General features: G+C 38.7%; 6 protein-coding genes, 1 long non-coding RNA gene and 1 pseudogene across 23 annotated transcripts; 2 read left to right on the forward strand and 6 right to left on the reverse strand.

The window, feature by feature from the left end:
- Positions 1–18,330: 18,330 nt before the first annotated feature.
- Positions 18,331–118,459, reverse strand: LOC108584698. 2 transcript variants are annotated; one of them, XR_004182289.1, is made up of 5 exons: positions 118,072–118,459; positions 110,958–111,020; positions 63,712–63,775; positions 48,951–49,098; positions 18,331–22,408 (listed from the first exon to the last, which is right to left on the reverse strand). It is a non-coding gene; the product is annotated as an uncharacterized LOC108584698 (long non-coding RNA). The 2 variants fall into 2 exon arrangements; XR_002520549.2 differs by lacking the exon at positions 18,331–22,408 and having other exon boundaries at positions 48,582–49,098.
- A 381-nt stretch (positions 118,460–118,840) lies between these two features.
- NPHP3 (nephrocystin 3) lies at positions 118,841–160,853 on the forward strand. 7 transcript variants are annotated; one of them, XM_009201712.4, is made up of 27 exons: positions 118,845–119,354; positions 121,529–121,654; positions 122,212–122,362; positions 124,490–124,642; positions 126,207–126,340; positions 128,154–128,314; positions 133,232–133,388; positions 135,693–135,767; positions 137,145–137,318; positions 139,945–140,048; positions 141,019–141,133; positions 141,406–141,549; positions 142,021–142,118; positions 144,420–144,522; positions 144,970–145,052; positions 147,188–147,326; positions 149,076–149,240; positions 150,607–150,701; positions 151,242–151,364; positions 152,635–152,824; positions 153,007–153,248; positions 154,197–154,272; positions 155,035–155,162; positions 156,635–156,875; positions 157,914–158,039; positions 158,616–158,731; positions 159,361–160,853. In XM_009201712.4, the coding sequence occupies exons 1-27, from the start codon at positions 118,962–118,964 to the stop codon at positions 159,539–159,541; spliced, it is 3,993 nt and encodes a 1,330-aa protein (XP_009199976.3). In that variant the 5' UTR covers positions 118,845–118,961; the 3' UTR covers positions 159,542–160,853. The 7 variants fall into 7 exon arrangements, 6 of the variants coding, with proteins under 6 accessions (XP_021790555.2, XP_021790554.2, XP_021790552.2 ...); XR_004182290.1 differs by lacking the exon at positions 156,635–156,875 and having other exon boundaries at positions 118,842–119,354; positions 159,361–160,852; XM_021934859.2 differs by lacking the exon at positions 151,242–151,364 and having other exon boundaries at positions 118,844–119,354.
- Positions 160,854–161,681: 828 nt separating this feature from the next.
- On the reverse strand, positions 161,682–182,089 carry UBA5 (ubiquitin like modifier activating enzyme 5). 5 transcript variants are annotated; one of them, XR_004182291.1, is made up of 13 exons: positions 180,905–181,235; positions 175,788–175,833; positions 175,583–175,672; positions 172,692–172,801; positions 171,317–171,403; positions 170,571–170,655; positions 169,745–169,849; positions 169,441–169,568; positions 166,192–166,327; positions 165,843–165,918; positions 165,600–165,706; positions 164,792–165,070; positions 161,682–164,653 (listed from the first exon to the last, which is right to left on the reverse strand). XR_004182291.1 is itself a non-coding variant. In XM_031663757.1 (12 exons), the coding sequence occupies exons 1-12, from the start codon at positions 181,063–181,065 to the stop codon at positions 164,651–164,653; spliced, it is 1,134 nt and encodes a 377-aa protein (XP_031519617.1). In that variant the 3' UTR covers positions 161,682–164,650. The 5 variants fall into 5 exon arrangements, 4 of the variants coding, with proteins under 4 accessions (XP_031519617.1, XP_031519616.1, XP_031519619.1 ...); XM_031663757.1 differs by lacking the exon at positions 164,792–165,070 and having other exon boundaries at positions 180,905–181,065; XM_031663756.1 differs by having other exon boundaries at positions 163,414–165,070; positions 180,905–182,089.
- Positions 181,513–278,218, forward strand: ACAD11 (acyl-CoA dehydrogenase family member 11). Of its 2 annotated transcripts, none has more exons than XM_009201710.2 (20): positions 181,513–181,988; positions 195,521–195,620; positions 197,545–197,670; positions 198,212–198,373; positions 200,570–200,734; positions 206,654–206,795; positions 207,457–207,578; positions 209,545–209,651; positions 211,164–211,290; positions 218,455–218,532; positions 219,219–219,357; positions 229,869–229,976; positions 231,791–231,889; positions 256,860–256,926; positions 257,536–257,621; positions 259,354–259,425; positions 260,453–260,607; positions 275,093–275,209; positions 276,390–276,499; positions 277,246–278,218. In XM_009201710.2, the coding sequence occupies exons 1-20, from the start codon at positions 181,840–181,842 to the stop codon at positions 277,358–277,360; spliced, it is 2,346 nt and encodes a 781-aa protein (XP_009199974.1). In that variant the 5' UTR covers positions 181,513–181,839; the 3' UTR covers positions 277,361–278,218. The 2 variants fall into 2 exon arrangements, with proteins under 2 accessions (XP_009199974.1, XP_009199975.1); XM_009201711.4 differs by having other exon boundaries at positions 181,879–181,988; positions 195,526–195,620.
- On the reverse strand, positions 232,894–238,500 carry ACKR4 (atypical chemokine receptor 4). 2 transcript variants are annotated; one of them, XM_009201708.4, is made up of 3 exons: positions 238,416–238,500; positions 237,760–238,157; positions 232,894–234,738 (listed from the first exon to the last, which is right to left on the reverse strand). In XM_009201708.4, exon 3 carries the CDS (start codon positions 234,727–234,729, stop codon positions 233,677–233,679), a length of 1,053 nt encoding a protein of 350 aa, XP_009199972.1. In that variant the 5' UTR covers positions 234,730–234,738; positions 237,760–238,157; positions 238,416–238,500; the 3' UTR covers positions 232,894–233,676. The 2 variants fall into 2 exon arrangements, with proteins under 2 accessions (XP_009199972.1, XP_009199973.1); XM_009201709.4 differs by having other exon boundaries at positions 237,760–237,880; positions 238,416–238,492.
- Positions 278,219–299,569: 21,351 nt separating the features above from the next.
- Positions 299,570–421,010, reverse strand: DNAJC13 (DnaJ heat shock protein family (Hsp40) member C13). Of its 4 annotated transcripts, XR_002520550.2 has the most exons (58): positions 420,752–420,921; positions 403,796–403,876; positions 391,227–391,302; positions 390,303–390,452; positions 389,842–389,883; positions 386,938–387,138; positions 384,291–384,497; positions 384,101–384,196; positions 383,626–383,717; positions 381,396–381,562; positions 381,214–381,293; positions 380,965–381,134; positions 380,429–380,528; positions 377,445–377,552; positions 376,597–376,752; positions 375,312–375,368; positions 374,018–374,139; positions 371,739–371,814; positions 371,409–371,504; positions 370,173–370,316; positions 367,647–367,661; positions 366,992–367,074; positions 364,830–364,983; positions 361,738–361,841; positions 361,489–361,648; positions 360,358–360,420; positions 358,823–358,924; positions 356,943–357,047; positions 355,682–355,884; positions 354,602–354,686; positions 350,837–350,991; positions 350,284–350,329; positions 348,254–348,408; positions 346,688–346,889; positions 344,721–344,836; positions 343,811–343,889; positions 342,344–342,479; positions 339,764–339,948; positions 339,264–339,338; positions 338,172–338,291; positions 336,641–336,820; positions 335,762–335,929; positions 333,409–333,522; positions 331,481–331,597; positions 327,643–327,820; positions 325,459–325,550; positions 323,885–323,984; positions 322,068–322,142; positions 321,748–321,860; positions 315,612–315,781; positions 315,410–315,452; positions 314,897–315,070; positions 313,126–313,305; positions 312,640–312,780; positions 310,572–310,715; positions 308,147–308,246; positions 301,336–301,444; positions 300,322–300,422 (listed from the first exon to the last, which is right to left on the reverse strand). XR_002520550.2 is itself a non-coding variant. In XM_021934864.2 (57 exons), the coding sequence occupies exons 2-57, from the start codon at positions 403,861–403,863 to the stop codon at positions 300,316–300,318; spliced, it is 6,747 nt and encodes a 2,248-aa protein (XP_021790556.1). In that variant the 5' UTR covers positions 403,864–403,876; positions 420,752–421,005; the 3' UTR covers positions 299,737–300,315. The 4 variants fall into 4 exon arrangements, 3 of the variants coding, with proteins under 3 accessions (XP_021790558.1, XP_021790556.1, XP_021790557.1); XM_021934864.2 differs by lacking the exon at positions 301,336–301,444 and having other exon boundaries at positions 299,737–300,422; positions 420,752–421,005; XM_021934866.2 differs by lacking the exons at positions 301,336–301,444; positions 360,358–360,420 and having other exon boundaries at positions 299,570–300,422; positions 420,752–420,920.
- Positions 421,011–437,304: 16,294 nt separating this feature from the next.
- Positions 437,305–441,096, reverse strand: LOC110742478 (annotated as a pseudogene).
- Positions 441,097–461,970: 20,874 nt separating this feature from the next.
- On the reverse strand, positions 461,971–512,399 carry ACP3 (acid phosphatase 3). Its single transcript, XM_031663761.1, has 11 exons — positions 512,156–512,399; positions 502,587–502,682; positions 498,860–498,946; positions 497,940–498,092; positions 493,451–493,549; positions 488,372–488,464; positions 485,786–485,918; positions 480,848–480,930; positions 478,022–478,125; positions 474,012–474,181; positions 461,971–462,563 (listed from the first exon to the last, which is right to left on the reverse strand). The coding sequence occupies exons 1-11, from the start codon at positions 512,273–512,275 to the stop codon at positions 462,445–462,447; spliced, it is 1,257 nt and encodes a 418-aa protein (XP_031519621.1). The 5' UTR covers positions 512,276–512,399; the 3' UTR covers positions 461,971–462,444.
- Positions 512,400–576,716: the final 64,317 nt, after the last annotated feature.

Consider the following 576,716-nt stretch of genomic DNA (forward strand, 5'->3'; position numbering starts at 1 on the left):
AACAAAGGGCATCCAAGTCAGTAAAGAGGAAGTCAAACTGTCACTGTTTGCTGATGATATGATTGTATATCTAGAAAACCCTGAAGACTCATCCAAAAAGCTTCTAGAACTGGTAAATGAACCCAGTAAAGTTTCAGGATACAAAATTCATGTACGTAAATCAGTAGCTCTGCTATATACCAACAGCGACCAAGCTGAGAATCCAATCAAAAACTCAACCCTTTTCATAATAGCTCCAAAAAAAAAAAAAAAGAATAGATTGGAATATACCTAACCAAGGACGTTAAAGACCTCTGCAAGGAAAACTACAAAACATTGCTGAAAGAAATCATAGATAACACAAACAAAGAGAAACACATCCCATGCTCATGGATGGGTAGAATCAATATTGTGAAAATAACCATAATGCCAAATGTAATCTACAAATTCAATGCAGTTCCCATCAAAATACCACCATCATTCTTCACAAAACTAGAAAACACAATCCTAAAATACATCTGAAGCCAAAAAAGTGCCCACATAGCCAAGGCAAGACTAAGCAAAAAGAACAAATTTGGAGGCATCACATTATTTGACTTCAAACTACACTATAAGGTCATAGTCATCAAAACAGCATGGTACTGGTGTAAAAAATAGGCACATAGACCAATGGAACAAAATAGAGAACACAGAAATAAAGCCAAATACTTAGAGCCAACTGATCTTCGACAAAGCAAACAAAACATAAAGCGGGGAAAGGACAACTTATTCAACAAATGAGGCTGGGGTAATTGGTAAGGCACATGTAGAAGAATGAAACTGGATCCTCATCTCTCACCTTATATAAAAATCAACTCAAGATGGATCAAAGACTTAAATCTAAGTCCCAAAACCATAAAGATTCTAGAAGATAACATTGGAAAAACCCTTCTAGACATTGGCTTAGACAAAGGCTTTGTGACCAAGAACCCAAAAGCAAATGCAACAAAAACAATAGATGGGACTTGATTAAACTAAAAAGCTTCTGCACAACAAAATAAATAATCAGCAGAGTTAACAGACAGCTCACAGAGTGTGAGAAAATCTTGGCAAACTATACATGTAACAAAGTACTAATATCCGGAATCTACAAAGAACTCAAATAAATCAGCAAGAAACAAACAAACAAAAAATTCCATCAAAAAGTGAACAAAGGACAAGAATAGAAAATTCTCAAAAGAAAATAGACAAATGGCCAACAAGCATATGGAAAAATGCTCAACATCACTAAAGATTAGAGAAATGCAGATAACAACCACAATGTGATACCACTTTACTCCGGCAAGAACGGCCGTAAGTAAAAAAAAATCAAACAATAATAGATGTTGGTGGGGATGCAGTGAATTGGGAACACTTACACTGTTCGTGGGAATGTAAACTAATACAACTACTATGGAAAACTGTGTGGAGATTCCTTTAAAAACTAAAAGTAGATCTACCATTTGATCCAGCAATCCCACTACTAGGTATCTACCCAGAGGAAAAGAAATCTTTATATGAAAAATATACTTGCACACACATGTTTATAGCAGCACAATTTACAATTTCAAAAATATGGAATCAGGCCAAATGCCCATCAATTTATGAGTGGATAAAGAAAATGTGATATTAATATATCATGAAATACTACTCGGCCATAAAAAGGAATGAAATAGTGGCATTCACAGCAACCTGGATGGAATTGGAGACTTTTAATCTAAGTTAAGAAACTCAGGAATGGAAAACCAAACATCATATATTCCCACTCTTATGTGGGAGCTAAGCTATAAGGATGCAAGGGAATAAGAATGATACATTGGGTTTTGGGGACTTGGTGGAAAGAGTAGGGCTGGCAAGGGATAAAAGACTATACATTGGGTACAGTGTACACTGCTTGGGTGATGGGTGCACCAAAAGCTCAGAAATCACCACCAAAGAACTTATTCATGTAACCAAACACTACTTGTTCCCCAAAAACCTATTGAAATACAAAAAGTTTTAAAAAAATAACTTTTTTTAAAAACCCTTGGTGGTAGAATTTTTAAAATGCTTCATTCACAGTTCTTGCTCTTAGGCATTTTGCAACCCCAGGAAGGAGAATGAGAGAGCCACAAAAGGACCAGTAAGTGCTGTCACCTGTTAAAGAGGAGAGCTGTAAGGTATCAGAGGAGGGCCTGGTCACTTCCGGCTGAAAAAATTAAAAATGATTTCCTGAAGGAGGTGGATGTATAAATGTAGAATAGAGCAAAACAAAGAGAGAAGCACATTTGGGTAGGTTCAAGAACAAGATTGGCTCCACCTCACAGAAGTCAGAGAAGGAATCGGTTTAAATCAGAAGGAACATGGATATCCCTATACGCAGGACAAGAATAAAGAGTACTAGGCCACTGGATTTAGACTTTAGCAACCAGTCTAATGGAAGGTAGAGTTTCAAGAAAGTGGTGGAAACAAAAAGCAACCTATCCTAGAATCATGAAGACATGTTTTACAATGGGGCAGAGCCAATTCTATTTGTAGGTAGCAGGAAAAGATTTGGAGTAAGAGAGAGAGATGTGATGGTAATTAAATCAGTGGAAGAAAACCAGGCTGGAATCAGAATGTGCACAGGGAGGAGGAAAGCCCTAGGAAGTCTCTCTCTCTCTCCTATCCCCCATCCCTGGCCCAGACCTGGCTTTCCTTTGTGGCTCTTGTCACAATTTATAATTATCCTGTCTTATTAAATATTTGTATGTTTATTATTAACCTTCCTTGAATGCACCCTGAAGGCAGGATTATGGACAGTGCTTGGCAAATAAAGAGTTCTTAGTAAATTACTTGTAAATGAGATGAAAAATGAGGAAAAAAGGAAAAAATTAAGATGCAAAAAAATGAGGTGGAGAGAAGACAGCTGAGAGAGCATGTTGGACTCCTTGACATTCTAAGAAGAGTGGTAAGGTCACTACTGAGAGTGAGAAGTCAGAGAGGGGTTTCTGGTGAAAAGAGTGGAAAGTGGCTGGTCGAGAGTGAAGAAGAGAGAAGGAAAAGGGTGATTGATGAGCAGCAGCACCGGGAGAACCTCGTCAAAGCTGGATGGAGTGATTTGGGAGTGGATCAAACTAGCAAGGCTTTGACACTTTCTTCAGAAATCTTGGCAGTTGTAATGAGGAAGAAACTGAAGCAAATGGAAATTGCTGAGGGCTGGAGTTGGCAAGCCATGTACAGCAGGACAAGGTGGTACCAAACTTTATATGCAGCCAACACTCCCATTTCTGATTTATGAGGTTGTGAATGTCTGGTTCCTAACACAGCCAACTCATTTAAAAAGGATATTCTCAAGAGTTTCGTTAAATAGTGCCAAGTGAAACCTTCTGTTTCAGCCTTACATCCAGTCTACTTTACATTTCCATCTTTTTTGAAGACATAGACCACAATTTGATGAAAGAGCTATCCTTATGGGTCAAAATCTGAGTGGTTCCTTCAAGCTCTTTGATTTCCTGAGGACAGGTGGGAGGCCTTGGAAGAAGGACAGGCAAAGAGGCAGCTGGTGGGAAGATCAAAGGTGGCATTTGTTAACTGATGCCAAAATCAGATCAGAAGCCTATAATCAGTTCCCAATTCTGCCAACTTTACTGCAGTGGTTCTCAAACCTTAGCATTCATCAGAATCACCAGGGGCGTGATTAAGTCAGTCTGGAGTGGAGCCTGAGAATTTGCATTACTAACACATTCCCAAGTGATGCTGATGTCGCTTGTCTGCAGACCACTCTGGAAACCACAGTTCTAACATAAACGGGTGCCTCTTCATGTTTCCACATACCCCTTCTCTTCTTGCCTTTTCATGACTGACAGAAACATTTATTGAGTGACTACTCTGTGCCAGGCACTATACTAGTTCTTAGAACAGAGCCCGACCCAGGGTGGGCACTCAGAGTCAATATTTGTTGAATAAAGGAATGAATTGTGGGTAAAATCCAGACACAATCCATGTCCTCGTGGAGTTTATAGACTAGTGGTATTAATTAATATAGTAATGTTATACATAAATATACAATTACGGACTGTGACAAGTGCTAATGAAAACAAATTGCAGAGTGCTATTAGAGTAATTGGAAAAACCTGGGGGTAAGAGGTTGCGTGGTGAAGTGGGAATCTGAAGTCACCACTGATTTAAAATGATTTCACCAGGACAAAAGTGTTTGTGGGAATGATGAGAACAGAGCTCCACAGTCCACTCCACTGGTCTTCCCTTTAAATTCAATGGCACCTACCACAATACTGAGCAAAGGATAATTGCTATCTGATTGATGACGTTAACCTAAACAACAGAGAGGGCTCTCTAAAAGAAAAGGTAACTATTTGGGAATAAAGCATTGCAATGGGAATATGCATGTCATATCAAACTAAGTGAATACTCGGGGAGGTAAAACAAAGGTTTTTAAAGGAAAAACTGAGGAAGTTTACATCATTGTTTTGAAATAATTATCCTTGACTACAAAGTTCAATAACAATGGTGATTCCAGTCCAAGGTTAGACAAGCAGTTGCTGGGCAGATGTCCTACTAGAGGTGTGATGGCTAATACTGACTGTCAACTTGATTGGATTAAAGGATACAAAGTATTGATCCTGGGTGTGTCTGTGAGGTTGTTGCCAAAGGAGATTAACATTTTAATCAGTGAACTGGGAAAGGTAGACCCACTCTTAATTTGGGTGGGCACCATCTAATCAGCTGCCAGTGTGGCTAGAATATAAGCAGGCAGAAAAATGTGAAAAGAGAGACTGGCCTAGCCTCCCAGCCTACATCTTTCTCCCGTGCTGGATGCTTCCTGCCCTCGAACATCAGACTCCAAGTTCTGCAGCTTTGGAACTCAGACTGGTTCTCCTTGCTCTTCAGCCTGCAGACAGCCTATTGTGTATAATGGGACCTTGTGATCGTGTGATTTAATACTTAATAAATTCATATACAGATGGTCTTGCTATATTGACCAGGCTGGTCTTGAACTCCTGGCCTCAAGTGATCCTCCCATCTTGGCCTCCCAAAGTGCTGGGACCACAGGTGTGAGCCACCATGCCTGGCCTGTCAGGATTTTCTTAACATTAGTGACTCCATTTTGATTCTGACAATGTTCACAATGATAAACTAGCTAGCAACTAGCTGAGTGGCTCTGGGCCAGTCATTAAAGTTCTTTGGACTTTAGGCCTTTTTTCTGTAAAATAAGGGTAGGGATTCTCCATTTGTTCCAGGACTGGGGTTCTTGACCTTAGCTGCAATTGGAATCTTGCACTTGGGATCACCTGGAATGCTTTAACAAACACTGCTGCCTGTGTCCCACTCCCAGAGACTCTGATTTAACTGCTTGGGGGCGGGGGGACCACCTGGAAATCAGGATTTTTAAAAGTTCCCCAAGTGGTTCTAGTGTGTATCCACAGTTGAGAATCACTGGGCCAGAGACATTCTAGGTGATTCTATGATTGGTTTTAGTAGCTAAGCTCTATAATATTAGGAGTTAAGTGCCCCCAAAGTCAAAAGTCTTCATCCTTAGTTTCTAAACCAAAATGTATTCAAATTTCAGCTAAGATAGATTCTATTTTAAACAAGCCTCCCCAGCATGAATCCGTGTTTCATATAATTATACTTTCTCAATCTTGGGTGTATAGAAAAATTCATAGAATTTTATTCAACATTTACTAAAATATAACATGCACTTGATCTTGGTAAAACTTCCTTTCTTTCCAGAATCTGTAGGTCTTGCTGATGGCATCTGTTATCATTTTGTTCGAGAGTTCTTAAGAGCCATTTCAAGCGATGCTAGGAAAAACAGCTGAAGACATGCTCTTTATTATGAAGAGCCTGCCCACTTTTTTTATACTTAGTGAAGACTAGAAACCCCTTTTAAAATGTTTTTTAATTTTGCCTCAAACATGCGTATTCAGTGTTTCTTATCTTGACTTGATTAGCTCAGCTAGAAGTATATGATTTAAGATTGGTTTATTTGTTGCCAGTTATCTTAATCCACAAGAGAAACATCTAGTTCATAATTGTAACTGGCAACACTTTACCTTGATCATAGTGAACCTGTCCTACCTCAGTATCCCCACCTTTCCTATTTTATGATATTTTCTCTGAAATCCTCTGGTTTCCACCCAGTGGTGTGCTGGTAAATATTTAATAACCATCTCTAGGGAGGAGGGTTGGTAAGCCCTAATTTGTAGCATTTGCCGTTTCTGTGATGTAAATACTCTCACCCTGGTCCACTTTAACCTACCAGCATGACACCACTAAACACAGAGTTTGGAAGAGACGTGCATTATTGGCTCTTCCTGAACTGTTACCAGCCAGCACTAGTGCACTACTGCTCCCTCCTGAGGCCCACCCCAGGCAGAATAATATAATCTGGCAGCTTACTACTTGGTACAAATTAGGATGAAAGGAAATCCTTTCATCTCTTCCAAATTCACCTTTGCACCCTCAGTCCCCATCAAAAATACAAACCTGTCTCCTCAGATCCCTGCATTCATTTTAACTGAGAAGGTTGGATGCGAACTAAATGTAGATCCAGGAGATCCTGGATTCTTGGACTAGATTTACATTTCTGCTAACACCAACTAGGTGCTTAAGCAAATCACTTAACTTCTCAGAGGTTCGATTCTTTCTTAGTGAAATAGGGATGATAATAATTTCTACCTACCACAATTGTTAAGCATTGAAGAGATACTACATGTAAGCAATGCTTCTCAAACTTGAGTGTGCATCAGTATCACCTGGAGAATTTGTCAAAATATGGGTTTCAGATACACCCCCCAACCCCCCACATCACACACACCTAGTTTCTGACTCATTCGGTCTTGGATATTCTGAGCATCTGCATTTCTAACAAGCTCCCGGGTGATGCTGAAGCTGCTGCTAGGGGCTACACTTTGAGTATTGCTGTGGTAAAGCATCTTGTGAAATTTTAAGGTGTCGTGTAAACATAAAGAGTGATTAACAGATTCTTAATGTCTTGTCTCTCCCTATAAATATATTTAAATGAGTTTTCCAAGGAGACACAATAGTGGCTTTGACAAAGGAATTAATTCCTTGCACTTTACCAGAGGGTTTAATGGGTTACACACTGAAATTTGGGAATGCTAGGGCTGCACCATGTGGTTTGGAACGGAGTGTGACAGCACTCCATACCTAGGAATTCCCCAATCCTTGGATAATGAGAATCACACTTTACATGCATCTAGGACTTTACAAGGCCCCAAGACTGCTCCTCTTCCAGTGCTTTCCAGCTTAGGGCATAGCTTCACCATCCAATTAGCTTTCAGACCAGAATAAAGTCCTGTTCATTTTATTACCAAATGCCTTTCAGTTCCACTTTCTTCTCTCTGTTTTACCACCACCATCACCACCCTAAAATAAGCTTCCATCTTCTTTCAACTTGGTTATTGCAGTGGCCTCCTAAGTGGCTGACCTGCACTTACTCTGTTCCTCTCTAATTCATTTTCATGCCATAGCAGAGTGGTGGTCTCAAAATACAAAAGGTCATGTTCCCACCACCCCCAGTGGCTTTCCCCTTGCTCTTAACATAAAGATAAGATTCCTGAAAGTGGCTCACAGGACTCTGAGCTGGCCCAAACTAAATCCCTCTAACCTTACCTTGGACAGTTCCCGCCACACTAGCACTCAGAGGGAGATTTAAGTAGTAAGAAATGTTCCTTGCAATGCTTGCAAGACAGTTCAACCTCCAGAAGAATGGAACATGCTGAAAAGCAGGTGTTTAGAGTTATAATCAGTCTGACAATTATTTCCATTGCTCAAAACCTAGAAATTTCTCACTTGATTATCATATCTACAAGGATCATTATATATCTGAAGATATCAAAGATAAAATAAGGGATAAAATTGTTTTTAATTTTCAAGAAGGGGCTCAAGATGTTATTCATTTGAGGAACAAGGATTAGACAGTTATTCCTGATTTTCATGGTCACTCAGATGCAAAGTTGCTTTTATTTTCCCCTCTGACTGTGTATGCAATGTGTACACTTAATTATAATGGTGGCAGGGCAAGGTGCCAATGTTCCTTTTGCATGTCTCTCAATTCTTTGTATTTATTCTGGGTCTCTTCTTTATGAGGCTTTTGTACATCTTACTCCCACTGCCTGGAAGGCTCTCCCCTCTCTCTTTCCCTAGCCAACTTCTATTTTTCCCTTCAGGTTATAGCTTAATCATCACTACCATAGGGGAAGCCTTCTCTGACCTCAGACCTAAATCAGATCTCCCTAATACAGTCTCTCATAGCATCATGGACCTCTGCCTTGGAGCATTTGTCACAGTTAAAGTTTACATTTGTTGTGTGGATTTTAAAACTTGAAATCTAATTTTCCCAGTAGACTCAAGTAAGCCCATGTGGAAATAGACCATGTCTATCTTTGCTCTATCATTTCACACTAAGAACCTGTCAGAATACATGGCATACAGTAGGTGCCCAATAAATTAGAATGTCCATGTTGGCATCTCTTTTCATTATTATTTTATTCCCTATGAGGTGGCCAGAACATACTTTTTTTATTATTATTATTCCCATTTGACTGATGATGAAATCAGGGTTCAAAAACATCTGTGTCTTCAGGGAGGAGAGCATCATACCTAGGGGCCTGTCGTGGGGTGGGGGGCAGGGGGAGGGCATTAGGAGAAATATCTAATGTAAGTGAGGAGTTCATGGGTGCAGCAAATCAACATGGCACATGTATGCCTATGTAGCAAACCTGCACATTGTGCACATGTACCCTAGAACTTAAAGTATTACACACACACACACACACACACACATATCTGTGTCTTGCTACAGCCTGTATCATTAGTAAGCGGGGGAGTGGAAACACAATCCCTCCTAGCTAGGTCACAATGTCCTTTGGCGCTAAGGGCGTCATGAATCCTTTCCATTGAAGGGTCAGGTGCCTTGCAAACTCATGTAAAATATTCCAGGAGGGGGAACAATGAAAGAGAGAGATGATCTTTCAGAAGCTATTCTCAAATACCTAGCTTCAGAAATGTCAGATCAGATAGTACCCAAGACCTTGAAAAGGGCAAAGAGACAGTGAACTCTGCAGTTACATAACACAAAACTCCCAGTTATCTTTGTTCCTGTTCTCTCTGCTTAGAGATAAGCAGACATCAAAACAGACTGACAATATTGCTACTTGTTTAAAGCTAGAAGTTTAAGAGTAGGCGCCTGTTTGACTTCACATAATAAAATGTTAATTGAACTTCACAGTTGAAAAAAGTAAGAATGTGTTATTTGCATAATGGCGTATGTGTCAGGTCTTCAGTAAATCTTTGATATCAAGACTCAGTGCAGAGTTCCATGGTGATAGTGGCTGGAATGTTTGAAGCAGTGTTTTTCTCCAAGCTTCCTTTGAAAATATGAATTCCAGACTTAATCCTGTGGCTCCTCTGTACTTATGGTATGTGATTTGTTGGGAGCAGCACAGTATGCCCTGGTTTTGGCTTGAGCACAATGTCTCAGACCTCTGGCCTCTGCAGTTTATATTCACCTACAAAGCAAATGGCATACACTTATGCTTAATTGCCTCCTTGTGTTGCCCAGAATTTAGTGTCTGAGTTGATTAGAAGTGGACGGCTCTGAGCTAATTCCACTTCAAGAAATTCTCTCTTCCTCTATCCCTAGTACCTCCTTGCTATCTCTTTGTTCCTGTGGATTGGTGGAGTGAGGGGCAAGTGAGGGACAACAGTGGAGGTAAATACAATAGGAAGTTGGGGTGCTCCAAATAGCTGCCCTAACTCTAGGTCATCTTGGCAAGAAGATCCAAGGTCCCCGCCAAAAAGGATAGCAAGGACTATAGCAGTTGTTTGGGCATGGGTGCCCCTCGTCGGTAATAGGTGAAGTGTACTTCTACAGGACACCGGGAGATGGTGGGGGCATGGACGCAGCTGTCTCATGGCTATGGGCTAAGCTTATACAGAGGTACACTGAAGGGCCCCATTGAGGCATCATGGTCTCAAGGACAATTTTTCTTAAAAATGTTTAAATGATCCCAAGATACCTGAAAGTGGAGATGCAGCTACAAGTTATACAAGGTAAGCTTCACCAGAAGAGACAAAAATCACTAGGTTTGGTACAAGTTAGCATTGGGAGTTATACCTGATGTAAATGACGAGTTGATGGGTGCAGCACACCAACACGGCACAAGTATACATATGTAACAAACCTGCACGTTGTGCACATGTACCCTAGAACTTAAAGTATAATTTAAAAAAAAAAAGGAAAAAAAGAATTTAAATTACATGGCTTTTTTATTATTAAAGTTTTTTTACTACTGTGTGCTCCTCCGCCACCCTTCCTGTTTCCTGTGAGAACTGACCTCCTCCCAGCAATCCACATAGTAAAGGGGTATCAGGAAAAGGAACCCCTCCATCATGGGCCAGGCAGATCCTTCCTTAGGGATTTGGAATTGCAAGTAGGAGATTCCAGTTGTTCTAGCTCTCCTGTCTTTAATTGAGGAAATGTGTGCAAACCTGGGAGCTGCTGGCTGTGACTATTGTGTCATATAGGCTGAAAAATAGAGACAGGTGGTCTCAACCAGGAAAAAATGGAGCAGATGCATGGAGAAAAATGGAGACATGAGACAAAGAGAGAAAATGTTCTAGTTCCATACAACCTTCCTTTCCTGGGTTCCTGAGACCCAACTGTACCCTGCTCTTGAGACACCCTCGAATCCTTATATTTGATTGGGCTTTTACCTAGGCTAATCCCAGTAGGTCTGTTATTTGATTCTGCTTGTTTTAAGAGATGCTGAAGAAGTATGTTATGTATATGTGCAATTGTTACAGTACTAGTTACAGTAACAAGAACAGTGGCACTGTGAAAATAAACTAAAACCACCCAAATGAAAAGAAAGAGGCTATTTATTCAGAGTTTGGTATAACGAGGGAGTCAGCCACTGTCACTTGTTTTTGGCAGAGTTTCAAAGGCAGGCAGGGGAATAGAAAGGCTTTATTGTGAAAAGAATGGAAGGCTTCAGGTGCATCCTGATTGGAGGTTGTTAGCATGGAGATACTAGAGGAGGGCTAACTAGAAGTGGGACATCTTCTGTGATTTGCTTGGGGAACATACTTGACTTTCTCTGGTGGTCCTAAGTTGGAAAAGTGGGGACAAAAATAGGAAAGTTTCCTTCTAGGCCAGTTGCTACAGAGGTTGTGGGTCAAAGTTGTATTGTCATATCTGTGTGGCCTAGCCATTGTCTGTATCTTCAGTCTCTCGGATCACATATTCATTGAGTGCCTCTTTTTGTTTCTTTGTTTTTGTTTTTTTAAAGACAGAATCTCACTCTGTTGCCCATGCTGGAGTGCAGTGGTACAATCATAGCTCACTGTAGTATTTAACTCCTGGGCTCAAATGATCTTCCTGCCTCAGCTTCCCAAGTCGTGAGACTACAGGAGTGTGCCACCATGCCTGGATAAATTATTATTATTATTGTTGTTATTATTATTATTTTGGTAGAGATGGGGGTCTTGCTCTGTTGGTCAGGCTGGTCTTGAACTCCTGATCTCTAGTGACCCCCTGTGTCAGTCTTGGCCTCCCAAAGTGATAGGATTACAGATGTGAGCTGCTGGGCCCTGCCACGTACCTCCTAACTGATAAAACTGACAATCTCACACCTGGCTGCATGTTAGAATAACTTGGGAAGCTTAAAAAGACTACCCTAGACCAATTAGACCAGAATCTCTGAGGATGGAGTCCAGACCTCAGTGTTTGTAATAGTTCTCCAGGCAATTCCAATGCACGGTCCTGGTTAACAAGCAAACACATGAAGAACTGACATGTGCCTTGGCAAGACTGCTGACTTCTCCATTGATCTTCTTTTCTGGAAGATACATGATTAGCAAGGTCTTATAGACATTAGGCAGACTGGTAAGACTCAGAAGCCATGAAATAAGAAAAGTGGATTCACCGGGCACAAAGTAGGTGCTTACTAAATGTGTTCTCTAGAGTGAATGCTCTTCCTAATATTTTCATGCATTTATAAGGCTGTTCCCTGGTGGCAAAGCCACCATAATGGTTTAAACAGGAGATTTGGAGGATCTCAATTAATGAAAGGTGTCATTTATTCAGCCCATTCCAGGTTGTAAACATTATGCTGAGCACTTTGTGTACTACGCCACCTGGACTTTACCATTATATCTCACAAGCTTAAACTGAAATGCAGATTTACCCCAGAGGTACTTTTTCCTCAAAAATTATCATTTTAGATAATCTAATTATTTAATTAACAAACATATATTGAGTACCTATATGCCAACATTATTTTAGGTTCTGGGAATTTAATAGTGAAAAAAATAGACATGGTGTTGCCCTCATGGAGCTTAAAGAATAGTGCGAGATTGGGAGGCCGAGACGGGCGGATCACGAGGTCAGGAGATCGAGACCATCCTGGCTAACATGGTGAAACCCCGTCTCTACTAAAAAATACAAAAACTAGCCGGGCGCGGTGGCGGGCGCCTGTAGTCCCGGCTACTCGGGAGGCTGAGGCAGGAGAATCGCTTGAACCCGGGAGGCGGAGCTTGCAGTGAACTGAGATCTGGCCACTGCACTTCGGCCTGGGCAACAGAGTGAGACTCTGTCTCAAAAAAAAAAAAAGAAAAAAAAAAAAAAAGAATAGTGCGAGAGATTAACATTCATAAAATAATCACATGATAGATCATTACAAATTGTATTAGGATTCTGAAGGAAAGGTATAGAGAGCTAATAATTAGCAAATTTTTTCTGTAGAGGATTAAAGAGTAAATATTTCAGGCTTGTGGGCCAATCTTTGTTGCAACTACTCAGCTCTGCCATCACATTGCAAAAGCAGCCACAGACAATACATAAATGAGTGAGTGTGAATGTTTTGATAAAATTTTATTTAAAGAAACAGGCAGCAGGCTGGATTTGACCCAAGGGCCACAGTCTACTCAAGAAAAAGAGGAAATGACAGGGGACAAACACATTCTGAAAAATTGGAAGGAAAAGGTAGCAGATTCCACATTTACAGATAACTCTGCGTTAGAATCTTTACCTATACATGAGAAAAGTAAGGATCACAAAACAAACCAGAAATGCTTTCTCTGAACAAAACTCTAGCTCAGTATAATTTTTTAAAATTCTGCCGGGGATAGAAATTCTGTTGTTTCTTCATGGGGAATGTTCAAAATATCTTCTCAAAGTTATTAACGAAGAGATGGAATTATTTGAAGATAGAAGAGTCAGAAAGAAGGATATGGTATTAGTTTTAAATGTCTTCTTGCCATTCACAAACCAGAGCTTCTAAAGGCTGGATACTTTTGCAGAGAGTACTCTGGAGCTTTGATAATGACCATTGTCATTTTTGGTTTGTTAATACCACAGCTTTTTCAAAAGATCAAAAATTATTACACATTCAATTTTTTATTATTAATCAAGTTTTAGTCATTTTTATTCAGCATCAATTTTTAATAATATTTTATTTCTATTAATTGTCTCTTCAAATAATTCATAGCAGAACAATGTATGTTTAATGACTTTTTATAAATTAATATTTTCATTTCATTTAGTAATAGGTTTAAATATGTTTGCATTTGAAAATGTATTAAATATTAAGTTTCTATTTTTAATCGAGTTGTTAAAACACATATTACTTGTTTGATGCTCACAGCACCCCTATGAGGTGGGTATCAGTATTATCTCCACTTGCAGATGGGGAGGCTGAAGCTCAGAGAGGTTAAACAACTTGCCCAAGGTCACATAGTGGTAAATGATAGAGCTGAGAATCAAAGTGAGACAGTCTGGTTCCAGAGCTCATGCTCTTAACCATTATGTGGTGCTAGTACTTTTTGAAAAATAAAATAGTGGTGTTAAAACTTGAAACAAATACTGAAATATTAGCATTGCCATTTTGCTCTAGTATTGTAATTACTACATTTGAACTTAAAACTATCAATCAAGAAAATGATGAGACAAGTCTCAATCATTTGAGGAGGTTTATCTGCCAAAGTTAAGGATGTGCACCTATGCCTTACTCCGAAGATATTTTGAGGGCTCCACATTTAAAGGGGAAAGGGCGGAATATTAAGAAGTACACAATTTTCATGTAAGAGGGGCGTTAGGAAAAATAGTTATTCATGCCTTTGTCTGGCTCAGTGAATCTGCATTATTTTACAATAAGATGACATAGACAAATGGGACAGAGGAAAAATGCAGGGAATCTGCATTTTTATGTAAGATAACATAGACAAAATGGGACAACGGAACAATCAGATATGCTTTTACGTCTGGTGGGCAGGGGATGACTGCACCTGTAAAGATAAGCTATCGATTTACATTACTATGGTGAAATTTAAACAGAAAAACCTTAGGGTAAAGATCTTTGGAGCTCATTAGGAATTTCCTTTTGCAGAATATGGGGGAAGGGTGTAGCTGTTCATCTAGCAGCCATCTTATTTAGGAACTAAAAGGGGAGGGAGGTTTGAGTGACCCAGTTCCCAGCTTGACTTTTCCTTTTAGTTTAGTGATTTTGGGATCCCCAGATTTATTTTCCTTTCACAAAACTGAAGAATGAGTTGGTTTTAGCTCAGTGAAAAGGGAGGGGAAGAATATTCCAGATAGGGGAATAGCAAAGGTCCTGAGGAATAGCAAGGTTCACAGGAAGAACTGGAAGGAGGCTTCTAATGGCCAGTTGTTCTGTGAATGTTCGTAATAACCGGAAACTCTTCATGTTTTGGCTGTTAAGAAAATGCATGTGTGTGCTAACAGCCCTAGTGTGGATGCAAAATACAGCTATATTTTCATATATTAATAGATTATTGATAGCTAATCTGGTGCAGTGGACTGGAGACAACTTGAATGGTGAGGGGAAATGGAATAGAAGTGTATGGTCTAAGGGCTGGTAGACGCAGAGGAGGTACGAAGGAAGAGCAAGACATGAAAAAACTGACTAATCTGGAAACCACCAAATCCAAATCATTCATCAAAGAAACAGGTTGTTTTCCTGGGCTAAAAATGGGCAGAAATGGTTCTTTTTGTGCTTCCCTCATCTCAAAGTCCTTTGCCTTTCACATACCATCATGCCAAATGGTGCCCATGCCTGGGTCACAGAGGAAGAAAGTTTTGTTCTGAGACCTTCACAAGCTTAATGTTCCTTATTAATTTACAGTCCCTCATAGACTCTCCTACGTCCTGTGAGGTTTGAGAACTACCAGAAGGGCCATCTTATCCATCCCACAATCAGATGCTCCAATCCCCCTTCCCCGGTATAAGGTCCCCAGCATAAGGCTGCCTCCAGAGGTGACCTGCTGTTTTCAGACAGCTTCCACTCTAAGCCTCTGCCTAGCTCCACAACCGCTTCTCTTTCCACACCCCACCCCAGTCACAGTGAAGCCAGAGGTTGACTTGGTGGGGCTGGCGATGCAGGATGCCACCTTTCATAACTTTATAATTTACTTGCTGCAGGGCTTTCTCATTATAGTGTTAAACGTACAACTTTAAATAACCTATTGTCCATTTGCCTCTTTGGGGAAATATGCTCAAATGGGCTACCATTTCCCCAGCTCTCCCCCACACCGCCCACCATAGATATCTCAGACCCCAGGGATAGAAGAACTTTGCCTTCCCACCAAAGCATGTTAATGCCTTCTCAATCACTATAATAACTGTGCATGCACTCTGACACTCCAAGCCATTCTCTTACCCCACTCACTGACAGGGGAGCATCGAGCCTTCCCACTCTTCCACAGCGGAGAGGGAGAATCCACTGCATTCCAACAAAGGAGGAGCTCCAAACTTATGCAGCAGTCCCCTTTCCTCCCCCAGATTCTCTTACCTAGCCCAAAGAATTCTAATGCCCCAGCCTGATTTTTACCTCTGAACTGTGTCACCATTGAGTGTTTTAGAGAATGGCCCCCAGAAAAAAATAAACGTGATACCCTAGATCTGGCCAGCTGGTGTTGCATGATGTCATCATTCCTTTTTTGGTTTATTAATTCCCCCATACATGCATTCAGTGTTTACTGTACACCAGCCACTCTAACAGTCAGAAAAGAATAAGATATGCACCACCAGTCCAGAACCCCCCTTTTAGCAGGGGACAGACTCACAAACAGACAATTACAATACAGTGACAATGACTGCATTGCATCCTGGATTTTAGATCCACTATGATACCCTGTACTAGGTTTCTATTGAGATAGATTTTTTTGCTTTTATGGCAAACACATTATACTTCATGTATTTGTAAAAATATTTAGCTTCAAAAATATTGGTGAATAGTTGAGCCTTTACTCCCCCAAAATGTTAAAATTTTATCATGGCAGCTGAAAATAGAACCAGCGGCCACTTAACACCTGGTGAATTTATCATGTCATGGAACAGGTGCAGGGAGAAAACGATTGTCTGAAACAATTAGTAAAACAATCATGTTAAAAAAGAAATAATAAAGGGAGCCCACTGAGGGGGAATAACTAGCTGTTTTATTTTGGTAATTAATAATCATAAATAAACGAGCTGAAGATTGCCAAAATTATCAAAACAATTAACCTTCTGCTAAGCAATAAGACAGCCCAGTGCAGCTCTAAGGAAGTCAGTTAAGCTGCGTGACAAATGTGACTCAGGAGGCCACCTCCAAGAGGCTTAGTTCAAAAGTTTGAGATTTGGTTCTAGGAAGAGTTACAATAAATTAAACAGCTCCTTGTAGACCAGTGGTTCTGCAACTTTAGCCTGCATCAGAATCTCCCCATGGGCTTGTTAAAGCACAAATAGCTGGGCCCAACACCAAAGTTTTTAAATCAGGAGGTCTCGGATGCAGCTCCAAAATTTACATTTCTAACAAGTTTCCAGATGATCCTGACGCCGCTGGTTGGGGACCACACTTTGAGAACTGTGGTTATGAATGCCAGCTTTGCATTAATATCACCCGGGGAGCTTTTTAAATGTGCTCAGGCCTTCCCAGAACAATTAAGTCAGAATTTTCAGGTACGTTGCTGGCAGAAGTATTTTTTAAAAGTTCCCTGGGTGATTCTGCTGTGCAGCTAGAGCTGAGAACCACTAGGTAGGGTATATGCCAGCAGAAAACACTACCTCTCAGAATTTTTGTGAGAATGGTTATATGTCCAATAAAATACTAAAAAATTAGAATTTAAGGCCTGAAACCTTCAACCAAAATCCCAGATGAGACCTTCAGAAGCTGGGCATCCTGTTTTAGGGTGACTTTGAGTCAGAGAAATTTCCTAGTGAAAACATTTTTAACATATAGAATGCATAGGAATTGTATCTAAATGTGATTTGCAAGGGGATGGGGAGTACTTTGGGTTGACTTATTATGGAAAGAGCTATGTAACCAGGAGAAAATTGAGAAATCACCTCCCAAAATGTAAACAGCCACTAGACAGGAGTGAATTTTAATCTTGTTTATGTAAAATTGCAGTACTTTTTCTCTGTAAATGATACATGAATTTCAATGCCCATAAATCCCCAGCCCATTCTGTGGGAAACAACTCTGCAGGAGGTTTAATCTAGGGGGCAAAGATTTTTAATTTCTTATGTCCCACTCAAATGTTATATTTCCATAACAGGAAGCCATCTGGAACTTTTGGATAAGCAGCAATAAATCATTGTTGAGTCTCCAAGGGACTGTGTGAGCCTTCATCTAGGAAGCCAGGCTGCCTCACAGGCAAAAAAAATTACCCATCCTTATCCTGCCCTGCCCCACGAGCTACAGGTGATTGGGCCTTGGGTGGGCACCTGACACAAAGGCAGCCAATCATCTGCCTTTGGTTTGGGCAGGAGGGGTTCTGCCCAAATGGAGATGATGGATATTGCAGAATGAATCCAATCTTTTCTTTCATCAGTGGCATTGGAAATAAGGGAATAAGGCAGATGGTGGCATGAGGCAGATGTGGGCATCTCAGAGAGAACCAGATGTACCAAGAAGCTCATCCTGATAATGGAGGAACCCAAAGAGTAGATTCCTGAAACCCTTGAACTTTCTCAGATCCCAAACCTCAGTCCACCTCTTGGGTCCACTCTACCCACTGGGTAGATTTCTGTGAGATCCTTCATTTTTCTTTGCCCCAGATATAGCTTTAGAATAACTGCCCCTTAGGCCAGGCATGGTGACTCATGCCTGTAATCCTAGCACTTTGGGAGGCCAAAGTGGGAGGATCACTTGAGGTCAGGAGTTCAAGAATAGCCTGGCCAACATGGTGAAACCCTGTCTCTGCTAAAAACAAAAAAAAGTAGCTGAGCGTGGTGGCACGCACTTGTAATCCCAGCTACTCAGGAGGCTGAGGCAGGAGAATTGCTTGAACCCGGGAGGCGGAGGTTGCAATGAGCCAAGAGCATGACACTGTACTCCAGCCTGAGTGACACAGCAAGACTACGTCTTGGAAAGAAAAAAAAAAAAAGAATAACTGCCCCTTTTCTGAGGTTACCAGAGTAACTCTTGATGGAAAGTATAGTCTAATTGGAAGGGGTCTGTCACATAGGCAGGTAGTCTCTTCCTCTCCAGGTCTGTCCTCTCCTATTTGTCACGTCATGTTGTAGGCATGATTTTGTCTGAGGACAAGAAGGTCAGTTTGTTGAGGGGTTTTGAAATTTAACTTGTCTATGTTGGGGTCCTTGACTCTTTCTTTGACTTTATGTTGGGCCCTTTTCTACTGTATAGGACTGTAAAGTTGAAATAGAAAAGTATGTCAAACATTTAATAGAGTCATATGTGACACACGTGCACACACACACACACACACACAGTGGAGTGAGATTGCCTGGGTTCAAATCTCAGCCCTATATCTTCCTTGCTGTATGGCTTTCAATAGGTTACATAATGTCTCTGAGATCAAAGCTAGTAATAAAACACTCCTTATCTAGTTGTGGGGAATAAGTGAAATATAGATGTAAAAATCTTAGCCCAGTGCCTAGTGCCAGGTAAATATGTCATCAGTGCTAGCTATTGGGACTGCACAATACAAGAGGTTATTTACCCATTTAAAGGGTTCTCCAAAGAGGAATGGATTCTCACAGTTAGAGATTGGTAAGAGGGTCTGACAATCAGCTTGGCTCTCACCTATAGGTCTCTTACCTGTAACTGTGAGTTGAGTTAAAGCTGCCGTAACAGGAAGCCATCTGGAACTTTTGGATAAGCAGCAATAAATCATTGTTGGGTCTCCAAGGGACTGTGTGAGCCTTCATCTAGGAAGCCAGGCTGCCTCACAGGCAATTAAAATACAGCCATGGAGATAAGAAAAGCTCCACTAATTAAAACATAGCACGTGTGCTCATGAGGGACTCATCCACCTACCTGTGATCTTACACTTGCCTCATTCATTCTGAGACTTCAAGCTCTATTCCTGCCTTCTGGGACAGGATGGAGACATGTGAGGTTCCAGCGAGGCAAAACAGTGAAACGGGCCCCCTCCAGACAAACTCTTTAATCCTAACATTAGGCAGCAAGCAGGCCTCCTTCAGCAGGTGAGCTCACGCAATCAAAAGACTTGTGTCAAATCAGGGTGACTTTTCCTGTCTCTAATGGCTCCAAACTTGTATGAGAAGGGCTGACTGTGGAAATGCCTGTGGTTGCAAGGCTCTTCAAAACAGATAAACATGTCTTATTAGGCCTCCATGTATAAAAATCTGGGCTGTCAGTTCTTCTAGATTCTGATCATCCTATAAAAATTTAAAACATCTTAATTGCCAAATGTATATTTTATGAATTATAGTAAATGTTCAGCCTTCTTGCAAAGTTTTAATGTCTGGATTGCAGATAATTAGAATATAATGAGATTTTCTGTATTAAAAATGAACTGAGTAAAATAAAATGTTGCATGACATAGCTTGAGTCAGTCATAACTGGTTAAACTAGGACAGTAGAAACCACATCATTAGAGCTTTCTGTGTGGAGAGAAGTCCCCTGTATCTACACTCTTCAATATGACAGCAACTAGGCACATGTGTAATAAAATGTGACAAGTATGACTGGGATACTGAATTCTTAATTTTACTTAATTTTAGGTCATCTGATTTTAAATTTAAATAGTCATATGTGGCCAATGGCTACCGTTTTGTAAGCTGCAAAAGGATTAAAGATTGGGTTAAATCCCAATGATGTGCCTTATATGCAACATTTCAGAATTAACACAAATTATTGACTTACTTACTTTCTCAAAATACAAAGATAGAGTCAGAATATACACTATCTACTCCCACAACACATACAAAACAGACTGGTTATCTGAGCTTTCTAATTAGCATAGATTTCAGGTAAAGAGGCATTTGCCATATATTTAACTGTCAAAAAATATGTATGATCTCATAGAATCCCAGAATTTGAAGAGATTTTGAGAGTATCCAAGGTGTTCAAAACTCAGATTGTTTGGAAATATTTGGGGATATTTTGGGTCACCATAAAGGCCAGGAGGTGCTACTGGTCAGAAGCTAGAGACTTAAAATTTCCTGCAATGTGCAGGATAGTCTTAGATGTGAAAGAATTTACCAATCTGTGACATCAATTATTACAATATTGTACAGTTAGTGTGACAACAGAGGTAAGTACCAAGGGCTATGGGAGCACGAAGGAGCTAGTAATTAGAGGAGTCAAGGACAGCTTCCCAGGAAAGTAGATATTGAAGGATAAATAGTTGGCAAATGGGGTATGTTATAGGCTGAATTGTGTTCTTCCACCAAAGTCCCATGAAGCCCTAACCCCCAGTGCCTCAACATATGAGTGTATTTGAAGATAGGGCCAATAAAGAGGTGATTAAGTTAAAACAAGGCCCATAGGGTGGGCCCTAATCCAATCAAACTGGTGTCTTTATAAGAAGAGAGGGTTAGGACACTGAAAGACATGCCAGGGTGCATATGCACAGAGTGACGACCATGGGAAGAGGCAGCGAGAGGGCCATCATTTGTGACCCAAGGAAAGGGGCTGCAGAGGAAGCCAACTCTGCTGGCATCTGCATCTTAGACTTCCAGCTTCCAGGACTGTGGGAAAATAAATTTCTGTTGTTTAAGCCTCCCATCTGTGGTATTTATTATTGCAGCCCCAGCAAAGTATTACAAGCTAGAAGAGAAAGATACTTTAGATCATGGTGAGAGCATCAGGGACTAGAAGAGCTATAACATTTGCAGCAAATAGCAAGAGAGTGTCATTAGAGAATTGTGGGTATGGCAGCCTGGGAGGTGGTGGAGGAAATATAAGATGGAAGAGGGACTGTAAATGCTGAAGCATTCATTTAAGTCCCTGGGCAGATAGTGGGCTTCTAGAATCTGGTTTCCAGAATGGTAATTCTGATGGTAGATGCAAGAATAGTCCCAGGGAAACCAAGAGGGTAGCCTGAAATTTATGAGCAAGAGATAAGGAGAACCTGATCTATAGTGCTGTCCATGGAATGCAAAAGTGTGAGTGGACTTGAGAGGCACTTCAGAGGAAAAAAACTAAAAAGATTTTGTTGGCCAACTGAAAGTGGAGGAAATGGTACAGCAAAACTCTATCTGCAATAAAATCAAATTTCCACAAGTTTAAAACTTGTCCTTAACCCAACTGGATACTCATTCCTTGCCCAGAAATTACAGAAAACATTCTTTCCAAGGAACAAATAAACTGTGCTTAAGTTTTAAGATGGGTTAAAAAAATAAAAAATGACTTAACCTGAAGGAATTTCTGGATAGAGAAAATTAGGTGTCATAAATTAGAGGAGAGAAAGATGGTTTTAATGGATAAGTAAAACTAGACAGGGCAATGAAAGATAGTTTATCAATACTAGCATTAGGAAGTGTTGGAATGATGTGTATATGGGCCTTACAAGGCAAAAGGAGGTGGCAGCCTTAAAAATGAGATCTGCTTCTATGACGATGGGTTCGAAATTTATTACTTTAATATAAATTTTAAATTGATGCCAGAGTTTTAAATAATAACAGCATTGTTGCACAAAATGTGGGTGTTTTTATCCTGCATTCGAATGTTTGCTCTTAGTAATATGATGTTCTTTGAAACTGATAACCTAATTATGCAGATGTTCATTCTTGTATGTAGTCAATAAAGAACCAGCCTAGCCACACTGAATGCCTGAAGATACCCTCCTTTTTAGAGGCTTTATTTGAAGGGCCTTAGATTCACTGGAATTGAAGACAGCAAAATCTCCGTGGTTTAAAATACCAAAAATTTCTTTGTTGATCATGCCTCGTAGCCATTGTGAGTTGTCAATCTCAATGAGAGAGTCAGGCTACTGCAGAAGCCTTATCTTAGAGGTGGTCAGTTGTCATAGTAGAGGAAAAGAGAATGTGGCAAAACATACTTTGACTCTTAAAGTTTCTATCCAGATATGTTATGAATCACAGGCCAAAGCAAGTCACACGGCCGCACTTACCATAGAAAGTGTAGAAAATAAAATCCTACTGTGTGCTCTGAAGGAAAGAGTGCTGGAACATCTATGAAACAGAACATTTGGGAAAAGTTTTAATGAATACCTAGAGCAGACTGTGGCTCACGTCTTCAAAGCATGGCCAGTAACCTTGACTTTGTATCTTTATGTGACGGTACTTACAAACTTTTTGCAAGGAGCTTATTTTAAGTGAACATTTCAATGAAAGGTTAAAAGCTATATAAGAAAGTTCATCTTTTACCATTCATTTATAATCTTGAACGTCATAATGCCCAAAAGTATACTAATAATAACAATAGCTAACATTTATTGAATACTGACTACATTTTGGGCGCTATTCTAAGCAATTTACTTGTATTACCTAATTTTATCTCACAATAACCTTATTGAAAACACACAAGCATTATCCCAATTACAGATAAGTAATCTGGGACATACATAATTTTTCCAAGGCCATACAGCCAGTACATGGCAAAGTTAAAAATATCAAACCAAGCAAAATATTCCCAGAGTATGGCTGCTTAATCACTTATTATTTGCATAATTAATAGCAAATAAAAATAAATACACATTTAATTGAAAGGGCATTTTAGTAACTGGGCAAATGAAACCCAATTATAATGATTTGATATTTCATTTTCATTGCTATCAACATTGCAACATTCACATACTTTTAATACCACTGGATGTTTTTACTTATTTGTTATATCACCTTTATCCATGACATAATAAGGAACTAGATATTAATATTTTAAAACACCACTATTCTTAGATTTAAGTCCTTAAACCATCTTGAGTTTATTTTTGTATAAGGTGAGAGAAGACGATCCAGTTTCATTCTTCTACATGTGGCTTGTCAATTATCCCAGCACCATTTGTTGAATAGAATGTCCTTTCCTCACTTTATGGTCTTGTTTGCTTTGTTAAAGATCAGTTAGCTGTAAGTATTTGGTTTCATTTCTGGGTTCTCTATTCTGTTCCATTGGTCTATGTGCCTATTTTTATACTACAGTCACCATGCTGTTTTGGTGACTATGGCCTTATGGTATAGTTTGAAGTTGGTTAATATGATGCCTCCAGATTTGTTCTTTTTGCTTTGGCTATGTGGGCTCTTTTTTGGTTCCATATGAATTTTGGGATTGTCTTTTCTAGTTCTGTGAAGAATGACTTGAAACCATAAAAATTCTGGAGCACTGAAAAAACCCTTCTAGACATTGGCTTAGGCAAAGACTTCATGACCAAGAACCCCAAAGTAAATGCAACAAAAACAAAGATAAATAGATGGGACTTAAACTAAAATGTTTCTGCACAGAAAAAGAAACAATCAGCAGAGTAAACAGACAACCCACAGAGTGGGAGAAAATCCTCACAATCTATATATCCAACAAAGGACTAATATCTAGACTCTACAGGGAACTCAAACAAATTAGCAGGAAAAAAGTCTCCTCAAAAAACGGGCGAAGGACATGAATAGACAATTCTCAAAAGAAGATACACAAATGGCCAACAAGCATATGGAAAAATGCTCAACATCACTAATGATCAGGGAAATACTAATCAAAACCACAATGCAATACCACCTCACTCCTTTAAGAATGGCCATAATCAAAAAGTTGAAAAAAAAATAGATGTTGGCAGGGATGCAGTGAAAAGGGAACACTTTTACACTGCTGGGAATGTAAACTGGTACAACTGCTGTGGAAAACAGTGTGCAGATTCCTTAATGAACTAAAAGTAGAACTACCATTTGATGCAGCAATCCCACTGCTAGGTATCTACTCAAAGGAAAAGAAGTCATTATATGAAAAAGATACTTGCACACACACGTTTATAGCAACACAATTCGCAACTGCAAAAATATGGAACCAGCCCAAATGCCCATCAATCAATGAGTGGATAAAGGAATTGTGAGATACACACACACGCACACACACACACACACATATATATATACACACACACATACAAACACACATATACCATGGAATACTATTCAGCTATAAAAAGGAATGAAATAATGGCATTCACAGCAACCTGGATGGAGTTTGAGACCATTATTCTAAGTGAAGTAACTCAGGAATGGAAAACCAAACATCGTATCTTCCCACTTATAAGTGGGAGCTAAGCTATGAGGATGCAAAGACATAAGAATGATATAATGAACTTTGGAGGCTTGGGGAAAAGGGTAAGAGGGGGGTGAGGGATAAAAGACTACAGACTGAGTACAGTGTATCTCAAGCAGCAGACAATTACCTGGGTGATGGGTGCACCAAAATCTCAGAAATCACCACTGAAGAACTTACTCATGTAACCAAACACTACCTGTTCCCAAAAAACATATGGAAATAAAAGATAAATAAGTAAATTGAAAGAAAAAACAAAACACTTTTTCTAAAGGAACTCACAGCACCAGACGCATTTGATATTTTTTGTAAAATTTACCTTATTGACTATGAGAGTCTAATTCCTTCAAATCAATGTAATGAACTATTTTTGCTAAACTACATACAGCCACCTGTACTCCTCCACTACTTTCTTCTGGAAATCACACCTTCCCATCCTCTGCCCTACTCTATCAAGATGGTAAACTCTAGACCAATGATCTTGCACAAAGTGTCCCCTGACTTCAGTTAATTGGTTCAGGAGAAGATGTGTAGGCCACTCACTTCCCATGACCTGTCCTGGCTAGCAGATTGGTTCTAGGGTAAGCATAGGATCCAAGCTGACCACTTAGGGTCCTTCAACAGGGATTTGGCAGATGAAAACAAGGAAGGTCAATCTCTTCCCAGCTGACTGCAACTATAAATGAAAAACTCAGATAGGTTCTGTTAACAGCCATGTTTCCTTCCCATGTGAGCAGAGTACACCAGTTGAGAGAGTGAGGAAGAAGGAAATTAAGTGAAAAGTAAAGACAAAGACACAGAAAGGCAAAAGGTGAAGTCAGAGGCCCACTGGACATTGGCAGCCCAGTCCCACTTCTGCTCTTGAGATCTTTGAGACACCACAGCATCTCTGCTTCAACCACTGTTACTTGGCTTTCTATCATTTGCAACCAAAATAGTTCTAATTAATGTAATCAATTTCTCAAATTCTTTATCCAACTGGAGTTTTATTAAAGATTTATAAAAAGAACATATGTGCAATCATGGTTCTTATAATTCACCAAAGGAAATAAAGTGATCAAAACTGAACAGAAGGTTGAAGGGATTCCATGATGGATAATTACTCACATAATGCAACCACAAGAAAAAGGGTAATTCCAAGTTTTCTCTAATTTTTGCCTGTGCTGGCAAAAGCATAAAGAAGCCAGAATCCACATGGTATCTACTGGTTACAAAGAAAGGAGCAGTAATAGGATAAAAAATAATTTGAAGCATGCTATCAAATGAGTAGAAACCCAATTTCTGCATCCCTGATGGATGGCCAAATTTCAGGGACACCCCTTTTCCAAAGCTCTCTTGTAACATTCTCATACCTTTGAGATTCTGATAGGATCCTATTTTCCTGGGCTAGAAAATAAATTCCTCCTCAAGACATTGATTATGGAAATGGTCATCAGAATTCCTCTGCATGATCATGAGACACTAGAATTTGGAGGGGGGTCAACTTCACTTAAGAAGGTGTTCTTCTAACTCCCTTCTCTTTCAACCCCCTAAATTCTCCTGATGGCAATTTTGACAATGTTTCAAACTGAACAGGTTTTTAAAGTAAAAAGAAATCATACTGTATCATCATTATCAATTCAACCAATCCTTAATTATTTGATGGGAATAAAATATGAATTATGTCAAGCAGCAGATAATAACAATTTAATTCTTAGAGTTAAACTAGTTTATTAGCTTTGTGGATTTCCCAAGATCTCTTCCCCACCATCATACCACAGGATTCTAGGTTATAAAAGAAGTATCAAGGTGGAAGAAACTTGGAGCTAGGAATAGAAGAGTTTTGACTGTCAGTAAATATGGGAGTGGGTGTATCTCAATATCAAATATACATAATTTTTAGGTAATTCATCTGTCTTTTTATGTGGATAACTAAATCATTACTAGACCTAGCTTTGTAATGCAGTTATATAGTCAGACACATACATAGACATGCACATCTTCACCAAACTGAGAAAGGCTTCTCTTTATGTTTGACTCTCTATTGGTACACTTTATATGAAACAAGAAAATATGCTAGCTCCTATTTTATGAGGAAGAATTCTGTCTCAGCCTGGATTCCCCCAAAGCAGAGCCTGAAGCAAAAACTTCCTTGCAGATAGTTTATTTTGCAATATACAAGTGTTTTGGAATATACAAGTTATTTGGAATAACACATCCCTGTGTTATGATGTGTTACTGAGTTGGCCACCACTGTGAGCAGCCAGTGCTTGGTCTACCAGGATGTGCCAGAGTCTTATGACCTCCATCTCAGAAGTGTCCATCCTGGGGACAAAAGAGGGAAGCATTTATCTGTCTCCTCCTTTCTCCCACTCCAGGGTTTACTCCTCTGAAGTTTTAGAAATTTGAATATCTGTAAGTATGGAGCAGAATTCCATGTCTGTGGCACCAGCAAGCCATAAGGCATGAAACTAGAGGTACATGGCCATGGCATGAGTGCATTGCAAGTCTCAGTCTAACTGCACCTGCATGAAGCAGATTTAGTTCTGCAGGAACTAGTAGTCATAAAAGTAGCTTGGGTAAGAAGTAAACCCGAGAAATAGACAAAGTTGTTCAATATAAATAAATAAATCAAGAGATTCATTTCAAGACAGCTGTTAGGAATTCACCTTATGTCAAAAATGCCATGCCTCTTCTCGCAAACATGCACCCACCATCACTGTGTTAACTAAAGAGGGAAGAATAGTTTTCTCTGTATCGTCCCTGCCACCAGAGAAAAATGTAGCAGCTCTCATCTAACACAAGCTTTTAGCATCTGAGAGTGACAAAGACAGATGGCATATTTCTGAAATATAATTTGATTGTTTGGTGGGGACTTGAAAGAGTATCTTGGGTTCAACAAATACAAGATCATACATGGCTAAAAAAATTCAGCAGCAAACTAAAAACAGAATTTAAAAGCTCTTGAGTAATTATTATTTTCCATGAAAAGCAACTAACGGTCTCCAGGTCAAACCATCCTCAAGGCTTAAAAACGGGAAGACTCCCAGGGGTTTGACTTAAAATGATCCATGGACCTCATATTTATGTACATACCCCATTAGAGAGGGACAGAATTAGACAATGTGCCCTATACAAAAAGGAGAATTTGTCTTAAGACAAAATCCACTCAAAGCCTCAATGTACGGAACAAAGCTGTGACCAAAAGAAAGTTTAAAAAATTGTACGTCTTTGTATTTATTCATTTGATCCTTGCTAGTCTTGGCATCAGCCATGACTCTCTGTGAATGAGCCCCTAGAGGAAACTGGGCTACGGTGTTCAGGAAAACAAGGCAGACCTAAGAGAAAAGATTGTATTTCCCATAGGATTCCCATGGGAATTTGAGGCTAAACTCTTGGCTTATTTCACTGCAGACAAATATTTCATATATAATGATCCAAAAGCTCTCCTAGTTGACTCACCAACTTGAACCATGAGCGTCTACCCCAGGTGAGTCCACACTCCTCAACAGGCTGACCACACACTGGAGGCCACGAGATTCACTGCCAAGTGGGCAGCAAATGATAATAATGTCAGGCTAGTAGGCAGAATTTCCATGGAGAAAGTACTTTATAAATGCGAATGTAATTATCTTTAAAAGTTAACCCAAAGTTTCAAAAAAATTGTCCTCATTAATCATATTCACTATTAAGACTAAGCCATGAGGCTTAATGCCTTGGGAAAGGAGGCAGAGCCAACTAGAACAAAGATGTCTGCAGATGAACAGGAAGAAGGGAATGCCTTAGGGGGCATCCCCAACAGACAGGGCAGGTCATACCCCATCTGGAGGGGAAAAAAGATTAAGAAGAAAAGATTGCAGGAGGAAGGGTTTGCTTAATCTCATAAGGGGCCAGTGCTCCCATCCCTCTGCTCCTTAGCTCAGGTACTAGGAGTGTATGATGAAAGGATAGAAATACAAGATAGAGAGAAGGTAACAAAAACAGGATTCAGACAAGCCCACAGGCCAATGAGGGGCACAAAAATTGTAGCTGAGAGTAAAGATTACCAGGCCATGGAAAAGTAACTCCATTGGATGGACATGGGCCATGGAGTGGACATCCTGGGCAAAGATACTGGATAAGGCTTAGCTGTGACTTGAGAGCTGAGGACCTAGGAGAGGGCCTGTTCTCCTAGCAAGGCCAAGGAGAACCTAAATAGAACTGAATCAGCAGCAGTCCTAGCCATCAGCTTCTGCAGTTGAAGCCAGTAGGGTATCCAGGGAACAGCAAGAGCATAAAGCCCTCTTCTCCCCTCTGCCATAAGTATAAATGAGCTGCCCTCTATGCCGAGATACTGTATTGTCCAGGGAAGAAACTCTGAGAGCTTGAATATGCATATAAAATGAGACTGTTACCATTAATTGGCACATTTTAAGTTCCCTGGCCAGCCTCTAATGAGATGCAGACTTGATGGTCAAGTGAAATAAATTATAGAAAATAATAGATAATACATGCACATCTGAATTGTGTCTTTCAGAATAAGTTATGCTGAGATCATAAACTATGTCAAAATCTCAGTAGCTCAACACAATATGTTATTTCTTGCTGATGTGTATCTCACATCAGCGGGTCTATGGGTGGGGACTCTCTACTCCACGTTGTCCTCACTCTAGCACCCAGAATATTGGAGTCTCTGTCATGTAGAATATCTCAGCTTCTGATAGCAGAGGGAAAGGAGTGGTGGGTCATAACACCAATAATTACATACTTTGGTTCACACATCAGTTTTGCCCACAACCCAGGGGCCAGACTAGTTACATGACTCCATCCAAACAAAAGATGGAAGGGCAAGAGTAACCTCCCCTGAGCTGAGATGAGAAGTGAACAGGATAGAGTAAGCACTAAAAGCCTCTACCACATAAGCCAGAGACTTACCTTACTACATAAATTATTATTCTGTTTGAGAGTTTGAGTTACACAAAATTCACATTATCTCCCAGCAACCAAAATGTAAGTTCTCCACCTTTGACCCAGGTTATGTTTTTCTTTTTTCTTTTTCTTTTATTTATTTCTTTTTTTTTTTTTTTTTTTTTTTTTCCTAAACTTATCCTGTAACTGGTCTGGACTTCTTCATCCCTAACCCAACCTCCCACTGCTACTTTCCTTCCAGATCTTTTCAACAGTGCCTCCATGAGGTGACCCATTCCTAGGAAAACTAACTTCTCCATCCTTGGTTCTCTCACTTTCCCCTGACCCCCAAATACTTCCCAGCCTTTATCACGTCAGCCTGGACCCTACAATGCTCTCATAACACCCATCTTGACCTTGGATGCCTCTGCCCCTGCAGCCACTCAAACAGCCAAATCCCAACACTTGTAGAAACTTGATAGTCCCACATTCTAAGGTTCCAATATTCAGAGGCTGATAAAAATCAATCAATAAAGCTCTGCCTTAGCTGTATGATACTTTGAAAACTGCAAAACTCTGGTTTATTCAAACTGCATTAAGCATTGAGATCAACATTAATATTTTATGATCTAGGCACTTTTTATTTTTAAAAAGCTTTCTTCCTGCTTAGTGTCATCTTGTTCAAGAGGGTTGGTAGGGAGCCTAGAATTTCCTCTGATGGGACTGTTATGGGTAAAGCCAGAAACATCATCCTGATGCTTCCATTCATAGCATATTCACTGCTTGGGAATTGGAAATCATGTCAAATATTAATAACTCCCCAAATTTTATTCACATATTTGTGTTCACTTTGTTCTGAACCTTTATAACACCAATAATGTCAATCATTTTTCTCTCAGTCTTTATCTAGAAATTCCGAATCTTGTCAGTTTGTCATCTAACAGAGACCAAACCACCCATCACTTCTAAAAATGGGTCCAGGGCAATGACTTTGTATGTGGGGAAAGACAAGCTTGTTTCCCTAGATCTCAATCTACAGGGATAAAGGGTATGATTTAGTCTGATTCTCTCTTCACATGCCTTGAGGGAAATTGGTAGATGTTAAGCAAAGGATATGGTAGGGGAATTCACTAGTATTTGATCAGGGACGGGGTCAGCTCTATAGGAGAGCTTCCCTCTGCTCTCCTGTGGGTGATAACTGCACACTCTCGAGGGCTTTCAGTAATTGTTTGCATCTCCACAATATGTCACTTCCTTGTGCCCTTGTGAGAAGCTTGTCACACAGCAACACTCTTACAAATGCTGTCCTAATGAAACAGTGAACCTGAGATACAGACAGACCCTTTCCAAAGCAGCATTTTCATGGTCTGCAGAATAGGGATACAAAAATTAAAACAAATTTTTAAAAAGGATATTTCTAAAATCAATGTAAAAGTTCTTGCCTCACCAAGTCTCTCAGAGGTGTTTATCTCCTCTCTACTTCTCAGGCAAAAGACTGCAAATCTAATAGTTTATGCTCCTGGTAGTCACTAAATCTTTGGCAGACTGTATTTTTGCAAAGATGGCTGCTCCAATCTGTATATCCCATCTACATGCTCCCCTTCCAATGTGGTTGACACTCATGCCACTGAAATATGGAACCTTTATTACTTCCACTGAACCTGGGTGAGTTTGAGACTACCCCTACCAATTTTCGAGGAGAGCAGAAGCGATGCTGTGTGACTTCTGAAGTTAGGCCATACAAAGCACACAGTGCCCCACTGGCTCCCCTTTAGGGCACTCACCCTTGGAACTAACCCTTTAGGGCACACTTACCGCTGGACTAACTGGCAGCATGGTGGCAAACTAGTCCAAACTAGTCCATGCAGAGAGACCACATGAGAAGCCCATGTGGAAAGGAACTATGACTCCATTTGGCACCTAGAAGCAGCTGCTGATCGAGTGAGTGAGTGAACCTTCAGATGATTCTAGTGCATAGCCTTCCTGTCTTCCACCTGATGACCAGGCATTGTGGAGCAGGACAAGCCATTCATGCTGCGCCCATTCCAAATTCATTACCCACAGAATTACAGAGTATAATAAATGTTTTATTCCTCAAAATTTTACGGTGATTTGTTACGCAGCCACACTAACTGGAACAAAACATTTCCGGGTATTTTATCTCTCATTTCATCTTTATATGACTCTTAAGCTGACTTTTTGAAAAAACCTGAAAATTATATGATTGCATCTAGGATAGTAGGAGGATAATTTCTGTCCTTTTCAACAAAATAGGATTTTGCTTCTCCAGTTATAAAATGAAGGCAGTTCTCAAGGTCACAGATTAAAACAAAACAGTCAAAATGTTTCTTCTCTTTACTTTTCACAAGAGAGCAGACGTTTTTTGAACTAAAACTCTGTTCCTCACATTGATAAAGCCCTAGAGTCCAAAGAAAATATTTGTTTTTGGGCCTCCCTGACTTCCTCTTAACTTACAAAGAGTTGAAGAGTGGAGAGTACTTTCAAAAAGAGATCAACTATAACTTCAGTGCCTATTAATCTGTGAGAGATCTGGAACAAGTGGCCTGCAGGACTGGTTTTCATCCTAAAGACAAAATAATAAGAACCTGTTTAGTAAGGAAAAGAGTGAGTGAGTAATAAGCTAGAAATATAATGAAAATACTAAATGGTAGTAAGAATAAAAGCTCTCCAATAACTTTTGTGAAAACCTGAGTGATGGTTTTTATTTTAACTTACATTTTATCAGTTCCAAAGAGACTGTAACTGGACTTCCCTTTTCTGTCGACACATCCCCACTCTAGGTATGCTTATCTAGCCTTTAGCTTTGAATCTCTCTTTTCCAACAATTCCCCAAATTTGCATCTTCAGCCCAGACTTTGTCCCAAACACTAGACTCATATATTCATCCACCTACCCAACATCTCCACTTGATGTCGAACAGGCATCTCATATCAACTTGTCCAAAAATGGATCCTGTTGTTCCTCCCCAGACCTGTTCCTCTCCCTGCCTTCCCCATCTTAGTTGATAGTGATTCCATCCTTTCACTGACTCAGGACAAAACCCCTGACATCTTGGTCACTCTTTCACAAACCACAACCCGTCTGTCAACAAATCCTATTGGCTCGAGCCTCAAGTCATATCTAGAATCCAACCACCTCCCATGACCTCTTCTACTACTAATCTGGTCTAAGCCAACACGATCTTTTGCCTATGTTACTGCACCAGCCTCCTACCTGGTCTCCTTGCTTCCAGCCTTGCCTTCCTATGGTCCGCTCTCAACCCCGAAGCCAGAACGATCCTTTAAAAATTTGAGCCAAATTATGTGCTTTCTCTGCTCAGAATTCTTTAATGGCTTTGCATCACACTTATAATAAAAGCCAAATTGTTTTAAATGTCAAATAAGGCCCTCCATGATTGGCCCCTATCACACCCCACTTACTCTTCTCCCCCGGCTCACTGTACACTAGGGTCGCTGGCTTCCTGACTATTCCTATAAGATGCCTCCTGATGTAGTGCTTTTGGACTTGCTCTTCTCTCCGCCAGGAACACACCCTCTCCCAATCTGCTCCACATCTGTGTGGCTCATTCCTCACCTCCTTTACCTTATCAATTCCCCAAATTAATTAAGGCCTTCCCTCACCACCCAATTTAGAAGAATAAAGACCATGTTCTGTCACTGCAGGTTCCTCTTCCCTATATTATTTTTCTCCAAAGTACTTATTGTCCCCAACATTAAATAAGTAAACAGACCTGTTTGTTCATTCACTTATTGTCCATCTTCCCCATCTAGGATGTAACTTCCATTCGAGCCAGAATTTTTTGGTCTATTTTGCATATTGCTATACTTCCAGTGCTCAGAATAGTCTCTGGCATATATAAATGGCCAAAACAGCACACACCTTCTCATGAGTAAGTGAACAACAAAGGAGCCATTGGACCGTAGTCAACTCACAGCCAAGCACTACCTGAGCAGGCAACAGAAAACATACAGAGAGCTTTGGAGAATGCATACATCTGTCCAGCCTGTTCCTGGTTGCCCAAGTTGTACTGGAAATTCTCCTGGGTGCAGAGCAGTGGCAGCAAACTTGAGGGTCTTTGGTCACCCTTGTCTCTACCTCAGGGGATTGATTCATCATTGCCTCATTAAAAGTGCAAGCTTTGGTGCCAGAGTCTGGCTTCATCATCTACCAACTCTTTGGGAGATTCTGGACAAGCTAGCCACATTGAGTTTTGGTTTCCTTATCTGTAAAATAAAGATAATGCCAGCTATTTTTCATAGGAGATGTAATGAAGATTAAGTGAGCTATACAGAAATAAAGGGTCAATAAATATAAACTCTGATTGTATAAGAGAAAAACCTTGACTTGAGCCTGCTAAGCGCCAACAGTAATATGTTCTTTTTAATTGAAGGATACGTGCTCAGTCACAAATGGACAAACGACAGGTTGGTTACTACTATAGTATTTATTGGCCTAAAAGAGGAGGGAATTGACAATGTTTTAGTGCCTACAAGTGGGGTTACTTCACATACATGATTTTATTTCATCCTAACAAAAAATACTTGTGAGGTAAATATAACAATCACTTTAAAGTGATGTGTGGTTCAGAGAGTTTAAGTAACTTGCTGAAATTCACATGGTCACGTAGCTAGGAATTATAAAGCCATTTCCTAAACACCAAGCCATTCTTTTAGACTTTTAAAATTAACCTTTCTACCCATGATTTTTCAATGTGTTAAAAACAGGTATTCTACATAAAATGTAAATGGAAGGAACATTATAGTAGAAAGTAAAACAAAAAAAAAATTAGTAGAAAATGGGAAAAGTCTTATACAAAAGAATACATGTTGTATGATTCCATTTACATGAAATCCCACAACAGATAAAAGTAAGCTATAGTCATAAAATCAAAATAGTGATTGCCTCATGTGGATGTTTTGGGAACTGGTCGGGAAAGGGTGAAAGGAACTTACTGGTGCGATAGAAATCTCCTATATCTTGATAGTGGGTTACACAATGTATGCATGTGTCAAAATTCATCAGACTGTATACTTAAGATCTGTTTCACTGTATATAAACTGCATTTAAATTTTACAAGTTTAAGTCAGAAAGAAAAATGAATTTTAGACTTGGAACCCAACTGAAAAATAATATCGCTGTTTATTATGATGATGGAGGTTTGGAAATCAAACTCGTCTTTGAGATGAAGTGAAGTACACAACATCAAGTAACTTTTACGTTCCATACAACCGGGAGTGATGGAACTTGGATTCAAACTCAGCCATGGGATTTACCACCTCAATGCAGCTGTCTCTGAAAAGGACTTGCCATGACAATGATAAAGCTGAAAAGGGAAGATTTTGGTTCATTTGTTACAAATATATACCAAGTTTTGAGACTCAGTGTCATGTGGATAAAGAGAATATATGAATACTAAGTAGCCCATCTAGACTTTATTCAAAGAGGCACCTTAATAGGAAATTACAAGGAAAGCTAATAATCTGTAGAACCATAGGGGTAGAAAGAAAGACGAGATTTTGACTCCTAAGCCCCAACACATTTATTTCTTTATATTCATATTTGACCTTACGTAAGTAAAAAAATTGTTTTATCTTTACAGGAATAAATGAAGTAAACATATGGCTTTGAATTGTAACAAAGAATGAACTCTATTTTGAATAACCACCATAACCTAGATTAACTCATTTCAAATGAACTCCTTTTAAAACTAATGTGGAAGTGTTAACCATATTGTATGTGGCCTATTTTTAATGCATCTCTCTATAGACAGTAGTTTTTATTTAAGAGACAGAAGTAAGAATAAAAGTATTCCAGAATAGTTAGGAGCCTTATGGCACATTATTTCCCAATAGTCCTTTTCTTTAATGATTGAATTCTCTATATCTTCCTTAGTAAGGCAAAATGCTAGGCAATTTACATTCACACAACCAAACAGTATATAGCCAACTTAGAATGCAGAGGGTTGCAAAAAGCAACTCTATGGATCAGGGAAGACATTAACCACCATAAAGAAACAACAGAAAATAAATAACAGAATCTTGCTTACCACACAGGCTTCTAACTGTAAATACTTTCTTGATATTTGTCTCGAATGAGACAATAAACAGAAAGATCTCTAAAGAGAAAAGCATTGATTTGGGTATAACTTTTATTTAAAGTTACATAATATAATTAATGATAATACTGAAGAATTTAATTGGTGCATAGAAGCTAAAACTTCTGCAAAAACCCTAACCTACATTTGACAGGAGTTCAAGTCTTTTATGGGAGACATTAGAACAGCGCTGCCCAGTAGACCTTTCTGTGATCATGGAAATGTTCAGTATCTGCTCTGTCCAATACAGTAGCTGCTAACCACATGTGGAGTTGAGCACTTGAAATGTGCCTCCTGTGACTGAGGAACTACATTTTAAATTTGATTTAATTTTAATTCATTTAAATTTACCTGCATGTGACTAACAGCTACTATATTGGACAGTGCAGCCTTACAATAGTTTCAAAAAAATAGATAAACATTCAAAACTGACCTAATCTTTAAAAAAAAAAAAAAGAAGCCCTGCTTATTCTGCCGTTTCCCAGACTGACTTCTGAACATTAGACATGACTGTATGGTTTAAAAAACGTTATTTGTTGTAGATACCTGCTGTTCCCGAGGGGGGATCTTGCAGCCATGTCTGATAAAAGTTTGCCCATAATAACAAAATGGATTGTGACATTCAGAAACACCCTCACTCCTTCCCTTGACCCATGAGATTCCCAGAGCATAGCCTACAAAGTTGATGTATACTTTTATCTAATTCTTGGATTTTAAACCAAGAAAATAACAAGGTTTCCTGGTGGGTTTCTTAAGAAAAAAAAATAAAAAGGTCTGACAGTCTGGCTTCCCTTTGGCAAGAACTTATTTCTCTTACTAGCACATTTCTTCCATGTGGTTTGCTCTGCCACATGCTGTAATGCTATAGCATTATAATCCTCTAGGTTTCTACCATCTCCCAAATAAATGTAGTCATTGGTGGGAACCAATCGTGGAATCTATGTAGTGAAATTCACTTCAACTGACCAAAGCATTAAGCTTTGATTATGAACAAGGCCATAAATGTAGCTAGAGATAGAATGTGGATTTCATGTAATCCACTAGTAATAACTACCAGAAGCAGTTGTTAATAAATTAATAATGTCCTGAGATGCCTTGACGTACATTTAGGCTTAGTGGAAAATCATATTGTAATCATATAGTAATATCTTCTATGGGCTCACAAATGGGGATTTGTAGCTTCTGTGCTGTGTATCTGCCATCCCTCTAGAAGGCAATGTAAGGATACACAATTGAGCAAAACAGAATCTAAACACATTTGCCACTACATATCCTACAATGGAGCATGGTAGGTACAATAGGAGCACAGAGATAATAGAGATCAGTTGCAATTGGAAATATTGTGAATGGCATCATGGAAGAGGTGGCATTTCAGATGGGTCTCCAAAGAATGGTGATTGAGGAATAAATAAGGAGAGCAAAGGCATTGCCAGCAATAACAGACACGGGAATGCACAGCATGTCAAAGGAAGGGCAAATGTTGCATAACAAGGACAGAGAGGGATTACACTAAAAGATAATACTATAAAGTTAACGTGGAGTCAGATCCCAAAGGCACTGCATGCCATGCTTTGGAGATTGTTTTGTAGCAATAGGCAGCCAGCAAAGTTTTTGAGCAAAGTTCTAGCATGGTCAAATCTGTATTTCAGGAAGATAAGTTTGGCTGCCATGAGCAGGATGGATAGGTGAAATAAGATGTCAAAGGTAACATGTTATTCTACTAATTTATTTGTAATATGAGCTTCAGAAATTTCCACATCTGGGTTGAGAAGCCTTACTATTCAACCACTGTTGGTTGCTATTTCGGCAACCATTTTTTCTTCTTTATTAGTTTATAAAATCTTAATCTTGTTCAGATAGCAAAATGAACAACAAAATTCACCTTACTTTAAAGGCATCTTACCTCAGAAGGATAAGGGCCTTTCACCTTACCTCAAAAGTTGAATCATTATTGGCCTACAAAATCCATTGCCCAGCCAGGGCAGGCACAGTGGTTTATGCCTGTAATCCCAGCTCTTTGGAAGGGTTGAGCCAGGAGAATTGCTTGAGGCCAGAAGTTCAAGATCAGCCTGGGCGGCACAGTGAGACCCTGTCTCTACAAAGAATTCAAAAAATATTAGTTAGGTGTGGTGGTGTATACCTGTAGTCCTAGCTACTAGGGAAGCTGAGGTGGGAGGATCGCTTGACCCTAGGAGTTTGAGGTTGCAGTGAGCTGTGATCACACCACTGCCCTTCAGCCTAGGGACAGGGTGACACGATGGCAAGCAAGCAAGAGAGAGAGAGAGAGAGAGAGAGAGAGAGGGAAGGAAAGAAAGAAAGAAAGAAAGAAAGAAAGAAAGAAAGAGAAAGGAAGGAAGGAAGCAAAGGAAGGAAGGAAGGAAGGGAAGGAAGGAAGCCAGGAAGGAAGGGAAGGAAGGAAGGAAGGAAGGAAGGAAGGAAGGGAAGGAAGGAAGGAAGGAAGGAAGGGAAAGAAAGGAAGAATCCATTTCGTCTTTACTAGTGATTTGATTTGGGAGAGTCTCATTGGAAGCTAAAGAACATTAAGCAGTCTTCTGGAAGGACTTTGGACATGGCTTTTCCCCGATAAAATCAGCAAATGGAAAATTGCACCATTCCTTCTTACTACCTAGAAAAACACCCATGTGATGATGTGACGCCTGAGCAGTGGCAGCCACCTTGCAACCATGAGACAACAACAAACTAAGGTTGGAAAACATAACACATAGGAAAAAATGGCAGAAGGAAAAGATAACAAAAATATGGGTCCTTGACAATATATAGTTATATTTATGTTATATATTATAATATAATATATATATGTATATATTGCTGGCAAAAGGAAACACCTAAGCCAGTTTGCTCATACTCACCTGGCTCTTGGCTTCAGCAGCATTTTTCTGACCACAATGCAAGGAGATGAAATGTGGCTGAGAGCATCAGAGAGAACAAAGGCATCAGAGACGAGAATGCTGCCTGGTTGTGAAGTAGGTGGGGAAAGTCTGTGTGGGTCTCTCCTGCTGGGTTGGCTGGAAGGCTAGGCTGCCATGGGGAAAAAGACCCACCGATATCACACAGAGAGTAGCTGCTAGTGGGATGCAAACTGAAGTTTGAATTAGTCAAAGTTCTCCCAGAGTATACAACCAATAGGATGGATAGATAACAGGGTAGACTTTATTGTGATAGACAGACAGATAGATATAGATAGATAGATAGATAGATGCATAGGATAGGAGGCCAGATAGATAGATAGATAGATATATAGATATAGATAGATAGATAGATAGACAGGGAGGTTATTAGGAGAATTGGCACACACAATTTTGAAGACTGGGAAGTCCCATAACAGGCTATCTACAAGGGGATGCCATTAGTATGGCTCAATCCAGGCCTAAAAGTCTGGGAACCTGGGGGGTCACTGGTGTAAATACTGCAATCCAAAAGCTGGATAGCCTGGAGCTCTGATGTCCAAATGCAAGAGAAGAGTATATCCTAGCTCCAGGAGGACAGAGACCAATTTGTCTTTTCTCTGTTTTTGTTCTATCCAGGACCCCAGCCAACTGGATTGTGATAGTCCTTCCCCCACCACACACACACACACACACACACACACACACACACACTTAAAGTATATATCTGAAAGAATCGAAAGCAAGGACTCGAGCATATATTTGTACATTTGTGATCATAGAGGCATTATTCACAATAGCCAAAAGGTGGAAGCAACCCATGTTGCTTCCATCAATAGATGGTAATTCAATATTGTTGCATCCATCAATAGATGAAAGGATAAACAAAATATAGTATATACATACAATGGAATATTATTCAGCCTTAAAAAAGAAGAAATCCTGGCTGGGCGCAGTGGCTCATGCCCATAATCCCAACACTTTGGGAGGCCAAGGCAGGCAGATTTCTGAGGTCAGGAGTTCAAGACTAGCCTGGCCAACGTGGTGAAACCCCGTCTCTACTAAAAATGCAAAAATTAGCTAGGGGTGGTGGCAGGTGCCTGTGATCCCAGCTACTCAGGAGGCTGAGGTAAGATAGTTGCTTGAACCCAGGAGACAGAGTTTGTAGTGAGCCAAGATCGTGCCACTGCACTCCAGCCTGGGCAACAGAGCGAGACTCTGTCTCAAAAACAAAAAAAGAAAAAAAGAAAAAAAAAAGAAATTCGGACACATTCTATAACATGGATGAACCTTAAAGACACCATGCTAAGTAGAATATGCCATCCACAAAAGAACAAATGCTGTATGATTCCTCTTATATGAGGTCTTATAATAGTCAAAATCATAGAGAAAGAAAGTAAAATACTAGTTGCCCAGGTTGAAGAATTGGGAAGTTTGTGTTTCGTGGTACAGTTTCAGCTTAGGAGAAAAACGTTCTGGAGATGGGCTGTGGGTGAGGGTTGCACAAAAATGTAAATGCACTTAATTCCTCTGAACTGTACATTTAAAATGGTGAAAATGATAAATCTTGTGTTACATATATTTAGCCACAAAATCTGGCACTTGTAGTAGCACTAAAATGTGATATGTGCATCTATATATAATTAAATATATATGTATGGAATAAATTCAGCAAAGACATATATACCAAAAGCTATAAAACATTGCTGACAGAAATCAAAGAAGACCTAAGTAAAAGCAGTAAAAAGAATAATGTTAGAACCTCATCCTTCCTGATTTCAAAACTTATTATAAAGGTACAGTAATCAAGACAGTGTGGTATTGGTAGATAGAGAAATAGATTAATGGAACAGATTAAAGAGTCCAGAAATAGACCACACATTTATTATATTCAATTGATTTTGAATGAGGAAGTTAAGGTAATTCAATGCTGGTACATCTGAATAAGTAGTTGGAAAAGTATTAATATTAGCTGAATTATAAACCTAAATGCAAAAGCCTCTAGAGTCTGCAATGCCAAGGAGAAGGATATGAGTCCCAGTTATCTAGACCCAGTCAAGACAAAAATAACTATTCCAAGTTTCAACTGTCATAACTATCAGCACCAAACATGAGCAGAACATCCAGGGATGGAGCCTGAAGCTCAACTGCAAGTGGCAGCTGGGACCAAGCACTCTCTAGCTAAGACCAAAGAAGATCCAAGAGAAACTGCAACAACTGAAGGGACACCTTTTTCTCTCTCAGACTATAATGCCACACAAGTGACATTTTTTCTTTATTATACCCAGGTAGCATTTTGGAGAAGAGAAGAGGGATGAAGAAGCAATCTGAGATGCTGAGCATTTACATGAATGGGCCACGTGGTAGAGTACAGAAATGGCGACTGCCATCCCTTCTCTGAATCTATGCCCTTTGTAACATGACTTTGCAGCTCCTCCCATTGGGCAAATAATCCAGCAGACTGAATAGCAAGAGGAAAGGCCCTAAGGCAAGGAGATTGGCCGTGTTGAAGAAACACAGAGAAGGCCAGTGTTGCTGAGAAGAGGGTCTGGGGAGCGATATAAGGTGAAGTCTGAGAGGTAAGACAGCAACAGAACACATATAGCTATAACGCATATAGCCTTCAGACTAGGAAATCCCCTGTTAATAGCAGAAGGATCAAAACGTAAACCGTGGTGGCCTGCTCTCCCACCGCTGTGTACAGCTGGACCTATTGTTAAAATATTAAAATGCTTTCATTCCAGTTGGTAAATAGCTATTGTGCTGATCTCCCCAAAGTGTCCCTACAGTCCTGGCCAATGAGGCCCCTCCACCAGGACACTAAACCTCCCATGATCCTATAATTTGAGGATTCAGGGCACATAGAGGCCTCTAACACTCTGATCAAGTGTCATGGCCATATCAGTGATTAAGGATTTCCAACATCACTCCCAGGCAAAAGGCAGAGCATTTTTTTGTCTACATCTTAACGAAATTCTGAATAAGCATTAATTCATTTCATGAATAAATATTCATTAAACTCCAACTATGGGTCAGGGCGTATTACAGGCATTGAAGATGAGTGAGAGTAAACCAAACCAGTTTCTGCCCTCACAAAGCTTAGAGTGTAGCATTCAGGCAAATTATTGCCTTCAGGTAGCAACTTTTAGGCAGTGGTTCTCAACTCGGACTCCAGAACCAAATCATCAGAGAGTTTTAAAAAGTACTGATGCCAGCTGGATTTGGTGGCTCAAGCTTGTAATCCCAGCACTTTGGGAGGCTGAGGCAGGAGGATCACTTGAGGTCAGGAGTTTGAGATCAGCCTGGGCAACATAGCAAGAGCCCATCTCTACAAAAATTAACAATAAATAAAGAAAAAGTACTGATGCTTGGGTCCCATTCCCAGAGGGTCTGATTTAATTGCTCTGAGGTGTGGCCAGGACATTGGAAATTTTTTAAATTCCCCAGGTGATTCAATGTGCAACCAGGACAAAGAACCTCTTAGAGAGATGTGATCTGATGTGGGTAACAGATTGAATTTTTAGTAGAATCTACAGGTGTAAATCAAGAGTTAAGTTTTCACTGCATGTTAACTAACAAAAAAAAATCAAGATGAAAATGATTTCTTTAAACATATTTGTCAAAGAATGCTAAAGGCTGTCTTTGGAGAACGGTGTTCTGTTAAAATGGCAATCCTGACCCAACATTAGACCAGCTGACTAATTGTATTCTGCCAATATATAGCAGAACTCTGGGCTTTTTGAAATCGAATTCCTCACGAGAAGGAATTTTAAATATGAACTCTCCTCCTACACCCCCTCCCTCCTGACTAGTACCTTCTCAAACTGCATTCCCCACCCAAAACTAGCTATCAGCCTGAGGAATAGGCACATGCTGAGAACTCCATGCCACAAGTAAGAACACCAGCCCCAGGGGTCAAGAACCAAGACCCAGGGTATTGAGACCACTTTTCAGATGGATTTCTTTCTTTCTTTTTTTTTTTTTTTTTGAGACAGAGTCTCGCGCTGTCGCCCAGGCTGGAGTGCAGTAGCCGGATCTCAGCTCACTGCAAGCTCTGCCTCCCAGGTTTGCGCCATTCTCCTGCCTCAGCCTCCCGAGTAGCTGGGACTACAGGCCCCCGCCCCCCCCCCACGGCTATTTTTTTTTTTTTTGTGTGTATTTTTTTAGTAGAGACGGGGTTTCACTGTGTTAGCCAGGATGGTCTCGATCTCCTGACCTTGTGATCCGCCCGTCTCGGCCTCCCAAAGTGCTGGGATTACAGGCTTGAGCCACCGCACCCGGCCCAGATGGATTTCTTTACTCTGTTTTCTAGTTGCTTCCCTAAGCTGTTCATCAAGTGGCAAATGTTCAAGATGAAATGGAATCAGAAACATCTCCAAAAGGTTTGACCCAATGGAGAGTCCATGGGAACTGTGGGAAGGGAAACATACCTCAAATGCTGGGCTGTTGCATAAGTATTTTCTAGATTCACTGGGTCACGGAGAGGCAGCAAAGCACATTCTAGGGCAGCAAATATGCTCAGTGCTAGCTCTTGATTATTCATTCTAATGAAGGGGAACAATGATGTGGGCTTTCCAAAATAGTGGCTGCTTTTAATGAGTGGTTTGGCTTTGACTCTGGAAATCACCACTAGGCAAATCATAAAAGCACCTAGCAAGACTGAGCATATTTCAGCTGGGCACTGTGGAATGTGGCCAGGAACGTGAAAGAGAATGTGGCTTAGGATTTCAAAATTCACTGGAAAAAAACTCACAAAACAGAAACACTTCAGTGGAAATAACAGAGTCCTATATTATGATTTAGATAACAAGAATTCTTGCCTCTGGTCTATCGTGACCAAGTGTGTCATCCTAGGTAAGTAACTTTTCTGTGCCGGGGTTTCCTCATTTTTAAAATGAGGGCACTGGAGTTAAATGCTCTCCAGTAGGATGGCTGGGTAAAATGGAATTTCATATCTTTGTGTGAGAAAGAAAGAAAACGCTGATATGTAGAGCCTGAAGATTGCTGGGGTGAAAAGGGGAGTAGCCAAATTTGCATTTGGAGCCTAAGACTCTCCTAGAGGAAGGGATCAAGACCCCTGCACTTTGTCTCTATAATTAAAACTAGTCAGAGTGGACTAGGGGTGGCCCTGAGCAAGGCCCGGAGTCAGGAAAGGGCCATGAGACCCTCAGATAAGCCCTTACCAAAGAGAAAACATAGGATCACCAGACCAGCCTCTGCAGACTTAGGCATTTGAAAAGGAAGGTGCTTTTGGAGCTATAAGACAGTGCACACTGGGTCTAGACCCAACCCAAGAATCAGATGGCAGATTGGAGTCCTAGAGAAGTGGCTATGTGAGTGAATTGAAGGGATTCTAGTGATGGGAGGCCAGGCCAGGTCTCACAGGAGCCCTCTCCTGGCTGAACTTATCCAAAGGCTGGGGATCTTCTCTCTGGCTCCCTAGAAAAGAACAGTCATCCACTGCTTTAAAGTTCATATGGAACCAAAAAAGAACCCGCATTGCCAAGACAATCCTAAGTCAAAAGAACAAAGCTGGAGGCATCACGCTACCTGACTTCAGACTATACTACAAGGCTACAGTAACCAAAACAGCATGGTACTGGTACCAAAACAGAGATATAGACCAATGGAACAGAACAGAGTCCTCAGAAACAATACCACACATCTACAGCCATCTGATCTTTGAAGGCAAACCTGAGAAAAACAGAAATGGGGGAAAGGATTCCCTATTTAATAAATAGTGCTGGGAAAATTGGCTAGCCATAGAAGTAGAAAGCTGAAACTGGATCCTTTCCCTTACTCCTTATATGAAAATTAATTCAAGATGGATTAGAGACTTAAATGTTAGACCTAATACCATAAAAACCCTAGAAGAAAACCTAGGTAGTACCATTAGGACATAGGCATGAGCCAAAGACTTCATGTCTAAAACACCAAAAAGCAATGGCAGCAAAAGCCAAAATTAGTGATAGGATCTCATTAAACTAAGAGCTTCTGCACAGCAAAAGAAACTACCATCAGAGTGAACAGGCAACCTACAGAATGGGAGAAAATTTTTGCAATCTACTCATCTGACAAAGGGCTAATATCCAGAACCTACAAACAACTCAAACAAATTTACAAGAAAAAAACAAACAACCCCATCAAAAAGTGGGAAAAGGATATGAACAGACATTTCTCAAAAGAAGACATTCATACAGCCAACAGACACATGAAAAAATGCTCATCATCACTGGCCATCAGAGAAATGCAAATCAAAACCACAATGAGATACCATCTCACACCAGTGAGAATGGCAATCATTAAAAAGTCAGGAAACAAGTGCTGGAGAGGATGTGGAGAAATAGGAACACTTTTACACTGTTGTTGGGATTGTAAACTAGTTCAACCATTATGGAAAACAGTATGGCGATTCCTCAAGGATCTAGAACTAGATGTACCATATGACCCAGCCATCCCATTACTGGGTATATACCCAAAGGATTATAAATCATGCTGCTATAAAGACACATGCACATGTATGTTTATTGCGGCACTATTCACAATAGCAAAGACTTGGAATTAACCCAAATGTCCATCCGTGACAGACTGGATTAAGAAAATGTGGCACATATACACCATGGAATACTATGCAGCCATAAAAAAGGATGAGTTTGTGTCCTTTGTAGGGACATGGATGAAGCTGGAAACCATCATTCTTAGCAAAATATCACAAGAACAGAAAACTAAACACCGCATGTTCTCACTCATAGGTGGGAACTGAACAATGAGATTACTTGGACTCGGGAAGGGGAACATCACACACTGGGGCCTATCATGGGGAGGGGGGAGGAGGGAGGGATTGCACTGGGAGTTAAACCTGATGTAAATGATGAGTTGATGGGTGCTGACGAGTTGATGGGTGCAGCACACCAACACGGCACAAGTATACATATGTAACAAACCTGCACGTTATGCACATGTACCCTAGAACTTAAAGTATAATAAGAATAATAAATTTAAAAAAAAAAACAGAAAAGAACAGTCATCCAAGGCAGGGTCTATACCAGCAGCTTCCTCTGGAGCCACCAGCTTCTTGTGGGGCATCAGAGACAGACACTCCTGGTGTCTGAGTTGAGACATCAGGAGTTGAAATGGAAGTGGCCAGAACTGACCCTAGGAATATCAAGGGAGGGGGCTCCCAAACAAAAGCACTGTTTCCTGTTCCTTGGGCATGTGACGCTCACGTATTGCACTTTGGGACCTCTCCTGAGCAGTCCCTTATTTGCATTCCAAACTATAAACTGGGGCACTCTGGTTACAGACCTTTAAGATCCCTTAGACCTCTAATACGTTGTGAGTTTAGTGTATGATTCAAAACAGCACTTAAAGACTGACTTTAATTCAGAGTTAACACATAGCTCTATCCATAAGTTTGTAGTCAGTGGTACTCCTGTTGAAAAAAAGGAGAAGTGCAAACTAAGGATCCATCTGGGATTATTAAATAGCTTAAAATTTACACAGAAGTTGTATCACTGCTAACAATCCATGAATTCCTCTAAGTACACTCATTAAAGATTGTTAAAGGCCAGGCACGGTGGCTCACGCCTGTAATCCCAGCACTTTGGGAGGCAGAGGCGGGCGGATCACGAGGTCAGGAGATCGAGACCATCCTGGCTAACACGGTGAAACCCCGTCTCTACTAAAAATACAAAAAAAATTAGCCGGGTGTGGTGGCAGGCGCCTGTAGTCCCAGCTACTCAGGAGGCTGAGGCAGGAGAATGGCGTGAACCCGGGAGGCGGAGCTTGCAGTGAGCCCAGATCGTGCCACTGGGCGACAAAAAAAAAAAAAAAAAAAATTGTTAAAGGGAAAGCTGGGAATACAAAAGATAATTACACAGTTAGATATCTAAACGTCTTTCTGATAGAGGGCAGAAATGTGTGTGTGAAATACAAGTGTGTTACCCTGAAATTGAAACTGAAACACATGCTTGCTTTAGTGAAAGATGATCACTACATCAATTTATTGTTTAATATTGCCCTAACCAATAAATATCAGCATTGTAAATGGACATACTATCTGATCCAGCAATTTTACTTGTAGACATTTATCCTGCTGAAATGTTGCACATGTATACAAAAATAAATGTACAAGAATGCTCACTGTTGCAACACGGATAGTGGGAAAAAAATGGGAAGAATTAAAATGCTCATTAATAAGAGACTAGTTAAATAAATAATCAGTAATCCCTATGCTGAAATACCAGAAATAGTCAAATATATCTTTGTAGCAAATAAATAATTTTATATTAACTAATGTTTCTATCATTTACAGTTTGTTTGTTTACCCTACATCTGCTTCGAGCTTTAAAGCAAATAGATATTGAGGCTAAATCCTTCTTAGTTTCAGGGAGGTATGGTTGTGAAGAGCACTGATTACAGAAGGATAATTGCAACTGCTTTGCACCAAGGACAAGAGGCCAAGAGAAAGGCATTCCTCATCTTGAAAGTCTAGCTTTGAATGTCCAAAGCCAAAGTTTGGGCACAAAGCAATAGATTTTTGAAAGCCTGCATGTTGAAGGTAAAGCCATTATATTTGGTTAGTTCATAAACTTACTTGGAAAAAAAAAAAATCCCTAAATGAATAAGGAGCTGAGAGAGCAGTAAGAGTAGTGGAAGGGGGTTCACTCTGATGTCATCTGCTACACTGGGTGAACTCGAACATCAGTGTTCCTAGCCTCTCAGGCCTCTGCGAACAGACAACAAAGTCTAGGTCTTGAAAATCTAACATGACTCCCAACCCCCACCTCCACTGAGCAAGTCTTCAAAGGGCTGCATTTTCAATATAAGGGTAAACTAGAAATAAACCTGACCCCTATTTCTTTTAGAGGAGGCTTTAAAGAAAATTGCCCAGTCTCAAAACTTGATGGTGGGAGGAAGGAGAAAAATGTCCCACATGAGCATTCATAATCATGAACCATCCCTTACAGGAATTTACAACAAAATTCCAAAACTTGCAAGCTGATAATTCACAGTAGTTCCAGAGCAGTAGTATCACCAAGGAATCTAATAAAGGCAGATAAACTTTCTTCCGGGAGGAACTCATCTTCATCCTAGGCCTCAAAAAATTTTTCACAGATCAAGAAAAATAAACAGCATAAATCAATAAATGTTAAAAACCATAAAACACACAAGGAAACAAAGCACCAGGAGAGAGGACCAGAAATAAAACCAGCAGCAAAATGAAATCCATGTAAAACTTCCAATATTAGAGTCATTATGTAAGTTTTATATTTCAAGAACAAAAGAAAGGCTTGAAAATATGAGGAAAGAAAAAGTAGGCTTGATACTGGTATAAGTCTCTGAGAAGGGCCACTTACCCTGTTCTCACCTGTGGTATAAACCCCAAAGGGGAAAGATAAAACACTTGAATAATTTGGAAAACCCAAAAGTAATGATCTTGTGTGGGGAGTGCACAAAGATTTATGTAATATATATTTATCTACCAGTCCTCCAACTCGCCTCCCCTTAGGCAAAAAGAGTTAGACCCAAGCTATAAATGGAAGCTATTCAAAAACGTCAACACCTGTACATTGGAATGTTTTATGTTACAGTTAGTCTTCCATAAATATGAAAATCGGTTGATGTATGCTGAAATTGCACCATGAAATTTCTTGACTTTTTCTTTCCCTTGTGAGTGCACAAAACCAAAACTAAACAGCAAAACATAACCACCAGGATCTGATAGTTAACAAGAAGATATTGTTTCAGAACATCAGCAATCACATTTCCACTCTATTCATGGAACATGACCAATCCAAATAGTAAGGTCAACTACTGCCTTTATGACTAACATTCCTATGTTAGCAGCCTTACCGTTGGGTTTATGTATATAAGAATCACAATTTTCACAGTTCTTTAAAATCTTGCTGTTCAAGCTATGTTCCTTGGATAGCAAGACAGGCATCACCCAATCATTTGTTACAAATGTAAAATCTGAGCAGCAACTCGGGAGGTTAAGGTAGGAGAGCAGCACTTGAGGCCAGGAGTTTGAGACCAGCCTGAGCAACATAGCAAGACCCTGACTCTGTGAAAAAAAATTTAAAAAATTAGTCAGATGCAGCGGCACACGCCTGTAATCCCAGCTGCATGAAAGGATGAAGCAGGACGATTGCTTGAGCCCAGAATTTCAAGGCTGCAGTGAGTTATGACTGTGCCAATGCACTCCAGCCTGAATGACAGAGCAAGACTCTGTCTTTAAAAAGAAAAAAAGAAAAAAAAAAGTAGACTCTCAAGAGCCACCCCAGAACTACTAAACTAGAATCTGCATTTTAAAAAGATTTTCAGATGATTTGTATGCCTGTTCAAATTTGAGAAGCACTGGTCTAACTATTCTCACTGTCCTACCTAACAGGTGGTAGACATGCTTTTAGAGAAATAAATGTGTGTGTATACTTTTTTTTAACTTTTTGTTTTTAAATAACTCCAGACTTATGAAAAAGTTGCAAGATAATAACAAGTTTGGCCCCAAATATGTACATCTTCCATACCATGGTACAATTATTAAACAAGAACCGATTCAACAGTATTATTACAGACCTTATTTAAATTTCACCAAATGTCCTACTGATGTCCTTTTTTTGTGGTCCAGGGCTCAATCCAGGATGACACATTGCCTTTAGTTGTCATGCCTCCTTAGCCTCATCAATCTGCAACAGCCGAGAGCAGTGCTGTCCCATTGAACTTTCTGTGATGATGGAAAAATTTTATAATCGCACTGTTCGATACAGTAGCTACTAGCCATACATGTGGCTAGTGCAACAAAGAAACTGCATGTTTAAATTGTAATTCATTTTAATTAATGTAAATTTAAGTTAAATAGAGGCTCTTACTGTTTTAACATACAAAACACAAATATTTCAGCTGGGAAAACCCAGTTCCAAAATCTCTCTAAAGCAAAGCATAATGAACAGCCCTTTCATAAGCATGCAAGGGGAGCACTTAAAAAAGCGTAGTCATAATTCTGCTTGGCAAGGCATACAGACTCTTCATTTAGCCCAATCCAGTCTCTCTAACTGTGCCACCTGCCCTACCCCTCCACCACCAGTGCCCCCACTGCCCCACCACGATGAACCCCTCACCATGCTTTGAATGGTACCAGTCAATCACATGGCCAGGTCTTTACTCATGCATGAGTTCCTCTACCACATAGGCAGGGTGACCATGTAATGCATTATTCAGCTGGTGCTCATTTGATGATGAAAAGGAATGCTGTTAATAATTACATGGAAATAACTTGGACTGTTCTGGGAAAACAGGGACACCCTACCTCTGGATCTTTCCCCTCAGGTAAACTCATTTTCTCATGGCCCAAAGACACATGTCCACTTTTAACAGATAAGAATTTTGTTCCCATGGAACTTTAGGCAAATAGAGATAAGAAATAAGAGAGCAAAGAAGTTAATGAACAAGATCATTAAAAATGAATAAAGTTCTGAAGAAAACCTAAAAAAACTGGGTGAAGTAAGGCAAAGTGTAGGGGAAGAGCGGTCAGGAAGGCCCGCCTGAGGAGATGTCCTCTGACTGGAGATTCTATTTTTTTTTTTTTTTGAGACGGAGTCTCACTCTGTTGCCCAGGCTAGAGTACAGTGGTGCAATCTTGGCTCACCGCAAACTCTGCCTCTTGGGTTCAAGCAATTCTCGTGCCTCAGCCCCCCGAGTAGCTGGGATTATAGGCATGTGCCACCACACCTGGCTAATTTTTATATTTTTAGTAGAGACAGGGTTTCGCCATGTTGGCCAGGCTGCTCTCGAACCCCTGACCTCAGGCGATCCGCCTGCCTCAGCCTCCCAAAGTGCTAGGATTACAGGCATGAGCCACCGTGCCTGGTGGAGATCTTAATGTCCAGACAGGGCTGGACATGCCAAGATGTGGGGGCAGAGTGGTCCTGACAGGAGACTCATAAGGTGAAGCCCATGAGGCCCTTGCTGGGTTGAAGAGACAAACCCATGGAAAGGAGCATCCACTGGCATTTTTAAGCAAGGGGATGGCGTGATTTGATTCATAGTTTAGGGAAAGGAATCAGAAAGAAGGAGACTATGAAGCCAAAGACAACTGAGGGAGGCGTTGGGCGATGTGTCTAGAAGAAAACAAAATTAGTAAAGGCAGGAGAAGGGCATTGGGCACACAGGAAAGAACAATCCTTGTACCTGCTCCAGACTACAGGTATACTGAGAATTGACAGCACCAGGACTGGCTCACATGGAGGCAGAGGAATTTTCCTGAAGCCAAAGGGAGATAGGGGTGAATAGAAAGAAGACCTGAAAGTGGAGAAATGTAGCCCATTCAAGGAAAGGCTAACGTAGAATTTACTTTTAAACATATTCATTAGGATTGGAATTTATCTCAGGTTAAGAAAAGCTCTCTGGGAATTGAGCTGACTTGACACTGTAAGTAGAAGAGGTAATTTGAGTGGTTGGATATTTCCTCTGCAGAAATGCTCCAGAGTGATAACTGCTTTGCAATTCCATATTGTTGGGGCTTTGTACTGTGTTCCATTCATCTGTGTATCTGTCCTTTGACCAATAACAATGTTTTGATTTGTAAAGACTTTATACATGCTTAGCTTTAGAATAAGTCTTAAAATCAGGCAGTGTGAGTCCTCCACCATTCTTCTTTTTCAAAATTATGCTCCCTACTCTGCAATTCTGTCTTTTAAAATCTTATTTTAATCTTTGTGAGAATGTTTTCATATTTACTACATATAGTTGGTAAATTTATTTTTGAGTAGAAAATAGAAAATTTTTAAAAGAAGAGCTGTTAGTAAGAAACACTTGGGCTGCAAGTAACAGAATCCTTCATTTCAATGCCTTAAACAAAGAGGACTTTGTGTTTCCTCACATAAGAGAAATCTGAAGTCAGGTGTCTGCTAGCATTGGTTCAGTGCTTCAGTCATGTCAGGGCCCACTTCTCTGTGAGTCTTGTGGCCTCTCTCTCATGGTCGCAAAATGGCAGTGATGTGGATTGGAAATTTGTTCCCTTCAAGTCTCCTGTTGAAATATGACCTTCAATGTTGGAGTTGGGACATGGTGGGTGGTGTTTTGGTCATGGGGGCAGATTCCTCATGAATGGCTTGGTGCCCTCCTTATGGTAATGAGTGAGTTCTCACTCTGAATTCACACGAGATCTGGTTGTTTAAAAGAGTGTGGTGCCTTCACCCACCCCTTATTCCCTCTCTTGCCAGGTAACACTGCCTGCTCTTCCTTCACCTTCCACCATGATTGCAAACTTCCTGAAGCCTTGACCCAGAGCAGGTGCTGATGCTGGCACCACACTTCTTGCACATCCTGCAAAACCATGAGCCAAAATAAAACTTTTTTCTCCATAAAGTACCCAGTCTCGGGTATTCCTCTATAGCAATGCAAATGGATGAATACAGGCAGCTACAGCTGCTGCTATCTTATCAATTTAAGGTAGAAAAAAGGAAAAATAGGAGAGGGGTAACTTATGTCTCCTTGTCCACAATTGTGTCAGATGACCTCCTTTGGCTACAGGAGAGGCTAGGAAAGTGAGTACTTTTGTTTTTCAGCCTACAAAGTAGACAGAGGTTAGAAAGAAAAGGGTTTGATATGAGAGGTGAGAGTGCCAACGTGCAGCATCTGCCACAAAAATTGATGAGAAGTTATCCCCCCAAAGAAGCTTTTCATTAAATTCTTCCTCCATCCTGAAAAAAACGCTTTCTTCTACTAGTGGTAATGAATCCATCTTAAGCCACACTGCTTTCCTTCTCCACGTTGGATGGGAACCATCTCAGTGCCTCCTGACTCTGCCTCTCCCAGTCATGAGAGTTAATTTTCCCCCAGCATTCTGCAGCACGTACGCAGTCTGTGAGAGTCAGAGAGACCAGCTAGAAAAATAAATCTAGTCTATTGCTAGAGAACAAGAGTGACATTATGATCAGGATACAGTCTAGCTCTCTTTAATAAATTTTCAAGGAAAGACTGTTAGAATTCAATTCATGTCCATGAACTGCCCATTTCAGTCCCTGTATAGAAGAAACTAGGTATTTCTTCTTTTCTCTCATTCAGTAAACATTTACAGGACTCCTATGTGCCAGGCGCTAAGGGGTTTTATTCTTTTTTCCTTTGTTATTGCTCCTTATCCTATTTTCTTGGATTATTTTTCTTTCCAAGTGTATGTGGAATATGTGTGTGTGTAAAGTTACAAGAAAAAAAGTCAAGCCTGCAGATTCAGGGCCCCATAACTGCAGCTCCCTCCAGTCTCCTTCCAGGGCCATGAAGAGCACAGATCACAACCCTTTGAGAAGGAAGGTCTGAGAAGGTACGAAGAATCAGGACCCAAGTGGTATCTGTCAGTAGTGCCACTTCTTACAACGTTCATGTACTTATTTATGCATTTATTTATTCATAAAATATTTGAGCCCATTTGCTAGACGTTGGGGACATTGTGGTGAACACACAGATATGGTCTCTATCCTCATTGAATTTATATTTGCTGCCGGGCAATGTTTTTAAAATATCAACCAATGTTATTTTCTCCCAAGAGTTCACCTTTTTCTTCCCCTGCTTCCACTAGCTAGGCTGTGCTCATTGCCTCAAGGGAGAGATGTAATAAGCAGAAAGCAGAGAAAAAAGAGAAGACTTCTTCTGTGTTAGGGGAATAGAAGTGATATTAGGCTAGACAAAAATGCTATCATGAGCAGGGCTTCACCTCACACAAATACCCCTCTAAACTGAAAAAACAAAAACAAAAAAACAAAATTAGTGTGTGTTGAAAGGAAGAGATAGGGAATTACTCTAGAGATACCAGGGAAGACAGGAGGGAGCAATCCAGATCCGAAAGGGACAATGGATAAGCACAAGATGTGTCTCTGTCAAGAACCACAGTGAAGAGAGCTGTGGAACCAGGAATCTCACGGTAGCAAAGGGTGGACTCGCCAAAACTTAGGGATCACCACCTATCACCCCTATCACCCACACCTGGGCCTATACCAATCGTTCTTTCCCTGGACATCCAAAATCCATGCCTGCCTCTTCTTCCTGGGCATAGAGTTAGACTATATTTCCCAGCCTTCCTTGCTATTAGATGAAATCCTATTGTGAACCAGTGGGTTCTGGCCAATGGAACGTGGGTAGAAGTGACATACACTTCTTCCTGTTTTGTCTATGCTCCTTCCATGCTCCCTCTTTCCTGTTCTGCTGGGTAGAGATGACAGGCTCTAAATCCCTAGGGGACAGCTTGTATCCCTGAGTCCCTGCTTGGAAGAAAATGACACAAGGTAGCCACCCTGATCACACATACCTGCAATGGACTCTTACTTGAGCAGAAGTGAACTTTTATGGTGTTAAGCCACTAAAATGTTGTAGTGTGTTACAGAAATGTTAGCCTATGCTAACAAATATTCCCAGAAACCACCTAGCTCAAGTAACACTTTTCTGTCCCTAGACTTAGTTCATACCTCATCCAACTTATCTCATGAGGACAGGTACCCCATTTGTAAAATACCAAGACACAGTACATACCCACGCCACAAAAGGAGGATGGGACTCTCACAGTCTACCCTGGCATTATGACAAGGAAGGGAAAGATTCTGCTTGTGAGGCTAAACAGAATCTGGTTAAGATTTTTACCCTGAAAGAGTGATTACACGCACAAGCGTTATACAATATAGAAGGAGAGAGAAATGGTAAACAAGTAAATGTAGAGTTCATATAGAATTACAAATCATGCTAACCTCTATGGAGTAAAACTACAAATGGTATAAAGAGAATAACAGTTGGGATATAATTTGTATTTGGGTTGGTGAGTGAAGAGTTTTCTGAGGAAGCAACAGTAGAATTGAAACCTAAAAACGCAATCAGACTCAAGCAGGTTAAGAGTTGGGATGAGGACATTCTAGGAAAAGGGAGCAGCATGTGCAAAGTCCCTGAGAAAGGAAGGAGGTAGGCTCATTTGAAGATCTGAAAGATGCCAGCAAGAGCTATGACATACAGAGAAGGGAAGAGAGGTGTATGTGGGGGGACTGGAGAGATGGGGAGAGGCAAATTCACACAGGGCCATCTAGGCAGTGTTCTTGAGTTTGTATTTTATTACAAGAGTCTAAAGGGTCATTGAGGAATTATAAGCATGGATTGTGGTCAGGACTGCATTAAAAAAAAAAATCAAACTGACCAAGATGACAATTCGTTGGAACAGAAGCAAAAGTGGGAGGAGAGAGCTCATTTTGTGAGGCTATTTTAGAAATCCAGGCAAGATAGAATGGTGTATGAACTCAGAGGCAAGGCAGCATGCATATGGGAAAAATGAATGTGTTTAAGATCTGCTTGAGAAGTTGAATGGAATAGTAGCTTTTGCATGCAATATCCTTAAACTCTACTACAATGTGGGAGAAGGTAATAAGTTGTGTTTGACAATGTTCAACCCATTATCTGTTGAGAGGATGCAGCAAACAACAATAACGGTACCTTCCCCTGTGTCAGAATCAGCACTATTTGAGCAGAAAAGTCTGGAGGAGATAGAGATTACAGGGAAAGCTGGGCTTGGAGTCAGAAAGCTGTAGCCCAATTGGGTGAGTGACTGTGTACTCACTTAAATGTGTTGTACCAGGAAGGATAGAGGCTGATTAGTTAGCAACATTGAAATCTAATAAATTAGGACTTTCCCCAGACATGATCTAAGCACTATGGGGGAGGAAGTGGTCCTCAAATAATTTTACTTTTGCCAAATCTTATTAGTTATTAATAATAATATCAAGAGGAAGAAGAGCTAATATTATGGAGCTCCCTGTGCCGGAGTCCTGTGCTAAGGAATGTGTATGTATTCTCTCATTTAAGCTTATGAGAGCCCTGTGAGATGGGTACAACTACTGCTCTTGTTTACTAACACCAAGGCTTAGAGATAAGCGCCCTGTCCAAGAGCATATCTCTCGTAACTACAGTAGTTACTCAAACCCAGCTCTGTCCTGACTCCAGAGTCAAGGTTCCTACCAATGTAGTGTAGTGCTGCATGGAGGATTCCAAAGATGCTTTGGGGCTCAGCAGGGCAACGTCAAATGGGTACAGTCTGACAAGTCATTTATTTGTCACCTCTGTACCAGAACTAAAAGCTTCTAAAGTATACAGACTCTAGCCAGGCATGGTGGCATGTGCCTGTACTCTCAGCTACTCAGGAGTCTGAGATGGGAGGATCGCTTGAGCCCTGGGAGGTCGAGGCTGCAGTGAGCCGTGATTATGCCACTGCACTCCAGCATGGGTGACAGAGTGAGACCCTGTTTCAAGAAAAAAGATAGATAGATAGATAGATAGATAGATAGATAGATAGATAGATAGATAGACAGACAGACAGATAGATAGAGTCTATCTAAATAATAGTAGATGCTAAGATTATGTCTCTTTCAGCTGGCTGTCTTACTGTAAAGTGAGTGCCTTTAACCATTGCTGCCTTATTCTAAAAGATAAATCACTATGGATTGCATGCAGCTTCGAATAAGAAAAGAAATTTGTAACAGTGCATTATAATTTTTATATGACATTATTATGGACTGAATGTTGTGTCCCCCCCAAAACTCATATGTTGAAACCCTATCTACAATGTTATGGTATTAGGAGGTAGGGCCTTTGGGAGGTAATTTAAATTAGAAGAGGTGTACGGGAGCCAGGCACTGTGGCTCACGCCTGTAATGTCAGCACTTTGGGAGGCCGAGACCAGTGGATCACGAGGTCAGGAGATCGAGACCATCCTGGCTAACATTGTGAAACCCCGTCTCTACAAAAAATACAAAAAATTAGCCAAGTGTGGTGGCGGGCCCCTGTAGTCCCAACTACTAGGGAGGCTGAGGCAGGAGAATGGCGTGAACCTGGGAGGCGGAGCTTGCAATGAGCTGAGATCTGTGCCACTGCACTCCAGTCTGGGCGACAGACTCCATCTTAAAAAACAAACAAACAAACAAACAAACAAAAACAAAAAGACGGTCTATGGGACTAGTGCCCTTATAGGAGTCATGAGAGAGCTTGCTGCTTACTGCTCTCTGTTCTCCACCATAAAAGGATACAGCAAGGATCAGCAGTCTGCAGCCCTGAAGAAGGAGCTCACCAGAGTTCCACCATGCTGGCACCCTGGTCTCAGGCATCTAATTTCAGAACTGTGAGAAATAAATTTCTGTTGTTCATTAGCCACCCAGTCTATGGTACTGTGTGTGTGTGTGTTTTAACTTAAAAAATCTTGTACATGCTTTATTTGGGTTTTTTAATTTTTTAATCGTTTTAAAATTTTTTGTGGGTACACAGTAGGTGTATATATTTATTGGGTGTATTTGTTATGGAAACTGAAACAGACTAAGGTATCATATTCCTATTCTAATGGCTGGCTGTATTTTCCAAGGCAATTACCTCAAAAGAATATTATTTAAAGAGTCTGGTATATCATGACCTCTGGACATCTTGACACAAAAATTCCAAAAACGTAATGCAAGATTAAAAACCTTCTTTGAAAGCCACTTCTCTTCAGAGATGAACTGAGGAGTCACATCAGGCTAGAAAATGGTTCTGGGACTAAGCCAAGCTTTAAGCTATCAGAGGAAAGGCTACATTGAAACAGAATTGTATCATCTCTGGGAACTCAGTGTTAACTGGTATAAACCAATATTATTGTTCTTAAATGTCCTCATGAGAAAAGAGCATTTTAAACTACTAATGTGATTTTCTTCTCCTCACACTCTTTCCTTATCCCAGGGAGGGAAAATGTTTATCCTTCTTACATAATTTGCTCTTCTTTATGTTGCCAAATGCCTTCCGACAGTATTACACTTGACAGATATCTTATTGAGAAGTTGCCAGCAACCAAAAGATAATTAACTTAGTCTTCCAAGCATATAAAAAACCAAAGTGGACTATGCACAATTCATTGGAAATAGTGTCCAACTCCTCATATTTCAATGAAATTCACTGGGGTTATGAACAATTCTGCATCTTAAAGAATGCTTTGTGCAATAGAATTTTTTGCTGAAAGGAGATAAGCCCTTATTTATAAGAGGATAGAAGTAGAGAAGGACTACACAGGTGTCTTTGTCAGCTTGGAGTGCTATAACAAAATATGATAGACTGGGTGGCTTGAACAACAACTTTTTATTTCTCGGAGTTTGGGAGACTGGAAGTCTGAGATCAGGGTGCCACCTGATTTGGTGGCTAGTGAGGGCCCTCTTCCAAGGTTGCTTCTCCTTGTAAAATCATGTGGAGAAAAGAGGGTGAGCTAGCTTTCTTATAAGGGAACTAATTCCATTCATCAGGGTTCCACCCTCATGATCTAATTAGATCTCAAAGGCCCCACCTGCAAATACTGTCACACTGAGGATTAGATTTCAACACAGGAACTTGGGGGAGAAACAAACATTCAGTCCATAACAACAGAGAATCAACAAACATTTGTGAGATGTCCACCTGGTCAGGCACATTGCCAAACTCTGAGAATATAAAGAAGGGTGAGACCTAAGGAAATTAACATTCTCACAAACAGAGGAGAGGGGATTTTGTATAGCAACTCTTGCAGTGAGCAAAAAGAGATTAGTTTAAAAACAAAACCCATAGGATCATCTCAATAGACACAGAAAAAGCATTCAATAAAATCCAAAATCCCTTCATGATAAAAACCCTCAATGAACTGGGCATCAAAGGAATACACCTCAAAATAATAACAGCCATCTATGACAAACCCATAGCCAACATCCCATACTGAATGTTCAAAAGCTGGAACAAGACAAGAATGTCACTTTGGGAGGCTGAGGCAGGCAGATCACTTGGGGTCAGGAGTTCAATACCATCCTGGCCAACATGGTGAGACCTCATCTCTACTGAAACCAAAAATTAGCAGGGCGTGGTGGTGCACACCTGTGGTCCCAACTACTCGGGAGGCTGAGGCACGAGAATTGCTTGAGCCCAGGAGGCAGAGGTTGCAGTGAGCCAAGATGGCACCACTGTACTCCAGCCTGGGCAACAGAGTGAGGTTCCATCTCAAAAAAAAAAAAAAAGAGAGAGAGAGAGACAATGTTCACTTTCACCACTCTTATTCAACACAGTACTGAAAGTCCTAGCCAGAGCACTCAGGAGACATATACGTAAATGGCATCCAAATAGAACAAGAGGAAGTCAAATTATCTCTTTGCTAATAACATTCTATACCTAAAAAACCCTAAAGATTCTGCAAAAAGACTCCTAGACCAGATAAACAACTTCAGCAAAGTCTCAGGATACAAAATCAACACCACAAGAAGTCCGTCCGTCCGCCAACCACCGTCCACCATCCAACCGTCCGCTGGCGAAACCACCAACCAACCAACCATCCGTCCGGTTGGCGGTCCGTCCAGCGTCTCTTTCTCTCTTTCTTCTTTTCTCTTTTCTTTCTTTTTCTTTTCTTTCTTTCTTTCTCTCTTTCTCTCTTTCTCTCTTTCTCTCTTTCTTTCTTACAAGATCTCACTCTGTAGCTCAGGCCGGAGTGCACGGGCATGATCCTAGCTCACTGCAGCCATCTCCTGGGCTCAAGTGATCTTCCAACCTCAGCTTCCTGAAGAGCTAGGACTACCAATTCTATACACCAATAACATTCAATCTGAGAACCAAATCAGGAATGCAATCCCATTTACAATAGCCCAAAAAAAAGAAATACCTGGGAATATACCTAACCAAGAATATACCTGGGAATATACCTAACTGCTGAAAGAAATCATAGATGACACAAGCAAATGGAAAAGCATTCCATGTTCATGGGTTGGAAGAACAAACATTGTTAAAATGTCCATAATGTTGAAAGCTATCTACAGATTCAATGCTATTTCTGTTACACTTCCAACGTCATTATTTACAGAACTAGAAAGAACTATGCTAAAATCCATATGGAACCAAAAAAGAGCCTGAACAGCCAAATCAATCCTAAGCAAAAGAACAAAGCTGGAGGCATCATATTACCTGACTTCAAACTATACTACACGGTTACAGTTACCAAAACAGCCTGATACTGCTACAAAAATAGACACATAAACAAATGGAACAGAACAGAGGCCCCTGAAATAAAGCCACAGGCCTACAACCAACTCACCTTCAAAAAAGTTCACAAAAATAAACAATAGGGAAAGAACATCTTATTCAATGAATGGTGCTGGAAAAACTGACTGACTATATGTACAGAAGAATGAAACTGGACCCCTACTTCTCACCATATACAAAAATTGACTCAAGCTGGACTACAGATTAAATTTTAAACCTCGAACTATAAAAATTCTAAGTTCCTAAAACCCCAAACTATAAAAATAAAAATTCTAGAAGAAAACCTAGGAAACGCTCTTACAGACATTGGTCTAGGCAAATAATTTATGATGAAGACCCCAAAAGCAAGTACAACAAAATCAAAAATAGATAAATAGGACTTAATTAAACTAAAGCACTTCTGCACAGCAAAAGAAACTCTCAACAGAGCAAACAGAAAACCTTCAGAATAGGAAATTTTTTTTGTAAACTAGGCATCCAACAAAGGACCAATATCCAGAATCTATAAGGTACTTCATGGAATCAACAACAACAACAAAAAAACCAAACAACTCTATTAAAAAGTGAGCAAAGGACGCGAACAGACAGTTCTCAAAAAAAGACCTATAAGCAGCCAACAAGCATATGAAAACCTGCTCAACATCACTAATCATCAGACGTGCAAATCAAAACCACAATGAGGTATTATCTCACACCAGTCAGCATGACTATTATTAAAAAGTCAAAAAATAACATGTGCTGGTCATAAAAAAGAATGAGATCATCTCCTTTGCAGGAACATGCATGAAGCCAGAGGCCATTATCCTTAGCCAACTAACACAGGAACAGAAAACCAATAATTGGGAGCTAAATGATGAGAACACATGGACATACGGAGGGGAACAACACACAATGAGGCTTTTCAGATGGTAGAGGGTGGTAGGAGGGAAAATAACTAATGGGTACTAGGCTTAACACCTGGGTGATGAAATAATCTGTACAACAAACCCCCGGGACACAAGTTTACCTATATAACAAACTTGTACATGTACCTTTGAACTTAAAATAAACATTATTTCTTAAAAAGTGTGGGTAGAGATTGCCCTGGAACCTGAAGCTATTCTTATTGCCATAACTAAAATATTTATAAAAATTAGGGAAGGTTCATTATCATTATTCTTTATTTTTGATATGTACCTCTTTTGAGTAATCTCAAATGATTGCATGTAAGATCATTTATTCATTTCTTAAATAAATATTCCTTGCCCTATAAAAGCAGAATAAATATGACCTGTCTTAAAAATAATAATAATAATAACAGGTGCTGGTGAAGTTATCGAGAAAAGGGAATGTTTATACACTCTTGGTGGGAATGCAAATTAGTTTAGCCTCTACAGAAAGCAGTTTGGAGATTTCTCAAAGAACTAAAAATAGAACTACCAGTTGACTCAACAATGCTGTTACTAGATATATACCCCAAGGAAAATAAATTGTTCCACCAAAAAGATGCATGCACTTGTATGTTAATCACAGCACTGTTTATAATAGCAAACACATGAATCAACCTAGGTGCCCATCAAGAATGGATTAGACAAAGAAAATGTAGTACATGTACACCATGGGATACTATGCAGCCTTAAAAAAAGAATACATTCATGTCCTTTGCAGCAACATGGATGCAGCTGGCAGCCATTATGCTAAGAGAACTGATGCAGAAACAGAAAACCAAATATCGCATGTTCTCACTTATAAGTGGATGCTAAATATTGGGTTCACAGGGACATAAAGACAGGAACAATAGACACTGGGAACTCCAAAAGACGGGAGGGAGGGAGGGTAACAAGGGCTAAAAAGCTTCCTGGTGAGTATATATTCACCTTCTGATATATGTTCACTACAGAAGGACAAACCTCGGCACTACACAACATACCTTTGTAACAAACCTGCATGTATATGACATGGTGAAACCACATCTCTACTAAAAACATAAAAACTAGCCAGGCGTGGTGGTGGGTGCCTGTAATCCTAGCTACTCAGGAGGCTGAGGCAGGCGAATTGCTTGAACCCAGGAGATGGAGGTTGCAGTGAGCCGACAGGGTGCCACTGCACTCTAGCCTTAGCAATAGAGTGAGACTCCAACTCAAAAAAAAAAAAGTGAAAATTTTTAAAATAAAAATTTTTAAAAGAGATGAGTGTGTGTGTGTATGTATTATATATATATATATACACACACACACACACACACACATATATATATAAAATATTAATTCTCAATGTTGTCCCCAGACTAACAGCCTCAGCATCAGCTGGGAACTTGTTAGAAATGCAAATTCTCAGTCCCTACCCCATACCTACTAAATCAGAAACTCTGAGAGTGGAGCCCAGCACTAACCCTCCAGGTGATTCTGGTGCACATTAATGTTTGGAAACTATTGATTTATCAAAACACTTCTTCCTTTAGCATACGTAGAGAGAAGCAGGGTAAGAGGGAAAGGAGGGACAGGTGTCTGGAGTCAGGAGGGAGTGGTGTAAGTTGCACTAGAACACACTGATTGGAAGAAAAGGAAAGAAAGCAGCTCACTTTAGACCATACATAAGGGAGGATGATCCTACTCAAAGGCAAAGAACTAACTTGTGTCACTCTTTCATTCTGAAGGTACAATGGCAACTTCCAAAAGCAACCAACTCAAAGACAATCTGTAGTCTTCTGTTTTGGATATAGGATGACTTGATGCTCTTCCAAAACTCAAACTGTGACATAATTGAAAAATATGGTTATTATGCACCTGTTTGTTCATCACTGTGAATTTAAGGACATTTACAGAGGACACATCCAAGCATATGGTCTGCCTCTTCCTCATTGTAAGTTGTTGGCAACATAGCTGCCCACAGCTTGGTATGCTGTGTTAGCACTAGCAAGAGAATTTAAGGAATGCCATTCTGTGCCAGCTAGTCCATCTGAGATTCCTGGCTAAGATAGACCCCCAAGGGAAACTTTGTGAAGAAGGCAGAATTCTTCTTTAAAACTTAAAATTGTAAGTTAGTGATGTACTCAAACACCCCCAAAACCTCCCTAATCTGAATCTATTGTGAATAAATGGCCTAAATCTTCAGCCAATTTATACTTTGTCTTCACTTCTTCTTAAGGTAGCGATTTCTCTTGGTTGACTTTCTACGTAAAATAGGACAATTTCTCTTCCTATTAACTTCAATTATTTTGGTTTTGACCTTCAAAGAAGGGTCCCAGTTCTAATACACAAGATTTGATAAACACATGGATGCAGCTGGAAACCATCATTCTCAGCAAACTATCGCAAGAACAGAAAACCAAACGCCGCGTGTTCTCACTCATAGGTGGGAACTAAACAATGAGATCACTTGGACTCGGGAAGGGGAACATCACACACCGGGGCCTATTACGGGGCGGGGGAGGGATTGCATTGGGAGTTATACCTGATGTAAATGACGAGTTGATGGGTGCAGCACACCAACATGGCACAAGTATACATATGTAACAAACCTGCACGTTATGCACATGTACCCTAGAACTTAAAGTATAATAATTAAAAAAAAAAAAAAGATTTGATAAACAAGACCTGTTCGAACTATCCTTACTTGCTTTTATAAATTTTGGTCATGTCTCCATGGCCTTTCACTTTATAGACTAGAAAATGTTTTAGTTTTCTCCTGAAAAGAATCCATTTAGGCCAGGTGTGGTGGCTCTGGCTGGGCTTGGTGGCTCATGCCTGTAATCCCAGCACTTTGGGAGGCCAAGGCAGATCACTTGAGGCCAGGAGATCGAGACCAGCCTGACCAACATGGTGAAACCCCATCTCTACTAAAAATACAAAAACACAAAAATTAACTGGGTGTGGTGGCGCATGCCTATAATCCCAGCTACTCAGAGGCTGAGACATGAGAACTGCTTCAACCTGGGAGGCGGAGGTTAACGTGAGCTGAGACTGTGCTACTGCACTCTAGCCTGGGTGACAAAGTGAGACTTTGTCTCAAAAGAAAAAAAGAATTCATTTGAAGAAAAGATTAGACTTGAATCCTGATTACCTGGACTTGAATTTCAGCCTTCTCACTTACTAGCTAAATGAATTTGAGGAAATTAATCTCTGAATCAGTATCTTCATCTATAAGTGGCAATACCAACAAGTACTTCACTTGACAATTATGAAGATGAAATAAGATAATACATATATTAGTCAGGGCACAGATTAAGCTGCTATAACAAAGAATACCTAAAATATAGGGGCTTAAATAAGATAGAAATATATTTCTTATGTAATATTCCAGAGATAATGGACAATTCAGGACTTACAGCTTCGTCTACATTCCCAATCTGTAGCTTTCATTTGTGGATAGGTTGCCTTCCAACCAGCAGCCTAGAGGAAAGAGACAGTGGTGGTAAAGAGCTTCCTTTTAAAGACATAACCCAGAAACCACAGACATCCTGCTGCTTATGAACCATTGGCCAGAATGTGGTCATGTGGCCATATCTAGCAACAAGAGAAATTTAGTCTTTATCTGGATGGCCATATGCTCATTTAAAATTATGGAAGATGTGGTCTATTACTAGAAGGAAGAAGGACAGAATGCACATTGGGGGGTCATGAGCAATTTATGTCAGCTACTTTCTCACCATTACATACATTTCTATTACAGGTTTAAAAAAACTTGACATTTTATTTCTGATCCCCTTCTTATAGACAAAAAAGTCCATATAGCCAGCACCTTCAAGAAGCAGAAGATGAGTTTCTGAAGACAGAAGACCATGTCTTATTCATCTGAACATCTCCAGAAACTAACATAGAATCCTTCTTAAAAAAATATTTGTCAAAGTGAACAATTACAGTCAATCCTAGAGCCCTTAACTGGGTTAAACCCCTTTAGTGACATGTGGATTATAGACTTTCCAAAATTTGAGGAACTGCACTATACCATGTAAGTGGCACCACTGGCCATGCCTACCATATAATCCAACAGGTTGCACAGTGAAGCTCTTTAGTATGTTCTTGCTATATGGTATTTTTTTTTTACTTTGAGTTCCAGAATACAAGTACAGAACATGCAGGTTTGTTACATAGGTATACATGTGCCAGAGTGGTTTGCTGCATCTATCAACACATCATCTAGGTTTTAAGCCCCACATGCATTAGCTATTTGTCCTAATGCTCTCTCCCCCCTCGCCCCTCACCCCCCGACTGGCCCCAGTATGTGCTGTTCCCCTCCCTGTGTCCATGTGTTCTCATTGTTCAATTCCCACTTATGAGTAAGGACATGCGGTGTTTGGTTGTTATACGGTATTTTTGAGGAGGAAATGGTAATATATTTTTCAAAATGGACTCTAAAAGCGGGGTTATATACTCTCAAGCTGAAGATTTAAATCACACATGAAGTCATTAATTTTTGAAAATGTTTTTCATCCATTTTCTTGGCAGTCAGAGAAAACTGACGGCAGAAGCAGCCACTGGGAACCATTGCCTGGCCTATGCAGCTATGTAGTAATATTTTGTAAGCTATGTTTCTTTATAACTTGTCCCAGAATGGACCTGTTTTGCCTGAGATTGGGCAAACCAACCGAAAGGATTCAAATTCTCTCAAATCCCAGATAGTATATGTTAATTTGTGGTTGCACGAGGTGTGCAGTCTGGGAAAATTTGACTTAATTGGAAACAGGAAGGAAACCTAGCTGGGGACTGGAAAGGAATTTTCCATCATTGGGCATCTATTCTGTGTCCAACATTGTGCTGGGGGGACATTCAAGCACGTTATTTAATTTAATTCTGATATAAACCTTGATTAAATGAGACAAACATCGTTACAGGAAATTTTTTAGGATCAAAGAAGTTAAATGACATGCAAGATCACTGTTGCACATTGGGTTTCTCGGAAGCAGACTTTGAAATGGAGATTTGTGTTCAGAAAATGTGTTAAGGAATATTCTCAGGATCAGCATCTGGAGGGGAAGCACAAGAGGCAGGAGAGAGGCAGAGGGAGAGCTGGGCTTCAGTGTGGTTCCAATAAGGCCTCAGCTTATCTGACAGAGAGCCCTAGAGTTGTCATGACCTTTAAGAGATGTTCTGAGTTGGGATGAGGAGACTGGAACTTTATGCTGTCATGTCAGTCAGTTGGATGAAGTCTGAAGTAATTGTAGCAGCTGGGGGGAAGCAAGTTCTTCAGTCCTGAATAGAGATCGGACCAACATATCACAGAGTCTGCTATAGTCAATCAGCCTGGAAGTAACAAAGCTAGCATATGAATACAGCTTTGACATCAAAGCTCATGCACTTTTCCACTCACTTGACTCACTAGGCAATCAGCCAGTTGAGTATGCATACATTTTACCATTTTAGAAAAGGGCAAATAATTAATAATAATAATAATTTGTATCCTGGTTTTGGAAATATGGTCTTGATGTCTTGACATCCTGAAAATTCTCCAAATTTTATATAGATAATTCAACCTTGGATCTATTATTCTCTTTTATGATAAACACCTTTTATAAAATTATTCACAAAAATTTCCTTACTTCTTAAACTAGGTTCAGCTAAAACAATAACTATGCTGAAGACTTAAAACATACTCAATTTAAGCTGATTCATTATATAACTTTCAAACGTTTCATCTTAGAAATCAGGAATAATTTAATAGCATAACTTGTGCCAGATGTGTGGCATTCATTTTTAAATATTTTTGATTCACCTAAGGCCTGATAGCTAAGGATAGATAATGGTTTAGAACTCCCAGGAGAAAAAAATGCACAGGAACTCAGAGAGCCTTAGTGAAATGCATGTGCTCCTCATCCTGATATGGAAATCTGAAAAGTGTAGCTAAAATCTATCAGCCATGTTCTTCAACTTGAACATTGTCATGATTGAGCCAATGTAAAACCCACGGCAGATAAAGCATTCATCCATTCAACAAACATGTAACAGAGGACCTATGGTGTGCAAGGATCAGTGTTTAGCACTCTAAGCATCCTACCCGTGACTTCACTCTTCCAAGAAATTTGGTCTGCTTTCCAGCTGCATCATAACGGCATCTTCTTCCTGCCTTGTTTTAAAGCAATCATTCTACGTAACAAGTGAAGCCAAATATCCTCATCAACTGTCTTCACAAGCAAATTTTCCTCAGCTTATGATGGGGTTACAGCCTGATAAACCCTTCATAAGTTGAAAATATCATAAGTTGAAAATATATTAAATATGTCTAACCTGCTGAACATGATAGCTTAGCCTAGTCTACGTTAAATGTTATCAGAACACTCCCATTAGCTTACAGTTGGGCAAAATCATCTAACGCAAAGCCTATTTCATGATAAAGTGTTGAATATGTCGTGTAATTTATTGAACACTGTACTGAGAGTGAAAAACAGAATGCTTGTATAGGCACATGAAATACAGTTTCTACTGAATGCATATTGCTTTCAGCACCATAGTAAAGTAAAAAAATCATAAATCAAGGGCCCTCTGTATATGTAAAATTATTATAGATTTGGATGGTATAAAATTTTGCAATTTGTGTTTAGGAAAATCAAAAGTACTGGAATTTTTGTTCTTTCTCCCTTTCAAGCAAGTATGAGGAAAAAAAGCAAGTAATGTATTCCAAAGTGTACACTGAAAAAGACTGAGATTATTTAAGGACATCTGAAAAGATTTTTCACTTACATATGGCATTATATTATAATTTAGGTCTGCCCTCTACCACATTATTGCTGCCCCAGGCACTGAATTATTTTCTTTCCTGTAGTGCAGTGATTCTTATAGTGTGGTTCCCAGACCAACAGGTATCAGTGTCACCTGGAAACTTATTAGAAATGCAAATGATTGGATCCCTCCCCAGATCTACTAAATCAGAAATTTTGGGGGTGGGGCTCAGCAGTATGTGTGTTAATAAGTCGTGCATAATTTTCATGCATGCTGAGGTTTCAGAACCATGGTTTTAAGGTTATATATTAAATCATGTTTTTCAATTTCCATTCAATAAATGTTTATTTGGGGTCATGTAATAAGTGCTACACATTATTCAACCTTTGCCAATGGCACTCCTGCATCATATGTAGTTTTTAAAATATATTTATGTCAATTTTTAGCATGATATTACATATCATGTATGCTGGGCACAATCGTGTTTTCGCAGGCTCACCAGGTGATTCTGATGCACTCTCAAGCTTCAGAAGTATGCTGTAACTCATTATCCATTAGTCCTGGCCAAAACAGAAACCCAGTATAAGCTACAGCAAGAAGTAGGAATGTTGTACTCATCTTTAAAGAGGCAAACAAAGATCTAAGAATTCTTGGCAGCACAGAGCATCTTGTTGCATTTCCAGGCAATGAAGTCTATCAGCCAAAGTAGCGGATTCTGTATAAGAACACAGGGGTTTGAGTCTTGGTTCTTTGACCTCCTGGCTGTAACTTCTTAGGAGGTCGTTTAATCTTCATCATAATTTGTTTCCTCATCTATGAAAAAAGGGTTTTGCCCTGGAGATCTCTATGGCGACTTTCAGCTCTAAGTTCTGTGATTCCACGCATCTCAATCAATATGTATATTTTATTATCATTTTGGAGATGAGCATATTGCCATTTGTTTCCACTTCATGCTACTACTTAAAAGCATATCAAAAATCTCTTATAACTCAATAAGAGAAAGGTCAATTAAAAAGTGAGTAAAGGATCTGAATAGACATTTATCCAAAGAAGATAATATACAAATGGAATATAAGCACATGAAAAGATCCTCAACAAACAGAGAGAGAAGAAGGATGGTTACCAGAGGCTGGGAAGGGTAGTGGGGGCTAGAGGAGAGGTAGCGATGATTAATAGGTACAAAAAATAGTTAGAAAGAATGAATAAGATCTACTATTTTATAAGCACAATAAAGTGACTATAGTCAGTAATAACAATTGTATATTTTTAAAATAATGAATGTAACTGGATTGTTTGTAACTCAAAGGGTAAATGCTTGAGGGGATGGATACGCCATTCTCCATGATGTGCTTATTTCACACTATATGCCTGTGTCAAATCATCTCATGTATCCCATAAATATCTACACCCACTATGTACCCACAAAAAGTTTTAAAAATTAAAAAAAAATTTAAAGATGCTCAACATTATTACCATCAGATAAATGCCATTCAAAACCACAGTAAGATACCACTTCATACCCCTTAGAATGACTAAAATAAAAAAGACTGACAATAACACGTGTTGTGGAGGATGTGAAGAACTCAGAATTCCAATACATAGCTGGTGGGATTGTAAAATTATGCAGCTGCTTAGAAAACAGTTTAGCGGTTCCTCAGTTAAACATAGACGTTCTACAAGACCGAACAGTTCAACTTCTAGATGTATACCCAAGAGAATTGAAAACATAAGTTTAAAAAGTTCTACACAAATGTTCATAGCAACATTATTCACAGCAGCTAAAATGTGGAAACAATATAAATATCTATCAATGATGAATGAGTAAATAAAATGTGGTCTTGCCCATGCAATAGAACATTCTTCAATAATAAAAAGGAATGATGTATGAATAAACGTTACAATATGGATAAATCTTCATAATGTTGTGCTAATTGAGAGAAGATAGTCACAAAAACTACATTATTTTATGATTCCATATTTATGACGTGTCCAGAATAGGCAAATCCATAGAGACAGAAAGTAGTTTCCTGGTTAGCTAGGGCTGGAAACACTTGGGGGAAGAGGGGGACGGGTGTGATTGCTAAAGGGTATAGGTTTCTTTCGAGATGCTGTAAATATTCTGAAATTAATTGTGGTGACAGTTGCACAATTCTGTGAATATACTGAAAATCATTAAATTATATGCTAAAAATGGGCGAGTTGTATGGTATGTAAATTAGATCTCAATAAAGCTGTTACAAAGAAACAACAGTATATCTGAACTTTCTCCCCTGCTCCACCTCTCCTCTCATCATATCTAGTGACCATCAGTGAGATACTGAACTAGCTGAACTAATGCCTTGACAACTCTAGTAACTAGTCTGGAATGATAGTGCCATCCTACTGTATCTCATTCATTATTTTAATACTCAAGCAATTTGGATGCAGTATAGCTGTCCAACACATAATTCTGTGTTGCTGTTAATCAAACCCAAACTCCTAACAAAAGACATTTCTAGGTCTTATTTGTTCTTCTTCTTTTTTTTTTTTTTTTTTTTTAAGACAGAGTCTCACTCTGTCACCCAGGCTGGAGTGCAGTGGCGTGATCTCAACTCACTGTAACCTCTACCTCCCAGGTTCAAGCGATTCTCGTGCCTCAACCTCCCAAGTAGCTGGGATAACAGGCATGTGTCACCACTCCTGGCTAATTTTTGTATTTTTAGAAGAGATGAGGTTTCGCTGAGTCACCCATGTTGGTCTTGAACTCCTGAGCTCAAGCGAACCACCCACCTTGGCCTCCCAGGCGGGAGCCACTGTGCCTGGCATTTTTTTTTCTTACTCATTAATCACTCCCACCTCTCTCCCGCCCCCTACTACCCTTCCCAGCCTCTGGTAACCACCCTTCTATTCTCTGTCTCCATGAGTTCAATTGTTTTGGTTTTAGATCCCACAAATAAGTGAGACACAACAGGGGGACTACAGTCAATAATATTTTAATTGCATCTTTTAAAATAACTAAAGGAGTATAATTAGATTGTTTGTAGCACAAAGGATAAATGCTTGAAGGAACAGATACGTAATTTTTCATGATGTGATTATTACACATTGCATGTCTATACCAAAAAACCTCATGTACCCCATAAATATATATACCTACTATGTACCCACAAAAATAAAAAATAAAAAATATATATTTTAAAAAGACATTTACCAAGATGAATGCTAGAAGCTAGCTCTTTTTAAAATTATTATATGGGAAATGACCATTGTCAGTTAATGGCACATGATGAATTGGGCATAAACAGGACATCCACAGAATGAGCAAACATTTTTCAATTCTTTCTTTAATCTTTGATTCATTCATTGTGAATTTTGTCAGTGAATGTGAGGGTTTGCAAAAGGAAACTTTATCCTTTCTGAAGCTCACTAGTTTTTAAGTTCACACACATAAAAATGATGCTCTGAAAACCTTTGCTAAATTATGCACATGAAAATAAACAACAATCTAGGAAGCAAATTTCTCAAAGTCTACAATGATGAGGCTAATCACAATCATAAATTGGGCCTTATAGGGCATGCCAAATGTCTGCAGCAATTACACCTACCTGTTTTATTTGCCTGAGCTTCAGGTAGGCCAAAAGACATTCACTGTGAAAGTTAGCATGACTGATTTTTCTTTAATCAAATCAGAAATGTAAATTTCCTTTTCTAATAACACAGGGCCAGAGGAGATGATTTTCATAATAGAAAGGGCTGTGGATGCATGAGGACATTCTAGAAATCTGGGCCAAATAGTATTTTTAGACATCAAGAGTTAGTGAGAATTTGTGTTATTTAACTGCATTTTACAGTAAAATAAAATCTATAAGAAGTGAGAGCATAAATAGTTGATTCCTGATATTTTATTATGGCCTATGCTATCAGACTGACCAGAAATCATACATTTAGAGACTGCCCTTTGTATAAATGTAAACACTTGAAGAGATGAAGGGGCTGCATTAAGAAGCTGAAAATTATAGACTCTGTCCACACACACACATAATGTAAGCAACTGTAAAGTTTTGCGTATAATTTCACAAACATACCCCAAGAGTGTTCTATGGATACCAGATTAAGAATCCATGAAAATGTTAAAAAAAAAAAAAAAATCAGTGATACCATGAACACACCCATGGCTACATTGAAAACTATCTGACAACACCAATCATTGGCAAGGATATGGAATCCCTCATACACTTTGGGAAACTGGCAGTTTCCGTAAAAGTTAAACGTACATCATCTACACTATGACCCTGCAATTCCAGTCCTATGTATTCTTCCAGAAGAAAGGAAAACAGAAGCTTTTACAATCACTTGTATAAGACTGTTCTTAAGTTTTTTTCTTGATAGTTAAAAACTAGAAATAATACAAATGGCCATGAACAGTAGTATGGATAAAGAAATTATGGCATATTCATACAATGGCATCTTTTTTAAAAAAAATTCTAATGTTACTTATATCCACAACAATATGATTAAATTTCCAAAACATGCTGAATGAAAGAAGCCAAACACAAGAGAATACAAAGTTCTAGAACAGACCAAACTAATACAAAGCAAAAGTGACCAGATCAATGGTTATTTCTGAAAGGAGTGATGGTCTAGAAGGGCACAGGGAACTTTCTCGGGTGACAGAGATCTTCAATATCTTGATAGAGGTATGGGTTGCACAGGTATACGCATTTGTCAAAAGTGATTGAACTGTTTACTTAAGACTTGTACATTTCACTTCTGAGGAACAAACCTCAATAAAAATATGCTTTAGAAAACATGAATTGGAGATCTGTAAGTATCAGTGTAAGTGAGAGAATTCATACTTTTACTACATGTTTAGGCATTGTTAGTAAAAGCACTGGACGATATGGAAAGTTGTTTTTTAAATCATGGGAACATTCTATTTGAATGTATAGCTGTAGACAAAAAGGATGACACCTCTGACAGAAATATAATTTGTACTTTTGTACAATTTATTCAGCATTTTCCTACATCTCTCATTTGATTTTCACGGCAACTCAGGCATTATAATCACACCTGCCACCCCACTGCTGCCATTGTGCAGATGAAGATATTGAGGTTCAGAGAGGTTGAAGGTTGTATTCAAGGTCACACAGTCCATTTGTGGCAAAACTGGGACCAGAACCCTTATTTTTAAAAGAAAGTTAAGTGCTCACTTTACTCCTATTCTTTTAGAGAAGCAAAACTTACAATAGCCAGAGAAACATATGATTTAGACTCCAGAAATATAGATATTATTTAGTGAATTAAAACTCCACTTTGGGAGGCCGAGGCGGGCAGATCACAAGGTCAGAAGATCGAGACCATCCTGGCTAACACGGTGAAACCCTGTCTTTACTGAAAATACAAAAAATTAGCTGGGCGTGGTGGCAGGCGCCTGTAGTTCCAGCTACTCGGGAAGCTGAGGCAGGAAAATGGTGTGAACCTAGGAGGCGGAGGTTGCAGTGAGCCGAGATCACGCCACTGCACTCTAGCCTGGGCAACACAGCGAGACACCATCTCAAAAAAAAAAAAAAAAAACCCTCCAATGTGTCTGATACACACTGTAAAGCGCCTCTAGAGCCCCTTTTAATTTGGGCTCAAGAATACCTTGTTCACTGAAAAAGCATGGCTGGCCATGTTAAAAACTAAGAGTTAGTTTGGGTTTCTCTGTCACTCAGTATCAAAATTTACTAATAATTTTAAGGACACAGTAATTAAGAGGCTGTGAAGGTTAATTTTATGAGTCAACTTGACTGAGCCACAGGGTGCCCAGACATTTGGTCAACCATTATTCTAGGGGTGTATGTGAGGGTGTTTCTGGATGAGGTTAACATTTGAATCAGGAGACTAAATAAAGCAGATTGCTCTCCCTAATGTGGCTGGGCCTCCTCCAGTCAGTGGAAAGCCTGAATAGAACATAAGCCGACCCTTCTCTGAATAAGAAGGAATTCTTCTGGCCTGACTGCCTTGAACTGGGACATCAGATCTTTCTTGTCTTCAAACTCTGAAACATTGCCGCTTTCTGGGTCTCAAGCCTGCTAGCATTTCGACTGGAACTACCCCATTGGCCCTCCTGCATTTCTAGCTTGTTGAGTGCAGATCTTGGGACTTGTCATTGCCTGCCTCCATAATGGCATGAGCCAATTCTTAAAATAAATCTGTATGTAAGTCTCCTCATTGGTTCTGTTTCCCTGGAGAACACTGACTAATCAAGAGTCCCTGGTAAAGCAGGGAGAGACCCAGCACATGGAGTATGGTTCCCAGGTCATCCTCCCTGGGACAGACATGCATTCTCTGGCCCAAAGCAATGATGGGGTCTCTAAAGAGATTGGTAGATTGCTTGATACAGTAGGGAGATTTGGTGTTATAAATCATCTCCATTTTATGCCCAGATCATTATAAGATTTAAACAAAATTGTCCAGGAAGCCAGGCCTTATAAATCCATATATTCTACTTTAGTTTTCCATAAGCAATTCTAATCCAGGGTCATTCCTGCTAAAATGGACTCTCCTCCTAGCAAATCTCATTAGTTTATTTTCCAGAAGGTCAATTATGAGCATGTTTATAAGAAGATTACATTCAACCATTTGCTTTCTTTGCTCCCAGGACTGTCCTCCTGGTACAAGGAGAGAAAAGGATCACAGGCCAGCTGCTTAATTCACTGCTTCCCCAGGATTGAAATCCAAGTGATACACCACAGACCACAATCTAACTCCACCACATGCTAGTTCTCAGAATCTCAAACCATTGGTGGCTCCTTATGAGGGAGCTGGCAAGCCCCTCAGAGAAGAGCCATCCCAAGGTTGAGGTAATTTGGGCCACAGCGCTGGGAAGGATCTAGGAAAGAACATTGTTGGGGGAGGAGGGGAGCTGGTGCTACATAAACAAAGAAATGAAATAGTAGAGTCCATTTATTGAAGGCTCACTAACATAAACTTATAAGGGAATGTTACCTTCGTTTTACTCTTGTAGATCTGAGGCCCAGGGAGGTTGAATAACTTGTTTAAGGTCCCACAGTGAGTAAAAGGCAAAGCCAAGAGTTAAACCCAAAATAGTCTAAGGCTCAATCTCAACTCCAAAGTGCCCCTTGCCCCTTTTTATACTATGTTTTATGATGTTGGACCTGGAATGCTGCAAGCTGCATTTTGGCTTCCCAGCTGTTGGACTCTACCAGTGGGGACACTGGAGGAATACAGCAAGGCTGGTGGAAGGAGAAGGGATGTGCTTTTGCCTGTTTGCCTCCTCTTCCTGTTAGTGTCACCCAGCAATGCCTCTTCACCCCAGCATTAGCAGCTTCTTTCTATAGCAGCAGCAGAATCCAGTTTGCAGTCTCTCTGATACTTGAGAAACTAGCCTCATTGCCCCTTCAGAGACACCAGCACCAGCCAGCCTGGGCCTCCTCGTCAGGGGCATGGGTCTCAGGCCCCAAAACCAGACTCTGAGTTTCTAAGATTTAATTATTCTAATCTTTCCCCTCTGTTCCCCAACCTTCATGAGGGTAGCTGCATTCTGCAGTAGCTACATCCCTGACTCCTCCGTGTTCTCTTTTGTGCTTTTTCAATTACACGGTTCACAGTAGTTGAAGTCACTGGTGTGGTGTCTGTCTTCTGACCCTGACTGATACATGTCTTCCTCTACCATCCATTTTTGCTCTCTACTCCCAACCCACATTCTTCAAAACAAAGCAGGTGGGACCATTCCTCTCCCTTACACACATCCTTCTCAGGGAAACTTGAATTTTATTTGGGGCGTGGAGTCTTAGGAAGTAAACTGAAGTTTATTGAGCTAGTGCTCTCTGGGCCTCTTTGGTCAAGCCCAAGACTTTGAGTATTCTTAGTTTGATATGTATTTTCATCAGCTTTATTGAGATACAATTCATGGAAAATAAACTGCATCTCTTCAAAAGGTACAGTTTAACGCATTTTAACATGTATACACCTGGGAAACCACTGAGGCAATCAAAACACAGAGCATTTTTATCACCCCCTGACACACAATGCTCTCAAGCCTTTTTTCAGTTCCCCCCTCCCTCCTTCTTGGACCCCAGGCAACCAGTCACTGGTCTGCTTCCTGTCACTATAAATTAGTTGACATTTTCTTAACTTCATGTAAATGGAATCATATAGTGTGTCATCTTTTGTGTCTGGCTTTTTTCACTTAGCATAATGATTTTGTGATTCATGTATGCTGCCACATTTTCAACAGTTTAGTCCTTTTTCTTGCTAAGTAATAGTTCATTGTACAGATGTACAATAGTTTGCTTATCCATTCACTTGCTGACTCACATTTGGGTAATTTCTAGTTTGGGGTTATTATGACTAGAGCCTGAATACCTATGTATAAATCTTTGGATAGTAAATACCATCCAAAGATATGTTATTTTTAAATTTAGGTGTAACATATATACAGTAAATTATGTTTTAAAAAAGTATGTAGATTGACAATTTCTCATACTCATATGCCCCGGTGTAACACCACCCAGATTAAGACTTAAAACATTTTCAGTATCAAAGAAGGTCCCTCTGTGCCCCATTCCAGACAGCAGAGGTCGCCACTATTCTGACATCTGTCTGCATTGATTGCTTTTGCCTTTTTCAGACATCATATAATGGATTATAGAGTATGTGTGCACACTGTTGTGTCAGGTTTCTCTTGATCAACATATGTCTATGAGATTCATTCGTGTTGTATACATAGGTATAGCTCATTCTTATTGCAGTGTGGTGTTATATTGTGTGGATATACCACATTTATTTATCCATTCTGTTGGCAGATATAAGGATTATTTCCAATTTTTTCTCTTATAAATATAGCTACTATGGACATTCTTGTACATGTCTTTAGTGAACGTATGTTCTCATTTTTTTCAACCTAGGGATGGGATTGTTGGGCCATAGGATAGACTTATGTTTAGCTTTCCCAAGTGGTTGTATCAATTTATACACCTACCACCAATGTAAGACAGTTTCCGTTACTCTGTGTCTTTGCCAATACTTTGTATTGAAGGTCTTTTAAATTTTAGTCATTCTGGTGGATGTATAGTGGGATCTCATTACATTTCCCTGACAAAAAAAAATATGTTGAGAATATTTTCATGTACTTATTGGCCTTTTGCATATATTCTTTTGTGAAGTGTCTGTTCAAGATTTGTTTTTTTTTTTTTTTTTTTTTTTTTTTTTGAGACGGAGTCTCGCTGTGTCTCCCAGGCTGGAGTGCAGTGGCGCGATCTCGGCTCACTGCAAGCTCCGCCCCCTGGGTTCACGCCATTCTCCCGCCTCAGCCTCCCAAGTAGCTGGGACTACAGGCGCCCGCTACCACGCCCGGCTAATTTTTTGTATTTTTAGTAGAGACGGGGTTTCACCGTGTTAGCCAGGATAGTCTCGATCTCCTGACCTCGTGATCCACCCGCCTCGGCCTCCCAAAGTGCTGGGATTACAGGCTTGAGCCACCGCGCCCGGCCGATTTGTTCATTTTTAATTGAGTTGTTTTCTTTATTATTGTTTGTAGGGTATTTTACATATTCTGGACATAAACCTTTTGTTAGATACATGTATGGCAAATATATTTTCCTAGTCTGTGGCATGCATTTTCAATTTCTTTAGTGTTTTTTGGTGATCAGGATTTCTTATTTTAATGAAGTCTAACTTATCAACCTTTGCTTTTATGACCTCTTTATAAAATCTTTGCCTATCCTAAGGTCGCTTAACATTCATTTAAAATTATTTTCTCATGTGAAATTTCAGGGATTCAAGGGCCAAGGTTCACGTATTATATGAGCCACACTGGGCAGCCCTGATGTTCATATATGGGGGGAGGGAGCTTCTCAAGGGCCAAGGTTCACGTATTATATGAGCCACACTGGGCAGCCCTGATGTTCATATATGGGGGGAGGGAGCTTCTCACAAAATAAAGAGAAAAGAGAGCAGCTTGGGGCAAGAGGATAGAGACAAAGCTCAAGAGAGAAGGAAAGGATAAGAAGGGAGGTGGGAGAAAATGGAAAGACAAGATGGACACAAGCAAAGAGGAAAATAGGAAGAATGTGAAGAAGAGAAGGGGTGCCTTCCCAGCCTGAGTAAGGCATGCCTCCTTCTCAGGAATCTGGGAACTCTGGCAAGATCAGAAGTCCGTTTCCCATCCCTCTCAACCTTCCCATTCCTCTCTGCACTCTGGTCAGTGAGCACCTGCCCTTGAAAAATATATTTTTAGAACATTGACTGATTTTGTTATAAGAAATCTTTATTTCTTGAGGATGTTCTAAGACCTCATTATATTAATGTGTACTTGATGACGCATCCAAGCTATGGTCAAGATCCAGAAATTAACCTGTACAAAATGTAGAGTATTGATAAATGTGGCCTTTGGAGTCACATAAACATAGATGCCATTGCTTACCTGCTCCTGTACTTGGGCAAGTTACTCAGCCTCTCTGAGTCTATGCTTCTTCACCTATTAAATAACGTTATTTTTTATTCATTCATTCAACATATATTTATTGAGCACTTGTTATGTATGAGGGACTGTTTTAAGCACTATGAATTAGTATATAAAGCCTATAAAAATTATTTACTCTCAAAGGCCACACATACAGGAAGAGAGGATGTCAAACTATCCTTGTTTGCAGAAGACATGATCCTACCTCTAGAAAACCCCATAGTTGCAGCCCAGAAATTTCTTAAGCTGATAAGCAACGTCAGCAGTCTCAAGATACAAAATCAATGTGCAAAACTCACTAGCATTCCTAATATACCAACAACACTCAGGCTGAGAACCAAATCAGGAATGAACTCCCATTCAAAATTGTCACAAAAAGAATAAAATAGCTAGGAACACAGCTAACTACAGAGGTGAAAGATCTTTTAAAGGAGAACTATAAAACACTGATGAACAAAATGAGAGATGATACAAACAAATGAAAAACATTCCATGTTCATGGGTAAAAAGAATCAATATTGTGAAAATGGTCATACTGCCCCAAACAATTTATAGATTCAATGCTATTCCTATTAAACTACCATTGATATTCTTCACAGAACTAGAAAAAAAAACTATTTTAAAATGCATAGGAAACCAAAAAGCCCAAATAGCCAAGGCAATCCTGAGCAAAAAGAATAAAGCTGAAGGCATCACGCTACTGGACTTCAAACTATACTACAAGATTACAGTAACCAAAGCAGCATGGTATTGGTACAAAAATAGACACATAGACCAATGGAATAGAATACAGAACCCAGAAATAAGACTGCACACCTACAATGATCTGAATCTTCGACAAACCTGACAAAAACAAGCAATGGGGAAAGGATTCCCTATTCAATAAATAGTGCTGGGATAACTGGCTAGCCATATGCAGAAGATTGAAACCAGACCCCCTCCTTACACCATATACAAAACTTAACTCAAGATACATTAAAGACTTAAACATAAAATGCAAAACTACAAAAACCCTGGAAGACAACTCAGGCAGTACTATTCAAGACATAAGCATAGGCAAAGATTTAATGATGAAGACACCAAAAGCAATTGCAAGGAAAGCAAAAATTGACAATGGGATATAATTAAACTAAAGAGTTTCTGCACGGCAAAAGAAACTACAACAAAGTGAACAGACAACCTACAGAATGGAAGAAAATTTTTGCAAGCCATAGATTTGACAAGGGTCTAATATCCAGGATCTATAAGGAGCTTAAACAAATTTACAGGGAAAAAAAACCCATAAACAACCCCATTAGAAAGTGGAGAAAGGACATAAACAGACACTTTTCAAAAGAAGACATACATGTGGCCAATAATCATATGAAAAAAAGCTCAATATCACTGATCATTAGAGAAATGCAAATCAAAACCACAATGAGGCCAGGCACAGTGGTTCATGCCTGGAATCCCAGCACTTTGGGAGGCTAAGGTGGGCAGATCACCTGAAGTCAGGAGTTCAAGACCAGTCTGACCAACATGGCAAAACCCCATCTCTACTAAATATACAAAAATTGGACTACTCTCTGTAGTCCCAGCTACTCTGGAGGCTGAGGCAGGAGAATCACTTGAACCTGGGAGGTGAAGGTTGCAGTGAGCCATGATAGTGCCACTGCACAGCCTGGGCAACAGAGCGAGACTCCATCTCAGAAAACAAAAACAAAAACAAAAACAAAACACAATGAGATGCCATCTCAAACCCATCAGAATGGCTATTAATAAAAAGTCAAAAATCAACATTCTGATGAGGTTGTGGAGAAAAAGGAACACTTGAACACTGTTGGTGGGAGTGTAAATTAGTTTAACCCCTGTGGAAGACAATGTGGTGATTTCTCAAAGATCTAAAAACAAAAATACCATTTGACCCAGCAATCCCATTACTGGGTGTATACCCAAAGGAATATAAATCATTCTATTATAAAGACACATGCACCCGTATGTCCATTGCAGCACTATTCCTAACAGAAAAGACATTGAATCAACCTAAATGCCCATCAATGCCAGACTGGATAAAGAAAATGTGGTGCATATACACCATGGAATACTATGCAGCTATAAAAAGAACAAGATCATGTCCTTTGCAGGGACATGGGTGGAGCTAGAGGCTATTATTCTTAGCAAACTAAGGCAGGAACAGAAAACCAAATGCCACATGTTCTCATTTATAAATGGGAACTAAATGGTGAGAACACACAGACATATAGAGCAGAACAATATACACTGGGGCCTATCAGGGGAGGAGGTTGGGAGGAGGAAGAAGATCAGGAAAAATAACTCACAGATACTAAGCTTAATACTTGGGTGATGAAATAATCTGTACAAAAAATCCCTATGACACAGTTTACCTATGTAACTAACCTGCATATATACCCCTGAACTTAAAATAAAAGTTAAAAAAAAAGAAAGAAAGATTTCCTCTCATGAAGCTTACCTTCTAATGGGGAGCAGACAATAAATAAGACAAAACAGTATGATGTATAGTATGTTACACAGTGATACATATTTTGCAAGTAGACAACAGATTTTACCTCTAGACCCAATGTTGAGCGTAAGAGAGAAGCAGGCAGTATAAAGAGATGTCAAGAACAAAAATGTTTCTGGCCTGAGTGACTGGAAGTGTGGCGTTGCCGTGACCTAGGAGCAGGAAGGTTGCAGGAGCTGCTGGATGAGGGAGAACATCAGGAACTCATTTCTGGATATGTTACATTTTAGATGCCTATTAGTCATACAGAAGAAGGTGTCAAGTAGGCAGTTAGATATACAAGTTCAGGGAAGAGGTCCAGATTGGAGATATACATTTGGAAATCATCAATGAATAAACAGTATTCAGACTCATAAGACTGGATGAGATTAGCCACGGAGTGATTACAAAGAAAGAAGGTTAAAATATAGCTCTACTCAAAGGGCTGTTGTTTGTGTGAGGTGTGTGTGTGGGTGGTTTAGGTTAAACTACTGAGAGCTTTATTTATTGAGTGCTGAATATGTGCTAAGAGCCTTATATCCCTTAACTTATTAAATTTTCTAGAAAGTAAGTGATATTATTTTCTTCATGTTTAAACGTTTTTATACTTGCCCAGAGTCATAGAATTAGTAGAGATTACATGGGGATTTGAAACCAGAACCCATGTTCTTAATGCATATACTTTATCTTATATATAAAATATAACTTTTTATATATTATCTAATGTATAAAAAACCTAATGCTAGTTGATCATTCTGACACATGATAAGCATTTGATTAAATGAACCCCAATACTCTTATCAACTTGTGCCTTGAACAATAACTAGTTTGACAATGGCTTTGAGATCCTCAGTTTCAAATGTGCATGTTAGTAATAATGACTTTTCTACCCAACCAAGAGCAGAAGAATAATGACTCTTCTACCCAACTAAGGGCCAAATGAGATAATATCTAAAGAAGTAGATCATAGATGATTCCATACTTGTTGGAGAGCATTGTTACTATCACTTCAAGATGAGTCTGGGTTTTGTGAATAGGAGAGAATCCGATCAAATGGATTCTGCTCATGAAATACACACTCCAGTTGCACAGAAGTGTTGCATTTTAGAATAATGTTCCTTCTGTGAGGTGTTTGACCTTGACTAGGCACTAATATTTCAACAACTGGCTGCTCATAAACTGAAGTACTTGAGTGAAGAAATAAAAATTGAGTATTTCCACAATGGCAAGGATTTATTTTAAAATCAAGATTTGGAACTGTTTTTTTAAATCACTTTCACTACTGATATATTACAATATTCAATTATCTTTTTAAATTTGTAAACCACTGTAAAAGCATTTTAGTTGTTTTCCCATTTCTTGATTTTAATGTTAGAAAATATTTCTGTACATAATATAAACTCCCAGGATATTTGGGAATTTGACTCTATATCCCAAATGCCCAGCCTGTGTTTTTGAAGGAACAGGTAGACAACATATGGAATTTGAAGTTGGAAGACCAGTGTTAAGTTCTGACACCTAAGTTTTTCAAAAGTGTATCCTAAAACATGCTTTTTCTTCTCTTCCTACTATAGTACCTGCCTGCAGATACGGCAGGATGAGAGACTCAGACAAGAGACTTCTTTGGTCTTGGGTTTCTTTACTGACCATCAAATCAACAGTTATGTCAGAAGCTTATCACTCCAAACAATACAAAATACAAAACACAGACGTATAAACCAACTAAACATCCACTGCCCCCTAAGCACATGCTTATCTCTGTACCCCATACACTGAGATAAAAAATAAACAAAAGTTGTAGTCCTTGCTCCCCAGCAGCCACAATCTATGTCCAAAACCACGGATAGATGAAAAATAACTTTAAACAATTATAAACAATATTTAAACAAAAGTAAACAATAGAAGAAGGACTGTGATTTAGTGTGTGATAAAAACTCAAAATGAGGAAAAACAATTATAGAATCATCAGGGAGGAGATCATGGAGGTTGACTGTAGGTAGCTGCATCCATTTGCACTGTTTCATTTCCCTACTAAAGGCTTTATCCGTTTCTGTAGCCAAACCATTGAATAATCTTTGATAGAAATTTCACTGCTCTATGACTCAGTTTCTTCATATATCCATTTGTTGAGTTTGAGTTGTTGAGTTGTTGTTTATTTTTTGTTTGTTTGCTTTGTTTGATATTTGAGACAGGGTCTTGTTCTGTTGCCCAGGTTGGAGTGCAGTGGCACAATCCCTGGTCACTGCCACCTCCACCTCCCTGGCCCACGTGATCCTCCTACCTCAGCCTCCTGAGTAGCTGGGATTAAGGGCGCATGCCACCATACTCGGTTAATTTTTGCATTTTTTGTAGAGACAAGGTTTCACTATGTTGCCCAGGCTGGTCTCAAACTCCTGGGCTCAAGCAATCCACCCACCTCAGCCTCCCAAATTGCTAGGATTACAGGTATGAGCCACTTTGAATATAACACTCCTTCTTTCTTGTAAAATTCAGAGGGTGATAATTGGAAAACATCGAGAAATATCTCATTTTATTTTTGCAAATATCTTCAAGGTGTTTTAATTCAATTATCTATCATAGACATATCTATTATAATTAAAAGATGACTCAGTGAGCCAAGTTATCTGTGCAGCCTAAACTTAAGGTAGACAAAAATAAAAATCTTATGACAAGGTAGATTCACACAGAATTGTGAATGAAACTTACAGGTTTATAAACATTCCAGTCAGCATTTTTAATATACCAGAAGTGGGATGTTGAGAAATAAATCAACAAAGTGTTTCTAACAAGTGAATAAGGGCTTTCTTTTCTTCTTTTTTCTTTGAGGATTAAGTTTTTGAAAAATTGGGTAAAAATTAGGTAACTTTATTGCTGCCAGCAGCATTTGAACCATTAATTTTTCCCTGCATTAATTGGACAGCAGGAATATCCTTGGTCAATTTCTAAGTGAAAGACATAGAAGGAAATAGAAGGAATTCTTCCTTCTAATTCAACCCATGAGATGGGCCTAACAAATATTTGTCAAATAAATTAAAAAGTATATGAAAGAGTCAGTCAATGGTAAAAAATAGACATCTATATACTGAAAATGATCTTGCTCTTTTGAGAGGAAATGCTTTGTCATTATTACTGTATTTGCCGAGTATTTTTGTTGTTGTTATAAAATTGAAAGTACAGGATTCTAGAAATTTGCTTTGAAGTAGTTACCTAAGAGACAAACTATCCAACAGAACCTAATGATATGACTAAGCTCAACACTTGTCAATATTCTCGGGTCTACCCATAGCTGCGAACTGCAGAAATGCCTACTGATAAGCAGGACGTTATCATGACATTTAATAAGTAGCTCCAGCTGAAATAAAATGAAATGAGAAGTCTAGGCTGGAGGCAGCTGAGAAGCAACAGGAAACTAATAACGCCCTTGGAAGAAGAGGTTACCATTAAAGGCCCCTCATCAAACAACAAAGCACAGATCCACAGGCAAATTGACAAACAGAACCAGATCTAACAGCCTGCTAGTGAATATGGTACAGACAGACTAGATAAGACGGAAAGAAACTGACCAGCGTTGAGGATAGAATTTCCAGGAGTCATCACACCCTGTTGCTCAAAGAAGACTTAAGGAGATACTAGACATGGGGTAAAAGTTCAAGGCAGCTATGTGTGGAGAGGAGTGAGGAGTCCTGTTCTAACAGGACCCTTAGGGGCTGGTAGAACTTCTAAGAGGAAATTTAGCACAGGCTGGTGCCAAAGGATTCACCTCCAAAATCTAAACCCAACATAGATTCCAAAGTTTCTGAGGGAAATTAAAATGTCCCCCAAAAGGCCAGGCATGGTGGTGGCCCAGAGTGCAGGGGATCCCTAAATAGACCCCCAATACCTGAAATCTTCCTTGACAGCTCCTCTCAGGGGCCTCAAAGAAACTACAAACTCAATGTATTAGAAACAAAAATTCATGATCATTTACTGAAAACCAGGTCTTCCACCTCCATTGCTTCCTAACTCAACAAATGGTATCCCCATTTCTCCAGTCTCATATCCAGAAAACTAGGCCTCACTCCTGGCCCCCTCTCCCCCACTCTCCAAATGGAACTCTTCTTAAATATAACCATTCCTCTCCACCTCCACCACAATGCTACTTTAGGCCACTCTCCCGGTTCATGTGGATTCAGAAGTAACTCCCTAACTAATCTCTCCCCAACCATCATTGCTCCCTACAATCTGTTTCAACCTTGCAGCCAGAGTGGGCATCTTTCCAAAATGCAAATCTGACCATGTCATACCACTACTTGAAGCCCTTTAAAGGTCTCTAATGGCTTTGGGGATAAAGAGGGAACCCCTTACCATGGTGTATGAAGGCCAGAATTCTCTGGCTACTGCTTACATCTCCAGCTTCTTCCCATACCACATTGCCCCTCAACAATCTGTTCTGGCCATTGCATCCTTCTTTTGGTTCTTTGCTGTCACTACATCCCATCCTGCTAAGAGGTCTTTCTGTTAAGGAATTCCATCTCATCCTTTTAGACTTTAGGTCAAACAGTATCTCCCCCGGAGAGCCTTTCCTGATGTCTCTGGCTAGGTACTGGTAATCTCTCCTGTGCAGCTCTTCTCACAGTTGCAATTTTACACTGATACTCATAATTTGTTTTTATTACTATTCACATTCCTCCTAAACTCTCTAAATTCCATGAGTATAAGGTTAGCATCTGATTTTGCTCACCACTGGACCCCTAGCTCTCAGGAGAGAGCAAACAGGCCAAGCATTGTTGAAAATTAAATGAATGAATGGCACAGAAAGAAGCCCAAAAGACAGCCAGGGAACTCCACCTTCCTGCTTCTGGTCCCTCTTACACATGACTAGGAATAAATTTAAAACATGGCTTATTTTGTCCTGAATTGCTCCTTTGCCCAGAAATTGTTTGGTGAACACCCTAAGAGTTGACTGCAGCAGAGTGAGGTGCCTGGTTATAATTCAATCAGCACATAAGGCTTTGGGCACTGTCCAACCAGCATTTTTAGGGCTCATTGATGAAATGAGAATTTTCCCCCTGTAATACAAGTGCAATTTTAATGACAGGAAATTTTTGAGATATGTAGAGTATAATTTTTGGAAACCTAGGACAATAAGAAAAATTTCTCATGGTAGTTTTTATCATTATAGGTTAGAAATGAAAGAGAAAAGATACTTTAAAGACCTTATTAGTGAGATAATAGAGAATAATCATTGTTAGAAAACTTTTTTTAATGAAATGTAATATTTATATGTATTTTCTGCCAGAGAAGAAATTAATTTAAAAGTTTCCACAATAACCACCAACAAACAATAGTACAAGTGAAGGATCATAGGTTCTGTTTGCTTTAATTCACCTCTATTTATATGTTTCAGACCAAAACCCTCTTCTATCAAAGTTCTCAGATTTAATATACAATTTCCAAACAATCTACAATAAATATTTATAATATACATCCATACTACGTCAGTTCTAAAGGCAATGTTTGCTTATTTGTTTGTCATAGTGAAATCCGCTCTTGTTAGGCATTTTTAGAAACTTCAAATGTTTTGTTTTAAAGCACCCAAATTATTGAAAACTAAACAGACAAGCTCATATAGGCAAAACACATACACACATGCATACGCACACACACTCATCCTCATAGCCTTAACACATCATTAATAATACTAATAGAACTATTGACTGCTTAGTGCATGTCAACCTCTGTGCTGAACACTTGCTTCATGGATGTTATCTCCTACCACCCACTACTACTTTGTGAATCAGATTCTATCTTTGTTCCCATTTTGTCACCCTTTTTATAATTCTGATAAAATATTAAGGCTTAAAAGGGTTAAAATTATGTCCATTAAGGATAATAACCTGGGTTAAATAAAACATTAGTCTGAAATGGAACAATTAATATGTAAACAAGCTAAATGATTTTAGCAGAGTTGTTGAGGGTTCAGCTTTACCATTCACACATATGCATGGTAACCTAAAATACCAAGAACTGAAAGAAGGAAATAACTACAGAACAAGCAGCTTGCTGATTTACACATTATCCTTTCCATCCCCAATAAAGATTTCCGTCTATCTCACTTATATAATTTTAATTTGAAAGCTCAAAACATAATCCTGTAGAAAATATCAGTTAATAGTTAGCTATGAACAAATGTTGACTTGGCGGTCTTTGATTAATGTTCTGGGAATGGTTAGAGTTGGTTCCAATGGAACAGCCATTCCTGGTTGCTGAATGTTTACAAGTGCAAATTTAAAGTTCAATCTGATTAGACATAATCTTCAGAACACTGGGTGATAGTTGCCACCCTAGGTGATCACTGTCATTCTGTTTGTGTTTCTATTTCCCATTCGACCTGTAGTTAAATTCTTAAACAGTCTCATGTTAGGAAATGTTGCCTTCTCTAATTTAACAAAATGTTCCATTTGGGGGCAGAATTTGCCAGGTGATTACCATAGAGTGGTCACCTTATTTTGATATTTGTCAGGAACTATCTTTGTCCCTGTAGAAGGTATGTGTCCCCACTCCATTCTACTGCTCTGCACCATGAAGACCCTTCATGCTGCTCTAGGTGCAGCCAACATCATTCTTTTCTGTAAGCATCACAAAACATAGGGCAAAAAAATAATTTGGTGGGATCAACTCCCTGGACTGAGACACATGTCAAGTTAACGTCAAAGCTAGACTGGCAACGCACTAGGCTGTCATAATGCAGTCTGCATTTCTTTAATCACAGGTTATGCAATCATTTTTCTGATTGTGTAATTCTCTTTTGAGAGATATGATATGTATTTCAAAATCCCCTAGTGCTGTTAGAATGTTTTTTTCTTGACCTAGAAAGGGGAAACTATAATAGGTTTCCTGCTGAATTAACTCCCAAAAAAGAACTGTTTGGTAAATTTAGTTATTTAACATATCTGTTTCTATTTTCATTAAGAAAAATGTGGCAAAATGAAAACACCAAGTTTTACTTTTGTCCAGTGCTTCTATAGATGAAACTCATTCTTAGCATTGGGTTCTAGAGAGAACTCTGGACTTGGTGCCAGCAAATGAATTCTAGATGTTGTGCCTTCTGCCATTTACCCTTTCAACCTGCTAAGGAACTTGAATATACTCTCCCTCTACAGCTGAGCTTATTCACCTTCGAAATGGGCATAGAGTGGAAAGCCTACACAATTCATTATGTCATCTATGCAACAATTTATTGGCCTAAGTTTTCAAAGAACAAACGATAAACACTTAATTTAAGAAAATGGAAAAGATGACTGCCAGTACTGGTACTGTAGTTTATGATAATTTGATTAGAACACTTTAATGTTCCATAAGAGTGTGTGACCAAAAACAAAAACAAAAAAACAAAAAACAAAAGCAAGCAGCTTTGCTAAGCTGGGCTCACTGAGTCAAATAGAGTTAAATATAGTGACTGTTCTTCAACAATTCTGCACTCAATATCTCATTTTCTGATAAATTTTCAGAAAGATTCTCAAAAAGCTTTAGACTCTCTATCTTCCAATATGTCTATAGAGATATTTTTGCATGGATAAAACATGTTTTCAGGGGAAGTCACTAAATTAATAGCATTTAATTGAGTCCTTTTTTATTGATAGCTACTGAAACTATACATTGTCCAAACAACAGTCCCTCTAACTGAAAATAAATTTAGATAATAACAAGCTTTCCACACAGCCTACAGATAGTAGTTTATTTCACAAAGGTCAGTGGATCAGTTTCATTCGTCATGCTCTGCGGCAGTTAACAAGAGTGTTGATAGCATGTTTATCACTATATATGCTAGAATGTTGTGTTTTTCATTCATCATTTCAATTACTTACATAGTGTGGAATAATAAAGCACTGGCTTAAAATACAGCAGCCTTTCTGATTTAAAAGCTGTATGCATCTCTGACAGTTCTGAGCAATGCTTTTTATGGCTTTGTTTAGCTTGTTCTAAAATGAAATGACAATTCATTTTTCATAAATAATCTGAAGAGTCTTTGCAGCAGATATTTTTTCCTTTGAAGTAAATTTAAAAGAGGGTTTCAGATGTATACATATATTTTTTCTTAAGTAGCAAATAGAAAATACCTCCAAAAGTTTTTCCTTGTGACATCTGATAGAAAGTCTTGCAAAGCAGAAGCCACTCTATAGGTAAATGACAAATATACTCTCTAAAAGCCATAATTTATACCTCTTTTTGAACACACAATTTTCCACATGCTAGAGTTTGGATACTACTCTCCTGTTACCTATATATTGGAAACACAAGCAAATCATTGGTAGAACAAGAAAGCATTAGGCTCTTGGATAATGGACCTTATGCTAAAAAGTACACATTTTGAAGTGTTCTGTTTTTCATTTTTGAGGTAGCTGTGCTTTGAATTTACTTACTAACTTTGTTTACTCGGTGTGGGAGCTATGGAAGAACTCCAGAGTAGAAAGCAAGAGATTTCAGGTTCTGGTTTGGGCCCTAGCATTCATTTTTCAGAAATAACTAGTTAGTTAGTTAGTTAGTTAGTTAGTTAGTTAGATTGATTGATTGATCTTGAGACGGAGTCTCGCTCTGTCGCCAGACTGGAGTGCAGTGGCGCGATCTCAGCTCACTCCAACCTCCACCTCCCAAGTTCAAGCAATTCTCCTGCCTCAGCCTCTGGAGTAGCTGGGACTACAGGCACGCACCACCATGCCCAGCTGATTTTTATATTTTTAGTAGAGACGGAGTTTCACCATGTTGGCCAGGATGGTCTCAATCGCTTGACCTCGTGATCCACCCACCTCAGCCACCCGAAGTGCTGGGATTACAGGTGTGAGCCACCGCACCCCGCCGGAAACTAGTTTTTGAGAAAATATTGAAATTCCTTGGGCCTCAGTTCTCAGAACTATAAAACTAGACAAGAGGGTCTTCAAATCTTCCAGGTCTATAAGGAGTCTATGATTTCATAATCCAAAGAAAGCAACATGATATAAGTAAAACACTTTAAATTCATAAAGAACATTTGTGAATTCTGCTATTAACTAACAAGAGGGGTAAGGTTTCAGAAAGCATAGCTGTGTCTGATAAAGAAAGGGTATATTTAGAATGAATCCTTTTCATTAATTAAGGCGTCTTTCTTCTTTAATTTTCCCAGGGCATTACATCCAATACAATTACATCTGTTTTCAATAATAACATCTTTTCTTTTAGGGAATTGTTTTTTTTAATATAATAAGTTTAGTTTTACCATAAAAGTATAATAATGTATGCATTTTTATTACATTTTTATCTCCTACAAATATATAAAAAGAAAGAAAATGGTTCTGTACTTTCCACATAATATGTACACTAAAATAGCTTATAGGCATACTTTGCATTTAATTATACTGATGTCATCTAGGAGTCTCATAAAATTTTAATATGTATCTGTATTTGATACATGGGGAAACAGGCAGAAGATAAACATGGGACCCGTTCTTGAACACATAGTAATTGCTGAGCAGGCCAAAGATGAAAATTCTGACTCTACCATCCTGGTAAAAGGCTTTAGGCTTAGCTCACTATTGCTAGCTTTCCCTGTCTCTGAAATTTTACTCCTGATATATTTCCAAATGTCTTTATAGTACTGACAAAAATTTTGAGTGGGACCACTAACATCATCAAAAATCATAACCAAAAATCATAAGCAAAAACTAAGAATAATATGAGTATAAAATAACACAGGTGGCTAATATACTTAATATATAAATTTCTGGAACTCATGGAAATAAAGATAGGACCCCTATTGAAAACGTAATAGATAAGTGAGTATAGTATATGAACTGGGTATTCAAAAATTAGGAAAACAAATTTAATGAATCTATTTTAAAAGTCTAAACTCATTAATGATAAAAGAAATACAAATTGACACTGCAAGAAATACCTTCTTTAGCATGTCGAAGGAGAAAAGATTTGAAAGAGGGATAGTACTCAATGAAAGAATATGATGAGATAGCCATTTTCATATGCTGCTGGTGGGAATTTAAATGATCATATTCTCTTCTGGAAAGCATTTAGGGAAATAATATTCATTAAGAGACCTAAAGATGTTCCATACTGTTTGGCCCAGTAATTCCCCTTCTAGGAATGCAGCCAAAAGAAATAATCCAAAATGCACATACATATGCAAAAACAGATTTTTATTACAAGTATAACAGCAGAGAGAGAATAATCTGATGTCCAAAAATAAAGGAATCATTAAATAAATTACAGCATATCTATAGCATAGAAAGTCACACAGCTCCTAATATTATTTATGAAGTATCTTCAATGACATGTGAAAAGATTGAAATAGTGTTGGAGGTGGGAGACTATTACAAAGCTATATACACAATGTGATTTCAAATGTGTTAATATTAACATAGATCATAGGCCTAAACTTAAAAACTAAAACCTTAAAGCCTTTCAAAGAAATCAAGAAGAATGTTTTCATAACATGATGTAGGCAAAGATTTCTTAGGTAGAATGCAATGCAGTAAGTGATAACCGTAGAAAAAAAAAACATTTGATAAATTAGACTTCATTAAAATTTAAAATTTGTGCTCATCAAAAGATAGCATGTATTTTTCTGCATGTCTGTGGCTTGTGTATTCTTCTAAATGCTATCTTCTCTTCTAATATCTTCCTCTTCTTAAGAATAGGCAAGCCACAGACACATAGAAAATATCACAAATTGTATGTCTGCATGCAGAACATATAATGAATTATAACTTAATAAGCAATTCCAAATAAGTAAAGGCACAGCAGATACTTCACAGAAAAAAATATACAAATGACCAATAAGCACATTAACAAAGTGTTCCACATTATTAGTCATCAGAGAAATTTAAGCTATAATTCCAATGAAATACCACTACACATTCACTAGAATGGGTGAAACATATAGGTAGTCTTTGACCCAGCAATTTCACTTCTAGGCATTTATCCAAGAGAAGTCATAACTCATGTCCACAAAAAGGCTTGTACAAGAATGTTCATAGCAGTTATAGTCACAAAAGCTGGAATCAACTCAGATGTCTACAACATGAGAACAGATCAATTACACTCACACAATGGAACACTATGGAACAATGAAAAGGAATCATAGCACAGGTAAGTCTTACAGACAGAATATTAAATGAAAGAAAGAAAAAAGACAACATACTGAATTATTTCATTTATGTGAATTTCTAAAATAGGCAACACTAATATAAGGGGGGAAAAAAGAACAGTGGCTGCCTCAAGGGTGGGAAGAAGAGCTTAGAAATTGCCTGGAAAGAGACATGAGAGAATTTCCTGGGTAGATTGCTAAGCTTCCTATCATGCTATTGTGCATATGTTAGTCAGCTCAGGCTGCTTTACAAAATAGCAAAATACTGGGTGGATTATTTCTCACAGTTTTGGAGGTTGGAAAGTCCAAGATCAAGGTGCAGCCATGGCAGGTATCAATCTGAGGCCTCTTACCATCACACCGTATGCTGACATGATGTCTTCTTTGTGCATGCACAGAAAGAGAGAAAGAGAGATCTCTGGCATCTCTTTCTCTCCTGATAAGAACACGAGCCCTATCAGATTAAGGTCCCATCCTATGACCTCACTTAACCATTATTACCTCCTTATAGGCCCTATCTCCTATAGTCACATTGGGAGTTAAGAATTCAGCATATGAATTATGGAGGGACACCATTTAGCCCATAACAGTACAGTTATATAAGTAGATCCATTTGCCAATATTGTATGGTTAAGATTTGTATTTTTCATGATTATAAATTCTACCTTGAAAATTTTGTTAAAGAATAATAAATGGAGGGTTGGAGAATGGGTATTAGAATAGATGAAAAAAATAACTGGTTGAAATAACCATTCGAATGTTGAACAATTTTAAACTTGGGTGATATGTACATGAAGATTCATTATTCTATCTACTTTATATTTGTAATGATTCTATTTAATTTATATATTTAAAATTTTTAAAAATAAAGTGTCAAATAAACAAAGAAAGCAAAGTCAAATAAGCAAAGAAAATAAGCAAATAAGCAAAGAAAAATGAATGTGTTAATGTCAAAGATACTTTGTAGAGATGAAAATTCTGTGTGACATTCTTCTACATTGAGCTCCATCTTAGCTCGGGTCACATTATACGTCTTGGGCAGGTCACCTACTGGGCTTAATTCATTCATCTAGAGAAGAAATTCATTATTTAGATTTATTGAGTATTCATTAGGTGCAAGATACTAAGCACTATGGTGAGTTTAGCTCACACAATCACTAAAATATTATTCAGCATTTAAATTATATAACCATTTTTATGTCATGTATGCAGGTCACCCTCTCTTTTGCTGCATGTAATTCTCAAGATGTTTTGCCTTTATATCTTGGGTTGATTGTTACTACTTGTAGAGATAGGATTCAATAGGCCAGGACAGCAGTCATCTTTCAGCAGATTTGTTTTCTACTGAAGTCTTTTGGTCTAGTGAAATTTCTAGAATAGTCATAGGGTCGAGAAAATAGATGACTATATGAAGAATTTTGTGGAAAAACACAACTCTATTTCAAGGAATTAAATTAAGTATAAATCAGCAAATATAGCTAAATAAATAAATATATATAAGAATTCAATAGATAATTCTAAAGACAAATCAAACTCAAATGACTATTAATGAAACTGAATAGCTCGGTATAAAACATCCAGACTGAAATACAGTGAGAATAAAAGAATGGAAAATTATTTTCCATTCTCTTATCTGTTTTCTGAAGATAAGAGACATATACAATAGAGTGAAAAGGTCAAACATACATTTAAACAAAGAATCAGAATAGAAAGAGAGAAAATTTGGCAAAAACAATATTTAAAGAGCAATTGGCTGAGAATATGCAAAAATGATCAACCTAAAACACTGAGCTTTAGGCTAAAAAAAAAAAAAAACTCTAAAATCTCAAACAGGATGCAAAAAATTATAGTCAATTTGCTGAAAATGAAAGATAAAGAAAAAATTTTAAAAAGAAACAGAAACAAAAGGGGAACATTATCTTCAAGGACACTACAATGAGACTTATAGTTAACTATTAAATATAAGCAATGAAAGCTATGGAATCAATGGAATGACATGTTTAATATGCTGAAAGAGGCTAGGCACAGTGGCTCACGCCTGTAATCCCAGCACTTTGGGAGGCCAAGAGGGGTGGATCACCTGAGGTCAGGAGTTTGAGACCAGCCTGGCCAACATGGTGAAACCTCACCTCTATTAAAAATACAAAAATTACCCAGGCATGGGGATAGGCACCTGTAATTCCAGCTACTTGGGAAGCTGAGGAAGGAGAATTGCTTGAACCCAGGAGGTGGAGGTTGCAGTGAGCCGAGACCAAGCCATTGCACTCCACCCTGGGTGACAGAGTGAGACTCTTGCCTCAAAAAAAAAAAAAAAAATGCTGACAGATAAAACTAACAGGTTAGAATTTGATATTCAGCAAAAATAACCTTCAAAAGGTGAAATAAAAATGTTTAAAGACAAACAAAAATGGAGAGAATTTGTTCCTAGCAGACTTTGGCTAAAATAAAATACAAAGAGTTTTTGGGTAAATAAAAAATGACCTGAAAGTTCTGTTCCAAGATGGCCGAATAGGAACAACTCCGGTCTGCAGCTCCCAGCATGATTGACAAGGAAGATGGGTGATTTTTGCATTTCCAGCTGAGATACCTGGTTCATCTCATTGGGACTGGTTGGACAGTGGGTGCAGCCCATGGCGGGTGAGCTGAAGCAGGGCAGGGCATCGCCTCACCTAGGAAGTACAAGGGGTTGGGGGATTTCCCTTTCCTAGCCAAGGGAAGCAGTGACAGGTTGTACCTGGAAAAACGGGACACTCCCGCCCAAATACTGCACTTCTTCCACGGTCTTAGCAACTGGCAGACCAGGAAATTGTCTCCCGTGCCTGACTTAGGGGGTCCCACGCCTATGGAGCCTTGCTTACTGCTAATGATGAGATCAACCTGTGAGGCAGCAGCCTGGCAGGGGAGGGGCGACTGCCATTGCTGAGGCTTGAGTAGGTAAAAAAAAGCGGTCAGGAAGCTCAAACTGGGCGGAGCCCACCTCAGCTCAGCAAGGCCTACTGCCTCTGTAGACCCCACCTCTGTGGACAGGGCATACCTGAACAAAAGGTAACAGAAACTTCTGCAGACTTAAACATCCCTGCCTGACAGCTCTGAAGAGATCAGTCATTCTCCCAGCACAGCGTTTCAGTTCTGAGAATGGACAGACTGCCTCCTCAAGTGGGTCCCTGTCTCCCATGTAGCCTAACTGGGAGACACCTCCCAGTAGGAGCTGACAGACACTTCATACAGGCAGGTGCCCCTCTGGGACGAAGCTTCCAAGGATCAGGCAGCAATATTTGCTGTTCTGCAGCCTCCACTGGTGATACCCAGACAAACAGAGTCTGGAGTGGACCTCGAGCAAACTCCAACAGACCTGCAGCTGAGGGACCTGACTGTTAGAAGGGAAACTAACAAACAGAAAGGAATAGCATCAACATCAACAAAAAGGTTATCTACACCAAAACACCATCTGTAGGTCACCAACATCAAAGACCAAAGGTAGATAAAACCACAAAGATGAGGAGAAACCAGAGCAGAAAAGATGAAAATTCTAAAAACCAGAGCACCTCTTCTCCTTCAAAGGATCACAGCTCCTCACCAGCAATGGAAAAAAACTGGATGGAGAATGACTTTGACAAGTTGACAGAAGTAGGCTTCAGAAGGTCATTAATTACAAACTTCTCCGAGCTAAAGAAGCATGTTCTAACCCATCACAAGGAAGGTAAAAACCTTGAAGAAAGGTTAGACGAATGGCTAACTAGAATAAACAGTGTAGAGAAGACCTTAAATGACCTGATGGAGCTGAAAACCATGGCACAAGAACTTTGTGATGCATGCACAAGCTTCATTAGCCAATTAGATCAAGTGGAAGAAAGGATATCAGTGATTGAAGATCAAATTAATGAAATAAAGTGAGAAGACAAGTTTAAAGAAAAAAGAGTAAAAAGAAATGAACAAAGCCTCCAAGAAATATGGAACTATGTGAAAAGACCAAATCTACATTTGATTGGTGTACCTGAAAGTGATGAGGATAATGCATACAAGTTGGAAAACACTCTTCAGGATATTATCCAGAATAGCTTCCTCAATCTAGCAAGGCAGACCAACATGGAAATTCAGGAAATACAGAAAGCACCACAAAGATACTACTCAAGAAAAGCAACCCCAATACACATAATTGTCAGATTCACCAAGGTTGAAATGAAGGAAAAAATGCTAAGGGTAGCCAGAGAGAAAGGTTGGGTTACCCACAAAGGAAAGTCCATCAGACTAACAGTGGATCTGTCTGCAGAAACCCTATAAGCCAGAAGAGAGTAGGGGTCAATATTCAACATTCTTAAAGAAAAGAATTTTCAACCCAGAATCTCATATCCAGCTAAACGAAGCTTCATAAGTGAAGAAGAAATAAAATCCTTTACAGACAAGCAAATGCCATGAGATTTTGTCACCACCAGGCCTGCCTTACAAGAGCTCCTGAAGGAAGCACTAAACATGGAAAGAAACAACTGGTAGCAGCCACTGCAAAAACATGCCAAATTGTAAAGACCATTAATGCTGTGAAGAAACTGCATCAATTAATGGGCAAAATAACCAGCTAACATCAAAATGACAGGATTAAATTCACACATGACAATATTAACCGTAAATGTAAATGGGCTAAATGCCCCAACTAAAAGACACAGACTGGCAAACTGCATAAAGAGTCAAGACCCATCAGTGTGCTGTATGCAGGAGACCCATCTCACATGCAGAGACACACATAGGCTCGAAATAAAGGGATGGAGGAAGATCTACCAAGCAAATGGAAAGCAAAAAAAGGCAGGGGTTGCAATCCTAGTCTCTGATAAAAGAGACTTTCAACCAACAAAGATCAAAAGAGACAAAGAAGGCCATTACATAATGGTAAAGGGATCAATTCTACAAGAAGAGCTAACTCTCCTAAATATATATGCACCCAATACAGTAGCACTCAGATTCATAAAGCAAGTCCTTAGAGACCTACAAAGAGACTTAGACTACCACACAATAATAATGGGAGACTTTAACACCCCACTGTCAATATTAGAGAGATCAATGAGATAGAAGGTTAACAAGGATATCCAGGGTTTGAACTCAGCTCTGCACCAAGCGAACCTAATAGATATCTACAGAACTCTCCACCTCAAATCAACAGAATATACATTCTTCTCAGCACCACATCACACTTATTCTAAAACTGACTACATAATTGGAAGGAAAGCACTCCTCAGCAAATGTGAAAGAATAGAAATCACAACAAACTGTTTCTCAGACCACAGTGCAATCAAATTAGAATTCAGGATTAAGAAACTCACACAAAACCACACAACTACATGGAAACAGAACAACCTGCTCCTGAATGACTACTGGGTAAATAATGAAATGAAGGCAGAAATAAAGATGTTCTTTGAAACCAAGGAGAACAAAGACACAATGTACCAGAATCTCTGGGACACATTTAAAGCAGTGTGTAGAGGGAAATTTATAGCACTAAATGCCCACAAGAGAAAGTAGGAAAGATCTAAAATTGACACCCTAACATTACAATTAAAAGAACTAGAGAAGGCAGAGCAAAAAAATTCAAAAACTAGCAGAAGACAAGAAATAACTAAGATCAGGACAGAACTGAAGAAGACAGACACACAAAAAATCCTTCAAAAAAACCCAATAAATCCAGGAACTGGTTTTTTGAAAAGATTAACAAAACTGATAGACCACTAGCAAGGCTAATAAAGAAGAAAAGAGAGAAGACTCAAATAGATGCAATAAAAAATGATAAAGGGGATATCACCACTGATCCCACAGAAATACAAATTACCATCAGAGAATACTATAAACACCTCTATGCAAGTAAGCTAGAGAATCTAGAAGAAATAAATTCCTGCACAAATACACTCTCCCAAGACTAAACCAGGAAGAAGTTGAATCTCTGAATAAACCAATAACAGGCTCTGAAATTGAGGCAATAATTAATAGCCTACCAACCAAAAAAGTTCAGGACCAGACGGATACCTAGCCAAATTCTACCAGAGGTACAAAGAGGAGCTGGTACCATTCCTTCTGAAACTATTCCAATCAAGAAAAAGAGGGAATCCTCCCTAACATACTTTATGAGGCCAGCATCATACCAAAGCCTGGTAGAGACGCACAAAAAAAAAGAGAAATTTAGACCAATATCCCTAATGAACATAGATGTGAAAATCCTCAATAAAATACTGGCAAACTGAATCCAGCAGCACATCTAAAAGCTTATCCACCATGATCAAGTGGGCTTCCTCCCTGGGATGCAAGGCTGGTTCAACAAATGCAAATCAACCAACGTAATCCATCACATAAACAGAACCAACGACAAAAACCACATGATTATCTCAATAGATGCAGAAAAGGCCTTCGACAAAATTCAACAGCCCTTCATGCTAAAAACTCTCAATAAACTAGGTATTGATGGAACATATCTCAAAATAATAAGAGCTATTTATGACAAACCCACAGCCAATATCATACAGAATGGGCAAAAACTGGAAGCATTCCCTTTGAAAACCGGCACAAGACAAGGATGCCCTCTCTCACCACTCCTATTCAATAAAGTGTTGGAAGTTCTGGCCAGGGCAGTCAGGCAAGAGAAAGAAATAAAGGACATTCAATTAGGAAAAGAGGAAGTCAAACTGTCCCTGTTTGCAGATGACATGATTGTATATTTAGAAAACCCCATCATCTCAGCCCCAAATGTCCTTAAGCTGATAAGCAACTTCAGCAAAGTCTCAGGATACAAAATGAATGTGCAAAAATCACAAGCATTCCTATACACCAATAACGAACAAACAGAGAGCCAAATCATGAGTGAACTCCCATTCACAATTGCTACAAAGAGAATAAAATACCTAGGAATACAATTTACAAGCGACGTGAAGGACCTCTGCAAGGAGAACTACAAACCACTGCTCAACAAAATAAAAGAGGACACAAACAAATGGAAGAACATTCCATGCTCATGGATAGGAAGAATCAATATTGTGAAAATGGCCATACTGCCCAAGGTAATTTACAGATTCAATGCCATCCCCATCAAGCTACAAATGACTTTCTTCACAGAATTGGAAAAAACTACTTCAAAGTTCATATGGAACCAAAAAGAGCCCACATTGCCAACACCATCCTAAGCAAAAAGAACAAAGCTGGAGGCATCACGCTATCTGACTTCAACCTATACTACAAGGCTACAGTAACCAAAACAGCATGGTCCTGGTACCAAAACAGATACATGGACCAATGGAACAGAACAGAGTCCTCAGAAATAACACCACACACTACAACCATCTGATCTTTGACAAACCTGACAAAAACAAGAAATGGGGAAAGGATTCCCTATTTAATAAATGGTGCTGCGAAAACTGGCTAGCCATATGTAGAAAGCTGAAACTGGATCCCTTCCTTACACCTTACACAAAAATTAATTCAAGATGGATTAAAGACTTAAATATTAGACTTAAAACCATAAAAACCCTAGAAGAAAACCTAGGCAATACTATTCAGGATATAGGCATGGGCAAAGACTTCATGACTAAAACACCAAAAGCAATGGCAACAAAAGCCAAAATTGACAAATGGGATCTAATTAAACTAAAGAGCTTCTGCATGGCAAAAGAAACTGCCATCAGAGTGAACAGGCAACCTACAGAAGGGGAGAAAATTTCTGCAATCTATCCATCTGGCAAAGGGCTAATATCCAGAATCTACAAAGAACTGAAACAAACTTACAAGAGAAAAACAAACAACCCCATCAAAAAGTCGGCAAAGGATATGAATGGACACTTCTCAAAAGAAGACATTAATGCAGCCAACAGACACATGAAAAATGGTCACCATCACTGGTCATCAGAGAATTGCAAATCAAAACCACAATGAGATACCATCTCACACTAGTTAGAATGGCAATCATTAAAAACTCAGGAAACAAGAGATGCTGGAGAGGATGTGGAGAAATAGGAACGCTTTTACACTGTCGGTAGGAGTGTAAACTAGTTCAACCATTGCTGAAGACAGTGTGGCCATTCCTCAAGGTTCCAGAACTAGAAATACCATTTGACCCAGCCATCCCATTACTGGGTATATATCCAAAGGATTATAAATCATACTACTATAAAGACACATGCACACATATGTTTATTGCGGCACTATTCACAACAGCAAAGACTTGGAACCAACTCAAATGTCCATCAATGATAGACTGGATTAAGAAAATGTGGCACATACACACCATGGGATACTATGCAGCCATAAAAAAGGATGAGTTCCAGTCCTTTGCAGGGATGTGCATGAAGCTGGAAACCATCATTCTCAGTAAACTGTGACAAGGACGGAAAACCAAACATTGCATGTTCTCACTCTTAGGTGGGAATTGAACAATGAGAACACTTGGACACAGGGTGGGGAACATCACACACCCGGGCCTGTCGGTGGGTTGGGGGCTGGGGAAGGAATAGCATTAGGAGAATTATCTAATGTAAATGATGAGTTGATGGGTGCAGCAAACCAACATGGCACATGTACACCTATGTAACAAACCTGCATGTTGTGCACATGTACCCTAGACTTAAAGTATAATTTTAAAAAAAAAGAAAAAGAAAAAGAAAATCTCCCCAAATGGAAGCAGAGGAATGCAGCAGGGAATGAAGAGCAGCAGAAAGGGTGAAAGGACATCAATATGAACAAATGCTCACTGTATAAAAACAGTTATGTTTGATAAAACTTAAAATAGAGAAAGAATTAAGATACTTGACAACAAAAGCATAAAAATCGAAAATGGAGTAAATGAAGTTTAAGTTTTTAAATTCTTGCATTATCCATGAAATACTAAAAGTTCTAAATAATGATAAACTGAATAAGCCAAGCATACATGTTGAAATGTTTAGAATAACTACTAGAAGACTAATACATAAATATATAACAAGCTAACACGGACAAATGAAATAACATTTAAAAATACTTGATTAATCCAAATAAAGGCAAGATATACATATGTATACTATTATGTAAATGTAATATACGTAATAAACATACATATTTACACATACATATGTATTTGTTATCTATATCATATTTATACACAAAATATATATTATATGCAATATATATTTCTTTTAATATAAAATATATATTTATATGCTATATATATTCCTTTTAAATGGAAGTAAAACTTCAGCATCTGTTGGATATAGGCCTTTGGTTTGTTCTGAAAAAAAATGAGGAAAAAATTAAAACTTGTAAGTCACAAATATTGATAATAAATATTGTCAATATATATGTGGCCTATGTAACTATTATATTTAAATCCACCAAGTTGCAGAAGAAAAGTTACCCAGGATAGAAACTTTGTGGTAGAGTTCAATAACATATGGAAATTATTTCTAAGGAAAGAAACGTAATTTCAAAAACATAGCTAGTTCTGGGGAAGCCAATTTACTTTAAGAAGCTGAAACATTCAGGATAATTTAATGCAGAGGGAGAATGACAAAAATCACTTTTTTCAGGTGATGATGGGAAGTGTGAAGTTTTATTTCTTCAGGTGAAGAAGGCTCTTATTTACTCAAAGGATGTTTATTCCTAATTCAGGGAAATAGTATTTGATAGATGTGGTTTTATCTTCTGAGGCTTCACTGTAGCAATGTTCTGTGAAACCATACTAGAATTAAGAATTTTTATACCTTTGGTAACTAACTCTCCCAATGTGGAGTTGAAAGGGGATGTTTTTACTTGAATATATCATAACAAATATTTTTATTTATTTGTATGTACATACCCCACCCACACCCACCCCCTCACCACACACACACTGGCGTTAGTGAAAGTAACTGACTTATCACAGATGTTACAAATACTGAAGTTTCAAGATAATAGAAGTTTCTCTGATGAAGGGCCACCAACATCTTTTTTAAGAAAAGATATTAGCTACTTAGCGGAGAAGTTTTTGTAAATTATTATACACTTCCCAATATACTTACATCAACTACAAATCACATAATACATACTTTTACTGACAATTAAGGACCATTATTATGAACACTGATCGTTATACTAGCCTACAATGTTCTCAGGGACTGCAGAACTGCTCAAGGTGCTAAACTACTTCTTTTTTTAAGGAAAATTATCCTATCTAATTTTTGTGGTTTTCCTGCTTCCTTTCTTGACTCCAGGCCACAGCTGTAGTTTTCAGTACTGCCAATGTTCCTGCTTCGTCCAGTCTTTTCTAATATATTATAAATTTGAAAGCCAAGGTCCAACACAATAGAGCATAGGACCTTCATGCATCCTCTCCTGTGAGTTAAATGAATGCTGGTCATGGAAAGTGCATAGACTTTTACCAAAATTACTTTTCTCTTTTTCCGCTTATGGGTTTGGGGTGGTATTTTACACAGCTGAGGTTTTCCTATAAGAGAACTACATGGAAGTGAAAAACACATGTTTGTCGATTTGTATTAATAATGCATATAATGTCAGAATCTACTTCCATCTGAACTTCAACCCATTAACTCTCAGGAAATTGGTTCTACTTAGCTCCTGGATGAAAGGGGGTGGAATGGGATGAGAAGTGAGGGAGAAAGGAGCTAGCACTCACTGAGCCACTGTTAGGGATCCTGCTAGGTAGAACCACCACTGTGTTACCTCATTTAATTCTTAAAGCCAGTCTATGAGGCACACATTACCAACTTCATTTTATAGTTAAGAGGGAAAGAAACTAACAGACAAAAGCAAGGCTCAGAGGAGTAAAGGAATTCATCAAAAGTCACCCTGCTAGAAAATAGCAGAACTGGGATTCAAACCTTGCTTTGTCTCACTGCCTCCTTTATTCCCTTCCACTATGTAAAAGCTTTGGAAAGTCTCAGGGATTAACTAGAAAAGACCAATGCTAGGGAATGTACTATGGTGAAGACATAGCTCCAACATTCTGGGCAATATTACTGTGATTCTAAAACTGCACAGAGGGAAAAGATGACATAATAATCTAAAATCTTCTAGAAGAAAATTGAACAATTTTAAGTAATAAAAGGTACATAGAGGAAAAAAGGCAAGAATAGATTTTAAATGAATCTGAAGTTTCTTTTTGGTGGTATTTTTAAACTTCCCTAAAGAGAAATTGTGGGTAACCACCAGGGATCAAAATTAACTTGCATAAGGTATAAGTAAGGCAAGGGCAGTGAACTTGAATCTCTAGGAACTCCTTCTAGTGACTCAGGGAATCATGTAAATTTGCATTACCTGGCTTGGTGTAGTTGGTAAGACACTATTGATAAGTTACAAATGGGACTTATAAATTGCCTGATTTGGAGACTAAATGGTGTAAGGGAAAAGGCTGTGGCAACCCTTCCCTGGGAAAGAGTAGAAGATGGGCTTTCACTGGGTATAATTTGAGTTGTAAATGAATGTCCAGTGAAAGAAATGCATTTGAAAAAGGGCAATGTAAAAAATGGACAGAGGTGATAAGTTCAAATGTGAAAAGATGAATTCAAATATCACTTGTGTAGACAGGAGCTGAGCTCACACCTGAGACTACAGCCACTCAAAACCCAAATACACTGGAAGAAAAACAGAGGACATCGTTATGAGGAGATTCCTGATATGGTTTGGATTTGTGTCCCTGCCCAAATCTCATGTTGAAATATAATCCCCAATGGAGGTGAGGCCTGGGGGAGAGGTGATTGGATCATCAGGGCGGTTTCTCATGGTTTAGCACCATCCCCCTAGAGCTCTTCTCATGATAGAGTTTTCACAAGATCTAGCTGTCTGGTTGTTTAAAAGTGTGTAGCACCTCCCTGCTCTCTCTCTTCCTTCTGCTCTGGCCATGTAAGACGTGCCTGCTTCTCTTTCCCCTTCTGCCATGATTATAAGTTTCCTGAGGCCTCCCTAGCCATGCTTCCTGCACAGCCTGCGAAACTGTGAGCCAATTAAACCTCTTTTCTTTATAAGTCTCAGATATTTACTTATAGCAGTGCTAGAGCAGACTAATACACTGCCTGAGTCCAGCAGCAGTGGAGAAAACGTTAGTTACAGATAATGAAAAGTGATTAAGCAAGCTATTTCCTATGTGCTATATCCTATCATTTTGTGCTAACAGTTAATGCTTTGTTAAAACTTAAATCATATATGCTGGTTATGTTTTCCCCACCATGAATAACAACCCTTCCTTCTGTTTTCAGAGTAGCATTTCTTTCTGTAGGTCTTCTTTTGTTTTGGTTCAATTTAGTTTGTGAGTCTGTTGTCGTCTAATAAACTGATGTGTGGGAGGCAACTCAGATGCTGCTAAAAATCAGTTGAAGAATATGTAAATAAATGAAATGATATTTCATGTTTATGGATTAAAAGAATAATATTGATAAAATGTCCATACTACCCAAAGTAATCTACAGATACAATGTAATCCCTATCAAAATGCTAATGATACCTCTCACAGAAACAGAAAAAATACTCTAAAATGTATATGGAACCACAAAATAACCCAAATAGCTAAAACAATCTTGAGTAAAACAAACAAAGCTAAAGACATGACCCTGATTTCAAAATCTACTACAAAGCTATAGTAGTCGAAACAGCATAGTAGTAGCATAAAAACAGACATATAAACCAATAGAACATAATTGAGAGCCCAGAAATAAATTCATACATTTATGATAAATTAATTTTTGACAAAAGTGCCAAGAGCACACAATAGGGAAAGGACAGTCTAGTTCATAGTGTTGGGAAAACTGGATACCGACATGCAGAAAGAATGAATAGGACGTTATCTTACCCCATATTAAAGAAACAGCTCAAAGTGAATTAAAGACTTAAACATAAGACCTAAAACTATAAAACTGCTAGAAGAAAGCACAGGGGGAAAATGCTATGACATTGGTTTGGGCAACAGTTTTTGGATATGAACCCAAAAGCACAGGCAACAAAAGCAAAACAGACGGAATTATATCAAATTAAAAATCTGCATGACAAAACAACAAAAATGAAAACAAAACAACAAAGTGAAGAGACAACCGATGAAATGGGAGAAAACATTTGCAAACTGTACATCTGATAAGGGCTTAATATCCAACATATAAGGAATTCAAACAACTCAATAGCAAGAAAACAAATAACCTGATTTTAAAATGAGCAAGGGGGGGATAAAAAACTAACAAAAGCAAGGCTCAAAGGGGTAAAAGAACTTACCAAAAGTCACACTGAATAGACATATCTCAGAAAGACATACAAATAGCCAACAGTATATTTTTAAAATGCTCAACATCACTAATCATCAGGGAAATGCAAATTATATAATTTGCATAATAATAAAACCATAGTGAGATATCACATGTCAACCAAAACTGAGGCTGTTGAGGCAAAAATAATTTAACAAATTATTTCTGCATTCCATGTATTGCATTGGAAGCCAGATGTGAGGACTGGACTAGGAAGACATACCAAAAAATTGGGGAGGGTTCTAGAGTCTATTACAAGTTGGAAGGCCTTTATAGGAAAATTGAGGAGAACGGAGGGGAACTCCCCATAGTGGAATAGTCATTTTTAATTGGAGATTATAAAAGAGAGGTTGCAATCTAGATACAGATTGCAAAGTACAAGCTAAAATGTCTATATGCAAAATAATTAGTAATACTTTATGATTTAGAAATAAAATCAGTGTCCTTTTCAGAGTCAGTAAGTTATGCCTTAATCAATACATTAACAATTTGAGGAACTCATGATAAGATTCATCACTAAGGGACAGGATGTCAGCATGAATCACAAGACTTTCCCAAGGTGGGTTAATTTGGAAGCCTGTTTACTTTTGAAGTGAACTATCAAATGCGACCAGGAAATAACCTGTAGGTTATTTCCCCCTTTTGATCAAAAATCTTCCCATGGAAACATTGATACTCAATCTCTGCTTAAGTTAGAGTGACAGACATTCTTTATTTCTCAGCACGGGGAAGGCCCATGCCTAGGAAGTCATGTCCCTCAGCAAGGGGAAATAACTTTGTTATCACAGGCAGGCAATATTACTAGCAACATGGGGCAGGTCATGAGACAGGCTACATGTTAGTTTCCTAAATAAGGAATCATCTCCAGTCACTGGGAGACATTAGCCATTGATCTCAAGGAATCTAATATTCAGTCCAAATTGTAGGCAAATAATAATAATAATAAATATCAAAAACAATGGGCAGGTCTAGAATCAAAAAGCAAGTATACTATAGTTTTCTTCTGAAACATAATTATTCTCTCTCCAGTCTTCCTTTTTTACCAAAGACAAATAATGAGACCAATTCTATTCACAATATAAGTTTTTGTCTTATCACAGTTGACCTAATTATTTGCATAAAGTACAACAAAAATAGTGATTGGCCATATAGGTTCTTTTAGGTTGACTTTGCTGGAACTTTTTCATAAGGGATTTTAGATTAGACTTTTAAAAACCCCTTCAGGCTAGGGAGCCAAGCCAAGGATTCACCATCAGACTGTGCCTATAATACCTGTATGAAATGGGTGAATTTCTGTCTTTTTGAGGTACCCAAAATATCTGGAGGTTCCTAGGCCTGTCAGAAAGTGACATTCTTTAATTACTGCTAGGTCAGGAACTCTATAAAGGAACTATGTAGACAGGGTACCAGGCCAGTCTTTTCCAAGTCAGTTTCAATCCTTCAAAGCAGTCTTGTCATATTTGAAGGTATGACATTATAGTCAAAGCCTTGGTAAAATAACCAGGATTTCCAATGTATCTTAATACAAAAGAAAACAGAATTGAATCGAATTTATGCAAATAAATATATTACCATAAAATAAGAACACTTATGAACAGTTTCTAAACTCTCTGGAGAATTTAGGTAGAGAGAAAAAGGTAAATCTTTCAATTTTGCTCACAAAACTATACTTTATCCAATTGCTATAAGATATAAATAGCTCAGATGAAACAAAATTCTTGACTGGAAAATAAATATGAAAAGAATCAGCAATGTTTCAAACAGTCATAAAAATCATTTTAGTCCTCTATCAGTTTAGTTTCATGGTATTCTTGTTTTGCTTTGTGTTGGGTTTGCTGTCTTCATGAATCCATCAGTTTATTATTAGAGTTATGGAAGTTTTTACCTAATACATTGATCTTAACGTTATCAGAAATCTGTGTTCAACAGTACTTGTCAGAGTCTTTTCCATGAGAAGCAATTTTGGACTACAGCTCATTGTAAATGCTTTTAGTAAAAAATTCAAAATAATAACTGTGGATAACAAAAACTTAAAATAGTCATGGTTAAAATCTAGTAGAAGTTTCCAATTGACAAAGAAATTTAGTTATTTCTATTATATGTGGCATTTTAAAACAACAAAGAAGAATAATGACTGACAGCATCACATCATGACTTACAAACTTTTATACATTTCATGTAATCTTTACAATATTCCTATTAATAACATATCCATACAAATATAACTTTAGGAAAGATTTAACATAGTCAAAATTATGACTCATAACATTAGATTTTTATAAATTTATATAATTCTGGGGATATTTATATCAATAACATGCCCATAAATATAACTGAAAGAAGATCTAGTATCATTTATCATTTGACAATGTTTCTCATACAATTTACCAAATAAATCTAATAATTTAATATCTCTACAAGACATATTCTTTGAAGTTCTCCAGAGGTCTAACTAGAAAACCCTAAAGTTAATTTTAGGGGAAACAGCATATTTTAGGAGTTGATTTGGGGGAAGTTTGTCAAAGATGTCAAAAGTTCCAAGCATTTGATCAAAACAGAATCACTGGTCACTGTTAATTAATACTTATTCATTTAACCAGAGTGGTAATCAAAAGACTTCAAAAGCAATAAAGAAAGTTACATGGATACAAAAACCTTAACCCTTTTAAAGCAACCAAAACCAAGTAAGGACAACACAGAAATTATCTTGATAAAAGGAAGTTCCAAAAAGAAATAGATTTTAAAATTTTTAAATAAAAATCGTTTGCAATTTTATTATAAGAAAATACTTTACAAAAACCTTGTTGTTATAATACAGGGGACTACGATGTTTTAGTTTTGTTCTAGCATATTTTCAATGTCAAAGCTTAATCTTAGAAATACTTAGAAATAATTCCTTTAGAATTATAGCCAACTTAATCATACACAAATTTTTTTTCATAAATTATCTTTTCACAAACCTTATCATGACATACACAGACCATTGAAAACATGCTTGGACTTTCTGCTTTATCCTATATTTCCTCTTTCTTAAATAACCAATCATTAAAAAAAATAACCAGTCATTCTACTTTAGGACAAAACTTTATCATATGAGATCCTTTCTCATACAAAATTATTCTCTTTTCTTTTTAACCCTCCTTACTAAAAATGCCTCTTCATATCCATAACCTTCTTCATATTTTTCTCTCCCAATCTTGTTTCTCTTTCCTTCCTAAGTCCATATTTTGAAACAACCTTTAAGTAACCTACAAATTAGACAAAATTATTTTTTCTTTCTCAATAAAGAACACATTTTTATAATAATTATTATAATAAAGAATGCTTCTTATAATTTTTTCTCATCAAAAACACATCTTACTTTTGGCACATTCTATATATAAAATTATATATAAATATTAATTAGAACTTTTAACTCTTAGTGACCTTACATTTTAATGACAACCTCGGCAACAAGAATCTTTGTTTGTCACATATAAGTATCTTATAAATGAAAACCATTTTATAATCTTTAGAAACATGTTTTGTTATAACATGTTTACCTTAGTTGGAAATGACCCAGACATTTAATGAGTATCTATTATTTAATTTAACATAGCTTTAAGATTTCAAATTACATGTAAAGTTCCTTTACAGGTGTATCTCATTGACAGTTATCTAATTTATTTTTAACAGCTTACCTAGAATATGTATGAAAACTGAAATATTAGAAAAAGCTAGTCATCATTTCAAGTTATTTTCCTGCTAACCACTTTTATAGCCTGTGAATATCAGATGCTCACTTAAGAAAGAAACTTAAAGTTAAATGTATGGATATTTTGCCAAAAACTCAGAAGATGGTGGTTTTTATTAAATTAGTCTTATTTGCTAAAAGATCTCTTCAGGTGATATGAATTTACAAAGTATTTTGGCGTACTAATTGATGAATGCTCATTTATTTATAAACCAATTTGGTATCATGTAAACAATATACAAATATAGACATGTACACATAAAAATACAAATGGATGCAAATAAAGATTTTATAGTTTTGCCTTTAAAATTTTATTCATGAGTCAGGTAAAATTCACCAGCTTAGAAGGACAGTTGAATTAAATTTTGCCTCTGTAAATAGAACAAGTTAATCTGTCTTCCACGGCCAAAGATCTTACTGAGTATAGCAAATTGACATCTCAAAGCACAGAGACATAATTTAAGTTTTCTAAAAGGCCAGTGAAGTTTTATATCTGCAAGGGACTATGAGGTCTAGCAACACATTTAAAGAGTATTGTCTGATATTGGGTAAAAGTTTTAATCAGGTTTACTTCCACTTTAATGGAGGTGGCTGTATGTATTTTACTAACGTATATGGAAGACTGGGACCATAAATGGCCTGGCAAAGCTAGCAATAAATCATCAAATGTGTCGATCATTAGTCCCAGTTTAGAAAAAATTTGTTGGGTCTGTATTTTTAGAATCTCAGTAGTTTCATTCTCATTCTGTAGTTGTTTTATTTGCTCCTTCTGTTTTAAATTTAAATTCATTTTAAACACCTTGAAAGAAGTAAATGAGTGCATTGTGAAATTCCAAAAATCTCTGCCTAAGAGACATATGGGAGCCCAAGGAACAAGCAGAAAGGAATGAGTTCATATAAGAGAGAAGATGAAAGAACAGGGGTAGACAAGGAGGAGCCATGGGGAAGAAAGGGAAAGAGCCTTCTAAGTATTTTTCAACTAATGTACAATAGTTTGAATGGTTTCAAATATCCTTTTGTTTACCTCTTGAATGGAGACTTTTTTTTTCAAAGAATTTCTTTTAGAAGCTTCTAGGTGCTGTTGGAAGTAAGTCTCCCATTAAATCTGGTTCTAAAACCAACTTTTTCCATTTGTGTGCACAAATAAATTATTTTAGGCATTTTCAAAAGATCTCCATTTTGGCCACTGCTGTGATGACCACCTGAGTTAGCTGGGTCCACTTATCTAAGTACTTGCAAGTAAAAGAACATGAAACCAGCTGGTGTCAACAGAGGTGGTGTACCTTCAGTCTGGATGCATTTTCCATCTTGGCTGCTTTGAGCAAAACAAGCTCTGTAGGGGGTCAGGTGTGCTGACTATGAATCTTTCTTCTGGAGATTTCATTCAATGGGCTGAAAAGAGCTCTTATGTGTCTTGGACTACCAAGTCACCTCCAAAGAAGGGTCAGGATGCTCAGGGGTAAGAGATGATCAGTCTTTCTAAAGCCTGCAGGCTGAGCAAAAAGTTCAGTTTGGCCAGAGGGAGTGAATGTCTCTTATCTTTGGAGCAAGAGTGCCCTCATGTGATTGAGAAGGAGAAAACTAAGGAAACGTTGTCTCACCCCAAGCCTCCAGGGAAACAATTCACTGAGCTCCTATTTTATTCTGCCCTAAAATTCCCAATAAAACCCTTCCCTTGAATTGGTAGCAGTAATTCTTGTTCTGAAAGAGTCATTGTACCTCCTGGCCAGGGAGGAAACTGGCTTTAACAAACCAGAACTTCAGCCAAGATATGAGGGTTCCAGGAGGAGCCCATCTGTAGCGCCCGGCAGAAGCATTTAAATTTGGGAACACAATAGGTTCATTACTGGTACGTGCACAATGGTAAAAGCCACATTGGATGGTCCATGGAAGTTGCTCTGGAATCCTGCTGATTATGCCAGAATGTTGACTGAAATTAAGTCTTTTAAGGCAGAAATAATTTGATAAATGTACTTTGGAAGCCAAATGTGAGGATCAACCCAGGAAGACACACCAACAAAATTGGGAGGGTTCCAGAGTCCCTTACAAGTTGGAAGGCTTTTGTCGGAAAATTTAGGGGAAGGGAGGGGGACTCCTCATAGGAGTTGTCCTTTTTCATTGGCGAGTACAATATAAAAGTTACAATCAGTGGATACAGATGGCAACATATAGGCTAAAATGTCTATATACAAGACAACCAGTAAAACTTTGTAACTTGAAAATAAATCAGCATCCTTTTCAGTGTCAGTAGGGTATGTCTTTCTTAGTACACTAACAATCTGAGGAACTCATAAGGTTCATCACTGAGGGACAGGATGTCATCATGAATCATAAGACCTTCCCAAGGTGGGTTAATTTGGAAGCCTGTTTACTTTTAAAGTAAACTGTCAAATGTTACCTGTAGCTTATCACACCTCACACCTGTTAGACTGGTTATTATGAAAAAGATGAAAGGTAAGTGTTGGCAAGGATGTGGAGAAAAGGAAATCTTTGCACACTGTTGGTAGGAATTAGTGCAACCACTATGGAAACAATATGGAGGTTCCTCAAAAAACTAAAAACATAACTACCATATGATCCAGCAGTCCCACCAAGGGGTATATACCTAAAAGAAATGAAATCAGTATGTTGAAGAGATATCTGCACTTCCATGTTCATTGCAAAATTACTCACAATGGCCAAGATACAGAATCAACTTAAGTGTCCACTAACAAATGAATGGATACAGAAAATTTATTATGTGTATCCAATGGGACAGTATTCAGCCTTTAAAGAAGAAAATCCTGCCATTTGCAACAACATAAATGAAACTGGAGGGCATTACACTAAGTGAAATAAGCCAGACACGAAAGACAAATGCCATATGATCTCACTTATATGTGGAATTTAAAAGAGGACTCACAGAAGCAGACAGTAGAATGATGGTGGTTACCAGAGGCTGGTGGTGACGGGGGCTGGAGGATGTCTGTTAAAGAATACAAAGTCTCAGTTAAACAGGAGGAGTGAGCTCAAGAGATCTGTCATACAACATGGTGACTACAGTTAATAACAATATATTGTGTACTTGAAAATTACTAAGAGAAATTTTAAGCATTCTCACCATAGAAAGTATGTGAAGTAATACATATGTTAAATAGCTTGATTTAGCCATTCCACAAAATACACATGTATCAAAACATCTTGCTGTATACCAAAAATATATACAATTTTTATTTGTCAACTTAAGAAATAAAATAATTTTTTAAAAGGAAGTCTGGCACCTTTTACCTTTTGGTCTCAGAATATAAGAGATCATCACCCATCTCCATGGACTGATTTGACTCTAGTTCAAAATGGAATAGCCAGAAAACAGTGAAGAAACACTATTTTTTAGGACAATGGTAGTGATATGGATTTAAGGATGCAGATATGCCAGTGATTTCTGTCACAGAGAGGCTGAGTTTTGTTGGATATCAATCAAAACAGCCTTCAAAGAATGAAATATATCTGTCAGTCTTGTCAAAAAAATGTTTAGGGTCTCCCTACTAAGTTACTTAGAGAAGAGAGTTTAAATGAAATAGTGCATTTTCTGGAGCCCTGGGAAACAAAACAGAATCAAATCTAGTTTATTCATTTGGACATCTACAACTGCTATAAAGTGAACTACTATTATCTCCATTTTCAGATGAGGAGACTAAAGTGCAAGAAGCCAAATAACTTGCACAAGATTTTGCCAGAATCTAAGCTACGGCAACCATATAACAACTTGTTCCCTATTCCCTTTTCCAGGTCTCCTCCCTACTGGAACAACTGTCTCAGACCAATCAAAGGTGTACACTTCGGCCTGTGGCCTTAGGTGTCTTCTTCATGGTGCCCAAGGATAGATGTGTTCCTGGATAATCTGAGTTAATATGCTGAAAGCATATTTCCAAAGACTACATATTACAGTGGCGTTTGAGTTGTTTACCCTGCACTTAGCATAAATAGCATTCAGCTGTGTGCTGAGCTGAACCAATAGCCACCTTGTCTAATGCTGTTTCTTGAGGAAATATGCTTCAAATACTAAATATCAGATTTTTAAATTACTCACTGGAACACAACTCCTTTCTAAATTGGGGTTATAACTCATATGTAAACTCCCCTTAATTATGATGAGAATTAATAAAATTTTGTAACCATAAGTAAATCTTATCTAAAAGATAATATCTCCTATGTTTTAAGTCTTTTTTTTTTTTTTTTTTTTTTTTTTTTGAGACAGGGTCTCACTCCCAGGCTGGAGTACAGTGGCACGATCCTGGCTCACTGCAGCCTCCACCTCCCAGGCTTAAGGATCCTCCCACCTCAGCCTCCCGAGTAGCTGGGACTACATACAGGTGTGCATCACCACGCCTGGCTGATTTTTTTATTTTTGTAGACAGTGGGTTTCACCATGTTCCCCAGGCTGGTCTCAAACTCCTGGACTCAAGCGATCCATCTGCCTTGGCCTGCCAAAATCCTGGGATTACAGTCATGAGCCAGCACACCAGGCTGTTTAAAGCTTTTAAAGTTAAAATCAGTCATTTTTATTCATACATTACTTGTGAAGAGATTTTTTTCCCCTTGCAACTACAAATGTCAGCTGACTGTCTTCTCCGTGGCTGACTTATGTCAGAAAAGGCACATCTCAAATGTATACAGTAGTGAAGCCTTCATCTCTCCTTCATAGGAACTAATTGCATATGGCGCCTCATCTTCCTCCTGGCATGTGGGCATTGAATGTAAGAAAAAAATGATAGTCACTAATGACAACCTGAAGTGGACACTGGTTACTAGGTTTGGGATGGGTGGCTCCATAGATGAATTTAAGGTTATATTCAACTTCACAGATGAACATGAGGCAGAGGCGGAGAGAGGTGGGAGAATAGCCTTGAATTTGAGAAACAAAAGGACATTTCTCAGCAAGTAAGAAATAAATGGCTTCTTTCATTCTAGAGGCTGCTATGGAGAAACAGAACCCCTTTATTTGTTAAACAAATATCCCAAATGTGCAGTATGCTTTATACAGGACCACAGGTAAACATATTGGCTATGGTATTCTTAACAAAACCCATTGCAGTGCTTCTTAAAGCATGGCCTTCTAAATATCCATACATTTGATTAGCCCAAGGGGAAACAGCCCAGGGAAACCCTATCGTTAGAACACATACTTCATAAAAGAATGGATACCCCATATTTAAAATATTCTTACCCCATTTCCCTGTACAGTCCATGTGGATGTGCTGTCTTTGTTTCACCCTTGCACCCACCTTGGCACTAAACTCCTCTTCTTCACCAATTCATGAAAAAAATTAACAGGTCACAGCAAGTTTTTCAGAATTTGTAAACTTATGGAACATTTGGGACATTTTTAAGGAGATACTACACAGCACTCCACCATTTCTCTTATCTCTTTTCCTTCTCCTTTACTGTTTTCATCAATCTCTTCTCCTTTCCTGTTCAGGTTAATTCAGTATGCCCCTCTGTCTGTTAAGACAGGCTGGGTTGTTCTGTGGCCAAAATAATCTGAAGACTAGGGCCTTAATACAAACATTTACAGAAGAATGAGCCTTTCACTGATGTACTTTCAGAGTAGTTATAGAGATTATCTAAGCCTAAACTTCACAGTTATATCTTTTGTACCATGGATAGTTATTTGGATACTAAAAACATTGTAACAAGGTGGACTGTATGGTTTCCTAAAAGGTAAAGTTAACTTTATTTTATCCTAATGGTTCCTAAATTAGTATTTGCTTCTAAATCAAAAGATAACTTTTAAAAATTCAGATATGTGAGCTGTACTTAAAAACATTTTGATTCAGTGGACTTGATGTGGGGTCCATGACTCTAAATTTTTTTTTAAGACTTTTTTTTTTTTAACTTTAAGTTCTAGAGTACATGTGCATAACATGCAGGTTTGTTACATATGTATACATGTGCCATGCTGGTGTGCTGCACCCATTAATTCGTCATTTACAAAATTAAGTATATCTCCTAATGCTATCCCTCCCCCCTGCCCCCACCCCACGACAGGCCCCGGTGTGTGATGTTCCCCTTCCTGTGTCCAAGTGTTCTCATTGTTCAATTTCCACCTATGAGTGAGAACATGCGGTGTTTGGTTTTTTGTCCTTGCGATAGTTTGCTGAGAATGATGGCTTCCAGCTTCACCCACGTCCCTACAAAAGACATGAACTCATCCGTTTTTATGGCTGCATAGTATTCCATGGTGTATATGTGCCACATTTTCTTAATCCAGTCTATCATTGATGGACATTTGGGTTGGTTGCAAGTCTTTGCTATTGCGAATAATGCCTCAATAAACACATGTGTGCAGGTGTCTTTATAGCAGCGTGATTTATAATCCTTTGGGTATATACCCAGTAATGGGATGGCTGGGTCAAATGGTATTTCTAGTTCTAGATTCTTGATTTTTAACAAACTTCCTAGGTAATTACCCAGGTTTGAGAACCACTCCTCCAGTTCAGGGGTCAGCAAGCCTGTGAGCTACATTCAACCAGTCACCAGTTTTTGCAAATAAAGTTTTACTGGAATGCACACACGCCACTTGTTTGTGTATGGTGTGGGGCTGCTTTTGTGCTATAATGGCAGAATTGAGTAATGTGCCAGAGACTAAAGACATATTTACTATTTGGTCCTTTATAGAAAAGACTTGCTGATCCTGCTCTTGTCTGTTTCATAATAATTTTCAGAGTCATGTTATTACTTGTGATGGGAACCAAGTAAGGCAGTGTAAATGATTGCTAATGAAGACAGCACCCAGATTGTCATCTTAACAAGATGATCCTTTTTAATATACAGCCAAATTATTTTTTTCCTGAGTTACACTGCCCCCTAATGGTAGAAATGTTAAATTACAGCTGCTCAATCACAGTTTTCCCCTATTGTTAAAAAATTAGGGTCATACTTACAGACTTTGTAGTAGGAGACTTTAGAAGTCAGAGTTCACTTCGTAGAACTGAGCAGGACCAAACAGCCTGGGAGAAGGCTGGCAATTTTAGTGAGAGCTAGAATCCCTTCCTTTTGCAGAGTTCCTTTTTCTTCAAAGACTGTTACTCAATGCAGCATTTCCAATTATACAGGTCATTTATTCCAAAGTGATAAATTTTATCAGGACATTATGACCATTTGTAATGCCACGTCTATCTCTAAAGTTGAAGCACAATAATACCAATGTGGTCAAAATTACCTGTGCCTTCACTATGATGAACTGTGAAGAAAGCTCACAGAGTAATCTGGATACATGTAAACAGATACTGAGAAGGTTAACAAAGAGGATCTCACACGTGTTGGCAATAATGAGATGGCAGAGGTGAAACCATTGGTTTTTAACCTTGACTACTGATTAAAATCACCTGGGGAGCTTTTAAAAATTGATGCTGTTCAGACCTCAACTCCTGGAAATTCTGATCTAATTGGTCTAGGGTGAGGCCCAGGCAGCAGTCTTTATTTTTTTTTTAAGTCCTGCAGGTGATGGTAATGGCAACCAAGGTTAAGAACCATTTTTCTACAGTAGTGCTTCTCAAATTTTCATCTATATTCAGATCACCTGGGAGATCTTTTCAATCTGCAAATTGTGATTCAGGAGGTCAGTGATAGCATGTGAGAATCTGATTAACAAGCTTCAGGGTGATGTTGATGCTACTGCCTGAGGACCATGCTTTGAGTAGCGAGGAATTAAATCATCCCTAGCCACAGTTTTTATGCAGTTTCAGTGTTCTGAGATCTTAAAGGACATAAGCATCACCCGGGAATGAACTAAACATGCAAAATCATCAAGCTCCCCAAATTTTTACCAAATGTCCCAAGTGACTGCGAGATTCGTAGTCTGAGGACCAAATACACACTACCCTACCCAAATGATATTTATTCTACAAATCCCCTTTTTTTTTTTTTTTTTTAAATGGCAGGCTGGGCACGGTGGCTCAGGCCTGTAATCCCAGCACTTTGGGAGGCCGAGGCTGGTGGATCACGAGGTGAGGAGTTTAAGACCAGCCTGGCCAAGATGGTGAAACCCCATCTCTACTAAAACTACAAAAAAAATTAGCCAGGTGTGGTGCTGCATGCGTGTAATCTCAGCTACTCTGGAGGCTGAGGCAGAAGAATCGGTTGAACCTGGGAAGCAGAGGTTGCAGTGAGCTGAGATCGCGCCACTGCACTCCATCTGGGGTGACAGAGTGAGACTCTGTCTCAAAAAAAAAAAAAAAAAAAGGCAGTAGCATTTTTTATCAGTTTACAGGCTGCCTGATCAAATACAGAGACATTTTTCTTATTCCAGGTGAAAAGACGAATTACCAAGTTGTAATGGCTCAAACCAAGAGTAATTTTATTATATCTCATGATTTTGTGGGCCAGAAATGTGGGCAGAGGTTGGTTGGGTGATTTTCCTCCCTGTAGTGTCTACTGAAGTCACTTAATTTCTAAATAGTGAATGCACTGGTCTGAAGAGTCCAAGATGGCTTCATTTTACATGCCTTGGTACTCTGGCTGGAAAGGTGGGCCCAGCTGAGGCTGTTACCTGGAATGCCTACGTATGACCTCTTAAGTTAGGCAGTCTCAGGTTAGTAAGTCTCTACATGGTGGCTCAACACTCGCGAGTGTTCCAAGACACAAGAAGTGGAAGTTGCCATTCTCTCAAGACCTGGCCTTGGAAACTGGCACAGTGTCATTTCTGCCACATTCCACTGGTCCAAGTGGTCAGAGTTCACTCAGTTTCAAAGTGAGGAGTCATATACAGGCTTGCTTCATGGCCATGCAACCTCATGTGCAGTCACGCAGGGCCCAAAACTCAAAAGCGCCCCATACTTGGCTTAATGCTCTGCTGTTGCCATCTTGAAAATATTTATAATTTTTGAATGAGGGGCATTACACATTCATTTTGCACTGGGTCCCACAAATTATGTAGCTGTCTTAGCTGTCTTTTCTATGAGAGGACTATTAAAAAAAATGTGGCCGTCTTTAGTAAGTTATAAGCCACCTGCCAAATATTTTATTCTCACTATATTTCTGTATTAAAAGTTATTCTTCCAAACTGCAGACTGAAGTATGTGGGTTAAATTCAGCATGAAGAAGAAAAACAGATTATGAGGTTAGAAATGTCTTTTTTTTTTTTTTTTTTTTTTTAAGACGGAGTCTCGCTCTGTCGCCCAGGCTGGAGTGCAGTGGCGCAATCTCCGCTCACTGCAAGCTCCGCCTTTCAGGCTCACTCCATTCTGCTGCCTCAGCCTCCCGAGTAGCTGGGACTACAGGCGCCTGCCACCACGCCTGGCTAATTTTTTGTATTTTTAGTAGAGACGGATTTCACCGTGTTAGCCAGGAAGAAATAATGTCATTTTTTTAGGAATAAGAAATTTGGTCACTTTGGCATTGACCAATAGTAATCCAAGATCAGTACGCAAGTAGGGTGGAGAAATGTGGATTAGAGGCATGTCACTGGACAGAAATGACGTGGGGGAAAGGAGAGATACATTGTTTCAGAGCACTCAGTTCCAAACTAGAATCTGAATGTATTCTCCAAGCTGTAGGAAGTTCGCATAGTGAGTTTGGTTATTTGTTGGAGAGAATGGGTGATAGCTGGCTATTTTATCTTATTACTCAAGCATAGTTATAGAAGTGTTCAGCCGAGGCCCATTCCAAAGGAGGTACTAAGATGCAAAAATGTTCAAAGTGTTTAGTCAGAAACCTAGTGGATGATCCTTAAACCCCTGATCCACATGGAGAATTCAAAAATTAGAAGTTAGAGATCATAACGGATGTGAAAAGGTAGAAAGTTCTTAAGGTACTGTGATGGTGGAAATGTTTCCCTTTATCTCAAGACACCACCTGAAGAAATTAGTATGTATACTCTGGATTCTGAAGAATGCAAAGGTCTGCCGTATGACTTCTTCTTGAAGAAAATCTAAAGGGTAAGAGAAAAGATGACTAGCCACTTTGATGGAGGGAATGAAGAAGAGATTGGTGTGCGGTCTCCAATGTCTCATGTTGCAATGAGTTAAAAAACTTACCTTGTCTAAGGATTGTCCCTGGTGGTTTCAGACCGTAAAATCTAAAAGCTCTTTCTTGGCTGGCATTATTCCTTGCTGGTCATTCTATCTACATGCAAACTAAGAGAGAGACATCGCGGGAAGCACATAGCAGGCACTCCATAAATTTTTCAGATTTCCCAACTGCTTCCAGAAAGGAGTTTCCGGTAAGGCACGGCGGCAGCGAAAGAAATAGCTGCAGATTGGTGGAGCAGCTGGGACCCAGTCCTGTGTTCCCTGTAAGGCACGCCCGCCAGGGAGCCTCGAGCGGGGCGGAGACAACGGAGAGAAGCCCGCGTCGGAGCACCACTCCAACAACATCCAGTCCGCTGCTGGTCCTGCACAGTCGCCACTCTACCCATCCTTCCTGCGAGCCCCGCCCTTCTTGCCAGCCCGCCTCGCCCTGCCCCGCCCACATACCCCGCCCCCCCCCCCCCCCCCCCCGCCCCGCCCCGTCCTGCCGCCCCGCCCCGTCCTGCCGCCCCGCCCCGTCCTGCCGCCCCGCCCCGTCCTGCCGCCCCGTCCCGCTGCCCCGCCCCGTCCCGCTGCCCCGCCCCTCCGGTTTCCCCGCCCCATCCTGCTCCCCCGCCCCTCCGGTTGCCCCGCCCCATCCTGCTCCCCCGCCCCGTCCCGTTCTGCTGCCCTGCCGTGTACTGCTGCCCCGCCCCTCTAGTTGCCCCGCCCCATCCTGTTCTCCCGCCTCGCCCCGTTCCGCTGCCTCGCCCAGTCCTGCTCTCGGGCCCCGCCCCGTTCGGCTGCCCAGCCCCGTCCTGCTCTCCAGCCTCGCTCCATCCCGCCGCCCCGCCCCGTCCCGTTCCGTTCAGCTGCCCAGTCCCGCCGGTACCCACTAGCTAGTGGCCGCCGCGGACACCATGGGGACCGCCTCGTCGCTCGTGAGCCCCGCGGGCGGGGAGGTGATCGAGGACACGTACGGGGCGGGCGGCGGCGAGGCTTGCGAGATCCCGGTGGAGGTGAAGCCCAAGGCCCGCCTGCTACGCAACTCGTTCCGCCGAGGCGCGGGGGCGGCGGCGGGGGCCGGGCCGGGGTCGCTTCCCCGCGGGGCAGGCGCGGGCGGGCTGCTGGGGGCCAGCTTCAAGTCCACCGGCTCGTCGGTGCCCGAGCTGGAGTACGCGGCGGCCGAGTACGAGCGGCTCAAGAAGGAGTACGAGATCTTCCGCGTCAGCAAGAACCAGGAGTTGTTGTCCATGGGCCGCCGCGAGGCCAAGCTGGACACAGAGAACAAGCGGCTGCGGGCCGAACTGCAGGTAACGCCGGGCCGGGCCGCGCCGCGCCGCCGGGAGACCCCTGGGAAGCACGGCTGTCCTCCTCCCTCTCCAAACCAAGCGGCTTTGAAAGTTCGGCGGAAACTGCCCATTTTAATTTGAGAGGCCATATTCTCTTCGAGTCTGAAATGATTCCTTAATTCCCTCCCCTTTTTCTGTCTCTTTTTTTGGAGACAGGGTCTCGCTGCGGTGGCACGATCGCGGCTCACTGCAGCCTGGAATTCCTGGCTCAACGATCCTCACGCCTTGTCCTCCTAAAGTTCTGGGATCACAGGAGTGAGCCACCGCGCCTGGCCCCCGCTTTTTTATTTCTGGTTTATTTGTTAAGACACCTAGAAGAAATTAGCCGTAAAGTGTCCTGAGGAGGCGAATGCCAATCTCCAGCTCCACTCCGGCCCCCGCGCTCACCCCCTCAGAAGGCTGGTGACATCTGTTGAAGCAACTCAACAAACTCTTCCTAGGAGTTTTACCCTCCTCCCCCTCCCTATAAAAATTTTACCTGGGGCTCCAAAGTGGGGCTCATGTGTCGGTTTCTTTGTGAAGTTTCATGGCTCCTGCATTGTAATGGTCTTGACATGAAATTTTCTGGAAGCCTCCTGATTCTCACCATCTTAACTGCTATGATTGAAAACCTTTTCTAGATGTAGTCAAATTTCCTTAGTCCATTTGATTAATTTACTCTAAAATCAATTATTGCATGCCCTCCATGTAGCAGGTCCATTATAATTCACTAAAATAGTATATAAAGCAGCCGGGCGTGGTGGCTCACGCCTGTAATCCCAACAGTTTGCGAGGCCTAGGCGGGCGGATGACCTGAGGTCAGGAGTTCGAGATCAGCCTGGCCAACATGATGAAACTCCGTCTCTACTAAAAATACAAAAATTAGCTGCGCATGGTGGCAGGCGCCTGTAATCCCAGCTACTCAGGAGGCTGAGGCAGGAGAATGGCGTGAAGTCAGGAGGCAGAGGTTGCAGTGAGCCGAGATTGCACCTAGCTGAGATTGCACCATTGCATTCCAACCTGGGCAACAGAGCGAGGCTCCGTCTCAAAAACAAAACAACAACAACAACAACAACAACAAAAAGCATATAAAGCAAGAGGTTGCTTTTCTGTGAGCAAATCTCTAAGACTTTTTGCCATCAGTTTGGGGCCCCTCTGATCGTTGTTGTGTCGTTTGTTTATTCTTCACTGTGGGAGAGACTTCTAGGCAGCCTAAGAGTTCCTGGAGTCGTTACAGCAGGGGTGAAATAAATACCTCAGACTGATTTTTCTAAAAGAAAAAAAGCCTCCTGTCTTCAAGACTAGACGTTCTTCTAGTCAGGTTTTGTTGTTGTTTTTATTTTTAAACTCCCTCATTAGCAGTTGTGTAATTAATGTGGTTGTCTGGGAAGAAGTCCGTATAGCAATTTATCTGTTGTCTTATCAGTTTTCCTACTGGTCAGCCTCAATGCACTTGCATGTATAAAATGGACTCGCGCATTTCGAGTATCTGATTTAATGTGTCCAAGCCACTGCCCAACAGACATTGTACGTTGGAAACAACTGCACGGTGGGGGTAGAAAAGGCCAGACCAAACAGGGCGGAGTGCAATAAGGGTTGGCAAGTGTCACAGTCACTCCTGTCACAAGTCCTGATTTCCTGTGAAACATACTGGTTCCTTTCTCACATATCGAGGCATGAAAAAACTCTTCTATATTTCATTCATTGAGTCAGACATTTACTGGAGACCTGCAGCGTACCAGGCACTGTGAAGTGCTCAAGGGATGGTGAGATGAATAAGACATAGTGCCAAGGGGTACACAGTCTCCTAGAACTAAGTATCCTTCAAGTTAAGCCTTATAAAATGTAATGTTTACTGTCACAAAGATGGAAAAGGCATAAGGAAGTTTAAGAACTGATGCAGTGTTTCAAAAAAAGTTAATTTCCATTGAAAGCTTAATGTTGAAGTCTTTATTTGTTGTAGTTCAAGCATGCTTGCGGTTTTTTTCCATTATGTTTTGAATAAAATGGCAACATGAAGTTCCTGATAATTGGTAAAATAATAAGTAGACTTAAAATTCTAAGATATGTAACATATATATATATATATATATATGAATGTAAAATTGAGGAGCAAGACTATTTTTGTTAGGAAATAACGAGGTAAATTATTCTAGGCACTTCAAAAAACATACCAGAAGATACTTCGAGAAAAAGAAAGTGCTTTAGAAGCAAAATACCAAGCAATGGAGAGAGCAGCAACATTTGAACATGACAGAGATAAAGTTAAAAGGCAATTCAAGGTAAATTCCTTACATTTTTACCCCCAAAGCAACATGGAATAAAACAGTATATTCTAAAAGTGTATATAATATATAATGTGGTGAATAAATAGAAGTAAGTTTTGTAGGATTCATGAAAATTGTAAGAATTAGCGTAGGGCACTTTCACATTTTTGAGTTAGATGTGGTAAACTTGAGATCATTTCAAAGAAAAATGTATGAAAGTGAACATTTTAATAATAATTTCGAAAAGAAGCGTTTCTGTATGGGGAAAAGCATGTGGAAATGTTTAGGGATGTTGTATTATTGGTATTTAGTGGGAAAGAGAAACAGATTTCCTAAACGTCATGCAGTGCACATGACAGACCCACACCACAGACATGCATCCTGCTGGAATTCCAGTGGCTTCCAGTTGCAAAATAGTAAGGTAAAGGTACTGGGACATTCACCCTACGAAAGGGGACATCGAGGACCAAATGAATATTGGTTTTATGAATGAAATATTTTTCCCTTAAAGTTGATGACACAACTTTTTGATTATAAAAAAACTTTCGAAATTAAAATTATTCTTTTTAAAGATTTTTAGAGAGACCAAAGAAAATGAAATTCAGGACTTACTGAGGGCCAAGAGGGAGTTGGAGAGCAAACTTCAGAGGCTGCAGGCTCAGGGCATCCAAGTATTTGATCCTGGGGAGTCTGATTCAGATGACAACTGTACAGATGTCACTGGTAAGTGTATATCCTATTTATATTTTGAGCTTTCAACATAGCTCTAATGACATGTAGAGCCAACTTTGGATTCTGCTAGATTTCTTTTACTTATCTATACTAGGGTATCGCTTTAACTACTGTTGCAAATAGAGTCGTGCGTTCTTTCTGTCAGCTGCTAAGACACCTCTTCTCCACGAAGTGTATGAATTTGGGGACTAAAGTCCCTTCTACTTTGTCACTCTGCCAACCCTAACCCATAACTTTTATTCTCTGGTCTAAGATAGCCATCCCAGCTCCCACCAGCACATCTGCATTTTAGCCAGGGGAAAGAAGGAAGGGGAGAACACATTCCTTTTCCAGAAAGCACAACCTAAGATGACTTCTCAAATCCCATTAGTCAGAACTATACCTGGGAAGACTGGGTAGTGTAATCAGCAGCCAGGCAGACAAGAGTCCAACTCAAATGTAGGGTTCTGTTACTGAAGAAAGAAGAGGAGAATGGGTATTGGAGTTCGTAGTCTCTGCAGTGTTATTTCTTTACATAATGATGTATTCTTTGCAACTATCATTTAGAATACTTGCATTATAGTTCACTGAGTGGTTTCCAGTATAGCTTTGTGAACTATTCAAAAAGTATTTGTTTTATAATTACATAAAATATGTTTTTCTGGAAATAAAGAAAAGCTTGAAATCACAGAGTGAAAGGATTTACGTATTCTAAGAAAATGTTAATAAAGTGTGATTGATACTGAAAAAAGAAAAAGATTCTATTTTAAAATGCAGTGGAAAAATGTAATCACCCTCCCATTTATAATGAACTGTAAGTATATTCTCACAAATGGATGCATTTTGGAGTAAAATATAGTAACTGACAGTTCCTTCTTAATTTTCATTTTAGTATCATTGGAATCTGACCAACATCCTGGAATTTTTATTGCTAACTTTTTTTTTTTTTTTTTTGAGATGCCATTCTCCTGCCTCAGCCTCCCAAGTAGCGTGAGCCACTGCGCCCGGCCTTTATTGCTAACTTTTAAGGAAAAAAATGAAGGCTGGGTGCGGTGGCTCATGCCTGTAATCCCAGTACTTGAGGAGGCCGAGGCGGGCAGATCACGAGGTCAAGAGATCAAGACCATCCTGGCCAACATGGTGAAACCCTGTCTTTACTGAATACAAAAATTAGCTGGGCGTGGTGGCGTGTGCCTGTAGTCCCATCTACTCGGGAGGCTGAGGCAGGATAATCGCTTGAACCCAGGAGATGGAGGTTGAAGTGAGCCAAGATCGCGCCACTGCACTCCAGCGTGGCGACAGAGCAAGACTCCATCTCAAACAAAAAAGTGATTGTTAACGGCCAAGAGTAGCTGAGAAAATGCTTTTTTATACCCCAACACAAGTCTTAGTGATTATTTCAGTATTGACATATTCAAATGTACAGTGTTTCAAAACTATTGTAATTGTCTCGGCAAATTAGAAACAAATTCCTTTCTAGGTCTTTTTTCTTTGTATTTTGTGTTAAACAGGAAGAAGGAACACTTGAGGGGGAATGTCACCCGCTTGAGACTCAAAGAGCTACAAATAGTAAGCTCAGTTTTGCCAGAGATGTAGACATTCTGGCAAATATAATTTGTTAGAAAATCATCAAGTTCATAAGTTCTTAATGATTCAGACATTAATTTTGTTGCTCTAGGAGGTTGAGAAGGATGTACTCCCTGCTGTAAAGAGTTTATGTCCTAATAAATTATGAATATTTTTATATTCATGTGTGTTAGTAACAGTCTACCTTTGAGGCTTTTTTCCTTCAGATTTTAGTTGATGCCTAAGCTGTACAGTTAGAAATGGTTTTTAGAATTTTTTTTTGTAAAATGTTTTTAACTTCCCTCTTATTATGATTTCTATTTTATTGTTTCTTGTTTCTTTTCATCTTTCTCTTTTTAATCCGCTCTTTGAATTTGAGATGATAACCAGAATTATGTTAATCAGTATCTTTGAACTTTGCCAAAAGTCAATGGCAAAGTATTTTCAAAATCGTTTGAATATTTATAATATTTTAGTATTTTTTAAAATTAGAAATCCTGTTCAGTATATGTAATGAGGTTTTGAACATTCAGTAAGTTGACTTTCAGAAGATAAAAATCTCTTGCTGAACAGCTGCTGGAACCCAATGTGAATATTGGACTGGCGGAGCCTTGGGAAGTGAACCTTCCATAGGAAGCATGATCCAGCTTCAGCAGTCCTTCAGAGGCCCTGAGTTTGCCCATAGTTCTATAGATGTGGAAGGACCCTTTGCAAATGTTAACAGAGGTAATGCATGCTCTTTGTCAATTACTTGCCTAGTGGTAGTGATTGTTCATGTTTTATAATCTTGTGCTAGAACTATTAATACCATTAGCAAAGCATGAAATTTGTGTTCCTAGTGCTTTCCATTGACAAACCATCATACAGTGGGGCTGTAACTAACAAGGAAGGATGAGGTTACATAATTTAGATGGGGATCAGATGGTACTCCTGCCAGCCTGGCCAGCCAGGTTCTGGTAACTGTGTTCTGGTCTGAATTCTCCAGTGTTTTAGTTGAGCAGCAAATCTAATGTAGATTAACTGAAAAATAGTAGGTTTTAATCTTTCCCTCTGCTTCTTTGATAGTGCTGAAGATTAGAGCAGGTTATGGAGCAAAATACCAAAAAGCTCTATTAGGTAATATATTACAGTTTTCCCTCCATATCCACAGATCCACTCAAGCACTGATCAAAAATATTTGGAAAAATAACAAAGAAAGTAACAATATAACAATAAAAATAGAAATAAGAAACATTACAGTATAACAACTATTTACATAGCATTTACATTCCATTAGGTATTGTAAATAACTAGAGATTATTTAAAGCAGGGGTATCCAATCTTTTAGCTTCCCTGGTCCACAGTGAAAGAAGAAGAATTGTCTTTGACCACAAGTAAAATACACTAACACTAATGATAGCTGATGAACTAAAAAAAAAATTGCAAAAAAGTCTTATAATGTTGTGCTGGGCTGCAAAGCCATCCTGGGCCACATGAGGCCCACGGGCCGCAGATTGGACAAACTTGATTTAAAGTATATGGGAGGATGTGCGTAGTTTATATGCAAATACCACATGATTTTATATAAGGGACCTGAGCATCTGTGGATTTGGTATGTGAGGGGAGGTGCTGGTACCAGTCCTCTCCACTGATACCAAGGGGCAACTGTATTCATACCCAAAAGAATGTTTTCATTATTTTGACCTAACACAGTGTCCAGAATAGCTCTAAGATCTGTTTAGAATTTCAATATCAGTGCAGACCTAAGAAGTTATAAGTAGCTCTACTCTTTTTCCTTAAAACCATACAATTATTTCTCTATCAGCAAAATGAAAATCATTTTTAAAATTGTGCCTCTTGAACTAGCCAAATATATGTTAAATTTTTATTCTCACTAAATATAGTTAACATAAGGCTACTTTTCATTTTATGTCATTCTTGAGCTTTCTTTTAACTCAATATATTTCAAGAATAATAAGAAAGTAAAGCTACAGATCCTCTTGGTAATGTAGGCTAACTTCAAGTAACAAACTAATCAAGTAACTCATGTAAAATTTTTTCATGACACTTGACTGGAACCACTGGTGCCTCAGGGAAAACCACTGGTGACATTCATTCCTTCAAGTCCTAGGACAGAATTTGTGTTTAGAAAACTAATTGCCTTTGAATATATTACTCGAGAAGCTATGGCAGTATTAACATGTAAGATGAGATTCCATTCTATGATACCTGTTACGTTTTTTAAACTTTTTTAGAATGATCAAATGTATTCTGGTAATTTTTTCATGAACTTGAGCAATTTTATTTTCAGATGATTGGGATATTGCTGTAGCTAGTTTATTACAAGTTACTCCTCTGTTTTCACATTCTCTGTGGAGTAACACTGTCAGATGTTACCTCATTTATACAGATGAAACCCAGCCTGAGATGGATCTTTTCCTTAAGGTGAGGATATTTATAAATTCTGTATCCACCAATTTAAAATATAAGTTAATATTATATTCTGTTTCTGATACTACTGTATCTAAACCAAATAGTTTCCTACTAGATTTTATGTCTTAAAGAATAGGCAGCGTCTTGGGCTTTTCTTAAGAGAAAATATTTTTCCGTATTATATGCAAAGAAAGGTAGTGAATTGCGGGTTTATTTATTTATGTTTACTTTCTGGAATTAACTTTCCTAGGATGGGAGCTAGGACAGAAAAATAAGGTTTTAACTTGTTTTAGTTAGTTTTAAATGTCAGACTAAGGTGTTGGAACTTTCTGGAGTTTTTTTGTGTGTGTGTTTGGTTGTTTTGAGACAGTGTCTTGCTCTGTTGCCTGGGCTGGAGGGCAGTGGCACAGTCATAGCTCACTGTAGCCTCAAACTCATGAGCTCAAGCAGTCCTCCCACCTAGTCCTCCGTAACAGCTAGGACTACTACAGGCACACACCACCAAATATGGCTAATTTAATTTTTTTTTTTTTTTTTTTTTTTTTTTTTTTTTTTTTTATAGAGAAAGGGTCTCATTGTGTTGCCTAGACTTTTTTTGTGAAATTTTCATTGCATATTCTCCACAATGTTTAAGACTCTTGTTGGTTGTGTCTGCTTTAGTTACTCTCTCTGCCAGCTCTATCCTTGAGTCTGTCTCAGGTAATAAAATTTCCTCCCTACCATGGTTTAAATTTTCCAAGGCAGCCGTTGGAGTTATTCTAAGGCAGGGATCACTATAGCCTGTTGGTGAAATCTGACCTGCTGCCTGTTTTAAATGGCCTAGAGATATGATTGGTTTTCACATTTTAAGTGGTAGAAAAAATCAAAAGGAGAATAATGCTTTATGACGTGAAAATTATATGAAATACAAATTTTAGTGTCTATCAAGTTTATTGGAACATTGCCGCACTCATTTGTTTACATATCATCCATGGCGGCACTACACCACCAATTCAATGGCAGAGTAAATTGTGATGGAAGCCAAATAAACCACAAAGATCCCTGCTAAAACAGCCAAGTTGTTAAGCGATTATTATTGTTGCAGAAATATTTGCTATCTAACCCTTTATATAAAAAGCTTGCCTACCAGTGTTCCAAGGGAATTTTATAGAATGTGTGTCACATGCTATACCTGCTATATTAACATCTTCCCTGTTGTTGATTACCAAACTCATCTAGCTTTCCTTTGTGATATTATTCAATTTTAGTAAAAAGATAAAATATTTTAAAGCCCAAAGCTTCCATCCAGTAATTGAATATGTTATTCCCAAGGACATTTTGAGGGTATTACTAATTTCTTTCATCATAATAGTCATCGTTACTTACTATGTTAATTGTAGATTTATGTGTTTTTAACTTACATCTCTCTGCTTTAGCGTTCTGATGTATCATAGTGGATGTTTTTTACTATACAGATCTATGGATCTATATTTTGCACTCTTTATGACAATAAAACAGATTGTTCATGGTAATAATACCAAAAAGAAACAAATACCAAAGCAAAATAGCCTAATACTGTCTCCTGTTGTTCTAGGTTTATTATGAAATAAGTCATCTTCTGAGCTAGAAAAAGGCCAGGTTGCTAAGCTATTATTATTTGTATTTGAAAGAAACTTGCCTTTTCTCTTTAAGATTTTCTTTAAAATGTGATTATTTTTAAAAGTTTATATTAAAAGATATCCAGTATAACCTGTTTTAAAGCATGCTTTTTATTTTAAGTAGTGTGAATCTCACTTGATCTTTAGTTAAATACATTAAGCTTTTATATGTTTTCATTTGTTTTTAGGACTATTCACCTAAACTTAAGAGAATGTGCGAGACAATGGGATATTTTTTCCATGCTGTTTATTTTCCAATAGATGTTGAAAATCAATACCTCACTGTAAGAAAATGGGAAATTGAGAAAAGTTCTTTAGTTATTTTATTTATTCACTTAACATTACCAAGGTAAGCTGAAAAAAAATGTAATTTATTATAAGCAGTAAACTGTAAATAGAATTGAGGTTGCCAAATAAGCTTCAAAGATAAATTTTAATTGCATCCTTATAATAAAAAAATCCATGAAATTCAATTTATTCTACAACTGTTTCGTACTTAAATAAAATCAAGAATTAAAAGTTTTATGCTGTTAGACTTTTTTCATAGGTCATATGATCAACTTCATTAATTTATAACTTATTTTAATCAGAGTATGGCAAATATAGCCCAAGGGCCAAATCTAGCCAGGAGTCTGCTTTTGTAAATACATTTTTATTGGAACACAGCCACATTCATTCATTCATTCATTCACATATTTTCTTTTTTTTTTCTTTTTTTTTTTTTTTTGAGACAGAGTCTTGCTCTGTCACCCAGGTTGGAGTGCAGTGATGCGACCTCGGCTCACTGCAAGCTCCGCTTCCCGAGTTCACGCCATTCTCCTGCCTCAGCCTCCCGAGTAGCTGGGACTACAGGCGCCTGCCACCATGCCCAGCTAATTTTTTGTATTTTTAGTAGAGATGGGGTTTCACCGTGCTAGTCAGGGTGGTCTCGATCTCCTGACCTTGTGATCTGCCCACCTTGGCCTCCCAAAGTGCTGGGATTACAGGCGTGAGCCACCGCACCCGGCCCATTCACGTATTTTCTACAGCTGCTTTCATACTATAATAGCAAAGTTGAAGCGTTACAACAGAAACCATATGTCCTACAAAACCTGAACTGTTTACTATCTGACCTTTTACAGAAAAAGTTAATAACTCCTAATTTCAATAATCAACATTAACCTTCATTGTTTTTTTTCTTTGGATACAAACTGAGAGGTATTTGAACTATATATGTTACATATGAAGTTCATGTACTTGATCACTTGTATAGGTGCTGAATCATAATTTACATGCTGTGAGGAGCTTACTGTTTAAATAGACCCAGTAAAGTGAACAATGTTCTTATAATGTGAATATAATCATGCTAATGAATCTTGTCTGCAAGTAAAGATTTTTTTTTCACCAGTTAGATATAAACGACAAAATAAGTTTAATAAGAGGCTAATTTTTCTTTCTAGATTTACTGTCTAAATTTAACCTTTCCAAAGCATTTTGCTTTTTTATTTTTAATTGTGGACGAACTCTGACTTTAACTGTGTATAGATATATGTAGGGCCTTAAGTTTCACCAGTTTCCCTACAGTATAACGCATTTGTGACCCTTAAGACTTTGCCTAGTGGCCAGGTGAACAGGCAACTACCTGGTCAATGAGCCTTCATCCAGAATATGTTTAAGGAGTTCTTCAACTTGATTGCGTTCAGTTGGGTTTCATTGCTATCCACCACTTCCTTGTTCTTTCCCTGTTTTTATATTTATTAAGGATATATCTTGTCTTATTACTTAATGATTGAGTCTTTTTTTTATCTTACTTGGTAATATGTTATTTGTTGTTACATTATTTTTTCTAATTCTTATCTGTAATCCATACAACCATTTTGTTTTTCTTTACATTAAAGAAACTTTCTGGGTGACAGAGCATAACCCTGTTTCAGAAACAAACCAAAAAAACCCTTACTTTTTAAATAAAACATTGTATACATTATTTTTACACTTTTAACATTTATTTTTCTTTTCCAATTTTAAACTCTTCTTAATGTTTTCCTCTCCATTTATTTCATATTTTATTACTTTTGCTTAGTAGTTTTCAGTTTATCTCCTTTTAGTAAAATTTTATATTGTACATTTTTAAAAATTTTATTCTTGTTAAATAAGGATTTTAATTTCTTAAATTTAATAATTTTAGTCTCTACTTTGGCTTTATTTTACTTAAACTTTTCTTATTCCAGCTGCTTATTATTTTATTATTTGTTTCATTCATGCCTGTCAAGAGGTACGGCAGTGGGGATGGGCTCCACACCACAAACGGGCTGTTGGAGCCTTTGTTTCTCTCAAATTGCGCCTTCACCTACCCCAGTGACTACCCCATCCTTCCCAAAAGATGAATCTAGAAAAGCTTCTCCTGAGCAGCTTGGAAGCTCCATGGGGAAACACTTTCCTGGTCAATAACTATTCCCTTTGTGCAGATGGTATCCACAGAGTTATTTGAAGATAGTGTTCACTGGCTTCTCACACTATTCAGGTCTCTTATAAGAAATTATGAAGCTCAAAATGTATGGTTTTAGGGTATGAAATGATTGGATTTGGAGCAGCTATGCTACCAACATACTTAGTTGTAGGCAGGGAAGGTAGGCAGGAGGTCACGCTTAGTGAGGTGCACAGGCACTGTGCCTCTCAGTGTCGCCGGAGAAGGTGCATTAGAGGGAAATGGCCAGGCTCCTGCACTGCTTTTCCAGGGTTCTTCTTTAATGCCTTTGATTTGACCCGCCTCCCTTCATGGAAGGAGAAAAATCCTGGGAGAAATCTACAGTGAAGGATGGGAACTGAAATATGGCGAGTCCAGGAGAGGCTGGCTGAGTAGGAATATTCCAGATAAAGGTTTTAAAATGAGGAATTATTTGCCCATGATTGGCCCTCCTTCATTACATCAGCACCCTTGCTGGGCAGACCAGACTCACTAAGAATGCTTGAACCTACGTAGAAGGAGTAGAAGGAGAGGTGCCTCTCCCTTCGCACAGCAGCACAGCAGCACAGAGGGGCGACTGTGACTGGTTTTCCTCAGGGCATCATCAGTCTTTCTCAAGGGATGGGGAGGCTTCCGCGCCTAAAGGGTAGTTCAGTCACCTTTCAGGACTTCTTAGGCCCTATTATTGGTTTCGTTGTTTTGTTTGTTTGTTTTTTACCAGATCACCTATAGAGTTTCCTTACAGAATTTAGGCGAGTGGAAGCTCTTGTTTGTTCTATAATTGAACTTTCCTCATTATGCCTCAGCCTTACTGTTTTAACTCCTCCAGCCCCACAAAGCTGCATCTTCTCTAGCAGCTCCTCCCCTACGTTTTTGTCTGCTCAGGCTACTTTCTGAAGGGATCCTAAAGTGCAGTTTATCAACATATTAGCTGGCCTGTCATACTGTCTAACTTCAGCAATTATCAACTCATGACCAGTCGTTTCATCTGTAGCATCTGCTTCCGTTCCACCAAATTATTTGAATAAAATCCCAGAGATCATATCATTTTATCTGAGCCCCATGGGTCAGTTTTGTAGGGAATGTTTTGAAATATGGACATGTGCCTGAACAGCACACCCACTCTTTGGTCTTCTAATGGGCCACAGACTTTTCCCCCAAAGCACTGACAGATGAATCATTGAAATTCCAAAATTCTATAGAACATGGTCAGAGTGATTTTAACATAGAAAACTTCTGTGGTTTGGGTAGAATGGATTGGCACAGAAATATACAATAGAATGTTTCTTAATTTTTAATAATTTGGTCTAGTAGTCTAATTTGCAAATTCTGAATCATATAGTATCACCCTTCTACACATACACACACACACACACCCCACACACAAAATTTGTTTCTCTAGACAACTTTCATTTAATGCTTTCTAGAAAGGGGAATTGGTTACAGTGTCCTTTGTTGTGTAGAAAACCCCAGTAGATGTGGGCTGCGCGCCTTGGCTCATGCCTGTAATCCCAGCACTTTGGGAGGCCAAGGTGAGAGGATCACTTGAGCCCAGGAATTCAAGACTTGCCTGGGCAACATGGTGAAACCCCATCTCTACAAAAAATACAAAAATTAGCTGGGTGTGGTGGCATGTGCCTGTGGGCCTAGCTACTCTGGAGGCTGAGGTGGGAGGATCGCTTGAGCCCAGGAGGTTGAAGCTGCAGTGAGCTGTGATTGTACCACTGCATACCAGGCTGGGTGACAGAGTAAGACCCTGTCAAAAAAAAAAAAAAAAAGAAAGAAAAAAAAAGAGGGAGAGAAAGAAAGAAGGGAGGGAGAGAGAGAGAAAGACCTCAGCAGATTATTAGTTCTAGAATTTTTTTTTTCTAGAATTTTCATTAAAAATATAATTTTGGTTCCCTGTAACAAAGTTGTTTTTTGGAATTTTTTTACCTTCACCTCAGTCAAGGTTTTTTCCAGTCATCTAACCTCTTCCAATCTGTCTCCAGATCTTTTTTGTAGTATATATTGGGTATAAGGATTAGGGTCATTTATTAGATGAGAAAAGACTAAAAGAACTGGGAAAGAGAAAACTGTCAAAACTTTGGGGCTGCCATCCAAACAGAAAAGCTCCTCTCCTTCTATGTAGGTTCAAGAATTCTTAGTGAGCCTGGTCTGCCCAACAAGGGTGCTGATGTAATCAAGGAGGGCCAATCAAGAGCAAAGAATTCCTCATTTTGAAACCTTTATCTGGAAAAAACGCCTCTCCTGGACTTGCCATATTTCAGTTCCTATCTTCCATTGTAAGAGATTTCTCCTGTGATTCTGCCATGAAGTGAGGTGGGTCAAATTAAAGGCATTAAAAAGAACCCCTGGAAAAGCAGTGCAGGAACCTGGCTGTTGCCCTGGATGGTGCCTGTGTACCTCCCCACGCATGACCTCCTGCCTCCTTGTGTTAACCTAGAAATTATACATTTTTAGATGGAATTTTGTTTGCCATCTATTTTCAAAGTCTCATGAGTCTGGTCCATTATGTTGAGCCAAGTTTAAGAGTGTTTTTGAGATCTTTTTTAGTTTTAAAAAATAAAGTTATATAGGCTTTACAATTTAATGCATAATTTATTATATTTATGCTCACTGTGGGTTAATGAATATATTATATTTTAAGACCAAGCTAGAAGAGAGCCATAGCACATCCATTTTTGGAAAACTTCACTTGTTCTGCAGTTGGACCTTTTCTGGCCACTTGTCACTGTAGTAAAACTCCGTTATTGGTATAGGTTGATTAACTGCTTGCTGCCACATGCAGTATAGCACACAAAATGCTGATTTCCAATCTAGCCTTTTATTGGAAGACTGTGAAGAGGCGTTTCTGAAAAACCCTGAAGGAAAACCTCGATTAATCTTTCATCGTTTGGAAGATGGAAAAGTCAGTTCTGACTCTGTCCAGCAATTGATTGATCAAGTTTCTAGTCGAAACAAGACCAACAAAGCCAAGGTAAAATTCATAGGCCTTTTGGAAGAACACTCAGCTGAGGGAAAAACTGGAGCAAAGGCCATGAGGTGGACATGAGCCTGGCATGTCTGGGCAGGGGAGAGAAACCCATGTGGCTGGAGCAGATAAGTGACGGGAGTAGGAGGAGAGGGGACCTCATTGATTGTGAAGAACCTCAGAGGTCATTTTGAGAATATTGGCTTTTCACTTGGAGTGAGATTGGGAGCCATTGCAGGACTATAAGCAATAGAATGAGGGCCAGCGTGATCATCTGACAGTCATCTTTTTGGCTGCCACGTTGAAAATAGGTGGTCATTCAGGGGTTAGTGTGCAGAGTCTCAGAGCCATTGCCGTTATCCAGGTGAGAGATGCTGGTGGCTCCAAGCAGGGTGGTGGTAGAGGAAATGATGAGAAGTGGTAGGATTCTGAATACATTTTGACAGTAGAGCCAATATCATTTCTTAACAGATTGGTTGTGGGTTGTGAGAAAAAAAGGAAAAAGGAATCGCCAAGTGTGGCTAGCACAAGTATGATCTGTATGATCAGATGGTATTTTGTGCTTTTCTCCCAAGCGTAGAGTTCTTCTGTCTACTGACCAAGGATTAGTGTCAGGAGGAGACTTTTTTTTTTTTTTTTTAAGAGACAGAGTCTCGCTCTGTCACCCAGGCTGGAGTGTGGTGGCATGTTCATAGCTCATTGAAGCCTCAGATTCCTGGACTCAGAGATCAAGCAATCCTCCCACCTCAGCCTCTTGAGTAGCTGGGACTACAGACACGGGCCACCATGCCTGGCTACTTTGTTAACATTTTTATAGAGATGGGGTCTCATTATGTTGTCCATGCTGCAGGAGGAGACTTTTTATAGTGACTTTTCCTAAGAGCATTGGGAAAAACAAAAAGCTGATGATGGGATGAGAGAAATTTGATCATTCCTAGATGCCTGTTGGGATAATTTTTAGAATAGATATTATAGGCTTTTTATTACTGTACATGGAGGCAACTTGGTAAATGTCTGTAGTTAATGTGAATAATACAATTGAGAACAACTCTAGGATTTTTACAGTTTTCACTTCCCTGTGCCCAGCCAGGAAATAAAATCAAATATGAATACAGGCATTTTTCTTTCCATCATTTAGTATTGAAAAGATAGCTTGAGACCAGCATGCCATATAAAGCTAAAGAGGCTAAGACAAAAAGGAAGTGCATTTTTATTATCATTTCCAGAGCCATTTCATTCTTTAATTATTGTAGTATCAGCCTAGTCCACTAGGTCCCACAAAAAAAGATATTAATTTATCTTTTTTATTCTATGTATTCTATAACCTTTACTTTTAAAAAATTAGTATGCTAGAAGGATGAATTTATTTTATAAAATAGGAGTGAAATAAGGTCTCCCTACCATGATTATAAATGTAAATGGAGGGTGAATCTCCATGCTTGTTCGCTTGGTATTTATTGTAAAATCATTGCCTTATTCTCATTTTGTCAAATATTATTAGTAGCAGTACACATGTTCTTACAGATTGGGTGTTCTTCTTTCAGCAAACTCAGTAAGACTACATAGTAAAATACTATTTTGCTTTTGTCTTTTGTAGAATTATAGTTTTATTGATATAAAATTAGATTTTGATGCATTTTGAAGGGTAAATATATTGAGTGGTATGGAAATACATAAGAGAAAATTTGGAGACAGGGCAAAAAAATGTATACTTCTTTTTACTTATTTATTTATTTATTTATTTATTTATTTATTTATTTATTTGAGACGGAGTGTCACTCTGTCACCCAGGCTGGAGTACAGTGGCGGGCTCTCTGCTCACTGCAAGCTCCGCCTCCTGGGTTCACGCCATTCTCCTGCCTCAACCTCCCAAGTAACTGGGACTACAGGCATCCGCCCCCACACCTGGCTAATTTTTTGTATTTTTAGTAGAGATGGGGTTTCACCATGTTAGCCAGGATGGTCTCAATCTCCTGACCTCGGGATCCGCCCACGTCGCCGCCTCCTAAAGTGCTGGGATTACAGGCATGAGGCACCGCACCTGGCCTACTTCTTGTTTTATTGCTCCATTTTTCACACTAAATCCCTTGTGTGACCTTGGACAAGTTACTTACTGTGCCTCAGTTTACTCTTCTATGAAATGGGGATAATAATAGTATCTCCCTCCTAAGATTGTTGTGAAGATAAATTAGCTAATACGTGTTAAATATTTAGAATAGTTCCTGTCACATAAGCACTATAAAAGTGTTTACCACCATTTCTTTCTGATATTATGGTTTTTCTCATTGTTCTTAAATGATTTTTATCCAGATCATTGATCACTCAGGAGATCCTGCAGAAGGAGTATATAAAACTTATCTTTGTGTAGAAAAGATTATTAAACAGGTAAATATGCATTCTCTGTAAGATTTCATCTAAAATATTTTAAGATCGCTTTCTATAAAATTGAATTTTCCAGAGAAAACCACTTGCTTGTCTTTTTGAACACAGTACTTGAGGAAGGTGCTGTTGTTTCTGTTGGGAGTCCATCTTGTGGTATGTTCTTAGCATTATTAGGATCATGTATTAATATTTTTACCTCTGATCTGTCTCACAGGACTATTTGATGCTTCAATACCTAAGTGTAAAACATATTACAGAAGCACTAGCTAAAAACTGTTTGAGAGAAAGTGTTCATTTTATTCAATAGGGAGGCTCTTCTGTGTACCCTTTGAATTTTTATATATTAGGAAAGTCCCTTTCAGGTTTTCCCACGATGTTATTCCTAACAGAAGAGGGGGATGAAAGCATGCCTCCAGGGGGGATGAGAACATGGCCCAGGGAGGGGCCTTGAGCTGGAAGTCTTTATGAAGTTTCATGTGCTGTCTTGAAAATTTATGTGAGTCATATATTCTGCCTGATATTATGTCTATGTTTGTGTTCAATATAAAAATTAATTTAAAATTATGTATTAGAAAAAACAGTAATAATGATTATTTATTACTCCCCTCTTCCTCAAACAGAATAGGCACAGTGGGAAGATGTACCATGTTTAGCCTGCGGTTCCCCACACCTTCTGACACCTCCCCCAGGCATCCAGGGACCTTATTTGAGATGTAGGAAGTATGAAGATTTATTATTAGAGAAAAAGAGTGAGCCCCAAAATGATATGACTTCTGGCAACACATTTTATATGGTACTCTCAAGTATAACGGTTGTCTTTATCAAATTCGATCTTCACAATCTTGCAAATTTTAGGACCAAGATAAATAAAATTCATTGAGCAGAAGGAATGGCAGCAAGTGAAAGTAAATATACTTAACATCATTAGTGCTTGAAGGAGAACATATTTTCAGTAACTTAACATAAAGACTAAATATGACAGCAGAGATACTTGAGATCAAGAAATCACATCTTAGTAATTCAATTCTTATAACATATTTCCTAGTCGTTAGTACTTTATAACTATTCACCAGCCAGATTCAACCAAAGATGTTGAGTAACATTTTTCAAGAAACAAATTCCATGGGATTCAAAATATTCCTTTAATTTTAGTTTTATAAAAAGAGGTATTCATTTCTATTACTTTAATATTTTTATTTCTTTTGTTTTAAATTAGTGATTTTTTATAGTTGTAAGTTTATTCTTGTAGGTGTTATACAAGGGCCATATGTTTGAACTTGCCCTCCCGAAAGTAGGTGAAGCCCACTCTGGGCCTGGGTGCCCTCACTGTAAGATCTTGTTTCCTTCATTCATTTTTGTGTGGTTGTTCTTTGTGTTCAGGATATACTGGGTTTTGAGAACACAGACCTGGAGACTAAGGATTTGGGTAGTGAGGATTCCATTCCAGAAGAAGATGATTTTGGTGACGTTCTGTGGGACATACATGATGAACAAGAGCAAATGGAAACTTTTCAGCAGGCTTCTAGTTCAGCCCATGAGTTGGGATTTGAGAAAGTAAGTGCTTGGAGTATTATTTCAACAAAGATCTGTCATCACTTACAGGCTGTATTGTGATTGTATTTTCATCTCAATATAGTTCAGGTTTATGATTATTCTGGTTGTCTAATCTCATGGCTTGATTATCCATGTTGACACATGCTTAGGTTTGTGTGATAAAGATACATGAGATTCAAATATGCTTATAGACCAAACATTTTTAGTTACAGACCGGAATTTATCAACCACATGTTTATTATGCCACCATCTGCAACTCACTCAGACTAGAATTAGGATAGCTAGGAAACTTGATAAGGATAGTATGGCTGAGGCCAGGTGCAGTGGCTCACGCCTGTAATCCCAACCCTTCGGGAGGCTGAGACAGGCAGATTGCTTTAAGCCCAGGAGTTTGAAACTAACCTGAGCAACATGGCAAAACCTTGTTTCTACAAAAAATAGAAAAATTAACCAGGCATTGTGGTATGCACCTGTAATCCCAGCTACTAGGGAAGCTGAGGTGGGAGGATCAATTGAGCACAGGAGGTCAAGGCTGCAGTGAGCTATGACCATACCCCTGCACCCTAGCCTGGGCAACAGAGCAAGACCCTGTCTTTAAAAAAAAAAAGAAAAGAAAAATGAATAGTAAGAGTATCTGTTCTTCCAATTCTTGAATCAAAATATTACATTCAGAAAACAAACCATAGTAGTTCATGAAATAGGCAGATAAGTCCTTCTTTATCAGTCTTACCAACATCCTTAAATATCTAAACAAATTATCAGAACTTGAGGTATACAATGAAATCTATGTGCAAGTTCAAAAAAATGTAATACTTAATAGTTAAAAATTAATGTAAGAACTAATATTTTAAAGAATATTATAGTAGCTAATACTAACAGTTGTGTTTTTACAGAACTTTTAAAATTTAGACTGTCAATGTCCTGATTCCATCATTTATTAACTAGATTTTTTTCAAGTTACTTGGCCACTCTAAACTTTGACTTTCTTGGCTGTAAAATGAGAATAACTAATAGTAACTACCTCATAGGTACTTGTTGCAAGGATTAAACCAGATAATGCACATAAAGTGCTTAGCACAGTACCTGATACATGATAAATGTTAGTCGTTGTTTTATGAGAAGTATTGCTATTGTTATTTTATAAATTAAGAAACTGCGGTTCAGATTATGGTTTGCCTAAGAGTACACAGTGAGTAGATTGCAGATCTGGGAGTTGAACCTAGTTCTTTTCTGGCTTCAGATCCATGGTTTTTCTTTTATAGCCAGGGGTCTGAACTTGGGAAGAATGGATCCTATAAATGGACTTTCTGTGGGACCACGAACTAAGTCGTTAGGACTTAGAGGTAGTAAATCAAGACTTTCTTTGCTCCTTCAGAAGAATCATTTCTATTCAAATTATTTGAGTTCCTGGGGAATATATTCTTTAGAGATATAGTTTTTCTGCTTGTTAATTAAATATAACAAGTAGAAAAATTGATTGAAAACCTATACCAAGTAATTCATTGTAGTTGCTGGAGAATTGTGCTATTCCAAAGCTAGCCTAAAGCTGGCTGCAAACTACTTGCTATACACTTTTTAAAATTCCTCATCAGCTATCACTTCACTGGTACACTGAAGAAAAACTCGAGTCTCAAGATAACTTTTGAAACTCCTTAATAAGTACTAAGATATTTTGGTTTTTGTGTGTGTCCTTTTTAGCTTTGAACCAGTTTTGAGTTTCTGGGGAAAGCTTGGGAAATAGGAATTCTTGGACTTTACACCGAACTCACTTAGTTTCAGAAAGATCTCAGGCAGCCTAGGCTAACCTGATTCTCCGGCAGTTTGGGAGACTCCAAGTCCCCAGACAAAACCTCTTATTTGGACCTTTTCTCAGCAACCCCCAGAAACTAAGGTGATTCCCAGAACAGGTGTTTATTCCTCTGACCAGGAGATCTAGGTCGCCTGCCAGTACCTTCAAGGTGTTCTGCAATATTTTCTGTGGTTTGGGGGCTACATTGAGCTCCCTGAAACATTCTGCAAACATTTGAGTGTTGCAAAACCCCACAGGGACCTGAAATGTTGTCCTTTACCCATTAATTTGCAGCAATACTATGTGTAGAAGAAATCGTGGCCCATTCTTTTTATTTATTTATTTTGAGACGGAGTCTTGCTCTGTGGCCCTGGCTGGAGTGCAGTGGCGCGATCTCGGCTCACTGCAAGCTCCGCCTCCCGGGTTCACGCCATTCTCCTGCCTCAGCCTCCCGAGTAGCTGGGACTACAGGCGCCCGCCACCACACCCGGCTAATTTTTTTTGTATTTTTAGTAGAAACGGAGTTTCACCGTGTTAGCCAGGATGGTCTCGATTTCCTGACCTCATGATCCGCCCACCTCGGCCTCCCTAAGTGCTGGGATTACAGGCGTGAGCCACCGCGCCCGGCCGATTGAGGCCCATTCTTAGTTTACTAGTTCAGTCATGTTTTTGCCAGCCATAAAAATAGCCGGTTATGAGGGTGCTGTCAACTAAAAGTAGATTTCATTTTCTCACGGAGCTTTTCTCCAGTATTTTCAGAGAATAATCAGAAGTTGACTCTTCAGTAGTCTCAGAGGCATGTGCTTCCTTACAATGTAAATTCATTTTTTTTTCTAGTATTACCAGCGCCTTAATGATCTAGTGGCAGCACCAGCCCCGATCCCACCTCTTCTGGTGTCTGGAGGACCAGGTTCTGGAAAGTCTCTTCTTTTATCCAAGTGGTATGATGCAGTGCAGTTAAATTATTGTTGTCATTGTTTGAATTACTGAATCTATTCAACAAAATGTATTGCATGCCTGCCTTCCTGCGTGGCCTACACTAAACATTAACAAATAAATAAAATAATAGTTTCATGCCCTGAAATGCATTGAATTTGGATGTCAGAGAGAAGACACAGAATGAGAAAGCAATAGGAAGCATGAACATTCATGATTATGTACATAAATCACATAGGTAACAGCTATGGGAGTGCTATGTAAGGAAGTGATATGTGACATAACATGTCATATAACATATGACATGTTAAGTGGATTGTAGAGTAATGTGCCTTTATTTTTAATTATTGCCTTTATTTAAAAGTTTCATTGGGATTTTAAATATTGGAAACGACAAAAGCAGACTAGAGTGAAATACATTTTACAGAACATCAAAATTAAGGATAAGCTTTACTATGAATGCAATCTAGTTCTGCAAATTATGGACTAAGGTTCATATAAGCTAATAAACTATTTTTTCATTATGTTGCTTAAAAACAAGCAGTAAAAATACTTTCTTTCATTCATAATTATTTACATTGAAGGGTTAGCATATGTAGTTGTTTCCTTTTTATTACCCTTTTAAAGTTATGTTTGGAAAATAATATTTTTGTACCTAACAAATTTTCCTCTAGTTGGAATTTTTAATTAAAAGTTAATGCTTATTTTACTAATACCTTACCGTCATATGTAAAGTACTTTGGTTTATGTTAATTAACATCTATTTGTAATTTAAATGAATCTACAATTTTTTAAAAGATTATTTAGAAGGATCCAGTGGAGTAAAAACAGAAATTTCCATATTTATTTAAAAGTAACTGACCATCTGATTCTTCAATTAGGCAACATTTGATGTTTACTGCATTGTGAATTCTTTTTTTATTGACAGTCAAGGAACTTCATCAGTTTTATAAAAGTGCTGCCTTTTTCTTTCAGGATTCAATTACAACAGAAGAATTCCCCCAACACACTGATTCTTTCCCATTTTGTGGGAAGGCCCATGTCAACCAGCTCAGAGTCCTCCTTGATTATTAAACGACTAACTCTAAAGGTATAGTATTCCATCTTTTGGAATTACAGAATTTCATTTAGATTCAGAAATTGTTGGGACTAATAAGTACCTACTGGTAAACTAATTTAAAATATTAGCCACCTGTTTTGGTTTTGTATTAGGTTAAAAATAATATTCGATACAATCAGGTCCTCTTGGTGACTTGATTTTGGTTTATAAAAAAGTGAGAATGGAAATATTTCCCCCAGCTCTGTAACTACTTCAGTAACTATGTGTAACTACTTCAGTTTGTGTATGTTCTTATCTTGTAGTTGATGCAGCACTCTTGGTCAGTCTCTGCTCTGACACTGGATCCTGCTAAGCTTCTGGAAGAATTTCCACGTTGGCTGGAAAAACTGTCTGCTCGTCATCAAGGCAGCATCATCATTGTTATTGATTCTATAGATCAAGTTCAGGTACCATTTTCTATTTGTTACCTATTGATACACTCAGAAAGAGATACAAATTCAGTAATAGCTAGATCAGGCACTTAAATTATATGTTTGTGAGAAGAAAATATGATGTTATTTTTTATATTTCTTCTTTATTTCTAGGGAGGAAACATGGATTTAAAAAATATATTGTATGTCCACAGACACTAATATTTTATTGAGAAAGACCAACTGAATTTACACAATTAGCAAAGACTATTAGTTTTGACATATTTTTAGGGCCTTGACATTTCCTGACGTGTCCAGAGTTCAAATTGGTGATGATAATGTTTTGCTACTTGTTCTTTTAAAATTTAAAATAAATCACCCCAAAATAAGATTTTTGTCCTTAATAAGATAAACTTAATGAGAATTTCATTTTATTTGGGGAGCTATTATTGGATTGTTTTGAAATATTTTGATTAATAGATTGAATTTTGTTTTTATATTTTTAAGCAAGTTGAAAAACACATGAAATGGCTGATAGATCCACTGCCAGTGAATGTAAGAGTAATTGTTTCTGTGAATGTAGAAACATGCCCTCCAGCATGGAGGTATGATGCCAACTTTAGTTCTTTCAGAGTACATGAAATGTTTTAAGTACAAACAAGGAAAGGTTTTAAATATGCATTTATGGTTTTCATGTTTTTTATGTAACTTGCAGCGAGGATGGGGAGAAGTGGGTGAATTTATGAAAAAAAAATCTATAGGTTTTGGGGCCGGGTGCAATGGTGTGAGCCTATAATCCTAGCACTTTGGGAGGCCAAGGCAGGCAGATAACTTGGAGCAAGCAGTTTGAAAACAGCCTGGCCAACATGGTGAAACCCTGTCTCTACAAAAAATACAAAAATGAGCTGGGCATGGTGGTGCATGTCTGTAATCCCAGCTACTTGGGAGGCTGAGAAAGGAGAATTACTCGAACCTGGGAGGCAGAGGTTGCAGTAAAGCAGAGATCGCCACTGCACTTCAGCCTGGGTGACAGAGGGAGACCCTGTCTCCAAAAAAAAAAAAGGATTTGGTGGGAGGTTAGATAGATCTGGGATGCAAGGGAAAAAGAAAGAGCCAGGATGATGATTCTGGAGTTTCTGACTTGAGAAATTAATTAATGTAGCTTCATGAACTGAAATAGGAAACATGGAGGACAGGCAGGTTGTGGGGAAAAGGTGATGAGTTTAGTTTTCAATCATGGTTAGTTTGAGTAGCTCCACATAACAATGTCTAGTAGGCAGTTAAATTTATAGATGAGGAAAATAGAGAAAGGGCCGGGCTGGGAATAATAGACACCTGTTGTTTTGAAATGCAAGCTCACTTTAATGGTCCTTTAAAAAGTAGTAGAGTGTAGGCCGGGCGCGGTGGCTCAAGCCTGTAATCCCAGCACTTTGGGAGGCCGAGACGGGCGGATCACGAGGTCAGGAGATCAAGACCATCCTGGCTAACACGGTGAAACCCCGTCTCTACTAAAGAATACAAAAAACTAGCCGGGCGATCTGGCGGGCGCCGGTAGTCCCAGCTACTCGGGAGGCTGAGGCAGGAGAATGGCGTAAACCCAGGAGGCAGAGCTTGCAGTGAGCTGAGATCCGGCCACTGCACTCCAGCCTGGGCAGCAGAGCGAGACTCCATCTCAAAAAAAAAAAAAAAAAAGTAGAGTGGCTGGGCACAGTGGCTCACAACTGTAATCCCAGCACTTTGGGAGGTCGGGGCGAGTGGATCACCTGAGGTCAGGAGTTCGAGACCAGCCTGGCCAACATGGTGAAACCTGTCTCTACTAAAAATACAAAAATTGGCCAGGCGTGGTGGTGGGCACTTGTAATCCCATCTACTTGGGAAGCTAAGGCAGAAGAATCACTTGAACCCAGGAGGCAGAGCTTGCAGTGAGCTGAGATCACACCACTGCCCTCCAGCCTGGGCAACAAGAGTGAAACTCTGTCTCAAAAAACAAACAAATGGCTGGGTGCAGTGGCTCATGCCTGTAATCACAACACTTTGGGAGGCTGAGGCAGGTGGATCACAAGGTCAGGAGGTCAAGACCAACCTGGCCAACAGTGAAACCCCATCTCTACTAAAAATACAAAAAATTAGCCGGGCATGGTGGTGGGCGCCTGAAATCCTAGCTATTTGGGAGACTGAGGCAGGAGAATCACTTGAACCTGGGAAGTGGAGGTTGCAGTCAGCCGAGATCGCACTACTGCACACCAGCCCGGGCAATAGTACGAGACTCCACCTCAAAAAAAAAAAAAAAAAAAAAAAAGTAGAGCAATTGGATCACATGGAACAGTGTTTCTCAACCTGTTTTTGCTCCTATAAGGAACCTTTTTAGACATATTATTTGTAAATTGCCTCCCCCAAGACATTTTAATACCACACACTTATTGTATGTCAGCTTGTATATATAAATAGATATATGTGTCTATGTGTACATATACATAAAAAGAGTAAGTTTAACTCCCCCACAACTCCAATTTTCACTACCACATCGAGAATGTATGTTGTAATAGTTAAATTTCAGTTGCATTACAAGTGCTTGTGGACAATAATTGTGTCTGGTGCCACTCCTCATAGATACTCATACCTATGCTTAGTTTTACTGATAGTATGGCATATAGAACTAGAAATGTTTACTATATAACTAATGTATATACTGTTTATTTTATAACTTTGTTGTGATTCATTGCTAAAAGTAATGATACACATGTTAGAATGAGTGAGATAATTAATATGATTAATAGACATTAGTTTTGCTTATTTTACAAAAGCAGTATAAAAAGTTAATTCCTGTGGTGGATTTTAAATTGTGTTGTGGGTAATTACAGTTCTTGTATTATTAAAATTTCATTTTTCTTTTCTTTAAATAAAAGGTTGTGGCCTACACTTCATCTTGATCCCTTAAGTCCAAAAGATGCAAAATCTGTTATAATCGCAGAATGCCACTCTGTAGACATTAAACTGAGTAAAGAGCAGGTGTGTATTTTTAATTTTGATGCAATCTTTTACTCTTTCTTATCTTTCCTATGAAACGTCTTATAGGAGACTTAAAATTCAATGTAGGGGATCTGTCATAAGGAAAACTAGAGTTTAGTAATTACTTTGGTAAATGTACTGCCTCTTAAACTAATGACAGGTAGAAAAGAAGCAATAAAAAGATATTGGTCTTAAGGTTTACTTTACTATATAGTATTAAGCAGGTATTTTAAAAGCAAAAAAGCATTTTCCTACTGGCCACATCTGTGGTCTGCAGTTGGAAGGCTGACCACAGCCGAGGATCCACTACGCAAGGCGTGATGTCACTGATGGCAGCAGTGGTGTTACTTCTGTTGGGGTATTTGTTGATGGCTGGATAGTAAAGACCGCTTAATTCCAGGGTGGTTTTTGTATTTCTGTTTTGTTTTTCTTGGTAAACTGGTGCAGGAGAAGAAGCTGGAACGACACTGTCGTTCTGCTACAACCTGCAATGCCCTTTATGTCACCCTTTTCGGCAAAATGATCGCGCGGTAAGTGTTGGTTATTTTACATGATCTTCTGCATGTTTTGTGATTGCTGCAGACCCTTTCTCACCCTGCAAAACTGAGAACCAATCACTACACCAGTCTCTTGAGCCACTCAGATTTTATTTGAATAGTGATACTAACGTTTGTGAGAACATGGCTTACAGGTGAAGATTGAGTACCTACTGCCCATGATTGTCAGAACTTGATAGATTTGTCTCATTTTCTTCACACTAATCTGTTCCCTATTGGAGGTTGCAAAAGAAAGCCATCCTCACCCTCATTTGTGGCCCCTAGCTTTGGGAAAGTGAAGGAAACAACTGAGGGTTAGAATATTATTTCAGGTGTCTTTGAATATCAGGAGGTAGATATATGGATACGAATTTTTAATTGTCTCTGTTCTCAAGTCCTGATAAACTTTTATTATAAAATAGTTCTATTTTAGATATCCATTAGTAATCTGCCTTTAGATAAGCATTAGGGTGTCACTACTTTTATTTCCTCAGTATAGCTTTACCCTATTCTATCTATTCTCAACCATTAGAATGTTTTACTACTTTTATTTCTTCTTCAGTATAGCATCACTTTACTTTGTCTTTTCTCAATCTGAGGTTAAAAAAAAAAAAAAAAGATTAATACATTTTTTGTTATTCATTGCAATAGATGGCAATTCTAGCACACATATTTCCAGACATCGAATCTAGTACTTCTTGTCTGTTTATTCCATGTTCTCATCTTGAGCACCAAATTTGAAATTTAAAACATCTTCTGAAACTTTACATTGCCCACGATATTTCATCTTCGTTTTTGTTTTTGAGACAGTGTCTCACTCTCTGTTGCCCAGGCTGGAGAGCAGAGGCTCGATCTCGGCTCACTGCAACTTCTGCGTCCCAGACTCGAGCGATCCTCCCACCTCAGCCTCTTGAATATCTGGGACTACAGGAGCATACCACCATGCCTGGCTAATTTTTGTATTTTTTTGTAGAGGTGGGGTTTTGCCATGATTGCCAGGCTGGTCTTGAATTCCTGGGCTCAAGCAGTCCACCTGCTTAGCCTCCCAAAGTGCTGGGATTACAGCCTGTGAGCCACTGTGCCCAGCCTGCCTGTGATATTTCCACCGTCCTTTTCCACTGTTAGTTGTGGCAACGCATCTGGCCTCTGTGAACATAAGTGATACAATGAGTATGATTCAGGCGTGTGAGTCATTTGTCATACATTTAATAATGTTCATTGAAAGTATCTTTTATTGTTTTTATTTTTGAAAGTACCTATTTTAAAGACACTATGGACCCTTTGTTTTTTCTCTTTGTACATCTTTACATTATTTTTAAAAACTGGTAAATATGGCCGGGCACGGTGGCTCAAGCCTGTAATCCCAGCACTTTGGGAGGCCGAGACGGGTGGATCACGAGGTCAGTAGATCGAGACCATCCTGGCTAACACGGTGAAACCCCGTCTCTACTAAAAAAAATACAAAAAAAAAAACTAGCCGGGTGAGGTGTCGGGCGCCCATAGTCCCAGCTACTCGGGAGGCTGAGGCAGGAGAATGGCGTAAACCCGGGAGGCGGAGCTTGCAGTGAGCTGAGATCCGGCCACTGCACTCCAGCCCGGGCGACAGAGCGAGACTCCGTCTCAAAAAAATAAAATAAAATAAAATAAAATAAAAATAATAATAATAATAAAAAACTGGTAAATATTGTGTAATCTTTTAAAACAAACTCCCCTATTTAATGATTTTCTTTAGCCTTGTGTTTTCAAAATTCTGGCTCCACACAAATTTAATTTGCATGGCTAACTAACAATACTTATCATCGTTTCCCTGCTTCCTGTATGTAGGTGGCATGCTTCTGGATAATAAGAACCATAACTGACTCATTTTTATATTCCCTAATGCCTAGTAATTGCTTGACAAATAATAGATTTCAGCATGTTTATTGCACTGAATTAAATTATATATAGTAAAATAAACCCAATGACTCTAGCAGCCGCATAAAACTACCACTTTCCTGTATCATGTTTTATTGAATTTGTTATTGGTTGCAGTACAAAAAATAAGAGTTCACATTGTTTTTAATCGATCTCAAAATTTTCACAGATGTTGGCAATCTGTAAGAAATTAAATCTCTTCTCAATTCCAACAGTGCTGGGAGAGCAGGCAATTTAGATAAAATCCTTCATCAGTGTTTCCAGTGTCAAGATACTGTTTCATTATATAGACTCGTTCTGCACTCTATCCAGGAGTCCATGGCCGATGATGTGGATAAAGAGCTAATGAAGCAGGTAAAATGTAAAATGAAGCAGGTAAAACTTATCAAAAGGAATGTTAGTTTGCTTTGTGTGTGTGTGAATGGAAGTAAATAACAATTCTTTTAAAATTTGTGCTTAAATATGTTTCAGGCGTATGCAGGAATGCTGATAGCCGGAGTGTGCTTGTGGAAATTTGTGTTTTCCTGATTATCATTGAGATTTATCATCTTTTCATGTTACTGGCTATCCTTGTTTCCTTTTTTTCTGAATTGCTGGTTCAAGTCTTTACCCATTTTTTAATTGGGTTGTTTGTCTTTTCCTTATTGATCTGTAGGTGTCTTAAATGTTCTGCATACTGAAAACAAATCCTTTATTAGAAAATTCACAAATAAATGTCTTTTTCCTGTTTGTTTCTTGTCTTTTAACTGTATAGTATCATTCATTATGGTTTCATCCATTATACAGAGCTTTCTTTCATACATATATGCATGTGTTTATACACACACACACACACACACACACACAAACAATACTTTCCTTCAAAAAGCTTTACAGTTTTGTTCTTCATGTGTGAAGTCCTTAACTCTTGTTGGTATCTTTTTGTTTATTGTGTGAGGAAGGGATCTGCTTTTTAATCCTCTGTCATGTGGATAATTAATTGTTCTTTTTACTAAATAATACATGTCTTCTGCTCATTTGCAATGCCAACTGACAAATATCAAGCTCACAAATAAATGTGGGTCTGTTTCTAGGCTCTTCTGTTCTGATTTTGCCTATTCTTTGCCAGTGCCACACTGCTTAGTTATTAGAACTTTAAAGTAAGTTTTCGTAGTTACTTGGGTAAATCTCCTTTTATTATTATTCTTCACAATTGCTTTGTCTAATTTTCCATATATATTTTTAGAATTAAGTGCTATGTAATTAAAGTAACATTTTAGTTTTTGTTGATGTATTCAATTTTGGTTTTTGAAAATGTATATCTAGCAACCTCGTCGTTTGAACCTGGATCTATTTTTATGTTAACTTTTCAGCTTGGTGGTTCCCGGGGTTTGGACTTCTCAGCCCACTCCAACCCTGCAAGCTTCCTTGTATTCTCTCCACGTCTGTGGGCTAATGTTTTTCTCATGCACCCCTTCACTGAGCGTGAAGGTCCTTCAAAACCCTTCAGTGGTCCTGGTGTTGACAAGAAATCTAGTTCCACCTCCTTGCCTCACACGGCTTAAGGGCTCACCTTCCATCCCACTGTGGGTGTGAGAAACCTAAACCCTTAAGTTCCTGGGGGCTGCTGCCTGTCCTCTAGCTCCACTGCCCCCATAGCCAGCAGTTTCAGCTGTCAAAACTCTGATTTCAATTTCCTATTCATTTTTGACAGTTGGAGGATTTCCCTATCTTTTTTCCAGGATCAACTGTGCTTTTAGAAATGTGTCTGATATCCATACATGTTTATAATAGAAGGGCTATTTTCTTCCACTGTCTTCCTGGAATTGGAATTCTGCCATTAATTATAATAATACATTTATGCAGTTTTAATTTTCACTATACTTTTTTCTATATGAGTATTATCTTTGGTGTGCTAGATTTTATAGATACACTATCTTAATCTTGATTAATGTTTTTTGGACAGTGTGTTTTAAGCAATCTATTTTTTGATTTATTAAATCATTTGGATTATAAGTTTTGGTAAAAAAAAAAATAGCCTTAAAAGAATTATGGAAATTTTAATGGCTGTTAGTTACTTATAGAGGTGCTTTATGATTACTGTTAATTTGTTTTGCTACCTAGATTCTCTGCCTTGTCAATGTTAGTCACAATGGTGTGAGTGAATCAGAACTGATGGAACTCTATCCTGAGATGTCCTGGACTTTCTTGACCTCCCTTATTCACAATTTATACAAAATGTGTTTGTTGACTTATGGTTGTGGCTTGCTCAGGTTTCAACATCTGCAGGTAATGTTATTTTAGGCATCTTTTCATTTATTTATTAATTTAAGAAACAGGGTCTCCTCTGTCACCCAGGCTGGAGTGCAGTGGCAAGATTGTTTCTTCCAAAGGAATAAATTCTAAAGATCTGCTATACAACATTGTCCCTGAAGTTAACAATACTGTAGTACACTTAAAAATTTATTAAGAGGGTAGGTCTCATGTTAAGTGGTCTTACCACAATACAATTTTTAAAATTAAAAAACAAGTCAGATACAAAAGATCAAAAATAGTTTCTTAAAGGTAGTTTATTTCTTGAAGAGAAGGAAGTTTTTTCAATTATGTTTCATTGAATTGCTGGTATTATTATACGGCTGTGCATTGCTTAACAATGGGGATATGTTCTGAGAAACACATCATTAGGTGATTTTATCATTGTGTGAACATCATAGAGCGTACTTACACAAATCTAGATGGTACAGCCTACCACACTTGGAGGTGATATGGTATGGCCTCTTGCTCCCAGGCTATAAACCTGCACAGCATATTACTGTACTGAGTACTGTGTGTAACTGTAAGTGTTTGTGTATCTAAATACAGAAGAGTTACAGTAAAAATGTGGTATAAAAGTTTTAAAACGATATGCCTGTATAGGGCAGCTTGATTATAATTTTATAGGATCATCATCATATATGCAGTTTGTTGTTGACCAAAACATTGTTATATGCACATGACTGTATATGTATTAAGAGTTTGTACTCTGTAAGCCAGTCAGCCTCCTTTTCCTGGATTAATACCTATCTAAACTTGGGCAAGTTCTAAGCCCTGGGCAGACTTTAGCAGTTTACAAAAGGGGTTGTGAAGCAAATTAATTGAGGTGGTTCTTGGTCCTTGTGAGGAACTAGAAAGATATTTAGCACATAGAAGTAAATGTTTAGGATGTTTTGGATAAAATGATTCCTATCATCTGCAATGCCATGGTTGATTTTTATATATACACAATTGCAAATTAAGTCTTACATTTGAGTATGCTGTATCGTATTTGTAGATGTGAAATGTTTGCAATTTCACAGCCTTTTTCCTTTATTGTGTATTGTTTGAATATAATTTATTCTTTTTAGTAACTTTTCATTCCACACTTCTGAGATTTTTAATGTATTAACTCAAGTTTGAATTAAATTGTGTTTTGAGCTTATAAATATTAGTACAGGAATTTTTATTCTAGTAACAGTTTATCAAATAAATGTGTCCTAAATTTAAAAACATTTAAGTGACATTTCTAGTATACAGCTATAAAATAGGAATAATTATAAATTCTTTTTTGCAAATCTATTGTTAGATGTACAGTGACTTACATAAAATAGAACTGAGTATTTCTTCTTTTTCTCCCTAGGCTTGGGAAACAGTGAGACTGGAGTACCTGGAAGACCCCACCGTTACTTCTTCATACAGGCAAAAGCTAATCAACTATTTCACCTTGCAGCTAAGGTATTGTAAATGTTCCTATTGTTCTTCTGTGACTTCTGCAACACCCTCTACCTTTGTGTCCTTATTTCTGTTTCTTAGCTTACAACTTAAAGTATAAAAATTTAATTATTACAAAAAAGATTAAATCCTCTCCCTGTTCTGTTAATGTCAGAAGAGCAAAAGATGATTTTGTCTTTTAATATTATGCTAAAAGTTTAAACAAGGAAAATCAGTGTAGGATCATTTTATTATTTTTATTTTATTCCAATAGTTTGTGTCCATGTATCTGTATGTGTGTATATGGGTCCATTGAGGGTTTTAAAAAATAGTTCAATTTTAGGAAAATACTTTTAGAGTTTGGTTGATGGTTCTGCATGTCACTGAATTTATTTTCTTAGTTTGGTAAAGTCTCTGATTTTGACCTAACTTTTTAGTATTAAATTATACTTAAAGAATCAGAGACATATGTTAAATATATTTTTCTTCAACATTTGTTTGAAGCCTTTTTGAGGCAGTCTCATTGTAGGAAGATATTGAATATTGTCTCCTCTCTTACGATAGTCAGGACAGAGTGACTTGGAGAAGTGCAGATGAACTCCCGTGGCTTTTTCAGCAGCAGGGAAGTAAACAGAAGCTGCATGATTGCCTTCTTAATCTCTTTGTGTCTCAAAACCTTTATAAAAGGTAAGAAACATTATAGAACATTCTTCCCCAGAAAGAGAGATTTAAAGATGTTCAGTTTAACAAAGAAAAATGGTATTTTTAATTTAAAAATTAGTCCAGGTATCTGAAATATAAACAGTGTAGGAGAAATCTTGAGACAATTTACAAATCTCTATTAGATCTACTTTTCCCAGGAGGAAAACATAGAGTACTGCTGCTTTATGAAATCAGAGCTGGAATGATTTCTGTTCAACTTTTTATCTTATGCTTACATTTAAGCAGGTCTAAGTCTAAACCACCCAGAGAGGTGGTTCATGATGTCTGCTTCTTCGGGCCTTCAGATATCTGAAAGCATTGGCTTCAAAGTAGACTCTGGGCTACAATAGAATCTGTCTGGTGTTGAATTTATTTGTTTTTGTTTGTTTGTTTATTTTCTATGTCTGGTGTTGAATTTAAAGAAATAATTACCCTAATTCAAAATGTACTCTGTTTGTCTCTCTTGTTGTGTTCTGGTTTGTCAGTGGCAGAACTACCTTTTTATGAGCCAACTGTCTAACCTGCTGAACTTCATGAGGGTTTTTTTTCTGCCTTACTTAGAAATTTAGACATTTCTTATACGATACGTATGTAATTTATTTTGCTCCTATATAAACTCTTTCAAATTTGTTGCATGTCTTAAATGATTTCTGATCTCCATTCCAGTTTTTCATGATTCCTTTGAAATCAGGTTATTTTAGTTTACCAGCTCTCCCATGCTACTTAAAATCACCTACAAATGAATAAGCTTACTTTTGTCATTCAATTTCGTGATGAAAATGCAAAGTAGATACTCTGTGACAGTTTATTTTTCATTAGTTTCTTCTCTTTGAATTTCCATACTTAAAATAATTTTGGGAGTGAACTCAGCAGTTGGCTCCGTATTGTGAAATGTGTAAAAAGGATTCAAGTAGATTCCCATTGGTAAGTAGCCATGATGGTATTAAGGATAACAGCCAACACTGTGGATTACTTACTGTGTGCCATAATCCCCCTACAGTACCAGCCGAGGCAGGTAGTGTCTCCATTTCTGCAGGTGAAGGTGATGAGGTCTAAGAGGTCAGACAACCTGCTCAGGATCACATAGCTAGGATAGTGGTGGAACTCAGATAGTGAGTGGTCTGAGTCTCACCTCACTACACAATACTCGCCTACTAATAAATTGTCAATAACTTGATATTAATTCTGGAATTTCCATTCTGTAGTGGATTTTAAAGTGTGGTTTTCATTAAAGTACTGTTATTTGTTGAAACAGGGGACACTTTGCTGAGTTGCTGAGTTATTGGCAGTTTGTTGGCAAAGACAAAAGTGCAATGGCAACAGAATACTTCGATTCATTGAAGCAGTATGAGAAAAACTGCGAAGGCGAGGAGAACATGAGTTGCTTAGCTGATCTTTATGAAACCTTGGGGCGATTTCTCAAGGATCTAGGCCTTCTCAGTCAGGTAAGCTCAGCACATCAATGGCAAGCCAGAGACAGGTGGGATTTTTGTGTTCACTCTTCTGTTTTTCTAAGATGTTAATGTAGTTTTCATTTGTTGTGCTATAATCTTTAATATTTAATCAGATGACAGATCTTGCAGCATTTCACTCACTTTAATTGGCCTTTCACCCTTTTTCCCCCCAGGCTGTAGTACCTTTGCAGAGGTCTTTAGAGATTCGAGAAACAGCTTTAGATCCCGATCACCCAAGAGTAGCCCAGTCCCTCCACCAACTAGCAAGTGTATACGTGCAGTGGAAGAAGTTTGGCAATGCAGAACAACTGTATAAACAGGCATTAGAAATCTCAGAAAACGCTTATGGTGCGGACCATCCATATACTGCCCGTGAACTGGAGGCACTTGCAACTTTGTACCAGAAACAAAATAAGTAAGATTTTTTAGATCAGTAATACCTGATTTTATGAAGGGGAATTATAGTTTTAATGTACTTATGGGGTAGGCTTTATTTTATCACTGTGTACTTTTCCGTACCCTGTGCCTAATCTTCATGTGGTAAACAGAGAAAATTAGAACTGTAAGATTCATCTCTGAAGATGCGTGAAGGATAGAACATGGACTTTCGAGTCATATAGTCTTGGGTTTGAATCCTGGAATCCTGGCTCATTCACTGACTAACTTTGAGTGCTTTACTAATATAGGTTTAGTATCCTTTATCCAAATATGGAACTAGAAGTGTTCAAGATTTTTGATTTGTTCAGATTTCAGAATATTTGCATATATATAATGAGATTATCATGGGGATGGGACATCCCCCAAGTCTAAACATGAAATTTATTTATGTTTCATATACAACTTATACACATAGCCTGAAAGTAATTTTATGTACTAGTTTTAATTTTGTAACTTCTAGAAGTATTGTTTCATACAAATTTTGTGTGAATTTCACATTTAAACTTGACCAGAAATTAGTCTATGCAGAAAAAGTTGTTAAAAATTAATAGTGCTCTATAGAAAACTAAAATTTTGGATTTTCATATAGTTAGGTTGCCCTTCAGAGACTTAGGATGAGTTAAAGATTATTAAATGTCAGCTACTTAGAGGACTAGACTGACTTTGTTTTGTCAAAATTTTTTTAATTGAACAGAACTTTTTATTAGAAAAACATCCATGATAGACTAAGGTATCTTAGTGTTTTGTCATATTTTGTTTTATGAAGGGTTTTTTAGAGATTTGTAATGTCATATGACTATCATTTCTAGAAAAATGATGTATTTAATAGCCCAAAAAGACTTTACACTATGAAAAGAGTGCTTTCATTTCACTGAAGTATACTTTGAATGTTTCTTTTGTTTGACTTACTGTAATTTTTTTTAAGATATGAACAAGCTGAACATTTTAGGAAAAAATCCTTTAAAATTCGTCAGAAAGCTATAAAGAAAAAAGGCAACTTGGTAAGGAGAGATTTCTTTTGTGTTGTGTTTTGAATGTAAGAGGAAAAGAGCATCATAAATGCATACACCCCACATGTTTAAGAGCTTTAGATTTTAAAATCTTCTAGTTTTTAAGAAAAGAACTACCTAACATTTTCTTATTTATGTGTTAAAATATCATATTACTGAGAAGTACAATTTAGACTTTAAAAAGTGGAACTCTAAATTCATTTGAAGGTTAGGCTTTGAAAGACAGAATTTAAAGCTACCTCAGTTCTTTAAAGGGTTGGAAAAAGGAATAAAATAAATGTAGTTAACATTTTGTGTTATGTTCAAATGTGAAGAAAGCCTTTCCCTCAAATACACAATAAAAGTTATTTTTATTTTTTTAAGTTGCTGATAAAGTCTAAATGTACCATATTTCTTTAATTTAAAATGCTGTGTGCATTTTTATGGACCTGATATTTATGTGTTTACCTATGGGGTTGATGAATATCTGCAAATTAATTATATTCTATTGTTTCTTGAAGCACTTTGAGATATAGTTTACTTTCTAAAATACAATCATTTTCATGAAATAGTTTTTAATGAATTTTAGAATGTGTTGCCATGTGGAAATATTTGTGTTTGTAAATCATCAAGTTAATTTACTGTGATACTTAAAATAAGTTATCTAGATTAAATGGGAAAAAAGGAAGATGTTTTAGGACCCTCATATATTGTTTCAGAATCAAGGATTGCACCTACTTAGTGATTGCTTTTCATTTTTCATGTTCGCTGCAGTATGGATTTGCCCTTTTACGTAGACGGGCTCTACAGTTAGAAGAGCTTACATTAGGTAAGGACACACCTGATAATGCTCGGACCCTCAATGAACTGGGTGTTCTCTACTATCTTCAAAATAACCTGGAGTGAGTACCATGGGGTTAATAATGAAAATAATTAACCATTTTCTCTTTGATACAATGTTGTTTTACATTTTTATCAAGTCTAAAGCTAGAAAAAAATTGATAATGCCAAATTTCATGTATGATGTCCTATAATGAGCATACACATACTTGAAGACCATGGTATTTTCTCTACTGTGTTTCTTTTCACATTGTTTCTTTTTTTTTTTTTTGTCTTAATTTTGAGATGGAGTCTCGCTCTGTTGCCCAGGCTGGAGTGCAGTGGCGCGATCTCGGCTCACTGCAACCTCCACCTCCCATTCAAGCTATTCTCCTGCCTCAGCCTCCCGAGTAGCTGGGACTACAGGCGCATGCCACCACCCCGGCTAATTTTTTGCATTTTTAGTAGAGACAGGGTTTCACTGTATTAGCCAGGATGGTCTCGATCTCCTGACCTTGTGATCTGCCCGCCTTGGCCTCCCAAAGTGCTAGGATTACAGTTGTGAGCCACCACACCTGGCCCACATTGTTTCTTAACTGAAAAGTTATTCTGTAGCTTCCCTGGTGTATTTTGTATATTTATGAAAAGTGAGTTTGTGTAGATATTGTGCATGAGAACTCACAGAAGCAGCAGCTTGGGACTAATAGTGAATCATGCAGACGGTTTCTAGTTTTATTTGTCAGTTTATTTGGGCAAAAGCATTCAAAATGACATTTATATTTATATGTTATAAAAATAAATATTTTTGGACTTCAGATATGAGAAAAATACAACAAATTTGAAACTTTGGATGTCAGAAAAGTATAATAAATCTTTAGCCCACTTACAGAACCTTATGTAAAAAATAATGATTTACTCTTTTGTTAAAAATTATTTAGTACTGGCTAATAATTTTTAGCTCATGCCTGTAATCCCAGAGCTTAGGAGGCTGAGGCATTAGGATCACTTGAGGCCAGGAATTCGAGACCAGCCTGGGCAACATAGTGAGACCCTGTCTCTAAAATAAAATTAATAAATTAGCCAGACATGGTGGTACACACCTGTAGACCCAGCTACTTGAGAGGCTAAGGTGGGAGGATCACTTGAGCCTAGGAGTTCAAGGTTACACACACACACACACACACACACACAAATAAAATAAAAATTATTTAGTACTAACTCCAAAGGGAGGAAGAGTGAATACCAAAATCTTTTGTTTGACCTAGGTCTAATAATTTCTAAAGTATAAAAAGTTTGTTTTGGAAAATATCAGTTTTTCTTTCAGAAGTGGAGAATTGAGGCAATCATCCACACATTTTAGGCCCTCAAACTGTCAGGAAAAGGGCACGAAGAGATAGGGGTGGGGAAGAGGGGGAAAGTAAGATTTTGAGCTGAATCTCTTATTTTAACTTGAATCTAAGAATAAAGATGATTCAGTTCTCCACTCAATTTAGGGGTCAGGATTCCAAACTCTAGAGAATAGATAGTTTAAGCCATTTTGGGATTGTGTTCACAGAACAGCTGACCAGTTTCTGAAGCGTTCCTTAGAAATGAGGGAGCGAGTTCTAGGACCAGATCACCCTGACTGTGCTCAGTCTTTGAATAATCTGGCAGCTCTATGCAATGAAAAGAAACAGTATGATAAAGCAGAAGAACTTTATGAAAGAGCTTTAGATATTCGGAGACGTGCGTTAGCTCCTGATCACCCTTCTTTGGCATATACAGTGAAGCATCTTGCCATCTTGTATAAGAAAATGGTAAGTAATCCTTGGCATTCTTACATGTTTTACAACACATCAGTTAAGCCATAACTGCTATCAGCAAAATAATTTATCTTTATCATGGATAGGTTACTTCACATGAGCTTTAAAAATCATGATTTAACTTTTAACAAGTAACTGAGCAGAACATTTAAAAATAATTATTTCATACTGAACTGGTTACATTGATTATTGATTCTGAAATAATATACTAGTAAATTAATATGCTGGTTTTGTTTTGTTAAATACATTCCAAGTACAAATGTATTTATTAGCATTCTAAATCAAACTTATTTTACATTTCAGAAGTTCTAAAATTCCACCAATATTAAGTTTGCTGTGTAAAGCAATGTAAACATAAGAAATCAGGAGACATCTTTGTAGTTGATTAAATGAACATTTTTATTTCATTCTTTCTTGGCTTTGCCTGTAATTAAATGTAACCATTGTTTGCCATAAGGTTCTATACTGAGTGATATTTGGAATTTTTATAGCTGTTCTCCAAAAAAAAAAGAAAAAATCCAGGGATGTCTGCTTTCATTTAGCATAGTTACAGAGCTTTGTAGACTATCTTTAGACTTTGTGGAACCATTAGTGGTCATCCTGACACTGAAGTTGTTTTAGTAAGAAGGGTACATTGCTGCTCTTTCTGCCCAACTTTCAGATGAAATGAAGTAGTTAGAAAAATCTGGAAAGGATTTGGCAAGAAATGAGCTTTTTATTTTGATGCAATCTCCAAATTATGTGCAATATGGTAAATCTAATTTAGCTGATATGTTTTTACTACACTAGAAACAGTAATAGTGGATGATCCTAAAGGGTGTTCTGAATTATCAAAGGAAATGCTTTTGTATACAATGTAGCTTTAGATTTTCAGTTATCTATAAACTTAATCATTCAGCTGAGAGGAAATGCTTCTGAGATTTTTTTTCCTCAAAATTACCCTTTAATATGAAATTTTACGTATGAAGAAAGCTCTGATAAGATAGTATTTATTGCCTTATATTTTTGTTAGATTTAACTTTTGTTTTTTAGGGGAAACTTGACAAAGCTGTACCTTTGTATGAATTGGCTGTTGAAATTCGACAGAAATCTTTTGGCCCAAAGCACCCTAGTGTAGCTACTGCCTTGGTGAACTTAGCTGTTCTTTATAGCCAAATGGTAAGTTCCCATATTTTAATGTTTTATCAGTGAATGATTTTATGGTATAAAATATAGATAAACATGAATTAGATACGGAACAGTAAATAGAATGAAAGACAATTTAAAGATATTTCTAATACTTCCTTTAGTACTTGAGAAACTATTGAAGTTAGACTTATATGAAGTCCCTTCCTCTTAGTGTAAAACGCTGTTTAGTTCAGAGCATAGGCTTAATTTCTAAAGTTGTGGAGATACCCTACACCCCTCCATATAATATTGTACTTAAGCCTGTGGCATTTGATTATGATGGGCAAGAATCAGGTGGGGGACCCATTGGGCAATAAAGGAACAGGTTTTTGCTTACAGTATTGGATTATGGTCAGATGGTTACTGAGCTAGGTCTAAATCTTAAGTATCTGACTTTCTGTTATACTGCTTCTTCTATGATTATTCATAAATTAATCTGTTTATTCCCATCTTTTAGAAGGATATTAACATTTTAAAGTACTAATCAAAGTCGGTTAGCTTAGTCTAGAATACATTAATTTCAGAAACCCAGTGTGCTTAAGTGAGCATTATTATTTTTTTAATAAGAAAAAACATGTTGAAGCTTTGCCATTATATGAAAGAGCATTAAAGATTTACGAAGATAGCCTGGGTCAGATGCATCCTCGAGTTGGAGAAACATTGAAAAATTTAGCTGTGCTTAGGTAAGAATTTTTTTCACTTTCTTTGTAAAGCCTCTTTTATTTGAAGTCGCTTTAATTTGTCTAAGAAGAGCACAAAATATGTATTACTGAATGTTTTCTTAGAGTGGGGAGGGGTTGTTTTTTGCTGATCGACTTCAAGAGGTACTAAAGTAGTATCCGGAAATGAAACGAAGGCTGCATGATCTGTTTTGCAGAGGAGTGTATATATGCATCATGGCAAATAGTGAAGGATGGTTTACACTGCAACTGGCTCTGGGAGTAATATGGGTAATTTGCTGTCCTCAGAGTGAATTTGCCATTAAGTATATGTTGACTTTTGCTTGCTCATTTGTATTTTTCTCAGGATGCAGAGAATACCTAACTTTCCTTAGCAATTTCACTGCCTCTATTACAACATGGTTTTAATGATATCCATATGAGACACAAAAATACTGATATTGGTAAAAAGGAGAAGAGTTTGGGTGTTGTTTTACTGGTCTGCTTGAGTGAATACATTGGGAAGAGGGGAGAAATGGGCAAATATTTATAGCTTCTTTTTCTGTATCCCATAAGGTCGTTTTGAATTGGTAAGAGGTTATATTCTCATTTTAAGAGTTGTTGCTGCTGTTGTTGTTGTTTTTCTCTCAAAGCTATGAAGGAGGAGATTTTGAAAAAGCTGCTGAATTATACAAAAGGGCAATGGAAATAAAAGAAGCAGAAACATCACTCTTGGGTGGAAAAGCTCCTTCACACCATTCATCAAGTGGAGACACGTTTAGCTTAAAAACAGCTCATTCTCCTAACGTTTTCCTTCAGCAAGGACAAAGGTAATAGCAGCAGTTAGAATTCTTTGCAAATGTACCTTAAGACAAAATAATTAAACATTTGGAACATTTGAATTTGAAACTTTAAAAAAATGTTGTAAGAAATTTGACTCTTACTATGTGTGATTTAACTGCTATTTGTATGAAGTTGTATTGGACTGCATTAAGTTGGAATTGTGATTGTGTCTGTTTTAATTGTTTAAAAGAATTTTCCTATTATCTGGTATCCAAGGATGTAGACACATTAGAATTGTAAGATGACATGAGGAGCAAATCATGAAAAGTGGGTTGGTCTTTGTTCAACAAAAGCTGGCACAGCAGTTAAGACAAGGAGTTCAAGAATTCCATGAATCTTGGCCAGGCACGGTGGCTCATGCCTGTAATCCCAGCACTTTGGGAGGCTGAGGCAGGAGCAGCACTGGAGACCAGGAGTTCGAGACCAGCCTGGCCAACATGGTAAAACACAGTCTCCACTAAAAATACAAAAAAATTTAGCCAGACAGGGTGGTGCATGCCTGTAATCCTAGCTGCTCGGGAGGCTGAGGCATGAGAATCACTTGAACCCAGGAAGTGGAGGTTGCTATGAGCCGAGATTGCACCAATACATTCCATCCTGGCCAACAGGGTGAGACTGTCTCAAATAAATAAATAAATAAATAAATAAATAAATAAAAAGAATTCTATGTTTCTTTTCAGCTCTCAAGAGCTACTTTAGCCTCGCCATTCCTCTTGCTTTTCAGCAGTAGTCTGGCCCAATTCTCTACCTCAAAGGAAAGTTTCAAGGATTAAAAGGATAATGTTTATGAAAGATTCAAATTGTCTTCAGTGAAACACATTAGTCACAAGAATCCCTATTGCTGCATTTTAAAAAATTCTTTACCCTTTCCTTGAGCAGACTGGTCCAGTCCCTCTGCTTTCTGCTCTGTCTATATTGTGTATTATTTATTACTATATAGTATATGTATCTGCATAATGTCTGAAGTCATTAATGCAATAACAGGTCAAGCTCTTTAGCATTCTTTGTCTTTTCCCAAAATAGAGATATGATATTCTCCTTTATCTTCCTCCTTAGATGGCCTAAATCTGTCTCCTCATTTACCTCAAACTCAAGTTAGTATGCCATTTTTATACTGAAAATTATTTTTATGAATTTTATAAATACTGCAACATTTTAGATATTGTTTTGGACCATTTGTGTATTTATATATAATAAAATCATCAATTTAATACTTGTAAGATCCTAACATGTATTAATTGTAAAAGTGAAATATGTAATAGCCACACTTCACTGTTTTAAAATAAAGTGCAATTTTAAGTTCTTTTTTCTCCACTCTAGTTTATACAAGAGGGCTGTTCTGCATAATTTTTAAAGAAATATGTTGAACGTTCTTTTAGAACTTGAAATGGACCGGGTGTGGTGTCTCATGCCTGTACACCTAGCACTTTGAGAGGCCAAGGTGGGCGGATCATAAGGTCAGGAGATCGAGACCATCCTGGCTAACACAGCGAAACCCCATCTCTACTGAAAATATAAAAGACTAGCTGGGTGTGGTGGCACACGCCTGTAGTCCCAGCTACTTGGGAGGCTGAGGCAGGAGAATCGCTTGAACCCGGGAGGTGGAAGTTGCAGTGAGCTGAGATTGCACCACTGCACTTCAGCCTGAGCAACAGAGTGAGGCTCCGTCTCAAAACAAAACAAAACAAAACAAAACAAAAACCTTGAAATGTTATCAATACTTGCTGCTCAGTAGTTTGTTCAGCTTAAGGTTTTGGTTAATGTTCTCTTAAGGCCGAGTTACTACTCACAGGGTGGTCCACAAATCATTATCACCACCACCTGGCAGCTTATTAAAAATTCAGACTCTCAGGCCTCTCCCCAAACCTACTGAATAAATCTGTATTTTAGCTATAGCCCAAGGTGACTAATGTGCACGTAAGTGTGAGAAGCAGTGGTATAACTCTACAGCACTATAGTGGTAATTTAAAAAGAAATGAGGCAGTATGTAATGAGCATCCTTCTTCCTCCTTTGGGAGTGGTCCAAGAGGGAAAAATATAAGATAAAACTATAGCCATTAACATACCTTTCTGGGTTTGGCAGCTGTGGAAGACACAAAGTAATTGAAAACACAAATATACCAGACAATGATTTTAGAATTAAGCTGTTAGAGCTTATAATTTGATTATTTAGGGGTACAAGTAATTTAATACATAGCAAGTAATGTGTTCAGTTTATCACCTTAGAAAAACTGCTTTAGGAAATAATCTGAGACTAGTACTCTAGAAGAACCCTGACAAAAGGAAAAACTACCTTAAGAATATTATTTATTCTTTGTACCTCCAAAATTTGTGCCTGAATAACTATAGTTGGGGACATGATCACTCAAAATTATGTATTCCAAAACAATGAAATCTAAACATAATAAACTATATTTGGATATTACTACTTATTTTACTACCAACCCAAATGTTCTCATGCAGAATGCGTACTTAAAAAGATAAAAATAGCTGGAACATCTTTGTGTATGCATATTTGAAGTTCTCAAATAGGAATATTTTATTCACATTAATATGCACCTTCACAATGAAAAAGGTAGCTTTCATACAACTCAATTATAAATCTGAATTGGTAGAGTACTTATTTATTCTAGTTATAATTTTCATTCATTAATACTTTTTTTTTTTTTTTTTTTTTTAGGAGACAGTCTCACTCTGTTTTCCAGACTGGAGTACGGTGACGCTCTCTTGGCTCACTGCAACATCTGGCTCCCGAGTTCAAGCGATTCTCCCGCCTCAGCCTCTTAAGTAGCTGGGATTATAGTCACGCACCATCACGCCCGGCTAATTTTTGTAGTTTTAGTAGAGACAGGGTTTCGCCATGTTGGTCAGGCTGGTCTCGAACTCCTGACCTCTTGATCTACCTGCCTTAGCCTCCCAAAGTGCTGAGATTACAGAAAGGGAAATAAGAAAAAAATGTGATGCAGGGGTCAAAGCTTCCTTTAATAAATATTCTTGGCTGGGCATGATGGCTCACTCCTGTAATCCCAGCACTTTGGGAGGCCAAGCCAGGTGGATCACCTGAGGTCAGGAGTTCAAGACTAGCCTGGCCAACATGGTGAAACCTCGCCTATACTAAAAATACAAAAATTAGCCGGGCATGGTGGCGGGCACCTGTAATCCCAGCTACTTGGGAGGCTGAGGCAGGAGAATCGCTTGAACCCAGGAGGCGGAGGTTGTGGTGAGCCAAGATTGCACCACTGCACTCTAGCCTAGGCAACAGAGTGAGACTCTGTCTCAAAAAAAATAAAATAAATAAATATTCTTAAGTGGCTATTAGGTTTTTTGTGTTGTTCAGTATACGTATCCAGGGAGTATTTTTATGAGAAGAAACTAGTAATACTTATTTTCTCTACAACATTTAAGTAGAACCATAACTAACTTCCCATTAACAATGAGACAGGAATTAAAGTTAAGTATGTTGTTTTACTATCATTTAGAGTCTCTGTGGTAAGCAAATTTTGGGACTGCTTTTCCATCTTTCACATTAGAATCATTTAAATTTGATTCTCAGATTTGTAGTGTTTACAAATCTGGACAAATGCTGTGAGTTTGGTAATACTAAATTCAATGATGATTAATTTTTCGTAATCTGCTGCCTTATGCAAGTTTTCCTGGCCTGCAGACTGTCAAGAGTATTCTAGGATAGCAACATATCTATTACCAGATTATTTTTTTTCTGGTAAAATAATCCAGTCATTTTTAATAAAAGACATTAGACAAAAAAAGTTAGATCAATTAGGTAAGATTTGGTGCAGTGTAAGACACAGGCAGTGATGCAATGCCAACTTGAGTGCAAATAAAAGAAGACTGATTTCTAGATATGATACTTTATCAAATTGTAAAATTTTATAAAACCTTACTAAATTGATATGCAAGAATTTCCACAGGAAATTTATTTTTTAAAAACTGCATTTCATTTTCTAAATTCAAAACATCTCTCATACTAGAAATGCTATTTTACAGTTGCATAAGCTAAATTTTTAAAAAATGATAAAAGACTCACCAAAGCAACATAAATAAGTCTCAAGGCTAAAAAAACTATCCTCCTGCTTTCCTGACTTTACTATAAACACAAGAATCACAGTATAATCCTAGCATCTCCAAACTAGTGTATTGAACACATTTGGTATTTGAGACCTTCTGAAATCAGTTTTTTGAACTTTATTTTACAAATCAGGGGTGCACTTTTAATTTTTTACAACATTTTCTCCCTAGAGATATAATTTAGATATTCCTATCTTCAACGTAAAAGTCAAAATAGGAAATAAGCATACAAACGGCCTACTGGCAATGGTTACACCTGCATGGTATTTATGAGTCTCCAAACTATTGGAAATTTATTTCAACCAAGGTTCTAAGTCTTCATTACTTGGATGTAACTCCAGAGAAAACTAATTTATATCAATTTACAGTTTAGTGGTCAGGATCAGGGAAAGTGATACTCTACCACTGACTACAAGTCATTGCAGAGGCAGTTAGAACTTTTCCTTTATGCCTAATATACAGGACAAACCTTGCTGACGTCTCATTACCTCGAGAATCAAATTTAAATGAAGTATCCAGGAGCGGCCTAAAGAATGAGTGTAATCTGGATGGATTTTAGTCTAAATTTATGCCTTGCTCTTCAGTAAAGTATAGTAACTCCAGATATATGTTCCACAGATGCAATAATTTCTATTCCTGGGTCGGTGCAGAATATAATGTATACTTCCTGAAATCAACTTTGTCTATTCATGAAGATAGCTGCTTTTTATTTGCCTTTGTCTCACTTTGAATATATATAATCCACAGGTTACAGACTTTTCCAATAACTACATTTCAACTTGTATTTCATCAGCAAACATTTGAGAGGATGTTATTTCATAGATTAACTATTTTGAATTCATTGTTGATCAAGTTAGAAGTAGTGGGCAATTGTCTTATAGAAAGCAATTCCAAACATAATGAGCAGATGCTTGCCAGCTGTAATCAATAAGCTGTATGCCTTGTCCTTCTCCCTGTATCTGAGAATCATGTACTGCTTTATTGTCCATGTCCTCATGCAACAGACACAAGGGATTACTGGAAAGAAAAAGATTACAGGATCAGATTTGTCCTTTCCCCACTCCAAAAGGCCAAAACATTTCAACAGCTGTGTTTTCAAGTAAGATTTATATCCTACAATATCCTTTGAGGTTTTCTTACTAGAATGAAACATACATTTTAGGAGAGTTACTGATTTCACTGGAGCGGAGAGAAATAGGCAAGTCACAGGATCTTCAAAAAGTATAACAATTCAGGTAAGAATATACATTAATAAATGTTGCCCTAAGTTTTATCAGTTAAAAATTTTTTTTTTTAATTTCAAGGGAAGAGGCTTTAACATGAGAAATAAAATATATCCCAGTCCATTATCTACATATTCTTCATCTTGGCCATGAGGTCTTCCAAGCTTTCACCAGAATCTTCCACTGTTACCTCAGTGACAGAATCTTCTTGCTATTGACAAATAAGGGAAATACAGTGAAAAGAGAACCATATAGAATTCTTGATGCTTAGGAATATATAATCAGTAAGTTTTGACCATGCTCAACAGGGTTATAAAGTAAATTTTCTTTAACAACTGTCTTCTAATTTTTAGAAGACAAAGTCTTTTACATTCCCCACCACTCTTTTGATTTACAAGGCAGTAATTTCAATATTCTTGACAGCTCTAGTTTTTTTAAACGACATTGTAGCTAAAACTACCAATAAACAAAAATGAGATCTTCATGTAATCAAAATCTATTATACTTGGTTCATTAATGAGTGAACAAAACCATTTTATTCTATGTTTTAAAAGTCTAAAATAAGCTATAAATATTTGCATATTAACACTGAATACCTCTCTCTCACATCTTAATGCCTATAGCATAAAATATCTTAAAACAGGAAATACTTCACTGGCATTACAAATTAGAATGAAGATGAAAGAAGAAAAATATTTTATATGATATTTACATATGGATAAATCATATTTTTGAAGTACCTTTTTTGGAATTGTGTATGCCACTGTAATTCCTTCAGGTAAGTCTGGAACTGGACCTGAAGAATTTTTCAATTCCTCTTCTGAAACCTCAGATACCAGCTCAATACCTGTAAATTTGATCCTGTATCAGTTTTTAAGGAATTTAATAAGCAATAATTATTCAATTTGTATAATCTTATTAGATTGGCCACCATAAAAGGTTTTGTTTTATGCTGCCATTTCAATTTATAAAAGAACACCTACCCCATTCATTATCTTCATGGATTATCTCTTCCTCTTCTTGCATAACCTCTTGTTTAGGCAGTGCTGCTACCTTTTTCTGTAGAAATCAAACAGCATCAAAGTGTTCTTACTCATTCTCAGTTCTCTAAAGCATTAATCAAGAATTTTCCTTTATGACTAATATTAGGACATTACAAGCATTAATCAAGAATTCAGACAGGCTTTTTATCTTACCAAAAGCAAGAAAGAACATTCATTTTTGAAGTATGGTGAATAAATTAACCATTTATCTTGTATTCCAAATCTGTTTAAGTTATTTATCGTCCTATGCAATATGATCCCTCATGCATTCTAACAGATTGCCATATACCTTATATTCTTCCTGCTGCTTCCTGCAATTTCTGTCATCACACTGGGGATTTGGCTTCATGGACATAGTAGGAAAAAAATCCTGCATTGCATTGTATCCAAGGTAAAAACTAACAGTACCAAAATTTAATAGAAACCTAGAAAAATCAAAGTAGACTTAAATAAAGAAATTAAAACCATGAAAAATACTAGAACAGTTAAATTTTTAAAAAATAACTGAAATAGGTAAATTATATACTTTTAAAATCAGAAAACAGAAATCTGCATCCAGAAAACAGCAATTTTCTCTTATTTACAGTGCCTGGCTCATAGTAGATGCTTCAGTGTTTATTGAATGAAGGAAAGAAAAGATTACTCCATTTCATCAACTGTGGAACACACTATTTTTTTGAACCTCTAATAAAGATTAAATGCTGGCAGCTAAACTATTACATGTCAACAACTTCAAGAAGCATGCTGATTTCAGAGAAGCTAAAATGTGGGAGAAGTGTATTTTTTAAATCCCTGAGATATGGTATTAAAGCTACTTAATTTTTTTTTTTTAACATTTTGTATGTAATTTACTATAAAATGCACAATCTTAAATGTATAATAGCTCAGTAAAATTTTGTATGAGTCTTTCATGGAACCACCACCAGATCAAGATATAGAACATTTTCAGCAACCCATGTGCCTCCAGCTCCCTGCTGTCCTCTTCCCAGTCAAATCTGATACTTTTTACTCTGTTGCCCATGCTGGAGTACAGTGGTGTGATCATGGCTTACTGTAGCCTCACCCTCCCAGGCTCAAGCAGTCCCATCTCAGTCTCCCAAGTAGCTGTGACTATAGGCAAGCACCACCACGCTTGGCTAATTTTTGTGTTTTTTTTGGTAAAGATAGGGCTTTGCCATGTTGCCCTAGGCTGGTCTCGAATTCCTGGGCTCAAGCGATCTGCCTGCCTTGGCCTCCCAAATTGTTGGGATTACAGGCGTGAGCCACTGCACCCAGCCAATCTGATGTCTTTTGTTAGGTTGGCGCAAAAGTAATTGCAATTTTTGTCAAACGTAATGGCAAAATCCGCAATTACCTTTGCACTAACATAATAAAAGTTTCTATACAGAGAAAATCACATAAAAAAGATAAATGACAAAAGAAAAATATTTGCAAATACACATTCTTAATATACAACAAGACAAAAAAGAGCAACAACTATTAGCAGACAATTCACAGATGAATGTAAGTTCAACTTTTTTCACAAATAAAAATAAAAATTAAATGCCTATTTTTTACCCACCAGAATGACAAAGGTTACAGAGTTTGATGATACCCAGTTATCAAAAGTATGGGTCAACCAGGTACTCCTAAACTATGATACAAATGTATAATCTAAACTATGATACAAACGTATAATCCTTTTGCAGGAGAAATTTAGTAAATATTTCATAAATTCAGAAATTCTTCTTTAAAAAATGTGTATTATAGGCGGGGTGCAGTGGCTCATGCCTGTAATTCCTAGCACTTTGGGAGGCCGATATGGGCAGACTGCTTCAGCCCAGGAGTTCAAGACCACCCTGAGGAACATAAGGAGACTCTGTTTCTACAAAAAATACATAAAAATTAGCTGGGCATGGTGGTGGGTGCTTGTAGTCACAGCTACCTGGGAGGCTGAGGTAGGAGGATCACTTGAACCTGGAAGGTGGAGACTGCAATTAGCTGATATTGTGCCTCTGCGCTCCAGCTTGGGTGACAGAGTGAAACCCTGTTTTTAAAAAAAAAAAAAAAAATGTACTAAGAAAACTCTAGGCTGGGCACGGTGGCTCACGCCTGTAATCTCAACACTTTGGGAGGCTAAGGTGGGCAGATCACTTAAGCTCAGGAGTTCAAGACCAGCCTGAGCAACGTGATGAAACCTTGTCTCTACAAAAAATACAAAAATTAGCCAGGCATTGTGGCATACACCTGTACTTCCAACTACTTGGAAGGCTGAGGTGGGAGGAACACTTGAGCTCAGGAGGTTGAGGCTGCAGTGAGCCATGATTGTGCCACTGCAGTCCAGCTTGGGCAACACAATGAGACCTTATCTCCAAAAAAACAAAAAGAAGAGAGATCAATCTAGTATTCAGAGATATATACAAGACGTAGCCTGTAGCATTGTTAATTAAAAAAAAAAAAAAAGAAGTAGCCTAAATGACCATCAACAGAGGGGCTAGCTAAATAGGACACATCCTTAAGAGAATACTTGGTTAGCCATGATTCTTTGCTTCTTTTTTGTATCACACTATAAAATGTTTTGATTAGACAGGGCCTAATACTGTCTAAACAGGCTATTTGCTCATATGAAATAGCCCTAGACCATTACTTTGAGAGTTTATATGTATGCTTTTTTCAATTTCTTTGCTAGCAACTGACACTTCTTATTGATTGGTGCCTCCATGTGTCTTGTTGCAGTTTGTTCTTACTATATTGGAGGCTTAGGGTATACAACTAAGCTTATTAAAGTTGTGAAATGAGGGAAAATAAATGGGCTGAATTAGAGAACACCTAAAGGGGATCTGCTTTTAATGAAGTATGAGTTGATTCATAAACTCTGACATAAATTTTAGCAGCAAAGAAATCTTTTCCCTTCTTTTTAGCTATAGTTTAGATAGTACAGTTGCTGGATGTTTGTTTTTGGATAGCAGAGGTATCCAAAAGCAGATTTTAAGAATCTGGTTTTTTTTTTTTTAAGTATTGTTAATGTGTTTTATATTAACACTAATATAAATGTTAACATTTTATGTATATGTAAGTGTAAAATTTACAGTAACATTAATGTTTAATTACATTAACATTAATAATTACTGTTTAGTCACATTTGGGTTATTTTTGGTAAGACTTAAATCAAGATAGTAGAAACAAGTGTGTTTAAGTCTCCATTCACTGGTCAGACTTGGAAAGATTTAAATCATTTGGTTAATGCTTCATAAATAAATATGCCACTACCATTGTATCATTTCATAAAAGCTATTCCAAATGCAGGGAGTAACTGACATTCTATATATTCATGTATGAATATTAATACACGTAATATTTAATATAGCAATATATATGAAAAGTAGACATACATATGTAAAATAGAATGTACACGTATGCATATATAAAACATTTAAAACTATATTTAAAAGTAACTATATACTTAGCTTAGAATTTCAATTTCTGAAATGCTTTGTGAAATATATTTATTTTTATTGAAAGCATACAAGACTATTCAGAAAAATTAGCCCTGACTTACTTTAACACGTTTTGTACTAAGATCCCAGCAACCACACCCATAGTGGTAGGAAGACTAGCTGCACAAACACCTTCTCGTTTCAGAGTCTTTTCATCAATATTTGCAGCAACTACAAGTGGTGGAGCACACTACATGAACAAGAATAAAAGAAAACACATTTCAAAAAAAAAGAGGAAAAGTATGAGATGTTCCAAATAGTATTCCATCCAAGTTTGTGTTTTCTTTGAATTGTAATACATTTTCAATGCCCCTAAGAACTCAAGTACCTAACAGTGAAGAATAATCCAAAAAGAGTAATGCATACCGCAAAACAAGCAGATTCTCCAGGAATTATGAGCTGCATATGCCCTGAAACTGCATTTTCACTGACCCCAGATTCCATCCATGTTTGTCCAAGTTCATTACAAGCCTTAGTAGAAATGGGTGAAAACACAAGGAAAAAAAATAAAAGAGCAAGAAGTAATTTACAATACATTCTTTGAACTGAATGGATTACCAAGGTCTTTTAAAATTAATTTTCAGAACAAATGAGGTAAGTTGTAAGATAATGGAATTCCTTGGTAATTACCATACTCTATTTAAAGAGTAAAGTGACAGTATTCAAGATGCAATCAGTAAATATTATTAAATTGAATCAAAGTTTATTGGATTTCTTGTCAAATTGATGTGAAATTTCACTTTTCTAAAATAATTTCAAGAACAAAAAAAGGCAAAATATCATCTGAAAAGTTAAAAACAATATTCAAAAGGAAAATAATTATTTTTATTTTTGAGAAACCAGGTTTTTAGGCAATTTATACATATTTATACATTTATAAAATAAAGCAACAAAAGCTAAAACTAACGCTGACCAATAATTATTATAAGATACCAATTTAAGAATTATACATCAGAGGTATTTGCTGTTTCACAGTTTACCAGCAAAAAGAGTAGGATACTGTAACACATGTCACAGCAGCAAGGTTAGACAGGTATCACAGCTATTAGAATAGATTTTAAGAGTAGGCTAAGAGAACATTTCAAATAAAACACAGAAAAGAGTTTACATTCAGAACTGTTTTTAGGATGGGGATTATATACAGGAAAACAGCTAAATCCATGAATATATCTTGCACAGCAGGAATACTCACTGTATTTATTGTCATTCGAGCTTCAAAATTGTCCACACAGCTAAGAACTAGATCAACAGGTTTTCCTTCTTCTAACCCACCATTACTAGTCAAAGAAAATAAGTTTGAAAAACATCAGGACACAAAATACACTCTAATACATTATACTTACTTGTTCAGTCCAACATTTATACTTTCATTAAATGTTTGACTATAATTATCACATAACTGTGTAATATTAAAGATATATATATATATATCAAGGATTGAGTAACATACAAATATAACATCAATGGTACTGTAGTATTACTTATTTTATAAGAACTACAGGGTGAAGGAAGTATAAAGTATGTTCACAAGTTACTTTTTCACTACCAGCTTTCACATTTTTATTCATGCTTCATTACAAATGCAATAAAAGCTAATTGGATGCAATTCATTATTTCAGTGGTGGTCTGACAGTCTCTGAAGAAAACCATTTTCAGACAGAAATACAATCTAGAACACAGAACTTAAAACTGATACTCTCTTCTTATATTGTAACTTACAGGGGTTTTTTGCTTGTTTGCTTTTTAATTGTTTTTGGACAATATATACCTTTAAATGATATTCTAATACATAAAAATTACACAAAAATTACTGTTCTAAAAAAATGGAAAAATATATATCAATCTTCCATTCATTGGATTAATCCATAGATTTTTTCTAATAATTTTCTAATACTTGAGCTGGACATTATACAAAATATTCATAAATTAAAATTTTACCTTATTCTATCCATGAAATGTTGAAAGTTTTCCACTGTGGTTATATTATAGTTGTGTACTTCAAAAAGAACATCAGGATTAATGTTCCTAAGAAGGAAAAAGGGAATGATTATAAGCCTGTAATCCTAGCATTTCAAGAGGCTGCGGTGGGAGGATTACTTGAGTCCAGGAGTTCAAGGCTACAGTGAGCTATCATCACACCCACTCCACCCCAAACTGGGGGACACAGTGAGACCCTGTCTCTAAAAAAAAAAAAATGTTTTTAAAAAGACTACTACTAGTAGCTGTACTAAGAAAAAGCTGTGAGGAAAAGAATTGAAAGAGCTAAAGGGCATTTAACATACCTTAGAGAAGCGAATTCAAGCTATTCAAAGAAAACCCAAAGCTCTTTTCTATCTCTTTTATCTCACACTTCAAGGACTAGGTTCATTTTTGTCATAAAGATTACAAAACTGTTCCCACCCCAATTAATCTAAGTGTTGGGAATTAAGACTTAACCATGTCCAGTAACTACCTATAGCTCAGCCTCACTTCCTTATTCCAGTTAAGAACAAATTTGGGGCCACAAAGAAAGTTCCTAAAGCAGGGATTGGTGAACTGTGGCCCATGGGCCAAATCTGGCCCACCACCTGTTTTTGTGCAGCCTTCAGGCTAAGAATTTTTTTCCATTTTTAAATGGTTGGGAAAAGAATCAAAAGAACATTTTATGACATATAAAAATTGTATCAGCCAGGCACGGTGACTCATGCCTGCAATCCTAGCACTTTGGGAGGGCTAGGTGGGCAGATGGCTTGAGTCTCAAGAGTTCGAGACCAGCCTGGGCAATATGGCAAAACCCCGACTCTGCTAAAACTGCAAAACATTAGCCAGGCATGGTGACACGTGCCTGTAGTCCTAGCTACTCAGGAGGCTGAGATGCGAAGATAGCTTGAGCCTGGGAGGTAAAGGTGCAGTGAGCTGAGATTGTGTTGCTGCACTCCAATCTGGGTGACAGAGTGAGACTCTGTCTCAAAAAAAATTTGTTTTTTAATTAAAAAAATTAAAAATTGTATGAAATTCAAATTTTGGAGTGCAAAAATAGAATTTTATTGGAGCACAGACATGCTTATTCATGTTTATGTTGCCTACAGCTGCTATCACACTACAACTAACAGTTGCAACAGAGAACTTCTGGCCCTCAAAAAGACTAAAATATTTATTATATAACCCTATACATAAAAAGTTTGCCAACCCCATGTCCAACATGTAAGAGAATTCTTTGTACAAGTGAAATCTGCATTTTATAGAGAAAAATTAAGATCCATTTATATAACTCATATCAAATACATAAAGTAAGATTTCACTGAATATGTTTCTTGATTGCTATTCCATTTACCTCAGAGTATGTTCTGCTGCTTGAACTTTACTTAATCCTGCTTGATGAGGTTGGAAGAAAAGTCTATTCATATTGGCTAGTTCCACCTTGTCATAATCAAAGAGTAGCAACTAAAATGAAAACAGTGGTATTCTGATGAAAAACATACCAAAAAACTAAAAATATCAAAGAATAAATTAGAGAGCTTTACATTTAATTAGTTTAACAGTTTGATAATAATATTAGCTAACTTTACAACACTGGGTGCCATATATTAATTCACTGAATGCTCATGTGAGGCATGTACGTACTATTATCCTTATTTTAAAAATGAGGCAACTACAACACTTGTCCAAAGGCCACTCATCTAATATGAGGTGAAAATGGCATTCAAACTCAAGCATTCTCAATCCAGCATCTGCACCTCAACCACAATGCTTTGTTGCCTCTCTAAATAATTCACTCAAAAATTAATTCCCTTTCATTCCATTTTTTAAAACTGTGGCAAAATCCTACTTCATTTCCATTTTTTTGCTAAAAGTCAGGAATCTATTGGATAAATGAAATCTTTAAATAAGATAAAAACAAATGCTGTAACTTAAAATATAGTATAACCTGACTCCTTTTGTGTATATGACAAAATATATACCAGTGACATGGCTAGAACATCATTCCAAATAGAATTACAAACCAGTTAATTGTTGTTTCCTGCTATATACTTAAGCCTGTTTCAAAAAGCACTTCACACACACACACACACACACACACACACACACACTAAAATGGCAATTAGATCACATTTCTTATCGATAAGAACAGGCTAGAGACAAGGACTTCCTAAGTCCCTTCTTGATATGAAATTCTGTGACTCTGTAATACAATTCTCAGCATACTAAACAATAAACACAAAAATGGGATTTTCTTCTCAATAAAAAAACTAAAAAGAAAAAAAATTAACCTAACCCGTAACTCCTAGATAGCCCTTAATACCTTGCTAGAAAAGATCTCACTCTCCAAAATTTTCTAATCCTACTTAAGAGTCTCCAAAACACAGTTTATTTAAGCTCATCAATAAATATTTATTAGGTCAGGCTAAGTATTAAATGAGTTTCTGCCTCATAGCTTGTTTATACATAAGTTGCGGGAAACATTAAACTTGGGAACAGAAGGTCTGAGGTGTAACTCTGCCACTAATTAGTTCTGATTGTGGGTAAATCATTTTCACTTTTAGGCCTGTATCTTCATCTCTAAAATAAAGCAGCGAGTATAGATCTGGTGATCCAAGGCATCCCAGATACTTTAAAGAGATCCCAGAGGCTTTCAGAGATAAGAAATGGACTCTGGGTTTCCTAACATCTTCTACTTTCCTGTTTAACCTCATTAATTCGCTTCATATTTATCTGTTTTACAAATTAAAGACTTCCTGAAACTTACCTGTGTAGATTCTGTTTACAAACTTGAGGGCACACTGGAATCACTTGGAGAATTTTTAAAAATACAGATGTTTGTGCCTCATCCCCAGAGATTCTTATATGGGATGCAGTCTGGACACCAGAATTTTTTAAAACTTCCCAGGTGATTCTAACTACAACAATATATAAATACTGTTCTACCTCTTTGCTACTCAAAATGTGGCCTGGTCTAGCTAATGCAGCTAGCATCTAGCTAATGGAGCTAGCGTTAGCATCACCTGAAGCTTGTTAGAGATGCAAGAGCACTTCTCCAACTTTAATATGCAAATAAATCATTTGGGGATCGTGTTACAATACAGATTCTGATTCAGTATGTCTAGGGTAGGTATTGAGAGCTGATACTGATGTTACTACTTCAGGGACCAAACTCAGAGTAGCAAGGATCCAGTGGTTCTCACTAGTGTAATCCTAGGAACATCATCATCAGGATCACCTGGGAGCTTGTTAGCAAGTCAATTATTAAGTCCACCTGATACCTATAAAAATCAACACCACCAGAGTAGGATCTGTTAATCTGTGCTTTAATAAGGTTTCCAACTAATTGTGATAACATATTCAAACTTGAGAGCCGCTAATCTCAATAATCTCTATTATCCCTGGTCAATAGAGGTCAGTGATCTCTAATATCCCTGGTCAGGGTAATTAAGTCAGCTATAAGCAATTTTTATCCAGATTTTGTAAATCTTTTGAAAGATATTAAAATTTCAATGAACATTTAGTATTTTGGTGTTATTTCTATCTTGATAAGTGAGTGCCAATTTTGAAATCACCTTCTTTTAAGAATTTGGGGTAGATCAACATATTAGAAAGCATTGGTAAACTGGGAGAATGCTTCCTTTACCAGAACAACAAATTAAAGTACATAATTGTGGAAAGTTTATTTATTCAACTATTATGTATCTAACATCATAGACTTTGGCTTTATAAATCTAAGACTGGTAGACTGAATTCTGGTACAAGAAAGTTACTTCTTTCTACCCATAATCTAAATAAATTTTAGAAAAAAGTAAAAAAGTACCAATTTTTAAAAATTCATCCAGAGCATTCTCTAGTTCAAAATCAAGAGTAGGAAAGGTACATGTTTTCTATTCTGTCTGGTATGTTTAATAAAATAATTGTTAGATGTTTCAGTGTTTCACACACTATCAAATTAACAGCCTTCTTTCCTAAGCTTCTATATCTAAAACACTTAAGTCCAAATTGTTTACATATTACTTCAAACAAAAACGTTTCTAAACACAATTAGACAATCTTTGTCTAATTACAAATAATATCACCTTTTATTTGGGTGGGGATATGTCTCAACCCAAATAGAACAATCTAGATTAATACACTGCAAGTCAATAAGCCATTAGTAAAGAAAAAAAATCCTAATTTGTACCTGATTTACTCCAGGAGTGAGTAGTTCCCTATACAAGAGGCAAAGAGAAATGTTTTTACCTTACCAATGCCACATCTTGTCAGCATTTCAGCAGTCACACTACCTACTCCACCAACACCTACTATTGCTACGGCAAAGGTACGGATTTTCTGTGAAATACAAAATAGTATGTGTTGGTTAATAGCTCTTCATCAAATATGTCACCAGAAGTTATTTTAATTCACTGAATTCATCTTACAAAAACTTGGAAAGGGTTTATCATACCTCATAGTCGCTTACAATTCCCATTCGTTTCAATGCCATCAAGCGGCTTAAAACAAAGAAAAATATGTTTTAAAGCTTACAGTCTTTTACGTAATAGTAATACAAATAGACATACATCACCACAGAAAATAAACACCAAAATATAATCATTACTAATCGTTTCAAAGAGGAGGATGCTTACAGGCTGGTTTTTACCAGATGAAACTAAATTGCCCAGGTACCTTAAAAACTCCCAAGTGTAGTCCATGAAACAAGATTGGTTTTTAAAAGCTATGTATTCTGATTTGCAGCCAAGATTGTGACTACTACTTAAATGTTAAGGGTCAAAGTTAAATTTCAACATTTTTCTATGCTTTGGTAGAATACGTAAATATTTAATGTTTTAACACTCAGATCTCCATCATCAGAGTAAATTCATGGCTGGAATTCCATTCTCGTTGCCTCTGCCCACAATGGATGATGTCTACTTTTAGTAAGCACCTACTGTATGCCAAAGACTCTAAGAGGTGCTTTAACTAGTTACTGGTAATCTGCAGTTTAAGTCTATAATTAATTCCCATTCATCTTCACTTTAAGGAGTCAAATAGTTCCACCAGGCTTGTCAGGAAATTCAGCCTCCACCCCCATTTTCCACTCCCTCACTTTTAACTCCGTTACCATCATATTCCTAAACAACATGCTAACATTGTATTTCTTTTCAGTTATAGTCAATCATCTGAATCAGATTTTGCTCTTAGCACTCATCCCTACTGCACACAGACATTTTCCATCCCACCAACCTCCCAATATTATTATATGGTCATCTTGGTTAGATGTTAACTCTTCACAACCGGGTCATGCAGTATATTAAAACTTACCCTTTCCTTTAACCCCCAACCCTGAAGTTAATAAGTGTGCTTCTCCTGATGCTTAATTTCCTATGTATTTTCACAAAATCAACTCCAACTTTTCACTAGTTGTCTAAAGTTCCTCTAGATACATTCATATTCATGAGGTATTCTATCAATTTCATCTTCTTAAAGATGTATCTCCTAGAATCTGACATGATGTCTCTAGACTTACTGCACATACAGCTCCCTTCCTAGGCTCTTCCTTCATCATTATACTACAAAGTCTCTTAATCTCTTTATTCTGTATTAATCCACTGCTTCCTGTATGCTATAGCTCACTAGTTCTAAAGTGTCTATGGATCAGCAACAGGACCACCTGAGAATTTAATAGAAATGAAATTTCTTAGGCCCTACCCTATAATCACCCACTGAATCAGAAATCTTGAATGTGGAGTCTAACAATTTGCTCTAACAAGCCCTCCAGTAATTCTGATGCACATGACAGTTTAAAAGACTGTCATCAATTATTATTAAACTTACCCTCTTGCTGTGGTTAGAGCGTCTTCCAGTAGTTTTGCAAAGGGTACAGCAGAGGTAAATTTTGAGAACTTTCATGTCTGAAAATGTTCCTTATCAAAATTATGTTCTTTATAAAAATGACAAAGCAAAGGGCATATAATTGTGGGAAGCTACACGTATACTCTTAATCGATAGTTTAACTTGGTAAAGAAGTCTAAAGTTAGAATTGTCTTTCAACATTTTAAGGTATTGCTCCAGTGTCTCCTAGCTTGTAAAATTTCACAGTGTCCCTTAATGTGAATCTGTTCTCATCCCTTGTGCTGAGTTTTTAGTGAACCCTTTCAAAATGAAAACTCACATTTTCAGTTCTGGGAATTTTCCTTGAAGAATTTGGTTACTTCCTTGTTTGGTTTGTTTCCTGGACTGTCTGGAACTATTATTTGGAAGTTGGACTATTTAGATTTGTCCTTTATCTTCTTTCTCCAATTATCTACCATTTTAGTTTTCTGCTCTATTCTCTGGATGATTTCTTTTGACTTTATTTTCCAACACTTCTATTAAGATTTTCATTTCTATTACCATCTCCATTTGCAAGAATTCTTGATCATCTAACTACTTTGCACCTTGTTCCTGTATCATTTGTACCATATCTTCTCTCATCTCAGGATACTAATGATAATTTAGGGGGATGTGTTTCTCTTACATAGTCTATCCAAGTTGCTATTTCTATTTCTTTCATGTTAGAAGTTTCTCTCATCCTTTGTTCTGTTCATATTTAAGAGTGGGACACTAATAAAGGTAACAATATAGGCAATACTGTTTGACTTCACTGGCCTATTTAGTTGAGAAACCCACAATGTCAGTGTCTTTCAGTCTTTCCTCTTGGCTCTATCAGATTCCCTAGAGAATAGTCTTTCAAACTCCAACCTGAGTTGGAGTTCCAACCCCGCAATCAGCTGTTGGAAGTGAAGAAGCAAGGCTGGGAGCCTCAGCATTCAGTATGTAAGCATTTAGTTTACATTCAGTCACAACATTCAGCATGTAAACAATCAGTTTACCCCTTCTTTCAGGTACAAAGACCTGCCCCAATTATTCTTGGAAATCTTCTATTTTAGTCTTTCTAATGAAGAAATCTCTACTCTCCTCTTCTGGTAGGGAAGGAGTGTTTGCCCAGTTATCCACAGTGGAGTAGGGGATCTGGGGCTTTGTTTCTTCAACAGATTTTCAGCTGAAAGTTTTGGTTTTTTTTTTAGCCCTCCCTGAAGTTCTCCAAGTACCTGTGTCTATTCCTGAGCCTTTGGGGATTCCTGCAATAAACTGGGTTGCAAGCTTAAGATTAATGAATCTATTAAATCAGTTACCTTCACCCATCCCTTCTCTAGTTTCCAAATTGTTACTATAATCAAGTACAGGGACGCACCCCTCCCCATAAGTTATTAATACGAACCCTTTATATTTTCAATGGGAGTTTTCTTTTAAAAAATTCCTTTACTGTCATTTTAGTGAAGTTGGTTAGAAAGTGATGCAGATCCATCACAGGAATTTGCTATCCTTACCTTGATGCTCCCTTCAATCTTTAAATAACCTGAAAAGCATGGATGGCAAACCCATTTTACCAATGAGGGAAACAGTTTGGGTTAATCAACTGTCCAAGATTAGCTAACTGGCAAACAGTATTCTGAGCTGGGTTTCTGGGTCAAGATTTGATACCAGGTTTTCTAATCTCAAAGCCTCTCCAGTTTTTCCACAAGCTTATAACTATATTCCATAACACATAATTTTACGGTTACTTATGTTGTTTAATATCCCACATCCATGTAGTCTCTCAAACTGAAGCAAAAGTCAGGGGCTTTATATTTCTTTTGTATCTCTTGAAGCAGTTAAAATGGTGTTGAACACATACATATCCCTTTCCTATAACCTTCTGTACTTCATCATAATTCAATAACCTGTACTTTATCAATAACACGGTACTTTATCATAATTCTTACCACCTGTACTGCAATGCATGTTTACTTTTCTATTTATCTCACACTCATCTGGTAAGCTCTACAGGAAAAAGACCATGTCTACTTTATATTCACAGTGTCTGCGCATAATAAGTACTCAATACAAAGTAAATAATGTTGTCAAGGAGGACTGGAGATGAAAAGGCACTCAGTAAATATTTGCTGTATGAACAATTCAAAAAATTAAAGCTGACTTTTATTAAAATTCCATATACCAGTGAAGAGCTTTGGGTATCAAACTGCCATCTCCTGTATAGCAATTTTAATAAAGTCAATGGCGCAAATCAGATAGGAAATACTAAATATTTTGACTTGAGTTCTGAAAGTCTTGTTTGTCATCATTACAATGTCAAGGGATCATCTCATATTAAAATAATGTCTGAAAGACAACTTAAGTTCATGACCCATATTCCTCTGCTTTTCATTCTGGAGGGAAAATTTCAAAGTCTTCATTTGTAAAATTTTAAAATGTTTTAAAAATGTCAAATAGTTTCCACTTATTCTGATTAGAGATGTCAGTTCATGCTTATTTAATCTCTAAAAAGTTTGGACCATTAACCCTTCATATTTGGCAACACAGTTAAAACAGTGCACCTTAAGACTTCTACTGCGGTTTTATATATCACAAACTAAAACCTGTTTTAAAAATCAAAACTCTTATGCTCTTTAAAGGAAAAAAGCAACAATAAAATCTTCCTTATCTACTTTAACACTATACAATTTTTAGCTACACGACTTAATTGTTTTTACTGGGGAGACGGTTCATGAGAATTTTACATTAAGACAAATCTAATGCAAGACAGGCCATATTATTTACTACCAAGGCATGAACCTGAGGTGGCTGTCTAAGCCTCAGTTTTCTCACCTATATAACGGGGGTAAAATAGTAGCAATCCCATTGGGTTTTGGTGAGAGGAGACAATGCATGTAAAGTGCTCAGCACAGTGAAAGCTCAATAACTGCTTGCTACTAAATGCACCTAGCAATAAAATCTTGTATAAGGTTTACCATGTACAAGCGCTACTCTAAGACCTTTATACATACTGATTTTTTTCAATCCCCACAACTATGACAGAGATAGATATTACTGTTATCTTCATTGTATAGGTGAGAAGCTGAAGCGGAGAGTTTCACAACTTTCCTAAGGTTAGGCAGTTATTAAGAGAGTAGTTAGATTTGAATTGCAATCAGTCTGGCGGTAGAGTCCTTACCCTTAACCACTGCACTACATTCCATCTGCTGAATTGACAAGCTTTATTAGGAAAGAAGAAAAGAGAGGCCTGGGCAGTCTTGGTAATGTCGAATGGTTTGAGATGTTAAGGAGCACCCGAATATCTCAGATTAGAGCTAATCCCGCTCTCCCCCGCCCCGCCCCCATTTAAGATGCATTGATAAGCCTTTATGAACCTCAAAGTTTACCTTGGCAGGTTTTACATCTTCTAAAAGTTCTTACTATCAGTCTTATACACAGCGAGGTGGACTAATTAAGAGGCAAGGGCGATAGGAAACTGGACATGCGTCCTCAGCAGGCACAGGAGCAGCACCATATGGCTGACTCACTGGAGGTTTATTAAAAAGAGAAATAATATCTTCCGATCAGTACTAAGATGTGGCCTTGCCCATTTGGGAACAGGATTCCCAGACCAAGAAAAGGGTGGAGGGAGTCCGCATGAGCGGGACGTGGAAGGCTCCTCACTTCTGACCTCACGGAGCCTGACCTCGTCTCCCGCGCCTGCCTCCGACCGGCGACGCGGTTTACCTGTAGGGATTCGAATCCACCACCTCTGAGCTCATCTTCTCGATGCGGACCCGGCCGCCCCCTCCTTCGCCGCTCCCCGGGACCCGCCGATTTCTCTCCTGGGCAAGTTCCCGCTCCAGCTCCTGGACCCGCTGCTGCAGCCGCTCCACAGACTCGGCCATGGCTGGGACTCCGGCCGCCAACGCTCCCAGCCCGGGCCTTCGCCGCCGCCTTCGCCCCACGCTGCTCGGCTGGGCCCGCAAAGGGTACTTGGGGAGGCACCTAGCCGCTGCTTTCCTAGCCCAGAGACCTGGGGAAGTGCACCCAGCGCCTCACAGACAGACACGTCTCCTTCGCTCCTTCCTCGGAGCCGCTTCCGGTGCGTCGCAGACATCGCTCCCCCTTAGCAAAAACCTGGCTCTTTCGGCTTCCTTCCTCGCTGGGTAGGCTAAACCCGGCCGCAGCAGGACCGGGGTGATAAGTGTCCAGGGCAGGAGGCCTGTGATGCTGCCTTTCTAACCGGGTGTCTAGGAGAAACAGGATCTTTTTATTCTTGGGCTCGAGGTCCTGACGGGCTTTTTTCTGAACCGGACCCTGCAGGTCTTCCGCCTGCTGATGCATTAAATTTGGGGATGGAAGAGGCTTCTGCCTTGTTCCTTTCGCGCAACGATGACCGTGGCTTTGCTTTCTTTAACATTGAGGCCTCCAACTCTGACGCTGACTGGAGAACTGAAATCCGAACACATATTGGGCTCTTCTGGCACTTGGCTAGAGCTAAAACCTCCAGCTACAGCGGGCAAGCGTTGCTCAGCAACGGCGCGTAAGGTGTATGTGGTTGGCTGGAACCAGACCCCGCCCCGGCCTCGGCCTGTGCTCTGGGGGCGTTGCCCAATCCTGAAGGACTTCTGCGCTCCAGACCTGTGGATTCCGCTTTGCTGTGGCCTGCGGGGGCGATCATGAAGCTAGGTGCTACTGGCGAGCCCAATGTGGACGAAATGCTGCCCCAGCACAAGTTCGACAGCAAGTCCCTGGAGGCTTACCTAAACCAGCACTTGCCTGGCTTTGGGGCCGAACGTGAGGCTACGCTGACCATTGCCCAGTACAGGTATCGACGCCAGCCTTTGCCTCCAGCGGAAACAAATTTGTGCATTGCGTTTTCCTTCCTTTGGCCCTGGGTGGTTTCCGAAGTTTCTCCCACCCCGACTGCTTTTCCTGCAGTCGGTGGACGCACCCTGCAGGCATGAGCTGCTATTGCCGGCCTCCCGAATTAGATGCTGGGGTCTTCCCAATTGGAGGGCGGTAATGGAAGCGCAATAACGTTCACCATTCCACTATCCAAAGGAATCGTTGTTAAAGGATGGATTTATGTCCCTCGAGGATTCACCAAGGCAATTAAGGCTAGAAATTCTGAGAAATAGATGCCTTCTTTTGTAATACAACCATTAGATCTTTTTCTGAGAAGCTGGTGTAATTCCGTTTGATTGGCGGTATTCCGGGAGGCTGAGTTAATGACACCAGATGGAGGATCCGAATTCGAGTACTAGCTTTTCCACTTAGGAGGTCACAGCACCACTTTGGGCCTCAGGTTTTTTGAAGTGAGGTAATGCAACTGGGTGAGAGGATCCTGAGAATACCGTTCCCTACCGGGAATCTGGCTTTAGTCTGATGTTTTACAATAGATGATACATTCTTAAAACTTTATTCTAAAAATAACATTGTTACTAATACAGGGCTATAGAAAGAGTCCTATCATTCAGAAAACTGGATCTGTCACTTGCTGTCTGGGAGTTTAAATATGTTACATAAACACTCCTGAGAACCGGTTTCCTAAATTGTAATACCTATTTTAATTAGTCTTATTAATGAAATGAAGTACCGTAATATAGGTGAAAGGTCGTAAAAATTGCAACAACACAGTATGCTAGTGGTATTTTATCACTGGCATTTATATTCTTTGACTACTGATTTTGGTGAAAATGAAAATAGTAATGAGATTGATCAGGGAACATTTTAGGGTGTAGAATCAAAAGGTCCCATGTCCTAGTAGATATTGGAGGATGAAGGTAAAGGTGGAATAAAGAATAGCTGAGATTTCTGGGCCAGAAGCCTCGTGTTGTAACAAACTAAAACAGATCAAAGTTCAACTTTCAACTATTTCAATTCCTGTGGAGTTTGGACAAGTTGCCCTTTGAGCATCTAGTCCTGCTTTGGCAAACAGGAGATAGTAACGTCCATATTGTAGGGGTGTTGAAGAGGTACATAACTGAAAGAGATTTAATTCTGAACCAAGCTGAATGTTAAACCATAATCGTGTTTAAAAAATGAAATTAGTTTGGTATAAAAATTGCTTCCAGAAATGTTGTATTAGCTTGATTTGACAAATATATACAGAACTCTGGATCCCACAGAGAACACGCATTCATTTCTAGGACACGTGAAAAAGTTTATAAAAATTGAAAACACATAAGCCATGAAGGAAGTCTCAAAAATTCAAAATAATCAATCTTTATATTTTGAAAATATGTGTTTTGGCCAGGTGCAGTGGCTCATACCTGTAATCCTAGCACTTTGGGAGGCGGAGGCACGTGCATCACTTGCGGTCAGGAGTTCAAGACCAGCCTGGCCAACATGGTGAAACCCCCATCTCTACTAAAGATACAAAAATTAGCCAGGCGTGGTGGCATGTGCCTGTAGTCCCAGCTACTTGGGAGGCTGAGAGAGGAGAATCGCTTGAACCAGGAGAGGGAGGTTGCAGTGAGCTGAGATTGCACCACCACACTCCAGCCTGGGTGGCACAGTGAGACTCAAAAAAAAAAAAAAAAGAAAGAAAATGTGTTTTTTTAAATGCCAAAAGTTTAACAAAAGACAGCTAGCAAATACATGTTTATAAATTAATTGATTCATGGATTAAAGAGCCAATAATCTACACAGACAGTAGAAAACTGTCAAAGTTCAGTGTACAGAAATCAACTACATTTCTCTACTTTAGCAACAGTTAAAATGTAATTTTCAAAAACTTATAAGAGCATCAAAAATATAAATTACCTAAATAAGAGATGTGCAATACCTTTGTAGAGAAATGATAAAACTTTTATTAGGACCTTAAAAAGAATTTTAAAAAATGAGAGATGTCATGATGTTGAATAGGAATATACAGTATTGCAAACTTTTTCTTCCAATCGATCTATTGATTCAAAACAATGACAATCAAAATCCTAATTTTTTTCTCTAATTTGAAAAAGTGCTCCTAAATTTTATATGTAAGAGCGAAGGGCTAAGGATAGAAGAAACATTTTTAAAGAACCACAAGTTGGGAAATTTGAATTAAGATGATATGATATTAGCACAGAGATAGACAAACCAATGAAATAGAATAGAGAGTTGACAGAAAGACCCACAGATTTATAGAAGTTTGATATGTGACGGTGTTGGCACTGAGAGTCAGTAGGGGGGAAAGAAGAACTTTTCAAGAAGTTATACTGGAATAATTGTTATCTGTATTAAGAAATAGAAATTAGACTCTTTATCTCACACAGTTCCAGGTAGATAAAAGAATTGAATGTTAAAGGCAAAACTATAAATGTTTAGAAGATGTGTAAGTTATTTTTATGACTTAGATAAGAAAATTTTTTAAAGACAAAAGCAGAAACCACAAAGGAAATGATAAATGTTCATTAAAAGACTTCTTAAAGTGAAAAGACAAAAGAAAATATTTTCATTGCATATAATGGTTAAAATATTCAGAATATAACTATAATAGCTCACCAGAAAAATAGGTGAAAACTTGAAGGTGCTCAACTTCATTATACTGTAGTAATAAGGGAAATGCAAATTAAGAAAAAAACAACACAATGAGAAACCATTTCACACCACCAGATTGACTTCTTTTAAAAAATTTGACAATAGGCCGGGCACAGTGGCTCATGCCTATAATCCCAGCACTTTGGGAGGCTGAGGCGGGTGGATCACCTGAGGTCAGGAGTTCGAGATCAGCCTGGCCAACATGGTAAAACCCCATCTCTACTAAAAATATGAAATTAGCTGGATGTGGTGATGGGCACCTGTAATCCCAGCTACTCGAGAGGCTGAGGGAGGAGAATTGCTTGAACCCGGGAGGCAGAAGCTTTAGTGAGCTGAGATTGCGCCACTACCCTCCAGCCTGGGTGAGACAGAGGCAGACTCCCTCTCAAAGAAAAAAAAAAAAAATTAACAATATCAAGCATTGGTCAGAATATGGGGCAACAGGGACTCATATAGGGATGTGAATTAGTATAGCTACTATTGAAAAACAACTTGACATGATCTTGTAAAAAATGAAGTTGGGAAGATACACATGCCATATGAACTAGCAGTTCTACTCATAGATGTATACTCCTGAGACTTTTCCTATACTAGACTATAAGGGGACAATCTACAAAGATGTTCATTGTACTGTTTGTAATAGCAAAAATCCAGGAAACAACACAACGTCTATAGATAGAGAATGGATGAATAAATTGCAGTGTATTCACATAATGGAGTACCATACAATAGTGAAAATGATTCAGCTACAGCTATACATAACACAGAATAAAAAACATGAAGAAATGAACAGTATTTTGTGTACAGAGATAAACTGCAAGGGAATGATAAATATAAAATTCAAAACAGTAGTTATTCAAGGGGAGGGACATACAGGGTTTCAAAGACAGTAATTTTCTCTGGGTAGTGAAAGTCGTGTTTGTGGCATTACTATTCCTCATGCCTTACCAATTTTGTAAATACTCTTTTTATCTGCAAGATTTACTTTTAAAATTTGCAAAAATTAAATCCTATTGGAAATATAAAATATTTAGAACTAATCAATAATGAAAGCATTATATGGCTTGATACAACAAAAACTTGTGATTTGCAGCTGAGTGCCTAATATGTATCTGGCACTGTCTCAACCACTGAGGATATAACAATAATCTTGCCTCCCTGGAACTTCCATTGTATTTGTAGAAGATAGACAGGAAAATCTACTTCTGAACTTCACAATGTAGAAGTTAATATGTAACATGGAGGAAAAAAGAATAGGGAATATTTGGGTGTGGGGCAGGAAGGCTTCCTTGAGCACATGGCATTCAGCAAAGACTTGAAGAGGGATGAAAATGTGAGCCATGTAAATATCCAGGAAAAGTGGTTCCAGCCAGAGGGGACTGCTAATGCAAAGGCCCTGAAAGGGGTGTGTGCCTAGTGTATTGAGGAAACACAGCCCAAATCCCTGAAGTGGTGTAAGCAAGGGCAACAGGGACCCTGTCAGGCAATGTAGAGACTTCGGCTTTTACTTTGAATTGAGATGGGTAGAGACTTAAAACAGGCTGGAGCAGAGGAGGGAAGTAATGTGTCTTTAAAAACAAAAAACAAAAAACAGAATCTCTGCTTCTTGTGTAGAGAGTTGACTAAAGGGACTAAGGGCAGAAGCAAGGACACCAATGTATTACAGTGTTTCAGCAGGGAGATATTAGTGGCATGGATCAGAGTGGTGGTGTAGAATAGGTGAGAAGTGGTCATAGTGTAAGTATGCAGTCACATGCTGCATCATGACGTTTTGGTCAATGACAGACTGCATGTATGGCAGTGGTCCCATTAGATTATAATACTGCGTTTTTACTGAACCTTTTCTATGTTTAAATATGTTTAGATACACAAATGCTTATCATTGTGTTACAACTAATTGCCTGTAGTATTCAGTACAGTCACATGCTGCACAGGTTATAACCTAGGAGCAGCAGGCTGTACCATAGAGCTCAGGTATGTCCTGTCGGGTTCGAATCAGCCTACTTATGCTAACTCCAACCAGCCGAGAAGTTTCACAGTGAATCAGTAACAATTAAAGGCATAAGAATTCACGGTTTATTGTGTGGCTTCCACACAACAATCATGTAACTCTATCCAACACACATAGGCAGTAATAGAGAGGGGAAACACAGCAAGTAGCTTGGGAGACCAGCACACTGACTGAGAAAACCAGGTTTGGTTTTCCTCAGAATGCCCACTGACCCGGGTGGTGGGTAGCTGCTCTTTTCCCGGAGGGCTTACCACAGCCAGAGGAAAGGAGGCCTCAGAGTTCTCATGGGCAGGGATTCTGCAGGCATCTCAGCCATGTTTTTGGCTTCTCTGAGGCTTTTACAGCTCCCCACAGAAGTGTCCATGGCCATTATCTTCAGCTAACTTTTAGCTTCACTTTCTTGTCAGGTGTCGGGGTGCCTGGCCACAGCAGATGCTATCTTATCACCTCAGTCCATGTGCTTACTACTCTGAGGGGTCAGTGATTTCACTGTAAGCTGAGTCACCTGTCATAAGTGACTCAATTTTGAGACGTTTAGGATCACAAAACATAATTATGTATCAGTGCATAGTAGGCTATACCATCTAGGTTTGTGTAAGTGCACTCTAGGATGTTTATACGTGACAAAAATCACTTAACATATTTTCTAGAACATATCTCTGTCATTAAGCAATGCATAACTGTATTGTGAAAGATTTACTAACTGATTAGATGTGGGCTAGGAAAGGAAGAGACGAAGATTATTTCATTTCTTCCTTGGTAACTTAAAGTATAGGGTTATTATGAACTGAAATATAGATGACTATAGGAAAGCAGATTTGGGGGGAATTTAAGGAACTCAGTTTTGGAGTGTTGAGTTTCAAGGTGCCTTTTGGACATCCAAGTAGATATGTATAGTAAGCAATTGGTTATATCTTGAGGTTGGGGCAGTGATCTGGACTAAACATATAAATTTGGGAGTCATCGACAAAAAGAAGATATTTAAAGACATGAGATCGAAGATCTTAGAAAATAGTTCACATAGAGAGGAGGTTTGGAGACTGAGTCCAAGGCACCCCAATATTAAGAAGTTGGCAGATTAAGAGAAACCTACAAAGGAATCTGAGAAGAAGTGGCCAAAGAGGTGGGGGAAAACCATGGTTTGTATTAGTGATCTTGAGAAAGTAGTATTAATGGAAAGAAGGGAATGAAAGCTTGATTGAAATGGGTTTAAGAAGATAGGAGGATGTGTAAACTCTTGAGGAGTTTTTCTACAAAAGGAAATAGAAATGTTTTAAGTAGAGGGGGAAGTGAGGTCAAGACAAAGCTTTTTTAAAAATAACATCATATTTGTATGCTGATGACAATAATCTAGAAGAGAAAATTTTGTGTAGGAGAGAGGCCTGGAAAGAAATCCTTAAGAAGGCAGGAATCTAATATGCAAGAGAAGGGGCTGCCCTTAGAAATGTGCACATCCTTCTGCAGACTCTGGAGGGAAGACAGAATATATGGGTACAGATTATTGTATGCAGTAGATACAGTAGTGTAAGCTTGTGGAAGTTCTCATCTGATTGCTCCTATTTGCTCGTTGAAATAGGAAACTAGGTAATTAAGTAGCTGAGAATGAAGATGGAGAAGAAAGTGTTTGAGGTTTGAGGAGAGAGAATTATGAAACAGCCATCCAAGAGAATGGGAGAATGAATGAGCTAAGGAAATATGATTGCCAGATGCGGTTCATTTTGAGGTTTGCTGAGGTCATGAATTTGAAGCAAGAATAGATATTTCAGTAGATATTATTAATGCTTTGTCCAGATCCTCTTGGATCCCTTCTTAGTGTTGCTGTACATGTCTTGCCTTTGTTGGTTTTTGCTTCCAATGAACATGGCTCTTTTTTTCGCAAACTGCCCTCAGGCTGCTGGAGCACACTTTGCTCTTACTGTTGTAGTACCTGAGATGGACCTTAACCGCTAGTGATTCAGAAGTATGAAATCTTCATTATCCTTGCTTCAGAGACATGTTTTGAACTTCGACACAGCAGAGTTCTCCCATTATCTTTACCCCCACCCACACACTGGTGAGATCAGGCTGAAGCTACCCTCTAAGGGACTTTGTCTTAGACCACACCCTCGCTTGTCTTTCTCCCCTTTCTTGACCTGCTTCCGCAAATTTCTTATTAGTTGCCCAAACATTTCCTTAATAAGTCACTTGTATATAATTTTTTTTCTCATGATCTGTTTATTGGGAACCTAACCTAAAACAGTAATTATGACTGTATGTGTCTTTCTTCAGCTATGGCCAGTTACATCAGTGTAAGCAAAAAAAAAAAAATGGATTTAACATGGATGGAAGTTTTGCCAAGCAAACACCATGAAGTGAGGAAAGGGCAAGTGAAGTGTACTGAAGGTGTATTCAAGGTAGTGGTTATATAATTTACTATCAAATTTAACCTAGTTAAGAAAGAATGTATTAGTCTGTTCTTATGTTGCTAATAAAGACATACCCAAGCCTGGATAATTTATAAAGGAAAGAGGTTTAATGGACTCACAGTTTTACATGACTGGGGAATCCTTGCAATCCTGGCAGAAGATGAAGAGCAAAGGGATGTCTTACATGGAGTCAGGCAAGAGAGAGTGTGTGCAGGGGAACTCTCCTTTATAAAACCATCAGATTTCATGAGACTTATTCACCATCATGAGAACAGCACAGGAAAGACCCACCCCCATTATTCAATTACGTCCTTCCAGGTCTCTCCCACGACACGTGGGAATTGGGAATTATGGGAGCTACAATTCAAGATAAGATTTGGGTGGGGACACAACCAAACCATATCATTCCACCCCAACCCCTCCCAAATCTCATGTCCTCGTATTTTAAAATGAATCACGCCTTCTGAGAGTCCCCCAAAGTCTTATTTCAGCACTAACTCAAAAGTCCACAGTCCAAAGTCTCATCTGAGACAAGGCAAGACCCTTCTGCCTATGAGCCTGTAAAATCAAAAGCAAGTTAGTTACTTCCTAGATACAATGGGGGTACAGGCATTAGGTAAATACACCTGTTCCAAATCAGAGAAATTGTCTGAAACAAAAGGGACTACAGACCTGATGCAAGTCCAAAATCCAATGGGACAGTCTTAAAGTTCCAAAATGCTATCTCTTGACTCCATGTTCACATCCAGGTCACAGTGATGCAAGAGGTGGGCTCCCACAGTCTTGGGAAAAGGACATGGTCCGGGGATATGAGGTGAATGGCAGTATGATCAGTGGACGGTAGGTCTAGGATTGAAGGATTTTTGGAATTGAGGTACTAGCAGGAGTGAGTGGAAAGGCAGGAGGTCAGAGGTAGAAATGTTTAGAAACTAGGATTATTCAGTGCTTTTACTGTTGATATTGCTAAAATGTAGGGTGTAACTCAGAATTACTGGCTGAGATAGTGTCAAGGAAAATATCACTGGTGGAGAAAAATTAAGGAACTTATTGGCCTAAATGTTAACAGGGACATCTGTGTAGATTTTGAAATCAGGAATGAAGACAGGAGTAGTGTGAATTAGAGTAGTAGTGAATATGCCAAAGTCCTTAAGAGATGAGGGGAAATGATCTGAGAGTTAGTAGGTGACTGCAAGAAAAAGGGGTAGAGGGTGGCAGAGTCTCATGGCCTGAGATTCAAAGCTGAGGGAAGAATTTACACAGGAGGGAGAGCAAGGAGTCTGGAAGTGGCAGTGAGTTTCAGGAAGGATATAAACTCCATCCAGGCTTACTAGAAGACTGATGTGGGAAAAACATCTACCACTTAAGAAGCCTACAAAGGAAACAGGATTCTCATGGAATATTCAGGTTTTAATTAGAGCAAGGAGGTAAAGGGTCTATTCAGAGAAGATATTGAAGCTGTATGGAATTGTGAAAGACTGTGAGTTCCAGGGGCACAGTGGAAGGATATCAGGCGTTGAGGGGGTGGAGAAGATCTCAATAGGGAATGTGCAGAGTCTTATGGGAATCATAATTCAGTAAACAAGTATAAACGGGAATTTGGGACTTCTGGTATTGATGATATAAAGAGGGGTAAAGAGCACAGTGAAACCAGTTCTGGTGGTCTCAAGGCAGCAGTGCTGTCAGTGACAGGAAATGGGAAGTGGTAGGTATGTACTGGGGCTGGGGAGGGACAGTCTTACACTAAGTTAAGTAGTCTGGACTCACTGTTTTTCTTTCTTCTTTTTTTTTTAATCATGCCAATTTTAAAAACCTTTGTCCTCTGTCACGAATTCTATTTATCATGTAGATAAAGTGCAACTGTATGTCCTTACCCTGTGTGTATTCAGGTATTCAAAAATGTCTAATAATATATGAAATAGCAGCTCAAGTATGATTAAAAAAAAAAAAAACTGTCACTAAACTGACTTCCTACAAATCAGAGTCCTTCAGATTTCATGACTGTGTGTTCATGTTCAAACTTCATGTTGAGTTTTGGTTGGCTTAGTCTGTTTCTGTAGTCATGGTTCCAGAAGACGCACCTCTAGAGGATGGGTAACCACTTCTAGGGAAGTCCCTAGCAAAGCACCTAGCATGGTGCTAGCTCTGGTACACTGTGATAATGGAAGTGTTTGGACACTCTCCAGCTCTTTTGGCTGATGTTAAATTCTTCCTTCTCAGTAATGAGATTCTTGACTCGTCATTGATGACTCCATTGCACTTGTCAGGAGTCTTCCGTTTGACTGTATCTTTGATTCTGCTTTGCCATCTCTCATTTTTCACTATGGCCTATTGAATACATAGGATCTGAGCAACTTCTTAAGAGAAACTCTGTCTGTTTCTTGTTTTCCGGCTTTGTACTTTTATGCCTCTTGGACCATATACTCAGTGTTTCCATGGGCAAACACTGGGTCATTTGTCTTTTAATCTTCTTTTTTTCTGATCTCTTATCAACAGCAAACACATTTGAGATGCTGTTGGCATCAATATAAAAAGTTTTTTAAATTTGTGGAAATCCAAAGGGTTCAGGAGGAATGCTTGTGAGTTCAAATTTGCCAGGATGGTTGTTATCCTTCGTCATTGCTCACTCAATATCATAAACCTTAATGAGCAAACCAAACTGGTTGTCAGAGTAGATAGTTGGTGAAGGTCTGAGTCTGCTTAGTGGTTTTATTAAATGCACTTGATCAGAATAGTCATGATTCCACCAGTCATGATTTCCACCAAAGGAAAAGGAGTAAAATTAAAAAGCAGCAAATCCTGAATATTTTCAAATCTCTGCATAAGGGATTAGATGGCTTCTTAGATATCCACAAACATAACGGATTCCCTTATCAGGGCCTGTGCTTTTCTTTTTTCGTTCCTTTCTGTTAAAAAAATTCCTATAAGAATTTCTGAGTTTCTAAAGCTTAGAGATGCAGGTAGATGCACCCTCTAGGAGGATGCCATGAGTCTGAGATTTGTTAACAGTGACATAAATAAAGGGTTAAAAAACCTTTCTCCTACTCTGTGGATAAATTTATCTAATTTTCTAGCTCTGTAATTCTGAAAACTTGGTAAAGGTGGCATATCAGATGTGTTTCCAGGCAACATTCCTTATGGTAAAAATAACATCTAATTAGTAAACTGCATCTGAACTGGAAAGTCTATAAATGAACTGTTTAAGTATCTGGTGGAAAGGCATAGCTTTGGGCTTTCCTAAGTGTAGAGGATTATTTCAACTAGTCATGTCTTTTGCTAGGGCCCTGGAAGCTGGTGCCAAAAGACTGCTACTACAGATAATGGCTTCTGTAGGGCATGAGGCTTTACTATGATCTAAATGTTTGTGTCCCTCAGAAATTCATATTTTGAAATCTTTACTCCCAAGGTAATGATATTAAGAGGTGGGGGTCTTTGGGAGATGATTAGATCATGAGTACAGTGGCCTCAAGAATGGGATTCGTGTTATAAAAGAGACCCCAAAGAACTGCCTTGCCCCTTCCACCATGTGAGGAAAGAGCAAGAACGTGCCGTCTATAAGAAAGCAGGTCCTCACCAGACACTGAATCTTCTGGTGCCTTGATTTTTGACTTCCCAGGCTCCAAAAATGTGAGAAATAAATTTCTGTTGTTTATAAGCTACCCAGTCTATGGTATTTCATAATAGCAGCCTGAATAGACTAGCAGCCTAAATAGACTAAGACTTCTAAATCAAGGTGGTACCCATACTCACCCATTTCCTGATCTCATTCCCTCTTACCTGAGCTGTCACCGAGGGGGAATGGGGGCATAGAGTAAACCCTGGACTGCTGCAAGGAGTCTGCTGAAGAAACTCATCTGATGCTGCCATGACAACATCCTGTTTTTCCTGTCTGTTTATGCTCCTAAGGGAACCAATGCTATGGATGGCTTAGTAGGGTCTCGTGAGATTGTCTGTTTAAAGTCTTCTCTAACCAAGTAAGTGTCTATGGCTGCACACTTACATGCAAAGATTTTCCATTTGTTAATGGAGGTTGGACACATCAAAAGTACCATCTCTTAGGTTATAGATCAACACATTTCTCTCAGCACCAAATATCTTGTCCAAGAACTAATCAATAGTTATGACTATTGGCTCAATGATGATTCTTACATTGAGACCATCAGTGATTCCAGGCTATTTGGAGGCCTGATGCTTGGAGTGGTTAAATTTAGCGAGTACTGTATTGACAGTGTTGACAATGATCCTCCGATGCAAATGGGCTTCTGCAATTTTTTTTTGTCTTTGTTATAACCATTTTAGATACTTCCTCAAAAGAGAAACTTTTGTTTTTGTTTGTTTTTGAGAAATTCATATAACATAACATTTAAAAATTTAACCATTTTACAGTGTATAAGTAGTTGTTTTCCATATATTCACAATGTTGTACAATCATCACCACTATCTAGTTCTAGAACATTTCCATCACCCCCAAAGAAACCTCATACTTCCCAATTTTTTCCTCCCCCTATCCCTGGCTGCTACTAATCTACTTTCTGTCACTATGGATTTGCCTATTCTGGACATTTCATAGACATGGAATCACATAATATGTAGTCTTTTGTGACTAGCTTCTTTCACTCAACATAATATTTTCAAGATTCATCCACGTTTATTCCAAAGGAATAAAATGAATCAGCATTTTATTCCTTTGTATTGCCAAACAATAGTCCATTGTATAGATATACCACATTTTGTTTATCCTTTTGTCTGCAGATGGACATTTGAGCTGTTTCTAATTTTTGGCTGTTATGAATTGTACTGCTGTGAACATTCATGTACAAGTTTTTGTGTTAATTTTATGTGTTCAGTTCTCTTGGATATATATTTAGAAGCAGACTTGCTGGGTCACTCTATCTTCAACAAGAAGCTTTTAGTTTTTTCTTTGTATTTCATTTGGGTCATTTACTATCATGAAAGACTAGTGCTTTATATAAGACTAGAGAACTGCCTCATCAAAAATGCATCCAATCAGATGTTTGGCATTTAAAAAAAAAATGTGTTTGTAAAATTCGCTGTGGCCGGGCGCGGTGGCTCACGCCTGTAATCCCAGCACTTTTGGGAGGCCGAGGGGGGCGGTTCACGAAGTCAGGAGATCCAGACCACGGTGAAACCCTGTCTCTACTGAAAAATACAAAACATTAGCCGGGCGGTGGCGGGCGCCTGTAGTCCCAGCTCCTCAGGAGGCTGAGGCAGGAGAATGGCGAGAACCTGGGAGGCGGAGCTTGCAGTGAGCCGAGATCGTGCCACTGCACCTCAGACTGGGCGACAGAGCGAGACTCGTCTAAAAAAAAAAAAAAAAAAAAATTCGTTGCAATTGATCGTTTGCAGCATCAAAGATAAATTGTTCTATATCAATAAAGACAGGCTAGCCTGTAGTGGTCCTATTTCCTGACCACTGGTGATTATCTCCACCTTCATATGGTAAAAAGGCACTCACACAGGATTAGATGGTACCAAAACCAGTGCTCCTTGATGTGATTGCCAGGGAGGATGGGTCTGATTTACAGAAGACATAGACACTGGGGCTGCTGCCACACTCAATCTAGGATCATGCTTGTTTTTTCTTGATGGAGGTTGGAGTCCTGGGAAGAGGCTTCAAAGATTATTTTTTCTACTTTCTCCTATTACCTGTTACTTTAAGGTTTGGTTCTTCTGTTTATTTAATTTAGGATCTCTCCTTTATATAGTTGGATTCTTCCAAAGTTGGGTGATTCTTAAATGTCCGTATTATAAGTGAAGGAATAGACTGAATAGTTTTGGTAGTGGACGTGTCTATCCTTAGTCTAGGTGAGAATTTCTGCTCATCTGGCAGGGAAAGTCAATGCCCTGGTGTCTGTGAGTTAGTTGGGCCAGCATTGCACTTCCCTGGGCCAGATGCTCACTGTGGGACCTCACTTCTCAGAACTCCCATTGTAGAGAGCTGAACTCACACACTAACCTTGTTGACACTTATGAGGGTTATCTCTCTAAAGGCAGATGAGGGGGCATTAAGCCAACTGCTCCTGCATCTTTTAATTCATTTTCTGACTGATAACTTACAATCTCTCCTCAGATTCTTTATTTACTTACATCAGTCATTGTTCTACAGGTTTACTTAGATTGTTCTACAGGTACTCCTGATAAAACTTCGGATTTGCAGTCAGGAAGTGTGATCCTCTCTTCTACCTGTGTGAGTCACAGATTCTCCAGCTGCCAGTATGTTGCCATCTGCTTTAATCTAGAAATTCATGTTGTGAGCTGCTGATAACACCCCTCTTGATTTTCTAGCATTGAGACGAATTTATTTTCATTTGTTTCTTCTGACATTTCAGTAGGATTTGGGGATGAAGGAAAACATATCTTTGTAATTGACCTTTTTTTTTTTTTTTTTTAACTTTTATCTAGAGCAGGACAGTCCAATCCAACCTTTTATCTCCAGAAGGGCTTTCAAACATATGTGCTCAGGAAAAAACCACCAGGTTCACTTCTTCCTAAAGCACATAAGGTATAGTATACAAATGTAATGATAAATTCTTTGGTGACAAATACATGCTTTTAATATACACAAAGTCAATTTTCTTTTAAAAGGCATCTTATGATTGCCAAATAACATAAAATGTATTTTATTTCTAATGAAAATTTCCCTTGAATTATATCTTTTTTTGTTTTAAAAAATGATTTGAGGTTGAAATGTAAGTCTATCTTTAGGCTATTAATCTTGAACAACACCCAGTTCTTTTGTGTATTTGATTTTCCTCTACACTGTTGGCTAGAAGTAAAATCAACCAATGAATATTTTCAGTGCTACTCATCTATAGATGTTTTGTTTTGTTATATATTTATTATATGTAATAGTATCTACTCAGAATTATTTTAATACATTTGCTATGACAATTCTCTAATCTTTTGGTGATAAAAAGATTTGAATAAGTATTTTATAGTACTCTCTAAATATTAGTAAGAATTATAAAAGATTTCTGTTAAAAACTAGCTTTTTCTGTCTTCAGAAAACAGGTATTATCTGTGGATTTTCAGAGAACAAGAGGGGACAGAAATCAAAGCACTGTAGAACATTAAAAGCACTGTGCATATTTAGGGTATGACTGGATGTACAGCAGGTGCTTCCCAGGCCCAGCTCACTGGGGAAGGACAATTGTGGGGTAGGCTTAATACTACAGTAATAGAAAATCTTGGTCCCATATCATATTCCCAGAAACATGAAGTAAGTTGGATGCTTAAGATAAAAAAAGTTGGGTAACTTTTATTAAATATCAATATAGTATGGCTAAAGGATAATCCCCATGCATGCCTCAGTAAACAGCTTTATTTGTTTCTTTTCTTGATGGCATCCCACCTGAACACATCAGAACAGGGCATAATGCTCTCAGCCCTAGTATAGCTCCCAAGGATCTGGAGTACTCTGTTTCAACTCCCTTCAGTTTTCTCAACTCTGCATTGAAAAAAACAATGCTCCTGCTCTGTGATCCACTTTTTGCTTCTCTAACCCTTTTGCCCTTTCCCCTTTACCTCCTCCCCCTCATTTCCCAACACCTGAGTGGTTAATACTTCTTTCCACAGTCCTTGGTACCACTGGCTGCTCTCACCCTGGGCATGGTTTCATTACTTTTCTGTTATGGTTATTGCCGCAGCTGCATAGTTTCCCCTCCTTAGAATGGTCAGTCACCATTGCCTGAGTCTGGGGCCAGGTGACTACATGTAGATGTGCCATCGGTACTTGGCTTGCATCAACAGCTCTGCCCTTGGGTCCTGAGTGATAGCCTGTGCATCTGTCCTAATTAAGGAAGCCATTTTTTCCCCACTATCTTATTTGGGCTCCAGTTTGCTTCTAGCTGCCTACTTTCCTGGTAGTTATCTTGAGCTCCACAGCAGTCATGAGTGCCAGGAAAGATCCCCATGCCCCTGCCCTGGAAACACATGCCTCCCTTGCTCTCCAGAAAGGGCAGGTACTTTTCCTTCCACCACCACTCACCTCTCACCCCCAGCTCTTTGTATTTGACTGTGGCAGAGTGCTAGAATAGAGACTTACTTGAGCTTCCTTGGAAGACATGAAAGAGTGAGCAGCCAGCCAGGGAACTGCTAAGGAAAAAGGGATGTTTTATGATAAAATATGTGAAATATTGTGAACAGTAACTATTGCCTTCACATCATCAGAGCCAGGGTTAAGTCTTGTGCAGGTGCTCATCTTCTCATTCTAATTAAATTACATTTTTTAGTAGTGGTCTAATTTATAATCATAATGCTTACACCAAGACTACTATTAGGGAAGTTATTACTATTATCCTCTGGAGTATTTATTGATACTGTTTTACGTTGTTTTCTAGCCTTAAGGTTAGCTGATGAGTAGTTATTACATTTAATTATAATTAAATCAGTTTCTCTGATTTCTAATGATTTATCATCCTATTTAGATTGATAGAGAATTTAAAGTCCAGAAAGCCTTGTTTTCAGTTGGATTCCCTGTTCCCAAGCCTATACTGTACTGCAGTGATACTTCTGTCATTGGAACAGAATTTTACATAATGGAACATGTGCAGGTAAATTAACACTTAATCTTATTTTGTTGCTTTTACTTTTAATTATGAAGTTAATTAAGATGTTTTATGATACTTAATAAATGATATAGTTTGTTATTTAACATTTTAGGTAATTAGATTACTTTGCAAAGACTTACAATTTTGTTCAAATTTGAGCACTTACAAAGGGAGGGATGGAATAGACAAAAAACAAATTTAGTAATTAAGGGGTATTGACTTATTCTTAAATTTTCCTCTAGGTGTCAGTAAAGAGCTATCTGTAATGGCAATAACCAAATTGTCCATAAGGTAGTAGGGAAAACAAGACTCCACATAGGTCAAGCCATTAAGAACAATAAATTCAAAATGTGTTTTAAATTTTTTCTGTAAAATAGTTGAGAGTAGTTTTGATGTTTACATTTATCTTGGCATATCCTTTTATTTTCCCTTTGGCATGTATACTCTAATGTTAAATATGTTTCACAAATGAATGTTTTTCTAGTATATTCCACAAAGTATTGATTGCACACATTTAAATAATCTGTTGTAACCACTTCCATAGGGTCGAATCTTTCGTGATTTAACAGTTCCTGGAGTTAGCCCAGCAGAACGTTCAGCCATATATGTGGCCATGGTAGAAACATTGGCTCAGTTACATTCCTTGAATATACAGTCATTGCAGCTGGAAGGATATGGTGTAGGTGCTGGGTACTGCAAAAGACAGGTAATGCATCCACATTAATAGCTATTTTTTCAAGTTCTTGTAAATAATATACCTTGTTAGTCAACAAAAAAACTTATTATTGTATACTTTTCTGAAGCTTGGCTATGACTTTTAACATTGTCCTTCAGAATGACTAGTTTTTAGTATAAAATTATCTTATGTTTTTATATTAGGTTTTGTTCCACAAAATCTTCTGTTTTAGACTCTTCACTTAATTTTCCAATACTTTTAACTATACAATTTTTTCTTATTATTATTTTATTTATTTATTTATTTTTGAGACGGAGTCTTGCTCTGTTGGCCAGGTTGGAGTGTAGTGGTACAATCTCTGCTCACTGCAAGCTCCATCTCCCAGGTTCATGCCATTCTCCTGCCTCAGCCTCCCGAGTAGCTGGGACTACAGGCACCCACCACCACGCCCGGCTAACTTTTTGTATTTTTAGTAGACATGGGGTTTCACCGTGTTAGCCAGGATGGTCTCGATCTCCTGACCTCATGATCCACCTGCCTCAGCCTCCCAAAGAGCTGGGATTACAGGCATGAACCACCGCGCCCAGCCTACAGTTTTTTCTTTCTAAGTTGGACTGGCAGACATTTATTAAGCTTGACTGTGTGTTTAATACCTGCTGAGTATTATGTTAAATATCAAGAAAAATATACAATAGGTTCTTCCCCATAGGAACTTGTGGTCATTTTTGAGAGACCTGTACATGCATGTCATACATGAAACCTGAAAATGGTGTAAAAGAGTGTAAAATCTAGTAGTAAATTGATACTCATCATAAGAGCCATTCAAAGGGTAGAAGCTGGGTTGCCCTTGCTCATATAGAGAAAGCTTCCTGGGAGAGATATCTTATAATGAGTATTTAAGGAAAGATAAAATTTAGAGTGATGGGGATCATTTTAAATTAAAGGAAAGCAATACTAGATATATATGGGGCTGCTTTCCTTTATAAGCATATCATTTTGTGGGAGTTAAGGAAAGAGAAAAGGAAACTAAAGTTTAGAGAATACTCACTGTATGCTAGGTCCTACATGGCAGAGTGAGTTGTTGACCTCTCTTTTTTGATCTTTACAACAACCCTAAGATATAGATATTACTACTCCCATTTTGCAGATGAAGAAAGGGAGGCTTGCATCAATCAAGTAATATACAAGTAAGTGGCTTAGATATAATTTAAACCCAGGTCGATATGACTGGATAAGACCAAGTAAAGATCTTTGCTCTATTGCACTAAATTGAGCAAAGATGCCTTGGGAAATGGAGATTAAAAAAACAAATAAACAAGATGGTCCCACTTGTTGGAGGACTTTACGAGTAAGTTGATTTGTTTATATTCAATTCTAAGAACAATAGAAGATCTTTACACTAATCATACCTGTAATATATTTAGAAAATTCTATGGATAATAAGAAAGAGTATTAAAATGAAAAGTAGACGGGGTGCGGTGGCTGAAACTTGTAATCCCAGGACTTCGGGAGGCCAAGGCAGGCAGATCACGAAGTCGGGAGTTCGAGAGCAGCCTGACCAACATGGAGAAACTCTCTCTCTACTAAAAATGCAAGAATTAGCCAGGCATGGTGGCGTGCACCTGTAATCCCAGCTACTCAGGAGACTGAGGCAGGAGAATTGCTTGAACCTGGGAGGTGGAGGTTGCAGTGAGTCACTGCACTCCAGCCTAGGCAACAGAGTAAGACTCTGTCTCAAAAAAAAAAGTAAATGTCTTCTTTTTTTCTTCTGGTCCCCATATTCCCTTTTTCAGGGGTTACTTATTTCTCGTGACCCTTTCCAGAAATTATCTATATCTATATATTTGTGTTTGTGTGTGTGTGTGAGAGAGGGAGAGAGAGTGGGTATGTGTGCACGTGTGTTTGTGTGTGTTTGTATGCATTCTTTCTTTTTTCTTCTACAAAGTAGTTGTTGAATAAAGACTAGAACCCATATCTCTTGATCCCTAGGCCAGTATTTTTCTCCTGATAAAAAGCTAGGTAAGTAAAATGGAACTATATGGAAAAGAGACTTAAATGTTTAAGGTTTAGGCTGATTTGAGTGTTTTAGGCTGACATGAGTATCACCAGTATGGGTCTTAAGTATTTAGGAGTAAAACAGCATTTGAATTTTGTTTTAATTTTAGAATTGCTAGATCCTACATTCCACTTTCAGCTTTACTATTTTTCTTATTTATATGTCTTTAGGTATCAACCTGGACAAAGCAATATCAAGCTGCAGCTCATCAGGACATCCCTGCCATGCAACAGTTATCGGACTGGCTAATGAAGAACTTGCCGGATAATGACAATGAAGAGAATTTGATTCATGGAGATTTCAGACTAGATAACATAGTTTTCCACCCTAAAGAGGTACAGTTAACTATGTTTACAATTAATTGAGTAGGTCTGTTTTGTGACACAATACTAAGTAAATGCTCCCCCAGAGCACTGAAGAAGCCCAACCGACTCCCTGTTCCCCTACAGCTCAAGACTGTCATCACCACTCAAAATTTTTAGAAAGCAGTCCTGCAGATTTTCCAGCGTAAGTTAGCTGCCTACCTTTAAGACTGGTTCTAATCCCAAGTGGTATTTGGTTTACTGCTTAAAAGGATTTGGGAATTTTACATGCATAACGCTGTTTTCTTCAAAGAAGTTTTTCATCTACTAGTCACAATATTTAGCTTATCCATGTTCTTGCTTTTTTTTCTGGTTCATTTATACTTCTTTGGGGTTTTTAGCCCTATCTCATGAAGAATTTATTATCTGTTTATTATAAACTCTGAGAACAGAGAATTCCAAAAGCTTCTTGAGGCTTCAAAAGAATTCCATGAGATTAATATAACCTTGCTCTGTGTAAATGTGCACACTGTACTCTTTATAAAGAGTATAAACAAATGAAAGCTGTACTCCTCCACTGAGCACCTGCAATGAGGCCTAGGATTACAGTATAGTGGGAAAGAGGAAACCTCTTCAGTTTTCCTCTGATTAACTGTATGTCTTTGGGCATGCCATTTGGCACTTAGTATTCCTACATGCATGAGAAAGATTTGCAGTTCCCTGAATCCGGCTTCTGAGAGGAGGATTTTCTGGGTTCATTAGTTTTCTTAGAATGCTAAGATGTTTTAGGGCAGGAAGAGCTGCTCTAAATTCGTGTGCTAAACTTCCAGGTTTTGTGTTCCTTTCCTATTGGAAAAGGATGGCGGAAAATACCATAATAAATTGCATTGTTGTCATAACTCGAAGTAGTGTGTATCAATTGAAAATCCAAAAATAATGTAAACACATGTGAGCATGTTTACCCACAGGAGAAAAAATTTTTCATAGAAAGTCCCAGCCTGACCAACACGGAGAAACCCCATCTCTACTAAAAATACAAAATTAGCTGTGCGTGGTGTCGCATGCCTGTAATCCCAGCTACTTGGGAGGCTGAGGCAGGAGAATTGCTTGAACCGGGAGTCGGAGGTTGCGGTGAGCCAGGATCACACCATTGCACTCCAGCCTGGGCAATAAGAGTGAAACTCTTGTCTCAAAAAAAAAAAAAAGAAAAGTCAATTTAGATATTAAAATTATAGTATGTAATTATGTATGTTTGTGCATACATGTGCAACCTGTTGCTACTGGCACTGATGAATTCTGAATTCTAACCTTGTTAATTATCTACCCTTAGATTAGAAAAATTAAATATGCTAATTTATAATCTAGAAAATTATAAAAGCATATGCCTTAAAACATACCAAGATCTGGCCTGTATTTGATCTGTGTCATTTAATATTTTAGTTGAGTCTATATAATATTGAGTCTCTATAGTAGATAACAGAACCCACTAGACTTGGAGTTCCTTTAAAACAATGACTATGTCTTATTCATCTTTATATTGCAGGTGCTTATATGATTCTGAATGAATCTATGTTGAAGGGATTAATTTTAATTATTCACTAAGCAACTATTTCCATCTCATAAATTTGTGCTTAACTTTCATTCCCTAGCAGTGTGAACTTAAAGCAAGTTATTTAATCTCTCTCTGTATCTCTGTTTTTAACTTTTTGTTTTGAAATAATTAGAGTTCCACAAAAAGTTGTAAAAAAGTATTATAGTACAGAGAAGTCCTGTGTATCCATCATCCAAATTCTGCAAAATGGATATTATACAACTATGGTACATTATCAAACCCAGGAAATTGACATTGTGTGCCTTTTAAAATTGAAAAAAAAAATTTCTGAGTTGCTGGGCAGCTAAAATGAAACAGTCAATATGAGCAACTAGCCGGTACCTGGCACATCAATGATGCTCAATTTATTTAAGGTACCCTCACTTTTCCATTTTTTCCCCTTCATTTTTCTCTCTGACTTTTCTAAGACTACTTGTCAAGCTTCTTCAGAAAAATATTAGGGTATAAGTAAATCTTTCATAATATGTACTAAAACCTAAACAGTGGTTGTAGGGGATGGAATTAGAGGAGACATAATTGTACATTTCTGTAATGTTTAGGATTTGATGTTTTTTGGTTTTCATTTTTAAAACAACAGCATGTTGTGTTTTTGTCATCAGAAAACACAACAATTAAGAAAGAAGACAAAAGCAATTTTAAATGACAAACCTTCCAAGAATGTGTGGGGTAAGCCAGTAAAGGAAACTACAGGATATGGCAAAATGAAATTATTTTCCGTTACTTATTTATAAAGTATTTGAAACATGTTTGAGCAAGTGTTTCAGTAGCACAACATGCTCACTGCAGTGTTGAAAAGGAATCCAGTTTTCCTGGAAAATGTTGATTTTCCAAATATAAATTTTACCGGTAGAGAAATGTTTAGGATCTTGGAGTTTAATGTAAAATCTGCATATTGTCATTTCAACTTGAAAAATATAATTAGGAACATCCATTGGAACTTGTCAACTTCAGTGATCTAGAAATTGAAACCTGTTATCTTTGACCTCACCCTCTTTACCTTCTGTTCGTTTATTTCTCTCTATCTTCCCTGAGACACTGTAAATTTGATTGCTGTTAATTTAGAATCCATAAACCCTTCATGACTTCACTTGACTTCTTATCCTACATAAGCCACATGATCATAATCAGTCATCTCAAAAACTACCCTCTTTAGTATCGATTTCATGAATAATTTTTTGACTATAAATGTATGCAAGTAATGTAAGAATTATAAAGTGTCCTGACCTTAGGTTACTTATTATTCTAGAATCTTCCCATCCTGACTTCATATCATCATTATTATTATTATTTTACTTTTTCTAATAATCCTACAGGGGATGTTCATCACCCCTTGACTTTAACCAGTTTCTAGCCCTAAACTTGAATCCTCATATTTTTACTGCAGAATAAAGTGAAATAAGGTTAATTGGGTCTGAGACATTTTTATGCCACATGATTTTATCTAGGCTGTAACTTCATCTCTTAGTAAAACCTGTGGCATTTAAAAAATGGCTTTTCTAATTCTTTTCTCTTCTTCTCAAACTCTCACATTTCTTGTCCCATCTCGGCTCCCACTCCCAGCATGTGGTTTTGTCTTCTACTTGACTCATCTTTGTCCTTTCAGTCATTTTCCAGCATAGCCTGCTTTCTAGGAATTACATCATGCCCCTGAAAAGTTCTCTTTATATTGTTGAAGACGTTTTAGTCCGCTACACAATATCACCTGTATGCAGATTGATGGGTGATATTTTTCTTTAGCCTCATTGCCAAGAAAAGTTGTCCCTCTTGAGCAGCTGGTTTGTTTTTGACCTGCATTCGCTGTAAAGATTGTGACTGACCATGCTTCACACTTTATTTTACCCACTATAAAATTCAAAGCAAATCTTACTACCCACACTAACAACTCTGCATGTCCTGTCACACTCAATTATGTGTAATAACCTTACTCCTAGCTTCATCTTTTTATAACAAATTCTGTTATTTTCTTCCCTGCCTTCTTCATCTACTGTTTGTTCTGTTGGATTGTATGTATTTTTTGTTTGTTTGTTTTGAATGCCAATACACATACATATTAATAAAATTCAATGGCATAAAAAGTATACATAAAATGAATCTCTCTATAAAGAAGATAATTTAAAAAACTAAAAGCTTTCTGTTGTGCTGAGGTTTCAGAAAAACTGTCAAAAATCATTTTACTAATAAGTTCCTTAGTAGCAGTAAGACGATTTAGTAAATGTCCAGATCAACCACTAAACGTTATGTTGAGCCTTTAATAACTCTCAACACAAACAGGCATCGACAGGATTCTGTAAGTTATTGCTAATTAATTTGCACTAATTTATGCAATTTGATGAGCCATCAGCTTTTCTCACTGGCTTTTGTTTTATGGCTTTGTGTTTTTACCCCAAAAATGGTTCAGATATTCTGAAACGTAACTCCAGAGAAGTTTCCCAATTTGTATTAAAAAAGAAAAGTAATCATTTATCGCATAAGTGCCTCATCCTTTCTTTGGATGTTAAAAGCATAGATAACAAATAGAATGATGTAAGAGAAAAATGCATCCATCCTCTTCAGTAGTTTCACAAACCTAACTAGTATAGTAATTTATAATACTTATAATATTACAAATTTATAGTATAATATAACCACAGTAAAAGCTCTTATAAAGTCATAGAGAAGGGAGTGATCAATTTTTTTCCACAGTAACAATGGCCAAGTTTTGATTGCCTGGCTATATATGTGAGGCTCTGTACATATCAAATAAATACATATTGGCCATCTGTTGTGTGCCAGGTACTTTGCTAGAAACTGGTAAATGAACTATACGTGCTACCTGCCCATTTAATCTTAACCCTGTGTAAGAGGTGTATATTATGGCTGAGAAAATTGAGGATTAGAGAGGTTAACTAACTTGTCCAGAGTTATACAGCCAGCAAATGGTAGAGCTAGAGTTTGAATACAGGCCTGTGTGATTCCAAAGCCCACATTTTCACACAAAGCTCCAGTAATGTGTGTAAGTTTGCCAGCGGAGCAACGGAATGCAAGCACACACGGTTATATGGAGGCATGAAACCCAGTAACTCATATTACCTAAATGGGGTCTGCAGTTTTATGTAGCTTGGATAACCTGCCTAGAGTATTGCTGCAGCTGCCTCACTGGCCCCCTATAGTATATTGAAATCATAGTAGCCAGAGTGACCCTCTTAAAATACAGATCATGTCACATCACTCCTGTATACAGAACCCCACAGTGAAGGTTCCCCTCTCTGGACCTCATCCCTCCTGCCTTAATCCCTTAAAGTAACCACAGCCATAGCTCTCAGTTTGGTGCAATATCCTTTCAACTTTCAGTATTCATTTATAATCTTTCTCTTTAAGCAAAAATCGGATCATACGCTATGTACTATTCTGCAAATTGATTTTTTTGGCCATATGTACAGCCAAAGGAACATAAGAAATGAACAATAGAATGTCCTGTATCCTTAACATCAAGATGTATATTCCCTTTGGGAGGCTAAGGCGGGTGGATCATGAGGTCAGGAAATCGAGACCATCCTGGCGAACACGGTGAAACCCCGTCTCTACTAAAAATATAAAAAAATTAGCCGGGCGTGGTGACAAGCACCTGTAGTCCCAGCTGCTCGGGAAGCTGAGGCAGGAGAATTGCGTGAACCCAGGAGGTGGAGCTTGCAGTGAGCGGAGATCGTGCCACTGCACTCCAGCTTGGGCTACAGAGCGAGACTCCGTCTCAAAAAAAAAAAAAAGATAAATATTCCCTTGATACATACTGTTACAAGGTTGAATGAGGAAAACTTTCTGTTTTATTGGTTCCACCTTACATGATTGTTTTATGTTGCTGTGTAATGGTGGATTTTATATTTATAAAACTAACAGTATCTTTTATAACAATTATGCTTTGTATCTACAATGTGAAATAACTTTTAAAAGTACTATGGGTGGAGTAGTACATTTGTTATGTAGTTAGATTAATTACTAAAGCAAATGTTTAATCATGCATAACATGGATTATTAAAATATAAGTAATTCACTATAATTCCTTTTTATCACAGTTACTTTCAGTTGAGAAGTTTTAACTGCTTTTGCATCTGCTCATTAGCAGAGATATTAAGGCTGTGTAAAGTAAAATGAGAAGGACTGATGGCCAGCGATGGAACCAGAGGACTTAGCTCTATATAATCAAGGCTAATTGGCTATTTTATAAATGAGATATGCCACTGTGGGTAAATACCTGAAATTGACTTTTGATGGAAAACATGATTTTGAATGTATTCGATGTTATTTCTTTATTATGCTTGTTTTAAGTTTCAATATGTTAAAGACCTCTGTATTTTTAATTACAGTGTCGAGTTATAGCGGTGCTGGATTGGGAGCTTTCAACCATTGGTCATCCTTTGTCAGACTTAGCTCATCTTTCCCTCTTCTACTTTTGGCCAAGGACAGTTCCAATGATAAATCAAGGTTCTCGTATTCAAGAAAACTCAGGTATGAGAACATAATGTTGTCTAAATTGCTATTAATATAAAATTGTCTTTATTACTTTCATAATTAAAATATAAAATCCTGCAATTTTAGATAGTAGTTTTTGTTTCTTAAACATGTTTCTATTTTATTATTATTATTATTACTTTTAGATGCAAGGTCTTGCTCTGTCACCCGGGCTGGAGTACAGTGCCACAATCATAGCTCACTGAAACCTTGAACTCCTAGGCTCAAGTGATTCTCCCACTTCAGCCTTCTAAGTAGCTAGGACTACAGGCACATGCTACTATGCCCAGCTAATTTTTTAATTTTTTGTAGAGACGGTGTCTCACTGTGTTACACAGGCTAGTTTTAAGCTCTTGCTCTCAAGTGATCCTCCCACCTTGGCCCCTGCAAAGTGCTGAGATTAGAGGCATGAGCCATCGTGACTGGCCTATTTCATTTTCTTTGTTAAATTTTCTGAACTTAGCATGCCACTTTTAGTAATTTATGACCAAATGTAATCCTTTGTATATGATAATCTTTTGGAAGTCAAGGTTTAGAACGTGTTTTGTTGTATGGGCTAATGGTTATTACATTGTATTTTACATATCTGTCTCATAACATTGTGAAATAGTCACCATGACATTTTAATTAAAGTTTATATTACATGCCAATTTTATAGGGATACCATCAATGGAAGAACTGATTTCAATATATTGCCGCTGCAGGGGAATTAATTCTATTCTTCCTAACTGGAATTTCTTTCTTGCCCTTTCATTTTTTAAGATGGCTGGAATAGCACAGGTAATTAATTGTTTTAAACATGTGTTTTGCCATTATTTACCAATGTACTGTTGACAATGTTTTCCAGTCTTCCAGGTTTTATATTCTTTATCCTTAGATCATTTTGCTTATCATAATGACAGGTATCAGACGTGGGTAAAATATAAATCCAGAATTTACAGAATAGGAATTTGGCAAGGAAAAAATTTGAGTAGCAAAATGTATTATCAGTTTTTTGTATAATAAACTTACAAGATGGAAGGAGGAAGAAAGACTGATATAATGATAAAAAGAGAAAAGCAGGTAAGGGTTAGTCATTTCCTGAATATCCAGTGTGAGAAAAAGCTAAGATCTTTTGATGATCTCTGCCTCAGACTATGAAACCATTTATTAGTTAGGGTTGATGATGAGGGAAGAATTATCTTTGTACTTCTCAGAGGCCAGCACAGTATCTAGTGTGTAGTAGCCTCTTAAAATGTTTTTGAGTAAGTAGATGAGTAAGATTTTTTTATTTTCATAGTCATATTTGTGTGATTAATTTTAAAACATAATAGAGCATAAATTTAGTTTTTTTTCTAACTATATTGTGATCTAAACAGATGCCTTCTTTGTACTAATCCAGTTTTCAGGCACTTTGAATCTTGGAGGTTTAAGAAATTGAGATGCTTCATCAATAGCAAGGGGCTAGGGTTTAGAAGAAAAACAGGTGAATAAGTTCGAAAGCAAAAAAGAATGAGAAAAGAATGATTAAGGAAAATTATAATAATTGACTTTCTGTCCTCAGAGTTCATACTATCCATGAACAATTGAAATAGTTGTGTTACATCTCATCTTGTACCCTGAGTTAATCATGTTGAAAGAATGGGTTTCTCAAAATGGGTATGTCTCTGTATTTGACAGTTTCCACAAATAAGATACCAAATAGGCTTTAAATTTGAAATGGCTTTTCATTTCAAATAAAAGTTTGACATGGATTATGATTGACATTAAAATGTACAACATAGGCCAGATGTGGTGGCTTATGCCTGTAATCCCATCACTTTGGGAGTCCGGGACGGGTGGATCACCTGAGGTCAGGAGTTCTAGACCAGCCTGGCCAACGTGGTGAAACTCCATAGCTACTAAAAATAAAAAATTAGCCAGGTGTGGTGGCATGTGCCTATAGTCCCAGCTACTCAGGAGGCTGAGGCAGGGGATTCGCTTGAACCTGGGAGGTGGAGATTGCAGTGAGCCGAGATCACACCACTGCACTCCAGCCTGGGTGACAGAGTGAGACTCCGTCTCAAAAAAAATTGTATAACATAAACTATGTATATTGTACATGTAGTAGCTTTCAAGATGATCATAAACATTCCAATCTCATTGGAAATATAAAATTGAATATGATAGAAGAACTATTACAGTGTTTTATTGTATAAAGAATCATATAAAGTGATGTTTGTTTTTAGGGGAGAGGAAAGAGTTTATTATGTTGATAGTACAGAAATGGAGAATTATCAAAGAAACACTGATTAGCATTCAACTAACACTGTTCAAAAGAGACAGTTTTACCTAAATTAGGGGCCCAAAAATGAGATAAAATGTTCTTAGAGATCATCTCATTGTCTTCCCTTTGATTTTATAGTTTTTTTAATCTTATTTTTGTTTCTTTAGATTTTCCCCCATTATGAAGGAGGGTAGTGATCTTTAGAGGTGAAATAACTTGCAGACTTGGTATCTTTGGTAACTGCTGAGATCATTTTCGAGTTTGATTTGATTATAAATTAGAATTATGTTAGGATGAGAGTGCGTTAACTGGATGATATGAGTATGACTCTTTAGAAGGGTATAATTACTCCTGCATGTACATTGATATCATTGATAGTCTGTTTTACATCTTCATACCGTGTGAGTATAATGTCCCACATAACTGAGAAACTGGAAAGATTGATTGGATAGTTGAAGGACGGTTTCCAATGAATTTTAATTGTTCTACGTTTATTTGTAGGGGATATATAGCAGATATCTTCTGGGAAATAATTCATCTGAGGATAGCTTTTTATTTGCCAATGTTGTGCAACCTCTGGCAGAAACTGGACTACAACTCTCCAAACGGTAAGGAAAACAGATTCCTTGGCTAACTGAAATTAGAGCCTTTATTGGGTATGTGAAGGTTATAAACTTTAGGGGAGTAGGGATTATTTTTATTGCATACTGCTGCCAATCACGATAGTTTTTTTTTGGTAAATCTCTTCTATGCCTAAAAACAAATTGACCTAAAACATAAAGAAAATCTCCATATTTAAGTTTAAAAGTATTTTTGTGCCACTTGAATGTGTAAACTTTTAAGGATATAGATAAAACTCTCAAGTGTTTCTTTCTAATATTTAAGTCACTTACATATACCTAATTTTAAAAATGCATTATATAAGATGATTTATTAATTTAGAAATATTGTTCTGTTCCACTGTTATATTTCATTAAGTTTTATTCAGACATTTCATAAGCATCTTTGAAACCCATCATCATGTCTTCATCAGCGGGAGCACTTTTTCAAGCATCGAACACACTTTGCCAGTTACATTCCCATTGCTTACCAAATGCATGTGTGATGCTGTCCCAGAAATTCTGCTTAAGCCACAAGTACCCATGGCATAATGTTAGGGCAATTGCTTTTTCCAATTTATCTTATAGATGAGTATTTGTTCTCTCTACACCATTACAATTGATTCTGTTGTGCTTCATAATGACCTTTACAGGTCTTCTTTGTTTTATTTTAATTTATTTTTAAGTTCCGGGATAAATGTGCAGAGCCTGCAGGTTTGTTACATAGGTATGTATGTGCCATGGTGGTTTGTTCAACTCCCACTTATGAGTAAGAGAGAGCATGCAGTGTTTGGTTTTCTGTTCTACAGATCTAATATTCAGCAGCTGTATTTGTGAGGCATGTATTAATACTAAGAATAATGATTATTTGTGTTCAACTTCTTTGCTTTTTCTTTTGGAGATTCTGACAGGTGACTTCAATAAAGATTCAAAACTAATGAAGCAGGATTTTTTGCTCCTTAGTTCAGCTAAAATCCAGGTTCTCGTCTCACAGGAAAAAATAGGCACACAGACACATTAAAGGGTGAGGAGGGCCGATTTATTACGCGGAAAGAAAGCTCTCCGCAAAGAAAGAGATGGTCCTGCCAAGAGGCTCCCACCTCACAGATTGAATGCCAGGCTACCACACGCTAGCTGAAGAGGCCAGGCTCCTCCCCCTACATAAGGCTCAAATTCCCGGTGGCTCCACCCCATTCCCCCAGTGTGCAGGCGTGCCCCCCAGTCCGTCGTGGGCACGTCCAGACAAGACTCTGTGCCTCCTGCATCTATCACTAACATTGCTTGAGGTGATGCCAGGCCTATATGTTTTCCCCAAATAGTGCTTTAAGCATTAAAGTTAAATGTTTAAAATATAAGAGATTCTACATTCAGTCCACAATATGAAAGACTTTTTTAAAATATAAAATACAGCTCCTCCTTCTAGGGGATATTTTTTGGGTAGCTGAGGAAACTTCACGTTATATTAGAAATATGTAATGATGATCTTTGGACATCTTTGTAACCTTTTTTCCTTTGGCAAAGAACTTTCAGTACTGTACTACCACAGATTGATAGTACTGGACAGTTGTTTGTACAGACTCGGAAAGGTCAGGAAGTTCTTACCAAGGTGAAGCATTTCATGAAACAACACATTCTTCCAGCTGAAAAGGTGAGTATTATATAAACAGAATGTATTTGTGCTAAAGGACTATCGATGAATACTTCTGTGATTTCTGCTTATAGGAGAAGCATGGTGTCATTTTCTTCAGTCAGTCCTTACCTGGATTCTTCTTCTCACGTTAGCATTGAGCCACGATAGAACCCAGGGAATGCATAGATAAGTCTGTGGCTTTATAATTAAGCCAAAGAGAATTAGTAGTTTTAAAATTGGGAGCCTAAATATATTAGAGTAAAACACTACTTTGGGGGCTTGTCCTAAGGCATTATCTTTTTTTTTTTTTTTTGTAAATATGGACCCCTTTGACAATTTAATGAGAAGTGTTGACTATACAAGATAGACACACCTAGAGAATTTTACATATCATTTCAAGCTGTTCACAGATACTACCACCCCTCTTCCCTATAAGCTACTATTTTAAGGCATTTAGTTTCAATAAGTTCACTGAGAGTAGAGAGGCAACATGGAACATCCATTCATTCAGTTACCAAATAATTATTGGGTACTTGATGATGGCTTAGGCACCTGGAGGGCTACCGAATGTAAATAAATAATAAGACATACAGGGCTTATGCTCATGTGAAGCTTAGACTTTAGCAGGAAAGGAAGACACTAAACAAGAGATGATAAATGTTGTGAGGAAAATATTAAAAAACTTTTACAAAAATATGTAAGGGAGGTGGGGCAGGGTGTGTGTATGTGGGTAGAACACTGGTGTAGAAATGCAAATGGTTTTATTCTAGTCTATTCCTGTCACAAGTTAGGTGGCCTTGTGTTAGGTGGTCTTTAGTGGCCTCAGTATTTTCCTCTACAATGTGAGTAGGTATGACTAAATATACAATACATTCTCATTTTAATCATCTATGATTCTGAGAGATCTGCAACTAGCCTGGCAAAATCAAATAGGGAACTGAAAGAGACCAAAATCCTTTCAACAGAAATGTTCAGAGCTAATATATGTTTGTAGGACAGTTTGTGCTATTGCTTGAATTATATAAATATTATATCTTTAGTAAATATCTGGCTTGAGATTAACTTTGTCTCAGAATAGGGTATAATTTCTTTTAAAAATACTACTTAAAGTGAGGAAATTCTAAAATAGTCACCTCTCACATGTGTTTAGTGACTAAAGTATCTTGTTGAATATTTTCTGATCTAGTTAGTATTTGTTCAATTCCGATTTTTAAAACTGTGAGCTTTTGAGTATTAAAAAGGGAATGCAACACTTTTAGGTTAAGATAGCAGTGGGAATTCAACATTGTCTTCCCCTCCCTCAAATAAAATCCAATTTAATAAATAATAAAGTTTGTTTATAAAATGGAATAAATTGGTATACGCTTGAAAATAGAAGAGGGACATATCAGAGGAATTAAGGTTTTGAAAAGAGAATGGAAATTAGATTTGGAAAGCAGGATGGATTAACCCCTAGAATAATGAAACAACGGAAGCCATATCTCAAAAGAATTTTGAAAGAAGGTTGTAGCACAAGTGGCAACCATTTTCCCACAATGGAGCCCCGTGTGATTGGCTTATATAGACAGCAAAAATAAGAAAGGAAAAGAAGTCAAGATGTTTGATTTAAAAATTACCTGCACATGGACGACTGCTTGGGTTGGTATCTTACAACCTGTTATAACAGTAGTGTTTGCCCCCAGAGAGAAGGCTGCAACAGCCCTCCAAAAAATGCAAATGGGCCAGTATGCTGGCTCAAGCCTGTAATCACAGCACTGTGGGAGGCCGAGGCTGGTGGATGGCTTGAGCCTAGGAGTTTGAGACCAGCCTGGGCAACATGGTGCAAACCCAGTCTCCACTAAAAATACAAAAATTAGCCCGACGTGGTGCACACCTCTAGTCCCAGCTACTTGGGAGGATCGCTTGAACCTGGGAGGCAGAGGTTGCAGGGAGCCAAGATTGTGCCACTGCACTACAGCCTGGGCAACAGAGTGAGACCCTGTCTCAACAGCAACAAAAAAGCAAATGATCTGTTTCAAAGAAGCCAGGGCTTCAACATGAGATTTAGTGCCCTAGAGGAGGGTCCTCCATGCTTTGGCTTTTTTTTGTTTTTGTTTTCAATGTAGTCTCGCTCTGTTGCCCAGGCTGGAGTGCAGTGGCACCATCTCGGCCCACTGCAACCTCTGCCTCCTGGGTTTAAGCGATTCTTCTGCCTCGGCCTCCCAAGTAACTGGGACTACAGGCACCTGCCACCACGCCTGGCTAATTTTTGTATTTTTAGTAGGGATGGAGTTTCACCATATTGGCCAGGCTGGTCTTGAACTCCTGACCTCGTGATCTGCCCACGTCGGCCTCCCAAAGTGCTGGGATTACAGGCATGAGCCACCGCACCCGGCCTTTTATTTATTTATTTATTTATTTATTTATTTATTTATTTTATTTTATTTTTTTAATTTTTTTATTTTTATTTTTATTTTTCAAGAGACAAGGTCTTGCTGTGTCTCCAAACTGGAGTGTATGATGTGATCCTAGCTCACTGCAGCCTCAAACTCCAGGGCTCAAGCAAACCACCCAACTCAGCCTCCTGAGTAGCTGGGATTACAGGAATATGCCACCATACTGGGCTAATTTTTACATTTTTTTGTAGAGACCAGGTCTCACTCTGTTGCCCAGAACTACTGGCTTCAAGCAGTCCTCCCGCCTTAGCCTCCCAGAGCACTGGGATTACAGGTGTGAGCCACCGCACCTGGCCAACTTTTCTTTTTGGGGGGGATGGGGGAAGGTGGTAGGGATTGGGCAGAAATCTCAGGTTGTCTATCCTCCCTGGTTACTGCCTGATTCCGACCTACTTTCTCTAAAATGAAGCCTATCTGATAGCATGCTAGTACTTGGAACCAGCCCATCATTCAGAGGAGAGGCCAGAATTGGCAGAGGAAACCAGGCAGGCTTGTTCTTTCATTGGTAAATGTGAATAAGCACATAAGAGAAACTGTAGCACAGAAGAGGTATCACAAGTTAGGTTGTGATACTCTGCTGAACTTTGTATCATGCAGCTATTGAAATATGTACAAAAAATCTGCAATAAAAGGAAGTGCTTTAAGATAAATAAAAAAGCAGCCTGTGGCTTTAAAGGGAAGATTGCCAATGTTTTGTGTCACCAGAAAAGCCACAATCTTTGAAGATCCTTTAAATCTGAGACATAGCCATATCTGATAATGTGAGCTTTTTCTTCTTTTAAAAAAGTCGTACTGTACCAACATCTGTAAAAATGTTTTATTCTGTAGAATGATTGTGAACAATACAAATCTCTGTGTAGCATATTAGAGGATATTATTTGGAGATTATATTTGGAGAAAAGTAAATAGCTTTTTCAAAATGAAAGAGGGAAAAATCTATATAAGATTCTATCCAACATTATTATAACTAAGTTTACGGAAACCAAAACAGTCATTTCTAGAAAATAGGTTGTATCATATAATACAATACTTTAACAGCACTTGTCTTTAACTACTGAGATTCTTGATGACTTTTTCTTTATATTTTTAGGTACTTTCAAATTTTCTATAATGAGAAAACATAAGCCTCATTTAAACTTTTCTAATGACCTTTTGAAACCCCTTGAATATTGTAAAGTGAGAACATAACCCATATCTATGAAAATATTAAAAGCCAGTTTAAGCCAATTTAAAGTGGTAAGACATCGTAAAAATAGCATGTAAAACAGGAACTAGCAACATAACACACTGAGAACACACTTTTAGCATTCATGGTAACATTAATCATACTTCCCTACTGAGTCTAATGTACTAAGGATGAACTCTGTTGCTTCTTTCTAGTAGACTTCAGTTTAAAATGAAAAACATTTTGCAAAATTATTTGTAGGCTCAGATTTAAGATGCTGAACCAACCAACATACTCAAAATTAGTATCTCTGTCAGTGAATGAGGACACAGAATGCTACAGGTGATATTTTGGGAAGATTGACCAGGCACCAAGCCTAGTTTCTGCTTTTGGCTATTAACTATAAATTACTTTTCTTACTTTAAGAACCAAAGAAGTGTTCTTTGTAGTGAGGAATTTTATTTAATTTTGAATCCTACCATGCCACAAATAAACTTTGCAAATATCTAAATGGATAAAATTTAGAACTCAAAGTATTAAATAATACAAATTTTAAAATAATTATATAAACACTGGCATAATTTAATTTCTTCAGACTGTGATCAGAGATGAGAAAAGGTGGTCAGAGATTAGAAAATGAGAAATGTATTACATATTTCTTTTCAAACACAGTAGCACTGAATATTTCCAAGGCAGTATAAGGGATGGAAATAATAAACAACCCCAAACAGGAAATCTTCCAATTTAACTGACTTCCTGACAGAAATGACAAGGGCTATTCATCCTGGTACCTTTGAAAGAGCAGACCTTTGCCTTCTTGAGGTTTTCACTAAATACAGCAATACTGTAGACTAGCCATGCTTCAATGAAAGCAACATTTTAGTACATTGTTATATGAGTGTAAATTGATAAGAATGATTTGGAAAATAATTGGATAATATGGATTAAGAGTTTTGACAATGTTTGTAAGTAATACCACTAGCCTAAGTGTAGAAACATACAGAGATACTATAATAGCAAAATATTGGAAAATGGGGTTATACTCCAATATTTTTGTTCTATATTGATTATTTTAGTTGTATAAATTAGAGATTGTTATTGTTTTATCTGGCTTTTTCTTTTTTTTTTTTTTGAGACAGTCTCATTCTGTCACCCAGGCTGGAGTGAGGTGGGGCGATCTCAGCTCACTGCAACCTCTGCTTCCTAGGTTCAAGTGTTCAAGTGATTCTCCTGCCTCAGCCTCCTGAGTAGCTGGGACTATAGCCATGTGCCACCACACTCAACTAATTTTTGTATATTTTGGTAGAGATGGGTTTGATTATGTTGGCCAGCCTTGAATTTCTGACCTCTGGCCAGAATTCTGATTCTGGCCAGCCTTGAATTTGTGGCCTACCTTGGCTTCCCCAAATGCTGGGATTATAGTTTAAAATTTTAAGTTTACCTACCTATTTATCATTTTATTTACTATTCCTTCTTGCAACTCAGATGTTTCTTCTAGGTCAAGTTCCTTTAGTGTGAATGTGCTAGTAAACCTTTCATTTATTTTTCTTTTCTTTTTTTTGTTTTGTTTTGTTTTGTTTTCCTTTTTCCTTGCTGGGGAGAGGTGTCAATGACTTTACTTATTGTTAATACCTTTATTTTGCCCTAGTTCTATAAAGATAGTTTTATTGAATATAGAATTTTGCAGTGACAGTTATTTTCTCTCAGCAATTGAAGCTATTATCCCAGTGATTTCTGGCTTCATTTGTTGCTTTGAGAAGTCAGCTGTCAATCTTAACTGTTGTTTAATTATCAGTAATCTTTCTTTTTTCCCCCTCTTCTTTCTCTTTTTCAGATTTTGAGACTGATACACTGCCTACTGTGCTAAGGAGGCAACTTCCTCTTTCTCTTTTTAAGAACTTTTCTTTCTCTTTAATGTTCTGTAATTTTACTATGCTCTGGCCTCATTGGCTTTCCAAATTTGAGGATTGCTGTCGTATCAGTTCCAAAAACTTTTAAGAGTAATTTTTCCAAATATTGCGTCTCTTCATTCTTTGTGTCTGGGACTCCAGTTAGACTTATGTTAGAACTTCTCTTTGAATTCGTTATATTCCTTTACCACTCATATTTGCCTTCTTTTGAGTTTCTGTGCATCATTCTGAGAAATTTCTTCAGATCTTTCTTCCAATTTATGACTTGTTTTTTCAGCTGTTATCTAATCTACTTTTCAACATCCACAGAGTAACTGTTTTCAGATTTTGGAGTGTGTGAGAATTGCTTAAGCTAGTAAAGGACACAGAAGTGCAGGTTCATTGAAGTAGGACACAGCTTAGGCCCCCATATTTTTACCAAGTTCCCCAGGAGATTCTTAGAGCCACCAAAATTTGGGAATCACTGCCATAGAGTTTTTAAGTTTCATTTCTATGGTTTTCCTTTCTTTAGGTTTTATTCAATTCTTTTTCAAATGTGCCTGGTCACTTTTGATAGCCCTTTGTTATGCTTTTAATTTCTTCCTTTATTCTTGAAATATGTTAAACACAAATAGTTTATGTCCTGTGACTGATCATTACTCTATTTATAGTCTTTGGGAAGTGCAATTCTGTCTGGGTGAATGATTGTTTTTGCTAACTCTTACTAATGGTGGCTTGTTTCCTTGAGTGATAAGTACCTTTTTTATTTTGAACTCATGTTCTGGAATTTTATCTGTGAAAGTTATTTAAGGCTTTGTTTAAAGCTCTTTCCTACAGATAGGATTTGTTTTCGCATCTGCCATGTGTTAGCAGGCACTGTCACCAGAAACATTGCAAACTTAAATGTTGGCTTGCAGTTTTAGAGCCCCATAAGTCTATGAATTCAGTCCCAAACTTGGGTGAAGACAGGCTTCAGTTAGAAGTGTTTATTTTGTCTATTCCAACCAGAGCTAAGACCTATATAAAGGCCTGTATTTCCGTGGTCTACTTCTGAGGGGTGGGTTTTCTGTTTATTTTTGCTTTTTAAATTTTCTTCCACTTAGGTTTTACCCATCAAGCAGCCTAGCTTTGGTGGAGGGAAGAGCTGATCTTTGATCCTCCCTCTTGCCATGTTTGAGGCATTTGACTGTGTCTGACTCCTGCCTATGTGGCCCATTAAAACCTAGGGCCTACCTAGGCTAACATAGATCAGCCTATATGCCCTGGGCAAACTTGGCTGCAATGTGTGCTCACACTTGAAAAGCAGGCTTTTTTGTTTCTGGCCTCCAAGGAATTTTCTTATTTTCCTTCCAGCACGGCTATGTATTAATAAATGTATTTAAAAACTATTTTTAATATTTTACCCAATGTTTTTAGTTGAGGGGTTTCTATGACTGTCTAGTTTGCCATATTGCTAGAAATGAAACACTCAAGTCTTGGTATAAGATTTTAGCAGCCTACTATCTAATATTGTGGCAGCATGATTTTGTGATCAGTAAACCTTTAGAATGTTTTATGCTTCTGCGTCTGGTTTAATAATAGCTGAAAAAGCATCTTCGCCTAAAAATGTTTATTTTAGATATTAGCAGTTTATTATGTTGTTTACTTTGTATTAACTTTAGCTAATGAAATTTTTTTCTTTTATTACTTTAAGGAGGTAATTGAGTTCTATGTTCAAAATGAAAATTCAGTGAACAAGTGGGGAAGACCTTTAGTGATTGATAAACTCAAGGTAAGAAAATCTTTAACGCTGGAAAATTCATATGCAAGTGTTTTTTGAGACCCTAGACCTTAGTTTGTTGTTGCTATTGTTATATATGTAGAGGAAAATTATATCAATATAACCTTTTAAAAAAGCAAGTTAATAGAGTCCATAACATACAAATTAGGCTAGGTAGTGTTCTATATATGGTAGTAATGAAGACAACCTCTTACAGCTGTTCAAAGGGAAAAATATGATTAAAACTATTCATTATTAGCCATCACTGAATTGAGACTGAAGTCAAGGCAGGTCATTTGTCCCACATAGAATTAATCTAAATTTCATGTTTTTCAAATCTTAACATCGATTCATGTAAGAAATTAAAATGCACAAAGTAGTGTATTTGGCATATTGTACTCAAATGTGGGAGATTGTAATAGTTCTGATTCAATAAGAAATTCTCAAGTAGCCAACTTAATTTTTCAGCCAAATCCAAGGAAGCTTGGAGGAAAAGACATTTTATTAGTGGTTAAACTGTTGATTTATAATGAATTAGTAAGAACTTGGTTTTGCTCACTGGAGAATACAGTAAAATAAATAACTCCATAAGTGTTTTTAAATTTCAAAGGTCATAAATACCAATATTTTAAAAAGAAATAAACTAGTGTGAGTCCTGGTAAATTATGGTCACTCTGGCGTGTTCATCACCTTGACAGGAAATGGCTAAAGCCGAGGGTCTCTGGAACTTGTTTTTGCCGGCTGTCAGCGGTCTCAGCAACGTGGACTATGCCTTGATTGCTGAAGAAACAGGAAAATGCTTTTTTGCTCCAGATGTCTTTAACTGCCAAGCACCAGGTTACTACATTAATTGAAAACAGATTTTTTCCTAATATTTTGATCAGTGTTTAAAATTTCTATCTAAGAATGTGTTTTTATACAAAGTTATTGACTTACGAATTTGGCTATAATTTTATTTTTCAGTTACTTTGATTTAAATGTAAGAAATGGATTTGAAATTTTCATTGGACTATTCTTTTGTTAAATATCATTACAATTAAGAGTATTGGTGAAAAAAATTAGCCACCAAAGGGATTGGTCATGTAAGGATCTCAGTTTCCTGATTGGGAATTGGATATTTCTATTACTAGTTGGAATGGATAGAGAGTTTCAGATCTTTTGGTTAGCCTCACTGTTCATTCACCAAATGAATAAACCATTCATTTACCAATTATTTACTGATTACCTACTATGTCCCAGGCAGTGTTCTGTGTTCTTGCAATGGTATATCAGTGAATAAAATACACAGAGATGCCTTCCTTCAAGGATCTAGTTGACATACAAAGAGACAAAAATAAATAATAATTATAATAAGTAAATTTCAAACTTATGTAATAAGTTTGAAGATGAAAAGTGCTTTGGGAAAAAACCAGCAGAATAGGGGAGCTCTGAAATTGGAAGTACAGGGAATATCGGTTACATTTTTAAATAGAATGGTCAGGATAGGCCTCATTGAGAAAATGACATTTGATAATAACTTGTATAAGGTGATTGCTTGAGTTAGCCATGCTGTTATATGGGGAAAGAGTTTTTATAGCAGAGGGAACAGAAAAGGCAAGAGTGTAATTGATGTATTCCAGTAATAACCAGAGAGGCCAGTGTGGCCAGGAAAATAATAGGCAAAGAGATCAGAGAGGTAAGGGCCTCATATTTTGAGCTTTATAGGGCAAATAAGAGGGGCTTATACCTTCATTGAAAGGATGAGCCAATGGGAATTTTGAGCAGATTAGTGATAAGTTGTAACTTCAGTTTTGAAAGGATCACCTTGACTGCTATGTTGAGAGTTGACCAAAGGAGGGTAAGAGGGAAGCAGAGAGTCCGTGGCAATAATCCCGGTGAGAGATAATGGTGGTTTAGACTGGGGTGGTAGTAGTGCAGTGGGTGATAAGTAGCAGGATTCTAAATATATTTTAAAGGCAGAGCCATGAGGATATCCTGATTGGATATGGGGTATTAATGGAAGAGTCAAGGATGCCTCCAAGGATTTTGAGGTGAACATCAAATTGAAAAGATGAAGGAAGGAGGCCAATTTTTAAAAAAGTAAAATGAAAGGAGTAAACCTGGAATGTAGTCTGTAGGAGGTATCTTAAAACCTGGATTTGCAGAAGAACCACCTAAGGAACTTTTGAAAAATCTAGATTCCCAGCCTCCATCCCTAGAGATTCTGATTCAGTATATCTAGGGTAGACCCTGGGAATATATATTTTTTTCAAATTACTCTGATTATCCTAATGCTACCAATCAAGGACTAGCACTTGATTTGTGGTAGGATGATTATGGTACAATATCCAATGGCAGGCCCATCCCTGTACAAGATATACCTCAGTATTGCCTTTTGTGTTTATATATGGCCCTGGTGCTAAAGCTCTACCAAAAACAAGTTAATGTAGGCCGCCAGAAAGAGGTATATAAGGCAATACTGGACTTCTGAGACAAAATGCAGTCTGGATTTTCCACACTGGACTTTGTCTCATTTCTTTGGCATCGTTAAAATAGTTTGTAGAGTTCTCATAATGGTTGAACTTGTCCCTGAAATGATTTTCTCTTTTCCAAACACTGATTTATCAAATTACTGCTGTACTACATTGTATTCAGATGATAAGCTACTGTAAAAGTAAAATCTATTCACAGAGCTTCTAAAGATTTCGTCTCAACTGTGTAAGGCTATTACATCATTCTACATAGGTAGCATGATTTTGTGGAAAGGGAACTGAATGCTAATTTTTGATTGCTACTCATAGTAAGAAATATATTTTATATTTTATATTGTGATCCAATTTGTAGAATATATAGGTATATGTATATGTTCAGAATGGATGGATGGATGGATGGATGAATGGATAGATGTATATCATTGAAACAGAAGTTTCACAAAACAAGAGTTTCTCTTACTACATGCAAGTGCATTTGGATGTTTTCCACTGAGTCTAATCTAATGCATTATATTTTGTTCTATTAAGTTTTTTAGAGAATGCTAGCTATATTCCATTAAGTTGATTTCATAGTGCACTAATGGATCATAATATGAAAAATAATGCTACCAAAGACTTCTTTTGCAGATGGAGCTCTGCCACTGTTTTATTATTTGACCTGTTAACTCACTTTTCACTAGATGGTCATGGATTTTTCTCTAGCATTAAAATTTCATGAGTCCATCAGTTGTACTGCCTTTATGAGATAACTAAATTGCTGAAATTTTAAAATTGGACAGAGATTTGATTTGACTAAGAAATGATGAGCAAGTCTCCTAAGCAAACAAGTTGTGTAAAACTATAAATAGAAAACTAGGCATTTTCTCTTTGTGGTGGAGATACCATGAAGGCCTTAAGCATTGTGTTTTGGGTCATTTCCAAAGCAGATGAAGAAGGCAGTATAATTGATGTTGAGTAAATACTTCAAGAGGTTTCTTAAGTATAAAAGATGAATTTCTACTTAAGTCACCCAGATCATTTCCCAAATAGTTATAAAACATATGGGAAACATACATAGTCTTCCAGTTTGCCCTTTTTCCCCCCTTCAATAAGTCATACAATATTGTGTATTGGAATGTTGAAAATAGCAACTTTAATTCTAAAGCTATTACTAGAAAATTTGGGGGCCTTTGGGCTGATATTTGTTTATATACTTTAAGTTCTGGGATACATGCGCAGAACGTGCAGGTTTGTTACATAGGTGTACATGTGCCATAGGGGTTTGCTGTCATCTACATTAGGTGTTTTTCTTAATGCTATCTCTCCCCTAGCCCCTTACCTTGCGACAGGCGCTGATATGTGATGTTCCCCTCCCTGTGTCCATGTGTTCTCATTGTTCAACTCCCACTTATGAGTGAGAACATGCAGTCTGTGGTTTTCTGTTCCTGTATTAGTTTGCTGAAAATGATGGTTTCCAGCTTCATCCATGTCCCTGCAAAGGACAGGAACTCTTCCGTTTTTTTATGGCTGCATAGTATTCCATGGTGTGTATGTGCCACATTTTCTTTATCCAGTTTATCATTGATGGGCATTTGGGTTGGTTCCAAGTCTTTGCTATTGTAAATAGTGCTGCAATAAACATACATGTGCATGTGTGTTTGTGGTAGAATGATTTATAATCCTTTGGGTATATATCCAGTAATGGGATCGCTGGGTCAAATGGTTCTAGATCTTTGAGGAATCGCCACACTGTCTTCCGTAATGGTTGAACTAATTTATACTCCCACCAACAGTGTAAAAGCTTTCCTATTTCTCCACATCCTCTCCAGCATCTATTGTTTCCTAACTTTTTGATGATCACCATTCTAATTGGTGTGAGATGGTATCTCATTGTGGTTTTGATTTGCATTTCTCTAATGACCAGTGATGATTAGCTTTTTTTCATATGTTTGTTGGCCACATAAATGTCTGCTTTGGAGAAGTGTCTGTTCATATCCTTTGCCCACTTTTTGATGGATGGGGTTTTTTGGTTTTTTCTTGTAAATTTGTCTAAGTTCTTTGTAGATTCTGGATATTAGCTCTTTGTCAGATGGATGGATTGCAAAAATTTTCTCCCGTTCTGCAGGTGGCCTTTTCACTCTGGTGATAGTTTCTTTTGCTGTGCAGAAGCTCTTTCATTTAATTAGATCCCATTGTCTATTCTGGCTTTTGTTGTCATTGCTTTTGGTATTTTAGTCATGAAGTCTCTGCCCATGCCTATGTACTGAATGGTATTGCCTAGGTTTTCTTCTAGGGTTTTTGTCGTTTTAGGTCTTACATTTAAGTTTTTAATCCATCTTGAGTTATTTTTTGTATAAGGTGTAAGGAAGGGATCCAGTTTCTGCTTTCTGCATGTGACTAGCCAGTTTTCCCAACACCATTTATTAAATAGGAAATCCTTCCCACATTGCTTGTTTTTGTCAGGTTTGTCAAAGATCAGATGGTTGTAGACGTGTGGTGTTATTTCTGAGGCCTCTGTTCTTTTCCATTGGTCTATATATCTATTTTGGTACCAAGACCATGCTGTTTTTGTTACTGTAGCCTTGTAGTATAGTTTGAAGTCAGGTAACATGATGCCTCCAGCTTTGTTCTTTTTGCTTAGGATTGTCTTGACTATATGGGCTCTTTTTTGGTTCCATATGAAATTTAAAGTAGTTTTTCTTCTAATTCTGTGAAGAAAGTCAATGGTAGCTTGATGGGGATGGCATTCAATCTATAAATTACTTTGGGCAGTGTGGCCATTTTCATGATATTGATTCTTCCTATCCATGAGCATTGGAATGTTTTTCCATTTGGTTGTGTCCTCTCATATTTCCTTGAGCAGTGGTTTGCAGTTCTCCTTGAAGAGGTCCTTCACATCCCTTATAAGTTGGATTCTTAGGTATTTTATTCTCTAACAATTGTGAATGGGAGTTCACTCAAGATTTGGCTCTCTGTTTGTCTATTATTGGTATATAGGAATGCTTGTGATTTTTGCACATTGATTTTTTATCCTGAGACTTCGATGAAGTTGCTTATCAGCTTAAGGAGATTTTGGGCTGTGACGTTGGGGTTTTCTTTTTTCTTTCTTCCTTTTTTTTTTTTTTTTTTTTTGAGACGAGTCTCGCTCTTCTCGCCCAAGCTGGAGTGTAGTGGCACAATCTTGGCTCACTGCAACCTCCACCTCCCAGGTTCAAGCAATTCTCCTGCCTCAGCCTCCTGAGTAGCTGGGATCACAGGCGCCTCCCACCATGCCCAGCTAATTTTTGTACTTTTAGTAGAGACATGGTTTTGCCATGTTGACCAGGCTGGTCTCAAGCTCCTGACCTCAGGTGATCCATCCGCCTTGGCCTCCCAAAGTGCTGGGATTACAGGTGTGATCCACTGCGCCTGGCCGATGATGGAGTTTTCTAGATATACAATCATGTCATCTGCAAACAGGGACAATTTTACTTCCTCTCTTCCTATTCAAATACTCTTTATTTCTTTCTCTTGCCTGATTGCCCTGGCCAGAACTTCCAATACTATGTTGAATAGGAATGGTGAGAGAGGGCACCCTTGTCTTGTGCCAGTTTTCAAAGGGAATGCTTCCAGCTTTTGCCCATTCAATATGATATTGGCTGTGGGTTTGTCATAAATAGCTCTTATTATTTTGAGATACGTTCTATCAATATCTAGTTTATTGAGAGTTTTTTGCATGAAGGGGTGTTGAATTTTATCAAAGGCCTTTTCTGCATCTGTTGAGACAATCATGTGGTTTTTGTCATTGGTTCTGTTTATGTGATGGATTACATTGATTGATTTGCATATGTTGAACCAGCCTTGGATCCCAGGGATGAAGCCAACTTGATTGTGGTGTATAAGCTTTTAGATGTGCTGCTGGATTCGGTTTGCCAGTATTTTATCGAGGATTTTCACATCGATGTTCATCAGGGATATTGGCCTGAAATTTTCTTTTTTTGTTGTGTCTCTGCCAGGTTTTGGTATCAGGATGATACTGGCCTCATAAAATGAGTTAAGGAGGAGTCCTTCTTTTTGTATTGTTTGGAATAGTTTCAGAAGTAATGGTACCAGCTCTTCTTTGTTCCTCTGGTAGAATTCAACTGTGAATCCGTCTGTGTCGCCCAGGCTGGAGTGCAGTGGTCGGATCTCAGCTCACTGCAAGCTCCGCCTCCCGGGTTTACGCCATTCTTCTGCCTCAGCCTCCCGAGTAGCTGGGACTATAGGCACTCCCCACCTAGCCTGGCTAGTTTTTTGTATTTTTTAGTAGAGACGGGGTTTCACCGGGTTAGCCAGGATGGTCTTGATCTCCTGACCTCGTGATCCGCCCTTCTAGGCCTCCCAAAGTGCTGGGATTACAGGCTTGAGCTACCGCTCCTGGCCGCCCTGGGGTTTTTTTGGTTGGTAGGCTATTAATTACTGCCTCAATTTCAGACGTTGTTATTGGTCTATTCAGGGATTTGACTTCTTTTTGGTTTAATCTTGGGAAGGTATATGTGTCCAGGAGTTTATTTCTTCTAGATTTTCTAGTTTATTTGCATAGAGGTATTTATAGTGTTCTCTGATGGTAGTTTGTGTTTCTGTGGGATCAGTGGTGATATCCTCTTTATTATTTTTTATTGGGTCTATTTGATTCTTCTCTTCTTTATTAGTCTGGCTAGTGGTCTATTTAGTTAATCTTTTCAAAAAACCAGCTCCCGGATTCATTTGTTTTTTGAAGGGTTTTTCTTGTCTCTATCTTCTTCAGTTCTGCTCTGATCTTAGTTATTTCTTGTCTTCTGCTAGCTTTTGAATTTGTGTGACTTGCTTCTCTAGTTATTTTAATTGTGATGTTAGCATGTCAATTTTAAATCTTTCCCGCTTTCTCCTGTGGGCATTTAGTGCTAAAAATTTCCTTCTAAATACTGCTTTAGCTGTGTCCCAGAGATTCTGGTACATTGTGTCTTTGTTCTTATCGGTTTCAAATAACTTATTTATTTCTGCCTTAATTTCATTATTTACCCAGTAGTCATTCAGGAGCAGGTTGTTCAGTTACCATATAGATGTGCGGTTTTAAGTGAGTTTCTTAATCCTGAGTTCTAGTTTGATTGCACTGTGGTCTGAGAGACTTTTTTTTATGATTTCAATTCTTTTGCATTTTCTGAGGAGTGTTTTACTTCCAATTATGTGGTCAATTTTAGAATAAGTGCAATGTGATGCTGAGAAGGATGTATATTCTCTCAATTTGGGGTGGTGAGTTCTGTAGATGACTATTAGGTTAGCTTGGTCCAGAGCTGAGTTCAAGTCCTGAATATCCTTGTTAATTTTCTGTCTCGTTGATCTGTCTAATATTGACAGTGGAGTGTTAAAGTCTCCCACTATTATTGTGTGGCAGTCTAAGTCTCTTTGTAGTCTCTAAGAACTTGCTTTATGAATCTGGGTGCTCCTGTTTTGGGTTCATATATATTTAGGATAGTTAGCTCTTCTTGTTGCATTGATCCCTTTATCATTATGTAATGCCCTTCTTTTTTTTTTTTTTTTTAATCTTTACTGGTTTAAAGTCTGTTTTATTAGAAACTAGGATTGCAACCCCTGCTTTTTTTTGTTTTGCTTTCCATTTTCTTGGTAAATCTTCCTCCATCCCTTTATTTTGAGCCTATGTGTGTCTGTGCATGTGAGATGGGGCTCCTGAATACAGCACACCAATGGGTCTTGACTGTTTATCCAATTTGCCAGTTTGTGTCTTTTAATTGGGGCATTTAACCCATTTACATTTAAGGTTAATATTGTTATATGTGAATTTGGTCCTGTCATTATGAAGCTAGCTGGTTATTTTGCTTGTTAGTTGATGCAGTTTCTTTATAGTGTCGATGGTCTTTACAATTTGGTATGTTTTTGAAGTGGCTAGTACCCATTTTTGCTTTGCATATTTAGTGCTTCCTTCAGGAGCTGTTGTAAGACAGGCCTGGTGGTGACAAAATCTCTCAGCATTTGCTTGTCTGTAAAGGATTTTATTTTTCCTTCTCTTATGAAGTTCAGTTTGGCTGGATATGAAATTCTGAGTTAAAAATTTCTTTCCTTTAAGAATGTTGAATATTGGCCGCCACTCTTTTCTGGCTTGTAGGGTTTCTGCAGAGAGATCTACTGTTAGTCTGATGGGCTTCCTTTTGTGGGTAACCTGACCTTTCTCTCTGGCTGCCCCTCACATTTTTTCTTTCATGTCAACTTTGGTGAATCTGACCTTGGTGTCTTGGGGTTGCTCTTCTTGAGGAGTATCTTTGTGGTGTTCTCTGTATTTCGTGAATTTGAATCTTGGCCTGTCTTGCTAGGTTGGGGAAGTTCTCCTGGATAATATCCTGAAGAGTGTTTTCCAACTTGGTTCCATTCTCCCCATCACTTTTAGATACACCAGTCAAACCTAGGTTTGGTCTTTTCACATCATCCCATATTTCTTGGAGGCTTTGTTCATTCCTTTTCATTCTTTTTTCTCTAATCTTGTCTTCATGCTTTATTTCATTAAGTTGATCTTCAGTCTCTAATATCCTTTCTTTCGCTTGATTGATTCAGCTATTGATACTTGTGTATACTTCACGAAGTTCTCGCACTGTTTTTCAGCTCCATCAGGTCATTTATGGTCTTCTCTAAACTGGTTATTCTAGTTAGCCAGTCGTGTAACCTTTTGTCAAGGTTCTTAGGTTCCTTGCATTGGGTTAGCACATGCTCCTTTAGCTCAGAGGAGTTTGTTATTACCCACCTTCTGAAGCCTACTTCTGTCAATTCGTCAAACTCATTCTCCATCCAGTTTTGTTCCCTTGCTGGCGAGGGGTTGTGATCCTTTGGAGGAGAAGAGGCCTTCTGGTTTTTGGAATTTTCAGCCTTTTTGCACTGGTTTTTCCTCATCTTCATGGATTTATCTACCTTTGATCTTTGATGTTGGTGACCTTCAGATGGAGTTTTTGTATAGGTATCCTTTTTGTTGTTCATGCTATTCCTTTCTGTTTGTTAGTTTTCCTTCTGAGTCAGGCCACTCTGCTGCAGGTCTGCTGGAGTTTGCTGGAGGTTCACTCCCAACCCCATTTGCCTGGATATCACCAGTCGAGGCTGCAGAACAGCAAAGATTGCTTTCTGTTCCTTCCTCTGGAAGCTTCGTCCCTGAGGGGCACCTACCACATACCAGCCGGAGCTCTCCTGTATGAAGTGTATGTCGACCCCTGTTGGGAGGTGTCTCCCCATCAGGAGGCACGGGGGTCAGGGACCCACTTGAGGAGGCAGTCTGTCCCTTAGCAGAGCTGAAGCACTGTGCTGGGAGATCCGCTGCTCTCTTCAGTGCCGGCAGGCAGGAATGTTGAAGTCTGCTGAAACTGTGCCCGCAGCCACCCTTCTTCCCCCCAGGTCCTCTGTCCCCAGGAGATAGGAGTTTCATATATAAGCCCCTGACTGGGGCTACTGCCTTTCTTTTAGAGATGGCCTGCCCGTAAAGGAGGAATCTAGAGAGCTGGTCTGATATCTTTTAATGGGGAATAATTTTTCTTTCTGGTGTAGTTTATCCACGTTTTTTGTTGTTGTTGTTGTTTTTGTTTTTTGTGGTTTTTTTTTTCCCCCAATCCATAAATGATAACTTTGTAAGCTTTTTGGAAGAAACTGATAATTTTTGGAAATTCTGAATTCAATATTTACCTTATTTGTACTATAACACGTAACAGTGAGTTTAAAACAGCCAAAGAAAACAAACAATGAGCTTCATGAATTATAACTCAGGACTTATTTTCTCCCTCAGTCAAAAAGAATGTTCAGCTGTGTTAATCTAGAAGGAATTTTGTTAATGTTGATATAATGTTGGCTCTGTTAGGAGTCCCTGAACAGAGTGCAGACATCTTGAGAGATTTAACTTACACAACTCAATTTTCATAAGCATTTCAGTAACTGTCCTTAAAGTCATTGTAAATGTTGATATGAAAATTGTTTTCTCAAAATCTTCTGAATAATCAACACTCAAGGAAAAGATTTTAGACAGTATTTTAAGAAATTTGACAGGAATGGAAAATCAGAGGAAGCCATCTAGAAAATTTTACTCCATGGCAGACATGAAGAATTCTTTGTTAGCCAAGGGCGATACTACAGTGCATCATGTACTATAAACAATAAACCCTCCAAGGGTCAGAGAGGGTCTTTGAAGTTCTCTACTGCCATTTTCTTTCCAGGGCGGGGATTCTGTCTTTATCATCCTTGAGAATTATCAAGTATTTTCTAGGTAGTATGGGGTACATAAAAGTAAGAGCAATGTTAGAGGTAAATAGAAATAATTGTTATGTGAGTTCAGAGGAAGGAGGTGTTACTGACTGGGTAATCAGAGATTCTTTGCAGAGGAGGTGGCTCATAAGCAGGAGTTTACTTGTGAAGGACAGGGAGAATTTCACTAGAGAAAAAGCCTGACCCAAGCAAATATGTGGAAATTAGAAAGCATAGGGTGTGTTTGAAGAACAGCAGATAGAATTAAGGGCTGGAGTCTCAGTAGGACATGCAATGTTAATTGTTCTCCGGGAGCATTGCAATCACTTCTAGCAGGGCATATTTGCAATACAGCAGGCAAGGTTTAGGCCAGTAAATTGTTTCCTTCAGTTCTAATTGAGTTAGACGTCATTAGTGCCATTCTTCATTGGGATGAACTGATGAAGAGTCTGTGATTCAGAAAAAGTTGAATAAATATGTACCAAATACCATGTACTTGTAAATATTTATGACATGCTGTCAGTGTAAATTATACTTACTATATGTTTCAAAACATTTTTGTTTGCAAACATTTGCTTTAAAAAGATGCATTTCTGTACTCTCTATATAAAGTTGTGGATTTCATATTGATAAATTTTCAAATGCAAAACAAATACTCCTTCTTATGTATAGACACAGGGAACATGGAGGTTCTGCACCTGTATGGAAGTGAGGAACAGAAGAAACAGTGGCTTGAGCCTCTTCTTCAAGGGAACATTACCTCTTGCTTCTGTATGACAGGTAAATGCCAATCACCATTCTCTCCTTTGTAGTCAGTCATCCTGGAGTTATTATGGATGAGCTGCAGAAATATAGGATGTGGTTCTGTGTTTCAGTCAAATTTGCTGTTGGCCAAAAATATGAGTATGTTTATTTTGAGCCTGTTATTAAATTTTGGCATTTTCAAATGTTCAGAAAAATATTATCCTCTCCTTTGTTAGAATATCAGATGGTGTTCTCTAGTAGCCTCCTACAGCATTAGCAGCAGAGTAAACTTAGTTTCACAATCTTTTGATGTCATTACTAAAATTGCTATCTATGAGTATTTAAGATCTTCTTTGCTGTTATGTATGAAATATCTATTTTTGTGATAATTTTGTATTGATACTTACAAAATATTAAACTCTTCCATAAACTCAGAAAAATAGAACTTTCACCAGTACTGGACATATGGCTCAAATTATAATCCTGTGAGAAAATAAAGGAACATATTAATAAAAACAGATTTAATATCATTTGTACATAGGAAGCATTAAGAATGCTTCAGTAGAAAAAAAAAATCATTGTTTTGTGATTTAGTTTAGAATTAAACCAAATTTTGCTTGGCCATGATTTTTAAGTGCTTTCAATAATGGCCAGATTTTATTGTTTTGTATAACATTGTATACATTTATACAGTACTCCTCTTTTATCTGAAGGGGATACATTCTAAGACCCCCAGTGGGTGTCTGAAAACTGGGGATAGTCCTGAACCTTATTTAGACTATGTTTTTTCTTATACACATGTACCTATGATACAGTTTAATCTATAAATTAGGCATAGTAAGACATTAATAATAACTAATAATAAAATAGAACAATTATAACAATACTCAGAATGCCAATACATAATACACTATTTAACAATACTCAATTTAACAATACTCAATACACTATTTAAAAATTATGAATTGTTTACTTCTGGAATTTTTCATTTAATATTTTTGGAATGCAACTGGCCTCTCATAACTGAAACCTCAGCAAAGCTACAGATAACAGGGGACTACTATAATAGCAGACCTGATCTCCATTTAAATCAGTAATAGGCATTTATTGAATACCAACAGTGTGATGTATTGTCTACAAAGCACTAGGTGGGGGTTACAAAATAAGTAGAATACACAACCCTCTTTCTAAAAAAAAGAGTCTTAAGTTTTAGAAACAGAACACATGGAATATCTGAAGGACTCATTTAAAGGGGTGTCGTATTAACAAGTGCAGATTGCTATGATTGAGGGCTAGACAGTTCTGAAGTGCCATGCAGTAAAGCGGTTGTCTAAGGGTGTCCCATGGAGGACTTTCTGAAGACCTTAAGTGTTGAACAGGCTTTAAAGAATGCAAAGTATGTAAATCAGTAAAAGCATGCATGATGGAATTTGCAAGGCACATTAGAAATTGCTTAAGACGGTAAACTATATGGGAGGAATCTGTCTTGCCCATCAATATTTAGTACATTATGTCCATTGTGAGAAGTAGAAAACAATACGTTTACTACATTTGCTGATTGGAGAAAGGAGTGGGTTGTATCCTAAGTCATATATCAATGAGGAAGCCAAAAATACAATTCAAATTACTGATCCCCAATGTTCAATATACTTCATTCATTCACTCATTCTTCCAGTGCACATTTATTGAATACCTACTGTGTGTAGGTTATGGGAAAAGCTGGGTGGCATGGGGAATGATAGGACGTTGAAAAAGATAAAGATGCCTTTGTTTTTAAAGTTTCCATATCCTTATCTAAGCCTACTGATGATATCTGCCTATCTGTAAATTCAGCTCTTGTTTATTTATAGAACCTGATGTAGCTTCAAGTGATGCCACAAATATTGAATGCAGCATCCAACGAGATGAAGATAGCTATGTTATTAATGGCAAGAAATGGTGGAGCAGTGGTGAGTGTTCAGCCTAATTTTTTCATCTAACTGACTGATCCTTTGTGCCAGATGCTATGCTAGAATAATTCTATGATACATAGTGATCAGTTTCATGATCATAATTCTTTAAATTCTTCATGTGTAGGCCAGGCACGCTGTGTCACACCTGTAATCCCAGCACTTTGGGAGGCTGAGATGGGTTGATCACCTAAGGTCAGGAGTTCGAGACCAACCTGGCCAACATGGTGAACCCCTGTCTCCACTAAAAATACAAAAATTAGCCAGGTGTGGTGGCAGGCATCTGTAATCTCAGCTACTCGGGAGGGGAGGCTGAGGCAGGAGTCTCGCTTGACCCTGGGTGGTAGAAGTTGATGTGTGCTGAGATGGCACCACTGCACTTCACCCTGGGCAACAAGAGCGAAACACTGTCTCAAAAAAATGAAAAATTAATTAATTCTGCATGTGAAAGCATTTTCAAACTTAGAAATAGTGGTTGAAAGAAAAAGTAATTTTAAAGTAACATATGCTGGTTAGGTGATGTTTAAGAGCAGAAAACGTCATTTTTTGTAGTTTTAGAGATAAAATTCGTTAGTGCCTACTATTTTTGACCAATGTAATTGCTAGCAAAATTTAATTTTAGTAGGAGCATATCACATGGATTATAATAATTTACAGCAAATATTTTTTAAAAGATAAGTTGTGCATGTTATTAATATAATTTATTGTGGTATATATTTTTATTACTCAAAAATAAAGTGTTTAAATGGAAATAGGACATTTTATGCATGGGATAATATACTTTTTAGTCAATCGGCAGTGATAGACTCATATAAATGGGTGAGTTCTTTAGGAGGTTAAGAAATTGGAACCCAGATGAAAATGATAATCTGAGGATTACACCTAGACTATACATGATAAATCTAACATTTGTCATGATAACCAGTTAGTACTAAGAAAGTTGACATCATAGAGTCAGATTGTCTTTAGGAACTTACCAGAAATGTTTTGAAAAGAATCAGAAAAGCTTATTATAGTTTTTTTTAAAAAATTTCTCTTTTGGAGGAGGTGGGTTTTATAAAATTACTTACAAACTAAAAAAAAAAAAAAAAAAACAAAAAAAAAACAGGAAAAAAGATAGAGTTCTGCTGCATACTTATTCAAGTACTAAAATTATGCAGGGAAATTGTTCTTGTATTAAAACTCAGATAATTAAAAATATTTATGAATGCCTTTTAACATGAACCTCTTTAATAATCTGTTTTAGATAGCCTAACTTACAGCATAGTAAGTTTGTTTTTTTAACTTTTATTTTGAAATTATTATAAATTCACAGGAAGTTACAAAGATGATACAGAGTGGCCCTGGGTACCCTTCACCCAGTTTCCCTCAACGGTTTCATCTTACATAATTATACTATAATGTCAAAACCAGGAAATTGAAATTGGTACAATGTGTATATACAGTTCTGTGTCATTTTATCACTTGTGTAGATTTGTATAACCACCACTGCAACCAAGACAAAAAGTTATCACCTCAAAGCTCTTCTTCTTTATAGCAGAGTGTTCTTATTCACTTATGCCTGTTACTATTATTTTCCTTTGTTCATTTTAATTATCATGTTTTGTACATTTATTATCTTGTTTCCTCTTCTTGGCTTTTATTTCTCCCCCTTCTCCCAACCCATTCTTTATTGTAAGTTGCGACCACAGCATTTGAGATTTGAGTTTCAGAATAATGCAAATGTTTTATTTGAGGGGGAAGCATCATTCATATGTATCCAAGCAAAAGGCAGAGCAGTTTTATCTTCAAATGCTAAAAGTACTGGTTGGCTCTGTAGGACCCTCAGAATCAAAACGAAACTCCTCCACACTTTGTCTCTGTCTTCTCCAGGACCCATATTTCTTGGCCACTTTCATAATGTAGTTTTTGAAAGATGCTCCCATAAAAACATAAAGGATTGGGTTGAGGCAGCTGTGAAAGAGTGCGATGCTTTCTGTGATTTGGATGGCAATGTCCATGCGTTTGCTCATGTTGCAGTTGGTGATCAGGGAGTAGATGATGTCTATGGCTCGGCAGAACTTGACAATGTTATAAGGCAGCTGAGTGACAATGAAAACTAGAACCACTGTGAGCAGAACTTTTAGGGGTCGAGATATTTTAATGTTTGGCATCTTCATGAGTGTCCTTGCAGTGATAAAGTAGCACACCCCCATAATAAGAAAGGGTACTACAAATCCAATGCAAATTTCTAGCATTTGAATTGATGCTTTCATTGATGTTCCTAGGTAGTGGGGAAAAATGGGAATGCACCTAGCATTGTCATTTACTGTATAAAAAACCAGCTGGGGTATGCTCAGCAAGATGGCAGCCATCCAGACACAGAAACAGATGACCCAGCATGGTTTTCCCACTGCTGATTGGCTGGGGCCTTTAGTTACTGCCACGTATCTGTCTATGCTGATACAAGCCAGAAACTGCATTCCAGAGACAAAGTTTAGTGTGTACAAGGCTGAAGTCATTTTGCACATTATTTTCCCTAAAACCCACCCATGAACTGCATTAACAGCCCAAAAAGGCAGAGTGAATAGAAGGAGTAAATCTGCCACAGCCAAATTCAGGATGTACACATCTGTTTTGGTTCTCTGTTTCTTGTAATAGGCATAAATTGCCACTACCGTGGAATTGCCTGCAAGTCCAATGACAAAAGCTATTGTGAGGAATACAGGGAGGAAAACTTTTGCAAATTCTCTGACGTCTTCTTTGATACAGATCAATTCATATTGACTGTAGTCATAAGTGCCATTCGTTTCATTTTCCTCATAATAATAATCTGTTGACTGGTTCTGTTCCAAAGCCATGGCTCCAATCTAGATGGCAAAGAGAATACAGGATAGATATTTGTCTAAATATGCTTAAAAGGAAACAGTTTTTTATCAAGCTGTTTTGTTCTTTCCCTAGAGTATAGCCTGTTGCTGTAACATATGTGAGCCTGAATCTAGCACTCTTTGAAATGCTTTAATGGGAGCCACATTGGAATATGACCCCAAGATTAGTTACTCAAATTTTGCTTGTACAATTCTGTGTGAAAGAACTGGGATTTGCACAGGGCAATAAACATAATGCCCTGGAGAATTTTCTTAATCATTAAATCCTAAATAAAAGTGAAGACTTTTATGTAAAAATGATTTTTAAAATATGAAAATTTAATTAGATTTTAACTAAAAAGAATAAATAGTGTTATAATCTTTACATACATAATTTTGTGAATCTTAAAAGTATATCTACAACAAATTGAATAAAAATGAAAATAGTAAATTACTTGGTTTATTTAATTAAATTTTTGATTTTGATGTTATTTATAAATTTAATTTAAATAAGTTAAATAAATTCTCTCAGCATTTGTACTAAATTTCACTAGTTGCCTTTTATAAAACAAGATCTCCTTTAGCCATCTTCCCTCCAAAACTGGTCACTACTTGCTTATTTTATACTGTTTTTAAGTAGCACCACTATCCTCTAGTCATCTAAACTGTGAGCCTGCTTCATTCTTGTCTTCTCTCTTACCTTCATCCCTGATTCCCTATCAGTTCCTAAGTTCTGATTCTGCCTTCCAAATAGGTCTTGAATCTGTCTTCTCTTAATCTGCGTTCTTCCACACATTTGCACAATTTAGCTATTATGTTTCTCACCTAGCCTACTGCAATATCTTTCTTTTTTAATATTTAAGTTTTTTTTTTTTTTTTTTTCCTTTTGAGATGGAGTCTCGTTCTGTTGCCCAGGCTAGAGTGCAGTGGCGCAGTCTCAGCTACTGCAACCTCCGCCTCCCGGGTTCATGTGATTCTCCTGCTCTCGAGTAGCTGGGATTATAGGCACACACCACCATGCCTGGCTAATTTTTTCTATTTTTAGTAGAGATGGGGTTTCACTATGTTGGCCAGACTGGTCTTGAACTCCTGACCTCGTGATCCACCTGCCTCGGCCTCCCAAAGTGCTGGGATTACAGGTGTGAGCCACCGAGCCTGGCCTATTTTTAAATTTTAATCCATTGATTGATTGATTGTTATAAGACTGTTTAACTTTTGTATTTTTGATGGAGACAGGGTTTTACCAGGTTGCAAAGGCTGGTCTCAAACTCCTGGGCTCAGCAATCTACCTGCCTTGGCCTCGCAAAGTGTTGGGGTAACAGACATGAGCCACCGCACCTGACCAAGCAGTATCTTTCTAACTGATACCCTGTTGTTACTCCTCCTCAATACCTCCTTGTCAAAAACGTTTTTCCTATTTCCACCAGAGTATTTGATCTCTGAATTGCCAGTCTGCCTCTCCTCTGTTTTGTTCCTCATCTGGAAGACACATCTCTTCACCTGAAAGCCACAATCCAAGCTCCTAAGCATAACACCCAAGGCTCCCTTCATAATGCAGTGCCATCCCTGGCTCCTGCCACCTCTCCCTACTCTGTGTCCTACGCAGCAGTGGGCTGGCACCCACCATGCAGCAGCATCTGTCTACATCATTGCTCATTCTGTTCCTTTATCTACCATACGATTTCCTGCCCTTCCCTGGAAGGGCCAATTCCTACTCAATTAACGCGGATGCCACCTCCCCAGAAGACTTTCCTGATGTATTAGCAATCTCTACATGCCCCTCAGAGAACTGATCCATTCTATGGAAAGGATGCGTTTCCCATACTACCTTGTTCCTCTAGGTTTTAAGTTCCTCAAAGCATGACCTGTTTGATTTGTGTTTGTAAATGGAATATTGTTAATGTGCCTGGCACAAAGTAGCTTCTCAGTAAATATTTATTAAATTAAAGGTTTTGCCAACAGATATAAAGCTGTTACTCTAGAATGGATAGATAGTATGCCAGCAATCTTCTATGTCAACATTGTTATTGCACTGTGTTGGCTACTAGCACCCCGTAGTATTAAGATAAGCTTGCACAGAATTCATAAGTTTTGGAATGTATAAAATAATGACTTTCAGTGTTTTTACTATAGTGCTGAATTTTGTTTTCCTTTTTCTTTAGACTTTCTATCTTCCTTGGGTTGTTTTTGTCCTTTTAAGTTTCTCAAATATTCTTATAGAATCAATAATGAAAATATTATTTCTAAAACAGTGGGCCAACTTATAGTACATTTTCAAAAGAATATTCTTACGTTTGCTAACTTGTTTTTGAATGAATATAGCAAAGAAAAGAAGGCTGTGAAGAAAGATACCACATAGCAGAATTGCTTTCATTATGTAAAAACCAGGTGCCAACTTTTTTAAATGACTCTTTTGATCATTAAGGTTAGTTAAAAAGTTCCAATCTGGAAGACTACTCTGGTCTTCATGTTCTTATGCATTAATTATTAACACAATATGAACCTTGTTCTTCCTTTCTCTTTCATAAGAAAATCTTGAACCTGATGATAAGGAATAATATGGCCAAGTATTATAATATATTAAGGAAGGGAATTTTTAAGTAAGAATTAATCTTACTAAAAATGTGAGTAAAAAAGAGTAGAAATGGAATTATTTGCAGAAGTGATCCTTCTGGCAGATATATAGACACACTTTTAAGTGTCTTTGTAATTACTATTAGAACAAAAAAAAATCAGTACTTGTAAAAGAAAGTGGAAAAAAGTGGTATAACAAAACCTATTTTCTCCTTAACAAAATTTTACCAACAAGTAATGGTATTTAAAATCATATTTTCTTCTTGCTATATTAAGATTTTCATTTAAGTTTGAAGTGTACAGCTGTTTTCAAGTAACTTTTTTTTTGTTTTACAAGTAAGCATTTAAACTTTTATGCATCAAGACGCCCTCTATATAAGTAAATATACAAGGTCTTTGGGCTTAAAAAACATATTCAAGTCAGAATGAGAAAAGAAATAAAGTACCAACCTGTTGCAGTCGACGGAGAGGAGCAGTCTTGAGTACAGAGTGTAAAATCAAATGACCTAACTCCAGCTACTTTTGTTTTCACTTTACACCCCGCCTTTATCTCGTATCCAAGAAGGCTTTCCTGAAATTTAACCTTGTGAGCACTTGATCTTTTATTTCCTGTAAAACCATCTGTGAAGTTACATTCAACTTCTTAAGTGGTTTAGGTTACAAATTTGAAAAACATCCATCTTTTTTCAAAAACTACAGACCTTTCCAATTTCCACTTAGTTAAAGGGGACAAGAAAGTGCCTGCAGCTGAGCTACTGACTGCTGAAGCAGAGGGAGAATCCACCTGAGGGCATCTAGGCAGCGCTTGTAGGTAGCATCTAGAGAAATACTCTCTAAAGTTATTTTGCCTAAGAAAGAAAGCAAATATGATTTTAACCAAGGAAAATATCGTTTTGAAGACTAAACTATCAAAGATTAAATTATAAGTAATCATTAGGTATTTGCAATAGAATTTAACATTTTTATGCCACTTCATTTAATATTTAACTATTAGACTCCTCCTGGCTTCACTGTACTTCCTCTATCCTTGTCCCAGACTATTTTCCCATGGCTTTAAACTCTCTTGCTTTCTTGTTACCTTTTTTTCCCAAAGCTAGAATACGAACCTTCAAAATCCTTCACTCTGGGAGACTGTTTATTTTTTCCACATTTCCACACACATAAGTTAGAGAAAGAAGAGACATTTGTGCCGATTTGGCCCTCATCGTCTATTTGAACTTGGCTGTCCTCAAATTTGCATGGCAGTTATCTATTTTTTCATGCAAGGCCAGGCTCAGTCTCCACCTGCAGAAATTATTTTAGACCCATGCCATTTTTTCTTTTCTTTTAAAAAAACAAAAAAAACAAAAAAAAACTTTTAAGTTCAGGGGTACACATGCAGGTTTGTTACACAAGTAAGCAGGTATCATGGGAGTTTGTTGTGCAGATTATTTTATCACCCAGGTGTTAAGGCTAGTACCCCTTAGTTATTTTTCTTGATCCTCTTTCTCCTACCACCCTCTATGATAGGCCCCGGTGTGTTCCTCTCCATGTGTCCATGTGTTCTCATCATTTAGCTCCCACTTATAAGTGAGAATGTGCAGTATTTGGCTTTCTGTTCCTGTATTATTTTGCTAAGGATAATGGCCTCCAGCTCCATCCACGTGCCTGCAAAGGACATAATCTCATTTTTTATGGCTGCATAGTATTCCATGCTGTATATGTACCACGTTTTCTTTGTCCAGTCTATCATTGATGGGTATTTAGGTTGATTCCATGTCTTTGCTATTGTGTATAGTGCAGCAATGAACATAGGCATGCATGTGTCTTTATAAGAGAATAATTTATATTCCTTTGGGTATATACCCAGTAATGGAATTCTTGGCTCGAATGATATTTCTGTCTTTTGTTTGAGGAATTGCCACACTGTTTTCTACAATGATTGAACTAATTTACGCTCCCACCAACAGTTTATAAGTGCTCCTTTTTCTTCACAATCTCACCAGCATCTGTAATTTTTTGAGTTTTTAGTAATAGCCATTCTGACTGGTGTGAGATGGTATCTCATTGTGATTTTGATTTGCATTTCTCTCATGATCAGTGATGTTTAGCTTTTTTTCATATGATTGTTGGTGGTATGTATGTCTTCTTTTGAGAAGTGTCTGTTCACAATCCTTTGCCCACTTTTTAATAGGGTTGTTTTTTAAATGTAAATTTAAATTTCTTATAGATGCTGGATATTAGACCTTTGTCAGATGCATAGTTTGCAAAGCTTTTCTCCCATTCTGTAGGTTGTCTGTTTACTCTGTTGATGGTTTCTTTTGCAGTGCAGAAGCTCTTCAGTTTAATTAGGTTCCATTTGCCAATTTTTGCTTCTACTGCAATTGCTTCGTCATGAATTCTCATAGTAGCCTACAAGATCCTACAGGGTCTGCCTCCATCCCTCATTGTCTCTCTGACCTCATTTCACACTACTCACCCCTTTGCCTACTTGTTCTGCCATGCCCAGCTTCTTGCTGTTTGAGAGCATACCAGTCACAGTCCTATTAGGGCTTTTGTGCTGGCTCTTCTGTCTGCCTGGAATGTGCTCTGTCTTAGTAATTGCAAAGCTCACTTCCTCTTCTCTTTCAAATCTTTTCCCAATCACCACTAACTCACTGAGGCAATTCTTGACTACTCTACCTAAAATACCCCTCACCCACCTGGACTCCCAGTCCACCGGACCCATAGCACTTATCATGTTCTAATGCACCATATCATTTATACTATGATTGCCGTAAATTGTCTTTCACCCTGTATTAGAATATAAGCTTCATCAGGACAGAGACTTTTGTTTGCTTTGTTCATTGATATATCCCAAGTACCAAGAATAGTATCTGGCACATAATGACTACTCAAAAATATTTTGAATTAATAAAAAAAATTCTACTGTCCACTTTGATTGTTATCTAACAACTGGTCTGTAACTGCAGCCTCCATAATTATCAGTTGATAATCTCTTTGGTCTTTCTATGTAATACACAATACTGACTTGTAGGCATTTGCAAGTACTCTTACTCCTGCCTAGCACACTCTTCCCACCCTATTTTAGATCCCTAACTCCTATTTACAATTCAGATTTAGTTCTGACCTTAACATTAATCCAGGAAGCCTTCCATAACTCTTTCAGATTAGATCAGATATACCTACTCTTCTATAGTCTTTTCACTGTATTGTTGGTACTTATTTAAATTTTCTTCCATAGCTGTCTTATACCCTGCTGTATCCTCAACATTTGGCTTGGTACCTCACTCATGGTACCAGCTTAATGAATAATAATTAAATTCATGAATCAATCAACTGATATTTAAGTAACTCATCCTCCACAACCATATAAGTTTAGCAATGGAATTGGAATTCTGAATTCAGATCTTCAGTCTATTTTATCATCTTATCTCTTATATCTCTTTGTTATTTTACGATGCCATCTATTATAGAATCTTGATACTCTTTTATAGATTCAAAAGTATCTATCCCTTTCCTTTATTTACCCCACCCCCAACAATCATAAGCTTTCTTGTAAATGGGATTCCTTTATTGCAAATCGGTTGTAATGCTATAATCTTTACATCTTTTGAATTTACACATTGTTTTTACTAACTGAGACACGTATTGTTTTTACTAACTGAGACACGTACAAAGCCCTTGAGGCATAGGGGAATCTCAGGATTGACCAGCTTCTTCTGGTAACGTGTGTATGAATGCTGTGTATAAATCATGGTGTATGAATCATGGTGAAACTAGCTGACTGGCTGGCCTTTTCCTGTATTTTCCCTTTTCTCCTGATAGAACTAGGAGAGACAGTGGTAATAGGGAGAGTTGACAAAATATGCAAAATAAATCATGTAGCTTGGAGGGTAGGCAGAAGCATCACTCACCTTAGGCAACTTTTCAAAGTACTTACTTGATGCTTGTGTAACTCTCTTCTACTTCTCGTATTCCTAAGAACTGATGATGATTCCATTTTGCTGCTTACCATAAATTGGCTCCTATTCTTAACCTCCCTAACATAGCAGTGTCCCTTGTTCTTGAAGAATCTCTCTCCCCCCAACCCATTTCTCATCCCTTTCCTTGTACTGTCATTTTGCTATGTTACCCAGGCTGGTCTCCAACTCCTAGACTCAAACAATCCGCCCATCCTGGCCTCCAAAAGTGCTGGGATGAATCTGTAATTTTGATGAGTATTGCCAAATTGTACTCCACAGGGATGGTATTACTTTGTTCTCTACCAATAATGTATAGAAGTGTCTGTTTTTCTAAAATATTGCCAGTAGAATGTGTTGTTTCACTACCACTCTGCTTTCTGAATGACTTGTAACAACTTCAGCACCCCTTACCTACCCTTGCCAGGCATGTGTGGAATACTGGATAACAAACTGCTTTTGAATGTTTCATTATTGCTCTACTCCACATTTATTTGATTAGTGGTAAAGTTAAGCAATTTTAAAAATCTCTTTTATTATTCTTATTTCCTCTTTTTGCAATTGTGTTCTTTGCCCATCTGTATACTGATTTTCAGTATACAATATGATTTCTTTATAATTTAGGGAGCTAAATATTGCATACATTTTGTCATAAATGTTGAAATATTTCCCCCCCAATTTTTTTTGCTTTTTAATTTTATTTTCTAATGTACAACAGTTTTATATGGACAAACCAGTTGATCTTTATCTTTTGATTTTGATTCATTTATCATTTTTAAGTTTTAAAATCCTTTCTCACCCAGAGATTTGATAAATACTATATTATTTTTCTTCTAGTTTTTTATGTCTTGATTTTTTTAAATTTTAAACTCTGATCTATTTGGGATTTATTTTGATCTAACCATATTCTATAGTAACAACATAATAGCAGCAGCCTGTAACATTATTACTTAATTCTTATTATTTAGATGTAAACCTAGAGATGGATTCAGTGAATTTTGAAGATTTCCCTGTTAAAGATACACACTCTAAGAGAACACATGGGATTTTTTTTTCTTTAACTGTGGGATTGTACAATAAACATCTTTTTTCTTATAAGGGAAATTTTATTGCAAAATAATACTTACTCCAATTTGAATTGTCAGTATTAAAGCTAAAACCAAATGAAGTTCAATTGTTCCACCTCAGAAATTCAATGTTGGTAGAAGAAACAGCCTTGAGAATTTGTGGATAGCTATCTGTGCTTCATGGTATGTAATTGTTTACATCACTTTCTTAATTGTTACAAACCACACTTTACTCAAAGGTCATGTTTTTTTATCCACCTATCATATCTCCTTTTGTTTGAAAATGATTTTGTGGATAAAAGCCTAAGAAATTAAAAATCACCAACTAACATCAGGGAGATGTAATTTTCAGCCTGACTTAATCCTGGCACTTGAAGAGCCTTGAAATACCATAGTGTCTGGATTAAAAACAAAATTACTTTATCTAGGCCATCCATTTTCATTCATGAAGGCCTGTGACACAGCATATGTGTTTAAATGTTCTCTAGTCTATTCAGATTTCCTCTAATATATTTTATTTATGACATTGGGTTTCCTGTTCATTAACTAAAATGACACAAACAAGCAAAACTCTCTATAAAAGAAGGTTGTTTCAACTGCTGCACTTGCCAAATTCTGCTTATAGCTAAGGGGAAATGATATCTTTGAGAAGGGTTTTTCTCCTTTTTCTGAAACATCGTTGTTAAATACAAATATTTCAAATTCTACAAACTATGCATTCACCCTTACTTCCTCTACTTAATGATCACAAAAGACATCCAACTTAAAAATTGTATTTTTTAGAATATTAATTGTTCTCCATATAAGATTGAGGAAGACAGAATCAAATAATTATTTGCCTTGCTTCTTGAGTTTCTTCAATATTTACCTGGTATCTGAAATCTATTGGGCATTTATGTAAGGCTGTGGCAACATTTTTGTTTGTTTGCTTTGTTTTGAGACAAGGTCTCACTCTGTTGCCCAGGCTAGAATGCAGGGGCATGATCATGGCTCACTGCAACCTTGACTTCCCAGGGCTCAAGCAATCCTCCCACCTCAGCATCCCAAGTAGCTGGGACTACAGGCATGCTGCACCATGCTTGGCTAATTTTTAAATTTTTTTATATAGACGAGGTCTCGCTAGGTTGCCTGGGCTGGTTTCAAACGCTTGGGCTCAAGGGATCCTCCTGCTTCAGCTTCCCTTTTGGGATTACAGATATGAGTCATCATGCCCGGCCAGCATTTTTAAATGATAGAAAGAATGAGGTAAGAAGTAATATTGGGAAGTATTAGATAAAAAATTACATATTCAGAATATTAGAAAAAGAGGGCTTTAGACCAGGGTTCAAAGGAAATAGAAGATTTTACTTCAACTCACTGATGCTGGATATCTAGCATCAGTGAAACCTTGAAAGATTTACCCAAGTGTTCTTGATTGCTAGAATGGAAAGTAGAGAAAGAAAAATATCTCTGAGAATGGGCACATAGACCAATGGAACAGAACAGAGAGCCCAGAAATAAGGCTGCTCACCTATGACCATCTGATCTTCGACAGGGCTGACAAAAACAAGCAATGGGGAAAAGACTCCCTATTCTATAGATGGTGCTGGGATAACTAGCTAGCAGTTAGTTATCCCATATGCAGAAGATTGAAGCTGGACTCCTACCTTACAACATAGACAAAAGTTAATTCAAAATGAATTAGACTTAAATGTAAAACCCAAAACTGTTAAAAACCCTGGAAGATGTGTTGGGGTCTGCGTGTTTCCTAAACAAAGGAATGAACACACAAGACAACACAAGACAAGACAAACATGGCGGCCGCCTCGAATGGTGTGCTCTGCTTTATTTTATACAGTTGTTTGTGGAATGTTGCCAAGTCACAAGACACATTGTTGTTTTTCTGACCTTTCCCTGACTTTCTGGATTTTCAAGATGTTTACACATAAACAAGCCCCCAGGGTCTGCTGTTTGCAGCTGGCTCCTTTGTCCTCCCTGTTTACAGGGAAGGAACACCCTGCTTCATTTGCAAGAGCAGGACTTATCGGGAACACCCTGCTTCGTTTGCAAGAGCAGGACTTATCCGGAACATCTCGTTTGTGAGCACGTAGTCCTCTACAAAGACGACTTAGGCAATACTGTCCTAGACATAGGGATGGGCAAAGAGTTCATGACAAAGACACCAAAGGCAATCACAGCAAAAGCAAAAATTGACAAGTAAGATCTAATTAAACTTAAGAGCTTCTGCACAGCAAAAGAAACTATCAGCAGAGTGAGCAGACAACCTACAGAATGGAAGAAAATATTTGCAAACTGTTTTAATTTAATTTAATGTAACTTAACTTAGGAGAGCTAAGTAATTAAACATGAGGCCAAAGTACGTAAGAAAGTGGCAGTCTTTTATTGCAAATATGCACACACACTCGGGCGAGGTTCTCTGGTCCTCAGGTGTGGGGGGCCAGGGAAGTCGCGCCGGCGCTCTCGGGTGATGTTCTCCGGTCCACAAATGCGGGGGGCGAGGAAGTCTACCGGCTCCTGCTGGCCCGGCAGACTTTTATGCATTGGTGCACTGGAAGGGAGGAGGAGGGCAGTGGTAGGGATAAGGGGTGTGATAGGAGGCGTCTCGGTAGGCGTGGCAGGAAGTTCGATCTCTCTTCAGATTGGCGTCCACCTGGCACATGCTGCGGTTGATCTGCATGCTTCCGAGCGTGGGCTGCATTTTCCCAGCGGGAAAGTGGGTGAGGAAGGCAGAAGCAACATGGATTGTGCCTTCTTGTTTACCTTCCTCCATCTTGTCCTTTCTCCCTCACCCAAACAGTCCAACCTCTCTTATTGATTATAAGAATTTGCGGTGCTGTTGTCTGTCTGGCTACTTCTGCTGTTAGGGGAGGCGTGGTGGGAGTCTGAGTTGTGAAGTTGAGATTGTAGGGATGCAGGAGCATTTGGTTAAAAGGTGACTGGGGTGATCTCTTGGACCCTGGCTGGGAGAAATTTTATTAAAATGGAGGCAAAATATAAGGCAAGGCAGAGGATTAGTATGGGAATTAGAAATCACAAAGGGCACCCTGCCAAGCTAGATAGCTATGAGGTAAAAGTTGAAACCCACTGGTTGGGGGATGGAGTGGGAAGGTGTCTATGGGGTTTATGAGGGAAAAAGTCAGTTAAGATGAAGAATGGTGAGAGCGGGAAAAGATTTGAGGGAGGTTGTTGATCCTTGAGTAGAACCTGGTCACCTGGAGAAAAGGAAGGGGAATAGGTGTTTTTGAGTTAGGTTAAGATGTCTCATCCCAAGAGGGGGTGGGACAAGAGGCATGATGAGGGAAAAGTGGGCAAAGCATGCATAGTCTGGGCAGTAACTGCTGTGGGGTGCAGGTGAGGGTTTGTGGTTTACCGTCTACCTAACTGAGATAGTGGATGGCTGGCTGGACACTCCATGAGTTGACAAAACAGAATATAATTGTAAACAGAATAGGTAGCCTCCGTGTGTGAGAGAAAAGAAATTGGCTTACCGCTACCAGCAGGGATTACCCTAGGCTGTGAGGGTGACGGGGAGTCTCAAGTGTGGGCACAGGTCAGTGGTGTCCAGGTGTAGGAGCTGGGAAGGAGCCTTCCGACCCTTGAGGGAGAGGCACCATGTTGAGGGGCGCAATGCCTGCCCTGCTGGTGGGGCAATCAGACTTCCAGTGTTAATCCTTCCTGTTGGCGGGTTGAGCCTTGGCGTGGTAGGCAGGCGAAGATTTGGACACTGTTTTGCCTAATGCCCAGTTGTGCCACTTAAGGCATGGGCTGAGACAGAGTGGCGGCAGCCTGGGGACACTGGTTTGCCCTGGTGTCCCTGGGTCTCCGCATTTATAGCAGGGAGCCCTTGGGGAGACTTGCCCTGTCTTCCCTGCAGGCAGGTGGGCGCTGGTTGGAGGGCAACCACTAGAGCACTAGCCTGAAGCACAGCCTTCTTTCTCCTTGTCTAGCTCTGCAGCCTCAGCTGCTTCCTCTCTGGAGTTAAAAACTTTGAGGCCAATTTTTCCTGTATGGGAGTCTGAGGGCCCATCTTCAACCTTTTGCTTTTTTCCGGTATCTGAGGCTGACTGGGAAATAAAATAGGAGGCTAGGACAGCTGCTGGCTGGGAAGTGGGCTAGCTGGGTAGAATAGGCCAGTGCCTCTGTAAAGGCCTTGATTTAGGAAGGAAGCCCGGGTTCTCATCTGGGTGTTGGATAATTTCCCATTTTAATTTTATCAAAATTGACCCACTTTGTTAGAGGCTGCCTGCATACCGGCTAAGAGACATTGAATCATAATGTCCTTCCCTCACGGTGACCAGGCTGCTGTGGTTGGTAATCTCAATCTGGTTCTATGGATGGGACAGCCATCTCTCTAACAGGATGGTGGCGTTGGTTAAATGCAGGTGATCTGCATGTTGCCTGGCTGACTCGCGAGATGCACTCTCTCTTTCCTCTGGGTTACAGAGTGGAAGTAAGAATGACATGTAAAGTCATGCCAGGTAAAGGTTATATGCTCTGGCCCTGGGTTTGAAGCTGCTGGGAATGTGGGGTGGGGTTGGCTGAGAAGTCATGCAGTCGTTCTTCAATTTTGGAAAAGGTCAGCCAGGGAAAGGGGCGTGGACTCCAGCCGCCGGCTCCGGCTTGGCACCTGGTGGGGGGGCCCAACAAACTAGCAGGTTGGAACAATTTGACCAGTAGGGTAAGGTTAAGACAGAGGCTGACTGGTGGGGGTTAGGGCAGGCTGACTGGTAGAGGGGCTGACTAATGGGGGGCTGCTACAGCGGTCTTGGGCCAGTGTGGGCGGAAATGGGAGAGGTAGAGGTGGCTGAGGGAGGAGTGGCCGGGAGGTAGGAAGTCCATAGGGAGGCGGTTGGAAAGTCGGGAGGAGAATTAAGCCTGCCATGGTGGCCCCATCTGAAATGGAGGTGGAGTCTCCTCAGTTGCTGAGTGGGGAGCCAAGGGCAGTTTAGAAGTTTAGGCTAACAAGACCCTGGGCCATTTTAACACCGAACCACACGATTAGGCGAGGCGCAAGTCCTAAAGCCTTGAACATAGATAATTTCCTGACCACTTTCCTAGCCTCTGGCAGAAAATTAGAGAGATCTAATTAAAATAATTACAGTCTAAGGTTTGCTTCGTACGACCGTTGAGACTAGTTGTCTATGGTATTATATTATATTGCATGCACAGTGGAGGAAATAAAATCGGTAGAAACTTAGGTTTAAGATCTTGCTCCTGGTGTAAAGTTTTGAGATTGGTTAGAGACACCCTGAGGGTGTCTCTAGGTATTTTAGTTGGGGATTTCCAGAACTGCTTTCTCTCCCGCCTATAGAGGCTGAACTCTACCTGGCTACAAGTGTCCTTTGGAGCCACTAGGGCCGGGGAGGCTCCTGGGCGGAATGGAATTACCTCAGGTGGGCGTCTCCGTCCTGGACAGGTCTCTACAGGACTGGAATGGAGTTCCTTTGGGCAGGCGTCTCTACCTTTGGGAACTCTCCTGTGGGTCACCTGGTGACCAAAAACCTTGGGCCTGTGCAGGACTTCTGGCCAGGAGGTATGAGAGGGAGGCAAGAGATACTCACCCCTATAGGAGACTTGGGGAGGTGTGGGCGATGATGTCTGGGTCACAAGTCCATCATGCATGAAGGGAGGAGTACTCGGACAGGGGCTAGAGGAGGTCCTGCAGGGGTTTCAGCACCACAGTGGAAAGGAAAATTTAAACTTAAGTTTTTAAATCTTGAGCTAAATGTAGAGCTTCCAAGTTTTGGAGGGAGACACCCCTAAAATGAAGGGGTGTTAAAGTAGGAGATTTTTGATTGTGAGGTTCCCATTGTTTAACCACCAGAAATGGAAACCGACCTCATGCAGTGGCAAAGCATCCTTTGCCGCTGCTGAGACGAGGGGCTCCTGGAGCCACTAGCGGAGAATTGAGGAACTTCAAGGCCAGGGCGTCTCTCTAGGGTTGAAGAGAAGGCCTCACTCTTCACAAGAGTGGCTAAGTCCTTGAAGTGATGCGATGGAGGCTCTAGGCCAAGGTACGAGCGGATGGAATGGTTAGCAGGGAGTACTCACCAAGAAGAGATTCTCAGAAGAAACAGTGGAGCTGGAACGCGTTACGGTATTAGAGTGGCTGAGTTTGGTTTGGGGCAGGTTGCATGTGGGAGGGTTAGTTAGACCCCTAGGGATGTTGAGGAAGGTCCCTCCTGGGTCGGGTTCGGCACCAACTGTTTTAATTTAATTTAATGTAACAATTTAGAGAGCTGAAGTAATTAGAAACGCTGGGGCCAAAGTACATAAAGAAGTGCTTGTCTTTGCCCAATGCACACACTCTCGAGGCGGGTTCCTCTCTGATTCTCTCAGGTGTGGGGGCCAGGGAAGTCAGCAGAAGCTCTCCCGGTGTCCTCCGGTCCACAAATCACGAAGGGGGGCCAAAGAAGTCCACCGGCTCCACTGCTGGCGGACTTTGCTTTTATGCATTTGGGGCACTGGAAGGGGGGAGGGCGATGGCGGGATAAGGGTGTGATTGGGGAAGCGTCTCCATGACTGGCGGCCGGAAAGTTGGATCTCTTCAGATTGGCGTCACCTGGCGTGCCGTTCGATCCCGTAACTTCCACTGGTGGGCTGCATTTTTTCCCTCTTGTGGGAAAGTTGTGAGGAAAAGACCGGGAAAGCAACATGGATTATTGCCATGTGACTGCGCTACCATCTTGTCCTTTCTCCCTCACCCAAACACAAACTATGTATCTGACAAAGGTCTAATATCCAGCATCTATAAGGAACTTGAACAAATTTACAAGAGAAAAACAATCCCATTAAAAAGTGGGCAAACGACATGAACAGAAATTTTTCAAAGGAAGATATGTATGCAGCCAACAAAATATGAAAGAAAGCTCAATATCACTGATCATTCGAGAAATGCAAATCTAAATCACAATGAGATACCATCTCACACCAATCAGGATGGCTATTAATAAAAAGTCAAAAAATAACAGATGCTGATGAGATTGTAGAAAAAAAGGAACACTTAATACACTGTTGGTGGGAGTGTAAATTAGTTCAACCATTGTGGAAAGCAGTATGGAGATTGCCCAGAGAGCTAAATATAGAACTACTGGCTGGGCACGGTGGCTCCTGCCTGTAGTCCCAACACTTTCGGAGGCTGAGGTGGGAGAATCAGTTGAGGCCAGGAGTTCGAGACCAGCCTGGCCAACATGACAAAACCCCAAAATACAAAAATCAGCCAAGCATGGTGGCACATGACTGTAATCCCAGCTACTCAGGAGGCCAAGGCACGAGAATCACTTGAACCTGGGAGCAGGGAGATTGCAGTGAGCTGAGATCGCGCCACTGTACTCCAGCTTTGGCAACGCAGTGAGACTGTCTCAAAAAAATCCGAAAATAAAAAGAAAAAACCAGAACTACCATTCAACCCAGCAATCCCATTGCTGGGTATATACCCAAAGGAATAGAAATTATTCTACCATAAAGACACATGCATGCAAATGTTCATTGCAGCACTATTCACAATAGCAAAGACATGGAATCAACCTAAATGCCCATCAATGACAGATTGGATAAAGAAAATGTGGTGCATATACACCATGGAATACTATGCAGTCATTAAAAAGAATGAGATCATGTATTTTGCAGGAACATGGATGGAGCTGGAGGCTATTATCCTTAGCAAACTAACACAAGAACAGAAAGCCAATTACCGCATGTTCTCACTTATAAGTGGGAGCTAAATGACGAGAACTTATGAACACAAAGAAGGAAACAACAGACACAGAGGTCTACTTGAGCATGGAGAGTGGGAGGAGGGAAAGGAGCAGAAAAGATAACTATTGAGTACTGGGTTTAATACCTGGGTGGTGAAATAATCCGTGCAACTAACCCTAGTGACACAAGTTCACCTATGTAACAAACCTTCACATTTACCCCTGGACCTAAAATACAAGTTTGGGGTTTTTTTTAAGAAAATATTTCTAATGAAAATGAACCTCAAATCATGTTATGTCCTAATCTGATTTTCAGAAGTATGCCTACCAAGGAGTATGCCCACACAATGCTTATGTGAGGCAAGTAGCTTTGATCCTTCAGCCTGTAGGCGTCTAGAGTGGCACTGGCCAAGGCTTCCTACAACTAAAACCTCAAAGACAGCCCCAAGTAGAAAAATATCCAGTTGAAAAATTAGAAGTGAACACTCTGTAAATGATTCTTCCTCTTTAATTTCTAACTAAGAATCAAAGCATGATTCCTTATTATTGCATAGCCAGGGATAAAAGATTCCCCCAACTGAGCATTTCCAGATAAGTCATTCAGGTAACATCCCCAATGGAAGGTAAGTATTGTCATCTGCCATTAAATCATCTGCCATTAAATCATTAAATCTTTAATGATTAAAGAAGGTTTGTTAATATTCTTTGGGTTGGTCCTCAGATTAGTGGAATTTTGTCATAGTCCATTCAGGCCACTATTATACAACACCAATAATTAGGTAACTTCTAAACAACAGAGATGTATTTCTCATGGTTCTAGAGGCTGAAAAGTCCGAGAACAAGGCACCAGTAGAGTTGGTGCCTGGTGAGGGCCTGCATTCTGGTTCATAGATGGCACCTTCTTGTTCTGTCCTCATATAGTGAAAAAGGTGACTAAGCTCACTCAGGCCTCTTTGATAAAGATACTAATTCCATTTTAATCACTTAATCACCTCCTTTGGGACCTCGTCACTGGCAGCTTGGGAGTTAGGATTCCAACACATGACTTCTAGGGAGGGATACATACATTCAGACCATAACAGTTTCTTTACCTGTTAACATCTATAAAAATCAAAAGGACATGTTCTTATAAATATAAACAATGGTAAATAATTTGAAAATTTAGATGTTTGGATAAATTAGGAAAGCCAAATAGAGTTACTGTGAAGAATATGACATTTGAGATTTTTAAAACTTAACTTTGAAATATGTGAATGGGGGATCTTTTCTCATTAGTACAAATGAGGATGGTCCTTTCTGAACTGATTAAAACATAGGTTCCTTTAAATTTGAAGGAATCTAAATTATAAGCAACAGTTTTAAAGGCATTGCATTTCAGTCTTAACTATACTTTACATATGTTATAGTATGGAATAATGGAGGAGATTAGAATTTTAAGCTCTTGGTTTTATTAGTTTTGAAATTTTAGAGCTTCTAAGATTTCTAATTCTGCTTATGTGATCATTTTGAAGTGAGCATTGCATTTCTCAAATTTCAGCTGATAAATAAAACTAATGTATTTGTCATGAATAAAAATGTATATTTGTATTCAAATATTAATGAATGTATAAGAAATTATAACACTGGGTAAGTGAAGACCTGGTTTTTGGCAAAGTTTAAATGTAAGAACTCTGGAGGAGTTCTATTGCCAGTCTGGTGGAGTAAGTACTTAAGATTAACCTTCCCACAGATAACAACTAAAAAGCTACAAAATACATACATGCATGCATGCACGCATACATACATACATACCTGCCTGCCTGAAATTCTCAGAGGAGTGAACAAAAGCCAATTTTGTAGGGGAGTCGAATTTTGGAAAGTGAGATGGGCATAGGGTGAGTTTTTCATTTTTAGACTTTAGCCTGAGGAAAAAGTGTAGAACAGGAAAGCTGAAGCTTCTTTGGAAAACTCAGATCTCTGTGTCCTGAGAAACCAGAGGAGAGTGTCTAGGGCAGCCATCACTGCTGGGAAATGAGGTGAGTATTCCTAGAAAGGAAAACGCCAGAAAAGGGGAGCTCCAGCTTTCATGTGGAAACGTTGCTTGGGTATCTGGCTAACTCCTGAATGAAACTGATGCACAGGACAACCTCAAAGCACCTTGCAGCTAAATAATAAGAACTACGCTGAAATTTGATTTCCACCTGAATTGTGACAGACTCTGCAGTTTTACTCTACCTGAGTTTATTGCCTGTCAAAACAAAATGATCAACATTCTGTGGAGGAATATGACAGAATCCAGAGTTTCAAAACAACAACAAAAAAATCACAATGTCCAGAATACAATCTAAAATTGCTCAACCAATGAAGAATAAGGAAAACATGACCCATTTTCAAGGGGAAAGGCCAACACCCAAAAGATTCAGATGTTGGAATCATCAGACAAGGACTTAAGGCAGCTATTATAAATGTGCTTATTGAGGTCAAGAAAAATAAAATGATAAGAAATATCAGAAGAGAAATAGAAAACATAGAAAATAACCAAGTAGAAATATCAGAACTTAAAGGTAAAATATGTGAAAAGAAATTCACTGACTGGGCTTAATAACATAATGGAGATAACAGAGGAAATAATTAATGAACTTGAAGATAGACAATAGAAATTATCCAATATGAAGAAAAGATATAAAGAAATGAACAATCCTAGGGACCATTTAGTTCTAAAATATGTGTAGAGTTCCAGAAGAGGCAAGAGGGAGAGATTTGTGTTTGAAAGAAGAATAAACTCTAAAAATTCTAAAACTGCTAATTATTTTTGATTGGTGTAAAATAAATGTGTTTAACCTGAATTAAGGGTCTTTATCATCTAATGTCAGTGCACATACTAGAGATTTTTTTTTTTTTGAGATGGAGTTTCGCTCTTGTTGCCCAGGCTGGAGTACAGTGACGCGATCTCAGCTCACTGCAGCCTCTGCCTCCCAGGTTCAGGCAATTCTCCTGCCTCAGCCTGCCAAGTAGCTGGGATTACAGGCGCCTGCCACCACGCCTGGCTAATTTTTTGTATTTTTAGTAGAGATGGGGTTTTGCCATGTTGGCCAGGCTGGTCTTGAACTCCTGGCCTCAGGTGATCCTCCCACCTCGGCTTCCCAAAGCGTTGGGATTACAAGCGTGATCCACCGCGCCCAGCCTATTATAGACGTTTTGATGCATGATAAAGTGTTCTACTTGAAAAACATTATATTGTTTAACTTGTATTTATGAAAATGCTTGTATTTTTCTTTTAGTGAAAAATTAATTTATTTTCAGTATGATAATTTCTTATTTTATTTAATAAGATTGTGGAGCAAATGCCCAGAAGGGTAGAGAAAATGGTTTTTCTATCTCAGATTTAATATAGACAATAAGTCATGTATTTGGGGGAAAAATGGGAGAGAGAATTTTGCCCAACATATTTGTTATCTGATTGCAGTGGGACATCTCTTGGTCAATTTAATGCATGTTTTTAAAAAAATTCCTGTTCCAGTTAAGAGTTCTCTCTCTTCCTTTTTAGTCATAGATAAAATCATTTTTATGTATATATGATTGTATGTTCTTAGAATTCTGAGACTGTGACTGTGGAGAAAGCAGGCTTATGATTCAAGTTCTAAGTCGGTTTAAGGTGTCTCCTTATTCTGCCACCAGCCTGGAGATGAACAGAGTCACCCATTTTAGGCACACTGCCTTCCTCTCCTTCCCTCCCTTTCTCAGATAATATCTATTTTAGGTGGTTTTTTAAAAATCGGTTTTAGCATTTTATCAGGCAGAGTGTGCATGTAGGATTTCTGGAGTTATGTATTACACAAAAGTGGGGAAATGACTCCTCCACAGCCCTCAGGTTAGATACTCAGATTAAAAGGAAATTCGGAAAGAAAAATAAAACATTGTAGTTCACTCGGCAAGCCTCTCAGTGTCCTACTTGGGGATCCACAGATTTGTTTACAAGATGGATTTTTTCTTTAATGTTTTTAAAGTCATTATTATTATCCAGTTAGAAGTAGTAACAAAGGAAAAAATATCTAAGAGCATTGTTTCCTGTCTCCACATCCCAACATCATGCCCTAGAGAAAACTTTTTTTTAACAGTTTCTCTTTTTAGTTCTCTGGTATCCATTATAATTGTGGATAAAATATTTTTTCTTTTTCTTAATTTATTCATTTTAGACAGTATCCATTGACTCCCCAATTTGAATAATAACAGTTTCGCTCATTTGTCTCATAACTCTCCCTGCTCTTTCTTAATGTATTTATCTTATTACATTTTTTTTATTATTTTTTAAACCTTAAATAATTGTTAAAGTTCTCTGCATCCTCATTTCACAGATTCTATTCAAACTCTGCTTTAATATAAGAATATGTATACTCTTAACCCTTTCTATACTGTTTATCCCTCCCTTTCTTGTTGTAACTTGTATCAGCTATAGCTTATACTTTCACATTGTCAGGATTAGTAATATTTATGTTCTGTCTTGCAACCACAATTGTAGTTGACTACAGGATGACTATAAACTTTGAAAACCAATACATAGCACTTAGCTTAGAGGACCATGTAAATATTGTTTGATACTGGCCTAAGTAGTGTGTTAGATTTTGTGTCCTTCTGTAACTGATGCAATATAAAATCACCTGGGCCATTTTAAGGAATGTTTCTAGAATTAAGGTCAATTAGAATCCTTTTCTTATATACTATATATTAAATTGATGTCACATTATTTTATATTTGGACCCACAGTTGTGCATTTCAACATTATTTTCCTGGAGTTTCTAATTGCCTTGTCTCTTTATTTGCATTATTTGCTTTTATAATATCTCCTTCCCCTTACATACACACACATCTCTAGATTGCACCTTTACTTCTATTGATTTTCTTTTCTGGAGACCTCTCTCTTAAAAGACTTCAGTATTTATTTTCCAATCTGGACTGATTACCCTTTAGGCATACTTTGATGCAATTATCCTAGGATTTTCAGATAATACTTTCCCGGGATCCAATATCTTTTGGATTCTAGGACTTCCTTTTTCTTGATTTACTCCCTTATTTTGCTCGAGTATATTCTTAATTTTTTTGAGAAAAATAGTTAAATTCTCTGAGACCTTACATATCTGAATATATATTTATTCTGCCATTACATAAATTGATAGTTTGGACAAGTATAGAATTCTAAGTTGAACTATTCATTTTCATCTGGCATCCCTTGTGGCTGTTGAGAAGTCTGATGCCAGACTAATCCTCATTCCTTTTAGTTGGCTTGTTTTATTCTCTCTGAAACCTTTTAAGATTTCCCCTTCATCGTTTTGAAATGTTACAGGCATTTAATAGATTCTTCTTGATAGTCAATGGCTTTTTCAATCTGAAGATGTTTTTCTTCCTTTCTAGAAAATTTTCTTCTACACATTTCTTCAATAAATTATTCCCTTTGTTCTTCTCTGTTTTCCCTTTATTTGACTCCTTTTACTCTGATGTTAGACTTCATGTTTTGGCTCTAAGAGTCTCTTACATTTTTGGCCATTCTCTTTAATATTGCAGGTTCTTTTTATATATTACAGATTCTTTGTTTTCTATTCACACTTAAGAGAAAAGAAAGGGTAGCTTGGTGAGGTTTTATCTCTTATTAACTTCTCCCCATCTTCTCCCCATAATATTTTGAAATAAATCTCAGACATCACATAATTTCCTTCACAAATATTTTAGTATATATCTCTGTAAGGGCTTTTTAAAAAATATAACCACAATACCATTAGCACACCTAAAATTACTTAATATCATTACCTATCCAATAACTATTCACATTTCTAATTGCTTAATAATTACCATTAATACTTTTTATTTTGTTTGATTGAATTAGGATCTAAGTAAGGTCTAAAAATTGCTGTTGGTTGATAGGCCTTTTAAGTCTCTCTCTTTTGTTCTTACAAGCTACTGCTCTCTCTTTTTTCTTTTTATTGCAATTTAATTGTTGAAGAAATTGGATTAGTTGTCTTATAAATTTCCCACAGTCTGAATTTCACTGATTATATCCCTGCAGTGTCCTTTAATATGTTCACGGAGTTTATCCTTTTAACTCCTGGAATTTTATAATATTATTCAACTATTTGACATAATTCCTAACATTTCTCATTAAATCTTTATATGATTTCAAGTCTCCTCAAAACTCTTTTTATAATAAATGAGAAAAAAGAATCCGATCATTTGTTTGAGACTTTGTACAGATGTGTTTAACTTAATCTGATCCAGTTCTGTGTGGCCTTGTAGCTGAAAATCTAGTTAAATGGTAGTTTCCCCAAGGGACTAGATGCTTAGACTTACTAGTAAACATGAAAAGTATTTTTTGCAAAAAGACCCTTGTAGGCAATTGCCACAGACCCCTGAACTGTGATAAAATAAAATTTTGCATTAAAATGAAAAAATATTTTTAAAATTTGACCCTTAAGAAATTAATAAATGAGAACCAGGCTTATTGGAAGTAGGATCACAGCCTCATATATGTTAACATATAAAATATTATATTAGACATATAAAATTTCTCAGCCTTTTTAGCACGCTGATGTCTGAAATGGTGTAAATGGGAGAGGTGTCAACTTTTTCATGCTGCTTTCACTTCTGGTTATTTTTGTGTAGCAGCTTTCATGGATGGAGTCCATTCTTGTCCTTGCCTAATCATTTTTCTTGGATGATATGTAGCGTTACAAAAGAATTATTATCTTAATGAATCAAGAATGTTCTCCCTATTTGTTTTCTGCCATAGGTAAAGTGGGAAGGATTAGAACCTTCAAGGTGAAATGTCAAACTAGAAATTTCCTTTTATAATCTGCTTGTGTTCCCCTTGGTTTTAGGAGCTGGGAATCCCAAGTGCAAAATCGCAATTGTTTTGGGAAGAACTCAAAATACTTCTGTCTCCAGGTAATTAAACAATTCTGATTGAGAAACTTGTGTAGGAATGAGTCAATATTTCCTCCTATCTATGTAATTTACTTAAAATTCACTGTTTGGACTCACAAATCATAATATAAAATATGAGAGTAAATGTCATATATTTGTATTTCACAAGTATTTTCTAACAGGTGTATTTGGAAAACATTTTAGGGAGTATTGCTGAACATTCTTCACTGTGGAATTTTCAGTATTAGAAAGTGTTGCTAAATTATCAAAGCTGTTTGGATTAAATTATCAGACCTAAATGTTTTCAGACCTCTGTAATGAAGTGATTAAACGTTTAGATCAAAGGCAATAGTCTTGAAATGTTTAATTATATAAGTTTCCAGTTACCATTGTTGAGCAGTGAGAAGCCTCAATCAAACAACTCATTTATTTTCAAATCATTGTTTTGGTTCCAGATCACAGCCTGCATCAGACTATGTTGGTGTACGTCTTTTACACAGTTCCCATTCCAGTCATCACTGCTTGCATGATTACATGAAAACATCAGAAAGACAGTTGTGACTCTGCTTATTATCGGTTTTGTTTTTCTCCTTTGCAAACTTTTTCTAACATGATTTTTCTTTTGACTAGACACAAACAGCACAGCATGATTCTTGTTCCCATGAACACACCTGGAGTAGAAATAATAAGGCCTTTGTCAGTTTTTGGCTACATAGGTAGGTATTCGATAAATATGACCATGCATTAGCAAGCAGGAAAGCTAGAACATGCAGTAACATTGAAGGCAATAGTATTTTAATGCATGAGATAGATTCTTAGATATTCCTTTGTCTCTGACAACTGTCTTAATAAAATTGCTGGTGGAGTTCAGAGTAGAGCCAATAAAAAGAAATAGTATAGCATTCTACCTCATTTTGTTTACTTTTTGGGAAACGGCAGATTCTATTTAAGGAAGAGCAACTCTACCAGTCTTCTCTCTGTCATTCATAAAAATGGGTTAATGCACAGATAATCCACAATAAAATTATTTTTGTCTCCAATTTTAGCCTTCTTAATCAACTTACAAGAACTGTTAAAAAGCAATTAGTTTTTGACTTGAGTGCAAAACTCTTCCTTCCTCTGCCCTTGGGTGGGATTTCTAAGAAGCAAAGATCCATTTGTTTCCTGCCATCTACCGTGGCACGTGTTCATTGTGTCCAATAAATATTTGCTAAGATCACTCTCTTAGCAAGTATTTGCTTAGCCACCACGTCCAGCTAATTTTTATATTTTTAGTAGAGATGGGGTTTCACCATGTTGGCCGGGCTGGTCTCGAATTCCTGACCTCAGGTAATCCACCCTCCTCAGCCTCCCAAAGTGCTGGGATTACAGGCATGAGCCACTGGGCCCGGCCCCTGGCTTTCTTTTTATCATTGAATATGACTAATGAATATGTTCAAGCAGCAGATATAAGACTTGTAGTTTTATAGAATCACTTATCAGTAAGATGCAGCTGTAGGATGTACCACAGGGTAAGCACAGGTGGCAAGATGGGATGAGCAAGCTTGCTGGAGAAAATTGCATGTAGGAAATTGTTGGGTTGCAGAGAAACAGCCTCAAAGATACCAAAAATGCATTTATAATATCGTTGAACTGCAGATAGTTTCCATTGCAGAGGCTACATTTGAATATTCAGTATGAAAATTTTACTAGCACCTCTCCAACTCCCTGTGTCCAAGGCCAAAAGAAACAGTGAGGAGAAGGCTGATTATTGTCTCTTCTGACAGGAAAAGGGAGTAGCGTTAACATGACATTATCTCTAGAACTTGGCGGGGAGAAGGGGTAATGCAAAGATAAAATGTGAACGTGTTCCTGGCCTCAGTGATTCAAATGCCAGTGTTTTCAAGAGACGAACACACAGTGGAACAAGTGTAGACTGGGAGTAAACCTGTCCATTTTCTGTATCATCACTAATGCCAAGCCTGCTCTTTCCCCTCAAGCAGATCCTTCTCATCTTTAGGCGTTGGTTTCCACAATGATAAAATTAGAAACTTGGATTACGTTGCTCATTTTTAATTTTTGAAACATTGAAACTTTTTTCCATGCAAATATTTTGGAACCCCATATGTAAAATATTTCAAAGAAGCAGCAATAATAAAACAAACAAAATACTCTGGCTGTAGCTATGGAGCCTAGTCTTCCTTTTTCCTAGCTCTCTGAAATTGTACTTCAGAGAATGAATTAGAAAACGTTTGGATCAAAGAGTTTCTCTTCTTGAACAGTTGATGAGTTTTGTGGGCTGCTGGGTCCTGGGGGTTCAGGGCTGAGGCTTACTTTGGAATGTTCATGCCATATGGATCTTTGAAATCCTATTTTCTTCAAGTAATTATATTTCAGCAGATTAAGTATATGTGACTCTTCTCTAGTCAACTCCTTTTGCTCTTTAAAATTTTATTTTCTATTTTATAGATAATTTTCATGGAGGACATTTTGAGATCCATTTTAATCAAGTGCGAGTTCCTGCCACAAATCTAATACTAGGTGAGTTGAATTTGGAAATGATTCTTCAGTATTGTGTATTAGTATTTTCAGCTCTAAATCTGGAAAAGATAAGTCTTTCCAGATTTAGATCTGGAGTCTACCTTGATTTAGATATTAGGTTGGTGCAAAAGTAATTGCAGTTCAAAAACCACAATAACTTTTGCACCAAGGTAATTGCGGTTTTTGGCAAAAGCCACAATTACTTTTGCACCAACCTAATACTTTCCCTTCTTGTTTACTCCATTTGTCAAGGGAAAGTTTTCTATTTGGTGGATTTTCTTACATGGAATGGTGAGGTTTTATTTAAGTGCTGGATGTGGTTTTGTATATCACGTCAATTGAAAAGATAACTTCATATGAAAATTATACAATTCAGAGCAACACACTTTCTCCTAGAACATGATCTGTAGGCCTCTATTTGTTTTAAGGAAACCTCAGTACTTTATGAATTCAAGTCTTAGATATAAGTTAGAAGCATAAATAACTTCAAACACTATATGCCATCCTCTTGCTTATTAGTATCCTATATCCCTTTCAAAGAACAACTAGAATACTACCTCTTCCAGGAATGTTTTTGTGTTCATCCCATCCATTCACCAAGCCCCTGATACCTGCCAGGCCCTAAGGTTATAATGATGAACAGAAAATCTCTTCTTCCTTTGCCTTTCTTTGTGTCTCTCTATATCCCTTACCCTTGCCCGCTCTTCTGGATTCTAAACTCCTAGTATAGGGACTATGTGTTATTCCAAATTTGTATCTATTGCAGCACTAATAAAATAGCTTATGCATAGTATATACTTAAGAGACAGTTCTTAAATTTGAAATGTTTAATGGTGGTGGTTTCAAAAACATAGAAATCAAAATTCCCATGAATTCATAGTGAACCTTATTATAGAACTGACTTTTTTTCACCGGAAAGCCATTTTTATTAAGGGCAGCTCATCACTTTCCCAGGATTTGTATAAATAACAAAAGGAATGGGCTAGGCCATTTTCACATTCCCGCTTTATTTCCCCTTTCTTCCCAGGTGAAGGTAGGGGATTTGAAATTTCCCAAGGCCGCCTTGGACCTGGCAGAATCCACCACTGTATGAGAACAGTAGGTTTGGCGGAACGTGCTTTGCAGATCATGTGTGAGCGAGCAACACAAAGGGTAGCCTTCAAGAAGAAGTTGTATGCACATGTAAGGATGATTACTTATTTGAATTTATTGTAGCCTGGTGCACTACACTAACACTGAACAAAAACATTACTTGTGACGGAGAGACTTTCTCTACATGAACAGCATGATCCTTTTCAATAAGGCGTATTTATGTCTGTATTTAAATATAGTCTGATGAGAGGTATTTATCTTTGTGAAAAATTAAGTAGTTCTTAAAATGCTTCAACACCTCTGCACACAAGAGTGTAGACAGTTCCTTCAACTTTCTCAGATTCTTGTTCTCTAGAGAACCTGAACATTAGAGCTCCCTGTGGACATGAAGGAGCTGTCATAAGGAAGAAGGATTTGCATTGTCCTTTGGTTTCCTAGAAGGAATTAGGACACGTAAGTGTAAAGATATAGGAAAACAGCCCAAAACTCAGGGAAAGGAGAAACATGCTAACAAACATAAAAGTGGAATCAGCTTCTTCAGGAGGACTTGAGTTCTGCCACTGGAGAAACACAAGTAGAAATGGGACCAACATTTAGTGAGATATTCATGATTTTTTGAATTTTCATCTATAAATTATATACTACTGAGTCTGTTGTTACAAATCACTGTAAACATAGTTACATGTGGGCCATATAATAAAAATTAGGAAATATGGCCAGGTGCAGTGGCTCACACCTGTAATCCCAGCACTTTGGGAGGCCAAGGTGGGTGGATTGTCTGAGCTCAGGAGTTTGAGACCAGCCTGGGCAACGTGGTGAAACCCCGTCTCTACTAAAATACAAAAAAAAAAAAAAAAAAAAAATTACCCGGGCATGGTGGCATGCGCCTGTAGTCCCAGGTACTTGGGAGGCTGAGGCAAGAGTATTGCTTGAACCTGGGAGATGGAGGTTGCAGTGAGCCAAGATCATGCCACTGCACTGCAGCCTGGCGACAGAGTGAGACTCTGTCTCCAGAAAAAGAAAAAAAAATTAGGAAATATGTATTGAGAGGAATTAGAAGGTATTATTTCAGACTTCCTTGAAAAGTCTTTTACAGAGAAGTAGGATATCCAAATCATCTCCCTTCTAAGTTTTAAGAAGGCAAAAAGAACTATTATTAAATGTTCACTCTTTATTTTTGCTAACATGTTAGTGTTAGGTCAAATCTGTGGTGATGGAATTGTATTTGTGTTTGCTGCACATGTATATTTTAGTACGTCGGTCTCCTTGTACATTTTTGGCCATCCTATAAAATTTGCAGTATATTTTTTTACCTTAAATGTTTATAATCTATGTTTGCTTTTTGTAAAGTATTATTCAGCATGTATATGATTTATTTGTATAGGTTTTTGACTGAAAAACTACAGCCTGCTTTATGACCCTACACCTGGGAATAATTTGTCGGGAGCCCTTTTAATATACAGCAAAGGCAAGGGTTCAGCTTTTGGGTGGGCACTGTGGGAGGAGGTGAGAAAGTGTGACCTTCTGGGGCCATGGATATAGCCCCTGATGCTGTTGAAAAAGGATGAAGAGGTGCTCAGGGCACCAACCATTACTTCTTACCCTTTTGTCAAGCTTGCGTGCAAACCCTGGAGCAGGGTGAAGGGAGGTCACAGTAAAGTCGACAGACAAGCATCTCGAATGCACAAAAGCACTCTGTGCAAGTGCTGCTTTCATGAGTGGTGTTTTAAAACTGCACTAGTAAAAAATTTCCCTTCCACCTTTTAAAGTTAATGCTTCACACAGAGCAAGCCTGGCTTTTTAACAAATATGCCTGTCTTCACTGGAAACTTCTCACATCTGGCACAAATAACATGATCTGGCAGAAGCAAAAAGATGTGTGAGCATGTCATAAGCAAACATCTGGGCCAGCTTTTTTATTTTAATTTGTGAAAGGAACATTTCATTTCTTTGAATTTGAAGGCTCCTTCCAGCTGCCTTCTAATTTACTCCAGGCTGTAACAAAAAATTCTCCATGCCAGTTCTGTCTCAGGAAATATATTTGGCATTTCCCTGGAGCACCTAGTTTCTACCCATTTAATACTTTTCAGCAAATCTAGGGTCTATAGAAACCCTGCTGAGAATACCTCCTTTATTCTAAAGCTGAGAAGTAAATGTCTGTCTTTTAAGTCTGCTCATGAAGTTATAAAAGTTATAACTACCCTGTTTTACAGCCATCAAAAAATATTTATTCACCACCAGCAACTTGTTTGAAATTAATTCAGAGCTATGTTTCAACCTCTAGGGTAGTGCCATCCAAAAGAAATATACTGTGAACCTTAAATGTAATTTTAAATGTTCTAATAGCAACATTTTTAAAAAGTAAAAAGAAAAAGATGGAATTAATTTTAGTAATATATTTTATTTAACCCAATATGTCAAAAATACTATTTCAACATGAAATCAATATAAAAATTATTAATGAGATACTTTATATTTTAACATTTGTTCTTCCATATGCGGTGCATATTTTATACTTATAGTACATCTCAGTTCAGACTAGGTATATTTCAAATGCTCATTAGCCACATATGGGTAGTGGCTATTATGTTGAACATCACTGTTTTAGGGAAACTCTAATCAAATATCCCCTGTTGAAGGGCAAACATGACCAGCATAAAAATGGCTAAGGTGTGCATGTTCTCACTCATCAGTGGAGAGTTGAACAATAAGAACACATGGACATGGGGAGGGGAACAACACACACGGGGGCCAGTTGGAGGGTCGGGGCGAGGAGAGGGAGAGCATTAGGACAAATAGCTAATGCATGCAGGGCTTACAACCTAGATGGCATGTTGATAAATGTAGCAAACCACCATGGCACTTGCGTACCTATGTAACCTACATGTTTTGCACTTGTATCCCAGAACTTAAAATAATAAAAAAGAAGAAAAGAAATGACAATAAAAGGATAATTAAATGTGAAAAAAATGGCTAAGGTGTAAGGAAGGGGCCCAGTTTCAATCTCCAGCATATGGCTAGCCAATTATCCCAGCACCGTTTTTTGAATAAGGGCGTCCTTTCTCTGTTGCTTGTTCTTGTCACCTTTGTCAATGATCAGATGGTTGTAGGTATGTGGCCCCATTTCTGGGCTCTCTGTTGTTACATTGGTCTATGTACCTGTTTTTATAACAGTACCATGCTGTTTTGGTTACTGTAGCCTTGTAGTATAGTTTGAAGTCAAGTAGCATAATGGCTCCCACTTTGTTCTTTTTGTTTAGGATTGCCTTGGCTATTTGGGCTCTTTCTTGGTTCCATATAAATTTTAAAATAGTTTTTCCTACTTCTGTGAAGAATGTCATTGGTAACTTGATAGGAATAGCAGTGAATCTATAAATTGCCCCAGGCAGTATGGTCATTTTAATGATATTGATTCTTCGTATCCATGAGCATGGAATGTTTTTCCATTTGTTTATGTCATCTCTGATTTCTTTGAGCACTGTTTCATAGTTCTCCTTGTAGAGATTTTTTACCTCTCTGGTTAGCTCGATTCCTAGGTATTTTATTCTTTTTGTGGCAATTGTGAGTGGGATTGCATTCCCAATTTGGCTCTTGGGGAGTGCTAGTGATTTTTGTTTGTTGATTTTGTATCCTGAGACTTCGCTGAAGTTGTTTATCAGCTTAAGAAGCTTTTGGGCTGAGACTGTGGGGTTTTCTAGATATAGAATCATGTGTTCTGCAAACAGGGATAGTTTGACTTTCTGTCTTCCTATTTTGATGCACTTTATTTATTTCTCTTGCCTGATTGGTCTGGCCAGGACTTCCAATACTGTATTGAATAGGAGTGGTGAGAGAGGGCATCCTTGTCTTGTACCAGTTTTTAAGGGGAATACTTCCAGTGTTTGCCCATTCAGTATGATGTTTGCTGTGGTTTTGTTATAGATGACTCTTATTATTTTGAGGTATGTTCCTCAAATACCTAGTTTATTGAGAGTTTTTAATAGAAAAGTTTAGCAGGGGGGTTGAATTTTATCAAAAGTCTTTTCTGCATCTATTGAGATGATCATGTGGTTTTTGTCTTTAGTTCTATGTGATGAATCAGATTTATTGATTTGCATATGTTGAACCAACCTTGCATTCCAAGGATAAAGCCTACTTGTTCATGGTGGATAAGCCTTTTGATGTGTTGCTGGATTCTGTTTTCCAGTATTTTGTTGAGGATCAAAGTTAAATGTAAAACCCAAAACTATAAAAACCCTGGAAGACAACCTAGGCAATGCCATTCTGGACATAGGAATGGGCAAAGATTTCATAATGAAGACGCCAAAAGCCATCACAAAAAAAGCAAAAATTGACAAATGCAGTCTAATTAAACTAACGAGCTTTTGCACAGCAAAAGAAACTATCAACAGAGTAAATAGACAACCTACAGAATTGGAGAAAATTTAGCAAACTATTTGCATCTGACAAAAGTCTAACATCCAACATGTATAAGGAACTTAAACAAATGTTTTAAAAAGTAGGCCAAAGACATGAACAGACACTTTTCAAAAGAAGACAGACATGTGGCCAACAAGCATATGATAAAAAGCTAAAAATCACTGATCATTAGAGAAATGCAAATCAAAACCACAATGAGATACTATCTAACACTAGTCAGAATGGCTGTTATTAAAAAGTCAAAAAATAACAGATGCTAGTGAGGTTGTGGAGAAAAAGGAAGGCTTATACACTCTTGGTAGGAGTTCAACCATTGTGGAAAACAGTGTGAGGATTCCTCAAAGAACTCAAAACAGAAATACCATTTGACCCAGCAATCACATTACTGGATATATACATGAAGGTATATAAGTCGTTCTGCGTTCTACTATAAAGACACATGCATGCATATGTTCAGTACAGCATTATTCATAATAGTGAAGACATGGAATAAATCTAAATGCCCATCAATGATAGACTGGATAAAGAAAATGTGGTATATAAATACCATGGAACATTATGCAGCCATAAAAAGAATAAGTTGATTTCTTTTGTGGGAACATGGATAGAGCTGGAGGTCATTATCCTTAGCAAACTAACGCAGGAACAGAAAACTAAATACCACGTTTTGTCACTTATAAGTGGGAGCTAAATGATGAGAACACATGGACACATAAAGGGAAATAACAGACATGGTGGCCTACCAGAGGGTGGAGGGTGGGAGGAGGGAAAGGGTCGGGAAAAATAACTAATGGGTACTAGGATTAATACCTGAGTGACGAAATAATCTGTACAATAAACCGCCGTGACATGAGTTTATCTATATAACAAACTTGCATGTGTATCCCTGAATTTAAAAGAAAAGTTAGAAATAAATGAAAAATAAAAAATATATGATTACCATAAAAAAATAAAATGTAAATATAATCTGGAAAACACAGGTATGGAAGGTTAATATGGCTTGAATCAAAGCACCGTAATTGTCTGCTGGTTTAACTCATCTTAATGAACGTTTTTCTTCAGTGTAAACATCAATTCCGTATTTAGAATTGGAAACCAATTCTGTGTTTAGCTTAACAATAACCGGCGACACTCAGACCAACTCAGTTCTGTGTTTAGAACTGGAAACCAAAAAACTCATTAGAGCTCGCTGGATGCATTTTGTATGCTCCCTGGGTTTCATTGAGAAATTCTGAATGTTTGGTTCCCTGTGGGACTTACGGTGAGGCTTGATTTTAATGTTTTTCCACTTACCTCCCTGCTTGTCTTACAAGTTCTGACAAATTGGGAAAACTCAGAGAATGTTTTCTAAGCTAAACAAGAAGCAAGTACCATTTTTAAATTCAACTTTTCATTTTGAGATAATTACAGTTTCACATACAGGTATAAGAACATACAGATCTCTTGAATCCTTTGCCCAGTTTCCCCAATGGTAACATCTTGCAAAACTAGAATACAGTATCAGGACCAAGATGTTGTCATGAATATAGTCAGAATACAGAGCATTCCATTCACTACAAGGATCCTTCATGTTGCCCTTTTATAGCCACATTTAGTTTGCTTCCACCCCAGCCTTCTCATTAACTCCTGGCAACCACTAATCTGTTCTTCATTTTACAATTTTGTCATTCCAAGAATGGAATCATACAGTATGAAAACGTTTGACACTGGCTGTTTTCACTCAACATAATTTCTTGGAGATTTATCTACGTTGTGTTTATCAGTAGTTGGTTCATTTTTATTGTTCAGTAGTATTCCTTAGTCTGGATATACTACAGTTTGTTTAACTGTTTATCTGTTGAGGGACATCTGGGTTGTTTCCAGGTCTGGGCTATTGCAAATAAAGTTGCTGTAAACATTTGTGTAGGCTTTTGTGTAAATATAAGTTTTCGTTTCTCAGAGATAAATGCCCACGAGTGCAATTACTGTGTCATGTGGTAGTTGCATGTTTAGTTTTTTTGGAAACTGCTAAACCTTTCTATTTTTTATTCTCACCAACTGAGTATGAGTGATTCAGTTTCTCCACATCCCCTCCAGCATATGGTGGTGTTACTACTTTTTAATTTTAGCCATTCTGATGGGTTTGTGGTTTTAAAACCACCCATTGTGGCTTTAATCTCAGTTGCCCTGTTGGTGAATCATGTTGAGCATCTTTTCATGTACTTATTTGCCATCTTATGTCCTCTTTGGTTCATGTCCTGTGTCCATGTCCTAGATCACCTTTTTTACTATTGAATTTTGAGAGTCCTTTATAGATTCTAGATACTATCCTGTCAGATATGTGGTTTGTAAATATTTTCTCCTACTCTGTATCTTGTCTTTTCATCTTCTTAACCAGGTCGTTCACAGAACAAAAGTGTTTAATTTTAATGAACTCTAATCTGTCAATGTTTGCTTTTATGGGTTATGCTTTTGGTGTCAAGTCTAATAACTCTGCCTAATCCTATATTCTGAAGATTTTCTCCTATAATGTGTCTCTGAAAGTTTCACATTTTACATTTGTGTCTGCTTACATTTTGAGTTAATTTTTGTATGAAACTTAGGTCAAGGTTCTTTTTTTTTTTTTTTGCCTGTGAATGTCTAATTGCTTCAGCAACATTTTTTTTAAAGGCTATCTTTCTTCCATTGAACTGTTTTCGTGCTTTTCTCAAAAATCAGTCAGACATTATTTGTGTGGGTTTATATGTGGGTTGTCTCTTCTGTCCTAATTAGCTATGCGTCAGTTTCTCTGCCAGCACCACACAGTCTTGATTACTGTGGTTACATAATTAATCTTCAAATAAGCTAGACTGATTCCTCTCAGGTTAGACTTCTCTTTCAAAATGTTTCAGCTCTTCTGGTTCCTTTGCCTTTGCATATAATTTAAAAATAATCTTGTCTATATCTGCAAACATTGAGAAAAATTGATATCTTTACTATGTAGAGTTTTCTATTCTGTGAACCTGGTATATCTCTCCGTTTATTTCGCTTTTCCTTGGTTTCTTTCATCATCTACACACATCGTCTCATCTGTGTGTAGTTTTCAGCCTACAAGTCCTATACATACGTATTTCAGTTTTGAGCAATTATAATAAGTATTGTGTTTTTAACTCCAGGGTCTATTACTAGTATATAGAAGCTTAGTTTTTTGTTTTGTTTTGTTTTTGAGCTGAAGTTTCACTGTTGTTGCCCAGACTGGAGTGCAATGGGATGATCTCGGCTCACTGCGGCCTCCGCCTCCCAGGTTCAAGCGATTCTCTGGCCTCAGCCTCCCAAGTAGCTAGGATTCAGGTGCCTGCCACCACACCTGGCTAATTTTTTTGTATTTTTAGTAGAGACAGGGTTTCACCATGTTGTATGTTTATCTCATACCCTGTGGCCTCGCTGAACTCACTTATTAGTTCTAGGAGTTTTTTGTAGATTGCTTGGGATTTTACATAGATAATCATGTCGTCTGTAAATAAGGAACAGTTTTCTTTATTCTTTTCTGATATACATGCTTTTTGTCTCCTTCCTTTGTCTTACTGCACTGGCTAGAACTTCTAATACTATGTTGAATAAGAGAGGTGAGAACTGACATTCTTACCTTGTTCTCTGTCTTCGGGGAATATTAGGTATAATGTTAGCTATAGCATTTTTTGTAGATGTCCTGTTGTGGATGCCACCACGCCTGGCCCTATATCATTATATTTGATGTATATTTCTTCTAAATGACATATAGTTGGGTCATATTTTTAATCCACTTTATCTTTGTCTTTATAATAACTGATATGTTAGGGCTTAAATCGGATATTTTATTTTCGTTTTCTGTTTGTTCTCTCTGGTTATTGCTTTTCTGTTTTCCTTTTCCTGCATTCCTGTGGGTTAATTTAACATTTTTAGAACTTCATTTTGATTTATTTATAATATTTCTCGAGTGTATCTTTTTGTATAACTCTTTTGGTGGTTGTTCTAGGTATCACATATACTTGTTTATTTATCTATCTAGTTACCTTTCTCTCTAGATCTTATTAAAGTCTATTGGTGTCATCATTTTACCAATTTGAGTCAAGTATAGACATTTTACCTTCCTTTAAGTTCCTTTTACTCTCCCATTTATAATACAATTGTCTTGGGCCTGGCGCAGTAGTTCACGCCTGTAATCCCACACTTTGGGAGGCTACAGCGGGTGGATCACATGAGGTCAGGAGTTTGAGACCAGCCTGGCCAACATGGCGAAACCCTGTCTCTACTAAAAACAAAACTTAGCCGGGCGTGGTGGCGTGTGCCTGTAACCCCAGCTATTCAGGAGGCTGAAGCACAAGAATCGCTTGAACCCAGGAGGCAGAAGTTGCAGTGAGCTGAGATCACCCCACTGCACTCCAGCCTGGTAGATAGAGACTCTGTCTCTAAATAAATAAACAATATAATTGTCTTAATTATTTTCTCTAAATACATTTAGAATAACATCAGGGTTATAATTTTTGCCTCCACCATCAAATATACTTTAGAAAATTTTAGAGAAGAAAGCAAACGAATTTTATTAGCCATATTTTTGCTTATTGTGTTCTTTCTTCTTTCCCGATTTTCCAAGGTTTCTTCTTTTATCTTTTCCTTTCCATTTAGAGAACTTCCTTTAACCTTTCTTTTAGAGTCTAAAAGTGACAATTTCTGTTTTGCTTCATCTAAGAGTGTCTTATTTCTTCTTTTTTCCTGAAAGATATCCCCACTGGATATAAGTTTCTTTTCTTTCAGCACTAGAAAAATATTGTGCTACTTCCTTCTGACATATATATCTCCCTGCTATAGATAAGATGTCATTTTTCTCTGGTGCTTTCAAGATGTTTTTATCTCTATTTTTCCAGAAATTTAATTATGATGTGTGTTGGTATGGATTTCTGGGATCTATGCTGCTTGGGATTATCCCAGTTTCTTGAATCTTCAGGTTTAGGTCTCTTGCCAGATTTGGGATGTTTTCAGCCATTGTTTCTTCAAGTACTTTTTCAGCCTTACTCTTTCTCTTCCTGGAATCTGGTGATGTGAGTGGTAGATCTTTTGTTATAATTCCACATGTTCCTATGATGCTGTTCTTCTTTTTTTTCTTTTCCAGTTTGTTTTCTCTCTGTGGTTTAGGTTGGGCTGTTTCTGTTGTCCTATCTTCCAGTTCACTGATTTTTTTTCTCTGTCCCCTCTATTCTGCTGTGGAACCCATCCACTGAGCTTTTTATTTGAACTGTTATGTTTTTTACTTATAACATACCCATTTGGTTCTTCTTTACATCTTCTATTTCTTTGCTGAGGCTTTCAATTTTTTTAATTGCTTCAGTTGTGTTTGTAACTGCCCACTGAAGCATTTTTATCATGGCTGCTTTAAAATTTTGTCAGAAATTCTAACATCTCTGTTATCTGGGTGTGTTATTCCATTTTATAGTGCTATAAAAGAATACCTGAGACTGGGTAATTTATAAAGAAAAGAGGTTTTGTTTGGCCCATGGTTCTGCAGGCTGTACAAGTCTAGTGCCAATATCTATTTCTGGGCAGGCCTCAGGAAGCTTACAATCATGGTGGAAGGTAAAGAGGGAGCCAGCACATCACGTGACAAGAGAGGGAACAAGAGAGATAAGGGAGGACATCCCAGACTCTCTTAAACAATCAGATCTTATGTGAACTCATTACTGAAGAGAAGGCATCAAACCATTTATGAGGGATATTCCCCCATGACCCTCCCACTAAGTTCCACCTTCATGTTTCAATATGCGATTTGGAGGAGACAAGCATCCAAACTATATCACTGTGTCTCTTGATTTTTTAAAAATTCATTTTGAATTGTTCCAGGTTTTTGGTATTATGGATGATTTTTAAAATTGAAACCTGAACAGTTTTATATTGTGCGACTCTGGACCTTTTTAAAGCTTCTATTTTAATTGGCTTTCTTTGACAACGTTCTGTCAGAGAAAGGAGTGGCATCACCTCATTACTGCTAGGCAGAGAGAGAAGTCCAGGTTCCCCTCCCAGCTTCCATCAGTACCTGAAGAGGATGATGCCCTCATACTGCCAGGCAGGATGAAAGTCCAGGCATCCCATTGGGACTGCACTAACACTTCATAAGATGGGTCGGGGGGACTTATTACTGGCCAGTGGGGAGGAAAGCCTCGGGTTTTTACTTGGCACTGTCTGATACCTTCCTGGCAGGGGTGTTGGGGCACCTCATTACAGTGCTTACCAGGGAGGAAGCCTACGCTCCCCATCCTGTCTTTGCTGGTGTGAGGAGGGGTGGGGGCCAGTGTTTTTTCTGTGGTATCTGGCTGCAGTAAAGTGGTTATTCTGTAAAAGATTTTTGGCTTGCTAGGCTGCCCCTTGGCTGATCCTTTGGTTAGAGAGATGATGCTTTTGTTGGGGTGCGTTATGTTTTTGTTTTGTTTTGGTCTGTGCTCGCTGACATTTCCAGGTTACTAGATTCTTCAGCTGCTGGGAAGAATCTCGGCAGCTGAGATAGATGAGGCAAAAGAAAACCTAGGAAACACACCACTAGGTTATTATTTTGGACCCGAAGACTACTTTTTCTCTACCTTTCAGAGTCTTCTTAAGTGTGTTTTATAGATAATGCCCAGGGTTATTAGTTGTACTTAACAGAAGGAATAGGGAAAAATATATGAATTCCATCCTTGTTAGAAGCGGAGGATATCAGACATACTGATTTTCTTAGTCTGTGTAGGCTGTGTGTAAGCCACAATGCAGAGCTCTCTGGGAAAACATGGATTGGAGAATGGGGTCTGGAGCCAAGGCGGAAGCAGAGTCTCCTCCATTCCAGATCTAGGACTTGGGACCCACATGCTCTAGTATGTGTACAAAACACATAAAGTTAACAATTTAGATGAAGTAGAACAATTCCTCAAACCCCACAAACTATCAAAACTCACTGAAGATGACATAGACAACCTGAATAGTTCTACAACTATTGTTATAAGTTGAATTCAAAGTCAAAAAGCTCCTGAAAAAAAGAAATCTTCAGGCCCAGATGGTATTACTGGTAAATTCTACTAAACAGTTAGAGAAGAAATAACACCAGTTTTACATATCTCTTCCAGAAACAGAGAAGGAGGAAACCCTCGTCAACTCATTTTATGAGGCCAGAATTATCCTAATCCAAAACCAGACAAGAACAAATCATAGACCAATATAGATGCAAAAACCACCAGCAAAGTATTACCAAATAAAGTCTAGCAGTGTGTAAAAATAATCATACAGCATAGTCAAGTAGGGTTTATCCCAGAAATGCAAGCCTGATTCATATCTATAACTTGATAATTTAAAATAAATTATTATAATCTGCCAAACTAACAGTGAAAACTGCATGAACATTAAAAAATCACATCATCATATCAATTGATGCTTTGGCATTTGACAAAATTCAGCATCTGTTTATGATAGGAACTCCCAGCAAACTGGGAATACAAAGGAATTTACTCAACTTTATAGAGAGTATTTTTAAAAATCTAACATCATACTTAATGATAAAAGACTAAATGCTTTTCCCCCAAAACTGGGAATGAGGCAAGAATGTTCACCTTCACTATTCCAATTTATGATCATAGAGGAATTCCTAGCCAGTGCAGTAAAACAAGAGAAAAAAAGAGCATGTAGTTGGGGGAAAAAGAAGTAAAACTGGGCCTGCTTGTAGATGACAATGTGAGTGTATGCAAAATCCTAAGGAACACATCAAACAAAATGAAACAGCCCTCCCAGAACTAATAAGTGAGTTTAGCAAAGTTACAGGATACAAGGTCAATACATAACAATTTTAGTTTTATATACAAGCAATGAACAACAGGGAACTGGAAGTTTTAAAATACCATTTACAATAGTTTTTTTTTTTAAGTACTACTCTATCAAAACACTACAATATCCACATGCACTCAAAGCGATAAAATAAATCAAAGGAGACCTAAGTGAATATGTAGATTAGAAGACTTAACAGATGAAAGATGTTAATCATCCTCAAACGGATCTGCAGACTTAAGGCAGTTCCAATCACAATCCCAAAAGGATGGTTTTATAAATAAAGACAAGCTGATCCCAAAATTTATATGGAAATACAAAAAAAACTAAAGTAGCCAAAATAATTTGAAAAAGAAGAAAGCTCGATGAATCACACTACCCAATCTTAAGACTTACTCTAAGCTACAGTAATCAGTAAGCAAAAGACATGTAGATCTTTGGAGCATAAGAGAGAGTCCAGAAATAGATTCATAGAAATATAGGCCAATTGATTTTCTACATAGGTGCAAAGGCAGTTCAATGGAGAAAGTTACATCTTTACAGTAAATAGTGTTGCAGCAATTGGACATACATAGGTAAAAGAGTGACCCTTGATCTAAACCACACACCTCACACAAAGTTTTAACTCGAAATGGATCATAGATCCAAATGTAAAAGGTAAAACTGTAAACTTTTAGAAGAAAACATAGTGGAAAAATCATTTTCTGGGATTAGGTAAAATGTTCCTAAACATGCACCAAAAGCAAGACCCATAAAAGAAAGAATTGACAAATTGCTCATATGGCAAATAACTAGTGTCCTGGATATATAAAGGACTCTCTAAATCAAATAGTAAGAAAACAACCCAATTAAAAAATGAACAAAACACTTTAACAGACATGTCACCAAAGAGGTATAGAGATGGCAAATCAGTACATTGAAGGGGATCAACAGCAATAGCCATTACAGAAATGCAAATTAAAACCGTCATATCTCTGCACATGTTAAAATGACTAAAATAAAATATGATACTAAGTGCTGATAGTTTGCAGAGCAACTGGAACTCTCATACACTGCTAGTAGGAATGCAAAATGTACAACCACTCTAGAAAATTGTCAGTTTCTTAATAAATATTTACCACTGACCCAACAATTCTACTCCTGCTATCTGCTTTAAAAATGAAAACATGTCCATACAAAAACCCATATACAAATGCACAGAAGCTCTATGAATAATCTCGCAATGGCTCACGCCTGTGATCCCAGCACTTGGGGAGGTCGAGGCGGGCAGATCACAAGGTCAGGAGTTCGAGACCAGCCTGGCCAATGTGGCGAAACCCTGCCTCTACTAAAAATACAAAAATTAGCCAGGCATGGTGACGGGTGCCTGTAGTCGCAGCTACTCAGAGGCTGAGGCAGGAGAATTGCTTGAACCCAGGAGGCGGAGATTGCAGCGATCCGAGATCGCGCCACTGCACTCCAACCTGGGTGACAGAGCCAGAGTCTGTCTCAAAGAATAAATAAATAAAATTTAAAAATTGGCAGCAACCGAAATGTCCTTCAACAGGCAAATAGAGAAACAAACTGGTACATACTTACAATGGAATACTACTCAGATACTACTCGGCAATAAGAAGGAATGAACAGTCAATACACAGAACAATTTAGATGAAGCTCAAAGGCATTAAACTGAATGAAAGAAGTTAGTCTCAAAACAACACATGCTACCTGATTCTATTTACATGACATTCTGGAAAAGACAAAACTATAGTGATGGAGAACCTATTCATGGTTGCCAGAGGTTAGGAGTGGGAGGAGGCTGTGACTAAAAAGGGGCAGCACCCGGGAGTTCTGTGGGAGATGGAACTATTCTGTATTCTTGACTGTGGTTATTCCAATCTATACATGTATTATCATTCAACTGTCCACCACATGAAAGGTCATTTTAAATAAATAAATTACAGTAACAGCACAGCAGATTGCTGCTGAACTGTCCCCACACTGAAATTGTCCTGAGAATTTTCTAGTTTACCTATAAGCAGCTTCACTACCATACATTTAGCCAGGTTTCCATGACAGCAGGCAATTAGCGGGCCTTTGAGTGGTTTCGCAGTAAGGCAGTGGCTTAGGTCAGCCATCTTTACCTTAGACATTAAGACATCCAAAATAAATGATTTTTCTGGGAAAATAAAATGTCTTTCTGAAATATTTCAATTTTAACTGTAGCATTCCACAAGTATGTGGTTAGGCTGGTGTGTATCAAATGAATTAACTCTTCCATTTAAAAATACTTAGAGTAAAGCTTGTGAACAATCTCTGGCCTAGAGAGTGTTTTCGCCAAACTATAAGACTGTTACAGCTTAGCTCCTCCTTCATTTTGCTGCCTTTTGCTCCCCTATAGGAGGTTGTGGCTCACCGGATTGCTGAAAGCCGCATTGCCATTGAGAAGATCCGCTTGTTGACTCTGAAAGCCGCTCACAGCATGGACACTCTGGGCAGTGCTGGCGCTAAGAAGGAGGTGAGGCTACCTTCTCCCCTCGGACCACCAGCTGCTGAGCCTTCTCCAGTTCTCTCCACCTGTTGGACATTTCAGTTTTCATGGCATCTCGATGACACTCAGAATATTGGAAGCCCCCATGTGATTGTGGGTTATAAATTATAAATGCCTGTCACTTGCTAGTCTCCTAGCAAGTGCTTTAGGGAATGATTTTCGGGAGGGAGAATATCTTCAGCATTCTTAAGATACAGCAACAAAGAGTGGGGGAAATCATAAGTTTTACACAGCCCTGGAACTGCACCCACTCTGCCACTTTCTGCTAGCCTTGTGATCACAGGCAAAGTACTTAACCTTTCTGCCTAAGGCCTAGGGTTCTTGTGAAGAGTAACCAAGATAATATACATAGAATGTGCAGCAGCCACCCACAGTGGCTCTCGCCTGTAATCCCAGCTACTTGGGAGGTGGAGGTGGGAAAATTGTTTGAGGCCAGGGATTTGAGACCAGCCTGGGCAATACAGTGAGACCCTGTCTCTTAAAAAAAAAAAGAAAAAAAATTAGCCGACATGGTAACTTGTGCCTGTAGTCCCAGGGAGGCTGAGGCAGGAGGATAGTTTGAGCCCAGGATTCTGAGGCATGAGTAGTGAGCTATGATCATGCCTGTGAATAGCCACTCCACTCTATTCTGGGTGACAGAGTGAGAGCCTGTCTCAAATAACAAAACAAAAAAATGCACAGCATGATACTGCTACATGGTAAATGTTTCATGGAAGAGACTTCTCATCCTCTGCTTTCTTATATTTCTGGCTTATATGAAATAAAGACATAATCATTTAATTCTAAAAGCCCATGAAACTGCTAAAAGAAAACTGATTAGAGGCACAAAGGCCCTTGGACTATTTTTATGATCCCTAAGGTAATGAGTGTGATTTATCAGCTGCCTGAAATCCTTTTGGAAACAAGGCAAGTTAGAAATAAATGGATAAAATATGATTTGGAAGAGGTGTCTCTTTCCAGAGGGTCTGTATTGACTGAAATACGGCCATTAACTGCATTGCAGCAGGATCTCTTTGTTGGCTTTTGTTAAAGATCCTGTTTGAGTGATGACTTGGGTGTGGGAAAGTTCCCTTGTTTCATTTCCCAGTTTTGCCACATTGTGTATAGTCTAAGAAAAAAGCATTCTTTTCATATCTTGCTTATGTAGATTGCAATGATCAAAGTGGCAGCCCCACGGGCTGTCTGCAAAATCGTTGACTGGGCCATCCAGGTGTGCGGAGGTGCTGGTGTTTCCCAGGATTACCCTCTGGCCAACATGTGAGTAGATGTCATTTAAGAATCGTCTACATTTGATAGGCATGGAGGTAAAAAATCTATAGATGCCTTGACATGAATTGCTTACATTTAGTTTCAGTGTAATTGAAGGCTAAATGAAGTGATATACATACTTTAATATAGAGCTCAACACCAAGAAATAGTTGCTCTTATTATTACAATAATCGTTTCATTCAAGTATGTTAATTTTTACACTGAGGTGACCCACTGAGGATTCCTGGGCCATAGACACAGCATGGGGTTTCGCTGAATTTATAGCGGTACATGTCATGACTATCTAACATCTAGATCCTGATTACTGGGAGGTAGGAACATTCTCCATTCCCCATCTGTCTATCTCCACACATAATTACAGCGTCTCCTTCTCTATCATACCGGACATAGAGTCTCATCCTTCATCTATTTTTACCCTTAAGAAAGAACTAAATATATAGTATCATACCATTCACTGCCTGTTCTAAGTTCTAGCAACATCTAGTAAACTATAGGAAACCAGGAATGAGATTAACTCCACTGTACTTTGCCATTTAACTTTCCGAGGTTGGGAACTTTAAGATGGCATTGCAGAAGCCCTTTAGCTTATTTTCCTGGTACTCTTTTTCTTACCGTGACCTTGGTGGGATTTAAGAACTAATATAGTCTTGTTTTACAATCAGAGTGACTGACGTCAAAGTATCATGTTCCTCTTCCATAACTCCCTGTGATCCCTGGTTCTTTTGCTTTTTCAGGTATGCTGTAACCCGAAGTTTGCGTTTAGCAGATGGACCTGACGAAGTTCACCTTTCAGCAATCGCAACAATGGAGCTGCAGGACCAAGCCAAAAAGCTGACAGCCAAGATGTAAGGAGAATGGCACTGCCACATCCCACCGGCAGAAACTCTCCTTCATACAAACTTCACTGGCTCCAACATTTGAATCTCATATTTTTGCAGCAGTTTGAGCACAGGGTTAATTATTCACTTGTGGTAAAGATTATAGCATCTATTTTGATCAGTGGGTTTTATAATTTCAAGGGTCACACAGGGTTGAGTTTAATAAGAAATGCTGCAGCTGTTGTCATTCAATCTAGTGCCTTCTTGAGGCCAGGAGTTTGGGGGCAGCCTGGGCAACACAGTGAGACCCCCATCTCTACAAAAAAATTTTTAAATGAGCCAAGTGTGGTGGCACATGCTTGTAGTCCTAGCTACTTGGGAGGCTGAGGCAGGAAGATTGCTTGAGTCTAGCAGTTTGAGGTTACAGGAGCTGTGATCATGACATGGCCTCCAGCTTGGGTGACCGAGTGAGACTCTTTCTAAAAATAAAAACAAATAAAAAATAAATTTCTTCTTGGGGTGGGGTGGAGGTGGGGAGCAAGAATTTGGCCTGGGCTCTGATCCCTTGTGTGTTGTGGGCCTCTTTAACATTTCCACTTTGCCTTAACCTCACTGTACCTCACTTTACTTTGCATGCATTGGTGTTAATATTTTAATCTTAGAAGACCCTGACCCACTGAGGGTTTGTTGTGAGAGTCCCTGAAGCCATGTAGAAGCACCTTGAAATCTGTGAAACCACAATAAAGTACTTTATAAAAGGTATCCTTATTTGAAGTGGACAGATCTTACAACTCGAACTATTTAGCCTTATGATTAATTTTAAAAGTTGTGATTTAGAAGGCAGGATTGTTTTTGAACATTAGGAATTAAAGGCTATATCTGGTCCTTACAGTTTTGTAATGTGTTTCTCTGTCTGAGGAAAGCTGGCTGGATTGGTTGCTGATTTGTTTTAGTTAATCTATTGTCATGTATCTGGCCCTCCCTAAGGCAAGTCACTCCATGTGATCTGTACTTACCTCTCTCCCTTCCCTGAATTGAGTCAGATAAAATTATGTTAAAAAGAACACCAAGGATTGTTTTGAAAAGGAAAAAAGTCTCCAAAGGATAAAGTGAAAAGATCAATATCAGGATCAGGGCCCCAGTCCTGGTGGGAGAATGGACTAAAGGTAAACTCCTCAGCATTGTGACCATTTCTAGGGCTATGTCTGTCACTGGGAGTCACTAGGCAGCCGTTCATCTGGGACAGTCTGCCAGGTTTGCCATGTGTTTGAAACCACATGGTTTTAAAGCAAGAAACTGCCCTTTCTAATAATGAGATGGCAGGGAGGGAGCAGGGATGAGAGAGCTCACCAGTCAGGGCTCTACCATGAAGACCCCTCCAAGATTGCCAAGTGGTCAGCGACAGAGCCTCGATGAGGGGCCTTGAGACTGCCGGACAGGGAAGACACCATGGGGCGCCACATGAAAAGGTCATGGTCTTTCTCCAGCAAACATTTAGGACTGTGATTGTCCGGGGGAGGGGCTAGTTAAAGGTCTCTGGTAATTGACCTTGTTACTCTAAGAACACGCAACAGAAAGTTCAGCAGATTATGGAGGACTGATTTCCTCATCAGCCTGTGGTTATTGGTAAGAGCTTCTTCAGGGTGGGTCCTCATCACCCCAGCTGTTTCCATACAACTGTGGCTCACTTAGGTGTCATGGGCATGCCCACATTTTGTCCAAGAGAAATAAAGTAGGTGAAAAGCACTTTAGACACTTGAATGGATACATTGGGCAGGGCTTGCCCAAAACTGCTTTTCTCCTTAATCTTAAATGAAGCTACAACAGTGCCGGGGCAGGCATTTTTTACTTAGGCTTTCTAAGGGCTTTAAATTCGTCAAGTTCTTAAATAAAGGATATAAAGTGCAATGTATTTTTGCAAATGTCTGCTATGAAAAATGTCTTATTTCAGTCAAGCCAGGCAGCCCCGCTTGGCTCCTCCCTTTCCCTTTCACTAGATGGTCCCTCTCCAAGAAGCAGAGGAAAGGGGCGGGGAGGCTTCTGTTGACAGGCTGGTGTTTGTCTGTCACATATCTTTCCCCACTATTTCTTTTGCCTGGATCACTCCAGTAGTCTCTTAACTGGAGTTCTAATCTATTCTCACAGCAGCCAGGATGACCTTCTGAAATGCTGCAGTGGCTTCCATCTCACCTAGAATAAATGCAGAGTCCTTGCTTTGGCTGACGAGGTTCCATCTGATCTCATCCTCTGACACCTCTCTGATCTCATCGCCCTGGCTCACTTGCTCCAGCACAGCCTTCTGGCCGCCTTTCCAACATGCGAGCACAGCCAGGCCTCTGGGCCGTGGTTCGGACTGTTTTCTCTGCCTGAAAGGATCTACGCTGAGGTTTTCCAGATGTCTAAGTCAAAAGGCACATTATTAAAATGTCCTTTCTTGACCATTGCTTGAAACTAGCACCATGGCTGGGCACGGTGGCTCACGCTTGTAATCCCACACTTTGGGAGGCCGAGGCGGGCGGATCACCTGAGGTTAGGAGTTCGAGATCAGACTGGCCAACATGGTGAAACACCGTCTCTACTAAAAATACAAAAATTAGCTGGGCATGGTGGTGGGTGCCTGTAGTCCTAACTGCTCAGGAGGTGAGGCAGGAGAACCGCTTGAACCCAGGAGGTGGAGGTTGCAGTGAGCTGAGATTGCACCACTGCACTTCAGCATGGGTGACAGAGCAAGACTCCATCTCAAAAAAAAAAAGAAAAAGAGAAATTAGCACCACATGCGTTGTTATTCTCCACCTGCTTATCTGGCTTTGTTTTTCCACAGCACTTACCACCTGACATATTTAATGTTTATTTGTGGTCTTCTCACTCAATTGCAAGGTCCATTTTTCCCCTCCTCTATTCACTTCTCTCACTTTTTTGTGTGTGTACTGGTGTCTCCTTGGTCCCTAGAACCATGCCTTACATCCAGTAACCACTCAAAAAGAGTGCGAATGAATGAATGAGTTTCCATGGATGCCCTCTGGTTTGCAGCACAGCAAGCGGTGAGTGAGCAAAGCATTCATGTATAGGTCTGTCAACAGAACAGAGCCAGAGCCTGAGCCCCAGCCAGTCAACACAGAGGCTGGGCAACAGACCCAGAAGGGGTTATGGGTAGCTGGAGAAAACCTAAGCTTGGGAAAGGACATCAGTGTCCTGGCAGTGGGGGCGCACAGTAGTCTGGGCAAGTCAGTTGATGGAATAGGTGTTTAATGAGTATTTAACAATTCAGGGAAATATGCATTTCGTTTTTTTCTCATGATATCTAATCTAATCTAATCAACTGGAGGGCTGTGGTCAGCTCTAGGTACAGAGGGCAGTCAGGATGCCTAAAAGAAACAAAACCACTTCTGGTGATGGTTGGAATTTTCCAATTTTCCAAATAAGCAGGATTCTAGGAAGTGTCCTCCCTTAATTCAAGACAGACAAAGAGCATTTAGGATTTATGATCCTGCCATGATATTTTTTTCAGCACCTCTTTCTCATTGTGGTGATTATGAGTTTGTTGTGAAGAAAACTCATGTGCATTCTAGTGTGAGAGTGGTTACCGTAAGCTCTGTGAAACAAGGGCTTCTTTCTGCCTTACCTTCACCCCCAAATTATGTGACGAAGTAAAACATAACAATTTATCCTGGAGAGGCGCATCCCTCTTAGGACGCCCTAAATAAGTACAGGTCAAATGGAGAGCAGTTGCATGGATAGGATCTCCAGAAGGTATTTTCCCCAGTCTTCCTTCGTCTGACGGCTAATCACCTCGATGAGGAGCCTTTTGTTTGATTTTTTAAGTGGGTGCAGACACCCCCTCCCTCCACCACCTCTCTGACTTCAGTTTCTACTGCTCTGTTTTCTTACTCGCTCCATGCCAGACACATTGGCCTTCTGCTGTTCCTTCAGTATCCCAGATATATTCCTACTTCAGGGTCTTTGCACTTGCCTTTCTGTTTGCCTAGAAAACTCTCCCCCCACTGCATGTCCTCAAGGCTTCCTCCCTTCCTGCAAATGTAACCTTCTAGGGATTCCTTCTGTAACCACTCCATCTAAGTTTCTATACCCTCCCAACACACACACACACACACACACACACAGTTTTTCCCTGCTTTGGTTTTCTTCTTAGAACTTTTCATCGTATGACATACTATGTATTTGTCTCTTTTCTTTTGCATATTACCTCTTCCTCTCCCCCTACTAGAAAGTATGTTTTAGCAGAGAAGGGTTCTTGTCTGTTTTGCTCACTGCCACATCCGTAGAAGCTGGAGCGATGCCTGGAGCATTCACAATATGTCCTCAATAAACATTTGTTGAATGCGTGAATGCATGCCAGCTGCAGAAGTGCGGGGAACGCAGGATGTTTGATTCACTCTATGTGAGAAGTGTAGTAGCATAGGCTCATGTTCCCTCACTTGCCATGCAGACATTTAAAATTTAGGGCCAGGCGCAGTGGCTCATGCCTGTAATCCCAGCACTTTGGGAGGCCAAAGCAGGCAGATCACCTGAGGTCAGGAGTTTGAGACCAGCCTGGCCAACATGGCAAAATCCCCGTCTCTACTAAAAATACAAAAATTAGCCGAGTGTAGTGGTGGGCACCTGTAGTCTCAGCTACTCGGGAGATTGAGGCAGGAGAATCACTTGAACCCAGGAGGCGGAGGCTGCAGTGAGCCGAGATTGCGCCACTGCACTCTAGCCTGGGCAACAGAGCTAGACTCCATCTCAAAAAAACAACTTAAAGCAGTGATTCTTACCCTGGCTGAACATCAGAATCACCTGAGCAGCTTGCTATAGCTACAGCTGCCTCAGCCCCAGCCCTGGTGACGATTACTTTAGTAATAACAAGGTTCACCTGGGATTCTAGTGAATCGCTGGTCAGGGGAGAGCCTCACTTCCTGACAAAGCTTGATTAAGTCAGCATTCTTGGTTGCAAACACTAGGAAAAGACTGGCTAATGTGAGCAAAAAAATCTGTTGCATGAGTATGGGAAGGGAGGGCTATGAAAGTCTGGAAGATCCCGCCAAGACACAGGCAGAGAAGGAAGCAGGTCTTTGCAGCTGGGACCAGAGCAGCCTGACCTGGCGGATGGGAGACACACCCCTGCATTGGTGACCTCCATCTGACCTTGTCCACCAGATCGCTCTGCCCTTGCCTTGCTTTGGCTCTGAGGCGCTCATGGTTGACCAAGCTCAGGCTACAGGCCTGCCCTCTGGGCTTTGCAGGAAGAGGAGAGCTCTTCCAGTGCTACCAATAGAAATATAAGGTAAGCCAGATATGTAATTTAAAATTTTACAGTGCCACATTTTTTAAAAAATGAAATTAATTTTAATATATTTAACCTAATATATCCAAATATTATTTCAACATGTAATCAATATAAAAAATTATCAGTAAGCTATTTTACACTTTTGCCCCAAAATCCCAATATATTTTATATTTATAGCACAACTTGGAAGCTAAATTTTCAGTGGAAATACTTGATCTGGAAAAAGTTAACTGTATATAAGTAAGCTTCATAAAATTTATAGTTAAAAAAGTAGGTTCACATGCCCAACTTGTTCTAAACATACTTAACAGTTTTCAAATACCTGAACTCAGTTTTTAAATTTAAATAATTCATTTAAAGTTAAGTAAAAAATTCAGGGCCAGGTGCAGTGGCTTACGCCTATAATCCCAGCACTTTGGGAGGCCAAGGTGGGCGGATCACCTGAGCCTAGGAATTTGAGACCAGCCTGGGCAACATGGCCAAACCCCATCTCTACAAAAAATACAAAAATAAGCCGGGCATGGTTCCACACGCCTGTAGTCCCAGCTACTCAGGAGGCTGCAGTGAGAAGATCACCTGAGCCCAGGCGGCAGAGGATGCATGAGCTGAGATAGTGCCACTGCACTCTAGCCTGGGCGACAGGGCCAGACCTTTTCTCAAAATAAATAAATAATTTTTAAAAAATTCAATCACATTAGCCCGATTTCAGTGCTCAGTAGTCGTGTGTGGCCAGTGGCTACTGTGTTGGGCCACTCAGCTCTAGCCCCTTGGTCCTCACGGTTTCAGAGGTCTCCCTCTCACCAAACTCACACTCAGTGGGGAGAAAAAGACTTGGGACATTATTAGAAATAGAGATGGATGCAGAGCAGCCACAAACAATTGTCCACTGTGGTAATTAAGGGAGCATAGTATGAACCCCAAATATCTGAGACCGGTCTCAGTCAATTTAGAAAGTTGTTTTATGTTGTTGCTGTCGTTGTTTGTTTTTTTGCCAAGGTTAAGGACATGCCTGTGACACAGCCTCAGGAGGTCCTGACGACATGTGCCCAAGGTGGTTGGGGCACAGTTTGGTTTTATACATTTTAGGGGGACATGAGACATCAATCAATATATGTAGGATGTACATTGGTTCAGTCTGGAAAGGCGGGACAACTTGAAGTGGGGAGGGGACTTCCAGGTTATAAATAGATAAGAAACAAACGGTTGCATTCTTTTGAGTTTCTGGTTAGCCTTTCCAAAGTAAGCAATCAGATATGCACTTATCTCAAAAAGCAGAGGGATGACTTGGAATTCTGTCTGTCCTTTGTCCACAAGGAATTTTCCTGTGGACACATTGTGAGGGAGGTATATAGCTTTTTCATCTTAGTAGCTATCTTTTTAAGGAATAGAATGGGAGGCAGATTTGCCCTAAGCAAAAGTCTCAGCTGGACTTTTCCATTTGGTTTAGTGATTTGGGGGTCCCGGAATTTATTTTCCATTCACAATAGTGATTTTATATATCTTGTTTGGTGAAGGAAAAAGTTGACTCTAGTCCATCTCCTGTATTTAAGGAAAGAAAAAAACCTAGCATGAAAAGGAATTGCTAAGTGTTTCTAGTTTACCAACAATCCTGTGATATTGTAATCCCAGCAACTTGGGAGGCTGAGGCAGGAGAATCGTTTGAACCCAGGAGGCAGAGGTTGCAGTGAGCCGAGATCATGCCACTGCACTCCAGCCTGGCAACAGAGCGAGACTCCATCCAAAAATAAATAAATAAATAAAAATAAAGATCATCTGAGGGAAAACTGTTATTTCTGCAGGGTGGTTAGGTTTTCGGACTGCCAAAAAAGGTTGGTTCCAATACATAGCAATACATAGGAATTGAAGTGTATGTGAACTCCAATCTCTTAAGATTACATAGTTGATTTATGAGCCAAAGACTCTTCCCCGCTCAGTGGGATTCAGAATGATCTTCTTATGAGAAATGGAAAAAACATTTTTTATACAATTCAAAACTGGACTGGGCATGATGGCTCACAGCTGTAATCCCAGCACTTCAGGAGGCTGACACGGGCAGATCGCTTGAGCCCAAGAGTTCAAGCCCAGCCTGTGCAACATGGGGAAACCCTGGAGCTGCTAAAAACATAAACAATTAGCCAGGCATGGTGACACATACCTGTAGTCCCACCTACTCAGGAGGCTGTGGTGGGAGGATCACCTGAGCCTTGGAAGTCGAGGCTGCAGTGAGCCACATGGGATCACATCACTGCCCTCCAGCCTGGGTGATAGGAGTGAGATCCTGTCTCCAAAAAAAAGAAAAAATTCAAAATGGTTATCATTATTCTTTCCCAAGCTACCCTCTGGAAAATTGTTCAGAATACAGTTGTTGGCTTCAGGGGAAATGGTCCTGAAAGGGCTTACCTGCTGCATTTCATTCAGTTTAGACCATCATAATTCCTATCTCTGTCCACAAAATGCCAAACAAACTTTCTGTTATTAAGGAACTCAGCCATGATGTAAGGCTGGAGGGATGGCCTGCTTATCAGATGTGGATGGCCCCTGTGTGGAAGAATAACCTCCCCTTCTTGAGAGGAGCAAATGAGCTCCTTTCACAGCCTGCTCTCACGTGTGGTCATGGCTGCTGGTTCTCAGGCTGATCAATACAGATCTGTTGACCTTGGCAGTCTACCTCCTCCACTGGTTGAGGTCAGATTCTAAATTCTAAATCCACTTGAAACCGTTCTGCAAGAGGTCTTCTTCCAGTCCTCTAAGACAGCTGGACTAATTTAATCTTAAAGGAATAAATAACTTAACAGGCAAATCCATAATATGTTGTAATCTTCACATGCTAAGGGAATTTTCTTTATTCTATTTTTAACCTTTCTTTTGCTGGCAAAGTTTGAGACAGACAAAAAAAATCTAGAAGAAAAGAAATGAGGAAGAAACAGCCACTCACAGTGTAATGTTTTCCCAGATGTGGAGCACGTAGGCTGAGGGGCTTAAAATCCTTCCTTCCTGTTCAGTGGTGTCTTTGCTCTCGATACACTTCAGAGTGTATCAAATCAAAAGGATTTCTTATTCATATCTAGTTGAAGCAACACAACACTAGATCAATTGGACTTGAAAGAAACCAGATTAATTTTAGAGGAGACAGAGGACACGTGAAATTCTGAACAATTCAAGGAGTCCTTATGGATGCCTGTGGAGGATGCACATGTGATAAGGCCCCCAGTGTCCTTGTCCTAAGGAGGTAGATAGTTCATTCAACTGACAATTTACTTAATCTAATAACCCCACCCTTTCCTACTAGACAGGGCAGGATTTTTGTCAACCATACAACTTAGAAAATAAGCTGGTTTTTACATAGAAAACAAAAGAGAAACAGTTGCAAATTCTGTTTTATTTAAGAGCCATTGCCACTGAGGACAGCGTGCAAGATGAGTCTGAAGCAACTTTAACGAAAGAACCTTGAAGCAAGAAGTAGGAAAAGACAATAGGTGGCATTTCTCTTTATTTGGGAACTCCGGTCCCAGCCCCAAATGGCTGAGAATCTGGCCTTCTGGAGGCCTTTAATACAGGAGATGGACTAGGGTCAACTTTGAAATATTTTGAGGTCAGGGAAGACTGGCCTGGAACTGAGATTACTCATTCTAACTTTGGAAACCAGCCCACACAGCACAGACTCAGACACAACCTGTGGTTTTCTTAATGTCAATTGGTAAATGTTATTGTTTCCTGTTATGGAGAGATGATGCCAGACAAAGAAGGGGCCAGATCACAAAGGGCCTCACAGTTCAAGATGAGGCATTGGACTTGGTCCTAAGAGCAGTGGAGTCACTGATGGGCAGTAGAAATACTACTCCACGAAGAAGGGGTTGGATTCAGCCTGTATCAGAAGCAGGAAGACCAGTCAGGATCCTGTTGCTTTGACCCATGGAAGACATGTTAGAGGCCCACACGACAGTAGGTGTACTGGACATAGATTGTTAGAGATATTGAAGATGTAGAAGTAACAGAACACAATAAATTAGAAGTAGTGTGGTAAGAGAGATGTGAGAGTCAAGTACAACGCTCATAGCACTGGCATGGCAATAGTGCAGAATTTTTCTCAGCCCCTTCTTTGAACTTGTGACAAGGGTGAAAGTTTACTCCGCCCGCCACGCTCAACCCCTTGCAGGAGGGAGCATGTGAGTGAGCAAGTGCGGGGACCTGACTGACCGCTCCGGGCAATGACTCAGGAACAAGCTCTGGGTGGGGCCCACAGCCAGACCAGGTGCAAGTGAGCGAGTGCAGGTCCCAGCTGGCCACCCCAGACAACAGCGGGAGAAAGCTCCGTGCAGCGGTGCCTGGGTTGTGGGGGACTGCCTGCGACCTCGAGGCCCTGGAGTGGGTGTTACAATGCTCCTTTAGTTCTGCTGTCCATGAACGGCCGTGTGTTAAGAGCTCAGTTGGCCCCTTGCCTCCTTGCATGGGGTGGCTGCCCTCTACCGGCAAGGGCAAAGTTGACTGTACTCCATCTCCTGTATTAAAGAAAAAGTAAAATAAAACCCAAACCTAGCATGAAAAGGAATTGCTAAGTGCTTCTAGTTTACCAAAGATCCTGTAATATAGATATTACTAAAGATCATTTGAAGGAAAATTGGTATTTGTGCAAGTTGGTTAGGTTTTCTGCCAAAAATGTTGACTCCAATACATAGCAATACATAGGAATTGAAGTGTATGTGAATTCAAATCTCTTAAGATTACATAGTTGATTTATGAGCCAAAGACTCGTCCCAACTCAGTGGGATTCAGAATGAACTTGTCATAGGAAATGGAGAAAACATTTTTTATAAAATTCAAAACTCGGTTGGGTGCAGTGGCTCACACCTGTAATCCCAGCACTTTAGGAGGCTGAGGCAGGCAGATTGCTTGAGCCCAGGAGTTCAAGACCAGGCTGGGCAACATGGTGAAACCCTGTGTCTACTAAAACTATAAAAAATTAGCCAGGTGTGGCACATGCCTGTAGTCCCAGCTACTCTGGAGGCTGCAGTGGGAGGATCATCTGAGCCTGGGAAGTCAAGGCTGCAGTGAGCTGTGATCACATCACTGCACTCCAGCCTAGGTGACAGGAGTGAGATCCTCTCTCAAAAAAAAAAAAAAAAATCAAAATGGTAATCATTATTCTTTTCCAAGCTACCCTCTGGAAAATTGTTCATAATGTTTTTGGCTTCAGGGGAAATGGTCCCGGAAGGGCTTACTTGCTGCATTTCATTCAGTTGAGACCACTGTAACTCCCATCTCTGTCCACAAAAAGGCCAAACGAACTTTCTACTGTTAAGGAACTCAGCCGTGATGTAAGTCTGGAGGGATGGCCTGCTCATCAGATGTGGATGGTCCCTGTGTGGAAAAGTAAGCTCCCCTTCTCCAGAGAAGCAAATGAGCTCCTTTCACAGCCTGCTTTCACGTGTGGTCATGGCTGCTGGTTCTCAGGCTGATCAACATAGACCCGTTGACCTTGGCAGTCTACTTCCTCCACTGGTGTGCCAGCCTTTTTGTGGGTCCCTGCAGTTTGGTGGGTCCCAAGCTCTTGTCCAGTGTCCAAGAAGAATGAATTTGCACGAATACTTGAAGGATGGTGAAGGCAGAGGATTTTATTAAGAGATGGAAGTGGCTCTCAGCAAAGAAGAGGAGCTGAAGAGGGGATGGGATGGGCAGGTAGTCTTCCCCTCAAGTCCAGCATCTCTTCCCCAAAGTCTGACCAGCTCTTCCCTGAAGTCAGGCTGTCTCTGATATCAAGCAGCCTCACTGAAGTGAAGCCATCTCACTAAAATCAAGCCACCTCTCTCTCCTCTACCAACTGAGTCTGGGGTCTTTGTAGGCACAGGATGGGGGTGAGGCAGGCCATAGGTAATTTTGGAAAAGGAAACATTCAATTGGGAAAAAAAATTATTTCTGAATTTTTTTTAAGCCATTGAATGTTGCCTTTTTTTTCCAGTTATATTTACCACAAAAGCTGCTAATCTTTGTTTTGGTTTTACTGATTTTTAATTTCTCCTTTTTTTATAGTTTAGTTTTTATTTTTAATCAAAGGTATACATTTCAGAGTTCAACCATCAAATTACTGTCCAAAGCTAGTTATGAAAACCATCAGCGGTTCTTCCTGTCACCATCCCAACATGCTAATTTCTCATTCCCATAAACAACTACTTACAAACATTTAATATAGCTGGGTGCCTATAGTCCTGTCAGAGGCATCCCAACCAGAGTGACTCATCTTGAAAAAAGGCTGGATACAGCAAGAGCTGCTGCATTACATTCCAAGGAATTTAGGCACTCTTGATCACAAGATGTTTATGGTTGAGGAAACAAGTTAGTGGAAAAAGCCATTCTTATTTAAAAAAATAGGTTTTCCTCTAAAGATAATAGTACACTCGTAAATTCTTGCCAACATCAGAAGTTACACAAGAGAATAACCATACTAACAGCCTGTCACAAGCCTTTATAATAAACTGCGCTATAGGCCTAATATCCTATATAAGCAAGCATTCTTGTTTAAATCCATTTATACCTAGTGTTTCATTATTGGAAGGCTAAGCATGCAAGAGTTATTTGTATCCTACTGCTCTCAAGGTCATCGCCAATGTCTGATTGCAAACATTCAAAAAATTGCAACCTGAGGCATAAATGGGTTAAGGTAGGGGCATTCTTCCTCTTGCTTTCTGAGGACACCCTACTCTGTAATGGAGTAGTTTCTAAGAAACTATTTTAACTTTACTATGTGACTGGCCCTGAACCCTTTCCCATGCAAGATCTAAGAACCCACTCTTGGACCCTGAGACAAAACCCCTTTTCTGTTAACAGTCCCAGCTACTCAGGAGGCTGAGGTGGAAGAATTGCTTGAGCCCAGTCTGCATAACATAATGAGACCCCACCTCAAAATAAAATAAATAAACAAAACAATTTAAACTAACTGATAAGCATGGAGATCTACTTCCATGTCTTGAAATAGTACAGTTATAATACTCTCACCTCTCAATGGTTTATTTTACTTAAACCTTCAGTTAGAGGCAGAATATAGTGAACACCTATATATCCTTATCTAGATTCACACTTGCTTTCTCCTGTTTCTGAACTGAGAGTTAGCTGCAGATATTATGTCACCTAACAATATTGACACGAGAATTTGACCTTGATAAAACATTACTGTCATATGTAGTCTAGTCATCTATTGATTTCTCAGTTTAGAAGATGAGAATTCAACTGTTTATCTTCTCGCCCCACTAAAAGTATTTATTTTCTCACATATACTCCGTCTTTTTTCATCCTCCTAATATAATCACATTGATACTATAGTTATGTAAGTACCAGTCAGAACCTTACCATACCATGTCATATGTGAAGCTGTCCCCACAAGGTTGACGAGAATTGCATTCTGGGTTCTGAGCAGAAATATAATTAAGCATTAATTAGGCTGCACTTTTGCCTACTTCCTTGTTGCTGACGGTCTCCTAGCGCTAGATCCATTTGCATGCATATTGTTCCTATAGACAGGATCTCACATTAGAATAATAAAGCTTTTAATAATTGCTTAAGATGTTTTTAAGGTTTTGAATTCCAGTGAAACAGCCAACAGTTTGCAGCTCACTTAGAGAGCTACCCATTCAGACTAGAGCAGGTCAGAGGCTCTGGGAACAAATTCCTCAAGAAGGTAAAATTGATAGGCAACATATGTATTGTAACACATTGAGAGAAAGGTGACTGATGTGCCTGAGAGAAGAGTTTAGAAGAGTTGGGAAGCAAAATAATCATAGTAGTGTAAACCAAAGAGTATCTGGGACAAGTCTCAATCAATTTAGGAAGCTTATTTTGTCAAGGCTAAGGACACCCCTGTGACACAGCCTCAGGAGGTCATGATGCCATGTGCCCAAGGCGGTTGGGGCACAGTTTTGTTTTATACATTTTAGGGAGACATGAGACATCAATATATGTAAGATGTATACTGGTTCAGTCCAGAAAGGCGGGACAACTCAAAGTGGGGAAGGAGGGGGATTCATGTCATAGGTAAAGGACAAATGCTTGCATTTTTGGAGGGTTTCTGATTAGCCTTTTATTGAGTACACAATTTATAGGAATAGTCACTTATACCTTAGTCTGGCTTAGTAAAACAATGAGGCAAAGGAGGCAATCAGATATGCATTTTTCCCACAGGAGCAGAGGGATGACTTTGAGGTCTGTCAGTCCTTTGTCCACAAGGAATTTCCCTGTGGGCAAATTGTGAGGGAAGTATGTTGCTTTTTATCTTTGTAGCTATCTTTGTTAGGAATAGAATGGGAGGCAGGTTTGCCTACACGGTTCCCAGCTTGACTTTTCCCTTTGGTCTAGTGATTTTGGGGTCCCAAGATGTAATTTGCTTTCACAGTACATAAGACCCCCACAGAGGAACAGAATCAGCATTATATAGTTTCTTCATCCCCCTATCCCATGACTTCACCCTGCACCCTTTTACCAATCAACAATTTGCACGCTTCGGCCTACTCAAAAACCCTTAAAGTTCTCAGCCCCAACTCCTTTGGAAAATGGATCTGAGGCATCCTCCCGTCTCCTCATTCGGTGGCCCTATGATTAAACCTCTTTGTCTGCGGCAACCCGACGTCTCAGAGTGTTGACTTGCTGTACACATAGAGCAACAGACCTATCACAGTTACATTGTGCTATGATTATTTTGCTGCCCAGCTATTCTAAACTCTTCTCCCAGGTATGTCAATCTTCTTTCTTCTCTCAATATGTTCAAATACATATATTGCCTATCAATTTCATCTTCTTCAAGAATTTGTTCCCAGAGCCTCTAACCTGTTCCATCTGGATGGGTAGTTGTCTAAGTCAGCTGCAAGCTGTTGTCTTAATTTGAAATGTCTTTTCAATACCATTTGAAGAATTCCACCATTCGTTTGAAGAAAACCAAAATATTTCACCCCCAAATATACTTCTTTGACGTATCCTGTAAAGCTGTTTTTTTTTTTTTTTTTTTTTTTTTTTTTTTTTTTTTCCCAAGACCAAGTCTTGCCTGCTGCCCAGGCTGGAGTAGAGTGGCATGATCATGGCTCCCTGCAGCCTCAACATGCAGGCTCAGGTGATCCTCTGCCTCAGCTTCCCGAGTAGCTGGGACCACAGGTACACGTTAATAACTTTGCATGCTTTTTCTCCTATTCATCTGCCTTATGTCAGTTGATTTTCAGTGAACCTTCAGAGGGTGACGGGCAAGTTTACACTTTGGCCCCCACACTTTTTTGGGTACCCCCTTCTTTAGTACAGAACTTCTTTCTGGAACTTTTTACAAAAGAATGGGAGGTAAATTTGAGACCTCGTGTGTGTCAAAATTTCTTAATTCTGTCCCCTCACTTAATCAATAGTTTCAGTGGCTATAGAATCCTGGGTTGAGCTTTTTGAAGGCATCACTCCCTTGTCTTCTTTCACTGTTATTGAGCAATCCAGTGCTATTCTGATTCTTGTTCTTTTCTCAGAAACGTTTCCTCTTCTCCTGCCACACCCTGGAGGGTTATAGCATCTTTGTTTTCATATGGTAAAATTTCACAATTACGTGCATTTGTAAGGGTTGATTTTCATCTACTGGGCTGGCATTCGGTGGTGTTGGTGTTACTGGAAAGAGGTCACAATCCAGACCCCAAGAAAGGGTTCTTGGATCTCATACAAGAAATAATTCAGGATAAGTCCATAAAGTGAAAGCTAGTTTATTAAAGAAGAAACAAAAGAATGACTACTCCATAGACAGAGTAGCCCTGAGAGCTGCTGGTTTGGTTGGCTATTTTTTTTTTTTTTTTAAGATGTAGTCTTGCTCTGTCGCCCAGGCTGGAGTGCAGTGGCATGATCTTGGCTCACTGCAACCTCTACTGCCTGGGTTCAAGTGATCCTCCTGCCTCAGCCTTCCGAGTAGTAGGGATTACAGGTGCACACCACCACACTCAGCTAATTTTTGTTTGTATTTTTGGTAGAGACGGGGTTTTGCCATCTTGGCCAGGCTGGTCTTGAACTCCTGACCTCGTGATCCACCCGTCTCAGCCTCCCAAAGTACTGGAATGAGCCACCGTGCTTGGCCAGCTATTTTTATGGTTATTTCATGATCATATGTTAAACAAGGGGTGGATTATCCATGAGTTTTCCAGAAAATTTCCTTTTTAGACTAAATAGGGTAACTTCTGGATGTTGCCATGGCATTTGTAAACTGTCATGGTGCTGGTGGGAATAATTTGCCATGCTAATATATTATAATTGGTGTATAATGAGCAGTGAGGACCACGAGAGGTCACTTTCATTGCCATCTTAGTTTTGGTGGGTTTTGGCAGCTTCTTTACCACATCCTGTTTATTAGCAGGGTCTTTATGACCTGTATCTGTGATACCGGTCCTGTTGTCCTCCTGTCTCATCCTGTGCCTGAGAATGCCTAACCTGGAGATGCAGCCCAGCAGGTCTCAACCTTATGTCACCCAGCCCCTGTTCAAGGTGGAATCACTCTGGTTCAAACACCTCTGACACTGGGACTCATAAAACAAACCCCAAAATGAAGGCCTCAGAAGCAGCCTCAGAACCAGAAGTTTTTCTGACTTTCTTCTACCCTCTTCTAACCTCCTGTCGCTCAGTTCCATTCTCCCCCAAGGCTAGCCACGGAAACTAGAATCTCTCTTCCCCAAGGTGGGTCAGAAACCAGAACCCCTTTTTCCCAGTCAGCCATAAAACCTAGAATTATTACCCTTTCCCTCCACCTTTCTATGTAAAAACTGGCCATAAAAATTATCTGACTTACCTTGTTTGACTACGGGTCAGAGGACCCCTATTCCAGAGAAGGACCCGCCCCATACCCAGAAGGGAGGACTGCGTGCTCAGATAGGCCGAGTCTAAACAGACCTTACTGGGTTTCCCCATGCAGTCCCTTAGCATTTGATCTTACCCTTTTGTCCAATCATAAACACGGCCAGTCAAAGTATGGCTGTCAATACTTTGTTGAACCTAAGCATCAAAGTGAACAATATCCCCAGGATCTTTGGGCTTTCATTCTGAAGGCTCCTGTGTATACTCATTAAATAAATGTGTATGCCTTTTCTCCAATTAATCTGTGTTTTGCAAGTTGATTTTTCAGCAAACCTTCAGAGGGTGAAGGACAAGTTCCCTTGGTCTCTTCAGTGGCATAGTCTTCCTTACTGGGAAAGGGCTTGTATTTTTTATTTTGTTCTCAGCCCCTTTTCAAAACTAGTTTGTTTTTTTTTTTTTCTTTTGAGACGGAGTCTCACTCTGTCGCCCAGGCTGGAGTGCAGTGGCACAATCTCAGCTCACTGCAAGCTCTGCCTCCTGGGTTCATGCCATTCTCCTGCCTCAGCCTCCCGAGTAGCTGGGACCACAGGCGCCCGCCACCATGCCTGGCTAACGTTTTCATATTTTTAGTAGAGACGGGGTTTCACTGTGTTAGGCAGGATGGTCTCAATCTCCTGACTTCATGATCTGCCCGCCTTGGCCTCCCAAAGTTCTGGGATTACAGGGTGAGCCACTGCGCCCGGCCAAAAACTAGAATTTCTTTTGGGATCTAAGTTTTTTGGATAATGGGCTCCCTGAACTGGGTCTCTTTTGTCTATTTTTCCATCTTACTCTGCTTAACAAGATTTCCTCAACGTTCTCTGTCAATGTCTTCTATTGTTTTTCTTCTATTTTTATTTAAAAAAATTTTAAGACCTGATTTTCTGTGGGAAAAATTTTTCGAAGTGGCATCCTATTGTTTTGTAGATGCAATGCTTATCTCTGAGGGTATAGTTAGACAGCTTTCTTTTCCAATGCTTTCTTCTTCCTAGTGTCCTCCAGATTTCCTTTTTTCTTCCTGTTTTGGCCTCTTTTGTGCTTCTACTGCTATACCTGGAGGTAAACACCTGTCAGCATTCACACTAAGGGCTGCCTTCGAAGGCTCTCCGCAGTGCTGTCGCTTTAGGAAAGACCCTGCCACAGGAAGGGTGTGGGATCATCCAGCTGTGCATCACTTGATAAAGTTTTCTGCTCCAAACTCTAGATTTGCTTAGATACTCTGAACTCACCTTGATCATTTTAGTGTTGACAAGATTGTCCTCAGGTCAGCTCTTACATTTAAAGCTGGGAAAAATGTTCCATTTCCTGCCTTGGAATGCTGGGAGACCTGATAGATACATACGAAGGGCTATTTTGAGTCGTGTAAAATACTAAAATGTGAGATTGGGGTTTGAGCTTAAGTAACTCCAGTGACTTTCCTGAACTTATGCATAGCTAAATATTTGTAGAATTACTTCCATATGACCTTTCCTTTTGAAGACAAATGACTCATTCTTTCATTGACTCATGCCACATCTTCGTAAACTTTTCCCTGAAATAGAGACTGAGGGCATGAGTTCCTCTTTTCCTGCTCACAGGCATTGGTTAGGGTCCAGGGAACGAAGCCAATGTTCTCTGTAGACCTTAGGTTTATCTACTGCCATTGGACAATAGCTGAAAACTCTTCATACAGGATAACTGCATAACTTGTATATAAACCATATTCTTTTCAATGTTAAAAAATTTAAGCGGCCGGGCGCGGTGGCTCAAGCCTGTAATCCCAGCACTTTGGGAGGCCGAGACGGGCGGATCACAAGGTCAGGAGATCGAGACCATCCTGGCTAACACGGCGAAACCCCGTCTCTACTAAAAACACAAAAAATTAGCCGGGCGAGGTGGCGGCGCCTGTGGTCCCAGCTACTCGGGAGGCTGAGGCAGGAGAATGGCGGGAACCCGGGAGGCGGAGCTTGCAGTGAGCTGAGATCTGGCCACTGCACTCCAGCCTGGGCGACAGAGCGAGACTCCGTCTCAAAAAAAAAAAAAAAAAAATTTAAGCATGAAACATTCTTATTTGTGTAAATAACAGAGTTTTCATTAACAGCTCTGGGCCTTTCTCTTCTCTTACAAAGTTATTTCCCTAAATTGGGGATTTGTAAAAATGATGGAAATGTACACATCTTCTTTCATAAGCTTGATGGCAAAACAAACGTTTTATTTTTATTTTTGAGACGGAGTCTTGCTCTGTCGCCCGGGCTGGAGTGCAGTGGCCGGATCTCAGCTCACTGCAAGCTCCGCCTCCCGGGTTTACGCCATTCTCCTACCTCAGCCTCCCGAGTAGCTGGGACTACAGGTGCCTGCCAAATCGCCCGGCTAGTTTTTTGTATTTTTTAGTAGAGACGGGGTTTCACCACGTTAGCCAGGATGGTCTCGATCTCCTGACCTCATGATCCGCCCGTCTCGGCCTCCCAAAGTGCTGGGATTACAGGCTTGAGCCACCGCGCCCGGCAAAACAAATGTTTTAAACTGACCACCCTATTTGCTGTATTCATGGGACCCTGGAACCCACAGTAGCCTCGCCCACCTTTTACTCCCTAAGTTTGGAAATTAGTGGTCAATAATCCAGACGTGAAGTTCTTTGCTTTAAATGCTAAATGACATATTAAACAACACATGTAGTAACAACTAGTAATAGGAAAGCACTGATGACCAGGAGAAATGCCTGAAGTTTCCACTACAATGGAGGAGTTAAAGAATTTATTTCACAGAAAGTCATCTATGGGAAACAATAATTCTGAGAAGTGATCTAGTTCTGAGGTTTTTAACTGGGGTGACAGTGGGACTGAGTTTTCGGGTATTTTTAAAATATGTGCTTTTGGGCATTTTTGCATAAAGGGTTTATACATATTTCAACAGATTCTTAACACCAAAGTAAGATTTCCTGACCAGGTCAAACAGGCATTTTATAGACAAAATTAATGCCCAATGTCAGAAACCTAAGCAGGGTAGAATCTGCCTGACAAGCCAGTGTTCTTCCTTGACACAACCTCACCGCACCCAGCTCCTCATTCCTAGACGCTCTGTCTACAAGGCTGACACCCTATTAGGTGTTTACATCTATTATTCCTGATCTCCCGAACATCCCCACGAGGGAGACATTAATGACCCCCACTTATTGGTGACAGCTCCAAGGTCACTTGGTGAAGGCCAGAACCACAGTCCAGGTGGCCCCAACTCGGTCCATACCAGCTCCAGGATACCTTACTTCTGTTCTCCTGCCCTGATTTAAACAGACCGGGTGACACAAGATAATGGGTAAAACACTGAATTCAACCAAAATCCACACAAACATGTGGGGTTAATATGAGGATGGAATCAATACCTTGGGCATCCAGGAGTGATTCTGATATAACCTGGATACTCAAAACTTAACATGTACTCAAAAAAAAAAAATAAACAACACAAGAAAAACAAAAACAAAGCTGGAAACGCTCCGAGGAGCCAGGCAGTCACCCAGTTCTAACTTAGTGCCCATTCCAAGTTTTGGTGTGTGCTGTGGGCCAGCCTTGGGGGTCTGCCTCCCCAGCTTCAGGACAGGCTGTCAGCTGTTTCTGAAGGTGCTTGAGTTGAATTTATACCAAGTCCCATCAAGGCTCAGGTGGCTCTGGCTCCAACCAGCCCTTTGTCCTACTAATCTGTGAGCAAACTCTCTTCTTCTTTGTTACTGGTGCTCCAGCCAACACTATGTATTAGTCTGCTTGGACTGTCATAACAACATACCATAGACCGGTGGCTTAAACAACAAATTCATTTTTCACAGTTCTGGAGGCTGGGAAGTTTAAGATCAATGTGCCAGCAAGTTAGGTTTCATTCTGAGGCCTCTTCTCTTGGCTTGTACTTGGCTCCGTGTGCTCACGTGACCTCTTGATGCAGAATGTCAGGTGTCAGGGGAGAGGTACCGGTGGGCTCTCTGGTGTCTAAGGTATTATCCCCATTATGAGCGCTCCACCTTCATGACCTCATCTAACACTAATTACCTCCCTGAGGCCCCATCTCCAAATACCACTGGGGGTTAGGACCTCACCCTATGAATTTTGGGGGAAGATACAACCATTTACTCCCAAACAACTAGCTTCCCTGAAGTCCTTGTCCTCCTCTGTCCCATCACAAAAGTAGCATGAGCACACATGTGACCATGAAACTACATATTGCAAAAGGAGTTCAGTCATTTAAAAGAACACCTGATTAATAACTCATTGGACAGAAAGCACATCCATCCAACTCCTCGTAACCACTGGTTTTTATCTTATTTCAAGGGGACTTATTTTGATTTTTTCTTTTTCTCATAATACCCCTATTTAATTCTCGTAACACCCCTTTGAGGAATGGGCTCAGAATTAACCTTATTTTGTAGATAAGGAAACAAAGTCTGCCTTCCTTGGTCACACTGCTGCTGGCCAGTAAAAGGAGGGCCATGCATTCCCAGAAACTCAAGTAGGCAGTTAAATTCCTAGTCAGAGGAGGTTGCGAGAAAGTTTATCTGCAATATTTTTTCCAAGTGCTCTTCCCAAAATCCTAATAAACCTTATTTACACAATTTTCATATAATGAACAATTTCAGCATGAGAAGGATTGCTGAAGTTCTAGACAAAGGGATTCTTGAGCTGAGCATCTGGAGATGATCCTCGGTGGACGGACGAGGGTCCAGCATGGTCTCTTGCCCATTTCCAGTTTTTGCCTCTGCACTGCTCCTTAGATGGACTGTAGGTTACTAGGGTGTATCTCTGAGTTTTGCTACCTCTAAACAGCCCCTCCCTCAACAAACATACCAAAGTGATCACTCCACACTGCTGTTTAAAACACAGATCTCATTCCTGAATCACTATTAGGTTTGATGTTAATGCGTCAGCCCAGCACTTTGGACACTGTCCAGCTGGCTCCTCCCTGGGTCTCAGGCTGGGTTCTCTCTGGATCCTTATCCCCCAGCCATACCAGACAACCCCCACCCCTCCAGGTGCCCTATATACACTTTCCTGTTACCCTGCTCAAGCTGTCTCACTTTTGTATCTCAGGACTGGAGCAAACGACTTCATACTTAAATCTCAGATAAAGCCCCCACCCTCAAAGATCAAAACTCAACTTTCCCCATCACAGACCCTTGCCTGACATTGCTGTCGTCTTAATGGCTCAGAATACACACCTCAGTGTCACATTAAGAGTTCTGATTTCTTACTCTGTTACTTACTAGTTGTGTGACTTTTAGTAAGCTGCTTTACTTATCTGAACCTCATGGTCTTCACCTGGAAGATGGGAATTATATCAGTACCAGGCCCATAAGTTTGTTCTGAGGATTAACTGGCCCACAGGTTTGTTCTGAGGATAAAATGAGGTTATACAATACTTTGCAGACAGTAAATATTCAGTAAAGGTTAACTATTATTGACATCTAAACATCAATGATTGCAGACTACTTTAATGGGTCTTTATTGTATTCACAATACTTATATTCTTAGTATTTAAAAGAAAAAATTGCTATGTTGATTTATGCTCTCCTAAATACCTAATCACAATTTAGCTGTTATAATTTCTTTCAGTGAACATTTTTATGGCCATCTATTGTCTAGAAACTAAAACCCTAGTTACATATTAAAATAATCTGTGAGAGATGATAAACTTCATGCAAAAGTTTGAATTAGTGATTTGGAATAGGAGTAAGTTTCCATTTTGGCTGTTCTTACACATCAACTGTGGAATAAACTCGGTTCTTGCTTTGAAAGGAAACTTGGAAGTGTGGGTATTTCCCCATTCTTTAAGAATTGTTTGTTTATATTCTCCATGTTTATATTTTCTTGTAATTTGTGGTCACACTAGAAAATCTATGTGCTGAGACTTGCTATTTGAAAAATCTTCTGGCTATTTAATTTTCTCTTCTTAAAAACAGAATTAATATCACACATTATTAACAGCCTGACCCATTCCTGAGTGTTGTATGAAAAATAAATGAGATGCTGTGTCTGGAGACTTAGATGTGGCTGCAATATTAAAGTTAGGAATGGTTACGAATGTAAGGTAAGTCTGTTTAATACTTCATCTGTCTTAGAAATAAAGATATATGAGGTCTTCAAAGGGAAAGATTAAACTAGAACAAATATATCTCATTAACAAAGCAGTCAATTCCCTTTATTTTTAAAATTTTATGTACACATATGAATGATCTGTATAATGTACATTCAATATAGAAAGTTTTATATATTTGATAGTGTATAGAACATTTCACAATTACACTAATCTCTTACATAACATCTTGACATCCATTTTTAAATTTTTTTGCACAAGCTCCTCTTCATTCAATTTGGTAAAGCCAGTTATACATACTAAGGTGTACTGTGAGCTTTCAGAAGTTAATGATTGAGGATGCCAGTGAGGAGTGCTGGGACAAAACCTAATAGTCTTGGACGGTGGGGGGAAGATGGCCACGCAGACTTGATGCAGGAGAGGGAAATATTCTTTCCTGGGGAAAAGTGACTTAGCCCAATTTTCGTTGACTGTAGCTCAACCCTACAGTCATGCTAATTCAAAAAAAAATTACAAAAACTAGGAAGAAAGTTTTGTCTTTTTGATTCACAGTTTTGTAAACAGATATAAAGGAACAAATGTGCTTACATACACCAAGAAAAAAAAATTCTTGTGTACCCACTTAGGTTGATCCACAGAGTGCTTTCTTATAATGTGATACAATTAGAATCACTGACTTTTTTCCTAAAAATATATTTATAGAAAAAGGAGTAACACTGTCATGAAACCAGGAGAAAGGCAGTAAGAGTTTGCTTCAACGTATCAGCTGGAGGAATGTGGACTCGGCACTGGCCTTTCAGCGTTTATTGTCTGTCGTGAATATTTCAAGTCTGATAGCCAAGGTCGCCTGCCTCATGGTCTACGGGAGGTGGCAGGTTAGACATGACCGACGTGGATGTACCTGCAGTAAGGTAGCCAGCAACTCCAGGTCCTGCAAGAGAGAAAGGAAAACACACACCTCTAGAGAGCAGAGTCAAGTGAAAACACTGACCTTTATAAAAATGTCAGAGCCTGTTCAGGCTCTCCATCACACAAAACTCATCACCTATTTCAATTACCTAAATGTGTATCCATACCTTAATCAACAGCTACATAGTACCCTTTTCATGTTTGCCTATACTATAGACTAGAAATCATTTCAAAATGTATGCTGGACAGTAACACTGGTGTGGAAATATGGAAAAATTTTTCCTTCTTACATTTGGGAATCTTTCATTTTCAATCTTTCAAAAAATTCCGAGCACTGAAAAGAACTATGTTGAATGGACAAAAATGGAAACAGACAAAAGAAACTACACTCAGCCCATCCAAAAGTCATATGTGACAAAATTCAACATAAACACTTCTGTCAACACTCAAACTAACCTATTTTCATTTGGTGCAAAGAAATGCTATTATAACAAGTAACACCAAATGAACAAGGGTTGCTACACCAAGGACTCTGAGAAAGAAAAGGAAGGCTCTCGACATCCATCTATCATAGTTTAAAACAAGAATGCTACGTGAAAGGGTATTGATATTTTAGTCATATATTTCTCCCTTGATTCTGTTTCTATTACACGAAAATGCTATATATGCCAGCATTTACCATATGTCCTATGGGCATATTAATGGCTTTAGCCCTCTAGAGTTTCTTTTAAACATTGCATAAACATTTAATTACATCTCAGAAGCACTGTACAAACTAACAAGTACTTGGAAGGGACACTGTAGCGTAATACTGCATACTGAGCAATAGTTTTAGCTGAAATTGTAGGAAACAAGGCAAACAACTAAGGAACATTGAAGGGTTAGGACTAGAAAGGCAGTGGGAGTGGCATGCATTTAGCAAAACGTTTCTCTACCTGCTTCAGAGAGCTACACAGAAGTTAGCAAGCTGCCTGGCAGAGCGGATCTAAAGCCCGCTCCTGAGGTGAAGGGGGCTGCTGCCAGTTAGAAGGGAAGGAGAGACACCTGAGGGGAAAAAAGAAATATAAGCAGCAAGGGAAGTTGTGAGGAAGCGCAAACAGCAGAGTAGTTTGATGAAGGTAGAAACAGGGATTGGTGGAGGACAAAAGGCCACCATTCAGATTCATCTTGTTTTTGACCTTAAAAGTATTGGTACTATGGAATGTGAAATGGCTTGCACAGATACACGGGCAGAGATGACTCAGCCTGTGTGAGCTGTAACTGAAGCCAACCAGAGTGCCCAGGTACTTGGAATGCTGTACTTATAAAAACCTTGTACTTGTAGAGCTTACAAAAAATATTTCCCCATTTTAAGGTACTGTGGGAGCCTGCATCTATCAACTCCTGCCTTGAGCCAATCAGGATGCCAGGCCTTTCACCGTCTGCTCAGGAAAAAGGCCAGCAGGTCAACAAAGACCCTCTAACAACACAGTTCAGAGCTGCAGCAGCACCCTGTGATCATTTCCCACCACCTGTCACTCTCTGAACTTTAGGCTGCAGCACCATTACTGCAAAACCATCCAGTAGGTCTCATCAAAGATGTAACCCTTAACAGTAAGACCTCAAACACTGCAGACTGTGTGGTTTCTGAGCAATTCTGATTGTGGGCTCAACTTGGTTCCCATCAAAATAGTAGGTTACGAGACCAAACCACGAATGCTACATCTAGAAAGTGGATTAATGATGCAGTTCTCAAACTGTGTGCTGAGGCACCCTGGGGCATTGCTGGATATTTATTTATTCCCTTCACCCGTGTGTGTGTGTGTGTATTTAACAGATGGCAGTCTATGTTGCCTTGAACTCCTGGGCTCAAGCAACTCCCTTAAGAGCCCCCCTTATCCAGGCCTCGAACTCCTAGGCTCAAGTGATCTTCCCACCCCAGCCTACTGAGTAGCTGGACTCGGCCTGTCCACGTGGACTACAGGTGCCTGCCACATCATCCAGCTAACTGCTGGTTATTTTAAATTTGAAACACAGCGCCATCTGCTGACTACCATACAAACAACTACTTTCAAGTGGTCTTGCAATTACTTCATAAGCTAATTAGGTATTTCTTTTGGCTTGGGGATGGATGAAAAAATTACTGCGCTACTAAGGGCACTGTGAACTGAGAAAATGTGGGAACCTCTGAGCTAAAATCTAAATGGTGAAATGATGGGCTTGGAAGAAACCAAATTTTAGTACCATCATTTGCCTCTTTAGGAAAGGCAAATCAAAATCAATTCCTGGATAGTTCTACAAATGAAATCCGAGGTGGTCTCCCCAGGTCCCTGGCCTCTCCTTGAGGATGTGTCTGGTTTCTTGGGGCTAAAAGGTGCTGCTTGGTCACTTGCATGGAATAGAGCAGTTGTGTTCTCCAGGGAAAGATTGGAAGAACAGGGGCTGCCAGGAATGGGCATGTGGCAAGTTTGCACAAGGCTGTTGGCCTTCAGAGAAATGAGAAAAGATGGAAAATTTACAGAGAATCCCACAAAACCGAATTGGCTACCATGATGAAGTACATATGTGAAAAGTTATCTCCAATTCTGGCTCCTAAAAGCATCTTCGCCCTGGCGTCTGTTCCTTTTCCTGTTATTCCTTCTTTTGCTACTGATTTTCTAGGTGAGGTAATTTGAGGATTTTCACTGCTGAAATTATTTTTTATGAGGCTCTGAGATAGCACCAAGCTGTTCTAGAACCTAACAAATGGCTAAGTAATCAAGGGCCCTGGATAATGAGTAACCACAATTTATCTGCATCCACAGGAAAAATTCCACTGAGGCAAACTTAAATAAGCATTTGTCATAAAACAAAATATGCCAGGCTAGAGAAACTATGGAAATAGGCAGTCTCATTTCAATTTTTCAACATTGAGTAATCCTACCTAGCTAGGACTTTAAAATTTTTACCCCAAATCTTGAGCATGTGACTGAATGACATTTACTCAGCCGCCAGAGAGAAGACAACATAGTTTTGGTCATTTTTATCTTACTTCGAAGTAGTAATTCACTCCTTTGTCTTTCCCCCATGTCCTAAATAAAGTTCACCTAACCTGCCAAACTCACCTAAAGACATCAGTTAGAAGAAAGGGTTGGTGATGTGTGTTGTCACAGCAACCTTGATTTCTTCTTCTTTTTTTTTTTTTTTCTTCCCCGAGACAGAGTCCTCTCGCTCTGTCGCCCAGGCTGGAGTGCAGTGGTGCCATCTCGGCTCACTGCAAGCTCTGCCTCCCAGGTTCACGCCATTTTCCTGCCTCAGCCTCCCGAGTAGCTGCGACCACAGGCATCCGCCACTGCGCCCGGCTAATTTTTTTGTATTTTTAGTAGAGATGGGGTTTCACTGTGTTAGCCAGGATGGTCTTGATCTCCTGACCTCGTGATCCGCCTGCCTCGGCCTCCTAAAGTGCTGGGATTACAGGCGTGAGCTACTGCGCCCAGTCAGCAACCTTGATTTCAATGATTACAGAGGGGCGGGGTACAATCTGTATCTTCTGAAGTTTGGAAGTAGCACAGGGCACATTTTAATTAAATGCAATCCCAGTTCAACACAACACTATAAATTCCTGGAGTTCCACATCATGGTATTTTACCATTATTAGAACTACATGCCCCTTTTATCAAACACATGATACACAATACATCAATGAAAAGCTCAAACACGAAAAACATTTGGCAACTCAAGCAATGAGCACACATCAATCCAACTGGTGGTAAATTTACCTAATTTATCTCTTAATCTGCCTACATCATCTGCAATTAGAGGAAGATGTAGGGTTGGCACCTTATATACTACAATTTCAGGCAGACGGCAAGAGTTAGCAGCTTTAACTCTTGAAATAGTTGGTTCATTTTTTTTTTTTTTTTTGAGACGGAGTCTTGCTCTGTCACCCAGGCTGGAGTGCAGTGGCCGGATCTCAGCTCACTGCAAGCTCCGCCTCCCGGGTTTACGCCATTCTCCTGCCTCAGCCTCCCGAGTAGCTGGGACTACAGGCGCCCGCCACCTCGCCCGGCTAGTTTTTTGTATTTTTTAGTAGAGACGGGGTTTCACCGTGTTCGCCAGGATGGTCTCGATCTCCTGACCTCGTGATCCGCCCGTCTCGGCCTCCCAAAGTGCTGGGATTACAGGCTTGAGCCACCGCGCCCGGCCAGTTGGTTCATTTTTAATGTAATTTAATTAATTAATTTTTTTGAGACAAGGTCTTGCTCTGTTGCCCAGGCTGGAGCGTGGTGGTGCGAGCTCAGCTCACTGCGACTTCCGCCTCCTAGGCTCAAGAGAGCCTCCCAAGTAGGTGGGACTACAGGCATGCACCAACATGCCTGGCTAAATTTTTGTATTTTTTTGTAGAGACGGGGTCTTGCCGTGTTGCCTACACTGGTCTGAAACTCGGACTCAAGCAGTCTGCCCACCTTGGCCTCCAAAATTCCTGGGATTACAGACAAAAGCCACTGTAGCCAGCAAGTTGGTCCTTTCAAATAGGACAGACTAGAGCTGACGAAAAAATCTCAAAAAACTAACATCACTACAGAAGAGCATCCCAGATTGATAACATGCCCAGAATTTCACAATTCTGGGGCCAATAATGCTTATGGCTTGTCCAGACTGTTCTACATGGACATGTCTGCAGGCTTCAGTAATGGCCTTCTGGAAGACTCATTATCTCCAAGTTCCTTCCTGGTTGGGTTTTACACCATCTCCCCACTTGGCCAGGCCTGTACAGAACTTGCTGTCCCTTAAGCCGGCTCAGGGATGGGAAGAAATTTGTATACCCCAACTTTTCTTTTTCCCTAACCTTCTTCTAATCCCTTCACAGCCACTTTTCATATCTCATTCAGAAGCCACCCCACAGATCCAAGTAAAAGGAAAGGCAAGAAGCTTTTTACTGCCTATACCTTTTCCCTATAGTTACTAGAGCATGTGGATGGGGGTGAGGAACAAATGAAGTCCAGGTTTCTGAAGACAAACCCCTATTTCTTCTGGATTCTAACCACAGACCTTTTAAAGGTTCACAATCTAAGTCAAGGACACATGTTTTTTATTTCATCAAGTCAAAGAATGACAGATAAGACAGAATAAAAGAATTAGAACCAGCTTTCCTGTAGAGAAGCTTATAATATACATACTAGTATTCTTCAGGGCCAATTTACTCTTAGTTAAGAAAAATAAGGCTGAACAGGTGCAGTGGCTCACGCCGGTAATCCCAGGACTTTGGGAGTATGAGGCGGGTGGATCATTTGAGGTCAGGAGTCCGAGACCAGCCTGGCCAACATGGCAAAACCCCATCTCTACTAAAAATACAAAAATTACCCAGGCATGGTGGTGCATACCTGTAATCCCAGCTACTTGGGAGGTTGAGGCAGGAGAATCGCTTGAACCCAGGAGGCAAAGGTTGTAGTGAGCTGAGATCATGCTGCAGCACTCCAGCCTGGGCAACAGAGCAAGACTCCATCTCAAAAAAAAAAAAAAAAAAAAGGGCGGAAGTGCTGGCTCAAGCCTGTAATCCCAACACTTTGGGAGGCCGAAGTGGGCAGATCACCTGAGGCCAGGAGTTTGAGACCAGCCTTTACTAAAAATACAAAAATTAGCCAGGCATGGTGGTGCATGCCTATCATCCCAAATACTTGGGAAGCTGAGGCAGGAGAATGGCTTGAACCTGGGAGACAGAGGTTTCAGTGAGCCGAGATTGCACCATTGCACTCCAGCCTGGGTGACAGAGCCAGACTCTGTCGCAAAAAAGAAAAAAAAAAAAAAAGAGGCCAGGTGTGGTGGCTCACGCCTGTAATCCCAGCACTTTGGGAGGCCGAGGTGGGTGGATCACCTGAAGCCAGGAGTTGAAGACCAGCAGGGCTAACATGGCAAAATCCCATCTTTACTAAAAATAATAATGATAACAACAATAATTACAAAAATTAGCTGAGTATGCTGGGGCAAGCCTGTAATCCCAGCTACTTGGGAAGCTGAGGCAGGAGAATCACTTGAATACAGGGAGCAGAGGTTGCAGTGAGCTGAGGTCGTGCCACTGCACTCCAGCCTGGGTGAGACAGCGAGACTGTCTCAAAAAAATAAATAATAAAATAAAAATAAGGCAGATTTTTTTTTCAATCATACCACCCTTATACACAAAGTAATGAATGTAATGCCATCAAAATGTGGTATATAAATTTTTGGACAGAGGCTAAAGAGGTAAAGTTTTTATAGTGCCTGCAAGAACAAACTCCTACTTAGAAGCTATAGTTTTAACACCAAATCTGAAGAGAGATATGGGATAGACTAAGACCACGGTCTAGGTATTTTCTCCATAGATATGAGGGACAGGGGATGGAAAAGTTAAAACAAAACCTATGACACTGTTCTGAACAGGACAGACCTGCAGCCAAAGCACTGCATGTTTATACATTTTATACATTTTATACATTTAGGACTCTGCTAAACTTTAGGAGTGTCAATATTAAAGTGGTTATGGTGAAGAAAAAAAGTGTCACACCAAGTTTAAAATTAAAACCAGGTAAAACTTCCTCCAAAGCCCCTAGTTTTGAATATTCCAGATTGAGTCTTCATGATTTTATAAACTTCTATACTAGCAATCAAGATTAAAACAATTACAATGGTTTAGAAACCGTGGGTGATAATTTTTTCTCTTAGTTTATCTCTATCATCTTTGGTTAGGAGAGAATGCAGGGCTGACATCTTTTTATATACTACAATTTCAGGCAGACAGCAAGAACCGCCTCATATTCCTAAGGTTAATTTCAAATTAAAAACTTTTATACCAGACAAGATACTGCCTCTTTAGCATTCAGCAATAGTCTGACTTTCTTATGTTGAAGGCTATATGAAAATGACTATTCTAAAATTATGCAATTAGTGTGTCAAACAAATGTTCTGAGTTTTAAACATAGTATCCTTTGAAACCAAAGCAATAAAACATCCTTTCATTCATGATACCTATATATTCCACCCCCATAAAAGGACATACCCTAAATATTTAGCAAAACCATAAACGAATCACTGGAAACTTAGGAGAATATCTTTTTTTGAGGCAGAATCTCACTCTGTCACCCAGGCTGGAGTGCAGTAGCACCATCTTGGCTCACTGCAAGGCTCTGCCTCCCAGGTTCACGTCATTCTCCTGCCTCAGCCTCCCGAGTAGCTGGGACTACAGGCGCCTGCTACCACACCTGACTAATTTTTTGTATTTTTAGTAGAGATGGGAGTTTCACCATGTTAGACAGGATGGTCTCGATCTCCTGACCTTGTGATCCGCCCGCCTCGGCTTCCCAAAGTGCTGGGATTACAGGCCACTGCGCCCAGTCAAGAATATCTTTTACATACAATTATACATATTGGAGTTTTAATCTGTTATTCTGACAGATATGGAACGATGATATGTTTCTGATACTGATATTCCTCAGCAGATATTTATTCATTCTCTTTACAAGATAAATACTTTAATACAGACATGCTCCAAATATATTCTATGACCCAATTAACTGGATCAAAACTGAAAAAAATACATGCTTTAGTCAGTACCTATTCAACACAACAATAGTTTGCATGCTATATAAGGCTAAATTAACCAGAGGTCTACCACATGCTCATAGCACCTCCAAGAAAGGTCAGCCAGTAGCCTAAGAAACACTCTAAACACAATTTTAAGTCTATTTAAGGCAAAAGAAAGGTCCAAGTGGCTTCTGCCAGGTGTCTTATGATAACCAATTAGGTATGGCTTACCTGTGAGGTATCCTGCTGTTTGTGACTCAGAAATGAACAAATCATGTTTCTGATCTTTGAAGGCACTCCAGACTGAAGAACGACACAGGATTTCATTCACCTAGGGAAGTAAAACAAGTCCTTTGAACATAAAATCAAGGGCTGGATGTTGGAAGACAAAAAGAAAAACCAACTTCCAAAGCAACAAGGAAGAAGGCCAGTGAGGAAAGACCCAAATATGGAGCAAGAACTAGCATTCATCAAACACGCCATAGCAGGCACTGTGCCAGACACATCTCATTAAGGCAGACCCAAAGAAGTCCTCGAGTCAGTCGTCCCGCTAAAGCTGGACTCTATTATTTGAACCTACAATTACTGACTTATATGTAATTCAAGGAGGAAGATTCCTATGCAGAGTATTTTCTTGTGACAGTAACAGATGGCTTGACAGTGTATGGGCTGATGAGCTATTCTCAAGGAAGGAGTTTGGGGAGAAGATACTGCCAAATTGAGCTAAAACTTAAAGCAGTCTTTCAAATTATGACCTAAAGACGTTTATGAAACAACCAGGAGGGTTATGAACAGTATGCTTGAAAAAATAAAACTGGTTAATATAGAAAGCATCAGAATATCAGAAGTAAAATGGGTACATGTATGTACTTGAAATATATACACATATTATGAGTACAAATAATATATGTGTGGGAATATGCACTAAACTAAGATGAATGATATTTCTGGGTGACAAAACATTCAGGAAATGCCAACTTAGTGAATATCTTTTGCACATCAATGTTCATATCAAATATTTTACCGAGCACCTCTTATGTGGTAGGCACAGTGAACACAAAGATGAGAAAGAGACTGTCTCTGAAGTGCTTACAATCTAGTAGGGGAGACAGAGTCAAATAATTCCGTGGTAAGAATTAAAGCAGGGTTATACAAGGGGACTGTGTGAGTCCAAGGAAAGAGGCACCTGCTCCAACCTTGGAAAGAAGCAATAGTGGAAGTGATTAGTTGTAAAGCTGGCAGGGGAGTTCCTATTTAGAAACTACTATACCTCTTTCCTCCCCTCCCTAGGGTGTAGAAAGTGGGTGTCAGGATTACTTTGCTAATTTCATTACCAGGAATCCTGAGGCAAGTCAAGGACAAGACAACTGCCTGCAAGTGGTATGCAGGAGAGCCTCTGCTTGGCGTTTAGAACACTCATAGGCAAAAACCAAGAAAATACTTTTTAAAACACACCAGTTAATGACTGCAGCAATACATGCTGCTTCTCTTCTTTAATATCATTTTAAGTCATTTAAATAATCATATCGATAGAATGACAATGGCATGAAAAATGTTTCTTTACTTGAAACATACAAATCCAGTAAATTCACTACAGGAAAGCTGTAGCTGAAGTCAGTTAAAACCTGTAGAAGATTAGCAGAGGAAATAACCCAAATGTCCATCAACAGATGAATGGATAAGCAAATTGGAGCATTTACATACAATGACATATTTAGACATAAAAATAAAGCATTGATAACATGGATGATGCTTAAAAACATGTTCAGTGACAAGACAGACACAAAGGGTCACATGTGTATGATTCCATTTATATGAAATACGCAGAAGAGGTAAATCCAGAGACAGAAAACAGATTGGTGGGTGCCAAAGGTTGGGGGAAGGAAGAAAGGCAGAGTAGCTGCTGAATGGGCACAGAGGTGATGAAAATGTTTTGGAACTAGATACAGTGGAATTTGCACAACACTGTTAATGTCGTAAATGCCAATTAACTATTCACCATAAAATGGTTAATTTTATGCTATGTAAATTTCAAGTCAATAAAAATGAGCATTAGTAGATGGGGCTATATAGTAACAATGAATGAGGAACTCCTTAAAGGCAATAATAAAAATAAAACCAAGGAGGAAAATTAAATTACTGAACAGCCCTAAAGTCAGCAAATACGTGCAGCTGAAATACACTAATACACACAGGAAAAATGAAGTCACGACAAAAGAAAAAAAAACCCAACACTTTATAAGCACCAGCAAGAAAGGAAATGAAAACAAAAATGATGTTCTACATCTTTTAAAATAGCATCATGGGATGGTTAATGAATTTCGTTATCAATACCCATGAATAACTCCTAGAGCTGAAAGTTAAGCAGCACTAAATGCTGCATATTCTGTGCTAAAGGTTTCCAGCATTTTTCTTCCTGAAGTGTACAACATGCCATCACTATCCAGGAGAATCCTCTTGAATACTGAGTGTACGGTTTATGCTTTTTCATCAGTTATGAGGCAGGTATGCAAGTCCATCCTTGGGCTCTGGATCTTCTCCAGTTACAGCCAGCAGAACCGTATCTGTAAGTGGAACTTGAACACAGGTTCGTGGATCATCCACAGCCAAGACCCTGGCTTTCAGAAAATCAAAAGTTGCCTCTATGCAGACTCACCTGTTCTCCATACTGCAAACTTCGAGTCATTGCCTTGAGAGCTTTAACAATCTGAGCCTTAGTGGCTGCTGGGCTGTCCAGGTTTTCCAGACCAATGCCTTCGAGTAATTTTAAGAGGTATGGAACCAAATCTGCTTTTAGGGCCTAGAAAAAATATTAAGCATATATAAACATACAGAAAAAATGGAAATCATCCACTGAAGAAATAATTTTACCCCCAGGACCATACCTGGAAGGCAGCCTGTGCACCATATTTTAATGCCATACACAGGCTTAAGTATCTAATGATATTTTTATTTAATGAGATCTTATTCTGTGCCATCAACCATCCTAAATGCTATACATCAATTATTTTATTCAATTAATGCACAAAGGGTAAAACAGTAAAAAAATATGTTCATAATCACAGAGCTGGGCAGTACTAAAATATGTATCTGGAGCCAGAAAATATAGAACCTGAGCTTTTAGCTCCTGTACTGGGCTGCCTGCCCTAGTAACACTGTACTAACAGGCAACGATCTCTGAAATACGTTAGTATATTTTCATATTTTCTTCAAACATCAATCTTTGTGGTCATCGTACATTTCATATCAGCCTAATAAAAGCTGAATCATAACCTGGTATCACAATTTTCACTATCCATTTTGAAACTCAGAGGGAATAGGTAGAAATAAGACACTTAGTGAGTGCACCTCTTTTTTCAGGGACTATTCTCATAACAACCCTGCGAGATGTCATAACCTTGTTTTACAGATGAGAAATCTGAGCATTTTAAGGTTAAATATCACGTCTAAGGTCAGAAAGCCAGTAAGTGGTAGTACCAGCTCATGTTCTTTCCTACACATCAAATTCCTCAAGCCAATCATAAGTCTGAACCTCAGAGCATCCAATATCTCTTTGAGATGTACCCAACAGCTCTGCTTGCCTCAGTGAGGGTCCAGCGGGTAAGGCTGAGGAGCTGGGAGAATGGGAAGCCCAGATAATAAAGATGCAGGGCCTTGTATTCTGTCTAAGGATACCAGATGTCACTTAGTCATCTGGCAGGTAATGAGAAACCACTGAATGGTTTTTAAGATGAAGAATGGCTCAGTTATATTTCAGAATTCTATTTAAACACTTTATTATTTTTTATCATATCTATTTATGGGAAATAAAGTGATGTTATGACACATGCATACAATGCAGAATAATTAAATCAAGCTAATCAGCATATCTACCATTACAAATACTTATTTTTTTGTGGAAACATTTAAAATCTACTCTTACCAATTTTGAAATATACAATGTATTATTAACCATAGTCACCATACTGCACAATAGATCTTAAAAGCCTTATTCTTCCTAACAGAAACTTTGTACTTTTTGACCAGCTTTTTCCCATTCTCCCCACCCCCAGCCTCTAGTAATCACCATTCTACTCTCTGCTTCTATGAGTCTGATTGTTTTAGACTCCACTTACAGGTCAGATCATGTGGTATTTGTTCTTTGAGTTACATTTTAGAAAGATCGCTTTTGTAAGTTTTTAAATTTATTGCATGTTTTTTGTTCTTTCAACATCTATCTACGTGGATATCCATCAAGTCCAGTTTTCATTAGGTGGACAGTCTCTTTGAAAAAGGCATTATCTTGGCATGTTTCTTAAACATGACTTAAGAAACAAAGGAATAAATTAACAGAATAAATTTTTCCAAAGAGGATGAAGCACATTTTACAAATCAAGCTAAGCAAGCTAAGCTAAGTTAATTGCACAATGGATAGCCAAGATTTAAATTTTACACACCATAAAAGTACTTCGAGTTGGTAAGACTGTTGGCAGCTGGCCCCATTTTTCTGTGTGTGTCTATATACACACACTAATATACATGTATATATGCATACACAAACACACACATATTATATACACTGTGTATGTATGTGTATGTATATATAAGATATAAAATTGTGTATACACAAACTCACAAGTGAACTCTCATCAACCTTAAGGAAACCAAATCAGTACCAAATAAGTGAAAGTCTATTTGGTATGTTTGCTTTCCTAAAATAGTGCTAAATCTAGAAAGTCACTTACTTGTGCTACTAATTCACTCTGCTCCTTCTGAAACATTCGATTAATTGCTTCACAGGCTAGACCGACAGTATCTGCTCGCTTTTTCATTCCATTCATCAGTGGGCCAATGGTCTCTAAAGATGCCATGGCTCGAACACACAACTAAGTGCCAAAAGAGAAGGTTACTTGTAGAGTAACAATATTTATATAACATGGTAAATACTATAACAAAGTAAGTAAATACGTAAAAAAGAATCCCTTTCAGTTTAACAATGAACTGAACCAAAATTTAATCTATTAATTATATCATCTAAACTGGTATCTATCAAAACTGATTTGATAGATACCAGTTTTGATAAACCCAGAACTAATAAAATACCATGGGGTTCGTATGCAAAAAGACACATGGCAGAAAGGGGATTTATATAATACTACAACTTGTATCAGTCAAGAAGGGAGCGCAGATAAATTCTGGAGCTTAGAAGCTACTAAGTGATTCATCAATACCTCATTTTCAGACAAGGCATGGATAACGCGAATGGCACTCTTAGGAATGGCATTGTTCCTATGATTCATTGCCTGGATAACTTTGGGAAGATGGCCCAATGGCGGGACCTGATCTGCCAGCTGAGGCTGTGCACTGAAGAGACACACTGTTGCCATTGTCAAGGTTTCCAGAGTTTCTCCCTGCAGGTGTAAAACAGAAATAAATCAACTATAAAATACTCACACCATCCTAAATATCCAAGGTAATGTATTTGGTGTTCAAAACTAGGGATTCAAAAGTTCTAAGTGCTGATACTTGAAAACAGACTCACGAATCTGAAGAGAACAACGAACTTCCCATTTTCTTTGATAAAAGGCATGAATCCAAAGGACTTTAAGAATGTGCTATTTTAATATAAGCAAGATTTCACTAGGTTAGGTATACCTAATTTCTACTGCAAGTTTAAGAGATCATGTCCCAAATGATATTACTAGAAATTTTTAGACCATGCTGCAGGTATGTTAGTGTCAGAACAATAATCCAGAAGAATGCAGAACTAGTGAAATGTTTTTCCCAGTTTCATTAAAAATCCTACCATTTGACATGTCTGGCTCCCACAAAGCACTTTCTATTGTGGATAATGGATTGGAAAGACCTTCAGTTTATACCATTAGATGCACACATCCAGAACCATAATAAAATGCATCTTGAATTAACATTAAAATTGGAATGTGTCCAAAAAGAACAGTGACATAGGAGGAAACTGCTATGTGCTTTCCCTAAGTTTTAGCTTCTGAGAACTGCATTTTCCAAGCAAACTATGTATGTAGTAAAAATCCTATTAGAGGAATATGACTACAGAAAGTAGCACTGGTAAATACTTGGCAAGCTAATCACGTTTCTAAAATATGTTTTACTAAGTTAATGATAATAACTAATAATTTCTAAGCACTTGAAATGTGCCAGACATTATGTTAAGTATTCTATATATATTAACTCATTAGAACCTCAGCCTCAGAGACAGGTGCTATGATTATTCTATAAACGCAGCAACTGAGGCAGAGTCATGAGGTGTTACTCAAGGTCACAGAGCTGGTCAGTGGTATGGCTGGGACCACCTAATAACACAACTCAGGCTCTTAATCACCTTATTTTGTAGCCAGGCTGTTTAATTCAACAACAATCATGTAGGTCAATTGTCTTCCATCTCAACAAAATCTTAAAACTTCTGAAAACAAAAAAGACTTTGAAAAACAAAATCTTATATACTATCAGGGTATTTGGCTTGGCAAACCAAGAACAAAGCTACCTTTTCACTCACTCCTGCTTCCCAGGTAGCCTCAGCCACAGATACAGGATTCAGCCACATAGTTACTACTCTTCTGTCAATTTCTTTGACTAGGGTTATCCCTGCCATATACATAAAGTAGAGTGTAGCACACGCCCAAGCAGAACAGACTCTCAGAGGAACACTGAACACAGGTTTCTCCTTAAAATTACATATTCATTAGAGATGGACAGTAAAAACCTTCTTTTAGGGCTTCTGTAATTTTTAGAAATAGCATCCTCTCAATATAGATATCTTTAACTTTGGTTCATAAACATACTAAAGAGCTTCACTTTTGAACATGGCAAAAAATGATCGAGGGGCATATGTGAATTTAAATGTGGCTGCTACACTGAAAGAGCTGGCCAGTTCCTAATTCACGGTCTTTGTGAATAAGGTTGTAAGAGAAACACCAGTCTAGTTAGCAGAGTCTTTGAAATGTTTTGCTGATGACTGAAGCTTACATGAGGATTGTTCTTCTCTAGGAGCTCAGTTAATTTTTCTAACAGTGCAATAAGAAATTCTCTAGGCTTTCTTAGAACCCAGGCTGGTTGTGCAATAAAGATCCTCAAGAAGACTCCTCCAACAGCAAGTTCACCCTCTGCTTCTCCAAACACCACGGCAAAATCTTCAGGTAACTTTAAATAGAGAAAGAACCACAGTCAAGGCACTCAATAATCTTGAAGCTAGAAATGCACACTATATTAAAGAATTATTTATAATGTTAATCAGTCCACAAATAGCCATTAATGTAATCAAATTATGAATTTTTTCTTAATAAAGTTCAGAATGGGTGCTCTTCTTACTAACTTCAAAAGTAAGTATTCCAATTTTTATGTTTGAAGCCTTATTTTCCAGGGGAATACCCAAGAGTCTTAATGACAAAGTAGTTATAGGTTGGCATTAAACTGACTCAGTAGAAAGTTAAAACAACTAAATCAACAGAAAATAAGATGTAAAATAAAAGCATATTTTACCTTCCAGTTTGCCTCAGGGTTGTCCTGCTGATTTTTAAAGTGCCTTGGGGAAAAAAAGGATGAATATCAAACTTCAGTCACAAAATACATTTTCATTAACCTTTAGCATAAGTTTTAGAGGTGATAGGCACAGTAAGAAATGTTTGCCCTTCCCAGTGATTTTATTTAAAGGATATAAATTATTACCTTTGTTTTTACTTACTCTAGCATCATTTCCCTAACTGTTGTGGACACTTTATCTCTGGAATTATCATTCCAAATTAACTCAGGATTTTCATGAGTTCCTTCAAAAATATGTACAGCAGCTTCAGGATTGTCTCTCATAGCATCCATGAAAACACTTGGTAGAAATTTCATTAACATAATTCGAACCTATAGGAGGAGGTTTGAGAATGAAAAAGACACCTATTGGAAACATCTCAATATTTTGTTTGTATTTTGCTAATAAGATAGAATATCAATATAATTTGTGTTATGACTTATGTGGGCCATAACCATTACCTAAAAGTTCTGAAGTGAAAAAGATAATCCTCGGTTTATGCAAAGGTACGTTTAAATAACACTCAGTACGACCTGATCCTACTTACCTATCAAGTTTCATTTTCTCTGTTCTGCCATGGTTACCAAAAAAAAAAGTTTCATTTTTACCCCCTGCCTCAGTATCACTAGTATGGTAAAGTTCCCAGAGCACACCTCATAGGTCTTGCCTTACCTATGCAGAATGCCCTTAACCAGGCCTGTCCCTTCCAACTCTCCCTTATAGCCCTGCCCGCACAAACTAATTTTTCTCATTCTACCTCTGTCTTACAAGTATTTTCTAGTGCATTTATTTTGTTGCATGTTTTATGTTATACTGTGTCTTTTTCCAAAAAAGGATTTAAAACGCAGTTTTTAAAAAACACATCTAGCATATACATACAGACAAAATGAGAATTAGTGCGAGGCATGGGGCAAAGGGAAAAATGAGGGTTGGGAAAGTGTTTTTCCTTCAGATCATCACGTTTATCTCTTCTCTGGGTCAAATTCTGGGCTCAAATCTTATCTTATGGAAACCCTCTAGGCCCAATCTTTCTTACTCATTGCTTGTATTCTGAGCCCTTGGCACATAACATATGCTTAAATACTTGAATAAATGAAGACTAATATGAAGTCAGTACACAAAAGAAACATAAAAAGCTCCATAACTGCTGGAGATATACTACAAATTTAGCTCTGAATTTCCTAGCAGCCAATGAGCTAAATTTCAGTTACATAACAGAATACCCACAAAATAAAATCATGTCAGTTGCTTCAGAGACACCCAACTATTTCTGGAGGAAAAAAGCAATTTCTCCTGGGGTTCCCATGGAAGGGCATTTGTTATATATTAAATAAAACCACCAAGGTGAACTCAACAAGAGGTTTCACAGGCTTATTTCTTCCTATATTCCCTGTGATGAGAGTATTGTGCTGCAATGTAACTAAACTCTACAGAGAACAAGAGAAGGTAGAGAAAGTGATTAAGTATGTCCTTCTTGGTCATCAGCTCCCTGAGTGTAAGAACAATGCTTGACCTGCTCACTGTAGTATATCTGCCCCTAGTAGCTCATTCTCACAGAGACCAGAGAAATACATGCCAAAGAAGCACCTAAAAGTTAGAGCAGGATTTAAAGGCCATTTATTTTAATTTTTTCACTGTGGAGCTAAAGACAGACAAGTTACCCAGAGTCATTAAGTCCGTGATCTGTGACTCATAAAGCAAGAGTTTTGCTCAGAACATTATGCTGCCATCTTGCTATACCAGGCCAATTACTTCACCTTTAATACAACTGCTTATTGCTGTTTTTTATCTTTTTTTTTTTTTTAGACAGGATCTCACTCTGTCACCAGGCTGGTGTGCAGTGGCTTAATCATAGCTCACTGCAGCCTCAAACTCCTGGGCGTAAGTAATCCTCCCTCCTTAGCCTCCTGAGTATCTAAGATTACAGGTGCACTACCATGCTTGGCTAATTTCTAACTTTTTTTTTTTTTTTTTTTTTAAGAGATGGGGTCTCTCTACCTCACCCAGGTTGGTCTTGAACTCCTGGCCTTAAGCAATCCTCCTGCCTCAGCCTCCTGAATAGCTGCGATTACAGGCATGAGTCACTGTGCCTGACTGTTGTGTTTAAGGTTTTTAACAAAATCTTCTTCTGAAACATACTTAGCTGTCTAATAAGAATCACTGTTGAAATCATTCTACATAAATTTTAGGGCAGAAATATCCGATATGTCTTAACAGATTTCATTATATACTAGTATTTTAAAAAACTCCTAATAACTAACCTGTTTTAAAATATTTTATAGCTTGAAACAAAAATTGAAATTTTTATGGCAAGCAAACTAAATTTGAAGTAATAACCTTTTCAGAAGTGAACTATATGCTCGTAATAAGCTGTATTTGTAAGTGACTGCTACAGAAATCATCTATTGACCAGTTGGGTGAATTTAAAATGTCTTATTTAAGAGCTATATTTATAAGTCTTAACAAGTTGATACAAAAGCAAACTTTAATTGTACTTAGGATAACTGTCTTAACACGAGTCCTTTCATTTCTAAGTTTACTTAATCTAACCTACTGTCATCTGATACTTTTTAAAAAGGCACATTATTTGACCAGCTATACAAAATCAAAAGTCTCTTCCTATCACATTTCTGAGAATGCTTTAGTATTCTAATTTAATTCAAGTTAATGCATGACCCAAGTCTATCATCAGTAAAAAGCAGTATTAAAGCTAACTTTACCAGGATGTTTAAAGCATTTCAAATGCTAAGAACTACATAAGTTTATTACTCACTGGTGTGTATACTATTAAACCTTTGAGCAAAAAACTTACATAAGGCAAATACTGTCACCATAAACCTTCAGTTACGTTCAGGTTACTCAGCTATTCTAGAACAGGGGTTGGCAAACAAGGGGTCACATCTGGCCTGCCATCTATTTTTGTATATAAAGTTTTGTTGGAACACAGCCACATCCATTTGTTCATTTACTGTCCATGGCTATTTTCCTGTCACAACAGGAGAGCTCAATTTTTGTAACAGATCACATGCCCCACAAAGGATAGACCATTGACTATATGGTCCTCTGATATGGTTTGGCTGTGTCACCACCCAAATGTCATCTTGAATTTCCAAATGTTGTGGGAGGGACTCGGTGGGAGGTAACTGAATCACAGGGGCAGGTCTTTCTCGTGCTGTTCTGTTCTCATGATAGTAAGTCTCAAGGGATCCGAGGGTTTTAAAAAGGGAGGTTTCCCTGCACAGTCTCTCCTCTCTTGTCTGCTGCCATGTGAGACGTGTCTTTCACCTTCCGCCATGATTGTGAGGACTCCCCAGCCACGTGCAGATGTTAAGTCCAATAAACCTTTCTTTTGTAAATTGCCCAGTGTCGGGTATGTCTTTATCAGCAGCATAAAAATGGACTAATACATCCTTTATAGAAAAAGTTTACTGGTCCACCCCTACCCTCACACCATGGATAAAAATTAACTCAAATGGATCAAAAACATAAACCTAAGAGCTAATACTATAACACCAAGGAGAAAACATAGCCACAAATCTTTGTAACTGTGGATTAGGCAATGGCTTCTTAGATATGACATCAAAAGAACAAGCCTAACTAAAAAGAAACTGGACCTCCTCAAAATTAAAAATTTTCATGCTCCAAGAAAGTGGAGAAACAATCAGGAAAATGTGAAAAAATATTTGAAAATCATATCTATAATAAGGGACTAGTATCTGAAACATAAAAAGAATAATTACAACTCAATAATAAAAAGATAAATAATCTCAATTTAAAAATTAGTGAAGGATGTAAATAAACATTTCTCTTAAAAAGTTGTACAAATGGCCAATAAGCACATGAAAACATTAGCCACCAGGGAAATGCAGATCAAAACCATGATACAACACATCATACCTACTAGGATGGTTGTCATAAAAGATATAACAAGTGTTAGAGAAGAAGATGATAAATACATTGCTAGGGGAATGTAAAATGGTATTGCCACTTTGGAAAACAATCTGACAATTCCTCAAAAGGTTTAATATAATGTTATCATATGACTCAGAAATTCCACTCCTAATAAAAACACATGTCCACACAAAAACCTGTACACAAATGTTCACAGCAGTGTAATTTAGCAGAGCCAAAAAGTAGAAACAATCCATGTGTACATTGAGATAAATGGATACCAAAACATGGAATACTATTTGGCAATAAAAATAAATTTACTAATACTTGCTACAACATATATGAAAACATTAAGTGACAGAAGTCAGTCACAAAAGACCATATATAGTATGATTCCATTTATATAAAAAATGCCCAGCATTTGGCAAATCTATACAGAAGGAAGTAGATTAGTGGTCGTCAGGTGCTAGGGGAAAGGGAGAATGGGGAGTGACTGCTAATAGAAATAGGGTTTCTTTTTGGGTTGATGAAAATCAAACCTAAAATTGATTATGGTTGCTCAATCTGTGAATATACTAAAAACCACTGAATTGTACACTAGGTATGTGTGAACTGTATGGTATGTCAATGATATTAATAGCTCAAGAAAACTGTTACCAAAAAAGAAAAAAAAATTTTGGCCAGACGCAGTGGCTCACCCTGCAATTCCAGCACTTTTGGAGGCCAAGGCGGGTGGATCACTTGAGCTCAGGAGTTTGAGACCAGCCTGGGCAACACGGCCAAACCTTTCCACCTCTACAAAAAATACAAAAATTAGTCAGGTGTAGTGGTGCATGCCTGTAGTGCCAGCTACTTGGGAGGTTGAGATGGGAGGATGGCTTGAGTCTGGGAGACAGGTTGCAGTGGGCTGAGATTGCACCACCGCACTTGCAGCCTGGGTGACAGAGCCAGACCGTCTCAAAAACAAAAAAATTTACTGACCACAGTTCTAGAATAGAATATCTTGCAATTAAGGCATTGATGCTTGTGTTTTTCTATACAGAAAGTTTAAGTGTAAAAACAGTCAGCTTGATAAAATTTGTTCCGCACATATTTCAAAGGTCAGAAATATAACCAAAGGGCTCAGTCGATTCCAGTACATATTAAGCATCTAAAACACTATTGAAAAAATAATATTAGATATTACAGTTATGTGCTACATAGCTCTAGCTTTAAGAAAATTCAATATTAAATATTAACTATTTTATAGACCCTCCCGTAGGCTTCCAAATGTAATCTCCCTTGTCTCATCAACCCTGCTCAAGACTATGAACTTATTACTAAAGTAGAACTGTTTCAGGTCCTATGATAGATTCTCAATACCTAGACTGAGAGATCAAGCAAGAAAACAACAACTGAATCCAATTTGTTTTATTAATGTAAAAAGTGTTTAATTAGCCTTGGCCTTTTTTTTTCCAAGCTGAACTTTACATGGAGGCACAATGTGTACAAGGGAAGCCACCCTGGCTTTAGATAGAGGTAGGGGACCTTAGCCTCCCCCTTACCCAAAGTGCCTTTGTGGACTTGCTTGAATAATGATCCCTAAATATCAGTCCTAATAGACTTCAAAAGAATCACTTTGGAAGCATGTTAAGAATGGAGACTCCTGGGCCCCACCCTAGATCTAGTGAATCAGACTCTGAAAGTGGGACTCCTGGAGCCTTTATTTCATTGTTCCCTTATGACTCTAAGGTGCTGCTTTGTGGTCAGGCACAGAGGATTCTTCAGAGAGTACTACTTGTGAAACTGACTTGGTAACAAAATAAAGGGACATTGATACCACTTGCACCTGAATGAAATTCTATTCAGAACTATTGTTTTAACAGGTTCCTGCTCTTCAAACTGGACCATGGATCCAGAGATCATCTGGTTATCTCCAGATTTGGGATAGAAGATCTCCCTGAAGAGTTAGAAGCCAGAGGTGCTGTTATACGCATGTCCCTATATGAATTCACTGCTGAGTGTGGCATGTCCTTAATAATTCAGGTGTGGAATATAAAAGACACAAACCACCATCTCCTTCACTAGTTATTTCCACAGGCCAATCCTTGAAGTGTGAAAGTCTAACCTATTTTCCGTCATAGTCTTGATATACTTTTTGTTCTCTCTTTGAGGGAGATGAACAGTTTATCATCATAATCCAAACATTCTCTTAAGACTTTTCAATTCCAGTACAGGCTGCCCTGACTCTAGTTTTCTCAAACAGTAATATATAAGAACAATTTCTGGAACGTCAATTTTCCATCTTTCACATCACATCATTTCTTTATCCTCACCATCTCAGATTTTACTAAACTTCTTGAAATCAGTATCAGAGTAACAAAGCTTTAATAATTAATTTCCTTTCAAGAACTTATTTTGTGCCTACCTTTGGACCTATTAGTTTATCTGCTGTCATTTTGGCAAAAAGTTCTGCTGTCTGGGCTCGAACCTGTGGATGTGTTGAATTGCAGAACATATCCAGTAAGTAGATCAAAGCACCTATGAAGGAAAAAGAGAATTAGTGCTTATAAAGAATTTGACTTTTCTAATCAGAATTCATTTTCAACCATATTTCAACTCAATGTAGTTTTTAAAAACTGTAAACATTCTAAAGCATTCTTCTAGTTTATCAGGCTGTAAAATGCAGCTCAAAATAAGTTTCATTATACTGCACATGACTAGCTAAGAAAGCACTCTATACATTACCCTTTGCCATTGCTTCTTTGATTATTTTTGTACTTGATGTCAAAGCATAAAGAGTTTCCAGAACAAGCTGACGACCTGCAGAGTAAAAGACATTTCAAGGAAGGCATCATCAGGTTAGCTTATATTTACTTGGCACCAGCTCTGTGTCAGGCACTTAACTAGATGTTCTACACAGGATGTCATATTTAATCTTCATAATAACCAGTGAGACAGGTATTTTCATGGCCATGTTATCAGTGAGGAAGCTGAGGTCCAGTTTAACCTGCCCAAGGTCTCACAGCTAGTAAGTGGTATAGTTGAGTTTTGTATGCAGGTCTGACTGACTCCAAAGTCCATACTCATAACCACTATAAAACCCTGTCTTCCTACCTCACTGTTCACTGCACATCCAAAAACCTTCTAATTTCCTGACACCCAGAGGACACTCTAATCAGGCATCTAAGATTTTTACCTGGTGCTACTGTCTTGAGGGAAAAAGTAGGAAGCAGCAGTTATAAGACCGGGTTCCATTCTAAGACATAATTGCATCCTTCTGGACAAAGCCTATATGCCTCTCACCCAGTCACTACCATATTATATGCAAGTATAGCTTACTGGACTTAAATCTTCTAGAGTCAAATGGGAATGACAGACAGGTGGCCAAAGGAATAAAGTGCTGGCAAATAAGGTAGAGGCTGCAAAGTATTAGGCTGACATGAAAACAACAAGAACAGTAACAATGTACCTTAGCAAACAGAGTAAGATAATTTAGTCTGAAATCTGAATGATAGAGAGTAGGCTAAAATATCTAGATGCCAGCTATTTTCCCTGTAAGATTAAAATATTGACTGGAGTATATAAGTATAAAAATTATGAGTTCCATAACATCCTTTACTTCACCAACCAGTTTAGTTTTCATTGTTTGAAGTCTCACAAAGCTACTGAAAACCAAGAAAAACGAAAAACAAACTAAGGTTGCAGGTATGATATAAACAATCTGCAAATGACTTTACAAAGCTGCCATTTTAAAGACCTGTTTCAAGCATATCATGTATTGAAGAGAAAAAAAATTCCATAGAAATTCAACTCAATTTACCAAACATAACACCAAAAATAAGCAAGCCACTGGTATATAAGATGAACGATATGGTTCCTTCTCTTAAGGAGGTGGACAGACATGAATTCAAGATTAACATGACTTCCAAGGGATTGGCAAAGTCAATTAGGCAATGTATTCTGGTTACTGGTGAGTCTGGAGTTACATGTAATTGCCTACAAACTCAATATTCCTGCCTTTGAAAAGCAATCTTAGGGTTGGTTTTAGCATAATTACAAACCATTAGACTAGGTAATTGTATAGATTAGGGCAGGCTGTATTCAGGAAATAAGGTTGGGATATTTTTTAAACCACCTTGGTATTTTATCTTATTAATATCAAATCAGCAAAAGACAAAGTACACAGATTTGAACACTAAGCTGAATACAAGGCCATCAGTATCTTAAGCATGTTTTCTATCATCCAAGATTACTTATGTTTAGTAAGCCATGAAATATTAGTTAATTCTCAATTACCCATGTGTGGATCTCAATAAACCGAAAATCCCAGGTTATTTTCCGTTGGTTTTGGACCTCTCTCACCCCCAATTTTCAAATTTTGACATGGGAAATGCAAGACAGTAACCTATGTGAAACATAATTAGGAAGACAAATCTAGTGTAAAGAACACTTTAAAACTAAACATAGATGACATTTGTTTGAGGTTTTGTATCAATTATGCAACAACTCCCTTCCATGGGCTGATCCTGCTGTGGTTTCCAAAATTCCACCTGTATACATACTTGATGGCAACGAATGCAGAAGAGCCAACAAACTGGACAAAACCATTGATTCAGCAATATTGTTGACACAGTCTTGGTTAGATGTCACTATATTCACAACCTGAAAATTAATCAACAGGATAATAAAAGTTGCAGAAATAATTTTGAATCTAAATCAAATTAAGTCATATAGACTGTACAAGCGAGATAAATGCTTGGGGGACGAAACATTTAACTTTTAGATAAGAGTTTAATTTTAAAAAATTGCCTTTATTACTTTAATCTCTTTGGAAATAATACGTTGAGGTTTCTAAGAAGCCTTCAATCCTATACCCATACATGCTCCAGAACTAAGGTACATACTATAGTGTTTTCCAATTACAGAGTTTGGGTGGTGGCTGGTGATCAGGAAAATAATGGTTCTCACTACTGGGACTTTTTTACTTTTAAAGGAAAAAAGTAAACGTCTTCAGCACCCAGCACAACAGACTGGGGTTTTCTTTCTATTATAAAGAAAAAGGTATGTTTTTCTTTCGGAAACAATGACCACTCAAATCTTTTAGAGTATACATCTAAACATCATTGGTCAGCGTCTCAGTGCAACATATCCTAGATTTAACAACGTTTATTTAAAAAGTTACAAGATGCTTGAAGGAATTAAGTAGAAAACATGTTTTTCAATTGAAATAACTTGCTTGTTAAGCTTGTTGACCAATTTAAAGTTTTTTATTCTATTAAAAATCTGTTTTAAGCCAAAATGTTATCTAAGAACATGTTACACAAATTTTTCATAAACCATCTATATAACTGTCACTGCAGAGTTACATTTGGTGTTCTGTGCAATAAACTGTGTTACAAAGTTTAAGATCTCAGAAATAATCCTGGGAAGTCTGGGTTGCCTGGGCAAAGAACTACTTGTGACTAAGGACTTCTTGCTTCTCTCTCAGAAGAAAAGGCTACATTTAAACAGCATCCTATGAGACTAGTGGCTTCAATATCCTGAACAAGGGGACTCCAACTTCTCTTGGACTCTTAAGACCCATGGGTTCTGGCAGTTGGCTTTTTTAGGCCACTCCTATAACAGCAGCACACCCAGGTGTCTGTCTGTAACCCTCACAGAAAAGGTAGCTTTTGTACTAGATTTGTAAGAAGGGAGATCAGCTGAGGGGGAGGAACAAGGATCACTCCTCTGGAATGCAAACCCACAGTATGTAGCCAACAGATATGGCCTCAATATGTCTCTCCATGGGAACACAGCAATCAGGGAAACCCTGCATCATCTTCTTGCTGATGTGTGGCTTCTAAGCTTCCCCAGTAAAGCCCATTCCTTAACCCATACCTGACACTGTACAACACTATCCCAAGCCCTAACACATAACAGAAAGAGAACCACTTTGAACGACATTGTGCAATTGTGCAATATTCACTCTTCAAATTCAGCATGTTAATTCAAGTTTCAAACAATACTGATGTGGCTTAATAGGCAAAATGATGAAACAAAAAAGCATACTTCAACTTCAATGACCGATCAAGACTCCAATCACACATGGTAAATGGTAGGAAAAGTAACATGCTTTAGTACAAAACGTTTTTACCTCTAAAGCCAACTGCTGCACTTGACCAGCTCCATGAACTCGGAGAAGAGAAAATATCAACTTAAAGTGCCCAATGCATTCACTCTCAGAACCTAGAGAATAAGAATAAAATGGTTTTTTATTTCCAAGAGATGTTTGAAATTATTTAGCTTCAGAAAACCGATATACACTGTTGTTTACTGTCAATTTGAAGTCTCTGATAACCCTTTCTAAACATCTGTGACATGAAGTAAGTGGTTGACCTCTAAGCAGCCATAAGTCTGAAAAGGCAAAATGTAAGGTACTAGAGCTTTTTAGGTTTACTTTGTTTGCATTCCCATCCCCACCCCTAACCCTCAGGCTAAGACCTTTATCAAATAAACAATCCAAATATAGCTCAAAAATCTAAAGTGTAAGGTAGTAATTTTATTCTTTACCTCTAGACCTTAGGGTTACCCCCCTCAACCTAATTATACTTTGGGAGACTCTGACATGATTTGGCTTTTAAATAAGACTAGGTTAGAACTCTGCCACTTAACTATAATACAAACAAACTGGTATGAATATACAAAGCACTCCCTGTGAAAATACATAAAATGAAATGGTATTTCCATTCCTACCTACCTCAAATCCTAATCCCATATATTTACTCCCATTTTGTTGTTAATAAAACAAAAGCATGAAACAGGTTTTGTTCAGCATATTCTTCCTTTTCTATATGGTAGTAAAACAGTGTAATTTCTTATCTTTTGAGGATTCTTAAGATAACTCGGTAAGCCTCCTTCAAATTAAAGAGTCTGAGAATATTCTATAAATGTGTTGCTTTTAAATTCATTTTCAAACCACTTCTTAATAGGGAATAACTGTCAAATACATCAATGACACACAAACCATACTTCTAAATTACAAGAGAGAGTTAATTCTAATAAATGTGATAGATATTATCAGAAGGATTTCTGCACAGGCCTTTCTTCAACTTTTTACAAGTTCCAAATCAACAGTCTGCTCTGCTACAATTTCTTTGTATCTAACATACCACTAGCAATGTTCGACACTTTGACAACTCCAAAAAAAAGACAAAGTTTTCTTCAGCCTTATATTGTCTTTAATAACATCCTGGGCCGGGCGTGGGCTCCGTCAAACCCCACTTTGGGAGAGGCCGCAGACAGGCGGATCACAAGGTCAGGAGATCGAGACCATCTGGCTAACACGGTGAAAACCCCGCCTCAGCACAAAACTACTGGGCGAGGTGGCGGAGCCAGCCTCCAGCTACTTGGGAGAGGCTGAGCAGGAGAAGGGCGTGAACCCGAGGCGGAGCTTGCAGTGATGAGATCCGCCACTGCACTCCAGCCTGGGCTTACGAGACTCCTCCTCAAAAAAAAAAAAAAAAAAAAAAAAAAAAAAAAAATAACATCCCAATGTACATCCTGTGTAAAATGCACTTTTCCCCACACAATATTTAATTACTGTTATTTTATTTAAATAACTTTTCGGCAATAATCCAAAAGTCAGAATTTTAATAGTACTTTAATACATACTAAGAAGAGTAGAAATGTACCTGAAAGGTAATGTTCAATGTTATTTTAAAAGATCAAGTAATTTAAATTGAATTTGTATTATTTTAGGTTTATATTCTATATTTACTATCAAAGTTAGAGTTGAAAGAAGCTGTTAGACTTTCACTCACCCATCTCCCTGGAGTCAGGCTAGAGTAATATTTTTGAAAATGTCCTCTTAAAGATGATTAAGAGTAGGAACTCTCACATCTTTATTTCAATTTTTATACACCAAAAACTCCAGGCAATTTTTCAAAAATATCAGTGCCCATATGCACATGGCACTGGTTAGAGACCAGAAAGGAGGCAAAAATTAGATCACTTCTTATTAAATAACTCTAATTCAAGCACTTATACTTGATATGTTAACTTATGACATCAATGTGAAATTTTATGCTATCAAACTATTCTGCCTTTTCAACTCATTTAGATACATGTTCTCATAGAGACATGAATTTTTCTAAACATGGTGCCTTGACCTCTCTCCCCAGCTTAACTTTTATTGTAAAAATATTACAGGGTCAATTCCCTGTAATGTTATGTTAATACAGTATAACCAAGTATAATTTTCCCTGATCAAATTGATTATTGGAATTTTTAGGGCTCCTGTATTATATGGGTCTTACTGATCAAAGGTTTAGTCACATACCTGGATTATATTTTATGACATTTCTCAGAGCCTCCAAAGCCATTTCTACTCTCGGTAAGCGATCTCCGTGTTGCTCTGACTCCACTTTTGCAGCATGTGTGATGGCCATGAATGTGTGCAGGTACTGGGCCTGGGAGCCTATATAATCCAAGAGACTTGCAGCAAATGCTTTTGGAACCTAATCAAAGCAGACAAGTATTTAAAACACATGGGTGCCCTAAGAAATAACTCCATAGCAAAAGAAAGAACTTTAAGCTATGAAAGTGAATAAACATGATAAAATTATACATACATACGAATACACCTATGCGTTATAGGGGACATGGTAGAGGGCAGGAAACATTATACGGTATTTCTCAACTTCCAGAGATCTGATATACTCCCATAAGTATCTTAGTGTAACAATTCTGAGATTAGAATACCTCCTCCCTTTATCAATCGAAGTAACAGATAGTATGATATAGAACTTCTAAAATTTGGTTATATTTTTATAATTAAAAGTTATATAAAATTTAGAACATAGATTCAAAGGACAATTTTCAAAGGGACTTCACAAGTTACTTAACTCATTCTGCTTAATAGCTATTTACATATATATTACTCTGTGGTAAGTGATACACATTATGGCTTAGTAAATCAAACTCTAAAACAAAGCCTCACTTCTTTCCTTCTTACAAACAAATCAACCACCAAATCCTCTTTGCCACCTCCTACAAGTCTGTTGCAGTGGCTTGCACCTGTAATCCCAGTTACTTGGGAGGCTGAGATAGAAGGACTGCTTGAGGCCAGGAGTTTGAGACCAGTCTGGGCAAGATAGTGAGACCCCTGTCTTTAAATAGAAAAAACAAAAAATGAGAGCAAAAACTCCCTGTATGATCCCCAAGCGCTCAGAAGAAGCTCCTCAGTTGTTTCTGGAAGTGATTAGGAATCATCACAAAAGATGATCTGATGTGACTCCAGTCATCTTCTAAAAAAATCTTTATTTCCAACCTATATTTTCTCCTAATACTGGCCAGAGGAAGCCTCAGGTCCGGTGGTCTGATATCCCTTGTGATGAAATTAGCATGTAACTGGCCTTGTATGTCCATGAAGGACTACTGAGTTAAAGGCCACGGCCCAGTGGGATAGCAGTAGGCATAAAATATAAGAAAAAGCTGGGCAAGGAACAACTTCTTATGAACAAACTTCATAAAATTCAGTTCTTCAACAATCAAGATAAAGAGGCTCACAAGCTGTCAGTGGTCACCCCATCACAAGCATTTGGTACTATTTCAGGTATTATATTTCAGTGTAGAGGCACACCTCAGAGATAGTGTGGGTTCAGTTCCAGATCACCAAAATAAAGCATATTTTTTGGTTTTCCAGTGCATATAAAAGTTATTTTTATATTATACTGTGGTCTACTATTAAGTGTACGATAGTATTATGTCTAAAAAACTATGTGCATACCTTAACTAAAAAATGCTAACAATCATCCAAGCCTTCAGCAAGTCAATCTTTTTGCTGGTGGGAATGTCACCTTGACGTTGATAGCTGCTGACTAATCAGGGTGGTGGTTGGTGAAGGTTGGGGTGGCTTCCCAAAGTAAAACAATGAAGTCTGCTCTATCAACTGACTCTTCCTTTCGTGAAAGATTTCTCGGTAACATGTGATCTGTTTGATAACATTTTATCCACAGTACTTCTTTCAAAATTGAAGTCAATCTTCCCAAACCCTGCTGCTGCTTTATTAACTCAGTTTATGTAATATACTAAATCTTTTGTCATTTTAACAATGTTCACAGCATCTTCACAAGATTTCATCTCAAGAACCACTCTTTGCTTAGTCACAAGAAGCAACTCCTTATCTGTTCAAGTTTTATCATGAGATTGTAGCAACTGAGTCACATATTCAGGATCTACTTCTAATTCTAGTTCTCTTGCTAGTTCCAGCCCATGTGCAGTGACTTCCTCCACTGGAATCTTGAGCTTCTCTAAGTCATCCATGAGAGTCAGGAACAATTTCTTCCAAACTCCTGTTAATGTTGATATTTTTACCTCCTCCCATGAATTACAAATGCTCTTATGCATCAAGAAAGGTGAATCCTTTCCAGAAGGTTTTCAATTTACTTTGCCCACATCCATTACAGGAATCACTATCTATGGCAGCTATAGCCATATGAAATATATATCTTAAATAACAAGATGTAAAACTTGAAATTACTCCTTGATCCATGGGCTGCAAAATGGATGTTGTATTAGCAGGCATGAAAATATTAATCTCCTTGTACATCTCCATCAGAGCTCTTGGGTGACCAGATGCATTGTCAGTGAGCAGTAGTATTTTGAAAGCTCTTTTTTCCTGAGCAGTAGGTCTCCACAGTGGGCTTATAATATAATATGCATAAACAGATGTGTTGTCATTCAGGCTTTGTTTTTCCATTTATAGAGCACAGGCAGAGCAGATTTAGCGTATTTTTTTTTTTTTAAATAATTTCAACTTTTGTTTTAGATTCGGGGGTAGGTGTATAGGCTTGTTACCTGGAATACTGAAGTTTGGGGTATGATTTCACCCAGGTACTGACTACAGTATCAACCTTGACCACCCCCTCTTCCCTCTAGTAGTCTCCAGTGTCTATTATAGCCACTTTTATGTCCATAAGTACCCACTATTTAGCCTCCACTTATAAGTGAGAACAGATTTATCAATCTTAAAGTTCCTAGGATCTTCAGAAGGGTAAATGAGCTTCAACATAAAAGTCAGCAGCTGCATCAGCCTCTACCAAGACAGTCAACTTGTCCTTCGAAGCTTTGAAGCCAGACATTGATTGCTTCTCTCTAGCTAAATCCTAGACGGCATGCTCTCCCAATAGAAGGCATTAGAAACTTTAGTGTAGTGACCTTCAATTATCTTAGCTAAGTTTCTGGGTAAGTTGCTGCAGCTTCTCCATCAGCACTTGCTCCTTCACCTTGCACTTTTATGTTATGAAGATAGCCTTTTTCTTTAAATCTCATGAACCAACCCCCCTAGCTTCAAACTTTTCTTCTGCAGCTTCCTTACCCTCTCTCAGCCTTCACAAAATTAAAGAGAGTTAGGACCTTGCTCTCAATTAGCCTTTGTCTTATGCAAATGTCGTGGCTGGTTTGATCTTCTATCCAAATCATTAAAACTTTCCATACATCAGCAATAAGGCTGTTTCAGTTTCTTATCATTCAGGTATTCACTGGAGTAGCACTTCTAATTTCCTTCAAGAACTTTTCCTTTGCATTCACAACTTGGCTGTGTGGCACAAGAGGCATAGCTTTCGGCCTATTTCACCTTCTGACAAGCCTTCCTCATCAAGCTTAATCATTTCTAGCTTTTGATTTAAAGTGAGAGACCTGTGACTCTTGTAGGGTTATTAACTGGCCTAATTCCAATATTGTTGACTCAGAATAGGGAGGCCACAGGAGAGGGAGACTGGGAAATGGATGGTTGGTGGAACAATCAGAACACATACAGTTACTGATGAAGTTCACTATTGATGAACTTCACTATCTTATGTAAACAATTAGCAAGAGCAACATCACTGATCACAGATCACCGTAACAGATATGATAAAGTGTGAAATATTGAGAGAATTAGTAAAATGTGACAGAGACATGTAGTGAACACATGCTGCTGGAAAAATGGTGCCAATAGTTGTGCTTGGCACAGGGTTGCCACAAACCTTCAATATGTTTTTCTTTAAAAGAGAAAAGCAACATAGTAAAGAAAGTGCAATAAAATGAAGTGTGCTTCTATACAGTATGACTACACTAGTAACTTTCAGTAACAGATGATCAAAGGTATCAGATAAAATTAAAAGCAGAGCGCTTACCTCCAGTTGGAAAGTAGGAACTTCGTTATACACCCTAACAAAAATCTCCCCTACAATAAGTTCTTTGGCATGATCACTGTAGACAAATTCTGATCCATAAGTTTTGTCACAATCACCCTTTTTAAAAGATGAAAATAGACTGTTAGATGTAAATCTATCCATGTTCAGTTTAATAACTTAACAGATAAGTAACTTGAGAGATCTATGCATTTTCTAGAGAAAAAATGTGGTGTGATACATGTCACAGCACTTAAAATGACTTTGGAATAGGCACACATTACATTTTTTTATTCCAAATATTACTATTATTAACTCATTTTAAAATTTCAAAGGATCAGAGGTCAGCTAACAAAGGTCTTCAAGAGCAAGAGATTATAAAGCAAATATGACACTTTATTCTTCTTAATCAACTCAGCAGACATCAGACCTAGTAATATGTAGTACAACAGAGCTGAGAAATGAGCATATTTGGACTGGGTTTTAAAAAGTAATACACTGGGCCGGGCACGATGACTCACGACTGTAATCCCAGCACTTTGGGAGGCTGAGGCAGGCAGATCATGAGGTCAAGAGATCGAGACCATCCTGGCCAATATGGTGAAACCCTGTCTCCACTAAAAATACAAAAATTAGCTGGGCATGGTGGTGCACGCCTGTAGTCCCAGCTACTTGGGAGGCTGAGGCAGAAGAATCACTTGAACCCGGGAGGCGGAGGTTGCAGTGGGCAGAGATCACGCCACTGCATTCCAACCTGGTGACAGAGTGAGATTGTGTCTCAAAAAAAAAAAAAAAGAAAAGAAAAAAGAAGTAATACACTGAACAAAAGTGCTGAAAACAAAAGAGGAATGGGAGAAAAACAGTCCCAAAGAGGATTAAGAATGAAACCAAAAGGAATTTAGGTTGGACTAAAATAACATGTAAAAGTATACAATAAATTATAAAATGCTAAACAAAGAGATGTTATTATGTCTATTCTGGTAAAAGATAATGTACAGAAGGCCGAGTGTGGCGGCTCACGCCTGTAATCCCAGACCTTTGGGAGGCCAAGGTGGGCGGATCACCTGAGGTCAGGAGTTCGAGATCAGCCTGACCAACATGGAAAAACCCCATCTCTACTAAAAATACAAAATTAGCTGGGCATGGTGGTGCATGCCTGCAATCCCAGCTACTCGGGAGGCTGAGGCAGGGCAGGAGAGTCGCTTGAAACCGGGAGGCGGAGGTTGCAGCAAGCCGAGATTGCACCATTGCACTCCAGCCTGGGCCAACAAGGAAACTCTGTCTCAAAAAACAAACAAACAAAAAAAAACAATGTACAGAAATGTGAGACCTGTTCTCCCTAGCTCTGCAATTCTCAAAAATTTTATCCATAAAGAGTTCTAAGTACTAACATGGAATGAGCTCAAAAACGCTAAATAACAGAGATGTTACAGTAATAGCTACTCTAATTTCCAAAGCCACACACATAATTATCTTCAAAGTCATCAAGATTCAACCATCTAGTGTATGGATTATCCAGGTCTTCTCCTTATTGCCCATCCTACTGCCTTTGTTTTTTTCCATGGCTTAGTAATAGCTTCTCCACTAAAAGGTGGTACGGTAGAAAAAAATGTTCAGTTTTGACACTGGAAAGCAACTTCCACTTACTAGGGAAAAGAGGCTGGAGTGAACAACTAAAATAAGGTTTCTGGGTTAAAAAACTGGTTAAAATAGAAAACAGCTGTATATAAGTGGTAACATAATAAAAAATCCTGATGTATTACTACATACAACACAATACTCTTCTTAAATGGGCCAAATATTAGATGGCAGAAAGCCATACTGACTGACACTAAACTGAGAAATAGTTTTCTGTTCTAATCAACACTGCTGTATTTCCAGAGATTCCATCAGAATAAATTACTCAAGAAATTTATAAAACAATGACATACTTTTTTAATCATGTTTTCTTGTTGGGATTCAAGAAATTCAAGTAATTCTGCTCTTGTAGAATTGTTCCATATCAAATACGGACTTTCTGTGTTGCTGTTAAGCATCTTCAAAATCTAGGAGACAATATTACTGTTTTATGACATTTAGTGAAAAAAATTATCGACATTATCAATTATTAAAATTGTCTATCATATGCCAAACACTAAAATAGTTGCCTATAGTATAATGGACCTCAATAATAAGTATCTCAATAATTCTAACAAGTTTGTTGATATGACCCACTTTACGGCTGAGAAAAACTAAGGCTGCAAATCATTAAATTATTTGTCCCAGGTCTTACAACTGGTAACTGGTGAAACTGGGATCTGAAACTGAGTCTGACTTCAACATTCTCAAAATCTGCTGTGCCATGGTGAAATTCAATATTTTTAAAGTATTTAATAAACACATTGTGAATACAAGCTTGAAAAGAATCACAACACAATACCTTTCCATACATGTATTTGAAAACAAAACCTAAGTCTTTAAGAAGCATACCTGTATGAAGGAAAATAAAATTTATGGGGAGAAAGCCAGATTTTCTTGACCACACCCTGATACTGAAGGCTGTGCAGTCGTTCTGCAGGCATAGATTACGGCTGCTTAGGCATCTGGTGTGCTTTCCTATTGTTAAGCTCTCCTCAATTTGAAATGTAAACACAGACATTTCACAATTCCTTAAATGTCTGAATAAAAAGCTTTTATTTTTACAGAGGTCTACTGCTAATAGGAAAACAGAGGAGTATGACCTCCATCTTATACAGACATGGAAGCCTTGTTTTCAAAAGGCTAATTTCTAGTTAAGCATTTTATTAAATCGAGATGGAGCTCATGCCAACATTTAATTTTGAAATGCTACAAAAATTTTTTAGTGGGGATGGCTATAGAAGTTAATCCCGAACTTCTTGTCATTTTTGGAGAGAATGCTTTCAGTCAGCAAAATGTATCACATGGTTGAGTGAAAAGTCCAGGAAAATAACTAACATCAAGAGTGGTCCTGGTTGTCTAGTGTTTAGGAAAAATAGTAAAAACAAAAACAAGATTAAAAAACAAAAACAAAAACAAACAAAAAAAACCGGTGGCATCGGCCGGGCGCGGTGGCTCAAGCCTGTAATCCCAGCACTTTGGGAGGCCAAGACGGGTGGATCACGAGGTCAGGAGATCGAGACCATCCTGGCTAACACGGTGAAACCCCGTCTCTACTAAAAAATACAAAAAAACTAGCCGGGTGAGTTGGCTGGCACCTGTAGTCCCAGCTACTCGGGGGGCTGAGGCAGGAGAATGGCGTAAACTCGGGAGGCGGAGCTTGCAGTGAGCTGAGATCTGGCCACTGCACTCCAGCCTGGGCAACAGAGCAAGACTCCGTCTCAAAAAAAAAAACAAACAAACAGTGGCATCTAGAGCCACTGCCTTTCACACATGGGGACTGAAAAGCATGGCAAGCACTGAAAACTGGACTCAATCACATTGGATTAAAAACAAATAAGCTGTTTAAAAGTTGTAAAATTACTTTGGAAACCTGAGGATTTTGTCACTTACAAAAGTAACGGTTCATCATTAGAGGAAACAAAAGAAAAACTGCCTACAATTCTGCCATTCAAAAATAATTACAGTTAACATATTGGTACAAATCTATCAATCCATTTATTTTGTTATACCAAAAATAGGATCTAGGGTCTTCATTTAAAATCTTTTAATGTCTTTCAGCACTCTTTTTACAATTAAAGGATAATAGTAACCTATTTAATGGATTTCTATAGTTTATCTAATTCTTTAATGCTATATTCTTAGATTATTTCTCAATAATCCTTGCAAAAGAAGTTAAAGAGGTTGGGAGATCTATCATGTCATACTGATTTTTGTAATGCATCTATGTATGTACGTAGATACATATACATGTACACGTGTATATATGTATTTACTTTCAGGATTTTAACTCTGCATCTGAATAAGCTATGGCTTACAATAAATAGCTTGAAATAGACTCTGGGTCTCCTGTCTCCCAGTAGTCTGCCATTGTGAAACACCATTTCAACTTCACTCTCTTGTCCTGTCCCTTTGTGACTCAAGGTTGGTAAGAATTATGACGGGCTCCACAGCTGAGAAACAAAGTTAATTTGCCCTTGCAAAAACTGGACTTGTAGAACTGACATCATTAGCATCAAGCAATTATAAAGTGAGTTTCTTGCTTGAGAGAACAAATGTGAACGTTCTTAATTTTTAGGTTTCCTAGATCAATATTATTGTATTACTTTACTGCTTAAAGGATCTTGCACTATTTATTAAAACCTAGGCTACCTCTGAAGCACATACCTCAGTCACACTAGCCACAGCAAGTTTTCTAGCAACATAGGGTGTCAACATGCCAGCTAAGCTTTTCCTTATGGTTGGATTTTCTGGAGTTGCTTGTTCTTCAGCCAAATACCCTCCAAGGCGACTCAGAGCATGGACACTCAGTTTGGCAAGGCTGTTGGCTACCTCCTGTTACAAAAAAATTAAGTTGTTAAAGTAGATCTGTTATCTTACACAGCTACTATAACTTTACCGAATCACACTATATGGAACATATTTAAGGAGTAAAAAGCCAACCAAACAAAAAGGGTACAAGAGTACCTAACATTGATATCAGAAAGTTTACGTGTTGGGGCTTGTTTTTTTATTTATAAGAAGGACTAACTTATACCCAATGCAGTATATCTAACAGACAACAGGAAGAAGCACATTTGGTGGTAATGTGGGAAGGAGGGGATAGGTAGGCAGCCCTGCCTGCTAGAAGCACACATTTACAATATGAGCAATAAATGAGAGCACATAGAAGAGACAAAAAAATATCTATAAAAATCAGACAAGTACTCAAGTATTTAGGGGAGCTAGCCTCAATTGCCTGATGGTAACATTATATTATCCTGTGTTACACAACCATAATTTTGCAATCATAAAGTTGACTCTGAGTAATTAAGAAAGTATTAAATTATTTCCAGCAAATGCCACTGCAAATTCCCTTGCCTTGAATCCTTTCAGCATAAGCAATTACGACTAAAAGTTTTGAGTCTTAAAAAGCTATAAACCTAATTTTCCTGAAAAACAATTTATCTCTGGGGACTCTGGATAGCTGCAGCTTTGCTTTGCATTAGTTTAGCATTAACCTATAGTTTGGGTTCAAATTCAATATTAAAGCAACGTTAAAGTTACCTGCTGGTTTGTTTCTTCACTTTTCTGAATGCCACTCTCTTCTAGTGTGTAGTCATAATTAAACAGAAAACCAAGCAGATACCACAAAATTCCAGCCTGAAATAGGTGTGTCTGTAGCCAGAAATCCACGGCAAAAGAACTGACACATTCTACCCCAAGAGAAGCCACCCGGGGAATACTCTGAGAAAAAAGAATGAGAGAATAAGTTGTTACAGACTTTAAAACAAAACAAAACAAAACAAAACTAAGAGGAACCGGTTATGCGTGTATGTCAAGCTAACTACGTTATTTTGTAAAATGTTTACCTCTTCTTATATTTTCAATTCCAATTTAAATCTGAATCCTACATCCTTTAAAGCCTAAAATTAAAAGTGACCTCATAACGAGATACCAGAATTACAACCTTTAAAGCTAGTGTCAGAAGACTTGGGAATAGTTTCCTGTTTCATTTCTTCTATTTTTAATTTTTAAAAATAGTGACATGGCATCAATAGCAACTTACATGCTAGTGATCTTAAATATAACAATAACTTTTGTGCAGTTGTAAAGATTTATGTCAGAGTTTCTATTCTGTAATCAAATACTTCTAAGGACATCAAGTAGATACAGTAGAGGAGATACTTTCATCAGTTCCCTCACTTATTGATACTTTAGTATGAGATCAGCATCTCAATCCTATTTTATTCAAGACAATTCTCACTCTGCCCAGTTATCTAAGACATCTCTCTCTCCCTCCCAGTCAACTATCACATCTACCCACAGTCAACCTTCCTCAGGTCTGGATTGGGAGGAAATAGTAAGTTCTCAGATCTCTAAAGCCTTTCCCACCAAGCAGTGCCTGAACTCTCCAGTTTTCAGGTTTTAATGGCCCCCTCTCTTTTCTTTTTTTTTTTTTTTGAGACAGGGTCTCAATCTCTTGCCCAGGCTGGAGCGTAGTGGCCCAGGCTAACTCTGAATCACATACCTCAGTCACACTAGCCACAGCAAGTTTTCTAGCAACATAGGGTGTCAGCATGCCAGCTAAACTTCTCCTTATGGTTGAATTTTCTGGAGTTTCTTGTTCTTCAGCCAAATACTCAGCCTCCCAAGTACCTGGGATTACAGGCGCGTACCATCACATCCAGCTGATTTTTGTACTTTTTGTAGACAGGGTTTTGCAGTGTTGGCCAGGCTGGTCTCGAACTCCTGACCTTAAGTGATCTGCCAACCTCGGCCTGCCAAACTGCTGGGATTACACGCGTGAGCCACCACACTGGACTGGCCTTTTGCTTTTAATAGACTTATTTATTACGGGCTTCTCTTTTCTCCCTGCCACTCATTCCAATGTTCAGATGGAACCCACTTCCCTTTAGCTGTATCAATTTAGTCTTACTCTTTGCAGGCCAGCCTAGAAACAAAGCCTCCATTTACAGCAAGGCTTCTGTGAAAAACACTTTTAGAAAACAATGTGCTTATAAATTAGGAACTGGCTAGTTGACAAAAAGACACTTTGCTGTCTCTATATCTAGAAAGCATTAAAGATGAACTCTACCTTGCCAAAATATAGTACCCGACAGAGATCCTTGATAATGCTAGGCATTTCCGTGATCTTCTCTCGGCATTCTTCAAACTGAGCAGCCACACTATAGCATTTACTTATGTGTCCACACACCTACAGACAACACAACAGAGCAAAAAACCCAGTAGAGTCACATAGGCATTCCTTATTTAACACATTAGAAATCAAACAAGCAGAGATTTGTGAATAATGCTTAATGGTATATACAATGCTCCAAAATTAAATAGAACGTCTTTACTAGATCACTAGTCTTTCTCATCAAGATCTATAAATGCTGGGTTAGTTGGCAAACCACAGTCACTACAACCCATGGGCCAAACTGACCATGGTCTTTGTACTACCAAAGAGCTAAGAATGGTTTTTAGATTTTTCAAGGGCTGTAAAAAAGTCACAAAAGAAAACGTAACAGAGACTGTATGAAGCCTGAAACACTCATATATTTACTCCCTGGACCTTTATTTTAAAAGTTTGTTGGCCTCTGGATTAAGGTATTTTTGTATAGTTTACTAACATAACAGAATATCACAATTTTATTTACACAATGGACTTCAAAATAGAGGATGGAACTCAACAGCCAGTACTCGGTTTTATATTCTGAATTTTGCTGGCATAAGCAAAAGGCCAAATAAAAAGACACGCTCTACAAAGCTCTTAATGAACTCCTGATGAATTTCCTATCTTATAACCTTAAATGTTAAGCCAGTTAAAATACTAGGGATAGGAGAATGAGGGATGGAAGATATGTGAAACAAGAATGGCATAAAGCTGGCTAATGGAAACATACAGGTTCAATAAACTCTTCTCCAGAAAGAAAACTTAAGCCAACAGATCACAAGTGCTTTAGTGCAGTTGATACACAGATCAGCAGCATCAATGACACTTGGAAACTTGTTATAAAAACATACTCTCAGGCCACCACCCTAGACCCACTAAATCAGAAACTTGGGGTGGGGTGGAGCTCTGCAACCCACAGTTGAAATAGCCTTCCACTTGATTCTCATATATGTTAAAATCTGAACTACTGATCTAGTGCAATTTTCTTGGAACCACAGGTTTTAGCCTCACCTGTACTGACATGTCACTTGGTTTACTAGAACGAGTCAAGACAGCCACACAGCGACTAAATGCCTCCTGTAACACCTGCAGAGGAAGAAGTCAGCTATTAACTCTCCATTTTGACTTCAAGTCTGAAAGGCCTTTTCTAGCAGTAATAAAATATAAATAACCCTTTAATGTTAAATATTTGATACATAAATGTTTGATCAACATTTGCTAAATAAATAGTAAACAAAGGACTCCTAAAAGTTTTTTTTTTACGCATTTCTAATAAGCTACTTTGTAAACAATATTACCATTATCAGTTTTGAACCCAACGCTTTCCAACACACATTATGAAATAAAGCTTCACTTCTATCTTTATTTTGGTATGAGGATAAAGAAAATATTGTGTTATCTGCTGAAATAAACTAAAGAATCTGCATTTGTACTTGCTAAATTCTTCACTGCCAAGAGTCATATAATGTGTGTAAACTGGCTTAAAAAGCACAAAGGTCACTCCGTATTACCTCTAGTCCATTCTCTCTTCTGAGCTCTTCAGCATTGAGGGCTGAACAGTTGACAGTATGGAAAGCTAGCTCTGTAGCCGCAGGCAACAATGGTGATTCTTTTGAGAAAAGGAGGTCATCTGAAGTTTCCATTGTTATAGTCCGAATAAGCATGGGGTATCCTGCATATTTATAAGGCTGTAAATCTGAAATAACCAATGTTAGTGTTAGAAAAATGAAACAAAATTAATTATGTTGTGGTTTCCATTTTGATACCATGTTCAATTATGTTGCCTTAAAAAAATAAAAATGGGGCCGGGCGCGGTGGCTCACACCTGTCATCCCAGCACTTTGGGAGACCGAGGTGGGCAGATCACAATGTCAGGAGATTGAGACCAACCTGGCTAACACAGGGAAACCCTGTCTCTACTAAAAATACGAAAACGTTAGCTGGGCGTGGTGGCGGGCGCCTGTAGTCCCAGCTACTCAGGAGGCTGAGGCAGGAGAAAGGCGTGAACCCGGGACGCAGTGCTTGCAGTGAGTGGAGATCTCGCCACTGCACTCCAGCCTGGGCGACACAGCAACACTCCATCTCAAAAAAAAAAAAAAAAAAAAAAAAAAAAGATAAAATATTTTATCTTAACATCTTAAATGTCTCCTCATTCCAGTTGATAAAAAAGAAATTAAACCTACTATAAAATCCCTTGGATCTTTCCTTTCTAGTAAACTTAGTTATTTTTCTAAAATGTTTCCACTAGAAAAATAACATTTTCTGGTAAATTAACTGCCCTTGGTGTATAGTTTTGATCCTTTGCTGAATACCTACTTTCTATGCTGATTTTTGTAACTTTTCACTTCATCATAGACTGCAAGGTACAGCAAAAATTCTGTGCACCAGAAATTCTATTAACATTATATGCACATCTTTATAAAGAAAAAAGATTGAAGATATTTAAATGACAGTGAATATTTTGTATTAAGTTTTCTGGATAACAAGTGCTCTTTTCTATTTTACTAGTTATCTTAAATTTTTACCAGTATTTTCTTCAATTTGAAAACACTGAATACAATTTCTTACTAGAAGTACAAAACAGAAAGTTAATTTTTAAACTACATTTAGTTAAATCTATGATTTAATAACCAAATTTAAAAGTGAAAGCTAGTAAACCAACATGCCTAATTACTCCTTTCTTTCCATATTCTTTTTTCAATCTAACCTATTAGGCAGAGAGATGCAAATTAATTGGCTGTGACTTTAAAAGTATCTCCGTAATTCCAAATTGAAATCAGCATAAATCTTATTGACTTTTGAGGCTGACCAATAATCTGCCTTAAAACTCATTTCTAAACTGGCTTTTTAAAAAAAGGTCCCTTGGAACAGGTCCTAATTTTCCTAAAAAAAAAAAAAAAAAAAAGTGACACATACATGGTAAGAAAGAACAGTGAATAACTAAGTCCTGTCGGATCAGGACCTCCACCTCAGAGCTTCTTGGGTATAACCCCACCTTGGGAAAAGTTAAAGATGACCTTGTTAACAGAGAAACCAGTATGGGCCATAATTGTATCTTGTGGCTAATAATTTAGTTATCAGCATTAAAAGACAACCAAGGGTTTTGAAAAAGGTCTCTAAACTCATTCCGATTAGTGGTAAATGCTATATAACTAAAATGTATTATAAACTCATGTAAAAGTAAATCAACTAATCAGTGCTCTCTTTAATAATCCAGCTGCTAGATCCTCAGGCTGTCCCCTCAAATACTTAAACTGCAACCCCATCTCTTGTCTTTAGTTACCCAACACTCTCCATGCTTATCTCAAATCCCCACAGTCCTCTTCCTTCTCTCCCAACATCCCATTGCAAATGGCTCTCCCACTTTGTGCTGTAAATCAAGTTCAGTTCCCAAGCCAATGGGCATCTGCTATATTGAACCCAACCCCTCATCACCAACAAAGGGGGACTTTTGAACGTACTCTTGGCTTTCTGGACTGCTACTGTTAGGGCTACTGCAAATGGCCCCACAAACACTGGATAATCCTATAATCTGAAATCATACCTATTTCATCTATACCAGTGTTCTTCAAACTGTCCCACAGGACTAGAGGGTCCTGAGAGCTACAATAGGAAATAGAATATATGAGAAGTACATCATCATTTGAAGTTTCTACTGCTTTTAAAAAACCTGAATGATCTTGGTGTTTTTAACCTTCAGAGGCTTTTAAAGTTATGATAGGCTTTCATATGTCATTTAAGAAAAACATGAAATGATCTTTAAATTCCAGATTCCATTCTAGATCTCATTTAATACGTTTGCTACTAAATGGCTAAACACAAAAACTAACCAAATAACTGCACAGAACGAAGATGTCAGAAATGCAAAATACTGAAAAACATAGGTATGAAGGGGAAGATATAAAACAATCTTTTGGGCCTTTCTTTAGAAAACTACGTTTTCTTTTATTTAAAACACAATTCCAAGAGTCTTTTGCAACAATAATTCTAAATCTATTAAAATATGCTGTAGAAACAGATAATATGGTATAGGGTTAGCTGTGATAGGGTTAGCTGGAGGATAAATTAAAATCTGAGAACAGACATCTTACCTTCTTTATGACGGTTGAAGAGGATGCTCTGTGTTTTTAGAATTAAAATTATATTCTCTGGATCTGGTCCATCCACTATTTTTGCTGATTTGGTACATAAAAATTCATATGCTTTATTTACTTTTTCAAACATGTCCTATATGTAACCAAAGATAATTTAATGTTAATTTGGAACGTCCCAAAATTCAACTTAAACAACATACATGGTTTGTATTTTATCAGTAACTTCAACTATTATTTTATTATTTATATTAAGGAATTCATTCCAACTGTAATCTAGCTGGTATACTGTTAAGGTGAAACGTTGTTTCAAATAGTTGTCTAATGATCACAGTACCATTTACTGAAAAATTCTTCAAATAAGAATATTAAATGTATCCTTAAACACATCATGTTAAACTCATACAACTAGAGACAGATTGCATCTATATAACAAAAATTATGAGCTACTATTAAGCACTGTGCTAAATGCCATAATCTCATTTAATCCGGATGCTGCAACTTAGATGTAATAACTTGCTTAAGGACACAAAATTAATTGGTGGCAGAGCTAAGAGGTACAGCCAGGTCGGCCTCCTAACTCCATGCTCTTAAACTGTTACACTGTATGTTTGGTTGATCTATATGTTGATTCTTGTGTGAGTATCATATTGTTTTACTATTGTAGCTTTATGAAGTGTTATAATATCTGGTAAGTTAAGTCTAGCAATTTAAAACAGATTTCAAAATTTCTTCCTTTCTTATTTTTCTCCTAGATGAATTTGAATTAATATGAGGTTCTCAAAAAACCCCCTAGGGTTTTGATTAAAAATACCTTAAACATAAAAAAGTCAGATCTTTTCAATGTCACGTCTTCTCATTCAGGAATACTGTCTCTGTTTTTTTTTTCCAGTGAAAACCAGACCTTGAGCCCAGTGGAAATTATTCCAAGTTTCTAGCAACAGAGTCCTGGTTTTGGTGGTTCTTATGTGATTTCATCTTTTATCAAACTTCATTGGATGAGGCGGCATCAGGGAATGATGATTTAAAATCTGAACCAAATTTTCTATTTTTTCAGTTAGAGTGATATGAAATTGGATGTCACTGGAAAAAATTACATAAATTGCCCAAAGCAATCTGAATAGCAATGGTATCACCTACAACCTACAAATAAATTAAGTTCTCCTGCATTCTTTATTTTCAATTATTCTTATGATTGCCCATTAGAGTTAATTCTCAGACAGACATGGATAAGGAGACACAATAAAACCTGTAAGTTACTAGTCATAAAGGCCACTCTTCTGGTAAACTGAGGGAGCATCATCCATGCAGAAGCTATGGGCATGTGGTTAGAAGTTTATTAAACATACACTGGGTATGTATTATGAGGCAGGTACTGGCACAGAAGGTAATATACTTTCTCCTACTAAATAATAGTAGAGCAAGAGGAAGTCAGCCCAATGCCCTAATTCCAACAGCAGTACATACCCTCCCTTCTGGATTCTTATCAGGGTGATACTTTTGTGCAAGTCTGAAGTAAGCTTTCCTAATCTTGCTCTCATCATGCCTGTTAAACAGGAAAATTGTTTTATGAGTAAGGCACAAGAAAAAATGTTTACAAAACCATCTAAAATATTTTAAGAATATTACTTGTATCAAGAATTGTATATGATTATATATTAGTCTTCAAATTAAACCCAGGAAGAATTAAGTATTTTTTAATATATATTTTTTTACATGCTATCTTTACGGGTGAAAGATAAAACCTAAAAGTTCCCTACGGATTCACTTTAAATTATGAAATTATACTTGAGTTGGAAGAACTACAAAATATATTGTTAAAAATCCACTAACCTGTCAAAATGTCCAAAATGCCAATTTCAAATTCTATAATTCTAAGTTATTATATCAGTCTTGACAAAATATACAGTTTTAGTCTATACTTAAGTTTTCAAACAATTTTTCCATAACATAACTAGTCTACATAAAACTTCACTGATAAGACAAATCTGCATTCTTTCATAATCTGTCATTTGGTGTCCTAGGTATATTGCTATCAAATCTCTTCCACATGTGTAACACAAATTAGAAAAGGAAGGGAAAAAATGAATATGTGAATGGCAACTGTGTGTCAGATATGGTGCTAGGTACTCAACATACATTTTTCCAATTAATAGAGAAATGAATGTACCAGCAAGAAGAGGAGGACACAATTTGGCTAATAAGTTTGCAATAAACCAAAGTCACACAGATATAGTTCCATATGGTTATTCCCAAGGTGTACATATCAAAATACAGGCAAAAGATTTTAAAATGATTGATTTAAATATAACTTAGTCTTTGATACTGATACTTTAAGGTGGGACAGACATTTGCTACTGTACTGAAAACAACTCACGGTCCCTGTCCTTGAGGCAGATTAAGCACTTCATAAGCATCATCTATTGACATCATAGGTGGCTTCTTCTCTACTTCTTTCTTCCAGGCGTCAAGAGTATCTTTTAGTAGCTTAACCTTAAAGACAAAAGATTAAAATTTATATCAAAGTAAAACTATTTCAGAGTCTAATTTTTAAGTTATAGAATCATTGTGCTGTATTTATTTAAATGGATACTTTTAGCTGTCCAATTAACAGCTTTCTGAAATACAAATAACCAAAATCACCTGAGCACTGCTATATAGTTGGGCAGAGCAAGGTATTTCTTACAAGGCAATATTCCTCTATTTAAAAAATTTTTTAAATTCTCTGCCAATTTGTGTTATATATTAGGCTTCGAATTAAACCCAGGAAGAATTAAGATTTTTTTTTACATGTTATCTTTATGGGTGAAAGATAAAACCTGAAAGTTTTAATGTTTAAAGTGTCCAGAAACCATGAAAGACATCAAAATTAGATGATACACTGAAGGAAGAAAGCAAGCAGTATATTGTGGTGTGCTTCTCAAGGTGATCTAACATAATTATAGGTATGCTAGCATTCAAACAAATGTAAAGGATAGAGAACACAAGGGAATCTGGTTAGCAAATGAGAAAAAAAGATCTAATATTTATTGCCTGCTTACAAGCCAAGGAGCTAGGTACTTTACAGACTATCAAATTTAATTCTTGTCTAAAATTTCATCAATAAATAAAAACACGGAGATTCTAAGAGCTAGCTGCATGTTTCCCAGTTCAGTGGTAGAGCTGGATTAAAACCTAGGTCTGACTAAAAAGCCCGTATCTAGTATCTCACGTTGAATCCTGAATAAGTATCCGAGTCTACCTGCGTTTTTTTGGTCACTGCATTGTAAAGAGGCGGTGACTTGCAGTACAAATGGCGATTATTCTGAAATCTTTTAGATGGTATTAATGGTGTAAGTTCCACCACGGTAACAGAACAACATGGGCACAGGTGCCCACAGATACACAAAGACTCAGGTTAGAGGGGTCCCAAGGGCACTCTGGACCGGTCAACAGTGCATACTGTTTTATAATTGAGCAGGTCACACTCATTGCCTCTTATGCGTGCCAGGAATTATGCTTATGTGAATTCTTAATAATCTTCACAAACACCACCAGATAGCTGCTATTATTACCAATATTTTAGAGATGAAAACTGAGGTTTAGACAAATAAGCAATGTACTGAATATTAAATAGAGTTTTTTTTTTTTTTTTTTTTGAGACAGAGTCTGGCTCTGTCGCCCAGGCTGGAGTGCAGTGGCACCATCTCCGCTCACTGCAAGCTCCGCCTCCCGGGTTCACACCATTCTCCTGCCTCAGCCTCCCGAGTAGCTGGGACTACAGGCGTCCGCCACCACACCCGGCTAATTTTTTGTATTTTCGGTAGAGAGGGGGTTTCACCGTGTTAGCCAGGATGGTCTCGATCTCCTGACCTTGTGATCCGCCCGCCTTGGCCTCCCAAAGTGCTGGGATTACAAGCGTGGGATTACAAGCGTGAGCCACCGCGCCCGGCCATTAAATAGAGTTATTAAATGTTAATGGCCCAGCTGAAACTCAATCCCAGACTGGCTAACTCCACCATCTGTGAGCTTAATCAACCTGCAATAAAGACAAGCTTCCACCAAGCTATTCTAGTACGTCATACTATATACATATAATTATGTTATCTGCATGAAGTTTGTTTTGTCTTTGTCACAAAAGACAAAGATTGCAATATTCTTAATACTCCCTTAAAAAATTATCTTTCAACGTGAGATCTACCCAAATATAATGAACTATACTCAGAGTCGCACAGTGCTTAGTGCTTAAGAAGGAATACTTAAGAAAGCTATTCTCCTTCTTACTGCAGGAGGACAAAATACCCAGAAGTGTTTAGAGGCCTTTTTTTGTGGCTTAAGGCAGCACAAATTAAACTACTGACTTACCGGGTCTTTAATTGGCCAATCTGGAAATCGGAGTGTATCACACAGTTGTTTGAGGTAATAAATATTACAAAACAGTTCATTTTCTAGTTGTGGATAGTTGATCACAGGAATGGGACAATACTGATAAAGTGCTCTTGTGTTACTCTGAAGGCGAGGTGTGAAATCAGCAAGATGGGCAGCAATCTTCTCTATCATGAGGCGCCTACAATCATAAAAACCTCCAGTCAAGCTTTATGAAGGGATTATTTTAAAGAGAAGGTTAAGATACACAATCATGCAAGATAGTTATATGAATCATCTATAGAATAATTCAATTACTATCCTAAAATGAGAGCTTTTAAATATGTTACTTTGGGCATTTTATTGTATAAACATGGAAAAAACTTATCTATGATACTTATCTGTAAAGAAGATCATAGAGAAAAGGGCTGATACTCTCAGTCCTTCCTATTAAAAAATCAGCCATTAGAAGGGCAAATGGTACGCATCTGAATGCATGAGGGTGTAGCTAGGAAACTCAAACTTGCTATTATCCAAAGAAGCTCACTAGATGGCATGTATTTCAACAAACTTACTGTAGGCTAGGATCTGGCCTCAGATAAGCAGAAACTTATCAGCACAAAGAGCAATCCATCTTTTAGATAGGGCCTTATATTAGCCAATCTCAGGAGAAAAATATTACACAGAAGAACTGTGTTGGTAATTTATTAATATTGTTACATATTTTTTCCCAATGAAAAATATGACTGCCATACAGAATATATTCAAATTGGTGGCTAACACATGACAAGCCCATAGGACAACAAGTCAAATGATAACAAGCAGGTGGCAAGGAGTGTGTGCAGTCTGACAAGGATCAGTGATTGACATAGAAGATCTAATGCCATCCAGCTAGGGGAATTGAGGGGTTCTCCAAAAAGAGACAACCTTGACACTGGAACTATGAAGTGTCAAGCCTTGTCTGAACAGAAACTGGCTGGGCATTGTCATCTGCTTCTGAAACTTTCCTTTTTCTGTGTTTTCACAGGTTTCTCCTACGGCACTCCCCCGCCAATAAAGACATACCTTAGGAATGCTAACCTCCAGATTAAGGGCAAAAAGGTGTTGGGGTAAGGGAGCCCACATTCTAGAATAATTTCGGGTATCTCTGGTCTGATTCATTGATCCAAATTATGTGGGCATAGTTTTTAATTAGTGGGAGTATAGTCCTACTTCCAAATAGCCAGAGGTATGTCTTGATTTTATCCCAATTTCCTATATATATTACCAGTTCATTACCTAAAATCTTACTAGTTCTATAAACTGATTTAAGAAGTACCAGTGGTTGGTAGGCCCTACTGTTATACAAAGTTCTGTTAAGGTAATAGTAATTTTGTCAAATCTTGTTAGAACACAGAAAACCTTAAGGCCTTATGGAAATCCATCATTTGATTTGGTATCAATGATTACTGCCATTTTAGATTATAAAACCAGTAAAAACATGTCTTTTAACAGAAGTTAAAGCAGATGGCGAGCAGCAAAGACTAAATTATAAAATACAAATCAATCAATCAACTGGTTATTTACCTCATTTCACTGCTCCAGATTGCTTCTGGAGTATCAAATTCTCCTAGAAAAATCTCAGAAAACTTTTCAGGTTCATAATTTTCTAAGTAACAAACCATTGCTTCAGGTAGAATGTGCCCAAGTATACTTCTTTGAAAAATATCTTGTCCTTTTGTCTTCAAAACAAAACAAAACAAAAGGTAGTCAAAAACATTAAAGTTATCTTTCAATTTTCTAATAAATGATTTATGGTTAGAGAACACTTTAAGAAAGGAATACAATTGCAAAAAATTGCTTTTATGCTTTGGGAATGTAGATGGAAACACAGCAAAATGTGAGTGGAAGGTATCTGGTACAAACTGGCTTGGCATTCGAAGGCAGAACCAACAGCCTCTGGTACTGCAGCAGTCTTAGCTTCAAGTGTCACAAGCTGCCAGTATTATTTAGGATGACTGGCCTTTGACCACGTGTAACAGTAATGGACAAACAGGAGGAATATCCCACAAAGATTTACATCAATTATCCTGCATTATATTGTTGGCTATAGGTCCCACCTGTATACTTGCTTCTGTTTTCAAAAATAAGTTCAGAAGATCATTAAGAGCCTGCCCTCATGAAATGCAGCTAGGATCTAGATGGAGAATTTCTACTTAAATTATAATTAACTGTTTTGAGAAGTCCATATCCTCTGGCAGGCCAAATGGGGTCAGGATAATGACCATACTAAATTTTAAACTCATTTCTTTATTCAACGGAAATAAAATCCCAAGGGCTAGCTAGGATTTATACAAATAAATGCTTATTTCCTTCTAGGAAAATTTAAGACATTTTACTTATCTAGGATAAAACAAAGAGACAAGGGAAAAAACCCAAACATGGTTTTATCATGTGGTGCAAAGACAAATTAGAAGATGAATATTTTCAGGCTTTCTGCTAATAAGAGTAACAAATTCACTATCTGTTAAACTTTTGGGTAAAGAATTGCTAGTTGTATTCTTGAATACTATTATTTGGTAATTCAAACATCCAGATTTGTGCTTTAAATACTGTTTTGCTATAATTATTCAAAATACTGTTAGCTGAAATGATATAAATCATTTCTAATATAAAATTTGGAAAAAATTACATTATGCATAATGGCACAGAAATAAAGGAAGAAAAAGAATGCCCAAATGTCTAATACTACATTAAGGTACTATCATTAGGGACTTTTTAAACTTGTTTATATTCTCATTTTCTATTTGTATAAAGCTGTGGAAATTATGCTGCCATGGGCATCTTTCATATCAGACAAATGGGTCACTTTCTAGGGCTTCACTGGCTGCTCTATAAAACATACAATTTAGTGTCTATTGTCAAGGTGGTGCCAGCATTCCTCTGTTAGTTTTCTAAACAGTGATCTGGTTTTGGTTTATTATTCTGCCCTATCTGATCCAAAAAGAAATCCATGCTCCATGAAAAGCTGAACATATTTCAAAACATCCTTCAGTTTCAACAATAAATATCTCTTTGTAAAAGGTAGATATTTAGATTGTCCAAACTACCTAAATAAGTCTTTTTTGTTTGTTTGTTTTTCTTTTAATTCCCAGCTTAACTCCTCAGTAAAACGACAAGAACACTTGAGAGCATGTGAAAAACTGAGTAGCTTCGAAAAAGAAACCTAGCACTTCTGCCACTTTGGGATCTGAACAAAAAGGCTGAAGTCTTCCTGAATTTTAGCTGACAATGTAAGACTCAGGTGAATTATTTACGAAAATCACTAATCTAAACCTTATACAGAGAACAACTTATATTCATGGAGGTGTCAGGCTATAATTCACAGCTGCAATCTCAATATTAAGTCTAATGGGTCAGTGACATTTATTTTCCTTTAAAAATATTACCTTAGACTTTATATGTGCAAGGTACCACGAACGATGTAAGAACAGAGTAAAACAATACCTGCCCTCAAGTCCTTATAATCTAGTAAACATAATACACAGCTCAGGAAACTTTACAGTGCCAAAACAGCTTACCCAGGGCTAAGTATTCAGAGGATTAATCTGGCTTACCTCTTCTGACTTGAAAGCCTGTTTGGTATGTGTGTATTTCAAAAATCTAGAAAGAAAAATGAATTATCTATCAGATATAAAAAGCGATTTAGTTTTTGTAACCTTAGTTTTCTAAAGACTAGATCTTTTACAGCTAAATAAAACTCACAAATGGCAACTCACATAAATCCATATTCCCAAATTACTTAATTTCTGAATAAGGCAAGAACTAGAAAGATTTTTAAAGTGTAGTCATATTAAAGCTATGTGACAATATAAAAAATTATTAAATTTTAAGCAAGCAAAATGTAAAACTGCATGTACAATATGAATATGGCTATATTAAATACATAAATACTAGATAATACATTCTTATGCTAGATGTGGTATAGTGGTACAATTCTGAGTAAATTTCCCCCATTCTTCTACTTTCCAAGTCTTTAGATATTACTTAAATAGCCTTTGTAATGAGAATCTTAATAAAAGCAATGATGTACTCACAAAAAATTCAATTAAATCAGTCCATGTAAAATTCAAATAATACTTTCAAATAGATTACCCTTAAAGTTCTTACCGAGCAACAGGAAGCACATTGGAACCTGTGTACATCATGATAAAGAAAAATACTCCACTCAGATAAAGGCGGGGTAACTGTGGGTTATCTTGCATGACATGGTATAACAAAATAGCAACCTTCTCAACAAGGATAGGGTCAAAGGTCAGCAGTAGCTGAAAAAAAATTAACATGTTTTCATTGGGTTGTAAAAAACCTGCATCATCACTTTAGGTTTTTTATTTCATATGCTGAGGTTATAGCTCCTTATGTAAGTTATAAAATAAAAACCCATGGGAGTCAGTAAGCTCATCTACCAGACCCACAATAGATTTGAAAAATGATTCATTCTACAACATTTAATGCAGAAAATCAATTGAGAGTTGATCAAAATGTATTCAGAAAAGCCCAAACATGCCTGAAGCTAGTTTTGTCATAACGTTACAGGTAATATTGCTTCTTGTGCAAGAATCTTCCTAAAAAGACTTCTCGGTTTGTTTCAATTCAGCTGAGCTGACATAAGAATCCCTTGAAGGCTTCTTGAGAACTCAAGGAGCAGAGCAGAAAATAATGATCAATGAAACAGCCTAAAAAGTAGATCCAGAAGTGCAGGTAAAAGGCAAGAGGGTAAACAAGTCATCTTCTACCAGAAAGTACCAAAAGATGTGGCCTCTAGAAATCTGAGCTACAAATACGGGAATTTCTGGGATTACTCTAATAAATCTGGGCTAATTAAAAACCATACAGAATTGCTATTAATAAACTTCTGATAAACATTTAATAAGTTTTATCTATGAAGCTTAATAAAGGTGTCATTCCAATTTTCTATAAACACCTGCTTCCAATGAATCCTCAATTTTGGGTCAAATGCTCCCAGTAAAAAAAAAAAAAAAATTATAGCCAGGCGCAGTGGCTCACGCCTGTAAGCCAAGCACTCTGGGAGACTGAGGCAGGTGGATAACAAGGTCAGGAGTTCAAGACCAGCCTGGTCAATATGGTGAAACTCCATCTGTACTAAAAATAAAATCAGCTGGGCGTGGTGGCGGGTGCCTGTAATCCCAGCTACTTGGGAGGCTGAGGCAGAAGAATTGCTTAAACCTAGGAGGAGGAGGTTGCAGTGAGCAGAGATTACGCCACTGCACTCCAGCCTGAGTGACAGAGTAAAACTCCATTTCAAAAAATAAATAAATTAATTAATTTATTTATTTACAATAAAGAGTAAGTAGCTCAAATTAGGAGGCCAAAGTTCTATACTCATGTGAGACTAAACAGCTATGTGTTCTTTTAAGTAAATAACTCAAATTTCTCTGTGCTTTGGTATCTTATGTATTCCATAAGGTATTTAGATAAAAGCGTTTCATATTATTACATATTTTAAAAAGGAAACATACAGTCATATAGGATTTTCCCTAGTGTTAATGGCAGTAGTTCAAGACTTGACATTATGGGAATTAGTAGCAAACACACACACAAGCGCGCACACACACCCAACCACCCACAGTATTTCAATGTCACTATACTAGAAAACCTAGAACATTTATTCAGTACACACACACACCCAGAGTATTTCAAACTATCACTATACTAGAAAACCGAGAACATTTACTCACTGTATCTTGGACCACTCTAAAAATTCTGAAGCTCTATCAGATGGTAAAAATGAGTACTGCTCTTAAAGTCAAATGAATTATAGATATCCCTTTCCAAACAATGAAGATAACGTTCCCGGAAAGTACTACAGCCACCTAACTGTGCTTTGGCAAGATTTGGGTCTCCCAGAATATAAAAAATTAAGAGAAAAACAAAAATAACTTCTTAAAAATATTTTTTTAACTCAATATAAAAAAAAAAAGGAGTCACACACTGTTCAAAGAAGCTAGATTTATCAATACAAATATCTTTAATCACGTTGTTCAGATCTTACTGAAAATTTTTGGTTAATTAAAAGAAAGCCTCCCTCCCCCAAGCTTCATGTTATGCTGAGCACATTTCTTAAAAGTTTTTCAATCAACCCTTCCTAGCCTGAAATTTAATGCCATTTGTATTTACTTTTTCCTTTCAGTTTCGTAAGACTTAGAAAAATGGGAGAGGTTGATCTTCTGGGTGTGGTGTTTTATCCACATGTTGAGAGGGTCTATCAAGGAGAACACATTCCTCTCTCTGCATCACCTCACATATGCAGCCACATGGCCCCATGGGGAGGGGGATGTGGTAATGGTTTAGAGTCCTCAATAACTGCAGTGCTTTTTCACTGAAGGATCTGAATGGAAATGTCCACAAGAGAAAAGCACAGAAATGTTAAAATGTGAGTATGCTTAAATAACAGAAACTGGCAAAAAAAAAAAAAAAAAAAAAAAGTAGGGCATTATTCTATTGTATTTAGAAGTATTTTTCAGCATCAATGACTTACATAGGAATTTAGGTAGTATATAAGTGAATGTAAAAATATATAAACTGAGTTAACTCTTCTCTCCCATTGCAGACCAATGTACAACTGAAAGGTACAAATGGCACAAATTACTGGCATAGAACTTAATAAAAACATTTGCCTGAAATCTCTAGGACCTGACTTATTTGGGTTTAATGCTAATCTGAAGTTTAAATAGCTTAATTCCAAAAAAGCAGAATAATGCAAAAGAAAAAGGGATGATTGGAAACCTTTTAAGAAACGTGCTCAGCATAACATTAATTCCAACTCACTGCTTTGAATCATTGGTATCAATGAAAACATAACTAAGAATAGTCAAAATCTAGGGCAGAAGCTAGTGAGACTGCTGTGATTACTACTTGAGATATAGGTCACCAAGTCCACCCCTGTGGCCTGCTGGTGTACCTCCCAGTAGTATTAACAACATCAACATACACCACAAACTGGAGTAAATCACTTTTCAGATATTAAAGAGGTATGATTTTAAAAATAGGTAAAAAATAAACTCTTTTAGCACAATTCTGGAATCTGGAAACTTATGTTTACGTTCAATCTTCCACAGCTATTCAGCAACTCAAGAGTAAGTGAAATAGCCAGGTGCGGTGGCTCACGCCTGTACTTCCAGCAGGCTGGGAGGCCAAGGCGGATGGATCATTTGAGGCCAGGAGTTTGAGAACAGTCTGGTTAACATGGGGAAACTCCTTCTCTACTAAAAATACAAAGTAGCTGGGTGTGGTGGTGCATGCCTGTAATCCCAGCTACTCAGGAGACTGAGGCAAGAGAATCATCTGAACATGGGAAGCGAAGGCTGGAGTGAGTCAAGATCCCATCACTGCACTTCAGCCTGGGCAACAGAGAGACACTGTCTCAAAAAAAAATTAAAAAAATAAAAAATTAAGTGAAATGAATGTAATTCAAAGTTCAGGCTTTTTCTTTTCTTTTTGAGACAAGGTCTTGCTCTGTTGCCCAGGCTGGAGTGCAGTGGCATGATCACAGCTCACTGCAGCCTCAAACTCCTGGGATCAAATAATCGTCCCACCTCAGCCTCCCAAAGGGCAGGGACTATAGACGTGTGCCATCATGCCTAGCGGTTATTTACTTATTATTTTTTTTTTTTTTGTAGAGATGGAGTCTTCCTACGTTGACCAAAGTAGTCTCGAACTCCTGGACTCAAGCAACCCTCCCGCCTCAGTCTCCCAAAGCACTGGGACTAGAGGTGTGAGACTCCACACCTGGCCTGTTTAGGCTTTTTGAAAATGGAATAGACTGCAACAAAACAAAGACTGGTACTGATAATAAAATTAAGAGAAAATTATTCTTAAAATTGCTCCTAGTTTGATTACATAAAAGTAACTCACCTGAATAATATGGGGAAGGCAAGTGCTATCTGACAGCAGTCTTTTCACTTTGGGTAGAGGCCGAATGATGGCATTGTCTTGATCCCTAGAAAACATTTTCTCACGTCAACATTTAATGTATTTATTAAAATTTGTATGTTCAGAGCATATGACATTCTACTAGGCATGAAGCAGGTTACCTTACTTTTTTGTTAATGAAGACTAAGCTCTCATACAGCTGGGAACATGATTAGGTATTTTGGTTTAAATCTATTTGGCTGCTTAATATGACTTCATTTCCTTCCATAAGATTTCCTTGAAAAACAGTATCCTAGAAGAGCCAAAGACTCTTATTTAATTGATTAAACTTGGTGTTGTCCAACACACTGTCAGTGGATATTTTCCCCCAAAGGGCATATCAAACTTTGTTACATAAATTTAAACCTTGATTTAACTATGTTTGGTATTTTCTAAGTATTGCTTTAATTTTAATGCTACCTTATTTCTAAATACTAACTGTATAATTTTTGAGTCCAACTGGAACGATGAAAACTTCAAGTGTTTTAAAATATGTGACAGTTTCTCAGTAATTTCCATCACAAGATATCTTCAGTACAGTAATGAATCAAAATGATTTATATGTAAATATTTCATAAAGATTAAAGAGTTTCATGCAAGTGTTACATTTATGACTTAGAGAACAAATTCTCACCTTTACTGGTCAAGTGGGGCAAGATGTGGGCCTACACTTGCCTTCTATAGCAGGAATAGCTAGCCTGTCAGATCAATAGCTGGCATTCACCACTGTCTATGGACTGCAGTATGTGTAATTCAAAACATTCACACCAATTCACAGAAATTATAATATTGTAAGTCTCAGTTTTGTAATATTATTTGAAATCTCCTAGAGAAAGCTGTTTTAGTTACTTTATTAATAAAATTTGCAAATTCTTTATATCCATTTCAAAAAATGCCAAAGGTCAAAGCAGCATTCCTCCAAGGCCACAAATAGGAATCTTTGTTTTAAACCACCAGACTGATTCTATGATGTTACTAAGGAAGCACATCAATTATCCATGAAAACATTCAATTACATTTTACCTGCTTGGAAAATATCCACACATTGTGATCAACATGTTCAATATAAGGGTAGCAAGGTCAGTTTCATTCAGGACAGCCTGTCCACTGGCTAAGAGACACCACTTAAGCTGGGGTATGGACTGAAGTGGTCGCCATCCATCCATGCCTTGAGCCCAGCATCTGGTTTTTGCATTTAACATTCCTTTGGTCCACAATTCTTGCATCTTAATGGATGGAAGGCATTATTACAAACAGACAAAATAAAATGAAAAACCTCACTAATGTTTTCTACCTTATAGTAAATATATACTAAATTATGAAACAAACATGCAAGTACACTATTTTAGGAAAATCAAGTTTTGTTGACAGGCCTTTGGGAACCCAAATTTGGTTAATACAAAAACAAAAAAACAGAAAAAACAACCTACCACCACTTTGTCAACCTGCAGAGCATAAAGAATACTGGAAGGAGTAAAAATGATAGGTGGAGTGCTAAATAATTAAATTATATGAGAGCAGAAGGGTTGGTCCTCTATAAAACTATTTTTGCCCCAATTCAAAATGAGCCTAGGAGGCTAAAGATTGGAGGCAGGATCAAATATCAAGATAAAGAGGAAAATTGTCCTTAGTTCTTGGACTGAGTAATATTCAATGAATTTTAGACCGCATACTAAAACTTACTTGTTCATACCATATAGAAACATTATAGTTTGACATAAGTACTAAGAGAGCTTTTTTTTTTGCTTTTTAGGAGATAGAGTTTCGCTATTCATTGCCTAGGCTGGAGTGCAGTGGTGTGATCATGGCTTACTGCAGTCTCAACCTCCTGGGCTCACGCGACCCTCCCACCTCAGCCTCTCAAAGTAGCTGAGACTACAGGCATGCACCACCATGCCTTGCTAATTATTTTTTATTTTAATAGAGACAGTGTCTTGCTATGTTGCCCAGGTTGGTCTTGAACTCCCGGCTTCAAGTGATCCTCCCACAGTGCTGGAATTACAGGTGTGAGCCACTACACACAGCCAGAAATTATAACATTAAAGTCACTAAAAACCTGAGTGCTACATCCATAACAACAACTTTCAAAAAAGGCTTGAAGGCATAATTTTATATGTATGTTTGGTTCTCCATTTTTCATGTGGAAACTGAGTTGCAGGGCCCTTGGAGCTAATAACAGGAATTTAAATGACAGCTTTAAAATTTTCCACACCTCTATAAGTGCTAAGCAGGAGTGCATAAGAAATGCTGAGACCTTCACAAAAAGTTTCTCCAAGATACATACCTCATGAAATCCATATGGGCCACTCCTTTCTTTGTCTGCGTTGCCAAAATACCATTCCTTTTCACTCTCTCTTTTCATATCTGGAGCAGCTTCAATTACATTGCTCTAAGTTTAAAAAATATTTAAATTATTTTCCAAGGCAGAAATCTAAGAGACCAGATGTCATAAAACAAAGTTGCACAGCAGTACTTTGGAGGGGTTTATATCCCTTTAAAAGTTAACCTGAAATTTTAAGTGACCTTATTTTAAGATTTAAGAGTTCAGGACAAAATGCCTAACCTAACAGTCCAAAAAAACTATTTCCTTATTAATATACATTTGAAGTAAATGTTTCCTAAGTTCACACTCAGCAATCTAAGCTAAATTCAGTGATATCTACATTCCCCATTGGTCATCAATAAATACCAAGGACACTAACATTTTAGTAGCAAAGAATATTGCAAATAGTTACGTAAATAGCTATGTATCATTAATCTTAAGCAATAATGCTCAAAATATTAAAGTTCTTTCGGGGGGAAAAACTTACTCCAACTAAGAGTTCCAATAAGTATCTGAGAGCAAAGCATTAAAATGCTAACAGCAAAGTTAGTTTTCGGTGGTTTTATATAGTTAGTCTCAATTTATTATCTATTACCCTTACTACAAATAATTCTTACAATGTTCTCTATCAATGTTTTACAAGAATCTATGTTAAAATTTTTATGTAGTTGGGTTATTTTATCACAACATGGTTCTTACGTTCTTCGTCTTTCTTTTTTGAGACAGGGTCTTACTTTGTTACCCAGGCTGCAGTGCAATGGCACAAAAATGCCTCACTGCAGCCTTGACTTCCCAGGCTCATGCAATCCTCCTGCCTTAGCCCCTCAAGTAGCTGGGACTATAGGTGTGTGCCACCACATCTGGCTAATTTTTTTTTTTTGTCAAGACAGGTTTTGCCAAGTTGCTTAGGCTGGTCTTGAACTCCCGAGTTCAAGCAATCCTCCCGCCTCAGCCTCCCAAAGTGCTGGGATTACCAGTGTGAGCCACCGTGCCCGGCCTGTTCTTTTTCTTACAATCACCTTCTTTGAGAATGAAATAACATGTTTTAAATACTGCCATAATTATCAGCTTTCAGTTAGGCTCATATAGAGAGGTACAGCAAAGCTGTTATGAGCATACAGAATTCTGGGTCTTAACTGTAGCTCTGCCACTTATCAGGTGACCTTGGGCAAGATAGTTAGCCTCTGTGTTCCTTAGTTTCCTCATCTGTAAAATGTAGATAGTAACCACCTCAAAGGGCTGTTGGGGGATTCAAAAAGTTAATGTATTATATGTGTACCAGAACAGTACCTGTTGTAATGGTATATAACAGAATATGCCATATACTACTCGATTAGCACTTTCGGTCACAATTCACACGAAATCTAACATGACACATCTCCTTACATCAGGAAATTAAAACACCAAAAAAAAAAAAAAAATCAAATGAGCTAAGGATAGATTCTTCTATAAGTTAAGTATCAGTCCTCTTGGGAGTTTCAATAAGGTGTCCAGACTCCTTTAAGGCAAAGCATATTCTTACTGCTTGCCAATGTTAAAAGTACTAGTTACATATCTAATGAATTCCGTTTATATCCTGAAAGTCACAATGCCTCAAGATAAGCCATATTAGAGATACAGTTACTTTAACTGAAAAAATAAAACTCAACCGTTACTGTCCATTTTGGATTGTTCTTACAGTGGTTTCACATTTTCTGTGTGAAATCTCCGAGAACTAGTCCTCTGTAATTACTGGAGAAATATGTGATTGATCATATATTTTCAGATTTCTATGATTCTTTTGACTCCAAAATTATACTCAAAGAATGTTAAGTTTGTAAAACCTAAACAAGGATACGTACTTGCAGTGGTACTGTAGCTCGGCTTACATGGAGATGTGCAAGGGTAAGCAAGTCCACAAGGATTCTTATTCCATTTGAATCCATGAGATCCTTAACATTTTTCTGGAAGAAGAAAACATTTTTTTTGTAATCTAAACATTTTTCACAATCTGAAACTTTTCCCAACAGTACCTTTCCCAATAGGTACTACCACCTACAAGGTCCTCGAAGAGGAGAATGTTTGGAATCTTTGGAAATAATTGATACAACTGGTATTACTTGGTCTTTTCAGCATTTTGTGTTCAAGGAACCTGAATTCCAATTGATTAAAAGGGCAAAATTATATTACAAAGAGATCACTTAAGAATTTTTACTTAAATATGTTCTGAAGAAAAAACAATCCACAAAAATAAGAGTAAACAAATTGAAGACTGTCATGATAAACTCTGGTTTTACCATTATTCTGCCAAGGTCTTTTTAATAAACAGATTATTCTATATCAGAAATAAAGTCTGCTATATTAAAAAATCCTTTAATGTTCCAGTTTGTTTTCTTAAACTTAAAATAACTGGTAATTTCTTAGAAGAGACTATAATTTCTTTTTTTTTTTTTTTTTTTGAGACGGAGTCTCGCTCTGTCGCCCGGCCTGGAGTGCAGTGGCGCGATCTCGGCTCACTGCAAGCTCCGCCTCCCGGGTTCCCGCCATTCTCCTGCCTCAGCCTCCCGAGTAGCTGGGACTACAGACGCCGGCCACCTCACCCGGCTAGTTTTTTCGTATTTTTTAGTAGAGACGGGGTTTCACCGTGTTAGCCAGGATGGTCTCGATCTCCTGACCTCGTGATCCGCCCGTCTCGGCCTCCCAAAGTGCTGGGATTACAGGCTTGAGCCACCGCGCCCGGCCTATAATTTCAATTAAAATCTTTGTACGTATAATTACACTTCAGTTTAAAACATTTGCATTACTTACAAGAATAAAACTACACAAATTGGTATTAGTATCAAAGTTTTAAGAAATGAAAATCTGCTTATGCTTCAACATAAATTGTGAATTAATTTTATATATTACAACTATGAATTCCTCTTGTTTGAAATGAGCATGAACCTATTAAAATGTCTTCAAAAAGAAAACAGTAAAATGACTAATCTTGTAACTTCCAATTACTTTTTATCTGCAAAATGTATACTGATAAAGACTTTCCATTTTATGTCAAACATATATTTTACTTAAAATTTAACCCTAGAAAGTCCCTAAAGAAAAATAAGCTAATAATTTTTATTATTAAAGATCATTTTAATGTATTAAAAGTCATCCATTGTTCCTCATTCAGAATTTTATTATCATTCATTCATTCTGCACCTATAATATTAAGACAGACTATACAGGGAATACTGACAAAAACGTTTCCCTCCAGGAGGTTAGAGCACACAGAACTTTCTGCCTAAAAAGGAGAAGACAGAAAAGAACACTCCCTGGATAATCAACTCAAACTGTGAGTTTATCTTACATTACTTATATGACTTGGAAATAACAATGTATGTATGCGGAACTACTGTACCTTATTAAGGATCAACTTGTTAAGGAAGAGAATCAACCTATCTCGTTCAAGTTTATCTGTGCACTATTGAAATAAATGAGAATCTGGTCAGAACTGACTAGAAATAAAAATTAAGCTATTACTATTACTAGACAAAATCAATCAACAGCCCATAAGTAATGCCATCTTTTAAACATTAAAGAGAAAAATCATAGAAATCTGTCAATTATTGCAATTCCTTAATGAATCCTGAAAATTACATTCTTTATAACTTTATATAACTTGTCTAATTTCCCTAGAAAGGCAGACATTGTAAAGTCATCAAACAGATTAATATATAGCTTTAAGGACATATGTAAAAATTGAAGTAAGTGAAAAAATTGGTCCAAATGATACTTTAAGTAAAAGGAATGTAAACACAAAAGAAAGTATAAAACATACACTGCAACAAACAGGTAGCAATCAAATAAGCTGCATGATTAATTAATTTGTCCCCTTCACCATGTTCAAGTGTTAAATCACAAATTCTTAAAAAAAAATTTTTTTTTGAGATAAGGTCCTGCTCTGTCATCCAGGATGGAGTGTGATCACAGCTCACTGCAGCCTCAACCTCCCGGGTTCCAGTGATCCTCCCACTTCCCGGTGAACCACCAGATACATGCCACCATGTCCACTAATTTTTTTATTTGACAAACTGTATAAAATTCTTTGTAAAGTGCTAACTCAAGGTTTCTTTTTTGGAGGCTTAGCGTTGTAGTTTTAAAAGGTTTTTGCTATCTTCACACTTCTAAATTTAGTATGCTAGCATCAATTAAGATTTTTCCAAAATGGAAAATCAAAGGTACATACAACTCTAGAAGTCACCATTTCTTTTATACACCTGTCCAACTCATCCATACTTAAAGACTGACAAGTAGGTCAACTAAAGTCATTTGAAAATAGCAACAAACACATAAAGTGACATGGACAAATTCTAACCCACTATTCATTTTCCTATTCACCTAACTCAGATTTAAGTAAGTATAAATTACAGAAAAATGAATGCAGAAAGTTACAGTAATGTGATCAAACAGAATTTAAATTTAGTTTTAAAATTTAACACATATCCTAGTGACACTATCAAATAATAATTTCCTTAAATGATATCCTTACCCTCTCTAACATTCCAATGATATATCTGGTATCTGTAAAAGGTCCTATTTCTTCGTGACATCTGCCATAAACAATAGCAAGGGCTTGTAAACATAAACACTTCATGTTTACTTTTGGGGTGAGCAAGAAGCGATGATAAAGTTCATTGAAAAATTCATACCTAGATTAAAAAAAAAAAAAGTTCACAATAGAAATAACCATGAAACCAACAGTGAGTACAAATGCAACAGGATATACAGAGTAGCTCACGATCTCTTAATTGATCCACTTTCTTCATTCTCATCTTCCTCCAATAGTAATCTCAGGTAATAGTCTCCTATTTTAATTTCCTCTGCCAGGCACTCATATTTAACCTTCATAAACAAAAGCAAATTACACTATTTTAGTTTACAATAGATTTTGGCAATTTCTAATAATTGTTTCTTATAATTCTTTCTGTTCAGAACTTATTTCTTACAATACTTGTTAATTCAATATTGTTAACATGACTATTTTAGCTAAATGCTGAGAATTACATACCAATTTTATAAATGTCAGACTTGCTGATAAAAACCATCACAGCACTATGTGGTGTCAATTAAAAAAGGAAGAATAAAATCTGCTTTATTCCCTACTGGGTTTGTCATAAAAAAGCAAGGAGTAGATGGTCCTGCATCACACATAATTTGCTCAACACACATACACTACTTCAGGTCTTCCCTCTATCCCGCAGCTCTACCCCCGGCGATGTGCCAAGACTTAAAACCAACACATTAACTACATTTTACATTTTCGTAAAGAATTCCTTCTATGTCAAATCACCCCATTCTACTAAATTGAGGTGATAAATGAGGGCAAAGTCAAACATCAGGAGTTGGGCCAGCACCACCATGCTTGCACTCAGGTTGTGTGTCTCAAGGAAAGATTTCAGGCAATTATAAAAAGGAATTCTCAGATCAAAATTCTTTTTCCAAAGTCTAAAATAATGGATTTCTAAAAATATAAATTATATAAAATCAAATATATATCTTCATTTCACCTTTTCTCGCTCTGTCTGCCAGGCTGGAGTGCAGTGGCGCGATCTCCACTCACTGCAAGCTCCGCCTCCCAGGTTCATGCCATTCTCCTGCCTCAGCCTCCCGTGTACCTGGGACTACAGGTGCATGCTACCACAACTGGCTAATTGTTTTGTATTTTTAGTAGAGACGGGGTTTCACTGTGTCAGTCAGGATGGTCTTGATCTCCTGACCTCATGATCCGCCCGCCTCGGCCTCTCAAAGTGCTGGGATTACAGGTGTGAGCCACCGCGCCGGCCTCACGTTCTATAAAGTCTAAGCATTCAATTCATTCAATTCCTATTAAGCATATACTGTGTGCCATGCACTATTCTAGGCACTGGAGACGCAGCAGTTGAACAAAGGTTTCTGCCCTCACAGGTGAAGCCCATAAAAAAGTGAAATATATTTGATAGCTGGGTAACAGTAAGTACTACAGAGTGAAATAAAGCAGGAAATGGGGATAGGGAGAGAGAATGTAAATGTAAATATGTGTGTATGTATAAAAGGGGCTGCATTTTTAAACAAGGTATCCAGGGAAGGCCCACTAAGATAACAACATTCAAAAGATCCAAAGATGAGAAAACAAGTTATGAGGCTATCTGGGGAAAACCTTATTCTAAGCAGAGGAAACACCAAATAAAAAGACCTTGAGGCAAAAACGTGAGTTTGGTGTTTTCTAAGAAGCCTGTTTGGCTGGAACAGAGTGTGAGAGAGGGAGAGGAGTAGATGAGATGAGATAAAAGAAACAATGCTTAGCATGGGGGGTTACATAGATTTTGGCTTGTAAGTCATTTTAAGGACTCAGATTTTAACTGAGATGGGAAACCACAAGAGCATCAAGGGTTTGAGCACAGAAATAATGTGCTTGCTATTTAGCAAGGTAACTCTGCTATGTTGATAACAGATTCTAGGGAGGCAAGAGTAGAAGCAGTGATACTGTTGCAATCTACCATCAAGAAGGTCTGAATAAATTTTCAAGGTGTACTGTATGGAATTTGCTAAAAAACCTGATATGGGGTTTAAGAGAAAAAATAATGTCAAGGGTTTTCACTAGAAAGTAAGGACTAGTCATTATCTAAGATCATAAAGAGTGTAAGAGACGTAGGCTCAGGGGAAGAACAAGAGCACAATTTTGGAGAAAAGTTATAGATACTTATTAGATACCCAATTATGAGTCTAGGTATGAAGTATGAAGTCTAGGGCTGAAAGTCTAAGCAAGAGATAAAAATCTGGAAGCCATCAGCAAATAAAAAACATTTAAAGCCAGACTGGGCAAAATGGTAAAACTTTGTCTCTATAAAAAATACAAAAACTAGCTAGGCATGGTGGTGCAAGCCTCTGGTCCCACCTAGTGGGGAGGCTAAGGTGGAAAGATTGCTTGAGCCAACGAGGCAGAGACTGCAGTGAGCCAAGATGGCACCACTGCAGTCTAGCCTAGGCAATAAAGCAAGATCTTGTCTCAAAAAAATAAAATAAAATAAAATAAAAACATTTAAAGCCATGAAACTTTATGATTTCATTGAGGCAACGAATAAAAATGAAAGAGGTCAAAGAACTGAAACTTTGGAGCCAGCCAACATTTAGTGGTCAGCGAGATGAAGCAAAATGAGTAAGGAGGAGAAAATCTAGAAGAATACAGATTCCCAAAACCAAGTAAAGACAAGTTTTTCATTTTGCTAAGAAAAGAATGAACATATTCAAAGTATTACACGTTTTGGAAATGCAACTGGGTTAAAGATCAAAGCCTGCAGGATCACTCACATGTTCAAATTTAAAGCTATTTTAATAGTCTAAATTACATATGGTTATAATATACTTCAATTATATATACACCCACACACACAAAATTACCTACCACCATGACCTTTCTTGTTTTTCCTGCTCTTCACATCAATAGTTTAACAGAACAGCAAAATATGGTCACATTCAGAATCAATTAACACACACAAAAAATCAAACAAGTTACAAGGACCAACGCAAACAGGATATGTTTCAATGAAAAAAGAACTCAAAGGTCCCAGAAATGGGGGAGGAGAAAAAAAAAAAAGGAAAGAACAGATTCGGAATGCATAGAATCAAATTTATTAAAATTCTTACATGATTCCTCAGGTACAAAGCTAAGTTACTTAACAAAATTTTTTATTTCGTCTGACACAAAGATTAAAGTTTTCCAATATTTCCTACATAACGTTAAAGGGGAAAGGTAAAGACAAGTTATGTAATTACAATTAAAAAAAAAAATCAGTCCCCAAATAGTACATGCTTTATTTTTAAGATTAATATACTGGAAAAATCAAACTTTACCTCAAACTCATGGTGGTTCCAAGAGATCACATTAGCACTTCCAAGCTCTCTGTCAATATTAAATGCTCTCATTTCAGATTCAAGAGTATCTTTCAGTTCTTCTCGTGTTTTGAAATTCCAAATAAGGTTTGACCTGGCATGGTCTTGACCAAACCTAGACATACATATTATCAGGAAATAGCAGGATGAACTAAGCATTTTAAAAAACCTATAAATATCCCTTACTCTACCTTATAGTACATTATAATAAGAAAAAAAAAAAAGTGGAATAGACTTTAGCAAGTGTAAGTAAAGAAAATAAAATCTGTGTAAAGAATAGAGTAAAATATTAATGATAGAATCTTGGTGGTAGGTATACAGATATCCACTGCAAAATTCTTTTACCTTTTGTATGTTTTGAAAGTTTTCATAGGCCAGGCGCGATGGCTCACGCCTGTAATCCCAGCACTTTGGGAGGCCGAGGCAGGCAGATCACGAGGTCAGGAGTTTGAGACCAGCCTGGCCAATATTATGAAACCCCGTCTCTACTAAAAATACAAAAATTAGCCGGGCATAGTGGCACGTGTCCGTAGTCTCAGCTACTTGGGAGGCTGAGACAGAAGAATCCTTGAACCAGGGAGGTGGAGGTCGCAGTGAGCTGAGATCGTGCCACTGTACTCCAGCCTGGGTGACAGAGCAAGACTCTGTCTCAAAAAAAAAAAAAAAATTCATAATAAAAGGTTGAGGAAAAAAGGGAACCTAAACTATACAACAAATCTGTGTGAATTTTTTAAAAAATCTGATATTTCAACTTCAATGTTTATTGCTAATACAAATTCCAGTTAGAAAACAATTCTATTGGCCAGGCACGGTGGCTCCCACCTGTAACCCCAGCACTTTGGGAGGCCGAGGTGGGCAGATCATGAGGTTAGGAGTTCAAGATCAGCCTGGCCAACATGGTGAAACCCCGTCTCCGGTGAAAATACAAAAAATTAGCTGGGTGTGGTAGCGCATGCCTGTAATCCCAGCTACTCGAAGGCTGAAGCTGGAGAATCGCTTGAACTCGGGAGGCAGAGGTTGCAGTGAGCAGAGATCATGCCATTGCACTCCAGCCTGGGCAACAGGGTGAGACTCCGTCTCAAAAAACAAAACAAAACAAAACAAAAAACAAACACACACACACACACACACACAATTCTATTGTCAGATACAGAACTTTAGGTTGGGGAGATATGAATTGCTGGACTTTTGGGTAAAGCATGTGGAATCAGCAACAATCTATATATGTTAGGACTTTACAGACTACCCAAGAAAGAATACTGCAAACTGCCAAGCTATGACTGAGCATTTTCCACGTATCTTCCTCATATGCTTGGAGTAACTATTGTAAAACATTTGGGAACAAGTCTAACTGGGGATGAACGGGCTTCACATATGCTTACTTTCAAGTCTGCAATCCGCCTAGAAAGTCTCATTTCAGAGTTCCAAGGAAGTTCTATGGGGCGCAACACAACTGAGAGAGAAATCCAAGGCATATACTTAAGGATATACTACATACATACTGTATACTTTAAAAGTAGTGTGGGGGAGTTTTCAAAGGACATATTTTTCTTTACTGGCCAAGGTATAATTGATATGTCAGTTTCTAGAGTGAGTACTGTAAGTTATCTAAAAGAAGCTTTGCAAACTCCCCAAAATGATTGTTTCCCTGTCCTATGTGTATATGTGTGTGTGTGTCCAGGAAGGGGGTGCAGGGTGAGGGTGAGATTAGTGGATGGGAAGAGGTTACCACATTTGAAAGGAGGGAAGGCCCTTCTATCAGCTAACTTGGACACTCATTTCTCATAAGTCTTATGTTATTATCATCTGCCTCTTTTAAGACTCCATTTCCAACTAGGAATTATGCAATTATTTCTAAGCCCACAATAAAGTATTTTAAAGTAATCATCACTAAGCCTTAATAAAGTCATGTAATTTTAGTTCCTCAGACTATCACTCTATGAAAAGCTTTAATTTTAGGAGCATCTCTAGTCACCCCAATCTTAACAGTTATAGTTCCTGAACTTGATGGCATAAAAATACCTGTGGCATAAAGCAATAGTTTCAGGGAAGAAAAACGTGTCATGATGCTCTCATGGTAATACTAAATTTAATCTTTACTGGGAAAGAGACCTAAAGTTTACCTATAATAGAAGAGATCCCAATTTGCTTCTATTTTTATTCTTTGTCTTCTCTTTCGAAGAACTACTGGCTTCTGATTTATATTCTGGAAGAGAAAAAAACTTCATAGTGCTCAATCTGGGGCTACCAAATAGGCTTAGTCAGAAGATCATCAATTTATAAGTATTGAGAAACATTTCTTTCATCAAATTTTGACAGAAACAAAAATTAACGGAATAAATAAAATCTATAAAACATGAATATAAATGTAGGATATTAAATTATATCACATATAATTTGACAACATATATTTCCATAGTGTTACTCAAGTATTTTCCATGTAGTCTAAAGCTGTTTCAACACCAAATTTTGTTAAAGTCTACAGTGATTAATAAAATTTATAATAGTCAAAAACAGTGACTTGTTTCAAACATTTACATGCAGTTAACACAAAAGTCTTGGGACAACAATAAACGCAAAAGATTACACGTTGTTAAAGTGCTACCAAAGCCAAGAGGAGCAAGTACAAATTGAAATAGCTAATGGAGAAGAAATGTGTCTACATTCAAACACATGTGAAGTAAGACTTGAATTTATTAAACAAAGAATTATCAAAGATGACTCCACATGCCAGGCAGCTTAATGCATTTCACACATGTAGCAGGAACTTACACTCACCATATTGTTTTTGTCCTGAATTTAGTTGTAAAAAGGAAAAAAAATTAAAAATAAAAACAGAATGAGCCTAGATCTGCTAAATTATATCTATTACACAACAATATAAAATTATCTTCACTTTAAGACTAAAATAGGTGCACGTGCTTCTCTAAGCCTGTGACTCAAATTTTAGGCAGTCATAAACCCTCTGAGAATTCAAAGAGAGCTATGGCCCCTGTTTCAGAGATAGGCACATACTTAAGGTTGCAACTGGAAGAGAAGATTTCAAGGAATTCTTAAAGTCTATATATGGACCAGAGGTTAAGAATCTCTGTTCCAAATGAAACCTATGTATATATCAGACATGAAAACTCTAATCCTCATTGTGATAGAAACAAAAAGTAGAAAGTGGTATAGATTAAAACATGGAAGTCTATAATTTCATTAAAGTGCAAAAAAACCCCAGACTAGCTGATATAGAAAAAAAGGTAAAATAAATTTTAAAAAATATTGTTTGAAATATAAACCCTGTAAGTTATATAAGAAAACGTTTCCTACAAATTTTAATTCTGTGCACTATCATGAAAGCTAATGCAAAGTGGTTTGAATAAAGTATATAAATAATTCAAAATTTGGTTTAATGACAAACCTTTTCTTAAACTTTCTAATTAAGAAGTACTTTCTTCAATCCCTCCTCCCCTCCAGGACAAAAGACTGGCAGTCCAAAGTAATAAAAATGTAAATACTATACAGAAAAAGGGCAAAAAGCTCTCCCTAAACTAAGTGACTGAATTGGAGACTCAGGCTAACAGTTCTAACTAGCTAAACAAATCCCTAAACTGAAAATAACAAAGAAAAAGCAATCTTACACATTAGCCAAAGGTTACTACTAATAGCACAGAGCATCAGCTGCAAATGGAACTGACTTCATAAACACTGATTATATAAGAAATGCAGATTATTTCAAGAATCGCCAGTTAATCTTGACAATGATTAGTTTTCAGACTCTAACTACAGCATAAGATCATTCCAAACTTTGATGTTAGTGTTTCTATCGACAAAAGTCACAAAGATTATTTGCTGTTCCCTAAAGAAATTAATGTTAAAAATAGGACCCACACAGAAAGGAGATAAGCCGTTGATGCTAACCAAAAGATCTTCTTGACCAGCATTTATCTGGCATCATTATTTGCTCAAAACTTTAGTAATACCCCATGGAAATGACACCAACAAACCAGTAAAACATTTTTTATATTAAAAATATTCTTTTCCCTCTAAATTGTTTTAAAATAGCAGATTATTGTCTATAGTTTTAGCTAAGACAGCTTTGTGTTCATGCTTATGCTGGATAAATGTTACATATGAAGTCTGATGCCAAAAACTTATCTGCAGTATGATAACTATATTTAACAGCTTGAAACAACTGTTATTTTAGAAATCAATTTAACTACCTGAAGCCAGGAGCTTGCAATTTTTAATAACTGTGAAAATCATTCATATCTGTAGATTTTTCAACTGTTCAAATGCTATACCAGTATTATCCTGACCAGATATGTATATAGTGCCTTTACTATTATCTTGCTTGTATATCAAAGAAACCCTATAAGATAGAGAAGGGAGGTATTGTTATTCCGATTTATGAAAGAGGAAAGTAAGGTTCTAAAAACCCGTAACTTGGATTCACAAGTAATGAAACTACGCTCAGAGGTTAACCAATTCAAAGTTCAGTATTCTCTTTACTATACTACATAGCCACCTGAAAGCCCGTCTAATGATTCTTTATATTGAATATATCACTTATATAAATTAGCAGTAATCTATTATTCTGGAGCTCTAAAGAATTGAACATTGATCCCAATTTCAGATAGATACACAAGACTATATTTGTTCTGCTATGCTTACGTATTCTGGCAATCCATAAGAAACCCACTTGTTTTAGATATTCAAGTTATTTTCCTTGAATAAGGCAATAGCTACCATAAATAAGGAGAAGGTTAAAGAGGAAGAATGTACGTGTGATCAACAAAAACAGAGATCAAGACTGCTTCTACAGGACATCTTAATTCATACTTAGCCACTGCAAAACCCATTATAGATAGAAGAATGCATTACTGAGTCAGGTTCTGCAGAACATAATGCATGCTGAAGAATGAGACTAAAACTGTTTTAGATCTAACTTTCATGTGAGAAAAAATTACTACAAAATTTAAGTATACACAATACATTTAATTTAAAATGTGAATCTTATCTCCAAAACACTTGTCTGGCTAGTTCTGAATAAAAAGGCTAACAGGAAGAGCACCTTTATTTTCATAGGTATAAAACAAAGAGCAGAGAAGAAGGGAAATAAAAACCTAATCAACTCATAAAACTATGAATTAAGGAAAATGTACATAACAGTATGAATTAGAAATTAGGTACCATTCATTTTTAAGCTTCAGGCATTCAGCAAGAAATATATCAATACCATCTCTGTGAACAGCCGGAACTAAAGTAGACTAGGACACACAGAAGTGCTAGGAATTTGGAAGCAAATTATACTTTTACCTCTTTTTGAGCAATGCCCATCCTATCCCTCCAGTGCATCAACACAAGATCCACTTTTTCTTTGGCAAATTTTTCAACTTCTTTAGCAGCTTTTCCAGCTAGTCTTTGCCACTCTGGAACTTTACTCAATTTTCCATACTGATCCTGTAAAATAATGTTGAAATCCATTACATGCCTGTTTGCAAATTTATTTTAAAACTCTATGTAAAGCTGTGTCATTCTATCTATCTTATAAGGTAAATGCTGGATGTTATGGTTCAGCGAAGAAACAAACTGAAAACTTCTACAAATTATACTTTTTATCCAAAAAACTTTAACTTTTCTACTTAGGTTTCAAGATGATTCTTTTATGAGGGGTGGCAAGATGCAAGTGGGAGCTGGGTGCAGACAGAGAAGGATGACAGAAAAAGAATACATATAAGAAATTATTATAGTAGTATATCATAAACATGTTTAATTTTTCCATGGATGGCCCAACCCTTATAAGTAACACAAATCTTGTAGGGAAAAAACCCTACCTATAACTTTTTTCATGGTTGGCCCCTTTTACCGACAACATTTATCAATCTCATATGTGCAAAGTACATTTACACACTTATTGGTACTCCAGAACGTACCAATAGGTTGAATTAGAGAAACAAAACATAGAATAAAATGACCACTATTCACAACATTAATTTGTGGTGATAGTTGCATAACTCTGGAAATATACCACAAATTATTTAATTGTATACTTTAAAAAGATGAATATTACAGGCCGGGCGTGGTGGCTCAAGCCTGTAATCCCAGCACTCTGGGAGGCCGAGACAGGTGGATCACGAGGTCAGGAGATCGAGACCATCCTGGCTAACACGGTGAAACCCCGTCTCTACTAAAATATACAAAAAAACTAGCCGGGTGAGGTGGCGGGCGCTTGTAGTCCCAGCTACTCGGGAGGCTGAGGCAGGAGAATGGCGTGAACCCGGGAGGCGGAGCTTGCAGTGAGCTGAGATCCAGCCGCTGCACTCCAGCCTGGGCGACAGAGCGAGACTCCGTCTCAAAAAAAAAAAAAAAAAAAAAAAGATGGATATTACAGGATGTAAATTTTACCTCAAGAAAGATATCAATAGTTAAGTATTACTATTCAATGTAATGAATTCTTTGTTTCTAAAATTTTTAGGGTGTTTCAAAAAAGACATATATATATAACAGTACCCTTACTCCTAAAAAAGACACACTTGGGACAATCATACTTACCATTGCTATTTTCACATTGTCTCTAACATGCATCCGATCAGCATCCTTCTCAGGTACGAGATCTGAGCTGTCCAAGTACGCCAGCAAGCCTGGCGGCTAAAAACAAAGCACAAAATCCACTTTCAAAACAATGTGAAAAAGAAAATTTATCCTTAACAATCCAAATCAATTAATGCTATGGCTTAGCTATTGAGGGTAAAACTTTAGGGTAACTCCTATGATAAATACCTTTTCAATCAAAAACAAACCATCCCCTTTTAACAATACAGATAACTTGTTTGATTAAATTTTATTAGACAGTATATAAACCTAATTTCTCAACTGACTTACCAAAATGCGTTTCAACAAGTTTGTTGCAGTTGCATTATCAGCTGTCCAGAGTCCCACTAAATGTCTACTTAGCTGTCTGAAAAAAGCAGACGTTGAGAAAGGTTTGCTGCTTTATCTCAGCTAGAACAGAAAGGAATTTTTAAGAACAAAATATCACATAATTATAAAAAATATGGCTACAGTAAAAAAAAAATCATTCCGATGTTAAAAATAGTTACTAAAAAATCTAATGTGGCGAGTTATAATTCAAATGTTACTAATATTTTGGAATTTTCTAAAAAATAAAATGTTTTCCTAATAAATACGCTCATTTTCAATAAACCTGAACATGAAAAAAGTAGTTTTTATCCCATTTAAAGGAAGAAAAAAACAATAAAAACAATTAGAGTTGATGACACAAATAATTTGCATAACAAGTCCTACTAATACAGTGACAATGGCATCCTGGCATTTTTTGGAATTCTGAACAAGCAAGAAGTCAACAACTATGTTCTAATATAACTGTTTTGGCAAGGTCAGAGAGAAAATTATTTTCACTTCCAGAGTCTGGGCAAAGACCTAAACCACTTAGAGCAAATTATTCAACTCATCTCACTTAAAAGCTCTAAGAGTATATTTTAATTCAAAGTAAAAATCTAAGATCCAAGTTCAATCTATGGTTTAGTCATTTACTAATTTTAATCCCCATGTCAACATCTGTCTCCTTAAACTGAAAGCTCCTCATAAGTAGAAACCCTATTTTACTCACCAGTGACCCTTCTGTGCTTTGGTGGGGATTCAATTACCATAGCTATAAGAATGGTCATGAAACCTATGAGGGAAATAACCAAATAACCACCTACAAACATATGTTTTATATATGTTATATTACTGAAGAACAAAATTTAACTGCAAAACCCAAAATATACTTTGTCACCAGAAAGTGAACGCTACTAAAACTGTTCATTCCTGTGCCAGTTTGAAAGCTAACATACTAAAGTAATTAAACTTGTAATTTCCTTCACTGGTATTTGGTAAGTTATGTCAGTGACTCCTAAAAAGGTTTTAGTTAGGGACAAAAGAGATAATACTTTATAACAGCAATTTGTAAAAGATAAAGCAATGCAAATAGAGTGATATTTCTATTATACATTGACAGATCTTTAACAGTCTAATTCAAATATTACTAACCTTTTGGAATTTTCTCCAAATTAAAATGCTTCCCTAATACACTAATTGATCACAGTAGGGGAATTTAACCAATTAACTATACTAAAGAGGAACACAACAAGCAAGCATTTAACATGGGGGGCGGGTTAACGGAATAGGCTATCAACAGTCTCTACTTTTAATGAAAGATGGTGTCTAGCACTGCTAATAAGACAATACTAGGAAAACATCCTTTTTATCTTTATCCTCTAAGACTACTTTTGTTGTTAACACAAGTGAGGGAGGTAGTTTCTTCTAATAGTATAAATAGTAAAAAAAAAATCACTGGCAAGGCAGCATACCATGACGTATAATAACTACACATAGGTGACAAAGAAAATGTACAGTATTGTAACAAACTAAACATTTAACTCAGCAACTTATGCTATTATTTAAAAGGTCAAAAAATATAATTAAAAATATTTATGATACTCATTGTTTTTACTAATATGAATCATAGTATGGTATGCTTAAGACAGCCAAAAGGGTCACATGTTAGAAATCACAAAGAGGGTTAAAAGGGCTGGAATTCATGTAGTGTGGAATAAATGAATACATTTATGTGTTTATATTTGAATGACTATTAGGAAAAAGGGAATCATTTAATTAAAAGAGATTTAGGTTAAGTCTAGCTTAGGCTGGATATGTAAGGTTTTCTGTGGTTTGTTTTTAAAGTAGAGTATTTGACCAAAGATATTTAAAAAGCAACTATGTGAGGTTTTCACATGGCGTCATGTGCATGCAAGATGGTCACAGGAATGTAAGGAGAAAAGGCCTGAGCATGTGGTTCTAGTTCCATAAGCTTGTAAGTACTCTTTTCCATACTAGTCCCATGACTGTGGTGTCAGACAGAGCCTGATAATAGGTTACTGGGGGGAAAAAAGTAAACAGTGTTTCCCCCCAAGTTATCCACAGGCAGGGACCGTGATCGTTTGGGTAAAATCCTTCTGTAAGGAAAGGAAAAGAACTAGGTGGATCAAAAGAAAATGTAATATTTGTGTAATACAAACACATTTAGTTTTATGTAATATCTGAATCAATTATCTATAGACAGGAAGTTAATTTATAGCAAATTGAATTAAATCACCTACCTATTTGTAAGCATCCTTTGATCTGAGCTTATTGTAAACATCGCTGTATGCAAGTGTCGAGGTAAGGCACCTTCACTTAGGGCAAGCTCCTGCATTTTTGTAGCAATTTCTTTATCACCTTCCTTTGGAAAAAGGGTAAGATGATCCCTAAGGCGGCAATCCAGGACAAACTATCCAAACTTTAAAAAACTTATTTTACATCTTTAAATGAAAAAACCATTCAGTATGTAATAAAAGTTTAAAATGCATCTTCTACTCACCCAAAAATAACATAGGTGAGTAGTAGCACAGGTAATTTTTAAACCTTTGGAATAAGGTAGACATGTTTCCAGACAACTTTACCTCATAAACTATGCTTTGCTAAACTTAATATTAAAATTAGGTTCATTCCTTGCGTGTGTAGCTGCCAATAAAAAGGAGAGGCTTGGCTATCGCAAGTTCTGTTAAATTTGGGTACTTTGGAAGCTAATACTGAGCAAAGAACCCATTAGCTAAAGGGAGAAAATTAGCCTTTGGTTGTATATACACACTAAAAATGCAAATAAACTTTGATGTTCCATCCAGTTCAATGCCTATATATAATTACAGCTACTTAAGGGCATACTAATTCTATGATTGTGTGCTATACTTATGCACAGTAGATGAATTTTTTTGGTAAAAGTAGAATTCTTAAATTGTATTCAAATTGCTTCTATGACAACAAAAGAATATAAGAATCCAAAAGCCATTTAGACTGATATCATTGTAAACATCAGAGTATGCAACAGACATTCATAGCCACCTTATCTTTTAAAAAAATATAGAAACATAAAGCAACTATCTTAAAGAAGCAGTATCTTCGACAAGATCATGCCCCAATCTCTAGAGCTCAATTACAAATATGCTTTAGCAAGAACTTTTTTGTCGCCTTATTTGATATCATTTTGTTATGAACTAACTCCATCAATAGAGTTCTATTCAATCTCAAGATTTCAACACTGTCAACATTATCCTTCCAAAAAAGAGCAACAGATAGAATAATAACTTTTAATTACTTTAAGTAAAATGAACAGATAATGCAGTAACAGATTTATCTGCTCTACAGCTTCACTTACTATGAAATTAAAACTTTTATTACTGAGGATTGTTTCTGTAACAAGCTTAAAACTAATTTCTAAATAAAGATTTAAAATTACTTTTCTTATTCAGAGAAATGTTTATTTCCCAAAAAGACTGAAAGGCAATATTGTCAACTTCAATTAAAACAGCCTATCAACATTCAAGTAAGGTTAAAATTTCAAAACTGTTCTCTCACCTCTATTATTGCCTTCATAACCAACCCAGCTCCTTTTATTATTGCCATGGAAGGATGCTTTAAAGTGATGGGAAAAAAAGTAACAAAAAATAAAGAAGAATTTTATTCCAACACATTTAGCTGTTACTCTTAAAGAAGGATATACATTTTTACACAAGGTATAAGCCATAAAATTAGTAAAGGATATATCTCAAAGTCAGTTTGGTTAAATATTTTAGGTATTTTCACAATATAGCCTCAGAGATACAGACACATAAACAAAAAATTTATGTTAGTAGGAAACAGCCAACATTTATTTGAATAATTATTTGAATGATACTAAAATTAAAAAAACATAAATATCATATATACATACATGTACCTAGTAAGTACTATAGTACTGTATAAAATAACAAACGTTTTCCAGTGTTTATGAAGAGCCCTGCTAAAGCTCATTTTATTATTTGGGAATTTGTAAAGAAAAGGGAACTTTGGGCCTACCACAGAAAAATGAGTTTTTCACTACTAAAATGGAGGCCAGGTGCAGTGGGTCATGTTTGTAATCCCAGCACTTTGGGAGGCTAAGGCAGGAGAATTGCTTAAGTTCAGGGGTATGAGAACAGCCTGGGCAACAAAGGGAGACCCCGTCTCTACAAAACAAACAAATAAATAAGTTAGCCGGGTGTGGTAGCATGTGCCTGTGGTCCCAGCTGCTCAGCAATTGAGGTGGGAAGATCACTTGAGTCTGGGAGGCTGAAGCTGCAGTGAGCTGTGACTGCATCACCATACTCCAGTCTGGGCAACGGAACAAGACCTTTGCCTCAAAAAATAAAAAAGCAAGATATAGAAAATGGGCAGAGTGTCAAAACAGCAGTCAACACCCATCAACAGCGCTCTACATGAAACACCAAGAAATCTGTATGCTCAAAATGTACCAATACGATAATGTACTAGGTACATTTGTCTATATTATAGATCAAGCTTGTCCAACCTGCAGCCTACATAGATATTTATATTTATTCAAAGCCAACCCAGGATGGCTTTGAATGTAGCCCAACACAAATTCTTAAGCTTTCTTAAAACATTTTTGTGATTGTTTTTTCTTTTAGGTCATCAGGTACTGTTAGTGTTAGCGTATTTTATGTGTGGCCCAAGACAATTCTTCTTCTTCCAACATGGCCCAGGGAAGCCAAAAGACTGGACATCTCTGCTGTAGAAGTATGCAAATGTTATCTTAGAAACAGTGATCTTAAAAGTGGTTCCCTTAAATTCACTGCTATCTGATAAGAAAACTATAAGCTCTCACCTGAAAAAGTTTAAAAAGGGTTCTTCCATTGGATGCTACCATCTCTAAGAGCATATCAAACTGCTGCCCTTCAGTTGTCTCACTATATGGAGCACAGAGGGCAAAGGTAAGGAAGTCCAAGAGTGAACTAATAACTAGGGCACCAGTCCCATGATCCTGAAACAAAGCAACAGATTCTCTTAAAGATTTGAAGATGGGGAGCTTCAGTTACATTGTAACAATAATGTGTTCCTTTCTGTTATTCTATATGTCAGACATAAACATTGACTTTAATTTCTCAACATGAGGTTCAAAGTTGGATGACTCTTTAGTACTTGCTTTGCTCACATAGTGAATCCATTATCCATCATAGCTCAAAAGGAACAATTAAAATTCAGTCAAATTTCAAGAGTATAACCAAGACTTCTCAAATGTGTATAACAAAGGTTAATGTTTATTTGCATAAAAGAAATCTTTGCCAATATTTAAAAAACTCTGGCAATCTGCTCATGTTCCTTCAAGATGCTATAGAATGCCCATCTCCAAAATTATCAGGAACTGATGAACAAAGATTTGCCTTAATTTTCTTAGAGCAGTTTCTTTAATAATGAGATTTTTAAAGAAAGAAAAAACAAAAATTGGAGTATCACTGTGAAAATCTAAAGGCTTTGACATGTATCCTTCCCAGATTAATGGATACAGTCCTTAGACAAAATATTTTATTATCAGTGACCAAGCTGAACTGTGACCAATACTGACCAAAGCTGGGGGCTATAATAAAAAAACAAAATCATCCACGTCGCACTTCTAGATTATCTTTCAATAACAGCATGAGACCTACCATGAAGACAAATTTAATTATAACTTACCACATGGGAATTAAATTTCTCCAGTAAGTTTTCCAGAAACTTCTTTGATGAGAGAAGAGAAGCTTTGTTCAACTGTTCTTGTCTTAAGTCATAGTCATCATGCATGGGCTGTTGATGAAAAAAAAAAAAAGTGGTAATTCATAAGCAGTTCCACGTGCTAGCATCACACAAAAGTCATTTATAAAGAGTATTCAAATTACACACTGAAAGAATTAAAAACCATTGCCTTTAAAGTGTAAGACAAAAAGGAAACTCATGATAAGCAGGCAGAAGTGATGATTTACCATGATTTTGATCAGACTTCACAGATAATTTGCCCAACAATTAACTCAACATATACACAAGGTGCTCTCTCAAAGGTCACAGATCTTATTAAAAGGTAAACAACATTTGCCCAGCCAGAATTTTAAAACTAAAATTTGAAATAAAACTTAGCATTTGAAAGCATGTACTAAACAACAAATACTTGTCTCAAGGGTGATTTTCTTTTGACTATTGAAACATTCCAGCATGATGGTTAGGAGTACAGTTCCAATCCTAATTTTACTACTGACAATAACTGGGAGACATTAGGCAACGTAAGTTACTTTACATAACTCTGAGTTGCATTTTCCTCAGCTGTAAAGTAGGAGTGATAGTATTTATATAAGATTACCATAATGCTTAGATGAGATAATTCATGTAAGATACACAGCCAACACCTAATATGTAATGAGGGCTCAATGTTTCATAGCACTGTTTACTTTTTTTTTTATTGTGGTAAACTACATATAACAAAAGTTACCATCTTAACCATTTTAAATTACACTGTTCAGTGGCATTAAGCATTCACATCTTTGGGCAACTATCACCACTACTCATCGCTAGAACTTTTTTCATTTTCCCAGACTGAAACTCTGAATCATTAAACAACAATTCCCCATTCTGCCTTCCCCTAGCCCCTGGCAACCACCATTCTACTTTCTGTCTGTGAATCTGACCTCATATAAATAAAATCATACAGTATTTATCCTTCTGTGACTGACTTCTTTCACTAGCATCATGTTCTCAAGATTCATCCATGTTGCAACACGTGTCAGAATTTCCTTCCTTTTTGTTTCTGCTCATTTAGCAAATACTGTACGTTGTTATGGTTAATTGTATAAACTTTGGAGCCAGAAAGTGGGCTTGAAGCCTCCTCTACCACTTACTAGCTACATGACCTTGAACAAGTTACTTGGGCCTTAAGTCCTTCTCTGTAAAATAGATATAATAGTAGTAACTTCTAAAGTTCATTGGAAGACTGAATAATATATGTGAAATTCATAGAATAGTACCTGAAACACAGAAAAAAATAATTATTGTTTATTAAACAGCTTGACAAGGCCCGTTAAAGATAAAAATAAAAATTAAACAAGAATATTATCCTCAGGAAGCTGACAGATTGAAAAAAAAATACCATGTTTAGAAATAGCAATAATCCAAAGAAGAAATTGCTAAGAAAGATAAGTGTTATATTCATGAGGGTAATTTCACTTCAGGGAGGGATAAATCACTACCACCTTCAGGAATAGGAAAGCTTCATTTATTTTTAAATTTTTTAATTGTTGTGGGTACATAGTAGGTGTGCATATTTGGTAAGCTTCATTTAAAAGCTGACTTGAGCTCTTAATGAATGATGAGCAGGGAAAGAATTCTGAGCAGAGGGAATATATGACATATTAATATATATATAGGTCTCTTTCCTTGGCTCCTGACATACAGCACCTAAAACCCTTGCAGACAGGGGTACTAGCAGAATCTTTTGTTGCAACAGTCTTTTACCCTGGTTCCTGACACAGAGCTCCTAAGGCCTTTGCAATTTCCTGAATGATAGGGGAGCCTGACACAAAGCTCTTTACCCTTAGAATTTCCTGGGTGATAGGAACATCTTTTGTTATAATAAAGCAACTCTCCATATCATTGTTATTTTAAGTTCTAGTTATCTCACTACTTGTTTGGAACAGTAAATATAATTAATTCACTTTTGGGGATGCAAGGTTTTATAGAAGTGTTCACTTATGTTTATGTGCCACTAAGCTTGCCTAAAACACTTTATATAAGGAAAAGTCCCAGGTACTACACACAAAACTGAGATAATGAGAAACTTCAAAACTATACTAAACAATTGTTTCTCCCTCTGTACAAGCTGCCACTGAGTTAGATCTTTACTGCGCAACAGCTTTCAGATGTACCTCTTCTTTAGCCCCTGTGACTACCCTAGCTCAGCAACTCATTTCTTACATGACAATTTGGTCAACCTGCCTCTAATTTTACTTCTATTCTCCACATACTACCAGTGTGGGTTTTTAAAAACTCAAACCTGATCACGTTACTGCTCTCTTGCTAAAAAATCCTTACAAAAGGATGCAAATCTAGCTCCTCCCTCCTGATACAGAAGGTTTTTTATTACTGTCTGCATACATCTCTAGCCACAACTCCTAATTACCTAATTACCCCCCCACCCATACCTCATAACCCAACCATATTTAATTATTTGTTGCTTTCCAAACATGCCTTTGTACATGCTATTCCCCACCCAGGAAGGCCTTTCCAGAGCTAGAAAATTCCTGCCTGTCCTTCAAGATTCAGATCAAATGTAACATCTTCCAGAAAGAGTGGGTGAGAATCTTTCATTTCCCCTCATCACCAAACAAAAAGTGCTGCTTTTCAAGATCCTATGGCCCCTACTACCTTACCTTGTACAGATATGCCTACTTTACCAAACTGTCAACAAAGTGAAGGAAGAAAAGAATTTGTCTTATAGATCTTTGAATTTCTGGCACACAGAACATTGCCTGGTATATAGAATATGCTAAACAAAGGTTTATTTGAATAACTGTGAGAACAATTTAAAAAACATAGAAACAAGAACTGATTGGTACAATGAAAATCTGGGATTGTGGAAATCAAAACCACCAGTCAACTTAAGAAAAACCAGTTTCCTTAAGAAAACTACGACTTACACACATAAGGGCACAAAGCATATCAACTGCTGCATGGATGACTCCATTGTTGCTCCTTTTGAGTGCTTTTACTACCTTCACCCCGAGACGCTCGCGAAACCTTTTGGAACAAAAACCAAGCATATAATAGCAATATCAAAACATTTTAAATTGTTATATTATTGAAATAGGTCATATTAACTTTCCATTGTATTACTGGAACAATGACGTATTTTAAATTCCACCTCTGAAATTTATCAGTCTTCATAATAGTTTTTTCTTCGAGAAGGAAAATATTTTTTAGGGTTAACTAAAACTAAAAGGCATGTAATTTCCCATTCAAATTCAAGAGTCAGGAATATTACTGGTGAGTATGGGACCAATATTCCACTTCTCCTCCCCTCACCTTCCTTTTTCATTTCTCATGAATAAAGTACCATATCACCCTATAAAAGGTATCTGGTTTAGTCAAGGAAAAGGAGGTGCATCGTTCTTTATTTGCCACTTTGAGTAGTTCAAACTCTCTAAGAGAAATTAAGTTTCAGAAGACAACTTACTTTGGAAGCTGAGTGAAAGCTAGGAAACCAGCTTTGGATGCCACAAGCCTCCTCACGGCCTGGAACTGACTCTCAAGTTCCGCATTTGAAGCAACGACATCCCCTTCTTGGGACAACAATGCTGTTATGGCATTATTGATCAGTTTTTCTTTGTTTTCTGAGAAGAGACCCTAGGTGAAGAAAGAGTATTTCAAAAAAGTTTCCATACCAAAAGTCAATAACAATGAACAATTATAAAACTTATCTTACATCTTGTGTTACTGCATGCAAGACTCCACTGTATGAAATATTAGCATTGAACCTGAATACAGCATCTGCAAAGTTGCCATCTGTAAAGAGATTAAGAGGTTCAAAAAGAAGATACGAATTCCTAATTCTTAAATTATTAAGTAGATGGGTGGAAATGTAATTACATTTAAATCAATACGTACTTGGAGGCGTAGCTAAGAACCTGAGGTGAAGGCTCTCTACTTCCTCATCAACAGGCATGCTGAGTAACCCCCATCGCTGACCTTTATGGGTTGGTGTCATTTTTACACAAACATCTCTATTACCAGAGGCTCTTACTCCATCCAGCAAACTTGCTAATAAGGAATCTCTAAGTAAGAATAAAAGTAAAAAAAGGTTTTAGCATTGATGATTAAGGGGAATTCTGATCTAGCATGAAGCATAGGCCCTTTAGCAGGTAACCTGCTCAGGGACACACTACAGTTACAACGGGAAACACAAAGAGTGGGGCTAAGGAAGAGCTCTAATACTAGCTCTTCACTGTGCTGCTACATGACACTGCACAAGTTACTTAAACACTAACTTCAACGTCTCTTTCTCTCCCTTTATTTTTAACAGCTTTACTAGTTCTAACTTACAAATCACAAGTCATCCAATTAAAATGTACAGTTTGATAATTTTTAATACATTTATACAACTGTATAATCACCATCATCCAGTTTTGATATATTTTCATCACTCCAGAAAATTTCCTCACGCCCATTTGCAAAAGAACACTCCCCAGCCCCAGGAAACCACCCATCTATCTCTATAGTTTTGCTTTTTAAAGAAACTTCATAAAAACAGAATTATAGAATATGTAGTCAATATGTAGTCATAGGTGTCTTATTTTACTTATCATACATAGGCTTTTAGGATTCACTCAAGTTGTTGCATGTATTAGTTCAGTCCTTTTTTACTGCTGAGTAGTATTCCATTGTATGAACAGACAACATTTTGTCTGTTCATTCACTGGCTGATTTAGACAAGGATTGCTTCTGCTTTTGGCTATAATGAGTAATGATATTATGAACATTCATGTGCAAGTCTTTCTGTAGGCATCTTTTCATCTCTCTTGGATAGATACCTAAAAGTGGAACTGCTGGGCCATATAAGTACGTGTTTAATCTTTTAAGAAATTATCAAACTGTTTTTCAAACTGGTTGTATCATTTTGCCTTCTTACCAGCAATGTATGAGAGTTCTTTTCTCCATATCCTCGCCAATACCTGGCACTGGCAGTCTTTTTGATGTTAGTCATTTTAGTGAATATGTAGTAGTTTGCATTTTTGTTTCCTAAAGATTCATGATCTTTTCATGTATTTACCATTCATATTTCTCCAGTGAGGTATCTATTTGAATCTTTTGCCCATTTACTATTGGGTCGCTTGGTTTTTCAGTATTGAGTTGTAAGAGTTCTTTACATATTCTGGATAGAAGTCCTTTATTAGCTATATGCTTTGCAAAGATTTTCTCCCTATGATCTGTCTTTTTCTAAATGGTGTCAAAGTTCTAAACTTTAATGAAGTCTAATTAACAACCTTTTCTTCTTTTCTGGATTGTGTTTTTGGTATTACATCTGATAAATCTTTTCCTAACCTCAAGTCACAAAGAATTTGCTGTACTTTCTGCATGTAAGTATTATTGGGAATAAGAGGACCTTCTTCCTATGGTTACTGTCAGGACTAAGCAAGATAATGTACATAAAGCATCTGATAAACAGAGCGTTAAGATCCTTCCTCTGATTAGAACATCTGTACTTTTTTTAAGATGTTCTTTTTCCTTGAATTCAGGACAGGAAAAAACATAACCATTGCTTAACATTCCAGTCTTGTTGACCTTAGATTGAAAGCTCTGTAAGGCAAGAAACCGCTACCGGTCATATACTACTGGAAATACTATAAAAACACTATACAGGCCAGGTGTGGTGGCTCATGCCTATAATCCCAGCACTTTGGGAGGCCAAGGCGGGCGGATCACTTGAGGTCAGGAGTTCGAGACCAGCCTGGCCAAGATGGAGAAATCCTATCTCTACTAAAAATACAAAAAAAAAGAAAAAAATTAGGTGTGCATGGTGGTGCACGCCTGTAATCCCAGCTACTAGTGAGGCTGAGGCAGGAGAATCGCTTGAACCCGGGAGGCGGAGGTTGCAGTGAGCCAAGATCATGCCATAGCACTCCAGCCTGAGTGACAGAGTAAGACTCTGTCTCAAAAAAAAAAAAAAAAAAAGTAATTTGAAAATGGGATGGTCATTTTAAATATGCAAGAAAATGTCTTTTCCCAAGTTGAACAATTTTATATTTCTAGACTACAAATCTTTGATTTTCCTTGTTGACCAAGCACTGTGCCTTGCACATACTAGGATTTCAAAAACTTAAATTAAAAAAAAAGATACCTTTCTGTTGAAGAATATTTCCGTACTTGCCCTTTTATAAATTCAATGGTAAAAAGTTGTGGATTTTCTGAGTCACAGACCAATGCAAATACCTAATGAAAAAACAAAAAATAGCTTCAACAAAAAAATGTTTATGGTTTTAGAATATTTCATTATGAAATGCATTGCTTAGCTTACAAAAGTCAGTATTTTAAGATGTGACTTGTTTACAATGTAAGAGTTTAAAACTGCTTAAAAGTCTCATTCAAATTTTCAGTTATTGAGTAACAAGTTCCATTCTTTATATATACTTGGAAAATAACTTTTGTAATAATCATTGTTCTATGATCAATTAATATAAATATGTTAAGAGTTAAATACAAATTCTGTCCATTTCATATGCTTTAGCCATGAGTAAACATTAAAATACAAAGAAAAATATCCTAATTTATCAACAGAAAGAAATCTCATTTAAGCTAACAATGCTGAAACTTACTTCTCCTAAAGGCTTCAATGTTGCAATATTATAGGTTGCTGGATCACGTTCTACTAAACATGTTTCTGTAAGTGCTAGAACTCTTTTTACAGGCTCCTTCAAAAAATAAAATTGAGACATAGTAAAAAGTTATTTTTAAAAATGTCAAAATCAGATGAATAAATTTTCATTTTTAACATATGGGTCTTACCGAATGTCTAGGTGATATTTTTTGGACTACAAACTCTGCTAAAGATGTGATGGATTCATCAGTGCTGTATTTTCCAAAGCGAAGATTCAAATATTGCTCAAATTCTAAAGGCTCTTTCCTGATCCGCAATGAAATACCTATGTAGTTACCAGCATGGTCTATTGCACTTTTAATAATCTCTTCTCTTTGTTCTGATGCAAATAAATGCTGCACAAATTTAGAAAGTTAAAAAGTCAGAGTTGAAACAACTGAAATGTGTCTATAGCTAATCAACTCATAGGAAAGGTATTAAAGTAGAAATTCTAGACAAAAAAGAGGTAGGTCTTAGAAGCAAATAAACAGTTGTTTCAATGAAAAGACTATTACTAAGTTAAAATAATGAAGTCTCGGATACAGAGCCTGGCAAGCAACTCATTGAATGGCAATTATCTCAAAATTTCTCAGGTTCTGGTTCTCATCACCTTACGCAAAACAGCACGCTGGTTCTTCCAAGAAGGGCCTCCAAGGAACCCCAGTCAAGCCACTGGGGGTGATGGGTACTGTGTGGGCAGGACTCTCAGTTTCAAACAAGGCAGCTCTGATTTAATCTGTTTTACATAGTGGGCTTCTTTGCAAGATGATGCTGAAGAATGTTTAAATGTTTACAAGTCATTGGCCTACTAATGTTACAGACCAACTTTCTGGGCTCTATTTACAAAGATAAGGAAACAGGCTACAGGATGAGTATCTGTCATTTGAAATGCTTGGGATCAGAAGTATTTCAGACTTCAGAGTTTTTCAGCGTTTGGAATATTTTCATTGCACTTACCAGTTGAGCATCTCAAATCTGAAAATCCCAAATCTGAAATGCCCCAATAAGCATTTCCTTTAAGCATCATGTTGGCACCCAGAACATTTCAGATTTTGGAACATTTTGAACTTCCAGATTTGGTATGCTCAACCTAAACTTGCATTTGGTGCCTAGAGGCCAGAAATGCTAAATGTCCTGTAAAGGGCAGAGTAGGTGTCCCACACAAGAAAGAATTGTCCTGCTCAGAATGTCAATAGCTCCCCTGCTGAGAAACGCTGGATCACATCGTGTTTAAGAACCTGATCTTATTCCTAGCAACTTTTTATAGTCACCATAGATGCAAAAGGTATTCAAGGTTTGTTGAATAAATCTGGTATAGTACCATATTTTATAGTGAATTGATTCATTTTAGCTAGTGTCTTACAGTGAGAAAGTGGATTAATTCAAATCAAAACTTCTTGCTGCCACCAAGTAATATAAAATGTTGGCAATAAGAAGAGTATCAAACAATCTCCATCCTTAATATTTACCTTATTATTCCATTTTATGGCTTGGTTGAATTACTGTGAGACAGTTATCCTATTAAGGCCTGACAGGCCATATTCTTGTAATCGGGTATGTTTACCAACAAGATGTTAAGCATTCCAAATTACCACTGACCAGGGAAGACAGTCTATGGATAGTACTAAGACAGCAGGCTTTGGGCTAGGAGAAGGGCCTTAATCTTTTGGGTCTAGCCTCAGAGGTAACACACGGAGGTTTACCTGTGTGTTCCTAGATGAGGAAAACTAGGATGGTACCCATCAAGTGGGGAAAGAGTAAATCTAAGATGGAAAAAGGCCTGTAATTCTGAAGAACACAACTATATTTTGTACATCAGATTATCTAGTCCCCATCATTGTTTATTTCCCTTTTGCTAACATCTACTCTTAAATATGTAAAAGTTCTAGGCTTACTTTGGCTCTGCTACCAAGAGAAGGATATTTTATCTACAAAACACTAAATATTGAAGCAGCATTCCCAGAACACTAAGGTAGCTACAAAAATTAAGTTTTCAAGAGAAAGGAATTTTGCAATTAAGTTCAAATGAGTCTCTCCATTTGGAGACCTTCCTCTACTGTACATCTTTGAGATAGAAAGGCAGGATATATCTTTAAAAAAAAAATAGTTATCTATACTTCAGCTTCTATTACTGATTAATAGGGTCTCAGCATCTTAAGTAGCTTCTGTTACACCCCATAATTTACTTATATATAGTTCTGAATTTCAGAACAAAAACATGTAATGAATCCCAAATTAAGTTTCAATGAATACTCAGATTTCAGATTATAAACAGCTAGGCAAAGGATGAATGACTCTCAAAAAGTAAGCGATTTTAAATTACTTTTTCAATTTTTTTTCCTTTTTGTGCAGAACAAGATCTCACTATGTTGCCCAGGGAGGTCTCAAACTCCTGGGCTCAAGCTATCCTCCTACCTCTACCTCCCTAAGTGCTGGGATTATAGGTGTGAGCCACCCTGCAAGGCTTAAATTACTTTTCCAAAGAAAGCTTAGAAACTTTTTGGTAAGACAGTAATACCAATGAAAATAACAACTGTAGTCACTGTTTACAGTACTAAGCCACTCATTGTGTGTAAAGCATTTTACATATCTCACCAGATCCTCACCCTCCTCCTTTTGGAAAGCAGCAAATTGGGATTCAAGCTCAGGTATCTTTGATACCAAAACCTGCACTCTTATACTTCTTCCCAGAGGACTCACGTGAAATTTCTAAATGAAGTATAAAAAGCTTTGCTTTCCTTCAAATGGTCATGACCCTTTTAAAGGGTTTTTTTCTTTTTTTAAAAAAGTACTTACCAATCTACTAAATCCTCCATAAAGTATACAAAATCCTCCTTGATAATCTGAGAGATCTACAAATCCTTCAATATTTCTATAGTCATAGGAACAGAGTACTCTGTTGGTTGCTGGATTAATTTGGTCAAAGCCTCCAGGAGTTACTTCCAAAATTACGGGTTTTCTTGAGTCACTCCAGTGATGCTTATAGCAGTTGTATCTCTAGAGACAGGAACAGTATTACTTTTAGGTTTGTAAAATAAAACTATATAAAATAAAATTTAATGTATCAGTCACTATCGAAACAACCAAAAATCTAATCATCATCATAAATATTTAGAACTACTATCCAAATTGTTAAAAATATGATTAATGTTAGCCATTTGGAGGTGTTTAAGAATGTTTGCACTAATTGAAGACAGTACATTCCTTTTTAATTAGCAAAGGTTTTGGACTACAATATTTTGTGAAGCTATTTTAAGCCACTCTGTGAATTTATAAAAAGAAAAAAGGAAATCCTACATAGAAATGTATTCTGAAAGCGTTTTATTGGAAAAAAGATCCACTTTCTTTGATGGATTCTTTTAATCCAAGTTCAATACTGAAAAGAGCTAAGTCACATTTCAGGGAAGTTGTAATATTCAATTTAAACAACCTGAATCAGCTCAGTATATTAATGTATATTTTATTTCCACATACCAAAAAAAAAAAAGCTGAGGCCTACATTTGACCTTAGGCTTTTCTAACCACACAATTGGAAAGTTATTTTCAAGATTTTAGATCATAATAGCAAGTAAAATTCCATTTAGATAATATTCTTTCACAAATTAAAGTAGCTGAGTGTCAGAAATTATCAGAATAGTCAATATCCATTTACTATCCAGTTATAGTCTTTAAAAAGAAAAAAGGTTTAATCAAGGCTGCTAAGCAAAATGATGCGATATGAAAGAAGAAAATAAATTTAAAATAAAAGAAAATTGAAGCAAAGAGAAAATAAGGATAACAAAGTTTCAGATGTGAAATGAGTATCCTCTCCCCCACCAACACACCACAAAGTTTCCTCCCCATCAATATGAAGTGAGATACATGGTCATTTACCATTTTTAACATAAAAATCAATTGGCTGCTCTACGGTACAACTATTTCTAATACTGAAATAACAAATTATCTTCTAGGTTTTCAGAAAAGAGAGTGAGGCACTAAGTAATGAATACCTCCACTAATATCCCAACACTGAAGTCAGCAATGACCTTCACAGGACATCAAGTCTCCTCAACATTACTGATCTATGCATCACACACACACATAGTTCCATAAAAGTAATTGTGCAGACAGACAAGGGGCCTGCATTAACCCAAGAATATAGAACATTGATTCTGAACTAAAAGATCAATCAATGCCACACCTCTCCTGCAGGAATGGGAGAAGAAGGTAGGGCACAAAAATTGTGAAGTTTTCCAAACTACACTTGTGTACATGCCTCGAGACCACTATATAGAATATTCTCCATTCCTCCCAGCTCATAAACAGCTGCCATTAATGAGATGTGCTGATAGAAACATCATTATATCTCAGGATTGCACGGACCAACCAAGAAGGACTTTGAGAAACCCTGATTTAGAAGTATATCTAGGGCAAATGGAGGTCTTACAGCCAAATTCAACTTAGGCAAGAAGAGTGCTGTTTAGCCAGCACAGCATTTGGGGTGGAATCTAAATTTGTTTTTAGGATGATATAGGTGTCACTTTGAGCCCCTTACTCCTGATGTAAAATTAGGTAAACTATCCTTTGGGCTATCTTCTAGAGGTACTGTTTCTACCACAAGATTTTGAAAAGTATTAAGTGGCGGAAGTTAACTGGTACAAAAGACAGCTTATATAAAAACTCTAAGTATGCTTTTGAAAGCAGTTGTTTCCCAAACAGATGAAGTATGTCACCTGCCAACATAGAATATTAAAATAAGCACACCAAGTTATGATTCATAAAAATTTGACCACGGCTCATCAGGAACAAGAAATAAGCAGCTCGCCGGTTGCCATTGAACTATTTTAAAAGGCTGCTGAGCAACCAGTCAATTGCTAGAGTTGAAATTAATGAGGTTTCTAGGATGCTAAAACAAGCAGCAGAGTATTCATAGAAAGGATGAGGGCCTAAGACGGACAGGAGAATGGTGCTGCCCGCATATTAGAATTCAGTTCCTGCCTTTTGCCAAAAGCTAGGGTTCTGAACAGTGCTATAAATTTAAGCATTATTTTTCCCCATTATAAAAGTAATACCTGCTAATGGGAAGAAAGTTAATATTTCAAGAGAGTGTAAAAGCATACACGCCTATTCCTCTTTCCCAGAAGTCTCTGATTTAGTTTAAATGCTGCTGTTACATTACTGGAAAAGGCCTGGGAAAGTTAAGATGATTCTGATATGCTACCAGTTTCCTCCAAAGCTGTCAGTGCACCATGCCAAGCTTCAGTACAGGCCAGATCCAGTCCAAGAACATGAAAGAAGACAGTTTCAATATGCTCAAATCTTAAAACTTGAACACTTCTGAAATAAGAAACTCCTACACAAAACAACGAATGCATGTTCCAACAAGCACTATCAGCAGTGTGATGCTCTCTAGTATTATTGTTTGGAATACTGAATAAGGACTACCTGAATGCTTATAGTGTTGCTTTTAATGCTCCAAAGGTTTTTTTGCCTGATTTTTTTTCCCCATCTACCAGCATCAACATTCTTAAATCTAACTGTTCATATTTGAGTTTCCTATTAAACTACATCATGTATCATATTGTAACAGGAGACATTAAAATTTTGTTTCTGTTTTTTCCCTTTAGCTTTGCTACAAATGGAACAGATTATGAAATGATTTTTACAATAAAGGGCAACATTTGAACAAATAAAAATACATAATAAATGTTAAATATTTACCCTTCCTGTGATTTTTCCCTCTGAAAAATCGGTTCTAAATCTCTGAAAGAGAAAACATAACCACAGTTTATAACAGACTGGTAAGGAAGACTTGGCTCAGTCCGTTCTACTCAAAGCAAGTAAAATCCTGACTTGGTAACCTGGACACTAAAAGCTGTTATTCAAGTTATAGTTTAAGAATATTCAATAAAAAGAGTATGAAACCTTATTGAAGAACAAGATAAACATACAATGCTTTCTCTTGCATATGCAATTAAAAAAAACTAATAAGAAACTCTCAAATATAAAAGATTTCCAGCCTGTTAGAGAAAAGTGAACATTCCACAGTGTCAAGTTAAAGGTCAGTAAGAAAAAGTAATCATAGTGGGTATAGAGAACATTAATTTCTCTACTTATATGTAACTACTTCATTTTAAAAAGAGAAGAAAGAAATTTCATTTATGAACATGGAATCTTCTTACTAATGCTTCTGTAAGAAGTTCTGTTCTGTGCTCTGTAGAAAATTTTAAAGTTTCTGACTTTTTTCCACTGCCTTTACGAAATGTGAGGTTGAACTCTGTTCCTTGTCCTTTTCCAACAGGGCTGATGCTGCAAATATCTCCATAAGGCCACTAAAAAAAAAAAAAAAAGTTATTTTGAGTGGTGCTACTATAACACAGTAAAATGTAATGCTTACTTTTGTCACTTTAATTTCATAATCACTGATTAAATCAGCAAAATTTTACAAAATAGAGGTCTAGAAGTTGTGTCTTATAGTAATTCTGTAAAGAAATTCTTTTAAAGGTTTTTAGTCAGAAAAATTCAATATGCATTCTTATTTTAATGATGACATTAATCCAAAGAAATTAAAATTAAAAAGTGACAAGAACTGGGAGGTGAAATTTTATGATTACTTATAAATTTGTTAATAAGTTTGTGAAACATGCCTAATTTAGAATTAAAATAGGCCAGAATAACTTTGAATATGTTTACTTATAAATGTTCAGGTTACTCTTGCCTTTATACACACATAATGCTACTTCCATGACAAGTATTTTATACCAACTGGACTCATGACTTACATATGTTTTTATTACAGTAAAAAGTATAAGCCTTTAAAAATTATAGAGAACTAAACTACTAATCGTACATAAAGGAGGTGGCCACAACTAATAGTAACTTCAAGTTATACCCTTGAGAGCCTAGAAATAAGCGTATTCTCCCCCTCCTCTTTATTTATTATTTTTGATCCCCAAATCAGAGTATTACATAAGCACATCAATCTCTTTCAGATTTGACATTTCTATCTTAAAGTACTGATTTAAGGGAGGGTAATGGGTCACAGCCTGGCTTTTAAAATTCAAAGGGAGTTCATACAAACACCCAACAGCTTCTAACAGGATTACCTGATTTGTTACTTCTAAGGTATTGGGATTATATGTAGTAATCGCATGAGTTCCAACTGAAAAGACACGCTTATACCTACAAAAGGAAAACAAGTGCTTAAATTTAGTGTTAAACAAAAAGATATTTTATAAGAAAATATATAACACAAAACAAACACTTCAATAAATACACAGAAATGTATTAGTTGATTAATGGTGACTAAATATAGCTTAGTTATATATTATCACCTTTTTAAATGTTCTAAAATGTTATTTTTATTAAAACCCACCCACTCATTTTACTGTGAACTATTAACATATCTAAGTAGAAAAGTATGACTTACATGCAAGCAACCTTGTGTGTTGCCAGTATAAATTAAGTTGGGAAAGCATCAGCTGAGGATGCTGAAAGATTCTAAATGGGAAACTTATTTTAAAAAAAGACACTGCATACCAATGCTTTCAAAATACCCTTACAACAAAGCCATTCGGAAAGGAAGGAAAAGCTATGGCCTGGGGCAACTGGTCAGTCCATATCCTGGAACACAGCCATATCCTGGAATCTTAATAGTTTCTACTTAAGCAACTACCTATTACATCTCAGTGTTGCAATTTTATAGAAGTAGGAAGCCTATACCACAAACAAGCAGTTTTCACTTCTCACTTCATTTCCTTTCCTTCAAGTAACATATTTGAAGGAGAAAAAACATTTGGGTATCAGTAATCCTTCAGAAGAGAGAGGAAATCATAATCATAAAAGGAAATTGAATTAGAAAAATTTATTTAAAGCAAAATAGTTCTTTGGAAATAAAATATTAAAATGGATAAAACATTAGTATATATAAAACAAATTTAGGAAAACAATTCACACAACCATACAGACAAAAGTTTTTTAAAATGTTGTGTATAACTCTATGCTGACAAATTTGAAAATTAAGAATAAATCAACCTTTATATGGAAGAATTTAAGAAAGCTGCAAAGAATTACATCCACCAAAAGCTCCAGGCTCAAATGATTTCAAGGCAGAAGAAACCTAAGAGGACCAAGTAACTCCCATGCTTCTTAAATTGTTGCCGATAACTGAGTAAAGGCAGCTTCTCAATTCTTTCAATACTACTAAAATCTGAAAAGACAATACAATAAGAAAAAAAACCCACAAATCTATTTTCAAAGTTAATATTAGCAATATCAAGTCGCACTTTAAAATAGTAATACACCGTGACCAATTAGGTAAACACTTCAATATTAGAAAAATCTATTAATATAATTGGTTATATTTATTGAAATATCTATTTGTATTTTAATATGAGATTTTAAAATTTTTATATGGATATGTGGTAAAGATTTATAAAATCGATCATTTTTCTCGTCTATTTTTAAAATCAGTATATTATAAAAATTAGAAAGGAAATGATCAATTTTATTAATCTTCACCACATATCCATATAAAAAAGTACTGCTACATTATAAATGCTTTTTTTCCTAATTCTACATGTCCAAAGTAGAGTGAGAAACTAAAGAATTACAGCACTTCCCTCTAACAAAAAAGCAGTCATTTGCTTCTTTTCAAAGTGGAGTGAGGGTTAGGGGACTGGTGAAGTAAACAAGCTATCTAAAGAGCTTAAAAGTCTCAAAACTTCAAAGCCTTTATCAATTAATAGGAACTAAAACAAATAAGATTTTGCTCAATCTTTGACTTAAAAGCTGCACAATGAAATCAAATGTGTGATAAGAGATGTGAATTCAAACTATTTTTCAGAATCACCTTGAAAGTCAAACATGAAAATGCTTATAATCCTGAAATAAAACAACAGAATTTGTTTATTTTATTCTGGGAGCAAAAAGTGAAAGAATGCCTGAAATGTTCCAAATGTAACTGCTGGTGTCATGTACAGTCTTAGAGGATTGGCTAAGAAAATATCCTTTTCAATCTTACACCAATCTTCTCTACCACACCTAAGCGTCTTCTAGTATCTTTCTCATATAATTCTGTCATCTAGATCATACTGTCAAAATAACTTTGAGATGACAATATTTTAGACCTATATTGTCCAATAAGACACTTTCTGATATGGCAAATTTCCACTGTCCAATAAGGAAGCAGTTCCCAACCTTTTTGGCACCAGGGACCAGCTTTGTGGAAGACAATTTTTCCATGGACAGGGCAGGGAGATGGCTTCAGGATAAAAGTGTCCTACCTCAGATCGTCAGGCATGAGTTAGATTATCATAAGGAGCACACAACCTAGATCCCTCTCATGTGCAGGAGGTGGAGCTCAGGCGGTAATGCTTGCTCGCTTGCCCGCCGCCTACCTCCTGTTGTGGGGCCCAGGTCTTAAGAGGCCAAAAACCTGGGCTTGGGGGCCCCTGCAATAAGGTAGCAATGAGCCAGGTGTACCTATTAAGCACTTGAAGTGTGGCTAAGGCAACTGAATTTTACATTTTATTTAAAGTTAAATACTTTAAATAGCCACATGTAGTTAGTGGCTACCATATTGGAGAGATCACATTCTGGATCCTTCAGCAAAAGGATCCTGGAGTTGTATGTATGCTAGACCCAGAAGAGTACTGTCATAACTAGTAAACTCAGAGCTATCTTTCGGATAAATACTGAGCTCTAAAGCCATCCTAAGAAAGCTATTAAAAAAAAAAAAATCCTAAGAGAATTCCCTTCCCCTCTGCATTCCCTTCCGTAAGTACTCCCCATGCCACTCCTCTTTTAAGAGTGGCTATTGAACTTCTGCTTAAGGATGGGGCAACTATTTCTATGTCATTTAAGACATCTTTATAAGCAACCTTGAACTTCCAAAGATTACCAAAAAAGCCTCCTTGGATAACAGATACAGAGATGAAAATCTCTAAAATGTCTCACATGTATGGAAAATTAGTCACAACATTTACAGCTAAAAGATTTTTATCAGCAGAGCGTGATGACTCACACCTGTAATCCCAGCACTTTGGGAGGCCAAGGCAGGAGGATCACTTGAGGTCAGGAATTTGAGACCAGCCTGGTCAATATGGGGAAAACCTGTCTCTACTAAAAATACAAAAATTAGCCAGGCGTGATGGTGGGTGCCTGTAATCCCAGCTACTCAGGAGGCTGAGGCAGGAGAATTGCTTGAATGGGGGAGGTGGAGGCTGCAGTGAGCCAAGATCATACCACTGCATTCCAGCCTGGGTGAGACTCCATCTCAAGAAAAATAAAAAATAGAAGATTTTTATCTTTTACTAAGTCAACAGTGTCCCAAGTCAAAGAACAGACAGAGAGTCCATGGATTCAGGGAGGCACAAGTCTTCATCTTTGAGGCTGACTCCTACCATAGTACCCAGCATTGACCACAGTAGATACTCAATAAATGCTTAATAGCTAAATAAAACAATCTATCCAAAAATGTCACTATGACCTATTAGCCTCCTCTTGCCTTTAAAGCAGGATGTCAGACAGCAAGTAATTTTACACCAATTTTTAAATTCATAGATCATCAGAAAAAGGCTAAGTTCATATTTTTATGATGAAAGTATTCATTTTATTGGCTAAGAAAAATATTGTCATTTATAAATGACAATTTAATTTGCTGTTCTGAGTTTGCGATGAATTTATTGGCTAATTCTTAAAAATTATCATACTAAAAATAGAAAAATACAGCCATATAAAATTTAAAAAGACTGAAGTCAACAGAATATGAGACATTTATGACACATACCAGATAAATAATGTGAAAAAATATTAAAGACCTTTGCCCCCCAAATGAAAAATTAATATTCATTATTGGCTTTACCTACTGCACCTGTTTTCTTTTTATTCAGGGACTAAACTTACATCATTAAATGCCTACAAGAAGTAGGTATTTCTTAAGTTATCACAATTCACAGACTTATTGTTAATACAATAGGTTATTAAACATAATTTATGTTACCATTAGGTGTAATGTTATTTAGAATCAGGAAACAAATGCTGCTTAAAGAAACACAAGTGTTTGAAGCAATTGCTTTATCTATGGGGCATTTTACTCCCCCTGCAATTGGTGATAAAGAATAAGGAAAAAAAATGTGCTAATGATAGAATTGGTGGAGATAAGATCGTCTGAACAGGAAGACCACTGAGGCAAAAGCTGGGGATGTAATCAAGTTTTGGATTTGATAAGGTGATGCTTATATTTTTTTAACAGATTAAACTTATATTAATTTGTATTAAAACACTTCTAAATTGGCCGGGCGTGGTGGCTCAAGCCTGTAATCCCAGCACTTTGGGAGGCTGAGACAGGCGGATCACGAGGTCAGGAGATCCAGACCATCCTGGCTAACACGGTGAAACCCTGTCTCTACTAAAAAAAAAATACAAAAAAAACAAAAACAAAAACAAAAAAACTAGCCGGGCGAGGTGGCGGGCGCCTGTAGTCCCAGCTACTCGGGAGGCTGAGGCAGGAGAATGGCGTAAACCCAGGAGGCGGAGCTTGCAGTGGGCTGAGATCCGGCCACTGCACTCCAGCCTGCGCGACAGAGCGAGACTCCGTCTCCAAAAAAAAAAAAAAAAAAAAAAAAAAAAAAAAACTAAATTATTTTAATTCCTGAAAATAAAAATGTTACAAGCATTCTTAAATTTTCTAGTACTTATGAATACTGCTTTCCTCTTTTAAATAATTTTTTTGGCCAGGTGCAGTGGCTCACGCCTGTAATCAACACATTGAGAGGCTGAGACAGAAGGATGGCTTGAGCCCCGAGACCAGCCTGGGCAAGATGGTGGACTCCATCTTGGGGGGGGGGGGGGGGGGAACCTACAATTTTTTTATAACATGATTTTTTTTTAACATATGGTATTTTATAGCATTTTTTTTTTTACATAAGGTATTTTATAACTTTTTTTTACATGTTTTCTTTAGGCAAAATAAAAAAAAAACCAATGTGTTAGGTCAGATACTATATTAGGTACTATAATGGATTAAATGGGTATCTGACACTGTGCTGGGTTCAATAATATGGCAGTGAATAAGAGTCCTTTAGGCCGGGCACGGTGGCTCAAGCCTGTAATCCCAGCACTTTGGGAGGCCGAGACGGGTGGATCATGAGGTCAGGAGATCGAGACCATCCTGGCTAACACGGTGAAACCCCGTCTCTACTAAAAAATACAAAAAAAACTAGCTGGGCGAGGTGGCGGGCGCCTGTAGTCCCAGCTACTCGGGAGGCTGAGGCAGGAGAATGGCGTGGACCCGGGAGGCGGAGCTTGCAGTGAGCTGAGATCCGGCCACTGCACGCCAGCCTGGGAGACAGAGCGAGACTCCGTCTCAAAAAAAAAAAAAAAAGAGTCCTTTAAAGATTTAGTTTCCTTCCAACATTTTATTAGCTATCTAATTCAGACTTCTGAAATAAACTTCAAATAAATAAGAGCTAAGATTCTTGTCGTTGTCTGAAAGTTAATTTCTGACTCGAATATTTAACTAGCTTCTATCAATCAGGTATGTAAAATAGTGCCAACAGAGATACTACAAAAATACTGGTCACCATCATAACATCCATTATACTCTTCTGCACCAAAAATCCATGTAATGCAGTATTATCATAATAGAGAAAACTCAACATTTTTGTAAACTGAGAAAGTTTATGTTTACTATAAAATAGTCATTCTGAATCAAATTCTTGACATCAGAAAATTTTTGTATACATGTATTACTTTAAAGTTCAAGATCCTCAATCATCTTCAATGGAGAATCTACGCAAACAGGCTTTAAAGAAGCCAAACAGAGCTATTCAAAGTTAGAAAAGAGCGTTTATGTTACACACTCTAGATCTCATAGCACACAGCATAAACCTTTATAATACTGTAGGCAAGGTTGGCTAGTTATAATTGTTCACTACTGGCTGATGCAAGGGAACTAACATACCTTCCCTGAAAGCAATTCTATTCATGTCCCAGTATTGTAGATATTGACAACTGTTCCCTAGAACTAAGCCAACATCTACTTCCCCACAAATTTCACCTGCTGGCCCAAGTTCTGTCTTTCAGCTGCACACAGAGTATACCTAATTCCTCTGCCAGTCAGACGTTCCATTTGAATTCTTTTTCCTAGGCTGAATATCCTAGTTCCCTTGGCCATTTTAAAACAAGTTTTGGCCACCAATTTCTCGAAGCCTTTAGGATCCTCATGGAACCCAGGATTTTTCCTTTTATCATTAAAAGCTTGAGAATCCAGTAACTTGAACTAAAATTTTAGTCCATCTGATAATGAAATTAAGGATAACTGACTTACAACATTTCTTAGGAGATTAATGGTCAGCACTGGTAAAGGAGGCACTACAGCCTAATGGGTAAGCACACCAACTCAAGCCACACTGCCTGGACTACTCACTAGCTGTGTTTTCTCTGATAACTTCCTTAACCTCTCTAAGCTTTGGTTTCCCTGACTGAAAGACGTGGATAATACATACAGTCATGCATTGCTTAACTATGGGAATCGATTCTAAGAATGCGTCATTAGGTGACTTCATCATTATGTGACTATCACAGAGTTCTTCTCAAAATTCTGTACTTACTAGTTTTGTACTTACACAAACCTAGATGGTATAGCCTACTACACTCCTAGGCTACATGGTATAGCTTATTGCTCCTAGTGTACAACATGTTCCTGTACTGAATACTGTAAGCAGCTATAACACAATGGTAAATATCTGTGTATCTAAACATATGGGATCATCATATATGCAGTCCATCATTGACTGAAATGTTATGTAGTACATGACTGTATATCTACTTCATAATGTGAAAAAAGAAATAATCGATGTAAAGTACCTGGCACTTATGTGCCTGGCTAATGAGTAGAACAGTCAATAAATGTAAGCTATTCCTATTGCTATTATTTCACTAGTTGACTAACAGATAGTGGGGAAACCCAAAACTCCAGTAGAATAACTGAACAAATTATAATTAGTGTATTTATGTTTTAAAGTAGCCATAACTCCTTTTTTTTTTTTTTTTTTTTGAGATGGAATCTAGCTCTGTTGCCCAGGATGGAGTGTAGTTGCGTAATCTCAGCTCACTGCAACCTCTGCCTCCTGGGTTCAAGTGATTCTCCCACCTCAGCCTCCTGAGTAGCTGGGACTACACGCGTGTGCCACCATACGAGATAATTTTTGTGTTTTTAGTAGAGATGGGATTTCACAATGTTGGTCAGGCTGATTTTAAACCCTTGGCCTCAAGTGATCCTCCAGCCTTGACCTCCCAAAGTGCTGGGATTACGGTCGTGAGCCACTGCGCCTGGTCCATGACTGCTTTTAGTATTCATATTCAAAACAAAGAACAAAATTAACGGGCAAACTGATCGTTCATCTGGTTGTATTGCCAGGATACTCTGTGGTGAAAACTTCACTTGAAACATCAGTTTCACCGAGGAGGGCTCATTCAGATAAAAAGTTGTACTCCTCAGAAAAGAAAAAGAAGAAATGGATACGACATACTCTGCAAATATCTGTCCTAAAAGCTCAGTAAGAGCTTTCAGAAGAAATAAAAGGGCAACCCATTAAATGTGGTATTTTAAGTCCTTAAAATCCATGATGCAATATCCATCTTTTCCAGCTCAGATAGAGCTAGCTTTGAACACAACATTGTGTGTAAAACATAAGATTCCGATAAAGGAGACATGATCCAATTTGCAATTCTAGGTGAAAGATGTTCAAGTCCCAGGTTGCCTGATAATAGTCACAAAATATTAGACAAAGAAAACACAAAAGAATTAATGATAGCTCATCTGAGGTTTAAAGACTGGCAGGGTCAAGAGCAAGAAAAAAAAAAAAACCCTCAGGATTTCTGGAGGTTATGAAGACTGGTGGGGTGTGTAAATGCCAGGCAGCAAAAGAAAAAGGTATCTTTTCTCTTTTAGAACTCCATTCCTACATATAAGAAAGGTATTAGAAATTCACCAGCTTCCCTTTCCCTCAGCACTTCTCTCAATTTCCTGTATCCAGTTATTACAGAGACTATGAATGTAGTGAGCTTCTGTTATTAAATTTCATAGACTTTATCATTACACATCCTAATACATTGAGGTGAAAATCCTGTTTAGATACAAAAATGGTACTCTAAATTCAGAGCATTTGCTAAAATTAATGTATGCAATATTAAGGTGATCCACAGGCTAGATTTTACTTATAAATTTTTATCCAGAAAAAATTAAGAACCTGTACCTTGAATATCACTCTGAAGTTTTCCATAGTGAATCTGCACTTCTGCTTTAACTGAAACATCTGAACCCTCCTTCCTCTCTGAAATGGCTTACTTAAGTCAAAAAAGAAAGTTTTTTCCTTCATGAAAGAAAAGTGCCTTTCCCCCCTGAATCTACTCTCCTTTTCTTGCTCCTCCCAGAATAAACATATAATTATATTATGTCTATACAAGTTGGAAAAATGAAAAGTGTAGAAGAAGCTAATTTGCCAGCTAAGGCATCCACACCGATGATGAACAGACCCTAAATAAAGGCATTCAGCAGCTATCAAGTGAGGTATAATGAAAACTACTACAAAGGTAACAGAAATGGGTCACACAAATATCTTCAAGGGGACTACCTGGAGAGGTTATCTTTACTTTTGTCATATGAAGAGAAGAAAAAATATTTATGTATCTTTACTTCCACAATCAATAACATCTTTCTGAAATGCTGGAGCTAGGTTAGCAACACGGAAACAGGCATGGAGGCTCTAAAAACTCAGGCCTTAAATCCCAAAAATCACATAAAAACTTTGTTGTACGTAGACATGTTTCTAGACACAAGGTTCAATTAACTATTCTGAAACAACAGAAAATTTTTAATGTTGGCCATTTATTTTTTACATTAACACTGCTGAGGAGTACTTTAAACCTAGATTAGAATTGGCCATATAAATAGGTAAGTATAATAAAAAGTCTCAGTGCCATTTAATAATGTATATAACCCAATGAAATGACAACTATTACCATCTGGAAAATGCAAACTCTTTCAGGGAGAAGTTAAGATTCAAGGTGTATACACTGAAATCAACAGAACACTGTTGAAAGACATTTTAAAAGATGTAAATAAATGAAAACACCTACATGTTCATGAATCAGAAGACAATGCTGTTAAGATGGCAACACTCCACTAATGGATCTACAGATTCAATGTAATGGCTACCAAACTGTCAGCTGCCTTTTTTTTTTTTTTTTTTTTTTTTTTTTTTTTGACATAGGGTCTCACTCTATCACCCAGGCTGGAGTACAGTGGCACGATCTCTGTTCACTGCAGTCTCCACCTCCAGGGTTCAAGCAATTCTCCCACCTCAGCTTCCCAAGTAGCTAGGACTAAAGGTGTGCACCGCCATGCCCAGCTAATTTTTGTACTTTTTGGTAGACAGGATTTGATCATGTTGGTCAGGCTGGGCAGCTGTCTTTTTAAAAAAATTAACAACAGACTCTAAAATTCATATGGAAATGCAAGAGACCAGGAATACCAAAAATAATACTGAAAAATAAAAAAAAATTCAGAGACTCATATTTCTAAGTTTCAAAACAGCACAAAGCTATAGTAATCAAGACAATACGGTACTGGCATAAGGTTAGGCATATAGGATCAATGGAACAGAATTGAGAGTCCAGGAATTAATTCTTACAGTCAGAGTAAATTGATTTTTGACAAGGGCGTTGAAACAATTCAAGTGGAAAGAACAGTTTTTTCAACAAATGATGCTGGCACAACTGGATATTCACATGCAAAGGAATGAATTTAGAACCCTACTTCACACCAAATACAAAAATTAACGCAATTAAAGCTATACAGCTCTTAGAAGAAAAAAAAGAAGTAAATCTTCGTTAGCTTCAATTAGGTATTGGCTTTTTAGATCACCAAAAGTACAAATGGCAAAAGAAACAATTGATAAATTGATTTCATCAAAATTAAAAGCTTTGTGCTCCAAACAACACCATCAAGAAAGTAAAAAAACCTGAAGAATTGGAGAAAATATTTGCAAATCATATACAAGGAACTTTAATTCAGAATATATAAAGAACTCTCACAATTCAGTAATAAGACAACCTAATTTAAAAGTGAATAAATGACTTGGCCAGGTGCAGTGGCTCACACCTGTAATCCCAGCACTTTGGGAGACTGAGGCAGGTGGATTACTTGAGGTCACGAGTTTGAGACTAGCCTGGCCAACATAGTGAAACCCTGTCTCTACTAAAAATACAAAAATTAGCCAGGCGTGGTGGCATGTGCCTCTAATCCCAGCTACTCGGGAGATGGAGGCAGGAGAATTGCTTGGACCCATGAGGTGGAGGTTGCAGTGAGCCGAAATCAGCGCTCTAGCCTAGGCAACAGAGTGAGACTATCTCAAAAAAAAAAAAAAAAAAAAAAGTAAAATAAAAAAATTTTTTTTAAAGTGAATAAATGATTTCAATAGATATTTCATCAAAGAAGATACACAAATGAACTACAAATACAAAAAAAGACACCCAGCATCATGAGTCACTAGAGAAATGAAATCAAAACTACAATGAGAAGCTACTTCATACTTGCACTAGGATGGCTAAAATAAAAAAGACAGTAAGTGTTGATAAGGATGTGGAGCATTTGGGACTCACACATTGAAGGTGGAAATGTAAAATGCTGCAGCTACTTTGCAAAACAGTTTGGCTGTTCATCAAAAAGTTAAACAGAGTTACCACATAACCCACCAATTCCACTCTTAGGTATAAACACAGAACAACTGGAAATATGAAAACATTCACAGTGGCATTATTCAGAATAGTAAAAAAGTAAGAACACCACAAATGTCCATCAGTTGATGAATGGATAAACAAAATGTAGTATATCCATACAACAGATTATATGACATTAATGAAATGAAGTACTGACATGCTATAATATAGATGACCTTGAAAACATGCTTAATGGAAGAAGACAGTCAAAAATATAGCATTTTGTATCATTCTATTTATATAAGATGTTCCAAACAGACAAATCCAGAGACAGGAAGTAGATTAACGCCTGCCAAAAGAAGGGGAAAAAGGGAGTTAACTGCTGATTTCTAACGCAGTCTTTAGAGGAAGTTTTTTGCAGGGAAGGCGAGGTGATGAAAGTGTTCTCAAAACAGTGATGATGGTTTACAACTCTATGAATACACTAAAATCCACTGAATTGTATACTTTAAAAGGGTGAATTTTACAGTATAGAAATTATGCCTTAAAGCTGTTATAAAAACAAAACAAAGTTTCAAGGCTAAAAGAATTTGCTAAGAGCACACAAACAGTTGGACTCCGAATTGTTACAAGGAGGAAATAAGAGGATTATTAAGTCTTAGTCACTACTCTAACATTACCAAAAATTTTCATAATCACAGTTACTTACAAGCTCACACAGCAAAAAGCATTGCAGTAAGTCTGTTCTTTAGAATGTATCAGTATGTTATAACCATATTAAAAGCAGAAGTTCCATTATGATGACCAAAGTAATCTACCACTTAAGGAAAAAACAAGGATCATTTAAAGATACACTTTTCTAAGGTTGATTCAAAGAACTAAAATGACTCATACTACCCTGGATATGCCACTTTTCTCCCTGACTTCACTCACTGAAACTAACTAGGGGGAAAAAAAAATTAGAGACAAGTATTCTACAAGGGTAACAATTATTCTAATTTAGGAGTTCATACAATTGAGCTAATAGACAACAAAATCAAATACTCAAATCTTCCAAAATTATAGGCAGTTTGCTAATGCAAACCAGAAATACTAGAGAGCTTATCCTAAGAAGTTACCACTCTGGTAACTAAAAAATGAAAACTTGAGAGAACACATACTGGCTTTGTGCATGTGTCACATTTTACCTTGTGGCACGATTCAGAATAATGTGATCAATGATTTGTGAAAGTGTGACACACTCATTTTACTCATTACTGATCAAAAGGACCAGAGACTAAACTTTTGTAATGGTCAACAGATGCCATTCACTGAATATTCAGTATATTTAAGGCATAGTTTTAAAACTTTCATACATGCTATATCACTTCATTTAATCCTTACAAAAATCTGAAGGGTAGGAATTACCATCCATCTTACAGACAGGAAACAGAGGCACTTACATTTTGGTCTGACTAGGAAGCTACTAAAAAATGCCATCGCTCCCTTCCAAAGAAAAAAGATTAAACCCAATTTTTAAATTTCATTAAAGGCCTAAAAAATGGTTAGACTTCACTAGAATGGCCTATTTTCTCTGACAGTCAAACGGATATGAAAATGTTGGTTACAGACAGGTTAGTCTCTGGGTAATAAAAATGTAGGGTTAACACTCGGCTACTACTACATAACCTCGTCATTAATTGATAGCATACAAGAGGGTGGATAACTGGTTTATTTTCCTTTTAACTGTCACTTTTAATTCTTACCAAACTCCTTCCCAAGAAAGATACTGAAAACTGGAAATGTCAAAAGAGAAAAAGAATGTAGCGTTTACACTTAAAATCGCACGTTTTTCAGAAGAGAAGGGCTGTATAGCCTAGAGTTGTGCAGTATTATTCAAGATTATGAAACAGAGTAATGTTTAAAAAGTTTTATAGAAGCACAGAAAAATAAAACCAACAGGAATACTTACTTCCCCCTCCATGAATGTTTTGTTGTGTAGAAACATGCCAGATCCTTATTTTCCCTAATTATGTTCATTTTGTGCTCAAACCTGGAAGATAAAAATATGAGGGCACTTAATACATGTTATATATCTTTAACCTTCCCAAGATTCCCATAAGAAAGGTAGTATGATCTGTTACTTTCACAGCCTGCCATATATCCTTTACAAGACCATCAGGTTTTGTTTATTTTTGAGACAGTCTCGCTCTGTTACCCAGGCTGGAGTGCAGTGGCGCGATCTTGGCTCACTGCAAGCTCCGCCTCCCGGGTTCACGCCATTCTCCCACCTCAGCCTCCCCAGTAGCTGGGACTACAGGCGCCCGCCACCACGCCCCACTAATTTTTTTATTTTGAATGCAGTCTCACACTGTCGCACAGGCTGGAGTGCAGTGGCACAATCTCGGCTCACTGCAAGCTCCGCGTCCCGGGTTCACGCCATTCTCCCGCCTCGGCCTCCCGAGTAGCTGGGACTACTGGCGCCCACCACCACCACCACCACCACGCCCAGCTAATTTTTTGTTTTTTTAGTAGGGACGGGGTTTCACCGTAGCCAGGATGGTCTTGATCTCCTGACCTCGTGAACCACCCACCTCGGCCTCCCAAAGTGCTGGGATTACAGGCGTGAGCCACCGCGTCCAGCCAAGACCGTAAAGTTTTTAAAGACAAGGACTGGCGTATGCAACTCTTTATCATAACCTTTAGCACCACATTGTGATTGTCCAACTCTCTCCCACACTGGACTGCGTTTCTTGAGGACCAGAAACGACCCCTACCAACATCCCCAGTGTATAGAATTTTTAAAATGTCAAACAAATAAAGCTTTAAATCTGACATTGCCAAATAATGCCACGGCACACAATGGACACCTGAACACATTTTCCAAGTGTCAAACCAATTCTAAAAGGTTTTTGGTGAGCTACTAAGTGCTGGTCATTTTGCTGACACTACCACTTCAAAGGGTACCTGCTATAAATAAGGCAATTTAAAAATAATTTTCTCGCGGGCACAGTGGCTCATGCCTGTAATCCCAGCCATTCTGAGGCTGAGGTGGGAGGATCGCTTGAGACCAGGAGTTTGACACCAGCCTAGACAACATAGTGAGGCCTTATCTCTCAAAAAATAACAGTTCAGGGCATAGTAGCATGTGCCTACACTCCTAGCTACTTTTCAGAAGGGCTGAATAGCACGATTGAATAGTGTGGTATTATCTGAGGCCGAGGTAGGAGGATCACTTAAACCCAGGAGTGTGAGGCTACACTGAGCTATGATTTTGCCACTGTACTCCAGCCTGAGTGACAGAGTGAGATTCTGTCTCTAAAAATAAAACAATTTTCTCATTATAAAAGTAATACATGTCCACAGTAAGAAATCTAAATGTTCAGAAAGCAAATCATTTGTTCTTACATCTGAAGATATTTTAGCCTTCCTTTTTATATTTAGAAAAATCCTTTTTTTAAACAAGATTGCCATTTGTACTGCTTAACTTGTTTTCAAAGAATGTTAACCTTTCCCCATATAATTATTCTATAAGAAAATGATTTTTAAGGCTATATGGTATTCCATTTTATGAATACTCCAGAACAGTGCTACTCAAAGCATAGCTGCGAATGGTTTGTTTCCAAGCCACATCAAGTACAGAAATTGAGAATAAGTGTTTAGAAACTTATACGGCGGTTTGATTAACGGACTCCTCTGGTTGAACAGGATATAGAACAGATCAAGACTGTTCAATCTGCGTGATGACTCACCAGTGGAATCAGCCTCCTAACAGTCACATGCAAAGAGACATTATGTACAATATTCATTGACTATAACCCAGCACATAAAATCCAGAATCCATTTATTTCACTTAAAAAAAGTAAACTTAGCTAATTTTACAGGATAAATTGTTATAACTGGCTGCTAAAGACTGATAGATTTTGAAAATACTATATCACTTACTTCATTGTGAATAAAAGTTAAATATGGTTATTTCTTTTCTGACTTAGCTATCTCTCCCTTGCCTTGCTAGTTCAAAACACACTCTAAAAATATTGTAGAGACCGGGAATGGTGGCTCACGCCTGTAATTCCAGCATTTTGGGAGGCCGAGGTGGATCACCTGAGGTTAGGAGTTCGAGACCAACCTGGCCAACATGGTGAAACCCCATCTCTATGAAAAATACAGAAAAACAGCCAGGCGTGGTGACAGATGGCTGTAATCCCAGCTACCCGGGAGGCTGAGGCAGGAGAACCATGGAACCCGGGAGGTGGAGATTGCAGTGAGCCGAGATTGCACCACTGCACTCCAGAGTGGATGACAAAGCAAGACTCTGTCTCTAAACAAACAAAAATTGTAGAAAATACATGAAAGTGCTAATAATACAAACTGAATAGTTGGAATTGTTTATTTAAGCTTGCTTTATACCTTTTTATACTGTGAATACTAAGTCAGCAAGTATTTTTTATATGATTAGAAAAAACTTTTAAGGCAAAAACATTTTTATAACGGCTTCAGACATAATTCACATACCATAAATTCACTTTTATTAAAAGTGTACAATTTGGTGATTTTTAGTACATGTAGAGTTCTGCAACTATCACCACTATTTTCTGGAACACTTTCATCACCCGAATAAGAAACTGTTAGCAGTCACTCCCCATTATACCTCAACCTCAGCACCTAGCAGCCACTAATCTCCTTTGTCACTGTGGGTTTACCTATGCTAGTCCATACTGCCAAATAATATTCTGGTGTATGGATACACCTATTTTATGCATTCACCAATTGACTGACACAGGTGTTGTTTCTACCTTTTGGCTATTATGAATAATACAACTATGAACAAGCATATACAAGTTTTTGTGTGAACATACATATTCATTTCTCTTAGGTATATACCTGAGTGGTAAAAACGTTTTTTTAAAGATACCCTTATTTTGAAATTGCTTTCTTCATTCGTCCTACTTGTTTTTGTATTACCAATTAGCGAGAGCCTTTGTACTCTACATAGAACACTCATCCCCTGGATATTTATATGGCTTATACCTCTTTCTCCTTCAAATCTATGTTCAAATGTCACCTTTCCAATGACGCTGATGCTAACCATCTTGTTTTAAATTGTAACCACCCTCCTCCTCACTCTACACTTCTATTCCCTCTTACTCCTGTTTTTCCCCCATAGCACTTTTCACATTCGAATGTGCAATTTATTATTCACCTAATTCTACTGGAATATCCAGAGAGAGATAGTTTTGTCTGTTCAGCTCATTATTGTTTCTACAGAGGCCACAAGAGTGCCTGATACAAAACAGGTGCTCAAAAATCAGTATTTGAGTGAGGAATAAAATTAAGCAAATACATGGGCAATTCTGGTATCTACCTCAAATTTGATGCTGTAACAGGGACTCCCAAATAGGGTTTTGTCAAATCTTCTGGAAAGGCATCAGCAATTCATGCTTTGAAAAATAACAAAAGGAAACACAGGTAACACCAAGTTTAAAGAAGCTTTTATTGTTACCACAAAGAAGAAATTTCTTACAGTCAACTAACATCTTCCTACTAGTGAGTACAGGGACAGCTGAATATAGTCCTGACAGCTGGTGTGGTGTTTTGTTTGTCTGTTTCTGGATTTCATACCTGGGATGACAAAGGCATCCAACTAAGATTCATTAAACCCAGTAAGCATTATCCCTGCCTTCTGAATCTTTTGCAGTAAATGATATTGCTGAAAAGAAACTTGGGCAGTATTTCTGAAGACTCACCAAAAAGGGGAGATAGACAGACAGATAGATAGATAGATACACAGGTATACAGATATTTTTCCCCTATATATTATAACTGAAGAGTGGAACAATGGAAGACAAAGGCAGATAGAAAAGGTAAAAGGCTGACACTGAAGAATGGTGTTTGTATTCCTAGTCTGTAACTTAAGACATTGGAATAACTGACTCTGTACCAAGGGCCTATCTCAGGAAAACTGAGAAACAAGAAAATGTGTTGAGTGGAGACCGGTTGATAAAATTTAGGATCTAAAAGTTAAAATGAAAGGCAGAGAAAAATAAAGATTTTTAAATGACAACCATAAAAAACACAGGTCATGACCCAGAAGGAATAAAGATCCCTAATAAACCCATAGGGGGGAAAAAGAACAAAATCATCTCACAATAACAAAAGAAATGTAAGAACTTTTAAATAAAAAATTTTAAATAATTTTTTTAAAAAACACCTAAAGAATGACCTCATAGGTATCACTGATTTGGAGGTATGTAACTCCAACAGACCTTTTGGGAGATGAATTAAGCAACTTTACATCAAGAAGGCTTCTGAAGGTCTATAAACCGGGAGGTGATGAAAGCACCAGACTCCAGAGAGTCCTTAGATTGGGATAGATAAAAGGAGCATGAGAAGATATAACACATTAAGATAAATGTAACTACCAACGACCTGGACTATTAGAATAAATATTGTATTCCTGATGCAGATTAGAATGCTGACAGAAAACTAGTGTAGGAGGAAAGAAGTAGTACTTCAATTCTCTGGAAGTTCCTATCATCAGTACAAGTTCCTGTGTCCAATATTTGCACACCTAATTTTCTGTCTCTAATATTTAAGAAAGCAACGTGATGTTTTACTCTGCATCCCATAAAAGGCTAGTAAAATGGGCTCTTTATGGAAGAAAATTGCTCCTCTATTTGAAAAGCTTGCCTTCAACTATATTATATTTAAGTAGGGGTATATCTGAGAGGTAAGGGAGGGAAGAGATACCCCACTAAGCAGCCAAGTCAACCCCAGAAATAGTGGAATAATTCAATGCTATATTACCGTCTGCCTAACCTCAAAATGGAGATCAGGATAATGCTTTTCCATTTTAAAACTCCATTAAAGACTGCCTTTAATAAAGCTGGGGAGGCAAGGTGACTCTTATCTGAAAATTTATGACATGTCCTGAAATTAGTAAACAACTTGTGTTGAATACTCATCACGTTAGTCATCAGGCTATGCATTTACCATGCATTTATTTCCTTTTGTCCCCGTAACAACACTGCAGTACAGGTATGACTCTCATTTTATTGACAAGAAAACTGATACATAAATTATATCACTTTTCTAATGTAACACAGCTAGTAAGCAATTGGGCCAGACTTTGGACCAACCTGCTTAGTTTCCATACCCTAGGTTCTTAATCTAAACTTTAATACCTTCCCTCAATTTAAAAAAAAAAAAAATTCACCCTGACCATTTAATTACAGATGTATCATTTGACAGCAAACTCCTGGAATAATTCAGAACTAGTTTCAGTTATTATCTTCATCTGGACAGATGACTGGACACTCGTTAGAAATAACTTTGAAATCTACAATTTTAAGCAGTAAAACAAATTATCATATTCAACATAGGACAAAAGAAACAAAAAAGTCTCCAAAGCTGAAATATTCTATCATCTATAAATAAACTTTCAAAGTATTTCCATCTTTGTATAAGCTTAAAAAACATTTTTTGGCTGGGTGTGGTAGCTCACGCCTATAATCCTGACACTTTGGGAGGCCGAGGTGGGCAGATTACAAGGTCAGGAGTTCGAGACCAGCCTGGCTAACATGGTGAAACCCACCTCTACTAAAAATACAAAAATTAGCCAGGCATGGTGGAGAACGCCTGTAATCCCAGCTACTTGGGAGGCTGAGGCAGAATTGTTTGAATCCAGGAGGCAGAGGTTGCAGTGAGCCGAGATGGCGCCATTGCATTCCAGCTGGGCTGACAGAGCAGGACTTCGTCTGGGGGGGGTGGGGACATTTTTTAACAAAGTGTTCAAAACAAACATACAATGACAAAAATTTGCTACCAATATATGATCTCAGGATACTCTTTAAAGAGAGTTCAATTATTCTAATCAACATCGAGCTTTTAAAATAACCAGATTGGCCAGGCACTGGTGGCTCATGCCTGTAATCCTGCACTTTGGGAGGCCACGGTGGGAGGATCACTTGAGTCCAGGAGTTTGAGACCAGCCTGGGCAACATGGCAAGACCCCCATCTCTATTTAAATATACATTTTATATGAACAAAAAGATAACCAGATAAATGAGATCTGAGGCTGAGATCTATCTTCCAGCAGTGTAATATTAGCCCATCCACATTTTCAGGTAAATCTATTTTACATTCTCAGTAAAATCTTAACTACTCTTTGATAAAGTCATTTCATCCAATGAATGGCAAGTGGTCTGGAAATTGCATTAACCCCTTTAGACCATGAAGATACTTTTAGACACACAGAAAACTCACTAATGAGGGTAACGGCAATGCATAAAGATCAGAAATACGTACCAACTATGTATCATTCAAAGTGAGAGGTAGAATAATTTCAAGATAATGACTGGCAAATGAGTGAAGACAAGTCTAGAGGTCCTCCAAGTACAGCAGTCAAGTATCACTCAATCTGGGAAGACCCTGGAATACCTCCCTAGGGCACTGATTACAGAGCTGCCATTCTACATGCTATACTTTAACGAGGGACTGGCACAACAAGCTACATGAACATTCCATTAGAGTGATTTTAATAATCTATTACCAAGGTAAGGCTGGAGAATTTTTATAATTGCCATTTACTGGCTGTATAACTTTGAACAAAAGTCTCTGAACTTATCTGATTTATAGTACATCTATAAAATAGGAATAATAACCGTCCCGAAGGGCTATGATGAGGACTAGATGAGATAACCCAAAAAAAGAAGTTATTTTGAGTATTTCTATTATATCTTATTTTCAAGAACTTACCAGCTCTTGTACCTAATACGGCATTTTGGGGGGAAATTCTATTAAATAACTCGATTTTCTCTCAATCTTTTAATTTCCATCCTTCTAGTATGCAATATATATCACCTAGAATTTCCACCTTCAAAAGTACAGTGTTCTATTGATTTAATCAGCATTCAGTTTTACTTAACCATTCGAAATTAACAATATATATTTCTTAATGATGTACATGAGGGTGGCATTTATTATTGTTACTGTCATTATTATTTATTGCTACAAGTTATGTTTCCCATAAAATGTTTTTAAAAAGAAAAAAATATTGCTGGGTGCAGTGGCTCACGCCTGTAGTCCCAGCACTTTGGCAGGCCAATGCAGGCAGATCGCTTGAGTCTCGGAGTTCAAGACCAGCCTAGGCAACGTGGCAAAACCCTGTCTCCACTAAAAATACAAAAAATTAGCTGGGTGTCATGGCACACGCCTGTAGTCCCAGCTACTTGGGGGGCTGCACTCCAAACTGGGTAACAGGGTGAGACCTTGTCTCAAAAAAAAAACAAAAAAAACCCATATATATATATATACACACACACACACAAACACACACACACACACACACACGTATATATGTATAAAGACCAAGATAATCAGGATAGATGAAATTTTTAAAAATCATCTTGTCAACTATAACCCAACACTTAAGCTTCTCTTTATTTCAACTTTACTCCTACAAAATACTATTACAAGTCAATCTTATTTACTACATTTTTAATATTCCCCACTTAGGTATTTGAAATTTCAATTGTTAGAATTGTTTCCTTACATGTATCCAACCTAGTATTTTTAAATTTATGTTTGATGGCTATATATTAACTATGGCTTGAGAAACTTTCAAGAAAAAAGAAGTCATAAATTTAATCTCCAGTCAATATTTCCTCTGTACATTTAATAAGCTCTAAAAGTGATTCAAAAAAATCATCACTTATAGGCAAAAACTTTTAAGCAACCATTAATTTCCAATATTTATGATGAAAAAAATCTGTAGAATTTCTAGTATCAGAAGCTGAAGTATCAAGCAAGTAATATCAGTTAAGTCATGTATAAGCACATGCTATAAACAACCATAAACTGTCCAACTAAAAAATGTAAACAGTTAAATAGGATCTTGAATGTGATTTTGGTAGCAGCTGTATCATTAGCATTTGCCATTCTGCCAGTTGTTTAGAGACTATTCGAAATAGCAAGAATTTATCTGCTCAAACTAACGTCACTTAAATTTCATCTCCTTCATTCCTGCAATTGTGTTCCATGTTTCAAGTTCTCAAAGACCCATAATTCTTTCTGATGAGGAAAAATCAAATTTACATGCCTTTTGTAATTAAATTACATTGAAAGCACCTCCAATTTTTGCAAGTCAGCTTCACTTGTTTTCATGCTCTATCCTAATATTATACCACCAAAGAAACGTCTGTTTGTTTTTTTTACAGAACTGTCCTATGGGTTAAAAAGTCAAATTCAGGGCAACACAGGCACTTTGGCTAGACTTACCTCTCTCAATGAGTACTACTGTGTCATGCTTTCGAACAACACAATATTCTTGCATCCTCTAATGTATTACTGGCAGTAATACTGGCAAACCATTTAAGATCATTTATGGTTAAAATGAGAATGATCTTTTAGAAGATACATAATTTTGACAGAAAACCACAGGGTTTGGGAGTCCAGTGAGCAGAAGCCTACATCAAATTGACACTAAGAACAAAAGCAGGATGAAGGGACTCAACACTACAGACGCTCAAGCAGATTATGGTCAAGCTATAAGCAAAAGAATTTACACACAGCAAAATTAAGTATATACACATGGCTTGTGTTAAGCAAAAACGCAAACGGAACACTCATTTAACTAGGGATGAATGAATACACTTAGAAAAAATACACTAGTGAAAGAAGGAATTGGCATTAATCAAGGCTAGTCACCTGTTTAAAGCATGTATTTAGCATGATCAACTGGAAGTAATTTTTACACAAATATGACAACTTGCAGAGAACAGGTAAGCTATCAGTTTTCCCATTTTGAGTCTGAAAATGCAAGAACAGAACTTACTTTCATCATTAGCTCTGCCCTCAAGTAATTAATTAAAAATGTGAATTGTCTTGAAGTGCATAAAAAATAAGACGGATTGAGGGAAAGATGGACAGATCTATGATAAAGCAAGTACAGTAAAATGTTAACGTAAAAACCTTGGAGGTAGGCATGTGGGTATCTAATGTAAAGTTCTTTCAACCCGGCTGTAGGTGAAAATGTTTACAATATGTTGTGTGAAAATTGTGGAGTTTGCCTTTTGTGATCAAACTCTCCTACAATAGAAACAATGCTACATTCCAAAACCACACTTAAAATGTAGTAGACATTCACATCATAGGAACTAATTTATGAACGTAATGCTTCCTACAGCTATATCTTACCAAAAAGGGAGGGGTAGTAAGGAGAACCATGGAAAGACTAACCCTTTGAAAAAATAACCAATGAGTGTAATAACTAATCAGAGAGTACTTTATATTGGCTTCTTGAGGATCTAGTTTTGTTTGTAACTGGATTCAAAATCTGAGTAAATCATAGCACTAGATTAGTTTGGTTTCAAACAAATGGCAAAAAATATAAATGGCTAACAGAATGTTAATTTTTACCTACATTAAATAGCTACCACTAAACTGTTTAGATAGAACGTGCTGTATATGGGGGACACTGCCATACGAACTTTAACCCTTTTTAAATTTTAGCTTCATTTTAACATGTGACTCAAGTACAGGTAAAAGCATTTTCTTCTAAATGAACAACAAATCAATATGCGTAATATGTATGATACCAACAGGAATCTTAAACCATAAATCTATCACAAATTAAGATTTTTAGCAGCTACCATCTTAGCCTTCCTTAACTTACTGAAGAACCCGATACCTCCAAAGATAGATGTTGTTAAAGAATAAGAAAACCAGTGGTGATATCAAATTTCATCTGATAATCGTATCTTCAAATAATTGCCCAGATATTTTAAAGTGAAGTGTTTGCACTGTCTGCCACATCAAAATCAACTTCTAACTAGTTTCACTACCCTTAGATAGCTGAAATAATCTGAGATCTCCCCCATTCTTTTTAAAAACTTGGTTCCTTTCAATTACAAACTGGGTATATATTCATGAAATACAAGACACAAGAAAAATTCAAAAGCAACCCTTAAATCTGAAGAAACACTTAATGGGAGGAGGGAACAAGCATACATACCATAGCAGTTAATTCTGTTACCCTCTTCTACTCAACAACATAAATTAAGTATTGAAAAAGAGACTTATCTCTTCTATTTCTATCCCACATATGCTCATTTCACCTGAGAGAAATAATTTGTATTTCTGACAAAACAGAACTTTATCTGTTGTTTAAAAAAAAGTCAAATGTTCTGTGAAAGATGTATTACTATGACCCTTCCCTTTCCAAAGCTTAAAAATGCCTTACAATACTCACCTGAAAGCTTTTTTCCAGAAATATGTTCACTTAAGCAATGCTTTGAAATCATTGCTATTGATCATTTACCTATTTTTAGTTTATACACATTATTGTAACTTTCTAGACTTAATTTCTATTTCGTTTTATCTTTGAAGCATAACCTGGCTTATGCAAGAACAAAGTATACTATTTCTATAAGCTCTTCAGCTTATCAACAGGCATTTAATAATCATGCTCTACTACGGTAAACAGGCCCTAAAATGGGCAAAATAAATTTTCAGCGGTCATATTTTCACCTGTTGCTGTTTTTCCTATCATTACATTAAATGCATAATGCGGGACTGAATTTCCTAAGCTTTTAACAAATACAACTTGAAGACAGTTTTACAGAAAGCATCCTGAAAACCCAAACACTGTTCTCTTTATACTATTAAAAGACCAAAGTTTAATTTGCAACATTTTCCCCTTCACTCAATACAAAATAGCAATAACATACATTTCTAGCTCAGTTCTGAAATATCCCTATTACTCCTACCTCTTCTGTAGTGCTTTACAGTTTACAGAACACTACCAAATGATCTTAAAAAAGCAAAGTTTCACTTTTAAAATTAAGCCCATTAGCTCTAAGGTTTGGGGGGAAAATGGCTTATCTGCTCTAAGATTTGATAAACATTCAAAATACATTATGTAGCTTGACTAGAAGTTTGAGGAGAGAAACCCCACAGCCTTAGATGATTAAGGAATACAGTAAAAGTCAGAACACCATATATAAGCATTTAAATGTATTATAGAATACATGAAACATTAGAGAACATCTCCTCCATTCATAACCTTATCAATCCTTCCATTAAGTTGTAGCAACTAGAGCTGGCAAAAATCAAAGCATCGAAACAATTTTTTAAGGGACAGGGTATTCCTTTGTCACCCAGGCTGAAGTGCAGCAGCACAATCATAGCTCCCTGTAATCTCGAACTCCTGGGTTCAAGCAATCCTCCAGCCTCAGCCTCCCGAGCACATGTCACCAAACCCAGCTAGTTTTTTTTTTTTTTTGAGACGGAGTCTCGCTCTGTCGCCCAGGCTGGAGTGCAGTGGCTGGATCTCAGCTCACTGCAAGCTCCGCCTCCCGGGTTCACGCCATTCTCCTGCCTCAGCCTCCCAAGTAGCTGGGACTACAGGCGCCCACCACCTCGCCCGGCTAGTTTTTTGTATTTTTTAGTAGAGACGGGGTTTCACCGTGTTAGCCAGGCTGGTCTCAAACTCCTGACCTGGTGATCCGCCCGTCTCGGCCTCCCAAAGTGCTGGGATTACAGGCTTGAGCCACCGTTATTTTTTGATGAGACGGGGTTCCTCAGGCTAGGTTTGAACTCCTGGCCTCAAGTGATCCTCCCACCTCAGCCTTCCAAGTGCTGGGATTACAGTTGTGATTATTGTGCATCCAGCTAAAATTATTATTTTGGATTGCTTTAGGGGTTTCATTTTCTATCTAATAATCAAAATATCAAATTCTTACTAATCAATTGCGAAGAGATATCACCACTGGGCATGTGCTAAATATGTGAATAGGCAGTGTTCTTCTAAGGGCAACTTGAGTGCTTAAACTGTAAAATTCCACTGACTTTAAAGCTCACTCTTCTTCACAAGTAGTCCATAAAAGTACAAGTAAAACTCACATACGTAGACTGTTGAATAAAGAGCATCTGAAAAGAATTACTAGCAAGTTATATGGTTTTATTGACTGAACCACACCTAAATGCACCTTTGCACAGGTAACTAACTTAAATTAGCAAAGATGATCATAACCATATTGGCTTAAGCTATTTCTTACAAAGAAATCTAACTCATTACTCTCAAAGGAGTTCCTATGATTAAGAATCACTGCACATAACAAGAAGTGTTATAAGTTGGCATGTGCTGAGCATGTGAACACTGCTGAAACAGAAAAAATATGTTGAAAACCACTGATTAAATTTTGAACTAAAGTAGTGGTTGGGGTAGGATGCCATCCCATCTGAGGCACTATGACTGGAGCACTACTAGCATTTAGTGGATGAGACTAGATACTCGACATATATTACAGTCCCAAAGATAAGTACTGTCTGCACCATAAGACTTTCAAGTGTCCAAGTGAGCCAGGTGTGGTAGTACACACCTGTAATCCCAGCACTCTGAGAGGCTGAGGTGGGAGGACTGCTTGAGCTCAGGAGTTCAAGAGCAGCCTGGACAACAGTGAGACCTCGTCTCTACTAAAAATTTTTTTAAAAAATTAGCTGGGCATGGCGTGCCTATGGTTCGAGATACTAAGGAGGGCTAAGGTGGGAGGATAGCTTGAGCCCAGGAGATTGAGGCTACAGTGAGCTATGATCGTGTCACTGCGCTCCAGCCTGGGCAACAGAATAAGGTCTAAAAAAAAAAAAAAAAAAAAAAAGAAAGTCCAAAAGTCCAAATGGTTAGTCCTATTTATAATGAATGAATCCCAGAATCTAATTCTGTTTTATATATAACTCACCAAGTACATTTTGCAGGGTTTAATATACAGAGATTTTTCCAGGAATGTAACTACAATGTAATTAAGAGATTATACTTTATTAACCCTGTTCTTTTCTGACAATGCTAATAATCCCAATTGTGGTATCTGAGTCACCAATGTGACAAATCTGTAGCCATCAACATTTCTGTCAAAACTCAAAATGGGCCGGGCATGGTAGCTCACGCTTGTAATCCCAGCACTTTGGGAGGCCTGGGCAGGCAGATCACTTGAGGTCAGGAGTTCAAGACCAGCCTGGCAACATAGTGAAACCCTGTCTCTACCAAAAATACACACATAAAGAAAACACCCAAAAAAACCATCTGGGTGTGGTGGCGAGCACCTGTAGTCCCAGCTATTCAGGCTGAGGCAGGAGAATCGCTTGAACCCAGGAGACAGAGGTTGCAGTGAGCCGAGATGGTGCCACTGCACTTCAGCCTGGGTGACAGAGTGAGATTGTCTCAAAAAAAAAAAAAAAAAAAAAATCTCAAAATGATTCCACGTAAAGGTACAAGCCTCTGACATGTCCTTTGTGTATTTTGGTATAATCATACTTAACTATTTACATACTGAAATGCATATAGTCAACTCTGCTATAATGCTTTTCTGATCATGTGAATTTAACAGGATTGGTGTATTACTGAACAATTTGAGCATGATGCAAATTTCCCATTTGCTTATAGTGATTCTTGTCCCAACACTAAGTGAACGCAGAAAATTGTACCCAACTGAACTGAGCCATGTAGGAATTCACAAAATACACACACACACACACTTCAGGTGGTCAATGAACCACATACATTCACATATATATTACTAATTTTCCACTCCATCTTATAACTTTTTTCCTTCTACTACGTCACAGTAATTCACAAACTGCAACTCCATCCAACGCTCACTGCCTCAAGCAAACTTTTTCACGGCAAAATGCCATAATTATTATAGTATTTAACTTTTACAAAACAGTACTCTTGTTTTTAAGATCCTATCTTTTTAAAAAACGTATCACGACTGTTCTTTCTCTTGGGAGTTTTTGCTTTTTCATGGGTCTCATAATTTTTAGTTAAAAGCTGAACATGTTGTGTAGGAGTGATTGAGGTAATTGTTATGACTGGAAATGAGCATGCCTGCTCTTTGTGAAGCCTTTGGTGAAGGGTTTGTGTTAATCTGGTTAGGAGTTGGACTTAGTTTATGATCTCTTATTGCCATAGTTATCCTCAGTGTATTACAGACTTCACGTATCTGCAGAACAGTTTGTGTCTCTGGTGGGCGACGGTTACTAGAGCAATGCCTGTTTGATTCTCTGTGTTGTGCCTCTTTGCATAATCTTGTTTCTTTCCTAGTAGTATTTTGTGGTTACTAGTTATTGAAAGCTTCTTAGCTTGGTGGCAGCGGGTGGGGGTTGGGGGATACAGTCTGATGTTCTGATTAAAGTTCAGGCTAAGTCAAACACTGTGTTCCTGAATCTCAAGAGGGTAGCATTCTTGGTTCTGCTGACCACCCCCAGCTGCAGTTTTGGGCTCAGGGACCCTCCAGGCATAAGATTCTCTCCCACTTCTCATCTACACCCTGAATGTTCACCAATGGGGCCAGAGATGCCCTTCTCCTCACAGATTAAAGCTTTTTTTCACAGAAGACGCAGAGAGGGGAAGAATCACAGCAGTTTCTTGACCCTCTTAAAAAGTTCTGCTGCTCTTCCCCTCCCTCTCAAACTGCACAACAGACACACCCAGGGTTCTTTCCAATCTTTTCTAGTAGACCCACGGAGGTTTGTGGATAAGTTTGCAAGATTATGCATTCAAGCCTTCATCATGCTTTTTGTCCAGTTGTGTCTGAAGAAGGCAAATAGAAATTGACATCTACTCTCTGTAAGCACTGTCTCTCAAATTTTCAGCCAGTGGTTTTGCTCTGTGGACTCAGCTCTTTAATAGATTTCAATAAAGTCATGAATTTGTAGTGTAGGTCTTTTTTTGTTACAGAAGTGAGAGCAAAGCTTTTTTTTTTTTGTCTCAGGGCCAAAGCCAGAGGTGGTTACACTACTTATAAACTAAAGGTAGCAAAGAAGGTGTTACTAATTATTTTGTATAAAAAGGGAGACTTTGTTGGGTCTAATAAAGTTGAGAAACACTGACTCAAGGAACTCTTTCAAAATATTAATAACTCCCCTTTACTACCAAACATTACAGTGAACATTTAGGCCAAAACCTATTTGTAGCAACCAAATTTGTGCTGCAGTTTATCTGCACAGTCTTGTTTCAATTTACTAATTCAAAGTACTTCAATCAGAAGCAGGGGAAAGGTATGTGTAGCAGAAACCTCAAATTCACCTGTGTAAATAGAACTGGTGGAGGAATGAGGCCAAATTAGTTAAAACACATCTTTTCAATTTCAACCCTAATTCAGTAACTATTGAGAACCAGACTCCACTATCAACATTTTAACAAATTTAATAAAGCCAGTATTGTTACAGTCCACCTGGGCAAGGCAACCATCTTCTATTTATTTGTGGATAAAGTTAAATTACTCCAAAAAATTCATTTATTGATGCTATTTTATTTTTTAGCTTAAGTATTTTGTTTACAACTAAGCAATGTTAACAATATATGACATTAATATATTTTAGGCTATTTATTACTACCGCTTTAGAAAAAGAGAAATAGTCATTGCCTCTCAGTGGAATACAAACGCTGAATTTTCCATGAACTGAACTCTAGCTTTAAGGTTCTTTACATTCTTATTTCTTAATAATCCTCTGACTCCTCTTTTCCTCCCTTAATATGTTCTACTTCCTGTTTTCAAACAAGGAGTATAATGTAATAATTTCTACATAAGGACGTGTGTTGCCTGAATGCATTGTGATACTAATAGCACAAGTTTGAGATATAGTAGCTTAAAAAGCGTTTCACATTACACAAAATGTGAACAAGGTTCTACGTTATATGATAAATAAGTCAATACAGCACTTTCCAAAAAACAAAGAATTGTGTTCAGGATACCGAATTTCTGACAAGTGGTTTCTATAAATTTTTTTAAGGCAAATTCTGTTTCATACTCCCATAAACTCAGAGTACTGGTAATATATTACAAAACCTGACCAGTGTGAGTAATTTTCCCCGCAGGCAGTACTTTCAAACCTAGAAACATATCAAGTCCATAAACTAAGAAAATATAGTAAGAAAGAATTACTGGGGGCAGGTCCTGAACTTCTACTTTTTCCCTGAGACACTATATTACAAAAGGCTCAACATAACTGTACACTATAAAGCCCTCCATAGAGGACGCAACAGCATCCTTTTTGAGGGAAACCAGAATAAAGTAAAAGGGAAAAGCAGAGGGAAAATGAGAAATAATTACTTTGGGAGACCACCGCCACATTAGGGTGAAATCTTTACTTTTTTCCCCCCCTCTAAGCAACGGACACAGGAAACAATCTCAAGACAAAAGTGGTTAACGGAACACTCTACAAACGGAGAAAATTTAAGGGAAGGGACTCTTAAGCATAGTTAAGTATCAAATAAGCGATGAACAGCCACTTCACTAAGCGTCTAAGTCCTACTTCACCCACTCCAAAGGCCACATTCAAGGTAAAATCACAGCAACGGAGGAAAGGCCACGTGAATAAGCTGCCTGACAGGAAGGAAAAGGCTTGGGGGAGAAAATGATTTTGGAAAAAGTACTGGAGAAGAGACTACACGGATGCTCATTTCCTAACAAAACGAAACAAAGCAAAGAAAGTCAGTCTGCAGGAATTGTGCGGAAGGAGGGTCGCTGACCCAAGGAAACAAGAGTTGCCGGCATCCAGCAGGAAGGGTGCTCAGCCTAGGAGACTGGAAGGGAATCCCGAGGGCGGGGCCCACAAGGGAATGAAGAGCGTGTGGGGTAAGGATTTAAGGCGAGTGGAGGAGCGTACTAGGTAAAAAACAAGAAAACCAGGCAAAAAGAGGGGTGGGGCTGGACAGGGCAGCGCCCTAAGCTAATGTCACTCAAAGCCGTGGGGGGGGTCCAACGGAAGGAACCAGACCAGTAGCCTGGGGGAAGGGTAAGCTGTTAGCAGCTGCAGGCTGCGGCAGCCAAGACCACCCGGTTTTCCCTGCCCTGAGCCCCAGAGTCCCCACGGCGTGGGGAGGGAGTAAAGCAGAGCCCCCGAGTCCAGTGTCCGGAGTTGGCTTTACCTTCGCGGGAGGCTGGAGAGGCTCCAGCCCTAGCTCCTCCCGCCGCCGGCTCAGCTTCCAGAGTGGGATGAGGCGCCCTCCGGCCTCCTCACCCTCACCACTTCCCCTTTCCCCCGCCGGGGCCCTGTAGCTCCGCTGCAGCGGGTTCCTGGTGCCGCCGCGGCGCTGCCTCCCCGCCCCCTCCGCCTCCTCCCTCTGCCTCTCAGAGTTTCACTCTGGAGGCCGCCATCTTCGCTCAGGCTTTGAGCGACCGCGCTCTAATACGCCTGCGTCGCCACCGCCCAGGCTGTCACGAGACCCAGCCAGCTGATTTCAACCCTTCCGCCTTCGGCCCCGCCCTCCCCGTCCCGACTGTTCTTTCCCTAAATTTTGCGTTCCGCCGGCCCGCCCCCTAGCAGTTACACATGCGCAGAGTAACGACGCCGACCGTGGGATCTGGATTCCACCCTGCGCGTGAGGGGGCCGGCGCCTCGGTGGGTGCTGAAAAGGACACGCCCCTGGGTGCGCGCGCGTGCCCATAACCACGCCCCCCGGCGTGCGCCTTGGGGCCGCGAACCGATGTTTGTGTCCTGCGGAGAGTAGGGTCGCAAATCGGTACTTAAGCTTTAAGCTCGAGGAAATCGTGTTTTAAATCACCTCTTTTTAGCTCTTGCCGTCAAGTGCCAGGAGCATCCGCGAGGCAGTCTGAAGCCTCAGTCTATCTCCTGGTTTGGCTGGATTGGGAGCCGGCAGGTTCATTTACTATTGAGACGCCCGGAACTACAGCAGAGCAGGGTTTAAAGTTATGAATGCTCTGAAAGGTCTTGGAGACCAAATTCTCAAAGACACCTAAGGCACTTGCTGGTGGGAATGCTGGAAAGATAGTTCTGGTAGCCCCATTTATTGTGTCCGGATCAAGTGTTTAGAAGTTTACTTTAAAGCTACTTAATCTTAAACTCTCTGAAATAGGAATCATCCTCGTTTTGCAGATAAATTGAGGCCCAGCCTCAGAGTAGTGGATTTGATGTTTGCAGCCAAGGAATTTGAACCCAGAACCTGTGCCCTCTAGATAACCATCTTCCTGAACCTCCCCTGAGGGGGATCAGGGTAGTGAAAAGAGGAGATATTGGGACTAAAGGATTCAGCTAGAAATTATGTGTTATCTGTGGGCAATGGTTTAAATAAGAAAGGTCTATGTCCACTCCCAGATCTGAGCCGTAAAGACCACAGTTCAAAAATTAGTGATAAAAAAAAAAAATTATTCTGCTGCAGATTTTAAAGTAGAGGCAGTGTAGGGTGACCTGCATGGATACATCATTGTATAAGGGTTAAAGGTCTCTGATAAGGAGTTTAATACTCATTCTTCGTGGCAGTCCTGAAATTGTGATTTCTTGGCGTCCAGTTCAGCAGTTGGCTCATTTTATAAATAACGATTGCAGGATGAAAAAATGTGGAAAAATGGTTTTTACGGAATTTACCTCTTGACTCTATTAACCCTTTGCGCTACCTTAGGGTGGAAAAAGACTATTTGTATTTTTCCTTAGACTTGTCTGTAATGCAGCAGTAAGATAAGGTACATGTAAGGGAAGGTACCAGGAATAGCTGGGTGTGGGAAGACAGAACCCGAAATAGAGTAGGAAGGGAGGAGAAGGAAAAAGAAACAGGAGGGCTGTGTTAAGGGGCCTTATTGGCTTATCCCATGGAAACAGACACGTGTTTATGTGGTTACAAAGCCTTGCAATAATCCCAGAAGTAAATGTGGAGTATATTATTTTGATTTTATAGAAGCAGCAGACCCAGAGAGTCCAGGAGGCTTGCTAAAGGTGACCTAACTCCTAAAGGTTGAGCCACGATTAAGACACAGGGCCTGCCTGTAACATCAAGGCCAGTGAACTATTAAACCTCCACACTGCCTTTCCAATATTTGAGACCAATAAAATCAGTTCTCAGTGTTGAGAGGAGCCTTAGGCATCATGAACTGTCCCCATCCTCTGTAGTGGAAAATTGTCTGCCTCACAAGACACATTTTTCCATTGCATTTTTATAAGCCGCTTTGCTTGTATTCAGCCAACTTGCGCTCTCTTCTATGAGTAGTTATTTGTCTTTGTTTCTTGCTCTTTTCCTCTTGTATGTGACATTCATTTAGGGATTTACCAGTACAGCTCATCACCTTGTCCCACTCCCTCTCCCATGCATATCCTTCTAACTACCCCTGCTACAGATACCCATTTTAAGAAACCATATTCAAAGTACTTTCAGCCATTGTTCACAAGATGTAGTTTCAAGCCTTTTCACAACCACTGGTTACTTTTAATTGCATCCGTACAATTGGATCCTTCTGAAAATGCCACAACAAAATACAAGAGTCAGAGAGAGTAGGACTTGTCTTTTCTTTCCCTATTAGGTTACATCAGCTTGATCCTTTCCCCACCCAACTCTTTTTTAAAAAAAGAGTGACAAATGCACACTTCTTTTCCTGGATTTATCTTTTTATTCAAAATTGAAGTTTGCACTAGCCTTTCTGACGCTTTCATAGTGCAGATGTATGAAATTTACAATCATTATGTGATGTACACTTAAAATATTTCACAGCTTCTTAAAAAATACATTTCACAGCCTTTTAGACACCAATAGCCTTTATCAGTCTCCAAAGTTAGCATACAAGGCTGGCGTGATCTAAGACTTTAGAGCACCCGCAAGAAAGTCAAACACTTGCTTATCTAATTCCCATTGCTGCTAAATTGACCTTCCGAGTTTTATCAATGCCTAGATCCAAAATAAATCCTTAAGAACTCATACCACTCAACAACGCTTGAACTATGTTTTCAGTACAGCAGCCACTAGCCCCATGTGGCTACTGAACACAGAATAAAAATTAAAATTATTATGAAAAAATGTAAAAGGTTGCATTAGCAATTTTTATATTGATTGCACGTGTTAAAGAAAAATATTTAGGCCAGGCATGGTGACTTACACCTGTAATCCCAGCACTTTGGGAGGCCGAGACAGGTGGATCACCTGAGGTCAGGAGTTCAAGACCAGCCTGGCCAACATGGTGAAACCCCGTCTCTACTAAATATACAAAAATTAGGCGGGCCTGGTGGTGCACACCTGTAGTCCCAGCTACTCGGGATGCTAAAGCAGGAGAATCACTTGAACCTGGGAGGCAGAGGTTGCAGTGAGCGGAGATCATGCCACTGCACTCCAGCCTCGGCAACAAGAGTGAAACTCCAGCTCAAAAAAAAAAAAGTATTATTTAATGATACTTGTTAAAGCTTGGTAATAGGCTGAGCATGATGGCTCACACCTGTAATCCCAAGGCTTTGGGAGGCCAAGTCAGCAGGATCACTTGAGGCCAGGAGTTTGAGACCAGCCTATGCAATGTAGTGGTACCTCATTGCTACAAAAAAAATAAAAGAAAAGAATTATCTGGGCATGGGGGCATGCCCCTGTAGTGCTAGTTACTCAGGAGGCTGAGGTGGGAGGATCTCTTGAGCCCAGGAGTTTGAGGTTACAGTGAGCTATAATTGTGCCATTGCACTCCTGCCTGGACAACAGAGCAAGACCCTGTACTCCCTGCTCCCCACAAAAAAGATTTTATTCAGTTTATGACCATCACAATAGGTAGAGGAGCCACTGCAACAGGGGCTTGCAGTAAGGGAGAGAGACTGGGCTCAAGTCAGAAAGCAACATGGGCAAGTATGCGTTTATCTCCAAGGAACAGTGTGTGGGGGTCAGTTGATGGAAAATTACTTAGAGAAAACATCGGGGGTGAGTGGGGATCCTGGCTAAACCTATGTAACAGGATTCTTGCTAAAGACAGGCCAGAGTGATTAGACATCTCCTGGGGGAAGATGAAAGATGAGGAGTCTGATCACATATCAAGGGAATTTTGGCTAAACTGACTTAGCTGGGTTCTTTTGCAGACTAGACTTCTCAAGAAAGCACATGGAGGGGCCTAAGGAAAGGTCCAGAAGCCTGATTAAATTTTGGCTGAGCAAAGACTCTTCGTCACATGTGGAAATGATAATATTATGGCTGTATATTCAGTTAAATAAAATGTTATTAAAATTAATTTCACTTGTTTCTTTTAAGAAATGTAGCTACTAGTAAATGTAAACTTAAATATATGGCTCCCATTATATTTCTCTTGGACAGTACTCCTATTAGAAAATCTTGTGCAAGTAAACAGTAAGTGTCAGAAAACACCTAAGTTGAGTTGGTGAGCTTGAAGACTCCACAGAATCTTCTACTGGACTTCATTTTAATTTGTTATGTGATTGGTTGGTTGGTTGTCCTTAGTGGTTTTTCTCAAGATTTATCTGGCCACACGTATTTGGTTTTCTGTGTTTCTCTATACTTTACTGTAATTGTATAGACTTGAAATTATTTACAACATATGACAAATTATGACATGAGAATTTCTTGACATATATACATATGTATCTGCATATATATATGTTCCACAATTTTGTTTTTTTTTTTTTGTAAATGATAGCCTGGCTTCCCCAGCTCACTTAATCCTACCCAAGGCACTCTAGTTTTATTATTAATGTGAATGAAAATATCTTTTTAAATAGTATAATTGTGTTCATATATAAAGGATTTTGAATTTATAATATTGTATTAACAAACACATGCTTTCATTTAATTAAAGGAAATTATCTAGATTTGATTATATTTTCAAAGATGGATGAGGAGGGAAAAGAAAATACTTATTCTGTGGTCTAACAATTTTAAACTATTATTGAAATTTTAATTGGTTAAGAAAAAGGCCTGTGTTCTTTTTCCTTATTAAATTTAACCACAGCTGCTCTTTTACAATATATACACTGCTGAGGGTTTTCTAATTCAGGTGTTCTTACTAATTAATTCAAATACTTCTTGTATTATCAGATTCGAGAAAACTCAAGAGCCTTATGTGGTTTTTTCCATAAAGGGTTTTGAAGTGAACAAGATTTCCAGTCTGCTATGAAATTATTATATTCAGACATTTTTAGTCATCAGCACTTGAAGGAAATATAACGTAGTTTAAAAAACTCACAGGCAAGTTTGTTATCCTCTTTGTCTTAGTTCCCTCTTCTGTAAACTTCGGATATTGATACCTACCTTGAGAGACATTTTCAGGAGTTAAATAACTTATGTAGAGTACTTCATTACTAACCACACACTATATAGTTAATATCAGGGTCTCCAGCTTGTTTATGTAATCCTTGTCCTTGAGTTTTTAAATGAAACAGGTTTGCTGTAGTTCTTATCATCAGAGGACTAACCAGATGTTAATAATACAGAATGTCAGATAAGCAGACCAGCCTGGCCAACATGGTGAAACCCCGTCCCTACTAAATATACAAAAATTAGGCGGGCCTGGTGGTGCACGCCTGTAGTCCCCAGCTACTCGAGATGCTGAGACAGGAGAATAACTTGAACCTGGGAGGCGGAGGTCGCAGCGAGCTGAGATCGTGCCACTGCACTCCAGCCTGGGCAACAAGAGTGAAACTCCATCTCAAAAAAAAAAAAAAAAAAAAAAGTATTGATTACGCTTTTTTTTTCTTTTTTTTAAGTAAGATAGATAAGCAGACATTCTGTATTATTAGCAGAACGGCAGAACGGGGAAAGTTCAAGTGTTCGTTCTTGACAACCATATTTGAATACTCCTATCATGAAAAATCATTAAATAGTTCATTTTATTTATTATAGAGAACACAGAGTTGACTTGCTCAATTCATATGTGAATGTTAACAATGCAAAAAAGACTTAGATGCATGGAATTTCGACAGTCACAATATATTTGAAAAATGGTGATCCAAAACTTGACCATGAAGAAGTTCTTAGAATGACAATGACTCATTCACGCCTAAATCAAGGTGAGTTAATTAGGTGCAACAAAAACTTTTTCTTCCCACTAATTTTGTTAAAGCTCATTGCAACCACATAGAAAGAAAGGATATCTATTCATTAATCTTGGGTAATAACTTACTCAAATTATGCTCATCTGAGAACATAAAACTTCATTACCCAAATTATTGCTGACTTTGAGCATATAAAGATTATATGACTGTTATTTCCATGTAAAAGTTAATTTTGTCAATGAAAAGATTATTTTTTTTCTTCTTGTTAGCAACAGTAAATGAGGTGGCAGCCACCTACTTAGCATAAAGGAAAATAAAACATAAAAGAAATAGTATTTCAAGCTCAACTAATTAGCTTGTAAAGTTATTGGTTCTCAAATCTATACTGTGAATTCTGAGAAAAAAAAGAGTAAATCAATGTAAACCAAAATAAAAGGCACATACTAACAAAGCCAATTTGAAAAAAATCTCACTAATATAAAAGAAACGCACATATTCTAGTCACTGCAAATGTTACAGTTACTTTGGGTCTATTCCTAATCTGCCTGTCAGACAAACTTTGAGAGCTGAAGGATTATAACTCATACTACTGTAGAAACACATGGCCGGGCGCGGTGGCTCAAGCCTGTAATCCCAGCACTTTGGGAGGCCGAGACGGGTGGATCACGAGGTCAGGAGATCGAGACCATCCTGGCTAACACGGTGAAACCCCGTCTCTACTAAAAATACAAAAAAAAAAAAAAACTAGCCGGGCGAGGTGGCGGGCGCCTGTAGTCCCAGCTACTCTGGAGGCTGAGGCAGGAGAATGGCGGGAACCCGGGAGGCAGAGCTTGCAGTGAGCTGAGATCCGGCCACTGCACTCCAGCCCGGGCTACAGAGCAAAACTCCATCTCAAAAAAAAAAAAAAAAAAAAAAAAAAACACATGCACACATATGTTTATTGCAGCACTATTTATAATAGCAAAGACCTGGAACCAACCCAAACGCCCATCAATGATAGACTGGATAAAGAAAATGTGGCACAGATATACCGTGGAATACTATGCAGCCATAAAAAAGAATGAGTTCATGTCCTTTGCAGGGACATGGATGAAGCTGGAAACCATCATCCTCAGAAAACTAACACAGAAACAGAAAACCAAACACCGCATGTTCTTACTCATAAGTGTGAGTTGAAAAATGAGAAGACATAGACACAAGGAGGGGAACATCACCCACTGGGGCCTACTGGGGGGTTGGGGGAAAGGGCAGGGAGAGCATTAGGACAAATACCTAATGCATGTGGAGCTTAAAACCTAGATGACGGGTTGATAGGTGCAGCAAACCACCATGGCACATGTATACCTATGCAAGAAAGCTGCACGTTCAGCACATGTATCCCAGAACTTAAACTAAAATTTTGTTTAATAAAAGGCTTTTTTAAAAAAAAGTCTATAACCTTCAGCACATGTATCCCAGAACTTAAAGTAAAATTTTAAAAAAGGTATGGTTTGAACGTGTTAAGTTTTAGAAACCCTGTATATTTCCAGAGTAAATACTATTGCCTACCCAATATCATTTTCCTCTTCTTCCTTACAAGTTGAAGGTGGCAATGTGCCACCTACAAGTACTACATCGTCAACCTCCTCTCAAATGGGCTGACCATATCAGAGATGACAAAAGTCTGGCTGATGAAATATAAGCGGACTCTGTTGGTGTGGGCTACCAGATTCAGCTAGTAGGTATCCTTTTTTCCCCACCCTTTATTTATTTATTTTTTTGTGCCCAGAGCATAGTTGTGATGGCTAGAGCTGCTTGTCTCTGGGCATCTGCCTCATTTCTGAATTCATTACTCAATGATGTTATATTTTCTAAGGGCTGGGCTATTGAGTGTCACTGTGTTATTCATGCAAATAAAAAGAAATTAATAGAGTATTACTATTTCAGCAAAATATAGTAAGAGGCTACCAATAAAAATAGCCACATTAATGAGCTTTACAGAACAAAGTGTGATTTTGTTTGGTATTCCTTTGAATCTCTTCACCAGAGTACAGCACATACTGGAATCTCTAAATCCTACCTAAATAATAAATGTTTAAAGTAGAACAAAAAATACTGTACTATACTAGAAAGAAACAGAGGTTTAGTTACAGCAAGTAAGATATTACTTTTTTTCTTGTTTATAACTGTCTTCTGACAATGTATTTACTTACTAGGGAACATATTTTTTTCTCTCTTTGCTCTACCTTACAAATGGTCAAATCCCAGTTCTACTTTATTAGCCACTTCACTTTTGAGCCTCAGTTTCTTTATCAATGAGATGAAGGTAATAATACATGTCAACAACAGTTGTTTTGATATTATATAAGAATGAAGAGGTGCTATGCTATCTAATATTGATGAACCAATATTATTTAATATTATAAATATATATAATAGAAAAATAAAACTCATAAACTCTAAAAAATGGGATAAGGGAGAGAGAGACAGTCTAAATGTACCAATTATTTATCTAATAATAGGGAGTGAATTAATACTTCCCCAGATTGTAAAAACCAAGAATGAAGGGCAGAAGGAAAATAACGTTTATGGATCGTTTAGTAAGCACCACTGATTCTCCATAAGTGTTAACTTTCTCACTTCCTTATATACCCTTTGTTTTCTTCCTCTGTAATTCTAGAACCAGATAATGCAATATTTGGAGCAGCACTGTATTAAGTAAGCATTTAGGGCACCAGCAAAGCAAGGACCATCAAGATGAAATAAACTTGAAAAGGATTTGCTAATTAATGTTTTTATTAAAAGCATCAAAATAATAATCATGGTGGAGAAATTAGAACTTTGTGTTTCCTTCACTAATTTCATGAGTATAGAATTGAGGACCTCTAGCCAGCTCTGAACTGGAGAGATTAAAAAAAATTCTGTGAAAATATGAAACGAGAGGCTTTATATAACTATGATGAAAACAGGAATTGAAGATAGCCCTGAGAGATCAAAGGAGAGTTATAAGAGAGGGCTTTGCTGGACATTGAAAGTTTACCACACACCCTGCTCTGTTAGAACAGCCTGTTGTTACCTGTTGCTAACCCCATCTGCACAGTTGAAGATACTCCCCAAAGTTCAGAGAGCTAATGGGATTTGTCCAAAGCCTCATAGTCAAGTAAGTGCCAGAGTTAGAATTTGAACCCAAATCCACTTGGTTCCATGGCCCAGCATTCTCTAAGAGCAATAACTGACTGCTGTTTTTATTTATAAGTCAAATGATACTCTGTGAGTACATGGAATAAACTGACTGAGATCTTCTTTTGGTCCTTCCTCTGGGAATTTTAAGATTTTATGTCGTGACTAGAACATAAACTGTGTAGTGGTTGTTATTACTATCAGTGGGTAGAGGAAAAGATATGTACATATGGAGGTCACAGATAGGGGGATTACAAAGGTGATAAATAGTGAGAATTTCCACTGGAGAAAAAATGTGTATGTTAATAGTTATTTAGAAATGTTGTTATATTTTTCCTGAGATTCATTATCATTTCCACTCTCAGGATTTTCCAACGTGTAGTCTTATTTATAGACTTAGTTATATCAGCTTCCCCTTTATGATCTGAAAGCAGTCTTTCAAAAATTATATGAGTAGATTGGATTAAGGAACTCTTTAAAAATATACCAGATCATTAAATGTAATTACCTTCTTATCCTTTTTTTTTCTGCATAATCGGAGAAGGTGTATACTTTCTTTAATATGGATTTCTTTAACCTATATGTCAGTGTGTAAATATTGATTACTGGACAACCATGTGTTAGTTCATTTGGGCTGTTGTAACAAAATACCATAAACTTGCAACTTACAAGCAACAGAATTTGCTGGGCAATTGGGTGCGGTGGCTTACGCCTATAGTCCAACACTTTGGGAGGTGAGGCAGGTAGATCACTTGAGTCAAGGAGTTTGAGACCAGCCTGGGCAATATAGTGAGACCCTGTCTCTACCAAAAAAAAAAAAAATCTGGGCATGGAAAAAAAAACAACCTGTGGTTCCAGCTACTCAGGAAGCTGAGATAGGAGGATCACGTGAGTCTGGGATATTGACATTGCAGTGGGCTGTGACTGTGCCACTGCACTCCAGTCTGAGTGACAGAGGTGAGACCCTGTCTCAATAATAATAATAATAATAATAATAATAATAATAAAGCCCAGAATGTATTTCTTCCATTTCTGGAGGCTGGGAAGTCCAAGGTGCTAGCAGATTTGGTGTTTGGTGTGAACTCTCTTTCTGGTTGGTAGGTGGTGTGTGGCAGCGTCCTCACATCATGGAGTGGGTAAGGGATCTCTCTCAGGCCTCTTTTACAAAGGCATTAATCTTCCCAAAGGCCCTACCTCCCAATACCATCACCTTGCAGGGTAGGATTTCAACGTACAAATTTTTTGGGGTTGCAGACACTCAGACTATAACAATATGTAACTATTAGAAAACTATGTTTGCCATAAGATATTTCTGTATTTATATATGTTAAACATATAATTTAAGATTGTTTTCAAATATGAAAATGAAATAGCATTTGTTTTTGAATTTAAATATCTGTCAGCAACCAAATTGATTCTAAAACATAAACAAACCCAGGTTTAGCAAAAATGTCCTTGACACACAGTGAGAAATTCAAATAGACAATGGTTTCACAGTGCCGTAGCTCTAAAACAAGTGAAAGTGGAAAATTCTTTTTACTGAACACTTTCCAAGAAAATACACTATTTCTTAGTAAGGTTTTCTATACTATTTCATATAACCAAGGAAAAGATATCCTAGTTAATCCAAAGTTCTGGTTAATTTGGGGCCAATTTTTAAAGAAATGTCATATGTCATTTATCATCCTATCTCATATATATCATTTATTGAATAGCTACTTTGTGCTGGGCACTGTACTAAGGACTTTAATGCATCACCTCATTTTATTGTCATAACACACAGGAAGACACTGTTATTATCCCCATTTTATGGAGACTTTAGAGGGGTTTTTGAGTTTTCCACACCTCATATCACTAGAAAGCAGTAGTGCTTTTCAAACCAGGTCTTTTGGATTTCAAAGTCCAAGCTGCAAATCACTACATTTCATTTAGTACATACACTCTAGTGGCCATGACTTCCTCTTTCCTTAGTCATTCAGGAGTCACTTCTTGTTATCATTCTACTAAACACTTATATTAGAGATTTTCAAATGAAGGAAAGACAGTGCAACTCTTTCACACTTTGTTCATAGAGCATTTTCTCAGAATAACATGGCTTACAACTTGTGTTTCATTCTTATAAATATAATTTTATAATACTATATTCTTTTTATTAAAATCTGTCCTACAGATAAACTGTCTCCTCAAAAACATCATGTCTATGAGTACAAAATTTTAAATAACAGAAAATATGACCTGCCCACATCTGCAGTCTTCCTCAGTTCTAGCCCATCTGTAGGCTAAATTAGGAGTAAAAGAAATGGAAAGAAAATAGTCTATTTCTAGTGAAAGCAAATAAATGACAAAGGGGAAGTAAAACTGCAAAATAATCTAAAATCAACTGAAATTAAACTGTGTAGCATTGAAGTTGGTAGATTAAAGAGGGGATTTTCATCTTTTTTTTTTTTAAGTAAAACGGTTATATCTTGGTGTTTAATTTATTACATAACCAGTTGACATGAACACAAGGTCCAACTCTACATGACAGCAGGTGGATTAAGAAATCAGGTCCTGGAAGTCATTGGCTCTTTCCTTTGTTTCCCTTAGCTTTACCCCTTAACTCACGTGCTTCCTCTTCATTTGTTAAAAGATGTTTTAAGAAAAGGAAAAAACCTAGCTCAACAATGGGAACACTCTCTCAATGTTTTAAGAAGGGAGCAGGTGGATTTATTACTAGCTGGGCTGTTAGCAGTGATGATGACCTATACAAAATATGGGCAGGGATTTCTAGTTTTATCTCCAAAAATGTTTAATATACCTGTTTTTATTTTCCCCTTCAGCTCTAATTTTTTTTCTTTTGTTTTGCCTCACTTTTATCACCCTACCCAACTTTACTCAAGGGGACTTTTGTATAGAAAATGACCAAAGGCATTCAGCCATCAACAGGTAAAGAGGCTTTCTACATAGTCAGGCCATCTCTCAGCCAACATTTATTAAAACAATAACCCAATTAATGTCGTTCTTAAGAGTCTGCTGACTTCAGTGGCAGTTCGATTACACAATGTTAGGTTATTAGAGTGGTTCTCATTGAGAAGGGGAACCAAATATTCCTTGTTGCTCTCCTTCAGGATATGCTCTTGAATATTGCTTCCACTGAAGGTTTCCTGGAAATGGTGAATCCAGTACGACAAAGCAGGTGGAATGGGGTAGTGAGTTGGCTGTCCAAAAGAAAGTCTGATTGCCTCTGCTTGGTTCACCAGTGGCCAGCTAGGAATACCACAATCATTATTACAGATCATTCCTGTTAACTCATAGTCCTGAGATCTCACTCAGGTCTCTAGCAACTCAGACAGTGAGTGGTAAATTTCAATTCTGCCTATTGAGAGGCCAGAGTGAACCATGTAATACCGGAGACTCAAGCCTCTGAAGAGAAGCTGCTTATCTGATTTGCATAAAAACTTTGACTGCACTGGTGAGATAGGGTCATCACAGTTTTAAGAATCAATAAATCAAAATTCCCAGATAAATTATGAAGATCATAAAAGGATTTGTTTAGACTAGTTACATATACTCTGTTGTATGAGAAGAATGGAGTTTTTACAAAACATCAATTTTTACCATAACACATGAAATAACTACAAAACGCATGTAGTAGGAAGCTAATAAATAATTCTGCTTCCCTGAGGAACTGATTTGACAGCAGTCCAAATAGCCTTCAAAGCGCTAATTTAGTTTCTGTCCCATCCTGCTTTCTGTTATCCCTGTTTCCTTCTTGTGACCTAGTATATGATTCAAATAGAAGCTGTCTAGGGTCATTAAAGCAAGCTGTTGCAGAAGCTGGGCTGTCGATTCAACATTTGGCAGACTGTTCAGTGAAAGCCTTGATTTCATTTTCGTTAGGCCATCAAACAATAGCGGCACACTGGCTCTGCTGATAAAAAGAACAAAGAAAACAAACCAATACGACGTTTCTATTTCTAAACAAAATAAAGAGGTGTTTTCTCCCTATTCCACACTTTTCTGGCATCAGAAAGTCCAAAGTAGCCAGAATGAGAATTGGTTAATTCTCCGATAGTAAAGGTTTAAAACCAAAATTCATAAAAATAAATAAATAAGTAAAGTCGATAATTGTCTTTCTCCCAGCCCTTCATTTCCTAGACTGATGACCCTCTTCTCTTCCTTCTCTGTCCTACATTGCTATCTGCTCAGTACAATTATTCTCTTTATAAAGCAGCCTATTTAGAAAGGAAAAGATTCACTGCTTTGTAACCTTCATGCTGCCATGAGCAGTGTTCTGGTTTATAGTTCAAAGCTGATATTGACCAGCATGTCAGAAGAATTTGTACAGTACTTTCTAGTTGTCACTGCACAAAATGGAATTTTGATGATAAAGTTAATCACTATAGATAGCTAAATTAGGTAAAGCAAGAGCCCACTTTGGGTGCTTATGTTAATAAAACAATCCAGGCACTAGACACATCTTAGTATGAACCTGCATATCTCCAAAATTTTTGATCAGACTAATGACGATAATCTGAGCATTGAGCAGAGGAGAAATTTTTCATGGCTGAAAGCATAACTAGTTACAATCAGCATAATTCTTATCTCCTTAATAAGCAGCAAATTAATAATGTCACATTAAGGAAGCTTGGGCTTTTGTTGATCAGTGTCTTCTGGAAACAGGCCTCTTGGCACAGTCATATCCTGAATGACTCAATTTGTAAAGGGGTCTTAGTCTAACACAGGGAAGCTTCAGGCCAGCTCACCCTTATCTCCAGTGAGTCTTTTCAAACACCATTTGCTGAGGTCCTTTAATGTAACTTGTCCAATTTTTTTTTTTTTGCAAAAAGCATGAATCAAAAACTGATGAGAAGCACTATATTGGAATCTACCACAATTAGTATTTTGTGGTGGCATTCCAAAAAAATGTTTCTTAATTTTACTGTGCTTTTCTATAGTACCAAAATTTTTGATCTCAAACAAAATAAAACAGTAAGAAATATTTATCAGAATTGTATCATTTTCTAGTTGCTGCGTAGCTTAGGTAAAATTGAATGGGTGAGTAACAAATCAACAGAAAGTCTCAGTGGTCATTTCATAGTTGTATTAGTCCATTTTCACACTGCTATAAAGAACTGCCCAAAACTGGGTAATTTAAAAAGGAAAGAGGTTTAATTGATTCACAGTTTAGCATGACTGGGGAGGCCTCAGGAAACTTACAATCATGGCAGAAGGCAAAGGGGAAGCAAGGCACCTTCTTCACAAGGCAGCAGGAAGGAGAATGAACACAGAAAGAGCTACCAAACGCTTATAAAAGCATCAGATCTCATGAGAACTCACTCACTATCACGAGAACAGCATGGAGGAAACCGTCCCCGCAATTCAATTACCTGTACCTGGTCCCTCCCTTGACACGTGGGGATTATGGAGATTATGGCTGTTACAATTCAACGTGAGGGTTTGAGTGGGGACACAACCAAACCATATCAATAGTATCATTTTATTTGGGGGTAAGGATCAGGATCTTGGCATGACTTTGTTTTCACAAGGAAGAAAATACCTTGTAAGATCAAATAATAGGGAGAAAGAATATGGAATCATACTTTAGTTTACCCAAATATGCTAGGCTCTCACATCTCAGTGTGCATATGAAGTCTGAGTAATATCCAGTCAGGATCAGGAACCTCTATCTTCAGTCAGAGTGGATTAGACTGAAGAAATGTCCACAGTAGCAATTTGATTTCTTCTTAAGTATACTTCAGCACCTTGGACCAAAAGAATCAGCATCACCTGGGAACTTGTTAGATCAGCAAAATCTCAGCATATACCCTAGGCCAACTGAATCAGAGTCTCTGTGGATAGGGCCCAGAAGTCTGTTTTAACAAGTTAAATGTGATTCTGATGCACATTCAACTTAGAGACCTACTGGAATACAAACTCAGTAGCAGTTTAGAGTGGGAACTTTGGAACTAGACTACAAGACATTGAATCCCATGTCTATCATTTACTAGTTCTTTAAGAAAGCAGAATTTGGCCAGGCGCGGTGGCTCACGCCTGTAATTCCAGCACTTTAGGAGGCCGAGACGGGTGGATCACGAGGTCAGGAGATCGAGACTATCCTGGCGAACACGGTGAAACCCCGTCTCTACTAAAAATACAAAAAATAAAATAAAATAAAAATAACCGGGTGTATTGGCGGGTGCCTGTAGTCCCAGCTACTCCGGAGGCTGAGGCAGGAGAATGGCATGAACCCGGGAGGCGGAGCTTGCAGTGAGCTGAGCTTGCAGTGAGCTGAGATTGCGCCACCGCATTCCAGCCCGGGCGACTGAGTGAGACTGTCTCAAAAATAAAAAAAAAAAAGCAGAATTTAAGCAAGGTATTAAAACCCTTTGTGCCTCAGTTTCCTTGTCTAAAACTGGGGTTAGTAATAAAAGCTTTTTAATACGTTTGTTAAGACTAGAGCAGTAAATATTTATGAAGCACTTAGAACAGTCTCTGACACATGGTAAGTGCTTTGAAAGAGTTTCCCATTATTCTCCTAGGACTGTAGCAATATCCAACTTAATGTTTCTGGAATCTCTAAGTCCCAACAGAAAAGCAAACATGTCTCTCATATCAAACAAGTATCATGTCATTCTTTTATGCATTCGTTCATAAAATATTTATTAAAAATTTACTAAGTTTAAGGTATAATATTCTTCACATTTTTAGATAGTAACTCATAATCTTTTTTTTTTTTTTTTTTTTTGAGACGGAATCTCGCTCTGTCTGTCAGGCTGGAGTGCAGTGGCGCGATCTCCGCTCACTGCAAGCTCCATCTCCGCTCACTGCAAGCTCCGTCGTCTCCCGGGTTCACGCCATTCTCCTGCCTCAGCCTCCCGAGAAGCTGGGACTACAGGCGCCCGCCACCACGCCCGGCTAATTTTTTTGTATTTTTAGTAGAGACGGTGTTTCACCGTGTTGGCCAGGATGGTCTCGGTTTCCTGACCTCGTGATCCGCCCGCCTCCGCCTCCCAAAGTGCTAGGATTACAGGCGTGAGCCACCACGTCCCGCCGTAACTCATAATCTTAAAAGACATAGTTAAGAGTGCGTTAGTCAGGAGCCCAGATGATGGTAACTGGATTGGACTGGGAGGGGTAGAAATGGTAAAAAAACAAAACAAACAAACAAACAAACAACAAAACCAAAAAAACAACAAAAACCTACTTTAAAGAAATGTGTATCTATTTAACAAAAAATAGAGTAGAAGATACACATAATACTCCCCATCAATGAGGATTCTAACGTTGTCTTAACTTCTCTTGTAATTGTAATACTATTTTCCATGTGACAGTGGTGGACCGATTACTGTATTTGCTGCCTCAATTTTGTTAAACATGCTTATTTAAAAGAAGGATGTATAACTCAATCAAGAATACAATTATTTCTTTTATTCAACTGATTTTGCGCTCTCCATTTTATTTCCACTTAATGAATTTGCCTGACAATCTTGATGCACATGTGGAAATTTTGCCTTTATAGATCAAAAGCTATCTCAAGTATTGGATTGTAGGTTTTTTTGTTTTTTTAATTTTATTTGTGAATTTTTACAATTTCTACCTATCTACTCTGTTTCAGGTACTATCATCTGGTCTCCTGACTAACATAATTCACTCTTAAATATGGCTTTTAAGATTATGAGTCACATAAAAATGTTGAGCATCGTGTCTTGAACCTAGTATATTTTCAGTAAATATTTGATGAATGAATACACAAATGAATAGTGTACTACTTGCTTCATATGGAAGACATGTTTGCTTTCCTATGAGAATGTGTATATTTCCCATCCTCTTATTTATTTTAATTTTTTTTGAAACAGAGTATTCTATTTCATCACAAACACAAAAATCTGAAACCCCATTTTTGAGCCATCTCTGTATATAATAAGAATCCGGCCTGCATCTGTCAGTGATAGAGAGTACAGTAAACTAAGATGTCCCTGAAGAGGCCATAGTGTTGACAAAATTCAACATGCTGGTGGAGTCTACACGAACACAGGAAACAAAGCTCAGCCCTTCCACACAGCTGTCTGTCCTTGCAATGACTTTGTTTTGAGTCAGTGTCTCTTCATGCCGCGCATATTCTCCAATGTCAGCTTGGTGAAGTACCACAATCGCCACGGGGTCTACTTTTCTTCAGTCTTATGTAGATTTTGCTGCCACCCCCAAACCCAAAGGGATGTCTGCCATGGAGTACACCACCACTCCCCAGTACTGAGAAGTATTTTCGGTGATTTGACCCAGACCATATTTCAATACATGGTTCCCAAAGACGAAGGACTGCTCCGCACCAGGCTTTATCCACACTTTATAGTTGGCATAAGGTGCAAGGTAATTCAGGGCTCTGACGTGAACCAAAACTTGTGGGTCTTAGTGAATTTTCTGAAGCAGGTCCCCGGTGACGCCAGCTTGTCCCCGGAGATATTGGCATCCAGCTTCATAATCTCCCTCACATAGTACACCTGGTCATTGTGCAGCCAGAAACAGTAGGTGCCGTCGGATTGGTACACCAGCAGCTGAAGAGTCTCCCTGATGTATTTCCCAGTCTTCTTAAACATGACACGGGTCTCCTCTTCAGTCAAAGTCCGCATTTTCCCGCTGGTTTGGAACACCACATCCTCGTACCTCGGTCTTATTTATTTATTTTTAAGAGATGGAATTTCGCCCTGTTGTCCAAGCTGGAGTACAGTAGTCATAGCCTACTGCAGCCTCGAACTCCTGGGCTCAAGTGATCCTCCTGCCTCAGCCTCTCAAGTAACTGGGACTATAGGCACACACCCACACTTTTAATCAAAGTGTATTATCTTTGAGTTGTGTTTCTTGTAAATAGCATAGAGTTGGGTTATGGTTTTTAAAAATCCATTTTGACAATTTCATTTTTTAAAAAATCTCACTTTATTGAAGTCTGACATATAAAAGAAGTTTTTACATATAACTTGTATATATAAAATGTATACTGCTTGATGAGCTTAGGGAAAATTCCTATTTTAAAATTAGTATGTTCAGATCGTTTACATTCATGTTATGATTGATATGTATGGATTTAGATTAATGCTACTACAAAATTTGGTTGCTGTTATTTACTTTTCAGAGTCTTCAAATACTTTTTCTTGCCTTCTGTCCAGGGTTTGTAATTACATTCAGTGTGAGAAAAGGTGTGAAGCATGCTTGCTCCTTCTTACCTGAAACTGGAACTCTGGGGATAATTACTGTTAGAGCTCCCCTTAAATCTAGGGATCAGGGTCCAAGTTTTTGAATCTTACATTAACATTTCTTTTTTATCAGATCACAATCTCAAATTTGCTTTTAAAAGCTATTTTCCTCCAGCAATTAAAACAGTGCTCTCCAAAACTCCCAGGATGGGCTGCTCAGAAAACTCTTCCCAGTCCACTGCTATGGTTTCAGGAGTTCCCCGCAGTTCGGAGACGCTTGAGGTGAGCATTCATGATGTAGACTTTTCTAACCAGACCAAACCAAATCTTTAGATGGCCAGTGTCACCAAATAACTGCATCTATTAATTTTTTTTCAACCAGTGTTTTTAAAGCACGTATTATGGGTCAGGCTCTGTTCTAAGCATTGGCGATGTGGTAGTGAACAGAAAAAGGTACTTGCTCTAGTGGTGAGGGGGAAGAAATAAAGACAATAAATATATAGATGTATGACTGAATCAGATTAGTTTAAGTTAGTGCTAAATGATATGAAGAAATAAAATCAGGGTAATGGGCTAGAAAGTAATGGGGATGAGAAGGGCAGAATAGCCGCTTTACCCAACTGGTCAGAGAACGCCTCTCTCGAAGGTGACATTTGAGTTGAGGCCTGAATCTTGATAATAAAAGAATCTGGTGAGGAAAAGAGAAATAAAATTGCAAAGACTTGATCTACTTTTTTTTCTACCTTTCCTTCTGCATTTCTGACCACAGAATTTAAGTCTGCACGAGGAAAGAGTTTTTTTGTTTTTTTTTTTTTTTTTTTTTTTTTGGCCAACAGCTGGGAACCTTAATTGAAACTCTAAGTGTGTAAACTAAACGTACAAACCTCAAACCATGTAAGCTACCCCAGAATTACACTGATATAACTCACTCCCCAATATTTTTTTCTTCAGATCAATGATACCCAAATTCTGGCCCAATATTAAGGGAATTTGGACAGAGTTTTAGCTAGGTATAATGTTTTGAATGAGGGAGTCAGATCATCACATTGTGGATAAGAAATCCAGATGTACTATTCCATTCTTTCACAAGAGACACTAAAACATTATTTGCATTTAAATCTCATTTTGAAACTGCCATGAAAGCAAGCATGCAAAGACCACCTGTGGACTGTAGATGGCAGACTATACCCACAAAGTAGTGGCTGAATCCTCTGAGCAACCTCAGAAACATTTGGGAAAGACTATGGGCCCCAGCTTCTTGTGTCACAATGATTAGACCATGCAAAGGATCTATAACAACGATATTTACAAGTGTTGGAACAATGGGAAGTTTCTATATACTGATAGCATTGAAGTTACTCCCTCACGGTAACGAGACATTTGAGAGGCCCTGCTCTGAGAAATACTATTTTCGTGACTAAAACATCCCAGACTCAGCCCTATAGGATGAAAGCTAACATGTGGATCTTACAGATGCTGCCAATTGTCTGTGATTAAGACTGTTGAGAGAAAGCGGGTGGAGTGGGGGATCTTTGGAGTTCTTAGTACTTTCTAGATTGAAAAACAGTATTTGGTGCACTCAAGAAAAGGTAGTAAAACTTTCAGAAATGGCATTTTTATAAATGGCATGATTTTGTGACATCAGCCATTTGCTAGCCTTGGGATTCTGTTTGGTTTGATCTTAGAAAAGTACACTGTATGATTCTATTTATATGTCTGCCTCGAAAAGACAAAATTATAAAGATGGAGAACAGATTAGTGGTTGTCAGGAGTTATGGGTAGGGGGATGAGGTGACCAAAAAGAAATAGCACAAGGGATTTTTGGGGGGTAATGGAACTGTTTTATGTCCTGATTATAGTGGTAGATACAGGAATCTATACATGTGTTAAAATTTAGAGAACCGTACACAAAAAGAAAAAAAAATACTCAAAATAAAATTAAAGAGTAATATAAAAGTGATTTTCCTAGTAATAAAGACTTTTCCCTTCAAAAAGCCATTGAAGAAAAGCAAGAGGTTGAAGAAAAAATGCTCTTGAAGAAAAGGAGCCAAATTCTCCACTCCCTGAATCGCAGTTACCAACCTTTGCTCAGGTCTCTGCCTTATTCCATCAAAAATATAGCTAGTGAGTGAGTCTAAGACAAAAGTCTTCTATAGATACATCATTGAATAATATACACTTATGCTTTAAAGAGTAAATGATAGTTGTTGAGCTATGAATTAGTGTTCACCTGTATCATATACAACCGGGACCATGAACTAGGTCTATCACAAAATGAAAAAATTTTAATTGTAATTCATCAAAAAAATTAACATATTAATTTAATAATAAGCAGTTTAATTAATGGACACATAATGAGTATTTAGACCTGTATTCCACCAACCCATTTATCTAACTTCAGTCTGTAATTAAATTTCACTAAAATTCATTAAAATTCAAAAGACATGCTCTTTTTAAGCTTCTAGTAGTACATTTTGTATCAAGGTGGTAAAACTGACCAATAAAACAATGTTGAGCTATATCTTCCTGTCTTATAGCGGTATACTATATTTCCTAAAACTTTCTAAGGACTTGTTTCATTTGTTTTATTTCTTAAGATGATATGTTCTCTTGCCCCTGTGAAACTCAAGGCGGATTTATTTCTCTTTACTTATATACATTCAGGGAGTTTTTAAAACAAATGTAACTTGTCTTGTTCAGAATGAACTAAATTCAGTGTTTTGAATGAGGAACCAGTTTTGGAATCTAGACCATTCACAGAATGGTGGCATGATCCAGTGGGTCCCTTAGTCTGTTTTCCAGCAGCCAATCCCCTAAATGAAAATGAGGGATGTGATTAATGACATGTGTTTCCTCTCTACTCCCAGGAGTACATAACAAGGTGAATTATACAACTATAATACTAGCTACCACTGCACTAGGTTATTTATATATGTCATCTAACCAGACTGTCACAAGAACCTTATGAAATAGATGTTGTGAGTAGATCTGTTAACTACCAGAAACTTGAAATTTTGAAGTTTAATTCCAGCTCTGACATCCTAGACATCACAACCTTGCAAAGCTCAGGGTTCTTGCTTCTACTCTGCTCCAAAGAAGTCTTCCTTGCTAAAAATGCCTTCACTGTGTCATCTGTTGACCTCTCTGATGATGTCAGCTGTTGGGTCTTAGTTCTTTAAGCTCCTCAGTTGCTACAATTACCCTGTAGACTTTTAATAGTCTACTAGTTGTTCCATACAAAATATTATTATTGCTTGAATTCAACTCCAATCACTTTATTTTCACTCCAATTCAGTTACCTGTTCATTGCATTACACTTTGTAATTGGGAATTTGAACCGTCTTAGAAATCAAAGTCTAATGTTCCAGTAACTGACCAAACCTTTCATCCTTCTGGCTCTAACATGCCCAAACTCCATTTAACCTCATAAAAACCTCTGATCTGTCTGTTCTGTCCATCTTCCCCTTTGTATCAGCTCCACATCCTTTCCACCTCTCTTTTCTCCTTGCACTTGACTTTCTTAATGTCCACCTCTTCCCTTTTTTTAAGCCAGCAAGTCTCAGAGGCTCACCCAAGGCACTCAGTGTAGTACCTGAGTATTGCTGCTGGTTATTTGGGGTGTTATTTGTAAGTAGCTCTTCCGTTAGCAGGTGATGAGTGCCGCCTGCGCTGGGTCCTCTCCTTCAATACTGAGTTCCCTTTTGGCCCAAGGTGTGTCTAGAAATGTCATCTGGGAGCTAAAGCCCGGAACAGGGGCCTCGTGACTCTGACCAGTGCCCTGTCTTGCTGTGGTTGAGCTGGTATCCAAGACCCAAGATAAAGTCCCCACTCCCCGCACCCCCACTATTTCCTCTTCTCTCCTCAAGTGGAAGGAAGGGAGCCACAAACTGCGTAGCTTGGGGTTAGGGGAAAGGTGATGCCAGCACTCTCTTGGCTGCCCCAGTGAGTGTGATGCCCCTAGTCCACTGTCTCTGGGCCTAGTTCAGCACAAGGACTTGAGTTGCAGTCCTTATGGCCTAGACTGCCTTTTAAGTTTTCTTGGAAACAGACAGCACTACAGCCCTCAGTGGCGAAGTTCATGGGAACTCAAGTTTAAACCCCTGGGATCCATGATTCCTCTCTGGCTAGGGCTGGTTTAAATGCTCCGTCTATAGGCAGGGGTCAGCTGAGTTTAGTCTGGTTTTCCTTTCTGCTCTAACAGGACAGCACCCAGTGGCTGTGTTCTTCCACCCCAAATTCCCGGAAATGCTCTCTGCACCACTCCCTACCACTGCCAGGATGGGGGAGGGGTGGCGGCGGTGATTCAGGCCTGATTTTTCTATCTCTTCAGTGCCTCTTTCAGCGATATGAAGTTAAAACCAGGTACTGTGAGTGCTCACCTGAGTTTTTTGGGTTTTTTTTGAGACCGTCTCTCCTTGCTTCTCAGATTGCAAACAGCGTATTGTAGGACCTTGTGATCATGTGAATTAATACTTAATAAACTCCTCTTTATATATATCCTGTTAGTTCTGTCCCTCTAAGAGAACCCTGACTAATACACCTGCGTTTTCTCATTTTGGGAGATGAGCTGAATAAATTCATGTTTATCTCTGAATGGGCACAATGTTAAGTACCGAATGTTAGCTATTATTAGTAAGATGAGTGAATTAGGACTCATAGATACATCATTGAATAATATACACTTATGCTTTAAAGAGTAAATGATAGTTGTTGACCTATGAATTAGTGTTCACCTGTATCATATACAACTGGGACCATGAACTAGGTCTTCCTTCTACTCCTTTTCCCACTCTTCTGTGTGCTCTGTTCTCCCACCCCCACAACTTTTGTCAGCTTTTGTCATCTCTTCTGTAATCATAATTAATCCTTGTATACTTTATTAATTGGCTGAATCTAAAATAAAAAATATCAATAGACAGTATTTCTATTATTATTGTGTTAACATTGTTCACTCTCCTATGATTTCAAAGTGTCTTATTTTTTATTGTATGCCTTCATCAAACACTAAGATGATCTATCTTCCTTAAACGTAGTCCATCTGTGATAAGGGATGTAATGTAATTGTTGAAGACAGATTTCCCAGAACCATCTGACTTCTCATTATAATCTGGACCAGCTGCTCCCTGGGCTGGATGCCAAGCTGTCATCCTGACTTTTTTTCACCCAAGTCCTGGGTTGGAGTCAGTGTTCTGGGATCTCGAGTTTTTACCTTTCTTGGATTTAATTCTTGTTCTGGCTGGAGAACATCTTCAAGTAATTTTCTTGAAAGGGTGCATGATAAATCAGCTTGCTGAATTTTTACATGCTGGAAAGTGACTTCATTTTTTCCCTCTCACTTTCTCATTGATTGATATTTTTACTGAGTGTAGAATGTTAGGTCCATAATTATTTTTCACAGAAAGTTGAAGTTATAGCATCTAGGTATTCTAATGAGAAATTACATTCTTTTTCCTTTGTAGGACATAGTATTCCCCCTCTGGAATGTTTCACAATGTTCTCCATGCCTAAAGTGTTCTGAAATTTCTTCAAAATGTTCTGCTGTTTGGGTCTTTTTTAAAAAAAAATTCATCTTGTGGTCATGGTTACACTCATGTATACAAGTGGTAAACATTATTCAAAAAAATCACATGTTGAATTGAATTGTGCCATCAGAAAGAAGAAATCCTATAATGCTTAAAATCTGTGCCACAACATTCAACATTAGATTGTACCATTATGTGTGGTTTCTCCGATTGTTTTATGTGTTTATGTGTTTAATGTTTTGAACTTCATCCTAAGCAGGAAATACATTCTTTTCTCATCTCAGTCTGTCCCTGTCAGTCTTTCAGAAGACCAAAGGTGGTAATTTTGTGCATTAAGAATACCCTAGACTGAATGGTGCTCTCAAGAGGCCAGGAAGATTATCTGTGTAGGAAGGAGAAAGGAGATGAACTAGGTAACTTTAAGTAACTTGGAAAATTTTATAGACCACTGCACCCAGGATTTGTGTCCTTTGAGAAAGGGCCATTCATGATTTTCTGTTGGCTTGTGGGAGGGAGAATCCTGGGAAACCTGCTTCATAGTCTGACTTCATGGCCAGACCTGCTTGAAGTCAACCAATTACTAAAGGGCATCCGTTTACCTGTGTAATTTTGGAGATGTTTTTGTCAGCTTCATTGAGGTCATTGAAACTGGGCCCAGAGGAGATGCACTTAACTTTTATAATAAGGAAGTTAAGATATAGCAAGAGACTAAAGAGAGTTGGAAAGATATCTGCCACCTACATTCAATATTTTTTTCTGTTTAAAATTATTCTATTTGTTATTAATAAGATAACAAATCTTTGTAAAACCAACCCTTTGCTTGTTTCTTTCTACAATATCTACTTTCAGATTAAATTGGTAATAACTTAATCTGGCTTTCCTATAGAATCAATCTCTACAATTTTAATGGTTTTTATTTTTTAAGCACTCTATTACATTTGACCTTGTTTTGAAATCTGTTTCTTTTGTTTTGTTGGGGGAGAACGCTGAGAATGTTGTGTTCCCTTAGAAAGAAATCCTCAATCATAGTAACAGTTTTAATAAGATCACAAGTCTGCCTGTTGTTCTACCAAATGAAATTTCCATCACTTTAACAATAGTTATCATTTCGAGATGTGTATAAGAAGATTGAAGAAAACCCCTGAGGTTTGGCTCTGTGTCCCCATCCAAATTTCACCTTGAATTGTAATAATCCCCACGTGTCAAGGGCGGGACCAGGTGGAGATAATTGAATCATGGGGGAGGTTCCCCCCATGCTGTTCTCGTGATAGTGAGTTCTCACGAGATCTGATGGTTTTGTAAGGGGTTTCCCCCTTCACTCAGCTCTCATTCTTTCTCCTGCTGCCCTGTGAAGAGATCCCCTTCTGCCATGATTGTAAATTTCTTGAGGCCTCTCCAGCCATGTAGAACTGTGAGTCAATTAAACCTCTTTTCTTTATAAATTACCCAGTCTCAGGTATTTCTTTCTTTCTGTCTTTCTTTTTTTTTTGCATTAGTTGAACCATAAAAACTAGTTTAATAGCTTATTTTAAAAGTAACAATACAGTACATGATAATCACTATATAAAAGAATTACATGTTTATAATGTAATGATTTTGTTCTGATCATTTTCTTATAATGACTGAATGCTAAAGACACAGTCACTGAAAAAACTTATCTATTATACTCCCCTTGGCTTAGTATTTAGCATTGAATACAAAAGGTCCAATAGCTTCCATATAATTAGGAAAAAAATGTACAAATGCATAAATTAGAAACCAAGGTGAATTCTCATGCTGGTAATCAAATAAAGGCGTTTTACTTAACCCAAACAAAAAAGTCACTTCCTTAAATTATAGAAACTAAATATTACAAAGTATAAAAGTATAAATTTCTGGTGAGATATTTTAAATAATCTTTATCTTGAATAGTAAAGAACTGTATAAAAGGTGTTCAAGTTTCCATATTAGAAACTGTTCAAAAACAATAAATATCAAACTAACCAAAACCAGTAACAGTAGATGCATTATAGGTCAATTTATAGTTTTCCTCAACATCGAGAGTAAGAGAAAACAGCCTTAAAATATGCAGCGTTTAGGCAATTGCAATATTTAAGAAATATATATACAATTTATAAAGATGTATAGCATAATTATTTTTAAAAATCTAATGTCAGTAAGAATTAGGCACTGGTTATAAAATGAATAAGAAAAGAGGGGGCTGGGCGCAGTGGCTCATGCCTGTAAGCCCAGCACTTTGGGAGGCCAAGGTGGGCAGATCACAAGGTCAAGAGATCGAGACCATCCTGGCCAACATGGTGAAACCCCATCTCTACTAAAAAAAAAAAATACAAAAATCAGCTGGGCGTGATGGTGCCCGCCTGTAGTCCCAGCTACTTGGGAGGCTGAGGCAGGAGAATCACTTGAACCCTGGAGGCGGAGGTTGCAGTGAGCCGAGATCATGCCACTGCACTCCAGTATGGCAACAGAGCGACACTCCATCTAAAAAAAAAAGAAAAGAAAAGAACAATTATAATACCAACCATTTGACAAAATGACACTGCAGAAAATAAATAACCTACAGGTTTCTCTGATATTCCTTGATAATACAGATTAATCTACAACTCCTAATAATGGAACATCCTTCAAACTAGAAAACGTTTTGCAAAATAAATATTTATGCTTTACTTTAAAACATGAATATCCTAAATTATTTACACCATCTTATCACTAGGGCCCTGTCTACATATAAAATAAGTAAAATGAGGAATTGAAATACTGTTTTTAGTTGTAGCTGACCCAAGTACACTGCCTCTCAACCTGCCACCCCCACCCCAACAAAGTGTGTGTGTGTGACTTACCAGCTTTAATTTCTACCCTAGGGGAGATTAACTAAAACTACAAACCAAAAGATAGCTTTAACTAGGTTTTTTGGTTTGTATTGGTTTTTAAGTGTTATAAAAACAAGGTGGATAAAGAAACAAAATATCTTTTTTTTTTTTTTTTTTTTGAGACAGAGCCTCACTCTGTCACCCAGACTGGAGTACAGTGGCTCGATCTCCAGGCAGCTCACTGCAAGCTCCACCTCCTGGGTTCACGGCATTCTCCTGCCTCAGCCTCCCAAGCAGCTGGGACCACAGGCGCCTACCATCACGCCCGGCGAATTTTTTGTATTTTTAGTAGAGACAGGGTTTCACCATGCTAACCAGCGTCACTTTTCCCGTCCTGCTCTGCACCGCAGCACGCCGACTGTGAGCAGCTACATTCAACCTCAGGTATTTCTTCATAGCAGTATGAGAACAGACTAATATAACCCCACACTTTTAAGAGTAGGCAGAGAGGTAATGAAAAATGATGTCTCATGTTTGTTTCTTTTAACTTCTTAAAATTCACAATAATGATGTTTTTGGCTGGAAATCATAGATTTCTCCCTTTGTTCATTCATTATTTCATTTAACAAACACTTACATGGTGTTTGTTAAATATTAACTCCTTTATTCTTCATCACAATTTTTTGAGGTAAGTACTATTATTATCCACATTTTATAGATGAGGAAACTGAGGTATAGAGAAGTTAAGTAACTTGCCTGGGATCATATGGCTAGTAAGTGGCAGAGCTGGGATTTGAACTCATGCTGTTTGGCTCTACTACTTTATTCTCTTCTGTTTTCTATGTATGTGTCCCCTTTAGTCACTTCACTAGAATAGTTACTTCTAACACAAAAGCACTTGGTAAAAAGTTGATTTAAAAGACTTGGCCCTCTTTTATAAAATTTTAAAATTTAATTATAGGTGGACCAGACATATATGTGAAAAGATACTGCCAAAAGAATGGTAAGAAAAAAAAGAAACAAAAATACATTTTTAAAGATTGAAGGAGTGGTGTAGAAGTTTTATTTTCCCCTACTCATTTTCTTTACTTCAAGTATGATTTACGTTGTATATAATCTTTGTAAGAGGCATGGAGGAGAGAAATGGTGATGGCAAGTAGCTTTAGATGTTATAACAACAAAGAGTCACATATTAAAATTTGGCTTTAAATTTTCCATGGTATGCCAAAAGCTTCTATATGTGATATTTGTTGTAGATTTTTAAGTTTTTTTTTTCCGTATTTGGGCTTGGCAAACATGGTCACAGTAAGCATACTATTATTCATTTAATAATAAAACGAGTTTTGGGAAGCCTGATTGTAATGGTCCATCTTCCTGAGGAGCCATCACTCTTTGTTCTCAAACCACCATTTTAAAACAGGCCTAATTCTTTGAGTGCCTTTGCTCTTCAGGTGACACTTATTAAGATTACATTTAAAAATTTGAGCTCATTTCCAACTTCTATTATTCCTTTTTCTAACACATACACACACACCCTAATGCCTACATAATTAAGGTAGTTTTAGACCTCTGAGTTACTTCACAGAATCTTGATTAAGTGGACAAACCTGCATGTTCTACTCACCCTAGGGGTTAATGCATATTTTTTTTGAAAATTTCAACTTTTATTTAGATTCATGGGGTATCTGTGCAGGTTTGTTACATGGATATAGTGTGTGATGCTGAGGTTTGAGGTACAAATGATCCCATCGCCCACGTAGTAAGCATAGTACCCAATAGGCAGTTTTTCAACCCTCGCCCCCGTCTTTCCCACTGCCAACTAGTAGTCTTCAGTGTCTATTGTTCCCATCTTACGTCCATGTGTATCCAATGCTTAGTTCCCACTGTAAGTGAGAATGTGGTATTTGGTTTTCTGTTCCTGCATTAACTTGCTTAGGCTAATGGCTTCCAGCTTGCATCCATGTTCCTGCAAAAGATATGATTCCATTCTTTTTTATGGCTGCATAGTATTCTGTAGTATGTATATACCACATTTTCTTTATCAATTCACCATTGATGGATACCTAGTGATGGTAGTGGCAGGCCATCTGGAGTGGCTGCTGCCATCATGCCAGCTGCAGGAGGAAGGTGTGGCTGGGGCTGCATGCTCCATGGAGCCGGTGGGAGCTAGGGACAAGTGGGAGCCCTGCCCCTTCTGAGTTGGGGTGAGAGCCCCTTGGTTGCCTCTGCAAATGCCCAAGCCATGGCTGCAGATCTGGGCATCCCTGTACTCTCGCAACCTGTGAGCACGCAGGAGCCCCACCCTCACAGACACAGCTGCAGCCACCCAAGTTGTGGCTGTGGAACTGAGCTGCCTGCTCCACAGAGCAGGCAAGAGGCAGGAGACCCACTCTCCAGGGCACAGTTGCAGCCACTCAAACTGTGGCTGCAGACCTGGGCCTCCTGCTCTCCGGAGCAGGCAGAATGTCCCCCTCCACCAACTGTGCAGCTGCAGCCATCCAAACCACAGCTGTGGACCTAGGCATCCTGAATTCCTGGGGGCCCAGGAAGCCCCCACTATCCTCACAGGCTCAGAAGTGCCTCCTCCTGCTGCCTAGCTTCTCCCTGCTGTCAGCACCTGCTCCTATTTTGGAGCAAAGTTGGGGCCAAGTCTGGGTGCTATTGCAGCCTGACTGGTAGTGTACACACTTGGAGCAGTGCTGACATGCCAGCCCCCTGCCGCTTTGGCCCCCTCTGGACTTTGGGCTCTGATGAGCATAGGAGGAAAGCCAGTGAGGTGCTGAGGGCAGCTCAGCACTGACCTATAGGCACCCCTTGACAGCTACAGCCTGAGCACCATGAATGGCAGCAGGAGGCAGACAGGTTCCTGGGCTGAATAGGGTGGATCCCCAGTGAGGCCCCATCTTCAGGCCAGGGAGGGCCTGAAGGCTGGGGATTGGGCTGCCAATCCCATGGACAGGGGTGGGAACTTGTGGCACCTTTTCCAGGCCTGCCCATGGCTACCCATGGACCAATCAGCATGCACTTCCTCCCCTCTGAGGCCCATGAAAGCCCCAGGCTCAGCCAGACCTGAGCAGACATTGGGTGACCAGCTGCAGAAAGGAGCTACTCTCTGCTGATAGCTGAATACTTGTTGGGACAACTTGCCTAGCAGAGAGGAGCCACCCTCTCTGCTAGAAGCTGAACACTCATTGGTAATACAGGAGTTATTAAGAAATTATTTTTAGGTGACTAGAAAGGGTAAAAGAGTTATCAGTGGAATTTTCCTTTAATAAAAAGTAGTCCCAAACCATTTCTTCTTTAACAGAAAGCAGCCTGAAGAGTCTGGCATAGATATGCAAACTAGGAGCTTTTGTTTGTTTTTTTTGTTTTTGTTTTTGTTTTTGTTTTTGTTTTTTTTGAGACGGAGTCTGGCTCTGTTGCCCAGGCTGGAGTGCAGTGGCCGGATCTCAGCTCACTGCAAGCTCCGCCTCCCAGGTTCACGTCATTCTCCTGCCTCAGCCTCCCGAGTAGCTGGGACTACAGGCGCCCGCCACCTCGCCCAGCTAGTTTTTTGTATTTTTTAGTAGAGACGGGGTTTCACCGTGTTAGCCAGGATGGTCTCGATCTCCTGACCTCGTGATCCACCCGTCTCGGCCTCCCAAAGTGCTGGGATTACGGCCAGGAGCTTTTATATGTAAATGCTGGCAGCTGTACCTGGAAGCCAGATACATTCAATATGGCATCTCCCACCCTCTTTTCCTTGTCACCACGTGTGCTGGTGTCATGTCAACCTCCAGGTAAAACCACGTGTACAGGTATGATGGCCACCACCAGGTAGAGGCCGTATTTCCATAATAAAATACTGTGTTGGGAGGGATAGTTTTTTTCACGGTCTATGTAAATGGCACACGTAGTCAAATCAATCCTCTAAGCCCTATGTAAATCAATCACTGCTTCCTCAAGCTTCTGTACAAAATCTATTGTATTCTGCCCCAAATCAGAGATCCTCTTTTGGGCAACCCACTTTCTCAGCATGAGGAAACCTTTTCTCTTTCTCTTCTTTTTCTATTAAACTTTCCACTCCTAAACCCACCCTGTGTATGTGTCTGTGTCCTGAATTCTTTCTGGACCGTGACAAAGAACCAGGGTATATACCCCAGACAACGGAGCCATTTCACTGGGTCACCCTGCCTGTGGAAAGGAGCTGCCCCTGCGGTTTCCCCTGAGCTGTTCTGTCGCTCAATAAAAGCTCCTCTTCATCTTGCTCACCCTCCACTTGTCTGTATACCTCATTCTTCCTGGTCTCAGCACTCACTGAATAGTAAGGCTAAAAGAGCTGTAACACAAACAGGGCTGAGACCTGCCCCTTGCTTGCCACATTGCAGGCAAAGAGAAGGAAAGAAGAGCTGTGGCCCTTTGGGGATCCCAGACCTGGGAGTTCCCCGAGCCAGGGCTGTGAATCCCAAAGAGGGAGTCCTGCAGTTCCTGATGTCTCCAAGCTTCCGGGCACCACTGTATTCCCCATTGCCAGCCATAGAAGCTGCTTGCAGTGTTTCTGGTCCTACCGTAGCCTCACAGATAGCCAGCGTCTGTCCGGGCACCTGGAGCTGCCCACCCCGCTGCAGCATCCGGCATGTCTGATTGTACGCAGTGGCCAGACACCATGCTTGCTCACACACCTCTCACCATTCCACGTCTGACTCGGCCTTGACAGGTTTGGGACCCAGGCTGGTAGCATGAGCTGAGTACAGCCTGCAAGGCTGAGTGGGCAAAACGAGCCCAGCGTGCCCAGGCAAAACTCGGACAAAGGCGCCACTGGCCACAGAGGTTCTCAGCCATAAAAACACTCCAAGGATCCTGTAACACTAGGTAGATTCCATGTCTTTACTATTGTGAATAGTGCTGTGATGAACATAAGCGTCCATATGTCTTTTGATAGAATGCCTTATTTTCCTTTGGGTGTATACCCAGTCATGGGATTGCTGGGTTGCATGGTAGTTCTATTTTTAGTTATTTCACTAATCCTCAGAGAAATGCAAATCAAAACCACAATGAGATACCCTCTCACACCAGTCAGAATGGCTATTATTAAAAATCAGAAAATAACAGATGTTAGCGAGGCTGCAAAGAAAAGGGAATGCTTATACATAAAATGTAATTTAGTTCAGCCACTGTGGAAGCAGCTGGAGATTTATTGCATAGCTTAAAGCAGGGTTTCTTAAAGCAAGGTCAGGAACTACCTGCGATGGAATCATGTGTGATACCTGTTAAAAAGGCAGATTGCTGGACTCACTGTAGGCTTGCTGAATCAAAACTTCTGGGATTGAGACCTGGGAATCTGAATCTTGAACACACATCCTAGGAGATTCTCATGCACACTGAAATTGGAGAAATGCTGTTTTAGTTATACTTCTGGTAGAGTTTCTGTAACCAATGAATTTAAATTGGGTCTTCACAAGAAAAATGCTCTAGCTTTAAATTGAGAAATGCTGTTCTGTTAGCACCAACCATCATATTAGTTATGATAATAAACAAGTAATTATAGAGGACCTAATTTGAATCTGCCCAATGTGTATTTTTGAGCAATGGCCAGAAACAAGTCTTAAGAATATTGTGCAAAGTTAACTGGAAAGAGGGGAGACTTTGTGGTTTATAACCAGAAATGTGGGATTAAGGGGAAAAATTTGGTGATAACTATTAAAAGGAAGGGCCAAATCCTTAAACTCTGAAAGAAAAAGAATATAAACTAGTGAAAAGTGAAAGCCCCAGTTAAATTATGTAGCTGTGACACTCCTAAGGGCAGAGGCTATAAGTAATTCAGTGCTGCACTCCCTGTACCAAACGATGGCATTTTTCTTAAGGTTCCCTTTTAAAAATATGATGGAAACCAGGCTCAGTGGCTCACGCCTGTAATCCCAGCACTTTGGGAGGCTGAGGCGGGCGGATCACGAGGTCAGGAGATCGAGACCACGGTGAAACCCTGTCTCTACTAAAAATACAAAAAATTAGCCGGGTGCGGTGGCAGGTGCCTGTAATCCCAGCTACTTGGGAGGCTGAGGCAGGAGAATGGCGTGAACCCGGGAGGTGGAGCTTGCAGTGAGCCGAGATTGCGCCACTGCACTCCAGCCTGGGCGACAGAGTGAGACTCCATCTCAAAATAAATTAAAAACAAACAAAAAAAATATGATGGAAACTCTGGACCCTACTGAAGGTTAAAAGTAGGCACTTAATAAATATTTGTGAGATTAAATTGTTTACATAGTGTTATGGCTGGTTTCTTCCCTTCACTGAATGTCTTGGCTAGTGTTCTTAACTTTGACACAATTATAGACCCGTTTGCTCGAAAAACAAGTTCAGGTTTCCTGTTTTATGGTAGATGTACCTGATAGCAGTAACTTAACTTAAGCATACCCTGAGAATGACCCTGTATGGCAGACCCACCTGAATGTGTGCTTCGAGTTCGGAGCTAAGGAATATGGCAGTGGCCAAGAAGGAGATTCATTCTTTATCTATGAGAAACATCTGAACCCATAGCCCGTCCTGTGGACTGTGGGCCATACAGGGGATCAAGGCCTGTTGTTTTAGGTTAAATGAGGTTTGCCAGGTAAGGATTGTTAGGGGGCAGTGGTTAAGTGAAAATGCTATATAAATATAACTGCATGCCTTTTGCAAGTGGTTGCAGTTCTCCTGATCAGCCCACTGCCACTGAACTCTCTCCCCTGTATGTAATTGCCCCAGTAAAATTCCGTGACTCATTTGCTGATCCTGGGTCCCTTGAATCTGGTGCTATCCCCATTGGAGTCAATAGGGGTTTGGCACAACGCCTATTTAGGGTAAAAAGACCTATTGTACTGAACTTCCCTTCCTCCTAATCTTTTACTGAAATAATAGAAAAGATGTTAAAATAAGAATAAAATCGTAACAGTGCTAGAGAGTACATCAGCAGGTCAGATATTTTGAGAAATTATTCAAAGATAAGCAGATGTGATCAAACCAATGAAGAAGTGAAAACAGAGGAATTGAAGTCACTAGAGATGAATGTGGTTCTTCCTAAGGGAGCCCTGGGGAAGCTAGGAACTTGGCTCATCCATACAACATTAGGGAACTATGGAATACTTGTCAGGGTAACGAATTAAAGGGTGCGTTCCCTATCAGCTGGTCATCCCCCACCTTCCTCTATAGACACAGGGTGGCCTCCTTCAAGTTAAAATCTGGAGGAGTGCTCTCTGTGGAAATGGGGTGCTGGTTTAGGGGGCGGCCTCCTAGTATGGCTGCTGTGCCTTGAAGGGGAAGCAGAACAGACATTGTGGGACTCATATCACAGACATGGAAGGGAAATTTTAGAAGGTTGCAATCACTCCGCCCAGGAGATATTTACACAGAAACACTCACCTCAGCCATGAGTAAATTCCCTTTATTTTTTGATATGTTCCCAGCTGCCATACCACTTCCCTGCTCACAAATGCTACAGGGTATCTGCTGCTGTAACTCCCACCCTTATATGGAACCACAAACCAGCTCTTTCCAATCAAGTGAGAGTATCCACTTCAGACAATAGTCTTGTACCTCCTTTAGACTAATACTTCCACAGATAACTGTACACTTTGGGCAAAATATAGAATACAGCTAGTTGAAAGTAGTTGAAAGCAATTGAAAGAAGGTACTGGCAAGGAGTCAACATTTGAAAAAAAGGGAATGACGCTAGGTGAGTTTTTTTGTTTTTTTTTTTTTTAACTGCTTTTGGCCTGAGGGCGGGCTCACCTGTTTACCTGTGTCATGCAGGGGTAAAGGGTGGGGGCGGATGGCTAAAAACCCAGGTTAAAAAAAAAAAAATCCATCATCTTGCTGGCTTGAAATACCAGAGGATAGAGTTTGGGGCATTCATCACCTCTGAAAAGTGAGAAGGAAATTCCCCAAAATTGAAAGCCAAAGAAGGGGAACCTTATACTCTGTATATAAATTCAGCCCAAATGCTGTGCTGAGCTCCACACTTTGAACTAACCATACACAGGGAAGATTCCAAGCAGCCTAAATGAAGACTAAAAGAATTGGACTGAGATTTGACTTACTGCTCATTACAGTTTTTCAGCCAATTTAACTGCCTGCTTAAAAAAAGTTTTTAGAGGAACAGAATAGCATCCAGAGTCTTTACAACATATTATTCCAATGTCGAAGACACAACCCAAAATTGGTCTACATAAAAGGGAACAGGAAAACAGAACCCATATAGGAAAAGACAATGAAGACTTGTCCTGAAATGACTAAGATATTGCAATTAGCATGTGAGAATTTTAAAGCAGCTATTCAAGAAGAACATTTGTTGGGGAAACACATACATGGCTAAAAGGAAAACCAACACTAACCATCTCCATTAATCCTCCAAGCTTTTCATTTGTGGATTATGATTTACAAGAATTTCAGAAAAAAACCATAGCATTAAACAGAAGGTCCAAGATTAATAAATCCAAACAACTGAGCCCAGAGAAAACAGATAATTTAGGGAGCAGAGGAGAACTTGAAAAAATTATTAGTATCCTTAAAGGTATTCAAGAGGAGATTGCACTGATAAAATAGTGAGGCTGCCAGGTGTGGTGGCATGTGCCCGTAATCTCAGCTGTTTGGGAGGCTGAGGCAGGAGGATCCCTTGAGCCCAGGAGTTTGAGGCTGCAGTAAGTTGTGATTGTGCCATTGTACTCCAGCCGGGACAGCAGAGTGAGACCCCATTTCTGAAAACAGACAAACCAAAAACAGGCACTATGAAAAAAGAACAATCAGTAAATACCAAAGAAAAGCATACTTGGAAGTAAAAAAGGAATAATGGATTTGCTGAAGACCAAGTTGATGTTCTGGAAAATGAAATTTACTAGAATATAGAGAAATAAAATAAATGGTGGAAAATATGAGAGAAAAGTTGAGGCATGGAGGATAGACCCTAGAAATTCAAGTTCCAGAACACAATTTTTTCTTAGTTGGAGAAAGACAAGTGTCTTTAGATGGAAAAAATGTCATGTCAGCCATACAGAATTAGACAGAAAACAAACAAAAACCCAAATACCCATGCCTAAACACAACCTGGTGAAATTTCAGAACTCTAAGCATAAAGAGAATATCTTAAAAGAATTAGGAAAAGCAAAACAGATTACTTACATTGGAATGAGAATCAGACTGATAGACTTCTCATCAGTAATCCTGTGTGTTGGAGGACAGCAGAATACTGCCTTTAACGTTTTGGTAGAAAATGAATTTCAGCCTGAATATACCCAGCCAACTAGTAGGTAAGTGTGAGGGCACAATGTAGACATGTTTAGATATGTTAGGATCAGAATGCTTACTGTTCATGCATCTTTTAAAAAAATTACTTCAGGGAAATAAAAAAAAGAATACAAGAAAGAGGACACCATGGGTTGTAAAAGCATGGAAAGATGTGAAATTTTCAGAAAATAAAGATATGTTTTACAAAATTAATGCCTCTCCTTAGAAGAAATAAAACCAGATATTGTTTATTGTTGACAGGATTGCCATTAGTGATTGAAACTGGTTAGGAAGACCTTTCACTTTGCATTTTATACTCTTCTGTATTATCTGCATTTTTTTTTTGTTTTGAATACAGATTACTTGCAGTCTTTTTTTTTTTTTTTTTTTTTTTTGAGACAGAATCTCTCTCTGTCACCCAGGCTGGAGTGCAATGGCACAATTTTGGCTCACTGCAACCTCTGCTTCCCAGATTAAAGCAATTCTCATGCCTCAACCTTCTGAGTAGCTGGCATTATAAAGGGGCACCACCATGCCTGGATAATTTTTGTATTTTTAGTAGAGATGGGGTTTCACCATGTTGGCAGGCTGGTCTCGAACTCCTAACCTCAAGTGATTCACCCACCTTGGCCTCGCAAAGTGCTGGGATTACAGGTGTGAATCACCGCACCTAGCCACAATCAAAATTGTAACTTAACTTTTAAAATCTACCCACCCCCGGCCCCTCACCAAATCTAGTAGTCCTTATCTTCTAAGCGTGTTAACAAATTCCTCCTGAAGACATTTCATAAGAAGAGGAGCTAGTCCATTTAGTTTAGGATAGTTTTGGAAAAGGTTTGGGCTGCTACTAAGATAAACTTACAAATAAAAGCATTTCAGAAAAATCTTTCAATTCAACCGCACACAAAGATGGTAAGATGTAGACACAAAATAAAAATGATTTTTATTTCTTCACAATAATCTGAAAGTGGATTTTACAAATTATAACAAAAAACACATTCTCGCTGCTTCAAAAAGATTGTCATCTAATGATCAAAAGCAGAACTGTCCAATATGGTAGCCACTAGCCATACGTGGCTATTGAGACTTGAAATGTGGCTAGTCTGCATTGAGATGTGCCGCAAGGGTAAAATGCACATGAGATTTTAAATACTTAATATGAAAAAAACATAAAATATCTCATTAATAATTTTTAATTACACATTGAAGTGATACTTTAGATGCATTGGGTTAAACCATTTTTATTATTATAATTAATTTAATCTTTGCATTTTTATCTTTTAAAAATGTGGCTATTAGAAAATTTAAAATTACATTTGTGGCTCTTATGTGTGGCCCTCATTCTACTTCTATTAGACAGCCCTGGCCTAAAACAACAAAATGTTGCACACATCCATTATTGCCCAAATGAGATTTCTGAAAAGAGAGTTTTTAAAAAAGAAAATGGTAACACTCTGGCATTCATTTACTAAGAAACCTCCCTGGAAATGGAGAAATAATCAATGCTAACATACTAGAACAAGATAGAAAGGAAGTTGGGAGAGTAGAAAACATGACTGATTTTTTCATGTTTTCATGAAACGTGAAAGAAGGGAGAAGAAATACTAGTTCTAAAATAAAAAAAGATTTGTTGGTTGAATGACTTCCAGTAAAATGTTTGCCTCTAATGCTTGCACTCTTCTAAAGGCAAAAATTATTCTTTTTATGATCATAGTTTCTTAATGCAATGCCATTCTATCTAGGGATATCCTACCTACAACTCTTCCTTAGTACTTTCCTGTGTATACATTGCTGAGTTTTTTTATGCTAAGGAATGTTCCTCCATTGATGTGATAATTACTGCCTTATTTTCATCCTGTTCAAAGCGTCTATAGTAGTTCAAATGAGAAATACATTTCGAAGCAGAGGTGACCTCAGTTCTAGTGATTATCTTTCAAGCTGCATTTATTATCAGGGCAACTGGACTGATTATCCCTGACCCATCTGAAAAAGTCACTTTTATCATCAGAAAGAATTTACATTCTCTCTTGTTGAAGTGATTCGATTAGCTTATTTCCTGAGAAAGATTACAGTACATTCGTGCTCTCTGCTTTATCACTACAGAGCATTTGTCAGTTGTGATTTTCTATTCTGCTATGAAGGATGAAAAACAATTACAGTGTTTATCAACAAAGTAGCTCTGTGGAAAGTAGAAAAAACAAACCAAGTTGAGAGTGAGAGTTCTCTTTACAATAATCAAAAGCAATGACAGAAGGAAGAGAAATGAGGATGTTAAAAAATCCCTCAGAACCAACAGAAAATAGAGGTCCTTTTAGTTACTGGCAGTGTTACGGGACCCCACCACATACCAGGGGTTTCCGCCCTATAGTCCCTTCTGCAATCCCCAGAAATATGTACAGGAAAGGGGTCCCGATCCAGGCCCCAAGAGAGGGTTCTTGGATCTTGCACAAGAAAGAATTCAGAGCGAGTCTGCAGTGCAAAGTAAAAGCATGTTTATAAAGAAAGTAAAGTAGTTAAAGTACAGCTACTCCATAGACAGAGTAGGATGTTCCCAAAAGTAAGAGGAGGAATGCATCCACTCTCTATAGTGCTAAATGCTCTATAGTGATAAAGCAGGTACAACGCTGTATCTATAGGGAGATGTGCTCTGCTACAAGGGTGTGTGATAAAGGATTGATTTCTTAATTACTATATTTTGCAAGAATCAATATTATTATCTTTAAAGCAAAATTAGAAATGCCTTTGTTTTCCAGATATCAGGATATCTGGACACTCCCAAGTCTGGGTCTGTTTAGTAAACATTATTAATTTGTTCCCTTAACCATAAACATCTAGAGGCTGGGAATACCTAACTTTCTGGAAATGCAGCCCAGCAAGTCCCAGCCTCATTTTGGTAGCCCTCACTCTAGATGGAGTTGCTCTGGTTCACATGTCTCTGACAGCAGGATTAAAAGATAATATGGGCCAGATGTGGTGGCTCACGCCTGTAATCTCAACACTTTGGGAGGCTGAAGCGGGCAGATCACCTGAGGCCAGGAGTTCGAGATCAGCCTGGCCAACGTGGTGAAACCTCGTCTCTACTAACAATGCAAAAATTTGCCGGGTGTGGTGATGCGGGCCTGTGATCCTAGCTATTCGGGAGGCTGAGGCAGGAGAATTTTTTGAACCCAGGAGGCAGAGGTTGCAGTGAGCCAAGATCACTCCACTGCACTCCAGCCTGGGTGACAGAGCAAGACTCTCTCATAAACAAACAAACAAACAAACAAAAAATGATATGGAAAAAGTGTTGTGAAAGCTCTTACTTTTACATTCTACCAACTCTGTATAAGGTCGGTGTTGGAGTCAAGCCATTAATAATCACAATTGGGATGGACAATTTAGCATCTAGGTCAGTGATTAGCAAATAATAGTTTTCTCATCCATGTTTGTTGAATTAGCACAAGATATTGTGGCTTACGTACTGATATGGCTGGCTACTTTATCAAGGCAGTAATTTGTCCTTTATTCTTGCTGCTCTAGATATTTTTCCCTTTCCCAAGCTAAGAAGGTAGCCACATCTTGTGTTTTTTGTTTTTACCTAGGTGTTTTTTGTGTTGCATCAGGAAGCAGACATTGCCAAGCAAGAGAAGACAATTCCTTCTTAGCCTTTTGTTTGCAATAACCTTGGCTCAGTGAGAGTTATATAGAAAGTAAGTGCTTGAAACTTAACAGGTAGAAGCTGTTGGACCCAAGGGGAGAGGAAGATTCCTGAAACTAACAGATGGAGTCGAGTTCTGGGAGGCCCTGGGGGCGATTCTGTGCCAGGCAAAAGTATCGCCCCAGGACTGCACAGTTTCAGACTGGTGGACTCCAAGCATATAATCCTGGGAGCAATGGCACAGATATCCCCTGCCTACCATCAGAAGACCATGAGGGCAGGGATGGTGAACTTAACAGAGACTAGCATGGACAGAGGTCTAGAGGACTCTTCTCTGACTCCTCCCACCAGCTATACTCTGGGACCTTTAGTTGAACCTGAGGAGGTAGAGAACCCTACTGAGGAGTGAGATTGAATGTCCCACCAACTGAATGGCTGGTGGTTCAGGGCAGATTAAAATTGTTTAGCATACATTTTCAACTTGCCACAATACTACCATCCTTGACAGTGCTTGCTTGGTCAATGACTCATCTAGAGCATAAAATGAAAAATTATTCACAGTATATGAGAGCTAGCTGTGACTTCTATGTTCATCTAATTCAGATTCTTCATTTTTAGGTTAGGAGACCAAGGTAAAAGATATAAAAGAACTAGGCCAGGTGTGATGGCTCATGCCTATAATCTAATCTCAGTGTTTTGAAAGGCCAAGGTAGGAGGATTGCTTGAAGCTAGGAGCTCAAGACCAGCCTGAGCAACATAGTGAAATCCTGTCTCTACAAAAAATTAAAAAATTAGCTGGGTGTGATGGTGTGCACTTGTGGTCCTAGCTACTTGGGAGACTGAGGTGGGAGGATTGCTTGAGCCCAGGAGTTAGAGGTTACTGTGAGCTATGATCATGCCACTACACTTAAGCCTGGGTGACGGAGTGAGACCATGAGTCTGGGGAAAAAAAAAAAAAAAAAGATATAAAAAAATTTGTTCTAAGTCATGAGCCCAAAGCCAGTGCAGGGCTGAGACAGTGGGCTGTCAACCCTCAGTCCACTTTTCTTTCTACCTCACTACTTGTAAAATTCAGTCTACTTTTTTTTTTTCTACTTCACTACCTGTAAAATTCAGACATATTGTGGCAATTAGAGTATACTATCATTTCATTAGGGCTAGACTAGCCCTTATGAAAGTAAGATCTTACAATTTTAAAATGCAGTAACAATGGAAACTTAAAAAATATCCAGATCTGATAGTGGAGGTATCTGATAGTGGCCATGTATATTTTCCATTTACTCCCCACTATAGAAATTGTGAGCAGATGACCTGAGTCATATATAAAGTGGGTGATTCTACAGTTTCTGAGAATTAAATACCTCTTCTGTAGGCATTTTAAATATGGATATGTGTACGTATGTGTGTTAATATATAGACACACATGCAGAAATCTTTCCACTGTCAAACACTGGGTAGAAATTTCTTTTCAGTTGTGTGTGTGTGTGTGTATGTGTGTGTGTATGTATATTAAACCTACTTAATAGCTAAATAAAAAGTTTACTTATAATTTATGATTGGGTCTTCTTTTCATAAGAATCACCCTGTATGGGCCGGGCATGGTGGCTCACGCCTGTAATCCCAGCACTTTGGGAGGCCGAGAGGGGCAGATCACGAGGTCAGGAGATCGAGACCATCCTGGCTAACACGGTGAAACCCCGTCTCTACTAAAAAATACAAAAAAACTAGCTGGGCGAGGTGGCACGCACCTGTGGTCCCAGCTACTCGGGAGGCTGAGGCAGGAGAATGGCGTAAAACCGGGAGGTGGAGCTTGCAGTGAGCTGAGATCCAGCCACTACATTCCAGCCTGGGCGACAGAGCGAGACTCCATCTCAAAAAAAAAAAAAAAAAAAAGAATCACCCTGTATAATACTACTTCTAGTCTAACTTCCCTCAATATCCAATATTTTTCTAATCTATGTCTTTGTCCACCTTCTCATCCTTCGCTCTTTGCAGGTAAAAGGCTGATTAGAGTTTGGCTTCTTATTTCTCTCTGGACAACTGTGGCGGAGAATACAACCATCCTATGCATAACAGCCTCTTTCTAGCTGAACGAGCAGCCTGCACTACCACTCCATGATGAGAAGACCTAGGTAACCTTGGTGTTCATTCATCTGTCAGTCCAGCAGCTGTCTGTGGGTCCCTGTGAGTTCAGACCCTGCTGTAGGCAGATTGAAAAGGCAGGGTGTGAGGACGGCAATGCCCACATGGCAAAAGCCTGTCCTTTAGATGCGGCACCACTGAGAGATGCTGTGTCACAGGAGGTTGGCCTGGCTTATCCAGCTGTCTGTTCAGATGTTCCCATAGGAGTCTCTCTGCCAGCAGGGTCCACGGCGAATGTAGATAAACAGCAGTACCATTAGGACAGCAGATATCAGGCAAAAGACAACAGCAAAGATGACCTTTAGAACTGTGGGAAAATAGGAAAAGTATTAATGTAAAATTAATGCATTAGGAAAATATGAAGATCACATGTGAGTGTTGCTTTCTGTCTTAATTGCAAATTTCAGAGGAGTTTCTAAAGAGGCCTTGAAATCAGCATTGTGTGTGGTAAAAAGAGCACAGGACTAGGAGTCAGGAGGTGACCTCGGTTCCAGTTCCTGCATAACCTTTGACCCTTGAGATTCAGCTCCCCACTGAAAAGGGAGGGTAATTAGCTGAAGTACTTCTAAGTCCTCTTATAGCACTAACTTTATGCATTTTTTTATAGTTAAATTACCAATTGTCCATGATCTCAGGGTCAAAGGAAATTCTGAATGCTCAACTGCAATCAACTGGATCTAAAAGAAATGAAATCTTTCGATTCTTAAATTTGATTTTTAGGTAAATATTTGTTAGAGAGGAGATCTTGCGCACATTTTATCTATGGCAAACATTTCTAGCATAACTGTGTACTATTGCTAATATGCACCTGTATTTACATATATTCCTTTGATAGCTGACCAGTAAAAGCAGATATTTGGGGCCATTTCTTAATGAGATGCTAAATCATTATTTCATCTGGAAAGTTACTCTCCTACACATGCACCCTAGTCCACTATAGTATACACATCAGAAATACCAGTTTGTACCACCTCTAAATGTATGTCTTTTCGTTGTAAAAATATAGGGTTTCTTGTTAGCTTAGGCAATGGGAGAGCAAACATCCCTCTGATCCCATCACCTCTTTCTACAGAACCCTACTGCACCATAGAACACAGGTGAAAATCACTGACTTCACCTGACATTATCATTAAGAGAATGAGGAAAGTAAGAAGCAGAGCAATTAGATAATCTGGTTATGGTTATTGGGGTTGGGATCTTATCAGTCTCATGATTTTAAAAACCATCTATTCAGTAATTACTTCCAAATATAAATCTTCAGCTCTGACATCTATCTTAAGCGCCAGACTCATATCTCCAATTGTATACCTGATATGTTTCTTTAGATAGCTAATAGGCATTTCAATCTCAAGTCCAAAACTGAACCCTTGATCTCCCCATCCTCATTCTCCATACCAAATCTGCTTTTCCCAGAGCCTTCCCTCATCTCAGTTGATGGGAACTCCCTTCTTCTGTTGGCTTAGGATAAAACTCTTGGAGTCTTTTTTAACTCCTTTATTTTTCTCACCGCTTACGCTGTCAGCAAATCCTATTGGTCCTACCAAAAAATATATTCCAACGTTGACTTCTTTTCGTCTCTGACACCACTCTGCTTTGAACCACCATCGTCTTTTGCCAGGATCACTATAATGGCCTCTTAACTTGTTGCCTTGTTTCAATCTATCCTTTCTCCTTTGTAATTTTTTTTTTTTTTTTTTTTTTGGAGACAGAGTTTCACTCTGTCACCCAAGCTGGAGTGCAGTGGCATGATCTTGGCTCATGCAGCCTTGACTGCCCAGGCTCGAGTGATCCTCCTACCTCACCCTCCCTAGTAACTGGGACTACAGGCATGCACCCCCATGCCTAGCTAGTTTTTGTATTATTTGTAGAGATGGGGTTTTGTCATGTTGCCTGGGCTGGTCTCGAACTCCTGAGTTCAAATGATCCATTTGCCTCAGCCTCCTAAAGTGCTGGGATTACAGATGTGAGCCACCACACCTGGCCACAAGGCCACAATCCTTTTTTTGGCGGGGGGAGATGGAGTCTTGCTCTGTTGCCCAAGCTGGAGTGCAGTGGCACCATCTTGGCTCACTGCAATCTGTGCCTTTCAGGTTCAAGGGATTCTTCTGCCTCAGCCTCCCAGTAGCTGGGATTACAGATGCCTACCACAATGCCTAGCTAATGTTTTGTTTGTTTGTTTGTTTTTTGTATTTTTAGTAGAGACGGGGTTTCACCATGTTGGCCAGGCTGGCCATGAACTCCTGACTTCAGGTGATCCACCCACCACCACCTGCACCTCCCAAAGTGCTGGGATTACAGGTGTGAGCCACCGCGCCTGGCCCACAATCCATTTTTAACATAGCAGTCAAATGACTTCAAGTCAAATCATGCCACTTCTCTCCTTAAAACAAAGTCTGCAATGAATGCTCACCTCAATCAGAATAAAAGCTACAGTTCTAATGATGATGGTTTATGAAGATCCACATCATCTGTCCCCTATGAATCCCCTCAGATTTCTTCTCCTATCACTCTACCTTCACTCACTGACTTCTGGCCTCATAATCCTTATGCTGTTCTTCAAACATGCCAAGCAGGCCTGCCTTAGTGACTTTGCTAAACCTGTTATCATGGCCTGAATGCTCTCCCACACATCCCGTGCTTTCTTTGCCTAAATCTCATCTCCGTGAGACCTTCCCATTTAAAAGTGCATCTTGTACATCCTCCTTCACTTCCACCCCATATTGGCCATTGTGATCCTCATCTTCCAAAACACTTATTATGCTTATTATTTGTTATCTATCCCTCTCTCCTTCTAATAGAACATAAGCTTCACAAAGGCAGGAACTTTTGTCTTTTTTATTCATGAATGTATCCCAAGCACTCAGAACAGTATCTGACACATAACAAGTACTAATAAATATTTATAGAAAAACATAATGACTTGGAACTTATAAGTTCCCAACTCTTAGCCCAGTATTTTCTGATGATGCCAGGATGCTTCTTAGCATCATGAAAAGATGACTTTAAGTTATACCCTGAGAGACAGTCTCATTAGAACTGCAGATGGATTTAATATAAGTTTAAGTGAACTAAATGAAATAGAAGAAGAAAAGAAAGGACTCAATGGAAATGAGGAAGGCAGATACTAGTGATTCTTAAAAATCTATTTTCATGGCTGACTCTGTATTTAGAAATTTATTTTCAGTTATTTTTATGGACTGTGTTGTCATAGCAGTCCGATGGAACATGCTTTTCCGCTCTTTATCTTTCCTTCTTTCCTTTCTAGACATGTGGTGGGCACACATGTACCAGGTAGGCTGTGCTGGGTGCTGAGGTTCCATAATCTTTGCCCTTGAGGAGCTCAATGTCTAGCAGGAGAACCAGATAGATAATTACAAGATACTGTGATAACTACTAAAATGGAGGTGCAAAAGAAATGCTATTGAAACAAAGAGAAAGTTGCAGTCAACAGAGTGTATTCTATTTGAAAGATAAAGAGTTTGGAAAGTCTTCTGAGAATTGAGCTGGCCTGCCAGGTGAGTAAGACTTTGCCATGGGACAGAAAGAGTTTCACAAGGGCATGTTTAGGACGTAATGAGGAGTTACATGTGACTGTAATACAGACTTCAGGGAGGTGAAACCATATGGGTAAATGGGGGGCCAGTTTTTTTTTGTTTTTGGTTTTTTGAGATTGGGTCTCACTCCATTGCTCAGGCTGGTGTGCAGTGGTGCAATCACTGCTCACTGCAGCCTCAACCTCCTGCGCCCAGGTAATCCTCCCATCTCAGCCTCCCGGGGGAAGCTGGGACCACAGATGCGTGCCACCATGCTCGGCTAATTTTTTTGTATTTTTTGTAGAGATGGAGCCTCACTATGTTACCCAGGTGGGTCCCAAACTCTTGGGCTCAAGTGATTCTCCCACCTCAGCCTCTAAAGGTGCTGGGATTACAGGCATGAGCCACTGTGCCTGGCCAGGGGCCAGTTTTTAAAGTGCTCGGTTTGACATGGGGCAAACGGAAGTCATCAGCAATTATTACATATGGAAGTGATAGAGCCCACTCTGTGTTTGTTTGTTGTTTGTTTGTTCTGAGACAGAGTTTCACTCCACCGCCCAGGCTAGAGTGCAGTGGCACAGTCTCGGTTCACTGCAACCACTGCCTCCCAGGTTCAAGCAATTCTCCTGTCTCAGCCTCCCGAGTGGCTGGGACTACAGGCGTCTGCCATCACGCCTGGCCAATTTTTGTATTTTTAATAGAGACGGGGTTTCACCTTGTTGGTCAGGCTGGTCTCAAACTCCTGACCTCAGGTGATTCACCCACCTTGGCCTCCCAAAGTGCTGTGATTACACGCATGAGCCACCGTGCCTGGCCACCCACTCTGTGTTTGAGAAAAACAAAGCTGTGGAAAAGATAGGATGGTGGAGATACGTTAGGCCTGATAGAGAATTATTGGAAATACCTTTAATAAGACACTGAGGGCTTAGAACTGGAACTGTGGCCCTGGGAATGAAAAGGAGGGAATTCAAGAGATGCTCCTGCAGTAGAATTAACAGGCTTTAGTAACAGGCTATGTATACTGGTAAGGGAAGAGCTGTGGTCAAGGCAATCTCGTGGCTTCTTGTTTGGGTGACTGAGAAGATAAATTGAGATTGGGACCACAAAAAAAATTGGTTTGGAGTAGAGAAGATAATTTATTTTGTCTCCAGTGTGGGATTGAGACAGGTTATTATCTTGATAGAGACTATCAGTAGGCAGCTTGACAAAACAGGTCAAGAATTCTACAGTTAGATGGGGAAATAAGGATTTTAGACATAGAAGACAGAGGCCTGGGTATACTGGCTCATACTGAATGTGGAATGGGGAACCCGAGAACAAAGAAAAGACTCAGGTGAGTGCACGTGCTTTCTCTCCCTGTGATATATATTTATTTATTTATTTTTAAATGATATGCTTCTTTGTACTGTAAAATATTTCAGGAGTTTGGCAGAGCATTGTCCTAGACACTGAGAAAAGAGAACATGATCAATTGTATCTTACTACAAAGAGATCTAGTACAGGTAATGACTGAAAAGAGTCTTCTTAAAACAAGAAGCCAGTTACAGCATCTGTCCTCTCCCTAAAACCTTTCCATGAGCACAACAGCTCAACTTGACCTGTGGAGCACTTAGTGCTTGCCTCTGCAGCCTCAGCCGTCCACACATTCACTAGCCTTTTTCCAGTTCCCAAAGTGCTCTATGCTGCCTTTAGCCTCTTGGCCTTTATGCATTCTCCTCTTTTGTCTGTAACATCCTCCTCTCTCCTCACCTTCATTCACCTGCTTAGTACCGTTTCTCCTTCAGGTTTCAGTTTGAACATCACTCCTCCAAGAAGCCTCCTCTGACCCATTAGGCTAACTGCCTGTGCTGTATTTTCTCCTGTATGCCCTTCATCTAGAATTCACCATACTTTGCTGTTAGGGCTGATTTAATTATTTATTTGCTTGTCCACCCCTCCTTTCTCCATAAGGTCTGCAAGCCATATGGGGACAGTCTTCTTGTCTGCTGCTGTTTACTCGGCAAGCTTAATGCTTGATACATAGGAAAATATTGAGTACATAATAGGTACTCAGTAAATCTATGGCTTATTAAATAATCATGTATCTTGACCCACCAATCCTATTTTTGGAAATTGGTCTAAGAAAGTAGTCTATAAGACACCGTGGAATGAAAAGTGAGTATGATATGGTAGAAATCGGATATTGGAAAGTGTTCAGCTTGAATCCTGATCCTATTACTTGTGGCATGTTATCCTCTGAGGTTCAGTTTTCTTCTCTGTAAATTGGGGATACTAATAGCTGCTTCACAAGGAAAGAAAGGCCACTGAATTAGACACTGACGGCTTTCAAAAGAGAAGTTTTAAAAAAAAGAGATGACAGAAGGGTGGACATAATTTTCTAGAATAGTTAAGGCATAAGATGGATGTAAGAAAATACTACAAGAACATGTAAATCATTAGTTCAAGAAAATTGGGATTGAAGAGAGTGAGGTGGAATAAGCACTTGAGGGTGTTTTGATGAGAAGATATTTGGGCATTTTCATAGTATAAGGGAAGGAGCCAGTGCAGAGGAAGAAAGTGAAGTTAGCCAAAAGATTCTCTGGGGTCCTGAGGAGACTGTGGAGATGGGCTCACACTCACAGTGAGGTCAGCCCATGCAGGGAGGAGCATGGTTTCCTGAGGGACAGCAGCAAAGGAAAGTTAAAGCTACTGAGACATTTTTGAGGTTGTGAGAGTAGAACTTAAAAGACTTATCAATGGATTGTCTTGCTTATAACAATAAAGAAAACAAAATGGAATCAGACATTTGGGACAAACAGGCCTTCCTGCAGGGAGTAGGAAAAGTGTTCAGTAGAGGTGAATACATTTACCAAGAAACATTGACTCAGTTGAGGATGGAACGAAATGTCAACATTCATCGTTTGAAATGGTGACAATAGGCTTGGACTTTTGCTTGCTTCAGCTCTACTCACAGATCAGAATGAAAAAACCATGTGACTGACTTGATCTAGAGGCCTAGGTATTGGCGTGGTGAGCAGTGTATGGGATAGATCAGCATTATAGCTGTCAGAATTGCCTAGGTTTAGGGCAGTAGTGGAGTGAGGAGCGAATCGGAGCATACCAAAGCAAGTTGCCAATGTCTTTAGCAAATGATGAGATATATTTCAAGAAACTGAAGATAATGGCAACAAGAATGAGGAAACAGGTGTTATAATCAGATGGCCTCATCTTTGAGGGAGGAGCGGTGCTGGATATCATTGAACAAGGGATATGATTGAACAAGGGATATGATTGAACAAGGGCTTTTAATAGCAATGGAGGAACAGGAGAATGGCAAAGCAACTATGCTGAAAACAGAAGTCAAATAATAGAGACATGTTGGCACATACAAATGTGTAGATGGCCAATGATTGGGTCTCTACAGTATAGTCACTTTTGAGGCTCATTCATAGCTTCTCTCTCTTATTTATAAATAAACTGAGTTCCAGGCTTCTGACATCTGAGCCCAGCCACAAGGAAGTCAGGCCAGGTATGCAGGGCTGAACATGTATTCAGTTAGCAAATAGTGATTGAAGGCACAAGGTTCTAGGCATTGTCTACTGGCTAAAGACTAAAGAGGAAACATGGATGGTTCCTGCCTTTAAGAAGCTCAGGGTTGAATCTTGGGCATGTGTATTTGTGCTGCAGATTCTCAGCTTTACAAAGATAATGAGAGAAAACTGGGACTTCCCAACAGTAAGTCTCCTTCTTGTGAAATAATTAGAGTTGAACATTGAGATAGGGGGTGGGAGAGCACTAGTGAAGAAAGTCCGAATGTGTTAGTAAAATTTTGAAATTAAAGAAGCAGTTTGACAAATTTTATTATTTTCAAGCAACGTGCTATGGCCTTAGACTTGTGAATTTTCCAGCAGACTCTGGTGAATTTAATTGATATGATCTGGAATCTGGTTAAGTGAGTCTACTGGCACTAGCTAAAAACACTGCTTATAGTTGTGGGTAGAATTTCATGGGTGGAACCCCCTACTCTAAGGAGTAGAGTTGCAAAGTATCTTGTATATATAGGACATATCCTATATTTAATGATTTTTGTCTTGCTTCCTGTATCGGCTTTTTCAGAACATCCTAAGTGTCCTGTATTCTGCTTTTTTCCCAATGAATTACAAAAATTTGGCAGTTACAGCCATTTGTCAAATTTATCTAGGCATCCTGTACTTTTATTTGCTAGATTTGGTGGCCCAACTAATGAGCTACTCAACCCCTACAGCCTTCCATGTTTCAACCTTCTCTGTAACATCTCTCTTCTAAGGTGAGTGGCCACCCAGCCTAATGGGCACTTCTTATCTCAGGAGTTTCCCAACATTGAATGAAAATCTGTCTCCCTGACATTTTTACTTGCTGTCCCTAGCATCTCTCTTTAAGATTATACTGAATAAATCGAATCTTTTTCTTTACAGAAGTTCAAATATTGAACTCACTGTATTAGAGGCCACATCATGTCACAGACTCTTAACAAACTTTCTATGAGCCCAAACCAGTGGCGTGCTGGTAAGATTTGTAGCATTTAATTTCTTTGGTGAAAATACTCCTGCCACATTGGAGCTGCCCAAGTGAAGTGGCTGAACTGAGAGTTGGGAACTGATGTACACATTCCACTCTTGAGATCTGTATAAGCGGGCTGCAGCACATCAACCCTTACATTTTTCTTTTTATTAACATTTTTTGCTGCTTAATCATATTTCACTCTACCTGCATATTAAATTGTTATTTGTGTTTTGAGGGAAAGAATTCTACAAACATACCACAGGTAGATTTGACAAGAGGAGGTGAGAGACTATGGAGAATGAAGAAGAGGGTAAGGTAAAAAATAACTCCTAAGTTACTAGATATTGCTGCTCATCAAGATAGACAAGAGTAGGTTCAGGGAGAAAAGTTAACCAATTTATTTATTTATTTATTTATTTATTTATTTATTGAGACAGAGTCTCGCTCTGTCGCCCAGGCTGGAGTGCAGTGGTGCGATCTCGGCTCACTGCAAGTTCTGCCTCCTGGGTTCACGCCATTCTCCTGCCTCAGCCTCCTGAATATCTGGGACTACAGGTGCCCGCCACCACACCCAGCTAACTTTTTGTATTTTTAGTAGAGACGGGGTTTCATGGTGTTAGCCAGGATGGTCTCAATCTCCTGACCTCATGATTCACCTGCTTCGGCCTCCCAAAGTGCTGGGATTATAGGCCTGAGCCACTGCGCCTGGCCAAAGGTAACAAATTTATATATTAATTGGACAAATATTTATTGAGTACCAATCCATGCCTGGCATAGATACTTCTAGGTACTGAGGACAGATAGAGCAGGGAACACACCAGATAAAATCCTTGTGGAGTTGATATTTTATCTTTTTAGAAATGGCCCATTGAATGAAACCTGTGGGACTCTCTTTGGAGACTGAACCTTCTGATGAGTAACTCTCCTCTCCTTTCCAGCTTTAAGGCACTAGGACATTTGATAAATACCTTTCTAGTACCTTGAACCACACCATTAAAGTTCTCCATCCAAACTTATTTTTTATTTTTTTAGACAGAGTCTCACTCTGTTGCCCAGGCTGGAGTGCAGTGGCACGATCTCGGCTCACTGCAACCTCCGCCTTTGAGTTCAAGCACTTCTCCTGCCTCAGCTTCCCAAGTAGCTGGGATTACAGGCATGTGCTACCAAACCTGGCTAATTTTTGTATATTTAGTAGAGATGGGGTTTCACTATGATGGCCAGGCTGGTCTTGAACCCCTGACCTCAGGTGATCTTCCCACCTCGGCCTCCCAAAGTGCTAGGATTACAGGCGTGAACCACCACATCCGGCCTCAAACTGATTTTACATGGTGCAGTTGCTACCTTCCTCAGAAAGCCTTCCCTGACCTTCCTTACTTCCCCCACTCCAAATCTGGGTAACTCTTGTTCCCACAGTAACCTGTGTAGTCATAAGACATAGCCCTGGTTTTTCCGTGTTGTACAGTATGTATCTCTTTACTTCCCTAGTATATTGTGTACTTCCTGAGGTGTTTCCTCAGCAAATTCCATCTTAAATAGATGAGGCAGAGCCATCCACAGCTTTGCCTTTATCTGAAGTGGTAAAGTCCAAACTACATTTTCAATGTAAAATGTTCATTTAAGCCAGTCAAATCATTTTACTTTATATTAATATTTTCCATCTTGTTATACTAAAACAAAAACCCTAGACACAAAGGGAGTTCCTGAAATCTGCCTAGAGGAATTTTATTTTAATTAAACACACACATACGTTTTTTAAAGTTCATTATAAAAGCCATGCTTTTGAACTTCCTAAAAATGACTTTATTCGCTGTTTTACATTTGGCTCACTGCTAGAAGACAGTTACAAGCATAAGAAATGGACCCAAGGACAGACATTTACTTGGGAAGGAAATAACACAAAGAAGCGTATCAGTCGATGTCTTTGTCAGTCATGTGACCAACCAGGAGCGGGGGTGGCTTTGCTCTAGATTCTGGCATCCAGTAGAAACCATCTCTAGAAACCATCCCATCTTTATCCGTAATGGTAATAGAGCACGGTGTTCTCTAGATGCATGTAGATCTGCCACATGGCAAAGCTCTAAGACTCTTAGGAATGTCCTTTGAACATGATTTCTTCTTGCAAAGTGGGCAGTTTCAGCAGGGCCTGTAAGTTTGCTTAGGTTTTCTGAAGATACCAGCATTAAAGACTTAGACTTACACATTCCTTTTGTCCTCCTGATATATTTCGTAACCACACTCTCAACATTCCAATAAGTTTTGAACTTGGAGGCCCTTAGAACATAATTACATTTCTAATAAGTTTTGAACTTGGAGGCACTTAGAACATAATTACATTTCTAATTTTGTTTCAGTTTGATATGTGTCACTTCCTTCCTTCCTTTTTTTTTGGTAGAGACAGTGCCTCACTATCTTGACCAGGCTGGTCTTGAACACACCAGGCCTAAAGTGATCCTCCTGCCTCAGCCTTCCAAAATGCAGGGATTACAGGTGTGAGCCACTGTGCCTGGCCTATACTTCCTTTCTTAAATCAACTATTTATTTATTTATTTATTTATTGAGACAGGGTCTCAGTCTGTTACCCAGGCTGGAGTACAGTAGTGCACTCTTGGCTCACTGTAGCCAAGTGATCCTCCTTGAGGACTATAGGCACACACCACCATGCCCATCTAATTTTTTGTATTTTATGTAGAGATGAGGTTTCACCATGTTGCCCAGGCTGATCTTGACCTCCTGAGCTCAAGTGATCCTCCCATCTCGGACTCTCAAAATGCTGGGATTATAGGCATAAACCACCATGCCTGGCCTTAAATCAACTTTAGAGTCAACATCTATTATCACTGGAGCTTCTACAGAAACTCCATCATGTGGTGCTCTCTTTCCTGATGTGTTGTGCCCAAACAGCTTATTCTCATCAGATGACTTATTTGCTATGATGTCTATACTTCAAGAGCTGCTATATGTATTACATACATCAAATCTTTCTGTAAAGTTTGATTTTTGTTTCTATAAAAGGAAAATAAATGTTCCAGGACCAAGGGACACAAAGAGTTTTAAAATTTTTAGTTCTGTAGCCTCATATATTTTAACAGAAATATAAAAACAGATAGTAGCAGTTTTCCAGTGGAGAAAACTTTCCAGATGTCTCCACTGTATCTCCTTTCTTTGCCTCTCCTTGAGAGAAGGCTGGAACCGATGGGTAAATTGGTTTTTTGCCCATCAGCCTATTCACATCTTTCCTTCCTTGCTCCTACCCTAGATTGTGCATTTTTGTTTTAAAAATCTGTTCCATTTCAGACATTTAAAGAACAGCCTTATCTAATCCTGCTCAAGCAAAATCTCAGAATCCTTAAATACAAAAGGTCCTGTGTGGCCAGTCATATAATTTACGGCAACTCTATGAACTTTGACCTAAGTTTTATCTCTGATTATATTTGGGACTGCTGCCCCTTTACATTAACACTGAAAAACAAAACAAAACTTAGGCAAGTTTTACGGCAAGCTGGGGAAGGGGCATGTGAAGAGGTAGGAATTGCCTGAGGTTGGGGGTCTCTAAAACATACAATAATCACCCAAAGCCCATTTTCCTCAAAGCTGGGGGTAATGGCTAAAGTACATTCTCAAAGCATCATCTGCCCTGAGAAAGGGCAGCTATTCTTTCTGCAGAGATCTCTGTGCACACTAATCTGTACTGTCCTCAGTACCTTGATGGCTGCTTGTGGTCATACACTCCGTGGACCAGTCTTGAGGGATCACAGGGCCAACCAGCTCAGCAAACCTCTCCAGAGGACAGCTGGAGCTGCAGCCAGGTAAAGTGAGCAGATACGGCTCGTGCTGCGTCTCATTCCGATAGTACATCTCCACAAAGTACTCCCTGGCAGACAAAGGCAGAGGAGAGAGCTCTGTTAGTTCTGTGTTGTTGAACTGCCACTGAATTTCTTTCCACCTGGACTATTACATGACAGTTGAGGGACTAATGGAAAAACTTATGGGGAGATTTTAGCCAATTTAGGTGTGTAAATGGGGAGACTGGGGCAGGCGGGACAGATTTGCAGGGTGGAAATGGGAGGGCTTGTTTGTTAGATGAGCAGGGACATAGGAGGTGGGCACCAGGATGCAAAATCAGAGGAGGTGGTGAGAAGTGATGGTTGCAGGGAGCTGGGTGTGACTTTGAGCCTTTGGATAAAAAGTGGGAGGCAGGTGGGGGTGTTGAGTTTTCTTTCTCCTCCTCCCTTCTTTATAGGCTTCTCATTTACTCCTTTTTTTTTTTTTTTTTTCTGTTTCTCGAATATTTCTTTCAGTCCTTCTTCTGAATGTATCTCCCCTCTCCTTAACTAGGCCATAAACATGGAATTGAATAATACATAACATATGTGCTTGAATATATAGCAAGACTGTATCAGAAAATTATTCCTCAGAAAAAAGATGTGGGTATGTGTTCCAGTCCTTCTATTGTGTCACATTAAGGAGAGCTCTCTCAATGCTTAATCTCAAAAAAAAAAAAAAAAAAAAAAAAACCCAAAAAAAACAACAATGTACTATTTGGGAAAGTCCAATGGTGTAAATTAACCTCAGTTAAACCACCATGAGTTGCTTATGGAAGCCATTTGCTAATCAAGGAGGCAGGAGGGGAACTCAAGTAGGATTTAGTGATCCTTCTTTTGGTGGTAACCTTCCAGTGGCTACTTTTGGATGTCATTATAAACAAGCCTTTTAAAACATCACTTTAAAAAGCCATATAAACATAGTAACTGCAAATATTCACTTATAAGATGTCTATAATGCCGGGTGCGGTGGCTCACGCCTGTAATCCCAGCACTTTGGGAGGTTGAAGCGGGCGGATCATGAGGTCAGGAGATCAAGACCATCCTGGCTAACACGGTGAAACCCCGTCTCTACTAAAAATACAAACATTAGCTGGGCGTGGTGGCACATGCCTATAGTCCTAGCTACTTGGGAAACTGAGGCAGGAGAATCACTTGAACCTGGGAGGCAGAGGTTGCAGTGAGCTGAGATCACACCACTGCTCTCTAGCCTGGGCAACAGAGCGAGACTCCATCTCTAAAATAAAATAAAATAAAATGTCTATAAAACTTACAAAAACCTCCCTAATATTATATGAATGGATGCTTATATCTTGGAATAACTTTTTCAGTAACAGCATCTTCTGTCTTAAGATGATATGGCCTAGATGATCAATACTCCATCAAACTCCATTATTCTCTTTCCATAGAATTGAATTATGGCTCAGAAGTGACCACATTGCCAAGACTCCCTTGTACCTAGGTGGAACCAAGTCACTAATTTAGCCAGTAGAAAGTGAGTAGAAATGATATGTGTCTCTTTTAAAAAGCTGACGTGGTTGATAAGCAGGTTGCTGCCTTCACCCTTTCATTCCTTTCTACAAGCTGCCTGCAAGTGAACATGGCACTCTTGAAACTGTAGGTCCAAAAAGGGAACCCTGGGTGCCTGAATCACCACGTGTGAATCCCATCTATTAATGTACACCTGCATTGTACTGTTAGATAAGTGTGAAATTAACTTTCATTGGGTTAAGCCTTCAAGAATGTGAGGTTCATCTATATAGAAGACAAAATTACCCTTATTAGTGAATATATGTGGGAAACAATTTTAAAAGACTCAAAATTGGCTTTAGTGGTGAAGACACAAGCAAAAGATGCATACAAAGAGTTTAGATAAAATCATTTTATAAAATGTAAAAGTGAAACAAAGCAATATTAACTTAATGAATTATTTTATATAGTCTATGATTTTAAATCTCTATCTAACCCAAAATTAAATCTTTAAAGAATATTTTTAGCTACCTTTTCTACAACCTGAACAGTTTACATATTTAAGGTGGCTGAAAATCTAAAATATTCTCTCTTTGTGTCTCTCTCCATATCTTCTCACAAGACAATGTGAGATCACTTCACAACCAGGATCACCATAAGCAGGCTTAGACAGAATTTATTAACTCGAAGCCTCCTTGTTCCTAATTTAAAAGCAATCATGTTTAACCTTTGATATTTCCCTAGAGTGCCAATAAAAAAAAAATCCTAATATAGCAACAAATTGGTCTTGACCTTTATGTGACCCTTGGTTAATTGTTTTCTGTACGTCACTGGCCTTCAGTTGAAAAAATACTCCATACTTGATTCATAATATAGATTTAACTCAGGGTGGTAAGAGAAGGCAATTCAGTGGGAGAAAATGCTTCTGTGCATCCAGAAAGCAAGCTCTGGACCACTGGGGTCCAGAAACCAGAAAACAGGGAGGTACAAGTAGAGTCAGTAGCTTCTCTTGTCTTATTCCAAAGGAGATGGTGCCTGCTCCTGAAGCTGATCCTGGAATTTGGTTGGATTTATTAACTCTGTGCCCAGAACTAGCCTTTTGAAGGGCAGACTTGTGCTGGACTTGTTATTAAGAGAGGGTTGTATGTCTCTAGTCCTTTCATTCCCATTTTCTGCTCTATTTGGCCAATCTCCATTTTGTGGGTCTTATCTCTCCACTCTGACTCTAGATATTTGAGAGCAAGGTTAACTAAGACCACATTTTAGTTCTAGTTCATTGTGCCTGACACCTAGTTAGAGGTTCAATAAAGAATGTATCTGCCATTCTCTAACTGTGCAGAACTCTCTTTGTAAGCAGTGAAGATATTGGTTGAGAATGAAGTCTCTGTGCTGTTACTTTCTTACTCTACAAATTCAGGGGCCAGAAAGTTACATCCAAGACTACAAAATTTGCGAAATGAAATACAGGGCCCATTGCTTAAACATTATTACAATTTAAAGATGGCAACAGCAGATCATTAAAACAAGCATGGGCTCTTTTGAGCCAGGTCCCCATGTAACTGCAGTCAGGTTGGGGTGCAGCTATTGTGAATACCTTGAGGGAAAGGCAAAATAGATCTCCCTGACTAATCCTGAAATAAACTCTGGGGTCACTGCCTTAACTCAGCCCTTTCCTTGCTCTTATTTCACTAATAATATCCCATGAAGTCTGGTAACTTGTCCCAAACACCTCCTTCTTCTCCTCCCAATGAGAATGTCATTGTCACAGCAGATAAATATTTTTGGCATGACCTTGGCTGTGATAATCAATTCTTCCCCAGTTTTTCCAGGACATTCCTGGTTTTAACAATGAAATTCACATGTTCTGAGAGCACCAGATTTCATGGGTCAATTCTGGGTGAACTGGGACACTTGGCTACTCTAACTTTGACCCTTCCAATGGGTTTTCAAGATAAGCCGTGGTCATCTGGTGAGGGCCACATCAGGTCACAAAGAGGTAGACACCAGTTAGAAGTTTAAGAATCTTGACTTGTGGATATGAATCATTAGAAGCTGAATGAATATGTTTGAATTCTTTAATTTAAAAGATATTTTATGACCATCAATAAATTTTTCTCTTGCCAAGTATATATATAATACATGCCTACTTCTTAGAATACCTTAATTTTTTTAAAAATGTAATTTCTGTTACATAGGCTATTTCCCAAATTTTTCATCTACTGTGCATGTTATTTTCCAATAAAAGTCTTCATGAAAAAGAAAAAAGAGACATGACTAGCAAAGAGCTTGTTACCACCATTCTTCCCTCTGAATATAAAACCAAATCAAAGACAAACAGGCACACAACCCTTAACCCAAAATAATAATAATGAAACCTAAGGTCCAGTGATATTGGTTTTGAAAAGCACTTAGTCACTTACCCCTTCTCAAAGTACAATTCCATCAAGTGGCAAGCAGCGTAGGGAGGAAGGAGTCCGTTGAAAACATCTAGCGCCACCTGTAGGCCACTCACAGTAGTGTCATGCTACAGAGATTGAAATCAATTTTATCAAGCCTGTTCAGATTCACATTCAATAGGTATGAAACACTTGTAGAGCACCATGATGGCTTCTGATTCAATTCAATTTCCCATGCGCCCCATAATGACTTAATAAGTAGAGAAGGAAAGATTTTGGTTGCGTATTAGCGGTGTGCTAGGCAGTACGATTTAGATATGTATCATTATTTCCACTTAAAAGATGAAGAAATTGGCTGGGTGTGGTAGCTCATGCCTGTAATCCCAGTGCTTTGGGAGCCCGAGGCAGGCGGATCACTTGAGGTCAGGAGTTCGAGACCAGCATGACCAACATGGTGAAACCCCATCCCTACTAAAAAAAAAAAAAAAAATGCTGGGTATGGTGGCGTGGGCCTGTAAATCCAGCTACTTGGGAGGCTGAGACAGGAGAATTGCTTGAACCCGAGAGGCAGAAGTTGCAGTGAGCCAAGATTGCACCTCTGCACTCAGAAGGCGACAGAGTGCAACTCCATCTCGATAAAATAAAATAATTTAAAAAATAATAATAAAAGATGAAGAAATTGAGACCCAGGGAAATTAAGCAACTTGCTTAATGTCATATAACCCAAAAATGGAAGAAAGTAAATTTGAATCAAGTCTCCTTAAGTGCTGTGCCTTTTTGAAATACTTTCAAAGTATTTCAAACACATTAATGCTAGATTATATTTTTCTATAGATTAGCATCATCTGTGATTTAAAGTTGTGGAAGAATATATGAGGTTTAAATGTTTAGGGAAGATAAAATACCAGAAAGTATAGGGTGCAATTTAAAAATAATTGTAAAGCTAAATGTTTACCCCAGAGTGTCTGGAAGGTATAGGGGAGTGGTTTTCAACCCCCTTTCTGCCACTGATTAGCTATGTAATCTTAGGCAATCCTCAACTTCCATATCTACAAAATTGGGATAACATTTGGCTGCCTAAACTGTTTGGCAGTATGCACATATTCAAAAGGGGTTAGAAGTAATCTAATAGAGAGAGAGAAAAAAAAGGGGCTACAGATATGACATGCTGGAAGTCACACCATAAGTTAAAACTAGAAATCAGATTAGACACTACAAAAATTGGCAGAAATGACTAATTTCAGGCCTGTCTGTCTCCAGGAAGCACTCTGCTCCTGCCCAGGGCTATTTCCCTAGTCTATACCATTTAGGGCTCCTGATAATAAGCAAACTCCAGTCACCTCTTTCACCTTCTTGCATGAATAAAAACATGACTTTCTTTCTCCAGCCGCAGCTGAGAAACCTTTCGTCATGGAGATGTGAGTGAAAGGAGTCAGCACGCTATGTCCTGTTTACCTGCTCATCCCAGACTCCATGGGCAGCTATTTGAATGTATAATACAATTGCAGAATTTTCCCCCAACACGGTGTCTCTCCCTGGCTTCTCAGACTGTTCTCTCCCTGGCTTCTCCAAGATGAAAGCCTTTTCTAAGATCTCTTGCTCTGTTTTCTTTCTACTCCCAAATGTCGCTCTAACTTTGAGTTGCAGTCCTTCTTCTCTTTCCTCCTTCTATTCTCTTTGCCATCTGAAGTTTTCTGCTTAGATGCCCCTGTGGCATTTCAAACCTATTGTCTAATCGGTACATTTACCTAGCCCAAGACCACCTCCTTCCTGCCACTGAGAACTAAAAACTAGACTTCATCTGGGGCTTCACCTTCCACATCATTGTCTTCCACCTACTTCCAATTCATCACTGAGAATGCACACTCAGCTTTCGTTGTAACCTGCCTCACCTCTTTTCCTCTCCTGTCACTGCCCTAATTTTAGGCCATATCCCCATTTTTCTAGACTATCACAAAAGCTTTCTACACCATATCCTGTTCCCAACATCCAGTCATTCTACAAAATAATTAATTTCCAAAATGCTGCTCCTATCCTGTCACTCCTGCCCTGCCTTCCCTGAGTCAACACTGACAGGGGGTTCTCCCTTGCTTCCTTGCTTCTTTCTACAATTAAACAAAGAAGCAGCAGGACAACATGGCCCTTCAGCTGCCATCCAGCATAAACTTCTGACACTTTATATCAGGGCTGTCTAAAAAACTTTCCTTGATGATGGAAATGTTGTATATCTTTGCTGTCCAATTCAGTAGCCACTGGCTATATATGGTTATTGAACACCTGAAATGTGGCAAATACACTGAGGGATTTAATTTTTCATTCTAGTTAATCATAATTAATTTAAATGTAAGTAGCTACTTGTGGCTACTAGATTCCATATTGAGCAGCACAGTTAATGTCCACTAATTTGGTACCACCTTTTCCACGCACTACTCCTGGCCTTCCACCTATGTCCTAATGATTCACTTTATTTGTCCTACACACTAGTGAGGAGCACTTACTAAGCCCTTTCATCTTGATGTGTTGGATGTGCTGCCTTGTCCAGGAATCCTTTCTACTTCTCTTCTCCACCCTCTTGGAACAGAAGGGATGCCTAGCTTTTCTGAGGCGCTAAAGCACTTGCCTGCATGGCATTTCCATACCGTTTTGTATAGTGTTTATGTTCGTCTTCTTGTTAGTTTAGATTATAAATCCCTTAAAGGCCAGAATGATGCATTTAATTCTAAAAGCTTTGTGCAAGTGCCTACTATATACGAGGTGATGGGGAAACGAAGATAAAGAAGATGAGGTCCTGTGCTTCAAGAGATCATACACTTGAACAAATAGATGCTAAATGAAGACAAAAATACTTACTGTAGAATACATGATAAGTTTTTTGTAGCTTGGCATCTGAGTTGCTCTCTTCATGTGATTGAGGATTTCATTGACCAGGACACCTTAAAGGAGATGAATCAATAACAAAACTGAACCAAACATAAGCTTCTATTTTAGTTCATTAGCTTTTTGTCAATTCATAGCTGAAGACTCTTCCTGCCATGACTTAAGAAGTGGGGCAAAGATCTAATTTTGTTGAGCATCTGCTCTGTGCTAGGTAGTGTGATTTACATACCTTTTTAAAAAACCGAATCCTACGTCTCAACCCTTTTATAGGTAAGGAATCCTAAGTCCAGAGATATTAAGTGACTCACACAGCCAGGTGAGGAAAGCTGGATTGGCACACTAGGACTGTACCATACCAGGTTTTGTTAAAGCTCAGGTTAGGAGGCTGATAAACTTGGAAGGAACTTCAGACAGCTTTTTCAGATCATAAAAGAGAATTCTTAGCCCACGTTCTTCTCCAGAGCAGACCTGAAATGACAGCACAGCGGGTACTCCTCTGTTTTCACCCGTCTTGCTTCTACTCTCTGACAGTCAGACCTGTGGGAAGCCATGGGAGAAAGCAGCTCTCTGGATGTTTGTACAGATCATGGACTATTCTCTGTGGACCATTTTTCCACGTTACCCTAGGTGTCACTATGTGGGGGACAGCCAGCATCTTTAGCTTTCATTTGAAGTTCTGTCTGTCTTCAGTAGAGGAAACTTTTGCTCTTCACACTTTACATCTGAACACCTAACTGCTGTTGCTCCTCAGGTGGTGAAAGACAGATACAGAGCTTACAGTATTTATCCTATTGGTAGGCACTGAGGGCTGTGGGGTACCTTGTGGTGCCAAAACAGATCCTGTTTTAAGGACACGTTGCTTCAGAGATGTCTATAACTATCTGGTGTCTCTGTTGGTCTCTTTACACTGCATGTGCTCTCCTGGCTGAGAATGACCAGTAGGGTGTGTGTGTGTGTGTGTGTGTGTGTGTGTGTGTGTGTGTGTGAGTTGTAATGAGCAGGTTATTGATATTAACAGATTGACTATAATCTTAGGTTCTGTAGTCCACTCAGCAAACACATACTGAGCAGCTATGATGGGCCAGATACTGTGCTAGGAGAATCAGACCTGGTCCCTGCCCTCCAAAAACTCATAAAACAGTAAGAAGAGACAGGTCTGTATACACCAGTGAGTATAAAAAGGGGTTAATTAAGGAGGTAGGTGATCTGCTGTTTCTGTAGATGCTGGAAATTCCTTGAGGATGAACAGGATAATCTGAATGTACATGTCTAATAGGTCTAAATCCCTCCCTCTCAGAGAGGGTTGCCCTGTGGAATGCATTAGGGACTTTAGCTTGATTAACATGTCATATTGGTGCTAAACTCTGTGGCCAAGCTTTTGGGAGCCATGACAGCCACCTGCAATCAGCAACTTGCCCTTTGTCAACAAGTGCCTTTTGGTCAGGCTGCAGTTTTGGTAATGAATATATCAGTTCTTGGTTCTGGGATGATTACACCCTTATCCCAGGAGTGATTGGGGTGACTATCATGATTATCTTCAGGCTCTGGAATATTAATATTCTGTTTTATAGGGGAAACTGAGGCTCAGAGAGGCTCCGCAACTTAATCAGATTATACAACTTGTAAGCAGGGAAGGAGGGCTTTAAATCTAGCATGTCCTGTGTCAAAACCTTTATTTGTAACCATTAGACCATGCTACAGTGGAAAGCTAGCTTCAAAGTTATCTGTTGTATCCTCTTTAAATCTTCATAAACTAGACGAAATATCATTGATTTGAAAACATAAACTTTACTTCCTTCATTTCTAGTCTATAGCAGAGGTTGGCAAACTTTTCTGTAAAAGTCCAGAGAGTAAATGTCTTAGGCTTTGTGGGTTATAAAATCCGTTGCAACTACTCAGCTCTGCAGTGGTAGCATGAAAGCAGCAATAGACAATGCATAAATGAATGAGTGTGGCTGTATTTCAGTAAAACTTGATTTACAAAACCAGGTAGTGGGCTGGATTTGGCATACAGGCAGTAGTTTGCCAACCTCTGGCCTAGAGCAAGAAGAGCTCTCTTTTCACTGATATGACCAGCCATATGGTCCTAAATTTGCCCCAGGGATTTTTTTTTTTTTGGTTTGTATGTGTGTGTGTGTGTGTGTGTGTGTTACTGAACAGTGTCACCCTTGAAGTTAAATGATGAAATAAACTTAGACTGGGCACAGTAGTTCATGCCTATTATTCCAGAACTTTGGGAGGCCAAGGTAGAGGATCGCTTGAGCCCAGGAGTTCAAGACTAGCCTGGGCAACATAGGGAGACCCTGTCTTGGCAAAAAATAAAAAAAAAATTTAGTTGGACATGGTGGTGCATGCCTGTAGCCCCAGCTACTTGGGAGTCTGAGGTGGGAGGATTGCTTGAGACTGGGAGGTCAAGGCTACGGTGAGCCCTGATCATGCTGCTGAACTCCAGCCTGGAGGACAGAGTGAGACCCTGTTTCAAAAACAAACATACAAACAAACAAAAAATACAAAGAAACAAAAACAAAACAAACTAACCAAAGAACTAGCAAAGGCCAGAAGATGGCCCTGATGTTTCCACATTACTCTTTGTCACCTAGACAATGTGTGTTTTCTGTATAGGACTGTGTTCAGCTGTTTCATCATTGAACGAACACGTAGTTGACAAATCTCTCTTGCCCAGCCAGATCTGAATAATAGTCTGAGCTTTGGTTTTGGCAGAACCACACAGGAGAAAATTTCCTGCTTAACAATGGTGCCGGACTTTTTCCAGAAAGCAGGACTGCTGGTTTCATACAAGTGCCAGCCTTTAGAATCCAAGATCAGGGAACATCTCAGAGAAGGACTCTTAGAGATACAGTCTAGTTTAATCTCCTCATAGGTAGTGAAACAGAGATCCAGAGAGGGGAAGTGGCTTCTCCCAAATGTAATCTTCTAGTAGCCAAGGGGAATAAAAGAGGAAACATGAGGAAAGTGGAGCAACTCCATTTCTTATTCATATATACACATCCCTACATCTACTGTTAGACTACTGTCAACTCCCGTCTGGTATAAAGCATGTTGGGATTTTATTCAAATGCAGATCCTGATTCAACTCATTTGGGAGTGGGGCCTGTATTTCTAGCCAGGTGGTAGTTGATGCTGATGCCGAAAAGTAGACTGCACTTTGAGTCGTGAGGGGCTAGATGCCTGAATCCACCATAACTAGGTTGGGGGAAATAAATCAAGAGTCCCACTTCTACCATCTGATGGGGCTTGTGACTGAGTCACACTGCTGGCACCTGGTGGGCCAGAAATGAGGCTGAGTGCTTATGTGGCTTCCATGGCACCCTCTGCATCTTTTGTTGTTAAGCACTTAAGATTGAGCTTCTGCCCGTATACATAATATGTATCCTGCCTGGTAATTTTTTCCAACACTCCAGGTTCCATCTAAGACTCCTCTCTGGAGGCTCTTCCTTCCTTAAGGCTGGATCTCGTTGCTCATGTGTTTAATGTGAAGTAAGGACTTGCACATTTCTACCAAGTCTGTCTCTGTACCATGCAATCAGGGTTTCTGTAATAGCAGGTCTACAACATCCTCATGTCATTAATGACCACTGTCGAAAATTTTTTGCCCCAACCTACTTTATTCATCTCACATATATTTGCTCCTGACCATCCTGGTTTCATACCTCATTCCCCTGATTACAGCTTGCCTCACTCTTTATACCTGTTGTGCAGCCCTGCTTTTCTAGCTATAATTGACTCCTTTTCTGGTCAGTGATTTGAATTTTTTCCCTAGTTAAGTAGCCTCAGTGAACAACCTCCAAGTCTGGTCCAGCCCTAATATGCTTTGCCTCTAGGCATTCTCTTGGGATTTTGATGGACTTGTCCTGATGCTGTGGTGAATAGTGTCTGTCAATGGCTGGAGTCATGATGCGATTTTATTAATCTCAAAATGCCTCAAATATATGTGCCAACCTGACTTGGACCATCTCCTGTGGCTTGGACTTTCCTCATTATGTCAACCTGACATGATGGACTTTCTCTTCTTCTTTATCCCTAGTTTTAATACCTATGATAACCACATCTGAGTCTGACACCCCATTTGGTATCTTGGCCTGCCCATCCAGTTTCTCTCATAGGCCCCAACACCTGTCCTTGTCTTTGCTGGTCCTGACTTTTTTCTTCCATCCACTTATCCTGATTACAAGAATCCAGCATCCTCTTGCCTGGGCCTGCCTTCATATGGCAGGGTGTCCTGTGCTACAAAGAGCCAGTTCTAACCAAGAAGAGGCATCACTGATAAATAATTCTCAATAGCTTTCAATGTTAGTGAAAAATTTCAAGCTGTGTTATAAACTTGTCAGTTGCAACGTATTTTAATAGTGCATAATTAGTCTGAAAAATATAACAATTTGCCTGAAAAATATATTTTATCAGCTTTCAGAATGACTACCACTCAGGGTTTCAGGAAAACAGGCCACTTTTGTCATACCTCCCACTTGAAAAATTCATCATATAGGCCACAAGACACAACTGATTTTCATGGGACTCAGACAAAGATCCTTGATTCTTGATCTGGAAGGGATGGAAAGGATCATTTAGCTTTGGCTTTCATTTTCCAGATAGAAAACTAAGGGCCTGAGTGAGTAATAGTTATGATTACACTAACATATGACATTGATTGACAGTGTATTATGTACCAGGTACTGTTTGTTCTAAGCCCTTTAAATACATACATTCATCTTAATACTCACTGTCTATGAAGTAGGAATCATTAATATCCCCATTTTGCAGAATGGAAGCTGGTGTAAGAGTGATTAAGTGAATTGTCTGAGATCACACAATTGATTAGTGGAGGGACTAGGACTCAGACCCAGATCATTCAACGACAAATCCAATATGCCCCTCTCATTTTTTAATACTTACCCCCTTGGAGCCTAGATTTCTCTTTCTGCTTGTGAATTCCATAGAGGGACAGGAGGGACAATTCTGACAATTCTCTCAGTTTGGTCATGGCGTCCTCAGTGGCCCAGGAAGGTAAAGTGAAATTGTGAACACTCTGTAGCAAAGAAAAAGGAAGAAAAATGTATGTGTATTTGTATGACTGTCCTCTTTGTTGACTTGTTTTATCCTTTTTCACCCCACAAGAACTAGTAGGGCCAGACTTGCTTGTCCTGCCATTTCTTTCTAAGAGAACTTCATATTGTGATAAGTAGTGGTATTGACTTTCAGAAGAGAAGCTTATATAAATGAATTTGTCCATTCCTACCCAGCCCATAGCTTTTGGTTTAACTCTGGATCAGTGGGTGGCTCATATTTTGTAGAGTAAGGGTGCAGTAGGGAAATAATACCTCATTCCTTTATGAAAGGGTTAGAAATCTTTCTATGAACCTGATAGAGTTAAATGATATTTCCTTAAAAGCTGAATGGGGGGAGGCTGAGGCAGGAGAATGGCGTAAACCCGGGAGGCGGAGCTTGCAATGAGCTGAGATCCGGCCACTGCACTCCAGCCTGGGCGACAGAGCGAGACTCCGTCTCAAAAAGAAAAAAAAAGCTGAATGGGCTACCTGAGGGGCCAGTTAGGAAAGGCAATATATTTCTGGAGCCTTCAGTAATATATTCTCCCCTACCCCTGTCAAGGTCTAGTTTGCTGACTTTTTTTTTTTTTTTTTCCAGAGACAGGGTCTTGCTCTGTCACCAAAGCTGGAATGCAGTGGCCATCACAGCTCACTGTAACCTCAAACTCCAGGGCTCAAGCAATCCTCCCACCTCAGCCTCCTGAGTAGTTGGGACTATAGGTGCATGCCATCACATGTGGTGCTTTTTTTTTTTTTTTGAGACAGAGTCTTGCTCTGTCACCTAGCCTGGAGTGCAGTGGCACGATTTCAGCTCGCTGCAACCTCCACCTCCTGTGTTCAAGCGATTCTCTTGCCTCAGCCTCCTGAGTAGCTGAGGATTACAGGCATGCGCCACCATACCTGGATAATTTTTGTATTTTTAGTAGAGATGAGGTTTCTCCATGTTGGCCAGGCTGGTCTCAAACTCCTGAGTTCAGGCAATCCACCCACCTCAGCCTCCCAAAGTGCTGGGATTACAGGCATGAGCCACTGCACCTGGCCAAACGTGGCTAATTTTTAAAAGTGTTTTGTAGAGGTAGTGCCTTGTTATGCTGCCAGGCTCATCTTGAACTTCTGGCCTCAAAAGATCCTCCCATCTCAGCCTCCCAAAAGTGCTGGGATTACAGGCAGGAGCCACCATACCTGGCTGTAGTTCACTGACTCTTGAGGAAAGCCTGCACCTTGCACACAGTAGATACTTGGTAAATGTGTTAAAATGAATGAATAAGTACAAGCAGGGCAGGTAGACACCTTGTGCCAATATTTATTACCCGTTAGGAAGAGTTGATTAGGAGTCCCCCAGTTTCAAATGCAGGATTAAGAGAGACAGAAAGTGAGTTCGTGAAAGAAGAGACCAAAGTGGAGTGACCTACAGAGGAAATAAGTGAGAGAGATTTGGAAAAGATATCACGTAACATGACCACATTTTGGAATAGCTCAGATCAAACTGTCATAAGGAAGAAAAAAAAATCAAGACTGGAACGAAAATGGGGGCTCCTGCTTTCACTGAAGAGTCTTTTACAGGGCTAACGAATTTTCACTGAAATAGATGCTGATGATAAAGTGAAAATACTGGGAAAGTAGCATGTGATTGGATCAATTAACTCTAGGATGGATGGAGGCAAACTGTGTCATCTGTTATTAAGATGGGACTACGGAGGTAATTGCTGCCCCCTAGACTGTCATGATGACCTCAAAGTTAGAAATCAATATGAATTAGATGGGTGGTCAGAATCTTGCCCCGTATTTAGTGAACTAGTTGGGAAAACAGGAATAGAGAGTACCAGAAGGTGGAGCATGGTGAGTGAGAAACACCATGTAACCGTGAAAAACAATCATAATTTATCTGGCCACAAAGGATATTTCAAGTGCATTGCAAAGCAAGAAAGAGGTTCTTTCCTGGTAAGCAAAGATAAATAGCCTGGCTTGTGTTTTGCTTGTTTATTTCTACATTTGGAAATCAGGTAATTTTCCCCTCTTTCTTTATAACAACATTGTTTTTTCATTAAGACCCAGGACAGGAACTCAGCATTTTGGAGTGGCTGCAAAATGAATAAGCTCCTACCGAATCCAAACGGGGAAAAAGAGTGGCTGCAAAATGAATAAGCTCCTACTGAATCCAAACGGGGAAAAAACTAAAGTGGAAACTCATAGAAGAAAAGCTGTTTTGCTTGTAATTTTCCAAAGGGCGAAAACATAAATAATAATAGAGAGAAAAGAGAAGTTAGCATTTTCAAGTTAATCTAAGGAAGTTGTGAATTATGTTTCAACGTCGAAAGAAGTATGAGTAATACATTCATAAAGAAGTAAAAGAAAATATATTCATCTATTTCAAAATAAGCATGAATCATAAAATCAGATTGCAAGTTAACCTGTCATTTTTTTTTTCTTTTACCTCACAATATAAAGGGTCGTAGATTTTACTCCAAATTCCAAAAAGGTCCTTGTCATGGAATCCTGAAAGTTTTCCCAAGGTAGCTATAAAATCCTGAAACACAAACAGAGAAAGAAAAATTCCTATACAGGTTTCTCAGCTTCAGCACTATTGATATTTTGGGCTGGACAATTCTTTGTTGTGGAGAGCTGTCCTGTGCATTACAGGATGTTTCGGAGTATCCTGGCCTCTGCCCACTAGGTGCCAGTAGCATTCCTAATCTCCCACTTGTGTAACCCAGAATGTCTCCAGACATTGCCAAATGTTCCTTGTGAGGCAAATGTGCCTCTGTTGAGAACCACTGTTCTTCACAGAAAAATGCACCAGTAATATTGGTTACGATAATGCCATTCCAAAGAATTTTACAAACACGAATTGATTATTTCTTCTTACTACATTTAAAATGTAGATAGATGCTGGCTCTCTGTCACATGTTCCTGGTGTGTGCTGGAATTGGATTGAAGTGCACTGCCTCAGATTATTTTTAGAAGTGAGTAAAGTATAACTCATGTGTAAATATGTCCCAGGTGAGAAAAGAAAGCATATTTCAGGCCAAAGCATCCAGGAAAATGCAACAGAAATAGGACTTGGTCTTTGGCTGTACATATAACACTTGGATGGAATGCAAATCTTTCACTAGGTTCTGAATGTTTCTTGAATTGTCGCAATAATGAGACCCAATGTTCAGCTATCTGATTGCTGAAATTGGCAGCCATTTCTGGGAAGCCTTTTGGAAGATAGTCTGTCTGATGGATGAAATTTCTAGGGAACTACAATTTGCCAATATTAACCCCAACAGATTTTCATAAAATACATAGAAATTATTGTTAAAGAGCTCCTACTGCCATTTTCTCAAACATAAAAGCTCCAGGGCCAGATGACTATCGTAGAGGAATTCTACCAAGCTTTTCAAGAGTAAATTATTCTAATGCTATTTTAACTGTTCTGGAGCATAGAAGATGAAAGAAAACTTTCAAAAACTTCTTATGCATTAAGTGTAACACGGATACTGACAAAGGTTGCCCCCAAAATAAAACTGTTAGTTCAATGCGATATCAATGCAAAAGGTGTAAATAAAATAATAGGAAGTAATTCAATGTCACATAAAAGGAAATGGGTTTGATTTGAGAAATGTAAAGTCTGTTCAACACTGGTAAATCTATGAATGTAATCAATCATTGTAATTAATCCAAGGAGAAAAATAATTTGATTATATTTAAAAATGTTAAAACAATCATTCAGGAGATTAAACAACTAATATTGATTTAAAAAATACACTCAAGAAAATATGAAAGGTGGATACTTCCTTAATTTGATAAAAATATGTCTATTTTAGTTTAAAAGCCTGTATGCTTATTAGGAAAACTCCTCTAAAATCAGAAATAAGACAAGCATACCCACTACCAACACTGCCCATAACATTATACTGTAAGTAGTGGCCAGTGCAAATAGGCAAAAGGAAGAAATCAGAGGTACACATTTTTGAAAACTGGAGATACTATAAACCTGAAACAAACCTAACAAAAAATGTAAAGACATATATGGAGAAAACCCTAAAATAGTCTTTAAGATAAAACAAGTAGAAACATGTACCATATTCTTAGAAAGGAAGATTTGACAGTGAAAAGTTGCAAATTCTCCCTAAGTTAAATAAATTTAATATGATCCTAATGAAAATACTAAAAATTAAAAAATACTTTTGGAACTAGAGAAGCTGACTCTAAAGTTCACAAAGAAAATTAAAACATAGCCATGGAAACTCAGAAAAAGCAATGAGGGATGACTAGCCCTTTAGATATTAAAGCATATTATAAAGTCTTAATAATTAAAACCCAAGTTTTGGCTAATAAAAAATTAAACAGAATAAAAATTACATAAATAGGCCCCACACATATGGGAATTTTAATATATAATAGCTTAAATAAGTGGGGAAAAAATGAACTTTTCAATAAATAATGATGGGGCAATTAGATAATCTTCCAGGAAAAAACTTAAACAGGATACATACTTCATACCTCCTCACCAGTATGAACTATAAATGAATTCAATATATAAATGAGAAATGGAGCTAGAGTGGAATTAGAAGAAAGCATTGCAGACTTCCTTTATAACCTAGGAGTGGGGAAAGCTTTTCCAAACATGACTCAAAATATAGAAGCCATGTAAGAATACATCGATGCAGAACCTACATGACAAGAACACGGTAAGCAGTTAATAGACAAACTTTTTAAAAAAATGCCATTCATTATGTGTGATATTGTGAAATATATATTTGATCTTTTTTTTTTTTTTTGAGATGGAGTTTCACTCTTATTGCCCAGGCTGGAATGCAGTGGCACCATCTCGGCTCACTGCAACCTCCACCTCCTGGGTTCAAGTGATTCTCTTGCCTCAGCCTCCCGAGTAGCTGGGATTACAGGCGCCTGCCACCATGCCTGGCTAATTTTTTGTATTTTTAGTAGAGATGGGGTTTCACTAAGTTGGCCAGGCTGGTCTCGAACTCCTGACCTCAGGTGATCCAACCACCTTGGCCTTCCAAATTGTTGGGATTATAGGCGTGAGCCACTGTGCCCGGCCTTATATTTGGTCTTCATCTCCATTTTCTGCCATAGAACTCCTAAAATCCTTGGAGTCTCCAAAATATGTCTTTTTGCATGCTAATGATTGATTGATGGCTGGCAGTCCCTGGCCAGCTTTAGGATGGGGGCTGGTCACCTGAAAGCCAAGGCTAGGATTAGAGCATTGGTACTTTTAGCCCTACTTCAGAACCTCTGGGGAGGGGAGGAAATTAAAATTTAAGTTGATAGCCAACAGCCTATGGCTTAATCAATCATGCCTATGCGATGAAATCTCCATAAAGAGCCCAAAAGGACAGGGTTCAGAGAGCCTTCAGACAGCTGAACACATAGAGGTTCCCGGAATGTGGTGGTCCTGAAGAAGGCAGGCAAGCTTCTTAACCTTTTCCTCATATCTTTTGTAATATCCTTTGTAATAACTGGTAACTGTGTTTCCCTGAGTTCTGTGAGCTGCCCCTGCAAACTGATCGAACCCAAAGAGGAAGTCTTGGGAACCCCAACTTAAAGCCAGTCTCTCAGAAGTTTGGAGGTCTGGACTTTCATCTACGTCTGAGGTGGCAGGTTGGGGGCGGCCAGTTTTGGGGCCTGATCCCTCAACCTGTAGGATCTGATGCTATCTCCTGATAGATGGTGTCAGAACTGAATTGGAGGCCAACAGCTGGTGTCCACTACAGAACAGGCGGCCTGTTCGTGGGGACAGATCCTCCGTATTTGGTCACAGAAGTCTTCTGTCTGTGTTGATTGATGTTGTCAAGCGAGAAAAACAGGAAAAGGCACGTTGACTGTGTTTTTTTCACACACAAAATATTACAGACAGAAATGTTAAAATACATAGAAAAAAGCTTCTAAAAACTTATAGTAAAAGGAAAATCAATCATCCAAAAGAAAAATAGTCAAGGGATATTGATATAAAAGGAAATACAAACGGCATTTAACTGATGAGAACACACGGACACACAGAAGGGAACAACACACACTGGGGCCTCTCGGAGAGTGAAGGGTGGGAGGAGGGAAAGGGTCAGGAAAAATAACCAATGGGTACTGGGCTTTATACCTGGGTGATGAAATAATCTGTAGCAACAAACCCCCATGACACACATTTCCCTATGTAACAAACCTGCACTTGTACCCCTGAACTTAAAATAAAAGTTAAAAAAGAAATAGAACCCCAGAAAACAAACCAAAACATGGCATTTAACTAGATGAAGAAGCCCAAACTCACTCATCACACAAAAAAAGTACTACAGCACGATGTTGTACAGTAGGTATCATAGTGAGCTTCCTTGTCTTATTCCTAATTTTAGAGGGGATGGATGCTTCTAGTGATATTATTTTCCACTTACCAGATTGGCAAATATCCCCAGAGTGGTTTACATACTGTTGGCAAAGTTGTGGAGAAATGAGCACTTGCATGCAGTGCCGATAGAAGTAGAAAGTAGTAAAACCTCTTTGGAGGGCAAACTAATAATATCTCAAATTAACCCAGAAGGTCTACTTCTAGGATATTATCCCACAGGTATTCTTGTGAAACTATTTAGATGCACAAGATATTTATACATGCTGTTTGTAAAAATGCAAGATTGAAAAATGACCCATATCAATAGGGGCTGGTTAAATAAATTATGGCATAAATAGAAATATTACACATTTGTTAAAAAAAGGAAAAGAAAGAAAAGGAGGAAACTATTTACATACAGATATAGAAATATTTCCAATATATTTCATTAAATGGAAAAAAAAAAACCAAACCAAGGTGCCCAGCCCCATGAATAGTATACCATTTTCATTTAACAAGAGGAGAAACTATCAGAATATATTTTTATGTTTGTATATGCATAAGGAAATTGGAAGACTGTATGAAATATTACATAAAAGACTACATAAAATACATAAAAGACTGCATAAAATTAATACATAAAAGACTACTAGGAAATAATGCTAGTGGTTACCTGTGGGGTCATGGAGACTTCCACTGTATTCCTTTTTAGATTTTCTAATTTTTGGACAGCATGAAGTATTACTCATTCAAAAGATTATTTTAAAAAGTACACAGCATTATGTCTACCTTTTGTATTGTGCCGAAAATGAGTATTTTGCAAAATAGAAACATAGAAACAAAAAAGGACTATCCTTTGTATATGAAGACAATAATCCCAGCCCCTCAGCCTGAATAAGGAAGGTAATTTTAGACTTGTATTTATTCTCATCCAGCCATTTACTCACACCTGGTTCCTCCTAAGGCCATGAGAAAAGGATTCAAAAGGACTGGCTTGTCTATCGGCTTGTGACTCCCGTACAGGGAAGGGAAGCAGGAGTGATGACCCCCCTCATTAAATATTCTAACCCATTGCTATAACCAGCCACTGACAAATGTATTTGTCCCATCTTTTTAAGAAGCCAAAGCTTCATCTTGTGTCTTGGCCCTCACACTCAAGTACACCACTAAACAAAACTAGCTTTTAACCTTATAAGGGTGCAGCCTCTTCTGGAATTCCTCTGATGTCAAAGTCTCACTCCCAAGTTCTTGAAAACGAGGGCAGTTCCTGAAAGGCAGGTATAGCAACTGAGGATAAGAGAAAAATCATGAAACCGTTATGAGTCAGAAGGACTTTGCTAAATATACTGCAGCAATATTTTAAGCCTCATTAGGTCCAAAGCAACCTTAATAAAAGATTCAAATGTGTTTTGAGCCGAGTGGAAATTCCAAAATTGGGGAGAAAGAATCAAATGATCTACAGGTCTTGAAATAGTAGGATATGTATTCAGAAATGAAAATTCTTTTTTTTTCTTTCATAAACTTGCCGTGATATAACTGTGCTGTTGGTAAATATTTACACTTCTTGATCTTCCATGTGAACAACTGTTATCTTGCTTCCTCCCCAATCCGTTTCATTTCTTGCACTAGGTGCACATCTGTACACACACACACACACACACACACACCCCAACACGTGTACGTATGGAGAAACGAATCTGATTCTGGAAAAAATTGTAAGTCAATTAATCACTCATTGACTTCAGTTTTTGCAAATTTGCAGACTGTTAAAATAAGAGAACATATTAAATACTTAGAAAAATATACTTCAAAAACCTGTTGTGAGGACAAAGTGATCTTCCTAAGATTAATTAAAATTTGACAGCATTTTGTAATTTTAACTATAACCCACAGGTTTGTGGCTCCCAAGTTTATTTTGTTGTCCTTACTTTCCATCTGTGACTAGTCCTGTATTTCTAGCCCTTGATAGAAATAAGTAATTTGGATGTTTCTCTTTTTCCTCAAATTTAACATGTACAAGGCTAAACTTGTACATGTTACAAGGGCCTTCTTGCTGTCCCTGAAGGCACAGGCTTAGGATCTCTGCATAAAACTGCTCCCTGCCTTGAACACTCCCCAACTGACTTCTACTCCTCTTCTAGCCATCCTTCCACGGCCTCTATCATATTAAAATGAATTCCTCTAGGAACTGCACTGCCCTCTTTTCCTATTACTGTCCCTTGTCACTCCTCTCCAGCAATGCTGTGGGCCTTCTTGCTGTCCCGGAAGGCACTGGCTTAGGAGCTCTGCATAAAACTGTTTCCTGCCTTGAACCCTCCCCAATTGACTTCTACCCCTCTTCCAGCCATCCTGCGCCAGTCTCTATCATATTGACCTATTTCATTTCTTTCCAGGAACTCATCGCCATTGGACATTATTTTATTTACTTCTTTATCATCTATTTTCTATAACATATAAACTTGATGAGAGCGAGGATCGTGTATGTTTTGTTCACTGCTGCAATGTCAATGCCCAGCACAGGGCTTGGCATATTAGTAGCTACTCAGAAAACATTTATTTTAAAAGTTGCTTCCTGTCCATCATTTCTGATTCTGTGTGTCACCTTGTCTTACCTTGCTTCTCCTCCTCTAACATCTTTTACCATCTCATTTCAGGCCTTATTTCTTAATTCCCAAATTGCTTCATAGTTATTCTCTGGGGCTCCAGTGTCTTTTCCTTCCAAGCTATTGTCAGGCAAGTGCCCACAAGTACCACTCATCACATGTGCATAATACTGAAGAATGTATACAGGTTTCTTTTAGGTCCATTGCTTTAGTCTAAATTTGCATGCATGGCTTTCAAATTTTTCCACAGGAGAAATTAAATTGTTGAGAGAAAAAGCACAAGACTGTTCATTAAAAGGCCTTGATTTTAATTAATTACTTTCTGGATGTTAGTTTTTTTTCATCCACAAATTGAGTCAGGCTGAAAATAAACAGAATAATCACCAAGACATCTGTCCAGAATTTTGCAGTTTACAGTGTATTTTCCATTTTTGAACTAACTTGACTTTCATAAATCCCTAAGAAGAAGTTAGGTGGGTGCTATTTTCTCATTTTACAGAAAGGAGACTGAGATTTACGGAGGTTACGCAAGGTCATATATCTGAAGTGGTTGTTGGCTCTCAGACGTAGGTTTTCCAACTTCAAATCCAGCCCTTCTTCTCAAGATTCCTCCTGGCTATTAAATTTGGATTATCTAATCTGTGTCCAATATAATCAATTTTATTTTCATTCTCTTTCTAAATATGGACTCTGGGCACAGAAGAACTGGGATTCTACGTATTTACTCACGGTCATGTTTTTGTGCTGCTGCCTTCCTCTTCTTCCTCCCTCTCCTCTGAGTTCTGGTTCAAGTTCTCACTCTTTTTTGAAGACCTGAACTACTGCCCTGTGGTAACTGCACGTATGTCTCATTCTCTGACTTCACCCAGCATATGTGGTTTGTACTTGAAATTATTGCCCGCCATCTTATAATGTCTTCTACACATTTCACACATGCTAATTTGCTTTCATCAGACAAATTATACATTAGAAAAACTGGGCCTCCTATTTCTCTACAGTATTCGGCACAGCTAATTGCTGGGAATAAGCTAGTGTTGACTGGTTTCATTAGACTTCTTAGTTGATATGAGATAATTTTTTTGACCTTAGTGAATCAGATAGATGGAAGCCATAGGTAGATAATGTTCCTTGCTTCCCTCTTTCTCTCCATCACTTTTCCTGTTTCTTTCCTCCTCTTCTACTGGCACCTGCATTCTCTTTCTGTGTAATTTAATTACTATCATTCGGGATTAACGGTTAAATAGCTGCTGTGTTCTACATTTTGCTAAATTTTGGTGCTGCTATCCAGTCTTTTTATTTTTATTTTTATTTTTGAGATGGAGTTTCGTTCTTGTTGCCTAAGCTGGAGTGCAATGGTGCAATCTCGGCTCACTGCAACCTCTGCCTCCCCGGTTCAAGTGATTCTCCTGCCTCAGCCTCCCAAGTAGCTGGGATTACAGGCGTGCACCACCATGCCCAGCTAATATTTGTACTTTTAGTAGAAACAGGGTTTCACCATGTTAGCCAGGCTGGTCTCGAACTGCTGATCTGCCCACCTCGGCCTCCCAAAGTGCTGGGATTACAGGCATGAGCCACTGCACCCGACCTCCAGTCTTTATCTCTGCAGAAAAGGCTGCTAAAAGTGATTATTTTTCTTTTCAGAATAAAATATTCACAAATGCTTAAGAATATTGGTAATCATAATACTTCCCTCCTGATTCTGTGAAGGGAAAGAGATATAAATAAATCATCCTGTCTTTTCAAGAAACAGCAGAAAAATGGTTGGAGTAGATTTACCTCCAGTGACTTTCTACACAGCATTTGGGAAAAATCCTTAAGTCCCTAGATGCAGCAATTAAGTCAAATTTCTAGGGATGCTGGCAGGGCAAAGAGGATAGTAACCTACCCCAGAGGTCACTGGGCAAAAGTCTGGGTCCAGCAGTCAGTCTAAGCTTCAGCCATAAAGAGTTGAGATGGTCATGCCTATGATGGGACTGCAGGGAAATTAGGAAGGGATTCTTTGTCCAAAACTATTCCTTGCATATAGCCTTAAGTTCCATACCTGGAAGATTAGTTAGATTTATCTGTTACTACTTTAAAAATACCAATTCCTCTGAAAAGGTTAAAGAGTGCTTGGTCAGTCCCACCCTGTGTAAATACGTTTGAGAGTTTCTCTCAAAACAGCCCCATTCAGGCAGCTTGGTTTATAGTGCTGGTTCTCAAACTTGGCTCCCCACTGGAATCATCGAGGGAGATTATTTTTTAAAAACTGATGCCTGGGTCCACCCTCAGACATTCCGATTTCTTATGGAGAGTGCCCTGGGCATCAGGACTTTTTAAAAAAAACCCACGTGATTCTAATATGCAGCTAAGTCTAAGAATCACGATTTTATAGGGAAGAAAATTGCTCTGGAATGAAACAGGCCTAGTTTTAATCCCAGAGTGATGCTTGCCAGCAGTGTGGCTTTGGACCAATTTGTTTGTTATTTAACCTCTCCAAGCACTTATTTCCCTTACTATAAAAGGAGAACAAGAATATTATCCATTCAGAGTTGTTATGAAAGGTAACATGATGACGCATATAAAATGTCGGGCAATAATTATGTACTCAAATCTTTCTTTTTTCTCTACCTAGGAATGTGGGTTTTCATGAGCGGAGGAGTGTTTGGCAGCATAGAGATCTCTGGATAATCTGGAGAGAGGAGAAACCTGTGTGGGGCACCAAAAGCCTGGGAATTAAAGGCAGAACACTGGAAGACTAATCTCTCTCTCTCTCTCTCTCTCTCTCTCTCTCTCTCTCTCTCTGTGTGTGTGTGTGTGTGTGTGTGTGTGTGACGAAGAGGCAGCAAATTGCCAAGAGTTGCAAGAGTGGCAAAACAATGTGGATCATACAGATCCAAAGATAAATTTGGTTCCTACTCTCTCTTAGCTAGGGGTTTCCATGTCCTAAATTGTCCTTTGTATCTTTATTTAAGAAAGAATTAAAACTGCACAGTTCAAGGAGTATCCAGACTCCCAAATCCACAACTGCTGAGTAGCCTGCCTTCCTCATTCTAAGTCCATCTGAAATCTCCTGGTTTTCCCAGTATACTGACCTGATCTTCAGAAAGAGGAACTGTGTGCACTGGAATGGGCTGCCAGAGTAGGTTAGGATTCCAGATGCTGACACCCTCTGGGGGAAACAGGGCTGCCAGGTTTGTCATAGCACTCATCAAAGTACGGTCAACGTCTGTGCTTCGAATGTAAACCTAAGTAGGAAAATCAAAGCAGAAGCGAACGTAAAGGGAACATGAGGTTTTCTTCTGCAGAGTTGCAAAGGTATTAGAGAAAGGACAGGACACCCACAGTGAAATGTTACAGGCATTGTGCTAACATCGGAATCTTTTTTTTTTTTTTTGAGACGGAGTCTCACTCTGTCGCCCGGGCTGGAGTGCGGTGGCCAGATCTCAGCTCACTGCAAGCTCCGCCTCCCGGGTTCACGCCATTCTCCTGCCTCAGCCTCCCGAGTAGCTGGGACTACAGGCGCCCGCCACCTCGCCCGGCTAGTTTTTTGTATTTTTTAATAGAGACGGGGTTTCACCGTGTTAGCCAGGATGGTCTCGATCTCCTGACCTCGTGATCCTCCCGTCTCGGCCTCCCAAAGTGCTGGGATTACAGGCTTGAGCCACCACGCCCGGCCTAACATCAGAATCTTAATACTTGTTAAGGAATGAGCAATATTATGATCATGGTATAAAGCAACCTTGTTGGTCAATAGTTGAATTGACAAATGAGTTCAATTAAGCAGTGGCTACTTGTCAAGCCAAAGTATTTATTCAGGTATTCATAAAATCTTGAAATTACTCACATTCCAAAATTTCTAGGAACAAAATGTTGCATAAAGAGGAATATGTTTGTAAACAAGATCTCTGACTTGTATAAGTCCCTTGCGAAACAGGCAAAGCACTTTTATATATGCAGAATTATTTTAATTCTTTCAAAGATCAAAGTTCCCACTCTTGGCTCCCCAACTTGCCTGTTCATGTTTATAGGACTCATTCAAGAAGGTTCTATATCTCTTTCTTATATACTCTCCAAGTTCATAATGCTGCTCCATGCCCAGCTATGGGAAAAAAAATAAAAGCAAAAATTAATGGAAGTAAGTTCTATGAATCACACTATCATGAACATTTGTTGATTTTTTTTTTTCATTTTAAGTGTAGAACGAACAATGGTGTGGTTTAATAGTTCCACAATAATGACACATATTTAAATGAAAACAAAAGAGCTGTAATCTTTACAGTTCCCTGACTCCCTGAGAAAACTCACTTATCTTCATTAGCACTTAACATAGAGAACTTGCACACAGTAAGTGCTTAGTTGATAGTTGGGTGATTGATCTGATTTAAGTAAGTTCATCTCTGGTGTAGTGGGATCCTTGTTGGTAGAACATTCAAAGAGACCCACTTGGTGGGGATTTCGTGGAAGAAGTTCAACCATCTGATATTAGACTTGATGAATCTGAAAGTCTCTTTCAGCCTCTGTGTGCAATGGTTTACTATCTGCCCAGTTTATTAATTCCTGGTTCATAACAAAATTAGAACATGTTACTGTAAGTGTGGTCTGTATTGGCTTCACTTGAGAGCATTATAGAAATCAAATTCTTGGGCCCCACCCTTGACCTACTGAACCAGAACCTTTGGGGGTGGAGCTCAAGAATCTTTTGTAACAAGCTTCTGATGGACAGTAATCACCGAGATGCACTGCATTAGTCAGTGGTCCACAACCATTACTGTGCATCAGAAACAAAATTATCCAGCAGTGCATGTTGAAACACAGATTCCTCAGCATCTCCATCAGATATTCCAGCTCATTAGGTCCTGAGGGGAGCCCTGACATCTGCATTTTAACAAGTATCCCAAGTGATTCAGATGCAGATAGTAGAGCACCATGCTTTGGAAATGGAGCATTCAAGTTTGTCTTTAATCCAGAGCCTTACTAGAGCTTTGGGAGCCAGAGAGGACTCCGTCTCTGTGGACTTCCACTATGGCTGCTGCTTGGCCCCACTTGTCATTTGCTTGTCACTCTTGTCATTTGCTTGACCACCACTATAATCCCCTCCCATCTAGGATGGGGATGAGGTGGGAAAGGAATAATATACCATGACCTGAGTAGTGGAGAAGCAGGGACTTTAGGTTTAATTGTGTTCTTACAGCTGACTTTTTAAATACTCATCTGTATAAATCAGTGATTTTCACACCTTAGCACACACAGAATCACCTGGAGGACTCAATAAAACACAGATTTCTGGGCTTTAATTCCAAAGTTTATGGTTTACTGGGTGTGGGGTGCAGCCAGAGAATTTACATTACTGAGAAGTTCCCATGTGATGGTGATGCTGCTGGTCCAGGGACCACACTTTAAAAACCACTAATCTAGACAGCCATCATCTTATGATTATGCAGATTAGAAGTACCTAGACAAAGCAGATTAAAAGTACCTAGACACTGGCCGGGCGCGGTGGCTCAAGCCTATAATCCCAGCACTTTGGGAGGCCGAGACGGGAGGATCACGAGGTCAGGAGATCGAGACCATCCTGGCTAACGTGGTGAAACCCCGTCTCTACTAAAAAATACAAAAATCTAGCTGGGCGAGGTGGCAGGCGCCTGTAGTCCCAGCTACTCGGGAGGCTGAGGCAGGAGAATGGAGTAAACCCAGGAGGTAGAGCTTGCAGTGAGCTGAGATCCGGCCACTGCACTCCAGCCTGAGCAACAGAGCCAGACTCCGTCTCAAAAAAAAAAAAAAAAAAAGTACCTAGACACTGATCTAGACAGTCATTATCTTATGATTATGCAGAATAAAAGTACCTAGACAAGGCTGGGTGTGATGGCTCACGCCTGAAATTCCAGCACTTTGGGAGGCCAAGGCAGGTGGATTGCCTGAGCTCAGGAGTTTGAGACCAGCTTGGGCAACATGGCGAAATGCCATCTTTACTAAAAATACAAAAAATTAGCCAGGCGTGGTGGTGCTCTCCTGTAGTTCCAGCTACTTGGGAGGCTGAGGCATGAGAATTGCTTGAATCCAGGAGGCAGAGCCTGCAGTGAGCTGAGATTGAGCCACTGCACTCCATCCTGTGGGGACAGAGTGAGACTCCATCTCAACAACAACAACAACAACAACAACAACAACAACAACAACAAAAAGGGTACCTAGACAAGGGTAGGAATCTGAGCCCTAGAACCTTGTCACTTCAAACGTGGTCCACGTACCTGTGCCATTGTCCTTGGGAGTACGTTAGACATGCAGAATGGCAGGTCCCACCTCAGACCTGCTGAATTAGAATCTGCGTTTTGACAAGATTCCCAAGTGATTCATTTGCAATGGAAGCTTGAGAAATACTACCCTAATAGAATCTGATGGGTAATCAAGGTTCTTCAGAAGAAGAACTCAAATCCTGCAGCCTAGAAGAATCTTTTGGTCTTAATGGGAAAACATAGCAACATAACAGGAGTCTCTACAGAGCCATAGGTATTAAGAAGCAAACCTGAATTTTTGTAGCCTCTCTTTCATTCAAAGGGACAGAGGATATATAGGCTATGGTGAGAAGAGCTCTGACCTGGGAGACAGAAGACGCTGGTCTCAAATAGCCTGTCTGAGTTTTCTCCTGTATGAAATATAGTCAGGGCAGTAATTCTCAGCCTTGGCTACACATTAGAGTGAACTGACCACCAAGGAGTTTCTAAAAATCCCAATGCCCAGGACACATACTAGACCAGTTAAATAAGAACCTCCCAGGCAGACATCAATATGTTTTTTTAAACCTCTCCAGATAATCCCAATGTTGTGGCAGGATTAAGACCCATTAGTTTTGGAGACATTCTACTCTAAAGATTCTGTGATATTTTCTTAATTAATATATTTAAACAGGTTAGGACAGAAGCAGTGCACCTGGCCTTGTAGCTCCAAACAGAAGAGTCATCCAATCTTACAAGCAAAGGGAATAGGGCTTTGGAACAGTGACTAAAGATGGCTTTGCTCCCCAGTTCACCTTCTCCTTAGATGTTCTTCAGAAAGTAGGGCTCCCTGTGTTTCACTGACCAGTTATAAGGAAGGTCGAATCCCAATATATCCAGCTGACCAGAAATCATATTCTGATATCAGCACTTTGGGAAATCATGTTTCTCAATGCTGTTGATTCAGCTTATTGATTACAAGACTATTTTTCACTTTCTCATGGGAAGCCTAAGAAATTCAAAGTCTGGCTTATAATTACCACTTGGCTCTCTTCAGCATTTCTAAGCTCATATAGTCTTTGTTCCTGTACATCTCTTACATTTAAATAAAGCCAGAAGGGTAAAAAATATCAAAACAGACAATTCTATATACATTTCCCCTTGAGACTCATCAAGTATATATATATATATATATTTTTTTTTTTTTTTTTTTTGAGATGGAGTTTACTCTAATTGCCCAGGCTGGAGTGCAATGGTGCAATCTTGGCTCACTGCAACCTCCGCCTCCCAGATTCAAGCTATTCTCCTGCCTCAGCCTCCTGAGTAGCTGGGATTACAGGTGCCCACCACCATGCCTGGCTAATTTTTGTATTTTTGATGGAGAGAGGGATTCCCCATGTTGGCCAGGCTGGTCTCAAACTCCTGACCTCAGGTGATCCACCTGCCTCGGCCTCCCAAAGTGCTGGGATTACAAGTGTGAGCCACCACACTCGGCCTCATCAACAATCTTTAGCAAAAAGTCCAACCAACCTGGGTGAGTTGGCCAAATCCTTGTGGCCATGAGGATTCCTTTATGGGGTCAGTGGGAAAGGTGTCAATGGGACTTCGGTCTCCATGCCGAAACACCTGAAAATAGATGTGAGAGAGTGATGTTATAAACGTTACTTGGGTGTTTTGCTTCTGCTCATTATAATAGATTTTTTTTTTTTTCTCCCAAATCATTGGTTTTCAGCTTTGGCTTCCCATTGTAATCACCTAATGAGTTTTAAAAGATTCTGAGGACTGGCTTTCAACCTTAGTGATTTTTATTTAATTAGTCTGGGATGTGGCCAGGACATCAGGATTTAAAAAATCTCCCTGGGTAAATCTCTAGTTAAGAATCACCATTCTAAGCTCACTCTTTCACTGTGTTTCAGGTAATGTAAGAATCAAGATGATCAACAATTAGAAGGCAGGTGACACACAGTGGAAATCAGTTTGTACATAAGATAGGACAGAAAGGAACACAAAGCTTACAAGAGTTCTTTACTGCAGACAAACTCTGATGAGAAGTATTCTTCCCTTAATGATTACAGTAATAGTGGTATAATTTTTTTTTTTTTTTTTTGAAACTGAGTCTTGCTCTGTTGCCCAGGCTGGAGTGCAGTGGTGAATCCCAGGTTCAAGCAATTCTCCCGCCTCAGCCGCTTGAGTAGCTGGGACTACAGGCACGTGCCACCATGCCCAGCTAATTTTTGTATTTTTAGTAGAGACAGAGTTTCACCATGTTGGCCAGGCTGGTCTCAAACTCCTGACTTCAGGTGATCCACTCACCTTGGCTTTCCAAAGTGCTGGGATGACAGGCATGAGCCACCACACCCAGCCAGTGTAACTTTTTTTTTTTTTTTTTGAGACTGAGTCTCACTCTGTCGCCCAGGCTGGAGTGCAGTGGCACCATCTCGGCTCACTGCAGACTCCACCTTCCGGTTTCAAGCGATTCTCCTGCCTCAGCCTCTGGAGAAGCTGGGATTACAGGCGTACGCCACCACACCCAGCTAATTTTTGTATTTTTAGTAGAGACGGGGTTTCACCATGTTGGCCAGGCTGGTCTTTAATTCCTGACCTAGTGATCTGCCCGCCTTGGCCTCCCAAAGTGCTGGGATTACAGGCATGAGCCACCACACTTGGCAACATTTTATATATAATAAAAATAATAGATTTTTAATACCACATATAATTTGTGACCATTTTGAGCCAATGATTTGTTTATTTTTTGGAGATGAGGAGTAAAAGATTGCAGGTGGGGAGGTTAGGAAAGCTAATTCTCAATACTTTAATAACATATTTCTGTATTTGTACCCATGTCATGCTATTGTGATTGCACATTTCTCTTTGGGAAGAGTAGTCTGGACTTTTGAAATATTGGTGCTTTGATTCTAATATGCTTTCTCAGTAGAATATCAAACCAAACACAAAGCTATCTTGTGAGCAAAAGATAGAGAAAGAAAACACTGAAGAACTACAAGATGAAGTCTACACTGATACCAGCAAATATTTTTAATATGGAGACGGCTGCATAACATCTGAGATTACCTGTACCTGTACTTACACTAGCTGGCTAAAATGTTCCATTGGAAAGTAAGCCAAGAACCTGCTCTTTTGAAATTCTGTAAAACAGAATTCAACAGACATTAAATAAGAAAACAGTCTCAGACTTTAGTCATTTTTGAGAAGGAATTCCAAGAAAGTGGGAGATGCTTGGTTTGTGTCTCTAATATCTGAAGAAAACAGATCTTTTGGCCCCTTAAATCAGTAAGAAATTAAAACTTCAGAGGAACAGTCTACAGAAACAGGGGCAATGATGCAATAAATGTGAAGCAATCATTTTGGTCAGGTGAGAAATTACTTTCATGAATGATCCCCTGAAGGCAGGAAGGACAGCTGCATATTTTTTGTGAGCACCTGCAGTTACTAGTCTCAGGGGTGACTTGATCATGATCTGAAATGATTACGGTTAATCATTGATGCCTCTTTCCACAATTGAAGTACATTTTAGAGTTTTCATATCCCAGGTAAATGTGTCTTTGAATAACTAAAGTTGTTATATGGTTTCAATAAATTACAAACCTCACACTGTTTTAGTTTCTAGGGCTTCTCAACCTCAGCATTGTTGACATTTTGGGCTAGATAATTCTTTGTTGTGGGGGTTGTCCTGTGCATTGTAGACTGTCTAGCAGCATCCCTAGCCTTTACCCACCAGATACCAGTAACATTCCCCAGCTGTGACAATTGAAAAGGTCACATTTTCTGCCATAGGACCAGAAAATCACCCCAAGTTGAGAGCCACTGAGTGAGCCAAAGAGAAGTCAGATGAGAGACATTGTAATAAAATAATTTACACTGCTTCCCACCAACCTAAAACCACAACGGTAACTCCTTAACATTTTTTGAACACTCACTTTGTCCTGGAAACTGTGCTAAGTGCTTCTTACAGATTTAATCTTCTCATCAGTTCCACAAAGCAGTTACTATTATTATTTCCATTTCGCAAATGAGGAAGTTTAGCTTAGTTAAGTGACCTGTCTAAACTCACACAGCATATAAGAAGGAGTAGGGTTGATATTCAAACACAGGCTGTGCCTCCAACACCAGCATACTTAACCACCCGTGAGAGGTTCATTTCTGTATGATCGCACTCCTCAGAGTCCCACCAGCTAAATCTGAATGGTCTGGGATCTAACGCTTCTTTATTAACTCAATATACTCTTTTCCTCCAGGATTGGAAGGGGTGTGTGTGTGTGTATGTGTTTTGTATCAGAAGAAACCAAAACCTTGATACGGAAACTACCCCGAAGGCACTGTGAACTACGTATGTTATTGAAAGAATAGAACTGAGGTTATGCAACTAAATGGCAGAATGGCCTGAGAGAGAAAAACAAGTGTGGTCACCGTAGCAGAGTGTTTTAAAGAGCAGAGAACTGGAGCATAATCCTGAGACTTGGGCAAGCTTTCTCACTCTGTCCCATAGTTCAGAGATAATCGTACTCCCCTACATTTCAGTGGGTTTTAAGTGTTTCCGAGGTAGTTGCTCAAACATGCTGTGAACTCTTTGGACGGGATGTCCTAGAGAAACACTTAATAAACCATTCTCCACCTCCAGGGCTGGAAATCAAAATGTGTGCACACACCCCTCCCCTAGCCAAATGTGAAGCTGGTATTCCTTGAGCTTTTGGAGTTTCAAAATTCAGCCGGAGTTCTTGGACTATGCGAAGACATTCTTTTAAATCTGTGGTAAAGCAATCTTCTTAACTGCTGCTCTACCAATTATTACCTCTGTTCTCAGTCCAGCAATCATACTCTGTGAAATCCTTTAAAAACCTAAAAGTACTTTACCAGCAATTAGGATTATTTGCAGTAGTAGTGGTAATTGTAATAGAAAGACATCCAAGATAATAACAATTCCTGGCCGGGTACAGTGGCTCACGCCTGTAATCCCAGCACTTTGGGAGGCCGAGGCAGGCGGATCATGAGGTCAGGAGATCAAGACCAGCCTGGCCAACATGGTGAAACCCCATCTCTACTAAAAATACAAAAATTAGCTGGGCGTGGTGGTGTGTGCCTGTAGTCCCAGCTACTCAGGAGGCTGAGGCAGGAGAATCACCTGAACCCGGGAGGCAGAGGTTGCAGTAAGCCGAGATCACGCCACTGCACTCAAGCCTGGCAACAGAGTGAGACTCTGTCTCAAAAAAATAAAATAAAATAAAATAAAATAAAAATAACAAAACAATAATTCCTTACATTTGCACAACCCTCCATGGTTTGTAGAATTTTGCCCTGCTACCTCTTTTAAGTATTACATCCCCCTGTGAGGACAGGTTGGCACTACTGCTGCACTGAGCAAGTAAGAAAACTATATGATCAAAGAGATCGTGTAGCTGCCCAGATCTCCTAATTCTCGTGATAGTTGACCCACTGTTTCCCCACCACACCACAATCACTTCACCCTTTTAAATCATAGATAACTGTTTTTAAAATGACTTTTGGTTTGGTGCCCCCATGAATGACCCTGCTCCATTGAATCTGCTAAAGAAATCTGGCATGTGGCTTAGGGTGTGGAGAACCTGGTGAGTACAGTCGAGGCTATATCCAGTCCCTCTCTCCCTGCAGCAGTCACATGTTCTTTTATAAGATGTCAATCAGAAGTCACTTAATTGCTTAGAACCCTCTAATGTCCTTTCATTGTATTAAACATTCTCTTGTGGAAAGTGTAAAGATATACAAAAGTGGAATTTTGTTTGTTTGTTTGTTTTTGAGATGGAGTCTCCCTGTTGTTGCCCAGGCTGGAGTGCAGGCTGGCATGATCTCGGCTCACTGCAACCTCTGCCTCCCAGGTTCACACGATTCTCCTGCCTCACCCTCCCAAGGAGCTGGGATTACAGGCACCTGTCACCACACCTGGCTAATTTTTGTATTTTTAGTGGAGACAGCGTTTCGCCATGTTGGCCAGGCTGGTCTCAAACTCCTAACCTCAGGTGATCCACCCACCTTGGCCTCCCAAAGTACTGGGATTACAGGCATGAGCCACTGTGCCCGGCCTAAAAGTGGAGATTTTTATCATGAACCCACCACTGGCTCCAACAATTATCAACTTGTATGTGGCTAGTCTTGTTTCTTTTATATCCTCATCACTCTTAGACATTATATCATGTTCTATTGCTCTTTGCATAAATTAAAAGTCCTTACAAGGGCTCACAAGATCTTACCTGATCTGGCCCCTACCCACCTTGATATTGTCACCTTGATGTCCTCAGCTTACCCACATGGGCCCTCCTGCTGTTACATCCAACGTATTAAATTTGCTCAAGCTTCAGTGCCTTTGCTCTTGATGTCCTATCTGCTTTGAATGTCTCAAGTCTGCTTCTTCTCTCAGCATACATACCACTCACCAATTTGAGGTCTGTCCTGAAAATTTGACCTTTACAGAGAGACATCCCTTGACCATCATTATAATTCTTTCTCAATCTCTATCTTATCTCACTGTTTTATTTCAAATAAATATTCCTGATATTTTCTTATTTTTTATTTTTACTAAAATTAAAAAAAATCTGGCTTCCTCCCTCTCCCAGTAAACTCCTTGAAAGCAGAATCCTTGCTGTCACACGCACTGCTATAACCCCAAAACAGTGTCTGGAACATAGTAACATGCAAAAAAGGCCTGTTTTGATGAATAGGTGAATCTTGCATTGGGTCTAGTTCTTCCAGGTACATTATGGATTTGTTTCCAGTACATTATGGATTTGTTTCCAGTCTTCTCATTTCATGAGGGTTTTAGATTGTCATCCTTATTTATCAGCAAGGTGTGCTATGTGTGCTTTTTCCCCCCTTTCTTTCCTCTTCTTGTCTTTCCCCTCTGTCTTAGCCCATTTTCTGTTGCTCTAACAGAATACCCGAGACTGGGAAATTTATAAAGGAAAGAGGTTTATTTTGCTCACAATTCTAGAGGTTGGGAAGTCCAAGATCAGGCAGCAGCATCTGGTCAGCTTCTGGTGAGGGCCTTGTGCTGTGTCATAACATGGCAGAAGGCATGACAGGACAAGAAGGGGCACACTGAGAGCCAAACTGGTTTTTATAATAGACTCACTGACATGATAACTCACCCACTTATGTAATAACCTATTAATCCATTAATCTGTTAATCCATTAATCCATCAGGAGAGTAGAGCCCTCATGGCCCTATCACCTCTTAAAGGCGCCACCTCTTAATGCTGTTACATTGGGATTCAGTTTCAATATGAGTTTTGGAGGGGACAAACATTCAAATTGTAGCAGTCTCTATTAATTTGTGCCTTGTTTCTAGAACAGTGAGTCTGCTTCTGGACTGGATTGAAGTCTTATAAACTATCATGTTCTCCTTTCAGGTTTGAAATTTGAGACACATCATAAAACTTTGGGATGATACTAGAAGTCCTAAAAGGAACCTTATCTCCTGACATTAAATTATTCTTCTTATTTTATTAGGGTATACTCCAAGTTGTGAAAATCTCTTGATGCACAAAGATAACTATGAGTAGAAGCCTATTTTATTTTCTTCTTTTAGGACCTAAGAAATAAATCCATTGGTAAAGAAAATTAAAATAAAATCGTTTGGGCAGAAATAATTGAGTAATGTAAATGAGTGTCATTTCAGAGGTTAGAAGGAAAGCTGGCTGACCATGAAAGGAATCAGCATGAGAATATGTTCTGTGCTCCCCGTGAAGAAATCAGGACAAGACTAATAAGACTTTGATACAGAGACCAGGACGAACACAGAGGCCTGCAAAAAAGGGCAGCTGTAAAAACTGTGCATTATGTTGTGTAGGAGATGTATGATACATCAGATGTATGATATATCTGGGTTTTCAGTTGGTTAGACCTGGGTTCAAACTCCTGCTTTGTCAAGGTCCTGTGGGTGACCTTGGGAAATGATTTAACTTCACATTCCGCATGCCTCAATTTCCCTTTGTGTAAAACACAAAAAGCATTATTTCTCATCCAGGAGCATCATGAAAATTAAATGTGTAATATATGTAAAGCCATCAGTGTAATACCGAGCACACAGGATGCATTTGATATATGGGATTTATTATCATATTTGTTATAATTATTTTTGTTGTTATTATATTATTCAGACATTTTGCTTAGCTACCACATATATTTATTTTCCTGCTGGCAATAATTTGCAGCATATAGAGCAAATAAGCACTGCCTATTGAGCAATGGGAAACAGCACTCTCCTTCAAGACATACCTCTGTTAATTTCTAATCATCTCTCCCTATTTTTATTTCCTTGGCTGAGAGGAATAATTAATTATTCCTTTGGATTTAGGACACTTAGAAGCACCCACAGGAATTACCTGGTTGGCTGAAATGTCTTGGCCAAAAGAACCCTGAAAATTTGTGAAATTCATTGGCATAAAACTGGGGAGAAACTCATGTAAGCAAACTGAACTGAGCTGGCTCAGTACCAACTCCCAGCGCATGGTGCTGTTCCTGGCAAAGGTCTTTGAAAAACCTGTGTTCTCCAGACAGCTTGGCTGTTCCTTGGCTGTAGTGATTAGGAGCCATACAGCAAGGGAGAGAGATTGTATGTAAGGCTGTTTGTGAACTGAGGCAGGAGACCTGATTTTTGCTTTTCAGTGGAGAGTTTTTTCTGATCCTTATTATTATTATTATCATTTCCTTTTTGGCAGAGATGAGGTCTTACTATGTTAACCAGGCTGGTCTTGAACTCCTGGCCTCAAGCAATCCTCCTGTTTCGGTTTTCCAAAGTGCTGGGATTACAGGTGTGAGTTGCTGCACCCAGCCTCTGGTATATCTTTTTATAAGCCAACCCAAGAGACAGGGATTTTCCCTGTTGTCCAGGCTGGAGTGCAATTGTGTGATTCTAGCTCAATATGGCCTCACACTCCCGTGCTCAAGTGACCCTCTAGCCTCACCTTCCCTAGTAGCTCGGAGGTCCTTCATGTCTATAATGTGGAAGTTACCCATTCCAGCGTATAGATTATGTGCTTAGAATTTGGAGGCTACTTCCATCAAGAATATCACATTATGCCAGGCGCATTTGCTCACGCCTGTAATCCCAGCCCTTTGGGAGGCCGAGGCGGGTGGATCACCTGAGGTCAAGAGTTCAAGACCAGCCTAGCCAACATGGTGAAACCCTGTCTTTACTAAAAACACAAAAATTAGGCAGGCATGTGGCACACGCCTGTAACCCCAGCTACTCAGAAGGCTGAGACTGGAGAATCACTTGAACCCGGGAGGTGGAGGTTGCAGTGAGCTGAGATCACGCCACTGCACTCCAGCCTGGGCGACAGAGTGAGACTCCGTCTCAAAAAAAAAAAAAAAAAAGAAAAGAAAAACAGAAACACCAAGAATATTATATTACTTGATTAAGTATTCTGCATGAAGAAAGTCAACCATGAAGAATGAGAAGAGTGTATACCTTGTAACTCATCATCCCTTTCTTTGTAAAACACCAGTGAAATGAGATGGAATTTTTCTGTTTTGGATCAGCTGAACTTGTGGGTTTTCTCTGGGTTAGGGGAGAGAGGTTGCTTTAAAGTGACATTTTTCTATTTCTGGATGAAATAATATGATGCATGAAATAACTTTAAAAACTCAAGTGGGTGTGTGTGGGAAATGAGTGGGTATGTAGATGAAATAAGATTGCATGGGTGATAGTTTTTGAAGCTGGTTGATGTGTACATCCAGATTCACCATAGTCACTATTCTTTCCATATAAAGTTAAAAATGTCAGTTCTCTCAGTGTTTTCTACAGGACATTGGGGAAAAAAAGAGGGAGGTGAATGCCGTAATCAAAATTTCAAAAACACAGTTTGGAAAACGCCAGATCTTTTCCTTGAAAGCCACAGTGCGTATTAGCATGTTAAAGACTGAGGATTATTGCATTAAAGAGACCTTTTAAACACAGTTTAACCCAGTTCTAGTCCCAAAGCTAACTTGACTATTGAAACTGATTTTTTCCCCATCCACACCTGTTAACAACTTGTCAAACTAGCATTTCATGGGACACAGGCACTTCAGTTAGTCTGAGAACAAGAACCAAGGACAGTTTCCTCCTCTTTCTGCCAAGAACAGCTTTTCAGAATTGAGGAAGATTTATTTTTCTGGGATCACAGAGGAAAAGCAAGGGAACCACCTGCTGATTCAGAGTCAAGCTAATCCAGCAAACCTTACAGGGGGATCTCAGACTAGCTCCGTGAGTACACTTGATAGAAAGAAAATTTACTACTTATCAGCCCACTTTCACTATCTCAAATAAAAAAATGTAGGAAGAGAAAGAAAACGAGAGAGGAAAGACAAGAAGCAGCTTAGAAGCAGAGAAAGAGTGAAACAGCAGGAAAAAAAGATACAGAAACAGAAAATCAGACTCTTAGGTAACATGATGAATCCCCCTCACTTTGCAAACCCTCTTTCCATCTATTTTCAAACAATGTCAACAGTATATTTTCTTTTCCTGACGTTATGCATCAGCCACCCCGCACCTTTTTTCATAACTGGTCACATGTACCAGTGATTTTAATCATCAACTAAATCTATATATCAGAAAGTCATCCTAAAATTCCAAATTTAGATTCACTTTTATGCTTCAAGGCTGTTTACAAATATTTGTTCTAATATCCTGATAAACAAAGGTGAAAGGACTACTTAATTCAGAAAGTGACTGTTTTTTGGCTTGCAAACAAATAATCATTAAATCGAATGAAGCCAGCTCTTGGTACATAAACAGCGCCAGCTGTGGCTTCTTCTGGACTGGTGTGGCTGTCAAAAGGAATCTGAATTCAAGGCAGTTGTAAAGTAAGTAAATAAATAACATCAGCAAAAGCAAATAAAAAGCAACCCCTAAAAAACCAGCGACCAAAAAAATCTACCTTTTTGTTAAGACATGTTAGGTCTTCATTAAGAGGAACTTGCAAAACTTGATGATTCACTTTCTGAGTTTGAACAGAGCCTGGTCTCCGGGAAACAATCCAAGGGTAAGATGAAACCTGACGCTTGCCTTATCAGACTCTGCTGGGAACACAGTTTTAAGGAAAAAGCAGTGAGAAAAGTCTACTTACCAAAGTCACAAACTTCAACTCCTTGGCTAGTACACCTCGGTCTAGCCAGAAAAAAAGCAGAAACAAGAAGCCAAGGCTAAGGCTTGCTGCCCTGGCCACGAGGACGGGTGCAGCTCTCATGTTGAGGACAGCAGTTTCTGGCAGGAGTTAGGAGGAACTGCTACCACTTCAAAAGCCTGTAGAGGGGAAGCTATTTAATTAAGGGATTGAAAGGAAGGAGGAGCCACACTCATAAATAGTAAAGTTTCCAGGAAGCGTAGGGCAGGTTTGGTATGTAAATAATGTCATATAATTTTTGAGCTGAGAGAGATCACAGTTTCCCCATTTAAGTTAGGACACCAAGGTCAAGAGTGGGGAAAGCTGTTGATCAAGGTCACAGAGCATGTTAGTACACATTTCTATTCTTGTTTTCAGTTTACTTTTATCTTATTATTATTATTATTATTTTGGACGGAGTTTTGCTCTGTCACCCAGGCTGGAGTGCAGTGGCATGATCTTGGCTCACTGCAAAGCCTGCCTCCCGAGTTCAAGCAGTTCTCCTGCCTCAGCCTCCTGAGTAGCTGGGATTACAGGCATGCGCCACCACACCCGGCTAATTTTTGTATTTTTAGTAGAGACGGGGTTTCACCATGTTGGTTAGGCTGGTCTCGAACTCCTGACCTCGTGATCCACCTGCCTCAGCCTCCCAAAGTGCTGAGATTACAGGCGTGAGCCACTGTGCCCTGCCAGTTTACTTTTATCTTTTCTTTAGATAGGGTATGATACAGTGTTGGCTTTGTGGCTGTCATTGGGAAAGGGATCTACCCTGACTTTAGAAACCTTAGACCAGTGATTCTTAATCTGTTGGGAGTCCAAAGTTGTAGGACTGAAATCTGGAAGGAAATACAGGTATTGACGTATTTGGGGCCTATTTCCATGCCAAACATGGCTACTTTTTCAAAAACTCTCATGTAGCCTATAGAGGTATTTTTAAATTAAAGCAGAAAAGTTAAGAGCAAGTTTATTTTGAAAAATTTTAGGCTGGGCATGGTGGCTCACGTCTGTAATCCCAGCACTTTGGGAGGCCGAGGTGGGCAGATCACTTGAGGTCAGGAGTTCAAGACCAGCCTGGCCAGCATGGTGAAACCCCATCTCTACTAAAAATACAAAAATAATTTAGCCGGGCGTGGTGGCACATGCCTGTAGTCCCAGCTACCTGGGAGACTGAGGCAGGAGAATCACTTGAACCCAGAAGGTGAAGGTTGCAGTAAGCCGAGATTGTGCCACTGCACTCCAGCCTGGGCTACAGAGCAAGACTCCATCTCAAAACGAAACAAACAAACAAAAACAACAACAACAAGAAGAAAAATTTTAGTCACACCTTAAGACAAATTGGACATTACCCGTGGCATCTCAAAATTAGGATTGGAGGTCCCTTTCCAAACCTGACAGAGTTTTTTAAGAAAACAAAAAGCCCAAACCTATAATTCTATATTATTAGTCATCAACTTTGGCCATAAGCCTTACATTTTGAGTGAGTTACACCCTTGCCTCTCCAGCTATGATCTCATTGGGGACACTACAAAATGCAATCCAGACTGATGGAATTTTGCTTTCCATTTTCCCCAACCTGTCAGTTCCATCATGGGCTAAAACAATACAAACTTGAGGTGCACATTGAGATTTTGCAAGATTTGGGGGCAGAGCTACCTGTCATGACATTCCTATCCTAATGGCAGAGGGAGAACAACGGTTTACCCACAACCCATTTCCTGGTACATTGCGCTTACCTGTGGCAGGAGGAGTGTGTTCTCATGTGATCATAGGATGCCCTGGAATGTGGTATATGGGAGAGCTGTTGCTGCTTCTGGTAGTAGGTAACATGTGCAAATAGGCTGGGCACGGTGGCTCACGCCTGTAATCCCAGCACTTTGGGAAGCTGAGGTGGGCAGATCACTTGAGGTCAGGAGTTTGAGACCAGCCTAGCCAACGTGGTGAAACCCCAAATCTACTGAAAATGCAAAAATTAGCCAGGCTTGGTGGTGGGCACCTGTAATCCCAGCTACCTGGGAGGCTGGGGCAAGAGAATCACTTGAACTCGGGAGGCTGAGGTTGCAGTGAGCTGAGATCACACCACTGCACTCCAGCCTGGGCAATAGAGTGAGACTCTGTCTCAAAAAAAAAAAATTGTGAGAATAATAAATGCTTGTGTGATTAGGATTAGACATTCAAGTGAATTTGCAGCCTTCTCTTTGCCATCACATTCTCCACCTGCCAGTCCACACTGTCTATTTTAATGGGTAAGATTTTGAGGAAATGGGTACAAGAAAAAGGAAATAAAAATTGGAAGGTTTTCCAGTCCAGGGCATACATGAAGTTGATACATTAATCCCTGCTGTGTGCACCAGGCAATCTGAGAAAGGAAGCTCCAGCACCTACATACCATTCACAGGCAAAGTTCTGAACCACATTTCTTAAATTGTGCCAGATGTCTGATTCTGTTGAATGCATTATTTTCTCAGCTATCTGCCTGGGTCCTTGTTCTGTCTCTTCCTTGTTTCACCCTTGGACTGGTGCTTGGAAGTATTTCAGCAATAGCCTTAGACCTTCCTGATAATGGCTGATTCTCTAATCTACCTATACCATGTTACACTGGTTGGATAAACCCACTTTCTGACCTAAACCCTAATTTTTTCTGTGGTACCGCCTCTGGGTTCCTTTTAGCTTTTCAAGTGAGAATGGCAACATCAACAAAATTTTCTTTGAAAACCAGAAAAAGGCTGCTTGAATTGAATACATCTCAACTCAAACTTAATCCAAGTTGAATTAAATGGTTTATACTTCTATCTCAATCATCACCCTCACTTCCACTTTGATCATTGAGTTATAAGGGGAGGAGAAGTATTCAAAGTCATAAATGTAGAGTCTTGAAAAACCTGAACACCATGAAATGGAGTGTAAAAGATCCTCAACTCAGATGAAACCTGTTTTAGAATGTTCTGTGGACCCTTGATCTTTGCACTCAATAAGGTCTTTGCAAAGACATAAGGGTCATCTGGGATAAAAATATGGATATAGTATGTATTAGTCCACTTTCATACTGCTGTGAAGAAATACCTAAGACTCGGTAATTTATAAAGAAAAATAAATTTAATGGACTCAAAGTTCCACATGGCTGGGGAGGCCTCACAATCATGGTGGAAGGTGAGGGAGAAGCAAAGACACATTTTACATGGCAGCAGGCAAGAGAGTGTGTGCAGGGAAACTGCCCTTTATAAAACCATCAGATTTCACGAGACTTATTCACTATCACAAGAATAGCATGGGAAAAGCCCTCCTCCATGATTCAGTTGCTTCCCACCAGGTACCTTTCACGACACATGGGGATTATGGGAGCTACAATTCAAGATGAGATTTGTGTAGGGACACAGCCAAATCATATCATAGTAACATCAAAAGTGATATTTGAAAAAACATTGGGAAGTCTTTATATAAGAGTGAAGAGTGTCAATAATTTTCCATGATTTGTAGGACTTACTGACTGAATCACTTGTGTTCTCTTGTACTTCTTTCTCTATATGTCAAGTGCTCAACCTCTAATGAACTGTTCTAATGAACAGTTAGAAAGTTCCATAAGTGGAGCAGGTTAGGATTTTTGAAAAGCAGACTCCCAGATAGATATTTGCATGTAGGAAGTCTATTAAAGAGAGCACTCAGGATTAACACCAGTGGGGGGTAGAGAAATAACCAAGGTTGGACAGAGGGAGAAGTTGATTTGTAATGCAATATTGTTGAAGACCTCAGCTGACCCTGTTACAAGTTCTGAAGATGGGAGGGCCTTTCAGAGTTGTCTTGAATTGAGGTGAGAAGTCAGGCCTTTTTTATTAGCCAGTCATTAGATGCAGTCTGCTCCTGGTAGGGAGTATGACCATGGATAAGGCAAAGGTGACTCTCTTCTGCCAAAATAATTCCCAAAGGAGTTGCTAGCTGAGTGATGTCAAACAAATTTCCAAGAGCGGGGAGCAATGAATCCTTGGGCAGCGTAACACAGAATCTATGATGATGAACACTTACAGGAAAAAAAAATTGTGATCCTTAGTAGATCACAGTCTATGAAAGCACTAAATGTGCCTCTGACCATAAGAGTCTGAGATCCATCAGTAAGTACATGGCTGTTCACCAGCATCACAGGGAAGACTGTGTTTAACCTGTCTGGCTTCTTATGGCCTTCATAATTGTATTATTTGACTCTCAGGGACTTATGAACTATTGGGCACTCAATAATACTAATTGACCAACTGTCAATATAAAGGCAAATGAAATGACTGTGTCAGAGCCGTGTTACAATGGGAATTGCTTTGAGGCAAAATTTAATTAATAAGATGGTTTTAGAATAAATGTTCTCGTCCTCTGAAACCATCATTTTGTGGGTTTTTTCTTTTTTTGCCCTCGGCATAAAATAACTATTTTGTTGTTTAGTATTTAGACATACATCCCCCGTAAAACCAAAGATTATATAGTAAGAATGTCATCAACTAAGGTGTGTGTACCTAGGGGATTCATGCAATGGTCTAACACTTTAAAAAGTAGAGAAAGTGTTAAAATTTTATTTCTGGTTTTTGTTTTTTGTTTTTGTTTTTTTAACCTAGGAAAGAAAAAAAGGATTTACAATGGAAATTTATTCACAATGGACTGTTTTAAAATGGACTATTATTTGGCCATTAAAAAGGGATCCAAGTATTGATGCCTGCTACAACATGGATGAACTTTTAAAATATTAGGCTAATATTCCTTCTAAAATAGAACACATATTTGTAAGATTCCACTTATATTAAATGTTCAGAATAGAAAAATCTTAGGAAACAGCCTAAGATTTTTAAAAGATTGCCTAGGACAGGGGGAAAAGGAGGCGGAGGGTGATGGCTAAGGGGTATGGGGTCTCTTTTTGGGCTGCTAAAAATACCCTAAAATTGATTGTAATGATACTTGAGCAACTCTGAATATACTAAAAACCATTGAATTGTACACTTGAAGTGAATGAGTTTTATGACATCTGAATTATATCTCAATAAAGTTGTTATCTAAATAATTTACCACAAAATAAATATTCCAGTATTTAATATAAACACGGTAATAGAAGTATATCCTTAATAAATAAACACATATCTGTTACATGTAATACTGATGGAGTCCATGGTTGAACCAGTTTGAACATTACTAAATAAAATTAATAGTAATTATAAAATATAATTTATATGTATATATAAACTTAGAGTATTAAAATTATCTATTACTGTGAAACAAATGAACACAAACTGAGTGGCTTAAAACAACACACATTTCTTATCTTACCTTTTTCCTGAGTCAGGTGTCTAGGTATAACATAAAAGGACTTTCTGCTCAGAATTTTTCACAAGGCTCCGATCAAGGTGTCAGCCAGACCTGGGATCCTCTCCCAGCTCCTGTAGTTGTTGGCAGGAATCAGTTCCTTGCAAGCTGTTTGAGGTCCCCAGTTCCTAAATTGCTGGCTGCGTGGAAGCTGCCTTCAATTCCTCGCTACTTGGGCCCCTCCAAGAGGGCCGTTTGAGTCATCGGAACATGCAAGCTAAGGCAACAGAGAAACTTCAGAGATCATCTTTCCAGGGCTTCATAAAATTTATCATGTGTAAGGATTACCCGAAAAGTTTAATAAAATACAGACTCTTCCAGGGCCTCACTTCTGGAAATTCTGATTCAGTGGGTTCAGGTAAGATGAGGAACGGTGTCCCACTAATTCTTAATGGTACCTAAGGCAAAAGGCAAAAATTATTAAACCAATCCTGTCGTTACATAAAGTTTTGATATGTTGTTTATTATGGATTGTTTAACATTAATTTTTATTTTTCAAAATTTTGCATTAAAATATTCCTTCTTTTGATTATAGAGTTTTTGGTACACCTTAAGTGTTGTGCCCAAGGAAGATGCCTCACTCACCACACTCTAATTCCCAGCCATGACTCTAAGAATTGGAAGGCTGGAGATAACATACTTTTTCCTTTTGAGGTGAAATGATCTAACTTTCTCTGATCTCTCTACAAGGAAATGCAGGCTTGGGTCAGGTGAATCCAGCTTTGGCTGACTGTACTGAGGCACTTAGGACTGAATGGGACTCAAGATTTTTGTCTATTAGACCAAACAGAGCTGACCTCCAGCTACTCCTTGGACTTACTTGCATAGAGCTAGCCCCCCTCACGCTTCCTGTGCGTAATAAAGCTGCTTTTCTCACAGTCAGGAGGCAAACGTTGGCCTATTGCTATTTCACCTTTAATACAGGCTTACAGAATGAACTTACAAAAATATGATGTAATCTCATTTTGTATAAATGTGTATTGAAGAAAAGACAGAATAGAGATGGGCCAGTATTTTTAATGGTGATTTTTTTTGGGAGGTTGATGGAATTATAGGTGTTTTGATTTTCTTTCTTCTACTTTTCTCTACTTTCCGAATGTCTTATAATGAATAGATATTTTAATTAAAATCAGAAAACAAATTGTAAAATATCTAGCATTAACTTGATGATAATTCTCATTTAAGTGAGTATCAGAGTTATAGAAGGTAGGCCTAGAAAGCAATTCGCTTCATAACACTGTTCACCTGTCTTCACATGGGCCAGCTCCTAAGCCACTGAAGAGAGAAATTTTTCTTTCTTCTGCTCTAGTTTCTGACCCTGTCCCTCTCCTCTTTTGTTTGATATGTCTTATATTAAAGAGATAACTTCTTGTAGTAGCATGAAAGTACGAGAAAACACAGTAACTATTTAGAAAGTCCTGTTTGTCCTTAAGAACTTCCTAAATCAAACCAGGTCAATGGCCTATTAAACATATTCCATCACACTTAGAATAAAATCCAAAGCCTTCCATGGTATATAAGCTTTGCTTATGTCTGGCTCCTACGACCTCTTCAACTCCCTCCTATCAGGCTTCTTTTGCTCACTCCATTCTAGCCACACTGATCCCTTATGTCTCAAACGAGCCACATGTGCTCCCACTTGATGCACTTTGCATTGACTGTTCCCTCTGAGGGAACACTCTTCCTTCAGATGGGCTGATTCTCTCACTTCATCTCTTTGGATGGCTTACCTTGAGCACCCCAGTTAAACGAGCAGCTACCCCAGCAATCTCTGTCATATTGTAGCAGGACAAGCCGCAGACAAAACCCCTCAGACACCAAGTTAAAGAAGGAAGGGCTTTATTCGGCTGAGAGCTTCGGTAAGACTCACATCTCCAACAACCCAGCTCCCTGAGTGGGCAATTCCTGTCCTTTTTAAGGGCTTACAACTCTAAGGGGGTCCACGTGAGAGGGTCGTGATCGATTGAGCAAGCAGGGGCTACGTGACTGGGGGCTGCATGCACTGGTAATTAAAACGGAACAGAACAGGACAGGGATTTTCACAGTGCTTTTCTATACAATGTCTGTAATCTATAGATAACATAACCAGTTAGGTCAGGGGTTGATCTTTACCAGGCCCAGGGTGTGGCACCGGGCTGTCTGCTTGTGGATTTCATTTTTGTCTTTCAGTTTTTACTTCTTCTTTCTTTGGAGGCAGAAACTGGGCATAAGACAATATGAGGGGTGATCTCCTCCCTTATTCCCCCTCTTTGAGAATCTCACTCAACAGCGGGAGTTCTCACTTTCATTCTCACTACCTATGTCTTCTTGCAAGACAGATCGATTGATTCATATAGTACACTTGTGCAAAAGCATTTTGGTAAACTAAGGTAGCAATGAAGCTTTTTATCATTTGAAGAAATACAGGCAGCAAACAAGGGAGCAGTAAGCAGGTTTCTATTACTATTATAACTCCTATTATAACAGTTTTAAATCTTTTAAATCTTTTTGGAACCATTTTCCAAACATGGCCCTAGGATCAAATCTATGCCACACTTGCATGGGCACATATGCCAGTTTTGTCATATTTCTAACTATGTCTTCAACTGCTTGTCCTTGATCATCTATGTGTAGACAGCAATTAGTAAGGTTAAATTTTCTACAGACACTTCCTTCAGCTGCTAGCAAGTAGTCAAGAGCCAATCTATTTTGATAGAGAGCATTTCTCATCTGAGTTTCTTGCCAGCCCAGAATAGTCAAGGCTCTGCCGGTCTTATTAGTGATTATTTCTAAGACAGCTTGTAACTGTATGATTCGGTTGAGCATATAAAATGGGGTTCGCGAGCCATCTTGTGCCCAAGTACCAGGCCTATAATATTGTATGATTCTCTCAGGGGGCCATTCATCATCTTTTTAATTTTTTATAGCTATGCTTCTCTTTTTGTGGGAAGCACAGACAGGGAAGCCCAGGAGTTCACTTGTCTTTATGGGCAGTAGGAAGAAAGATGGTTTAATAGTGCCAATAACACAACTACCTCCCCGCTGGTTGGGTAATTTGGTGTAAGGTCTATGCCCACATATCCAGTATAATCCAGTGGGGGCTGTCTAGTCCCAGTGGGACTCCAGGTGGGTCCACACGGTTTTCAACTTTGGGAATTTACTAAATGGATTTTTCTTAGTGTGGTTTGAACTCCACTAGGTGGCTGTTTTTGTAGTATTATTATAATACAGATTTTGCCCAAGGCAGCTGAGCCTTCCCACAGGAAGTGTGAAGTCCTTCCTTACTCTTGCTATACAGTATTGTCTAATGATTGAGGCTTTTAGGACCCAGAAGTTATCAGGGTGATTCTTTTGGGCCAAGAATTCATCAGGAACTGGGTCTGTAGGTACTAATTCCCGGGCTTCCCATGGCCATTGATCTCCCATTACAGTTCCTCCACATACATAACATGAAGTGACATTGAGAGACTGGGCTACATTCTCAACTAATTGCAAAAACAAATTTCTTGTTTTTCCTGGAATTTCTGGTACTGGCACATTCAGTTTACCACAGAAGGTTTGAAATACTGGCTCTGGAGAGCGTTTATAAACTCCTCAAACCACGATACTTACTTGAGGATCCAGTCCAGCCCCACTGATTCCTAGGGGTACAAGCTCCCCTTTTTTCCAGCGAGGATCAAGGGGGTTGGTTACTACTAGTTCTAAGGGGTTACACTGACCACTGGTACAGGAAGGGCCACTTTTCCCTTTCTGAAGGTAGACAGGATCCTTTTAATTTTTATCCAAGTAGACTAAATGACACAAGACCAGTATCCACATTCATTTCCACACAGTCCTAATTCATGACAAATGTTCTTATTTTCTGCCATATAGCCTCTTTCCTAACTAAGATAACCACATCCTATCCATAACTTATTACTATTAATGACAGCACAGGCATCAAACTTCAAGGTGACTTGTTTGGGCACCCCTTTTTCTTTTGTTTTGGCTAACACTTCACTCATATTGTTTATGAGCCCCCACCAGTCCTCAGTCCTTAATCTTATTTCAAAAATTGTGGTCATGGAAGGCTCAGATGGGTCATAACACACATCAGGTTGGTCATTTCCTGGGCTACATACCTTGCATAGAATACATTATACAAACAAGGTTTTTTTTTTTTTTTTTTTAAGAGTCCTGGTACACTTTATTATAATCATAAAATAATAGGACTGTAGCAACTTTTTGTCCTACCTCAGTGACTTGATGTATACACTGGGAACACTCCTCAGTCTGAGGAAGGTCAGTTAAAGTCCTTACTGTACAAGTCCAAATTTTAAGGAAATTGAGTCTCATGATGAGTTTTCTCATGTTTCGGCTGTGCGTGGACCAGTCTGCTTCCGGGTGTGACTGCAGCAGGGCTTGTCATCTTCTTCAGAGTCACTTTGCAGGGGTTGTTGAAGTTGCTTCCATCCATGTACAGCCCACCAGTCTACTGATGTTCAAGGATGGTTTTGGAGGTTGGGCCCACTAGAATAAACTGAGTCCAACACCTCTACACAGTTTTGTTCCACTGGGCTCTCTGATACCGGGAGCAAGGTGGCAGGGTTTAGGGTATTGCAAACTTCGATGGTTATGTGGGGATTTTCACATAGCAAGCTTTGGGACTTGGTTAATCTAGCATTTGTTAATCAATGATATTCTTTGGTAGTCATTAAAGTTACTACAGCATGGGGGGACTTTATATTCAGGTTTTGCCTAAGGATTAGTTTATTTGCTTCTTGTGCTAACAGGGCCATTGCTGCCAGGGCCCTTAGACATGGGGGCCAGGCTTTGGGAACCCTGTCTAGTTGTTTTGAGAGATAGACCACTGGTCTTGGCCAAGGCCCCACAGTCTGGGTTAAAACTCTAACTGCCATTTTTTTCCCCCTCTTTTTGACACATAGAGGGTAAAGGGTTTTGTCAGGTCAGGTATCCCCAGGGCTGGGGCCGACATGAGTATTTCTTTTAACTTATGAAAAGCTCTTTGCTGTTGGTTGTAATAGATGTAGTTTATTCAATCTACATTTTTATTAACTGTCACCTACCAAAATATTGACTCAAATCCTGCAGCTATTTGATTTCAAGCTTTAAATTGATCTGGTATTCCCCGTGGGACTCCAATTGCATCTAAATAGATGTGAGAGTCGAAAGACCCATAAGGGGCTTCTCTTGCTTTATGATGTCTTGTTTTTCCTCCCTCTGGTTGATGAAATGCCAGGGTGAAAGGGATAGCCAACTGGACTAAAGCATAAGTGCCACTCCAGTTATTCAGCACAGTGCCCAGTAAAGGTCCACCACAATAGCATCACACATCTGCTCGGGGATGAACAACAGCTGACTAATTGATAAGCTCTTGAAAATTTTTAAGCTCACTGCATCCCTTCAGGTCTCTAAGGAATGCTAACTTTCCTCCCTGTTGTGAGAGATATGAAGTGAACTCAATGTTGGGAGACGGAGGCTGGATGGCTCTCGGGGGCTGACCTGCATGCAGGGTGCTGAACTTTGGGATATAGCAGAGAGAGCTTGGCATGACTTATTACTACAGGCTGTAGAATCCTAGAAAAGAGCTACTATACACCCCACCCCTGATCGACTGGAGGACCACCTTAGTGGAAAGGGGACAATCTGGGTCTGTGGCTTGCTGTGTGCACAAGCATAACAATTGCTTTTGTTTAAGGTGCAGATGAAATATTTGATCCATTCCAACCAGGCATTTGCATCTTGGTATCCTGTCTTAATTGCCAAAGTTTGTTTTAAGTCTTTAACTTCTATGATCCTCTAGTAAAGTGAATGCATTTTGGGAAATTACAAAAACCGGTTGGGGCAGTCCATTCTTGCTCTTTAGTGGTCCACAGAATGTTGGACCAACTACGGCATAAAAGCTCTACACTGGGGAGCAAACTCCTGGTTGACACTGGAGTCTTTATGAAAATTTCCCTGGATTAAATTGTCCTAATTTACTAATGCCCAGTCTGAGGAGAGTCAGGAGGGACAGAGGTACTTTTCTGAAGTAAAGATCTGTCTTTGACTTGGCAAGTCCCCACAGGATACAACAAGACAAGCATTAAATGCAATAGTTTGAGGCAAAATTGACTTGGTTATGTTAATAACCAGATGGTCAGCAATAGAGAGAGGAAAGAAGAAAGAGTAATAGAATAGATGAAAAAGTTAAATTTTCTTTAGCTTTAGTTTGGTAAGGTTTTCCCCTGGGACTGTGGCCCATGACTCTGGAGTGGGTGGCGCTTTGACTCAGGTGTGATAAGTCCATCCTTTTTCTGCTGGTGCTGGTTTACTGGAAATTCTAGGGGTGGTACCTGTACTAAAAGTCTTTTAATTTTGAGGGAAAGGAAAGTGGAAGATAAACCAAGTATATAATTTCTAAGAAATTTTTGTTTTAAATGTGGGGACATTAGCAGTGGACTTTATAGTCCTTGGTGCCTTTCTACTGAGAAATTTCCTTTAGCATCTATTTTTATTAGTTTTCAGACCAAAGAAAGCCAAGCATCATTTTATATTTAATAATGCTTCTTGTATGATTTTTGTACCAGATAAGCTAAATTCTACCTTTATATTAGTGTGCTATTAATGTTAAACTTAGTTTTAATAAAACTTTGTATACATATTTATTTAATTTTTAATGTCAGACCATAAGGTAAGATTTTTATAGACTCTTTTTAACCTTTTATATTATTTGTTAAAGCAGGTTAGTGCTTTAATAAAAACCCATTGTGTTTTTACTTTAATATCCAGTTCACAGAAAAACTGGATGATACCCATTTAACTTTAGCTAATATGTTTACACACAGAATTTTTTTATTTTTATATATAGTTAACATTTTAAAACTTGCTTAAATCTTCAAAACAAAAATTCTTTTAACCTTTTAATGTAGGTAAAAATTTATATTCTTATGCTTCCTTATAATCCTTTTACCAAAGGTATATTTTACTTTCCTTATACACCTCGCACATACACTGGTTTTTCAATAGTTTTACATTCAGGAGGTCTAGTTGCTTTTAAATTATACAACATTTCTTGCATAAATTCTTTTTTATAACTTTTTTTCCTCTTTCACAACTTTTGCAGACAATTCTTTGATCTGCCTCAACTTTCTGACTTATTACAAGCATTTCTTTCTTTAAACAACCAGTTAATTTATTTCAGGACAAGCATTTACCATATAACACCCTTTTTACTTAAGTTCTGTCTCCCCTTTTCCCCCCCTTTTTTTCCGAAGATGATAACAATTCTTTTCCAAAGCAAATTTCTTTTATGTCTGTGGACTAGACTGTCTAAGGCCACAAGATTAGAAGTTACTATAATACATGTTACACTGTTAACTTTTAGCAAACTTTACTTTTGTTGAAAACCTTATAAGTTTGGGTTTTCATTATCGTTTGCTGTTAATAAGAACTTGTTTTGTCCAAATTAACTTAGAATTGGTATAGACGGCTTTTTTTTTTTTTTTTTCCTTCAATTACCTCAGAGGAACCATCAGTCATCCTGTCCTGAAGGGAGTTCCTCCTAGGTCTGGTCAGACCTTTGTCTGGTAATCAAGATTTAAATCTCCTGTTAGGAAACCTGCTGGGGTTAAGGGAATTTTCAGTGGTTAATGTTAAATCATCCTGTTTTTTTTTTTTTCCTTAGGATACTTCTGAACTGGTGAAGTGTGCTCACAATGAGGTTTCCTCTAAAAGTTATTTTTTTACTTTTTTCTGTTAGCAAAGCAGTTGCTGCTACAAATTGAATGCATTTGGGCCATCCATGGGTTAGTGGGTTAAGGATTTTTGATAGGAAGGCCTCAGTGCTTTCAGGATATGCCCTTGTTTACACTGACAACAAAGTGGTATTGGAGTGTTGTAAGGTTACAGAGAATACCTTTAATGATCAATTATAGGTTTTAAATTTACCTTGGCTTTTAAAGGAATAGGGTACACTTTTTTTTTTCTCTTAACTACTTGTGTATCACTCTCTTTCTTTCTGTCTTTGATTTTCTGTCTCTTTTTCTCTTGGACTTTCCTTTTGCCTCTTTTTCTCTCTCTCTGCCTGTCTCTTTCTCTCTCTCTCTCTCTTTCCTTGACTTCCTCTTTGTTTCTCTGTCTCTTCCTCTTTCTCTCTCTCTCTGCTCATCTTTCCTTGACTCTGCCAGCCACTTATGCTGCTGTTAGACCACTGTGGTGGAGCGGGGGGTCTAAAACCAGCTGCAACCAAGTGTCTATGTACGGGAACTGGTCTGGGTGCCCTGGCTTACAAGTTACCTTGTGCCATACCTTTGAAACAAGGAACCTGTCCAGGCTTCTTTCTGATGGCCAACCCACCTCTAATGCTGGCCAGTCTATTTCACACAAAGTTCTAAGTTTTCTTGGTGTCATAGTAAGGGAGGAGACCACCCCTCATATTGTCTTATGCCCAATTTCTGCCTCCGAAATGAAATCCATAGGCAGACAGCCTGGTGCCATGCCCTGGGCCTGGTAGCTAAAGATCCACCCTTGACCTAATTGGTTATGTTATCTACAGATTTCAGACATTGTATGGAAGAGCATTGTAAAAATCCCTGTCCTGCTCTTTTCTGTTCTGATTACTGGTGCATGCAGCCCCTAGTTATGTAGCCCCTCCTTGCTCAACCGATCATGACCTTCTCATGCAGACCCCCTTAGAGTTGTGAGCCCTTAAAAGGGACAGAAATTGCTCACTCAGGGAGCTCGGCTCTTGAGACAGGAGTCTTGCTGATGCTCCCAGCCGAAGAAACCTCTTCCTTCTTTAACTCGGTGTCTGAGGGGTTTTGTCTGCGGCTTGTCCTGTTACATTTCTTGGTTCCCTGACTGGGAAGTGAGGTGACTGGCAGATGGTCGAGGCAGCTCGTTAGGTGACTTAAGCCTGCCCTGTGGAACATTCCCGCAGGAGACTCCGACCAGCCCGAGTGACAGGTCCTGAGAGCACTCCTGGGTAGGTATTTGCCCCAGTGGGACGCCTCACCAGAGCAATGTGTGCCGGTCCTCCGTGGAGGATCAACGCAGTGGCTGAACACCAGGAAGGAACTGGTGCTTGGAATCTGGACATCTGAAACTTGGTAAGACTAATCTTGAAAACTTGCCCACTCCATTCGAGTGGAAGCGTGGCCTGATCACCCATGGTGTGCCTTTATAGGCACTTTGGTTTTGGTTTTGACTTGGTTTAATTTGCTTGACAGGACTGGTCTTGGGAACTTGCCTATTCCATTTGAGTGGAAGTGTGGCCTGAACAACCACGGTGTGCCTCTACTGGCACTTTGGTTTTTGTTTTTGACTTGCCTTGGATTGCTTGATGCTTTGGTTTTGGTTTTGACTTGACTTGGATTGCTTGATGCTTTGGTTTTGGTTTTGACCTGTCTTGGATTTCTGGATACTCTGATTTTGGTTTTGATTTTGGTTTGGTGTAAACTGCAAAAGTGTGTGTGTGCCCTTTTTATCCTTTCTTTGTTTTGTGGTGTGCATGTAGTGTGAGCATGATGTTTTGTCTCTAAGAAGTATGGGTGAGGCACAAATAAGCCCACCCTACTAGGAACTATGTTGAAAATTTTCAAGAAAGGATTTAAGGGAGACTATGGAGTACTATGACACCAGGAAAACTTAAAACTTTGTGTAAAATAGACTGGCCAGCATTAGAGGTGGGTTGGCCATCAGGAGGAAGTCTGAACAGGTCCCTTGTTTCAAAGGTATGGCACAAAGTAACCTGTAAAGCCAGGGCACCCAGACGTGTTCCCATACATAGATGCTTGGTTACAGCTGGTTTTAGATCTCGCCACAGTGGTTGAGAGAACTGCAGCCATAAGCGAGGCAGAGAGAGAGAGAGAGAGAGAGAAGAGAGAGAGGAAGAGACAGAGGCAAAAGGAAAGTTAGAGAGAGAGACAAAGTCAAAGAGAGAAAGAGAGAGATACACAAGTAGTTAAGAAAAAAAAAAGTGTACCCTATTCCTTTAAAAGCCAAGGTAAATTTAAAACCTATAATTGATAATTAAAGGTATTCTCTGTAACCCTATAACACTTCAATACCACTTTGTTGTCAGTGTAAACAAGGGCATATCCCAAAAGCACTGAGGCCTTCCTATCAAAAATCCTTAACCCAGTAACCCGCGGATGGCCCAAATGCATTCAATTTGTAGCAGCAACTGCTTTGCTAACAGAAAAATAGTAAAAAACAAAAAAAAAAAAAAAAACAAAAAAAAACTTTTAGAGGAAACCTCATTGTGAGGTTCAGTTCAGAACTACACTAAATCAAAAAAGCAAAAAAGTAGCTTACTAACTCAAAAACGTTAAAGTATGGGACTATTCTGTTAGGAAATAAAAGGAGAAAAGGGGGGGCAGAATTTATATAAAAAGAGTATTATATGGTCAATTCTTGTCCTGAAATAAATTAACTGATGTTTAAAGAAAGAAATATTTGTAATAAGTCAGAAAGTTAAAGCATGTTAAAGAATTGTCTGTGAAAGTCGTGAAAGAGAAAAATGTTATAAAAAAAGAATTTATGCAGGAAATGTTGTATAATTTAAAAGTAACTAGGCCTCCTGAATGTAAAACTAAAACACACACACACACACACACACACAAACAAAAACAAAAACTGTTTATGTGCAAGGTGCATAAGAAAAGTACAATATACCCTTGGCAAAAGAATGATAAGGAGGCATGAGAATATAAATTTTTACCCGCATTAAAAGGTTAAAAATATGTATATTTTGTTTTAAAGGTTTAATCAAGTTTTAAAGTGTTAATTGGAAAGAAAATTCTGTGTGTAAACATTGGCTAAAGTTAAAGAGGTATCATCCAGTTTTTCTGTAAACTGGACTTTACAATACGAGCAAAACAGGTTTTTCTTAAAGCACCAACCTGCTCTTTAGCAGAAATTATAAAAGGTTAAAAAGAGTCTATAGAATCTTACCTTATGGTCAAACATTAAAAATTGGATAAATATGTCTACAAGGTTTTATTAAAATTAGGTTTAACATTAACAACACACTAATATAAAGGTAAAATTTAGCTTATCTGGTATAAAAATAATACAAAATGCATTGTTAAATATAAAATGGTATTTGGGTTTCTTTGGTTTGAAAACTAATAAAAATAGGTGCTAAAGGAAATTTCTCGGTAAAAAGGCACCAAGGACTATAAAGTCCACTGCTAATGTCCCCACATTTAAAACAAAAGGTCAGTTTCTTAAAAATTATATACTTGGTTTATCTTCCACTTTCCTTTCCCTCAAAAACTAAAAGACTTTTAGCACGTGTACCACCCCTAGAATTTCCGGTAAACCAGCACCAGCCTGAAGATCACGTTCTCATCAAAGGGTGAAAAGAAGAAAAACTTGAGCCAGCCTAGGAAGGAACCTACTTTGTGCTGCTAACCAGCAAGGCTGCTCTTCGTACAGCAAAAAAGGGATGGACTCGTCACACCTGAGTCAAGAAAGTGCCACCCCCTCCGGAGTTGTGGGCCATAGTCCCAGGGGAAAACCCTACCAAACTAAAGCTAAAGGAAATTTCACTCTTTTCATCTTTCTATTACTCTTTCTTCTTTCCTCATTCTATTGCTGACCATCTAGTTATTAATATAACCAAGTGAATTTCACCTCAAAGTATTGCATTTAATGCTTGCCTTGTTATACCCTGTGGAGACTTGCCAAGTCAAAGACAGTGTTCTACTACAGAAAAGTACTTCTGAACCTCCTGACTCTCCTCAGACTGGGCATTAGTAAACTAGGACCATTTAATCCGGGGAGATTTCGATAAAGACCCCAGTGCCAACCAGGAATCTTGCACCCCAATGTAGAGCTTTTATGCCGTATTGGTCCAACATTCTGTGGACCACTAAAGAGCAAGGATGGACTGCCCCAACCAGTTTTTCTAATTTCTTAAAATCATACATGCATTTTACTAGAGGATCATAGAAGTTAAAGACTTAAAACAAACTTTAGCAATAAAGACAGGATACCAAGATGCAAATGCCTGGTTAAAAATGGATCAAATATTCCATCTTCATATTAAACAAAAGCAATTGTTATGCTCGTGCACATGGCAGGTCACAGGCCCAGATTGTGCCACTTCCACTAAGGTGGTCTTTCAGCTGACCAGGCGTAGGCTGCATGGTAACTCTTTTCCAGGATTCTACAGACTGGAGTAATAAGTCATGCCAAGCTCTCTCTGCTATATCCCAAAGTCGGACACACTACGGGTCAGCCCCCGAGGGCCATCCAGCTTCCGTCTCCCAACACTAAGTTCACTTCGTGTCTCTCACAACAGGGAGGAAACTTAGCATTCCTTGGAGACCTGAAGGGATGCGATGAGCTTAAGAATTAGAATTTTCAAGAGCTTATCAATCAGTCAGCCCTTGTTCATCCCTGAGCGGCTGTGTGATCATATTGTGGGGGACCTTTACTGGGCATTCTACCGAATAACTAGAGTGGCACTAGTGCTTTAGTCCATTTGGCGATCCCTTTTGCCCTGGCATTTCATCAACCAGAGGGAGAAAAAAGTAAGACATTGTAAAGCGAGAGAAGCCCCTTATGGGTCTTTCAACTCTCACATCTATTTAGATGCAATTGGAGCCCCGTAAGGAATACCAGATCAATTTAAAGCTTGAAATCAAATAGCTACAGGATTTAAGTCAATATTTTAGTGGGTGACAGTTAATAAAAACATAGATGAGATAAACTGCGTCTATTACAATCAACAGCAACAAGCTCTTCATGAATTAAAAGAAAAGCTCATGTCAGCCCCAGCCCTGGGGGTACCTGACCTGACAAAACCCTTTACACCTTGTGTGTCAGAAAAACAAAAATGGCAGTTGGAGTTTTAACCCCGACTGTAGGGCCCTGGCCAAGGTCAGTGGCCTATCTCTCAAAACAACTAGACAGGGTTTCCAAAGCCTGGCCCCCATGTCCACGGGCCCTGGCAGCAATGGCCCTGTTAGCACAAGAAGCAGATAATCTTACTCTTGAGCAAAACCTAAACCTAAAGTCCCCCCATGCTGTGGTGACTTTAATAAATACCAAAAGACATCATTAGCTAACGAATGCTAGACAAACTAGATACCAAAGCTTGCTCTGTGAAAATCCCCGCATAACCATTGAAGTTTACAACACCCTGCCACATTGCTCCCGGTATCAGAGAGTCCAGTTCAATATAACTGTGTAGAGGTATTGGACTCAGTTTATTCTAGTGGGCCCAACCTCTGAGACCATCCTTAAACATCAGTAGACCAGGAGCTGTACGTGCATGGCAGCAGCTTCACCACCCCTGCAAAGTGACTCTGAAGAAGACGACAAGCCCTGCTCCAGTCATACTCGGAAGCTGACTGGTCCACGTATGGCTGAAGCATGAGAAAACTCATCACAGGACTCATTTTCCGTAAAATTTGGACTTGCACAGTAAGGACTTCAAGTGACCTTCCTCAGACTGAGGAGTGTTCCCAGTATATACATGAAGTCACTGAGGTAGGACAAAAGATTGCTATGGTCCTGTGATTTTATAGTTATTATAAGTGTACTGGAACTCTAAAAAGAACTTGTTTGTATAATGTTATTCTATATAAGATTTGTAGCCCAGGAAATGGCCAACCTGATGTGTGCTATGACCCATCTGAGCCTCCCATGACCACAGTTTTTAAAATAAGATTAAGAACTGAAGACTGGTGGAGGCTCATAAATGATACGAGTGAAGTGTTAGCCAAAATAGAAAGAAAAAGAGGTGCCCAAACAAGTCACCCTAAAATTTGATGCCTGTGCTGTCAGTAATTGTAATAAGTTATGAATAGGATGTGGTTCTCTTAATTAGGAAAGAGGATATATGGCAGAAAATAAGGACATTTATCATGAATTAGGACTGTGTGAAAAGAAATGTAGATACTGGTCTTGTGTCATTTAGGCTACTTGAATAATAATAAAAAAAATTCCTGTCCACCTTCAGCAAGGGAAAAGGGGCCCTTCCTGTACCAGTGGTCAGTGTAACCCCTTAGATCTAGTAATAACCAACCCCCTTAATCCTCGCTAGAAAAAGGGGAACATGTAACCCTAAAACTTGATGGAGCTGGACTGGATCTTCAAGTAAGTATTGTGGTTTGAGAAAAAGTTTATAAACGCTCTCCTGAGCCAGTATTTCAGATCTTCCATGATAAACTGAATGTGCCAGTACCAGAAATTCCAGGAAAAACAAGAAATTTGTTTTTGCAATTAGCCGAGCATGTAGCCCAGTCTCTCAATGTCACTCCATGTTATGTATGTAGAAACTGTAATAGGAGATCAATGACCATAGGAAGCCTGAGTTAGTACCTACAGACCCAGTTCCTGATGAATTCTCGGCCCAAAAGAATCACCCTGATCACTTCTAGGTCCTAAAAGCCTCAATCATTAGACAATACTGTATAGCAAGAGTGGGGAAGGACTTGCGCTTCCTGTAGGAAGACTATGTGGTGGAGTTCAAACCACACAGAAAAAAATTCATTCAGTAAATTTCCAAAGTTGCAGACCATTTAGGTCCACCCAGAATCCCACTGGGACTGGACGGCCCCCACTGGGCTATACTGGATATGTGGACTTAGAGCCTACGCTAAGCTGCCTGACCAGTGGTACAGGTAGTTGTGTTATTGGCACTATTAAACCAACTTTCTTCCTACTGCCCATAAAAACAGGTGAACTCCTGGGCTTCCCTGCCTATGCTTCCCACGAAAAGTGAAACATAGCCATAGATAATTAAAAGGATGATAAATGGCCTCCTGAAAAATTATACAATACTATGGGCCTGCCACTTAGGCACAAGACGGCTCATGGAGATACCAGACCCCCATTTACATGCTCAACTGAATCATACGGTTGCAAGCTGTTTTGGAGATCATCACTAATAAAACCAGTAAAGCCTTGACTGTTCTGGCCCAGCAAGAAACTCAGATGAGAAATGCTATCTATCAAAATAGATTGCCTCTCGACTACTTGCTAGCAGCTGAAAGAGAAGTCTGTAGAAAATTTAACCTTACCAATTGCTGCCTGCACATAGATGATTGGGGGCAAGTAGTCGAAGATATAGTTAAAGACATGACAAAACTGGCAGATATGCCTGTACAAGTGTGGCACGGATTTGACCCTGAGGCCATGTTTAAAAATGGTTCCCTGTGCTAGGAGGATTTAAAACTCTTATAATAAAAATTATAGTAGTAATAGGAACCTGTTTACTGATCCCTTGTTTACTACCTGTACTCATTCAAATGGTAAAAGGTTTCATTGCTACTGTAGTTCACCAGAATGCTTCAGCACAAGTGTACAACATAAATCACTATCGATCTGTCATGCAGAAAGACATAGGTAGTAAAAATGAAGGTGAGAACTCCCACTATTAAAATGAGTGAGAGTCTCAAAGCAGGAGAATAAGGGAAGAGACCACCCCTCTTATTGTCTTACGCCCAATTTCTGCCTCCAAAAAAGAAGAAGTAAAAACTAAAAGGCAGAAATGAAGTCCACAGACAGACAGCCTGGTGCCGCGCCCTGGGCCTGGTAGTTGAAGATCAACCCCTGACCTAACTGGTTATGTTATCTATAGATTCCAGACATTGTATGGAAGAGCATTGTAAAAATCCCTGTCCTGCTCTGTTCCGTTCTGATTACCGGTGCATGCAGCCCCCAGTCAGGTACCCACTACTTGCTCAATCAATCACGACCCTCTCATGCAGATCCCCTTAGAGTTGTGAGCCCTTAAAAGGGACAGAAATTGCTCACTCGGGGAGCTTGGCTCTTGGGACAGGAGTCTTGCTGATCCTTCTGGCCAAATAAGCCTCTTCCTTCTTTAACTCAGTGTCTGAGGAGTTTTGTCTGCAGCTCGTCCTACTACAATGGTACACCGTAATCTCCCTTAAATCCTTTTTTGAAAATTTTCAACATGGTTCCTAGTGGGGTGGACTTACTTTGTGCCTGACCCATGCTTCTTCGCGACAAAACACCAGGCTCACACCACATGCACACCACAAAACAAAGAATGGGTAAAAAAGGTACATGCACACTTTTACAATTTACACCAAACCAGAATCAAAACCAAAATCAGAGTATCAAAAAATCCAAGCCAGGTCAAAATCAAAACCAAAGTATCAAGCAATCCAAGTCAAGTCAAAAACAAAAACCAAAGTGCCCATATAGGCACACCATGGGTGATCAGGCCACACTTCCACTCAAATGGCGTGGGCAAGTTCCAAAGACTAGTCTTACCAAGTTTCAGATGTCCGGACTCCAAGTGCCAGTTCCTTCCCAGTGTTCAGCCACTGTGTTGATCCTCCACAGGGGCCTGCCATGTGCTGTTCTGGGGAGATGTTCCACCGGGGCAATTGCCTACCCAGGAACACTCTCAGGATCCACGTCACTCAAGCTGGTCAGAGTCCCCTGCAGGGATTCTTCACAGGGCAGGTTTAAGCCGCCTAAGGGGCAGCCTCGACTGTCCATTAATCACCTCGCTTCCCAGTCAGGGAACCAAGAAATGTAGCAGGACAAGCCGCAGACAAAACCCCTCAGACACCAAGTTAAAGAAGGAAGGGCTTTATTTGGCTGGGAGCTTTGGCAAGACTCAAGTCTCCAACAACCAAGCTCTGTGAGTGAGCAATTTCTGTCCGTTTTAAGGGCTCACAATTCTAAGGGGGTCTGTGTGAGAGAGTCGTGATTGATTGAGCAAGCAGGTGATACGTGACTGGGGGCTGCATGCACCGGTAATTAGAACAGAACAGAATAGGACAGGGATTTTCACAGTGCTTTTCTATACAGTGTCTGTAATCTATAGATAACATAACCAATTAGGTCAGGGGTCGATCTTTAACTACCAGGCCCAGGGTGTGGCACCGGGCTGTCTGTGGATTTCATTTCTGCCTCTCAGTTTTTACTTCTTCTTTCTTTAGAGGCAGAAATTGGGCATAAGACAATATGAGGGGTTGTCTCCTCCCTTAATACCATCCTGTTTGATTTTTGTTATAATGCTTTAAATATCAGACATTATGTTATATATTTATTGTTTGCTTGTTTATTGTTTGTCTCCCCCATAAGAATGCAAACTCCACGAAAGCAGGAACTTGTTATATTTACGGCTATGTCCTCATTGCGTAGAAAAATATCTGGCATGTAGTAGGGGCTCAATAAATATTTGTTGAATGAACGAATAAATTTTTAGTATGAGCATCCTTACCAACTCCTTTGTTTACAACAAAACAAAACAAACAAAATATGGATATATATATACACACATATATATATACATACATTGTATACATAAAAATATATTTTGTGATATCTATATCCCAATGTGTTCTGAGATTTCCTTGTGATATCTCTATACTGTTTATCCTGTTACCAGAAGGATGGGCACTTTTACCCATTTGGATGACTTGCTTTGGATAAATAGTCATGCCAGTTTTTATCTCTTGGTTCTGTGACTTTCAAAGCTTTGTGATTTTCTAAGTCTACTTCAGTAATTTGACTGCTGAGCCTAAACTCCCTGCTATTTTCTGTCAATTGGTATGTGTTCTGGGAGAATTAATCTGCTGATGGAGAGACATTTTTTAATTCCATGTTTGATCTGAAAAGTAACATAATGTCTTCATTTTATTTGATTTATCTGTGTCTATTTTAATAAAAATAAAAATTTAAATTACTTTTCATGGGGTACATACTCCACGATGATGTTACTGCCCACCTCTCTAACACACACACACACACACCTGCACACACACACACACACACACTTTGCTGAATGCGTCATCTAAGATAAATATACCCTCCTTTTGGAAGTATGGCAATATATTATCCTCAAAGGGGAATTACTGTAAGAAAAAATAGAACCCTTTGTGATGCTTAACGGGAAAAGCTTTATGATAGGGCATTAACGCATCCCCTGTTATGTCATAGTAAAATTAGTAATGTTTTGGCATCCCAAAACATCCTAAATATATCCATTTTATCTCATTTCATTCTTCTTTTTTACATAATAAACTTCATAGAGTCTGACAAGAGTGGAAACTGAGCAACCTGACATTCGTACTCTTGATCTGAAACTGCTTATTAGAAATAATGTTGAAGACAGAACTGGTATTCTTAGCATGAGGAAAACAAAAATACTTCCGTAACATAATTTCGGATATTATATAGATAGAGGAAAGAAAAATATTTCTATAGTCCTAGTTTTGGAAAATGAAGTAGTGGCTTTCTTTTCTTATCTGTATAAAATTAAATAATTAAATAATAATTATTGTGGTAATGTGCAGACATTAGTGGATTTGACCAGTGACATGGTTTCCACTTGTTTCCCTGCCCAAATCTCATGTCTGTATTGTAATCCTCAGTGTTAGAGAAGGGGCCTGGTGAGAGGTGATTGGATCCTGAAGGTGGACTTCCCTGTTGCTGTTGTTATGATAGTGAGTGAGTTCTCACGAGATCTGGTGTTTTAAAAGTGTGTAGCACCTTCCCCCTCACTCTTTTTCTCCTGTTCCCACCATGTAAGACATGTCTGTTTCCTCTTTGCCTTCTGCCATGATTTTAAATTTCCTGAGACATCCTCAGCCATACTTCCTGTACAGTTTGTAGAGCTGTAAGTCAATTAAACCTCTTTTCTTTATAAATTACCCAGTTTCAGGTATTTATAGCAGTGTGAGAATGGACTAATCACACCAGATTATAAAGCTACATGGATGTTTCAATCAGAAAAGTCTTTAATTCAAAAGGAAACCACAGGAATCACTATTTATTGACCACTTCTTCTCAGTCTCAGAAAGCCTGAGAGGAGACTAGGGTTCTGTAGCTGGAGAGTTTTAAAGTTAGTGCTACTTCTAGCATTATGAAAAAGTAAGGTCAAGAGTCATAAAATATACCCCAAAATATCAGTTGCTAAAATATGCCAATTACTTGATTTAAAAAATACCTCAACCTATAGAAGTTCTAACAAAAATATGTAATTGCTTAGTACCACGTTTTCACTTTACAAAATTATTTAATCCACAAAACAATGACTCACATCGAATGACTACCAGTCCACGTTTCTCCAAGTTCCCTCTGGGACAGAGTTACTGTGCTTAATCCTAAATCGTCAAATTCACTGTACCTAACTCTGTGGAATGTTTTTCTCTGAGTTAGTTTATTTAGTTGAAGAATTACTATAAGGCAGTGATTTTCAAAGTGTGGCTTGGGGGTCCTGAGACCCTTCAGAGGGCCCCTGAGACTCCTTCAGGGAATTCCTGAGATCTAGTCAGAGGGCTTGTGGGGTCAAAGTATTTTCACACTGGCTGGGCATGGCAGCTCATGCCTATAATCCCAGCACTTTGGGAGGCTGAGGCGGGTGGATCACGATGTCAGGAGTTTGAGATCAGCCTGACCAATATGGTGAAACCCTGTCTCTGCTAAAAATACAAAAATTAGCCGGGCATAGTGGCACATGCCTGTGGTCCCAGCTGCTGGGGAGGCTGAGGCAGAAGAGTTGCTTAAGCCCAGGAGGCGAAGGTGGTGGTGAGCCGAGATTAGGCCACTGCACTCCAGCCTGGGCATCAGAGTGAGACTCCGTCTCAAAAAAAAAAAAAAAAAAAAACCCACACCAACACTAAGGTATTATTTTCTTTTTTATTCGCATTCTCTCATGAAGAGTCACTGGAGTTTCCAGAAGCTATGTGATATGATGACATCATTACTCTCATGACAAATTGAATGTGTGCTTATGTATTCTTGTGTTTTAAAATTTTCTCAGTTTTAATTTTGAATATTGTAAATATCAATAGACACAACCCATATTACCTAAAGCTCTTAAGAATCCTCAATAATTTTTAAGAGTCTAAGGGGGTCCTGAGATTAAATATTTGAGAACTACTGTTATAGATAAGCTAGTGATTCAAATGTTTTATTCATTCAACAAACATTTGTTGATTTTATACCATGAGCAGTCCTTGGGAATGCCAAGGTTGAAAGACAAAGTCCCTGCCTCAAGGAGAATAATATGTTGTAGGAAAAGATAAGCAATTATGAGATAAACCCAACAAAACAAGCACAGAATATTATGGTTGCTCAGAAGGCACACATTCATTTAATCATTTATTAGATCAATGAAAAAGACATGAAGGCATAAGAGAGCATGACGTGTCTAGGGAACTGCAAATGGTTTGATGGGGATATCTTGATGGTAATTAATTTCTTTAAAACATAGCTCATTTCTTTAGCTATTATTTTATTGGTTATTTTGCTGTTGCTCTTATTATTATTGGATCATGTTCAAAAGGATCCACTGAGTTCTATGTTGTAAATGTTTAACAACAACTGGCCCTGAAAAAAGTTATAATTTTCTATAATTTGCAGCATTTTTCAATTTCCATGGTGAAAATACTCCTACTATGTCTGATTTGAAGCTACCAACATGATGTGACTTTACATGGAGGTGGAAAGAGACGAGCACACCGTTATACAATATTCCTATTACACAGACACAAGTGAAAATAACCTCAAGAGCTTAGATAATAAAATGAAGTAAAATAACTTGTAAGTGATGAGTTTTGAGCATTCTTACCTTTATTTTAAATATAATTTATTTTAACATATAATTTAGTTTTTAATAATGGCTGCATTTAACAACCGATTGGCAAAATTACTGAAAGTTTAACAATTGGTTCTTGTAAACCAGCATAAACTGGTTCCAGCATACCACTGGATCTACTATAACATTAGTACTACATTGTTAATTCTGGCATTACTACAGTTTCCTCGTTTTAGAGGAGGAGGAATATGGGACATCCTAACAGAGACAGATGGGTAATTGTAAAACTCCAGTTGTGGGTGTGGTTGTGAGATGATGTGGGTGGCAGAGGAAGTTGTGCAAGGGCTTCAGCAAAAGGGTAAAGAATGGCAATTTTGAAGGCAAGGTCAGAGAGTGAACACCAGATGTTTTGTCTTAGAAGAGAAAGAAAGGAAGGGAGGACACTAACATTTATGGAGTGCCTACTGTATGCAGTGCATGTGCCAGTCTCATGGCACGTTGTATTTCATCTAATCCTCACAGCATACTTGAAAGGCAGATGCTAAGTAGCACTGTGTAAGAAGACAAACTCAAGTCTGGCTAACCCCAAAATCCTTATTATTATTACTATTTATTTATTTTTGAGACGGAGTTCTGCTCAGTTGCCCAGGCTGGAGTGCAATGGCATGATCTTGGCTCACTGCAACCTCTGCCTCCCGGGTTCAAGAGATTCTCCTGCCTCAGCCTCCTGAGTAGCTGGGATCACAGGCACCCGCCATCATGCCTGGCTAATTTTTGTATTTTTACAGAGATGGATTTTCACTATGTTGGCCAGGCTATTCTTGAACTCCTGACCTCAGGTGATCCACTTGCTTCGGCCTCCCAAACTGCTGGGATTACAGGCGTGAATCACCGTGCCTGGCCAAAATTCTTATTCTTTTGAGGTTATCAAACAAAGCTAGAAAGCTTACAAGAGAGTAGAATAGTGGTATCTAGAAGCAGAAACCAAAGGGACAAATATGGAGGCTAGGGGGATGTCACCAACAGCACACGATCATAATGTATTGGAACTGGGAAGGTAACTGCTGGACAAGTCAATCTTCAGCATTCTGAGACAGCTTCCTACGAGGAATGCCTATGGCCACCGACAGAGAGGACATCCTGTTATAATGAAAGAGAATTCCTCTCTCCTTTTTCAGGAAGCACCAAGAGCTGTGTGACTGTACCTTCAGCATAACAGGAATCAGTGCCATAGTTAAAGGAATATGTTATAAGTAAAGTGTGTGAATTCAGAGCCATAAACATCTGATTTATGGTGGTCTATACAAAGTTCCAACAAGAAAAGAGGAGGAAAGTTCCCAGGGAGATGTTTCTTCTCTCTGCTTTATTTCAATCATAGCTGCTATTAATGGTATTCTTCAGCTTCTTCTCTCTGTTTTCCCTTCAATAGACACAAACAGGTTATTGCTGTGGACCCATAAATTATTGATCTTCCAGGAGTCTCCCCTCCTTCCATTGTACCTGCATCTCATGCTTTTTTCCTCACACCAGTCCCCAGAGAGCATGAGAGATGTTGGCCTTGCCCTGCACTTGGTTAGTGTGCTGGTTGGCTCCTCCAGAAAGCAAATGCCAAGACAGAGTTAGAAGAGCACTCAATTTATTAGGAGTAATGACTGATAAAGGAGAAGGGAGGGAAAGCCTTCAGACTGTAATGCAAGTCCAATAACTGGGAAAGGAGAGTGGAAAGGAGGAGGACTGGGTCAGGAGAACCTCAGATTAGTGCAACCCTGAGAAAGACAGCCTGCAAAATGGGGGTTGCAGAGCAATAGAGGAATCTTGAGTTGGGCCAGAAATGTTCAGGCCTGGTACCCCTGTCATGCTCAGTCATCTGGGGCTACCAGAAAAAAATGTGGCCTCAGGCCAAACACTAGAGTAGGTCTCAAAGGCACTGCAGCTCGAGGATGTCAGCTAACTGCTCTCCTTGGAATTTATGGTCAAGCTTGCTTTTGAAAGCGTATCTGAGGAGCACACCTCCCTGGTTGTTTCTGTGAAGGGCATGTTTTATATTCTTGGCTTGGCATTGATGGGAGGAACAGTGGGATCTCAGTCTAGGTGATGGGCTCCTGACGATCTCCTAGCAGAGTCTCCTTCTCAACCTCCGATGTTGGAACTTTCTTAGAAGCCTGTTTCCACTATAGTATTCAGGATTCCTTTGGAGGCAAGTAACAGAAATCTAATATAATCTGATTCATTTTAGGCAAGGAAGATAATTTTTTGCTTCATGTTACTGAACAAAAGGAAGGGAAAAGATCAGTGGGAACTTGGAAGAAAACTGCCACTGACGTTCATCTATTCCATTCTCCTTCTCTCCCAGTTTGGCTTCAATTTCTTCAACTATGTATCTTTCCAATTGCAGCTAGGGCCAAGGCTACTCTAAGCTTCACCTAAGAAGAAAGAGCTCTTCTGCTTCAACTTCAGTTGAAAAAACCTGGTTTTAGTTTCCATGCCCATTGCCTTATATTCATTCATCCAAAAAAATATTTATGGAGTGCCTACATGTGTTGGGCACTGTTCAAGGTTCTTACAATGCTGAAGTGAGCAAAATAGATAAGTTTCTTTTTAAAATGAAATATATTTTAGCAGAGAGAGAGAGAGATAATAAATGAATAACCAAATAAATAAACAGGATAATTTCAGATAATGATGAAACCATCCCTATAGACTTTAGAAAGGTAATCAGAGTAGAAGAGAGGGGCAGAAATAAAAATAAAGCAAGATTGCAGCACATTCACCATTAATCGTGAGGTCAGCTTACTCTCTGACCTACCCACTAAGAGTTACTCACTGCCTATTCCCCCAGAATCACACAGACCTGTCACCACTTAACTGTTCTGTAGATAACTACTTAAACATTGTGAAATGTTGTTTTGCATTTGAGATATTCTTTCAGGTCCTGCATACCAGTGAAACTATTGATGTCAACTGGTTTGAAGGACCTCACTGATGCCCTATGAAAAGCTGACTAAACAAGGATGCAATTTCCACATCCTGATGATTTTGTAACGCTTACCTGACTAATTAATAACCTCAATTTTCTAGGCCCTTGCCCTCCATGATCCCCTTAAAAACCCCAGCACAGAACACCTTGGGGAGATGGATTTGAGGGTCTCCTCCTATCTTTTCGCTTGGCCACTCCGCAATCATTAAACTGTTTCTCTGCTGCAAACCATGTTGTCTCAGCCTACCAATCTGATACTGCACAGCAGGCATACAAACCCATTGGTCCTGTAACAATGAGAACTACAGGAAAGACAATAAAATAAGGTGACATGACAGTGAGTGACTTGAGCTGGGGGATACTTTAGGTGAGTGGTCAGAGAAGGTTTCTATGAGGTGACGTTTGAGGTGAGACCTGAATGCAGGAAAGTGGGGAGCCATCAGAGCATTCCAGGAAGTGTAAAAACCCTGAGGCAGGGAGTGAGTTGTGGTCTCAGAGGAAAGAAGAAAAGGCTGAAAATTGTAAAAATGGGAAAGGGCAGGAGGAGACAAGGTCAGAGAAGTGGGAAGGTGTTGAATTACCCAGGATCTTGTTGAGGCCGTGGTGAAGAGTTTGGATTTATTCAAAATGCAGTGGGAAGCCAAATGGGGGTGTTTTAATCAGGGGAGTGATATGCATTAAAAATTCTGTGGCTGCCTGTGAAGAATGAATTATGGAGAAGCAAAAAAGGAAATGAGAACAGCCAGGAGGCTACTGTAGTGGCTCAGGAAACAGATGATTGTAGCTTGGATCAGGGTGGATTTGGGGAGGTCAAAAGAAGTGAATAGATGAAAAAAATACATACTAGTATTGGATATGAGATGTGAGGGAGAAGGGTGAGAAAAGGAAAAATAGCTCAGAGCAGTCTGAGCTATTTGAGATAGGCAGAATTTATCAGGCTCAGAGAAACAAAAGTATGGGACTTCAGTCACCTCCTCCCCTATGTCTGGGACAATTGCTTAAAGGCATTTTGTTCCTGACTAGCTGCTACATCAATCTTCTTCCTGTTTTTGTGATACAAAGAACAATATATAGCCAATCATTAGCTTCTGTTATTTTAATGTAAATTCTTGGTAAACAACTTAGGAACTGCCTGTTCTCTTACTCCTTAAAACCTCAACTTGTAACTGCTGCTAATCAGGGTGTATATTTATGGCAACTTGAATCTATGCTCCCATGTGGCCATCCTCAAGCTTTGGACTAATATAAACTCTATACTTAATTTTTCTGGTTCTCATTATTTAAGGCTAATGGGGGAATCAAGGAGTACTCCTAGGCATTGGGCTTCTGAAATTGGGTGAATGGCAACAAAAGTGTCAGACACAGATGATGAAGCTTCAGAGAGACACAGGTTTATCTTATTCATTTAAGGCATTCTTTTATAGCTGTTATTATCCTGGTTCTTAACCTTAGCCTCACATCAAAGTTACCTGAGAATTAAAAAAATAGGCCGGGTGCAGTGGCTCATGCCTGTAATGCCAGCACTTAGGGAGGCTGAGGTGTGAGGATAGCTTCAGCCCAGAAGTTTGAGACCAGCCTGGGCAACATGGTGGAAGCCCCATCTCTACAAAAACTAAACAAACTTAGCTGGGTGTGGTGGCTTGCCCCTAGAGTCCCAGCTACTCAGGAGGCTGAGGTGGGAGGATGGCTTGAACCCAGGATGGCTGCCGTGAGCCATGATTGTGCTGTTCTTGGATCTCATGCAAGAATTTGAGGCATATCCATAAAGTGAAAACAAGTTTATTAAGAAAGTAAAGATGCAAAAGAATGGCTACTCCATAGGCAGAGCAGCCCCAAGGGCTGCTGCTTGCTGCTTTTTACGGTTATTTATTGACTATATGCTAAAGGAGGGGCGAATTATTCATGAGTTTTCCAGAAAAGGGGTGAGCAATTCTTAGAACTGAACTGAGAATTCCACCCCTTTTCAGACCATATAGGGTAACTTCCTGAAATTGCCATGGCATTTATAGACTGTCATGGCACTGCTGGGCATGTCTTTTAGCATGATAATGCATTATAATTAGTGTATATAATTAATGTACAGGCCTTTGTGACCTGTACCTTGTGCCGACCTTTGATCTCATCCTGTGACTTAGAATGCCTAATCTCCTGCGAATTCAGCCCAGTAGATCTCAGCCTTATTTTACCCAGCCCCTATTCAAGAAGGAGTTGCTCTGGTTCAAAGGCCTCTGACAATGCCCCTGCACTCCAGCCTGGCTGACAGGGCAAGACCCTGTCTCAAAACAAAATAACAACAATAAAACCCTGTGCCTAATTAGGTATTAGACAATTTTTGGAGATTTTAATTTAATTGCTATGGGATATGGGATGGATATCAAGATTTTTAAAAGTCACAAGTGGTTCTAATATGCCTTACAGTTTGAGAAGCACTGACTTATTACCTGGCTGGTTCTGTTTCAAATGCTTTACAGATGTTAATTCGTTTTATTCTCATAACAGTCATGAAAGTTGATCGTAAGAATTGGGTCATTCTTGTCACACATAACTAAAACAGAGTTGAGAAGCCAGGGGGAACAAGCACGCAGGGTACGACATTGCTGAAAGAATGTAATTCTCTGCAAGCCCAAATTGCCCGAACTGCTTGTTGCAACCTGAAACCAGTTTTCTCTCTACCTTCTGAGATAACTTGCTGCCAACGGCTAGCACTAATTGTGTCCACAACCACCATTCACCAGTTGAAGCTTTCTAACTCCCTAAATTCTTACTCATGCCAGTGAACTTTCTCAAAGAAGAATACATAACATTTCTCCTTTTTTATAAAACTGATATGGGAGTAGGGTAGGGAAGTGCTGGGCAGAGAAGGGCGGGTCCCTGGCGAGGGCTCTACCCCTGGGCCTGTGCCCACGGACCTAGGTGAGGACAAGCATTTGTTTTCATGCCCAAATGTTACATTTCCCAAGACCACCCTGGCCCATCATGCCCCTATGCCCCCATCCTGTGCCTATAAAAACCCTGAGACCCTAGTGGGCAGACACACAAGTGACTGGACATTGAGAGGATCACACCAGTGGAAGAAGACACAAGCAGCTGGATGCTGAGAGGAACTCACTGGCCTAAGGACATACTGACAGATACCGGTAGGGCAGCAGGCGGGCAGGCCATCAACAGGCGGAAGGGCATGGACTTTGGCCAGGGCGGTCTAAGGAGAGCCAGGCTGCTGAGCGGCCTGGCTCCAGGGGAAAACAAGCTTCCACTCCATCTGCCTTCTGGCTCCCCCATCTGCTGAGAGCTACTTCCACTCGATAAACCTTGCACTCATTCTCCAAGCCTACGTGTGATCTGATTCTTCTGGTACACCAGGGCAAGAAACCCCATGATACAGAAAGTCCTCTGTCCCTGCGATAAGGCAGCGTGTCTAATTGAGCTGACGAGCACAAGCCCCCTACGGACGGCTAAACTGAAAGAGCACCCTGTAACACGCGCCCACTGGGGCTTCAGCTGTCAACATTCACCCCTAGACACTGCCACGGGGTCGGAGCCCCACAACCTAACGTCTGTGTGCTCCCGCTAGAGGTGTGAGCAGTGGGGCACTGAAGAAGCGCGCCACACCCCCATCACACGCCCTACCAGGGGAATAAGGGAACTTTTCCTGTTTCAAAACTTCAAAAAGCCGTTCTTTGCTATTCAGACATACCGAAGACCACCTGGTCTGTGTGAATGGCCCAAACTGCAATTCTTTCTTCCCAAACAAAAGATTAAATTTAGGGATTCATCTCTACATTTTTATTTTGACTTTGACAGAATTATATGAGATAGGTACTGTTATTAACTGTCATTTTATAGATGAGGAAATGAAGGCTCAGAAAGATTAAGTTGCTTGTCTGTCACACTACAGAGATGGAGCAGGGATCCCTCTTAGGGCCCCCGCACCCCCCTCACCAAGCATGGAAATAGAGGAAAATACTGAGTTCCTTCCAGGGAAATTCTATGCAGTGAACTAGCCGCCTCACTAGCCCTGAGAAGTAAATAAGCAACTTGATAGGCAAGAAGGTAATAGTAGCTGAAAACAATAGCCAAGGTAGTTAGAGCCAGGAGATGTTTGGTTCCCTATGGAAACTAAAGACAACATCTTAACCTATTTCCCTGAGTTACTCTTCAGCAACACAGACCCCCACCAAATGGATCCACTGGCATGTAGACCTCAGACAAGGGGCGATTGAGAACTGAACTCTAACTGCAGTTCTTTTTTCTAAATTTCTTCCTCAGGAGCCTAAAGGACATCATACCCGTGGGCCAGACCTAACATTCCTTCCTGCCGATCCCAAGTTTTTAGACAAAGTTTCCCTTCCTTAACCAATTCCAAATCAGAAGATCTTTGAATCCACTGATGACCTGTAAGTTCCTGCTTCAATATATTCTGTCTTTTTAGGCCAAATCAATATATAACCTCCGTATATGTCTTAAAATTCTGCCTATAACTTCTGCTTCCCTGAAATTTATCCCCGCTTTTAAAAACTCTTGCTTGTAAGCTATTGAGGAGGTGGGGTCTTACAGTGTGAGCTGCCTGATTCTCCTTGCTTGGTGCCCTGCAAATAAATGCCTTCTTTTCCCCCCTGCTGCAAAACCTTGGTGTAGATGTTTGGCTTTACTGAGCTGAGTGAGCAGATCTTGGTTTGGTTTGGAAACATGACTAAAAAATTACAAAGAAAAGGACCAAGAACACAGCCCTCTGGTCCTCTGGTATTTAGAGTTGAAATAGAGGAGGAGGGGCCTGAAAACATAAAGGCAGAACTTAGAAGGGAAACAGGAGAGTGTGGTGTTGCAGAAGCTTGGTGGAGAGAGTATTTCAATGAGGAAGTGGTCAGCTTTTTTTGAAAGCCCTGAGTGTTTGCTGAAGAAAGACAAGGGCAGAGGAGTGACCACTGGATTTGGCAAGATGAGGTCATGTTGACTCTGATGGGAGCAGTGCCTGTGGAGTGGTGGAGATGGAAGTACAATCACAACTGATTGAAAAAGGAGTGGGAGTTGAAGATGTAAAAGCAGTAACCACCAAGGACTCTGGGAAAAATTAGCTAAGAAAGGGAGCTGAAAACTGGGAGGTGGATGGAGGAGATTTGAAGTTGTGTGTGTGTATTTAAGTATTAATTTTGTATGATGATGCAATAAAGAGTACAGAGGATGGTGGGCACATCAGCTCATGCTCATAATACTGGTGCTTTGGCAGGTCAAGCCAGGAGGATTGATTGAGCCCAGGATTTGGAGGCCAGCCTGGGCAACACAGCAAGAACCTGTTTCTAAATTTTTTTTTTTTTTTTTTAATTAGCCAAGCATGGTGGTGCATGCCTATAGTCTCAGCTACTCTGGAGACTGAGGCAGAAAAGGATCACTTGAGCCCGGGAGTTGGAGACCAGCCTGGGCAACATAGCAAGACCCTGCCTTTTAAAAAGGAAAAAAAAAAAAAAAAGAGGAAGGCATTTTGTTTCTGACTACCTGCCTCACCCATTATCTTCATCTTCCTGGAGTTTTTGATATGAAAAACAATGTATAGTCAATCAGTAGCTTATGTGGTTTTAATATAAATTCTTGGCAAGCAACTTAGGAACTGCCTCTTCTTTTTCTTTAGAAACCTACTTGTCACTGCGACTAATCAGGGCATGTATTCAGGGCAACTTAAATCTATGTTCACGGGTTGCAGTCTTCAAACTTGGTCCAAATAAAATCTCTACTTATGTTAAGTTGGCCTCAGGTTTTTCCTTTAGGTTGACATTCCTTTGATCTTTTAATACGTTGAATTTTTAAATTTCTTCATTGAATCCTTGGTCATGTTGCCTTTTTTTTTTTAATAGCTGTTTTCTTTTTCCATTATTTTATTTCGGCTTTTTTTTTTTTTTTTTTTTTTTTTTTTTTTTTTTTTTTTTTTTTTTGAGACTGAGTCTCGCTCTGTTGCCCAGGCTGGAGTGCAGTGGCACCATCTCTGCTCACTGCAAGCTCCGCTTCCCGGGTTCATGCCACTCTCCTGCCTCAGCCTCCTGAGTAGCCGGGATTACAGGCGCCCGCCACCACGCCCGGCGAATTTTTTGTATTTTTAGTAGAGACGGGGTTTCACCGTGTTAGCCAGGATGGTCTTGATCTCCTGACTTCGTGATTCACCCGCCTCGGCCTCCCAAAGGGCTGGGATTACAAGCGTGAGCCACCCCACCCAGCCTATTTTGGCTTTTTAAATAGTGTTCATAAAATATTGGTCTATAGTTTTCTGTGTTATTTTCAGTTTTCTGTGCTATTTGATGTCAAAGTTGTACTGGTTTTGTAAATACTGATTGAATAGCCTTTTTCCTTTTTGCTTTGGAACTATTCTAATAACACTGGCAAGTTTGTTCCTTGTGGATTTGACTGAAGTTGATTGAACCCCTCTGTGAAATGGTCTGAATTCAGTGTTTTTAAAAGGGTAACCGTTTGATAACTTTCTCAATTTCTTTGTAGTATTTTGTCTCCTTGGTTTTCTCCATCTCTTTTGCTGTCATTTTCGGTAAATTAACTTATATTTAATATGAACTTGTAATTTATATTAAAATAACCTATTTCATCCAGTTTTTATAATGTTTTAAAATTCCCTTTATGTGCATGTATATTTTTCTCACTTCTAAATGTGTACATTTTTGTGTTGCCTTTTAAAAATTATATTAGCCAGTTAAGGTACCTATTTCATTGTTTTTCCAAGATTCAGTTCTTAGATGTGTTTATTAGTCCTGTCTCTCTGTTTTTTTTTTTTTCCTGTAATTCATTGTTTTTTACTTTCATCTTTCGTGTTTTTTTGGTTTACTTTAGCTTTCTTCTTCTAAAATGTTTTGATTTAAAAGCTTAACTTTGTCAATGAAAGGAGTCAAACTCTGTAAAATATTTGAAGAGATTTATTCTGAGCCAAATATGAGTGATCATGGCCTGTGACACAGCTCTCAGCCCTCAGGTCAGGACGCAGCTTGGTTTTATACATTTTAGGTGGGCATGAGACATCAAATACATTTAGAAATACATTGGTTTGATCCAGAAAGATGAGACAAGACAACTCAAAGTCAGGGGAGTAGGATTCCAGGCTATAAGTAAATTTAAACATTTTCTGGTTGACAACCGGCTAAGTTTGTCTAAAACAAAAAACAAAAAACCTATAACAAATTAGCTTTAGATAAATGTTTGTCTTTTTTCTTTTTTCTTCCAGAGACACTCAGTTTACTAATCTGATGTTGCTATCTTTCTTCTCTCCCTCCCTCGTCCTCTATTTTGCCCTTTATATTAGTTTCCTGGGGCTTCGCTAACAAAGTAATACAAACCAGGTGGTTTAAATAACAGAATCTTGATTTTAATATAGAGTATTAGAAGCCAGGGTTAAAGCCAGAATTTCCTGAATATAAAGCTGGTATTTCTTTCTTTTCTTTTTTTTTTTGTTAACCATCCTGCTATATCTCTGTTAAAAGGTATGTGTGAGCCAAAAGTTTAAAGAAATGGCAATTTTATATCTTGGTATTTTAATTATTGACAATAACATTGTTTTCTATCACGTACTTATTTAACAAGTATTTACTGAAATCTGAAATATACTGTCAGGATCAAGAGCTTGGCCTTCTGATAGTTCATTGAAAAGTCAACTCACAATAAGGCAGAGAATCAGGGAAAGCTCATACAAATTTATTTAATATTGTAAATAAGAGCCTCCAGAATGAAGACCCAAAGATAAAGGGGACATTGCCCATTCTTATGCTTAGGTTCAACAAATGCTTAGGACAGCTGTGTAGAACTATGATTGGACAAAAAGGATAAGATCTGCTAATGGACTGAGTGGGAAACCCAGCAAGGTCTGCCTGGATTCTTCTTGGCCTCTCTGAGCATTCAGTCCTTTCTTCTGGCTATGGGGCTGGCCCCACTCTGAAATGGGGGTCTTATGACTAAAACCACCTATGCAAAATTATAACTGAGGAAATTATGACAGTTGTTAGAAATACCAAAATTGTTAGAAATAATCGGTGCGGCAAAGAAAAGTCAGCACAGAGACAAAAGATCTCCCAGCAAGGCAATCTTTACTTTCTGCAGAAAGGGTGCCCAATCGCAGATGGAACAATGGTGAGAGCACACCTGAACAAAGGAAAAGCAGATGTATTTATCCCTTATGCATTTGGGTTGTCCTTACTGCTGTGTCCAGCATCCATTGACTGGAGCTGAACCTCACGATCTTAAACTGATACCCAATTTGCTAATAGCCTAAAACATTCCTAAATAGGCAAGTGCAAAGAAGAACAAAGAAGTTGCTTACAAAAGGTTTAAGGAAGCGATAACATTTCCAAATAAGGAAGGGGCATAGACTGTGAAGTGGAATGTGCTTGTGAGCATGTCCAACAGTTACATAGGATAGGGCTTAACAAAGAGTTATTAGCACAAAGCAAGGAGGCTTGAAGGAAGTTAGTCTTTAAAAGAAACTACCATTTCTAACACTTACGATTTATTATTTAACAAGAAGGGGTACTTTGAAGAGGAAACTTTTTACTTTCTACAACAGTGAAAGAAAGCAGACCTAACCAATTCCATCTTGCTTCTAACCTTGAAGCTGTGCTTGTTCCCTCCTGGGGATAGGCCGAACTGACTTTGGGAAGGAATTCAGTTCATGGTTTGACTTACAGGTCATGCAGCCACTTGCTCCAAGTGTCTGAACCTCCCCAAATTGCTCCTGGGGATAACATCTCTATTGTTAAACCTAAGATCAATGCTGGAGATATTTTGCAGACCCTGCACCGGATGGATCAACTGACACCACCCAGACCTGGCTCAACCAGTTCTGCCACTCCACCCAGGAACAGAAAACAGCAAGAAAAACTCACTTGGACCCTCTATGATTCCGTCTCCAACCTGCAGTCAGCACTCCACACTTTGCAACCCCCTGCCGACCAAATTATCTTTAAAAACTCTGATCCCTGAATGCTCAGGGAGACTTATTCGAATAATCATAAAACTCTGATCTCCTGCCTGGCTGGCTCTGTGTGAATTACTCTTTCTCCATTGTAATTCCAATCTTGATAAATCGGCTCTGTTTAGGCAGCAGGTAAGGTGAACACATTGGGTGGTTACATGATCTGTAGTCAAACAAGGCAAGTCAGATAATTTCTCTATGGAGAGTTTTCTTTTCTTTTTATTATTTTTTTTAAGACGGAGCCTTGCTCTGTCACCAGGCTGGAGTGCAGTGGTGTGTGATCTTGGCTCACTGCAACCTCTACCTCCCGGGTTCAAATGATTCCCCTGCCTCAGCCTCCCGAGTAGCTGGGACTACAGGCGTGTGCCACCATGACTGGCTATGTGGCCAGTTTTTACACAGAAAAACAGAGAGAAAATTAGAGTAATATTTTTAGGTTTTATGGCTGGCATTGGGGAAAAGGGGTTCTGGTTTCTATGAACCGCCTTGGGGAAGAGGGATTATAATTTCTATGGCCCGCCTTGGGGCAGAATGGGTCTGGGAGACAGGAGGGCATGAGAAGATCAGAGAAAAAACTTTTTTTTTTTTTTTTTTTTGAGACAGAGTTTCGTTCTGTCGCCCAGGCTGGAGTGCAGTGGCCGGATCTCAGCTCACTGCAAGCTCCGCCTCCTGGGTTTATGCCATTCTCCTGCCTCAGCCTCCCGAGCAGCTGGGACTACAGGCGCCCGCCACCTCGCCCGGCTAGTTTTTGTATTTTTAGTAGAGACGGGGTTTCACTGTGTTAGCCAGGATGGTCTCGATCTCCTGACCTCGTGATCCGCCCATCTCGGCCTCCCAAAGTGCTGGGATTACAGGCTTGAGCCACCGCACCCGGCCGAGAAAAAACTTTTGATTCTGAGGCCTTCATTTGTTTTCTGAGCCTCAACAATACTAGGCACTGAAGTAGAAGCTGGTGATATAGAGAAAAACAAAGCACATTCACTCTTGGGAAGTATTTCAGAGTGGGGCAAGTTAAATCAGATAAACTAATAACTACCTAACCTGTGTGTGCCCAAAGTGTGCAGAAAAGAGGGAAATTAGTTTTGTGTGTATATCTTGCCCTGAGCTTCATAGGTCTTCTTCCCTTATTCTCTGAAAAACTATGCCCCTCTTAAGTGAAGCCACCACAGAACTTGAGATTACTTTCCTCACGTGACCATAAGCTTTTGTGCTTTTGTACCAACTTTCGTTCCAGCCGCTTACTTCTTACCTCCACATAAACTATTGTTTGCTCTCTACTCCCTCTGCTCTCAGTATGAACTCACTGTTCTGAGCAATAATCTGTGCTGTATGCCTTTTGAAAAAGAACAAAGCAGGTTATTTGGAGAGGGTGTTTCTCGTATTCCCAAATAGACCCTTATAAGGTCAATCTATGTTGGCTCCACTGGTCAAGTTAAAAGAACACTGTCCTTTCTGGAGCATCTTTGTTCTTTGTTCCTTTACTTGAGTTACATATCTGTAATATAAGAACACTGATATTTTGATATTCAGCTAACAAAATTTATTGGGCATCTGTTGTGTGCCTAGATCAGTTTTAAGTGTGGGTATACGGCAGTGAATCATGATGATAACAATCATAACAAAACAGAAAAAGATGTTGTCTTCCTAGAGCTTATATGAGAGTGGAAGAAGTAGACAATACTCAAACATAAATCTATGATACAGTTTTAGATAGTAACAAGTTCTATGAAGAGACGTTAAACAGGATAAAGGGACAGAAACAAAAGATGCTTAGACAGAGATATCAGGGAGGTGTCTTTGAACAGGTGACACTTAAGCAGAGACCTGAATAAAGTCAGGGAGTAAAGTGTGGCTTTCTGAGAGCAGAGCGTAACTGTGAGTAGTTGTGGAGGGGAGATAATCTAGAAAAGAGGAAAATATTTGATTCTTCTATTTCATGTTCTTTATTTCTTTGGTACAGCTGTGGTTTGAGACTGGACTTCATGGGGGCCTGCTTTTACATGGGTTACACGTGATGAGCAGACTGAGTTGAGTGACCCTAGAAGAGCAGGGGAAATTTGATCCCAGGTCTTCGTGTATAAGTGAAGTTGTCATTCCAGCAGGCCCTGCGGAGCGTGGAAACTTGGAATTTGAACCTGGGTAATAAGTCAGTTGAGTTGTATGGTAGATGTCAGAGATCTCTATTTTACTTGGTAAGTAGCAGCCAAGACTGAGGCACATTTTAGAGGTGATAAAAATGTACTGTGTAAAAGTGTCTTCCCATAATAGGTAATGACACATTACCAGCAGATTTTTTCCTTTCTGTTTTACTATAGATTTTTCTGATTTAAAAGTTAAAGGAAATGTAGATTAAGTGCCTTTCATGTACCAGGCATTGTACATATGTGTCTCATTTAATCCTCACAATAATGAGGAAAGAAGGCTCAGAGAGGTTAAGTAACTTTACCAAGATCACACAGATAGTAAGCAGCAGAACCAACGTTGAAGCCCAAGTCATTGAGACTTCAAAGCCTATGAGTTCCTGCTTATACAGCAGAGCCTTTCTCAGGCAGGGAGTTTTAGCTATATTAGCCAGTAGGACATTTTCCTCTGAACTTAAAGTTAAAACATGTCTCTCAAAGGAGGTTCCTCAAATCTTTGAATTGTATTGTGGGTTGAAGCAGGGGGAATTAGTAATGTTTGATAGGCAGCTATTTTCTAAGTTGATCTTAAGGTAAGTTCATAACATTGAAGAGAAGTGCCAATTGAATAACAATTCTCCCACCACAGAGATGTCCTCTTTTGAAAGATAAAGGCTGACCCTGTTTGACAGTATCTCTCACATGATGTTTTTTGTATCTCTTCATCCCAACTTTGCATCTATTGAACTTGAATGAGGAGCCAGAGAGAAGATCAGATTGAGGATATTATGTCTTAGGAGAATTACCATAGTTTAGCTTGACTACCGGCAGAATCTGGATTTGAGTGTTCAGTTTAAATACAAATATGTTTTAAGCATCTCCCATAACTACTAATTGCCCATTCGTTTCTTATATTTTCATCAATGAGTGATGTCATTTCCACAACAGTGGTTTAAACTAGAAACCTTGGTGGTGTCCTAGATTTCTTCATCTCCTGGATCCTTGCATATTAGATAGTTACCAAATCCTGTCAAGTCCTATTTCTTAGGTCCAGAATCCACTAAGGTGTAGTTAACATGAGTCCAGAGTTCAGACCCCAAACTAGCTACTTACTAGTAAGTTAATGAACTTTTGTGCATCCATTTCTTTATCTTTAAAGAGTACTGTATTCATTTCCAATGACTGCTATAAGAAATTACCCCAATCCTGGTGGCTTAAGACAGTACAAATTCAATGCATAACATCTAGTATTTGAGAGCACAAAAGGGTGACTACAGGCAACAATAATTTATTGTACATTTATAAATAACTAAAAGAGCTGGGCACGGCAGCTCACACCTGTAATCCCAGCACTTTGGGAGTCCAAGGCAGGCGGATCACATGAGGTCAGGAGTTTGAGACCAGCTTGGCCAACATGGTAAGACCCCGTCTCTACTAAAAATACAAAAATTAGCTGGGCATGGTGGTGTACACCTGTAATTCCAGCAACTCAGGAGGCTAAGACAAAAGAATTGCTTGAACCCGGGAGGCAGAGCTTGCAGTGAACTGAGATCGCACCACTGCACTCCAGCCTAGGCAACAGAGCAAGATTCCATCTCAAAAACAAATAAACAAACAAACAAACAAACAAAACTAAAAGAGTGTAATTGGTATGTTTGTAACACAAAGAAATGATAAATGCTTGAGGGAATGGATACCCCATTTACCCTGATGTGATGATTACACATTGTATGCCTGTATTGGTCTCACGTATCCCATAAATATATATACCCACTATGTACCTATAAAAATTAAAAATTAAAAAACCCACAAGTTTATTATCTAATGGTTCTAGAGGTCAGAAGCCTGAAATAGGTCTCACTGGGCTAAAATTAAGGTGTTGGTAGGGTTGCATTACTTCTGGAGGCTCTAGGGGAAACTGTCTTTTGCTTGCTTTTCCATTTCTAGAGGCTGCCTGTATTCCTTGGTTCATGGCCCCTTTCTGTCCTTAAAGCCAGCAGTGGCTGGTTGAGACTTTCTCGAATGGCATCACTTGAACACGGACTCTTCTTCGACTTCCCTCTTTCCCTGTAAGGAGCCTTATGGTTTCAACTGGGCCTATCTGGGTAATCTGGGATACTCTCCCTAGCTTAAAATCAGATGACAAGTAAACTTCATTTCCTATACAACCTTAATTCTCCTTTGCATATCAACAGTTTCCAGGGATTAGGACATGAGCATCTTTGGGGAACATTATTCTGTCTACCATAGCTACCTGTCTCATAGGGCTATTGAGAGGATTCAGTGAGTTTCAGGCTATAAAGCACTTCGCACAATGCTTAGCGTGATGTAAATACTCAATAACTGTTATCCTTATTGCTGTGAGTATTAGCTTATGTCGTCAGTCTCTCCCTCATTACCCTTCATACTGGACTCAGAGTTATATTTCAGGAGACCAATTTCATCCTATTGTCCCATCTTTAGTTCTTACTCTGGGTCCTCTTCTGTTTCCCGGCTACCCTGTGTTTTCTATATATCAATTTACCATTCTCTCTCTCTCTTTCTCTTTTTATTTTTTATTTTTGAGATGGAGTCTTGCTCTGTCCCCCAGGCTGGAGTGCAGTGGTGCAATCTCAGCTCACTGTAGCCTTTGCCTCCCTGGTTCAAGTGATCTCCTGCCTCAGCCTCCTGAGTAGCTGGGATTACAGGAATGTGCCACCACGTCTGGCTAAGTTTTTGTATTTTTAGTAGAGACAGGGTTTCACTGTGTTAGCCAGGCTGGTCTCGATCTCCTGACCTCATGATCCACCTGCCTTGGCCTCCCAAAGTGCTGGGATTACAGGCGTGAACCACAGCACCTGGCCTCTCTCTCTCTCTTTTTTTTTTTTTTTTTGAGTTAGAGTGTCACTCTGTTGCCCAGGCTGGAGTGCAGTGGTGCTATCTCAGCTCACTGCAACCTCCGCCTCTGCCTCCTGGGTTTAAGCAATTCTCCTGCCTCAGCCTCCCGAGTAGCTGGGACTACAGGTACACTCCACTGCACCCAGCTTATTTTGTATTTTTGTAGAGAGAGGGTCTCAAACATTCTGACCTCAAGTGATCAGCCCACCTCAGCCTCCCAAAGTGTTGGGATTACAGGCATGAGCCACCATACCCGGCCTCAACTTACTATTCTCTAATTGTTGACTTACCTGTCTTCCACCAGAATGTAAGTAATTATGTCAAAGTGTGGTGCATGAACCAGCAACATTGGCATCACTTGGAAGGATGTTAGAAATGCAAAATCTAAGCCCCTGAACCCCACCCCAACCCCACTTTTGCATCAAATAAATCAAAATTTGCATTTTAACAAGATCTCCAAGTCATTCGTATGTACGTTAAAGTTTGAAAAATATTGTTCTGAAATATAACTGCCTGATAAATAGTAGGCATTCAATAAATGTTTATTGAATAAAGTAATAAATTATACCAGACACTTGTGTTAGATGGGAGAAGCACAGAAATAATAGGCATTGTTTTCTACAGCTCCTTGAATGATTCTGCTCTTATATTTCTTCATGTCTTTGTATAGCCTGCGTGATAGTCATCTCGGAATGGTTTAAAGGTGCAAGCTTGATCTCCTATGAAATTACACAGGGGCATCATACAGTTCAGATTGGTAAGGATTTTTAAATCTGTTTTGCTTACCACCGTATCCTAACACCTGGGATAATGCCAGGCATATAGCAGATGCTTCATAAATATTGTTGAATGAGTGAATCTGTGTGTGTGTGTGTGTGTTTTAAGATGGAGTCTTGTTCTGTCGCCTAGGCTAGGGTGCAGTGGCACAATCTTGGCTCACTGCAACCTCTGCCTCCCGGGTTCAAGCGATTCTCCTGCCTCAGCCTCCCAAGTATCTGGGATTACAGATGCCTGCCATCGCACCTGGCTAATATTTGTATTTTTAGTAGAGACGGGGTTTCACCATGTTGGCCAGGCTCGTCTCGAACTTCTGACCTCGTGATCCACTGGCTTCGGTCTCCCAAAGTGTTGGGATTACAGGCATGAGCCACCGCGCCTGGCTGGCCATGTGTTTCTTTTTCCCCCAGTGGGAAACTTCACCACAAGGGGGACCCATTTTCAGCTCAAATCCATTCAAGAAGGTATTTATTTCACCAAAAAGCCTCAAGATATACCATGCTTTTCTCCTTGTTCCACCACAGGAGACTGCTAATCACTAAGAACAAACAGGAAGCTGCTCTGGAAAGTAAATGTTTAAGTAAGAAAGAGGGAGAGAAAGCTGCAGGGCTTTGTCACCAAAGAGAGAATATGGGAGTTCAGTCAGGCTGGTGGGAAAAATTTTAAGATGAAATTATAGGAATTAAACACAAACCCTCTTGGAAGGCCTGAGAGTTTGCATAAAGTGTTTGGCTGAAGGCAACTGAACTCTCTTAAAAGCTTAGGGCATAGATACATAGGAATATAGAGTAGTTTATCTAAATAGCTTGTTTACTCATGTGGTCCTAAGACCAACCTTTGATCAACCGGGGTTGCATAATTGCTCTCTACTAGGGGATCAGCAATCAGGTCAATTACCCTCTAGCAGTGTTTACTCAAGACCTTTGTCATTTAATCCATACTGAATAAATGTGAGCTTTGCTGGTTGAATGGGGCCATGGCTACTACTCTTTATAGCACCTTCCTTGGTATCTGTGAGGGTCCTGGACCCTTAGCCAGACTGACAGGCAGAATATCTGTGTCAGTGTACATTATTCATCCATCATCGGGTCAGTGTCTGAGGGACAGACCCCCACAAGAGAAGCCATTTGTGGGCCAACAATTCACATAGTAAGCAGGAGAATTCTTCATGGCCAAACTATTGGCAAAGTCTCTGTTATGAAAGTGTCCCTTGAATATACGTTGAAACAGGCATTGAAAGTACAGGTTCTGGTCCGAGAAAACAGGGCAGATTGTATTGGGATGAAAACAGCTTAAGACTCAGAAGAGTGGATCAGCAGATCACAAAGAGTGAAAGAATATTTGAAATCTGGTGGAACAGTTCCAGTGGCTAAGACTTTTACCAGTTCCTTGGTGATGAGAAACTGGAAATTAATGCTAAACCTGTCTCAGTAGATATGGAACCGTGTGCATGCTACTGGAGTTGTGCGGCAAACGCTACCTGGTTCCCATGCCATAGTCATTCTTTTTGATGTTGTTTTGTTTTGTTTTTTGAGATAGAAAGCAATTTGCCCACCTTGGCCTCCCAAAGTGCTGGGATTATAGGCGTGAGCCACTGCGCCTGGCCCCACAGTCACTCTTAATGAATTGTTTGCTGTTGTCATCAAGCCCTGAGTTAAACTGTACCTACAAATATAGGCCTGGGTGAACACATGTGACAGATGCTCAATGCTGAGATACAGGATTACCCCCTCTCCTCACTGGTTTAATGATGTTTGTTTTTCTCTAAGAAGGTACTTGCAATATGTCTGCATGTCTGTTCTCTGCTTAGAAAACACTGTGTCTTGACTCTCAGCTCTAAGTTCACTTTTATATCTTCTTTTACAGCCAGCATAAATGTCACCCTTTCCCAAGTCTTTCCTGACTCTCCCAAGGAGTTATTTTGACACTAGCTCTGCCATCCCATAGCCTTTGTACATACCTCTCTTATAATGTAGCTACTTATTTACCTGCTCTTCTCTCTAGATAAACTGCCAACTACTATAGCTATAGGTTGCACCTGATTCTCCTTTAATCTCCCCCTTACTCCCAGAAATCACCAGCATGCAGTAGGCACCTATAAATGCTCGTTAAGTAGACCTTGGTCTGATCACCAGGACAGGCAGCCAAGTCTCATCAGTTCTTGGAAGATCTTAGTTAAGGGACAGTTGAATTGCTGTGGGCAAACATCTGGTCTTTAATTATTTAGCTGGTTAAATAGACTGTGATTGTCTCTGGTTGGTAGTTGCTATCTTTTTTACAGGAGAAATCAATCTGCTGATATATCAGTTAGAAGAAAGATAAAGTTATAGTTAATGCTTATACATGGTGACCTAGTTGCCAACTGCATTATATAAGCTAACAGTATCATAACACTTTGGCTTAGAAAGCTTATTACCGTTATTATTAAGAAATCATTTGAATTTTTATTGCTGGAAGGACTTCATCTGGAATAAAGGCCCAACTAAAATGAAACAAAATTCTGCCTTTAGAAAGCTATTCAGCTTAATCATTTTGAAGACATGCCAATGGCAAACTACAAATTTAACTAATGGTATTATGTTTCCTTCCTCTTTTTTCCTTCTTCTTTCTTTCTCTCTCTTCTCTCTCTCCCTTTTTTCCTTCCTCCCTTCCTTCTTTCACTCTTTCCTTCCTTCCTTTTCCTCAGATATTTATCGAGCACTTACATTTTGACGATTTTTTTTTTTTTTTTTTTTTTTTTGAGATGGAGTTTTACTCTTGTTGCCCAGGCTGGAGTGCAAAGGTGCGATTTCAGCTCACCACAACCTCTGCCTCCTGGGTTTAAGCAATTCTCCTGCCTCAGCTTCCTGAGTAGCTGGGATTAAAAGCATGTGCCACCATGCCTGACTAATTTACTATTTTTAGTAGAGATGGGGGTTTCTCCATGTTGGTCAGGCTGGTCTTGAACTCCCGACCTCAGGTGATCTGTCTGCTGTGGCCTCCCAAAGTGCTGGGATCACAGGCATGAGCCACCGTGCCTGACTTGACAGGTCTTTTTATGCCTGACTTGACAGGCATAAAAGTTGCTTTCTTTCTGGGGCTTTTCATTTGGAAAAAAGGAGAGAGAAGAGAGAGACTTTGAAATTTGTAAAAATGAATTAAGAGCAAGAGTTGGCAGCTAGTGATCAGCTTTGCACCAGTTGAGACAGAAAGCACTAAAAGGGTAAAATGTGACACCAGATAGTAAAATTCATTATTTAATTGCCATAAATCTAGACTGTATTAATTGCTCTTACTATATTCATATTGTATCAAATGAATACAAGATGTGGCCCCTGTCCTTGGGAACTTCATCATTAGAGTTATATCTTTTATGGAAATCTAAGTTCTTTGTCAACATGATAAAAGGCTAGCATTTTTATGTCCATGGAAATGCTGGAGGAAACATGGTTCTAAGGGTTTGCCTTTCTAATCTAGATCAGTAATTCTCAACGTGCCATCCGCAAACTTCCAGCATTATTGTCAGTTGGGAATTTGTTAAAAAGGCAAATTATTAGCCCCAAGTCAGAGCTACTGAATCTGAAACTCTGGGGTGGAGTGGGGCAGCAATCTATGCTTTAACAGGTTTTCTGTCTGTAATTCTGATGAATGCCCAAGTGTGACTGAGAACCACTACTCCAGTCCTGACCCTTGATATGCATAGTGTGGTCCCTGGACCAGCAGCAGTCGCTCAGAGCTTGTTGGAAATGTAAAGTCTCAGGCCCCAGTCCAAACCTACTAAATCAGTATTTGCACTTTACCAAGATTCCCATGTGATTTGTAAGCACATTGTATTTTGCAAAGCACTGCTCTAGATTATACCTTGAAGAGCATTGAGTCAGAGCCAGTCTATGACTCCTCCCATCTCAGTCATCAAAGCACTGAAGTAGAAGATAACAGGCTGTTCTTTCCACTTCCCTCAGCACTTGTGTGCCACTCTCTAGAACTGGCATTTTGCAAATTTGGACAACACTGCAGTTTCTACAGAGAAGACTCTGCTCCTGTCCATGAAGACTGGGGGTGATGCCACATGAAACATAACCAGTTTGCTAGTACCAACAGATTGCTATTAAAATCATTTCAGTGTCAGGAGATTTCCTGTTTCTTAAGACACAATTAGGTTTTCTGTCTGGAGGAGGGGTAATACAATTTCCAACGTACGTGGGTCAAACAGATTTACAAAATAGTGAGTAATAGGAGAAATTTGGAATTTTTCAGCCTGGTATTACTTTGGTATCAGGAAGGGCCAGTTTAGTTAAAGTGATTAATACAAGATATTATAATTCTTCCCTAATGGATTGGTAAATAGCTGCTGTCCCATGCCACCCCAGCTGCCTAGCTCTTCCTTTGGACTCTCCCTAGAGCTCCATATGACTCAGCAGTCTGCAATCAAGGTGTTCTTGCCTGGCACATCAGGAGTCCCTAGGACCTTAAATAATGTGGTTTGCAACTCTTCTGGTTTGTTAGTGCTCTTACCCTACCACTTGTTAGATAGAGTCACTCTTTACTATTTGCAGATTCCATATTTGTGAATATATTTACTTGATACAAATTTATTTGTAACTCCCAAATCAACAGTTGTGATGCTTTCACAGTCATTTGTGGACATGTGCAGAGTGGGTAAAAACTTGAGTTGTCCAACAAGTGTGGTCACAGGCTCCAAGGGTTTAGCCAGTAAGCTCTATCAAACATTTGTAAAACAAGTAATTCCAGTCTTAGACACCGTTTTATCTAAACAAAGACTCATTTAATGAATTTAGCATAACTTTGATGTCCAGTCTCCTCAAGTGTGAATAAAAAAATCATGGGAGAATCTTGCTTGTTACTATGGAAGCAAAAATGCTAAGCAAAAAATCAGGAAATTCAATAATGTGTACAAAATGCCACATGAACAAAATGGATTTTTCCCAGAAATGCAAGGATGGCTTAATATTAGAAAATCGTTTCATGTAATTCTCCACCTTAATACACTTATGCCATGATCTCAATAGATAAAAAGAACCCCAATAATATTCATCATTTTAAAAAGAAGAAAAACTAACACATCAAGAATAGATGGGAATCGCTTTAACCTAATAAAGAGTAGCCCCTCTACTCCCCCCAGTAATTAAGATATTGTGACCAAAGGCTTGCAGGAACCTACGCTGTATTTCCTTAGGAGCAATGGTTGAGTACTTGCTAATTGAGAGTTCCCGGTAAATGTATAGTACATAACTACCATGAATAATGGGAATTAACTGTATTTAAAATATCACCTTATGGGTGTGGTTTATAGATATTTTAATCTTTACTCTTGAAAGCTTTGTGAAAAAATGTGAAGAGTGCCATCATCTCAACTTTTCATTGGATTGTGACTGTTTTAAAGTGCTTACCAGGTGGGAATGGAAGATGGAATAGTCAAATGTTGCAGAAGGATATTCTCTGCGTGAACATCTTCATCTTTGCATTCCCAAAGCAGCATTTATTAAATGTTTCCCGAGTATGGTTAATTGATCGCACGTCTTCAAGGGGAAATTCCACCAAGCAGTGACATAGTTGTGAGGAGAGATTGGGATCTAGTTAGATCCTTGGCCAGTGATTCTTACAAAATTCTTGACTCTTTTTACTACAAAGTGGATGTCAGGTGCCATAGGGAGAAAGTAGTAGGGAGAGCACAAAGCCCTGAGCAAGACAGACATGTAAACAAACAATTCCCATTTTGTAATCATAGCTCTATTTGAATGGTTTAGGAGAAGCTGTGGGAAATCGGAGGAAATGCCTGCCTTTTCTAGGCGGTTTCATGGAGAAGGAGATTATTTGACTTGCGTCTTGAAGTATGGAAAGTCGTTTTATTTATTTATTTATTTATTTATTTATTTATTTGAGACAGGGTCTCACTCTGCTCCCCAGATTACAATGCAGTTTCTATGTTGTCCAGGCTGGTCTCAAACTTGGGCTCAAGTGATTCTCATGTGTCTGCCTCCTAAAATGCTGGAATTACAGGTGTGAGCCACCAGGGGAAGGAGTTCTTTAGGTAGGCAAGAGGGTGACATCAAATGAGATTTGAGAGGGGGTAGAATTTTAGACAGAGATAGGGGAATTAGCAGAGGAACGGAGTTGTATCCAGCGTGAGTGTGTGCGTGTGTGTGTGTGAGGGTGTGTGTGATATGTATGTAGAGTGTGTGGGGTGTGTGTGTAGTGTATGTGTGTGGGGTGTGTGTGAGGATGTGTGGGGCATGTGTTTGTGTGTGTGAGAGGGGTATGGTGTCTGTGAGGTGTACGTGTGTGTGGTGGGTGTATGTGTGTGTGGTGTATGCGGTATGTGTGAGAGTGTGTGTGGTATGTGTGTATATGATGTGTATGTAGAGTATATGCAATATGTATGGGAGTGTGTGCATGGCATGTGTGTGGTATATGTGAGTGGGTGTGATGTGTATGTAAAGTGTGGTGTGTGTGTGTGTGTGTGTGTGTGTGAAGGAGGTTGAGCAGATAAGAAGGGGACAAAATGTTGGGGATGGGGTGAAGGGTGATGAGTATCCTGCACAGTCAGGGGTTTGGACTTGATCTTGTAGGCCCCAGGAGAGCAGTAACAGGTTTGTTTAGGAAAGGTCACCCTGCCAGCAGTGGGAAGGAGAGTCAATTAGAAAGTCCCTGTGGTAAGGGTAGTGCTGGTGACAACCCCCTTCACACTGCCCTCCAGAAAAGTCTCTGTGCTCTTGGGGCCTTGAAAAGCAGACCAACACCTCTAATATGATTCTCTAAATTTAACCTTTTCAGACTTGAGTGGGCATACAATCTTCTTGTTGAAATGCAATTATGGTTCCATAGGTCTGGGTGGAGTCCGAGTCTCTGTAGTTCTAATGAGCTCTGGGTGATGCCAGTGCTGTTGGTCCACAGGCATGCTTTGAAGAGGAAGGCTTCACCCTGTTTGCACACTAGAATAGCCTGGGTTATAAAGAAATATTGATGTCTGGTGCCACCCTAGATATTCTGATGCAACAGGTGTAGGTGTAGGGTTTAGGCAGGGCACTGAGAATTTTAAAAGTGCCCCAGGTGAGGGATCACTTTTTTTTGTTTGTTTGTTTGGTTGTTTTGTTTGTTTTAAATTTTTCAATCCCTTCATGATTTAAAAAAATACATTAAAAATAAATTAATAGAAAAATAAAATTCAGAAAAAAGACTTGCAAATATAAGCCAGAATTTAAAAAAATATTGTTAGATTCAACACATGTGAAATGACTGTGTCAAGTTGCTATACAGGTTCTGTTTGCTTACTCTTCATTTCTGCGCTTTTCTTGCTAGTGACCAGTAACAAAGAGTAGACCTACAACAGTCCTTGGACTACACTTTGAGCAGCGTTACAGCACACTCATATCTGAAACCACCAGCCATTCAAAGAGGGCAGAGAATAGGGGATTCATCGTTCCAGGAGGGCAGGAGCAATTGCTTTACCCTGGGATGGCTACTGATGGCTAGAATGGGCCTGATGGGATGAGATTTCTTGCTCACTGTGTTTCCAGATTCTATGGTACCTGGTGAGATCTAGGGCTCTTTAATGATTCCCTGGTGGTGGTGGTGGTGGCGGTGGCTTTGCCTGTCAGAAAAATCATTAGGGAAGAAGAAGGAGGGAAACCTTTTCTGGCTTCTTAGGTCTTTCTCTGTAAATCTTCTCTCCTTGCCTTCAAGTTTTGTTGTAGTATAGATATTGGCTTTAAACTTCCTCTTTGAGAATGGTTACAGCTACCTTCTCCCACACTATATTGTGCAATAAGTCTTGTTATTTTATACAGGTTATTTCTTTTCCATGCCTTAAAATGCTAGCTAAAACCCTTAGCACAATGTTACATAGAAGTAGTGAAAGTGATTGAGTGCCCATGAGTTGTTTCTAACTTTACAAAAAATGCATTCAATGTGTTACCACATTTTTTTCTTTTTCTTTTTTTTTGTTTTTTGCTGGGGGTGGGAGTTTGTGGGGGTTACTCCTTATTAGGTTAAAGAAATTCTCCCCTATTCTCATATGTTAGGAGTTTTTCTTCTTCTTCAAACTGATTAATATTATCGAGGTTCTTTTTTATCTATTGAGATGATGACATAAGTTCATAAATTTATTAAGTGGCGAATTAGAAGATTTTCTAGGCCGGGCGCGGTGGCTCACGCCTGTAATCCCAGCACTTTGGGAGGCCGAGGAGGGCAGATCACAAGGTCAGGAGATCGAGACCATCCTGGCTAACACGGTGAAACCCCATCTCTACTAAAAATACAAAAAATTAGCTGGGCATGGTGGCGGGCGCCTGTAGTCCCAGCTACTCGGGAGGCTGAGGCAGGAGAATGGTGTAAACCCAGGAGGCGGCGCTTGCAGTGAGCCGAGATGGTGCCACTGCACTCCAGCCTGGGTGACAGAGTGAGACTCTGTCTCAAAAAAAAAAAAAAGTGTTATGCCTTCTGATGAAAGTATTTCTGGGAAAAATCCATTTTATATTTAAATGGATATAAAATATATATATATTTTATATATATCATATATATTTTATATATATCACTGTATTTGCTTTGCTTTGTATTTAGCATTTTTTGCTTGGTTAGTAATAAGATTGTCCTGTGACTTTTTTCGTTCATACTTCATCATATTGGACATCAAAGTTACGCTAAACTCATAGAAGGATTCTCTGTTTACCTGAAAGAGTTTATAGAAGACTAGAATTACTTGTTTCATGAATGCTTCATAGAGCTTGCTGGTTAAACCCTTGAAGCCTGAAGTTTTTATTGTTGGCAGATTTTTAACTAATGACTCAAATTCTCTAATTGTTGTAATGTTCACTTATTTTTGTAGTGTGAATACTCCCACCCTGGCCAACATCAAGCTACCAACAGTTGAACAATCAGCTCACAAAATTCCTTAATAATTGACTCAGTAATTGACTCCTGGATTCCTGTCTGAGGTGGATGCATGACACTCATTGATAGGGTTGTATCTTCTTGATTTTTAATTGAAATTGTATTATATTTTTCTACAGATTTATTAGTTTCTTTGTTTTCAAATTTGTTGGCGTAAAATTATACTATTCTCTTAGTATCTTTTAAATCTCTATACCATATTTAGCTATGTCCTTTACATTTTTAATATTATTCTTTTTTTTCCTTGCTCAATCATGCAAATAGTTTGTCAACTTTTGTCTTTGTTGGTCCTCTCTACTGTATACGTGCTTTATATTGCATTAATTTCTACTTATCTTTACTTTTTCTTCTATCTACTTTTGCTGGGTTTATTCTGTTTCTCTTAACTTCTTAAGTGGGATGCTTTGTACGCCAAGGTCCTGGCAAGAAATAGATGCACACTCAAAGGAAGACTTAAGAGAGTTTAAGGAGGAGAATATTTACATAAGTGTGTCAGGGTTAAAGAAACCAGTAAGAGATGAGTTATCCAGAACTAGCAGTAGTAGTAAGCCTCAGTACTAAGTTGTGAGGGGAAGGTAGACTCTTTCCAGACCTTTGATAGAGGGGCTGCTCAAAAAAGCCATGACCTTGGGCTTCTGCTAAAACCACGGCTTTAAGTAAGGAGGGAGCAGATATAATAAAAAACCTTATCGCTCTTTCTAACCTCTTATGTCCTGTCAGTGTCACCCATTGAGTAAACCCAACTGGAAGTCAGAAGGAAAGTAGCTGGGATGATGCAGTCTTTACAGGCAAGCCTTTTGGAAGCACAGAACAATGGACAGAAGGGCAACCAATAGATTTAGAGGGGTACACTGAAGGTGATCAGCAGAGAGACTTAGCTTATTGATTTCAGTCTCTCCCATCCTCTCATTGGTATATTTAAGGTTATATATTTCCTTTTAAGTACTATTCTAGCTGCATTTCATAAATTATAAAATGAGGTAGTCCATTATTATTCATTGCTGGATATATTACAAGTCCTATTAAGATTTCTACTATAACCCGTGAAGTATTTAGATGTATGTTTATTTCCATACATAAGGGGTTTTGTGTGTTTGGTATTTATTTCTAACTTAATCACATTGTGATCTGAGATAGTGTGTCTGACACTAATTCCTGGAAAGTTTTTGAGACTTTCTTTTCTGTTCAATACATAAAGATTCTCTCTGTTTTTGAAAAGATCGAGTGTTTTGGTTATAGTATTCTGTATACATCAGTTAGTCCTCAACAGATCAAGCTTCTTATGGTTTATTCCAATTTTCTATGTCTTCACTGATTTTTGTCTTGATCTATCAATTACAGAGTTGGGTGTATTGAAAACTGTCATTATGATGATATGTTTTTTCATTTCTCTTGTTTTCTGTCAACCTTTGCTAATACATTTGAAAAATATTTTATTAGAAAGAATTTAGTCAATATTTCTTCCTGGAGAATGCATCTCTTTAAAATATGTGCTGACCATTTTATCTTTTGTTTTTCTTTCTGTCTAAAAGTCTATCTTGATGGACAATAATGTAGCTCTACTAGCTTTATTTTGGTTGATATAATAGTGACATTTCTTTTCATCTTGGCTCTTTCATCTGGAATCACTTTTCTTCTGTAGGATGAACATTCATTACAAATTTCTTTAGTGAGAATCTGTTGGTCCATCTGTTAGGCATTTGAAAATGTCTTTACTTGTTCCTGTTTTTCAAAATGTCTTTCCTAAGCATGTATTTCTGAGTGAACATTTATTCCTCAAGGGAATTATTTTCCTCTTTACTCATTTCCAAGTTTTAAAGTGCAATTTTCCTTGCAATTTCTGGGAGTTTGGATAGGGGGATCACTGAGGGCTAAGTGTAGGTTGAACCACAGAAAATTGTTTTTTGTAAGTCAAAAATAATCAAATATTGGCAATTTCTTATGGCTCAACCTAAATTGTCTGCCCTTATGCCCAAATTGGATACCTTTGGGAAATCCTAGCTTTAGATAGAGGTGTTTGCTATAAGATCATCCATGTTGGTTGGGCTGTGGGTTTTGTCATCTGTTCTCCATATTCTATAAGGTCATGGAAACAGAAAATCAGTAACTTGATCAGGCAAATGACTTCAAGGTAAGAGCCAACTTTAATATTCAGTTTACTTCTTTTCATTTTTATTTTGGCCTCTAACTATTCCTTGGTTTCTTGCAAGCTTATCAATATATTTAAAAGACATTTTGAATATTTTGGTGGCATCATTTAGTTTTCAGTGGGAGTGGTAATGGATTCAGTCTGCCACACTGCCAAAAAAAGAAGTGCTTCTCTTTGTCCTTTTTTCTGATACATTTTAAAATTGAGGTATAATCCACATAGCATAACGTTCACTCTTTTATTTATTTGTTTATTTTGAGATGGAGTCTCGCTCTGTCACCCAGACTGGAGTGCAGTGGTGCAATCTCGGCTCACTCCAACCTCTGCCTCCCAGGTTCAAGTGATTCTTCTGCCTCGGCCTCTTGAGTAGCTGGGACTACAGGTGCGCACCACCATGCCTGGCTAATTTTTGTTATTTTTAGTAGAGACGGGGGTGTCACTATGTTGGCCAGGCTGGTTTTTGAACTCCTGACCTTGTGACCCACCCGCCTTGGCTTCCCAAAGTGCTGGGATTACAGGTGTGAGCCACCGCGCCCAGCCACATTCACTTTTTAAAAGTATGCGATCCAGTGCTTTTTAGTTTATGCACAAAGTTATGTAAACATCACCATTATTTGAATGGAAAACAATTTATCATCACCAGAAGAAATTGTACTTGTTAGCAATCACTCTCTATTTCCCCTTCCCCCAGTTCTTGGTAACCACTAGTTTACTTTCTGTTTTTATAGATTTACTTATTCTGGACATTTAATATTAGTGGAACCACACAATACATTGGTCTTTCGTAACTGGCTTCTTTTATTTAACATCGTGTTTTCACAGCTCATCCATGTTGTAGCATATATCATTAATCCATCCATTTTAATGGCTGAATAATACCATTGTATGGAGACACCACATTTTGTGTATCCATTCCTCAGCTGATGAACATTTGGGTGTTTTCTACTTTTTGTATTTTATGAATAATGTTGCTATGAACACTTGTAAACATGTTTTTGTGTGAACCTATGTCTTCAATTCTCTTGGGTATATACTTAGACATGGAATTGCTCACTCATCTGAGGTCATAAAAGGGTGTCTTAAGATAAATATCTACGTTCTAAAATCGAATTGCAAGGACTTGCTTGAGAGGTGACCTGTGGCCTTGATGACTTCAATCCCCCTGGCTTCCTTTTGCCCACTTCAGCTTCCCCTCTTATCCCTGAACGTGCTGCTCCCTCTGCTGGGAACACTTTTCACATCCTCCTGTTACTTTACCAATTCCTGCTAATCTTTCAAGTCCCAGCTCATATGTCATTGCCTCAAGGAAGTTTTCTTGACACCCCAGATGAGGTCATGCACCTGCTTATGTGAATGATTTAGCATCCTCATTGTCTCTTTTTAGTTATTTTCTTTTTGTAATTTTACATTCGTAAGTGATTATTTGATTTCACATCTGTGTTCCTTATTAGATTGTAAGATCCATAATGGCAGGGAATATGCCTGCAGTTGTTCACCATTGTGTCTCTAGCACCCAGAACAGTCTTGGGAATTAGTAAGCTTTCAATAAGTATTTGATGAATAAATAGATGCGGTGAAAGCTGATTGTAAAGATGCTACATTAGTTTGCTACAGCTGCAGTAACAAAGTGCCATACATTGGGTGGCTTAAACAACAGAAATTTATCATCTTCACAATTCTGGAGGCTGGAAGTCCAAGATCAAGTTATCAACAGGGTTGGTTCCTTCTGAGAACTGTGAAGGAAGGATCTGTTCCGGGACTCTCTCCTTGGCTTGTAGACGGCCATCTTCTCTTTTTCAATTCACATTGTCTTTCCTCTAACCATGTCTCTGTATTCAAATTGCCCCTTTTTAGGAGGAGAAGAGTCATATTGGTTTAGACCCCACCCTTGTGATATTTTTACTTGATTTCCTCTGTAAAGGCCCTGTCTCCAAATAGTGTCACATTCTTAGGTACTGAAGGTTAGTACTTCTACACATGAATTTTAGAGGGACACAATTCAACCCCGAACAGATGGTTATAGACTACTGCCTTTAATGGCAACTGGAGTTTGAGGCTGAGAGGGATGGCAAGTTCATGACAGTGTGTGTTTCAAAGGAACAAGTGCCAAGAGGCATTTAGCTAGCAGTTGGTAGATCCAGAATGCAAAATCTTTAACCTAAAACAGGTTTGCTTATTTCCATGTTTGGATCTTTACCTACTGTGGGATAATGCAACCCTTTGAACATACAGGATTTCAAAACATATAGGTCTAGGGAACTTTTCTGCATTTCTTACATAATCTGTACATAAGGGGTTTCATGGTAAAATATATTTAGGAAATGCTTCAGACACACTTTGCTTTCTTAGAGTGTTATAAGGCACAGTGAAATATTAGAGGTGCTGATAAATCTTGCAGTAAAGTGAATTCTTTAATCCAGTATTTCTTGAATTTATTTATTTTTTTACCAAAGAGTCCCCTCTTGGTGTTAACATGCTGTATCATTTGTCATTTATTATGTAATTTATTTATTTTGAGATGGAGTCTCGCTGTGTTGCCCAGGCTGGAGTGCAGTGGCGCGATCTTGGCTCACTGCAAGCTCCGCCTCCCGGGTTCACACCACTCTCCTGCCTCAGCCTCCCGAGTAGCTGGGATTACAGGCGCCCGCCACCGTGCCTGGCTAATTTTTTGTATTTTAAATAGAGATGGGGTTTCACCATGTTATCTAGGATGGTGTCCATCTCCTGACCTCATTATCCGCCCACCTCAGCCTCCCAAAGTGCTGGGATTATAGGCATGAGCCACTGCCCCTGACCTATTATGTAATTTATTAACTTACTGTATCATTTGGTCAGATAGGTTTGGGAAATGCTAGGGTTTCTTCTGTGAGTGGGAGAGAGATGCTATCCTTGGTGACCACCTTTCCGTCTTTCCTCCCCTTATAAGAGGGTGATTACCTCTCTATATCTCCCTCTTCCTGTTTACATGTCACATTTAGATTTTGTATGAATATCAAAAGCCCTGGCTGTGGCTGCTGTCACAAAAGATGAGAAGGTGGCTGTGTTTTCTGGTGTAAGTTTGTTTACATGGAGCTTTACAGGAAATATGCAAAGAAACCCTCCCTCATTCCACTGCTCTTAGAAACACTGTAAGCCAAACATAAGATCTTTTCTGGGTCTCTAAGTGCCTCAGCGATGATTTGAGCAGTAGTCATGCATCTGTTGCAAGCTTTTCTTTGTTAAGATCCCAATTTTAAAAGTATCAACAGTATAAAATATCACACTTGAGTGGGAGGCTGATTTTAAAATGGCAGATGAGATAATAAGATCAGATTGATGTTAATTCCCTTACTGCGAATCACACAGACTTTTGTGAGAACTGAGACCAGACTTATTCTAAGGCATCTGCTTTTTCCCACGTTCCTCCCACTTGAGACTGAGGAGGCAAATTGCTTGGGGAAACCCCTAGTCACGCACCTGTAGCCTCTTTAGAGATGGATAGAGCAGCACGTAGGTGAATGGTATTAGGAAGCAAGTGAGTCACTGCATTTTGGCATCATAACTCATCACTGTCTGTGGCAGAGCAGCAATAGTCATTTTCCTTAAGCAACATCTGGGCATGACTGCATGAAGTTACCCGTGGGATAACAAGAAGGCTAAGGAAAGAACATGAATTCTCTGACCTTCATCCTAGGAGCTCAGTTTGTCTTTGTTTTAGCTCTAGAAGTACAGCTATATCTAAAACCTCACCTTGCCTGGTCTAAAGGACCCCGGGAAGGCCACAATGGGCCAAGGGGCCAGTTGAGAATTTTAAGGAAGCTCGGTGGTGAGTTTGATGCCAGGAAACAGAGATGAGCTTGAATGAGCAGCCCTAAAGGGTTCTCTTAGGAGATATTCTCCAAAGTCCATTTGGCTGCTGTAATTCTGAGGTTCTTTATCCTAGAAATAAGTCAAGCACTCTAAGTGCTTTACCTGCACGTGTTTTTTAATCCATAAAATAACTCTATGATACATGTTCTGTAATTAACCTTATTTTATAGGTTTTGAAACAGGTTCATAAAGGTAAAGCCACCTGCCCAAGATCATGCATCACTAGGATTCACATCCAGATCTGTCTGACACCTGAACCCCTGCTCTGTACCACCATGTTGCCTAACATCATGAGGACGTGCAGCATGTTATGAATGGAAATGCGCTTTCACAATCATCTCCCGCCATCTCTACTACAATTGTGTTAGATAAGTTGAGAAGGTATGATTATTCCCTTGGTGCAGAAGAGGAAATTGAGGCATAGAAAGGCTAAGTGACTTGTCCAAGGTCCTGTAGTGATAGGTGGTCAGATCAAGGGCCCAAGTCATATCTTCTCCAAGTCCAGTCATATCTTCTCCATGCCGTTCTTTGAGGTCTGCTGTTTTACAGCCCCTGCTTTTCTAGCCTGAATGTGTGGTCAGGGTTTGTGGTGAATGTGAAATCGAGTCAGAACCCAGTTAATTATGGAGAGTACATCATAATGCCCTTAGGATGAAGAATTATCGTAATTGTTGTTTTTAAACACAAGACTCACCTAAAAACTTTCCATGAACAAAATCTACAGTTTAGTTTGAAATATAATTGTTTTAATGACCTGTTTCTTAACTCTCCTCATTATAAATAACAGGAAAACTATATGTAATAAAACTGACAAAACTGTAAGTTGCCTAAACAAAATCAGTTTAAAAAAAGTGAAGTTTTTACTTTATGATTGCTTAAGGAGCCTGAGGATATGAAAATGGCAGAGGTGGAAGAAACAAGGGCTGGGAGTTAAAAGGGGGTGTTTGGTGGGGAAGAAAAAACAATGAATTGCAGTGCTTTAAGAGCCACTGAAATGAAGCGATATAAATTGCTCATTAAAAAAAAATTCTTTGTGAATTAAACTTTTGAGATTAAAAAAAAAAACAAAAATTCTGACAGATTACAGCCTGATCAAGGTGCTCATCTTGCCCTTAATTTTTATCAAATTATTAAAAATTATGTATAGACGACATTAAGATGTCTGAGATTTGATTCAAAATAATCCAGTGGGCAGGATAAGTAAACATGATTGGCCACTTGTTGATAACTGCTGACACTGGCTGATGGGTACATGGGAGTTCATTATATTCTCTCTAGTTTTATTTGTTTGAAAATTTCTACAGTACAAAGTTTTTTTGTTTTTTTTCCTCAAAGAAACTTTATTTCTTGTAGCCATCTAGTGCCATCTATCGGTTGTCTATGGGAACTGGCCTTTAGGAGAGGAAAACCTGCTGAATCGCTAAGTATGGTGCACAGTAACTAAGAAGTGAGACTCTTGGCTACTCAGTTACTTCGAAGGACCAAACTGTGGGCAGTTGACGGGCTTGCTTCTACTTTTGGAGTCACAGAGTTGGGTATAGGTATGAAATATGAACTTTTCGGCCGGGTGCGGTGGCTCAGGCCTGTAATCCCAGCACTTTGGGTGGTCGAGGGGGGCGGATCATGAGGTCAGGAGTTCGAGACCAGCCTGCCCAAAACGGTGAAACCTCATCTCTACTAAAAATACAAAAATTAGCCGAGCGTGGTGGTGTGCACCTATAATCCCAGCTACTCAGGAGGCTAAGGCAGGAGAATCACTTGAACCTGGGAGACGGAGGTTGCAGTGAGCTGAGATCATGCCACTGTACTCCAGCCTGGGCAACAGAGCAAGACTTTGTTTCCAAAAAAAAAAAAAAAAAAAAGAAAAAGAAAGAAAGAAATATGAACTTTTCATGTCTTAGTCATGTAGTCATCTATAGAAACAAATAGCATATATAAGCTTTTTTTTTTTTTTTTTTGAGACACCTTAGAAAATCATCAGTTTGGAGGGTCACAAAAATTGTATGATAACTTCTGAAAGTAGAAAATAATATTTTAAAGAAATCGTTTCTGCACTAATGTGTTTCTTCAGAATCTGTACCAATGATAGATTTTAGAGTTCAGAGCCTCATGGGTTGAACTTTTGTTGTCTAATCGTCCCTTGTTGATTTGACCCTCTTCTGCCCAAACAGCCAACTTGCAGATTAAGCACCATTTTAGCCAGGAAAGGGATGGAAAGATAACCACTGAGTGTCTATTTTCTCCTGCTTTTTAATATTTTCTCATTTAATCCTCACAAACCCTCTATAACGTTGGTATTGATATTACAGTGCTGGGGCTGCCATAACAAAGTACCACAGACTGGGTGGCTTCAGCAACAGAAATTCATTTCCTCACAGTTCTGGAGGCTGGAAGTTCAAGATCAAACTATCAGTGGGATTGGTTTCTTCTGAAGTTGTTTCTCCATGGCTTGTAAATGGCCATTTTCCCCAACTGTCTTCACACGATCTTCCCTCTATGTGTTTCTGTGTTCTAATCTCTTTTTCTTATAAGGACACCAGTCCTATTAGATTAGGGCCCACCTCAATGATCTCATTTCATCTTAATTACCTCTGTAAAGGCCACATTCAGAGGTACTGAGGGTTAGGACCTTAATACAAGAATTTTGGGGGGACACAATTCAGCCCATAACAGTGTTATAATTGTTACCATTCTTTTTTTTTTTTGCCAGTGATAGAGTGAAGACTTGGAGAATTTCAGTATCCACGCCCCCAAATCTCATAATGTGGAAGTGGCACGGTCTGGATTTGAATCTGGATTGCTCTCACACTCTTTTCTCTCCCACACTGCATGCTGGTGTCCTGTTTACCCCTTTCTGCATGCTAGGAGACACTTCTTGTCTCTGACTTCCTCTTGATGGAGCTGAACAGCACCCCTCAGCTCTCTGCTGCTTTGAGAACAAAGGTTTTTGTCATTGCTTTTATTTTAGTAGTAAATTAAGGTTTTAAACCTAAACATTTAAATTCAGTTATATTTATTTCAGTAGTAACTGAAGGTTTGTACTGCTCGTTTTTCCTGGGAAATAGACAAGGGCTAACCCAAATAATAAAGTAGTAGACATTTTTGTCCTGATTTCCTTGTCTGTTGTCTGGGTTGTCCTTCTTGGCTGGCTCTTCAGGAGCCCTGAGCCTTGTTCTCTTCTATTTTTATCCTGCAGATAAGCTGTTCCTCAGTTTCCCCCTCCCTTCATTTGCTCCATCTGTCCATCACCCCATCTTCCCCTGATCTCTTCCTTTAGGAAGATGTCTAGAGCCAATTCCTTATTGCGTTTAGAAGGCTTACTTTGAGCAGATCAGCAGTGGCAAATCAGTAGGTGATTCAAAAGACTCTCAAGCTATAATTTACATCTCAGGAAAAGCCTGAATAGGTAGCTCTCATTTTTCACAAAATTTTTTCTTACGTGTCGATAATAATATTAACAACGAATCTGCCTGTTCAAGATGACTGACAGAGCATACCTGTTCAGTTCTCCTCCCTTCCCAAATTCTGTGAGAATGAATGAAGAAATATAAACATTGAACATAATAACTTATATTTCTACTTTCACGTACACTCATTTGCTATTCACAAGAAATCTGAAAGTTAGGCAGTAATGGCTACATTTTAGCTAAGGAAGGGAAAGCGCAGACAGAGACTAGCTTGCCCAAAGCTAACAGCCAATCAGTGGAGGAGCTGGCAGCGCAACCCAGATGTCCAGAATTACCTCATTCAGAGCTCTAGTTTGTCAAAGTTATTTTATTGCGCGAGTCCAACCATCCAACCAGGAAACCTCAGTTTCTAATTGCCTTAGAATTGCTCATATGGTGAAACAACTTTATATCTAATTTAAAATTCAAAGGTCTGTTTTTATTTGCATTAGATCTCAATCTGCAGCATAGGCTGTATCTGGTTTTACCATCCATCCCTCCTGTAACGCAGGCGCTCTCCAGAGTATCAGAATTTTCAGTGGTGTCTGGGTGATGCCCTAGATTCATTGAGCTGGCCATCTTAGGCAGCTCTCTATCGCATTTAGTATTATGACAGTATCTATGTTTTGGTTTGGTGGATAAAATAATATTGTATTTCATGTAACCTTATTGGTGTCTACATGAAAGCAATGCCAAGTGTCCAGTTTCTAAAAGTGATGAGCAGAAACAGATGAGGCAGGTGTCTATGGAGACTTTGTCTTGTCCTTGAGTTCAAAAAGGTTTGAGAACCATGGTTTCAGATCATCCTAAATAAAGTGCAATATTCCAGAGCAGTTGTGTAAAGAGGAAATGCACCCAATCCACGACTTTACTGACATCATTAGGCAAACGATTATTGACCAAAAGCTGTTTAGGAGAAAACTGAGCATAAATCCTTATACTGGCCAAGGCAAACCACTTTTAGCTGTACATGGCAGAGAGGTATGAGTGAATTCTACAAATCAAACCAAATCACGCCAAACAAACAAAACACTAGTACCTAAATCTGAGAATTTGAGAGCTGTCAGATAAGGTGGTAACCTACAAGATACATATTTAATAACGAACAGATTTGAATATATTGACATTTAAAAATAATTTTTCTTATTTGCTCTATGCTTTTCAAGAAAATTTCTTATTTGATTGCATTTATTGTAGAATTTGGGAATAAACTACTTGTTATTTTACTATATGGACATATTCACTGCTACTTTTTGGTTACATTCTCTACCATCCTCTGTATCTTGTTCACTGATTGTGTATAGACAGTACATATTTGCACACGCACCATGTGTACCACATATGCAGATATGCTATGTAGTTAGTGGCTACCACACATACATACACACATACACATCAGGATTATATTGCACGTGCTATATTGTAAGCTTTTCTCACTTAAATATATAATGAATTCATTTGCATGGGAACAAATAGACTTATACATTAAAAAGTGCCTTATGTTCTAGGCCAATTTGTAAGCACACAGGCTGTAGAAGATGAGGCCCATATTACTACTGAATTTCCACCCAGCCGGCAATATCCATTGCTTCTCTACATTGGATTTAATTTTTTATAGTTTATCATTTCCAGATCGGTGTTCAGGGTTTAGGTAGCTGGTTGATAGAGAAGTATAGGCATTCCTTGTTTAGGCAGGGGATGAATTCCTGGAACTGGGAGACCAACCAAATGAGCAAAATGAGCAAGAGGTAGTGTTAGCAGAACATAACCTCTCTGAAGGTGCTTTTCTGTAGTTGATCTTGTAACTACCCTAAATTCTTTTTTTTTTTTTTTTTTTTGAGATGAAATCTCGCTCTGTTGCCCAGGCTGGAGTTGGTCACTGCAACCTCTGCCTCCTGGGTTCAAGCAATTCTCCTACCTCAGCCTGCTGAGTAGCTGGGATTACAGGCATGTGCCACCATGCCCAGCTAATTTTTTGTGTGTTTTTAGTAGAGACAGGGTTTCACCATCTTGGCCAGGCTGGTCTTGAACTCCTGACCTTGTGATCTGCCTGCCTCAGCCTCCCAAAGTGCTGGGATTACAGGCATGAGCCACCATGCCTGGCCCTTGAATTCTTTTAAAATCTCCTAAAGTTAGGAGATGCCTCAGGCCAAAGTTTTTTAGGCTATGATTCCCTCAATTTTGGTCATTCTTCCCAAGCTGCAGTGGTAATGCCCTGACTACTTTTGACAGGCACCCTGTTTTCCCTGCCGTTTCTCTGAAGGCATCTTGAACTGCTTTAAAATTTGTGTTTTAATACTCAGTGTGATAATCTTCCTCGCCACTTTTGAGTCACTTTCAGCACAATTACTTGCAAACTTTTTGTTATCCATCAGGAGTCAAAAACCTTCACTGGAACAGAGCATGAGGGCAGGAAGAGACAAAGTGACCAAAGATAGTGGTGTAACAAAGGTTTTGGAGGGAGCAGTTGGAGGGAGCAGTTCCCTATGGGTGCAGGCAATGAGTGGGCGCATTGTCTGTAAAGAGCTTAAAAACAGTAATAAGACAAAAAATTGATCTGCTTTGTTATTATTGAGCACTAGCAATTCTAAGTGATGTCAGTGATAGAATTCTTCTCTGTACCTCAGCTGACTGTTCCCATCTGCTGCCGCTCCGGG

This window comes from Papio anubis, chromosome 2 (assembly GCF_008728515.1).
Source record: "Papio anubis isolate 15944 chromosome 2, Panubis1.0, whole genome shotgun sequence".
NCBI classification, from domain to species: domain Eukaryota; kingdom Metazoa; phylum Chordata; class Mammalia; order Primates; family Cercopithecidae; genus Papio; species Papio anubis.

Excerpts from the sequence above, each read along its gene's own strand:
- NPHP3 (XM_009201712.4), top strand. The coding sequence starts at position 118,962 with ATGGGGACCGCCTCGTCGCTCGTGAGCCCCGCGGGCGGGGAGGTGATC. Across the intron at positions 128,315-133,231 it reads ATTCACTTAACATTACCAAG|CCTTTTATTGGAAGACTGTG; the intron begins GTAAGCTGAAAA and ends TTTCCAATCTAG. Across the intron at positions 140,049-141,018 it reads TCTCTTCTTTTATCCAAGTG|GATTCAATTACAACAGAAGA; the intron begins GTATGATGCAGT and ends TTTTTCTTTCAG.
- ACP3 (XM_031663761.1), bottom strand. The coding sequence starts at position 512,275 with ATGAGAGCTGCACCCGTCCTCGTGGCCAGGGCAGCAAGCCTTAGCCTT. Across the intron at positions 488,465-493,450 it reads AGAGGCTGCACCCTTATAAG|GATTTTATAGCTACCTTGGG; the intron begins GTTAAAAGCTAG and ends TTTGTGTTTCAG. Across the intron at positions 474,182-478,021 it reads GAATTGTACTTTGAGAAGGG|GGAGTACTTTGTGGAGATGT; the intron begins GTAAGTGACTAA and ends TTTGTCTGCCAG.
- DNAJC13 (XM_021934864.2), bottom strand. The coding sequence starts at position 403,863 with ATGAACATAATTAGGGAAAATAAGGATCTGGCATGTTTCTACACAACA. Across the intron at positions 380,529-380,964 it reads GCTTTCACTCAGCTTCCAAA|GTTTCGCGAGCGTCTCGGGG; the intron begins GTAAGTTGTCTT and ends TTGTTCCAAAAG. Across the intron at positions 308,247-310,571 it reads GTTTGCAGTATGGAGAACAG|GTGAATGAAATCCTGTGTCG; the intron begins GTGAGTCTGCAT and ends TTACTTCCCTAG.
- ACKR4 (XM_009201708.4), bottom strand. The coding sequence starts at position 234,729 with ATGGCTTTGGAACAGAACCAGTCAACAGATTATTATTATGAGGAAAAT.
- UBA5 (XM_031663756.1), bottom strand. The coding sequence starts at position 181,065 with ATGGCCGAGTCTGTGGAGCGGCTGCAGCAGCGGGTCCAGGAGCTGGAG. Across the intron at positions 166,328-169,440 it reads TTAGTACAAAACGTGTTAAA|GTTTCTATTAAATTTTGGTA; the intron begins GTAAGTCAGGGC and ends TGATTTTTCTAG. Across the intron at positions 165,707-165,842 it reads CCATGAAGATAATGAATGGG|GTATTGAGCTGGTATCTGAG; the intron begins GTAGGTGTTCTT and ends TCAAATTTACAG.
- ACAD11 (XM_009201710.2), top strand. The coding sequence starts at position 181,840 with ATGAAGCTAGGTGCTACTGGCGAGCCCAATGTGGACGAAATGCTGCCC. Across the intron at positions 207,579-209,544 it reads AGATGGCTGGAATAGCACAG|GGGATATATAGCAGATATCT; the intron begins GTAATTAATTGT and ends GTTTATTTGTAG. Across the intron at positions 259,426-260,452 it reads TGCCACAAATCTAATACTAG|GTGAAGGTAGGGGATTTGAA; the intron begins GTGAGTTGAATT and ends CTTTCTTCCCAG.